Source organism: Echiichthys vipera (genome assembly GCF_963691815.1).
Source record: "Echiichthys vipera genome assembly, chromosome: 7".
NCBI classification, from domain to species: Eukaryota; Metazoa; Chordata; class Actinopteri; order Perciformes; family Trachinidae; genus Echiichthys; species Echiichthys vipera.
The window spans coordinates 33,893,760-34,470,475 of NC_139832.1; the positions used below are offsets into that span (position 1 = coordinate 33,893,760).

The 576,716-nt window shown below is 42.6% G+C and overlaps 6 protein-coding genes and 1 long non-coding RNA gene across 14 annotated transcripts in view; 5 read left to right on the forward strand and 2 right to left on the reverse strand.

The window, feature by feature from the left end:
* The first annotated feature begins 24,703 nt into the window (after nucleotides 1–24,703).
* Nucleotides 24,704–81,955, forward strand: far1 (fatty acyl CoA reductase 1). Of its 2 annotated transcripts, XM_083916507.1 has the most exons (13): nucleotides 24,704–24,788; nucleotides 37,060–37,175; nucleotides 38,081–38,197; nucleotides 43,202–43,377; nucleotides 43,975–44,154; nucleotides 54,360–54,537; nucleotides 57,409–57,453; nucleotides 63,357–63,484; nucleotides 63,596–63,663; nucleotides 63,805–63,976; nucleotides 68,288–68,417; nucleotides 77,036–77,163; nucleotides 77,737–81,955. In XM_083916507.1, the coding sequence occupies exons 2-13, from the start codon at nucleotides 37,104–37,106 to the stop codon at nucleotides 77,894–77,896; spliced, it is 1,554 nt and encodes a 517-aa protein (XP_083772633.1). In that variant the 5' UTR covers nucleotides 24,704–24,788; nucleotides 37,060–37,103; the 3' UTR covers nucleotides 77,897–81,955. The 2 variants fall into 2 exon arrangements, with proteins under 2 accessions (XP_083772633.1, XP_083772634.1); XM_083916508.1 differs by lacking the exons at nucleotides 24,704–24,788; nucleotides 37,060–37,175 and adding an exon at nucleotides 42,975–43,054 and having other exon boundaries at nucleotides 38,114–38,197.
* A 51,156-nt stretch (nucleotides 81,956–133,111) lies between these two features.
* LOC310948992 lies at nucleotides 133,112–141,677 on the forward strand. The gene is made up of 4 exons (XR_014593269.1): nucleotides 133,112–133,693; nucleotides 134,157–134,594; nucleotides 136,676–136,936; nucleotides 140,545–141,677. It is a non-coding gene; the product is annotated as an uncharacterized lncRNA (long non-coding RNA).
* Nucleotides 141,678–149,811: 8,134 nt separating this feature from the next.
* On the forward strand, nucleotides 149,812–179,880 carry cyb5r2 (cytochrome b5 reductase 2; the record flags this gene model as incomplete). The annotated part of the gene is made up of 9 exons (XM_083916973.1): nucleotides 149,812–149,823; nucleotides 151,144–151,293; nucleotides 161,711–161,783; nucleotides 162,343–162,449; nucleotides 167,621–167,750; nucleotides 167,893–167,976; nucleotides 168,578–168,663; nucleotides 168,785–168,884; nucleotides 179,708–179,880. 9 exons carry the CDS (start codon nucleotides 149,812–149,814, stop codon nucleotides 179,878–179,880), a joined length of 915 nt encoding a protein of 304 aa, XP_083773099.1.
* A 7,988-nt stretch (nucleotides 179,881–187,868) lies between these two features.
* poglut3 (protein O-glucosyltransferase 3) lies at nucleotides 187,869–210,119 on the forward strand. Its single transcript, XM_083916583.1, has 6 exons — nucleotides 187,869–188,156; nucleotides 188,639–188,836; nucleotides 196,675–196,958; nucleotides 204,901–205,105; nucleotides 208,240–208,436; nucleotides 208,553–210,119. The coding sequence occupies exons 1-6, from the start codon at nucleotides 187,919–187,921 to the stop codon at nucleotides 208,991–208,993; spliced, it is 1,563 nt and encodes a 520-aa protein (XP_083772709.1). The 5' UTR covers nucleotides 187,869–187,918; the 3' UTR covers nucleotides 208,994–210,119.
* Nucleotides 210,120–215,589: 5,470 nt separating this feature from the next.
* Nucleotides 215,590–217,971, reverse strand: rep15 (RAB15 effector protein). Its single transcript, XM_083917093.1, has 3 exons — nucleotides 217,850–217,971; nucleotides 217,303–217,635; nucleotides 215,590–217,218 (listed from the first exon to the last, which is right to left on the reverse strand). Exons 2-3 carry the CDS (start codon nucleotides 217,582–217,584, stop codon nucleotides 216,673–216,675), a joined length of 828 nt encoding a protein of 275 aa, XP_083773219.1. The 5' UTR covers nucleotides 217,585–217,635; nucleotides 217,850–217,971; the 3' UTR covers nucleotides 215,590–216,672.
* A 19,663-nt stretch (nucleotides 217,972–237,634) lies between these two features.
* On the reverse strand, nucleotides 237,635–462,329 carry ppfibp2b (PPFIA binding protein 2b). 7 transcript variants are annotated; one of them, XM_083916101.1, is made up of 25 exons: nucleotides 462,178–462,329; nucleotides 390,017–390,121; nucleotides 382,478–382,686; nucleotides 331,922–332,008; nucleotides 319,749–319,862; nucleotides 278,422–278,571; nucleotides 264,308–264,535; nucleotides 262,816–262,908; nucleotides 259,777–259,888; nucleotides 259,599–259,631; nucleotides 257,603–257,664; nucleotides 257,433–257,508; nucleotides 257,228–257,310; nucleotides 257,028–257,095; nucleotides 254,483–254,543; nucleotides 250,157–250,307; nucleotides 244,472–244,607; nucleotides 243,970–244,089; nucleotides 243,382–243,532; nucleotides 241,261–241,372; nucleotides 241,086–241,174; nucleotides 240,258–240,380; nucleotides 239,820–239,945; nucleotides 239,547–239,735; nucleotides 237,635–239,119 (listed from the first exon to the last, which is right to left on the reverse strand). In XM_083916101.1, the coding sequence occupies exons 2-25, from the start codon at nucleotides 390,078–390,080 to the stop codon at nucleotides 238,850–238,852; spliced, it is 2,907 nt and encodes a 968-aa protein (XP_083772227.1). In that variant the 5' UTR covers nucleotides 390,081–390,121; nucleotides 462,178–462,329; the 3' UTR covers nucleotides 237,635–238,849. The 7 variants fall into 7 exon arrangements, with proteins under 7 accessions (XP_083772227.1, XP_083772229.1, XP_083772228.1 ...); XM_083916103.1 differs by lacking the exon at nucleotides 462,178–462,329 and adding an exon at nucleotides 407,191–408,219; XM_083916102.1 differs by lacking the exon at nucleotides 462,178–462,329 and adding an exon at nucleotides 403,439–403,513.
* Nucleotides 462,330–541,054: 78,725 nt separating this feature from the next.
* The window catches only part of bmal1a (basic helix-loop-helix ARNT like 1a), an 84,775-nt gene continuing 49,113 nt past the window's right edge, over nucleotides 541,055–576,716 (forward strand). Inside the window, exons 1-2 of the mRNA XM_083916517.1 lie at nucleotides 541,055–541,163; nucleotides 565,374–565,566. The gene's annotated coding sequence lies outside the window, so the exon portion shown is untranslated. The remainder of the gene's footprint in view (nucleotides 541,164–565,373; nucleotides 565,567–576,716) is intronic.

A 576,716-nucleotide genomic window follows, 5' to 3' on the forward strand; every position in this document is an offset into this window, starting at 1 on the left:
GGAGCTAACGCGGCTCCATTGACTTGTGTGTTAAGCAGCTAGCGGCTATCATTAGCGGCTATCATTAGCGTCACGGCAGATTTACAGTATAAGCAGGCTGCATTGTGTACAGACCTGCTCAGTGCTTAGAAAACACAACGCAACACAGTTTGAGTATTAACTACAAGGTTTGTTCAGAAGGTTCAGAATGCTACAGTAGCCTAATGCTGGTGATGATATCATGTTTTTGTGTAGGCTACATAAATACAATTTGGGATTGTGTATTAAGATACTCATACACCTTCTACCTTCAGAGTCCACTCACAGCCATGGACCACTCAGCTACAACAGGGTGAGTGCTGGAAATCCTTGAAAATGCTTTAATTGTATTGATACATTTAAGACTTTCAAGTAATTGGAGTTTGAATAAAGTGCTTGAAACTGCTTAAATTTGTAATGGCATTACTTTCATGGTATTGGTCAGTGACACAATTAGAAACATTTCTTCATCCTAATTCCTCTCCAACATTGGTGAGAGCTTGTTTTTTTTTGCATTTCACTACACTGTTTTTAAACCTTGGTTTTAGCTTTGCATGTGACCAATAAACTTATCTATCTACCACATCAGGCACGGGGGCCAGCGCCAGCGCCAGAGCCAGCACCAGAGCGATGGCGACGGAAGAGGCATGCCGGGGATGAGGAAGCCCATGAGAGGCTCCTCAAAATGGTGACCGAAAGGGCAGTCAAACAGACTGAACTGGCCAAACGGCAAATTAAGCTGACGCTGCTTCAGCAAAAAGAGACAGAATTAACAATCAAGCTGTTAGAGAAACAGCTTGACATTTGAAATAGCATGGTCCTCAGTGGTCACATTATTTTTTGTTGGAATAAAACTTTGTTTGGACCCTGCATTCCTTTGTCTTTCTCTGTTTTGGTACATGCAAGTTACAATGTTTGGTGAACTAGAATTTGAGAAATAATTGTAATTTTATTTACAGCAGTTTTACAGTGTGGTCAAAAATTTTACTATGCTTTACATTTTTTGATATTACTTAAATTACTTGTTAGAAGTACAACACTAACACTTAAGTGTAACAAACATCTTGAGTAACAATATCTAGGAGAAGTATGCGCTGAGAGTTTGTCAATCCAAGTCAAATCCACCTCTGAGGTGGGATTCAAATGATCCTGAAATTTTGGTATCAAGTTGATCCAGATATCTGACTTAACTTTTGAAATACCCAAATCAGCCTTTTATCTGGATTCAGGGGAGGATTGGATTACCAGAGCTGAAACCCTGATCTTCAGGATCAGGATTCTCCTGATCTGTGTTGAAATACCCAGTTTTCAGATCAGATCTAGATTTAATCCAATCCGACCAGGATAATCCTGTCAGATCACGTTTGAAATACTGGGCCCAGAAGATGCCTCCCTTCTCTATGGAAGATTACCACAAACTACTACAGAAGATTTTGCTGCTGGAAACAAAAATTAATCGGTTAGAAGTATTTATAGAAGTGAATGGATATTGTGACAACAATACCACCCTAGCACTGACTGAAAACAGTGGACAGGGGCATGCCAGAACCCAGCAAACTAGCAACGATGAAGCTACGAGGAAACAGGAGGTCCCTGTACAGGGTAATAAATCTACCAGCAATAATCCTCCCTGGAACACACTTGGGGCAAAGCCAAAGAGAAGACCACCTCCCTGCGACAAGGGAGAACGGATAACCGGGAGGACCCAGCGCCCCGATATCTCTGATCTAACCGGTTGGCCTGCGCTACCATCTCTATCCAGGCATAGCGCTTCATCAACTCCCCTGCCACGGAGGACACAGCAGCGGACAGCTGAGAAGAGGAAAAGTAGCAAGAAACTTCCCCAGCAAGCAAGTGTTCAACTAAAGAACAGGTTTGCTCCACTGTTGTCGGACAATGGATCCCCCTCTGATTGCCTGAATAACCCACCATCACCACGCAGAAGGGTAAGACCTGCTAACTTAAAACCACCGAGAAAGCTAACAAGTGGGCCTGAAAATCTGATTGTGGGTGACTTTTCTGTAAAAGATATGAAAAGCAATAATAACACCAAAGTACTCTGCTTTCCGAAGGATACGGTGTCTGACTTGGAAAAAAGAATCCTGGATATTGTGGCTGCACACCCAAATGTGAAAAATATCATTCTGCACATTGGTTTTAATGACATTGAAAAACAACAATCAAGTGAGCTGAGAGAGCACTTCAATAAACTTTTTTGAAACAGTCAGCGCTGTGAATGCTGAGGTGTTTATCAGTGGTCCTCTACCCCCGATCAGGAGAGGAGCTGAGAGATTCAGTCGACTTTACTCGCCGAATGAGTGGCTCTCCAGCGTTTTTCTTGCTCGTTCGATGCATTTTATTGACAATTTTAGCTTTTTCTGGGACCGCAGGCATCTTTTTAAGGCAGACGGACTTTGTCTAAATAAGCTGGGAGTAAAGCTTTTCATGACCAACATGTCTTACTTCCTGCGTCATCCATCTATCATCACTGCCAAGGACAAGAGACAAGAGGAACCAACGGAAAAGACAGACACAACACAGCTTATCATGAACGTCGAAGGAGGACCTCCATTGCAAAAGGAGAGCGCTGACCATGAGAGACACCGGAGCAAAGAGGAGACGTGTCCATCCCCCTCTACCTCCCCTTTCATTTCAAATGGGCTTGAAGATCCCTCCCCCACACCCCCCAAGCCTAAATGCAGGTCTCCATCCCTCTCCCTTCATCAAGTAAGCCTTTCTCCCCCCTTATCCCCTTTGGAGTTCCGGGAGCTACCCCCACCCACTCCCCGCCCTACTCCTATTTTTACTCCCCTTGACCGACCTCAGCGATCCCCCCCTCAGCGTCATCTCAGTGGCACCTCCCTCCCACCTCCTCCCCCCCCTCCACGAAGGTGTGCTTCACAAACCCTCAGCCCTACTCCGCCCCTCTTACGTAAACCCCCTCTACGCCCTCAACGTCCACCTCCAGTAGTTCATTCCAGCTCTGACGCTGCCCACTCCTCCTCCCCCTCATGGCCACCCCCGCCCCGCCCTGACAGCAGTCCTGAATATTATTGATACAAAAAAGGGTTCAGCAGTAGACCACATTATCAGCTGGGCCCAAGGCTGCCTACGTCAAAGCTTGGCACCTTCTACATTCCTGTTGTGACTACCAAGAGAGAGAACATTGGGAAACGTAGACACCCTGCTAACCTAAACAATCTCATTCCTATCCTCTCCAAATCAAAGTCAACATCGAAGCCTGTCAATAACACCATCAGGATGGGTCTGCTCAATGTTAGGTCTCTGAATAACAAATCATTTTTAGTCAACGATTTTATTACTACTTCCAAACTTGATTTTATGTTTTTAACTGAAACATGGCTGGAGCAATATAACAGTGCAAGCATTCTGATCGAGACATCACCCCCCAACTATAACTTTATTGATGTATGTAGATCTGGGAAAAGGGGGGGAGGGGTTGCTGCTTTATTTAAAAACATATTTCAGGGGAAACAGATGTCACTTGGTGATTTTACATCATTCGAATACCTGTGTGCTGTGTTGAAATGCTCTCCCAAAATTCTTCTGTTAATTATTTACAGGCCACCTAAATACTCAGCAAATTTTTTCGATGATTTTACCGAATTATTGTCTAGTATCTCCACTGACTTTGACTGCCTAGTTATAACTGGTGACTTTAATTTTCATATTGACGATTCGAATGGCAAGGGTGCAAAGGAACTTTTTACTATTTTAGATACATTTGACCTGTCTCAACATGTGAAAGAGGCTACTCATTGTAAAGGACACACCCTGGACCTGATTATCACAAAAGGTCTCAATGTTTCTGATGTTCTTGTGACTGATCTTTCATTGTCTGATCACTTCTGTGTTTTCTTTAATATTTCTTTAATTCCGGAGACACAAACAGAATCAAAGAATGTGAAAAAGCGCTACATCAATGAACATGCTAATGTACTCTTTAAAAATGCCATCTCCTCGCTACCACCTCTAAACCCATGCCATGCTGATGATCTTGTAAACAACTTTAATTCCAAAATTGTGAATATCATAGATGTTATTGCACCGGTTACAGTTAAAACGATTTCTGGTAAGCAAAAGGCACCCTGGAGAAAAGCTGCTGTTGTAACAGCCCAGAGAAGAGAGTGCAGGAAGGCTGAACGAATCTGGCGAAATACAAAACTTCATATTCACCATGACATCTATAAAGAGAGGCTCCAGGCCTACAATTTAGTCTTAAAAAGTGCTAGAGAAACATTCTTCTCCAATATCCTAAACAGCAACACTAATAAGGCCAAAACCCTATTTGCAACTGTCGACAGACTGACCAACCCCCCAACACAAATACCAGCCGAACTCCATTCCACACAGAAATGCAATGAGTTTGCATTCTTTTATACTGATAAAATTGAAGGCATCAGACGTGCCATCAATATCTCAAACAAAAAAGTTGGATCACCACCCCGTTTAGGCCAAAATAACACAGCAATGATGGCAAGCTTTAATGCCATAGACTCTAAAACTCTAGTGGAAACAGTGACCGATCTAAAGCCAACCACCTGCTGTCTCGATGCTTTACCTACCAACTTCTTTAAGAATGTTTTTGACTGCCTATCAACAGACGTATTGCAAATAGTTAATAACTCTATTCAATCGGGCAATTTCCCAAAGGCCTTCAAAACTGCAGTCATTAAACCTCTTCTAAAAAAGCGGAGCCTAGATGCCTCTATTATCAACAACTACAGACCAATTTCAAATCTACCATTCATAAGTAAAATAATTGAGAAAGTTGTACTCCAACAACTAACTCACTTCTTGGCTTCTACTGGCTGCCACAACAACCTCCAGTCAGGATTTAGACCTTTTCATAGCACAGAGACGGCCCTTATTAAAGTTATAAATGACATCCGTCTTAACACAGACTCTGGCAAAACTTCAGTACTAATGCTATTGGACCTCAGTGCTGCATTTGACACTGTCGACCACTCAATACTTTTGGACAGGTTGGAAAACTGGGTGGGGCTCTCAGGCACAGTCCTAAACTGGTTCAAGTCATATCTACAAGATAGGAACTATTTTGTTTCCATTGGCGACTTTGTATCAGAACAAACCAACGTAACGTGTGGAGTCCCCCAAGGTTCAATCTTGGGGCCGACTTTATTTAATATCTATATGCTCCCACTAGGACAAATCATGCAAAATAATAACATTGACCACCATTGCTATGCCGATGACACCCAAATCTATGTAGCGCTATCACCAAATGACTATCGCCCCATAGATCTACTGTGCCAGTGCATTGAGCAGGTCAAACACTGGATGTGCCAAAATTTCCTTCAACTAAATGAGGATAAAACTGAGATAATTGTTTTTGGTGCTAAGAAAGAAAGGTCTAAAGTCATCCAACACCTTCAATCACTGTCCCTGAAAACCTCAAATAAAGCCAGAAATCTTGGGGTTATTATGGATTCTGATTTACATTTCGACAGTCACATCAAATCAGTAACAAAATCGGCCTACTATCACCTTAAAAATGTAACAAGACTTAGAGGGCTCATGTCAGCTCAAGACTTAGAAAAACTTGTCCATGCCTTTATAACCAATAGGCTAGACTACTGTAACGGTCTCCTTGCAGGTCTTCCCAAAAAAACTGTCAGGCAGCTACAGCTTGTTCAGAACGCTGCTGCTAGAGTTCTAACAAAGACCAAAAAATGTGAGCACATTACACCAATTCTTAAATCATTACACTGGCTTCCTGTACGTCAGAGAATTGATTTCAAAATCCTCCTGCTCAAATATAAATCACTACATGGTCTAGGGCCGAGGTATATCACTGATATGCTCCCACTACATAAGCCTTCTAGATCACTAAGATCCTCTGAGACCAATCTGTTAGTGGTTCGCAGAGTAAACTCAAATCAAGGGAAAGCATCTTTCAGTCATTATGCAACAAACAGCTGGAATAAACTTCCTGAAGATTTGAGACTTTCACCCACTCTGACCACTTTTAAAACTAGACTGAAAACTTTTATGTTCACCTTAGCTTTCTGCTAAATCTTCGCACTTTTAACGTCCGCACTGTTTTGATTATTGTCTATGTTTTTATTCTCTTTGTCTTCCTGTAATGCATTTGAATTCATGACATGTTGTGCTGTGAAGCACTTTGAGTCTGCCTTGTGTATGAAAAGTGCTATACAAATAAAGCTGCCTTGCCTTGCCTTGCCTTCTGGGTGACTGTGAGAGGAAAGCATAGCTCTAAATCGAAGCCCATGGTTAACTATCCACCCGTTCACGTTTCAAACAAGTTTTCTCCACTCAGTGACACACCTGCTGAGGAAACAACACTAGTTATTGGCAGCTCCATTCTGAGAAACGTGAACTTAGCGACACCAGGGACCATAGTAAAATGCCTCCCAGGGGCCAGAGCGGGCGACATTGAGTCCTATTTGAAACTGCTGGCTAAGGATAAACCTAAATATGGTAAGATTGTTATTCACAACGGCGGTAATGACACCCGATTACATCAATCGGAGGTCACAAAAAATGAATATGGAGTCGGACTCCGTAATTTTCTTTGGTCCCCTGCCCAACTTGACTTGCAATGACATGTATAGCCGCATGTCATCATTCCGTCACTGTCTGTCTGGATGGTGCCCGGTAAATAATGTGGGCTTCGTAGATAATTGGCAGTCTTTCTGGGGAAAACCTGGTCTTATTAGGAGAGATGGTATTCATCCTACTTTGGAGGGTGCCGCTCTCATATCTAAGAACCTGGACGCAGTTGTTAGTGGTCTAAAACCATGCCAATCCAGTGTTGGGATCAGGAAGCAGAGTCGCAGTTTAATACACCTCTCTGCGCTGCCCTTATCACAGATGCCCAGGAAACAGAGTGGCAGTCTTACACACCTCTCTGCGCTTCATTTTCCATCTAAGTATAGTATACGAACACTGTGTGCCCCACGATCATCTAAATTAACCAGATCAAAAATCAACAGAATAGGCGCTATACAGAAAAACTTGATACAAATCAACACCAAATCTGCGATAATGCAATAAAATAGAATGTGGACTTTTAAACATCAGATCTCTGTCATCTCAAGCTGTATTAGTAAACGATCTGATATCAGATAACCATATTGATTTACTCTGTCTGACTGAAACCTGGCTGTGTCATGAAGAATATGTTAGTCTAAATGAATCCACTCCTCCCAGTCATATTAATACTCATATTCCTCGAGGCAGTGGTCGAAGAGGAGGCGTTGCAGCTATTTATGACTCAGGCCTATTAATGAACGCTTAACTTAAACTAAATTATAATTCCTTTGGAAGTCTTGTTCTTTATCTTTCACATTCAACCTGGAAAACTGTGCAGCCAATTATACTTGTTATAGTGCACCGTGCTCCTGGTCCGTACTCTGAATATCTATCTGAATTCTCAGAGTTTCTGTCAAATTTAGTCCTTAAATCTGATAAATTAATCATTGTAGGAGATTTTAATATTCACGTGGATGTTGATAATCAATTCAATTCAATTAAAAAAACTTTATTTGTCCCCGGGGGGGCAATTCAGGGCACACAGAGCAGCAAATAACGACAGTGCAACTATACAAAAACATTTTAACCTAACAACAAGAATAAAGTGTAAGAGAAGAATAAGTGTCAGGATGTTAGTGTGTTAGTACAGGTAGAATAAGTGTCAGGATGTTAGTGTGTTAGTACAGGTTAGATACAGAGAATATCGTCGGCGTGAGATGTAGGAAGACATCCGTGTATCAGATGTAAGCAGACATGTGAACGGGTGTATATGATGTAAACATGCAGTAGACTGTTGAAACAGGTATGAACAGAACTGTAGTGCAGAAAAGATATAAGTGGACAGTGATCGGATTCAGATGAGGTCAGACATGATACATGTGTGTAATGAGCAGATGTAAAAAGAACTATAGTGCAGTAATAGAGTATAAATATAATATATAACTATAAGCTAAATAATAAAGTGATAGTGGTGCATGGCAGGAAAACAGCTGTCTAAGTATATGCCAGCTCTGTGTAACAGATGAATACTGAAAAATAAAGTGACCATAGTGCTATGATGGATACAATATAAGACCTGATAGACAGAATAAAGTGGAGTAGTGCATTAATACCATAAATTAAAAAAGGGAACAGAATCAAGTAGACCAGTAAAAACATAGTAACAGAATAAGTCCGGTGTGAATAATAACATAATAACATAATAAATAAGTAGTGGAGTAGTGCAACAGACCGGAGTAACATTATAAACAGAGTGAACAGAATAAAGTGGAATTGTGCATCAAACCAGTAGTTTACAGCTTTGAGGACAGGAGTGGAGGTAGATAGCCAGTTCATGTGTCCGGGGAGGGGGGGGGGTGTCCAGGGGGTGAAGGTGTCCAGGGAGGGTGTCTGGAGTGGGGGGGGGGGGGGTGATGGTGTCCAGGGAGGGGTGGGGGGGGGGGGGTGAAGTGTCCAGGGGAGGGTGTCAAGAGTGGGGAGGGGGATGGTCAGAGGGGTCAGGATTTGAGGAGCTGGACAGCCCTGGGGATGAAGGTTGCTCTTCTCCTCTGTGTCCTGCAGCAGGGACAGCGAAGACGGCATCCTGAGGGGAGCCACTCAAACGCTGAGAAGAGGGCAGGAGAGGGGTCCTGCATGATCACCAGCTAACCCGAGTGTCTGCTGCTCATGGATGGTCAACAGGGCTCTAACAGGAAGTCCAATGATCTTAGAGCAGACCGTGGCGACGCTCTGCAGGCGGTTTCTGTTCTGGAGGCTGGTGGAGTAGAACCAGCATGTGATGGAGAACGTGATGATGCTCTTGATGAAGGAGTAGTAAAAGGTCAGGAGGATGTTCATGCTGACTCCAAAGGAATTGAGCTTCCTAAGGAGGTATTTCCGCTGCTGACATTTCCTGAGAATCTCCTCTGTGTTGGAGGAGAATTTCAGCAGGCTGTCGAAGATGGTGCCCAGGTACCTGTACTCCTCAACTGCTTCAACAGGCTTCCCGTGGATCACGGTGTTTGCTGATGCAGCCAGTTCCCTCTGCTTATTGGAGAAGGTCACCACCATGTCTTTGGTTTTGTTGACATTCAGCTCCAGGCAGGAGCTGTCACACCACTCCACAAACTCCTGAAGAGCTGGTCCGTGGTGCAGAGATGGGCCTGACAGCAGAGACAGGAGGACGGTGTCGTCAGCGTACTTCACCAGATGACAGTTAGGCTGTGTGGTTCTGCAGTCATCGTTGTAGAGGATGAAGAGCAGAGGTGAGAGCACACAGCCCTGAGGGGAGCCGGTTGAGGTGTGTTGAAGGTCGGAGAAGGTGCTGTTGACCAGGACTCTCTGTGAACGGTTGGTCAGGAAGTCCAGTATCCACAGGATTAGCTGTTGTTCCAGATGAAAGAGGGCTGAGAGTTTGTCAGCCAGCATGTGGGGCTGCATGGTGTTAAATGCAGAGGAGAAGTCTGCAAACAGGAGTCTGGCTGCGGTGTTGGGGCGCTCCAGGTGTTTGTGAACAGTGTCTATTATGAATGTTTTTGCATCATCGACGCCCCTGCCAGCTGGATAAGCGAATTGGAGCGGGTCCATCTGGGAGTGAGTTTCCCTGATGATGTGTTGTTTTATGATCCTCTCCATGGCCTTCATCACAAGAGAGGTGAGGGCCACCGGCCGGAGGTCATTCAGACATTTGACGGCACTCTTCTTGGGGATGGAGATAACTGTTGAGTGTTTCCATTGCTGGGGGACTATGCTGCTGTCCATGGATCTTTGAAACCGGGTCTGAAACACGCCCCCTAGCTGCTCAGCACAGTGCTTCAGGATGCGGCCGCTGATGTTGTCTGGGCCAGGTCAGCTGTTCTCCCTTGTCTTCCTGAGGGCTTTCACCACGTCCTCTGCACTCAAGGTGAAGGCTGCTGAGTCACTGGGCTTGAGCTTGGACATCGCTTCTTCCAGCTGGGTGGTGTTGTCCTGCTCGAACCTTGTGTAGAAAGAGTTAAGGTCGTTGGGGAGAGATGAAGAGCTGCTGCCTGAAACCTGGATGGTTTTTGCGTTGCTGGCAACAGTGTTCACAGCAGTCATGTTCTTGAGTCCCTGCCAGGCTGAGCGGAGGTTACCCTGCGTGAAGCACTCCTCCACTTTGTTCTTGTACTCCAGCCCAGCAGTTTTGATGGCATGCTTGACCTCTCTGTTGACCGCCTTTTTCTCCCTTTCAGAGCCGGTGAAGAAGACCCTTTTCTTCTTGTTGAGGATCTCCTTGAGCTCTTTGGTGATCCAGGGTTTGTTGTTGGGGTAGATAGTAGCCGTTTTGGAGGGGATGATGTTGTCCACACAGAAGGAAATGTACGATGACACAGTGTCCACATGTTCATTAATGTCATCAGAGGGGGCCAGGAGGTTGTCCCAGTCAGTGGATTCAAAGCATCCTTGGAGTGTGATGATGCTTTCGTTGGTCCACTGCTTGATGTTCTTGACAACTTTCTTCCCCCTTCTCATGACAGAGATGAAAGCCGGAGCAAGCTGGATGGCATGGTGATCAGCAGAGCCCAGAGGGGGGAGGGCGACGGATCTGTATGCGTCGGGTACTGAACCATAGCACTTGTCCAGTGTCTTCTCCTGGCGTGTGTGGCATGTGATATACTGTTGATAACCTTTTAATGATTTTTCCAGGGAGCAGTGGTTGAAATCACCCAAGATGAATTTGGGAGAGTCCGGTGAAATGTGGTCCAGTTTGTTTAAAGAGTCTGTGATGTCTTCAGTGGCTGTGACTGTGTTGGCTCTGGGGTGGATGTAAACCAGGATGACAAAGAGCTGAGGAAACTCTCTGGGTAGGTAGAAAGGGCGAAGGGAGACAGCCAGAAGCTCAATGTCCGGGGTGCGCAGTTTCTCCCTCACCACGATCGTTGAGCACCAGCGTGTGTTTACATATAGACACACGCCGCCGCCATGTTGTTTACCGGTGAGCTCACTGTCTCGATCAAGTCTTAGAGGGGGGCCAAAGCCATCAACGTGCAGGGCATTGTCATCGTCGTTCTTATTTAACCACGTCTCAGTGAAAGCAAGAACCGAGGCAGTCCTGTACTCATGCATGTGGTTAACGTTAGCTTGTAGCGGCAGTAGCTCAGTCCATAGGTGACTTGGCTGGGAACCCTAGGGTCGCTGGTTTAAGTCCCTGTGTGGACCATGTATGGAGCGTGAACTGGTGGCTGGAGAGGTGCCAGTTCATCTCCTGGGCACTGTCGAGGTGCTGTTGAGCAAGGCACCGAACCCCCAACTGCTCGGGGCGCTGGTCACTGGCAGCCCCCTCACTCTAACATCTCTCCTTAATTGCATGTATAGGCCCTGTTTGTGCATGTGTGTATTTCGGGTCTGTGTGTGTAACATGTATAATAATAAGAGTGACAAAATTAAATTTCCCTGTGCGGGATAAATAAAGTAATTCTTCTTCTTTTTCTTCTTCTAGCTCGTCCGTTTTATTCCGGAGGGATCTAACATTAGCTAGGACGATAGATGGAAGCGGCCGTTGTTTACAAGTCTCCCGTTTGAGCCTGGCCCTGATTCCGCTCTGTCTCTTCCCTCTTCTGGTTACCTTGTTATAGTTGTGTGTGGATTTGTCATGGCTGGTTGAGTTACTCCGCAGTAATTCCTTCGGTAGCGAGTCTACGACGAAGGCTTGTAGAGGATGGAGTCCGAGCTGCAGTAGGGTCTCTCTGGAGTACATGTTCAGCTGGTCGTTGTTTCTGCTCGCCGTCACAAACTCAAGGAGAAACCACACTTGAAGAATGGCCATGAAAAACACGGGTATATCCATGCCGATTGGAGAATTAAAGTGCCGGGTGAAATAGGAAAAGAAAAACAAGGAGAAGAACTTCCGCGTTGTCCGGCAGTCACAGGGTTAACAGAAAGGTAAACAAAGAGAGCGTCACGAGGGGACGGGCAGGAAAAAAATAAGGCTGCTACGTCTATATAACGTAGTAGAAAAGTTAGAAAACACACTCGGCGTGTGTGGCATGCAAAGGTTAAACTAAAAAGTAACAAATATATACATAAAACAAGTAGAAAAACGTTATAAATGCTAAATAACGCTAAAAGTTGCTCTGTGCTCCGACCGGTCGACCACACGAGCAGCGACCCGGAACCTTAGTATTGCGTTTATCTCTCTATTAGATTCGATTGGTTTTAGTCAGAGTGTACATAAACCTACTCACTCTTTTTATCACACCCTCGACCTTGTTTTGGCTTATCAATGATCAATGACTTAATAGTCTTTCCACAGAATACTATTTTATCAGACCATTATTTAATAACTACTCACCTCTGGGCAAAAGTTTCTACACTAGATGTTTATCTGATAGTGCTGTAACTAAATTTAAGGAAGCGATTCAATCTGCATTTAATTTAACGCCTTATCCTAATGTTCAAGATTCCTGCACTAACGTTTGTTTCTCTGAAATCGATCACATTGTTGACAGTGTTGCAGGCTCACTACGAACAAACTTGACTCTGTTGCTCCGTTAAAAAAGAAGATAATGAAACAGAGGAAGTTAGCTCCGTGGTATAACTCACAAACCCGTGAATTAAAACAAGTATCGTGAAAATTGGAAAGTAAATGTTGCTCTACAATATTGGAGGAATCTCGCTTGGTTTGGCATGAAAGTCTAAAAACATATAGGAAGGTCCTCCGTAATGCCAGAGCAGCCTATTACTCAACTTTAATAGAGGAGAATAAGAACAATCCTAGATTTCTTTTCAGCACTGTAGCCAGGCTGACACAGAGCCACAGCCCTATTGAGCCGTGTATTCCTATAACCCTCAGTAGTAACAACTTCATGACCTTCTTTAATGTCAAAAAAAAAAAGACAAACTATTAGAGACAAAATCAACTCGCTTGGCACCAATTTTTCTTCAAACCCAGGAACCCGGGAACCAACTGTATGACATGATATGTTCTTGGACTGCTTTTCTACAGTTGACCTTAATAAATTAACATCTACTATTTCAGCATCAAAGCCCTCTACTTGTCTCCTAGACTCTATTCCAAATAGGTTACTTAAAGAAGTGTTACCTTTAGTTAGCACTCCTGTATTAAATATGATTAACATGTCTTTATCATTAGGTTATGTACCACAGTACACAGTTACAGTAGCTGTAATTAAACCTCTTCTTAAAAAGCCCAGTCTTGATCCTGAGGTACTAGCCAACTATAGACCTATATCTAACCTTCCTTTTCTCTCTAAGATCCTTGAGAAATTAGTCGCCAATCAGCTGTGTGACTTTTTATATAATAATGAGTTATTTGAGGACTTCTAGTCAGGATTTAGAATGAATCATAGCACTGAGACAGCACTGGTAAAAAATTACTAAAGACATCCTAATAGCTTCAGACAAAGGACTTGTCTCTGTACTTGTTTTACTAGATCTTAGTGCTGCTTCAACACTATTGACCATCACATCCTGCTACAGAGACTGGAGAATCTAATTGGCATTAAAAGAACCGCACTGAGCTGGTTTAAGTCATATTTATCAAATTGATCTCAGTTTGTACATGTTAATGACAAATCCTCCCTGCACACTTAAGTTAGTCACGGAGTTTCACAGTGTTCTGTCCTTGGACTGAATCTTTTCACCTTATATATGCTTCCCTTAGGAAATATTATAAGGAAGCACTCCATACATTTTCATTGTTATGCTGATGATACACAATTAGTTGATCCAACCAGAAGAAACCGATCAGTTAGATAAACTTCAAATGTGCATTAAGAAAATAAAAAGCTGGATGACCTGCAATTTTTTAATGTTAAACTCAGATAAAACTGAAGTTTTTGTACTTGGGCCTGAAGGCCTCCGAAACTCAATAGCTAAAGACATTGTTAACCTGGATGATGTTGTGTTGTCCTCCAGCACCACAGTAAGGAATCTGGGTGTTATTTTTGATCAGGATATGTCCTTCGATTCTCACATAAAACTAACAACAAGGAATGCATATTTGCACATGCCTAATATTAGAAACATTGTGTCTCAGAAAGATGCATAAAAACTAGTCCATGCATTTGTTACTTCTAGGCTGGAGTACTGCAACTTCTTATTATCAGGCTGCTTCGATAAGTCTGTTAAGAGTCTCCAGTTGGTCCAAAATGCTGCATCTTGTGTACTAACTAAAACAAATCGAAGAGAACATATTTCTCCTGTATTAGCTTCTTTGCACTGGCTACCTGTAAAATCTAGAATAGAATTTTAAATCCTTCTCCTTACCTACAAAGCTCTTATTGGTCAGGCTCCGTCGTATCTTAAAGAGCTCATAGTACCGTATTACCCGACTAGATCACTGCGCTCCAAAAGTAGAAAGGGAGGCAGAGCCTTCAGCTACCAAGCTCCTCTCCTGTGAAACCAACTCCCAAGTGTTATCCGGAATACAGACACTGTCCCCATATTTAAGAGTAAACTTAAAACATTCCTTTTTGATAAAGCTTACAGCTAGGATTCACGAGCCCTTAGTGATGTTGTTATTTTTAAGCTGATTTTGTTCTGCTTAATTATGCTGCTATAGCCCCAGTTTGCCAGGGGATAATACTTTACCAGATACTCTGAGCTTCTCTTCTCTCTGCCTGTATCATTCATGTCTCATCAATGCATGTTACTAATTCATCTTCTTCCCCGGAGTTGTTTGTGCTTTGTCGTCTCACAGGTCTCTGCTGATCGTGGTGGTGCCTTCTGCCGTGGTCCTGCATGACGCTTCCTGCTACTATTAGAACCTATAACCTTAGCTGTGCTTGTTTCTACTATTCTGCTCCATTAACTGCCATAACATATAAGTCATATTCACATTACTAGATATTATTATAGTTACTGGAAGTGTGTCTGTCTCTGTCTTTGCTTTTGTCTTTGTCTCTCTCTGTCCATCTGTCCGTCTTTTCTCTTTTTCTCTCTCCTTTTCTTCCTCCCCAACCGGTCAAGACAGATGGCCGTCCTCCACAGAGCTGGGTCTGTCTGACGTTCCTGCCTGTATTAGGGAAGGTTTTGTTGCCACCGTGGTCTACGGGGGAATTGTTGGGTCTATGTAAATTAAAAATAAGTCATAGAGTGTGGTCTTTACCTAGTTTGTAAAGTGTCCTGAGATAACTTTTGATATGATTTGGCACTATAAATAAAATTGAATTGAATTGAATTGAATGAAGGAAATATTCACAATGAAGCTGGTGAGCCACATGATTGTAGTGCAGACTGATCCAGATGGCTCTCTTTGACTGGCATATTAACATAATACCAAAGGCTTTGGATTTGAATTTGGAATCACTCATCTCATCTTATCTCATCTCATTACAGTTTGATGCAAAATTACAGTCTGCATTTATATTGTGAACTTTTCTTTCCAGTTTTTCAGTCTTTTTGATTTTATTGTTAGGGGCCGAGTACCAACTAAGTCGGTGAGGGACCATATTGAAACCCCAATGATGATGATTCTTCTTCTTCTTATTATTATTATTATTATTATCATTATTATTATTATTATTATTATTATGGGAAGAGTACTGACTAAGTCAGTGAGGGACCTATTGAAACCCCAAATCATACTCTTAAGGGCACAAAAAGTTGCACATACATCATTAGTGTCTAAACGTAAAACCTGATATGGGTCTTGGGACGCCCCCTAGAATATTTCAGTCACTGCTCCCACCTTTAAATTTGACATAGAGATGTATGAAATTTGGTAGGCAGATGTAAAATATGGAGACTTTAAAAAAAAGCCTCTTGGAGCCATACCCTTAGTCTAACAGGAAGTTGGCCATTTTGGATTTACTGTGGCATTTTTTCGCAAAATGAAGCCAGTCGGACGTGGTGTACTTTAACAAACTCTAACAAGAGAATTAACCCGAGTAACTTTAAATCTGGTAGGTTGCCTCTAAAGACCTTTGTGATGCTAAATTGGGAAGATGTCGTGTAACAGCACAGCTGTGGCAGCACGGTGAATTTCGATGGAACGCCATGACAAAAGACACTGCTGAAACTGCACACCAGGTGTTCAGATCTTTTCCATCATCATTGTCATAGCGCTCCCTACTGGCAACAGGAAGTTACATTTGATATATTTTGATGTTCTTTTCCTAACTGGTTGAACACATCCACCTCAAATCCTTTCAGCACATACTTAAGACCTTTATGAGTCTAGATCATGTAGCTTTTGCCTTTTCATCAAACTCTGTTGTGGTGGTGACCATCTTTCGCCTCGAAATAGGAAGTGGTTGTAACTTCAAAATACATTGTCCAATATGCCCCAAATTTCTCATAATTTATTACAGTCCAGGCCTGAAAACATGTGCATCTCAATATTTAGTCATTAGCACAGTGCTCCCTACTGGCAACAGGAAAAATGACAAATATCTACTGATTTACATGAGACTTATATTGTGGGTTCTACACTTGATGTAGGGAAACATAATGCATGTTTTGTGTATGTTATGTAATGGCATGTCAGCCATTTTGTACCGCCCGCCATAAACAGGAAGTCGCTCTACCTTCACATCTGCACCACATTTCCCAGAGATGATTTAGGGCGCACTCACACAGTCCTTCCGCACCGCGCCCCAGGCTTTAGGGTACTTGTCCCCCCTCCCTCTCCCCCCGCGCCCCAGGCCCGTTTGTACTCACACTGCCTGGGCCTCGCGCAAATGCTTCTTGCTGTCCATACGTCATCACGCCGTACCACGTCACACACATTGATTGATGGCATCGCGATGCGTCTCTTTGTTTACAAATTTTCCATAGACCTCTGAGTTTTTGTGCGTCTTGTCCGACTGTTTTTGAATATTTTCATCAATGTGAACCTTTCGCCGCCATTGTTGTTGTTGTTAAATGTCCGCGCATGTCCGAACAGGCGCACATAAATTATGTCAGAACCGCCGTAGGCCTCGTGTTAGTGCTCGTACACGTGCGCGCTCGTGCTCTTATGTGTGCAAACGGGCTCTAAAAAAGCCAACCTCTCTCAGGCGGGCCGTGGACGGCCCGCTGACCGCAGTTATGCGCGGAGCGGGTGCACTCACACTGCTCAAACGCACTAGGCTTTCACTGAAAAAACGGTTTTGGCCCGGTGCGGAAGGACAGTGTGAGTGCGCCCTAAGCGGGAGGCCCTTGGACAACTACAGGCTCATGTCAACGAACAGACCTGGGAACAGGAAATCAGACTTATATGACGAAATTAATCTGATTTACATGAAATTCTCAATATCTAAAGCACACTGTGCCACCCCTCCAACATGCACCGGATGCGAGGGCCCGTTCATCAATTTTTTTTCCCTTCTCTTTCCTTTTTCACTGAAAATTTGAGGTGCTTGGGCCACACAAAAACAAATGAAATTTGGTGAAGTCGTCAGGTGTGGTGTAAATTGCGATTTGGTATGGGTTTCAGGAATGGGCATGGTAAATTGGCTCAGTAGCGCCCCCTACACCACATTACGAACACCAAGATTGATGAAAATTTATGAAAACCGGTAGGCATATAGAACTCTTCCAGATGAACAAATAAGTTAATGGTACAAATACCCTAAACTTGTCAGGAAGTTGGCCATTTTCAATATTTCACTTGTCATACTTTAACAAACCCCACCTAGTTATTTAACCTGATCTACTTCAAATCTGATCAATAGACCTTTGAGACATGTACAGTATAAAGTTAAATTGTGAAGGATTTAACTTTTTATCAATGGGCATGGCCGTGGCGAGGCCTCAAATTTCGCTCTACCGCCTTTAAAGACGAAGCAGTTTATAACAAGACTGGACATTGTCCAATCTTCTCCAAACCTCTCATGTATGATCACAGACCTGGCCTGAAGACATCTGTGTGACAATTTGGAATTATAGTAACAGCCTTAAGGAGTGTATGATGCGTCACAGTGAGAATTATAACTTTCGACTGGGGGGCCGTGGCCTTGCTAATTTTCAAACTTCACATGTATGATAAAAGACCAACCCTGGACAGATATGTAGGGCAATTTTATATCATAGTCATAGGGCCCCCTTCTGGCAACAGGAAGTTTCATGTTTTTAACTGTGATTTATTGGTGAAACAGATCCACCTTAAATCAGGTCAGATCTTTTGAAAGCAGAAAGCAGCTTTTGACTTTCATCAAACTCTGTTGCCGTGGCAACCATCATACTCTGTGAAGCAGGAAGTTGTTGTAAATTCACCATACTGTGTCCAATCTGCCCCAAATTTCTCATGATTTATAAGAGTAGAGGCCTGGACACATCTTTATCGCAATTTGCAGTAAATGTCATAGCATCCCCTACTGGCAACAAGAAATATGTAAAAACATAATCTTTTTCACAAAAAATAATAGTTTAGGCAATTATTTTGGAAACCTAAAGATTCTAGACTAACAACACAAACTTCATCCGATTTACAACAAAAAGAGTGATGGGACACCCAGCGTCCAACCAGTTCCTCAACGTGCATCGATTGGCAAGGGCCCGTCATCACGCCTACGGGCGATTTTAGAGTCATCAATTAACCTAACACATGCATGTCTTTGGATTGTGGGAGGAAACCGGAGTACCCGGAGAAATCCCACGCAGACACGGGGAGAACATGCAAACTCCACACAGAAAGGCCCAGGCCGGGATGCGAACCTGGATACTTCTCGCTGTGAGGCGACAGTGCTAACCACTACACCTGACATTGATAATTGATTATTTGTATTTTAAACCTTTACTTACCATGCAAAATATCTTGGAAACAAAATGTGACCTGGGTAAACAGAAGATCCTGCACTTGTTAAAACTGCTGGCACCCTTCTCTTACATATGGACACCTGTGAAATGAAGCAGATTCAGTGTTTCCTTTGAGATTTGGTTTCAGCAGTGGGGCACCGCTCCTAAATGTACATAGAGGAAACCCTGAGTTTGGTTTTATATTCAGAAGTATGTTTCCTACAGCACCCTCGTTCCCAAAAATTCATATTTTATAAGCTTAGTTACAGAGCCTCATTTGCCTTTTCTAAGGTGAAAATTCCAGCCAGAGCTTTTAAAGAAGATTTTTTTTTGTCAGTTTTTAAAAACAATCACCACCAAGAAATGTATTTTCAGCATATATCCAAAAGGAACCCAAATCTAAATGAGCCTCTTGCTTTTTTTGTTTGTTGGTTGTGTAGACAGCATAGTCACTCAAATGGCCCTGATTTTCAATAAGGGTTTAGGTGGCTTCCACCTGCATGTGCTTGTTTCCCCTGCTGTACAACTGCCTGCTGTACACCTTAGCTGATGCATAATCAGCTAAGGTGGATCCTTAATTATTGGCCAATTGTGACTTTTAGAGAAGCCCTGTGTTTATTATTATTATTTTTTAATTTTTTATTATTATTATTATTATTATTATTATTTTAACCTGGTTTGTCTTATTTCACAGAGTGCACAGATGATGGTTGGGATAAAGTCTGCCATTTGGTGCCTATTTCAGCCCCTCCCACTATCTATTTTGCAAGGGCACATCACTGCATCCAGGCTTAGTACTGCCCAAGAAGATTGTGATTGGTTTAAAAAAAAAAAACAACCCAGTGTGTTTGTTTTTTACCCCTATCCTAGTCAAAAATAACTCTTGCAGCCAGAGTTTTCACCAGCACGCTGTGGAGATAGGTCTATGCAAGCCTGCTGCGCAAATGTTTACCCTGGGCCACCTGACAGGTTGATCTGGCTATGCTTGCCCATGACACAGAGGAAATGGGCGGCCCCTTGCTAAATAGTTAGGATGGATCAAGTGCAGGATTCATTCTGCCATGAAATATTAATTAATCAATCTAATTTTATAGTGAGGCAATGAGGGCTGAACACACTGGCCTAAAATGGTAATTACATGGTAAATGCTGAGATGTAGTTGAACTGTGGCAGAAGTAGAGTCAGCTACCTGGCTGAATAGAATAATGCAAGTTAGCAAATATCTAGCCTATTTACAGTTTGCTAACAGCTAAAAGTATATCTTGACCACAAGCAACTGGTCATCAAACTGTGACTGTAACTGGATCCCCTTAAGTTGGTCGGCTACGGAAGCGTATTGCCTTCACAATAGAAAAAAAAAATAGACACCTTATCTCGTGATTACGAGATCTTTTCTCGTAATTATGAGATACTTATACAATTTAACAACTGCAGCGCGAGCACTGTCCTTTAGATTGTATAGATCTGGATCAGTCTAACACATATTTCTAACATCAGCATTCACTGATAATATACTTCAAGATGAATCCAAATGTTGGATTGTTTTCACACTGTGTGTATACTTTTCAGGTGTGTTGGCTCTTGTTTCTTTGTTTGACCATCTCAGTCCTATATCTCTGTTTTTGAAAATGTGGGTGCTTTTGAGTTTCTGCATGGAGAATAATAATTATTATCATTATTTCAGGTTCCTCTCCGGGAACCATCACCTTATTGTGGTGGAGAAGTTTGTGTGTCCCTGTGAACCTGAGGGCTGTGTTGTCTGGAGCCTAGTGCTCCTGGTAGGGTCTCCCATGGCAGAGTGGTCTCAGACGAGGGGCCGGACTAAGAATGGTTAACAAAGACTCAATGGACAAACGAGGAAGAGGAAGAGAGACCCTGCCCGGCCGGGCACAGCCCGAAAAAGTGACGTGGCGCCTCCCTCCTCTCCATCCTGGGGGCCCACCACTTGCAGGAGGAACCACTTGGGTCGGGTGCGCTGCTGCACGGGTGGCAGTGAAGGAGAGGGGCCTGTACGGACCAGACACAGGCAGCAGAAGCTGGCTCTGAGGACGTGGAATGTCACCTCTCTGTCGGGGAAGGAGCCGGAGCTTGTGCGGGAGGTGGAGCACTACCAGTTAGATCTGGTGGGGCTTACCTCCACACTCAGTCTCGGTTCTGGAACCGTACTCCTGGATAAGGGTTGGACCCTATTCTTTTCTGGAGTTGCCCAGGGTGTGAGGAGCCGGGCGGGTGTGGGGATACTCACAAACCCCCGGCTGAGCGCAGCGGTGTTGGAGTTCACCCCGGTGGACGAGAGGGTCGCCTCCTTACGCCTGCGGGTGGTAGGGGGGGGGAAACTCTGACTGTTGTTTGTGCATATGCACCGAACAGCAGTTCAGAGTATTCGGCCTTCTTGGAGACCCTGAATGGAGTCCTGCATGGGGCTCCAGTAGGGGACTCCATAGTTCTTCTGGGAGACTTCAACGCCCACGTGGGCAATGATGGAGGCCTCCCTGATCTATATCTGAGTGGTCATCAGTTATTAGACTTCTGTGCTAGTCACAGATTGTCTATAACTAACACCATGTTCGAACATAAGGATGCTCATAAGTGTACGTGGTACCAGAGCACCCTAGGCCAAAGGTCGATGATCGATTTTGTGATCGTATCATCTGATCTGAGGCCGTATGTTTTGGACACTCGAGTGAAGAGAGGGGCAGAGCTGTCGACTGATCACCATCTGGTGATGAGTTGGGTCAGAGGATGGATTGAAGATTCTGGACAGACCAGGTAAGGCCAAACGAGTAGTGCGGGTGAACTGGGAACATCTGGAGGAGGCCCCTGTCCGAGAGATCTTCAACTCACACCTCCGTCGGAGCTTTCCTGGCATCCCTGTGGAGGTTGGGGGCATTGAACCGGAGTGGGCAATGTTTAAAGCTTCCATTGCTGAAGCTGCAGCAGTGAGCTGTGGCCTCAAGGGGCGGTAACCCTCGAACATCGTGATGGACACCAGTGGTCAGGGAAGCTGTCCGACTGAAGAAGGAGGCCTTCTGGGATATGTTATCCCAGAAGACTCCAGAGGCAGTTGCAAGGTACCGACAGGCCAGAAGGGCTGCAGCCTCTGCTGTGTCAGAGGCAAAGCAGCGGGTGTGGGAGGAGTTTGGAGAAGTCATGAAGAAGGACTTTCGGGCGGCACCAAGGTGCTTCTGGAAAACCATTCAACATCTCAGGAGGGGGAAACGGGGAACCGTCCAAGCTCTTAACAGTAAGGACGGGACGCTGGCGACCTCAGCCGATGAGGTAGTCGGGCGGTGGAAGGAGCACTTTGAGGAACTCCTTAATCCGACTAACACGCCCTCTATGGTAGAGGCAGAGCTAGAGGCTGATGGGGAATCATTGTCAATATCCCTTGCGTAAGTCAATGAGGTAGTCAAACAACTCCACAGTGGCAAAGCCCCTGGGATTGATGAGATTCGTCTAGAAATGCTCGTCAGCATTGCATGGAAGTCTGGGACAGTGCCAAGGGAGTGGCAGACTGGGGTGGTGGTTCCTCTGTTTAAAAAGGGGGACCAGAGGGTGTGTGCCAATTACAGGGGTATCGCACTACTCAGCCTCCCTGGTAAAGTCTACTCAAAGGTGCTGGAAAGGAGGGTTCATCCTATAGTCGAACCTCAGATTGAAGAGGAACAATGCGGATTCCGTCCTGGACGTGAAACAACGGACCGGCTCTTTACTCTCGCAAGGATCCTGGAGGGTTCCTGGGAGTATGCCCATCCAGTTTACATGTGTTTTGTGGATCTGGAGAAGGCATATGACCGGGTCCCTCGGGAGATACTGTGGGAGGTGCTGCGGGAGTATGGGGGAAAGGTGGTCACTTCTGTGGGCCATCCAATCTCTGTACACCCAAAGCGAGAACTGTGTCCGGAGTCTCTGCAGTAAGTCGGATTTGTTCCCGGTGGGGGTTGGCCTCCGCCAGGGGTGCGCTTTGTCACCAATCCTGTTCATGATTTTCATGGACAGGATATCGAGGCATAGTCGTGGTGGGGAGGGGTTGCAGTTCGGTGGGCTGAGGATCTCGTCTCTGCTTTTTGCAGATGATGTGGTCCTGATGGCATCGTCAGTCAGTGACCTTCAGCACTCACTGGATCGGTTTGCAGCCGAGTGTGAAAAGGCTGGGATGAGGATCAGCACCTCTAAATCTGAGGCCATGGCTCTCAGCAGGAAACCGATGGATTGCTTACTCCAGGTAGGGAATGAGTCCTTACCCCAAGTCACTCACCTACATGCAGCGGATAAAGTCGATGATCTTTTCTAAAGTGATGTGTGGCATAAGTTTACTTTGTTACATGGAAGGAATTGATTATTGTCCAGAGTTCGTCTCCTTCAGAGTTCAGTGAGCACCTGTTTACACATAGTGTCAGTGTTTATAACAACCAGTAGCAAATAGCAAAATTTAGTAAATTTCCGCTGTCACTCGGCTTGGGAGCTGCGGTCTTCTGGTCAGGTGCGACAGTGTGACTATAACTTGACCTGATGTTTACAGAATTAGCCACATTAGCTTGACTGCCCGGGAGCTAGGCTAACAGCACACGCTGCTAGATAAACGGGAGTAGGAGTAAGTGTTTCGGGACTGGGAGTTATTATTTGAGATTTTGTACGGGAAACTCCCGTGTCAATCTAGTGGAAAACACACCGGCTCTGTGAGAAAAGTGCAGGCAGCATTTATGATCTCTGATTTTAACTGATATTCAACACAGTCCCGTGCCCATAGACTGTAAAACACCGACCCTCCTAGACTGAATCTTCCCAGTGCTCCAGATTAGCATCTAGTGTATGTGTCATAGATAGTAGGCTGTATTGCAAGTCATGGTGTAATTACGGCTATTTAATTAGCATAACAGAGCTAACACGTTGTGTTTCTTAACCATCTGTTTGTACAGCTGATCGAAGAGCAAACCATCTTGTCACTTATGGTAGCACCACCACACGAATGACCACAGTCCAGATCAAATGACGGAGTTAGCATGCTAATCCTGACAACTAGCCTCTGAGATAGGGCTGAAACAATTACTTGGGTAACTCCAGTTACTCAATTACAAAAATGCATTGAGGCAGAGTTGTTTAATTCCTGTCTCGTGCGTTATGTGGCCTTTTCAGCGCAGGGATCATTGTTCCACACGGACCGTTTTTGCGGATGAACACCACTACATCTGGAAAAGGCAAATTATAATACATTTTAAGCAAAATTATATTTTTTTATTATCTGATTACTGGATTGATCAATGGAATAATTGGTAGAATACTCACTTACAAAAAGATTTGATAGCTGCAGCCCTACTCTGAGGTGAAGTGAGGGCCAGAGGCTAGCTGTCACTCAAGAGGCCGCGCTCCTAATTATTCATAAACTTTAACCTCCAATATATGTCCATGAAGGTCGTAGACAACATTTGTCTGTAAACATACAGACTAGAATGTTTTTTGTCCCAGGCCTTAAATAGGTTTAATTACGCTTTTGAAAACGGCCTGTTTAGGGGTCAATGAGAAACTGTTCTATTGTGCAAAATACTCCTAGTGGATACTCGGAGAACTGGACTGGATTGGACCAGGAAGTTGCTGTGGTGGGGGCTTGTTGCATATCTGGTCTTCCACAGTTTCATACAGATGATGCAGATGATCAGCTGCATCACTTCTTTATGTTTCATAGTCTAATGAGGTGGAAGCTGGCTTGACCGCAGTCTTCCGTAGTTGGGTCTACCTAACACATTATTTGTCACCAGATTCGAGTTTTATGCGCACCCAGACTTCTGAAATGCCTGAGATTATAGAACAATACCTGTAGGCATCAAGAAGGTGCGTTTCAGTTCACCTGAACCTTTTTAGACGAAGTGAAACACGGAGGAGTGGGAGCTCATTTTCAGCCTATCTGTGCCGCTGACGTCAACGCGGTACATTTATCCGCCCAGACTGCTGCTTCCTGCTTGGTCTCCAATCTGTCGCTTAGAGCTGCACACGTTGCTTCTCCACCACACAACACACTCTCAAGTTCAGGAAACCGGGAAACATCGACATTTTGGGTATGTATACCCTTTCAACTACGCCTACGAGCCGTGTGTACCATGTAGCATTGAACTGTGGCGCTCATTACCGGTTTTCAAAGCGCTAGGCGTTCCAGTCTGCTCAATGTGTGACATCGTGTAGAAAGAGAGAGAGGGGGGCGAAACAAAACTGTAGTGTTGGTCGAAGAGATACACAGAGACGTTTACCGTGTACTTCCATTCCCCCTCAGTCAGTCACCACTGCGACCCCCCAGGCACCATGGGGCTCTTGTGTTAAACAAAACTCTTAATCCTCAACGGTTCTTCTTTTCCCAACCCTACCAGTTTGTTCGAGCACTTAAATGAGGAAGCTTGACTGCTCTGGCATCATAGGAGGCACTTTAAATATTTAAGGCGATGTCTCTCACCTGAGCGGCCTCACTATTAATTTACTCCCAGGCTTTACAGTAATCACATCAACGTCTATCAAAGCAAATAGTCAGTGGGGTTTTACTGTAAGCGTCGCCCACTGTGCAAATGGACGTTGAGTGGTAATGAAGTGAGGCAGCTGTGTGCAATGAGAATCACGGGATCGGTTGCCTTCGTTTTGCTTGTTGGACTCTAGTCTCAGTGTGTTCTGCCTGCTCTGATATGTAATGTAACTGTAATGTACTGGCAGTTTTGGGGTTTAAGTGGAAATGGTGCCCTCAACGGGTTTAAGATACTGAGCAACTAGTAAAGTGCAGATGGTAATTTAGTTAACATTTTCCGAAGATTGGATGATGTATTGTGAACTAAAAATAGACTTTTGGGGGCATTTTTTCCTCCTGATTTTACAGAATTGTTAAACCCGTCAGTGCATGCAGATTCACACATTATACCGCATTTGAGTCTGTGTGCTCTTATGTCAGGCTAGTTAGTCACATAGGCACACTTTCCTGTTGTTGGTCTCATGACATTCCTCATGTCTTGTGTGGGTGAATTGACCTGAAATACAAGTCCATACAAGCCACTTGCAAATATGGTACATTGGGACTTCACCATGAGCAGGAAGTTGGCATTTCTTACACGGATAAGCAGTTTGTTGCAGAGGGATAAACTATTATATTGGTGTTGCAGGAGCAAGGTTGTGTCGAGTGGTTACCCAAGACTTATGAACATCTTGTGAGATGGTTGGGGTTAAATAATGACCTTGAATGGTTATGGTTAGGTCTAACTCGGCTGGATAAATCTCTTTCCTGTAGGTCTTGGGTGGCCGCTGAGATAAACCAAGTAGAAGAGATGAAAACTTGCTCTTGTATGTTTTGTTTGAGAGATTTAAGGGAATGTCTTTGTGACAAACCTTTAAACTCAGTTTTCCCTTTGCCTGGCTGTAGATTTTCAAATAAGTTGGACATGGATTGCTCCTCTGAGACTGTTGTTTGCAAAAGCCTTAAAGTTACTGTTCTTGACTATTTTTTTTAACAAAAAGTGATCAAATCTACCAAATATATCTCTCTTCTTTTTCTTTTAAAATTTAAGAATGATTATTTCAGAGGTATAAACTGCAAAACGGTGCACAATTCATTTTCTTTGTAAAAGTTAAACTGAACATATATATTATTTTAAATAGCAAAAACAATAATTTATTTAGAAACTAAGGCTTGGCCCGTGTTACTACAGTAGTTAGGAAGTTTTTTAAAGAATATCAGCATATCTATATTTTCAGAAGCTGAGATCTCTGCACATTCACAAATGAGTGCCTTTACATAGACATGAATATCCAGTTTATGAGGCTTCTGATTATATTCAGCATATGGTGTTTACATGAGCACAGAGGTTATTCATATTCCTCGTAACCATGATGTGATGTATGGAAAACACTGAAGAGATACGTGTTCTTTAGTATGCTTAATCAGTTTAGTTAAAAATGTTTCTACAGTTATGCACAATAATTATACATGCTTCCTTTCAGAAAATCAAAGATCTATTAACAACTTGAAAAGCAAATATGTACACGTCTGGTGTAATATTGAACATTGAACACAGCTCCAGCTGCATTCATTTGATTCTGACGTTGCCTGTAAAGACATAAATCAGTGGATTATTTATTTTAACTGCAATGTGATCAATTGCAGGTAGTCTGTGCTAGGTAAGGTTAGCTAACGTTAGTGCTAGCTAACATTTTACATTCAGCGTTAAGAATCAAAACATGTTAGATTATTAATGTTCTTCTAGAACTAAATCTCCATCCATTGTAAAGGGATAAATCAGAGATCAAGTTGCTGTCTCTGTCAGCTACAGTAGCTCTTTCACAGGCCACAGCAGGTCCTGGCTGGACTCAAGCCTAAGATTACAGAGCTTTCTGTTTGTTAGCATGTAGAGAAGAAAATATTTTAGTTTTTCTGTCTTGGCTGTTCAGCTTTCAAGGACATCCATATGAGATTGCCAGGTTCTGTGTTCAGAACAAAAAACTGCAGAGAAATCTGTGTTTACCTGCTGTCTTCTGTCCTAGTTCTGCATTGTTCACTCCGATATACACACAAACGAGTGACATAAACGGGACACCAGCTATGTCAAGATTTCTTTTGCAGAGATTCTTCTGGACAAAATCCATTAGCTTCATTTTTCCCTGGCTTAATGAAGACATCTTGTTTGTTTTCTCAAATATGAACGTACTTGATTTGTGGACAAGTCAGCAGCTGGAGCATTACGTTAACATGGCTTGTAGGTAAGGGCGTAGGAACTGGGGGAGGGGTCGCCCTCCAGTATTGGAGACAGTCGCATTTGTCCCACCCAAAAATTATACCGCAAATGAGAAAAATATTCGATTTTGAAATCGTGCTTTTATTTTGAAAGCGCAACACAGCATCCTGTTACCAGCCCGGCCCCTCAACGTCTCAGACTGACGCTTCCAAACAGTCTGAGACGTTGAGGGGCCGGGCTGGTGAAATTCAGCTGGAAACTAGTGGTGACAGTGGTGAGGGTGATGCAGGGAGAGCCAGCACAGTTACTGCAGGTAGGTGTTTTATGAAGGGTGAGGTGATTTTAGTTTGTTGATCATTAGAGGAAGGTTTGAACATAAGAAGTGAACACAGTTTATTTTAAACAATAATATAACAGAAATTATTTTAATATTGCACTAGCTTTCCCATTAGTATTTTTCTATACTACTACTAATTCATCTTCACTACTTTCATATTAGAGATCAGATGAAGTTCAGCTGGAAACTAGTGGTGACAGGTGTGACAGTGAGGGTGATACAGGGAGAGCCAGCACTGTACATTTGTAGGCAGGTGCTTTATGAAGGGTTAGGTGATTTTAGTTTGTTGAACATGATAGGAAGTGAACATGGTTTAATTTAAACAATAATATAACAAACATGATTTTAGTACAGCACTAGCTTTCCCATCAGTATTTTTCTATACCTTATTCACCTAACATTAAAGGGTTAGAATGCTTGTAGTAACTGCAGTCTTGTCGCATTTTGTGACATTGGGACTGTTTTTTTAGGGTGGTAAGATCAGGGACAGACAACATCCTTCCAAGAGCGGTGGTACAAGTACTTCCCCTGGCTACATTATGATGTATGAGAATTAACCAGCACAAACTCACACCATTTGCTGTAAAATCAGTGCCGCCTTTATCACTTCTGGATTCAAAAATTGGAAAAAAGCTATTGAAAAATTTAAAGCACATGAAAGTAGTCATACACATCGTCATGCTGTCTCTGTGACTGCACAAGAAAAGCACCCTATAAATGCACAGTTGTCCAGTGCTTTGGCAAATCAACAAGCAGACAACAGGCACTATCTGGTGAAAATTGTGAGTTCAATCAAATATTTGGCACGACAGGGACAGGCCTTGAGAGGCATGAGGATGAAAACAGTCATTTTTATTAACTCTTGATAGACAGTGAGGAGGATGATGTCATTTTAGCCAAGTGGTTGTAGAGGTCACAGAAAGGCTACATCAGTCCACAGATCCAGAATAAAATTCTTTCTACAATGAGCAACAAAATTGTTAGTGGAATAGCTGATACAGTCAGAGGCCTACCAGTTCTTCAGTATGCAGTAATTTTGGATGGATGCAAGACATTTCCGGGCAAGAAGAAGAAAGTATTTGCCTGCGTTATGTTGACAATGACCTGAAGCCCCATGAGGAGTTCATTGGTTTTTATTCTGTTTCTGATACAACAGGAAAAAGCCTTGCTGAAGTAGTTAAAGATGTGCTGCTGAGATTAAATTTACCAAGGCATGGTTTACGAGGTCAAACTTATGACGGGGCAGCTAATATGGCTGGGAAGCATGCTGGTGCACAAGCACTGATAAAACAAGAGCAGCCACTAGCACTTTACGTTCATTGTGGGGCACTGTGCTAATTTAATCACACAGAAAGCTTGCTTAGCCTCTGTTCTAATCAGAGAATCATTGGATTGGGTCAGCCATCTTGGAGTCCTTTTGTCTCATTCAGGCAAGTTTAAGGCAATCCATGCTGCAATAGGACATGCAGAGAATCCACTGCAATAAAACCCCTGTGTCCCACCAGATGGACTGTACGGGGCAAAGCCATTACTGTTTTGTCAGTAAGCTTGCAAGAGATGGCTATTGGTGCCTCAAATACTGCATCTACTGCTAATGGCCTGCTAGGGCAGTTTAGGAAAGGCAAATCAGTTTTGGGTCTCATCCTTGCCTCACCAGTGATTCATGAGCTTGAATACCTGAACATCTCTTTTCAGAAGAGAACTGAGACCATTGCTGGCATGAAGGCTGCTGTCAAAGTTGTTAGGACCTCAGTTAAGGCAAAAAAGATGAGGCAAGTTTCTAAACTCTGTTTGAACAGGCGACGGCTGTTCAGTTTTTAGGTGTTAAACCCATTACCATTCCAAAGACCAGACCAACCCCAATACGCTTCACTGAAGGAGCTGAGACATATCAGCCTAAGGGCGCACTCGCACTGTCCGCCTGTACCGTGCCCCGGGCTTTAGGGTACTTGTCCCCCACTCCCTCTCCCCCCGCTGGCCAGCCCGTTTGTACTCACACTGCCTGGGCCTCGTGCAAATGCTTCTTGCCTGTCCATACGTCATCACGCCATAACACGTCACACTCATTGATTGAGGTCTTTGCGATGCGTCACTTTGTTTACAAATCTTTCCATAGACCTCTGAGTTTTTGAGCGTCTTGTCCGACTGTTTTTGAATATTTTCATCCGACCAAATCTGCAGTAAACACTCCACCTCCGCATCACACCAACGTGAACCTTCGCCGCCATTGTTTTAAATGTCCGCGCATGGTCCCTCCTGATGCAGCATTTTGGACCAACTGAAGACTTATTGCAGCAGCCTGATAATAAGGAGTTGCAATAGTCCAGCCTAGAAGTAACAAATGCATGGACAAGTTTCTCTGCATCTTTCTGAGACACAATGTTCCTAATTTTTGCAATATTACGCAGGTGAAAATATGCAGTCCTTGTTGTTAGTTTTATGTGAGAATCGAAGGACATATCCTGATCAAAAATAACACCCAGATTCCTTACTGTGGTGCTGGAGGACAACACAACATCATCCAGAGTAACAATATCTTTAGCTATTGAGTTTCGGAGGCCTTTGGGGCCAAGTACAATAACTTCAGTTTTGTCTGAGTTTAACATCAGAAAATTGCAGGTCATCCATCTTTTTATTTCCCAATGCACATTTGAAGTTTATCTAACTGTTCGGTTTCTTCTGGTTTGATCGACAAATATAATTGTGTATCATCAGCATAACAATGAAAATTTATGGAGTGCTTCCTTATAATATTTCCTAAGGGAAGCATATATAAGGTGAAAAGAATCGGTCCAAGGACAGAACTTTAGTGTGCAAGGAGGATTTGTCATTAACATGTACAAACTGAGATCTATCTGATAAATATGACTTAAACCAGTTCAGTGCGGTTCCTTTAATGCCAATCAGATGCTCCAGTCTCTGTAGCGGGATGTGATGGTCAATAGTGTCGAAGGCCGCACTAAGATCTAGTAAAACAAGCACAGAGACAAGTCCATTGTCTGAAGCTATTAGAAGGTCGTTAGTCATTTTCACCAGTGCTGTCTCAGTGCTATGATTTGCTCTAAATCCTGACTGGAAATCCTCAAATATCTCATTATTATGTAAAAAGTCACACAGCTGATTGGCGACTAATTTCTCGAGGATCTTAGAGAGAAAAGGAAGGTTAGATATAGGTCTATAGTTGGCTAGTACCTCAGGATCAAGACTGGCCTTTTTAAGAAGAGGTTTAATTACAGCTACTTTAAAAGACTGTGGTACATAACCTTCTTTAAGTAACCTAGTTGGAATAGAGTCTATGAGACAAGTAGATGGTTTTGATGCTGAAATAGTAGAGGTTCATTTGTTAAGGTCGACTGAAGAGAAGCAGTCCAAGAATATATCAGGTCGTACAGTTTCTAAGGTTCCTGGGTTTGATGAAAAATTGGTGCCAAGCGAGTTGATTTTGTCTCTAATAGTTATAATTTTGTCATTAAAGAAGGTCATGAAGTCGTTACTACTGAGGGTTATAGGAATGTATGGCTCAATAGAGCCGTGGCTCTCGGTCAGCCTGGCTACAGTGCTGAAAAGAAATCTAGGATTGTTCTTATTCTCCTCTATTAAAGATGAGTAATAGGCTGCTCTGGCATTACGGAGGTCCTACCTATAGGTTTTAAGACTTTCTTGCCAAACTAAGTGAGATTCCTCCAGTTTAGTGGAGCGCCATTTACTTTCCAACTTTCGCGATATTTGTTTTAATTCATGGGTTTGTGAGTTATACCACAGAGCTAACTTCCTCTGTTTTATTATCTTCTTTTTTAAAGGAGCAACAGAGTCGAGTGTTGTTCTTAGAGAGCCTGCAACACTATCAACAATGTGATCAATTTCAGAGAAACTAACGTTAGTGCAGGAGTCTTGAATATTAGGATAAGGCATTGAAGTAAATGCAGATGGAATCGCTTCCTTAAATTTAGTTATAGCACTATCAGATAAACATCTAGTGTAGACACTTTTACCCAGAGGTGAGTAGTCCTGTAATATGAATTCAAAAGTTATTAAATAATGGTCTGATAAAATAGGATTCTGTGGAAAGACTATTAAGTCATTAATTTCCACACCATAAGCCAAAACAAGGTCGAGGGTGTGATTAAAACAGTGAGTAGGTTTATGTACACTCTGACTAAAACCAATCGAATCTAATAGAGAAATAAACGAGATACTGAGACTATTATTATCGCTGTCCACATGAATATTAAAATCACCTACAATGATTATTTTGTGAGATTTAAGGACTAAATTTGACAGAAACTCTGAGAATTCAGACAGAAATTCAGAGTACGGACCAGGAGCACGGTACACTATAACAAATATAATTGGCTGCACAGTTTTCCAGGTTGAATGTGAAAGACTAAGAACAAGACTTTCAAACGAATTATAATTTAGTTTAGGTTTAGGGTTTATTAATAGGCCTGAGTCATAAATAGCTGCAACGCCTCCTCCTCGACCACTGCCTCGAGGAATATGAGTATTAATATGACTGTGAGGAGTGGATTCATTTAGGCTAACATATTCTTCGGGACGCAGCCATGTTCAGTCAGACAGAGTAAATCAATATGGTTATCTGATATCAGATTGTTTACTAATACAGCTTTAGATGACAAAGATCTGATGTTTAAAAGTCCACATTTTATTTTCTGATATTGTTGCATAGTCGCAGATTTTGCGTTGATTTGTATCAAGTTTTTCTTTATAGCTCCCATTCTGTTAATTTTTGATCTGTTTAATTTAAATGATCGTGGGGCAGACAGTGTTTGTATACTAAACTGAGCTGGAAAATGCTCAACAGGGAGCGCAGAGAGGTGTGTAAGACTGCCACTCTGCTTCCTGGGCACCTGCGATAAGGGCAGCGCAGAGAGGTGTATCAAACTGTGACTCGATTTCGATATTGAAATGCCTCGATGTCGATTCAGTATTCCGTAGAAATGCGCACGTAAGAGTACCAGGTCATTTTTTCAAATAATTTATTTTGTTTCATGCCTTATTAACAGCTATGGTACAACTCATAGCATGATAAAACAGGAGACTGCTTAAACACTCAACTACAGTGCATGTAAATTTAAATTGTGCGTTTCTTTCCTCTTGGAAATTGTTAACCATCTCATAACATTTTGAGTAATAAAACATCAGCTCAATAATACTAGTACATGTATGTATTTGATACACATACATACAAAAGTATTTAAAAAATGACAGTGCTGTATTAACACTGAACTAAAGTGCATGTAACTTAAATTATGTATTTCTTTCCGCTTGGAAACTAAATAAATAACTAACCATTTTTGTAAAAAAAAAAAACTGAAAATATAACATCAGCACAACAATACCAGTTTAAGGTGTACAAAAGGAAAGAAATAAAACATTACAGTGCTGTATTACATGTAATGTAATGCCCGGACAGAACCTGGCGCCAGTTTGCACATAAGGGATCTGTCGAGTTGCGTTTGTTTTGAATCCGCGGATTTAGCCACGGGTTGCTGCAGAACTGCATAGTGTCGGCTCAGGTTGTTTTGCAGGTTTGTCGTGTTGCTACAGTATTTAAGAACCGCCTGGCAAAGTTTGCACAACACCTTACTTTTATATCTTTCCTATGTTCCACGTTAACATGGGAATACAAAATGAATCCACACGTCTGCTTTCAGGTTTGAAGGCGCTGGCTTCACGCTGCTGCTACTACTCGCATCGGTCGCCATATTGTTATGGTTTGGTCTAGTGCGGCCCCCGTCCGTTCAGCGCGAATCACACGAAGGTGTTGGTCACAGCGCCCCCACTGGCCAGGGGCTTGAATCGATTCAGAAGATTGCTGAATCGTTATTTTTACCCATCCCTAATCCATATACCATCCATCCACCCAGAGGCAGTCCATACAAGGATCGACCGATAGAGATTTTAGGGCAAATGCCCATATGTTTTTTTTCTTTTCCTCAGCCTTAGCCAATGACCGATACGGACTGACGATTTTCTTGAGCCGATATTTGGAGCTGATACTACTTTTGCTCCCTCAATTTACATCATAAAAATAACACAATTATGACAACAAATGTTCCGAGTCTCAATTTTTTTTAAAAAGAGAACATTTATTGAACTTAAAAAAGGCGTCTCCAGCAACACAGAGCTGCCTGTGGATGTCTGTCTGTAAATAATGCCGGGAAAAAACTATCGACAGCCCGCAACCCTTGAATACGGTGGTGGACACCGGTGGTCAGGGAAGCTGTCCGACTGAAGGAGGAGTACATATCATTTCCTGGAAGACTCCAGAGGCAGTTGCAAGGTATCGACGGACCAGAAGGGCTGCAGCCTTTGCTGTGTCAGAGGCAAAGCAGTGGGTTATCGGTGAAGTTCGGAGAAGTCATGGAGATGGACTTTCATGCTTCTGGAAAACCATTTGGCACCTCAGGAGGGGGAAACGGGGAACCGTCCAAGCTGTTTACAGTAAGGACGGGACACTGGTGACCTCAGCTGATGAGGTAATCGAGCGGTGAAAGGGACACTTTGAGGAACTCCCTAATCCGACTAACTTGCCCTCTTTTGTAGAGGCAAAGCTGAGAGGCTGATAGTGATCTTTGACAATATCTCTGGCGAAAGTCACTGAGGTAGTCAAACAATTCCACAGAGGCAAAGCCCCAGGGATTGATGAGATTTGTCCTGAAATGCTGAAAGCTTTGGGTTGGGAGGGGCTGTCTTGGTTGACAAGTCTCTTCAACATTGCGTCAACGTCTGGGACAGTGCCAGGGGAGTGGCACACCGAGGTAGTCGTTCCCTTGTTTAAAAAGAGGGACCTGAGAGTGTGTGCCAATTACAGGGGTATCGCACTACTCAGCCTCCCGGGTAAAGTCAACCCCAAGGTGCTGGAAAGGAGGGTTTGTCATACAGTGAAACCTCCGATTGAAGAGGAACAATGCAGATTCCGTCCTGGACGTGGAACAACTGACCAGCTCATCACTCTTGCAAGGATTCCAGAGGGGGCCTGGAAGTATGCCCATCTGGTCTCCATGTGCTTTGTGGATCTGGAGAAGGCGTATGACCGGGTCCCCCGGGAGATACAGTGGGAAGTCGGAGCCGTTCCCGGTGGGTGTTGGCCTCCGCCAGTGGTGCGCTTTGTCACCAATCCTGTTTGTGATTTTCATGGACAGGATATCGAGGCGTAGTCGTGTTGGGGAGGGGTTCCAGTTCGGTCGGCTGAGGGTCCCGTCTCTGCTTTTTGCTGCATCGTTGGTCAGTGGATCGGTTCGCAGCTGAGTGTGAAACGGCTGGGATGAGGATCAGCACCTCTACATCTGAGGCCATGGTTCTAAGCAGGAAAAGTGTGGATTGCTTACTCCAGGTAGGGAATGAGTCCTTACCCCAAGTGAAGGAGTTAAAGTACCTCGGGATTAGGGGTGCAATGAATAAAAAATACTCATGGTTCGGATCGTTTCTCGTATCAGCAAAAAAAAAAAGAAATTTCAAGACAAATTAACATAAGTTTGTTTATTTTGTCACTACATGTGCGTAGCACCCTATCTGTGGGCCCAGTCCTGCATTATTCACTGAATATATTTTATTTTTGACATTATCAGCTGTGATTGGGATATTAGTACATGGCCTCTTTATCTTCAAGGAGTTCAAGTACCTCAGGATCTTGTTCACGAGCGAGGGGAAGATGGAGCGTGAGTGGCCGTGGCCGAAGAATCGGAGCAGCGGGGGCGGTATTGCAGTTGCTCTACCACACCGATGTCACAAAAGGAGAGCTGAGCCGGAAGGCAAAGCTTTCAATCCACCGGTCAATCTTCGCTCCTACCCTCCCCTATGGTCATAAAAGCTTGGTCATGACCGAAAGAAAGAGATCTTGTGTACAAGAAGCCAAAATTAGTTTTCTAAGGAGGGTGGCTTGAGTCTCCTTTAGAGATAATACTATCACTAGTCTAAATAAAATTTGTAGCCATAAAAACACCGTCAGTGGTATGTCTTGCTGTATCTTAGCTATTGCCACTACTCATCATTGATCATGTTTGCCACCATAATTATTATCATTGTCATATTCTATCACCTTAGCTGTGCTTGTTTCTACTATTCTGCTGTATTAACTGCCATAACATATAAGTCACATTCACATAACTATAGATATTATTATAGTTATTGTTGTTTTTGGTTGCTTGCATCTCTGGAAGTCTGTCTGTCTCCCTGTCTTCGTGCCTGTCCTTTTCTCTCTCTGTCCATCTGTTCATTTTTTCTCTCTTTCTCTCTCCCTTTCTTCACAAAGAAGAAAAAAATTGGGACATATTTTTGCCATATCGCCCACCCCTAGTCCTGCGCACGGTTTTATAAAGGCCCAAGGACTCCTCCTGGAGCTGGCATTGGTAAGAAAAGTGATCCACCAATCTGGGCTTTATTGCATAGCGGCCAGACAGAAGCCTCTCCTCAGTGTAAGACGCATGAAAGCCCACTGGGAGTTTGCAAAAAAACACCTGAAACCAGGCAGCTCTCATCACCCGCCTAATAAAATCCCAGTGAAGAGTGAAGAATGTTGGTGGCAGCATCATGCCGTGGGGCTGTTTGTCAGCTGCAGGGACTGGTCAGGGTTCAGGGAAAGCTGAATGGCGCAAAGTAGAGATACCCTTATAAAAACCTGCTCCAGAGTGCTCAGGACCTCCAGACTCGGCTGAAGGTACACTTTCCAACAAGAAAATAAGTAATAATAATAATAATAATAATAATAATAATAACAGAACAAAAAACATATTAAATATAATAGCACATATAAATACATACACATGTACAAGGAATGCTAGAATTACAATGTTGCTAGATAAATAAATAAGGATAAAACGGTATGGGGGACAGACAGTGACCCTAAGCTCACAGCCAAGGTGACACAGGAGTGGGTTAGGGACAACTCTGTGACTGTCTAAATACATTCTGAATGTACTGTATACAAGCAACAGTTGCTTGTACATACCTGTCTTGTCAGCAGGTTCAAAGAGTGAGATGATTAAGGGCATAATATTAATTTGTGGGGACCATATCACTCTTTATATTTCACCCCCTAGCACCGCGATGTCCCACCTGGACCCATACTAGTCTAAATCATAGATATAAACGATCTACAGACATCAGGCTATTTTTTATGGAACTGGACAAATTACATGGAGGTTGGGCTACAGCACACATTTTTCAGGGTTTCTCCTTCTAGACTAATGGAACAATTTCAAGATGAAGTTGGTCTCACAATTCTAATCCTCTTGTGTTTTTTTATTTTCTGTCCTGTCTGTGCAGGTGGAGTGGTGTTGAGAAGCTCACCAAACAGGACAATAGACATCATGGTGAACATCCCAGACTACTATGCAGGGAAAACTGTGCTGATCACTGGGGCAACAGGCTTCATGGGCAAGGTACAGTAGTAGTTGAATAGGCCAGTAGCTAATCCGGCTGTAAAGACATTATTTAATGCCCTTTCAAAATATGATTTCCTGGTCCAAGCTGCTCCAAGCCTTGTATTTCTCCAACGCCGCAGCGCCTTGTTCCCGGTTGTTTGAACAGATCTGAGTTTTCCAAAAAACAATATAATTGTTATTTTACCTCTTTTTTATGGATGAAAAAGATGTCTAACTGATCGAAGAGGTGATCGTAATTGTTCACATGTTCGGCCGTCGGAGCGTTTGGACCTGGAAATGGTATTTTAAGAGGGTGTTACGTCAGACCTAACAGCAGAGTAGGGAATGACTGAACCCAACAATGTGAGCTACCGAGAGAGGAGAGGGAACATGAAAATTCTTTTACACTCCAAAATGACAGAGTGAGATGCAAGCAAATGAGTGACAAACTGCTATAATTTGATGCTCACTTAAGGGTTTCATCAGTTTGCTTTCAGTCCATGTTTCACAGTAAGTACATGTAGAAGAAGATTATCCTGTGAATGCATGATAGAGAACATTTTAGTTCAACAGCAGATGCATGAATACCTTTAATTGCATTCAGCCGAGGCCCAGGTAGTGTGAGTATAAACGGGCCTGGCCCGCATGGGGAGAGGGGGGGGGGGGGCAAGTACCCTAAAGCACGGGGCACGGTACGGATGGACAGTGTGAGTTCGCCCTTATTCTAGCAAACACAGTAGCCATTGTTTGATTTGCATGTATTTGAGTCTATGTTCAGATGTTGTTGAGGAAGAAGCATCTTAGTTTACTTTTTGACACTTCTGCAATGGATGAAAAGGGGCAGGTGGTGTGCAGTGCCTAGCATGGATTTAACGGTCCAAAGAAAAGATAGTTTTGGACCTGTCATTTGCTCATTGATTAAGGTGCTGCTGGAGAAGCTGCTGAGGTCCTGTCCAGGAGTCAAAGGTGTCTACGTGATGGTCAGGTCAAAAGCTGGTCAGAGCCCTCAGGCCCGCATTGCTGATATGATCAACTGCAAGGTGAGAAGTGGGCTAAGAGGTGGGGTGGCACAATCTGTATTTGGAAGAGGTAAAGGACGAGGTGGGCGGAGGCCTGTATCCCCAGCTATGCGTAAGTTTAAACTAGGGGTCGACTGATAGTTACTGATTATTAGCAGTTAATAACCGATAAAAGACCGATAACTGATATTTGAAACCCATATACAGTGGGTACGGAAAGTATTCAGACCCCCTTAAATTTTTTACTCTTTGTTAAATTGCAGCCATGTGCTAAAATCATTTAAGTTCATTTTTTTCCTCATTAATGTACACACAGCACCCCATATTGACAGAAAAACACAGAATTGTAGACATTTTTACAGATTTATTAAAAAAGAAAAACTGAAATATCACATGGACATAAGTATTCAGACCCTTTGCTCAGTATTGAGTGGAAGCACCCTTTTGAGCTAATACAGCCGTGAGTCTTCTTGGGAATGATGCAACTAGTTTTTCACACCTGGATTTGGGGATCCTCTGCCATTCCTCCTTGCAGATCCTCTCCAGTTCTGTCAGGTTGGATGGTGAACGTTGGTGGACAGCCATTTTGAGGTCTCTCCAGAGATGCTCAATTGGGTTCAAGTCAGGGCTCTGGCTGGGCCATTCAAGAACAGTCACAGAGTTGTTCCGAAGCCACTCCTTTGTCATTTTAGCTGTGTGCTTAGGGTCATTGTCTTGTTGGAAGGTGAACCGTCGGCCCAGTCTGAGGTCCATAGCACTCTGGAAAAGGTTTTCGTCCAGGATATCTCTGTACTTGGCCGCATTCATCTTTCCTTCAATTGCAACCAGTCGTCCTGTCCCTGCAGCTGCAAAACACCCCCACAGCATGATGCTCCCACCACCACACTTGACTGTAGGGATGGTGTTGGGCAGGTGATGAGCGGTGCCTGGTTTTCTCCACACATACCGCTTAGAATTAAGGCCAAAAAGTTCTATCTTTGTCTCATCAGACCAGAGAATCTTATTTATCATAGTCTGGGAGTCCTTCATGTGTTTTTTGGCAAATTCTATGCGGGCTTTCATGTGTCTTACTCTGAGGAGAGGCTTCCGTCGGGCCACTCTGCCATAAAGCCCTGACTGGTGGAGGGCTGCAGTGATGGTTGACTTTCTTGAACTTTCTCCCATCTCCTCACTGCATCTCTGGAGTTCAGCCACTGTGATCTTTGGGTTCTTCTTTACCTCTCTCACCAAGGCTCTTCTCCCCCGATTGCTCAGTTTGGTTGGACGGCCAGCTCTTGGAAGAGTTCTTGTCATCCCATACGTCTTCCATTTAAGGATTATGGAGGCCACTGTGCTCTTGGGAACTTTAAGTGCAGCAGAAATTTTTTTGTATCCATGGCCAGATCTGTGCCTTGCCACAATTCTGTCTCTGAGCTCTTCAGGCAGTTCCTTCGACCTCATGATTCTCATCTGCTCTGACATGCACTGTGAGCTGTAAGGTCTTATATAGACAGGTGTGTGGCTTCCTTAATCAAGTCCAATCATTAGAATTAAACACAGCTGGACTCCAATGAAGGTGTAGAACCATCTCATGGATGATCAGAAGAAATGGACAGTACCTGAGGTAAATATACAAGTGTCACAGCAAAGGGTCTGAATACTTATGTCCATGTGATATTTCAGTTTTTCTTTTTTAATAAATCTGTAAAAATGTCTACAATTCTGTGTTTTTCTGTCAATATGGGGTGCTGTGTGTACATTAAAAGGAAAAAAAATGAACTTAAATGATTTTAGCACATGGCTGCAATTTAACAAAGAGTAAAAAATTTAAGGGGGTCTGAATACTTTCCGTAGCCACTGTATATGCAGCTCTGCCGCTTTGACACAATGCTCAGTTCTTTGCCCCTGTGCCTGTTGGACTTCCACCACTCCAGTGGGTTTTTCTGAGGACCAATGCATGGCTCACTGAAACAAGCTTCTAGCCTGTTCACATCCCAGTGTCAAGTTAGTTTCTTTAATTTAATTGGGCAGAAGTAATTTAACCCTCTGAGGTCTAAGGCTATTTTATCGATTTTGCATACTCTGGTAAATTCCCTATTAAAGGATACTTGCACATAACATAAACCCAAGTGTTTTAAATGGAAATTTTCAGAACAAACTCAGCGTTATGTATAGTGAGGCCCAAATTTGTCCTAGATGTGTAAAGAGCTTATTTGGCCCAAATGCTGAAAATTAAATTCCGCGTTTTTCAAAATTCTTCATATCTCTTATGAAAACACACCTTTACTCATGTGGGATAATTGTTTTGGTGCTTGAAATTAGTTAACCAAAGTCTTAGGCTCACCAAGTAGTGTAGTATATGAATGAAATAGATAAATGTAAAATGAATGTCTGAAATAGAATTTCCTCAATATTGCGTTTTGAGAATAAGTGTTGTCTCTCAGTCTGTTTTCACGATGAGATGAAATGGGACTTCATACTACATAGCTAGCTTCATGGGATGTGTGCAAATGAAGAAAAATAGCATTACAACGGTTTCTCTTCCAAACCAAATATTTATTAGATATAAAAATGTATAATATTTACATAATGTGCATGTTTTTATGCTTCAAATATTCAGCTGTGCCATGTGCTGGTGAGGTGGTGATGGCTGTGGTGCAGGCACAGGACCAGGAACATAGGACAAGGATGATGGCAGACAGAAGGATTTTACTGTTGCGTTCAGTATAAAAATCACATACAAATACAGAAATGCAATTCTATGACTGACGGCTTCATCTGCACAGAACATTGTGCTGAACTAGTGGCCAAAAAATATCCATTCATCTAGACTATTATTAAGTGAAGCTCACTTATCAATAATACAAAACTAAATAACTATTAGAGTGTAATACTTTGACAAAATTGACCGTCCATTCATGACTATTGATACACAGACCACTTTACGCATTGCGCACAGAAGCACACTTTAGCCAATGTGGTCACAACTACGCATCGTTTTTGTGTACTAAAAACACTTACTCATCTTCAAATGGTTCTCTATTCCTCTTGTTCCACTCTGTTGGAGGAATCGACCCTATGGCTCAGAAGAACCATAACCGTCTTAAAAAAAGTCTTAAAAGATGAAACTCTGTGTGCAGAGACATATTGTTGCCCTGTTCAGCACTGAACTGCCGAGCAGCTGCAGCGTTGAGCCGATTTCCCATTGAGAGTCTTATCATGATCCTGTCCTCCCGTGCACTTGTTTTACGTTGACGACCGGCCTTTTTTAGGAACTTAAATGAGTCTGTGTCCTTGTAAAGTTTCAATGTTCTTGAAATCACAGACTGTGAACGCCCAACCTCTCTCTGATAGCTGAGAGGGTCATCCCTTTGGCTTTCATCTGGACAACCTGCTGTCTCAGGGTTTCAGTCACCTTAGAGCCGCTTGCCATCTAGTAAAGTAACCAGGAGAGCTGCAGATAAATAGCATGTGTCCTACAATGAAGTCAATTGTCACCAGGTGCCAGAATAACACCAATAATATCTGTAAGTGTTCTCCAATTTCGCTCATTTTGTTATTTAAAAAAAAAAATGTAAATGTGTCAATTTGGTGTGAATAGTTAGAATACATGGTATGTAGATGTCCACTGCCATCTGTGTGAATGGGGGAATGTGACAAGAAGTGTGAAAGCGCCTTGAGTAATCAGAAGACTAGAAAGGCGCTATATAAATACAAGTCTGTTTACATTTGAGCAATGTTATTAACAGGTAACTCTGTAAGTCATGGAATCAGACTGAGATTATGACCAGCTCTCATACCTGCAAGAAATAACGTCATAGCCTTTCATTTTTTTTCCAGTCATCTGGCTTAATTTTGAGCCAGCAAGCTAATTTAATCTGTAAGAGACTCGACATTACTGTCGACTGGCATTACATAACATATCTCATATGAATGATTAATGTTACATTTGCGGTGTGGTAGCTTAAATAAGTCCCGCCAGCAACAATGGTATTTAAACATGCAACATTAGCTGTCACTCCATACATCATTTTAAACTCCATTAACGCTTAATCATTTTAGTTAACACTGCAGGCTGTGGCAACATTTTTTTACAACTGCCTTGTGGAGGACTGTAATGTTATAACTTTAGAAATATCTGCTGCTTTACATTCAAAATTCAGCGCTGCTAAATCAACCAGAGATGCTCCTGCTCCGCTCCTGCTGCAGCTGCCGTGTCAGATGTCAATCACACCGAGGCTTCAGTGTTGATTGGCTGTTACTGGTGTGACGTATGGCCAATTATATTAGAGGTCGACCGATAGTAGATTTGTAAAGGCCGATATAATAGCCATAGTTTGGAGCAGGAAAAAGCTGATAGCTGATTAATCGGTTGATATCACTCAAGATGTGAATAAATGTAAACTATTCAATATAGCTAATGGATAAAAATAGATAAATAGATTTTTAATAGTTATATATTATCATATGTGATTAATATATCATTGATATTATATAATATTAATATATTTAATTTAAATTGCATGTATTTAATATCTATTCAAATCTACATCGACGATTTATTTGCGCGCGCGTGTGTAAACGTTGACATTTTCCAGACCCCTTTGCTGATGTTTTTATTATGTATGACCATATTTATGCATGACACAGCCATCCTTGCCTTAGTAAACAAATCAAACCACAACAGCAGTGATTTTGAATGAATGTTGAATTATTTATGAGGTTATGTTAGACAGACAAAACAAGTTTTACAACAATTAGTGTTGACTTTACTTTATCAGTTGGTGCAACATGCTGCTGTACACGTTTACATCTGTAGTTTTTAGATAAGAGGAAGAATTAAGAGCCCTGATGGATGAAAAGTGGGACATCAGCCATGCACCACTGACACTACCAACAGTAAGCAGGGGAATATAAGCTTTTCTTCGATTGAAATATATTCCTCTGTATAATTGTCCAATGAATAATACTTGATTTATAATATATAACTGTTTGCTATGTACTGTATCTTCGGTGTCATTTTGACCATATCATTTTCCCACTCAGTTGTTTGAAAGATTGCAAGATGAGCAACCAGGCTTTGCAGAGAAGATTGTAGCAGTGAACAGTGACCTCACACAGCCAGAGCTGGATCTGAGTAAAGAGGATCAGAGCACCCTGGCTGACAATGTTAACATTGTTTTCCACTGCGCTGCTACCATCCGCTTTAATGAGCCACTCAAGTGAGTTTTTCTGTTTGTTTTGCTAAATTTCTTGCTCATCTTTATGAATTTCCTGAATATGTACAGTACATAATTTTCTTGCCTGTTCATCTCTAATGGCACTTTGTAAGTTAACTATGTTTATCACTATGTTTCTTCCTTATCTTGTACGATTGGTAGTAGTTCTTGGTCTGTTGTGTTTCCTCAGTCAAATGAATGGTAATCTGGCAGGAGAATGTGTAATATGGGTATTCTTAACAGCAACTGGGTGTTGGTTCCACAGGGTATTTAATTATTTGGGACTCAAAGGAGATATGCTGATCAAAGATAACACAGTGACTCCTTTTGGAGGTGCTGGAGGACAATGCAAATAGAGTCAGCTCTGAGTCAGCTGCTGGAGTAATCTGTGTGCTCCCAGATGTTTGCACCAGTCATCTGGGAGTGAGCAAAGAGGCTTGTTTTACTATTTGACAATGGAACTACCAAAGGCAAAAATACCAATTAAGACAAAACTCTTGCAAATCCATGGGAGCTTCTGTGTGTACACACCCTACAGTATGAGAGGTTATTTTATTTAATATACGTTAATCATAACTGTCTGCACCCCCCCCCCTCCAGAGATGCAATGCAGCTGAATGTCCTGGCCACCCAGAAGATGCTGGCACTGGCCCACAGGATGGAGCACCTGGAGGTCTTCATTCATGTCTCCACAGCCTATGCCAACTGTGACAGAGAGCTCATTGAGGAAATCGTATACCCTCCCCCCATAGACTACCGCAGACTCGTCGATTCTCTAGAGTAAGTTGATCTGCTTTATCAAACAGTAAAGTTTTAAGTTTACTCTTAAATATTGGGAAAGTGTCTGCCTCCCGAACAACACTTGGTAGTCGGTTCCACAGGAGAGGAGCTTGGTAGTTGAAGGCTCTTCCTCCCATTCTACTTTGGAGACTCTAGAAACAACAAGTAGCCCTGCATTCTCAGAGCGCAGCGATCTAGTGGGTAATATGGTACTATGAGCTCTTTAAGATACGACGGAGGCTGACCAATAAGAGCTTTTTAGATAAGGAGAAGGATTTTAAATTCTATTCTAGATTTTACAGGTAGCTAGCGCAAAGAAGCTAACGCAGGAGAATTATGTTGTCTTCGATTAGTTTTAGTCAGTACACGAGCTGCAACATTTTGGACCAACTGGAGACTCTTAACAGACTCATTAGAGCAGCCTGATGGAGTTGCAAATGCAAAATTGGTGCCAAGAGAGTTGATTTCTTCTCTAATAGTTATAATTTTGTCATTAAAGAAGGTCGTTTCTACTGAGGGTTATAGGAATACATGGCTCAATAGAGCTGTGGCTCTCTGTCAGCCTGGCTACAGTGCTGAAAAGAAATCTAGGTTGTTCTTACTCTCTTCTATTAAAGATGAGTAATAGGCTGCTCTGGCATTGCGGAGGGTCTTCCTATATATTTTTAGACTGTCTTGCCAAACTAAGCGAGGTTCCTCCAATTTAGTGGAGCGCCATTTACTTTCCAATTTTCGCAATATTTGTTTTAATTCACGGGTTTGTGAGTTATAGCATGGAGCTAACTTCCTCTGATTCATTATCCTCTTTTTAAAGGAGCAACAGAGTAGAGTGTTGTTCGTAGTGAGCCTGCAACACTGACAACAATGTGATCAATTTCAGAGAAACTGACGTTAGTACAGGAATCTTGAATATTAGGATAAGGCATTAAATGAAATGCAGATGGAATTGCTTCCTTAAATCTAGTTACAGCACTATCAGATAAACATCTAGTTTAGAAACTTTTGCCCAGAGGTGAGTAGTCCAGTTATATGAATTCAAAAGTTATTAGATAATGGTCTGATAAAATAGTATTCTGTAGAAAAACTATTAAGTCATTGATTTTCACACCATAAGCCAAAACAAGGTCATGGGAGTGATTAAAATAGTGAGTAGGTTTATGTTAGGGGTGGAAAGGTTCACAAAATCCGCTGTTCGGTTCATATCATGGTTTTCGGGTCACGGTTGTTCGGTTCTGTTGTTTTTTTCTATTTCTTTTAGATTCTAAAAATACCATGTATCAGATCTGTAGCATAATAATTAAAAAAAATTTTTTATCAGATATAATCATGCAATCATGCAAAAACTGAAATAATATGGCAGCTTGTTTATGGATTACTGTAACAATCTTAAATTAAATTAAAGTGAGATTTTGAAACAGTAGGAGACACATTGCTACATTTACGCGTTTATATATTTAGTTGGCAAAAAGGTAAACAATTGTTTGCCTTCTAGATAAGAATATAAACACTTTTACATTATTAAATCTTACAAAAAATTAAGAAAATAGGTTTTCTTTCACTAAAATACGCACAAACAGCAATCACTGAACTGGCTGAAATAGGCTACGTCAGGGCTATTCAATTAATTTGGAATTAATCTATATTTTATTTAATTGCTAATTTATACTTCTACTCCTCTACAAATCAGTGGAAATATTCTTCTTTTTACTCCACTACATTTATCTGATTACTTCAGTTACTAGTTACTTTACCAGGCTGACAAGCACATATGAAACATTAGTTTATTAATAAAAAACTATAAAGACAAAAATGAACATAACATAAATGCAGAGTAGCAGGATTTTTCTGAAAATGCCTTATTAACTTCTCTTAACACACAGATATGGATGCAGAGTAAACACAGGCTTCACAGTGACGGAAACAAAAACTTCTGTCCATTCTCTGCTGAACTGGTGGTTTTCTGTGACAACTTTTCTTTTTTCAGAGTAGAAAGAAACATTGATGTGGTGATTTAACCACGGATTTAACCAGACAGAAACGATTGAGAACAACAACAGAGCGAAGCATAGCGAGCTGTTGCCAAGAGGATTCAAAAACCCCCACAAAGAACAGCGTGCGTAGCGGGAGTGTGTGTAGCCTGCCATATGGGCCGACAGAGAGCACATAGAGCAAGTCTCCCAGCGTGCCGGGACTTGATGCGCTAAGGGTAGTGCTGCGACGTAGCGCTAAAACGGATACGAGAAAGGACAGCGGTCATGAAGAAAGGAACAGATTTTTTTTTAATAAACCGTCCCCCCCCCCCTACTTTATATACACCCTGACTAAAACCAATCGTATCTAATAGAGAGATAAACGCAACACTAAGGCTATTGTTATCAACGTCTACGTGAATATTAAAATCTCCTACTATGATTACTTTATCAGATTTAAGGACTAAATTTGACAGAAACTCTGAGAATTCAGATAGAAATTCATAGTATGGGCCAGGAGCAAGTAAAGTTGGCTGCACTGTTTACCAGGTTGAATGTGAAAGACAAAGAACAAGACTTTCAAATGAATTTTAATTTAGTTTAGGTTTAAGGTTGATAAATAGGCCTGAGTCATAAATAGCTGCAACGCCTCCTCCTTGACCACTGCCTCGAGGAATATGAGCATTAATATGACTGGGAGGAGTAGATTTATTTAGGCTAACATATTCTTCATGACACAGCCAGGTTTCAGTCAGACAGAGTAAATCAATATAATTATCTGATATCAGATTATTTACTAATACAGCATTAGATAGCAGAGATCTGATGTTTAAAAGTCCACATTTTCAGATTTGGTGTTGATTTGTAGCAAGTTTTTCTGTAAAGCACTTCTTCTGTTAATTTTTGATTTAATTAGTTTAGATGACCGTGAGGCACACAGCGTTTGTATAGGATACTGAGCTGGAAAGTGCTCCACAGGGAGCGCAGATAGGTGTGTAAGACTACAACTCTGCCTCCTGTGGGTCTGTAGTAAGGGCAGCACAGAGAGTTGTATTAAACTGTGACTCTGCATCCTGATCCCAACACTGGGTTGTTATTGTCATCATTAATCGATCTGACCGATGTGTGTATGATCAACAGTCTTTTTTGGATATACGCTACAATGCCGTGTTTTTAGGATGGAGTTTTAGCAGAGGAGGGGAAGCACACATGCAAGAAAAAAATAGTGAGCCTGCAAAGCGTGCCCTGCCGGGAAGGGCACTTGGGAGTATACACTGTGCTTTTGTGCACAGTTACTCATCTCGAAATGAAAATGTAATTTGACAAAGAAGCAGTTATGAGTGACCTGAACCAGCCAGTGTTCATTTTGACAGCCATTTTAACTTAAGTCTTTTTCTTTTTAGATGAAAGGCAAATGAAAAGTAATTTAACACACTGTAGTATATACACTGGAGATCAAAATTAGAGAACAAATTATAATTACTGGATTTATTCTGAAATACTGTCATTTTTTATTTTCCAGAATTTGATAAAAAATATCCTCTGTGGCTATAACACTGCTTTACTAGCATGTTTTTTTTTGTTTTTTTTTAATAGCCAAGGCACTTCAACAAAAACCTTTATTTTGTGATTAACAGTAACCATTGTATCAGAAGATTTCACCTAATTTCTTAGGGCTATAGGATTAAAAAATGAATAGGAAGTCTAGAGGCCCTTGCTTTCAAGGACTTCAGTATATCTGCGCCCATAGGACATCATTAGTTTCTCACACTCCTCTGGTTTAATCTTGGTCCATTCTTCTTCACTCTCTTCCACAGTTCAGTAACTGTAGTGGGTTTCTTAGACATGACTTTGTTGCCAAGGATTTTCCAGAGATTCTCTATGGGGTTTAGATCTGGTCTCTGGGCTGGCCATTTCATTGTTTAAATATTCTTAGCTTCAAAAAACTGGACATGCTGAAACTGTTTTGCAGTGTGACGGGGGGCATTGTCTTGCATGAAATTTGCAGCTGATTGGGAGACAATTGCAGTGAAGGTATTGCCTGTTGCCGAAGGAGGTTCATATTAGGGTTGTCCTCAAAGCAATTTCAGTCAAAAACAACTGGACTGGTTGTTTGTCTAGGAAGACGTTTCACCTCTCATCCAAGAGGCTTCATCAGTTCATGTACGCATCTGACCAGGCTGGGACTGGTCCGGACCCACCTTCTGCTGCAGAAAACACCTCCGAATGTAACTGACCACACTTTGGGTTCAGTCTTTCCCCAGTCCTACGCCCTACATAATGTTTCCATCAGACCCAAATAAATTGAACGTACTCTCATCACTGAAGGCACTCCCTCTCCCCCCGCGCCCCAGCCCCGTTTGTACTCACACTGCCTGGGCCTCGCGCAAATGCTTCTTGCTGTCCATACGTCATAGCGCCGTAACACGTCACACGCATTGATCGACGGCATCGCGATGCGCCGCTTTGTTTACAAATCTTTCCATAGACCTCAGAGTTTTTGTGCGTCTTGTCCTACTGTTTTTGAATATTTTCATCCGACCAAATCTGCAGTAAACAGTCCGCCTCGGCATCACACCAACGTGAACCTTTCGCCGCCATTGTTGTTTGTTGAATGTCCGCGCATGGTCAGTCTTTTTTTTTTTTTTTCTCTATGTCCGAACAGGCGCACATAAAATTACGTCAGAGCCGCTGTAGGCCTTGTGCTCGTACACGTGCGCGTGCTTGTGCTCATACATGTGCAAACACGCTTTACAAAAGCCCACCTCTCTCAAACGGGCCGTGGAAGGCAAGTTGGCCGCGGCTAGGCGCGGTGCGGTTGCACTCACACTGGTCAAAAGAACTAGGCTTTACTCGTAAAACCTGTTTTGGCACGGTACGGAAGGACACTGAGTGCGACCTTATCTCCAATTTAGAATGCGGCCCTTTCATCCCTTCCTAGGAAATTCAACAATCTAACGTCAATGAACAACTGTTCACAAATGGCCTCATGTGACTCCGACTGTCGTTAAGACTTAATAGAGCACTAAGGTTCCCAGTGACATCATCGGCCTTGTGAAAGGTTAGATACCTGGATCTCCACACCAGGTAGTTGGAGCAGTCCCAGCCTGGTCAGATGCGTTTATGAACTGATGAAGTCCTTGGATGAGAGGTGAAATGTCTTTTTGAGGGAATTAATATAATCTCTGTCCTTGTAGAGTTTCAATCTTGAAATCACAGACTGTGAACGCCCAACCTCTCTCTGATGGCTGAGAGGGTCATCCCTTTGGCATTCATCTGGACAACCTGCTGTCTCAGGGTGTGAGTCAGCTCACCATCTTGCGAAGAAAAGGGCCTGTAGAAAGTCATAATACCCTTTTAAAATAATATATTTTTTGTTCTACAGCCTGAAATGATAATACATAAAAAATATATATTTTTCCAGCTTGATTTGACATCTCGCCATACAACATTCACATTTCAAAATTTCTGTAACTCATTAAAAAAAAATGAAAAACTAGAATAGCAGGGTTGTGGAAGTGATGAGTCCCCAGATGTAATACTTCTACTCCTGAGCAAATCGCACTTGTCACTTTATATCACTTTATATCATCACTACATCACTTTATTTAATTGTACTGTTACTTTCTTCAGTAAGAAATGCTGCTACACTTTACTGTAATTTACTGTAACTTAGTTCTGTAAGAAATGCTGCTACATTTTTAACACTGTTATCACTTATCACTCCTTATCACTTATTTAGTTTGTACTTATCTTATTTCAATATGCTGCTAAACTGCACGGTGCATATTATTGTATATTGTATAAACCGTATTTTTTGGACTATAAGTCGCAGCTTTTTTCATAGTTTGGCTGGGGGTGCGACTTATACTCTGGAGCGACTTATGTGTCAAATTATTAACACATTACCGTAAAATATCAAATAATAGCACCGGCCATTATTTATGTCAGTCACGTAAGAGACTAGGTGTATATCAGCAATTGTCACACAAACACGTCAACCAATCAAAATTCGGCGGGGGCGGGTTATGGCAGAAGTGCATTGTCAAAAAAAAAGAAAAACTGAGAAGGGCTGAACAAAAATGCCACCGAAAAGAAAATCATATACTGCATGTTACAAGCTGGAAGTAGTGAAATATGCAGCAGAAAACGGCAATCGAGCAGCAGAAAGAAAGTTTGGAGTTAGTGAGAAACGTGAGAAAGTAAGGGACTGGCGAAAAGTGGAGGTTACTCTTACTGAAATGAAGAAAACTAAAAAAGCTAATTGCGGGCTAAAAGCCAGGTGGCCACAGCTCGAGGAACAAGTTCATAAATGGGTGCTTGAACAACGTGCTGCCGCGAGAGGCTTGTCAACCGTACAGTTGCATCTCCACGCCCAGGTAGCTGCCAAGGCGATGAATATAAATTACTTTGCGGGAGGACCTTCTTGGTGTTACCGCTTCATGCAACGCAATTGCCTCTCTATCAGAGCAAGGACAACAATGTCCCAAAAACTGCCAGCAGACTTCCAATCCAAGGTAGACAGTTTCCGCGAGTTCATTAAAAAGCATGTAAGTGAGCACAACGTGACACCGGATCATATTATTAACATGGACGAGGTCCCCCTCACGTTTGACATTCCCATGGGCCGAAGTGTTGCAGAGAAAGGGCAAAAGAGTGTCAATATCGTAACAACTGGTCATGAGAAATCACACTTCACAGTGGTGCTGGCATGTTGTGGAAATGGATCAAAATTGCCACCAATGGTCATTTTCAAACAAAAAACCATGCCAAAAATTCAATCTTCCTCACTTGCAGTTGCGTGAATGAGGGTGGATGGTGGTGGAAAAAGGGTGAATGGATCAAAAAATTATGAACTTATGGCTTACAAGGTGCTACATTAAGCGTCCGGATGGCTTCTTTAGAGCATGCAAAGCTCTGCTCAGTTAAAAAATAAAGTGAAAGTTTTCAACTCCATACCTGCCATCATCCCCCGAGGCTTAACCAAAATACTCCAGCCACTTGACATCTCCGTGATTAGGAGCTTTAAGGCAGTCTTGCGCAACCTGTGGGAGCAGTGGATGATGGGTGGAGAGTACAGCTTCACGGCAACCGGGAGAATGCGCCATGCAACTTTTCTGGATGTCACTGGATGGATCGACAAAGCATGGGCTTCAGTGACAACCGAAACCATCCTGTCGGGATTCAGAAAGGCTGGAATAATTGGAACTGCAACTAACGATGACTCTGACGTAAGTGACGTACAGATAGAAGAGGAAGCGGCGCATTGTCTACCTTTTGGAGTTGGCAGAGTTGTTTAGAAGTGACACCGAGGAAGAAGAGTTCAGTGGATTTAGTGATGAGGAGTGACAGATTGTTTGTTAAACGTATAGTGTGTTCTATTTGTTAGTTATTTGAATTACTCTTACCGTAATATGTTACGTTAACATACCAGGCACGTTCTCAGTTCCTTGTTTATGCGTCATATAACGGACACTTATTCAGCCTGTTGTTCTCTATTCTATTTATTATTTATTTAAGTTATTCTAACTTATTGTTACTCTGACCCTTTCCCATCTTTGTATTGAAACTGTTGCACAATAATTTCCCTCGGGATAAATAAAGCTTCTTGAGTCTTGTGGAGGCTCCTTTGGACTGCACTCTTCAAGTCCATCCACAGATGTTCTATAGGCTTTAGGTCAGGGCTCTGACTAGGCCACTCTAGGACATTCACCTTCCTGTCCTTTAGCCACTGTTGTTTTTATGGTGGTGTGTTTTCGTTTGTTGTCATGCTGGAAGCCTGCCCATTTTCAAGTGTCTAACAGAGGGACAAGGGTTTTCCTGAGGAATTTGGGTGTACTTGGCAGCATCCATTTTCCCTTCAATCCTGAATCCAAAACTGCCCAGTCCCTGCTGAAGAGAAACAAGCCCACAACATATTGCTGCCACCACCATGCTTCACTGTAGGGATGGTGTGTTTCGGGTGGTGTGATATGTTTGGTTTCTGCCAAACATAGCGCTTGGAGTTTAGCCCAAAAAGTTCAATTTTGGTCTCATCTGACCATATAGCCTTTTGCTACATGCCATCAGAATCTTCAATATGTTTTTTTTTTTTACGAGATTCATTGTGACATATTTTCAGAAGAAGCTTCTTTCTTGCCACCCTGTCATACATGTTGAACTTGTGTAATTGTTGTCACATGCACAGATCAACCAACCTCTGCCATTAAGACTTGTAACTCCTTCAAGGTCACCATGGGCCTCTTGGTAGCTTCCCAGATAAATCTTTTCCTGGCTTGGTCATCCAGCTTGGAGGGGCGGCCAGATCTATGCAAGGCAGGAGTGAGCCATATGCCTTCCACTTCTGGACAATACTCTGAACGGTACTCAAGAGGGATAGTTAAAGCCTTTGAAATCTTTTTAGGTCCTTCTCCTAACTTTTGCCTATCCACAACTTTATTCCAGGACTCTTTTGAAAGCATCTTTCTAACCATAGTGAATTATTTGTGTTACCATGCACTACTAGGAGTGAAATCCTCAAGGAACAGCTGATTTTATTCTGAAGTAATAAAAAACACCACAGTTGATGTCAGGTGGGGGCCAATTAACTTGGTGTGTGATCTGGAGGGTGATTGGTTATACCTAAGAATTTTTATAATGTTTATTCTAAAGGGACTCATTTCTTTTCCGACACTGCTATTCTAGTTTTTCATTTTTCAAATTAATTTTCAGAAATTTTGGGGAGAAAAAATTCACTTGAATGTTGTAAGGCAAAATGTTCAAATAATGCTGGAAAAATATATATTTTTATGTATTATGATTTCAGGCTGTAAAACAAAAAAAGTGACTATTTAAAAAGGGTATACTGACTTTCTATAGGCACTGTACGTATATTTTTGTTGTGGACTGAGAGAAAAGGCATTTTCTTTATTTATTTGAATCTAGCAAAGGAGCGCTGCATGCTACGGACCTTTCCAATGCGACCTGCCTTTGTAGCACTTTCAGAAGCTCTGGAATCCATTCCTGAACAGTGGTGTCTTTTCTGAACACTTCTGACATAATGAATCCGAAGTGATAATAATGTCTTTTATCCATATATTTATTGTGAAACCAATCACCTTTTCATTTGACTCCCTAGACACACATTCATACAAAGATGAGTTGTGATGGCTAAAAAAATACACTGTTTATAAGTCAAAATATGATTATAATTGTGTAATAAATGATAAACACTCCTTTGCACATTTGGATAGTATTGTATGGATACTATTATGTATCTGCATGGCTATTTCTATATTTAATTTATAATTATTATTATTTTTTTTAATTAATATGTCATATGCTTTGATATAAACCCAGAAACAGGAAGACCTAAGACAGGCAGCGCACTTAGCCAATAGATAGCCCAAACACTACAAGGAGGGGGATGTTCGGCTGTAGCATGCGTGTGTAATGCAGACAGCTGCAGGTTAGTCTGCAATTAAGATTCATTATTAAATGCAAAATGTACATAAGTAACAAAACATCGCAACCTTCTTTGCTAAATGATGAGATCATGAAAATCGCACTAAAATTAAATCATCTCATAACTTCATTAACTTAAAAACGATTCCAATTAGAAATGGCTCTCTCTCTCTCACAGAGAATTTAAAATAGGATTGTCAGGCAGATATCTGATCACAATACACTCTGGTTAGCACAGATGATTATTGTCACGCCACTTGTGTCAACCAACCACTTAACTCCTTTTGGACAGCAGTAACTTAGGAAGTCTCCACTATCCTGGGCTGCAGATGTCCACTGTCCACATCAATCTGCTTGCTGGGAGATGCTCATTACTCATTATCCTGACTATCACCTAGAAAATAATTTTTCAAAAGTTTAAATTGACAAAATCTTCTCGCATCACTCACCGGGTCACACTATTTTATTCTCAGTGGCCTCAGCTGTAATTGTTTTTTATTGCAAACAAGCAAATGTTAACATGCCAAACTATGATTGAACATGTGAAACGTTATATCTGCTTAACATCAGCAAATTTTTATGCGCATGTTAGAATGCTGATGTTGGCATCTAGCTCAAAGCAATGCTCTGCCTAGATACAGCCTCACAGTTCAGCTAGCATGTCTGTAAAAGCCTAGTCTTGTTTTCATCTTTCACAGGATTGATGACCGGTTGAAGTGCTGTTGGTTGTCAAATAAATATAGCAAAATATGAAACCATTCATGTTTCTTTTTCTCTTCTTTTATGGTCCAGTTGGATGGATGATGAGCTGGTGTCTGCTCTGACTCCCAAGCTGATCGGGAAGCGTCCCAACACCTACACCTTCACCAAAGCCTTGGCCGAGTATATGGTGCAGCAGGAGGCCGGAGACCTCAACGTAGCCATCGTCAGACCTTCCATAGTTGGAGCCAGCTGGAAAGAGCCCTTCCCAGTGAGTTATTCAGGCTAGTGTTGCCTTGTTTTTTGTTGATTAATTCTTCATGATGATAATAATGAAGTCAGGGAGAGAATTACAAATTGTTTATTGTAGCCAGATTAATTTTGGAGGCGGTTTAAAATGTACCAAGAAAAAAACTAAATATACTACAGAAATAAAAATCACAATCGTGGTCTCTCTCTTCCCTCCCTTGATATGATCCCTCACATTGATAATAACCACAGGCTAAAGCGTAGAGGAATTTCTTTAAAAAAAAAAAAAAAAAAAAAGCTATTATCATATGACATCCTGTGGGCCCACCACTCGTAGGAGGAACCACTTGGGTCGGGTGTGCTGCTGCACGGGTGGCAGTGAAGGTGAGGGGCCTCGACGGACCAGATACGGGCAGCAGAAGCTGGCTCTGGGGACGTGGAATGTCACCTCTCTGTCAGGGAAGGAGCTTGTGCGGGAGGTGGAGCGCTATCAGTTAGATCTGGTGGGGCTTACCTCCACGCTCAGTCTCGGTTCTGGAACCGTACTCCTGGATAGGGGTTGGACCCTATTCTTCTCTGGAGTTGCCCAGGGTGTTAGGCGCCGGGCGGGTGTGGGGATACTCACAACCCCCGGCTGAGCACCGCGGTGTTGGAGTTCACCCCAGTGGACGAGACGGTCGCCTCCCCCTCTGGGGGCATTGAACCAGATTGGGCAATGTTCAAAGCTTCCATTGCTGAAGCTGCAGCGGTGGGCTGTGGCCTCAAGGTCTTAGGTGCCTCAAAGGGCGGTAACCCTCGAACACCGTGGGGGACACCTGTGGTCAGGGAAGCTGTCCGACTGAAGAAGGAGGCCTTCCGGGATATGTTATCCCAGAAGACTCCGGAGGCAGTTGCAAGGTACCGACAGGCTAGAAGGGCTGCAGCCTCTGCTGTGTCAGAGGCGAAGCAGCGGGTGTGGGAGGAGTTCGGAGAAGTCATGGAGAAGGACTTTTGGGCGGCACCAAGGTGCTTCTGGAAAACCATTCGACATCTCAGGAGGGGGTGACGGGGAACCGTCCAAGCTGTTTACAGTAAGGACGGGATGCTGGTGACCTCAGCCGATGAGGTAATCGAGTTGTGGAAGGAGCACTTTGAGGAACTCCTTAATCCGACTAACACTCCCTCTTTTATATAGGCAGAGCTGGAGGCTGATGGGGAATCATTGTCAATATCCCTGGCGGAAGTCACTGAGGTAGTCAAACAACTACACAGTGGCAAAGCCCCAGGGATTGATGAGATTCGTCCAGAAATGCTTAAAGCTTTGGGTTTGGAGGGGCTGTCTTGGTTGACACGTCTCTTCAACATTGCGTGGAGGTCTGGGACGGTGCCAAGGGAGTGGCAAACTTGGGTGGTGGTTCCTCTTTTAAAAAAAGGGGACCAGAGGCTGTGTGGCAATTCCATGTGTATCACACTACTCAGCCTCCCCGGTAAAATCTACTCCAAGGTGCTGGAAAGGAGGGTCCGTCCTATAGTCGAACCTCAGATTGAAGAGGAACAATGTGGATTCTGTCCTGGACGTGGAACAACGACCAGCTCTGGGAGCATGTCCATCCAGTCTACATGTGTTTTGTGGATCTGGAGAAGGCATATGACAGGGTCTCTCGGGAGGTACTGTGGGAGGTGCTGCGGGAGTATGTGGTGAGGGGGTCACTTCTGTGGGCCAATGCAATCTCTGTACACCCAAAGCGAGAGCTGTGTCCGGATCCTCAAGTAAGTCGGATTCGTTCCCGTTGGGGGTAGGCCTCCGCCAGGGGTGCGCCTTTTCACCAATCCTGTTCGTGATTTTCATGGAAAGGATATCGAGGCGTAGTCGTGGTGGGGAGGGGTTGCAGTTCGGTGGGCCGAGGATCCCGTCTCTGCTTTTTGCAGATGATGTGTTCCTGATGGCATCGTCAGTCAGTGGCCTTCAGCACTCACTGGATCGGTTCGCAGCCGAGTGTGAAACGGCTGGGATGAGGATCAGCACCTCTAAATCTGAGGCCATGGCTCTCAGCAGGAAACTGGTGGATTGCTTACTCCAGGTAGGGATTGAGTCCTTACCCCAAGTGAAGGAGTCAAGTACCTCGGGATCATGTTCACGAGTGAGGGCACGATGGAGCGTGAGTTTGGCCGGAGAATCGGAGCAGCGGGGTGGTGTTGCAGCCACTCTACCGCACCGTTGTGACGAAAAGAGAGCTGAGCCGGAAGGCAAAGCTCTCGACCTACCGGTCAATCTCGTTCCTACCCTCACCTATGGTCATGAAAGCTGGGTCATGACCGAAAGAACGAGGTTGCAGGTACAAGCAGCCGAAATGGGTTTTCTCAGTAGGGTGGCTTGAGTCTCCCTTAGAGATAGGGTGAGAAGTACAGCCATCCCTGAGGAACTCGGAGTAGAGCCGCTGCTCCTTTGCATTGAAAGGAGCCAGTTAAGGTGGTTCGGGCATCTAGTAAGATGCCCCCTGGGAGCCTCGCTAGGGAGGTGTTCTAGGCACATCCAGCTGGGAGGAGGCCTCGGGGAAGACCCAGGACTAGGTGGAGAGATATCTCCACACTGGCCTGGGAACGCCTCAGGATCCCCCAGTTAGAGCTGTTTAATGTGGCCCGGGAAAGGGAAGTTTGGGGTCCCCTGCTAAAGCTGCTGCCCCCGCGACCCGACCCCGGATAAATTGATGGAGATGAGATTATCATATGAACTTGAGAGAAGCAAGCAGTTCCTTGCATTTAAGTAACTATAGCCAGCTAATATTTGATGAAACTATGTACGATTAGTCAATTATCAAAAAGACAAGAAAGGAAAAAAATGTATTTTCTGTTGATAAATTAGCTAATGGTTCAGCACTAATTGTATGCTCCTTTTCTTTGACTGCTTTTTCAGGGTTGGATTGATAACTTCAATGGACCTAGTGGAATATTTATTGCGGTATGTACCGAGAGAAGCTGTTTAGGTTGTTGATATGCAGCAATGAAAGTCTGTCAGCCAGTCTTTTTTTCCACCAATCCTTTTTTCTCTTTTTCTGACACAAGACTGCATCAGAAAGGGTTATGTATTTCTTTATGTAGCCGTTTGATTAGCCCAAGTAATGGGATGTGTCTTGAACTACCTAATGACACATTGACTACTTATTCCAGATGCTCCATTGACACAATAAACAGACCATTTAAAATGTGTGGAACTTTATGACGGTTAAAACAAACCTGTTTTCGGTTTGAAATGACGAAAGGATTGTGGATGGGAATGAGAATTTTTGTTGTTTCATAATCTAATGATCTAATTTTATAATCTAGGCCTATAACAGCATAATTAAGCAGGACAAAATCAGCTTAAAAATAACAACATTGCTAAGGGCTCTTAACTCCTAGCTGTAAGCTTTATTAAAAAGGAAAGTTTTAAGTATACTCTTAAATATGGATACAGTGTCTGTATTCCGAATAACACTTGGGAGTTGGTTACACAGGAGAGGAGCTTGGTAGCTGAAGGCTCTGCCTCCCATTCTACTTTTGGAGACTCTAGGATTGACAAGTAGCCCTGCATTCTCAGAGCGCAGCGATCTAGCCGGGTGAGCTCTTTAAGATACGACGGAGCCTGACCAATAAGAATTTTGTAGGTAAGGAGCAGGATTTTAAATTCTATTCTAGATTTTACAGGTAGCCAGTGCAAAGAAGCTAATACAGGAGAAATATGTTCTCTTCGATTTGTTTTAGTTAGTACACGAGCTGCAGCTTTTTGGACCAACTGGAGACTCTTAACAGACTTATTGGAGCAGCCTGATAATAAGGAGTTGCAGTAGTTCAGCCTAGAAGTGACAAATGCATGGACTAGTTTTTCTGCATCTTTCTGAGACACAATGTTGCTAATTTTTGCAATATTACGCAGGTGAAAATATGCATTCCTTGTCATTAGTTTTGTGAGAATCAAAGGACATATCCTGATCAAAAATAACACCCAGATTCCTTACTGTGGTGCTGGAGGACAACACAACATCATCCAGAGTAACAATATCTTTAGCTATTGAGTTTCGGAGGCCTTCGGGCCAAGTACAATGACTTCAGTTTTAGTTTAACATCAGAAAATTGCAGGTCATCCAGGTTTTTTATTTCCTTAATACACATTTGAAGTTTATCCAACTGATCGGTTTCTTCTGGTTTGATCGACAAATGTAATTGTGTATTATCAGCCTAACAATGAAAGTTTATGGAGTGCTTCTTTATAATATTTTCTAAGGGAAGCATATATAAGGTGAAAATAATCGGTCCAAGGACAGAACCCTGTGGAACTCCGTGACTAACTTAAGTGTGCATGGTGGATTTGTCATTAACATGTACAAACTGAGATCTATCTGATAAATATGACTAAAACCAGCTCAGTGCGGTTCCTTTAATACCAATTAGATGCTCCAGTTTTTGTAGCAGGATGCGATGGTCAATAGTGTCGAAGGCAGCACTAAGATCTAGTAAAACAAGTACAGAGACAAGTAGTTTGTCTGAAGCTATTAGAAGGTCGTTAGTCATTTTTACCAGTGCTGTCTCAGTGCTATGATTCATTCTAAATCCTGACTGGAAGTCCTCAAATAACTCATTATTATGTAAAAAGTCACACAGCTGATTGGCGACTAATTTCTCGAGGATCTTAGAGAGAAAAGGAAGGTTAGATATAGGTCTATTGTTGCCAATACCTCAGGATCAAGACTGGGCTTTTTAAGAAGAGGTTTAATTACAGCTACTGTAATGTACCACTGTGTACTGTGGTACATAACCTGCTGATAAAGACATGTTAATCGTATCTAATACAGGAGTGCTAACTTAAGGTAACACTTCCTTAAGTAACCTAGTTGGAATAGAGTCTAGGAGACAAGTAGAGGGCTTTGATGCTGAAATAGTAGATGTTAATTTGTTAAGGTCAGCTGTAGAAAAGTAGTCCAGGAACATATCAGGTCGTACAGTTGGTTCCTGGGTTCGAAGAAAAATTGGTGCCAAGCAAGTTGATTTTGTCTCCAATAGTTATAAATTTGTCATTAAAGAAGGTGTATTGGTCTTTTACCCAAATTTCCAGGTAACTGATTGGGAGTGATTTCATAACTGACTGTCCTTGCCTTCATGTCTGCAAAAAGGGATTGTCCACGAGAAAGATGGTGATTTAACCTCAGTGGATTGAGGATTTATTTAAACTTTAAACATATAGGTAAACAAGAAATGAAAAAGATTCAAAATAAGTGATCCAGCTTGTGAGGGCAGGAGACAGATGTAAGAAAGCTGTTCCAATCAGCCACACCTGGTCTCCCTCTGAGCAGGTAATCAAGGCTTTTGGGGTGGAGACATTAGACTCCAGGCCTGCAGAGGGTGCACATGGGACACTCACACAGAAAGGGTTACTTTCGCTCCAACAGAAGGTCATGAAGTCGTTACTACTGAGGGTTATAGGAATACATGGCTCAATAGAGCTGTGGCTCTTTGTCAGCCTGGCTACAGTGCTGAAAAGAAATCTAGGATTGTGCTTATTCTCCTCTATTAAAGATGAGTAATAGGCTGCTCTGGCATTATGGAGGGCCTTCCTTTATGTTTTCAGACTTTAATGCCAAACTAAGCGAGATTCCTCCAATTTAGTAGAGCGCCATTTACTTTCCAATTTTTGCGATACTTTCACGGGTTTGTGAGTTATACCACGGAGCTAACTTCCTCTGTTTCATTATCTTCTTTTTTAACGGAGCAACAGAGTTTAGTGTCGTTCGTAGTGAGCCTGCAACACTGTCAACAAGGGGATCGATTTCAGAGAAACTAACGTTGGTGCAGGAATCTTGAATATTAGGATAAGGCATTAAATTAAATGCAGATGGAATTGCTTCCTTAAATCTAGTTACAGCACTATCAGATAAACATCTAGTGTAGAAACTTTTGCCCAGAGGTGAGTAGTCCTGTAATATGAATTCAAAAGTTATTAAATAAAGGTCTGATAAAATAGTATTCTGTGGAAAGACTATTGAGTCATTGATTTCCACACAATAAGCCAAAGGAAGGTCTAGGATGTGATTAAAACAGTGAGTAGGTTTATGTACACTCTGACTAAAACCAATCGAATCTAATAGAGAGATAAACGCAATACTAAGGCTATTATTCATCAACGTCCTTGTGAATATTAAAATCTCCTACAATGATTACTTTATCAGATTTAACCAAATTTGACAGAAACTCTGAAAATTCAGATAGAAATTCAGAGTACAGACCAGGAGCACGGTACTCTATAACAAGTAAAATTGGCCGCACAGTTTTTCAGGTTGAATGCGAGAGACAAAAAAAAAGACTTTCAAATGAATTATAACTGAGTTTAGGGGGTTGATTAATAGGCCTGACTCATAAATGGCTGCAACGCCTCCTCCTCGACCACTGCCTCGAGGAATATGAGTATTAATATGACTGTGAGGAGTGGATTCATTTAGGCTAACATTCTTCATGACACAGCCAGGTTTCAGTCAGACAGAGTAAATCAATATGGTTATCTGATATCAGATCGTTTACTAATACAGCTATAGATGACAGAGATCTGATCCACATTCAGTCCACATTTTATTTTCTGATTTTGTTGCATTATCCCAGATTTGGTTTTGATTTGTATCAAGTTTGTCTGTAAAGCGCCTCTTCTTTTCATTTTTGATATGGTTAATTCAGATGAACGTGGGGCACACAGCGTTTGTATACTATACTGAGCTGGAAAATGCTCCACAGGGAGCGCAGAGAGGTGTGTTAGACTGCCACTCTGCTTCCTGGGCATCTGTGATAAGGGCAGCGCAGAGAGGTGTATTAAACTGCGACTCTGCTTCCTGATCCCAACACTGGGTTGGCATGGTTTTAGACTGTTAACTGCGTCCAGGTTATTAGATATGAGAGCGGCACCCTCCAAAGTAGGATGAATACCATCTCTCCTTATAAAACCAGGTTTTCCCCAGAAAGACTGCCAATTAACTACGAAGCCTGCATTATTTACCGGGGACCATCCAGACAGCCAGTGACTGAATGATGACATGACAAGTTGGGCAGGGGACCAGAGAAAATTACGGAGTCCAACATAGTTTTCGCATATGCACACACCGACTCCACATTCATTTTAGTGACCTCCGATTGACGTAATCCAGTGTCATTACCGCCGACGTGAATAACAATCTTACCATATTTGTTTATCCTTAGCCAGCAGTTTCAAATAGGACTCAATGTCGACCTCTCTGGCTCCTGGGAGGCATTTTACTATGGTCCCTGGTGTCGCAAAGTTCACGTTTCTCAAAATGGAGCTGCCAATAACCAGTGTTGTTTCCTCAGCAGGTGTGTCACTGAGTGGAGAAAACTTGTTTGAAACGTTAGCGGGTGGATGGTTAACCATGGGCTTTGATTTAGAGCTATGCTTTCCTCTCACAGTCACCCAGGAGGACCCTGGCTGCTCAGGGATTGCCGGGGGAGGGTTAGCAGATGCTAACACTACACTATGTGGCTTTGCACAGGCTAAAGTTATAGGTGGCCGGCTAGCTACCATAGCACAAGACTGAGCTTCCATGGTGCGGAGCTGTGCCTCTAACTTACTGAGCCTCACCTCCAGTGCTACAAATACACTACACTTATTACATTTACCATTATCAGTAAAGGAGGCAGAGGAGTAGCTAAACATAAGACACTCTGAGCTAGAGAGAGCAGGAGAGAGAGCGGGGGAAGCCATCACCAGCTGTGAAGCTAAATGATAAGCTAAAGTGGCTAACAGCGTGTAACGTAACACTATGGAATTAGCGAGAAAGCGGCTGAAAGAAGGAGAGCTGTGAGTGCTATAGTAGAACTAGTGGATGTTTAAATGTTAAGCGGTTACTCTCTCTCTTCCTATTACCGTAACAACAAGCAACAAACAAAAGCGACTGACTCTTTTACTCAAAAAAACTATAAAGACTGATCAGATAGGTAACGTTATGTTTAACACCGGTTATCCAGGAGGACAGTGTATGTCACCCAGTCCCTTCCTGTCTATCCGTTACTACGGCAACCTCGTTATTGATTTTGTTTTATGAATGTACTAAAAGTAGATTTAGTAAATTGACTAAATTGATTTAAAAATAAATTAATTAATTAGGCTCTTTAGGTCTCATTCTATGGTGTTGGGCCTATTTATCACATACCAAAGATCAAGGATCAGTTTGGATACATCAGAATACTTGAAGAGGTCATGTTGCCTTATGCTGAAGAGCAAATTCCCTTGCAATGGGTATTTCAACAAGACAGCAACAACATGGGATGAGCCGCATCTTGGTTCCAGACCAACAAGATTAACGTTATAGAGTTGCCAGCCCAATCCCAGGACCATCATCCATTAGAAAACTTGTGGGGTGACATCAAGATGCTGTCTCTGAGGCAATACCAAGAAATCCAGAGGAATTGTGGATTGTAGTCCAATCGCCCTTAGCTGGAATACCTGCCAGAAGTCGTCGACTCCATTCAACACAGATGTGCAGCAGTTACCAGAAACAGTGGGTTTACGACTAAATATTAGTTTTGTGCTTTACAGGAAGATGACATTTTCAAGCATTTTTCACTTTCTAAATTAAATGTGCTATTTTTTTGAAGCGTGCGTGCATGTCTGTCTAATATAATAAGGGAACCACTGGGAGGCAAATTTAGTTTTGACTATTCCACTAGTTCAGCAACTGAAGTTGGAAACTGTGTGACCAGCTCTTTCTTTACTGACTATACTATTGTTAACCTTGTTATGTCGAAGTCTGCACCAGCCTGTTTTGGCTCTTTATCCAAAGGCTCAGAAACTATCAGTTGCATTAAGGATCTTTCTTTCACTTTCTCAAGGCTGGTAAGGGGATCCTGCGTACAATGAGAGCGTCTAATGATGCTGTGGCTGATCTGGTGCCTGTGGATGTGGTCATCAACGCCACACTGGCTGCAGCTTGGTACTCTGGGTCACAAGCACTCAACAGGTTCAAGAGACACAAACACTTGATCATAAGTCTTGTTGTATTGAAATGTTGTACTTTGAAAGTAAGACACAGCGGATTGTTGCTGAATGAACTTTTCCCTCTGTATTACAGGTCTAGAAACATCCTGGTTTACAACTGCACAACCGGTGGGATCAACCCGTTTCGATGGGGGGAAGTTGGTATGATGCCAATTTTATCTTACCTAAGCTGTGACAAGTTGAGATGTATTTTGCCAGCAGCACCAAAAGCTTTCAGTCAGGCATTAAAATGTATTGAACTGCTTATTGATTACTTGTGTTGAACAACCTTCTGTTTCTTAGAGTACCATGTAATATCCACATTCAAGAGGAACCCCCTTGAGCAGGCCTTCCGTCGGCCCAATGTTAATCTCACATCCAATCACCTAATCAATCAGTACTGGATCGCCGTGAGCCACAAGGCTCCGGCCTTCCTCTATGATCTGTACCTCAGGCTGATTGGACGAGAGCCCAGGTAACATCCTCATCACCGACTCGGACATGCCGCACCTCTGCTGTTTTAATTCCAAAACCCCCCTCTTACACCCGCACACACATCTTTGCTGCTTTAGTCCTGTCACTTTTCTGTCAGTGTAGTAGCCTAACGTCGTAGCTGCGATGCTAATGTGTTACATGATGCTTGTGTGCAGTTTTGTTGGGAGTTGAAGAATGTATAACCCAGCTGCTCTTCTGCACTCGCAGAGGATTTGCTGGTGGGTTCTGCACTCTTTACATCTTGCTACTTGCAATGTTCGTATTCTCAGTTGGGTTTCCAAAATGTCTGCACTAAGGTCGTCTCAGTCCAGCTGATAAATGGACTAAGGTGGACAGTCTGAATATGCTTTTGGGAACCCAACCCAGGTGTTGGCCCTTTGTAAATCCTTTGGCTAGCTGCTGAACTGTCAGTTAAGTGAAGTGGATCTGCTGCCCTTCACATTATTCACACAGTTTTAATGACTAGCAGTGGTCAAGTCATTTCACAGGGTCTGCATCTTGCCTCGTTTCAATAGAAGGAAACACACATTCTTCTTCATCTCGTCCTCTCTGTGTCCTCCTTGTCCTGTCATATGTGTATCTCTCTTCTACAGAGTACTGTATAAACATGACCTTCAAGACCAATCCCTTAGAGCAGGCCTTCAGAAGGCCTAATGTCAATCTACGCTCCAACCCCTTTACTAATCAGTACTGGACCACTGTTAGCCACACGCTGCCAGCCCTGCTCTATGACGGCTATCTCAGGCTGACAGGCTGCAAGCCCCGGTAAGGTTGCAACTAGCCCCCACCTCTCCCAAAAACCCACCCTCCCCTGCTTTGTGTTTTTTTTACTGACTAGTTGTGTGGTCTGGTTGGAACAGGGAAGGGTCCATGACAGAAGATTTGCCGTGTCTTTATTTGACCTCATGGTGGACTTTGTTAGTGAAGACCGTGCCATGACAACAAGATTTGTCTATCAGAGCATGTTTTCACTGTTGCTCTGTTTTTGGGGAATGTTCTTCTTTTTTTTTTCAAACAAATCTTGCCTTTTTGTAAATAAGCCTTGTGCCAACATGACCTCAATTATTGCCACCCCCTACTTCTGACCCAATTATGGAAAATCCTGAGGCACTATGGGACAGAAAAGTTTGTCGAGACAGGGACAGACCATGTCCCACTGAATACAACCCCTCTGCATGTTAACTGATTGATATCCACATTTCTGTGTTCTCTCTTTCTCTTCTACAAGCCATATGTGTTTCAGACATTAGATGTAATGCAGTGCAAGAATTCACCCAGATTACAACATCTTTATCGTCTGAATTTCACTTGGTTTGGCTGTCTGAAATGAATTTGGCTTAGAAGCTAACTCACATTCTACAGGTGTGATTTAAATTGATTGTCACCAGCTCTAATGTAAGTAATGATTATCTCTGCCTCTATGTGCTGATTAACCATGCATGTTTGTCACATCCTATGAATCACTCACAGGAGGAATCTGAGTCATCTCAATCTGCCTGGATTAAAAATAACAGCATTTCATCCAAAATCGGACAGGCCCATCACTGTATTAAAGCCCTGTTTATTCACAACAAATTGAAATGAAAATAGTTGCAATCATACAATTCAAATACTGGTAAATGTTTATTTGGAGAACTAATTTAAGTTTAAATTTCACTGAATTAAAAAAGATGTGCACTTTGAACACTCAGAGACCCTCCTATAACCCTCTAAATAATCGGCGCTGCTGTTTTCTCACCCTGAATTCTCACCCTAATTACCACAACACTGGTTACTGGTTGAGGATGATCATCACTTAAATTATGGTCCCCTAAATCTGAACTAACACAGAAATTATGAGTAAGTATATTAACTGGATTCACTTGTGTGAGCAGAAGGATAATATTGTATATACTGGGATGGCTATGGCAGCAAAACAGATTTTAGTCCTTTCCAATTGCTTTTTAATTATTCTGGGTGAAATATATTGAATCTGTCTTGCCTAAATTTGGTCTGTGTCCATTTGACAGTTTGTCAGTACTATGACAATGTTTGTACAGCCCTCTTGACTATTTGGAATATAAACTTAAGTGAATCATTATAGAATTTGAACATTTCTGAAACAGATCTGTAGAACATTCTTGGTGTGTACTACAGTTCATTGTTATGCTGTCAATGAAATTCTAAAATATTGCGAGTGTACAAAAGTATTGACACCCCCAAATGCCAAAGCTTAGCTAAACATTTTTAATGCTACTGAGATTTCAGAATTCTGTTGTCTAATGCAAACCTTGTACAGTGGCTTAAAAAATTATTCACTCCCCTTGAACTTTTCCACATTTTGTCACGTTACAACCACAAATGTAATTGTATTTTATTGGGATTTTATGCGATAGACCAATACAAAATGGTGCATAATTGTGAAGTGGAAGTAAAATGATACATGGTTTTAAAAAGAAAGTTTACAATTAAAAACTGAAATGTGTGGTGTGCAAAAGTACTCAGACCCCCTGAGTCAATACTTTGTAGAACTACCTTTCACTGCAATTACAGCTGCAAGTCTTTTTTGAATAGTCTCTACTAGCTTTCTACATCTAGAAACTTACATTTTACCCATTGTTTCAAAATAGCTCCAGCCCAGTCAGATTGGATAGAGAGTGTCTGAACAGCAACTTCCAAGTCTTGCCAGAGATTCTCTATTGGATTTAGGTCTGACCTATGACTGGGCCATTGTAACACATGAATATTCTTTGATCTAAACTATTCAATTGCAGTTCTTGCTGTATGTTTAGGTTGTTGTCCTGCTGGAAGGTCCGCCTCAGTCTCAAGGCTCAAGACTCTTAACAGGTTTTTTTCCAGGATTGCCCTGTATTTAGCTCCATTCATCCTCCCATCAACTCTGAGCAGCTTCCCTGTCCCTGCTGAAGAAAGGATCCCCACAGCATGATGCTGCCACCACCACCATGTTTCACAGTTGTGATGGTGTGTTCAGGGTGATGTTCAGTGTTGGTTTTGTATTCAGGCCAAAAACTTCAGTTTTGGTCTCATCTGACCAGAGCAACTTCTTCCACATGTTGCTGTGTCTCACACATGGCATGTGGCAAACTGCAAACAAGACTTCATGTGGCTTTTTTTTTTTTCAACAATAGCTTTCTTCTTGCCACTCTTCAATAAAGGCCTGATCTGTGGAATGCATGACTAATATAGTATTCCCTGTAGACAGATTCTCCCACCTGAGCTGTGGATCTCTGAGTTACCATAGGCCTCCAGGCTGCTTCTCGGATCAATGCTCTCCTTGCTCGGCCAGTTTAGGTGGACGCCCATGTCTTGGTAGGATTGCAGTTGTGCCATACTCTTTTCATTTTTGGATGATGGATCAGCTGAATTTATCCTGAGATTAGATTACAAACTATTTACTAATTTAGTGACTTCTGAAGGCAATTGGTTGCTCTGGATTTTATTTAGGTGTATCAGAGTAAAGGAATACTTTTCCTTACTTTTACTTTTATTTGTAAAAATGTTTTAAAACCATGTATCATTTCACAATTACGTACCAGTTTGTATTGATCTATCACATAAAATCCCGATAAAATAATTTTGCAAGCCACTGTATTTTCCAATCTTGTTAATTTAAAATTTTTCAGATAAATCCTTCTCTCAATGGCATATGCATATTATTTTTTTGTGGATAGTTGGATGAATTAACAAAGGGGGCAAGTTTAGATTATTCGAGGTCAAGAGGTACACTGTACCACTCAAGTGATCACCTGCATATATTACAATAATTAGAATCCAAATCTTAATCAAATATTTGTACTGTGGTGAAGTCATGCCCATGGTATATGATGTGAAACATAGAGAATATTTTTGACTTCTTTATGCACTTTTATTAAAGTGTTAAATTATCTATTTTGAGGGTAAATAAGAGCTCATGATGTATAAACCCTTTGCTACAGAGGCGCTTTTGTGTTACTCTAACTGGTGTCAATCTTTGCCTCTGCTCTCCTGTTCTCCAACACCATGGAACCCTGTCCTGCTCTCCATTCATTGTTCCTCCTCTCATTCCTCACACTTTTCCATGCTCAATTCCCTCTGTCCATCCGACCTTGCTTTATTCCACCACCTCTCTACTCTTTTCATTTACTTGGCCACTGTCCACCTGCATCGCCCTTCTGTTTGTCAATCCTCCTCTTTCTGACTCCACACTATCATTACCTTTCATCCATTCCAATGTTCTTTTCTCTTTCTCCTCAATCTTATTGCTTCTTTCCGTACTTTTGCATCTTGCTTTCACCGCTCATTTGTATCATAGAATGATGAAGACAATTACACGCCTTCACAAAGCCATGATGGTCCTGGAGTATTTCACCAGTCACTCCTGGGTGTGGAACAATGACAACATAGCCATGCTGATTGCCCAGATGAGTCCAGAGGATAAGAAGGTAGGGAGCACACCGAGAACTGTGATCTTGTCATATGGAAAAACATTCGGTCTCCCTCACATCAAGTTTGAATTTATTAATAAAATGCATTAATAAAACAATTTCTATAAATATATCATACAAATAATACATTTATCTATATACAACACACACACAAAAATATGGACATAGGCTCTGTGACATCACATTGGTGATGATGGTTACAGCTGGCTGGAGGCTTGCAGGATCGCTGGGTCTAACCTGATTCTGTGTGTGTTGATTCTGATGTTTTGGAGGAAGAGGTTGTGATTCCATGCCTCCTTGGTAGAACCCTTGTTAAACAATATCTTCAGACTCGCTCAAACTTTTAGGGGGCTTGTGAATGTTCTCATTCGTCCAGGTCATCGTTATCCTCAAAGCAATTTCAGTCAAAAAACAACTGGACTGGTTGTTTGTCTAGGAAGACGTTTCACCTCTCCTGTGTTGGATCTGAATCTCCTGTGTTGCATTCCTCGTTGCAATGCAACGAGGAATGCAAAGATCTTTACATTGGAGAAACAAAACAACCACTGCATAAACGCATGGCCCAACACAGGAGAGCTAACTCCTCAGGCCTGGACTCGGCTGTCCACTTACACCTCAAGGAGAAAGCCCACTCCTTTGATGACAGCAATGTCCAAATCTTGGACAGAGAGGACAGATGGTTTGAAAGAGGAGTAAAAGAAGCCATCTATGTAAAAGTGGAGAAACCATCGCTAAACAGACGAGGGGGTCTGAGACACCACTTATCTCCAATTTACAATGCCGCCCTTTCATCCCTTTCCAGGAGATTCAACAATCTAACCTCAAAGGACAACTGTTCACACATGGCCCGGGTGACCCCAACGACTGTCGTTCAGACTCAATAGAGCACTAACGACGTCGAAACCAACTGCCCACCACCGACTGTCACTCTAACGACGGGCGTGGGCACTTGGAGCACAAAGGGTTTCAGTGACATCATCGGCCTTGTGAGAGGTTAAATACCTGGATCTCCACACCAGTTAGTTGGACCAGTCCCAGCCTGGTCAGATGCGTACATGAACTGATGAAGCCTCTTGGATGAGAGGTGAAACGTCTTCCTAGACAAACAACCAGTCCAGTTGTTTTTTGACTGAAATTGCTTTGAGGATCAAACTTTTAGGGTTTGTCAGTGGACCACTTCATATACAAATCACAGCAACATGAGTGGAAACTTTATTATTAAACATTTGGCAAGTTTCAGTACTTGACAATTTGAAATCGCCAAGTTACAGAGCCAGAAGTTTGCAGCACAGCCCGCAAATTCTCACGTCCCATTAATTATTATGCATTGTGTGTATTATGTGCACATTGTGTTTAAAAACCAGCATATCTATGTAATGATGGGTGGGCCCTCTTTGATGATTATATGAGTCATTTTGGTCTTAAGTCAACCAACATTTCTTTGTTTGATTCATCATTTTTTATGCTTTTTAATGCTGAATGACTTTTTTCCAAGCATGAGATCACATTTCTGGTAAACAAGACTTAAAGCTGTGCTTTTGTATGACTACTGGGGAAATTGTGAGCATTTTTCCTTTATAAATCCCAAATCAATATGGAATTGTGCACATATGGATCAGTCTCATATCCCAAATGGTCAATGTTATGCACCTTATGGTCCCAGTAGTAGCCATTGGGCCCTCATGCAACCGCTGTGGAGTCTGTTTCTGACAGTTTGCTCAGACCCGAATGTAAATAATTTCTCCCCGGGGATTATTTAAGTATTTCTGATTCTGAAACTGCAACTGCAACGTGACTGGTTGGCGGAGGGCAGTAAGACTAGTTTTAAGGAAACCTTAACTCTGAAAATCTTAACTTAAAGGGAAATTTGGGACGTAACATATTTTTAGCAAATACACTCGTCATATAAGCCATGAGAGGATTTTTTCTTGTAACAACTATTAATGGAGATACCCTGGAGAGTCGCTAACAGCCGAATGGGCCTAAAACACTGATTAGCTTTTTGACTTGTTTTCAATAATTCACTATTTGAGAATCGTGTAATTTCTCTGGAATTTGCACCGACTACTGAACTTTTGGTATTGTGACATCAGAATCAGAAATTCTTTAATAATCCCAGACGGAAATTGTTTTTGTTTTAAACTCCAGCTATACAAACAACATATTTAACAACAATATTATACAGATAACATATTTGTAAAAACAGAAATATAAAACAGTATATATACTGTGTATATATAATATATATATATATATATATATATATATATATATATATATATATATATATATATACAAATATACAAATTACAATGGTAATATATACAGAACAAAAGTTCTGTAATAAGCCAACCTGATCAAAACAATCATCCATGTGTGGAAATGGGAACGATTCAGATTTGGTAATGGCATTGACCTTACGATAATCAGTACAAAAATGGGCAGCCTGATCAGTTTTTGGGGACAAGTAGGGAGGGAGAACTCCATGGACTGCTACTTTTTCAATGAGGAATTTCACCTCCTGCTGCATTAACACATGTTGCTCAACATACTTTTTTAGCGTGTTTATATGGAACACAAGTTTTGTTTTTTTTCTTATTACGGTCCGGAGTTTGGATTACATAATCAGTTTCACTTATCTAACGGTCAACTACATAGGGACCAGAAAACTTTGCCTGCAGACTAGGACCACCAATGGGTAACAGAACTAGTACGTGTTCAATGGCATGAAAGGTGTGCGGAACAGACTTTTGTAATAATTACTTTTCAGTTTGGACTGAACAACTGAGAGATACTCACAAGCTAAGGCACAGGAATGACGAAGTGCCTTTCTGAACAAGCTTATTTTGCTTAGTCCAAAATATTTTCTGCGGGACCAGACTTATTCGAGAGCCACTTCTTCTGCAGCAAGCGCAACGGGCCACGCACTGTATGCCCAAAAAATTAAGTCAGCAACAATGGTAACCCTTCATCCAAAGGCTTCAAGACTTGGAAACAATTTGGCAAACGTACTCCTGCAGAAAAACAGAGCTGGGAGACCAGTGGCCTATGAGAACACCAGTGCTTCTATACATAGACCAATGTGTGGCACTGCACCACAGAATCAACACCAAGCGGCACAAATTATTTCCGTTTTTTTTGTTTTTTTAAAGCGATTTTGACGTGTGTATATATATATATCTATATATATATAGATATATATATATATACAGAGAGAGAGCAAGAGAGAGAGAGAATCTACTTTTGACTTTGTTGACATTGGTGCAAAGATGGCGCAGCCACAGCACGACGCGCTGGCCTGTTTTATCAAAGGTTCTAATTCAGTTTTGTCTTTTGTAAATGAAAGAAGTTGTCAATTTTCACTAATTTCCTGTCCTACGCACTGTTAGTGACACAGGCTGGCAGCGGTGCAAGGCAAGTTATTACATAGTTCATTTAGGGATTGCTCTGTAGGCCAATTTGTGTACTGTATGTGTAGGTGAAGAGAAAGATGGCGGATGAACTCAAAGCAGACAGCTGTAGCTGGTGAAACGTTTCAAGAATGGAGGGGGGGGTAGATTTCGATCGTGTGGACGTAACCTTGGATGCATGGCATCCACCTACAGCTGCCGGTTCCTCCCTTTAGCCTCTCTTATGGTCAAAGTTAACTTTAACTCTGCTTCTGTCAGGCCAGGCTGCACTGGGAGGTCCGGGAGTGGGGTAGGAATACCAGCCTGTCCACCCACCTGAACTCCCCCTGTGCCACTCCCAAGAAAAGCCTGCTTCGCATTTTATTTCACAAGGTTGCAGTTTACTATCTAAGGAGAACAACAATGCCAAAAACAACAAACATACTGTAAATTGTACTACAATCCCTGTGCCATGGGTTCACCAGTATCCCCTATTGTGGCAAATCTATACATGGAGGAGGTAGAGGACAAGGCTTTGAAGTCCTTCAAAGGAGTAACCCCGAGCCATTGGTTCAGATATGTGGACGACACATGGGTTAAAATCAAATCCAAAGAGGTGCAAACTTTTACCGAACATATAAACTCAGTGGACAAAAACATCAAGTTCACCAGAGAAGAAGTCAAGGACAATAGTTTGCCTTTCTTAGACTGTGACGTCCATATGGAGAATGACAGGAGCCTCCACATTGGGGTATACAGAAAACCCACTCACACAGATCAATGTCGGCTGTTTGACTCCCACCACCCTCTGGAACACAAGCTTGGAGTTATCAGAACCCTGAACACAGGGCTGATAATGTACCCACCAGCTCACAGGCGAAGGACGCAAGCACCTGAGAGGTGCCCTCACAAAAAAACAGCAGCTGCTTCCAGAAAAAAAAACAAAGTGGTTGAAAAAGAAACAGAGCAACCCCCCCAAACTGAGAAACGACTGTCCCTCTAATGACGGTCGTTGGCACTTGGATCAAAAAAGGTTCCAGTGATATCGGCCTTGTGAAAGGTTAAATACCTGGATCTCCACACCAGTTACCGTTTTTTTTCTGAATATAAGTCGCAGTTTTTTTCATAGTTTGGCCGGGGGTGCGACTTATACTCTGGAACGACTTATGTGTGAAATTATTAACACATGCCCGGGCTATTATTTATCTCAGTCACGTAAGAGACTAGGCGTATATCAGCAATTGTCACACGCGTCAACCAATCAAAATTTGGCGGGGGCGGGACATGGCAGAAGTGCATTGTGAAAAAAAAGATGCTACCTGCTACTTGTTGGCAGAGTTGTTCAGAAGTGACACCGAGTTCATTGGTTTTAGTGATTAGGAGTAACAGATTGTTTGGTAAACGTATAGCATGTTCTATATGTTATAGTTATTTGAACGAATCTTACCGTAATATGTTACGTTAACATACCAGGCACGTTCTCAGTTCATTGTTTATGCGTCATATAACGTACACTTATTCAGCCTGTTGTTCTCTATTCTATTTTTTTTTAAGTTGCCGTTCAAGATGAAATTTCCCCTAAAAATGCGACTTATACTCTAGTGCGACTTATATGTTTTTTTTCCTTCTTTATTATGCATTTTCGACTGGTGAGACTTTTAATCCAAAAAATACGGTAGTTGGACCAGTCCAAGCCTGGTCAGATGCGTACATGAACTGATGAAGCTTCTTGGATGAGAGGTGAAACGTCTTCCTAGACAAATAACCAATACCTATTCTTACCTAAATAAGAAAATAAGCATTAAACAATGTCAGGTTGCTTACCTCAGTGTTTTTCAACCACTGTGCCGCGGCACACTAGTGTGCCGTGAGAGATCGTCAGGTGTGCCGTGGGAAATTATCTAATTTCACCTAATTGGTCTAAAAAAAATTTTTGAAAACAAAACTTTACCAGCAGAACTAGCCCCTGTGTTGGATGATGTTGTGGGCATGGTAAACTTTGTAAAGACACGACCTGTGAAAAGCCGCATATTTGCGTCTTTGTGTGAGGAAGCATAAAGCCTTGTTGTTGCACACGGAGGTCCGATGGTTGTCGCGCGGCAAGGTGCTGGCCCGTGTGTATGAGCTGCTGGAGGAACTCAAGGGGCCTCATTTATCAAACGAACGTACGGCAGAAAAATGTGCGTACGACCATTTCCTGGCGAACGTCGGCATTTATCAATTTGGACGTGAGCGGGAGCTACGATCAAATCTCACGTCTGGTCTGAGATCGTGTACACACATTTCAGCCTGTGCATTTGCGGTGCAGCACAGCAAAACCTGTCTGAAAATAATGAACAAACCTCAGCTGTTATTAAGCATAAGCAATCGCATATTAAGAACAGATCAAAACGGATTCTTAAAACGTGGAGGGCCATCTGGCCCCAGTTGAGCGCGGAGCGGGTGCGCTCACACTACTTAAAGGTACTAGACTTTAGCTGAAAAAACGGTTTTGGCCGCGGCCAAAAGGATAGTGTGATCACGCTCTAATATTTCAAAACAGCTCGGCTCCAGCCCCCCGCGACCCCGACATTGAATGAATGAATGCATGTGTTGGCACGCGGCTGCAGCAAGACGCACTGCAGAGCCAAAGTCATCTCGGTTCGTGGCTACCCTCGATAAATTGCATTAAATCAAACAAGGTATCAGATGATTAACATCTTGGAATGGTTCTTTTAGATGACAAAGGTATCCTCTTACGGAATACCTAATAACCCGCCGGTAGCGCCGGTGTTGTGCGGTAGAGTAGTAAATAAACTACTCCTATAGGTGGAAACAACAGCCTTCTGATCCAGAATATCAGCTATAATGCGAGGGGGTGCATTTCACGGCAGGGGTGCTGAATACGGCACGCCTGTCCAACAGTGCGCACAGGCGCACACGGGTCTCAGTGAAGCGCTGCCTCGGTTTGACTTCCTCCGTTATTCTTATACAGCGTTTTATGGGCCCCTTTTATTCTACTCTTAAGACTGGCAAAAAGCTCAGCTTTGTTTTGCTCCATCTCGGATGTCAGGATGCCGATCTCTGTGTCGGAAAAGTTTCTTTTCCAACCTGCGTTCTTCCTCTCCGTGGGCGAGGCCTCCGAACCAGGATTATTTAGGAGCGTAGCATGTTAAAGACGATCGAATTCAGCCACCGCATTTATCATGCCTGCTCATTCGTACGCTGAGATTGGTCAGATACGAATGTTTCATAAATCACACGTGGGTCCTTTCCTACGACCAATTCTGCGCTCAGATCTGCACCCGTTTCCACGCAAGTTTGATAAATGAGGCCCAATGTGTTTCTTACAAATGAGGGTTCCGATTACGCAAAACTGCTTGCAAGTGATGAATGGTGTGCAAGGCTGGCATATCTGGCGGATATTTTTCATCATCTAAATGAACTGAACACACGAATGCAAGGCCGGAATTAAAACCTGCTCACAAGTACGGATAAAATAAATGGCTTCCGTTCAAAGGTGCACCTCTGGCAACAACATGTGGAAAGTGGCAACCTTGAAATGTTTCCACTCACCAAGAAATGGCAAGATGTTCACACTGCTGCACTGTGTGAGATCATTAGTAAACATCTGAAAACTCTCAAGGAGAAGATGTCATTTTATTTCTCTTCAGCCTACACTGATAGCCTTGACTGGGTTAGGGAGCCATACAGCTCAGCAGTTTTTGGAAAGGACATGACTTTGCAGGAGCAGGAGGAACTAACTGAACTGAGACAAAATCGTGGTCTGAAGCTAAGCTTTGCTGATCTACCTTTGGACAGTTTTTGGTTGACTGCTGCCAAGGAGTTCCCCATTCTGGCAAACAAAGCTATTGTGACATTGCTCCCATTTTCCACAACATATTAGTGAGGTGAGCTTCTCAAGCCTGACTGCCATCAAAACTAAAAACAGAGAGCGACTGAGAGCTGTTGAGGAAGAGCTTTGTGTGTGTCTTTCTTCAATTCCTGCCAGGATATCAGCTCTTTGTTCATCCAAACAGGCACAGGTTTCACACTGAGTGAGTAAAATACACTGAGATTGACATTTTGTACATATAACTCTTCATATTTCTCAGTGTAGAACAGTGAAATCTTTCCCAAATATTATTGCTTCTGTCATAATAAGCACTATATTTCTGTATTCCTGGTAATTTATGATTTTGGACAGAATTAGAGTTTGCAAAACACTTTGACGTTTTCTACTACCTTTAAAACCACATTGTTGTTGTTTAAAGTGGACATGTTAAGTGCACTTTTTATTTGAAAGAAGAAATATAAGTGATGATAAAGTCCTTTGTTCTTTGTGTTTATTTGATTCCTATTCAAGACACTTTGATGAGAATGACTATATTGTTAATATAGGCTACAGAGTATCATTTTTAACATGTTTGGCTGGTGGTGTGCCTCGTGATTTTTTCAATGAAAAAAATGTAACTTGGCTCAAAAAAGGTTGAAAAACACTGGCTTACCTAACCTCCTAAATCGATAACAGGAGAAAAGATGTGATTAGCAAACCAAAAGGGCTTCTCCCTCCTACTTAACTGCTTTAAACTGCTCTATTTACAGTGTTCTTTATAATTATACAAATCTAAAAATTTAAAAATAAATTACTAACTAACAAATATCACAGGTTATATAACACTCTCAGCTGATCAAAACACTCAATGACTTAGCAGCTGCAGACAAGGTTGGATGTGGCAGATGGAGAGGTGAGATATAAGCCAGGGGGTCAAAGTTGAAGGCACAGTATTATTAAGTAGTAGTATGTCCCAATAGCATGGATACTGCATGCAACAGTAGGCCTACATACTTTTTCTGGGCAGCTGCAGTATGTACTAAAAAGAAAAACTATGTGAAATGTAATTCAGCATTATGCTCCAGGCAGTGCTATAGATTTGTTTATATTTTTATTAATATGAATATTTAATTAGTTTTAGTAGTCTTATGGTCACAGTTACTTTCATATTTTTTTTCAACTAAATGGATACTAAAATAGTTTTTCCTGAACATATCTTTTTCACAATCCTCAAAAAACTATATCTATTGGTACCAGCCACAAAAACAAATCGACAAGTCACTCAATTAAAATCAAGAAATTGTTCTAACCAGTTACATCCCAGTTAGTTGTCATTTTGAAGACTGCACTTCTTGTCCATCATTGAAAAGTTGGCATTTTAAAGTTCACTGAGAATGTTTTTATTTCTGTAGGTGTTTAACTTTGATGTGCGTCAGCTGCACTGGGCGGAGTACATGGAAAGTTATTGTATGGGCACTAAAAAATATGTCCTCAATGAAGAGCTGTCGGGCCTGCCAGCTGCACGCAAACACCTGAACAAGTAAGACTGGAATCAAATCTGCAATTCTGCCACACCTGCAGACAGGGAAACTGTTTGTGTGATGAGCTCTTACATAACTGCCATTCTCTGTCTAGAGTAGTTATCTGGTCACCATACAGTGAACACATCTTTGCACTTGAGATTTTCCTCCTTCCATGACCACTGATGTCTTTTACATTTATCCTTTTACATTTGTCAGAAATATGTGCATGTGAGTGGATGGTACAGTCTGATTGTTGGTATTCCTCCTAGCTTTAACAAAGCTCATGGGAATAACTCAGCATACATGGTGCATCAAATACATCCCGGCCAGATGGATTTTATACACACTACAAATCCACTCTACAGATAACATACGACATTTTACACTTGTATTGTGGTACGTACATTTTCTGGGAAGCTGCGGTATTTACTAAAAGTAAAAAAAAAAAAAAAGTATGCGAATTGGAACTCTTGGAGCATTTACCTCAAGGCAGCTGTTCAGAATAAACTTTCCTCATACCTTCATCCAAGCAAACCTAAAACTGGAGTCATCCTAGTGGATGATTTGTCTCAATTGTGTCTGTTTTCCAGGCTGAGGAATATCCGCTATACCTTCAACACTATCCTGGTGGTGCTCATCTGGCGCGTCTTCATCGCCCGATCCCAGATGGCCAGAAACATCTGGTACTTTGTGGTGAGCCTCTGCTTCAAATTCCTCTCCTACTTCAGAGCTTCCTCCACGATGAGATAATCAGCCTGGGACAGGATGGCAATTGGGGCAGAGAGTCGAAGAAATGAAGAAGCAGCGTCTGTGGATAAGAGGTCCCTGAGCTCAAGGCCCTTAAATGGTACCATGTCTATGGCCCCAAGTTTCCCCTAACACTCCAGGATTAAATGCAACCGTTAAACTCATGAACACAGGCAGAGCTACTGGACCAGCCTGGAGTCTACAGGAGTCTAAATTTTGCATATGTCAGAGCTATCTAACCTTATGTTTAGCATTTGATAAAACACAGAGGACATGGATGTATCTCACAATGTACAATGCTCAGATTAACAGCACTTGGACTAGTTAAAGAAGAAGGACCACACGCCTTCATTATGTTTCGAGTCAATCCGGTTCCCTCTGGTGCAAACTTTACTGCTGCATTCTTTAAGCTTCAGGGCAGCCGAACCATCTGCTTGCCTAGCTGTCTGCCTCCAAAACAAAGCTATGCATTGGATGATGCTCTGCTGCAAACAAACTTCAGCTGGTATTGAGTCAGTTCAGGCTTCCTCTATTGAATATGTAATATCGGTGTAAGTTATATTTCTCTGCCATCACCTGAAATGTAACTCCAATGTTTTTGTTTTCCCTTTTTTTTTTCCTCACTTGAGGTTTGTGTGTGGTTCTTGTCAATTAGCTTGTAAGGCCTATTGAAATGTTTTAAAAACCTGTTCCAAAAATATGTGATCCTTTCATCTGACAGCAGCTTAGGCGAAGCATAAGCTACTCTCATTTTCTGGGGCTTCTGAGTCAGTTTTAGACATTTGGTTGGAGGCAGATGAAGGATGATACTGTATGGAGTCAGCAAAGGCTTGTTCAGGGATAGGCTAGCCCAGAAATCATTCTTTAACTCTGTCTTGCCCTGAACACCATATCAATAAGACCAAAACCATTTCAACCAATGGTAGACAGATACACTAACAGCTTGGTTCAGAAAGAATGTTGACATTGTAGAAGGGCTCGCTGTCCTTTTCTTCTACTTGGCAAAGACATACTGGATGACTATTTCTGTATGCCCCCACTGAACTGCAGTGGCTCTTGCCCTTAATAAGACCAAGCACAATGTAGACTGTAATACGGTGGATTTATCCAGTGCCTACAAAACATTTGTTCTTGCATCAGCAGATCTTGCAAACCAAGCTTTGAGCTTCTTCTACAGGTTCCTTTTTGTCTTTTCTGAAAGTTGTGTGTGTCTTTTGGTTATAAAGCTGTTTTTGCCAAAATATCTCTTAGTTAATGAACTCGAAGCTCAGTAGAGAATGAGACAGGTGGAGTTGGGAGGAGAAATATTGTCAGTTTTGGCTTCTTCTTTTTTTTTCTCCATCTGCCTGAGATTTTCAACTCTTTAAGTACTGGTTGACATATTAAGTCTCCGATATACACTGTGGGTGATGACACCTATTCATTGGTCTTTGTTAGTACACTACTTTTCAGGTAGCTCCAACTGTAGCTCACCATCTTGATAGGTTTTGTTATGTAACTAGTCATTTTCCTCTGTAATTTTATGGGTCATAGTTTGTCGTGTTACTTGTTTATTTACGATCGTAGTTTTCTGTAAATACAAGTATGCAGGATTTGCTGTTTATAACCTGCAGTCAGTTAAACTCTTGAACTGTTCTGTTGCCTTCATCATTCTGTCTTGTTACATAAGAAATGTGTCTTTTCAGACAAATGTTTTTGTAGGGATTAACCCTCATTGCCATATAAGGTCTTCAGTTAACATATCTGAGGTTTACCTGTGCACATTTGTCTGTTACCTGTTTCTGGAGCTCGCTACACTGTTTAAAAAGCAGGGTGTGACCATGTGCTCATGTTTGGTTGTGTTGCGTGTGTCTTCTCGAAGTGTCATAGGCCATAGCAGCTGCAGCTCATGTACATGAAGGAATAGGACTTGGGTCTTTCTCACTCTCACAGCATGATAAAGGATCATGTTCACCCTTTTGGAAAGATGTTTGCGAGTGTGAATTGTGCCTGAACTTTTTCAATATTTTAACAATGTGAAAAGAGAGCAATCAGATCTATGTTTTCTAGGTATTTTGTGTACAGCTCTATTTAGGTAGACTTAAAAAAAAAAAAACAGATGTATTTTTATGCTAATGACAATGTGTGGCTATTTTATTGAAAAAACGCTTCCTGAACCATCTTTGGCAGCTGTAAATAACACATTAAAAAGTAAACACAAGTGCAGTATATCCTGAATTGAATTTAAATGTTTATAAGTTGCTTGTGACTTTACTGTATATGTACATGTAATTTTCTCTTTCTGAATGTAACAGAAAACAAAAACAGCCTGACTTGTTTGCACAGGCAGAATCTTCCCTTACCCCTGAAACAAGAAATTAACAATACTGTAATTGGCCGTGAATGTATTATTTAGCAAGTGCCGTGTGATAAATGTATGCTGTTATAACTAAATTTCCCTTGTGTCGGTGTGACTGAGTAGGTCTGTTCTGAGATGGTAATGGCTGTCATGCTTGTTGCTGTAAGCTTGCACTTGTGGCTTTACACTTATGTCAGGAACAACTGAATCATCAGTGGTTTGTTCATCACACAAGGCGTTGTGCACAAGTTGCATCGACTCCACTTGGACCATAGAGACATTGGGTCCATTATTCAAATATTTGTAAACCTTTTTAAATATATATCAAGTAAATATTTTAAATGACATGAAATGTTAATGACTAAATATTATCAAAGTTAAAAGAACAGTTTAATGTTTTGGGAAATAAACTTATTTGTTTTCTTGCTGAGAGTTGGATGACAAAGATTGATACCACTCTCATATCAGCAGCTGCTTAGCTCAGCCCCTCTGGGCTCCCTAAACAGGTTGTTGGCTCCGGCCACACATTTATTGTTCAGACATGAGTGGTATCAGTCTTCTCATCTTATTTTTGTCAAGAAGAATGAGTGGATATTCCCAAAATGTCATACTAAAAGACATCCTACTGTATAACAATTAGAAACTCATCTAATCAACATCAACAGGTGGGTTGGATCAGATTTGATCGACACTAGCATGATGTCATTAAACTTTTATTCAAATGTTGCTAAATACAGATTGGTGCATAGAAATATTTCCAATTTAGCCCCGCCCACTTCAAATCACCCAATGTGTTTCTATACACAGCAGTAACACGAAAAATGGTCTTTTCCTCCCCATTAAGGGAATAATCAAATTATTCAAGTTTTCCACGTTTACATGAGCTGGTTGAATGGGGAAATGACGGGACGTTCACGTTGTTTTGGCGCTATGTCTTCCTGTTTTGTTCTATTTCCAGATCAAAATCTACTGCTGCAGAGTGGGGAGGGGGAGTTATAACCCACGGAGCATGCGCAGATGAGTAACCCCATATTACTTAAGTTTATCACATGCATGAGAACTCAGATTACTGAGGGGAGTTATCTGGGTCTGTAAACCGGAGTATGAAAACTCCGATTTTACCTGGGCTACGGTGTTTACATGGAGTTTGAGCAACAGAGTACCGAGTATTGCCTTAATCTGAATATAATCTGGGTTTTTTTGACTGCATGTAGACACACTGTGAGAAAACTAAAATTAAAGGAAACGTGTCATTTTGAATGATGGATCACAGGTTTTGGATCTGTCATTTTGATCTACCACTAAAATTGGTTCATATATAATAGCAATTCTTTAGTTTTAAATCATCTTTCCTGTTTAAACTTGTGTTGATACTGTCTTTTTTATGTAGAAAGGTTACCAGTTGGCTTTTCTCCTGTGTTAAAGCTTCAATGGCGTGTGTGCGTGTGTGTGTGTGTTTCACTTGCATCAAAGTGGGAGTGGTGGTTTTATTTTTTACTTTTCCTTCTTGTTTTTTTGGTTCAATATGGTCAACACAACATGTAATCCATATGCTTTGGCTGTACTAGTTCATTCTTAAATGTGTTCCTGTGGTGACTGTTGCATCAATTCTGCTTTGAGCAGCATGATGAGCACAGGTCACTGTCACTTTCGGGAGGAGGAAGAGGAGTTATTGGCACTGCAAAACTCCAAAAACAATGAATCAATGGGTGCCTTTTTATTGTAAAGCAAAAATAAGGAATAAACTGTGTTTAATCCTCTTTCTGATAACGTTTGATTTATCTTACTTACTAATTTTACTATTTGGTGTCAAGTCCAAAACTCTTGTGTGAGTAGTGTCACGTTTACTGGTTCACATAAATGCTGTTGTGTCATCTGTTGCTCTCATTTGACCCTGGTTGCTAAGCAAACTGGCACTGGAGATTGTCTGGATATTGTTTCACACTGGAGAGATTTTGCTTCTCACTGCAAGTGAAGAGGTTGACCACCATCAAAGCTCATTTAAGAAAAAAAATCCCCTTCAATGAAGAAGGTGCCAAAAAGCAGTTTGCTCAACAGACAATGCTTTGTGCGTCAAAGCATTGTCTGTTGAGCAAACTGCTTTTTGGCATCTAACTAGCTCAAATAAATTGAATTTAACAACGAAACACACTGATGAAATGCTTTTGCTGCTTCCAGCTCTACATAAAGTATTTATGGACATTAAATGCCTTTCAAATTTTCTGATGCTCTGGATTGAATCCACAGATGAATGCTCTGACACTGATCTGAGTTTATGTGAGGGAGGAACTGTCTGAATACAAATTATAGTTCATCTTGTTCAGCTTTTCACTGACAGAAAAACAATAGGCAGTGACTCTTGACTGAATGATTTGTTAACATTCAGTATGTGGGTCGTCAAATGCTGAAAACACTCCTCCAGTGATGGGAGTTCTCAGTATTTTATGCTCTCCTGTGCAACACCTGGCAACAGTGGCTCAGCAACCATGCCAAGCACTGAATCACACGCAGCCATGCACACCCTGTGCCACTCTGTTCCGCATAAACAGGAACCCCAGGGGCTTACAGGGCTTAGAGTGACTGAGAGACAGAAACCACACTTCAACATGCTCTCACTGAACCTCTCATACTGTGTGAGGGCTTTCTAATACTGTGGATAATTTCTGGATACGGTACATAGCTGTCCATTTTACTACTTTATTGCCAACACAATGCTAACTCAATCTACGTATAACCAGTTTATGAAAGCTTTTCGATTTTCTGTCTGGTGAGTCACACACAGGAAGTCATGCCTGTCCTCATTCACTGTTCGTACTTATACCAGCGAAAAGTAATGTACTGTTATTCTCCATATATTTTCATATCCTGTTGTTGGGCATTAATGCCCGATCAGATAATGAGACGGAAAATTCTCAATAAACTTATCATTATTCAATTAATAACAGCTATCACCAATGAGATAATAATAAAAATGACTCGTTAAACAAGAGTTCCTCAGGGACACCACTGTCAGAGACGGAAGTAATAACTAATATAAAAGTCTCTTTAAATATACTAAACTATTAATAGATCACAGGAAGCGGAGTTGCAGTCCCTGTGGAGCACTTTTCAGCTCAGTATCCTATACAAACGCTGTGTGCACCACGGTCATTTAAGTGAATTAAATAAAAAATGAACAGAAGAGGCGCTATACAGACAAACTTGATACAAATCAACACCAAATCTGAGATAATGCAACAAAATCAGAAGATAAAATGTGGACTTTTAAACATCAGCTCTCTGTCATCTAAAGCTGGATTAGTAAATGATCTGATATCAGATGACCATATTGATTTACACTGTCTGACTGAAACCTGGCTGTGTCATGAAGAATATGTTAGCATAAATGAATCCACTCCTCCCTGTCATATTAATACTCATATTCCTCAAGGCAGGTTGAGGAGGAGGCATTGCAGCTATTTATGACTCAGGCCTATTAATCAACCCTAAACCTAAACTAAATTATATTTCATTTGAAAGTCTTGTTCTTTTGTCTTTCCCATTTTACCAGGTAAACAGTCCAGCCAATTATACTTGTTATAGTGTACCGTGCTCCTGGTCCGTACTATGAAATTTCTATCTGAATTCTCAGAGTTTCTGTCAAGTTTAGTCCTTAAATCTGATAAAGTAATCATTGTAGGTGATTTTAATATTCATGTGGACAGCGATAATAATAGTCTCAGTATTGCGTTTATCTCTCTATTAGATTCGATTGGTTTTAGTCAGAGTGTACATAAACCTACTCACTGTTTTAATCACACCCTCGACCTTGTTTTGGCTTATGGTGTGGAAATCAATGAATTAATAGTTTTTCTACAGAATACTTTTTTATTAGACCATTATTTATTAACTTTTGAATTCATATTACAGTACTACTCACCTATAGGCAAAAGTTTACACACTAGGGGCCTCATTTATCAGTCTTGCGTGAAAACGGGCGCAGATCTGAGCACAGAATTGGTCATAGGAAAGGACCCACGTGTGATTTATGAAACATTCGTATCTGAACAATCTCAGTGTACGAATGAGCGGGCCTTGATAAATGCTGCGGCTGAATTCGATCGTCTTTAACATGTTACGCCCCTAAATATTCCTGTTTCGGAGGCCTCGCCCACTGAGGTCAAACACGGAGAGAAGGAACGCAGGTTAGAAAAGAAACTTTTCCGACACACAGATCGGCATCCTGACATCCGAGATGGAGCAAATTAAAGATGTGCTTTTTGTCAGTCTTAAGAGTGGAATAAAAGGGGCCCATAAAAACGCTGTATGGAAAATAACGGAGGCAGTCAAACCGAAGCAGCGCTCCACTGTGACCCAAGTGCGCCTGTGCGCACTGTTGGACAGGTGTAACCCAATTAAAAGCACACACCTTTGAACATATGAATTTCAAGAAAAGCTGCGATTATATTTAGGAAACGCTGAGTCAAATACATTCAACTTGCTCAAAAGATCCATTTCATTCATTTTGTAATTATGGCTGCAGTATATTTCCACAGAACATACAAAAAGGTGTTGTTTTATGTTCGCTATTATCCAAGTTTGTGATTTTAAACTCTTTAAAATAGTTTAAAGACTGTAAGTAACCAATGTTCTGACCGTTGTGGGTTAGCTGTATATAAACTACTCCTTTAGGTGGAAACAACAGGCTTCTGATCCAGAATATCACCTATCATGCAAGGGGGTGCATTTCACGGCAGGGGTGCTGAATACGGCACAACACCGGCGCTCATGCTCTGTGGCGGGGTTTGCCATCGAGGTTATTAGGTATTCCGTAAGAGAATACCTTTGTCACCTAGGACCATACCAAGATGTGAATCATCTGATACCTTGTTTGATTTAATGCAATTTATCGAGGGTAGCCACCAACCAAGGAGATGAGTTTGCACCCACGCGCCAACACATTCATTCATTCATTCAATGTCGGGGTCGCGGGGGCTGGAGCCGAGCTGTTTAGATATTTAAAAGAATTGTGTGTGTGTCCCTGGTCACCTGGCCACCACGTTTAAAAGCGACAGCTTGGCATCACATATCACCTGTACATTTATCGAGTGGTAGTTTTTGCGATTGATGAATGCGTAATCATTCATGGATTTATGGTTTATCTAATAGTGCTGTAACTAAATTTAAGGAAGCGATTCCATCTGCATTTAATTAAATGCCTTATCCTAATATTAAAGATTCCTGTACGAATGATAGTTTCTCTGAAATTGATCCCCTTGACAGTGTTGCAGGCTTACTACGAACAACACTCGACTATGTTGCTCCTTTAAAAAGAGGATAGTGAAACAGAGGAAGTTAGCTCCGTGGTATAACTCACAAACCGGTGAATTAAAACAAGTATCGTGAAAATTGGAAAGTAAATGGCGTTCCACTAAATTGGAGGAATCTCGCTTAGTTTGGCAAGAAAGTCTAAAAATATTTAGGAAAGCCCTCCGTAATGCCAGAGCAGCCTATTACTCATCTTTAATAGAGGAGAATAAGAACAATCCTAGATTTCTTTTCATCACTGTAGCCAGGCTGACAGAGAGCCACAGCTCTATTGAGCCATGTATTCCTATAACCCTTAGTAGTAGCGACTTTATGACTCTCTTTAATGATAAAATTTTAACTATTAAAGACAAAATCAACTCGCTTGGCACCAATTTTTCTTCAAACCCAGGAACTTAAAAACAACTGTATGACCTGATATATTCTTGGACTGCTTTTCTACAGTTCACCGTTACAAATTAACCTCTACTATTTCGGCATCAAAGCCTTATACTTGTCCCCTTGACTCTGTTCCAACTAGGTTACTTAAATAAGTGTTACTTTTAGTTAGCCCCCCTGTACTAGATATGATTAATATGTCATTATCAGCAGGTTACGTACCACAGTCTTTTAAAGTAGCTGTAATTAAACCTCTTCTTAAAAAGCCCAGTCTTGATCCAGAGGTTCTTGCCAACTATAGACCTATATCTAACCAATCAGCTGTGTGACTTTTTACATAATGACTTATTTGAGGACTTCCGGTCAGGATTTAGAGCGAATCATAGCACTCGAAAAAATTAATAATGACTTTCTTATAGCTTCAGACAAAGGACTCTTCTCTGTAATTGTTTTACGAGCTGGTTTAAGTCTTATTTATCAGATAGATCTCAGTTTGTTCATGTTAATGACAAATCATCCATGCACACTAAAGTCAGTCACAGAGTCCCACAGGGTTCTGTCCTTGGACCGATTCTATTCACCAAAAAAAGATACGTTTTTAGTTTACTTTTAAAAGAAGACACTGTTGTGGCAGACCGTAGATCATGTGGAAGAGAATTCCAGAGAGTAGGACTATGGTGGCTGAACACGCCATGAGCTGATTTGGAGTTGATTCTGGGTATAGTGAGGAGCTCTTTAGCTGATGATCTAAGGGATCTCACTGGTGTGTATTTAGTGAGCATGTCAACAACATAAGAAGGAGCCAAGCCATTACAACATTTAAAAACAATAAGTATTTTAAAATCAATTCTTTGTTTAACTGGGAGCCAATGAAGAGATGATAAAATAGTGATGTGCTCAAACCTCTTTGTAATCGTTAGGACTCTGGCTGCAGCATTTTGAATACACTGGAGTTTATGTAAAGTCTGCTTATTCAGTCCAGCAAAAAGAGCATTGCAGTCGTCCAGTCTACTGGAAATAAAAGCATGAACCAGCTTTGTCAGAGTCTGACTGAGACAAGAAAACATCTAACTTTTGATATGTTTCTAAGATGATAAAAAGCAGTCTTAGCAACATTAGAGATATGCCTTTGGAAGGTAAGATCAGCATCTAAAATAACACCCAAGTTACTGCTCACATGGTTTTACAGACAGGGGAGTTGACAACATTGAATATTTTGCCTCAGAGCCTCAGGACCTACCAAAAGAATCTCTGTTTGTCCTCATTAAGTTGTAAAAAATGTTTTACCATCCAGCATCTGATTTCTGTGATGCACTGGGTGAGATAATTTATTGGGCATAGCTAATCAATAGAAACAGAAATGTATAACTGTGTGTTGTCGGCATATGACTGATATGAAATATTATGCTGCTGTATGATGGACCCAAGTGGTAGCATGTACACGTTGAACAACAGAGGACTGAGAATTGACCCCTGAGGGACTCCATATGGAATGCCAACCTCATCAGATTCATAATTACCAATGGACACAGAGAAAGATCTTCCAGTAAGATATGAAGAAAACCAGTGAAGAACTGTGCCTTTAAGGCCTAGACAGTGTTCAAGGAGCTGAAGAAGAATTTCATGCTCAACAGTATCAAAAGCTGCACTGAGGTCAAGAAGAACTAGAATAGAAACTTTATGATTGTCTGTACTAATTTTAAGATAAATAACTCTTAGCAGGGCATTTTCGGTACTATGGTTAACTCTAAAACAGGACTGGTAAACATCAAACAAATTGTGGTTCGAAAGATACCTATATAATTGTCAGTGAACAACCTTTTCAAGAATTTCCCCCAAAAATGGAAGGTTTGATATTGGTCTGTAATTTTTGAATACAAGTGGATCAAGATTGCCCTTTATTTAACAGGTGTTACAATAGCATGTTTGAGACATGAGGGGAAGATTTCTGAATGTAGGGAGGCATTAACAATATCAAGGACATCCTCTATCAAACAGCTAAAAACATTTTTGAACAATTTTGTAGGCATCCGATCAAAAGAGCATGTTGCAGAACTGAGCTGCTGCACCACATCTTGAAGCTCACTGGACTGAATCAGTGTGAAGCTGGAAAAAAGTGCTGGTAATGCTGTTTTGGGTGCAGAGAAATTGGTCACACCCATCAGTAGGGGAAGCCACAGTTGTATTTCTAATATTGTAAATTTTATCGTTAAAGTATGTGGCAAATTCATTAATTTCAATGAAGAGTGGAATTAAGAGCGGATTAACCAGTTTGTCGATAGTACTAAACAGCACTTTGGGGTTATTTAAGTTTTCAGTAATAATTTGAGAGAAATAATGTTGTGTAGCTATTTTAATTTCTTTGTTATATTTACTAAGCAGCACCTTATAGATGCCATAATCAACCTGTAATTTGGTCTCACGCCATTTGCGATTAGATTTGTGGCAGGTTCTTTTTAGTGCCCTCACCCTTTCCATATTTCTCCAAGGAGTTTTTATTTTACCAGAAATTAGTTTAGTTTTCATAGGCGCAACATCATCCATAATTCTTGTCACTGAATTTTTTTAATTATTGACCAAATTGTCACATAGGGACAGAGAGGACAAATTCAAACCTGACTGTGAACTACTACCCCTTAAAGAGTTTGTATATCTGGCAATACACCTGTCTGATGTCTCTGCACAAATGGCCCGTCTTTTGACTAGCTTTAAACTAGGTACATCATGGTCAACAGAGCAACATTAAAAAAATAATACAAAAAAGGATCTGAAAAGCCAATATCTAGTATGCACTTTGGGGTTAAGTCAATGCCTTTAGTGATAACCAGGTCAAGAGTATGACCTTGATTATGTGTCGGCTCTGTGATGTGTTGGGTAAGTCCAAAAGCTGATAATGTGTCGGTGGACTGGTTGGCAAAACAATCAGTAGCATTATCAATATGAATATTAATATCCCCAGAAAAAAGCCTTGTTTGAGTCTTGGAGGGCGGTAAACTGTGAGAACTAAACGTGGATATACAGATTTGATTATTAGAGCTAAATATTAAAAATTTAGAATAGAAACCAAATGAGATGTTTTTACATAACATATCTGAAAAAATAGCAACACCACCACCTTTCCTGTTAGATCTGGAACAGTGTGAAAATTTAAAATTAGATGGTGACGCTTCAATCAGCACTTTACTACCAGTCTCATCAAGCCAGGTCTCAGTGAGTAGAATACAATCAAGTTGACGTGATGTGATAGTGTCATTAACATTGAGGAGAACCATCTTTAAGGAGTTTGCAGAGTAAGTGGAGTGTCAGTTAAGGCAGATTCTGGCCTAGGATGACTGATTTTCAAACACTGTCAGTGAATAATTTCTAAGCACACAGTGGCAGGACTCATGCTGTTAAGACTTGCTGTGTTATTTGGAGAAACAGAGGCCTGGATCGAGTCCTGCCATGGTGTATATCATAGTGAAAATGCTATAAACTGAATAAAATTAGTGGTCAACTGATTTGTGCCCTTTCTGTTAGGATGCACACCATCTGCTCTGTATAGGCTTGGATTAGTCCAAAAATAATCAAAGTTTGAGATGAAATCATATCCTGCTGCACAGCAAAAGTTTTGTAACCAGTGATGGAGACCGAACAGTCGACTAAAGCGTTCTGAGTTTTTGGAGAGACATTCCAACGCGCCCAGCAGATTCACCGGTGCAGCCCTCTGGTTGGAGGGACCATGGCAGGACTGAGATTGTAGACCTGCCGTGGTGGTAGCCGCGGCTCTGGATGTCGGAGCCAGAAGCACATCACTGCCCTCCGGTGATAATGCACACAGTCGGGGTCGCCTGTCAGATTGAGGGACGGCGCGAGTGCACAGTGTGTCCAGCTGGGGGAACGAAGACTGCGGCAGGGAGAGAAGGCCAAGACTCTGCATCAGATAATGAAGGAGTCAAGTCAAGAGATCTTTATTGTCCCCGGAGGGCAATTTGCATCACAGTCGGCAGCAAAAACAACAGTGAAATGCACAATAATAATTACACATACAATGACAAAGACCTAATAGTTAAAAGAGATGGAATACACAACGAAATGAGTGACATGGGACAACAATTAACAAAGTGCAACAGTGCCTCACTGGTTAAAAACTGGATAAAATAAGGCGTTAAAGTGTCCACAGTGCTGTTGTTAAGAAGGCCAACAGCCACTGGAACCCAGGATTTTCTAAATCTGTCAGTCCTGCATATGGGCACATTAAATCTGCGTCTTGATGGAAGCAGTTTAAATTCAGGTGTTAAGGGATGGCTCAGGTCAGACAGGAAAAGTCTTGCTTTGTTCCGGGCCCTGGTTTTGTACAAGATGGTAATGTCTGTGAGTGGAGTACCGATAATTTTAACCCTGAAGTCTGTTGCGGTTCTAAAGGTTAATTGACCAAAACCAGCAGATAAAAGCAAATGTGAGGACAGATTAAATAAAACAAGAAGACATTTCCATGAACTTGGAGTCAATGTTTATGTTCCTGAGCTTCCGAAGAAAGTACATGCGCTGATTGGCTTTTTTGCACACTGCATCGACCTGATTCTCAAAGGACAGCCTGTCATCAATTACTGTCCCCAGATATTTATACAGCTGGACAGACTCTACAGCTGGGTCATTGATGGACAGGGGAACGGTGGCTGGGCGGGTCTCCCTGAAATCAATCGTCATTTTCCTTAGTCTTTGAGACTTACACCACCAGATAAAATCCTCCACTACGGGACCAGGCACCGGGTCATCATGGCTGAGGAGGAACACGATCACTGAATCATCATCAAACTTTACAATGTAGCGTTTCTCATGTAAGCTCCGGCATGCATTGGTATATAAAACAAATAAAAGAGGCAAGAGAACGCATCCCTGAGGAGAGCCGGTGGAGGAGAAGAGAACATCTGACAGGATGCCATTGGCTCTGACCTGCTGTGATCTGACAGTTAAAAAGTCTAACAGCCAGTAAATCAGACCCCTGTCAATATTATAATTTGAGAGACGGTCGGCTAAAATATGGGGCTGGATGCAGTTAAAAGCAGATGTTAAATCAATAAAAAGCAGACAAACACAACTTTTGGTCCCTTCTAAGTGCGACACAATCATATTAAGAAGAGTGATTATTGCATCACCAACCCCCCTCCCTAATAATTGAGTCCTTCCACAGGCGGGGGACACTGTGAGCCCAGAGTGACCAGGAGAAGATAAAGCTGAAGATGTCTGCCAGCTGTTTGGCGCAGTTCCTCAAGACCCGATCTCCAGTCCCATCAGGACCCGGGCTTTTCCTCTCCTTTACCCTCTGGAACACTCTCTGGACCCTCTCTTTGTCGACATTCACCGCCACTGTGCTGTTCGGCTCTAACACGATGCTCTTAGGGCGCATTCACACTGTCCTTCCGCACCGCGACCCGGGCTTTAGGGTACTTGTCCCCCCTCCCTCTCCCCCCGCGCCCCAGCCCTGTTTGTACTCACACTGCCTGGGCCTCGGCCAATGCTTCTTGCTGTCCATACAACATCATGCCGTAACACGTCACACGCGTTGATCGCGTGTGTGGCTTTGTTTAAAAATCTTTCCACAGACGTCAGAGTTTTTGTGCGTCTTGTCGACTGTTTTTGAAAATTTTCATCCGACCAAATCTGCAGTAAACACTCCACCTCCGCATCACACCAACGTGAACCTTTCACCGCCATTGTTGTTGTTGTTAAATGTCCGCGCATGGTCCGTCCTTCTATTTACTATGTCCGAACAGGCGCACATACTGCTACCGCCGTAGGGCTCGTGCTCGTGCTCGTACACGTGCAAACGGCTCTGCTAAAGCCCACCTCTTTCTGTCCGAAGTTATGCGCAGAACAGGTGCACTCACACTGCTTAAAGGTACTAGGCTTTAGCTGAAAAAACGGTTTTGGCCCGGTACAGAACGACAGTGTGAGTGCGCCCTTAAACACAGACAGTTCATGGCTAAAAGCATGGTCATTAAATCGGTTTGAATAAATATTTAGTTTATTTGCCAGGTCGTAATCAGACTTCATATCTAATGAGACATTTTTCTTATGGGGCTGCGTCCCCAGCAAAGATTTCAACCCCTCCCATGCAGGGCGTGCGCTGCCAGTGCTGAACAGGTTATCCATCCTGTCCTTATATTGCTGCTTGGCAAGTTTTATTGATTTCCTGACCTGCTTCTGTAGCTCCTTATATGTATCCATATCACCTGTATTAAAACTGATGTTTCTTTTATTAATAGCGTTTTTGACCGATTTTGAGATCCATGGCTTATTGTTAGGGAAAATGGAGATTGATTTTTTATGGATACATAGCTCCTCACAAAATTTAACATAAACAGAGACCGCTATGGTCTGACGCACCCAGTGAAGCTCTCCGGAGGGACTTATAAGCCCCTTTTATGGAACCATAACACAGATCCAGGCACTAGGTCTAGTCAAGTCTAGTCGCACATGTCACATACTGGTGAAAGTCGCTCCCGCATTTGAAGAACATAGGACAGGATACCTTCCAGTGCTGCTTTCCTGGTGGCCTCCCACTCTTTTCTCAGTAGATCCAGGGGCCCCTGCACAGGCCATCCATAAAGGAGCTTGAACGGGGAGAAACCAGTTGATGCTTGAGGTACTTCCCTGTAGGCAAATAAGACAAAAGGTAACCACTTATCCCAGTCACGGCCGGTATCTGAGACAAAATTACGCAGCATCTGCTTCAGCGTTTGGTTGAATCGTTCAACCAAACCATCAGTCTGAGGATGGTATGGGGTCATCCGTATGCCTTTAATGCCAAGCTCTTTCTGCAGCTGTTTCATCATGCCTGAAGTGAAGTTGTTAGCTTGGTCCGTGATGATCTCATCTGGTACCCCTAAACGAGAGAAAAGCTGGACAAGTGCTCTGATGGTCTTGGGTGTCTTTATGCTTCGAAGAGGGAAAGCTTCTGGGTATCGTGTGGCATAGTCACAGATCACAAGTATGTACTGGTAACCAGAGCAACTCTTCTCCATTGGGCCAACCACATCCATGGCCATGTGCCAGAAAGGGTTACTGATGATAGGTAATGGGCATAATGGAACCTGCTTGGCCTTGGTGTGTGTGGTGACCTGACAGAATGGGCATGTGGTGCAAAAATGTTTGACATCAGTAAACATTGTTGGTCAGAAAAATCGGGCCCCCAATTTCATATGTTTTCTGTTGCCCTAGATGGCCTGCCCATGGTACGTGTGTGCCAGATGTAATACCAAAGGCCTACAATTGGTTGGTACCACTAAGCGCTTACCTGCATCCCCCATTACATACAGAATGTCATTTTCAACCATAACCCTTGGATCAGAGTCTTGTTTCCCCTCCCCATCCTTAACTTGCTTGTACAAGCACGACAGAGTAGGATCAGACATTTGCAACTGGGTTATGTCATCGGGAATATCCCAATTGACACTCACAGGCTCTCTCCCTTTGTGAGGGTAACATGCATTCTCTCAATGCGATGCTGTCGTTGTGATTTTCTTGGGCCTTTGGAACCACCCTCACACAGATCATCATCAAGATCTGGGAGGGGCTCCAGGCCAGCTTTTACCTGGGACCTTGTTACCATAGCACACATTTCCGCTTTTTTTTGTTTTCCGGCAATAAGGTCTTGTAGGATTGGCAAATCCCTCCCCAGGATGCAGTTAACAGCTAGCTGGTCAATAACCCCCACTTGTAGCAAAAATGCCTGCCTATCTACTACTATGGTAACCTCAGATGTGGGGTAGGTTTTTTGATCCCCATGAACACATTCAATGTCAGCTTTGTTCCCATAGTCAATCCCACTGTCTGTCAGATAGCATTTCTTAATCAGTGACATGGAACTCCCCATTAACAGTAACTGGATGCAAAGAGGCATCCTCTGAACACATGGTATCTCGCTCTATACACACACTTCTCTGTAGGTTACATAGCAATAACCAGTTTAGTTTTTTTAGAGGGCAGTCTGAGGCCTTGTGGCCAGGCTGCTGGCAGTAGTAACAAATTATTTCCCCACAACTGGTATTAGCCTGTTGCCCATATCTATTCTATCTAGCAAAACGCTGCAGATTCATCTGCTGACACTACTGTGCTTTCTGATGTGGATGTTGCCAGGAAGCAGAATGTTGGGGGGACCAGCGAGGAAGCAGCTGTGCCTTAAGGGCTAGATTCAAACAATGACCCAGCCACGGCAGAATGCTGATCAGAGGCAGGAATCAGATGAGTATGATGCAACTACACAGGCGTTAAACACAATTGTAAATAAAAGTCCAACCCATGACCCAGGAAAAGAAGTAATAGACTCAACCCAACTCAGGGTTTAGCTCAGAAGTTACCTATTAAAGAATCGTATATTTCATGAATAGAACAGAGTTTAGATGATAAGGTCTCATCACACAAAGGCACAGTTAAACGTTCAGACTCCTTTTCCAGTGTACCTATTTTAAAGACAGGTTATACACCCAATCTGCCAATAAGGAGCTTAGACCACCCCTTTAGACAAGACACCTACTTTAACAATCTTACTCCCTAGGGTTGAGGTAACTACTAGACCAGCAGACCAACCAATTGAGCCTGACCACCTTGGTCAGTCGGAATTGACCCAGATTTAATCCAAGGAACTTTAACCCTCACAATAACGATCAGCATGACCAATATAAACCACAGTCAAGGACTTTGAGGCCAGTGTAGGATTTAGCTTAGCACTTATACCACAATAGATGGTATAAGTGGGCTTGGTATACAGCTCGAGAAATGACATCAAGGGAGTGTGTGGTTTGTGCCGAAGCCCCTAATACCCTTCCAACAGTAATTGAGACAAGCAGTAACGAGTCTGGAGTGCATGTAGACAATGCAACTGTTAATTGTAAAACAACTCGGGTGTTATCTTGGTTTCCACATGCTGGGCCTACAGATACAGGGCATAGGGTAAAGAGGCAATGTGTTCCAGAGTCACAAGTAAACTTATATGAGATAATGATCCCTAGAGGTATCGCCCATGAGTTTAAAGCCAAGATGAGGTCAGAGCTGGGATAGAATCCATATTCCTCTTGGTAACGCCAAACAAGAATGTAGCATAGACAAAATAGACAATAGACAAACGGTTTATGAACTACAAGAACAAGGCCCTTAGTGGCTTAGGAGACAACTTCAGGAAACTAGTAGGATGGCTTGGCAGAGTAGACAAGCGTTGGATTGGATGTTAGCTGAAAAAGTTGGTATGTGCAAAATGTTGGAAAGAAAATCAAATCAAAGCAATCTTTATTTACATTTATTTATTTATACGTTGACAGTAGCACAAAGTGCCTTCTAGAAAATAAAATCAAAACAAAAAACGAAACAGAACAACAAACAACAAAGTAACACCATGAAAACCTTTACCTCTGACCCCCACAAATATACACAAAGACATACACACTCACGCACACACATAGCCATACACCCACACACATACACTAGCGGTTGCTGAGGAGACATGGCTGGGCACCGAGATCTGAGGTGAGGAAGAATCTACCTTTGGGGGATGTGTACACCGAAAGGAATCATGGTCCATGACTGCGGGGGTCGCTGCCATAGGGACACCCCAAGCCCAGGCAGACAGGAGGCTCTACACCAAGGTGTAAGCTCTGTAGCCACCTGGGCCAGGGCCATCCACGGGACAGCACCCACATCGGTGGATCAGAAACAACTCCCGATGTGGTCGGCCCCAGGAGGAAACACTGGAAAACCAAGGGGCTAAAACTAAGTTAAATAAGATATAGAAGATATAGAAGCTAAAAACTGAGGGAATAAAAACTGTCAAAGCCTTAAAGTAAGATAAAACGAATAGAAACTATGAGGGACTAAAAACAGTCAAAATAGTAAAATAAGATAAAAGGAATAGAAGCTAAAAAAAGAATTAAAAAAATATAAGAAGCATAAAAGAAATTAGAAAAAACCAACAGGTCAGTTAAAAGCCTGATTAAAAAGGTGGGTCTTGAGCCTCTTTTTAAAAATACAAATTAACCCATTAAGTCAGACCCCAATGAGTTTTAAAGGGTTCTGAGTGGGAACTGAACTTCGTAACCTTTGCAGGATTGTGAACTTTGTGAGTTTCCTTCCATTGTAAGTTTCTCGCTGAGCTTTGAATTTGGATTTAAACACTCAGTTCGATCAGTCAAACTTTTGGGCTTTGAGTGATTATTTGTGGATTTCAAACTTTCGAACCGTGAACGGTCATCTTTGAATTTTGAACTTTTGAACAGTCATTTTTGAATTTACTCTATTAGAGCGTACTCACACTGTCCTCCCGGACCGAGACCCGGACTTTAGGGTACTTGTCCCCCCTCCCTCTCCCCCCCGCGCCCCAGCCCCGTTTGTACTCACACTGCCAAGGCCGGCCAATGCTTCTTGCTGTCCATACGCCATCACGGCGTAACACGTCACACGCATTGATCGTGTGTGTGTGGCTTTGTTTACATATCTTTCCATAGACCTCAGAGTTTTTGTGCGTCTTGTCGACTGTTTTTGAATATTTTCATCCGACCAAATCTGCAGTAAACACTCCACCTCCGCACCACACCAACGTGAACCTTTCACCGCCATTGTTGTTGTTGTTAAATGTCCGCGCATGGTCCGTCCTTCTATTTACATGTCCGAACAGGCGGACATAACGATACTGCCGTAGGGCTCGTGCTCGTGCTCGTACACGTGCGCACGCTCGTGCTCGTACATGTGCAAACGGCTCCGCTAAAGCCCACCTCTTTCAAGCGGGCCGTGGACGGTCCGCTGGCCGCAGTTGAGCGCGGAGCGGATGCACTCACACTGCTTAAAGGTACTAGGCTTTAGCTGAAAAACCGGTTTTGGCCGTGGCCAAAAGGACAGTGTGAGTAGGCTATTAGATTCGATTGGTTTCAGTCAAAGTGTACATAAACCTACTCACTGTTTTATTCACACCCTCGGCCTTGTTTTGGCTTATGGTGTGGAAATCAATGACTTAATAGTCTTTCCACAGAATCCTATTTTATAAGACTACTCAACTCTAGGCAAAAGTTTCTACACTAGATGTTTATCCGTGAATTAAAACAAATATCGTGAAAATTGGAAAGTAAATGTCGTTTAGTTTGGCAATTAGTCTAAAAATATATAGCAAGGCCCTCCGTAATGCCAGAGCAGCTTATTAATCATCTTTAATAGAGGAGAATAAGAACAATCCTAGATTTCTTTTCAGCATTGTAGCCAGTCTACCAATTTGGCACCAATTTTCTTCAAACCCAGGAACCTTAGAAAAAAACTGTATGACCTGATATATTATTGGACTGCTTATCTACAGTTGACCTTAATAAATTAACCTCTACTTTTTCAGCATCAAAGCCTTCTACTTGTCTCCTAGACTCTATTCCAACTAGGTTACTTAAAGAAGTGTTACCTTTAGTTAGCACTCCTGTATTAGATATGATTAACATGTCTTTATCAGGAGGTTATGTACCACAGTCTTTTAAAGTAGCTGTAATTAAACCCCTTCTCAAAAAGCTCAGTCTTGATCCTGAGGTACTAGCCAACTAAAGACCTATATCTAACCTTCCATTTCTCTCTAAGATCCTCGAGAAAATAGGATTTAGAGCGAATCATAGCATGGAGACAGCACTGGTAAAAATCACTAACGACCTTCTTATAGCTTCCGACAAAGGTCTTGTCTCTGTTTTACCCGATCTTAGTGCAGCCTTTGACGCTATTGACAATCGCATTCTGCTACAGAGACTGGAGCATCTATTTGGCATTAAAGGAACCTCATTAAGCTGGTTTAAGTCTTATTTATCAGATAGATCTCAGTTTGTAACGACAAATCTTCCATGCACTCTAAAGTCAGTCACGGAGTCCCACAGGGTTCTGTCCTTGGACCGATTCTATTCACCTTATATATGCTTCCCATCCATCCATCCATCTTCAACCGCTTATCCCTGTCGGGGTGGCAGGCTGATCCCAGCAGACATCGGGGGGGCTGATCCCAGCAGACATCGGGCGTGAGGCGGGGTACACCCTAGACAGGATGCCAGTCTATCGCAGGGCACATAGAGACAAACCACCATTCACACTCACTCCTAAGGGCACTTTTCAGAGTCATCAATTAACTTAACATGTGAATGTCTTGGACTGTGTGAGGAAGCAGGAGAACCCGGAGAAAACCCACGCAGACAGGGGGAGAACATGCAAACATCCACACAGAAGGAAGCACTCCATAAATTTTCATTGTTATGCAGATGATACAAAATTATATTTGTCGATCAAACCATAAGAAACCGATCACTTAGGGCGCACTCACACTGTCCTTCTGCACCGCGCCAAAACCGGTTTTTCGGGTCAAGCCTAGTGCGTTTGACCAGTGTGAGTGCACCCGCTCCGCGCATAACTGCGGCCAGCTGGCCGTCCACGGCCCGTCTGAGAGAGGTGGGCTTTTGTAGAGCGCGTTTGCACATGTTCGAGCACGAGCGTGCGCATGTGTACGAGCACAAGCACGACGCCGACGGCGGTTTTGACGTCATTTATGTGCGCCTGTTCGGACATAGAAAATAGAAGGACGGACCATGCGCGGACATTTAACAACAACAATAATGGCGGTGAAAGGTTCACGTTTGTGTGATGCGGATGTGGAGTGTTTACTGCAGATTTGGTCGGATGAAAATATTCAAAAACAGTCGGACAAGACACACAAAAACCCTGAGGCCTATGGAAAGATTTGTAAACAAAGCGACGCATCGCGATGACGTCAATCAATGCGTGTGACGTGTTGCGGCCTGATGACGTATGGACAGCAAGAAGAATTTGCGCGAGGCCCAGGCAGTGTGAGTACAAACAGGCCTGGGGCGCGGGGGGAGAGGGAGTGGGGACAAGTACCCTAAAGCCCGGGGCGCGGTGTGGAAGGACAGTGTGAGTGCGCCCTTAGATAAACTTCAAATGTGCATTAAGGAAATAAAAAGCTGGATTACCTGCAATTTACCTGCCTCCGAAAATCTAGAGCTAAAGACATTGTTAGTCTGGATGATGTTGTGTTGTCCTCCAGCACCACAGTAAGGAATCTGTTTGTTTTGTTTTTTTTTATTCAGAATATGTCCTTTGATTCTCACATAGAACTAACAACAAGGACTGCATATTTTCACCTGCTTAATATTGCAAAAATTAGGAACATTTTGTCTCAGAAAGATGCGAAAAACTAGTCCATGCATTTGTTACCTCTAGGCTGGACTATTGCAACTCCTTATTATCAGGCTGCTCCAATAAGTCTGTTAAGAGTCTCCAGTTGGTCCAAAATGCTGCAGCTCGTGTACTAACTAAAACGAATCGAAGAGAACATATTTCTCCTTTATTAGCTTCTTTGCACTGGCTACCTGTAAAATCAAGAATAGAATTTAAAATTCTTCTTCTTACCTACAAAGCTCTTATTGGTCAGGCACCGTAGTATCTTAAAGAGGCTCATGAGCCCTTAGCTATGTTGTTATTTTTAAACTGATTTTGTCAGGAAAGATGGGTGTCGTTCATAGAGCTGGGTCTGTCCAACGTTCCTGCCTGTTATAGGGAAGGTTTTTGTTGCCAATGTACTCTATGGAGGAATTGTTAGGTCTATGTAAATCATAAAGTGTGGTCTATACCTACTCTGTAAAGTGTCCTGAGATAACTTTTGTTATGATTTGGCACTATAAATAAAATAAATTTGAATTGAATTTAATTGAATTTTGAAATGGTAGCTTTCTTTTTTGGGGGGATTCCAACCTTCAAATGTTGAATATTGAACCTTCTCACTCGAGATTAGATGGTTATAAGCACCAGATCACAGCGGATGATCTGCACAGTTGAGAGTGATGGTTGCAATCAGAAAAGAGGGGTGTGTTCCTTATTCACGTTTAATTTCAAGATTCATTTTCAGACAGCTCTCATAATAACCTATGTATCACCTATAACTATAATGTCAGGTAATTGATTAGTATTCATGAGATGCCTTTAGATATACTCACCTATACAAGTAATCTTTTTACTTGGAGGTAATCATATAGTGTGAACTGATTATCTTGTGTGTGGGGATATGTGGAATGTGTTTGAGTAAACCATTATGATGAGAATTTGGGATTCAATAAAAGACCAGCATATGTTGATTTATACTTATCATCAACTAGTCCATCTGACTTATTATGTTTTTGCATCTATCATTTTCACTTTGTTATTCTAAATTTTGCAGCATTACAAGTCAAAGCTATATGGATTCGGTCACTTAACATTTAATAAGAGTCAGCTTGGGTTTGTTCACCATACTACAAATGTTTTATCACTAGTTTTAGAACATTTTTATTACGTACTAAATGGTTAACGTGAAGAAATCAATGCAGCCGCTGCCCGCGCCTCACGCAGTCGCCCATCATCCATGTTATGTCAAAACAGAGGCCAATAGGGACTATGCAGGACTGTTCTCCTCCATAAATTGATGAAATGATCAAGAATGATTACATGATGAATAAATGAAGGCTGGAGGTTTTTCACCTGCATGAGCTTTTTCCGACGATTCTGATGACAATACTTTGATGAGAGTTTAGAAAACCTCAGAGGGGGTTATTTTCTTCCACAGTATAGACCTGGGGTCTGTTTCACAAAGCAGGTTTAGTGAAAACTCTGAGACTGTTAACCCTGAAATGAGGGAAACTCTGAGTTTTCCGTTTCACAAAGGGAGGTAACTCAATCCAGATAAAGAGGGTTAACTCTAGCCTGTTTCACAGAGAGAGGTAACTTAAGCTCTCCATGTGTTACCATGGTAACATACTCTATGAACCTAACCTAGTCGGGACCAGGTTTTTCTCAGCAAACCTCAAGGTTCTCTCTGTCTCCGCCCTCTTTCAGCCACACACGGTATTTGATTTCCTCATACTTGCAGTCAGCAGGTGAGTTTTGGCGTAGTATAGTTTTGGCGTAGTATATTTCTGCTATAGTACCGTCTGTTTTCTGAGAAAATCATTGCAAAAATCAGTCAGGCCTACATTAGCAGTCATATTAGGTGGGACCATTTTCATTACTATGGTATGCCCTTTCGCTAATGATCCCTTGGAGGAAGCTGATGCATTACTGCACAGAGAATTAAATATTCGTTGGGAGATGATTATCAGACCACGCATAGATGTTCTTGCATTTCCAGTCAATTATCTTTTTGAGCGGTACCATGTCACGTCACAGTCAATCATTTACATACACAACCTCATCCGTCCTTACATTTCCAACATTACCAACCAAAGTCATGCTATCACATCCCAGCAGATATTGTGTGTTGCGCTGCATTTTTTTGCAAATGGGAGTTTTTTTATATGTCAGAGATGCAGAGCACTTGAGTAAGGCAGCTGTATGCAGAGCGGTCAGAAAAGTGTTCCTCGCCCTGAAACAACTACTACCCATCTTTATCATTTTCCCTGGACATAAACCTGTCAGAGCCATCAAGGAGGAGTTCCACAGGATTGCAGGTGAATGATTCATTAAATGAATATTAAATAATATTCTGTTGACAATGTCCAATGACATTGTGCTGCAACCTCAGACTGGGATTATACATTTTAATTTCTTTCAGGATTTGCCAGTGTGATTGGCTGCATAGATGACATCCCCACCACGGCTCCATCCCATAATGAAGCAGATTATGTGAAAAGGAAGTCCATTCGCAGCATAAATGTGCAGGTACATGTGTATTGACCACTGTTTCAAAATGTTAAAGACTGCATCATAGTTCAACATCTGTCATTCTCTTCACTGTCAAGATTGTAAGTGATGCTGCATACATCATTTCCAGTGTGGAGGCCAAGTGGTCTGAGTCTGTTCATGGCTCAAGGATTTATCGGGAGTCAAACCTGAGCAACAGACTGCAGCATGGTAAGCAGCCTAAAGATTTGCACTAAACTGTATAACTGATGTTTTTAAGCGCGGCGTTTACAAAAGGGGTCCCATTGTCGCTTGATATTCGTAAGGGGACTCCCCATCTGGGAAGTATCTGTGTTAGTAAGGCTTTTGCCAGTGTTGACGCATCTTGCTTTGAAGTGGGAAAAGCCTCTACATACTTTGAGAACCTGTCGACCATGATGAGGCAAAATTTCTTTCCCTCACTTGGTGTTAGTTCTATGAAGTCCATTTGTAAGGGATCAATAGGTCTCGCTGCTGGGGGATGGGCGCTCTGTTTAACCCTAATGCCTCTGCCTGCATTGTTTGTTGCAGAGATCATGTATTCATTTTGTAAAGTGAGAAACCCTTTTGTGAACCAATTTCTTTAAATATCACGTGTCATCCAATGTCTTTGGATATCACGTGTCATCCCCCCTTTTGATGCGTGGTCTCGACCATGCGTCAATTTAGCCTAATGGTGAAACAAATAGTCCGGCAACCAGGGCTTGTCATTAGGCCCATACCAAACGTTTTGTTTCATCACACTGCCAGCTTGCTTCCACGCCCATTTCTCTTTTGGTGTGGCTCTGTTCTGCAGCTCTTGTAAATCTGCGTAGAGTGTTACAGTGGGCAGGAAGTGATAGCAAGCTGTGTTATCAGCGGTTGTTTAGCTGCGACCTTGGTTGCAGCATCAGCACGGGTATTTCCTAGTGAGACATAGTCTGTTTTATGTGTATGTCCTTCTATTACATATGGCGATGTGATGTGTCAACAGCAAAGCATCAAGGAGGGAAGCGACCAAGTTGTGATGGGCGATGGGTTTGCCAGATGCAAATTTGTCCAAACGAGTGGCAAACCCCCCATGCATATCTGCTATCTGTGAAAATAGTGACAGTCTTACCTGTAGTCAATTTGCATGCTTCAGTCATGGCCACAAGCTCAGCGGCTTGTGCTGAATAGTTAGACGGGAGATGCCTGTTCCCGGGTCCCTTGATGCTGAGCCGTCCACAAAAAGCTCCATGCGGGGGTTGGTGAGTGGTGTTTCGCGAAGATCAGGTCTGGGGGAATAGATTTCATTAATAATAGCTACACAGTTATGGGGCTCCCCATCCTCAGCAGTAGGGAGCAACGTGGCAGTATTGAGTACAGTGCAGCGCCGTAGAGTGATATTGGGCAGTTCGAGCAGAATGGGGTTGTATTTTAACCATCTTGCGGATGACAGATGTGAGGTCTTTTCTGTAACAGAATCATAGAGACTGCATGTGGTACTAACAAGGATTAGTGGAGAGCAACCGACAATGTCGCGAGAAGCTATGATTGCCTTCTCCGCAGCTGCCTGCTCTAAGGCAGGCTGGGAGGCTGGCTGCCACAGGGTCTAGTTTGGATAAAAAGTATGCAACTGTTTTTGTTGGGTTTTTTTTTTTTGCCCCCCCCCCCCCTAGTGTCCCTTTTTATCAACGGTTTGTGTAAATGGCCGGTTGCAATCTGGGAGGCCCAGAGTGGGTGGTGTCTGTAGAGCTAGCTTTAGATAGGTGAAATGTTTTTTCTGCATCGGGTGTCCAAGCGACTTTGTCCTGTGCTGCTAGACCCTGACCATGAGCAATGGCCACCAAAGGTGCCTCGATGCTTGCATAGTCAGGGATCCACTGTCTACATTATGATGTCATGCCAAGAAAACTCATAACCTGTTTCTTTGTGATTAGTTTTGGTATTTCTTGGATGGCAGAGATGCACTTTTGGGAAAGTATTTTCCTCTCTTGCGATATAATGTGTGTTAGCAAGGCTAGCGTGTCCGCGACGCAAGCCTCCCGAGTAGGAGAGCAAATCATTTAATCATCGGCATATGCCAGCAAGGCGCTGTTTTGTGGCAGACTATAAATTCTCACGCTGAGTAGCGTTGAGGATGGTTGGAGACTCAGAGAGCCCCTGACACAGTCAGGTAAACTTGATGCTTTACCTTAAAATGTGAATGCAAACCAATATTGGCTGTTGGGTTGTATGGGGACGCTAAAGAAAGCGTTAGCCAAATCTATAACAGAAAGCCACTTACTTTCAGGTGGAACTTGTGAGAGAATTGTATGAGGATTTGGTACTGTAGGGGCACGTGCGTGGATTGCCGCATTACCGCCTGCAAGTCCTGGACAAACCTTCACTTGTCTGGCGTACGTGGGGGCCGTTTTTTTCCCCACCGGACATATTCGCGTGCGGACTGGTGAGTTCTCACAGGGAAGATGATGCCTGCCCTGGGGAGAGCCTCAAACACCGGTTTGATGCCCTCCACAGCCTTTTCCGTAATGGATACTGTCGCTGGCAGGGCCTGTAAGAGGATTTTGGGGTGATTACAACAGGTTTTCCGTTTTTTTTAGCAAACCTACATTGTGCCGGTGTTGTGCCCACACTTGCGGTGGCACTCGTTTCAGTTCTGGTACGTCAGTGACATCATAAATCATTATCTTTCCGTGTGGTGCAGTGAAGTGTGATGTAGAGTATACCTCTGGGTTTTGAAGTTTAAATCTCTACCGTTCTCAAGAGCAGCAACTGCCTTTTGAATTGTTACTCGATGCACCTTTAAACCTTCATGATGCTCAGTTGCGGGGTCGGACGTTTGATTCCATCCGGTCGCCTTCTGTCAAACAAGGTTCCAGATTTTGCGGCTCCTCTGTTTTGATTAAGGAAACATACGGGAACTGCGGCACTTGTGAAAACATTAGGCAGGCACACAGAGATTGCACAGCGTGTGTTATCCCAATACAGGCATTGCAGTTCTAAACTGTCACAGAGTACTTTGTTTAAACCATGTTTGTTCAAATAGAATATCTTTCCTTAAGCAGATGTATGCAGCACAATATGCTGCAGTGAGGCTCGAGTGGGGGAGGAGCCATAGATAGTGGTAAGTAGCCGCATTATCAGGAGGAGTCAGGAAGGCTTTAGTGTATGAATCATTTTTTATTATGGTTAGGCCTTTCGGGCCAGAGTTAATGTTAATGCGTAACACACACATAAGATCTGTAACACATCTGCTGCTCTTTATGGGTGTTGTTTTGAAATCGGTGTGTCGTATTACAGATTCTGTCGCTCCAGAATCTACTAGGAATGTGAGGGGTATGGCTGCAACAGTGAGTGGTAGTGTGGGTAGATTCTTATAGGCAGCAGAGTTTAGTGAAGCATACATTCCTGCAAGTTTTGTGATGTGTGTGTGTTTTCTAAGCATTCAATAGCCTGCAGTACGGAATTTAAACTGTGTCGTGGAGAGAGTGTGGATGTGTTGGTGTATCCACGTGTTACGTTCAGATGGCCTGTGTCCGGTCCAGATGCGCCCCCCACTCTCCTCAGCCCTCCGGCCAGTCAATCGCCCCTGTGCTGGAATCCCTGGCGGTTGGTCTGCCATTGTTCACGCTCTGGGCAGTCTTTTCGCCAGTGTCCATGCTTTCCGCAGATGAAACAGCCGTCGTCTTGCACCCTTGGCCCTCGGCCACGCCTTCTGCCTCCTTCACAACCTCTGTGGTGATTGTCTCTTCGTGGTAGGTCGGAAATGCTGACAAAAAGTCAGGAGCTCCGCTGCATATTTCTGTCCTCAATCCTTGACCTTGGGGAACAGGGCGGCATATTCGTCACGGCGTTCAGGTTTTTTGCTCCTGGTGTAGTGGGAGTCAGCTCGTGCACGTAGGTGTGTGTGTGGGGGGGGGGGTGTAGATGATCGCGATCGCCGGGGGCTGAGTCCTCTGCCTCTTCCCCTGGATCTGCCTGTCGTGATCTCCCCCTCCCCAATGCAGCCTGGTCGGAGGAGCCGAGTCGAGGTCGAGGGTCGCATCTAGTTTAAGACACAGAGAAGAAGGAGGAGGAGGAGAGGTTACTCTTTCCCTGCCTGTCTGCTGCCTTCTGTCTCTCAGCCTGGCTTCCTGTAGCCAGCTATCTCGTCGGCCCAAGCAGCTTGGAAAGGCTCCTTTCTTCTGCCCCTCCTGCTCTTATGCTTTTCCCTGTCATCTTTCTCCTTCTGCCTGAGGTTCCTTTTCAGAATCCAATTGTCTGAGACTAAAACTGCCTGTATTGGGAAAACCACACTCAGTGGCCCAAAATTTGAATTGGTCAACGCAAGATTCACCGTAGTTTTGTTCATGTACTGAAGATTTGAGCTTAGGGCTATGCCTTCGTCGCGTTCTGGCGTGTCAATTATGTGCTTTATTGTTCCTCTGAGGATGCTATTTCTGTTTTACTGGTAGTAAGTTTGGGCCTAGCTTACCTTGGTTATGCTAAGCTCGTCTTTAGTGATATTGAAATCAGTTGAACCGTTAACTCTTTTGCTTTAATGCTAGCTAGTTTAGCTCTAGCTATATTGGTAATGCTAAGCTAGGTTATGGCAATACCCACAGTCTAATTTTTATATGCTATATTTTCTCAATGCTAATTAGCTTAGCATTAGCTATGTTAGTTATGCTAAGCTAGTCTATGATATTATTCATAGTCTAATTTCATAGGGTCTTTATAGCCACACCCAACTTTTGAATTTCAATTGTAAAAATGATTACGTCCGCAAAACTTAATTTGTTTGATTCACAGCATGTATGTAACAATTCTATTTTGCCTTTTTTTTTTTCAATTTGGATCACAGCTGAGTCATATTAACCTTTTTTAATCGGAACGATGAAAGCCAGCTGCTCAACATGCTGATAGCAGTTTGCCAAGGCACATACATTATCTCAATTGGTCATCTGGTCAGTCAAAACATGTCTCACACGCACGCACGCACGCACGCACGCACGCACTCACGTACGCACACACACACGCACACACACACACACATGCCTGCAACATTCATTCCAATGCAAACATCCTTGATAAAAGTGGGTCAGTCAGTGATTTACCCGTTTTTACCCGTTCAAAGATTTTCTAGAATCCAGTTTATGGATCTACATATATATTTATGGGTTATAGATAGGTTTTTACAGATCTATATATTTATTTATTTTCGACAGTAACGTTACCTTATTAATTGTTGCTTTACATATCGTACATGCAGTGTTTCTATGAGTATATATATATATATATATATGCTCTATTGAGTCTTCAAAGGACAACTGTTCACACATGGCCCGGGTGACCTCAACGACTGTCGTTCAGACTCAATAGAGCACTAACGAAGTCGAGACCAACTGCCCACCAACGACTGTCACTCTAACGACGGGCGTGGGCATTTGGAGCACAAAGGGTGTCAGTGACATCATCGGCCTTGTGAGAGGTTAAATACCTGGATCTCCACACCAGTTAGTTGGACCAGTCCCAACCTGGTCAGTTGCGTACATGAACTGATGAAGCCTCTTGGATGAGAGGTGAAACGTTTTCCTAGACAAACAACCAGTCCAGTTTTTTTTGACTGAAAATGTTGTGGAAATAGATTATTCAATAAAGATCAACAAACAGGATCAGCTTTATCTCCGTGGCGAATAGCCTTGGTTGGGTGACGTCTTTATACCAAACAAAAACATGCCTTAGACATTACAATTCTGAACATTCTGAACCTCTCTCCTCACAAGGTCTCTAACACAGGGTACAGATGCACAAATATGCCAATATATCATCATGAGTTAGTTATTTGCATTATCCATTAAGAAGGTAAGACAGAGGAGACACTCAACTGTGTCTGACCTGACAAAACTATGATTATGAATTACAAATATCCAAAATTCCCACAACGATGTATATGCATGCGTATGTATGATTTGAACATTAACATCCTGTTCATTCTAAGTTCACCACAGGGTGTCATCTAGTGTGGATGTTTTTATCTTTCAATTCCTAATTTGTGATTTTCAAATGCTCTGACTTTCCTCTGCTGTCTGTATGGTCTGTTCACTGGAAACATGGAAACTCCAGGCAGAAACACACAACCAGGGGCCTGTTTCACAAAGCAGGTTTAGTGAAAGTCTGTTAACCCTGAAATGAGGGAAACTCTGAGTTTTCCGTTTCACAAAGGGAGGTAACTCAAACCAGAGAAAGAGGGGTAACTCTAGCCTGTTTCACAAAGAGAGGTAACTTAACCTCTCGGTCAGTTACCATGGTAACATGCTCTCTGAAACTAACCTGGTCGGGTTTTTCTCAGAAAACCTTGAGTTTCTCTCTGTCTCCGCCCTCTTTCAGCCACACACGGTGTTTGATTTCCTCATTCATTCAGTCAGCGGGCGAGTTTTGGCTTAGTATAGTTCCGTCTGTTTTTTCAGAAAATAATTGCAAAAATCAGTCAGTAGGCCTACATTAGAAGTTATATTAGGTGGTGACTATTTCACTACCATGGCATGTCCTTTTGATAACGATCCCGTGGATGAAGGAGCAGCATTACTGCGCAGAGAATTAAATATTCATTGGGAGATGATTATCAAACTATTGATTATAGATGTTCTTGCATTTCCAGGCAATTCTCTTTTTGAGCGGTACCGTTTCATATCCCAGCAGATATTGTGTGTTGCGCTGCGTTTTTTTGCAAAAGGGAGTTTTTTTTATACAACGTATAAAAAGCATTCAGTAGGCCTACATTAGAAGTTATATTAGGTGGTGAATATTTCACTACCATGGCATGTTCTTTTGATAACGATCCCATGGATGAATGAAGGTGCAGCATTACTGCACAGAGAATTAAATATTCGTCGGAAGATGATTATCAGACCGCGCATAGACGTCCTTAATATACTGCAGCCATAATTACAAAATGAATGAAATGGATCTTTTGAGCAAGTTGAATGTATTTGACTTAGCGTTTCCTAAATATAATCCCAGCTTTTCTTGCAATTCATAGGTTCAAAAGTGTGTGCTTTGAGTTGGGTTACCGGTATATAAACTACTCCTATAGGTGGAAACAACAGCCTTCTGATCCAGAATATCACCTATAATGCAAGGGGGTCCATTTCACGGCAGGGGAGCTGAATACGCACAACACCGTTTCATGTCACAGTCCATCTCATCCCTCCTTACATTTCCAACATTAACAACCAGTAATGCTCTTATATCACAGCAGATATTGTGTGTTGCGCTGCTTTTTTTTGCAAATGGGAGTTTTTTATACAACATATAAAACAGCCACTTACGGTAATATTTACTTTACCATGTAAAACATGCTCAAAATGAGGCGTCACCATGAGATTGTGCCGCTGTTTTACCTGTTTGAACAATGTTTTTATTTTTCATCTTAAGCTGCTGCCAAGTGCGCTTCTCCCCCGCTAATAAACTAATAGGCTCAAGCAGTTCCCCCTGTGATATTACTGTGATTGCAACAGGACTACATTTAAACTTATGCACTGACCCGAGCCGCAATGTTCTCCCGCACCGTCTCCCTCTCTTTTGCTGCTGCAGCGGTGTAAACCTGCTCAAACTCACCGTATGAGCGCATTAATATTTCCAATTCCAGTGGTAGCGTAGCCCTTCGCTTCCCCGTTGCCATGGTGACTCGTCGAATCAGGGCTCCATTGATGCTGTCTTTTTTTACTTGTGGTGCACGCGCTTAACTCCAGGTCAAACTACTCTGAGTTGATCAACCTAACGCAAATCTGCTGTTCTGGAACTGAAAACTCAGAGTTTCCTATCTCAGAGTAGATCAACTCAGAGTTCAGGGTTAGACTGCTTTGTGAAACGGACCCCTGGACTCCTCTGGATCTGTCACCATTTGCAACCCCTATGTGACTTCTCTCTGATATCCCCCCAGCACTCATTTACAGCTTGACTGTTATGTTAATCAACATACATCATAGACTAAGAAACACTTACAAAGAAAGAAAGAAAACCTTGGTTATTTCCTGCACCGGACGCTCTTTCTCGTCAATTTGGGCCTGCTGAGGAGGAGGTGGAGACCGGTTTGGACCACATCATTCCCGCATCCTGTGTTATGTCGGCACTAACATGGGAGATCGAGTCAACCGTTAGACAGGCTCAACGCACTGACCCTGACCCCGGTGGTGGTCCACGGTGGTGGCGTCTTTTTGTTCCCGCCAGTGTTTTCTCCCAGGTGCTCCAGTGGGGACACTCCTCTCGTCTTGCCTGTCATCCGGGAAACACCAGGACCCTGTCACTCCTGAGCCGTCATTTCTGGTGGGGGACAATATCTACGGATACCTGGGAGTTTGTCCTGGTCTGCACCGTCTGTGCCCGGGGAAAGCCCTCCAGCTGGTCTTCTCCGTCCTCTTCCCGTGCCCGGTAGGCCCTGGTCTCACATCGCTTTGGACTTTGTCACTGGACTTCCTGCCTCCCAAGGTAACGACACCATTGTCACTTGTTGGAATAAATGTGCATAAAGTAATCTCATATTAACTCAAATTGCCTTTACATATAGTCTAACCTTACTTGGTGTGTATGTATAGCCAATTCGTGCTGAGTGGATGCAGGTCAAGGAAATCAGATAAGCGTGACTGTTGAGGAGTCACCAAAAGGGGGGGTCTGTGAAAACACAGACCCTGCTCAACTGATTAATGACAAGACATGTTTTAAGGCTTCTTTTGAGTTGTAAAGTCATGTCTTGAGTTGCAGCTATGTGACCCTCACCTTAAGAATGGTAATTCATTGTAAACATTGTAAAACATTGGAACCACCGAAAGTAAATAAAACAGGCAGCTCGGCAGTGTGTGCTTCAGAGCGGTAGGAGACTGTAGCTGAACACATCTCTGTCCGTTCTCTTTGCAAGTAAAATAACTCTTGTCTTTCTCTCTTTTGTTAAGTTTTGGGTGTTTTAGGTTGCTTAAACCTGACATCACCATTGTCAATAGATTCTCTAAGATGGTTCACTTCGTTCCCCTGCCTAAGCTGCCTTCTGCCATGGAGACGGCATCGATTCTGGTTGACCATGTCTTTCGCCATGTCTTTCGCCTCCACGGGATACCGGATGACATTGTCTCGGACCAGGGTCCCTAGTTCACCTCCCGTGTCTGGAAAGCCTTCTGCCAGGCCTTGGGAGCTAAGGTCAGCTTATCGTCGGGCTTCCATCCCCAGTCTAATGGGCAGACAGAGAGAGCGAATCAGGACCTGGAGACCGCTCTTCGCCGTATCTGTGCCCACGACCCCTCGTCGTGGCCTTCTCAGCTGTCCTGGGTGGAATACTCCCAGAACTCCCTTACCTGCACCGCTACAGGTATGTCCCCCTTCGAGGCTTCGTTGGGCTACTTACCTCCTCTCTGTCCGGCCAATTACAATGTAAAATATGCTCAAAATGACGTACCCCCATTAGATTGTGCCAAGGTTTTACCTGTTTGAACAATGTTTTTATGTTTCATCTTAAGCTGCTGCCAAGTGTACTTCACCCCCGCGGGAATGCACCTGAATGAAATAAATTAATATAGTGATTTCAAAGGGCTACATTTAAACTTACGCATTGACCTGAGCAGCAATGTTCTCCCACGCCATCTCCCTCTCTTTTGCTACTGCAGCTGTGTTACACTTTTGTCGAAAAATGTGCTCAAACTCACCGTATGAGTGCATTAATATTTCCATTTCCAGTGGTGTGAAAAACGCAGCCCTCCTCTTCCCCGTTGCCATGGGGGCTCGTCAAATCAAGGCTCCATTGATGCTGTCTTTTTATACTTGTGGTGCACTACAACTATACTTGTAACTCCAGGTGAAACTACTCTGAGTTGATCAAACTAACTCAAATTAGCTGTTCTGGAACCCAAAACTCAGAGTTTCCTATCTCAGAGTAGATCAACTCAGAGTTCAGGGTTAGAGTCAGAGTTTGTTGAACCTGATTTGTGAAACGGACCCCTGGTAACTAGTTGAAACAATTAAACAGTAGTAGCCCCTGCAAAATTTCTTTGAACAACCCATACAAGCACATCCCAGAGTGCCCACTGCAGAGGCTATTTCATTCCAGACAGCATTGCCAGTCCACAGAAGGAGGTAAGTAATTGTTATTGTAAATTTATGCCAAACTATGTTTCCATATTATCTATTTCTACATTATATATATATATATATATATATATATATATATCCTATACATTAAAATGAACAACATATTACCCGTTAGCTCTGTGTAAGCTAATGTTATATATTCGCTAACTATCATACATGAAACTTTGCCACAAAAAAACACAGGTCATTCCTGGATTTGTAAATCAGATGTGCATTACCACTCTGGAAAGCATTTGTTTGATGATATATCTGAATATGTAGAGGTTATGGAGTTACAAAAATGTCACCTTCACCTTTTAAATGTTTGACAATGACTGAGCTAACTTGAGTGTAACGTCAACAGTTAGCCTAACCTGTAGAGCCCTGCACAGGAGCCGTAAGCCCAAGGTGCCAGACGGTCTGACGTTGACACAGGCCGGGCTCCAGAGATTGCTGTTCCGTCCGTCCAACACCATCTCCGGAGAGTTCGTCGGATATGGATAGAGACCCGGGGGGCCTTGTTACGGACAGCAGAGCAGAATTGCAGGATGGCGGATCGCCATCGCATCCCTGTGCCCAAGTACAGGTCAGCAGGTCTGGTTGAACTCACACGACATCCCCCTGAATGTCGTGTCCAGGAAACTCGCTCCTCACTTTATTGTTCCCTTCAAGGTGGAGGCCATTATCAACCCCAGTGCTGTCAGCCTGAAGCTCCCAGCGTCCCTCAGGATCCATCAAACATTCCACGTCTCCCAGCTGAAGCCAGTGTCAACCAGCACGTTGTGCCCGCCTGCCGTCAGCCCCCCATACCGTTGATGGCCATCCGGCGTTCACGGTCAGTTCCATTTTGGACGTGCGACCCAGAGGGCATGTATTCCAGTACCTGGTGGACTGGGAGGGATATGGTTCTGTAACTAACAGTTAGCCTAACCTGTAGAGCCCTGCACGGGAGCCCAAAGCCCGAGGGGCCAGACGGTCTGACGGGCCAATAATCATGTCTTTACGTTGACATAGGCCGGGCTCCAACTCGTTTAAAAAAAAATTTCAATTAAATTCAATTCAACTTTTGTGCCAAATCATAACAGCGGTTAACAGTTATCTCAGGACACTTTACAGACTAAGTATAGACCACACTCTATGACTTATTTATGATTTACATAGACCCAACAATTCCCCCTTTGAGCACAGTGGCGTTGAAAACCTTCCCTATAACAGGCAGGAACGTCGGACAGACCCAGCTCTGTGGAGGACGGCCATCTGTCTTGACCGGTTGGGGAGGAAGAAAGCGAGGGGAAAGAGAGAAATGATGGACAGATGGACTGAGAGGGACAAGGACAGACACGAAGACAGAGAGATAGACACACTTCCGGAGATGAATGCAACCAAAAAGTAACAGTAACTATAATAATATCTATAGCAATGTAAATATGACTTGTATGTTATGGCAGTTAATATAGCAGAACAGTAGAAAAAAGCACAGTTAAGGGGATGGAATATCTCATCTCACCGTAAACGCTTATCCGAGGTCGGGTCGCGGGGGCAGCAGCTCTAGCAGGGGACCCCAAAGTTCCCTAGTGTGGAGATATAATCTCTCCACCTAGTCCTGGGTCTTCCCCGATGCCTCCTCCCAGCTGGACGTGCCTGGAACACCTCCCTAGGGAGGCGCCCAGGGGGCATCCTTACTAGATGCCCGAACCACCTCAACTGGCTCCTTTCAACGGAAAGGAGTAGCGGCTCTACTCAAAGTTCCTCTAAGGGAGGCTCCAGCCAACCTCCTGAGAAAACCCATTTCGCTTGTTCCCGTGACCTTGTTCTTTCGGTCATGACCCAGCTTTCATGACCATAGGTGAGGGTAGAAACAAAGATTGACCGGTAGATCGAGAGCTTTGCCTTCCGGCTCAGCTCTCTTTTCGTCACAACGGTGTGGTAGAGCGACTGCAACACCGCCCCCGCTGCTCCGATTCTCCGGCAAAACTCACGCTCCGCCTCCCCCTCACTCATGAACATGATCCCAAGGTACTTGAACTCCTTCACTTGGGATAACGACTCATTCCCTACCTGGAGTAAGCAATCCACCCGTTTCCTGCTGAGAGCCATGGCCACAGATTAAGGGGTGCTGATCCTCATCCCGGCCATTTCACACTCGGCTGTGAACCGATCCAGTGGTTGCTGAAGGTCACTGACCGACAATGCCATCAGGAACACATCATCTGCAAAAAGCAGAGACGAGATCCTCAGCCCACCGAACTGCAACCCCTCCCCACCATGACTACGCCTCGATATCCTGTCAATGAAAATCAAGATTGGTGACAAAGCGCACCCCTGGCGGAGGCCAACCCCCACCAGGAACGAATCCGACTTGCTGCCGAGGATCCGGACACAGCTCTCGCTTTGGGTGTACAGAGATTGGATGGCCCACAGAAGTGACCCCCTCAACCCATACTCCCGCAGCACCTCCCACAGTATCTCCAGAGGGACCCGCATTGTTCCTCTTCAATCTGAGGTTTGACTATAGGACGAACCCTCCTTTCCAGCACCTTGGAGTAGACTTTACCAGGGAGGCTGAGTAGTGTGATACCCCTGTAATTGGCACACACCCTCTGGTCTCCCTTTTTAAATAGGGGAACAACCACCCTGGTCTGCCACACCCTTGGCACTTTCCCAGACTTCCACGCAATGTTGAAGAGACGTTTCAACCAAGACAGCCCCTCCAAACCCAAAGCTTTCAGCATTTCTGGACGAATCTCATCAATCCCTGGGGCTTTGCCACTGTGGAGTTGTTTGATTACCTCAGTGACTTCCGCCAGAGATATTGACAATGATTCCCCATCAGCCTCCAGCTCTGCCTCTACAAAAGAGGGCGTGTTAGTCGCCCAACTACATCAGTTTAGGTCACCAGTGTCCCGTCCTCACTGTAAACAGGTTGGACGGTTCCCCGTTTCCCCCTCCTGAGGTGTCGAATGGTTTTCCAGAAGCACTTTGGTGCCGCCCGAAAGTCCTTCTCCATGACTTCTCCGAACTCCTCCCACACCCGCTGCTTTGCCTCTGACACAGCAGAGGCTGCAGCCCTTCTGGTACCTTGCAACTGCCTCCGGAGTCTTCTGGGATAACATATCCCGGAAGGCCTCCTTCTTCAGTCAGACAGATTCCCTGACCACCGGTGTCCACCACAGTGTTCGGGGGTTACCGCCCCTTGAGGCACCTAAGACCTTGAGGCCACAGCTCACCGCTGCAGCTTCAGCAACGGAAGCTTTGAACATTGCCCACTCTGGTTCAATGCCCCCAACCTCCACAGGGATGCCAGAAAAGCTCTGCCGGAGGTGTGAGTTGAAGATCTCCCAGACAGGGGCCTCCTCCAGACATTCCCATGTCACCCGCACTACTCGTCTGGGTTTACCTGGTCTGTCCAGAATCTTCCCCCATCCTCTGACCCAACTCATCACCAGATGGTGATCAGTTGACAGCTCTGGCCCAAATATACGACCTCAGATCAGATGATACGATCACAAAATCGATTATCGACCTTTGGCCTAGGGTGCTCTGGTACCACGTACACTTATGAGCATCCTTATGTTCGAACATGGTGTTAGTTATAGACAATCCTTGAAGTCTAATAACAGACGACCGCTCTGATTTAGATCAGGGAGGCGGTTCCTCCCAATCACACCTCTCTAGGTGTCTCCATCATTGCCCACGTGGGCGTTGAAGTCTCCCAGCAGAACTATGGAGTCCCCTACTGGAACCCCAGGCAGGACTCCATTCAGGGTCCACAAGAAGGCAGAATACTCTGAACTGCTGTTCAGTGCATATGCACAAACAACAGTCAGAGTTTTCCCCCCTGTCACCAGCAGGCGTAAGGAGGCGACCCTCTTGTCACCCGGGGTGAACTCCAATACCGTGGCACTCAACTCTAGAGAACAACAACCGAGACTGTGTGTGGAGGTGAGCCCCACCAGATCTAACTGGTAGCGCTCCACCCCCCTCACAAGTTCCGGCTCCTTCCTCGACAGAGAGGTGACATTCCACATCGCCAGAGCCAGCCTCTGCTGCCCGTGTCTGGTCCGTCGAGGACCTTCACTGCCACCCGTGCAGCGCACCCGACCCCAGTGGTTCCTCCTGCGAGTGGTGGGCCCACAGGATGGAGAGGAGGGAGGTGGCACGTCACTTTTTCGGGCTGTGCCCGGTCGGGCTCCGTGGCAAACCCGGCCACCAGCCGCTTGCCGGCTCTCTCTTCCTCTTCTTTGTTTGTCCATAGAGTCTTTGTGAACCATTCTTAGTCCGGCCCCTCGCCTGAGACCACTCTGCCTGGGAGACCAAACCAGGAGCACTAGACTCCAGAAAACACAGCCGTCAGGTTCACGGGGACCAACAAACCTCTCCACCCCAATAAGGTGATGGTTTCCGGAGAGGGTGATGGAATATGACAATGATAATAATTATGGTGGCAAACATGATCAATGATGAGTAGTGGCTATAGCAGCTACCATGCAGCAAGACATACCACTGATGGTGTTCTTATGGCTACAAATGTTATAGTTTATAAGACTAGAGATAGTATATATGACAATAGTTATAATAGTAGCAGGAAGCGTCATGCAGGACCACGGCAGCAGGCACCACCACAATCAGAAGAGACCTGTGAGACGACAAAGCACAAACAACTCTTGGGAAGAAGTTGAATTAGTAACATGCATTGATGAGACATTAATGATACATGATATAGACAGAAAGGAGAGAAGCTCAGAGTATCAGAAAAAGTATTATTCCCTGGCAGACTAGGCCTATAGCAGCATTATTAAGCAGAACAAAATCATTTTAAAAATAACAACATTGTCATTTTAAGATGATATCAGTGCACATATGTCTATGTGTGTAAGGCTTCCTGAAGCAAGCTATGAGTGAGTATGCGCTTTCACCTGCTCGAGCCACCGCCGACTCCACTACACCTCCACCCGGACATCGCTTCATCGCTTCGGAGTTACATCCACCGGGGGTCCCACCAGAGCTCCCGATAGGACTCTTCGAAAGCAATCAAGTCCATCTGGTCCAACACACGTCACTCTCCACCTAACACTGGCCATGTTGCCAACCACAGCGCTCTAACCAGCCTAGCCCGGTCGGCTAACACAGCTGTCAAGTACAGCATCACCACTGTCAACTTCGGTCTGCTATGCTAAACATTCGCTCACTCACAAGCAAGGGAAATCTCATCCAGGATCTCCTCAGTGATCGGAAGTTTGATTTTATCTGTTTAACTGACAGCCCAACGACTTTCCCAACTCAGCGACTCAACTCCTCCGGGGTTTGTTCTGTCAACCCCGCTGTTCCGGCCGGGGAGGAGGTCTTGCGATAATTTACCGCGATATGTGGAAAGTCTCGCCGCTGTCTGTCCCTGCCTTCAGCTCCTTCGAAACCACTGTCTGCCAACTGCCTGGACCTACTCCTACAACTATTGCAACTGTTTACCGCCCCCCGAAACCAAATAGCGAGTTTTTAAATGACTTTGCTGCTTTCTCACACACCTTCCCACTCTCTCACCGAACACAATGTTGCTAAGAGATTTTAACATACACATTGACAATATAAACCATCCTCCTACCAGATAATTTACATCCTGCCTTGAGAGCTCCGGATTTCAGCAGCACACCCATATTCCCGCACACTCCAAAGGACACATCCTGGATTTAATATGCTGCTCTGGTGTCACCCCTATTGTCTGTGCAGCAGCTGAACTCCCCATCACTGATCACTTCCTCCTCTCATTCAACCTCGAGCTCAGTCTCTCCATCACTCTCTCCATCACTAAGTCCCCTCATCTCATCTCCTTTCGCAATATGAAGGACATAAACACGGACTCTCTCTCCTCTAGTATTGACAATTTCATGGACATTGAAGACTTATCCACCCCTTAACAGCTGGTTTCGTACTATAACACAAGACTTCATGATATCCTCAACTCCCTCGCTCCACTAAAAACCAGATCTGTCTCTTTCTCCCTCTCTGCTCCCTGGTTTACGCCTGAACTCCGGCTTATGAAAGCCAAAGGCAGGCAGCTTGAGCGGCTTCACCGTAAAACTGGGCTGTTCACAAAGACATGTACAAAAATCATTTTCTTTCTACGGTGGTGCAGTGGTTAGCACTGTCGCCTCACAGCGCAGCGAGAAGGTCCCTGGTTCAAATGCCGGCTGGGGCCTTTCTGTGTGGAGTTTGCATGTTCTCCCCGTGTCTGCTTGGGTTTTCTCCGGGTACTCCGGTTTCCTCCCACACTCCAAAAGACATGCATGTGTTAGGTTAATTGATGACTCTGAAATTGCCCGTAGGTGTGAATGGTTGTCTGTCTCTATGTGTGCCCTGCGATAGACTGGCGTCCTGTCCAGGGTGTACCCCGCCTCACGCCCGATGTCAGCTGGGATCAACTGCGACCCCGACAGGGACAGGCGGTTGAAGATGAATGAATATTACTCCAACATAATCTGTTCAAATTTAGGTAACACTAAGTCACTCTTTTCACTATTCAACAATATCACCCGATCCCCAGTTTCTATACCACCCCACTTAACTGCTTTCTCGTGTTCTCTTGTGTCTTTCTTCACCACCAAAATCCAGACAATCCACCCGGATTCAAACTCCTCCACTATCAATTCCGACCTCCACCCACCCGCACACCCCTTTCCCTCTTTCGAGGTCCCCAACCTCTGAGCAATCTCCGACCTCATCATCCACTCCTCTCTCACCACTGGAACTGTTCCTACATCATTCAAAACCACTGCAACAACCCCAATCCTGAAAAAACCTGGTGCAGATCCTACCAACTACAGTATTTTCCGTCCTATTTCAAATCTGCCCTTCATTTCCAAAATCCTCAAGAAAATAGTCACTACTCAACTCCACTCTTACTTATCACTTAACAACCTGTATGAACAATTCCAGTCTGGTTTCCGTCCCCTCCACAGTACCGAAACCGCACTTATAAAAATCACCAATGACCTCCCTACGGCACCTGATTCTGGTCTACTCACTATCCTCATCCTCCACGACCTGAGTGCAGCCTTTGATACAATCAGCCACCCCACCCTCCTCAATAGATTACGTTCCATCTGCATCACCCACACTCCACTAAACTGGTTCAGATCCTATCTCTCAGGCCACACTCAGTTCATCCAACTCCAATCCTTCACATCCCAGCATTCCCCTGTCACTTCAGGGCTCTGTCCTGGGGCACACACCTTTTCCACATTTACCTTCTTCCCCTCTGCAATATCTTCCGTAAGTACAACATCAGTTTCCACTGTTATGCGGATGACACCTAGCTCTACTTCTTCAGTAAACCCACCGAGTTCAAAATATTGAACTCGAGCGATATATTCAAGCAAGCAAACTCGAGCAAGTCGAATATTTTACTCGCGTCTGGTGTGAACGCACGGTCACACATCAAAGGTTCAGTGCTGGCTAAAACCCACGCTAAAACCACAGCTAAAACCCCCCAGTTTAACTAATATCTGCAACACTAACGGCCTGCAGATTGTTATGGGAGGTTATAATAATAATAATAATAATAATAATAATGATAACAAAAAAAAGTTGGGGCCGATACGTGTCCGGGCCGGAAAATTCTGAAAACCTGTCGGGCCGGGTCGGGCTCAGGCTCCACCCACTCGGGCCCAGAAAATAGACCTGTTACTGAGGGTTGTAATAAAGGACTGTTTAATGGTTGTTCGCTGATCCTGATCTCTAGCTTCGCCCAAGGTGTGTCTGCCAAAACACAGGTGCTGACAACTCTTCTTAGTTTGACTGTTTAATAAGCTCAAGCAACAGTACAGAACATGGGCATAGCTTTATGTGAGTGGTTCTGCCGTAAAAAAGGAAAACATATTATCAGGCTCACATTACATACACAGACATATATTGACATTGCACTTTAATATTTGTAATAAACACACAGCTTTCTATAGATTATATGCTGTGTAACTAATTAGTATAAACATCACATTCACTGGCTTAAATACAGAACAAATACGGAGCTACACATCCACTTCTAGCTGACCAATTAACAATCATATGCTTTTAAGTTAGCAAGTAGCCCCAAGCTAGGTGGCTATAATAATCAACTTATGAAAACAAAGGATAATGAATTAGCAACATAAATAATACGACTTACAGGTCTCATGCACACAAATAAGATGTAACAGATTAGTCCTGACTGGCAGCCTCCGCTCTCTCTCTCTCCTCTCTGCACTTTCTGCCGTCTTCAGGCTTGCTTGGCTCGCACCCGATGCACCGTGCACATCCGCCTCTAAACACTGTCATGTGCCCTGAGTAAATAATAAAAGCCTACGTCCCTTTCATACAGTCTTATAACATGTAGTAATGCCGAGTTGGTAATTAGTTACCAGTCCATGAGATGGGAAAGATAAGTTGCGTTGCAGCGATGGTTGTTTGCTCTTAGACAAAAGAGGAATCAGATCGCTCTTTGTTCTGCTCAGCATGTTCAGGGCCTAGGGACAGCGTGCAGCTGGTCCCTGGATCCCGCAGGAGAGAGTCGAGTCGGGAAGATTCGAAGAAAGAGAGTCCAAAAAAGAGGAGTCCAAGAAAGAGAGTCCAAGAAAGAGAGAGAGCAGGAGGTGTCTTACAGTTTTATCGACTCGATGGTGATGTCATCACCAGAGGTCAGGTCAGCCAGTGGACAGTTTGGGGTTCCTTGGAGAGTTCACACCTGGGTGTGACCTGTTGGGGTAGATTTGCATGGCCTTTGTCTGTGACCATGCGCTCAGGGACAAAGACTACCTGGCTTTTGGGCCTAGTCTTTTCCTTTGTTTGCTCAGGCTGAGGCCTTCTCATAATCAAAATGGAAGTTCACATTAATCCAGAAATTAACAATCATCTTTGGGATGCCGGTTGCACCTACACTATGCTGCCCCTTGTTGAATGTTTTAAAAAAAAGAAGAAGAAAAGTAACAGTACTACAGCAAAGTGATAAAAGAAGTTATGTATCTGAATGTTTTGACTCTTGTTTTTCAATGATCACAAATTCAATGTTAAAGAATTCAACGTTAAACAAGTTAAAGGTTTAAAAAAACAATGTTAAAAAATCTAACATTGAAAAATATCAACAGGCCAAATTGGGCTGCAAAATTCAATGTAAAAAAATTCAGCGTTAACATCCGGTAAAAGGAAGGAATAGCAATCGATTTTGATTCTAGATACAGTGGAGACCGTCCAAGAAAAACAAGTGCACGGGAGGACAGGATTATGAGAAGACTCTCAATGGGGAATCAGTTCAACATTGCAGCTGGAGTTGCTCTCCAGTTCAGTGCTGAACAGGACAAGGATCTGTCTCTGCACAGTGTCTCATTGTTTAAGACAATTTTGACAGAAAGCCCACTCTGCAGTGACCAAACCTCTCATCAGCAGAAAGAATAAAAAGGCTAGACTTGCCTTTGCTGAGGGGCATGCAAGACAATGTCCCCTGTCACACTGTAAAACAGGTTTAGCCATTCCTTGAAGCTAACAGTTGAATTGAATTTTGAATCTATTTCAGACATGTCAAAAAAAGAATACAAAAGTATACCAAATTAAATTAGTTTAAAAAATAAGAGAAATATATATATATATATATATATATATATATATATATATATATATATATAAATATATATATACAATTTATTCTGTCTGAAAAGGAGTATGAAGAAGTTTTCACTTATTTACTCCTACCCCTTTTAAACATGATAGCTGTAATCTGTATCTTCTATCCACTATATGTACAATTTGTAAATCTAACTATACAATAATCAATATTATAAAATTTTATAAATAACATGTAATATATATAAAGTACGTTTTGACCGTTTGTGTTTTCATTTAAACCAATGACTGAGAAAGCGGAAATACCATGTTTTTTTCCGTTATTTCGTTTTGAACTATATACTATTTTGTTACTGTTGTCAAAATCAAAAAACGAGAAATGAAAAAAACAAATTCAAATAAACGGCCTAATATTGTTTTTTTGATATTTATTTACCTTTTTTTGGTTTGAAGAATGAACTGAAGGAAAGGAAGTCATGTGAACCCAAAAGTAAAAGCAAATACTTCAAAATAAAAGCCAGAAGATAGAAGAGAAAAATAATAATAGATTGAATAATAGATCGATCGATAGATTGATACAGATGTATTGAATGATGTTCATTTCATCTATTATTTGATGGTTTATTTGCACCCTTTTAGGCTTGTATGTATTTTATGTGTATGTTCCTTATCATTTCAGAACCACCCATACCTCCATGAAGCAAAGAGGATTTGTTGATGTGTAGTAATAAATAAGGACTATTGAAAAATTAAAGAGGAATTTATGTCTTCTTAACAAACACCCTTCAGTCGACCTGGCTTCACATCACCTGTCACCGCACCACCAGTGCTCGATTTTGCAATTCATCACTGTAACATATCATCATCATCATCATCATTCACCCTCAGCTCAGATTTAAACCTGCATGTCCTTCTGGCCTAACTCTGCTGTCATCTTCTAAGCATCTTTGACAGCTCACATCAGATAGGTATATCTAATGTAAGGTAGGCTATTTAGTCAAACAAATGACTCTGTGATATATACTGAGGGAACACTGTTCAGGAGTTAACTGTATGACATTGTATCAGCCTGAAACATGGAGAGCACAGCTACTCACAAGAGATTTCTCACGTCCATCTTCTCCCTTTACACTCCAGTGTATCATATGACCAAACAAAACATGATGTTATACAATATGTACATGTTCAGTGTCATGAATAAACTGTATAATGTTATCATAATCATAGCGCAGCACAAATGAAATCAACATAAACATAAATTAAGCTATGGCTGCAGAACACTGACTTTGAAGGCAATTTTCCATGGCTAAAATTATATAAAACAGGCTTAAAATGCTGAAAATATCTAGTGATGCCAATCCTGCCTTTGAGCTCACATTTAATATGTTCTGTTGGATAGGATGCAATAGCATTCTTACATCTGAGACCTGCAAACTAAAAAACAATGGAAGGTACATGCAAACATGTCTCTAAATATATATTGTGAGCTGAGAAAATAAAGTGAACAGCAAAACTGTATATTGACTACATTGTGCCATATCTACATTTCAGGTTGTCATGGGGTGTTTAACATATTTTATTGACTCAGACCTTAAAAAACCACGGCCAAACATTTAAGCTTGCAATATTCATCACTCTACTCAGAAACTTTGCAGGCTTTAGCCACTTGTGTGTATTCAGTATATGTATCATTACCTCTATCAATTGGACTTGATAGGAAATCTTAGTTTGATCACTGATTGAATGAATACTTTTTCATCTTCAAAACTAAAGATGGGTCTATTTACAACCGGGTGTAAGCACTTACAAGGAGTTATGGTGGGTGAGTGGGTTTAGTACAAGTTCGTAACTTAGTGGTTGGGGTTTCAGACTTCTAGTTTTTTGTCAGAATGTGCTTATAAACTATGGACAGCATTCATAGACATCAATTGAAAAATGACAAAATCTGACCAGCAGGTGTTGCACTGTATCTGAACCTAAATATCTACAGGTCAGAAATGGTCAGTAAATCAAAAATAAATAACACAAATTATGTGTGGTTACACGTCCTGCATTTATTATAACAGATTAAAAAAGAGACCATGCATGTTGTGGAAGCCATCATTTACTCAAATTTAACAAAGCAACAATAACACTTCAATAAAAACATATATACATACATTTCATGAAAGAAAAATGCAATACTATAGTAAAATAACACTGTGAATAAAAACAAGAACAAGATCAACAGCCCAAACCGTGTAATTGCTTTTGAATATGGAGCCGGACCTGACGACATTGTGGCTGACTCACAAAATAAAAAAATAGGGCTGTCAACGCTGACAATGTCTCCTGGTCACAGTCCATGTTTAAAATGGTCCGAATGATGATTGACAGCATTGTCGAACAGTATGCTTACATCGGGACACTGCAGAGCAAATTCCATTTCAGCATCTTCCTGGTCCTGCGGACTCTGAAAGGGATTGATGCCAAAGTGTGACACTCTGGCCAGGGAGCCCACCTCTCGCTCATACCAGTTTGCAGCCACTGAAGCTTTGGGTAAAAGGTCTGTGGCCACTTGTTTTGGGCATCCCTCTCTTGCCAAGTAACTGGGGATCCCCTTAGCTAAAATAAGATAGGAGGGATTATGTTACAGTAAATAGCTCAATAATGACTAATGGTCTAGGAACTCACCTAGAGCTTATTCCTGTTTACATCCATGCCATTATTTTGTGTTCTATTAAACATATTTCAGAAACATTCTCACAATAAAACTAACATTAAATAAATTACTTTATAAAATAGACTAAAATTCTCATTAATAAAAAAAAAGGCTTTAGAGCAGAGACGTGAACACTCATGACTTTACTCATTTGCAATAGATTGGTGAATGTTATTTGGAAATTGTGAGCAGCCTGTCAAGACTCAGTTCTGTCAGTACCCTCCTCTCTTCCTTTTGTGTGAGTTTGTCTCCCTCTGTCTGTGTTTCCCTGCATGTGTGTGTCTTCTGTCGTCTAGGTCCGGTAGGCGTTCCCCCAAGCTGAAGCCTGTTACGCTGATCACCTGGATCACTACTTATACCCTGAGCGGAAAGGCATGCAGCACCGGACCGTTGTATTCCTTCGTTGGTAACTATTCCCCCCGGACCGGCATTCCCTTTCTCGTTGTGGTTATCACGGTTCCCGTCGCTGAGTTTATCTAATCGTGTTTGTTTTCTTTTTCTCCGTAGTTTCCCATGTTCCTGTTTCCTCGTCCATCTCCCTGATTCTTCCGTCATGTCCTCGTTCCTGTTTTCCCTCGACCGTCTCATTGTTTGTATTGCTTGTTTTTCCCGTAGTTTTTTGCGTTTTGTTATTAATTATCATTAAACGTTTGTTTGTACTTTGACTTCGAGTCCGTGTCTGCATTGGGTCCACCCATTTTTGTGTGTTATCTCTGTACCGTTCATGACGCAGCCTCTAGAATGGACTTTTCCTCACAAGTGTATGCAATCAGACATGCATATATCACATCTTTGCTTGAGAGACAAACCCTAACACAAACCTGGAATCCTGTGTGCATTCCATGCTTGCATCACACAGTGAACTCCTAGCTGGGCCAACTGGCATGTCAAGTTTGACATTGAAAAGCCATCAATTGCCAGCACGTGAGTGACACCAAACATGACCAGCTTCTCATGTTGGTCAATATGGATTTTGTGATCCATATAGGAGTATTGTTATGTGTTTGTGAGCTACAGTAACTGAGAGCAGCTCTACGGCAATCATAGATGCACAACCAATAATCTGATTTCATCAAGGAGGCAGCAGTTTATTTATTCATCGTTTTATTATTTCGTCTCGTAATCTGACATCCGATACTTCATTAAAGTAGTATTTCCTTTTAAAATAGAAACATTCGCTAGATTCGACAACACCTTTCCAGCAGGCCTCAGCAGCAGCCTATCCAGCAGGCCTCAGCAGCAGGAGCTACCTGGCCCAGCAGCATATCAACCACCAGGCCTTAGCAGCAGCCCATCCATCTATCCATTCATCGATCCATCCATCCACCAGACTAGACCCAAGCCTCCTTCAGTGACAACATGCCACCTAAGCAGAAGCCAGAAGTGAAGTCTAAGGAGGAGTGTATTACGCTCGCACAGGTGAATGATCTAATGCATCAACAGAGAGAGATGTTTTTAGCACTCCTGCAACAACAGCAAGAGCATTTTATGGCACACTCACACTGTCCTTCCATACCGGGCCCAAACAGGTTTTAAGGGTAAAGCCTAGTTCGTTTGACCAGTGTGAGTGCAACCGCTTTGCGCCTAGCTGCGGCCAGCTGGTCGTCCACGGCCCGCTTGAGAGAGGTGGGCTTTTGTAAAGCATGTTTGCACATGTACGAGCACGAGTGTGCGCACGTGAACGAGCATGAGCACGAGGCCTACTGCGGCTCTGACGTCATTTTATGTGCGCCTGTTCGGACATAGAAAAAAAAAAAAGACGGACCATGCGCGAACATTTAACAACAACAACACTAGTGGCGAAAGGTTCACGTTGGTATGATGCGCAGGTGGAGTGTTTACTGCAGATTTGGTCGGATGAAAATATTTAAAGTTGGACAAGACGCACAAAAACTCTGGAAAGATTTGTAAACAAAGCGACGCATCGCGATGACGTCATTTTATGTGCGCCTGTTCGGGGATATAAAAAAAAAAGACGAGCCATGCGCGGACATTTAAAACAATGGCGGCGAAGGTTCACGTTGGTGTGATGCGGAGGTGGAGTGTTTACTGCAGATTTGGTCGGATGAAAATATTCAAAAACAGTCGGACAAGAGGCACAAAAACTCTGAGGTCTATGGAAAGATTTGTAAACAAAGCGACGGATCGCAATGACGTCAATCAATGAGGGTGACGTGTTACGGCGTGATGACGTATGGACAGGCAACAAGCATTTGCGCGAGGCCCAGGCAGTGTGAGTACAAACGGGCTGGCCAGCGGGGGGAGAGGCAGGGGGGACAAGTACCCTAAAGCCTCGGGCACGGTACGGGCGGACAGTGTGAGTGCACCCTAAAGGCTTTATCAAATAATCTTGGACTCAACAAACAAATGACTGGATGATATTTCAAAGGAAGTTCAAGAAATTAAAGCCAGTATTCATTTTACACAGAAAGAGGTCGATGACATCAAAATGGGTAACAGTGATCATTGTAAAGACATGCAATCAGAAATTTCAAGATATGTGTTTGTTGGCCGTCACTGACAAGATGGATATCTAGAAGGTCAGTCCAGAAGACACAACTTGCTCATAGATGGAATTGAGGAGACACAAGGAGAAACATGGGCTGATTCGGAGGAAAAGGTCAACAGAGTCTTCATGGAGAAACTACAACTGCAGGGGATGATTGAGGTGGAGCGGGTTCACCGTGCAAGGAAACCTGTGTCAGGGAGTGACAGACCCAGGCCGATTGTAGTTAAGTTTGTTAAGTACAAGGACAGATTAATGATTCTCCAGAGGGCCAAATACCTTAAAGGCTCCAAAATGTACATAAATGAGGACTATACAGATGCCGTTCGTCAGAAAAGACCTAATGCCTCAGTTGAAAGCTGCTCGAGACAGAGGGGACATCGCTTTTCTCCGTCACGACAAGCTGTTTATACATCCACACAGCATTACCCCAAGACAGCAGGGAGATGTCTAACCCCAGCAGGCATGCGCTGGAGCTGAACACCATCTTAACTGATCGAATAATAATAATTATATGGACTGTATTGATTCACATGACCCTGATGTCAATTTCTTTAGCAGATTTAATAGAGAGTCTTATATATGTAACTACTATAATGAGGATGAATTTCATGTGTTAACTTAACCAGAAATTTGAATGTCTTCTCTACTATTCACTTAAATATACGCAGCCTTCCTACGAATAAAGATCAATTTATGCATTTCTTGTCAACGCTAAAACATTAATTTTCAATGATTGCCTTGACAGAAACATGGCTTTCTGATGAAAGTGTGGAGCTTGTGAAAGAAATTCTTTGGAGTCCTCAGTGTTTCTCAAATCATGTCTTATTAAACTGCAGGCATTACAGGAGAGACTCAACCAACAACCGGGTCTCAAACAATCTCTGCCTTTTTCCAAGTCACTTCAGCATATATTCAGTCACATCAAAGCACCTTACAAACACAAGGACATCAAAGTAACAAAAACACGCTACCCATGTTAATGACCCCAGTGGATGTTATCAGTGTTTTACGACCACCAAATGTCACCATTTGCAAAACATGTGACTTCTTTCCACCATCCCCCCAGCACTTATTGACAGCTTGAATGTTATGTTAATCAACATACAGAAACCAAGGATTTAGACTAAGAAGATCATAGACTAATAAACACTTACAAAGAAAGAAGGAAATGGTTATTTGCCACATTTCCCCCTTTTGACACAAAGTGTCAAATAATTTTTTGGAAATAACCTGGTAGCAAATAACTCTTTCTTTGACTACACACTGCAAACATTATATAGGTTAACTTTTAACTCTTCGAATATAACAAGAGGGAAAAAAAACAATGAAAACCATTAAAACAAAACAATTCTATTCACACCATTTCTTCATCTGAACCACTATATAGGTTTCCTTGCTTTAATTTGCCTCATTTGATGCCATAGACGCCATTTTCTTCTTCTTCCATGTTCTTCTGGTGTCAGAGGTTACCAGCACTTAACACACCGTCGGAAACAAGTCTTTACCACTGTCTCATTTATTTTCTTCTTTAGCACCATCATCTGCAATGGCATTGCTCTGTGAACTGAGTTGTTACAGTCAGTGTGAACTCTTTCAACTGTAAACAGGTAAAAGGGTTGGAGACAAAAGGTTAAGAACGAGTGGTCTGGAAACAATAGGTTTTACTGTAGAAGCGTGAATGCCACAATTTTTCCCAGAGTGTGACAGTTATGGAAAATATTAAAGCATATGGTGTCTCAATGACACTGTATCATCTGTTGCGTCTAGAAAGATAACCACAGATTAATACAAATAACTCTGTCGCCTTAGCAGACAAGTTATTTGGCAGTTTAGTTCATAGGCAAACACAGAAAGAGCAGTTAGATGGATTCCTCGCAGAGCCATCTATAAAGAAAAACAGAATCATCGTTAGACACTACACTACAAACAATGCTTCCCATGGTTTTGATCCCCTGTCAAACATTTCCATTCAAGAATGGTTCTCCATCTTCAGCTGTAGGATCAAAAGCTCAAAAATTAAGACAGTAAAGCACTTCAGGCTGACATAAAACATAAGTGTGACAATGAGTACCATGCAGAACGTGCACACTTCGAAAATACAATAGTGTCAGCTGTTAATTTGTTAGTGTTTGTTAATAGACATAAAACTACTGACATACAACTATTATGCAAAAAATTAAAAAGAAACAATCAGAGCTCGATCGGGTAGGTCAGTTTAAGTTGGTAGAGGCTGTTTGCCTCAGCAGTCACAGTCAAAAAAGTCACTGGCCAACTTTCTGTATACAGGGTTTGGGAGATCTCTACAAAAACATAAAATAATCCATAAGTGGCGATAGAATTTTTTTATCTTTTCTTTTTAAAAACCCATCCAGTGTCTCAGGATGCAGTCAGGTCCCACTTATTATCAATATTATTATTATTATTATTATCCTTATTATTATTATTGTTATATCTAATGCTTCAATTTGCAAAAACAAGACGTATGTTTTTGAAAACTTCACCATCACTATGGCAGTTTTTAAACCAGGTTTTCCAGAAAACTATACCATCAAATTCAAAAAATTTAAATACCATTGAGAGTGAGAGCAAAAAAAAACAGAATAATGAGTCAGGATTTACAGTGATGCATCAATATTGCATTTTCTAAAAATCAATCACCAGAAACTCCAACCTGTGACATCTATGATGCCTCTTCAGGTAAAATGGGAGTTATATTTGAGATATTCCACAATGGCATGTTTGTTTCATAAGAAAGAATCAGTGTTCCTTTCAATAACTTGAATTTTGTCTTATGTGAGCTAAAAAGATTTTGTCTGATCATAGTAATCAAAACCGTAACTTTTTGTGTGTCTAACGATCCTAACATCCTGTTCATTCAAAGCACTTATTCACAGCTTGAATGTTATGTTAATCAACATACAGAAACCACGGATTTAGACTAAGAAGATCATAGACTAATAAACACTTACAAAGAAAGAAGGAAATCTCTGGTTATTTCCCACAAGCTTTACAGTATACCTCAGTACACTTTAGTATTTTCAAATAGGAAGGAAAGAGCTGGAGGAGGAGTTGCTGTTTTTGTTCATATTAAATATCAGATTAAAGTAAGAAAGGAATTGAATTTAATCTCAAATGAAACTGAGGTTGAATCTGTCTTTCTGGAGTTAATGTCTTGCCCTGTATTTATCATCCACCTCATGCTGAAATTATTTTTTTCAATGACATAGCTTCACTTGATATTATTAATAAGGAAGGTAAACTTTGTTATTTGCTTGGAGATTTTAACATCAATCTTATCAATACTGAGAACCATTCTTCTACTGTTAATTTTCTAAATGCATTATATTCATCCTTTTTTCCCCCTCTTATTGACAAGCCAACCAGAGTGACCTGTAAAACAGCCACTCTTATTGATAACATTATACCTAATAATCAGAAATGCCAATATCACACTGGAATACGCCTCAAGATGGTTTCAAATGAACAAGCTTTCTTTGAATGTAAACAAATCAAATTATATAATTTTTAGAAACAAAAACAAAACTTTTCTAAAGCAGGATTCAAAGCTGCAAATTAATAACATTGAAATCAGTCAAGTCTCATGTGTAAATTTTCTTGGTATATTGGTTGATGAAAGATTGTCCTGGGGAAACCATATTGAACATGTATGCAAAAAAATGATGAAGTCCTATGGCGTTATCAGAAGAGTCTCTTCCTTAGTTAATCAGTCCTGCCTTTTGACATTATATCACAGTTTAATTTATCCATATTTGACCTACAGTAACATTGTTTGGGGTGCTTCATATTCCTCTTACCTTAATCAGCTATTTTTAATTAAAAAAAGATTCTTGAGAATGATTTCAAATTCCACTTATCAAGCGCCATCTGCAACCTTATTTAGCAAATTTAAACTTTGATCAATTTTCTCTATTAACATGTTTCAAACCTGTCTGTTTATGTCTAAATTCATTCAGTACAAACAAGACATTCCAGGGACTTTTCATAAGTTTTTTTTGTTATCATCAGATATTCATTCTTACTCATTGAGAGATCTGAAGAATTTTCATTCACCTCTTCGTCCTACCTCCAGTCATAAATCTTTTATCAAATTCCATGGCCCCCTGGAACTCTTTAGATGGATATATCATCCTACAAAATGTTTAGGACTAGTCTGGTGAGGTATCTTCTATCCAGGCAAAATAATACTCATGTCTAGTATAACTGAAATTAATTGGCACTTTTATGGATATGTTTCACTCTATGTTTATTTGTTTATTGTGTCTTTTCTTTGTTTCTTTCCCTTTTTTCTTTTCTTTTTCTATTAGTTAATCTGTTTTAGTGATTTTTGTATTGAGGGGGAGGATTTTATAAAAGCCCTGGGCTTCTTTTCCTCTCCTGCACAAATATTTACCTTGTATTATAAAATATGATTCTTGTTTTTTATCATTGTGCATATAAATATATCAATTTAAAAAAAAAAAAAAAAAAAAAAAAAAAATATATATATATATATATATATATATATATATATATGCGGCATTATAAGGAATCAGGTTAAGGTTCCTTGCTTCCTTAAAGACAGACCAAAAAGTAATCAGGACCTCTTTACATGATAAACCATACATGTTAACACTTTGGAGTAGTTACTGTACAGGGAAAAATGTTTAAGTAAAAAACTCATTGAATTTCTAACACTGAATATGAATGCATTGAAATTATGTATCTGAATGTTTTGAATTTAACTCTTTATTTTTCAGTGTTCATAAATGACTAAAATCCTTTCATAATTTAACTATTATTGAATGATTAGTAAATGAGAATGGGAACGATTTAAGTTCCATCCAACTACCTCATAAGTGTAGAACAAAGAATTAAGCTACAATTAACAAAACCTACCTGACATCTTGCCCAATGATAGGATGGATAAATGTGGTGCAACACTTGTCCCACACAACCCTCTGATGCATGGACTCCGGTGGCTGCAAGATAGCCTGTCATAATTTTTTCTACCATAGGTAAGACCAGTCTTTAAGAGAAAAAAATAATTATTAGTGATTGCAATTCTGTTAAAGAGAGACACACATACACGCAAACACACAGAGGCGTTGTGTTATTAGCGGAGCGCAAAGTTGCAGCGCTTCAAAGATTACCACTGCGTGAGTTTACATAGACTACATGATAAAATGTTACATGGACTTCATGAATAGTTTAATCATGTTGAGAATATTTTTGCGGTGGTCGTCCAAACATCCATGCACCAATCTGTCAATATGGCTTTAGGATGATTGGATCTTCCACCACTTAAATAAAATGTATAACAATTTTAACTGCAAAAATATTTATTGACTTTGATTTTTAAAAAGTGGCCTATACAACAATTTTTTGCTTGAATTACTATGCCTGATCAATATTGACATAAAACTGTGACTTACCTCTTGTATTGAATAGAGACAGCTGTTTCCAGTTGCAGGTCTGTAACTCACTGTCTTTTCACTCCCTGGTGTCTACAAAAATGACGAATATTAGTCAGAGATGCTCCTCTCTGCAGGCCACATTCAAAGATCAAGTGGTTCTGAATTTGTTCATCGCTATAATGACTTTGTATCATCTTCTCAATATCTGATGAGTATGGTAACAGATTGGAAGCCATATCAGCGAGATTAACAGCCGTTGGCGGGCTTTGAGCAAAAGGCTTGGATGGTTGTGGTCACTACCGGCCGCTAAAAGATTGGCGCGTGGAAGTGCTGATACATAATTGATGCCTACCTGAAACAAACAAAAAAAAAAGGTCAGACCTCCAGAGCGCCACTGCAGAAATACTCAACACATCTGTTCTTCTTGACTGCTAAATGTTTAAGCAAGACAAGGCTACCCTGTGGCGCAGAGCACCAACAGTCCACATCAAGGAGGTGGAAATAACACCAGAGAACACCGGAAGGATATTCAAGGTTAGTATATACAGACCTGCAAACTCACAAGAGGTAAAAAAGGAGACACCTGGGGGGTCGTCGTCATGAGTAGGCTACATTCAAATAACTGAAATATTTATACTTTCTATTCTGCTACATTTACTGTATTTGGAAACTAGTTACTTTACAGATTCAGATTATTGATTAATGTTATCAACAAATAAAATAGGATATGTTGTCATAGAATAATCTACACTGCAGTCTGTAGAGTAATAAAATAAATAGCCATAGCCTTTATCAGCTGCAACATTATATATTTACTATAGCCTACATTAATCTATTATAATCTAATTATATAATATTCTGAAACAAGAAATTCTGCACAATGAATACTTAGGACCCAGTAGGACCCAAACAGAACTCAGTGAAATAAACACATAGGCCTACATGGTTAAAACAGTGTAGCCCATATATTAGCCATAGGCATGATAGCATATTGCGTTTAGAATGTGTCACGCCGGGGTGAGATCTGTCCTGTCTTTGGGTTTTGTCCTGTGAATTTCCTGTTTTATTTTGAAAAGTAACTCTCCTCTCGTTCCAGGTCACTTGCCCTTCCTCTTATGTCACCGGTCTTACGTCATCCCCTGATCCTTGATTGTTTCCACCTGTGGTCCCCTCCCTTCATGTGTATATCGTCTGTGTCTTCCCCTGTCTCTTTGCCAGAATATTTTGTCTGTAATGCTGAATGTTTCCAGCTCGTTTCCACAGCCTTGTTCACGTCTTGAGATCCAAGTATCCTCGTTCAGGTTTTTGTATTCCCCGTGCTTTCCTGTCATATTTGACTTTGATTTTTTGAATGCCCTTTTGTTCACTTGTTTTTCGTCCTGTTCGGAGCAACATTTTGTTCAGTTTTTTTATTGGCTCAGCGCCTCACGGGTCAGTATGCCTCCATGCCATCCGTTTCCACACTCTGGCGGTGGAAAGCGGGCTGGAACGCCACAGCTCTATACGATGTGTTTTTGAAAGGACTCCTCATACCTCTGGCCACCGATGTGGACAGAGGTACTCAGACGACAGCGGGGCGCAGAACCAGCGGCGACAGAGCGACACTCACGCCCTCTTCCTCCGAGCGGACAAACATACGGTCATTCTCTGCCGGAGCCAGAACCTCACCTCCACCGATCACGAGGAGGAGCCCATGCAGCTGGGGAGAGCTCGGCTGACATCGAAGGAGCGACAAAAGAGGCAGCTGGAGGGGAGGTGTTTCTATTGTGGGGAAATCGGCCACCTTGTCGTCTCGTGTCTCGCCAAGGGATCCCAGGCGGTGAGTTATGTTAAACCGTCTCCCCATGTCCCTCGCATTCTGAATGTCAAGTTATTGCATCACATCGTGTTCGATCAGAAGGCGCTTATCTACTCGGGAACTGACAGGAGTCTGATGAGTTGGGGTTTAGCGAAGCAGCTGGGCATCAGCTCAGAACCATTAGCTAAACCTATCTGGGCCAGGGCACTTAATGGTAAAGAACTATTCGCTATTACCCACATCAGTGAACCTGTTAGAATGCGGATGGACAACCACGAGGAACACATCCGTTTTTATTTATTCATGTCCCCTCTGCACTCACTGATTCTAGGACAACCATGGCTTGTGCGCCATAACCCACACGTAGACTGGAAGACCGGAAAGATCATTAGGTGGGAAAAAGGTTGCACCAAAGACTGGGCTGTGTCAAGCAATCAGACGGCTGTTACCTCCATTAACTTTTTTTCTGCTAACCCTGCTACAGACTGAGTACCCGGACCTGAGCTCGGTCCCGTCTCCTACCACGACAACCGAGGCCACTACTACGACAACGACAACCGCAGCAACAGCAGCAAGCCGCCTATCAGTCAAAGCCCGCCTACCCGTCCAAGCCCCAGCAGCCCGCCTACCCGTCCAAGCCCCAGCAGCCCGACTACCCGTCCAAGCCCCAACAGCCACCTCAAACTATCCCGAATAAGAATATCCTCCATAAAACTGGCTTCGCGGTTCGTGCAGCGGTCCGGCTTCGCCTGTCCCGGACCCTTCGTCTTCATCCCACTTTTCACGTCAGCCAGAGGAAAGACAGTGGATCTCGTCTCACCACATCATGGACCTCAGTCTTATCTAAGACGTTTCCAGGCTCATCCTGAACGCCCTGGGCCGTCAGGAGTCTGCCCTAGAGGGAGGGGTACTGTCACATAAGGTCTGTCCTGTCTTTGGGTTTTGTCCTGTGAATTTCCGGTTTTATTTTGAAAAGTAACTCTCCTCTTGTTCCTGGTCACTTGCTTTTCCTCTTCTGTCACCGGTCTGACGTCATCCCCTGATCGTTTCCACCTGTGGTCCCCTCCCTTCATGTGTATATAGCAGTGACGTGCAGTGAGGGTTGGGGTTGGGGAGGCACTAGGAGGATGCCAATAGGATAGGAGGAGAGAATAGGATGCTGAAAACCATTTTAAAACACCAGTGCAACTGTATATTGCAGTATATCTGACCTTTACTGTAAATGACTATATATTGCAGTATATCTTACCTTTACTGTAAATGACTGTATATTGCAGTATATCTTTTACTGTAAATGACTATATATTGCAGCATATCTTACCTTTACTGTAAATGACTGTATATTGCAGTATATCTTTCCTTTACTGACTGAAAGTCCAGCTTTGAAAAATGTCTTAGTTTAGAAATCAAATCCTCCATTTTCAGGGCGAGAAATGACAGCTTGTCTCTAAGTTCTACAGCGTCCCACAGCACACTTCTTGTGTTTACTTTTTGCACACAGGTCAGAGTTCACCGTTATCTGGCTGCAGGCTATCAAGCTGCTCACTATCGCCGCCTGCCTTGAGGCAGAGGTACTGCCTGCCTCAAGCCAGGCATTTCCCCTGTGGATTTGTCACATCAATAAGATGTAAATATTACACACATACGTAAAATACATCACTGAACACCATGGAAAAGAAGACGTATGCTTTTATTACATAAAAGTGTCCTCAACCATCATATTGGAAACATAAACAGAAATGGGAACAAGCACGCGCAGAGGGCACGCGCTCAATACAGTTTGTGAGTGATTGCGCAATCTGGAGGGAGGCACGGCTGTCCGTGCCTCACCTCTCGTCTCCGAAGAGACTCTGTTTATTTAAATAGGAAATACAGAATTTTCTGCCATTTTTACTATAAAAACGGTCAAAATACATTAAGAACCACACCAAAATCATAGTCCAGAGGACAAATATTAATACTTGTGTTATTTTATTATTTCGTTTCTTTTTCCTCTCATGATGACAGGGGAGGCACAGCCTCACCTGCCTCCCCTGACCGCACGTCACTGGTATATAGTCCGTGTCTTCCTGTCTCTTTGCCAGAATATTTTGTCCATTACGCCGAATGCTTCCAGCTCGTTTCCACAGCCTTGTTCACGTCTTGAGATCCAAGTATCCTCGTTTTTTTGTATTCCCCGTGCTTTCCTGTCAAGTTTGACTTTGATTTTTTGAATGCCCTTTTGTTCACCTTGTTTTTCCTCCTGGTCAGAGCGACTTTGTTTTTGGTGTTTAATCTGCTACTTTGTGAATTGTTTTCCTGCTGGTCGGAGCAACTTTGTTTTTGTGATTTGTTTGTTAACTTGGATAATTGTTTTTCCGCCTGTTCGGAGCGACTTTTTGTTCAGTGTTTTATTGGCTCAGCGCCTCACGTCTTGGATTTTAAGAATTATTACCAGTTTGATCTGCGTACCTCCGCATGAGTCCTCATTCCTGCCCAGGTTTGACAGAATTACACTTTTTAATAACACAATTGTGAACAGAAGTGTGTACTATACTTCAGTTTCCACTACACTGTTATATCTTTGTTATTTTTTTAACAGTGGTTTTTCAGTTATACTGTTGTCGAAGAAGTTTTCCTTATCAAAATAAAAGTGAAAATATTACACGTGAACCTTAGTCTTGGTCATTTACAATCACATTAATTTGAAATAAAGTTTGTAAGACTTCAAATAAAACAAAAGAATGATAATTTCTTTGTCATTCTCATTTTTATAGAACAATATACTAGAATGATCATGAAGTGCTTTTGCTATGCTCTGTACTACAGAAACCAATTTTATTTTCTTAAGTTTGTAGAATAGGACTTGTATCTCGGCAGCACCACAATACTTCATTCAGAATGATATTTTTGCCTTTGTTGCACCTCCTGCTTTTTGGATATTGTACTAGCCTATATTTCTATTTAGATAGAGAGAGAGAGAAAACAACTAATGGAAAGCTCTTGTCATCTTTTTATTTGCAGTTGATACCATCCAGTATATACCTGATTTCGGAAGCTAAAGATGTTCTGCTGCCCAGTTCGGAAGGCTACATAGGGAATATTGCGCAGGACACCAGGTATGAGGTGTGTGGGGATGAGGCGCCCAGTGTCCTCATCCTCTACAATCCAGCCTTCAACAACACAGCCAAACCTTTTTAGATTTGGCTCCAGGCCTGTTGCCACAGCTGTCCGTCCAGGACCACCTACATCACAAAATACGTCCGGACCAAGAATGTTTTCAAGGTTTGTTCTAAAGAGATTTTGTAATCTGAATGTGATTTACCTTGTGATATAATGGTGTAATAATGAGTAAAGACCATCATCAAGCAGATAATTAATGCACCATCATATCTTAGAAATGTGTTAATAAAGTAAAGCTTGCATTCCCTTATTTCAAATGTTTCAATGCAACACTTTCCTGAAAGGTAATGTGCAGGGAAGCAAAGTTGATCCTAGCTAAATCTATCTGGATCTGACAGTCTAATAAACACAAAAATTATTCAATAATACAATAGAGGAATGACTCCAGATATACCAAATATTACCATAGCAGGGCTGTCCTGAATACCATTTTTTAATTGATTTATTTATTTGAATACCGTATTTTCACGACCATAAGGCGCACCGTACTAAAAGGCGCAGTCTCGGTTATGTGTGCCATTACTGTATTTAACACACACATAAGGCGCACCGGATTATAGGGCGCGGGTTTTATATACCGGTACATATCCTCTACTACGTTTAAATACCTCTACTGCGTATTTAAAAATAGAGCGGGAGCAAAACTGAGTATGTTTGTGCTTTATTCATGTATTTATTACATGTATTTATTACAAAGTATTAATCAAACCCATCGAAGTCATCATCCTCTGTTTCTGAATTAAACAGCTGTGCTAAATCAGACATGCCAGTTTCCCCTTCTTCGCTGTCAGAGTCACTTTCCGTGCCGTGCGGCTCCTCGGAAATGATGCCGGCTTTTGCGAAAGCTCGAACAACAGTGCCAGCAGACACGTTAGCCCAACGGCATCTACAATCCATCCGCAAAACTGTGGCGTAACTTGCCCGGCGCTGCCTTCCACTTTCCGTGAAACTGTGGTCTCCGTCGGTCATCCATCGCTCCCACGCCGCTCGCAGCCTTACTTTGAATGGCCGGTTCACACCGATGTCGAGCGGTTGAAGTTCCTTTGTCAGACCTCCCGGAATAACAGCAAGCACAGCGTTCATTTGTTTCACCTTGTTTTTCACATCGGCTGTGAGATGGGCACGCATGGAGTCACAGATTAACAGCGATGGTGATGCGTGGAAAAAACCACCAGGGGCCTCATGTACTAAGAATTGCGTGGCTTTCTTACTAAAACATGGCGTACGCTAGAATCCAGAAATTGGCGTAAGCACAAAAAAATTCAGATGTATCAAAGTGTGCGTACGCATGGATCCAAGCACTTTTCCTTTGTACATCCCAATCAACGTGGAATTGAGCGCAAATGTAGAAGTGCTAAACTCCTCCCTGTCCACGCCCCATTTAAATATGCAAATCAATTTAAATAGGGCCTGCACCTGGGGATTCCCTCTCTGCACCATCAGATTTAAACGATGAGTAAAGGCAAGAAGCGCAACTTTAACGAGTTTGAGCTCAAAGTTTTATTAAATGAAGTGGAGACCCGAAGAGCTGTGTTATTTGGTAGCCTCTCTTCGGGGATTAACTCGAAGAAAAAGAAATTTGAGTGGGAGTGTGTGTGTGAGGCAGTGAACGCCGCGGGGTCGGAGCAGCGCACTCCCACTGAAATAAAAAAAAAAATGGTCCGACGTGAAGGTGGAGGTGAATCGGAGGATTTCGGCCCAACGCCGAAGTATCACCGCAACGGGCGGGGGGGGCAGGAGGGGAGGAACTGACCCCCTTTGACCAGAGAGTGGCGGCTGTTGTGGGGGACACGGCTCTACGCGGAGTTGTGGGGGCCCATGAAGGCGACACAGATCATCCTCAAGGTAAATGTGTTAAACTCAGAAATGTCATACTGGTCGTACAATAGGCTGCTCACTCGTGCGTTAAGTTGTCAGGATATAAACACATTGACTCATATACCAGGGGAGGGCTCCTCCCTCAGCGCAGTCCCTGGCGTCTCCACCGGCTCCTCCAGCACCACGCGCCCCGGCGACTCTACCGGAACCTCCAGCACCACGCGCCCCGGCGACTACCGGCACCTCAAGCACCACGCGCCCCGGCGACTCCACGCCAGCTGACTTCCGCCCGACTGGCCGTGTCCTCTCGCAAGCTGTGCTGGAATCCCAGGAAGAAATGGTGCGCGCCATCCGCGGCGTTAGTGATCGTCTTGACCAAATTGTAAATGCACTTGGGGATATTTGTCAAGCAATAAATGCACTTAAAAAGTAAATTGTGTCCTTGCCTCTTTACATCGTTGATATCAGACGCTGCCGGGCCCGTATCGCTTCGCGGGGTGGGTCGAGGTTAACGGGTCCGGCATCCGGTTCTTCTGGTGGGGGGATGTGGTATGGCATGGCGTTGTGCCAAGTTGTGCAGGACACCACATGCCAGCACGATGCGGCACACCTTTTCAGGTGTGTACAGCAGCACCCCGCCCGACCTGTCTAAACAGCGCCAGCGCCCCTTCAGTAGGCCAATTGCCCTCTCCACCACTGCCCGAGTTCAGGAATGGCGGTCGTTGTACCTCCCCTCTTGGTCGGTGCCGGGGTTAGTGAGAGGGGTCAACAGCCACGTTCTCAGGGGGTAACCACTGTCCCCTGGAGTCAAATGAAGGAAGAATACAACATGTGAAAGATTTCATTTCCTTTGTTCATGCACCACTTGATTAAGTCACTTTTCTAAAGAGATATTTAGATAATATTAATCACACTACGACAAAACAACTTCATTACAAGGATTGACAAGACTGATCACACTTATATTGACTGCAGAGGTGCGCCGTGGCTACTGCAGTGACATATTCAACTTTACGCACGCGTTTGACAAATACTGGGGGGAAAGAACAAATACACATATGAATGGACGTGCCCAAACGGGCATTGTGCTGGTTTAAATTCGGGGCGCAATTAAAAGGATAAAAGATTTTCAGATCCAACCTGTTACCAACCATGCTATTGGTAAGAATGAATGAGTAATGCGTGGAACCAGGCCACCTTGCCACGATGTTGGTGAGCTGCATTTGCGCATCGCATATAATTTGAACGTTTATTGAATGAAAATGTTTCCTGTTAACAAAAACAAATTCATCCTGTGACGGCGCTTTTATAGCAACATGTGTGCAGTCAATAGCGCCGATTACATTAGGAAAACCGGCTCTTGCTGCAAATTGCGCTTTAATGTTGGCCTGACGGAGGCTCAAGCCACCTCCATCAAGGCAACGTTCCGGTGCCTTGTCTGCAGAGGTTTGTGGCCTACATGCTAAGGGAATACTCTGTTTTATTTAAATGCACTTTTTAGAGTTTTTTTTACCCCACACAACAGTGTTTAGATCCATAACAGACTGTCACCTTCATGTTACACTTTTGATTTCAGAGCATGTTTGGCTCATCATAATAGGCAGGTTAGGAACAGCCTAAGTAACTATTTGGTTACTAAAATATATATATTTGATTTATAAATGTTCTGTTTGTGCTGCCTTTGCCCGGGATCAGGAGTTAGTTCCAGATTCTCTTTTTATGTCCAAATAAGGAAAGAGGCAGAGAGGGACCTTTATGGACGATTACATTTTAATCTGGTGTGAATAATATGCGTTAGAATTCAATATGTTTGAGTGGGTTTGGGCCAATTAGCAAGTAAAAGACAATGACCAAAACTATTCTAAATATTTACTTTTTTTTTTTTCCTGCAGGAGCAATGGATGGCATCATTGTTGCACCCTGCTGCAGGAGCCTGGTGGGGTGCACTGCTTGTATTCAGCAGTGGGTGCTGAATTCCCTTCAATGCCCCAGAAAAAGGGACAGTGACTTCCGTCAAAACTTTTTGAGTTGAGTGGCATGGAGGAGGTGGTGACTGCCCTCCATGATGTAGTGTCAAAATAGTTTTTGGGAATTGTGTTCTTGTTTTTAATCAAAGTGTTATTTTACTATAGTATGGCATTTTTCTTTCATGACATGTTATAATGTTAATTTTGATGATGTATATATTTGTTTTTATTGAAGTGTAATTTGAGTAAATGATGGCTTCCACAACATGCACAGCCTCTTGTTTAAATCTGTTATAGTAAGTGAAGGACGTGTAACCACACATCATTTTTGTGTTATTTATTTTGGTTTACTGAACCTTTCTGACCTGAAGATATTTAGGTTCAAACCCCAACCCATAAGTTACAAACTTGTACTAAACCCACTCACCCACCATGACTCCTTGTAAGTGCTCACACCTGGGTGTTAATGTACCCGTCTTTAGTTTTGAAGATGAAAAGGTATTGATTCGATCAGTGATCAAACTGAGATTTCCTATCAAGTCCAATTGACAGAAGTAATGATACATATACTGAATACACACAAGTGGCTAAATCCTGCCACGGTTCTGAGTAGAGGGATGAATATTGCAATCTAAAATGTATGGCCGTGGTTTTCTAAGGCTTGAGTCATGTGGAAGTAAGAGAAATGAGCTGCTCTCTTCATGTGGCTTTTGAAATGGCTAAACTGAAGTTGGTACACAGTGGGGTCATGAACCCCTGGAATGAGACTAGTCCTTGCTGATTGAGCAGATAATAAACTTGCATCACAGAGCCTCACAGAAAAGAGAGTTCAGATATATAGAATGTGCAAGGTAAGAGATCTCGTGCCCATTCACCCATCACCTCGTAAAGATTCTAACAAACAGAGGAAATGCTCATTTCCTCATTTTAGGCACACACACACACATACTCCTTAACTAACAAGTTTGTGTGTTGCAAACACAGACACATCTGTCTCTCTAGATAGCCATATAGGGACATGCACTAAATTCCTTCTCTCAGCATTTAGTGTTATAAGATGTTGCTAGGCAGATTAACGTCTGTTGCCACCTTTTTTACCTTGGGGGCGTTACCATCAGCCCACCAGTGTATTTAAAGCCGCTACTCTTAGACCACAACAGACTCGTCTGATGTATGACCTGGTTTGTGAACTTGTCTCCGCTTTGCAAAGTGCGCCAATAAAGATATTGGTGTGATCTCAAGCCATCGTCTCAAGATCTCTTCTTCTATCCTCCGATCAACGGACCCGGGGAGATAACTGCAGGTTGATCTCAACAGTCAATAAAATGTTAAACACCCCATGACAACCTGAAATGTAGATATGGCACAATGTAGTCAATATACAGTGATGCTGTTCACTTTATTTTCTCAGCTCACAATATATATTTAGAGACGTGTTTGCATGTAACTTCCATTGTTTTTAGTTTGCAGTGCTCAGATGTAAGAATGCTATTGCATCCTATCCAACAGAACATATTAAATGTGAGCTCAAAGGAAGGATTGGCATCACTAGATATTTTCAGCATTTTAAACCTGTTTTATATTATTTTAGCCTTGGAAAATGCCTTTTCCTTTGCCTTCAAAGTCAGTGTTCTGCAGCCATAGCTTCATTTATGTTTATGTTGATATCATTTGTGCTACGCTATGATTATGATAACATTATACAGTTTATCCATGCCACTGAAAATATACATATTGTATAACATGTTTTGTTTGGTCATATGATACACTGGAGTGTAAAGGGAGAAGATGGATGTGAGAAATCTCTTGTGAGTAGCTGTGCTCTCCATGTTTCTGATACAATGTCATACAGTTTACTCCTAAACAGTATTCACTCAGTATATATCACAGTGTCATTTTTTTGACTTAATAGACTACCTTACATTAGATAAACCTATCTGAACACACCATTGTACTCTGTATGAGAAAGTTGTACTACCTTCATTACACACCCCTAGAATGGCACATTGGTATCTCATCTCATCTCATCTTCAACCGCTTATCCGGGGTCGGGTCGCGGAGGCAGCAGCTCTAGCAGGGGACCCCAGACTTCCCTTTCCTGGGCCATATTAACCAGCTCTAACTGGGGGATCCCGAGACGTTACCAGGCCAGTGTGGAGATACTCTCCACCTAGTCCTGGGTTTTCCCCGAGGCCGCCTCCTAGGTGGACGTCCTCCCAGCTCTCTTTTCGTCACAACGGTGCAGTAGAGCGACTGCAACACCGCCCCCGCTGCTCCGACTCTCCGGCCAAACTCACGCTCCATCGTCCCCTCACTCGTGAACATGATTCCGAGGTACTTGAACTCCTTCACTTGGGATAAGGACTCATTCCCTACCTGGAGCAGGCAATCCACCAGTTTCCTGCTGAAAGCCATGGCCTCAGATTTAGAGGTGCTGATCCACATCCTAGCCGTTTCACACTCGGCTGCGAACCGATCCAGTAAGTGCTAAAGGTCACTGACCGACGATGCCATCAGGAAGCAAGCAAAGAAGAGATCCTCAGCCCACCGAACTGCAACCCCTCCCCACCACGACTACGCCTTGATTTCCTGTCCATGAAAATCACAAACAGGATTGGTGACAAAGCGCACCCCTGGCGGAGGCCAACCCCCACCGGGGACGAATCCGACTTACTGCCGAGGATCCGGACACAGCTCTCGCTTTGGGGGTACAGAGATTGGATGGCCCACAGAAGTGACCCACTCACCCCATACTTCCGCAGCACCTCCCACGGTATCTCCCGAGGGACCCAGTCATAAGCCTTCTCCAAATCCAAAAAGCACATGTAGACTGGATGGGCATACTCCCAGGCCCCCCCCCAGGATCCTTGCGAGAGTGAAGAGCTGGTCTGTTGTTCCACGTCCAGGACGGAATACGCATTGTTCCTCTTCAATCTGAGGTTCGACTATAGGAAGAACCCTCCTTTCCACCACCTTGGAGTAGACTTTACCAGGGAGGCTGAGTAGTGTGATACCCCTGTAATTGGCACACACCCTTGATCCCCCTTTTTAAATAGGGGAACCACCATCCCGGTCTGCCATTCCCTTGGCACTGTCCCAGACTTCCACATAATGTTGAAGAGACGTGTCAACCAAGACAGCCCCTCCAAACCCAACTTCCATCCTATCTTTGTTGTATACTGGCTCCTAGAAACACTAGAACCTGCACCACCTGCTCCAGCAGCCTTATCATGTTTAATGTTACTCAAACCAACACTGTGGTTGGTGAGACTGCTTTTAAATGTTAGCACCTTTATCTTTGAATAAACTCCAGGATCATTTCAACCTGGAATCCCTCATCAGCATTGACCATTTCAAAAGCAGGATTAGGGACTTTTTAAATACAATTTGCACATGTACTGTCTCTGAGCACTGATCTGCTTTTTACTTTGTATTTTTAATGCTGTTTTATTTTGTTGATTTATCATGTTTCATTGTGTGTCATGTTTAGTTGTGTGTTGTTTTTGTTTTAAATGTGAAACTTGTATGTTTATGCTGCTAAAGGTGACTGTGCAAGACATGGAGGGCTCGCTGTCAATATATAGGACGATGTGGTTTCACTCAAAAGTACTGTGGACAAACTTTCGGCCCAACTTGTCACTCTTGACAGTAGATGTGAAGATCTGGAGGCAAGGTTTCGTTGTAACAATATCAGGATAATAGGACTTCCCGAGGAGCACGGCCTGGTTGACGCGACCCCAGTTTTCGCCTTACTGAAAGACGCCCTTGGCTTAGAAAAGGAGCCAAAACCCCAAGCCAAGCCAAAACCCGGCGAATGTCCCCATCCTGTAATAGCCGTTTACACTATTATATGGACTGTGCTGATATCTTACGACGTGCCAGAGCCCAGAGGCTGATTAAGGTGAATGATTCAACGGCACATTCAATGGCACCATGACTCCCACTGTTCTAATAACTCAATATGCTTATGTATGCACAGGTTTCTTAGATGGTTCCGAGTTTTGTGGTGTTAATATATCAGCCCTGTCTTTGGCTATGCATTTTTGTTTTTTTTAATGATTCGCAGGAGCTCCAGTCGAGCGAGGTAAGATGACGGTTTGGTCCAAAGCTTTGAGTTTATTCTTTTGGTCTGTGACTCCTTGTGGAGTTAGCGATGGTATAATATCGTTAGGGGGTGGGATAGTGGAAAGGGGTATCATATCGTTAGGGTGTGGGACGTGGGGTGAGTTAGTTAAGTTTGCATTTTTTTTCTCTGCTCTTTTCTTTTTTCCTTTTTATTTATTTATTTCACTTTTTTTTTCTCCCTTGTCCCTGGAGTGTGGTGTGGGGTTGGGAACCTGTTCGCCTCCTAGTTTGATTCTCATCTCACATGGCTAATCTTTCAAGTTCAATTGTGAGATTTATCAGTTGGAATATTAAAGGTTTAAGCAGTGCTGTTAAGAGGTGTAGGGTACTCTCCTATTTAAAGCGCATGAAACCTCACATTGTGTTTTTGCAGGAGACCCACATGAGAAACAAAGATCAAGTCAGACTGAAATGTCCATGGGTGGCTGAGGTATTCCACTCTAGTTTCAACTCGAAGGCCACAGGGGTTGCCATCTTGATCGGTAAATCTGTCTCATTTACCCTGACTAATTTACAAGTTGTTTGACAATTTACCCTCCCTAAATGACTGTTTTTTGATTTGCGGAGGCGACATGAACTGTGCTATTGATCCTCAACCTGGCTCAGCCCAATCTCTAATGGCTAAAGCCCTTTTCAATTTCATGTCTAGTAATGGCTATGTTGACCCCTGGAGATTTCGTTGTCCGAGCAGTAGGCAATACTCTTTCTATCCGCATGTGCACCAGACTTTTGCTGGTATTATTTCTTTGTAGATGCTTAACTTATGCTGAAAGTGACAGGTGCCTCGTACCACCAAATTATGGTTTCAGACCACTCACCTGTGTCCATAGATGTTCAGATTTCCCCAGGACCTCGCTGGCGTTTCAACACCTCACTTTTATCAGATGATAAATTTCATACATTTATTACAGGTGCAAAAGAGGATTTTATTGCTCTTAACCAGTCTGATTCGGAACCTCTCTAAGGCGCTACTGTGGGAGTCCTTAAAAGCATATTTACGAGGGCAGATAATTTCTTACACTGCACATATACGGAAGTTAAGGATGTCAACTGTTCAAAAGCTTTCATCTGATCTAGAATCGGTAGACCAACAGCTTGCAACCACCCCTTCTGGCGATCTGTCAGAGCGCCGTGTGGCCTTACAAACTGACCTGGATCTTGTCACCACTAATAAGAGCACCTGTTGCTTCATTCCCGTGCTAGATACTACGAATATGGTGACAGGTCTGGGAGGTTACTAGCTCACTAGTTGAGGACCCAGACGTTATCAACTCTCTTTTTTCATCTTTTTATGAGTCCCTGTACAAGTCCGAACTCTCGACGGATCCAACTTATATGCATAACTGATGAACTTCAGTTTCCCTCCATAGATCAAGAATTGGCTAATCAATTAGACTCTTCTCTGACCATTAAAGAATTAAATTCAGCTTTACAAAACATGCAAACTAATAAAGCCCCAGGACCCGATGGGTTTCCGGTCGAATTTTTTAAAGCTTTTCAGGCCACACTTACTCCATTACTGTATCCTGTTTATGTCCAATCTTTGTCACTCAGTTCTCTCCCCCCTACATTGAGACAAGCCTCTATTAGTGTTCTTTTAAAGAAGGACAAAGATGCAGTTCTTTGTACCTCCTATAAACCAATCTCTTTAATGAATTTTGACACAAAAATTCTTGCAAAGGCACTGGCTCACTGTCTTGAAAAGGTTCTCCCAACAATCATTTCTAAGGAGCAGACAGGCTTTATAAAGGGGCGTCAGCTCTACTATAATGTTCGTACTTTGTTAAATGTAATCTACTCGAAAGAAACAGTGGCTATACCTAAAGTAGGGATATCGGTTTGACCGAGTTGAATGGGATTATCGGTCTCTCTTAGCTAAATTCGGATTTGGTGAAAATTTTAAGTTGTGGTTGCACCTTCTTTATAGGCTCCCTTGTGCCAGTAGAACTAATAACACCCATTCTAGCTACTTCTTTTTAAATAGAGACTGTAGACGGGACTGCCCACTGTCTCCCCTCTTGTTCGCACTTGCAACAGATCCCTTGTTAATGTACTTGAGGACCTCTCCCACTTTCAATGGCATCACCAGGACTCATATGGAGTTGAAACTGTCATTATATGTCGATGACCTGTTGCTGTATGCCGCAAATCCAGTAGATACCTGTCCCGCCATTGTTTCACTCTTTCATAGATTCGGCCGGTTCTTGGGATTTAAAGTTAACGTCGCCAAGAATGAATGTTAGCCTGTCAACAAACTAGCTATGCAGCTCTTCCAGTCAGACATTCCTTTCAAAATGGGCCCTTCGGGATTAAGGTATTTTAGGATTAACATTGCCAGATCTTTCAAATCTCTCTATTCTGAAAATTTCTCCCCCCTTCTGGCCGAGATTAAGGCAGACTTTCAAAAGTGGAGTCCCCTCCCTCTCTCTTTGATTGGAAGAATAAACACTGTCAAGATGAATATCCTGCCAAAGTTTCTATTTCTGTTCTAATGTATCCCTATATTTTTACCCCAAAGTTTTTTTTAAACGGTGGACTCAGCTATTCGTCATTTTTTGTGGAATGGCAAAATACCAAGAGTTAGACAAAAAGTACTCAAGAATTGTAAATCTTATGGCGGCCTCTCCCTGCCAAATTTTCAGCTAAAATTATATTTTGGTCCAAGCCAACTAATATGCCTTGGTTCCAACTGGAAGCACAGTCATGCCCCCCACTCTCTGTTTCCACTTTAGTAACCAGCCCCTTCACTGCAAACCCCTCTGGTCTTACCCGCAACCCTGTGGTTGACTCTACGCTTAAGATATGATTCCAATTTAGGAAACAGTTTAGGTTCACTACCTCAACAGTTCTAACTCCGCTTCTAAGAAATCCTGTGTTTAAACCCACATTCACTGATTCCACTTTCTCCCTATAGCAGGATAAGGGACTGACGTGTTTCAAGGATTTCTATAAAGAAGGGGTCTTTAGTTCTTTCGCAGACCTGGCTACTGAATTTAATCTCCCTCATCTTTTTAGATATTTCCAGGTGAGAAACTGTGCAAAGTCATTATTCTCAAACTTCCCTCACCTTCCACCTAAACCGCCATGGGGTGAACGCAATTTAATCCTTCACAAAGGTTTTTAATTTTAAAACTATACAGTTCTATTAAGTCATATGATGATCATTTGACCCTCGACACTAGAGAGACTTGGGAACGTGAACTTGGATTGTTTTTTGATGAATATTTGTGGGACTCCGCACTGCAGGTTATTCACAAAACCTCTATCTGTGCCCGTCTGACCTTGGTACAGTTTAAAGTTGTATTTAGATATCATTATTCGAAGACAAGGTTGGCGCAGATTTTCCCGAATACGGTAGATGTCTGTGACAGATGTGGAGGCTCACCCTGCAATCTTACACATATGTTTTTCTCTTGTCCAGCTTTAACAAACTTTTGGCAAACCTACTTCAGTACCATGTCCAAGGTATTCTCAAGGACTATTCACACTTCGCCACACATGGGCATTTTTGGTCTTCTGGAAGAACATACCCATTATTCTACTAAAAAATCGGAAGTAATAGCCTTTACCTCTCTGATTTCCAGGCGCCACCTCCTTCTAAACTGAAAATCCACAAGAGCTCCTTCAGGCACACAATGGATTAAAGAGGCTATGTCCTTTTTAAAAGTCGTGAAAATTAGATATTCAAGTCGGGGGAGCTTGGTCAAATTCTACGATAAATGGCAACCGTTTATGGACTTCTTTGCTACACTGTAATCCACACACTCCCACCTCTTTCCACTTTTATTTTTCAAATTATTATTATATAAGGCCGTTTATTTCAATTTGGTTTTCTCGTTCTCATGGTATTTCCGCTTTCTCGCTCATTGGTTTAAACAAAAAAAAAAAAAAAAACGTACATGGACCCTACACAAAGCAATTTTTTTTGTTTGTTTTGCTTTTTAAGCCCTTTCTCATCCGTATACCTTTTGAAAATCATTCCTTTGTACCTTTTTTTAAACTGGACCATGTTTGGACATTATTTGATTTAAGGTGGCTCGTATGATTCACAACATCAACTTATGTAGAAGTTCGATGAAAGTAATCACTCCACATTAAATATTCCAGGCGCTGTAAAAGTGTGTCACCCCACTTGCAGTATGGTGTGTTTTGTGTGTGTGTATGTGTATGTGTATGTGTGTGTGTGTGTGTGTGTGTGTGAGTGTTAATGGGAGAGAGAGAGAGAGAGAGAGAGAGAGAGAGAGAGAGAGAGAGAGAGAGAGAGAGAGAACTTGCAGAAAAGGGCCGCAGGTCAGAATCAGGTCAGGTCAGCACTCATTTTAACAAGCCCGTGCCAAGATGTGTGTGGACAGATCATTTTCTGTGCGGTGTTCTTCTACACCACTGGAAAAAAGTGTCTGCTCTACTTCACCGTGTTGTTGTGGAATCTGTACTACCACACGTCACATCCTGCTGAGAGATACATCCAATCAGCAACCAGGCTTCTTTCAGGGGAGAAAAACGGCCCTGCTCTCCCACAGGGTAAACAAAAGTTCGCTCAAGCGACTCACATGCAAATTAGGGCCGTTTCTGCGTTTCATTCCGGGTATTCAACCCTAATGAAAACGCACCTAGTCATATTGAAATGGACCCTTGTCTATGTCCTACCCACCTGGGTTGTGCCAAGTTGGCCCACTCTGGTTCAACCCTGGTTGAGCCCTTGGTGTGAAGGAGAATGTTATGTAATCCCTGTGTCTCTCCTCCCCTCTCTCAGTTGATTTGAAAGCTCTGCTCCCCACTGCCTAAGCTCCACCACTCTTCTATGTCATGTCATGGTGAGATCTGTCTTCCCATTGGTGCTTTGAACCTTGTGCCACCTTTCCCCCAGCGGGAAGCCACACCCCCTTTGTAGGCCTTTGTCTGTCTGTGTGTGTGTGTGTGTGTGCGCGAGTTTGTGTGTGCGTGTGTGTGTGTGAGCGAGAGAGAGAGAGAAAAAATTGTATCATTCTCCTCACTGTGTGGACTCTGGTCTCTTATGTTGTATGAGGTAAAGGGAACACAGGTACACTGTTACAAACTGTTGAAACTATGGATCAGATGGTGAGAATGTACTTGCTCTTTTGTCACTTTTTAATTGTTACACTTATTTCTCTTATTTCAGTTCCGGAACATTGCTATAATCCTTGACACCTGCTCACAATCCCACTCAGATTGGGAGATGTTATTCGTCTGCTCAACATTTCTCTTTCATTTTTTAATGTTGACTATTAACTACTAACTGCAGTGTTGTGTAATGCCTTAATATGATAACATGACAAAACTACTCCTGCAAGCAATGATATCAATGGGGTCCTGCGAAGGTGCGCAGGTCCACATAATGCATGCATTACTCAATTTTGCATAATAGCCCTAGCTTGTGGCTGATTGACATCAGATTTTGCACAGTGCCTTAGTGGAACATGCGCAATAACTTTTCCAAGTTGTGTGATAATCAGAGAAACTACTGTATAGTAACGTACCACTTCGTGTTTGACCACAATGTACAGGAAGTCTTATCTCTATAACTTAGACGTTATTTGAGTTATGAAAATTCTTTTGATAACTTTTGAACGTAACGTTACAAAGATTGTGTGCAAAAGTTCATGCAGCTGAGACTCGTGGCCTTTTTCAATATTGTGTAACAGGGCCAACTAATGTAATGTCCGATCGCCCTCAAATTTTGCATAGAGCCTAAAGTTTCCATAGAGAACTATCAGTCTGATGTTTAATGTTATTCGGAATAATTTATGTGGAGATATACAACACTTCCTGTGTTGACTACAACATACATCAAGTTCTTCCTTTCTAACTCACACGTTTTGGACGTGTACACTTCTTTTGATAACTTTTCATTAAGATGATTGAAGGAAGTTTTATGGTGATCGGACACTCAACCTAGGAGGACTTTGAAAAAATAGGTTTCGTATTTTTTTGCGATTTTGCGGAAAAATACAAGGCGGAAATGGGCACAAAGCTTGTAGCTGGGGATTCAGCGCTTAGAGAACACATGGATAAAAGAAATCTAAATTTGCAATATACGATGTGGGAGAGTCCTTGCTTATAGCGCCACCTTCTGGTGGAAATGGTTCATTTTTGGTGTGTTCTGTGGGGGAACCAGTCTATATTATATTTGATCAGGACCATGCAAATATTACCTGTACCAAGTTTCATCTTGATTGGACACTAATAGGAGGAATTCTAAAAAGTAGCTTTTGCATATACTGCGAGCCACGCTGCTGCTTGCATCACTTGGCCCCCAGCCCCCTCGGGCTTGGACCCCTAATTAAAATGGAACACCGATGTGAAACTATTGCTTTTGTATAAAACTGTTAGTTTTGTGTACTGTATGTCTTCATAGTCTATTTGACCTTTGTCTTGCAGATAATCCCGGTGGTGGCAGCTGTTTCTGTGGTGCTAGTGACCGTGTTGTACTTCCTCCTGGGAGGCTCTGCAGGAGAGAAGAAGAAGAAGCTACATGTCACTCTGCAGGATCCTATAGTCAAATATCCCCTTCCCCTTGTGGACAAACAGGTAGACTACAGAAACAAACATTCAGTATTTCTAATTCTAGCAGAGGCATTAAAGTCTAAGCCTGATTATACAGCAACTTAATGTACAACTGCCAGTGTTTATCGTTTCTTAAAGATACACTGTAATCCATAACATTTTCATCAAGTTAATTGCCTGCTAAGTTCAATCTATCACAGAGTGAGTTAAAACAATGGTGATTAATCGTATGGCCCACTAATGAAAGAGCTTTTGCCTCTTCGTTGAGTATTCCATCTATTTAGATAGATAGATAGATAACTTTATTTATCCCTGAGGGGAAATTAGGTCATCGTAGCAGCGGTACAAAGCAATCAGAAGTACTAAAAATTAGATACAATATAAAATACAAAATATGAACAACAATAAAAGTACAGTATCGCAGATAAACACTATATTACAATATACTATGTGGATTTTAATGTGCAAGAGAGAGAAAGGTGCATTTCAGTGATCGGTCAGTAGGACTGTGAGTTTATTCCCTGAGCTTTGCTCAGCGTTGCTGTGCATCGTTGTACAGTCTGATGGCAGCAGGTAGGAATGATTTCCTGTGCCGTTCTTTAAGGCAGCGAGGTTGGATGAGTCTGCTGCTGAAGCTGCTCTGAAGCTTGTCCAGGGTTTCATGGAAGGGATGGGAGACATTGTCCATGATCACCAGCAGTTTTGCCAGCATCCTGTGCTCCACAACCTCCTCCAGGGGGACAAGCTTAGAGCCAACAACAGATCCTGCCTTCTTTATGAGTTTGTTCAGTGTGTTTGCGTCTTTTGCTTTGATGTCCGCACCCCAGGACACCACAGCGAAGAAGATGGTGCTCGCGACAACAGACTGATAAAACATCTGAAGCATCCGGTTGCAGACATTGAAGGACCTGAGCCTCCTCAGGAAGTAAAGCCGGCTCAGGCCCTTCTTGTAGACTGCCTGTGTGTTTTCGGTCCACTCCAGTTTATTGTCCAGCACCACACCAAGGTACTTGTAGGAGTCCACAATGTTTATGTCCGTCCCGCTGATGCAGACTGGATAGGGCGGGGGCTTGTCCACCACCATCTCTTTCGTCTTTGCCACGTTCCGCTGCAGGTGGTTCTCCTCACACCACTTGACAAAATAGCCGACCAGGTCCCTGTAATCATCCTCCCTTCCACCCTCTACACGCCCCACAATGACCGTGTCATCAGAGAATTTCTGCAGATGACACGACTCAGTGCGGTACTTAAAATCTGCAGTGTAGGTGGTGAAGAGGAAGGGCGAAAGCACAGTTCCCTGGGGGGCACCGATGTTACTAATCAGGCGGTCAGACACACAGTTTTATAATCTCACATACTGCGGCCTGCCCGTCAGATAGTCATTTACCCATGTGACGAGAGGAGAATCCACCTGCATGTTCTCCAGTTTGGCCTTCAGCAGCTTGGGCTGGATGGTGTTAAAGGCGCTGGAGAAGTCGAAGAACATGACGCGGACAGCAGTGTTGGGTCTGTCCAGGGAGGAGTAGGCTTCCTGTAGCAGGTAAATGAGTGCATCATCGACCCCAACATGGGGCTGATATGCAAATTGTAGGGGGTCCTGTGATGGGCACACTAGGGGTCTGAGGTGTGCAAGAACTAGCCTCTCCATGACCTTCATAATGTGAAAGGTCAGTGCAATCGGGCTGTAGTCATCCAGTGCCACAGGATGTCCTTTTTTGGGCACTGGAACAAGGCAGGATGTTTTCCAGAGCACTGGCACTCTCTGAAGGGGGAGGCTCAGGTTAAAGAGGTGATGGAGAACTCCGCAGAGCTGGCTGGCACAGGCCTTCAGGACGCGAGGGCTGATGCAGTCCGACTGAGCTTCTCCAGTTCTCTCCTCACCTGGCTGACTGTGACGTTGAGACCGGACTGGGGGGTGAGTGGTAGTGCAGATTGGTGACTGCTTCAGAAGTTTGTAGGCAGCAGTGGGGGAAGTGCAAGGGTCCTGGGGGAGGGGTGTGTGAGATGGTCTGTGGTGGGGGCCAGCAGGGAGGTGGGGGGTGGGGGAGGGGGGTCAGGAAGTGGTGAACCCTTGTGTCTGCCGCGGGGGTTGGGGTGGGGTTGTGGGGCTATTGTGGAGCTGTGGGGGGGTTGTGACAAGAGGTAGTTGCTCAGAGGGGGGCTTGTGAATGTTCTCATTCGTCCAGGTCATCGTTATCCTCAAAGCAATTTCAGTCAAAAACAACTGGACTCGTTGTTTGTCTAGGAAGACGTTTCACCTCTCATCCAAGAGGCTTCATCAGTTCATGTACGCATCTGACCAGGCTGGGACTGGTCCAACTAACTGGTGTGGAGATCCAGGTATTTAACCTCTCACAAGGCCGATGATGTCACTGACACCCTTTGTGCTCCAAGTGCCCACGCCCGTCGTTAGAGTGACAGTCGTTGGTGGGCAGTTGGTTTCGACTTTGTTAGTGCTCTATTGAGTTTGAACGACAGTCGTTGGGGTCACCCGGGCCATGTGTGAACAGTTGTCCTTTGAGGTTAGATTGTTGAATCTCCTGGGAAGGGATGAAAGGGCAGCATTGTAAATTGGAGATAAGTGGTGTCTCAGACCCCCTCCTCTGTTTAGCGATGGCTTCTCCACTTTTACATAGATGGCTTCTTTTACTCCTCTTTCAAACCATCTGTCCTCTCTGTCCAAGATTTGGACATTGCTGTCATCAAAGGAGTGGGCTTTCTCCTTGAGGTGTAAGTGGACAGCGGAGTCCAGGCCTGAGAAGTTAGCTCTCCTGTGTTGGGCCATGCGTTTATGCAGTGGTTGTTTTGTTTCTCCAATGTAAAGATCTTTGCATTCCTCGTTGCATTGGACAGCATAAACCAGGTTGCTTTTGTGGTGGTGTGGTGTTCTGTCCTTCGGATGTACTAGTCTCTGTCTGAGTGTGTTACCGGGTTTGAAATACACAGGGATGCAGTGTTTGTTGAAAATCCTCCTGAGTTTCTCCGATACCCCAGCCACATATGGGATGACTATGTTGTTTCTCCTGGTATCTTTTTCTTTCTCAACCACTTTGGTTTTCTTCCTGGAGGCAGCTGCCGTTTTAACAAAGGTCCAGCTGGGGTAGCCACAAGTTGTGAGGGCGCCTCTCAGGTGCTTGCGTTCTTCCCCTTGAGCCTGTGAGCTAGTGGGTACGTTATCAGCTCTATGCTGCAGTGTTCTGATAACGCCAAGCTTGTGTTCCAAAGGGTGGTGAGAGTCAAAAAGTAGATATTGATCCGTGTGAGTGGGTTTTCTGTATACCCCTATGTGGAGGCTCCTGTCATTCTCCATATGGACGTCACAGTCCAAGAAGGGCAAGCTGTTGTCCTTAACTTCCCCTCTGGTGAACTTGATGTTTCTGTCCACTGAGTTGATATGTTCAGTAAAAGTTTGCACCTCTTTGGATTTGATCTTAACCCATGTGTCGTCCACATATCTGAACCAATGGCTTGGGGTTACTCCTTTAAAGGAGTTCAAAGCCTTGCCCTCTACCTCCTCCATGTACAGATTTGCCACAATAGGGGATACTGGTGAACCCATGGCACAGCCGTGTTTCTGTCTGTAAAAAATGCCATTAAACTGGAAATATGTGGTATTCAGGCACAAATCCAGAAGTTGGCAAATGTGGTCTGGTTTGAGATGTTCGGTTTTGTAAGGAATTGTCCACACAGAAAACTTTATTCTGAACATATCAACTCAGTGGACAGAAACATCAAGTTCACCAGAGAGGAAGTTAAGGACAACAGCTTGCCCTTCTTGGACTGTGACGTCCATATGGAGAATGACAGGAGCCTCCACATAGGGGTATACAGAAAACCCACTCACACGGATCAATATCTACTTTTTGACTCTCACCACCCTTTGGAACACAAGCTTGGCGTTATCAGAACACTGCAGCATAGAGCTGATAACGTGCCCACTAGCTCACAGGCTCAAGGGGAAGAACGCAAGCACCTGAGAGGCGCCCTCACAACTTGTGGCTACCCCAGCTGGACCTTTGTTAAAACGGCAGCTGCCTCCAGGAAGAAAACCAAAGTGGTTGAGAAAGAAAAAGATAACAGGAGAAACAACATAGTCATCCCATATGTGGCTGGGGTATCGGAGAAACTCAAGAGGATTTTCAACAAACACTGCATGCCTGTGTATTTCAAACCCAGTAACACACTCAGACAGAGACTAGTACATCCGAAGGACAGAACACCACACCACCACAAAAGCAACCTGGTTTATGCTGTCCAATGCAACGAGGAATGCAAAGATCTTTACATTGGAGAAACAAAACAACCACTGCATAAACGCATGGCCCAACACAGGAGAGCTAACTCCTCAGGCCTGGACTCCGCTGTCCACTTACACCTCAAGGAGAAAGCCCACTCCTTTGATGACAGCAATGTCCAAATCTTGGACAGAGAGGACAGATGGTTTGAAAGAGGAGTAAAAGAAGCCATCTATGTGAAAGTGGAGAAACCATCGCTAAACAGAGGAGGGGGTCTGAGACACCACTTATCTCCAATTTACAATGCTGCCCTTTCATCCCTTCCCAGGAGATTCAACAATCTAACCTCAAAGGACAACTGTTCACACATGGCCCGGGTGACCCCAACGACTGTCGTTCAGACTCAATAGAGCACTAACAAAGTCGAAACCAACTGCCCACCAACAACTGTCACTCTAATGACGGGCGTGGGCACTTGGAGCACAAAGGGTGTGAGTGACATCATCGGCCTTGTGAGAGGTTAAATACCTGGATCTCCACACCAGTTAGTTGGACCAGTCCCAGCCTGGTCAGATGCGTACATGAACTGATGAAGCCTCTTGGATGAGAGGTGAAACGTCTTCCTAGACAAACAACCAGTCCAGTTGTTTTTGACTGAAATTGCTTTGAGGATAGTTGCTCAGAGGAGCAGCAGGGGGGCTGCTGGGAAGCTGGGGTCAAACCTGTTGAAAAACAGGTTAAACTTGTTCAAACGTTGTTCATTTCCCTCAGCTGTTCCTACTCCTTTCCTCTGGAAGCCGGTGATCTCACTCATCCCCCTCCATACATCTCTGGTGTTACAGTTTTCTCCTGTAGTTTTCCTTACTCTCCCTGATGCTGTGTTTAAGTTCTCTCTGAACACGCTTGAGCTCTGCATGGTCCCCTGACCTGAAGGCCCTCTTTTTCTCGTTAAGTAGGACCTTCATGTTGCTGGTAACCCATGGTTTGTTGTTTGGGTAACAGCGGACCTCTTTGCTGGGGATAGTGTTGTCTATGCAGAACCCAATCTAATCAGAGACACAATCAGTGATACCATCAATGTCCTCGCCGTGTGGTTTGTAAAATGCATCCCAGTCAGTTGCTTCTAAGGCACCCTGCAGTAACTCCATGGCCTCAGGAGACCATTTCCTCACAGTTTTTACGGTCACTGGTTGCTGCTGAACCACAGGCGCGTATGATGGGGAGAGCAGGACGAGGTTGTGGTCTGACCTTCCCAGGGGAGGGAGGGCAGTGGAGCTGTATGCCTCTTTGACGTTTGCATACAGCAGATCTATGGTTTTATTGTCCCTTGTCGTGCATTTGACAAACTGGTGAAACGTTGGGAGAGTGGATGAGAGAGAGACTTGGTTGAAGTCACCTATGATGATGACGAATGCTCCGGGGTGTTTCGTCTGCGTCGGCATTTCCAGACGGCGGAATGTAAACAGTAATGGCAATGGCGCTGGTAAACTCCCGTGGCAGATATCCGGGCTGCAAAACCGGTCTTTCACGGAGATGTGCCTGGGGTGACACCGGTGAGTCCTCCTCCTTTCTTCTTGCCGCTCGTGTCTCTGTCGGCTCAGACCGTATGGAAGCCGGGGATGGTGGCGTTTGAGTCCGGTATCTGGTCGTGTAGCCATGTTTCCGTGAAACACATGATACCGGACTCTCTGTATTCCCGCTGCGTCCTGACGAGCGCTTCCAGTTCTTCCATCTTATTTGCCAGGGACCTTACGTTTCCAGTGATAACTGCCAGTATGCAGGGTTTAAACTTCCTCCTCCATTTAGCTCCTGCTCTGCAGCCTCGCCGTCTCCTCCTTAGCTCCTTCGGTACTGTAGGTCTCTCCCTGACGAAGGGGGTTTGGGGCCCCAGGGCGATCAGTTAGTCGCGACTGTAAACAATGCCGGGCAGGCACGGCTTCCAGTCACCAGGAGAGAGCAAAGCACGAGCAAACAAACTAAGAGATATCCAAACCATTGGATAAACATCTTGATGTGTGGACAGTGTGTATCCACAGCGCAGGGTACAGATAATAAATAACGAAATACGCTAAAAACACACTAAAAACTTAATAAGAACTACAAAGTACCGGGAGCTGCTATGATAGGCTGTCACTAGCACGGCGTCATCTTTATTTGTCTGCGAAAACATTCTTCGCTTCACTGCTGACAGCGATTGGTCTGCCAGTGGAGCTTGTCCCTGCCAGTTATGCTGCGTTATATTGTAATCAGAAATCAGGAACTTCCAACTTCTGAGTCAGGCTTGTAGTAAGGACAGAAGTGTATTTGGAACTAGGGCTCTCAAAAAAATCGATACTGAAAATAATCAATCCTAATATTCGTTTCAGATTAGATACTAACTTACAAAAGTATTGATACTTTTGGTGTCAACAGTCCAAGTCTCTGCTTTCTTCTTTGCGTTGATTATGTAACGTCACCCAGCAGCACTGCTACAGCTCGTCTCTCTGAGCACATGACTGCTGGTCCATCATGTAAACAACACTGAGCTGACTGAACACAGCTAGAGCTGCGACAGGAGGTACTTCACTACCAGATTTAGTAGCAAAAAATGCCATTTGGAAGTATTTAACATACAAGACTAACTAAAAGGGAAAGGCTAAGGATGTAAGCTGATATGCTAACAAAGCTAAAGTGGAGCTAAGCAGCCAACATCAACAGTCCTGCCCATCTAATGTTAGGAGACGTTCATTTCAGGATGACACAATAACGTGTGTCTGAAAAGTCAACCAGCAATGAGACAGAAACAGTGGCAGCTGATTTAGCAACTCTATAGAAATCAGCAGAGATAATATGGAGCCAAGATAGCAAAAACACAGAAGATAAACAGGACTGTAGCTGCAAAACATTAACATGGACCAGATCTCTGTTTACACTGTGGAGAAACCTGGCGAACAACAACTGATTCACCAACTGAATCCAAGGTTTAACCTCCTTCATGGGATCATTTAATGCCCACACAAATCCCTGAGCAACAACCCAATAAAACAAACATTTCACATATTTATATACTACCCACCCTTAATGTTCAAAAAACGTTTTATTTTTCTCAGTCCTCACTGATCATAGCTGTCGCACCCTCTGCCTGAGATGCAGCGCCTGTCACTTTAAGACTGTGTCCCGCAAAGCCCAGTCTTCTGATTTACCAGCACTTCCTGGTCTCTGCTCCGCTGCTGTATTTTCCATCTCTGTACTACTGCAGAAGACTGACTTCAACCAGTGCATTATCTATAAAAAATAAGTACCAGTACTTCCCTTATTCACCTGTTGGCATGTGTATCGGGCGGCCAATATCGGCAAATCATTAAGTGCTGAATTTCTACAGTGAATAACATACTCACATAAGATAATGCTGATTTTCATAACATTAATTTTTTCAAATAGTCACAGGGGTGGAAGAAGTACGAAGGGGGTTTAACTTCAGTAAAAGTAGTAATACCACACTGTAGTAAAAGTCTGCATTCACAATGTTACTTAATGGTTGAATATGGAGAATGAGCAGAACACCGCCATCTACTGTCTCAAGATCATAGTCGCAACAGCAAAAAATAATTCCAGCAGTCGGGTTGCCAGGTTGGTCAGACCCAGCCCAGTAATCACAGGAGACCGGCATCTGTTTGAGCCTGTTAGAACCCATCCCCTCCGGCAAATCACACCATAAAAAACAAGTATTAGAGGAGTTTGACTGACAGTTAGCGTTAGCCGGTACAGCTAAGTAAACATCAGAATCAGAATCAGAAATACTTTAATAATCCGAGGGGAGAAACGTAGCCATTTGGGCCTGCGTTTTAATGCAGTTGAAGTTCTTTTAACTCAGTCCATGGAGTGGATTTATATTATTATTAGCATCTTTTTTTAAAGAAATTTTTTGGGCCGCTTTGGGGTGAGAGAAAGAGGGGGAGACAAGGCGACCTCTAACCACTATTAATTTTTAATAATTATTATTATCTTTAAATAATAATTGAAATATTTTGTCAGAAGTAACTGGTAACTAAGGTTACCAAATAAATGTAGTAGAGTAAAAAACACAATATTTCATCTGAAATGTAGTAGAGTAGAAGTATAAAGTAACATAAAACGGAATTACTCTAGTAAAGTACAAGTACCTACAGTACTTGATAAAATGTACTTAGTTACTTTCCACCACTGAATATTTATATACTAGCAGAAATGGCAATGGTATAGCCTGGATTTCAACAGTCAGGTCTTTAAAAAATACTGTAATTGATCCTTTGACCAGCAGTCTGGTCACTCATCTTCAGCTGTAGACCTTTTCAACAGAATTTCATTGCTAGGCAACAACCTTGTTCCTTGTTAACGTCCTGTCAGCTGATGCCATTTACATACACTGCAACCGGAAATAAACTAGGACTGTTTTAAAATGTTTATGTTAACATCTTTAATAAGGTCCATAGCAAGAGGTTGTTTGCTGCCAGCAGAAGCGCAACTGTTAGCTTACTGCTATTGACCTGCCTTTTCTGGCTCAGTAGTATTTGACTGTCGCAGAGTTCTGTCATCATCCGACTCTGTTCTGGTTCACATTCTTTTTGTGCCTTTTAGGAGCCAGGCCAACTTCACTGTTGTGTTTGTAATCTTCTGCTTTTGTCATGAACGGTACAGGTATAACACAAAAGGTGGACCCAATGCAGACACGGACAAAAAGTAAAAGTACAAATCAAACGTTTAATAATATAAACAGACAAACGGAAAACACAACAAAGAATACAAATACTATAACTAACAAAACGAACACGGGAACAACAGGAATGAGAAGACGACGGAAGATCAAGGAGACCGACGGGAAATGGGAACACGGGAAACTATGGAGAAAACAGAAAACAAACACGATTAATCAACTTACTAAGGGGAGCATGGAAATCACAACGAGAAAGGGGATGCCAGTCCGGGGGGAATAGTTTTACCAATACAGGGTCGACGACGGCTGCATACCTGTCAGCTTGAGGTATATATGGTGGAAAGGTAATCAGCATAACAGGCTGCAGCTTTGGGGGAAACGCCTACCAGACCTAGACAGAGACCAGGGAAAGACACATGCAGGGAAACACAGACAGAGAGAGACAAACTCACACAAAAAGATAGAGAGGAGGGTACTGACAGAACCAGATCTTGACAGCTTTTGCCTTTTTATCCAAAATTGCTGTGGCTCATGAGTTAGTGTGACATTCCACTCCTGTGACAACAAACTAGTGGGCGTCACATAATAGTCTGCCAGTGAGAGCGTCACATAGTGCACCCAGGGTAATGTAGTTTAACTGCCATGAATTGGTGAGAGAAAGATTTGGAGAGGAAAGGAAAGGATTCTGGGAGCTTGTGAGAAGTACCTGTACACCGTGAGAAGACCCAGTATGACAAGAAAAGTCAAAGTACGCCAGGGGGCAAAATCTAGAAGTGGGAGTACTGTGTACTGGCCCACTTAATGCACTAGCTGCAATTTCTACCATCAAAAGTCACAAATAAAGGTCTAGTAACCAAACACAACCCAACAGGACTGTTCAGCAGGAGTAATACAAAATTAGGGATCACTGAACAACACAAGCAACAATATTACAGCTTGGTCTGCCGTTAGCATGTAGCAACATGTAGTAAACACAGCAGCATGATCTACCAGAGCTGTGCGTATGTCTACGTTTAGTCCAAACTTTTGACTGATACTGATATGACAGAAAATAAGGAATCTAAGGAAAAAGGAAAATCATAGGTCCACTTTAACCCCCTGGTCTGAGCCTAACTCCATCTACGGCATCATTTTAAAAAATTGCAACAAAGTGTGCAAAGTGTTCAGAGAGGAGGGGGCGGCCCCCTCAGTGAGAAATGTCCATATTAACACCAGCATTGATGTGTTTGATCACAATACAGTCATACCATTTCGTTTACAGAGTGTGCAGTACCTATTAACATGCCATAATGTTACAAGGTGAATAAATAAAACAATAAATAGATAATATAGATAGACAGCATTCTGTTCCAATTTGATTCTCAGCATGTTTTCCATAAGCCTTTATTTAGTATAGTGTAATAATTGTATATTTCCACAGGGGTCATTAAGATATTATAAGCTTTATATAGTCTCAGGACATTTATTTTGCAAACTATTGTGCTATTTCTTTATTTCTGTATTTTATATATAACCTGTATGTGTCCCGTTACAGGAAATCAGCAATGACACAAAGAAATTTCGCTTTGGCCTTCCATCTGCAAATCATATCCTTGGACTGCCAGTAGGTACTGAAACAGCCCACTTCTCTCCTTTTTACTTTTCATCTCTTTTCAAATCAAATTCTTTGCAACCCAAAAGTTTTTCTGTATCTTGGTGAGACACACTGATAAATGAGTTGCAGTTGCACAGTATTACTTTGTACCTCTTCTTATGGAGCACCTCAGGCTTTATACATGTCGAGTGTTTGACATTCTTGAGTCTAAGTATTTTGAAATATGGCAATAAATGATTATACAATATGTGCTATGATGGCAATACTTCTGAGTGATTACCCTAATTGAACTGCAACACACAAAGGATACTAGGTTATCTATAGGTAAAAGGTTAACTATGAAGCAATAAAACTTCCAAATATCAGTTCGATCCAAAATCGCAAGGAAATAGTAGTATATAGCACATGAAAATAACACGGCAGAGGTGAGAGAAGTGGTTTAAAGAGCTTAACTATAGCTTGTTTCTATCACAGGACAGTCCTCATGTGTCTCATACTTAAACATGTTCCCCATCCTTGTATTCCCTCTAATCCACCTCACCCATCAACCCAACCCCTGTCCTCTGCACCAGGTCAGCATGTGTACCTGTCAGCCAAGGTAAACGGCAGTCTGACGGTCAGAGCCTACACTCCAGTATCCAGTGACGAGCACCAGGGATATGTAGACCTGGTGGTCAAGGTATTTAACATTACAGAATGCTTTTGTGTTTTTCTAGGTATCAGCTGTCTAGCATTTTATGGTGTCATCCCTATGTTGCCCCGGTCCTATGTTCCCGGCTCGCCTTTGCCGATTAATTTAGCATTTTGTTAGGGTTAGGGGTTACAGTTAGGGTCAGGGTTAGGTAAATGGACTGGTAAATGGACTTGTACTTATATAGCGCCTTTCTAGTCATCTGACTACTCAAGGCGCTTCACAGTGTCTGTCACAATCACCCATTCACACAGACATTCACACTGATGGCAGTGGACATCTACATACCATCTAATCTGACCATTCACACCACATTTACACACCCATGCGCAGCACGGGGAGCAATTCAGGGTTCAGTGTCTTGCCCAAGGACACTTCGACATGTGGACCGGGGGGAGATGGGGATCGAACCACCAATCTCTCGAACAGAGGACGACCCACTCTGCCACCAAGCCACAGCCGCCCTAGGGTCTACATAGGCTAATTTGCCATGGATTTTAGCACTGATTGTGGAAAAAATAATAGATGGGGGAACATACAGTAGGACCCTTTCTGTGAAAAATGGGAACAAAAAGGTCTGATGTTCTCCGGTCACATAGGACCTTTTTTGGAAAAAACAGAGAACAGGGATATGACCTTTTAAAAAATAAATATATTATTTATTAGCAGTACCACTTTCTATTAACCCTTTAGAAAGGGTTTGTTACATAATGGCTTAACTAATGCTGATAAGTAATTCACTGATCCTTAAATAAAGAAATGGCCTGTGGACCAGATGCTCTGCAGATCTTATCCACTCAAAATTCTACCTACCTAACTAGCATGCTAGCATAGTGAATATTTTGCAAAAGAGACCATAATAGAGCTAAAACGAAAGTGGATGTGGGACTTACACTGGCTAGGAAACATGACTCAAATTAATGCTTATGTTAATATGTAAGCTGTTGTTTGCTAACACATCAACCCTATCAGTTTTATCAGGTCATATGCCAACACAATGTTGTATATCTAACATAGGCACACACAAAAGTGGATGGTTTAAACTAGGGATGGGCATGATTACTCGACGATCGATTAATTTATTATTAAGGATTTCGTCGATGACATTAATTTTTCATCGATAAAACTAATGCAGGTTCTGTTGCGTAGTGTGGGTCATGAGGTATGAAATGAATTTCATTATGTGGAAGCAATTAAACATTTTACCACACGGGGGCAATGTTTGAAAAAAAGCCACTGGGAGGATCTCGGCCCTCCTGAGTTTCCGTCTACTTCAAAAGTAATCATGAAGAGGACAAGGTCACGGTGAAGTGTGGCGTGGGATCATTTTGATTTAAAAAATGACTTAGTTCACTGCAAACACTGCGAAGCTGTGTATAAGTACAACACGGCCACGACTCAAATGATGTACCACTTGAACAACACGCATCCGACCCTGGTTAGTAGCGGTGGATCCCACGCTCAGTCTCAACCTAGCATCAACTCAATGTTAGCACGGACACGGAGGAGCTGCGATGCACAACGAGCAGAGAAAATTACCCAGGGGATCTGCAAGTTCATTGAGATGGATATGCTGCCCTTAAGTATTGTCGAGGGCGAAGGTTTTACAAAACTGATAAACTTAATGGAACCAGCGTATCCCATTCCGTCTCGATGTACCATCACCCGACTGATAGAGACTCACTACGAAGAACGGAAGCAAGAGCTGTTAAAAGAATTGAGCACCACTGAAAAAGTCGCTCTAACAACAGACTGTTGGACCGCGTTAACAGCGGAGAGCTACATCACCATCACCTGCCGCTACATGAGTGATGACTGGCAAATTAACTCAGCGGTCCTGCTCACTGACAGCTTGCCAGGACGGCATACAGCTGACAGCCTCGCGGAGAAAATTAATGAAGCTGTAGAGCAATGGGGACTTGAAGATCGAGTTATTGCATGCGTTCATGACAACGCGGTGATTGGCTGGTGGAACAGCGGTGGGCCGTTGCTGCTGTGCTCTCGGACCGAACCGTGACTAAGCTTCCAGATGCCAGGATCCTGGAGTTGAAGGATGAGTACTGGCAGATGATGGAAGACACACAGCCTGTGCTGTCAGCACTCAAATGTGCCACCATGGTTATGTCTGCAGAGAAAGACATTTTCATCTCGAACACTTATCCCGTTACTTTTGGCCTCATCAATATCCACCTCATGCACAGTGAAGAAGACGGGCCCAGACTCATCGAATTCAAGGCAAAAAGGGAGGTCCTCCCTCATCAAGCGAATGAATGCAAGTTAAACTTTTTTTATCTTAGTTTAAACTATTTCCGTAATAAATAGCAAATTGGGTTAGGCCTAATTACACGCATACGTGCCTCCTACCTGCTTTGTGTTGCCTTTTTAGGTATAGCTTTCTTTTTTATTGATTCCCCTATTATATATTTACAGGTTCAGTCTGATGAGTTTGTGTCATCTGCCCCCATGATCTCATCAATGCTGGACCCTCGTCACAAGCACCTGAGCTTTCTTAGCTCAACACAGAAAATGGCTGCTAATGTAAAACTAATTGAGCTGGGAAAGGCAGTGGAGATCGGTAGGGCGGCTATCCCAGAGGCTGGGGGAGACGGGAAGCTTGCGTTGTCCGACACGGACGAGGGGAGCGCAAACACTGGAGTAGCGGCCTCTCAGTCCCAGGTCTCTGCTATGACACAACTCCTTGTGGAGCACTATACCACTCAATGCGAGTCTGGCATCGAAGCAGAACTTCAGAACTTTATGAGAGAGGCCCCCCCACCCCTGGATTGCACCCCTACAAGCTGGTGGAAAGTGAATGGAATAAGGTTCCCCTGGCCTGCCAAATTAGCACGGAGGTATCTGTGCATCACAGCAACGTCGGTCCCCTCAGAGCGGGTGTTTTCAGCGGCTGGACTGACGGTCACCAGGCTGCGGTCATGTCTGACTCCGTAGCCTTGTTAACATGCTCATCTTTCTCAACAAAAAATCAGTAGACTGGTGCTGAAGATGTATGCGAGTTACTGGTTCTTTTTTTCTGGAGCTTTGTTAATAAGCCTAATTTATTGTAACAATCACCCTCTTTCTCGACTGTGTGCCTTTGGTCATTTTTGAGTTACGTTTGTCAAAATCTGTCCAAACTAAGTAGGCTGTGATATATTTTTGGTTAAGTTATAACATGATTGTTTGTTTGTATTAATATTAGTATTATTATTTATATTATTATCCTTATTATTTGGGGAAAAACAAGGGTCCGTTTTGTTTATGAGCACCGGCAGGCTTCGCTGCTTTAGAGCACAGTAGCGCATATCAAGTGTAACCGTTACATGCTTCAGGAACTTCCACATGAATTGCTCATCTAATAATAAAGATCTAAATGTGGAAAACACGCTGCGTTTTGTATTTTCATTGCATTTTGAATGTAGTTAATTTTAATTAAAAAATATGAATGATTAATCGAAAATCAATTGTTAATTCTCCCGATGATCGACTAAGATAATTTAATCAAATGCCCATCCCTAGTTTAAACTAAAGCTGTCCACACAGAGGCCCCTTACTGTTGCCTTGTTAGCAGGACAAACTGGGTATCCGAAAAATGCTGCAGGCTGGGCAATAACTTGACATGATTTTTATTGTCTTTCAATTGATTTGTATCATGATGAAATCATACATTGTGATACACAATTATGTCATCTAAATTGATAAAAACAAGCACATACTTACTCACATTTCTCAGAAAATCTGATGAAAAATATTTTGAGTTCCTATTTTGCAATAAGTTGTTCATAAAACATATTGTCCGGCCCTAGCTGAGAGTAGTGTTGTTTTTGGCAGCCTGTTTTACTTTTAGTCTAGTCTAGTTTTAGTCGACTAAAAGTCTGAGAGTTTTAGTCTAGTTTTAGTCGACTAAAAGTCAGAGTTTTAGTCTAGTTTTAGTAGACTAAAAGTCTGAGAGTTTTAGTCTAGTTTTAGTCGACTAAAAGTCTGAGAGTTTTAGTCTAGTTTTAGTCAAAGAAAATTGTATATTAGTCTCTTTTTAGTGATGCAATTATATTTAATCAATATAATAAAAGTACCTAGTAGTATTGAGGAAACCAACATTATCTTTTAGCCAAACCCATGCAGATATCTTTAGTTTACAGCATGTACACGTCTAGAATAAGTAATCCAATTTATGTTGATGCCAAAGTCAGTTCAGTGTGAAAAACAAAACTAGAGAAAGTATTTGGCCAACAAGGGGCAGTTCAGAGCACTTATAGAGTGAAACAGTCAGGTAGGAACTAAAACACACTTTACACTCTCTCACAAATAAATACACATACACACGCTAGCCGCGCGCGCGCTCACACACACACACGCGCTAGTCTCTCTCTCACAAACACACGCACGCGCACACACACACTTCCAGTGGCTAACGCCAAAGCTAGCGTTAAAACCCGACACATTAACCGTAGCCTCATGTAACATGAGCTTAATAAAACAGAAAGTATCGTTACGTTACGTCTTGACTTACCTAAAGTTCATTATGGGATGCCCTGAACTGAAGTGTCTCTTAAGATCCGTGATGTTTTTTCCCATGATTTTTTGGCTGGATTTCTTTCTTTTTCCACAACACATTCCGTTTTGCTTTCCACGTCTATGTAATGAAAGTGTTTCTTCTTTTCCTCTCAAACACGACCCCCGGCTGGTGTCACACTTTGTTCTCATGTTTCTTTAGTTTAGTTAACTCTAACGGTAACGATGACCCACAGCAGCGGCAGCTTCAGAATCCAAATAATGCGCGTGTGGGGATTGAGGAAGTGACGTCGCCCAGACGCGAGACTGGGAGAAAACTACAAAATAATAATAATAATAACGTGACTTAACGAGACGAAACAACGTTATTTCGTCTCATTTTCGTCAACGAAAATTAAGAGGCATTTCGTCTCATATTTATTCGTCAATGAAATTGCATTATATATTTCGTCTTAGTCATCGTCACATGCCCAGCATTTTCGTTTCGTCTAGTCTAGTTTTCGTCACGTGATAGAGGTTCGTTGACGAAGATATTTCGTCATCATTTTCGTTGAAGAAAGCAACACTAGCTGAGAGGTGATTTATAATGCCCTGTAGAGGCAATGATGAGTCAAAAATAGATTCAAATTGTGTCCTTTATTTAACTCTAGGTTTACTATAAGAACTGCCACCCCTCCTTCCCAGAGGGAGGGAAGATGTCTCAGTACATGAACAACATGGCTATTGGAGATGTCATTGACTTCAGAGGACCCAATGGACTGCTCGTGTATAAGGGAAATGGTATCGTGTGTGTGTGTGTGCATGTGTGAAAAAGAAAAGAAAAAAAGATAAAGAAAGACAATGAAGACACTCAATGTATGGTAAGCTTCTGCCACCAGCAGAACAGCAGACAGTAATGCTGAAAACACTCTCTCCTGGTCAGGTCACTTTTCCATCCGGCCAGACAAGAAGTCAGAGCCAAAAGTTTGGAAGTATAAGCAAGTTGGAATGATCGCAGGTGGAACAGGTTCGTTTACATTTCCGTTAACTCTCCATCATTTTAATGTATGCCTTTATAAATGCACATATTTTCTCCAAAAGAGTATATCAGTGGCTCAGCAGGCTGGAATCTCAGCAGAATGAAATATTGAATGAGAAATTAAGTGATTCAGTGTGCTAACTTAAACTACTACTTTGTATCATTCAGTACCAGCTGTAGGCTGTCACTAGACTGTATGTGTGTGGTCCTCCATAGAGCTGGGTCTGTCCAACGTTCCTGCCTGTTAAAGGGAAGGTTTTTGTTGCCACCGTACTCTACGGGGGAATTGTTGGGTCTATGTAAATCATAAAAAATTCATAGAGTGTGGTCTATACCTACTCTGTAAAGTGTCCTGAGATAACTTTTGTTATGATTTGGCACTATGAATAAAATTGAATTGAACATAAAGGCGTAATGATATATGTAGATGAAGAGTGGGAAAAGAACAGTTCTTTCAGGACCATTGCATAATATACTGTAGTCTTTGCAGCCTCGCTGCTGACATCATTTATATTGAACAATTAGTAAAAGTAACATTGGACCTCAAAGGATCCTCTGAGACTCATGTCAATGTCTTTAACCATCACAGGCATTACTCCTATGCTGCAGTTAATCCGCAGCATCACAGCAGACCCCAGTGACCACACCAAGTGCTCCCTCATATTTGCCAACCAGGTCAGCTGTGTACTATATTGTTTTGGGAAACCTTTCATTATGTCCTATTGTTAAAACGTAGAATTTTTATAATGGAAAGTACTCTGGAACTACATAATCTCTTTTACTTACCCCCTGTCAGACTGAGAAAGATATTCTACTGAGGGAGGAGCTGGAGGAGGTGAGGAAGAACCATCCTGATAAAGTTAAGCTCTGGTTCACACTGGACAAACCTCCACATGGTAAGGCAGCATTTCTTCAACTATGGACCGAACAACAGGGTGCCAGAATAAGCTGCCTTGTGTTTTAAAAGTGCACCCTGTAGCATTTTTAACATCCAGAACAGGCATTCTTTTAAAAAAATATAAATACTTAGATAACCTCTGACCAAAGAAACAATGGGTTGTATGTGTAATGTGGTCTTTATTTTTTACACACACACACACACACACACACACACACACACACACACACAATTCAATACTTAAACATGAGACGGATGCTGTCATGTTTTTAGTACAGTGACTCTAAGACAACCCACTAAATGCATGATTTGCTTACAGAACCTAAAGAATGAAAGGCTTATAGAAACACAATTGAATTGACATAAGGACCAACTTCTTTTTGTCCTTTAAAAAAATCAACAAAAAAAACAGAATAATGGAATTGTTGTAAATATAACTTGTTTAAAAATAATAAATAAATAAATCACTCTACTTTAACGCAACACCTGCTTTATAACGTTAAACAGAAACAGAAACGCTGCTGATAATGGAGCAGATAATTGCTAAAATCTTTCAATTTGTGATACAAAAAGTAAATTAGCAATCGATCACTTGACAAGAGACATTTGAAATTTCAAGATTTTTCAGGATTACTGCCACTCGCCATGGGGATCTTTAAATGATACATTTTCTCATAGAGATGTATTGGGTTCCGCAAAAGGCTCTATCAAGAGAGGTTGTTTGACTGTTTTTTGTCTGACTCCTCGGCAACGACCTGTCAAGTTTGGTAAAACCTGTCAGGAGTTGCCTCCCACGGGCATAGCTCTTTCAGGGTTCACTGAGGTACACAAGCTGCCTGACCACGACATGGTGACAGTCACAAGGGAGGTTTTTTTAATCAAACTAACAGTTAAATAAATACTAAGGGATGGGGAAATTAGCACAGTTGTGGTGCTGAACAAACAGTGCCCCAAAATAATAATTGAGCAATGGCATTTTTTAAAACTATTTTTTGGCAGTTTTCAAGCCTTTATTGTACAAGAAATGGGGAGAGAGAGACGGGGGGGAGACATGCAGCAAAGGACCAGGTCGAAGTCAAACCCGCGGCCACTACCTCAAGAACCTTCAGCCTCTTTACATTGGGCGACTGCTCTAACCACTCAGCCACCGCAAGAGCCTTCGAGCTCAAGGACTGGACAGCTCTTAGTGTAGCAAACCGAGCAGTAAAAAATGGGGTCTTCAAAGCTAAACTAAAATAAAAGAATAAACTGGAACAAAAATCAGCTCCATGAACACTACAGCAAGCATTTCAGATGGCCAAAACACTGACCAGATATGCAACCAGACCCAGCACTCCAATTCCACCCGAGCAAGGACATCAGCTCAACATCTCCTTCAACTGGTTTGACACAGATGACCACTCAGAAGAGTGTCACAGACAGCTGGATACACTCCCCCTACTCGACCCAAACAACCCAGCACCCATCTCAGAGGAGGATGTCATGCGGCAACTGAGGAGATGCAACCCAGGCAAGGCTCCAGGGCCCGATGGGATCTCAGCAAGAGTGCTAAAGACCTGTGCCACTGAACTTTCTGCAATAATCTATTCTGTGAAGTCTACATCAATGTAAAATCCCCACCGCCTGGAAAACCACTATAATAATTCCAGTACATCCATCATGATGATGAAGTGCCTGGAGTACCTGCTGCTTCACACCATCCTGCCACACGTCCGTAAACACCTGGATCCCGTCCAGTTTGCCTCCAAGGCCAGAAGAGGTAATGAGGACACCGTGGACTGCCTGCTGCACCTCCTCCTAAAACACCTTGATTCTTCAGACATGACTGCCAGGAGCCTTTTTGCAGATTTCAGCTCTGCTCTCAATACTATCCAGACACCTGATGATCCAAAAACTGCACCACCTCAACGTCCTCACCCACCTGATCCATCTCCTCCACAACTTTCTCACCAACAGACAACAGACCGTCTGGGTAAACACAACAGGCACAACAACCACACCTGCACTCACCTCCAACACAGGAGCCCCGAAGGGTTGTGTCCTAAGCCCCTTCCTATGCACCTTTTGCACAAAAGACTGTACCAGCCCCTCACCCCACACCATATTCCTCAAATACACAGATGAAACAGCTATTCTTGGCCTCCTCACAGAAACTCACTCAACATCAGGAAAAAAAAAGAACTCCATCATCACTAACAATGAAACAGTAGAGACAGTAGACCATTTTAAATATTTTGGAAAACAACCTCACCTTTGAACACCACACAACAGACATCCACAAAACAGTAGATCAAAGACTGTCAGCAGTACGCAGACTAAAAGGACTTCATGTTGCCCCCCATCTGCTCCTACTACAGTACATCTGCATTATTCAACCCATTCTACTGTAGTGTTCCACATGCTTCTTCAATATGCTCACTGTAAAAAAATGCAATAGACTCACTCAGATAACCAATACTGCCACAAACATTATTGGACAGCACACCCCACATCTACAGAAACTAAACAAGGCCATCACACAAATCTCTCATGCAATAACCCTGGACATTACTCACCCACTCAACCTTCTCACTCCTACCCTCTGACAGAAGGCATAGTACCATCAGGTGCAACAAAGCCTGTTTAAGCAGAAGACTAATCCCCTCAGTCATCAAAACAACCAAAAAAACAAAACCTCACAGATAAATGTATGCAACAGTGTATGTCTCCCAAACTGTATAACTGTATGTCCGTGTGCTTTTCTGAAATACGTGCTGTGTGCTGTGTTTTTCACGTGCCTCAAATGCCTATCTGCAGAAGAGCCTGTACTGTGAAAAAGAATGTCCCTAAGGAGACAAATAATAAACTAACTAAGACAGAAAGTATCTCAAACAATACTAAGGAACTAAATAGAAAATGTGCTTCACTGTTAGATATAGGCAGTGGAAGCAATGTTACAAAGTAACAACTGAAAATTTCACAATAATAGTCTGTTCTTTAGCATAATCTAAAACATATAGAATAAAATCACACCAAATCTGCCTTAATAATAATAATAATAATAATGATAATAATAATACATTTTATTTATAGGCACCTTTCTAAGCACTCAAGGACACTTTGTTACAAACAGTGCAACACAAACCATAATTAAAATATGGAGTAAACAAAATGAAAAAATAACATACATTTCTCCATGGCCATCTTGAAAAGTGTATCACACCACTTACTGCGACACTGGACCAGTTTTAGGTTCTAAGGAGTAGGGAGCAAGAATAATTACACCAGAGAACGTTGCTTTAAATACAAATGGCCGGCAGTTTACTGAATGCAAAATAGACACATAAAAACACAGTACATAAAACAAAATACCCTGCAGGTTCCTCATATTGAGGTTAGTATAATTGGGGGAAAAAAGTACTTCACCCTTTCTTTTGGTCATTTAATTCACCTAGTTATTTTAGTCAGGCTAATTTATGTTAATTAGACCAGTCTTTTTTCCTAGGTTGCACCTATTTAGAATTCCTATTTTTCTTCCTGAGTTAACTCTTTTTACTTTCTCTTACAGGTGAAAGAAATCTAAGTGGACCAAAATAATTTCAGATCAAATTAAAAAATATGAACTCAATGTGCAAATAAAACTATGACACTTCCAAATCAAGTTCAAAGTCCAAATGTGAGTTCAAGTGCTCCGTTCAATGTTTCAGTTTGATTCCGTCCAATAATAATAATTCAATCAGTTCTCAGTTCAGTTCAAACCCAGTTCTGATAGTCTTACCGCTCTAGCAGCGAGTCACCGTTCGCATAGGACTTCCTCGTCTGACACTGCATCTTAAATCCCGTCTCTGCATGTGCACGCCCGCACAGACCAATCCTCGCTCTGACTGAGCTTCAAACAAAGCAACCTGTGAATGTTCTCATTTGTCCAGGTCATCGTTATCCTCAAAGCAACTGGACTTGTCTAGGAAGACCTTTCACCTCTCATCCAAGAGGCTTCATCAGTTATCTCAAAATGGCAGCGGAGCGGTCTCTTTGAACTCACGGCTCCGTCTCAGTGAGACGGAGCCGTGAGTTCAAAGAGTGGGGAACCTTCAGGGCCTTCTACGCCTTCAGAGAAGGCCTAAATAAATAAGAAATAATAATAAATTCAATAATAATAATAATGAAGTATTCAATAAAAAAAATATATATATTTTTTTATTTATTTCTATCGCATTTAATTTAATACAATATATTAATACATTTTCTCTCATCTTTGTTCTAAAATTAAGCTTTCTGTCAAGTTCATGTCCTGAAAACCTGTTATCCAATCATAATCGTCTGTCTCTATTAAGGCCAGGTTAGCTGGCTCATTCATTGGTTAGGACTTCACGAATACCGGGGAAGGCCAAGCTATATGTTTTGGTGTGGTGAGTGACGGGCAAATCGACCAATCACGGTTTGATTTCAAGAGGGCTGGAATTAAACAAAAGATCGAAGGCCTTCATGAAGTCCAAGCAGCGAATCTATGCAGAGTGGTGAGAGCGGTTGATTTAAATGGCGGAAGACGAGAGTGACGTTGTGGCTAGCTTGATAGCATCGCCTTTTTCAAGGCGGGCCTTCACAGAAAAACTTGAAATAATAAAAAACGAAAGACCAACTCCAGAGCTGGAATTAAAAGAAAAGGTTAAGAAAGTGGAAAGGCATTTCAAGACCGAAAATTATCAGCGGTATCCATGGATGACTGGCTGTAAGGAAACAAACAGGCTGTACTGCTGGAGTTGTTTACTTTTTACAACTGACAAGTCATCCACCTGGGTCAGCGGCGGATTTGTCAGCCTTACAAATCTGACAAAGTCAGCCCATCGACATCAAGATTCTGCGGCACACCTGCAAGCGATGGTCAATTTGAAAACTTTTGGGGACACAAGAATTGATCTTCAGCTAGATGAGCAGCGCCGGAATCATACAACGGCCCACAACAACAAGGTCAGGCAGAACAGAGAAATCCTGAAACGTCTCATCAATGTCGTCACATTTCTTGGAAAGCAAGAGCTGGCATTTCGAGGACATGATGAGAGTAAAGATTCTGAAAACAAGGGGAACTACTTGGAGCTTCTGGAGTTTTTGGCGGGGTATGACAGCCCTCTGCGCTGTCATCTGGATTCGGCCACTGTTTTCATCGGCACCTCCAGCAAAATTCAGAATGACCTGATTCAATCGGTGGCAGATGTAATGACCGAAGCAATGAGGGAGGAGGTGAGGAACACGCCTTTTGTCTCCGTTATGGTAGACGAGACAACTGACGTAAGTAACTCTGCTCAGATGTCATATGTCTTGCGTTACACCACTGACGGTGGTGTCAAGGAGCGCTTTTTCCAGTTTGGTGATGTTAGTGGTGATAAGCGCGCAGAGGCCATAGCTTGTCAAGTTTTGGAGTTTCTGGAGGACTCTTTGTTAACTGTTATGCGCACTCTCTGAACCTCGTCATGTCTCAAAGTGCTGCCAAAATCAAAGAGTGCAAACATTTTTTCTCCCACCTAAGTGGCCTCGCAGCCTTCTTTACAAGGTCAGCCAAACGCACGAAACTCCTGGATGAAATATGCCAGCGAAGACTGCCCAGAGTGACTCCAACACGGTGGAACTTCTCATCACTTTTGGTTTGCACTGTGTATGAGCGGAGAGAAGAACTCTTGGAGCTCTTTGAATTCATTGTTGACAACCACAATGATTTTGATGCTGATGCTGTACACAGCGCTGATGGATACACTGCACTGCTGACGGACTTCGAGTTCTGCTTTCTCCTCGCCACATTCAACTCTGTGTTTGCCTACTCCGACGTGCTCTTTGGGATCTTGCAGAATAAGGAGTGTGACATGCAGTTCTGTTTGTCCAGCATCGAGGACTTTTGCAGCACCACAGAGAGAGAAAAGGCAAAATTTGACTCCATCTATGAGGACACTGTGCGCGAAGTCGGGGTTCCCAGCGGGCGCAGGGCACGGAGAGTCGGAGATGTGCGCGCAGCGTACCAGCGGCTGCACAGTGAAATCCTGGACAACATCCTCACTCAGCTGAGGAACAGGTTCAAGGATCATGAAAAACTCATGTTCCTTGCCCTTCTGGACCCCAAGAAGTTTACCTCACACAGAGAAAACTTCCCCAGCTCTGAGTTCCAGAGCCTCACGGAAAGCTACGGGCTGCATTTTGACCTACCCAGGCTCAAGACTGAACTGACGGTCATGTACAACATGGCAAACTTTGAGGCAAGGAGCCCAGCAGACCTGCTGCACTTTCTGACTCTTAAAGAGCTGACTGAGAGCATGCCGCAGCTGTATCACCTCACCTGCCTGGTGCTGACCATCCCCGTGTCCACCTCCTCCGTGGAGCGGTCTTTCTCGGCTCTGAAGCGCATCAAGACGCACGCTAGGAACAGTACTGGACAGGACCGCCTGGGAGCTTTGGCACTGATGTCCATAGAGAAAGGACTTCTTTTGGAGCTCAAATCAAAGGACAAACTTTATGACGCCGCCATCGCCCACTTCACAAAGAGAGACCGACGAATGGACTTCGTGTTTATTCAAGGTAGGCCTCTGTTATAATACACCTTGATTATTATTTCAAGGGATTAGGATTACTGGCCAAGTGGACATTTGGGAATTTGTATTTATTGCGGAGGTTGTCCCAGCGCAAATTGCCTTGAATTCAGTATGTGATCAATCAATCAATCAATCAATCAATCAATCAATCAATCAATCAATCAATCAATCAATGTATCAAACGTATCATAAGTGTGTGGTTGGATTTTTCAGAGGGTTTTTATTCTCTTCATGTTCACTTGTCTGTCCCTTTCCCTGTGGAGAATTAAGGAGGTATAGTAGTAAAAATTGTGACTTCAATTTATTTGACATCGGTATTCATTGCGCTATGCGTAATTGCGCATGGAGAGGCATTTGCACTTCATTGCAACTTTAAAAAATAGTCTTTGTATTACAAGCTTTGTGTAACTTTTGAAATTGTATTGTAAATTGATAATGCTAATAAATTTATGTGTGAATGATTTGTCATGCGCCGTGATTTCATAGCGCTGTCCAAGGTGATGAAATGAGCCTCTGTGTCCGCAGCGTCACGGGGTGACATTCTGAGTGACCTTTTATATTTCCAGATTTTCCGAAGTTAATGTTGAGAATGTTTCTTGTTGCGGAGAATGTTATTGACGTTATGGTCTATTTGTTTACATCCTTGTCATCGTTAATTAAATTTGCACTATTTAAACCCTTTTAATTCGTTGTACTGTTGCTTTTTTTCCGCGATGATTTTTTTTCTTCTCGGCAGTGAGGTGAAGGCCCAGCTGTAGTGCTCACGGTTCGCCACTGCGTCTCACACACTAACTACTGCACACACCTTTCATTTACACAGCATACACTCACTTTTATAAGATTCACAGTCTTCATAAACCCAAAATATTACTGGTAAACGGAGCATTTCCTTGTAAACAGCTACGTTTTTAGCATTAGCTCTCACCAGAGATAAAAAATACAACATGGTAAAAGTGAAAAATAAAATCAACACAAAACCCACCAAAACAGCTGTGGCTTAGTTCTCATGAAATCCCTGTTAGTTCCCGACCAGGCAAGTTATGTTTTTCAACTGCAAAATCCACTTTTTCACTCCTTTTCCTGCTTATTAATCACCACTCCCACTCTCCGATGTCCTCCTCTGCTCTCTCCCTCCGGTCTCTGCCGCAGTGTCACTGAGGTGCTGCGTCGCTACTCCCTTAAAGGGCAGTGATATGAATTTCCTGTCAGTGTACTTTTAATCGTCAACGTTAAATTATTGTTCTATTTACTCTGATGAGTAATTCACATTAAATTAATCAGTTAACTTTTAAACTTATTTATGCAGCTTTTAAACTATTTATTCTTATTTGTGTCATATTTTAACATGGTTACACAAGTGACCCAGGGAGTCTGTTCATGCCAATTTTCACGCTTGTATCATCAACTGAAAGATTCTGAAGAAAATAAGGACTTAGTCGCTCCACTATGAATAGGAAAATCTTACTTAAAATGACATGATTTCACAATCAAAAATAGACAATGTACCAACTTTGGGGTAACATCCGCCCAATTTTAAGTCCAAAATTATGTTTTTCAAGGCACACTCTCCTTCCTCTGCTATTCTTCCCTCCTCCTGTCTCCCCTCGTCATCTTCTCCTCCTCGTCATCTTGTCTCCCCTCGATGTCTTCTCTCCCCTCGGCATCTTCTCTCCCCTCCTCATCTTCTCTCCCATCGATGTCTTTTCTCCCCTTGTCGTCTTCTCTCCCCCAGATGTCTTCTCTCCCCTATATGTCTTCTCTCCCCTTGATGTCTTCTCTCCCCTCGTCATCTTCTCTCCCCTCAATGTCTTCTCTCCCCTTGTCTTCTCTCCCCTCCTCTCCCTTTTAAATAACACGACTGCTGTCGTAGCCAATACTTAACTCGTAGCTAATCTACAACCACCTAGTGATGACGTCGACTCTCTAGCTAGCCAACTTTCTCTACCGACCAGCTGCCCAGTCTGAGTAGCGCATGCTTGTAGTAGAGATATGGACCACCACTTAGACAATCATGATACATGCAGAACTGCATTACAGTTTTTCTCGATTGCTAAGACACATTTCTTGAAAGCTTCTCTCCTTTTCTCTAAACTGTGAGCACAAACCCCAATTTTCAAGCTACATTCACAAAACCTCAGACTCTTCTTGCAAAACCAAACTTTCACCTCAAAACAGTTCAATTTGTGCCCAAAACTGAACTTTGTTGTCAAATCGTGCTCCAAGTTAAACAAAATTAAAAACACTACTGAGCAGTTGTAAACACTACATAGAAAAATAGAAAACACAATGCTCAGGACATGAAGCTGAATGCATGTTGCAAAACAAAAAACCTGTGCATTTAGCACTTGTACACAAAGACAAAAAACAAAAATCTTGGGCATTTAAACGCAGCACTTGTACAAAACAAACAGAAATCGTATGCATTTGCCACTTGTGTACATGTGCCACCTGTCCTCCCACCCCCATGTGGCAGTCTTTCAATTCTACAAAAAGAGAACATGCAGTTACAAAAAATATACATGGAATACTAGGCCTACAGACAGTTAGACTAACCCTCCATTACAATACTACAGTACATTGGCACAGTGATGTACTGAAACATATATTTACTTACAGTATACTGTGGTACAGTATATAATGTAATATGTCATACTGTACTATAATTTAAAAAAAAGATAATTACCTGTTCTCTTCTCTAAATCTTCGGATTATGGTGGACACAATGAATCTACCAATGTTTGGTTGTACCCTTTGTCCGGCCTCCCTCATGCTCATACCATGGACAAGAACATGGTCAATCACAGTAGCTCTGATTTCATCAGATATTACTGTTCTTTGTCTTCTCTGACCACCTCGACCACCTCGACCTCCTCGACCTCCTCTCACAAAAACTCTTCCTCTCAGATTTCTATCCATTGTAGTGCCTCACAAATCAGTGCTCTCTGAACTGGCTTTATATATTCCCTCACATCATTAGCCACAAGTGTGATCAATTTTGAGTTGTTGTGTTCAAGTAGTGACAACCGTGCTTTAATTGTGTTTGACTTTTGCCACTTGTGCTTACCATTATGCAGCACAGGTGCATCACAATGAAAATGTGTTGGGAAGTTGTGTCTAAACAGGTGAAAAGTGCTCATGGTTTTGCCAAAAGAGTGATTAATTCAATCAGTGGGTTCAGGCAACAGAGAAATTGGTTCAGACAACAGGGTTTAGTGTTTTAGCAATTGAGAAAAACTGTAACACAGTTTATGGAGTTTTCATTTTTGTGAAGAACAAAAAGTCTTCCACTGACTTCAACGCAAATGTAACAAATAACAAGGGCCTTCATAGAAATTTAGATGAGTCAAAATTAAAAAGCTTCCAAAAAACAATACTCAAGTAAATTACAAATACTCAAAAACTGTACTTAAGTACAATAATTGTACTTTGTTGTATGTGATGTGAAAGGGGTCGCTTGTACGGTGAGACAGAATTATCACCCAACTCTGTTCTCCTCAGCTGTGAAGCACTTTTTTAGCATGTTACAGTTAATCGTTTTGGTTTTACAGAGCACAACTTGTCCCACTGCCCTCTGTGATCTAATTTCCAGCAGTATACATATGACAAACTGAGTATATAGCATGCTATCTGCCCATCACCAAATGACAGTCAAAGTTAGTAACTAACTGGTGAACATAGTGGAACATCCAGACAGTCCGACATTTTTTCTCAGGAATTTGTGGAGACAAATAGAAATAGAAATATCATATTTAAAGGGAGCAAAATAGTACACGCCGACTTCTCATCATTAGGGATCTGGTGAAAACATTTTCCAGGACTTATTGTATCATGTTACCATAAAGATTATACAGTACATGAATACTAGTGCAGTAGCAGTACCAGCACTGAATATTCAGCTGAGGAGTGATTTTTTCTCCTCAGCTGAAGAAAAATCACTGCTTGCTGAGAAGGAAATAGTTCAAACAAGGTGTTACAGTAGCTTAGCAAAATGCTCCTACTTCCTTTGAATAATCCTCAAAGCAAGCAGAAATTAGTGAGCATAATACTGTTAGTATAGAAACACATTGGCCCTTGATCATTATTCATTAAAATAGGTGTACTTGATGTTTGTTAGTAGTGTCATTATTTGGTTGCCTTGGAGGGAGATATGACTCTCTGTGGATCAAAGCACAAGTTGAACAAATCCCTGTCATGTTTCTTGTTAATAATGTCTTCATTGACCATCAGCTGAAATATGTCTTCACCTTCCCCTTGTCTTGTCCTTTAGATTGGAGCTACAGCTCAGGGTTTGTGACCGCTGACATGATCAAGGACCACCTACCAGCTCCATCTTCTGATGTCCTTGTTGTCCTGTGTGGTCCTCCACCGATGATCCAGAATGCCTGTCTGCCAAATCTAGACAAGCTGGGACACAGAACAGAAAATATTTTTGCATATTAGTATTCTGTAAAAAATGTGAAATCAAAATGTAAAAATAACAGTGTTGATTTAAATACTGTATGCTACATAAATTGAATTCAATTGAATTTTATTTACAGTGCCAAATCATAACAAAAGTTATCTCAAGACACTTTACATTTAGAGCAGGTAACGACCACACTCTATGACATATTCATGATTTACAGAGATCCAACAATTCCTCCATGAGCAGCAACAAGTCACACTATCTTTAATAATAATGATAATAATAATTAGGACCAGAGCAGCGATGACAGCATCAGTGAGGGACCTATTGTATTCCTAATTATTATTATTATTATTATTATAATTATATGCAGTATTAATCCAGCAATCTTGTGCACACAGTGGCAATGAAAACCTTCCCTTTAATGGGCAGGAATGTCAAACAGACCCAGCTCTTTGGAGCTCCTACGGTTCTATGAATCCTGGATGACCGCCAGAGGCTGTGCTTAACACTGAATATCTTCTGTCTCGCGCATGCGTAGGTTGAGTATTAATATCAACAAAGTCACTTGTGACCTCGGCTGACCCCCCGGCTCAGGTATAAGTTCCGGTGTCATCCCCAAGATCACTTCCTTCAGAATCTTCTCGTTGTTCATTAGATTCTGAGTGACCTGGATCTCTGGCGGTCATCCAGGATTCATAGAACCGTAGTTACATTCGTAAATTTCATTCTATTTCATCCTAACTGACCGCCAGAGGCAGTGCTTAACACTGGATGACTCATACCAACAGGGTCACAAGGAATCCTGGATACCCATCTATACAGATGAGTTGGAGTGAGTCCCTCAGAGAACCACTCCCAATGGATGGGGGGTAGCCACATTCACATTGCAATATCTGGAGAACATGCTTGGTGATGCCCATGAGGCTGCGGCACATATGACCTCCAAGGGCACACCTCTCAGGGCAGCCCATGATGTTGAAACAGGTCAACCGTTACAGATAAAGAGCTGATCGGACAGCCTCATCCCTACAGTAGCGTCTACATAGGCTCTAAGGGCCAGCACCGGGCACAGTAGCTTAGAGTTATCAACCCCCTCACCTAATGGGGGTTCATATCGTGCCAGTCGGATAGGCTGGTTGAGGTGCGAGCATGCCAGCACCTTAGGAAGAAAAGCCGTGTTTGACCACAAAGTAACGCCAGAGCCATCTGAGTTCCATCTCAAGCATGAAGTGCTCATGGACAAGGCGTGCAGCTCACCTACACGCTTCTCTGAAGTGATGGCCATTAGGAAGGCAGCCCTAGCAGCTCTGCCTGTGCCAACGGTTCAAAAGGTGGCAAGCATAGGGCGTCCAACACCAGGAGCAGGTCCCATGCGGGAGCTCTAGGGGAGCTAGGAGGGCGTAATCTCAGTGCCCCTTTCAAGAAGAGGGACACCAGCCTGTGGCTTCCCACTGTGTCATTGTCGATCCTGGTGTGCTGCAATGAAATAGCAGACACGTACACCCTCAGTGTAGAAGGAGACCAATCATCATCTAGGAGCGATTGCAAAAACTTAAGAATGGTAGGCACAGAGCAGTGCACTGGATCATCATTCTCAAATGAACACCCGTTAGAAAATAGTTTCCACCTGTTCTGATACTGCAGACGGGTAGAGGGTGCTCTGGCACTCAAAATAGTCCTCCTGACAGGCTCTATGCAATCGCGGATTGGGCCTTGCAGGGGCCAAACCCACAGCTGAAGGCGGCAAGGGTTGGGATGCCAAATCCAACCCCCCAGCTGCGACAAAGAGGTCTGTCCTCTCTGGAAGGCGTCAAGAAGCCCTGCAACAAAGTTTGTGGAGCAGAGGAAACCAGGTCCTGTCTGGCCACGCATGGGCCAGAGCATCCTGACCCAGAGGGCTGTTCGTCTCCATCTAGGAGAACCAGAGTGGGCAGTGGGCTGACTCCTCTGAGGCAAAGAGATCCACCTCTGCTCTGCCAAAGAGACCCCAAATGTTGTGGGGCTGCCCACATTAGAAGAGCCTGGGACACCTGCAGTAACAGTGCGGACCTGGTGCCCCCTTGATGGTTTATATGATAAACCACCGCAGTGTTGTCCGACCAGACATGCACATTCTTGCCCCTCAGATATGGTGTGTGCTTGAGGGCTAGGTGCACAGCCCGTAGCGCTAGCACATTGACATGCTCTGTGCAGTCCTGGGTGTACCATTGCCCCTGCACTGTCCTGCTCTGCCACACCATCCCCCATCCGGAGAGGCAGGCATCCGTCGTGACGAGTTTGCGGCGAAACATCTCCCCGGGTTCCACCTGGCAAAGGGTCCTCCTACACATTTCCGACAAGGGTGACTGTGCCAGCCAGACCTGGCGGCAAGTCTGAACGAGAGTGGACATCAAACGCCCCAGTTCCCTCGACATTAAGGCAAAAGCCTGCAGTGAGGCATCACGGAGGCTGATCGTGTATGCGTCCACTTCGGCCCGCTGCAGGGAAGCCGATAGGTCGCGCATAAGATACGAGAATGAATTGCCAATACGACCCATCCGTGCCATAGGCCTTATAAAGAAGGTCCTCTGTGACCAGACAGACAGACAGACAGACAGTCCCAAAGATGCAAGCAACCACAAAATAAAAGAAACTATAAAAATATCTATAGTAATGTGAATATGACTTATATGTTATGGCAGTTATTATCTGATACCAGTGATATTAATAGTTGAGACAATTGCAGTTAAATTGATACAATATAACATAATTATGTGGTGGATAATAATTATGGTGGTAAATATGATCAATGATTAGTAGTGGTGATAACACTTCTATTTATAGTGCCAAATCATAACAAAAGTTATCTCAGGACACTTTACAGAGTAGGTAAAGACCACACTCTATGACTTATTTATGATTTAAATAGACCCAACAACAACCTATAGCAGCAGAATTAAGCAGAACAAAATCAGCTTAAAAATAACCACATAGCTAAGGGCTCATAAGCCCTAGCTGTAAGCTTTATCAAAGAGGAAAGTTTACTTACTTACTTACTAAGTTTACTCTTAAATATGGAGACAGTGTCTGCCTCCCGAGTAACATGTCTTCAAATGTTAAAATTTATAAAACTAATAATAGTATATGAGTAATAGTGTTAAGCAGCAGGAAGCATCATGCAGGACCACTGTAGCAGGAACCACCACGATCTGCAGAGACCTGGGAGACGACAAAGCAAAAACAACTCCGGGGAAGAAGTTGAATTAGTAACATGCATTATTGAGACATGAATGATACAGACAGAGAGGATAGAAGCCCAGAGTATCAGGAACAAGATTATCCCCCGGCAGACTAGGCCTATAGCAGCATCGTCCAAAACAAAATCCGCTTAGGCCCGTACATGCAGGCTCTAAGAGAAATTGAATGCCAATAACAACATAGCTAAGGGCTCATAAGTCCTAACTATAAGCTTTATCAAAGAGGAAAGTTTTAAGTTAAATTTTTATGTATGGGGACAGTGTCTGCCTTCTGAACAACACTTGGGAGTCGGTTCCACAGGAGAGGAGCTTGGTAGCTGAAGGCTCTGCCTCCCATTTTACTTTTGGAGACATTAGGTACCACAAATAGCCCTGCATATAGTCGGGAAATACGGTACTATGAGCTCTTTAAGATACGACAGAGCCTGACCAATAAGAGCTTTGTAGGTAAGGAGAAAGACTTTAAATTCTGTTCTAGATTTAACAGGTAGCCAATGCAAAGAAGCTAATGCAGGAGAAATGTGTTCTCTTCTATTTGTTTTAGTTAGTACACGAGCTGCGGCATTTTGGACCAACTGGAGACTCTTAACAGACCTATTGGAGCAGTCTGATAATAAGGAGTGGAATTAGTCCAGCCTAGAAGTAACAAATGCATGGACTAGTTTTTCTGCATTTTGTTCATTGTGTTCCTAATTTTCACAATATTACGCAGGTGAAAATATGCAGTCCTTGTCTTTAGTTTTATGTAAGAATCTAAAATATCCTGATCCAAAATAACACCCAGATTCCTTACTTTGGTGCTGAAGGACAACACAACATCATCCAGAGTAACAATATCTTTAGATATTCAGATTCGGAGGCCTTTGGGGCCAAGTACAATAACTTCAGTTTTATCTGAGTTTAACATCAGAAAATGTAGGTCATCCAGCTTTTTATTTCCTTAATGATGTATTGTAGTTCTACAGTTTTGAATATGTGAAACATAAAAGCAAACATGTGAAATTCCCAATTGCTCTGACTTCATAAGCTACTGTAGCCTATACCCGCATATATTTACTGTATCTAACATGAGCTCAATGTATGGTATACATATACTGTAGTCCTCCACTTTTAATGTGGAACATCCAAATCCAAATCAGCTAGATATAGACAGAGAAAATAAAATAAAATGCAAGGACTGCAAAAGTCCAGAAACTTATATATAGAATGAAAAATTTGACAAATATATTATATATATTTTATAGAAATATGTATTTGTTTTAAAATGAAAAGGTTGTACAATTTGTGTAATTCAATTAAATTCAATTTATAGTGCCAAATCATAACAAAAGTTATCTCAGGACACTTTACAGACTAGGTATAAACCACACTCTATGACTTATTTAAGATTTACATAGACCCAACAATTCCCCCGTAGAGTACGGTGGCAACGAAAACCTTGCCTATAACAGGCAGGAACGTCGGACAGACCCAGCTCTATGGAGGACGGCCATCTGTCTTGACCGGTGGGGGAGGAAGAAAAGGAGAGAGAAAGAGATAAAAGACGAACAGGTCGACAGACACAAAGACAGAGACGGACACACTTCCAGTAACTATAGTAATATCTAGTAATGTGAATATGACTTATATGTTATGGCAGTTAATACAGCAGAATAGTAGAAACAAGCACAGTTAAGGTGATGGATCATAATAGTCACAGGAAGGGTCATGCAGGACCACGGCAGCAGGCACCACCACGATCAGCAGAGACCTGCGAGATGACAAAGCACAAACAACTCTGGGGAAGAAGTGAATTAGTAACATGAATTGATGATGAGACATTAATGATACAGACAAAGAGGAGAGAAGCTCAGAGTATCTGGAAAAATATTATCCCCCGGCAGACCAGGCCTATAGCAGCATAATTAAGCAGAACAAAATCAGCTTAAAAATAACAACATTGCTAAGGACTCGTAAGCCCTAGCTGTAAGCTTTATCAAAAAGGAAAGTTTTAAGTTTACCCTTAAATAATGGGACAGTGTCTGCCTTCCGAATAACACTTGGGAGTTGGTTCCACATGAAAGGAACTTGGTAGCTGAAGGCTCTGCCTCCAATGCTACTTTTGGAGACTCTAGGAACGACAAGTAGCCCTGCATTCTCAGAGTGCAGCGATCTAGTTAGGTAATACGGTACTATGAGCTCTTTAAGAAACGATGGAGCCTGACCAATAAGAGCTTTGTAGGTAAGGAAAAGGATTTTCAATTCTATTCTAGATTTTACAGGTAGCCAGTGCAAAGAAACTAAAACAGGAAAAATATATGTTCTCTTCGATTTGTTTTAGTTAGTACTCGAGCTGCAGCCTTTTGGACCAACTGGAGACTTTTAACAGATTAATTGGAGCTACCTGATAATAAGGAGTTGCAGTAGTCCAGCCTAGAAGTAACAAATGCATGGACTAGTTTTTCTTCATTTTTCTGAGACAAAATGTTCCTAATTTTTGCAATATTATGCATTCCTTGTAGTTAGTTTTATGTGAGAATCGAAGGACATATCCTGATCAAAAATAACACCCAGATTCCTTACTGTGGTGCTGGAGGACAACACAACATCATCCAGAGTAACTATTTTATCCAGAGTAACAATATCTTTAGCTATTGAGTTTCGGAGGCCTTCACATTGTAGGAATGTGCAAAAGTTTGCAGTATGATGATGAATACAGAATATGTACAATGTACAGAGGTAATAGTCCAAACGAGTTGTGTTAATGTAATGTATAGAGACATATGCAGGAACTTTACGTGATTTGAAACATATTAATTTAATCTTAAAGTTTTTCATGCAACCATAACATTACATTTAGTTGACACTTGCATCCACACCGATTTTCAATAAGTGCATTCAACCATGGGAATACAACTCCAAAATAGCAAGAATCATGCAATTACATTCAAACAAATTCCTAATAATAATTAGACACTCATTAAATACTATACACTAACTAAAATAATAGTCACCCTTGCTCAATTGTCATATGTGTCCAATAAAATCAAAGGAGCTGTAGTAGCTGTATTTATCTATTTATTTTTACATATGCAGCTGGTATGGAACTTAGTATTCTTGCTCCAGAACAAATGAGTGAGTTAGCCTGAAGTGGTTTTGTCATTACTGTACTGTATTTACACTGAAGAACAAATTAGAAATAATTGATTAATTCTGAAATACTGTTATCTTTTTAATTGTTCATAATTTGATAGAATATCTGCTGTATATACCACTGCTGTACTAGCATGTTTTTTTTTTAAATAACCAAGGCACTCCAACAAAAAGCTTTATTTCGTGGAAAAAGAACAGTGATCAAAATTAGAGAACACTTTCAAATCCCTCCCAGTTATTGGTGTTAATCTGGCACCTGGTGACAATTGACTTCATTGTTGGACACGCCCTATTTATCTGTAGCTCTCCTTGTTACTTTGCAAGATCGCAAGCTGCTCTAAGGTGACTGAAACCCTGAGACAGCAGGTTGTCCAGATGAAGGCCAAGTGTAGGACGACACCCGTGACACCAACAGACTTGATAAAATCATCAAGAAGGCTGGCTCTGTACTTGTTCTCAGGCTGGAGTCTTTTGAGTCTGTCACACAGACTGCTCCTGCTCCACTGTCGAAGGGACAGATACAGGAAATCTTTCCTGCCACATGCCATCACACTGTACAATAACAGTTCAACTTTTCAGAACAATACAATCGTTCTTATGTTTTTTCTTATAATCTCTCCAATGCACTTTAGATTATTATATGTTTACATTTGCACTCCAATTAACTTATTTTTACATTTTATTTTTAGGTATCTTTTATATTGTATTTTTATATTACTGCTTTGATGTGTCTGTGTGTAATGCTGCTGTTACACTGCAATTTCCCAGCTTTGGATCAATAAAGTATTTCTATTCTATTTTATTCAGTAACATGTTATACCTCTACTGCAATCTGTCTGTTAAGACGTAATTTTACGCCCTTTCAAAATATGATTTCTGGATCCAAGCTGTTCCTAGCCTCGTATTTCTCCAACTCTGCAGTGCCGTGTTCCCCGTTGTTTGAACAGATCAGAGTTTTTAAAAAACAACATAGTTGTTATTTTACCTCTTTCTTATTGATGAAAACGATGTCTAACTGACAAAAGAGGTGATCGGAAGTTCACATGTTCTGCTGTTGTTGTCTATTTTGTTTCAACGGAGCACTTGGACCCGGAAATCGTATTTTGAAAGGGTGTTACGTCATTGCCGTCGGCCTGCAATTTTGACAGACAAGACAAGACAATGTCCCCTGTCACACTGCACAACAGTTCCTTGAAGCTAAGAATATTGAAACAATGAAATGACCAGCCCAGAGTCCAGATCTAATCCCCATAGAGAATCTCTGGGAAATCCTTGACTACAAAGTAATGTCTAAGAAAACCCACTACAGTTAGTGAACTGTGGAAGAGACTGAAGAAGAACGGACCAAGATCAAACCAGAGCAGTGTGAGAAACTAGTGATGTCTTGTGGGTGCAGATGTGCTGAAGTCATTCAAAGCTGTGGCCTCTACACTTCCTGTTCATTTTTTAATCCTATAGAAGAAAACATTGTTTAAATCTTCTCTTCTGACACAATGGTTTTTCACAAAATAAAAGTTTTTGTTGAAGTGTCTTGACTATTTAAAAAAAAACATGCTAGTACAGCGGCAACCAACATTTTCGACATCCCCTAAAGGCATCACCGGAAATGGGCGTGTACCTCCCAACATGTCGGCATAGGAGTTTTTATCAAATTTTACAGGCACTTACGTCCACAATTCAAGCAGTCAGCGGTAGTAGGAATATGGTTTGTGAGCGTAGCGTAGATCTAATTAAGCATTTCTATTGTCGTTGCTTTTGTAAGTTTATAGTTTTGGTGGTTTTAATCAGCATAAACTTACCGGTGTCTGACTGTGAAAGAATCTCTTTAGAGAGATGTCTCGTTTGGGGTCCAGGGCTGAACCCCGACACAGTTTTACCAGTCCGCTACTTCTTTGTTCAGGCGGTCCATTCAAACGGAGTAAACCTGACTTCATCTCCAGGTAAACCGGCCACAATCACCGTATGTGCTTAGAGTGTATTTGTGTTTAATACAGGGCAGCTGAAACACTAGCGATTGCTGCCCAACAGCTAACGTGAAGCTAGCTGATTTCCTGGCGCAGCATTTTTTTTTTTTTTTACATGAAAACCAAACTTATTTGGGAACATATACAGTATTTTGTTCTTAATCAAAAGATGTAGACTATATTCAACAATGGTTTGTTTGTGTTACTATCGGTAAAACCTGAATAAAACAACACCGTAGTTTAAAAATAAATTGTCTCACTTGGCCATGAAAACAACTCTAGTGCTCAATTTAATAACCCTGAAGCAAGTTTGTGGTTGTCTTTATTCAGCTAACAACAAATACCAACGTTATGCAGGTGCCTTTGTTCAAAATCAAATGGAAGGATTCGCCAGTGCTGCAGAAAGATGACATCAATTCATGTAAGTCACTTAAATGTTCTTTACGTGTGTTGTTCAGGTAAAGACACATTTAAAGTGAAGATAAGTCCGCTGGACAAGAAGGAGCACATCCGTATCCATGTCCCTCCATCTCTGGACAGAGGAGACGGGTCCTTCCTGGTCAGGTACCGGCTCTATGGCACTGTGCTGAAGGGCCTGAAGGTTGAGGTCCTCCACCAAGATGCTGCTGTTGCCAAGTCACCCTATACCATACAAGGTATGTGATGTGTCATTACCATGCATCAATAAACATTGACACAGTGCATTCTCAGAAGGGCTTTTTAATCTGTACAATACACAACACCATCTTAACTTTGACCCTCACTATATATTTTTAATTTTTTATTGGTTGAATTAAGTGACAGACAATGTGACACTGAGGAAAAATACATCACACCATGTGGACTACAAATACAGACAGTGGACATAAAGTAGAGATAACAACAGAATACAACGTAAAATAACAATAAGTTTGTGTGTGTGTGTGTGTGTTTGTGTTTGTGCGAGCGAGTGAGTGAGTGCATGTGAATGAGAGGTAGATGGTATGGTATTATATACACTCATAATATGGCTTAGATAGATGATACAATACAAATAAATAAGAAAATAAGGTTATGAATCAAAAATGAATCAGAAGAGAATATTAGAGAAGAATGCGATGAGAAAAAAAAAAAGAATAACAGTGCTGTAGACTAACTGTTTGGCACCACCTGCCAAGGGGACTAGAATCTACCGGCCAAGTAATTTTTTTACCGGCCAAACAATAAATTGCCTCTTTTTGTTGCATATACATCTGTTTCAGTACTTTTCATTGATATCACAGTATTATACCGTATAGCAACACATGCTATATAGAACAGAGGCAAAAGTATTGTTTAGAAATTAATTTTAATATTATTAATTGAATTTCAAAACTTTGAAAACTTTAACAGTGCAAAACTTTGACAAAGGAAACACTCATTAATTAATAGGGATGTAACAATGCATCGCGACACGACTAATAATGGGTAAAAATGCGTGATGATTCACACCGGTTGACAGAAAAAAATGAATTGCGAATGCGAGAGAAGTAGGATACGTTCTTTTCTCTTTTTTTTTTAAAAAAAAGGGTTACGTCATCTTAAAAAAAGTCACTGGTTGGTGATTCATTTTTTCAACATCAGACGTCAAGTCAGTTGACTTAGGTCACTACTTAAGTACGCTACAGGGCACAGAACGAGGGAAGACATGATGGTGATGGTAGGCAACTACTTTGAAATAGAGGATGCATTGAGCGGTTTTAAATCACCCGTGTGGCAGCATTTTGGATTCCCCATATACACAAATACAACCAGTGAGAAATGGACAGACAAACCAAAAGAGCGGGTCAATATTGCAAGAGACTGCTAACATACTCTATACTGGCAACATGAACAACATGCAGCAGCATTTGAGCCGCCACCACAGTGAGAGGCAAAGTAACATTACGCCACCTCCTGAGCCACAACCACCCTCACAAGAGGCTTTGCATCTTCTCTCCCGCATAACAATGCAAGAGCACAAGAAGTTACCAGGGCAAGTGTTTATTTTATTGGAAAAGATTTCAAGGCCATTTTCCGTCAGTGAAATGACGGCTTCTGCTGTTGATGAACACACTGGCGCCAAGATACTGCCTCCTAGTATTGCTTTCGTCAACGAAAATAATGACGAAATATCTTCGTCAACGAACCTCTATCACGTGACGAAAACTAGACGAGACGAAACGAAAATGCTGGGCATGTGACGATGACTAAGACTAAATATATAATGCAATTTCGCTGACGAATAAAAACGAGACGAAATGTCTCTTCATTTTCGTTGAGGAAAACGAGACGAAATAACTTTGTTTCGTCTCGTTTAGTCACGTTATTATTATTATTATTTTGAAGTTTTCTCCCAGTCTCGCGTCTGGGCGACGTCACTTCCTCAATCCCCACACGCGCATTATTTGGATTCTGAAGCTGCCGCTGCTGTAGGTTAGCATTACGATTTAGGGTTAGCGACAACTAAAGAAACATGAGAACAAAGTGTGGCACCAGCCGGGGGTCGTCTTTGGGAGGAAAAGAAGAAACACTTTCATTACACAGACGTGGAAAGGAAAACGGAATGTGTTGTGGAAAAAGAAAGAAATGCAGCCACAAAATCACAGGAAAAAACACCACAGATCTTAAGAGACACCTCAGGGCATCCAATAATGACATTTAGGTGAGTCAAGACATAACGTAACGTTACTTTCTGTTTTATTAAGCTCATGCAACATGAGGCTACGGTTAATGTGTCGGGTTTTAACGCTAGCTTTGGCGTTAGCCACTGGAGGTGTGTGTGTGTGCGCGTGCGTGCGTGTGTGTGAGAGACTAGCGTGTGTGTGAGAGAGAGACTAGCGTGTGTGTGTGCGTGCGCGCGTGGCTAGCGTGTGTATGTGTATTTATTTGTAAGAGTGTGTTTTTAGTTCCTACCTGACTGACTCACTCTATAGGTGCACTAAACTGCCCCTTGTTGGCCAAATACTTTCACTAGTTTTGTATTTCACAGAGCAAATAACACTGAACTGAATTTGGCATCAACATAAATTGGCTAACTTATTCTAGGCCTGTACATGCTGTAAACTTAAGATATCTGCATGGGTTTGGCTAAAAGAAAATGTTGGTTTGTCAATACTACTAGGTACTTTTATTATATTGATTAAATATAATTGCATCACTAAAAAGAGACTAATATACAATTTTCTTTAACTAAAACTAGACTGAAATGTCATAAGTTTTAGTCGACTAAAACTAGACTAAAATGCTCAGACTTTTAGTCGACTAAAACTAGACTAGACTAAAAGTAAAACAGGCCGCCAAAAACAACACTACTGCCTCCTGTCACAACAGCACTTCAGCCAGGTAGTGGTGCCAAATCTCTACCAGGAGGTAAGAGCTCATGTGGTTTAGGTTCTCCGGAGGGCTGATACTTTGTCTATCACAACCGACAGTTGGACATCTAGAGCCACACAAAGTTATATCACTAGAGATTTGATGTTTTGATTTTATTATTTTGATTTTATTTGTTTTTTTTAAATCCAGTTGTTCTTTGTTATGTAGTAAATAACAATTGCACTTTTTTAAAGACAAAAACAGTGTTTAACAGTATTTCTGTAAAGAAAGGACCTCTTTTGGTTGAGATTTTATATTCTTTTGTTAATTAAAACATTGAATTACAGTAGTTAACACCAGTTAACTTGTGAGATTGTTACTAAAGAAAGGAGATGTTTTTTCATGTATTATGTTGTTTAAGATGACCATTTAAGTTTCACAAACTGAAACAGGGTTTCTGTAAGGAAAGCACCCTTTTTCCTGCGAATAAAAGATAATTTTATTTGGTCACGATTTGTCTGTGGCTCATTTTGATTACAAAACAAAATCGTGAGAAAATCGTATCGTGAACAAGCCACAGGATAATAGCCACCTATCTCCTCTGTGTTTTCCTCTTTGGTTCAGTCACACCAGGAATGTACCACCAAATAGTTGTGCTCGGATCAAAGTCGCTACGCCAAACTTTTATAGAGCGTTGATGCGTACGCTACGTTACTTATGAGGGGAATATTTTCTACAGCGGTGTTATTGGAAGAGCTACTTCAGTGCGACACACAACACATCACCAATCACTAATGTTTTGCTACATCATGCATAATTTATTGCAGAAGCACAACCATCGGGACAAACATTTACCTGCCCCATGGCATGAAGCCCTCCAAAATTAAGTCACCAGGGGAATATTTTAGTCGCATTTGGCAAGTGGTGACCGCTAGTTTACAGCCCTGATAAATAATAAATAAAATTGAAGCTGCAAGCAGCGATGAACGGGCCCTCGCACCCGGTGCACCTCGACTGACCGGCCAAGTGTCTCAGCGACTGTCAAGCACTGCACAAAGTGCGTGTGTCTGTAGACAATCTATGGAAACATTTGCCCCACTTTCCTGCATCTACCGTGTGGCGCTAAAAAGCACCTACCAAACATGCTTTACCTTGTTGTACATCAAACAGAGATCACACATCGAAAATGTGATGCGAATTGGATGAAGTTTGTTATATTAGGCTGACTTCTTGTTGCCAACAGGTGGCGCTGTGGCAGTGAGTTAATATTGAGACCTTGGTGTGTAAAGGCCAAGGTTCTTGTCATGCTTTAGAAATTCAGTGAAGAATGGACAATGTATGCTAAAGTTACAGAACGTTCTGTTTCTTAACCTGCCCCACTACCTGCTTCCACTGTGTGGCGCTAGACAGCGCCTACCAAACTTGCTTGGCCTTGCTGTACATCAAACCAAGATCACACATTTGATGTGAATCGGATTAAGTTTGTCCTATTAGGCTGCTTTCCTGTTGCCAACAGGTGGCGCTATGGCTTTGAGTAAATATTGAGATGTTGGTGTGTTCACTTCCTGTTGAGTTTACAATTTCGCTCTAGTTAGCTTTTTTTTACGTCTGGAGATGATATATATGCCTACCAATTTTTTTTTATCAAAGTCAACCATCCTTGAGCAGGGTCTGTAATTTCAGGTGTGCCAGTAGGGGGTGCTCTCACTGTGAGTCAATGTTGTCATCTAGGTTTGTTCAGGGCGGGGCTCATGCATGAGATATTTGGGGCAAATTGAACAACTATTGCTCAAGTTATAGCTACTTTGTGTTCTGATGAGACACCAATGTTCACCGCCACACCACAGCCACACACTCCATAATTAGGTCGCAATATGAGGTAACTGATCACAATTTTCTTGAGGTGGAATGGGCAGATTTTGAAGCAACTCGGGTTGAATCTCTTGGAGAGATCGTTAAAGTATGACACCACCAAAAAGCTGCATATTTCCTGTCGCCAATAGGGTGCGCTCTGACTATAAATGAATATTTAGATGTGGATCTGTTCAGGGCTGGACTCTCATCAACCATTAGAAGTTTGGAGAAAATTGGACAATTTGTTATTAGCCACTTTTTTGAAGATGATCGGGTTAAATCTCTAGGATTGCATATTCAATTTAAAATGGCCGACTTCCTGTTAGGTATAGGATATGGTATAGGATATAAGCCTATTGATTTTCGTAACTCTCATTAAACCCCATTGAGGGGCTCAATTTTAGCAACTTTCTAGGGGGCGCTAATGAGGGACGCCACGCCCATGCATGAGACCCATAAAATACCTAAATATACCAGTAACAAGTTTGTAAATTTTGGGGACTTTTTAAATGTCAAGGCCCTCAAAAAGGCAATTCATTTAGTAAACTAATAATAATAGGGAAAAATAATCCTTACAAAAACAATAGGTCCCTTTCTGACGCTGTCGGCTCTCAGGCCTTAATTAAAGCTGCAAGTAGCAATGAACGGGCCCTGGTGCATGTCGGGGAAATTGGCCGGTCTACAGCCGATGCGGTCGGTATGCTTAAGTAACAGCAACTTTTCTGTTTTATAACGTGAGGCCAATATTCGCCGCCAAGCCACAGCCAGACGCTCCAGAAAAACGGAATGATATGAGGTAACTTTGATCACTAAGGTCTTTTGACAGTATAGGCCGATTTTGAATGTGATCAGGTTAAATCTCTTGAAAGGAAGTATGACACGTGCAAATGTCGGAAAATGGACATAAAATCCCAAATGGCCGACTTCCTGATGAGTTTAGGATTTTGCTCCAAGAGGCTTTTTTGTACGTCTGGAGATGTTATATATGCCTATCGATTTTCATAAAAGTACTTCCATCCTGGAGGAGGGGCTGTAAATTAAGGTGTGTGTGACGGAGCGCCTTTGAACGCCCGTCACTCCCTGACCGGCGCGCTCTTTCTCTCATTGTTCCGGTGGAGCCAGGCTCCATCCAAACTGTCTGCTCACAGACCGCATCTTGCGGTCCAACAGTGACACAAACTTTTGCCCATTTCCATGAACTCTGTTTGCCCACCGTAGGTCGTCGAGGGTGCACACTCGGCGCCTACGCAACACACATACACACGCATACACACACGCTCACCTGCTGTTGCTGTAGAGGTCTGTCTCGGGTTCCCGGCCGAACCGAGGCAGTTCCGGATCCTGAGTTAAATTGCGCTGGTCGGCGCGCTTCCATGGGTCAGCTGACCACAGACGTTACTAATATTATGATTTAAGATGAATGTATGGGGAATTGAGATGTGTTGTGTGAACATGGCACAACCGTATGGAGGGTTGTTAATGCCACACACTGACATGAAAGTTAATGGGTTTTTTCTTGTAGTTGGGTATTCTATTTCCCTGTTTGTGTGGAAACCCCTGTGCTGGGATAATTGGTTTGCCCGGGGGAGGGGCCAAAGGGTGTATACTGTATATAAAGAAGGCTTTGCTCACTTGAGGGGAGCGCATTTTGGCTGAGAGGCATGTGGGTCCTAATTACTTTAGTAAGTCCCGTTGTAAATATTTTTCGCTCCTTCCTGTTGTAAATATTTTTCCTCTCCTTCCTGTTGTAAATAATCCTGCTACTTTTTGCTTTGCCACCTCTGGATATTTTTTGGGTTTTGGTGTCAATAAAAAAAGTCCCCACACTGAAGTTTGTCGACTGGGCCATCATCTATCAATCTCAAAGTCCGAACCCCTACAGTGTGCCATTAGGGGGCGCTCTCACTGTGAGTCAATGCTGTCATCTAGGTTTGTCATGCATGAGACATTCGGGGAGTTATAGCTACTTTATGTGTTCTGATGAAACACCAATATTCGCCGCCACGCCACGGCCACACGATACAAAATTAGTATATGATATGAGGTAACTTTGATCCCAAAGGTCTTGAGGTGGTACAGGCCAATTTAGAAGATGATGGGGTTAAATCTCTAGGACGAGTTTGTTAAATTATGGCACCATCAAAGGGTCAAAAATGGACTAAATTTGCATATTCGACTCAAAACGGCTGACTTCCTGTTAGGTTTAGGATATGGCTTCTTGAAGCTTTTTCGTGCGTCTCCTCACTCTCTATAAGCCTATTGATTTTCGTAACTCTAGGTGAAACCTCACAGAGGGGCTCAATTTTAGCAACTTTCTAGGGGGCGCTACTGAGGCATTTTGCCACACCCGTTCATGAGACCCATAAAATACCTAAATTTACACCAGACTTGACCAGTTTGTGATTTTTGGGGGCTTTTTACATATGTTGAGGGTAAAATAATAATAATTAATAATAATAATAATAATAATAATAATATGGAATAATAATCCTTACAAAAATAAAAGGTCCCTCGCTGACGCCGTCCACGCTTGGGCCTTAATAATAATAATTAATAATAATCACTAGGGATATATGAGGTCCCTCGACAACGACTTTGTCGATGCTCAGGCTCTTATAGAATTAAATGAATAATAGTATTCTACAATGCCACATGCTAATAATATATAACAATGAGAGGTGAGGCCAGACCAGGGCATCCGGGGGTTAAGCAAGCCCCACCTTACTTCTCTGAGCTGCACCATCCCTACACTCCTGCTCGGTCCCTCAAGTCAGCTGATCCGCTGCTTCTGGAGGTACTGAGGTCTAAGCAGAAGCTCCGAAGGGGATAGAGCCTTCTCTGTCGCTGCTATAACAATATGGAACACTTTACCTTTGAACATTAGACAGGCCCCTTTACTGTCCATTTTGAAAAGAAGTTTTAAAACCCTCTTTATATTTCTTTCCTTTTAACCCTGCATGAGACTTTGCTCCTGTTATAGTGTTTTTATTGACTTTATTTATTTTATTGTTTTGTTTTATTATGCAGCACTGGTTGTTTTAAAGTGCTCTATACATAAAGTTGAGTTGAGTCTCCTCAAAGCATACCAGATGCTTTGAAATGTGGAGAAATTGTGCAACATCTAAAAAATATTAGACATCACTGCTTCATGGGCAGTATTATTATTATTATTATTATTATTATTATTTTTAAGTTTCATAACAGCTGTTTAACTACTAGGCATAAATATTTACAACAGTAAATTGTGGCGCAGGATAAGTTGAACAAATGCCACCTTATGTTGCCCTGCTCTGGTTCTCTCTCTAACCCTGAGTGTTGTTTTGAACAGGTCCAGTCTATCATGAATACTGCGACTGTCCAGAACCCAATGCTTCTGTTTGGCAGAGCTTCATGCAGTGTCCCACAGAGGAGCCTCAGATTATGGCCGACTTTAAAGCTTTTCCAACAGTCGACCTGCAGCATCTCAGACAGGAAGTGCCTCACAGATTTGTCAACAGAGGAGGTCTCATTCACTATGCCATCATTAACAACCAGTTGTACCGCCGCACTCTGGGAAAATACACCGACTTCAAGATGTTTTCTGATGAAATGCTGCTCTCTCTAACAAGAAAGGTAAGGTTGTGTATTGGTTCTCGGGATGTTAAAGTTGTACTCCCTACGATTTCAATCTATTTAAAGAGCAACTTGCAGGTTATAGACCCCTGTTAATCAATGTGTAGGAAAATTATGTTGATACTAAATTAAAATATATATATATAAATAAGTTTGGAGTCGTTTTTGTAAAGATATTTTATTTCTGCATCAAAAAATCGCCTATCCGAATGTGATGTAGGAGAAGGGAGTCCGCTCAGTTTTTTATATGGACCACAATGTTTATTTTGACACTAAAGGGACTGAAAATTTTTAGGCACATCGCGGACCACAGGCCTATAAGTATGATCTGAATGGTGTCTACGAGACAGGGACAGGAGAAATAACTGAAAAATATCTGAGATCAGCCAAAAATTGAGGAGTTGTGTGAGAAGTGAACAGCTTCTGTCTTATTTGGGTGACAATCTACAAATATAATTAAACACAAAGTGTCTTACCGTACGAAAACAGTTTATGCAGTGAACAGTTCAGATCAGATACTGCATTAATGGTTAGGCCTGCATACAGAAGTTACAAGACTATTTACCAACAACCCTAAACATACAAACTATAAATATATTCTTATATTCAGGAACTACAGTTAAAACCATAACAAACATTCTGCAATACCAATGTAAACTAAGAGTTAAGTGCACCAGCAAAACTAAAAACACAAGATTGAATCTTTTTAAAATATGAATATGGATGTGCCAAATGGTCGAAAGTAAAAAAAAAAAAAAAAGATGTATCCATTTAAACCTGCTGCACTCACTAAGCTATCCTACATTAGCTATTTTATTTGGAACATGTTTTAATTGACTTCCAGTTTAAGATCAAAATGCAAACATGGACAATCATGAGATATGTGAAACATTTCTTTTCTCAACTTAATAAAACATGCAAAGGTGAATAGTGATAAAGGTAAAAACGTACATCTTGCAATGAAAACATTTTTTAATTCCTTTGATTCATATGAATTGTAAACTTTGATCAGATTTTTTTCTTGACTAATAATAATCTTAACCAGTAAACTTTGTGTTTAACTGTGAATGTTTTGCGAGAGACAGGCTGTCCAGCTTTCCTCTGTGATTTTTTGGCAGGTGTGGATAGGAAGGCAGGAGCCGCTGAGGACATTCAGCACGGCTCTCTGGTACAGCAGTCTTTGACGAGATGATTTTGTGATGTAGTCCTCTGAGGAAGCAAACGCATGCTTTTAGATCACATTCAGTGATTCAGCTTCTCCTTGATTGGGGTGATCAGACACTGCCCTGACGGACAAACTGTAGCCTGCCCGTCAAGTAGTCAGTAATCCTGGAGACCATCGAGTTGTCAACACCCACCACCCTTAGCTTCTCACCCATGAAAGCCCTGGAGAAAGACAGTGATACTCACAGGGCCTATATATATATATATATATATATATATATATATATATATATATATATATATATTGTAGAATACTATTTATATTTATGCATATCGTTGCAGCCGGTAGGTGACAGCGTCATCGACTCCTAAATGGGGCTGACAGGCAAACTGCAGAGGCTCCAGAAACGTCCTCCCCTGTGGCCTCACCTAGGCCAAGACAAGTCCCTCCAGGACCTTCATCACATGAGATGTCAGGGCGACTGGTCTGTAGTCTGCTTGGTCAGATGGCCTTGACTTCTTGGGGACTGGGACCAGGCAAGAGGTCTTCCATAGCAACGGGATTTTCTCCTGACTCAGGCTCAGGTTGTACAGATGTCCCAGTACAGGCGATAGCTGGCTGGCGCAGATCTTCAGGATCCTGGGTGAGATTCCATCAGGTCCTGCAGCCTTTTCGCTGATGTAGTCTTTCCGGCTGCCTGGAAGTGTAAAGGGGGGCCGAGGGAGAGGTGTTGTACAGAGCGCTGGGGGGAGGGTCGAGCCATTTGGGACAGTGTGTGTGTGGGGGGGGTTGGGGGTGTCGAAGGGGTAGCAGGAGGTGAGCGAAACCTGTTGAAAAAGTGGTTATACTGGTTAGCTTTATCCAGGTTCCCAGATGTCTGCCTGTCTTTCCCCTTCATCCCTGTGATGTGCTTCATTCCTGCCCACACATCCCTCACACTGTTCTGTTGGAGTTTGGCCTCCAGCTGTCTCCTGTACTTGTCTTTGCACATCCTCAGCATCTCTTTGAGTTTGTGCTGCACTCTCCTCAGCTCCTCTCTGTCTCCTGACCTGAAAGCCCTCTTATTCATGGTAAGGGACGCACTCACACTGTCCATCCGTACGGGGGTGGGGGGTGTATCATATGCGTCCGTGGCATTAGCCAATAACAATACAATACAAATACAATGTTTAATTGTCTCTGGTGGAGAAGTCAACATACTGATGGAAATTATTTTTGATTTATTTTTATTTAGGGTGTTGTTCAGTAAGGCATGATTAAAATCACCTGTAATAGCCATGAAAGCATCCAGATGTTTTGCGGTGGCGGAGCTGATAACTTCACTGGCCACCGCTTTATCAGCTTACGGGGGGATGTAGACCTCGATTACAATGGCGGACGTGAACTCCCTCTGCAAATAATACCCACGCATTCCCACGGCCAGCAGTTCAATATCCGGGGTACAGATAGTGTTGCTTTCGTCAATGAAAATGATGACGAAATATCTTCGTCAACGAACCTTTATCACGTGACAGGACTAGGCGAGACGAAACGAAAATGCTGGGCATGTGACGATGACTAAGACGAAATATATAATGCAATTTCGTTGACGAATAAAAACGAGTTATTATTTTGAAGTTTTCTCACTTCCTCAATCCCCACGCGCGCATTATTTAGAATCATAAGATGCTGCTGCTGTGGGTCAGCGTTAACGTTAGAGTTAGGGTGGTCATGTTTGAGAGAAAAAGAAGAAACGCTATTATTACATAGACGTGGAAAGCAAAACGGAATGTGTTGTGGAAAAATAAAGGGATAAATGCAGCCACAAAGAGACACCTCAGGGCATCCTATAATGACATTTAGGTAAGTCAAGACATAACGTAACGATACTTTCTGTTTTAGAAAGCTCATGCGACATGAGGCCACAGTTAATGTGGTTTAGCGTTGTTTTTAGTTCCTACCTGACTGGCTCACTCTATAAGTGCACTAAACTTCCCCTTGTTGGCCAGATACTTTCACTGGGTTTGTATTTCACAGAGCTAATAACACTGAACTGAATTTGGCATCAACATAAATTGGATTACTTATTCTAGACCTGTACATGCATGTAAACTAAAGATATCTGCATGGGTTTGGCTAAAAGATAATGTTGGTTTCTCAAAAATGCTCAGACTTTTAGTCGACTAAAACTAGACTAAAATGCTCAGACTTTTAGTCGAATAAAACTAGACTAAAATGCTCAGACTTTTAGTTGACTAAAACTAGACTAAAATGCTCAGACTTTTAGTCGACTAAAACTAGACTAGACTAAAAGTAAAACAGGCCACCAAAAACAACACCGGGTACAGACATGTTCCTTCACACAGACATGTCCAGGATTGCACCACTTCTCACTCACACTCTTTGCAAGCCCACCGGGCACCTCGACGCTGCGGGTGTAGCAAAGTTTCAATGAAGCAAAATAAGCTACACTCGTGGTATTCCCTCTGAGTCTTCACCAGCGCTGAAAGTTTGTCCATCTTATTTCCCAAAGACCTCACGTTTTCCATTATAATCGCTGGCACCACTCGCTTATGTCTTCTGCTCTCCCTCCGTTTGTATCCAGCCCTGCAGCCCCGAGGTCTCCTCCGTAACTCCTGTGGGACCACAGGTCTGTCTCCGGGCAGGAGCACAGGCTTACACAGCGCAACCAGCTGTTCACACATGTAAACAATGCCCCCATCACTACCGGCAAGGTTCTCTGTTACAAAAAGTAAAAAAATAACAGAAGAACGCGGAGAACAATAACAAAACTTAGGCCAGCCATTATCTCAACTTTTATGCACAGAATGAGATTAATTCGGCAAAACAAACAAGGCTGAATCTAATCCCGACGGGAGTAGTTTCAGTCTTTTTGGAGCTGCTACAAGCTGCCGCCTGAGGCAGCGCCAGAGAGTGAAAGCAGGAATAAGCAGGACTGCCAAAAGAAGCCTGAAGAAAAAGCAGATTATGCAGTTCACAATTTGATCATTTGTGAAGAAACACAAATATAAAGCCAATATAGTATAAAAATAAAATCTAGTATGCAGAAAACCTGTTAAAAAAAACTTTTCTTGTATTGTATAGATTAAGAAAAATAATGTAGTCCGACACAAGGGCCCTGCAACGAATTCTATATGCATGAAGTTCATAATGTGTTTGTTCAAAATGTTTTAGAGAGGATTCAACTTTATTATTTTTATGAGTCTGCAGTTGAATTGTATTTGAGGTGTTAACAAGTCCAGTTTTAGCTGAGATGAGTTCATCACATTATATTTCATTGAGATTATTATCACTGAGGTCAGAGGGACTAGTAGAGTTGTACCTGACTGCATTATACTTAGTGGTTTTATTTTACACTAACATTACATCATGTAATTGGAGTGAATATATCTGTTTCCTATAAGACATGTATGGTTAACAGTTCATGCTAGATATCAGAGTAAATAGACATGTTTGTTCTAAATCTACAACACTCACAGCTCTCTTACATTAGGTGCATCTGTCCCTACATTAACGTTACCGTTTCTCTCCATAAACCTTAGAAACTGAGATCAACACACCAACATTGCTGTTAACGTTATTTGCCTGATATCTCCGTTTTAACTGACTCTGTGAGCTGCCTGGACCTGCAGGCAACAAAAGTCCGTTACAACCATAAATTATAAATACATTAGCTGTGTAAACCTAATCAAGACCCTGCCCGGAGGAAGCCCGGGGCCCCCGTCTGGAGCCAGGCCCAGACGGAGGGCTTGCCAGCAAGTTGCTGGTGGCCAGGTTTGCCACGGAGCCCGGCCGGGCACAGCCCAAAGAAGTGACGTAGCACCTCCCTCCTCTCCATCCTGTGGGCCCACCACTCGCAGGAGGAACCACTTGGGTCGGGTGCGCTGCTGCATGGGTGGCAGTGAAGGTGAGGGGCCTCGACGGACCAGACACGGGCAGCAGAAGCTGGCTCTGGGGACGTGGAATGTCACCTCTCTGTCGGGGAAGGAGCCGGAGCTTGTGCGGGAGATGGAGCGCTACCAGTTAGATCTGGTGGGGCTTACCTCCACACACCGTCTCGGTTCGGGGACAGTACTCCTGGATAGGGGTTGGACCCTATTCTTCTCTGGAGTTGCCCAGGGTGTAAGGCGCGGGGCGGGTGTGGGGATATTCACAAACCCCCGGCTGAGCGCCTCGGTGTTGGAGTTCACCCCGGTGGACGAGAGGGTCGCCTCCTTACGCCTGCGGGTGGTAGGGGGTAAAACTCTGACTGTTGTTTGTGCATATGCACCGAATAGCAGTTCAGAGTATTCGGCATTCTTGGAGACCCTGAATGGAGTCCTGCATGGGGCTCCAGTAGGGGACTCCATAGTTCTGCTGGGAGACTTCAATGCCCACGTGGGCAATGATGGAGACACCTGGAGAGGCGTGATTGGGAGGAACCGCCTCCCTGATCTAAATCCGAGTGGTCATCAGTTATTAGACTTCTGTGGTAGTCACGGATTGTCTATAACTAACACCATGTTCGAACATAAGGATGCTCATAAGTGTACGTGGTACCAGAGCACCCTAGGCCAAAGGTCGATGATCGATTTTGTGATCTTATCATCTGATCTGAGGCCGTATGTTTTGGACACTCGAGTGAAGAGAGGGGCAGAGCTGTCAACTGATCACCATCTGGTGATGATATCTCGCCCCTGTCCAAGATATCTTCAACTCACACCTCTGGCGGAGCTTTTCTGGCATCCCGTGGAGGTTGGGGGCATTGAACCAGAGTGGGCAATGTTCAAAGCTTCCATTGCTGAAGCTGCAGCGGTGAGCTGTGTCCTCAAGGTCTTAGGTGCCGACAGGCCAGAAGGGCTGCAGCCTCTGCTGTGTCAGAGGCAAAGCAACGGGTGTGGGAGGAGTTCGGAGAAGTCATGGAGAAGGACTTTTGGGCGGCACCAAGGTGCTTCTGAAAAACCATTCGACAACCAAGGAGGGGGAAACGGGGAACAGTCCAAGCTGTTTACAGTAAGGACGGGACACTGGTGACCTCAGCTGATGAGGTAGTCGGGCGGTGGAAGGAGCACTTTGAGGAACTCCTTAATCCGACTAACACGCCCTCTTTTGTAGAGGCAGAGCTGGAGGCTGATGGGGAATCATTGTCAATATCCCTGGCGGAAGTCACTGAGGTAGTCCAACACTCCACAGGGGCAAAGCCCCAGGGATTGATGAGATTTGTCCAGAAATGCTGAAAGCTTTGGGTTTGTAGGGGCTGTCTTGGTTGACACGTCTCTTCAACATTGCGTGGAGGTCTGGGACGGTGCCAAGGGAGTGGCAGACTTGGGTGGTGGTTCCTCTGTTTAAAAAAGGGGACCAGAGGGTGTGTGGCAATTACAGGGGTATCACACTACTCAGCCTCCTTTGTAAAGTCTACTCCAAGGTGCTGGAAAGTAGAGTTCGTCCTATAGTCGAACCTCAGATTGAGGGGGGGGGGGGTTGCAGTTCGGTGGGCTGAGGATCTTGTCTCTGCTTTTTGCAGACGATGTGGTCCTGATGGCATCGTCGGTCAGTGACCTTCAACACTCACTGGATCGATTCGCAGCCGAGTGTGAAACGGCTGGGATGAGGATCAGCACCTCTAAATCTGATGGCATTGGCTCTCAGCAGGAAACCGCTGGATTGCTTACTCCGGGTAAGGAGGAACTCGGAGTAGACCCGCTGCTCCTTTGCGTTGAAAGGAGCCAGTTGAGGTGGTTCGGGCATCTAGTAAGGATGCCCCCTGGGCGTCCCCCTAGGGAGGTGTTCCAGGCACGTCCAGCTGGGAAGAGGCATCGGGGAAGACCCAGGACTAGGTGGAGAGATTATATCTCCACACTGGCCTGGGAACGCCTCAGGATCCCCCCGTTAGAGTTGGTTAATGTGGCCCCTGGAAAGGGATGAAGATGAGATGAGAAAACAGTTCAAACCTACTATCCCTATGATCATACATTGGACAGCGAGAACAACTCCCTTCTCCCACGTAATATGGACGCGTTTGGAAAAAAAGAGGTTTTTGGAAGCGGCCACTTTCACCTCTGATTTTGCCCATATGTGTTTTAAAACGTAAGGAAATCCTACATAACATTTAAAATGGTCATCTAAGAGACAGGTTAAATGTAAATGTATTTTTTTTAAATTAACCTGCAAGTTGCACTTTAACTGCCTTTTAGTCGATGACCCACAAATGAAAGCACTTGTTGCCTTTTTGCTGAGTATTATTTCTGTGCCTGTGGAGACATTTGCGGGCTCGATGCAAATAAGCGCCATGTTAGTGACGCTGCTGACAACGGTTGTTGGTCCGTCGGCCCAAATCGTCACCAACAGTTATGCTTTGTTCACTTGTAATCCGAACTTCCAACTTCTGAGTCAGGTTTGTACTAAGGGTAGAAGTGTAATAGGAACCTGTGTGTGTATGGATTTAAGAGTGGAACATAAAGGGGATGGACTGGAAGTAGAGAGGTGAATGTGTTTCAATAAATTTTACAAAAGAGCGGAAAAAAATATACAATTGTCAACACACATATTAAACATAAACATAACAAGATGGAGGCTCTGAAAGAACAGGCTCACCTGCAGTTACATGTTATCGCCATAGGGGACGCTAAAACAACATATCTCAAATCTGATGGAGTACAACTTTAAAGGATCGTACTTGTGTTTTTGCATGCTTTGGCACATTTACCACTGTATCTTATTATTACTGCGAAGAGTCTTCATTTGGCATCATGAGGTTTCTGATTTTAATCTCCTGGGATCTTTACTTTGCTGTTGAAGGTGAGGGTGCCTGATGTAGAATTTTACATCAATGTAGGCGACTGGCCATTAGAGACAAGGAGGGCAGATGCTGTTCCGGTCTTGTCATGGTGTGGCTCTGTAGACACACGAGACATTGTCCTCCCAACTTACGAGGTCACACACTCCACCCTGGAGACCATGAGAGGTGTCACCAATGACCTGCTGTCTGTCCAGGGAAACACAGGTAACACACACCAATACTCCTTAGCCACTGTGAGAACTTCAGTAGAAGTGACAACCCAGTCTCACCCCAAGTCACATACTGCAGCTTTGTCAGGACCCTTTGGCGTCACTTCTAAATGCCCTGGGTTGCATGATGCTCCTGTTCGCTGTTTTAAACACGGGGAACACGTTTACTCACAAAGTAGGTGGGTATGTTTAGGCAACAAAATCACATGTTTGTTTGGACCACAAGGCCCTCTGGTGAGTCAGTGCCAAATGCCAAGGAGAATGACAAAACTGCAGTATTTGACAACCTGGGAATGAGACGGCCTGGAAGTGAATCTTGGAAATTGGATTTTATATCTTGTCTGTGTAATTTACTATTCAATTCATTTCAATTTTATTTACAGTGCCAAATCATAACAAAGGTTATTCCAGGACACTTTGGAGTAGGTCAAGAACACACTCCCAACAATTCCCCCAAGAGCAGCAACAAGTCGCACTAGCTTTAATAATAATAATGATTATTATTATATACAGTATTAATCCAGCAATCTTGTGCACACAGCAGGGTTGTCACGATTCTAGAATTTCAATGTTGCTACAGATAACCATGAAAATACTCGATGCTCGATACCATTTTCAATACCACAGGGAGAAAATTACAAAAACAATTAAAGCAGACTTTGCAAATAAAAAATATGACAATACAAACGGCATCAATAACAACACTTTTAAAAAGTTGTCTGACATAGGGAAAATAAGAAAGAAAACGTATAATTGGAGGGTGTGTATAAAGATTTGAAATGTTTGTTTTCTTGTGTTGTAGAGCTCATGGATTTGTGTGGACATTAAATGATCCCATGAAGGAGGTTGAACCTTGGATTCAGTTGGTACTAATGTAATGTACTAATGTATTCAGCTACAGTCTTGTATCTTCTGTGTTTCTGTTGACATGGCTCCAAATTACAGTTTGTGTTTAAATTTAATTTAATTTACAGTGCCAAATCATAACAAAAGTTATATCAGGACACTTTAGAGAGTAAGTATAGAATACACTCTATGGGCCTGTGAATGTTGTCATTTGTCCAGGTCATCGTTATCCCCAAAGCAATTTCAATCAAAAGCAACTGGACTAATGGTTATTTGTCCTGGAAGATGTTTCACCTCTCATCCAAGAGGCTTCATCAGTTCATGTACGAATCTGACCAGGCTTGGACTGGTCCAAATATTTGGTGTTGAGATCCAGATATTTAACCTTTCGCAAGGCCGATGATGTCACTGGAACCCTTTGTGCTCTACGTGCCAACGACCGATGGGAAGTTGGTTCCGACTTTGTTAGTGCTCTATTGGTTCATAACGACAGCCGTTGGAGTCACAGGAGGCCATTTGTGAACAGTTGTTCTTTGAGGTTAGATTGTTGAATCTCCTGGGAAGTGATGAAAGGGCAGCATTGTAAATTGGAGATACGTTTCTCTTTCTCCTTGAGATGTAAGTAGACAGCAGAGTCCAGGCCTGAGGAGATGGCTCTCCTGTGTTGGGCTATACGTTTATGCAGTGGTTATTTTGTTTCTCCAATGTAGAGATCTTTGCATTCCTCATTGCATTGGACAGCATAAACCAGATTGCTTTTGTGGGTGTGTGGTGTTCTGTCCTTGAGATGTACTAGTCTCTGTCTGAGTGTGTCACTGGGTTTGAAGTACACAGGGATGCAGTTTTTGTTGAAGATCATCCGGAGTTTCTCTGATACCCAAGCCACATACTGGATGACTATTTTGTTTCTCTTATTTTCTTTTTCTACCACTTTGGTTTTCTTTCTGAAAGCAGCTGCCATTTTCACAAAGGTCTAGCTGGGGTAACCACAAGTTGTGGTTGTGAGGAATGCAAAGATCTCTACATTGGAGAAACAAAACAACCACTGCATAAACGCATGGCCCAACATAGGAGAGCTAACTCCTCAGGCCTCCTCAGGAGAAAGCCCACTCCTTTGATGACAGCAAATTCCACATCCTGGACAGAGAGGACAGATGGTTTGAAAGAGGAGTAAAAGAAGCCATCTATGTAAAAGTAGAGAATCCATCGCCAAACAGAGGAGGAGGTCTGAGACACCACCTATTTACAATTTACAATGCTGCCCTTTCATCCCTTCCCAGGAGATTCAACAATCTAACCTCAAAGAACTGTCAATGTAAGACTCAAAAGAGCACTAACGAAGCCGAAACCAACTTCCCACCAACAACTTTCACTCCAACGACGGTCGTTGGCACATGGAGCACAAAGGGTTCCAGTGACATCATCGGCCTTGTGAAAGGTTAAATACCTGGATCTCCACACCAGATATTTGGACCAGTCCCCGCCTGGTCAGATGCGTACATGAACCGATGAAGCCTCTTGGATGAGAGGTAAAATGTCTTCCTAGACAAATAACCAAGTCCAGTTGCTTTTGAATGAAATTGCTTTGGGAATACACTATGACATGACTATGATTTACATAGACCCAACAATTCCCCCTTTGAGCCAGTGGCAACAAAAACCTTCCCTTTAACGAGCAGGAACGTCGGACAGACACAGCTTTGTGGAGGACGACCATCTGTCTTGACCAGCTGGGGAGGAAGAAAAGGAACAGGATTATCCCCAGGCAGACTGGGCCTATAGCAGCAGAATTACGCAGATCAAAATCACTGTAGATGCAAGCTCTAAGAGAAATTGAATGCCAATAACAACACAGATAGGGTAAGCTAAACATAAGCTTTATCAAAGGGGTAAATTTTAAGTTCTAAGTACTTTTAAATATGGGGCCACAGCTGGACAAAAATCAGACTAGTGTGAGGAAAAACTGTCAGTTGATAAATTTAAATACAGAAATAAGTCAGGAGATGTATCCACCCTTACCCCAGGCTTAATGTGTTCTGATACTACTAGTTAAATACAGAAAAAAATAAGTAACTTTTATGGAAGAACATACATGTTATTTTATTTATCTAGAATGAAAGCCTGTCAATTACTAACAGACAGTTTTGGGCCTTAAATGCAAACTCCCCTGGGTGCATTTCCAAGCACCCAGGGGAGTTTGCATTTAACTATCATTTTGAGCTCTTTGGATGTAGGAATACATTTTCTGCCTTTTTGGGGTAACATTTGGACCTCTTTCTCCAGGGCCTCCATGGAGTAACAAAACAGATCGAGCATTTTTCCGTGGCCGGGACAGTCGAGAGGAGCGCCTTTACCTGGTCTCTCTGTCCAAGAAAAACCCAGAGCTGCTGGATGCAGGCATCACAGGATGGTTCTTCTTCAGAGACAGGGAGAAACATGTAGGCAAAGCACCACTTGTTGGTCTCTTTGACTTCTTCAAGGTGAGGAAAAATGTAAAAATGAATGAATATTTTATGATAATTCACTTTTATCCTAAATACACTATATTTGAGAAACACTTGAGGTTTAAAATGCTTTACGCTTTCCCCTATTTTAGTACAAGTACCAGGTGAACGTGGATGGAACAGTGGCAGCGTATCGGTTTCCTTACTTGATGCTCGGGAACAGTCTGGTTTTGAAGCAGGACTCCCAGTATTATGAATATTTCTACAGCCATCTTAAAGCAGGCACTCACTACATTCCTGTGAAGAGAAACTTGTCGGACCTTTTGGAAAAAATCAAGTGGGCCAAAGAGAACGACGCTGAAGCACAAGAGATTGCCAGAGCAGGTCAGACAGTGGTCCGAGAACTGCTGCAGCCCAGCAGACTGTACTGTTACTATTACAGAGTGATGCACGTGTACTCAGAGCGGCAGACAGGAAAGCCAACACGCCATGCAGACATGGAGCTTGTGCCTCAGCCAGACGACAACACTGCTGTGTGTACTTGTGAGCGTAAAATCTACAAAGAAGAAACCAATATGAAGGATGAACTATGATGGAATCATCTTGAGTCTTTTATTATTGTCTTTTTTTCTCTGATACATTCTTGACAAATCAAAAGTTGAGGTAATTGAATATTCCTGATCCTCACAAGAAATGTGAATTTCACAGTTTATAATTAAAATTGTACTCCGTAAGATTTTCATCTATTTAATTGTCTTTTAAGTTCCTATCCATCAACGAGTGAATTAAAACAATGGTGATTGATCATATGATCCACTAATGAGGCACTTGTTGCCCTTTTGCCAAATATTCCAATCTCTGTGTCTGTGGAGACATTCCCGGGCTAAATGTAACTAGGCCGGCATGTTAGTGACACTGCTGACAGCGGTTGGTCTGTTGGCCCAGATTGTTACCAACGGTTGTTCTGCTTTAACTAAATAATAGCAGTGTGTTTAAAAAGGTGAGTAAACCTCAAAATTCTTCAAATAAATTGTATTTTAATGAACACAAATGCATAAGGGACACTGCACATTCTATTTCAAAGCCAGAAAAGTGGAAAAAGTAATTGAATTTGATAATATTTGACAGAAAGTATATATAAATCAAAAAAGTAGAAATCAAAAAAATAGCAGTGTTGACATCTTTCTTCACAAAACTCAAAAATGTACTGCATAAACTAAGAAAGGCTTGAAGATTAAACTTTCCTGAGATTCATAAACTAATATTTAGTTGCATAACCATGGTTTGTGATAACTGCTTCACATCTGTGGCACATGGAGTCGACCAACTTCTGGCACCGGTCAACAGGTATTGCAGCCCAGGACAATTGTACTACGTTCCACAATTCCTCTGTATTTCTTGGTTTTGCCTCATGAACAGCATTTTTTATGTCAGGCCACAAGTTTTCAATGGGATTAAGGTCCGGGGATTGTGCTGGCCACTCCATTACTTGAATTCTGTTTGTCTGGAACCATGATTTTGCTCGCTTGCTGCTGTGTTTTGGGTCATTGTCTTGTTGAAACACCCATTTCAAGGGCATTTCTTCTTCAGCATACGGCAACATGACTTCTTCTAGTATTCTGATGTACCCAAACTGATCCATGATCCCTGGTATGCGATAAATAGGACCAACACCATAGTACGAGAAACATCCCCATATCATGATGCTTGCACCACCATGCTTCACCGTCTTCACTGTGTACTGTGGCTTGAATTCAGTGTTTGCAGGACGTCTGACAAACTGTCTGTGGCCCTTAGACCCAAAAAGAACAATCTTACTCTCATCAGTCCACAAAATATTATGCCATTTCTTTTTAGGCCAGTCAATGTGTTCTTTGGCAAATTGTAACCGCTTCTGTACATGTCTTTTTTTTTAACAATGGGACTTTGCGGGGGCTTCTTGCTGGTAGGTTGGCTTCACATAGACGTCGTCTGATTGTTACAGTACTCAGTCAATCTTAGCTCTTCTTTGATCCTCCTGGAGCTGATCATTGGCTGAGCCTTTACCATTTTTTGTTATTCTCCGATCCATTCGCATAGTCGTTTTTCTTTTTCTTCCTCGCCTCTCTGGTTTTGGCTGCCATTTTAAAGCATTTGCTATCATTTTAGCTGAACAGCCTATACTTTTCTGCACTTCTTTGTATGTTTTCCCCCCTTTTTAAATTTTTTAATCAAAGAACGCTCTTCTCCTGAACAGTGTCTTGAACGACCCATTCTGCTTCGTTTTTCAAGGACAAATGCACAGCCAGCATATATGCAGTCAGTTGCCTTGATCCTTAAATAAGGGCCACCTGTTTAACACCTTTTTTTTTAACATAATCAATGACCTCACTAATTGAACTCAGCACTGCTATTTTTTTGAACCCCCCCCCCCCCCCTTCAGTAAATGATTCAGTTTCACAGAATCAGTAGCATGTACGTCATGCCTGTTGGGTCTGTTGGTTTTCTATACCTTTACTGAAGCTTCTAGAAACTTACTTGCAGTGTAGAAGTTGAAATTCTAACAAAAACAGTCATTTATCTTGCTAGTGATGTGGGACTGCTATTATTTTGAACACAACTGTATATATATAAAGGGGATGGACTTGAAGTACAGAGGTGAATGTGTTTCAATAAAGTTTACAAAAAAGCAAATAGATTAATGGTCAACACACATAGTGACTTGAACTAGGGGTGGTGCGATTCGCTCCAAGGAGTCTGATTCCACTGCCAATCTCAGTCGAATAATGTGGTTATGAAACAATGGATTATTCCATTCTGGCCCTGGGGGTGCTTAATTTCTTATTTTGCATATAGATGCTTGGTTTTTCCCAATAAACCATTATAAAAATGTGAAAATAACGCATGTGCTTTTTTAATCTATCTCAGTGTGCAGTAATATGCCCCTCCCCCTCATAGACTAAGCTGTACTATCCAGGATCCGGTAACGTCAGAGCACAAGCCTGCTACTGTTTAATCATCAGCATCATTTCATTTGAATATTTGAAGAGCTATTTTCCAAAACGAGATGAAAGCCAAATAAAAAAAAAACGAGTTTGTCATGACACTTTGCTGTATACAGAACCTATTCACTGCTTCATCAATGTTTCATACCAAATCGCTATATTTCCTTGTTTAAAATGGTCCTCAAGATGCAGTTCCTTTCCAAACCGCGACAAGCACCAAACCTATTTTTAGCCTAAATGCGATACGTCCTCTCGACTAATCAGAATCCAGTGAGCGTTCTATGCGATCCAACATGGCGGATAAAATGGATTTATAGCGTTTTGGAAAAGAGCGCCTTAAATTGCATTTTTGAGGGCCTAAACATGTACAACTTTTTTTAAAACTTTGCACACTGATCAGAAGTGGTCAAAATGTAATATTTTATGGGTCTCAGTTTTGGGCGTGGCAAATTAGCTTGATAGCACCCCCTTGAATATTGCCAAAGTTGAGCCCCTCAGTGCGCTTTCACCTACATGTGTGAAAATTGGTAAGCATGTGAAGAATGCAGAGACACATAAAATATCCACTTGGAGGTATGCCTTCAACACAACAGGAAGACCACCATTTTGATTTGAACATGTCATTTTTGGGCGTTTTTTTTTTTCAAAAACTTTGCTCTGTACTTTAACAAACTCCTTCTCAAGATTTCAGCAGATGATGCTAGATCATGTAGCTTTTGGCTTTTCATCAAACTCTGCTGTCATGGCGACCATCCTTCGTGAACAGGAAGTGGTTGTAACTTCAACATACATTGTCTAATATGCCCCAAATTTCTCATGATTCATTATTTTGTGTATGTTGGGTAATGGCATGGCAGCCATTTTGTGCCACTTACCATAAACAGGAAGTCGCTCTAACTTTAGCGCAAGTTGACAAAATTGCACCACATTTCCCAGAGATGATTAGAGTCGAGGCCTGGGGACAACTACAGTGCCACCTACTTGAAACAGCAAATCAGACTTATATGACAAAATTAACCAGATTTTCACGAAATTCTCACCATATAAACTACACTGCCGGCAACTAGCCACCTCCCAACATGCACCAGTTGTGAAGGCCCGTTCATCGCTGCTCTCAGCTTTAATCTGAAAATATAATTGATAATGTGTTAATTGATAGTTTGTCACAGGAAGATCAGTGTCGTTTCAAACAACAGATTCTTTTTTTAGATTAACAAAACGCATGTTTTCTTAAAAGTTTACACTTAATTTATCAGTTATTTTAGAAGATACAAAATATATCTCTCTTGGTCTTCTCTTTTATCATGTAAAATCTGTGTTGCTCTCTCTGAGGTTTTTGGAAGCTGCTGGAAATTCAATTTCCTTGTGGGTGTCATCCCATAGGGATCAATAAAGAGAAGTCTAATTCTAAGTCTAAGTCTGAGAAAGAGGATGGTTAATTTCACTTTTTTTTCCAATGTCTGTTTATTCAACAGAATAAATCTTACATTTTTTCATAAAGGGAGTCTCACAATCTGCATTGTTTGTGACTCTGCAATCCGCTCCAGTAGATCAGGTTAAATTTCCCATTTAACAGCCTGCTTCAGAGGTCAGAATTAAGAGTTAAGAAGCAGAGGAGGCCATAGCTGGGCCAAGACAGAGAAAGCCAAAGCACACACCCCATATCCTGGTTGGCATGAGGGTTGCCATCACGAGTAGTATCTTCTTCTTAGGCATAGGGCATCACATGAGTCTGACATTAAAGTGAAATTCCAGCGTAAAATCATCCCCAGGTCTTTTCCGGAAAATACACTAATCAAATAAGCCATTGAGCCAATTTTTTACGTGTAACAACTAATATCAGAGATATCCCGGAGAGTTGCTAACAGCCAAATGCGGCTAACACTGATTAGCTTGGGGCAGCAAGGTGAACGCATTTAAATGACTTTTTTAACCACTAATACTGCTCAAAATAACACCAAACCACGTCAACAACATAGTTAGTGAACCCGGAGTTTATTAAAAGAGTGTTTTAAAGACTTACCTACTGGCCCCTGTACCAGCTCCTCTCATAGAAAAGTCCATTCAAGATGATTACCAAAGTCAATCCAAAAGGAAAGAGCCCAATGATGGTTTATTTAGACATCGGTCGCCTCTTCCAATTTATTCTGGAGACATGGAAAAAAGCATCCAGTACGGTGTGGTTGATGAGGGATGGGGAATCCTCCATAGCAGTCACACAGCGTGTTGCAGTATTCAATGATTCCAGAAATGTCACTCTGTTGGCAGCATAAACATTCTTCTTTGGTGCCCATGGGCACACCAAGACTGATGCTATGTCTGATGCTTCCTCTACCTGTAGCCCCAACATACACCCCCGCATGACATTTTGGTGCTGCAGGGAAATTCTCTGTCTGGGACTTTTCCAAATCTTTTACATTTATTATAAATTTATATTTCACCAAATTGCCACAAACCACAAAGAACATGTCCTCTCGACCAAGCACCTTAATAGTTGTTAGACGAATGCAGACTGTACATTTGAATTTGAACAGGTCATCACACTTTGAATCCTCAAAGTTCGAATTGTGAACAAAAACAAGTTACAGCTGTTGTGGGAATTTTGGATATTTGTAATTCATAATCATAGTTTTGTCCGGTCAGACGCAGTTCAGTGTCTCCTCTGTTTAACCGTATCATATGACTAGTGCATAGCTTGTTTGTGCTAAATGGATAACATATTTAACTGCCTCATGACATGGTATAATGGAATATCTGTGCTTCTGTACATCCTGTGTCTTGCAGATAACTCATGACTGTTTTTATGGCCTATGTAGTCCGTGTTTTAGAGACCTTGTGATGAGAGAAGTTGAAAGAGGGATTGTAATGTCTAAGGCATGTTTTGTTTGTTCTCAAGACGTCAACCAACCAAGGCTTAGCTTGTTCTATCTATTACCTTGTGACCCTGTCTGTCCTCCTCTAAAAGGCTTAGCACCAGTGGACTCTGGGTCACTTCTGCTAAACTCAAAATAAACCACGGAGAAAAAGCTGATCCTGTTTGTTGATCTATATTGAAGAAATCCATTTCCACAACACAGGCCTATACTGTACATTGTGCACTATAAGGGGCCAAAAGGTTTGATGTCACTTCACATATAATTCCATCATTTATCAAAGCAAAGACATATTTGTATCAACTTCTTAGCATGCTAACATGCTCACAATGATAACATACATGCTGATGCTTAGCAGGTAATGTTTACCATGTTGGTAAATGTCCACAAATATTGACATTCCCAGTGCTGATAGGAATGTCAATATTTGTGCAGGTGAAAACTTTGAGAAGGCGCAAGACAGTTATTGAGATATTTCTGTTTGGACCAAAAATGGAAGACTGACCATCACTGACATTGCCACGCCACAAGCAGGGGTCTATGTCCCCAAATAAATGTTTTTAACTAACAATATAATTTGCATTAGTATTTTTACAAACTGCTCTTGGTTTATTTTGCTCAAACTTGTATGCAGCTAGTTTTTCATTGCGTATTTAGCTTGATACACGTTTTTTCAGGTAAACCTGCTTTTTTATTTTAATGTGTGTTTTACAGCCCCTCTTAAACGTTTGGTCTTGCAAAAGTGAGATCATCAGGACATCAGCACAGAGAACATTTTTTCCTTAAACTCTCTTGAAAAGCTCTTTAACATGTTGCGGACAAGTAGAAAACATGTCATTGCAAATTCTTTATAAAAAGAAAAACAACAGCAATGCAAAGAGCTACAACAATAATGATGATCAAGAACAATTGAGCCAGATAGTTGTTGAGCAGGTGTGTATTAATATTTAAATGATATATATTGTGACAATTACATAAGATAAATTTAAAATATTTTCATATTCATACAATAATTTCCTTAACATCAAAACATTTGAATTATTTCAATTGTGAATAATGTTTGATGAAAACAAATATTTTTAATTGTGTACCTTTTTGAGTGCACTGTATACTAACATAATATGGCTGTATCATTCAAACATAGTTATAGTAGACAAAAAAATGAGATGATAAATGTTTTCTAACCCTCTCAGTGTTATCAATACTTTCATCATTTGAGATGAGATTTTCCAAGCCACTGTGTCTGTCAAAGAAATTACCCATCAGCTACTGCACCCAGAATACGTCAGACAGAGTACAGAAACAGTACACAAATCCTCCATTTTAACCCATTGCATTTGCAATTCCCCTCAAAAAGAGTAGTTTCAGGTAATACTACTTGTATACCAATGTCTGCCTACATTCAAACAATAAAATATATCATGTAAAATCATGTATTTCAGGTGGCAATATGTAACACATCACAGTGAAGAAAGCCTAGATTGAACTCAAATTTGTCCAAAACACAGCAGAAAGTACAGATCATGGTTCCCTATTTTTGGTATTAATGGTCATTGTTGTCTGTCTTGGAACTTTTAAGAACATGTTCCTATTTACTTAGGTTTGTTTTGTAGGGAAGGTAAATATACTGAGTGAACTTGGGTGTGTTTAGAGTCAGGATGGATGATATCAAACTGATATAAAACATGAAATTCCTGTTCTGTTGTACAATTATTTTCCTCTGTAGAAGGCTGGTATGAAAGTTAATGAGAAAGAACAGAGCCATTTGAAGCTTTTCCTTATGACAAGTCGAAATGCACCTGGGTTTGAAGTCAAAATATAATATGGTTTTGTTTAGACATTGTCACAATCCTAACACAAAAACACATATTGCGATGGTGGTACTTAAAGGATAATTTCAATTACTTTCAAATGTGGGTATAATTTTTCCTTGTTTTGCCATCATGTATTGTAATTCTCGGTTAAAAAAAAGTGCAGTATCAAATACACATTTAAAATATCACAGGCAACTAAAGAGACCGAAACAGTTTCTGTAACACACACTGGATTCAACATGCCTAATTTTCTAGTTACCCACTAAAACTAAAAAACCATCATAAGATATTTTAGAGCAGGACTGAAGTGGAATGATGAAAACCTTGCAACTCTTAAAATACACAAATAAGTATGCTTGGTTTTGTTTTTAAATGAGGTGTTTAATGTTACTAGATTACTTGTAAGAAGCACCATCAACAATTGGGTTAACCAGAGTTTTCTCATAAAGGCCTTATACTTAATCGAAACTCGAAAATATTATTATGTTTGGATGTTGTTTCTCAAGAGATACATCAATAGCCCCCACATTTCTTCCACATAAAGTATTCCTCACTCACTGTATCATGTTATTGGCCATTACATATTACAACTCCTTTTGCTTCAGCTGAATTTAATCATGAGAGTGAGAGAGTCACCCTCTTTCTTGGTGACAATGGCCTGCATCATTCCTGAAGGTGTATGGAGATACCTCGAGCCTTTGAAGAAGTTCTCGATAAAAGCTCTGTCAATCTTGTCACACTTCCCAATGGCTGCCTCAAAGTTGTTGCTGAGGACGCCGTAGATATTTCCTTTGTCGCTTTTCTTCCCTAAGAATAAGAAGAGGGCATAGCAGTCCTTGCCGATGGATGTGCAGAAGTCTACCATCCTCTCATACATGGTCTTGTTGCTGGACTCCTTCTGGGCAATCTGGACAGACTCACTGCAGGCCTCTGGTGGAATGCTGTTTTCTTCGGCATCCTCTCTGTCAGGTAGATGTAGGACTTGGACTGCGATCTGAATCCGAGGGTTCTTGGTGGGCTTTTCCAGCACCGCCCAGACCCAGTCAGCTCCCAGGAGGATGCGCTGCTCAGGCGTCATGGCCGTGCAGTTGAAGGTGTCTGTCATGTTTAGGCTGACACTCTGAGAGATGTAGGTCATCAAGAAGACCTGTTGGAGGACAAGATGTTTTAATGACTACTTAAAAAAAATTGTGAAATTCTAAAAGAAGTGAAAGTGAAATTCTTCATCTACCTGAGTAAGCACCTCGGGGCTCGGGTGAAACTTGTCCTCTGGGTCTTTGAATAGGAGGTATTCTTGAGTTCTGGATGAGGCGGCAGAGATGCAGTCATTGAATAAAGGTATGAAATCGTTTGGTTTGGCAACAGGGGGCTTCCTCAGTGTGGAGAAGATGCCTGGTCGAGAGGACATGTTCTGATCATTGGAGGGACGGCTGGGGGAACCACGCTTAAAAGAGGATAAGAAGTTGGAGTTCTGGAAGGGGTTAGAGGTCGGTTTGTTGACGATCTGACCCATGGTGGACTGATGTTGGAGGGTGGGAGATCAGAGGGTGGTCTCCCTGATACACTGGAAAGATGGAAATGTGTTCCATTAGACTAAAGAGTGTAATCTGAAATTGACAAAAGTTGAGTCTAGTATTTTGACAGTTGTGTTGCTGAGGTACAAAAGAAACAGTGAATAAATGGTTATTTTACCATGTTGCACCTGAAAAATATATAAAATCTGTAGGACAGTAGGATTAACATGGTCTGATCTTAAGAGCTTAGAAATGATTACTCACCAGGATGGGTCTGAAGTTACTGTAGTATTAAGTCCACTGCTCCCCGCTCCTGTCCTCTGCCCTGCTGAAATACCCAGTGTGTGTATGGTGCTGTATGTGAAGCACAGTCTTCAGTCTTCAGTGTCCTGACATGTACAGAACTTTCAGTAGATAAAAGGGGATTTCTATCCCAGGTTTCAAAGAGGAGTTCCTGCCAACAGTGTTAGCATGGGTGTGGTTTTTGTAACTTGTCAAATTTTAGGTATGTCAACAAAATACTCATCTTACCAGTAGCTGGGGTACGCCTAAAGGGTTCTGATAGGTAAACAAAAAACTTAACTGTGTCTTCAGAGGGAAGCACAAATGAGAACCTGTAGGTTGGTTCAGGACATTTAGTTTGGCTCTCTATTGTAATGTTACATTCGAGAATGAGGGGGAGTTTCACTTAAAATCGATAGGGTGGCTGGATGGTAAAGAGGGACTTCATAGTCAGATCCGACATTTACTGTTCTTGAAGTTTTAGTTTCGACCAATAGGACTTTCTCTATTTTTCTAAAGTAGTCCAGTCGTAGGATGGCTTTACAATAGAAGTGGGTCAATGCAGCTATATTTAAGCAATAGCTCATGAAAGGCTGATGTATATATACTGTATATATATATATATATATATATATATATATATATATATATCTTCAGTAATATATATATATATATATTACTGAAGATCAAAATTAGAGAACAAATTAGCAATGCATGATTTATTCTGAAATACTGTTGATAGAATATCAGCTGTGTCTATTTCACACTGCTAAGCGTGTTTTAAATAACCAAGGCACTTCACCAAAAAAAGATTATTTTGTGAAAAAAAAATAGTGATCAAATTAGAGAACAGTAATTGTTGCATTTTTGCAGCAGAGAAGATTTCAACAATGTTTTGTTCTTTAGGATTCAAAAATGAATAGGAAGTGTAGAGGCCACAGGCCATATATAATATGCATTTAGTAGTACTACAACGCTTTGGAAAATACTCCAAAAAATAAGACTGACATGCTGAAGAGGACTTCTGTCCTATCTCTGATGTGTCATGGCTCTGCATTCTGTGAAGATGATTTAATTATGCTTTAAAACTTTTCTCTGTAGCTACTGTATCTCAAGTTTATGATAAATACTACAATTTTTGTATTTTTGGATTTCCACAGAATCTTTCCCTATAGATATAACTTATTTAAAAAAATTAACATGGGTTAGATAAGCTGTCATATGTAACCTTTTAACATGTACCAATGTCTCCTCTGAGAAGTTCTAACAGTTGTAGCAAAATAACCAGTTTGTATCAACAGATCATACTGGTAATGGGTATCATTATCATTAAGATTTTAACGATACTACTACATTTACCAATACTGCTTATCGATCCAGTACTTTAAAGGGTACTACTAGTCGGTTCTTTTTTAGAGTAAAATGATTAAAAAAAATAGAAAAAAATGTAACAAATTGAGAACTGAATAAAATACTGTTTTATTTTCTTGTAGAAAGGATAACGTCAGAGCCTGTCGATACTATGGTATTTAAAAATCATAAAAAAAGTTTAGAACCGGGTTTCGGTACCCATCCTTAGTAACGTGGCTATTTTTAAAAATGTAAGAGGTAGAAAGTACAGATAATTGCGTGAAAATGTAACGAATAGAAATAAAAAGTTGCCTTAAAATAATTACGTATAGATATATCTATATAAGTATAGATACCAAAAATGTATACTTAAGTAAACTAACAAAGTATTTGTACTTAGTTACTTGACACCTCTGAAACAACTGAAACAACTACAGCTAAGGTGATAGTGGGTCTTGGTCAATCTCTGGAGTTGGTTTTATAGGAGAGAAGCTTGGTAGCTGAAGGCTCTGCCTCCCATTCTACTTTTGGAGACTCTAGGAACGACGAGTAGCCCTGCATTCTCAGAGCGCAGCGATCTAGTCGGGTAATACGGTACTATGAGCTCTTTAAGATAAGACTGAGCCGGACCAATTAGAGCTTTGTAGGTAAGGAGAAGGATTTGAAATTATATTCTAGATTTTACAGGTAGCCAGTGCAAAGAGGCTAATACAGGAGAAATATGTTCTCTTTGATTTGTTTTAGTTAGTACTAGAGCTGCAGCATTTTTGAACCAACTGGAGACTCTTAACAGACGTATTGGAGCAGCCTGATAATAAGGAGTTGCAATAGTCCAGCCTATAAAGAAAAAATGCACGGACTAGTTTTTCTGCATCTTTCTGAGACACAGTGTTCCTAATTTTCGCAATATTACGCAGGTGAAAATATGCATTCCTTGTTGTTAATTTTATGTGAGAATCGAAGGACATATGCTGATCAAAAATAACACCCAGATTCCTCACTGTGTTGCTGGAGTACAACACAACATCATCCAGAGTAACAGTATGCTAGTGTCCTGAGATAACTTTTGTCATGATTTGGCACTATAAATAAAATAAAATTTAATTGAAATTGAATATCTTTAGCTCTAGAGTTTCGGAGGCCTTCGGGGGCCAAGTATGATACTTTTTACGATAATATCGACAAATATAATTGTGTATCATCAGCATAACAATGAAAATTTATGGAGTGCTTCCTCATAATATTCCTAAGGGAAGCATATATAAGGTGAATAGAATCGGTCCAAAGGACAACACCCGTTGGGACTCCTAGCTGACTTTTGTGTGCTTGGAGGATTTGTCATTAACATGTACAATCGATCTGATAAAGAAGACTTAAACCAGCTTAATGCGGTTCCTTTAATGCAAATTAGATGCACCAGTCTCTTTAGCAGGATGCGATGGTCAATAGTGTCGAAAGCAGCACTAAGATCTAGTAAAACAAGTACAGAGACAAGTCATTTGTCTGAAGCTATTGGAAAGTTGTTAGTAATTTTTACCAGTGCTGTCTCAGTGCTATGATTCGCTCTAAATCCTGACTGGAAGTCCTCAAATAACTCATTATTATTCTGCTAGACAATTGGCAATTGCTTCAGCAAAAATTGTGGGAGTTTCACAATAGCCTTGTGCTAACCTTATAAACGTATATCGTTTGTTTTTAAACGTAAATGCGAACCAATGTTGGCTATCTTTATGTATTGGAATTGACCAGAACGCATTGCTTAGGTCTATGACCGAAAAATACTTTGCATTTGGATCCATAGAATTAAGCAATGTGTGTGGATTGGGGACGTTTGGTGCCCTTTGTTGTACTTTCTGGATCTCCATACAAATAAGTTACAGTGATTTTAGCAGGAGTGCCTTTCTCTAGGTTAGCTTCGTATTCTCTATCTGGTCCAGGTGTAGGTATTCGTGCTAGTCCTAACAACAACAAGCGTCTCTGCCCAAAAGGTTGACTGGACATTCTGGAAACATTAAGATGGACAGCTGACAAGACAGTCCAGGTGGATCTGGGTCTCTTATCCACATGGGTTCTGTCTCTGGCACCTGAGTCAGCTTTCCACTGGCAGATTTCACAGTGACACTTGTTTGATTTGTTTAAACCCTGGTATCCATATAGCGTATTGTAATATAGTATGTATCTGCGATACAGTACTCTTATTATAGTTCATATTTTGTATTTTATATTGTATTTTATTTTTTATTTTGTACCGCTGCTACGATGACCTTATTTCCCCTCTGGGATAAATAAAGTTATCTATCTATCTATTTATTTATCTATCTATTTATCTATCTATTAGTTATCTGCAGGTAGTCCACCTATGTCACATAAAAAGGTAATAGGTTTACCGTTCACATACAAAACCTCTGGTTTTATACTATGCATAGAGAGCAGGTCCTGATAATTTAACAGCACTTCCCCTGTGTCCCTGTCTGTTATGCTCTCTCTGAAACCTCCTCTACCCCTACCTCCTTGGTTGTAAATCTCCTCTTCCTGTCCTGAAAGAAAGTACTGACATAATCCCTGCACTACGACATTGGCCCTGCAGCAACCATTGGCTTTGCAGCAGCTCCTTTTTCTTCACTTTCCTCATCCCTATATCTCTCCTGTCTTCCTGTCACTGGCCCTGTCTCTTCACCCGCCTTCATATAAACAAGCACCTCTTTTGCTTTAGCTTTCTCTACACCAGGGGTGTCAAACTCAAATACAGAGTGGGCCAAAATTTAAAACTGAACAAAGCCGCGGGCCAAGGTTGAACAAATTAACCTTTTAATAGGGACCCAAACAAGTTTTGCATAGACTATTGAACAAGCAAGGCTTATAGAACTTTATAGTGACATGCAAAATCGCATATCAAATAAAATTTAAATACAAATGTAATGCCTCTTTTCTATTTGCAGCCTTCTGAGGTAAATATCAACATTCACTTTTTCCACAGGCTAATAATAAATTTGAAAAGAAAATAACAATAGTGAATGAATCAAACATTCAAGCCTTGAAGTAGCAAGAGAAAGTGCATGAATAAAACGTTAATTATTGCTCAGTTTGCTACACTGATTTGCTTTTACACTGAATATGGAACAAGCAACGCTTATATAACTTAATAGTGCAAAATAAACTTTCAAAAAACAAACGAAAAAACATCAATGGCATACCAAATAAAATTTAAATAAAAATGTAATGCCTCTTTTCTATTTGCAGCCTTCTGAGGTAAGTACCAACATTAACTTTTTCCACAGGCTAATAATAAATTTGAAAATAAAATAACAATAGTGAATGAATCAAACATTCAAGCCTTGAAGTAGCAAGAGAAAGTGCATGAATAACACGTTAATTATTGCTCAGTTTGCTACACTGATTTGCTTTAACACTGAATATGGAACAAGCAACGCTTATATAACTTAATAGTGCAAAATAAACTTTCAAAAAACAAACGAAAACTTAACTTTTTCCACAGGCTAATAATAAATTTGAAAATAAAAATAATGAATAAATCAACCATTCAGGCCTTTTTACTGCTCAGTTTGCGACACACTGATCTAATCTGATGTCAAGCCAGATACCTGGCATCTTTTCTTGGATGCTAGTTCATTAATGTCGGGGTTCAGGCTTTGAGCTGAGGCAACCTTCATTATCGAACGAAGGTGTTCATCAGTCAGACGTATCCTGTGAGACGTTTTCGTCATCTTCATTGAGGAGAAAAGTTGCTCATGTAGCAGGACACAGTCATTTGGCCTGTGACATCACGCAGGAGGCGGCCCCAGCCAATTGCGGTGGGTGAAGGCCGCATAAAAGGGGGTGGAGAGTACCTGTCTTCCTCTTGCTTGCCTGGGGCCAGGCCACGTCATTTCCTGGTGTCCGTCACTTCCGCCCCTCTGTTAGCAGAGGCTCGCTTGGGTGTTGCTGCTGGCTGCATGCTGCTCACCGCTTCGTACCGCTCCGTACGCTGCTCGCTGCTGGTAGGTGAGCTTTCTGCCTCCCGTGTCTTCCCCTGTAGCATTGCATGTGTGGCAACCTGTGTGTTTGTTTACAGGTTGTTTTCATGTAGCGCCGAACTCTCCCCACGCTGCATTGTCCGCGACTGCCTGACCGGTATGTAGTAGAGTGACAGTAGCTTCCTCCTTCAGCCACTTGTAAGTTTCTCATGTTTGTTTATTATTGTAGGCTAAAGATGTCTATGTAGCGGCTTAGCGCCGGCTAATCTGACCAGTAAACCTTTGCCTGGCTGGAGCTGCTTTGCCTGGTTTGAGCTGTGTGCCTGGCTGGAGCTGCTTGCCTCGCTGGAGCTGCTTTGCCTTGCTGGAGTTACCGTGTCTCGCCGAACCTCCTTGGCGTTTAGACACCGCTTATTGCTGCAGATCGATCGCTTGCTGTACCACCTTTTGCTGCTGTGCTTGAGCTCCCATTGCGCCCATTGCGTTCGGCGCTACATGAAAACAACCTGTAAACAAACACACAGGTTGCCACACGTGCAATGCTACAGGGGAAGACACGGGAGGCAGAAAGCTCACCTACCAGCAGCGAGCAGCGTACGGAGCGGTACGAAGCGGTGAGCAGCATGCAGCCAGCAGCAACACCCAAGCGAGCCTCTGCTAACAGAGGGGCGGAAGTGACGGACACCAGGAAATGACGTGGCCTGGCCCCAGGCAAGCAAGAGGAAGACAGGTACTCTCCACCCCCTTTTATGCGGCCTTCACCCACCGCAATTGGCTGGGGCCGCCTCCTGCGTGATGTCACAGGCCTGTGACTGTGTCCTGCTACATGAGCAACTTTTCTCCTCAATGAAGATGACGAAAACGTCTCACAGGATACGTCTGACTGATGAACACCTTCGTTCGATAATGAAGGTTGCCTCAGCTCAAAGCCTGAACCCCGACATTAATGAACTAGCATCCAAGAAAAGATGCCAGGTATCTGGCTTGACATCAGATTAGATCAGTGTGTCGCCGAGGCGGCCGTCTCGGCCCCTGCCTGCTCTGTTAGGCTTTGACTGTTGGGCTGGCTGGGTGTCTTCGGTGCTGCCCGTCGCTGCCTGGGCGTACCTGTGGTTCAGCAACGCTGTCGCTTCATTTATTCTGCCACGTCTTAATGTATGTGTGTGTGTGTGTGTGTGTGTGCATGAGAGAACAGTGTGGGAATGTTTATGGTGGTTTCTGTTATCTTGTGTTTGTTTAGTAGTTGTTTGCTGTATGTTCATTATTATAATTTTCTTTTCTTTTGCAACCCATAGATTTGGTTAGTCATTATTTCTTTTTGAGGGTTGTGATATTGTATATTTTGGGTAAGCAATTTGATTTGCTATTGTGCCTAATTATTGTGTGTATATATTGTAAATTCAAGTTTATTCATTTCTTTTCTTAATAGCTAAAATATTGTTTTCTTTGTCCCTAAACTGTTTCTCTGGTGTCCCCCCTCCCCCCTTTCAGGTGCTGAGCCTACGGTGGTGGATTGGTGTCTGGTGGTGGTGTCCTTCCCTTTTTTTTTGTGTTGTCTTCACTGGCTGAGTATTCACTTTATCCTTATTTTGCTGCACGTGTGGTGTTCCTGGTATCCCCGTTTTGTTGACCCGATCTTACACTAGTAGGTCTCAGCCCTGATTGGTTTAATTTAATTTCCCCATAGTGAATGATTTCGTTTAACCCTTTTTTTAAATAACAGAATAATAATAAAATAATATTTTTATATCAGTGAACTACTGTCTCTGCCTCATTTTGTTACGGACCTGAATGCCTTCCCATTTCAAGTTAGTTCACTTAAAGTCCCTGGGTGAAACTCCCAGGGTGGCGTTGTCTGGCAACAATTATTTGATGTTCTAAACACCTTACTGTAAACTAAAATCATCTCCTCGCGCCGCCACAATCTGGCGTCGTCGGCAGGATTACAATTTGAGAGCAGAGACGTGTGTTCTGTTTTGGTTTGTTTTCTCTTTTCTGAAAAATATACATGTCGTGGCTGTGTTATTTCTGTTGTGTCTGACCTGTTTCTTCTTTCTTCCGAGGCAAAGCAGCAGCTGGTTTTGTGGACCTGTAACAAACCCACTTCCCCTTTTCCTGGTCTCATCCTCACGGTAGGCACAGTCATAGCTGTTGAGGCTTAGCGATGGAGGCAGAAATGCAAGAACTCAGGGATTTAGTTGCTCAGCTAAGAGCAGATAACGATATGCTGAGACAGGAACAGGTTGCGGCCGTGTCTGGCCCTAGTACAGCCCCCTCAGTATCACTTCCTCCCGCTGCGTCCTCCACTGTCAGTACTCCTTCAACGGAGAGGCTGATTTTTGTGCCCCGAGACAGAAAATGTCCCACATTTAGGGGGAAGTCAGGTATAGGGTTAGCTGAGTGGCTGGAGGAGGTGCAAGCTTGTATAAGAGCACGCCACTTGTCTACATCCGATCAGGCATTCTTTTTATTTGACCACCTAGAGGGGGAGGCACGTGAGGAAATAAAGTACCGCCCCGGTGAGGAACGTTTAGTCCCAGAAAAGATCATTGAGGTACTACAGGAGCTATATGGGTGTGCAGAGTCATATGTAGCTTTACAAGAGGCCTTTTTCTCCCGGCGGCAGCATGAAAGAGAGACTCTGCTAGAGTTTTCACTGGCGTTGATGGGCCTCATGACATCTGTGAAGCAGCGTGCACCCAGTGGCATACCCAATGCAGAGGTTTTGCTACGCGACCAGTTTGTGGAGCACATGCTGGATGGGTCACTTCGTCGTGAGCTGAAGCAGTTTGTGCGCAGGCAGCCCACTGCTACCTTACTGGAGGCTAGGAGTGAAGCGATCAGGTGGGAACGAGAGGGCTTACCTGGAGGTAGTAGGGGTCGTAGTCATTCTGTCCCTTCTGTCTTCGGTGCTCAGTGTGTGGTCCAGGGCAGTCGTCAGGTAAATGTTGGTCCCCCGCAATCCTCTGAGCTGTGGGAGATGAGGGAAATGTTGAGGTTGCAGCAGGAACAGTTGAACCAACTGACCCAGAGCATTTCTCGTCTGCAGGGCCCTCAGCAACCTAGCCGAACAGCTTTTCGTAGTCCCATTATCTGTATGAGATGTCAGCAACCAGGTCACATCACCAGGGAGTGTGATGGAGTCCACGTCCCTGCCCGCACTCAGCCTTCTTTGCCAGCCTCGCAGTCAAGTAGGCCGGACCACTCCACTCAGTTGCCGGGAAACTAGCACCTGCCGGACTGCAGAGCCACAGTTCGGAGGGGGCAGTTCCTGGCTCGGGTTCAGGTCCAGGTGACGTGGAAGTGTCCAAGCTCATGTTATCTTGTCCTCATTTAAGTGTGACCATGGGAGAGGTCGTGGTCTCTTGCCTGGTAGATACCGGGTCTATGGTGTCGACCATCACCGAGTCTCTTTTCCGCCAGCAGTTTGAGCTCTGGGGCCAAGAGCGGCTCATATCTTGTCACTGGTTGCAGCTCAGAGCAGCTAATGGTCTTGCCATTCCTTATATTGGCTACCTGGAGTTGGATGTGGAGCTCTGTGGAAAGTTGTTGCCAGCCTGTGGGGTTTTGGTGGTCAAGGACCCCCCTGGTGGTGTATCGTCACAGGTCCCTGGTGTTCTGGGGATGAATATTATCCGCAGGTGCTATGGGGAACTCTTCGGGCAGCATGGCTTGGCCTTGTTTGACCTGCCAGTGGTATCTGAGGCCCCCAAGCTTGTCACGCAGGCCCTCCAGAAGTGCCATGAAGCCAGTGTTTCAGTTAATCAGGGAGCTGGGAAAGTCAAATTACGTGGTAAAAAGGCTTGTCATATCCCAGGTGGTGTGATGAAGATCATTGCAGCCACATGCTCAGAGCAGTACGCTGGCACAACTGCACTGTTTGAGCCGCCAGAGTCTGGGCTGCCTGCCGGTCTGCTTGCCTCGCCTGCCTTGGTGTCAGTGGTACGGGGCACCGCCTATATTCCCATCGTAAATGTAGGTTCTTCAAATGTGTTGCTTTATCCCCATGCCATTGTTGGGACTTTGGACGAGGTACGTGTTGTTAGTTTGCCTGCTGGTGTCACAGAGGTGCCACCTGGGGTGGCTACCGTGTCTTCTCAGTCTGTTTCAGTGCCAGTGCAGGATTCGATAGCAGCTTTGGAGTTGGGTCATTTGCCTGCAGAAGCCCAGGGTAAGGTGAGAGCTCTTTTGAGTCAGTTCAGGTCCATCTTCTCAGCCCATGAGGGGGATTTAGGTTGTACTGACCTTAGATGACGTCCCTGTGAGGCAGCGCTACCGCCGAATTCCTCCATCTGAGTATGAGGTCGTTAAAGACCACATTCATCAGTTGCTTGGTGCTCAGGTCATTAGAGAGAGCAGCAGTCCATATGCCTCTCCAATTGTCCTGGTCAAAAAGAAGGACGGCAGTATTCGTATGTGTGTTGACTATCGGCTCCTGAATAGTAAAACCAGGAAGGATGCTTTTCCATTGCCTCGCATTGACGAGTCGTTAGATGCCCTAACCGGCGCTCGTTGGTTTTCGACCATGGACCTGGCTAGCGGGTACAACCAGGTCCCTGTGACTGATCGTTCCAAGACAGCCTTTTGTACCCCCTTTGGGCTGTTTGAGTGGAACCGCATGCCCTTCGGGCTTTGCAACGCTCCCAGCACCTTCCAGCGGTTGATGCAGCGGATTTTTGGTGACCAGCAGTGCCAATCCCTGCTGCTCTACCTGGACGACATCGTGGTTTTCTCTTCTACCATCGAGCAACATCTGGAGAGGTTGGGGGTGGTGTTGGGGCGTTTGCAGCACGAAGGGCTAAAGGTGAAACTAAGTAAGTGTGCCTTTTTCCAACAGGAAGTGCGCTACTTGGGGCATGTCATTTCTGATCAAGGTGTCTCCACCGACCCCAGCAAGGTCGAGGCAGTTTCCAGCTGGCCTTCTCCTGCCACTCTCGCAGAGCTGCGCTCCTTCCTCGGTTTCGCCAGCTACTACCGCCGCTTTGTGGAGGGGTTTGCGAAGCTGGCTGCACCCCTGCACAGGCTGGTGGCAGAGCTGGCAGGTCTGAAGTCTAAGCGGGTAGATCAGTCAGTCAGTGGTCACTGGACCGATGAGTGTCGCTGTAGCTTCGAATTCTTGAAAGCTAGTCTTGTCTCTGCACCTGTGCTGGCATACGCTTACTTCACTCTTCCATTCATTCTGGAGGTGGACGCTAGCTATGGAGGTCTTGGAGCGGTGCTGTCGCAGGAACAGGAGGGAAAGGTTCGTCCCATAGCTTACGCGAGCCGTGGTTTAAGGCCCCCTGAGCGCAACATGCGTAATTACAGCTCCATGAAGTTGGAGTTTTTGGCGCTCAAGTGGGCGATGACCGAAAAGTTTAGGGAGTACCTGTTGGGTCACAAATGTGTTGTTTACACCGACAACAACCCATTGAGTCACCTGTCATCGGCCAAGCTTGGGGCCACCGAACAGCGTTGGGCTGCCCAGCTTGTGTCCTTTGATTTTGACTTAAAGTATCGTTCAGGTCGAAGCAATGGAAACGCCGATGCCCTGTCTCGTCAACACCCTCCTGAGGCACCAGACATGCAGGCCATGGTTCGCGGTACATTGCTTCCTAAACCCTTGCAGCAGGTCCTGCAGGTCGACCAGGTAAGGGCGACAGAAGCCACTGTTGCAGCCTTGCCCCATCACCCTCCATCTGACATCGCCATGCTCCAGCACACCGACCCAGTCATCCAGGAAATCGTGGTCTTCTGGACACGTAACCAGCGTCCCAACCAAGAGGAGCGGAAAAGGATGTCCAAGTCGGCCTTGGTGTTGCTCCAGCAGTGGGACCGGTTGGTTGAAAGGAATGGTGTGTTGTATCGCCAGGTTTTCCGGCCAGATGGAGCTGAGCTTGTGTTTCAGTTGTTGTTGCCTGCTGCATTGAAAACGGATGTGTTGACTGAGGTTTACCAGGGGCATGGTCATCAGGGGGTCGAGAGGACCTTGGAGCTCCTACGCCAGCGGTGTTATTGGCCAGGTATGTCTGCTGAGGTGGCACAGTGGTGCCAGGCGTGTGAAAGGTGCCAGGTGGCGAAGGTGAGTCAACCAGCTGCCCGCAGCTTCATGGTACATCTGTTGGCTTCTCGGCCTAAAGAGATCCTCGCTATTGATTTTACTGTTCTGGAGCCCAGCCGTAATGGGGTTGAAGACGTCCTCGTAATGACTGATGTCTTCAGTAAATATACGTGGGCAGTCCCTACCCGTGATCAGCTAGCTACCACTGTAGCTCAGGTGTTGGTGGCTGAGTGGTTTTCGAGATTTGGTGTCCCAGCCCGGATTCACTCAGACCAGGGGCGGAGCTTTGAGAGCTCTCTCATTCAGCAGTTGTGCATTTTGTATGGGATAGAGAAGTCTCGCACTACACCATACCATCCATCAGGGAACGGGCAATGTGACCGTTTCAACAGAACACTTCACGATCTATTACATACATTGCCTGTGTCCCGAAAGCGTGACTGGAGTTCTTGTCTCCCCCAGGTCCTGTATGCCTATAACACCACCCCCCATCAGGCAACCGGCGAGTCTCCTTTTCTTTTGATGTTTGGCCAGGAGCCAAGACTTCCAGTTGATTTCCTCCTGGGCCAAGTTCAGGATCCTGTTGGTGGCAGTGTCCATGAATGGGTCCTGGAACACCAAACCCGCTTACAGATGGCTTTCGAGGGAGCTTGTGACCGGTTGAAGGCTGCTGCAGAGCGGCGTAAGCGAAATCATGACCAACATGTCCGTGATGTTCCTCTAAAGGAGGGCCAGTTGGTATGGTTGCGAGACCTTGGTCTTCGGGTACGCCACAAGATCCAGGATCAGTGGGCCTCTGTAATGTATTATGTCTTGAGGGCACCAAGCGAAGGGGGATCGGTCTACACCATTGCCCGTAGGGATGATCCGACCAGAGCCAGACAGGTGCATCGCTCGTTGCTGAAGGCTGTGGTAGGGGTCCATCCTCCAGGTCCCGCTGCTGCTTCTTCCCCACCAACTCCTCCTGAGCAGTCTCAGCCAGAGGATGAGCTGTCAGAGGATGGTGATTGGCTGATCTTGAGGTCTGGAGACCCGTTGCCTACTTCTGTCCGGGCCGAAGCTGTGATCCAGACCCCTCCTCAATTTCTGGTTCCATCTCTTGATTCAGTCCCGACTGTGCCATCTTCATTGGTGGTTCCTGCTCCGGTTGTCACAGGTGCTTCTCTCCCTGTTGTTGAACGAGATGCTGTCCGGCGGACAGCTAGACCAACTGCAGGTCACCACTCCAATGTCCACCGCCTCCCACAGTCGGCAGGGGGCGCTGAACAAGGAGGTGGAAATCCTTCTGTCCCTGTGTCTAATGCTGTTGCAGCACTATTTAGGCCATGGAGTTAAGTTTTTTTACTTTTGGTTATTCAATCGTCGGGACGACGATTCAATTGCAGGGGGTGGATTGTAGCAGGACACAGTCATTTGGCCTGTGACATCACGCAGGAGGCGGCCCCAGCCAATTGCGGTGGGTGAAGGCCGCATAAAAGGGGGTGGAGAGTACCTGTCTTCCTCTTGCTTGCCTGGGGCCAGGCCACGTCATTTCCTGGTGTCCGTCACTTCCGCCCCTCTGTTAGCAGAGGCTCGCTTGGGTGTTGCTGCTGGCTGCATGCTGCTTACCGCTTCGTACAGCTCCGTACGCTGCTCGCTGCTGGTAGGTGAGCTTTCTGCCTCCCGTGTCTTCCCCTGTAGCATTGCACGTGTGGCAACCTGCGTGTTTGTTTACAGGTTGTTTTCATGTAGCGCCGAACTCTCCCCACGCTGCATTGTCCGCGACTGCCTGACCGGTATGTAGTAGAGTGACAGTAGCTTCCTCCTTCAGCCACTTGTAAGTTTCTCATGTTTGTTTATTATTGTAGGCTAAAGATGTCTATGTAGCGGCTTAGCGCCGGCTAATGTGACCAGTAAACCACTGCTGCTTTGCCTGGCTGGAGCTGCTTTGCCTGGTTTGAGCTGTGTGCCTGGCTAGAGCTGCTTGCCTCGCTGGAGCTGCTTTGCCTTGCTGGAGTTACCGTGTCTTGCCGAACCTCCTTGGCGTTTAGACACCGCTTATTGCTGCAGATCGATCGCTTGCTATACCACCTTTTGCTGCTGTGCTTGAGCTCCCATTGCCGCCTCGGCCGTCTCGGCCCCCGCCTGCTCTGTTAGGCTTTGACTGTTGGGCTGGCTGGGTGTCTTCGGTGCTGCCCGTCGCTGCCTGGGCGTACCTGTGGTTCAGCAACGCTGTCGCTTCATTTATTCTGCCACGTCTTAATGTATGTGTGTGTGTGTGTGTGTGTGTGTGTGTGTGTGTGTGTGTGTGTGTGTGTGTGTGCATGAGAGAACAGTGTGGGAATGTTTATGGTGGTTTCTGTTATCTTGTGTTTGTTTAGTAGTTTGCTGTATGTTCATTATTATAATTTTCTTTTCTTTTGCAACCCATAGATTTGGTTAGTCATTATTTCTTTTTGAGGGTTGTGATATTGTATATTTTGGGTAAGCAATTTGATTTGCTATTGTGCCTAATTATTGTGTGTATATATTGTAAATTCAAGTTTATTCATTTCTTTTCTTAATAGCTATTATATTGTTTTCTTTGTCCCTAAACTGTTTCTCTGGTGTGCCCCCCCCCCTTTCAGGTGCTGAGTCTACGGTGGTGGATTGGTGTCTGGTGGTGGTGCCCTTCCCTTTTTTTTGTGTTGTCTTCACTGGCTGAGTATTCACTTTATCCTTATCTTGCTGCACGTGTGGTGTTCCTGGTATCCCCGTTTTGTTGACCCAATCTTACACTAGTAGGTCTCAGCCCTGATTGGTTTAATTTAATTTCCCCATAGTGAATGATTTCGTTTAACCTTTTTTTTAAATAACAGAATAATAATAAAATAATATTTTTATATCAGTGAACTACTGTCTCTGCCTCATTTTGTTACGGACCTGAATGCCTTCCCATTTCAAGTTAGTTCACTTAAAGTCCCTGGGTGAAACTCCCAGGGTGGCGTTGTCTGGCAACAATTATTTGATGTTCTAAACACCTTACGGTAAACTAAAATCATCTCCTCGCGCCGCCACACTCACATAGATAAGTGCTGCCGAACATGGAGAGCAATTGAGCAGCTTGGGTGCGGAGCTGAGGCATTGTGTCAGGGATGAATTGAGGAAACTGTGCGGCGCCAACAGCATCATACTTTGACTTCAGCGTGTCATCACACTGGAGTTCAATCAGCTCCATTTGGATTTTAGTTGGTGCTTTTTCCACATCAACCGCGAAGGGATTACTAAGCAGTTCAAATCTACATTTCTGACCATCAAAGTCGCCAAATCGCCAGCTAAACTCAACGCCGAGTACACTGAGTTTTTCAGCAAACTGTGCGCACACGGCGGTAGAGATCTTCGTTTTTATGGTTTGGCAGCAGGGGAAATGGCCAAGGTTTCCTTGCAGCAGCTGATTCTCCCACAGGCAGAGTTTAGTTTTAAAAGCTCTCACTCACGAGTACATATCTGTGATGATGCGGCCCCGCCCCTGTAGCTGCAGGTTCAGCGCATCAAGATGGCTTGAGACGTCACACAGAAAGGCCAGCTCGCACAGAAACTTTTGCTCCCGGAGCTCTGCTGTGTCCTTCCTTCTGCTTTGAAGAAACTGACATATTTCTTCATGCAGCTCGAAAAATCTGTTCAGTACTTTCCCGCGGCTTACCCATCTCACCTCTGTGTGATACGGCACGTCTGTGTGTTCCAAACCAAACTCGTCCAGAAAAGACTTAAGCTGGCGGTGATTCAGACCTTTGGCTCTTATAAAATTAACAACTTGTATTACTGTGGTCATAACATGTTCCATCTGTAGGGCTTAAGCACACAATGACTCTTGATGTATGATGCAGTGATAAACAGATAGCTCACCTGCACAGTTCTCTTCTCGCATCTTTTCACGAACCCTGCCCACCAGTCCACTTTTTTTGACACTCATCGCTGGCGCACCATCAGTGGTTAATCCCACAAGTTTATCCCACGGCAGGTTTATTTCAGTTACACATTTGTTAACCTCCTCAAAGATTTCCTTCCCTTTGGTTGTGCCATGCATGGATTTAAATCCCAACAGCCCCTCCGTAACACACAGATTTGAGTCGACACCGCGGCTGAAGACTGACAGCTGCGCAGTATCAGACGCGTCAGTGCTCTCGTCCACAGCAAGGGAAAAAGAAACAAAATCTTTTCCCTTTTCCATCAGCTGGTCATAAAGATTGGTGGCAAGATCACATGTGCGCTCAGCTATTGTGTTCCTGCTCAGGCTTGCGTTTGAAAAGGCCTGCTTTTTCTCTGGGCACACCTGGTCACAAACTTTCAGCATGCCCCTTTTAACAAACTCTCCCTCATTAAAGGGTCGGGTTGATTTGGCGATTTCTTCTGCCACGATATAACTTGCCTTAACAGCAGCCTCATTTTGTGCTGTGGCTTTTTTGAACATCTTCTGTTGTGAAACCAAACCTCTTTTCATCTCCTCTACTTGCTGGCTCCTTTGAGTCGTGTCCAGGTGCTTGTAGTTGTCCTGGTGTTTCGTTTCATGGTGTCGCCTAATGTTTTACTCCTTAGTTACCGACACGTTGGCTCCACAGACGAGACAAACAGGTCTGTCTTTTACAAATATAAGCAGATATTCTGTCTCCCAACTGTCCATAAAAGTTCTGTTTTCTCCCTTCCTTTTCGCCATTTTTGGTAGGGGTAACAGAGTGACACTGACAGTTGTAGTATGAGGCCGCTACTGACACAGAGGAGAGAGCTTGACTGGCGCGCCAAAACAACAGCAGAGCATTATGGGATTTGTAGTATTAGCGGTGACTGCAGTGTTACAGCGGCACCGCCGCTGTATAATACTGGCGGGCCAGCTCTAATGTTAAATTGATATTGCCTCAAGGGCCAAATGAAATTACACGGCGGGCCAAATTTGCCCCGCTGGCCAGAGTTTGACACCCATGCTCTACACTTTCAAGTATCTGTCTTTTACTTTTTCTTTTCTCCACAGCCTTCATCCAATACTCCGTGTCCTCATACCCTTCTTGTTTCATCTTTTTGGGATTCTTTTTGGTCTTTGTTTTTTTTAATTGCATCTTATAGTGCAGTTATTTTTTGTGTGTTCAGCCGGCCTTCAAATGTTTACTGTTTTATCCCATTGCATCACGTTACTGCGTAATCCAGGACTCAGGGAAATTTCTCAAGGACCGCAGATAATTCCCACTGTGTCAAGCTTCTACAAAGAACTTATTGTTCCTTGCGGACCCAGTCTGGGGGTTCTATCCCAGGAATAAATCTGCGTTTTAGATCCCTAGTCCCTTCATCTAATGTCCTGAATGCAATTTAATCTATTACAGCTAGAAAATAGGCTTTCTGTTTACACCGTTAGGTTTCAGGCCCAAATACTGCTGAACAGACCAAATTCCTTTTCATACAACAATCATTCACACACACACTTTGTAGATCTACAACCATGCATACTTTTTTAGATATCTACTGTGGAGACCCCTGCTCCCTGTTCTCTTTAGTCTCTGACCTTTTTGTGATGAATGTCTCCCCTTTCCTGGCTCGGATCTCGTTTGCTGCGTTGAAAGGATGGATGAGGGGTCCGTCTGGCCACTTTGAAAGGTGGTCTTTGTCCAGCGGCAGGTTTTTCCGCCAGACTTCGCTGTGCACAGTCTTTACAGACATCCCGTCAGTCACCCTTTTTTCTGCAGTGTTGAGATCCGGCTCGAAAGGACCAAAATGTCAATAATATTTTCTGTTGTCTTGACAAAACAACACTCAGAGACTTCCTGGTTACTTCCTATACAAAAGTAACCCCTTTCATCAAAGCCAGAGACCAGAGACTTTTTAAGTGTTGACACGGAGAAGGGAGGAGGTCAACAAGCTCTGCCTGGCTTGTCCCTCTGCAAATTCCCTTCTGACGTCCGCTCCCCTCCGTGTCTTTTTATTAAAGGATACATGAATAATCATTTAACCAGATACAAAAGAGTACATGAATAATCATTAACCAGTTATATTCCTGTTATATCTTCTACTCAAGGTTTCCACAAGGCCACAGGTGGTCTTTGCTCAACAAGCTTCAAACAGTTAATCACTAACCAGTTGAGCAGGGTCTGTGTTTTCACAGATACCTTTTTGGTGACTCATCAACAGTCACGCTTATCTGATTTCCTTGACCTGCAAAACACCTCTGCACAAATTGGCTATACACACACACCAAGTAAGGTTAGATTATATGTAAAGGCAATTTGAGTAAATATGAGATTACTTTATGCACATTTATTCCAACAATTATGTAAAGAGTCACACAGCTGATGGCAACTAAATCTGATGATCTTAGAGAAAAAAGGAAGGTTAGATATAGGTCTATATATATATATTAGTAATGTATAATATTCAAGAATTGCAGTTAAGACAATTAAAAAACATTCTGCAATACAAATGTAAACTAAGAGTTAACTGGACCACCAAAACTAAAAACACAAGATTGTTGGTTTAACATGTTTGTTATCCAAAGCCTAAGGTTTCACTTACTGTATGACTTCAGCAAACACAACAGGAGCAAAAGAACCAAGGATCTGCCTGATAACGGCAAGTAAGCATGTACCAACCAGCAGGTTTCCACTCTTAAAGTAATCTTGTAACTTGTTTTAATGGGTTTCTCCCTCAGACACAGTTTTCCATCTGAGTGACTCAAACTTCTGTTACAACTGATGAGAAGCAGTTACTTGGTGTGTGACTGAGCTGCACAAGTCATTACCATCAACCTTTGTGTGTTGATGCTTACTGTGAGGTTGTTGATGCTTTCAGACAGAGCTTCTATTTTTCGCCATCTGCAACACGCACGCAGACACACACACACACACACACACACACACACACACACACACACACACACACACACACACACACACACACACACGTCTTATGAACCCATTAGTAGGATTACAGACATACTTTGTTCAGTGAAAGTTTTCTAGGCTTTAGTATACAATCCATCCTATCCATCAACGAGTGAGTTAAAACAATGGGGGATTGATCATATATATATATAATAATCCGCAATGTTGGTGACGCTGCTGACAGCAGTTGGTCTGTTGGCCCAGATCGCCACCGAAATTCTGGCACAAAATCATCCCATGGTCTTTTTCGGAAAATACACTCATCAAATAAGCCATCAAATTTGTTTTCGTGTATGAACTATTAACGGAGATGTCCCTGAGAATCCCTAACAGTCGCTAACAGCCGGCGGTGGCTAACACTGATTAGCTCAGGGCAGCAAGGTGAAGGCATTGAAACGTCTTTTTTAACCACTAATACTGCTCAAAATAACACAAAACCTCTGCAGTAGCACCAACAACATAGTGAGTGAACCCGGAGTTTATTAAAAGAATGTTTGAAAGACTTACCTACTGGCTCCGGTACCAGCTCCTCTCATAGTAAAGTCCATTCAAGTCGATTACCAAAGTCAATCCAAAAGGAAGGAGCCCATTGATGATCTATTCCAGCATAACACGTAAACTTTGTGGTTTGTGGCAGTTTGGTGAAATATAAGTTAATAATAAATGTAAAAGGTTTGGAAAAGCAAATTTCCCCGCAGCACTGAAATGTCACACGAGGGGGTGGGGGTGTGTTTTGCTTGAAGGTGCTACAATTGGAGGTAGCATCAGACATAGCATCAGTCTTGGTGTGCAGCATTTTTTGGTGTGCTTGTGGGTACTGTGAGCCCATGAGCACCGAAGAAGAATGTTTATGCTGCCAGCAGAGTGACATTTTTCACCGTGGCCTGGAATCATTGAATACTACCGCTGTGACTGCTGTGGAGGATTCCCCATCACTCATCAACCGCACTGGTCACGAACGGTGAAAACACGGAGGATTGGACCCAAATGCAGACACGAACTCGGGAGTTAGTTTTAACAGATTTAATGAAACTTACATGGGTCAGTGGGTAAGTCTGTAAAACACTAACAACAGTTTTAATAAAATCTGGATTCACTAACTACGTTGTTGGTGCTTTAATTTCTGTGTAGGGACTCTTCTCATGCTGCTGCAGAGGTTTGGTGTTATTTTGAGCAGTACTAGTGGTTAAAAAAGACATTTTAATGCCTTCACCGCACTGCCCCAAGCCAATTAGTGTTAGCCACGTCCGGCTGTTAGTGACTCTCACGGATTTCTCCGTTAAAAGTTCATAGACAAAAAAAAATTTCTTGATGGCTTATTTGATTACTGTATTTGCCAAAAAAGACCATAGGATGATTTTATTCTGAAATTTACCTTTAGTATGTTGTACAACCGAAATAAGTGAATAAAAAATGAAATCCACTGCTTTATACGTACAGTATACTTCCACACAGATCTTTTTGCCTTTGGTCTAGAAAGAACAAATCAACTTGATCAAACTGATTTTGTTTATTAAATGATTTGATCATCTTTTTATATTTACATGATCACATATAAGCTTCCTTTAGCAGAGCAGGTTATCTTATTACAGAAAATATGAAAATAACAGTACAAAACACCACGTCAGGTTCAACCTAAACATTGTATTATATCATTTGTTCTGCAAAGGTATAAATATTAAATAAAAACCCTCCACCATATGCAAATATTGCACAAGTTCATCTCAACCACTTGGGGAAAGCTGTAAATGGTGTCATGATGGACTCACACGCATGCAGTATAAAATCATCTAATGGTGGTGCACAAATGTTGGGGCAATAGATGAGAATAGCACATGGCCACGCCCCCATTCTGGTGAAAACAAACTGACTTTGATGGCAGTAAATACAAATCCTGACGAAATCTGTCCTGATTTCGCCTATTCGCAGGGAATGTTTGTCCAGTTAAACGTAGGAGAAGTGGGTAAAGGAGCCCACTCAGTGTCCAGAGGTGACATCCCCACACATTTATTCTACCTCACTGAATCACCAGGTAATGCAGAACTATGATAACAATCCCTTTCTCTGTCCTTAATATACTTTGGTTTTAGTTTAGCTCTGTGAAACAAAACAAACAGCCAAGGGTTTGTCCACTTGAGGTTAATGAGGGTGAAAATGTACTGTCTTTCCCTCCCTGAAACACACACTAACTGCATCTTTTTGACATAATTCTATCAATACATATGGAAATATTACTTGCATGTCCTCAAATGTAATCAAAATGTATTTTTATAAACTCAGTACTCACTCCTGTTTTTTCATATTAGCGCCTATAGAACACTGATATCTTCTCCTTTGTTTTAACTGGGAGGGGGCGCAGCCTTTTACGTGACGTAGGTTACTCTCTGCTATGGCTTAATACTGTACAACAAGATATATCCATATATACTGTATGGATTAGAGGAAGTGGAGACCAGAGAGAGGTAAGTAAGATCATAGCACAGGTTGGAGGCGGAGTCGGGTTGGTTAAGCATCTGACTGGAAATGAATTCCGGTCCACCTTTCCGGCAGCTGGGACTGTGAACAGAGGCAGAGTTATCTGGTTGTCTCTGATAATCTTCACTCTAAGGCACAGTGTGGGGCTGATGGGCGGGGTTAGAGCAGCAGGGAGGAGATGGGCTGGAATTTGGGCCACAAGCAAAGGAAGCGCAGTAGTAGCAGTGACAGTGGATTGGATGATGGAAAGCGTGTTGACACACTATTGCCATGTTGTTGTCACAGCTGTTGTCATGGTGATGGGCCAGCCCTGCTGTTGTGCAGCCCCAACATGGTCCCTGGAGGCGTCTGGCTCTCTATCCAGAATTGGGCTCAGGCCTCTGAAGCCGGCGTAGGGCTGCACCTGCACCCCATTGACTGCAGACTGTCCCGACTGAGGCGAGGACGACTCAGTTGGACAGACGTATTCTGTGGATTCATCTGGCCGCCTCCTCCCAAGGTGAGTCAAGTTAGAGAGGCCTAACTTCTTCGGCTGCAATAACAAGACATGAAAAAGGGATATGACTCATTTGAATCAAAGCTGACTGGACTGAAAACAATAACAAATAAATAATATCTGGGGACTGTTGCACGAAACCTAGACAAGAGATTAAGCTGAGATATTCCAGTTATCCTGGTTAAATTGTTTCACAATTATTCCATGATCATTTCGCCTAAATCAATTTTTATTAGCCATGAAAGTACACACACACGCACGCACGCACGCACACACACACACACACATATATATATATATATATATATATATATATATATATATATATATATATATGTGAGAGAGAGAGAGAGAAAGAGAGAGAGAGAGAGAGAGAGAGAGAGAGAGAGAGAGAGAGAGAGAGAGAGAGAGAGAGAGAGAGAGAGAGAGAGAGAGAGAGAGAGATGTAGTTGTATAATCTTACTTTGACTTTAGCTGTAATGCTGAGTGGGGTGTACCCCGCTGCCTCCATGTACTCCTTCTTCTCCTGGTGAGCTTGTGCTCCCACCAGGCTGTTGAAGTTGGTGGTCAGGTGACGTCTCAGCAGTGTTTTCTGAGTAGGGATGTTCAGCAACATGGCAAGTGTGTCTGAGTTAAACCGAGGTTCCAGCATCTATGAGAGGAGAGACTAATTTAAGATACTTTCTGTGGCATATATTTTTTTTGTCCCATCAATTGTGTTATAATGTGTACTCACTACCAGCCCTCCATGCACGCCGCTGCCCCTCAAGTTTGGTGCGTACTCTGCCAGGTCCACAGATCTTAGCCACTCCATGACTCGGTGGTTGGACCACTGGACCACCTCACTTGGAGTGAACTGGTTCTGAAACACACATGGACATGTGCATGGGCACATTTTAATACACTTTAAATCCATAATTTTAACCATTTCTCAAAACACACTAAAGAAAGAAAGCATTCCTTTATTAGTCGCAAAGGGAAACTCCGTTTTTGGTAAACACACAGGCACGAAATACACACACACTAACACACACACACACACACACACACACACACACACACACACACACACACACACACACACACACACACACACACACACACACACACACACACACACACACACACACACACACACACACACACACACACACACACACACACACACACATACCTCATTGCCGGGCCTGCGTTTGAGGCAGTTGCCGCTGTACTTGCTGACATTGAGAACATGGATGGCACATTTTATGCTGAGGTGATGCAGCTGGCTGCTCACTTTAAGGAATAACAAGTCATTCTGATATGGAGAGAAGACCAAGACAAAAGAGAAAGTGAGAATTTACTTTCATTTGAATTTGAAAAAGTGAAAACAAGTGCTTCAAATGCAAGTGTGTTAAGGAGCATTATCGCAGGTCTGTCAGACTGTACAATCAGCACTGCTCCTAGTCGACCACACCAAAACAATAAATAATAACTGCACTATAATGTTCACCAACTGGGATCACTTCACACTGTGCAATTCTAATATTTTCCTCTGTCTCTTGGTGTAAATTTAAAATATTTAAATATACATATATATACATTGTATATAATGTTCCTGTTATTCTTATATTTTATATTTCCCTGTTTATATGGTTCATAATTTTCTATGTTTATCAAGAATTTATTGTTTCTTTTCAATGCTTCTTCTATGTTTGCTACCGATTTTGCTGTTGTAATAAGGAAATTTCCCCTTTCAGGGACTAATAAAGGAATATCTTATCTTATCTATTATCCCCCTCAATGACTGCACCCCTCTCCTTTAATCATACACATATGTTTATTACTACACTCTGCACACAAACTGAAGGAACTGATGGGAATACATTTCACTTGTAATTAAAATAACCCACACTCCCTGCTTTGTCTCATCTGGAACTCAATGGACCCTGGTTTCACGTTTGAGCAGTGTGCCATTCAGCGCTTATTTAACCAAATATTTAATCATGAGTTACAAACTCACCACAGTGAGAAACTGCAGCATCTGCCCATCAACTCTTCCTTCATTAAACTGGTCTTTGTATTGAGGAAGTCCAATGTCATCAAGCCAACCTTTGGAACATGAAATATCACTGTTTTAATGTGAAGGAACATCAGAATAAAGTGTTTGATTTCAGCTTGTGATTTTCAGTGCGTACGAGTGACCCAGATGTAATCAAGCAATGCAGACTTCTCCGGCTGCTTGCTGCTGAACGTCTTGATGGCCAACTGCAGCTTCTTCCTGTGTAGCGGATTCTTCATCGCCAGCTCCTGAAGACACAGCAAGTTAAAAATTTCAATTATTTCCTCTGGCCACAGTTACTTTAATCTTACAGTCAACTTTACGGGTTCACCTGAGAAAGAAAGAATATGGCACGTTAGAAAATGAAATTGAAAGCGAAACTAACAAGCAGGTTGAAAAGCGGAGACAAGCAATGCTAAATGCCAAATAGACAGACAGAGAGCAACAGCGATCAGACATTAAGAACTGAAGAAATGTGACAAATGAAATGAAATGAAAATTATCTAGCCAGGTGAACGGGATGAACCATTTTATGAAAAAAAACACAAAAAAACATGCTCATATAGAGTAGGTAGTCTGTGGGTGTGTGTGTGTGTGTCTTGCGTTTTATCATCTCACAGGTTTCTGCTGATCATGGTGGTGCTTGACACCTCCTGCTACTTTTATTATTATCATTATGATTATTGTTCATATATATTTACACTGGAGATCAAAATTAGAGAACAAAGTATGAATTCTTGATTTATTCTGAAATATTGTTATTTTTTTATTGTGCATAATTTAATAGAATATCGGTCATCCACGTAAAACAAGTGCACGAGAGGACAGAATTATGAGAAGACCCTCAATGGGGAATCGGTTTAACACTGCAGCTGGAGTTGGTCTCCAGTTCAGTGCTGAACAGGGCAAGGATCTGTCTCTGCACACCGTGTCTCATTTTATCAGTTTTTGGAGTGAAAGTCCACTCTGCAGTGACCAAACCTCTCATCTGCAGAAAGAATAAAAAGGCTAGACTTGCCTTTGCTGAGGAGCATGTTGTGTGGACAGAGGAGAACTGGTCCGGGGTTCTTCAGTGATGAGAGGACGTTCAGTTTATTTGGGTCTAATGGAAATACTATGTTGGGTGTAGGACTGGGGAAAGACTGAACCCAAAGTGTGTTAAGAGGTCAGTTCCATTTGTAAGAGGAAGTGTCATGTTTCTTCAGCAGGAGTTGGGCCTCTTGCTCAGCTACATGGCAGAGTAAAGGCAAATGTTTATGTGAACCTCCTTCAGCAATATGCAAAACCCTCACTGCAATTGTCTCCCAATCAGCTGCAATTTTCATTCTAGACAATGTCCCCTGTCACACTGCAAAACAGTTTCAGCAGTTCCTTGAAGCTAAGAATATTGAAACAGAAATGTCCAGGGTCCAGATCTAAACCCCATAAATAATCTCTGGTAAATCCATGGCAACAAAGTAATGTCTAAGAAACCCACTACAGTTAGTGAACTGTGGAAGAGACTGAGTCAGAATGGACCAAGATCAAACCAGAGCAGTGTGAGAAACTAGTGATGTCCTGTGGGCGCAGATGTGCTGAAGTCATTCAAAGCTGTGGCCTCTACACTTCCAATTCCTTTTTTAATCCTATAGAAGAAAACATTTTGAAATCTTCTCTTCTGACACATTGGTAACTGTTCTCTAATTTTGATCCCTGTGTTTTTCACAAAATAAAAGGTGTGTGTGTGTGTGTGTCAGAGGTGTCAAAAGTCAAAATTCATTACTAGATAGTAATGACTAGGGTTTAAAAAGACTTCTGTAGAAGTAGAAGTATCAACTCAAGCGTTTTACTCAAGTAAAAGTATAAGAATATTAGTTTCAAAACTACTTAAAGTATAAAAGTAAATGTAATTTAAGGGGGAAAATTCCATTAAGGACATATGCTTAGGCCACGTCACAGGGGCCTATAGTGCACTACCCCACCTCCCTAACAACATTTTTCTAGGCCACAATGACTTTATGTTATATTACAGTATTAATGTTGAAGTTGTTGAGTTTCTGGAAGTCATTAGCTTGTGGTAAGCATTCGAAAGGAGTTGTCAACGATTTATCTGGATAGGTTTTTCTTGTGTGATTTTTGAACGATGAAGTGATGAAATTAAATTGGCGCAATGAGTAGGGATGGGTATCATTAAGATTTTAACGATACTACTACTTTCACCGATTACTACTAATCGGTTCTCTTTAAGAGCAAAAATTAGAAAAAAAATTGTGTGTACCTTCTCTAGGTCTTGCAGGGTGGCAAACAGTAGAGTTTCACCGCTGGTGACCCAATGGCCAGCGAGAATGCCGTACTGACCGAGTCCAATTTCTTCAAGCCAGTCACACACCTGCTCTGTACTCCACTTAGAAAACGGCATCTTCAGGTCTCTGACATGGAGAAAAAAAAGAGAGAGATTAACACTGAAGACAGAAGCTAATGGACCTAGGAACACAGACAGTTTTACCGCATTTTAAATATCATATCATCGTCATGACAGAAACTGAGTGAAAGTAGACAACATGAAAAGAATCATGTAAACTTTGCTTTTGGACTCGAATGTCCAAGTAAGAAGGTAGAACCTGAGCCAAACACCCCACACCCATGCTCCACTACAATCTCCCTGTGTTTTATATAATTCACTGAACAGACAACTGTCTTATTTTTTTTTATTTGATTTATTTCTGGATCAACACAATACAAAACAGAGATCCATAGGATGACATGCAAAACTTATTTCCAGCAGTGTCTCTCCCTCTGGCACAGAGTATATTTTAAACATATATATGAAAATACAGCATGTGTGTGTATAATTGTGGTTTTATACCGTGTATTCCCTGAACGGGCCAATTGTGGTCCAGCTGTAGCTCTGACCCCTCCCCTCCTGAACTCTCCGAACTCAGGGTTGTGAATCTGGACAGGACTACCTGACTGGCTGCGACAGATCCTGTGATTAAAAAAAAAACTACAGATGAGTGTGTGAAGAAATACTTAGATAATGTGGCAGTGTGAAAGCAAAACAGAAAAGGATATTGTTAACGAGTAACTATACTGCACTGTATGTGCAGAATTAAGAAGAATTACTTTATTTTTATCCCACACAGGGAAATTCAATTTTCACTCTTATTATCATACATGTTACACACACAGGCCCGAAATACACACATGCACAACCAGGACCTATACATGCAATTGAGGAGAGATGTTAGAGCGAGGGGGCTGCCAGTGACCAGCGCCCCGAGCAGTTGGGGGTTCGGTGCCTTGCTCAACAGCACCTCGGCAGTGCCCAGGAGATGAACTGGGCACGTGTATATGTGGTCAAAACTTACTTCCCCCAGAGTTTCTTGATGCCTCTGTGACTCTTTCTGTTCTCTGGTGAGACAGGGGACTGCTGTCCAGAGTCCACTCCAGAGGACAGGGGGGAGTGGTCTGACAGAACACACTCTGCTAGCTTTTCTGGATGGCCTGCCAGACAAAAACACAAGAAAACAAGAATTGACACAAAGTAAAGCAAAATCATGGCCCTCTCTGCTGAGTTCAAAGCCCTCTCCGTCAATCTCAAAGCCTCCATTTCAACGCTCGAAGCAAAGCTTGAACATGTTCACGCCACAGTGTCCCACCATGCTCAAAAGATAGGCTCCCTCGAGGTAAATACAAATCTACAAGATTAACATCTGCTAACACTGGAGGCCTCCTGTGCCACGCTAGCAGAAAGCAAGGCTGAAGCCCGCAACAGGAGAGGGAAGCTGCAGTACAGAGACACCCCCATTACCATACACGACGATAATGCACCGGAGCTAGTAGCGGAGTGCCAGAAATACGAAAGGCTGGTCAACATCATATTCTCACCTGGATTTCTTGAGTTTAACTTCTGTATGTAACCCCTTCTACATCTGTAAACACTAATGGTGTCCGTTCAGCACATTTCCCTCTCAAACGTGGGACCCGGCAGGACTGTCCGCTCTCACCCTTGCTGTTCAACATGAAGCCATTAGCGATCTGGCTTAGAAACCAGAATGAGTATGAAGGCATCACTCGTTTTGGTCTAGCCCACAAGCTTTCCTTATATGCCAATGACCTCCTCTTATTTGTTTCAAATCCCATCCTCCCCCCCCCAGTTTTATCAATTCTGGATCAGTGTGGGCACCTATTGGGGTATAAGTTGAATATTCAGACGAGTGAGTTATTTTTTGTCAAAAACTTGGCAAAATTACTCTCACAATCATTTTCCAGTTAAAACAGCTGGTAAGGGGTTCAAGTATTTAGGGGTGTTTATCACCAGCTCCTTCAACTTCCAGCCTCTATTAGATAAATGCAAGTCAGACTTGTCTAGATGGACGGGCCTCCCCCTGTCCCTTGGAGGCTGGGTTGATCTTATTTAGATGGTCATCTTACCAAGGATTCTGTATCTTTTTCAACACCTCTTAATAAATCATTCTTTACTAATCTGGATCAACAGCTTAACGCTCTTATTTTGCAGAATAAACCAGCCTGTATCCAAAAACATATTCTTCAACTCCCTAAACCAGAAGGGGGACTAGCACTCCCTAATTTCCGCCACTATTTCTGGACGTGCAACATTTATAAACTTTTATACTGGCTCCGTGGTGGAGTTACAGAAGTCTGCCCGCCCTGGGCTCATACCGAGATAACATCTTCCTCTCGCTTTTTGCACTCTACAATTTGCTCACAGCTCCCCATAACTGCCCACAAGGTTTCACCTATTCCGATTGTCACCAATACCATTAAAATTTGATTCCAGTTCAGGAAACAGTACAGCTTGGAAAGAACTTTGATCCCTGCCCCAGTTTTGAATAACTATGTGTTTCTCCCTTCCTGCACTGACCGAGTAGAGGACTACAAAGTTGTCTACCAGTGTCCTGTACTAACCCTCATCTCCTCCCCTTACACACCCGACAACAGCTGAGTCGTCAGAAAACTTCTGCAGGTGACATGACTCAGTGTTGTACTGAAAGTCAGTGTGTGATGGGGGGGGGGGGGGGGGGGGGGGGGGCATCATATGCGTCCATGGCATTAGCATATAACAATACAATACAAATCCAATGTTTAATTGTCTCTGGTGGGGTAGTCAACATACTGATGGAATTGTTTTTGGATTTCTTTTTATTTAGGGTGTTGTTCAGTAAGGCATGATTAAAATCACCTGTAATAGCCATGAAAGCATCCAGATGTTTAGCGGTGGCCCGAGCTGATAACTTCACAGGCCACCGCTGCATCAGCTGATGGGGGGGATGTAGACATCGATAACAATGGCGGACGTGAATACGGACGCATTCCCACAGCCAGCAGTTCAATGTCGGGGGTACAGAGACATTCCTTCACACAGACATGTCCAGGATTGCACCACCTCTCACTCACATAAAGTGAAAGCCCTCCACCTTTTTTCTTCAGACTTTTTGAACAATCTTTGTCTCCACGTACCAAACAGTATCCAGGAACCTCGACGCTGCAGTCCGAGATGTGCGAGTGCAGCAAAGTTTCACTGAAGCAAAATAAGCTACACCTGCGGTACTCCCTCTGGGTCTTCACCAGGGCTGAAAGTTCGTCCATTTTTTTCCACGTTTCCCATTATAATCGCTGGCTCAAGCCCTGCAGCCCTGGCGTCTCCTCCGTAGCTCCTGCGGGACCACAGGTCTGTCTCCGGGCAGCAGCACAGGCTTACACAGCGCAATCAGATGTTCACGCGTGTAAACAATGTAAACAATGCCACCATTACTACCGGCAAGGTTCTCTGTTACAAAAAGTAAAAAAAGTAACAGAAGAATGCGTAGAACAGTAACAAAACTTAGGCCAGCCATTATCTCAGCGTTTATGCACGGAATGTTATTAATTCGACCAAACAACTGAAAAGACTGAACCAACAAATAACAAAGTTAAAAAAAAAAAAAAAAAAAAGGGAGCTGCTACAAGCTGCCGCCTGAGGCAGTGCCATAGGCTGCAAGGCCTCTGGAAGCAATCTAGGCTCTGTGTCAGAGGATAATGGAGTCATGCTTCAACATGTGCGGCAGCAGGTTACTGTTTTCTGTTCATTCAATGTCCACCACTGTTAGACAAACTATAATGCATCCAACACTTCACTTAGTGTGTTCCATGAAGCCATATGATTTTTTTTCTATGCTGTATACACATACACGACAAAATAGTGTATTTCATCCTGGGTGATCAGTGAGCTTGACATGTCACTCACCTCATGTCAGTCAAGGTCACTGATCTCAATACTATGCTAACAGAGTTACACTCTGGGGTTGTGATGCAATACCCACCAACATCATAAAGGTCATGTTTTCCAGGAGATCCTGAGGCAGAGGAGGATAGTGAAATGAGAAGAGAGCAAGCAGAAACAGCAGAAGCCAGGATTAGTCGCACCCTCTTTACCTCCAAAATAAATGTTCAGTGTTTTAAATAGCAACATGCAAATCTACAAGCCTCAGGCAGGTGCCAATCTGAGGCAGAAACTTGTCTGCTTGTTTACATGAAACTCCTATTTCTTCTGAAAAATACTAAGAGTGTGGTTGCCTCCTTGTTAGCCTTGAATCTTGTCAGTGTCCAAGCCATATCTGAGAGCCGACCGAGTGACCGAAAGTGTAATGCCAGTTCCAACACCCATTTTCTTTCTTGATCCTTATCCTGAAACATCCCCATCAAAACCCTGACCTGAGTCTGAAAAGACACCTCCTTATTGTACTTAAAACAAACTCACGCAGTTCTGTTGCAGCTCCTCATTTGTATATACTGGAAGTGTTTGATGGGGATGTTGGTGATTATTTTTATTTGACACCTGTTTACTTTGAGCACTTGCTCGACTTGCTTTTTCTCAGCAGCAGGTTGAAGTAAGGGGGGATGTCAGGATGTCAGGGGGGATGTCAGGTTGCATCTTTGTTTGTTTCTTTTGGATGTCTAAGCTTTTTGAACTGGACACATCCTTCAGCCTGCACTCATCCCCCTCTCACAGCCTCTGATTACCCTCCTGCTTCAACTCTGGCTTTGTGTTGGATCATACATGGGTAGCTGTGTGCTTATATGCTTATTAGCTTTAAGTGTGAGTGTCAAGGCAGTATTTTCAACAGATCTCTGCGTCATGAAGCAGTTCTAATAATCCTGGCTTTAGAGGAGCTTAATCCTGTGGGAAACAGGTGCTCCCCCTGACTTTGCACACTAGGAGATAACTGACAGGAATTGCTTTGCAAATCTTGTTTGTGTGACTTCAGAGTCAGAGCAACATTAGCCAATAGAGACAGTTCTCCTGAAAGTGTATTTCAAGTTCTAACATTACAGTTTCTGTTTGATCATACAATACCTAAAGCTGGAGCACTGGCACTCCTGCAGCGAGCTGCAGCCACAACAAACAGAGAGGAGAGAAGACGGGAGGAGACAGGGAAAAAGGGTACACAGAAGACAGAAGTTGGAGCAAAGTTAGTTGATGTTAGTTGAGTTCAAGAGTTATTCAACAGTCACAGTTTATTGAATTAGCTCATCACGTCTTCACCTCATTGTGAGCTGTCCCATCACTACCACAGTTGATTTATGTATATATAGAGAGAGAAAGAGAGAGGTGCAGGGGAAGAAACAGGAGGACCAGCAGCCCTTTGTGCAGCAGGTGGAGGTGAGATGAGGTACATGCAGTAAAATTAACATAAGAGCCCGTAGTGATATTACGTTTAAATTTAATACGCATTCATCATCCTTCCCTGTAGCTCATGTATATGCAGGAATGCGTCCCATTTGTAGGTGAAACAGTGCTGTGCTCTGCTCCACAGTCTGGGTCAAAACCCTTTTGGATTTTGAAAATCTGCTGTGGTTAGAGCAGTCGCCCCATGTAAAGAGGCTGAAGGTCCTCAAGGCAGTGGCCGTTGGTTCAACTCCGACCTGCAGCCCTTTGCTGCTGTCTGTCCTGTATAATAAAGGCTTGGAAAAAATCTGCATGTGGCTTTAGGGAATTTTCCTAGCAACTTCTGAAATGCATTAATTATATCTTCATTGATGTCAGTGTCATATGTAAAGCCTAAACTGATTCAGCTTAAAGGTTGATATATAGAATCTTTATCAAAAGCTATATATTTTTTTAAAATAATACACCCGCTGGGCGTTTTGAGGGGCACAGAATGAAAGTATTACTTTTCCATAAAAAAATATATTTAGTCTGAATTAACATTTAAAATTTTTGACGGGTTTGACAATGACTTTCTGTCACGTTTTGTTTCCATTCTAGCAGCCAATCTGTTGTTGGGTGCAGCTACTATAGGCTGGCACTGGGTGAAATTGAGTTTGCCAATCCTGCAGCTGCTTCGGAGCCTCAGTGAAGGGGGCGTTATTTGTCCCAGCAGCTGAGTGACTGGAGACGGGCAAAAACCAAAGTTAATAGGCCAAGCATTCACTCCATGGACAGATAATGGAGTTCAACGGCATTAAAACGCACGACCAAATGGCTACATTTCTCCTTGATCGCTAACATCACTTTCATCCTTAGCTTAGCTTAGCTTAGCTGTAACAGCTAATGCTAACGCTAACTGTCAGTCAAACTCCTGTGCAATACTTGTTTTTATGGTGTGATTTGCCGGACGGGATGGGTTCTTACAGGCTCAAACAGACTCTGGTCTCCTGTAGACTACTGGGCTGGGTCTGACCAACCTGGCAACCTGACTGCTGGAATTATTTTTTGTTGTTTTTTGTATTTTTAGATGGCGGTGTTCTGCTCATTCTACATATTCGACCTTTAAGGAATGCCTTATAATATGTCAAACAACAGTGTGTCCAGTGTGACTTGTACGACTCGTGAAAATTATTGCACAGTCAATGTACAAAAATATGCATATGGGAAAGCCATTGAATGCAACACATTTTCTTAAATGTGACTTAACAACACTCACTGTGGTTAATCCACAGACTTCTCTATCAACATCTATTGTTGAAATAGTTTCCTTCCAAGTCAGGAAATTATCTTTCCGATGTGGGACAGGCACAGCACATGAAGCAGATGCTTTAGTGAAACTCACTGAGATTGTAGTCCTGGTTATGGCTGTTGACAGGAGAATGAGACTCTCCAACTCTCTCCCTGTTGCCGTTCAGCTCAGCCCTCAGTTTGCTCTTTTGACTTTTTAGTTTCCCTGGCAGAGTCTGGTACTTGCTCAGCTCCTTGTTAGGACTCTGGAGAATATAAAAAACAAAACATTGCATTATTTTTTAGTCCGGTCCAACATTTCAAATAAATTACCATTATAAGTACTCAAAATTGACTCTTACTTTGAATTCAAATGAACACTGCTCTTCTACACAGATACCTTTGATGAGGTGGACACATTTTATTTGCTTTTGGAAGTTTACTGCTTCTGATACTCTATGGTCATTTATATCTTAAATACATTGAATGATTTTAGGTATGAGCTGTATGTACAGTATAGACGATCTGGTGAGCCTGTGTGTTTCGCCATCGAATGGTGCCTCCATTACTGTGGTGGCGTCTCCCTTCAGTATGCAAGCTCTTGGATAGGAGCTGTCATTATAAGTGTACCTTTTCTACTTTTACATGTACTTTTTATGCAGCATTACTTTTGAAAATTATGTCTAGGAAGAACCTATGCAATTCCCTGCTGCTCCAAAAGCAGTGGGAACTCCAACTTTGGAAAAAAAACTGAATGAACGAAACAAAACTTTAGCTCATGAAGAGGCTGTATGGCCTACATGGATTCAAACCTTTACCTCATGAAGAGTGCCCCTGTCTGAGGCCAGACGGTCTACATGGATTCATTCCTTGACCTCATGAAGAGTGCCCCTGTCTGAGGCAGTACGGTCTACATGGATTCAAACCTTTACCTAGAGAAGAGTGCCCCTGTGTGAGGCCGTACGGTCTCCATCGATTCAAACATTTACCTCATGAAGAGGGCCCCTGTCTGAGGCCGTACGATCTACATGGATTCAAACCTTCACCTTGTGAAGAGCGCCCCTGTCTGAGGCTGTAAGGCTACATGGATTCCCTGGGCGTGCATATGTTCTCCAGAAGTGGATCAAGAACATTAACAGAGGGGACTAGCTCACCTTAGATGCCTCTATCAAGGCTGTCATGGTCCCACACAGTAAATGAACTCAATGTGGCATTATTTTGAAATATAACGTTTGGTTGCTCTAACTAGGGCGGGGCTCTTGCTGTCTTAAGTTTGCGGAGGAAGTAGAGGCGCTGCTGGTACCTCTTGGCCAGTGATGCAGTGTTGATTGTCCAGGAGAGGTCCTCTATATCTCTATGCAATCTGGTTAGTCCCATCTAAATATCTTTCATAAGATAACAGCAGAGTCATGATTGATATACTGCTTTTGCTCTGTTGCATTATAGAGTTGTAGGTGCAACCGGCGCCCAAAGATGATTGTTCATTTTCTGGATAAACCTGAACTTTCAGTTTGATTAAAGTAGGCCACAGCCTGCTGGAACAAAGACCTCAAAAGTTTGGCTGCCATGCCCTCTCCCCCACAACAGGTCACACCCAGGTGTGAATTCTCCAAGGCACCCAAACTGTTCATTGGCTGAATTGACCCCCGGACTATGACATCACCTGGGCCTATATAAAGTGGAGCCCCCCATCTCTCGCTCTCTTTCTACTGGCTCTTTTCTACCGGATCATCCTCCTACTCTTCTCCATCTCTACGCGATCACTCAACTCCAGGAGACCAGCTTCCAGCTGTCCCCTCGGCCCTGGACCTGGCCTATGGTGTGGGATCACCACAAAGGTTAACCAACCGGTTATCCTCAACTGAGCCCAGCACAGAGTGATCCGAATCCTCTTTTGCCTAAGAGCCACAATCAGACAAGAACTACCACGGAGCTTTCTTTCTTCAACCCAGCTGCTGGCATCAAGCAATGCGCAACATCTCCCATCTCATGGACTGGTAACTAATCACCAACTGGGCATTACTACATGTTATAGGACTGTATGAACGACTAGATACCATTGTAACTTTGTCATAAGAACTGAGAGATCAGGCTTCCGGCCTTTGTGTAACAAAGAGTATGTTCACACCTTCTCCGAGCCCCCACCTCTTCTCTTTGTCTCTCTCTCTCACACACACACACACGCACACACACACATACACACAAACCTACGTTTGCTGTTAGCTTTAGTTAGTTTATTGTGTTTTGTTTGTTGCATTAATTATTCTGTTAATAAATGTTTGTGTTTACCATATGTCTGATTATTTAATATTACACAAAGATGAATGAGCCAGCTTCTACTAAGAAAAGAACTTCTTAAATCCTTCAACTAATTAAACTATTATATTTATCGGTGTTTAACCCTTAATTAGTAGTTTAATATATTTTATGAGACTTTAATATTAGTTATCACTCCGTCTATGACGGTGGTGCCCCGAGGAACTCTGGTTTCACTAGAGTTTTTTTTAATATTATCTTTGATAATTATTGGTGATAACTAATATTTCCTTGATTAACGGTAAGTTTATTGAGAATACTCAATCTCATAATCTGAACGTGAGTCAAGGCACTATATTTGATTGGTTCTCCGTGTGACGTTTTAAATAAAGTGAAGTAATTAATTTTTAGTAATTTTTCTTTATTAATTTTCCTTATCAAATATTTCATTTGATAGTCACACTATTGATCCAATTAAACCCAAAGTACCTACAGAGTGTTCTGTGGATGGTGGATGTCTGATGAGGAATAAGAGGACAAACGCCAGCAGAGAGGAACATCTGGAGGCAGCCGGGATGCTGACCACTACTGACAACCACCACAGCTAGGTCTTGGCCTCTATCTCTCTCTCTCTCTGTTTGTGTGTTTGTGTGTGTGTGTGTGTGTGTGTGTGTGTGTGTGTGTGTGCACAGTACGATCATGTGTTTGCCTGTGTGTGTGTGTGTGTGTGTGTGTGTGTGTATGAACACAGTACGATCATGTTTTTGCCTGTGTGTGTGTAGCACTAATGTCTGTAGAGCAGAGAATATGTTTTATGAATAAGTGCTAGGCTGTGAACACATCTGAGAAATTTGCTTTCTTTTACTCAGAATGAAAACTCTTCACGGGCAACAATCAGTTTTCTAAAAGGTGATTGCAGAAAGATATGTGCTGTATATCTGGAGGTACTTAAAAGGCAGCACATAAAGCCTCTGTGTAACATTGATATGTATTAAATCCAGTATCATTTTCATGACCATAGAACATAAATTGCAATCAACCGATTAAGCTCATTCATTCATTCTTTACAAATTTTACAGCCTAAACAATGTCAGATTTGACCTCTCTCACCACACCTCAGAGAACAGAGAGCATAAAATGCATCTAAAACACCAGGTAAACAATTTGTAGTAAGGACCAAAAGCAAGCACCCTATGTGACCATGATTGAAACATGCAGGAATATGTCTGAATTTCATACTTTGATCCCATGTGCTTGAATACATTTACTTTCATTTTTTTGGTAACACTTTATAGTACAGCCTGTAAATTATAGTGTAATTATTACCCAGCATTTACAGTGAAATACTGTCATATGAATCAGTACATACAAATACTTACTGGCTCCTACTGGTACATTAAAGCAGATGCAGCGAAACTAGGGAGTGACAGTTGTGACTTTTAGCAGAAATGAGAAATGAATTACGCCGTAGGTATTTTAGTCTTTACTAGATATCTACAGGGAAGATAAGTGATTTCACTGTTGTGAAATATGCTTTTTTCAGTATATGAACTGCATCGTATGACAACATTGCACTAAGTTGCAGACTGTATTTCAAAGTATTACCTATGATTTTAAATAAGAAAAGAAAAAGGGAATTTAAAATGAATGAAATCAAGTGGACCCCATCCCTGCTAAATCATTGCACGTGGCATGTATGTGTTTCTTGGGGTTAGGTTGTGTGAAGTCATGCAGCAGATCAGTACCTCTGCTCTTGTGTCTGATTCAATTTCATCTGGCTTGATTTCTACAGCCTATAGCCAACACAGACACAGGAGGAACACGCACGCACGCACGCATGCACGCACGCACGCACGCACGCACGCACGCACGCACACACACACACACACACACACACACACACACACACACACACACACACACACACACACACACACACACACACACACACACACACACACACACACACACACACACACACAAACCCAGACGTAGCAGGTAAGTAATCACACAGTCAGATTCAAAGAACATCAATGTCAATTGTTATTTAAAAAAAAAACTAAATCTGTGTGCATGTTGATCAGGCGTCTAAGAAGCAGCAGCAGATGAAGCAGGTTCATTAGCAGTATCACTAAAGTTAATCAATAGCAGTATAGTGATTCTTTATGCACTTTATGCAACAAACCTTTTGTAAGGACCCACTCTGCAACTCTTCAAGACTGCTGGACAGCAATCTGTGCTGAGGCCTGAAAAAAGTTAGAGTTAGAAACATTGAAATAATAAATGCCACCACATTAATCTGATTTTCTATTCAGTTCATGCTTCCTTTAGGGAATATTATGAGGAAGTACTCCATAAATTTTCATTTTTATACTGATGATACCCAATTATATTTGTCGATCAAACCAGAAGAAACCGATCAGTTAGCTAAACTTCAAATGTGTATTAAGGAAATTAAAAGCTGTGTGACCTGCAATTTTCTGATGTTAAACTCAGACAAAACGTACTTGGCCCCGGAGGCCTCCAAAACTCTAGAGATATTGTTACTCTGGATGATGTTGTGTTTTCCTCCAGCACCACAGTAAGGAACCTGGGTGTTATTTTTGATCAGGATAAGTCCTTCGATTCTCACATAAAACTAACAACAAGGACTGCATATTTTCACCTGCGTAATATTGTGAAAATTAGGAACATTGTGTCTCAGAAAGATGCAGAAAAACTAGTCCATGCATTTGTTACTTCTAGGCTGGAATATTGCAACTCCTTATTATCAGGCTGCTCCAATAAGTCTGTTAAGAGTCTCCAGCTGGTCCAAAATACTGCAGCTCATGTTCTGACTAAAACAAATCAAAGAGAGCATATTTATCCTGTATTAGCTTCTTTGCACTGTCTACCTGTAAAATCTAGAATAGAATTTAAAATCCTTCTCCTCACCTACAAAGCTCTTATTGGTCTTACCCAACTAGATCGATGCGCTCTGAGAATGCAGGGAAACTTGTCGTTCCTAGAGTCTCCAAAAGTAGAATGGGAGGCAGAGCATTCAGCTACCAAGCTCCTCTCCTGTGGAACCAACTCCCAAGTGTTGTTCAGGAGGCAGACACTGTCCCCATATTTAAAAGTAAACTTAAAACTTTCCTCTTTGATAAAGCTTATAGTTAGGGCTTACTAGTCCTTAGCAATGTTGTTATTGGCATTCAGTTTCTCTAAGGGCGCACTCACACTATCCTTCGGCACCGGGCCAAAACAGGTTTTTTCGGGTAAAGCCTAGTGCGTTTGACCAGTGCGAATGCAACCGCTCCGCACCGAGCTGCGGCCAGCTGGCCGTCCACAGCCCGTTTGAGAGAGGTGGGCTTTTGTAGAGCGCGTTCGCACATACGAGCACAAGCGTGCGCACGTGTACAACAATGAGCACGACGCCTAAGGCGGCTCTCACGTCATTTATGTGCGCCTTTTCGGAAAAAAAAAGAAAGACAGACCATGCGTGGACATTTAACAACAACAACAATGGCGGCGAAAGGTTCACATTGGTGTGATGCGGCGGTGGAGTGTTTACTGCAGATTTGGTTAGGCGTCGTGCTCGTGCTCGTACACGTGCGCACGCTCGTGCTCGTACATGTGCAAACGGGTTCTGAAAAGCCCACCTCTCTCAAAGGGGCTGTGGACGGCCAACTCGCCGCAGCTAGCGGTTGCACTCACACTGGTCAAACGCACCAAGCTTTACCCGAAAAACCTGTTTTGGCCCGGTGCGGAAGGACAGTGTGAGTGCGCCCTTAGAGCCTGCATGTACAGCGGATTTTGTTCTGCTTAATGATGCTGCTATAGGCCTAGTCTGCCGGGGGATAATACTTTTTCTGATACTCTGAGCTTCTCTCCTCTCTGTTTGTATCATTCATGTCTCATCAATGCATGTTACTAATTCAAATTCTTCCCCGGAGTTGTTTGTGCTTTGTCGTCTCTCAGGTCTCTGCTGATCGTGGTGAGGCCTTCTGCCGTGGTCCTGCATTACACTTCCTGCTGCTATTAACACTTTTGCTAGCATATACTATAATTTTTTAGAAATTTTAATATTCACAGCCATAAAAACATTATCAGTCATATTTCTTCTAGTGTCGCAGCTGTTATTACTACTACGTGTATCATACGATCATATTTACCAGTACTATTAATAGTTCTATCATCTTAACTACAATACTTTCTACTATTTATATCACTCTGGTATATTAACTGCCATAACTTGTAAGTCATATTCACATTACTAGAGATATTATTATAGTTACAGTTACTTTTGTGTTTGCTTGCATCTCTGGGACTGTCTCTCTGTCTGTCTTTGTCTCTGTCTGTCCATCTGTCTATCTGTCTGTCTCTTCTCTCTTTCTCTCTCCTTTTGTCCGTCCTCCATAGAGCTGGGTCTGTTCAACGTTCCTGCCTTTTAAAGGGGAGGTTTTCATTGCCACTGTGTGCACAGGATTGCTGTTGCTACTCATGGGGGAATTGTTGGATCTCTGTAAATTATAAATAAGTCAGAGTGTGGTCTTTACCAACTACATAAGTAAAGTGTCTTGAGATAACTTTTGATTTTGGCACTGTAAATACAACTAAATTAAATTGAGAACACAAATGATGACTGCCTACACTTTAAGCCGAGTGATCTCTACGTCTCTCAAGGGGTAAGATTAATAGTTATTTATGAGATGTTAATGTGTGTGAATTTGTATTTTATGTGTTTATACCTAGAGTCCAATTCTCTCTGGCAAGGAGATGAAAACAGCATGAGTGGAGAAGATTCTGTTGATGACATCTATGCAGAGACAAAACACTATTTAGTTTAAGTTTGTGTTTACTTCTTCAGACTCAATGTCCATTTTTGTGGAAGTCATTTTTCAGGGGATTGTGAAGTGTTTTGACTTTGAGTTATACTTCATTATCTTACCTCTGACCTAACAATGTCAGATTGTGCTTTATGTTTGATGGCTCTGAGTCTTAAACTGTCACTCAGCTCCTCTTCACTACTCCCTGGTTGGTCAACACACAAATATTAGCACAACAGAATTACAAAAAGAGAGCAACAGAAAGACAAGTGTTCTGATGTTGTACTTTCATCCTAAACTCAGGATAAAGAAGGATGTCACTATTACCCTGTGTGAGTGCCAAGACTTCCCTCCTCTTTCTGTACTGGCCAAGCAGAATGGTCAGCTCCTCTATACGCCGATCCTGTAATCAACAAGACACAAATATATTGGCTTATGTAAATCAAGTCAAACGATGGGACCCTTTATCTTCATCATAAAGAAATGGTTTAATTTACCTTTTCATCATTTGAAGCTATCAAAGACTCCATCCCCACCTTCAGCCTCTGGTATTCCTGGTCTAATAAAGAAAGCCAGGTATTGTAAGTTATTTTGGATGCACAGCGACTGCATTTCTTGTTAATTAAGGGCATCTGATGGTCTGATGTGATGTAGGCGACAGCTATGACAGTCATGCTGATGTGAATAAACAAGCAAAACAAATACACACTGACAGTGCCACTTCACACGACCTGTGACAAACACTAAAGTTTGTCATGATATAAATGGTTTTGTGTAGAGCCACAATGCCAACACCATCAAAAAACAGAGTTCTCTTCTGGATTTCTAAAATGACTCTTATAGAAATGAGCCTTTACAAGCAAAACAATACGAACACACAAACACATAGTCAATATCTTTTCAAATAGAGCATAATGTTAAAGGGGAACTCCATCAATCTTACATATAAAGCTCAGTTTCCTAAACTCTGGGAATCCAGCTGTATAATGTTTTCCATGGCTTTGGAAGACCTTTGTAAAGAAGGTCCACTGAAAAAGCATGCTATTGGTTGCATGGGTGGTAAATGAAGGAACCAGTGTTTTTGGATCAGGATATCTTGGCCTTTGCTGCATTGATTTTGACTATTCTTTTCTTCTGTTCCTGGTGAGTTTCCTAAGTTCTTATTGAAGTGCTAAATTGCTAAATACTAAATTGCTGTATTACCCCTTTAAATATCTGGTTTAGGCAAACCGAAATAGACTCAAGCTAAAATCTGACTGCTCTAATGGCACAGTACATTAAAGGTTGAATATGGAGAATGAGCAGAACACCACCATCTAGTGTCTCACGATCATAGTCGCAAAACAAAACATAATTCCAGCAGTCGGGTTGCCAGGTCGGTCAGACCCGGTCCAGTATCCTACAGGAGACCATAATCTGTCTGAGCCTGTTAAAACCCATCCTCTCCGGCAAATCATACCATAAAATAAGGATTAGAGGAGTTTGACTGACAGTTAGCGTTAGCCGTTACAGCTAAGTAAACATCAGAATCCGAATCAGAAATACTTTAATAATCCCAGGGGGAAATAGTTTAAAATGTATGAAAATGAAAAGTGATCTTAGAGATCAAGGAGAAACGTAGCCATTTGGGCGTGCGTTTTAATGCCGTTGAACTCATTTCTCTCAGTCCATGGAGTGAAAACTTGACCTATATTGACTCTGGTTTTTGCCCGTCTCCGGTCACTCAGCTGCTGGGACAAATAACGACCCCTTCACTGAGGCTCCGAAGCAGCTGCAGGATTGGCAAACTTCATTTCACCCAGTGCCAGACTACAGTAGCTGCTCCCAACAACAGTTTTTAAAATTTTTTAAATAAATAATTCAGACTAAATATATTTTTTATGGAAAAGCAATACTTTCAAACCTTACCCCTCAAAACGCCCGTGGGTGTAATTTTTTTAAATATCAAAATATTTTAATAAAGATTCTACATATTCAACCTTTAAGGTTTATACACGCTGATACAATGGCATAAAACTGACATTTCTAATATGATTTAAATTATGTCATTTTGTTGGCAAGAAGCCATGGTATAAGCAGGATTTATCCTCCATGAAGGGTACGTCCCATGTTGCATGGCTCAATACATTCAGAGAGGGTCTTTAAAAACCATGGCAGCCAGAAGGTTTGAAAGAGTCATACTACACTGGAATGTTTATGACCAACAGAAACTAAAGTTGAGTGAGGTCCAATTTCTAATCAAACACTCCACCACCAGACACCTGATTAAGCTTATACAATAAATAGTGGCCACTTGCTGTATTATACATTGGATTTGTTGAGATTTCAGTCAAAATCACTGCAACCAATGACAACACTATACTGAATAAATATCTGCTACAAAGTTACATATCATGACACAAACTGAGAAATCAAGTTGTCAAGTGGCTATATACGTAGGCAGAGCAGTTTGATTGAACATTTGACCCATAACAACAGCACACCATGCCTTACATTTGTTAATCAGTTGCTTGATATACAGCTCCTCTACAGCAGATGTCAGCAGAGAGCGAAAGACAAGTGGAATATACAGCAGAGAAGAGAGAGACATGTTGATTAGATGTTACAGTAAGTGGCTCTCACGCACACATCTGTACTGAAAGATGTGAATTTTAATTGAGTGAGAGTGTACCTCTCTCTGTGTTGTCATTGGCTGAGCCGCCTTTGGCCAGCAGCTGGGTCTGCAGACATTCGATCTCAGCATCTTTGGAGGCCAGGAGCTGCTGCAGTTCTGATATTTCTGCCTGTGGAGGAACACAGAGTACATGTCTGTCAATTGTGTTAGTCTGCCCGGTCACTGGATAAGACTAAAGAGTTTAAAGAAGCTGGACTTGTCCTCTAAAACAAGCGTATTTTATCAGGTCTACTGGCTGATGCTCAGATTTTAAATGATACATGTGATTTGGAGGTGGATGTGTCATGGCACTCATGTGAGAGATACTAGAATCACATGGAATGAGATGTGAATTGTCAAATCTCTCAATATCAGACTGCAGAATGCAAATGCATTTCTCTAAAACACAGACCTATACACCGGGCAAACAAACCAGGTACTGAATAAGTAAATCACCATCTTGCTAAACCAGATATCACTTTCATGTTGTGACGAGAATACAAGATGACTATTAGAATGTGTAGAAAGTTGCAATTGACAGAGCTACACCGGGCTTCTGTTTTTAATGTATTTTTACATGTGTTTTTTTTACTTATCTTTATTTTTATCACCTCTGCTTCAAAGTTATACTTTGACCATTTTAAGCTTTGTATCATTGCAGTGTGAGCAGAAGGAGGTCCTCTGAACGACACCTTCTATGCAGTAGATCTTGGCAGACTCTCGGCAGACCTGTGCTGCAGCCACAGAGGGAAGGGAACTCCATTCATCTGCTCACACTGCCCCCATTGACATGACACAGACCTTGATTTAAATCAGCAAATTATCTCTTTAAGTGCTGCCTTCATGAGGTGTAGATTATTTTAGAATTAGATTACCATTTTATTGGTCACAGCCAAAAGCCATCCCAGTTCTCTCTATACCTAAATACAGCTGACCCTACAAGACTACATCAGCACACAAAGAGTTACTGAACAAGGGGCCCTCCTCTCTCCTTTTCTCTGGAGAGCAACTTACATACAGGCAAATTATTAGAAAGAGGAGTCCATGTGTGTCACCAGTATGGTTCTTTCTTTGGTTTTTCAGTTTCAAAACCTGATGGAAAAACAAACTGCATGGTTTTTCTGATTTAAAACAAGAACGTAAAAACAGAAAAAAAAAAAACAGACAAATGTCTGTTTGGTTTCCAGCCGCATCGCATGTCTACTGTGGTGGATATGATTATATAAGAACAAACTACATTACTGACACCTTTGAAAAATACATTTCAGCAAATATAATGTTTGGAAGATCGCATCCAGCTGGATTTGAACTCACGTTGCTCTACACAATTAATTACTTCAGCATCCAGGTAACATTTAGTTTTGGGTAGGGATGCACCGATCCAACTTTTTCAGTCTCAATACTGATACCTGGGCGTTGAATTAATAAGCTGTGAACCTAACAATGTGGAAGAGACTAAAGGCATCAGGCTTGACTTAAACATTACTTTCCTAACTTTGTAAAAGAAAATGTAACAAATGAACACATAGATACAAAAGTACTAAATTGTTATTTGTTTATTCATTTGTTATTAAAATAAACAATTGTACACCAGCTTAAACTTTTTAAAATTAAAATTAAATGTACCAGCTGAACCGGAGAATAAAGTAACTGAAATAACAATGTGCTGCCCCTTTAAGAGAGTTTTGATGTTGCACGACTTGCCGTATTTGTTCTGATGTTAAGGCAAAGCTGTGGTTTTCATTTTTGCTATTATTTTTTTAGATGTACCTTAAGAACATATGTCTATATGTCTATAAATATTAGGGGTCGAGGGGTCGCATCAATTCTTTGAGGGCCAATCAAGTACTCTTTTTAAAAATCTATTTTTAAAACCCAACACATCTTCCTGCAGGAATAATGATGCACAGCAATACAGCCTTCCCAGCACGTAATGCTTATTCTCAATCAAAAAAGTCACAGTTCCCCTTTAAGGATTGATTTTTTTTACAACCACAACTTCGAAACATTCCTTTTCTTAAAAAAAGCTGCTGATTTGACACATCGCTCAGTTTTTGTACCTATGCCTGTTGGACTTCCACCACTCCAGTGGGTTTTTCTAAGGGCCAATGCATGGCTCACTGAAACAAGCCTCTAGCTCATTGACATCCATATTTTCAAACTAGTCCTCCATGAAGAGGATGTCCAGTGCCTCGACGCTGTGGCCCCGAACATCACTGCTTTCCCCCTCCATGTCGTCTGGGGGCCTTGCACAGCAACCACATCATGTAGGTCACAACTTCTCTGATGGTGAGGCAAGAGCCAGTTCCAGAAATCAAAGGTGTTTGTGTCTCGGGTCAAGCGCAGACAGAAACAAGCGCATACACACACACACACAAACTTGAGTGCCGTTGTTTATCGAGTTAATTTGAAACGAGTACTACTCGAGGAATTCCTCACTCATGCCCATCCAAGTAACCAGCTATATTTGATCTTAATATGTAACATTTCGACTGGTGAAACTAGCCTGTCTATTTAATTTTCAATGTTACGTTAGCATTCATGCTAATTGTCATTTTTCAACACTATTAATAAAAGAAAACCATAGCACAGGCTATTGTTCCAGTGCTCTGAACACATTATAATTTGTATCTTTATTTCTTTATTTCAGTTGACTGAACCAGGTGAAATACCTCCATACAGCTGTATCTTTGCTCACTTCATGTTGTTGCTGGTGTTGGCTGTTAGTCAACCGGCATGCTGCACAAGCCTTGCTCCCAACTATTTAATGGATCGCATTTATCAAGACGATTTTGTTTATTGAATATGAAAACACAGAGGCACGCACTCTGAACGCACTAGACAGCTCAAGAGACTACTATGGTCTCCCACTCTTTAGGAAATTAGCCTATGTCTGATTACTGTGAAAAAAGTTGATTGTATTGTGCTGGCCATTTGACCCCAAGGAGGAGGAGAAATCTGGAAAATTAAAACTACTGTATATGTGTGTAAGCGGTTCAGGTTGGCTCATCATAGAAATGGGAGGCTAATGTGTTACATGTTGGTTTTTACAAGTACCTTGGTGGCTCTCAGTTTCCTTTCATACTGGCCCTTCTCCACCTCCAGCTCCTCCACTTGGCTCTCCAGCTGCTTCACTTCTTTAAGCAAATCCTGCAGAAAAACCAAAACCAAAAATTTTATACATGTTTTTTAGAGCCAGATTATGCAGTCTAGTCATGCAGGTGAGTTCATATTATTGTGCATTATTGTTCTGAAATTTTAAATCTTGAAAATTGTCCATCTTAATATCAGAATCAACAACATTCCTGATCTGTGCACATGCCAACATATAAATGGGAGGGTATTCAAACATCACATTCGGTCCACATTCAGTGCAGTTAGAGTATAAAGGTCTCCTGGCATTAGCACTAAGATCGTTAACCTGCCTGTGGCATGTGGGACCACTGGCAAACCACGGTATTTACCGCTCAGTAAAGGTCCCAACAATGGAACCCTGCGCCCCTAGCATTCTTCCGCTCCCTACGTCACACCAGCACAACCTGCCTCCCCCCTATAATTGCTGTAAATGTATAGCTATATATATTTGGTCTTTATTGACACTATATCACAACATAATGCCGTAAATAAAGGGATGTATACGTTTCTCTGGTCTGTTCTGTCGTTACGTTACACTTAAATTTCTTGCGGGAGCCATCCTAAAGGATCAATAAAAAAGTCTACAGAGCGGCACATGCCGTGGTATGCCAGTTGTTGATGTGGTACATGCCACAGGCCAATAAACAATCTTGGCGCCTCTCTCTCCAGGACTGAACAGTACAGTAGTTAATACAGGACACATGATTCTCCTGAAACAGATACCACAGCGTGCAGTTAACAACCAGGAAAAAGATGAACCTGAGGACCCAGAACAAGACTGAAGCTATCCAGGCTGCGCATCTGCCAGCTGCACATTGCCATTATCCAAAGTAAAACTTGTAAAGCATTACATATTATGCTGTAACATGACCAATCCACCTGGTCAGTGTAGGAGAAAACTGACAGATGTAAACTTTGTTAGTAGAAGGACGAACGATCATGCAAGCAAACCACATCATATCAAATGTGTGGTCCAAAACCCAATCTTAAAGGATTTAAAAAGACACACTCTAGGTTGTGGCTGAAATGTGTTTTTCCAAATGCTTCCAATATTTGAGGAGTAAGGCATAGAAAGTTGCAACGTTCTGCTACTTGTAACTATTGTAGGTTTCCTTATTTGAACATGTTTTTGACTCAGCTTCAACAACTTTAATAACCCCTCAGATGTATGGAAGTATTTGAAAAACAATACAAGTCCCCATATCTATAAAAACCAAAGTAGAGTGTGACAAAAACATCCTGAAGTGCACACACAGACACTCTGCAGACACACTGCCAAAGAGGTTGTTAGTTTGATTCTGTAGAAATTTCCAAATACCGGATGGTGTGTGGACTGGTTAAAAGGAAGAAGAGAGGATGAGAAGAAATAATGGGGAATGAGGGGAAGATGAGTTCATCCATCAAGTCTCCCTACGTGTACAGTCTGTCCTCCATTGTGCATCCTGGCGTCAGAGTCAGACAGGCTCAGGTCTGAGCTGGCTAACCCAACCTGAGGGCCGTGGCCCAGGGTTTGGCTGCCTCTGGGCTCCTTCTGCTGGGACTCCCTCTCCTCCAGGGCCTGTTTTTTCTGGATACGACTGCTGATCTCTTCCTGAAACCTGCACATCTGTTCTTGAAGCTCACTGATGAGATTCACCACACACTGGGGGGAATGGAGTGAAGGGGGACAAATGAACAGAGAGGAGAGGAGAAAAGAGGAGAGGAGAGGAGAGGAGAGGAGAGGTTTTCAAAATCCCTTTATTGCAATATTTCAGGGATACACCTGGTGATTTTCACGCCAAACTAAATTAAATACAACCATTAAACCAGTAAACCATCAATAAACAGATATTAAAAAATGATGATCAGCTCCCCTACACTCCTCACAGAGCACAGCACCTCCCCAACAGCCCACATGTGGCTAAAGGCCTGCACATTGTCCATCATTGTCCTGACAGAGGACAACCCTGTTTTATTCCTCTCTGCACTGGAATTGGCCGACTCAGCCCTGCTCCCATTTTCACCATACACTGGGCCTCATTTATCAAACGAACGTACGGTAGAAAAACATGCGTACGACCATTTCCTGGCGAACGTCGGCCTTTATCAATTTGGACGTGAGCGTGAGCTACGATCAAATCTCACGTCTGGTCTGAGATCGTGTACGCACATTTCAGCCTGTGGATTCGCAGTGCAGCACAGCAAAATCTGGCTGAAAATAATGAACAAACCTCAGCTGTCATTAAGCATAGGCAGTCACATATTAAGAACAGATCAAAACAGATTCTTAAAACGAATAAAAAAAATAAAAATTGTGGTTGGAGCGATTGATTGTACTCATGTGCATCTGAAGGCACCATCCATGAATGATTACGCATTCATCAATCGCAAAAAATACCACTCGATAAATGTACAGGTGATTTGTGATGCCAAGCTATCGCTTTTAAACGTGGTGGCCAGGTGACCAGGGGGAACACACGATTCTTTTATATTTCAAAACAGCTCGGCTCCAGCCCCCCGCGACCCCGACATTGAATGAATGAATGAATGTGCTGGCGCGCGTTTGCAGCAAGACGCACTGCAGAGCCAAAGTCATTTCCTCGGTTCGTGGCTACCCTCGATAAATTGCATTAAATCAATCAAGGTATCAGATGATTAACATCTTGGTATGGTTCTTCTAGGTGACAATGGTATCCTCTTACGGAATACCTAATAACCCGCCGGAAGCGCCGGTGTTGTGCGGTAGAGTAGTAAATAAACTACTCCTATAGGTGGAAACAACAGCCTTCTGATCCAGAATATCACCTATAATGCGAGGGGATGCAATTCACGGCAGGGGTGCTGAATACGGCACACCTGTCCAACAGTGCGCACAGGCGCACACGGGTCTCAGTGGAGCGCTGCCTCGGTTTGACTTCCTCCGTTATTCTCATACAGCGTTTTTATGGGCCCCTTTTATTCCACTCTCAAGACTGCCAAAAAGCACGTCCTTATTTTGCTCCATCTCGGATGTCAGGATGCCGATCTGTGTGTCGGAAACGTTTCTTTTCTAATCAGCGTTTTTCTTCTCCATGTTTGACCTCAGTGGGCGAGGCCTCCGAACCAGGAATATTTAAGGGCGTAACATGTTAAAGACGATCGAATTCAGCCGCTGCATTTATCAAGGCCCGCTCATTCATACGCTGAGATTGGTCAGATACGAATGTTTCATAAATCACACGTGGGTCCTTTCCTACGACCAATTCTGCGCTCAGATCTGCACCCGTTTCCACGCAAGTTTGATAAATGAGGTCCACTGTGCACCACTACACAACAAACTAACCCATGACAAAAACCCTTCACCAATACCAAACGCCCTGAGTGCAGAAAACAAATAGTGACAACACTTTCTCCTGATCCAAGGAGACTACCCCCGCCTCAACATTGTTAATCTACATATGTCGATGACATCACTCATAAAAAAGACATTATCCACAATAGATCTTTCAGGAACGCTGTATGTCTGTTCCGGCTGCATGATAAGCACCAGTATGTTATTAAGCCTGTTGGGCAAGGCTCTTGAAAACACCTAATAATATATACAAAGGAGAGCAACTGGCCTCCAGTTCTTTAGGAGGGCCAGGTCTCCTTTTTTTGGCAACAGCGAGAGAACGGCTCGCTGATAGGACACTGGAAGAGATCCTGTTCTAAAACATTCTAAAAACACTGCATGCAGGTCAGACCCAATGAAGAAATCTGCAGAAAGACCGTCGATTCCAGGCGCCTTCCCCGATTGTCATCTGATTCATGGCAGTTGTAAAAAAAAATCCAGCAAGCAGTCAAAATACCCACCAATGATTATTTGGTCCTGGCTGTTATTCCTAAATTCATTGTCCAACTGGTTAAAAAGAGTGACTCTCTGTGCTCCCTGATTAGGGCCATAGATGTTAATAAAGCAGAACACAGATCCTTAATTTGCAGCCCTGAGGATCAGAAGCCGACCCATCACCACTTCAGTGGAGGCTAAAATAGTTCCGTTTGCTGCAGTTTTAAAAACAACAGCTACTCCAGCACTATTATTGGAGCCGGTTGAGAGCAGAACGGCCCTTCCACCATAAGCCCCAGTCAACTTCATCGGCAGGAGTGGTGTGTGTTTCCTGCAAAAATAACACATCCAAGTTCTTCTGAAGTGCAACTTCAGATACCAGCGCTCTTTTCTGTCTGTCTCTTCCCCCATTGATGTTTAAGGGGCCAATATTGGGCTCTTGGTATATCATGGTAAAGTCGAACAATAATGAAAGACAGGATAAGATGATAGAACAGTAAGAAAAAGAAAACACCGTGGTATACCTGATCATAATTACTTACTGTTCCTCAATGTTCTACCTTTTTTCCCTTTTCGCAGAACTGTGATGTGCTTTTTAAGCCGGAAGCGTTTTTTCTCATCCAGCCGCTTATTTTTTATGCCGACAGAGCGAATACATTTCTCAGTGTCAGGAAAGAAATCAGAAACCCTCACAGATTTTTTAAAAGTTTCATCGAGGAATTGTTTTATCTCCTCCAGAGAGTAAAGATCTGTGAACCTCTGACTTCCCCAAACTGATGATGTATCCGACTCAGAGTCAAAATCCATGTCCTCTCCCTCACATGAAGGCCTGCTGGACTCTCCCTGCTCTGCATTGGTGTTCACATGCTCAACATTAACAGGTGTGTGTGCCCCAGTGACTGTGTCTGCTGGCTGAGAGCTGCTCAGCTCCTCTGCAGTCACAGAGGCCTATTGCCTCTCGGGCTGGCTCTGTTCCTGCCTGTCTGAAACATTTTTTCCGCCGCAAACCTCTGCTGATGATCTACCCGGAAACGGCTGCCGTGGCAACGCGAGCGGAGTCTGCCGCGTCAGCCTCGCTCGCTGTGTCTGCGGAGCCCGCAGCCCCCGCCGCTGCCCGTGCGGACAGTTAAACCGTTTGTGTCCAACATCTCCACACTCAAGACACTTCATCCGTCCCGAACTCATGTACACCATATACGAGCTGTCCCTGTGCTTCACTCTGATTTGCCAGCTCCAGGGTCAGGGCGAGTCCAGGAACATGAACACCTGTCTCCGCAGAGACTGAACGTGCTTCAGTTTGGGATCTTTACATCCCGTGTTGTGTTTTTTAGCAGTTCATTCGGTAATGTGTCGAAGGCATTGACAGTGGGGAAACCTGCACAAACAAGTCCCTGATAAAACCGCCACTTTCCACTAGTTGGTGAACACGTGGCTCCTCCTTGAGGAACACAACCACAGCTTTGTTCAAATCTGGACGCATTAAGCAGTTTATCGTGTCCAACCTGCTCCCCCGCAGCCAGAAGAACCTCCTCAACACTTACGGTGCTATCCTGGGGGGCAATGCGCACTCCCTGCGGGATCGACGGAGGAGACGTCTCAGAGGACGCCATTCCTCCAGAGAACACCCCCTACAGCCGCTGATAAAGTCCAAACACGCTTGAAAAAACGTATTAAAGACTTACCAGATCATGCACAAAGGGACAGGAGGAAAATAATCAGCCACAATCCAACAGAAAGAGACAGAAAACCATTCAAATCTCAGTGCTACTCGCGCCTCCACCACCACCACTTGCACTCACGATCACCGGAAACGGAAACAGAGAAGAGAGAGGAGAGGAGATGAAAGGAGGGGAGACAAGAAGGGACGAGAGGAGATGAGAGGAGAGAAGAGGTTTGTTTTTAAAGTCCCTTTATTCACCCATCTCCCAGGAAGAAAACAACGACTTAACCATCATCACAGGGTAACCAAAACAATTCTGACAAAACAAAAACAAACAAAGCAAACACCAAGAAAAAACAGAAAACGTTTTTTTCAAAAATTATTAAATTTTTAGATAGATAATTAAAAAATGTATTATCTACCTATTATTTCATCTATCTATAATTCAGTGGGGGCTGCTGGTCTTTCAAGGAGGGGAAGCTAATTTTTCCGGCCTACATCATAAATGTGTTTGTTTATTTGGATAAAAATTCTACCCTTCGTTCCTTTTCAAGAAAACTATCTGTGACCTTATCGTACCAACTAGGCGTCTTTTCCAGGGACTTGACCAGTGTCATCTCAATGGCAGCAGAGCTAGGCTGTTTAAAACGGCCTTGGCCCAGCTGGAGCTGCTGCGCCAGGCTACTGTGAAGTGTGACCACCTATGAGTATGAGTGATCGTTGGAGAAAGAAACCGCAGAGTGACAGAACAGAGTCGCCAAACACAACGCTAGTCGTTTCTAACAAAGACAAAGTCGCTGGGGATCTGTAAAGTCTCAGGACTCTAACTAACTCTAGCATAAATTGCCCAAACTGCACCACATTTCCCAGAGATAATTAGAGTCGAGGCATGAGGACAACTACATGCCAATATCGACTAACAGTCACAGCGGCATCTACTGGCAACAAAAAAAATCAGACTTATATGACATATAAATCAGATTCACATGTAATTCTCAATATTTAAAGCTCACTGCCGCGAGTGCCGGCAACCAGCCACCTCCCTGACATGCACTGGGAGTGAGGGCCTGCTCATTGCTGCTTGCAGCTTTAATTATTAGGGCCAGAGCACCGACTTAGTCGGTCGAGGACCCTATCGTAATTGGAATGATTATTATTATTATTATTATTATTATTATTTTTCCTCCTCTTAAATCACATTTTTGAGGGCCTAAATATGTTTAACTTTTTGTTAAACTTTGAACACTGATCAGAAGTGGTGAAAACTTTGATATTTTATGGGTCTCAGTCTTGAGCGTGGCAAGTTAGCTCGATAGCGCCCCTTTGAATATTGCCAAAGTCGAGCCCCTAAATGTGCTTACACCTTCATACACCTTCAAGACATGGCCGACTCTAAATTGTGGAGCATACATGTTTTCATCAATCGGCATGGCTGTGGCGGGGCCTCAAATTTCGCTCCCACGGCATGAAACAGGTAGTGGTCTGTAACATGACCATACATTCTCCAATCTGTCCCAAACTTCTCAGGCATGATTGGACTCTTGGCTTGAACACATCTATGTGACAATATTTATGTTTATGCACAGCGCCCCCTGCTGGTAACAGGAAATGACATGTTTTATACCTTGATATCCTTGGCCTGACTGGTTCATCACATCCTCCTCAAAAGTGGTGATGAGAGCCGTAAGAAGTTAATGATGCTTCATTGTGAACAGGGGACAATGTTGTGAAGAGGAGATAATGTTGTGTAAGGGCACAGCTGTGGTGGTACGGCGAATTTCGTTGCGACGCCATGACAAAAGACACTGCTGCAACTGCACACCGGGTGTTCAGATCTTTTCCAAACTTCACATGTTTGACGTCCTAAACACAGATGTAGGACAATTTTGAATCATAGTCATAGCGCCCCCTACTGGAGACAGGAAGTTCCATTTTAAATATTTTAATGTCCTTTACTAGCCAGTTGAACACATCCACCTCAAATCCTGTCAGCACATACTTAAGAAGACTTTCATGATGCTAGATCATGTAGCTTTTGGCTTTTCATTAAATTCTGTTGTTGTGGCGACCATCCCTCGCCGTGAATAGGAAGTGGTTGTAACTTCAACATACATTGTCCAATTTGCCTGAATTTCTCATGATTTATTACAGTCCAGGCCTGAACACATCTGCATCTCAATATTTAGACATAAGCACAGCGCCCCCTACTGGCAACAGGAAAAATGACAAATATCAAGCGATTTACATGAAACTAACATTGTGGGTTCTACACTTGATGTAGGGCAAAATGATGCATGTTTTGTGTATGTTGGGTAATGGAATGGCAGCCATTTTGTGCCGCCCGCCATACACAGGAAGTCGCTCTTACTTTAGCATAAATTACTCAAACTGCACCACATTTTCCAGAGATGATAAGTACTGTTGCTCTCGTCAACGAAAATTATGACGAAATATTGTCGTCAACTAACCTTTATCACGTCAGGAAAACTAGACGAGACTTAACGTAAATGCGGGTTATGTGACGATAACTATAATTAAATATATAATGCAATGTTGTTGAAAAAAAACGAGACAAAATGTGGTTTACACAATAAAAACTATGCTAAAATGTCTCTTCATTTTCGTTGACCAAAACGAGGCGAAAAAACGTTGTTTTGTCTCGTTTTGTCACGTTATTATTATTATTATTTTGCAATTTTTATGTTTCCTCTGTCTCGCATCTGGGCGACGTCACTTCCTCAATCCCCACACGCGGCACTATTTAGATTCAGAAGATGCAGCTGCTGTGGTATAGCGTTAACGACAACTAAGAAAGAAAAATGAGAACAAAGTCTGACACAGAGAAAGGGACTGATGGCCGGCCAGCCGGGGATTGTCTTTGGGAGAAAAAGAAGAAATGACATTTGGACACACTTTCATTACATAGACGTGGAAAAGAAAACGGAATGTCTTGTGGAAAAAGATGGAGAGAAATGCAGCCACAAAATCAAAGGAAAAAAACAGACGAATCATTAGAGACATCTCAGGGCATTCCATAATGAAATTTAGGTAACTCAAGTAATTAACGTAACGATACTTACTGTTTGAGAAAGCTCATGCGACATGCTAACTTATGAAGCTACGGTTAATGTGTCGGATTTTAACGCTACCTTTAGACCTTAGCCACTGGGGCTAAGAACAAATGTGTGTGACTAGCATGTGTATGTATATTTGTTTGTGAGAGAGTGTAACGTGGGTTAACATGTTTGAGAGTGTAAAGTGGGTTTTTAGTTCCTACCTCACTTACTCACTCTATAAGTGCACAAGCATCCCTTGTTGGCCAAACATTTTCACTAGTTTTGTTATTCATATAGCAATCACACTGAACTGAATTTGGCATCAACATTACTTTGAATAACTTATTCTAGACCCGTACATGCATTTAAACAATAGATATTTGCATGGGTTTGGCTAAAAGAAAATGTCGGTTTCATCAATACTACTAGGTACTTTTATTATATTGATTGCAATTGCATTACTTATTATGTAATTGCATTACTAATAAGAGACTAATATACAATTTTCTTTGACTAAAACTAGACTAAAATGTCATAAGTTTTCATCGACTAAAACTAGACAAAAAAAGTAATGTACAATTCTAACTAAAGTAAGACTAAAATGCTCAGACTTTTAGTCGACTGAAACTTGACTAGACTAAAAAGAATATAACTGTGACTAAAACTAATAAAAACTAAAAGGACAGCTTGACACAAAAACTAGACTAAAACTAAAAGTAAAACAGGCCGCCAAAAACACTAATGATAAGAATCAAGGCTTGAGGACAACTACATTCCAATATCAACGAACAGACACAGCGCCACCTACTGGCAACAGGAAATCAGACTTATATGACAAAATGAATCCGAGTTACATGAAATTCGCAATATCGAAAGCCACCTCCCCGACATACACTGGGTGCGAGGGCCCATTCATCGCTGCTTGCAGCTTTAATTATTATTACTATTTTACCAAATTAATTGCCTTTTTGATATGAGGTAAGAATATAGAGATGTGGTGATGCCAATATTCTCCTCCAGGCCAAGGCCAGATGCTCCAGAAAAGCAAAACGATATGAGGCAGGAATATGAAGATGTGGTTCTGGTCAGTTCCGGACTCTCATCAACCATCAGAAGTTTGGAGCAGATTGGTCGTTTGTGCTGAATTTATTAGCCACTTCCTGTTTAATGGAAAAACCTTAGTGTTTTAAGTTACCATATAAGGTTTTGGTTTTCTGGAGGCCGTGGCCGTGGCGTGGCGGTGAACATTTGGCTGCACATCAGAAGACGCTACAGAAAAGTAGCTATAACTTGAGCATAAATTGTCCAGTGCGCCCGAAATATGTCATGCATGACAAGCGCGTCGCCCTACATGACAATATTGACTAACAATGAGAGTGCCACCTGTTTGCAACAGGAAGTCAGCGTAATATGACAAACTTCACCGGATTTAGAGCAAATTTTCAATGTGTGTTCTTTGTTTGATATACCACAAGCCAAAGCATTTTAGTACCTGCGCTCTAGCGCCACACGGTCGATGCAGTAAGTGGGGCAAAAGTTTACATTGATTGCATGCAGAACCACGTCCTTCGAGTTTGACATTAGCTGAGACAAATGGCCGCACCGGCCAGAGTCCAGCCAATTCCCCCAACATACACCAGGTGTGAGGGCCCGTTCATCGCTGTTCAGCAGCTGATCAAAAAGCTGACAAGAGCCTTAAAAAATCAAAATCTGCGCTAAAGTCTCACATCATTTTCTGTCAGACATTCACACCGTCGTGACCTCCTGATGACAAAGGCAAAAAGGTTTTCTGTCATTTAAATTTCTTGAAAGATTCTGAAGGTTATTGGACAAAAAAGTTAAGTTGTAGATCAGAAAAAATTTCACCTGCGTTGAGCCGGAGGATCTGACCTGCTGCCCGTGTAGACAGGCCGATCCTCGACCCAAATTGACTCCCTTAGTTATTCTGACATGGACGTGCAATGCCACAGGCAAAGAAATGCAGCAGTGTCGACCCGTCAACAAGCACAGCAAAGGCTCGATAGCTAGACTAGCTGTCCAGATATTGGACAGCCTTGTCTGATACCTTGCTGCATATGGTGGCTCAGCCATGCCCCCATCTTCACCAAAAGAAAACAGAAATCAAGTGTGAATGATCCCGGCTGCCCACGGCATCAGCGTATGCCGAACTGCTCAGCACCTCAGGATCGACACTAGCAGGTCTGCCACCACATCAGTGCATGTGAAACCGCTCACCACCTCGGCATTGACACTAGCAGGGCCACTCGCGCTGAAGCCATTTTTGACCCACATCTCCACACTTAATTTGTCCTGCACTAGCGTACACCATAATTTACCCATCACCGTGTTCAACCCAGAATGAAATATCCAATGTTTGTGTGTTTGTGTCCTTAAAAACATAAACACAGAGACTGTACATGTTTTAGCTTAGGATCTTTACATCCCAAACTGACTGTTTTAAAACGACAATTTTACCAACCCAACAGAACTAATTTTCAAGCTAATCTTTGGGGATAAACGGCGGAACGCTGCACACGGTGATCCACATGGAGGGCACAGACTACAGAGACACCTGAATTCAATTTAATTAAATTCAATTTTATTTACAAAGAACAAAGAACAAACATCTCCGAGGAAGAAGTTGAATTAGTAACATGCGTTGATGAGACATGAATGATACGGACAGAGAGGAGAGCAGCTCAGAGTATCATTTTTAAGAAGAGGTTTGATACTTTAAAAACTGTGGTACATAACCTGCTGATAAAGACATATTGATCATATCTAATACAGGAGTGCTAACTAAAGGTAACACTTCTTTGAGTGGCGTAGTTGGAATAGTGTCTAAGGAACAAGTAGAAGGCTTAGATGGGGAAATAGTAGAGGTTAATATGTTAACAAACAAATCTCGCAGGATGGTGGCACCTTCTATCAGTCGATGGACGAGTGACTCATCTTTTACAAAAACTACCGTGGCATTATTCATGCGCGAAGCATAGGAAATATTGATTTGGAGAAAGAGGAGAAAAGAGGGGAGGAGAGTCAGCATTTGAAAATGTCTGCTTTGATATCCCGATGACTGCCGGCATATATTGTGGAAACTCAAAACTTCACAAAACATCTGAACAACATAAAGCAAATATTAATTGCAAAAATGAGTAGAAGAAGAAATTACAATCGCGTAAAATTACAGATCCATAAGTAACTCCCCTTAATACCAACACTCTGGTAACACAACAATCCAATATATTTGTGGTGTGGCATTGTGTCACATTGTAGAAACAGTGTGAAATGCATTTTCAAGAATACTGGACACGCACGCACACACGCACGCACGCACACAGTTTTCCTGCCCGACTTCTCTTTTGGTGCCATGTGAGGACTGACAAGAAAATACTTTGGAGCCTCTCTCTGCTTTGCATTGCATTTGCAACAAGAAACTCAGGTTCGGGGAAACCTGTCTGCCCTGATGGAACGTTTGCAACTGGTTATACATTCGACTCGTGGGAGCAGTAGAGGGTCGTGTGCCTGGCCATTTTTGCGCTGCAAACCTTGCTGACCTTTTTCCGTCACACGTGATGCAAACTGTTTCGAGTTTTCTGCTTCCAAATCCTAAACTGTGCTTCCCCCCCTACACACACACCCGATCAGCAGTGATTAAAGGTCAGCAGTGATTCTACGGTCAACCACTGAAAGCAAACTTTCTCAAGTCCAGTTGTGATTCAACCTGTGCCACGCCTCGTTGTTGACTGACATTTTACAAACATTTTAGTTGCCACCATTCATACCCGTGGCATTTCTACTAGAGTGAGGGCGACCAATCAACCAGGCTAAGTTATTGGGTAATGTTAGTTTATTGCAGATATATCGTAGCAGCCCATCCATCAGCAGATAAATAAACAAATTGAAGGCATTAGTATCAACAATAACTTGTTTTTTTTTTGTAATTTGGGCATTAACGAGCGCTCAAGTAGTTACTTTGGTAATCGCCTATGCGCCAATGGTTTACACAAAAAATGCCATTGGAGAATTCTTATTTGAAATCATGGATAAACATCAAAGAACATTGTTAAACAAAGGCCGACCTGATCAGCACTAGCCATGTATGATGAAACTGATGAAATTTGTCTGGAATGCCAATAACCCACAAAACCTTCATGCCCTATGCAAAATATGTTTTATTAAGACATTTGTTTATAAACTCAGAAGTGTAAACAACAGCATATGTACATAAATAAAAATAAGTATGCATACTCTAAATTAAATTCAGATTTTAAATGAAAGAAGTAGCAATATTAGGAATTCCCTATAGTGCAGCCAAACAAATTTACTATCATTGGGAAGTCCCTGCAGGCCAGTAGGATAATGTTTTAAATCTTATGATTTCACAACAGTTGCTTATTAAAATAAATAAAGCTATTCACCTACGGCATAAAAATACTTTTATTTTACATTTAGCCTTCTTCAGGTAAGGCAAATGCCATTTATTAATGTCAGACTAGGTACTCAACATTACAAAACCATTAGCTGCCACATCTGGGAAAGTCAACAGGCGTAGGATAGACTACCTACATTTTTCAAAAAACGCTCTGATTGTTTTTTGTTTCTTCATTTTGCTTCTTCATTAATTTGAAATCACCCGCTCTGTCATAGTAGACAATGGTCTGATCACCGCAACAGGCACAGGCGCAGCTACCAGTTCCTCTTTAGGACCCTGGGGAGTGAGAAACTTGCCTTATGGTGTGTTCAATTTACATTTTGAAAGTCAGAACTTGGAGCTTGGAACAAAGTAACCCTAAAGCTGAGTGCTCCCAGCACTTCAGGGCCTCCCAAATGTATAAAAAAAACAAACATGTTACTACTGTTAACGTGAGAAGCAGATAGCATGAATTCAATGTCTGGCTGCTGAGATTAATCCGACTTTCCGAGTTGGAGATCCAACTGTTCGAGCACTTGGGGCTGACTTGGAACTCGGAAATTTTAACATTTGTGCACACATTGAACACACCATTAGTTGAAGCACACAAACGCCGGACTCTCAATGCGTGCTGCAATGTAAATTAGTCTAACTGACGGAACATTAATCCTCCGCTTTACTGGCAATGTTCGTAGGGAAAGTGGGGGGTTCACTGTGAATCTGGAAGGTCATGCCCCCCCTGTCCCCAGTGCCATTTGTGCGCATTACTGGAATACGCACTGAGCAAAACATGGAAGTATTTTGTTTAAGGGCAAGCCCACGGACACCACAAAGCCAGTCTGACCAACGACAAACTTGGAGAAACATCGAGCTGACAGACATGTGGACTTGTTCAAAGAGTTTAGAGAGCTGCAGGTTAGAGATAAATAACATAAATATCTCCTGGATGTAACGTTAAGTCAAGCCAGTGTTTATTTTGGGACTTTGAACTTTTTTCACCAAAAGAGTTGATCAAGGCAGTCCCGGCTAATGCTAACCGTTTAACTGTCCAATGTGGTTCACACATCTCTGTATGCAAACAGTTCACACTGGAGACATTAACTTTACCAGAACATGCGCTGGTTTTTAGAAGTCTGCTGATCAACGACACAGCAACGCCAAGAACCTTACAATAGCCAAAGAATTGTCCAGATAATAACGAACATGTTGTTGTTTACATATGTCCATGTTTTGTGACAAATCTTTTTTTTTTTTAAACAGCTGCATAATCATTTCACTGGTAACATAACAAGTAAAGTAGCTATAAAGCTTAGTAGCTTTAAACAAATATATATATTTATTTTGACGTTTTAATAAATAAAAAGAAAGAAATCATTTTTTTGATGATATAGTTTAGTTTTACGACACGGTATCGTTTCAGTATCGGTATACTGCTGCTACAGCTACAGCTGCATTTATAGAAAATACCGTTTTATTTCCTTGATTCACTGCTATGTGCTGGATGTTACTGGCTATGTTACGGCGCTCTCTCTTTATTTGTTGTATTTCTCTCTCTCTCTCTCTCTCTCTCTCTCTCTCTCTCTCTCTCTCTCTCTCTCTCTCTCTCTCTCTCTCTCTCTCTCTCTCTCTCTCTCTCTCTCTCTCTCTCTCTCTCTCTCTCTCTCTCTCTCTCTCTCTCTCTCTCTCTCTCTCTCTCTCTCTCTCTCTCTCTCTCACACACAGATGCTCATTGAGCCGGTTCGAGTCCAGACGAGAACTGCAGCGTTTACCTGCAACGTTCTAAAACTATTCTATCTCGTCACAAATCTTTGGTCTGAACTGGACTTAATGCACATACAATGAGGGGAAAGTGTTTGATCCTCAAGAATGATCAGACTGGATGCCTGCCATTCCTCCTGCCAGCCGACCGGAGCCTTGCAGCTGTTACAAACCGCACGCACGCACGCACGCACGCAAACACACACAAACACACACAAACACACACACACACACACACACACACACACACACACACACACACACACACACACACACACACAGCAATGTTAAAACATCTTTGTTAGACACCACAGAGGCTCGAGAATTGAAGGAATACTGGTTTACACCAAAGCAGAAATATTATAAAGTATAACCAAACAACATGATCTCAATTTTGTTGAGAACCATTTTATAGAAAAAATTCCCAGACGTGAATGTCTGTTTTGGCCTAATCTACTGAATTACTGTAAATACCTGATAAATCAAGGTACATTGTCACATTGATGTAAAAAATCTTATAAATCCAATATGTCAATATATGATTGGTTGGCTTGTGAGTCACATATTATTCAACACTTCAACAATGTTTTATATAGATATATTAATGGAAACATCTATCACGCAAATGCAGCAAAGATCTCTGCCTATCACAGCTGTTAATCCCTAGCCCGGAAATCCAGACCCACATCTATCCAGACGTCTGGCAACGAGCAATAGACCTTCCCAGCTCAAGGGGCAGCATCAACGCATGCATATCAAAATACCACTGCATGCAGTTGTATAGCACTACAACCCTACCAATCAGAGCAATGAACAAGGTGACATATCTAGACAAGTTCGACGGCACTTTCCATACCTCGGCTTTGTTCTTCTCTGTGTCCGCAGAATCTTGTGGGTGTGTGTTGGTGTGTGTCTCCTCCATGCTAACCAGCTTCATTTCGAGGTAGGACACCTCATCCATCAGATCCAGTTTCTGAGTCTCTAGAGAGGTCCTGCTCATCAGCTCCTGGGAAAAACACACACAGACACCAATGTATTGAAAGCAACACTTAAACAATCATTACATACCACACCTAGAAAAGTCACACACAAGTCACACACACAAATATCAGAGATCAACGCATTGAGAAGCCAGCATGTTACTCCACTTATAATGTCCACGTACAATGTTCTTCCCACACTAACAGAGCAGACTGGGCTGTCGGTCCAGACCCCACCAAGCTAAATATATACACACTTATACACACACACACAGGCGATCTAGGAGCTCTATTAATACATATATGTGCTTCTTTGGTATGGGACAGAAAAAAACAAAGTGCGTCTAAAAGAGAGGCAGAAACAGGCTGCTGAACATGAAGAATTGTGTCTTTTTTCTCTGACTCACACAAAAGACACTTGCTTTCATTTCCTCATCTCAACTACTTCTAATCCCAGTTCCTCTTCCAACTTGCCTTGGATTGTTGTTTAAGCCTCTCACATCCATCTGCTTACTCTTTTTGAGATGACACATTGCCCACTAGTTTGATGAACCAGATTCATTTTATACCAAAAATGACTGCTTCCATTCAACTAAAACAGATATGTAAACACACATTGTTTATCTTTATTTAAGACAGATCAAAAGAAAAATCTACTTGTTAATTAAGAAATGAACTTGCTTCCAATGGTTTTACACTCAACTGTCATGAAGCAGTTGACCACATCCTAAAATAAAGTTACTTGTTTCTCCCACATCTGGTGATTTGATTGAGTGAACTGATGTCTCTGTTTTAAGAAAATTGGGAATTTATGAGTTGATAAAAAAAACTGACTGACTTCAGAGGGATGCAACTTTACACAGCTTACAACAGTGCAGTTAGCAACAGTGCAATTTTGTGATAATTTTGGGAAAAGAGTTTGAGCAAAAATCATTGTTTTTCTTTCCTCACTTTATCTCTCCTGCCTACAGTTTATTATGCAAACCCGAGCTGGAACAAATGGGAAAAATGACGATCATTGGAGTTTTTGTTTGTTATAGCCACAGACTTTTTGTGTGTGTGTCTTCCACCAAAATAATGTCTAATTTTTATTTCAATGACATTAAAGTGATCAAATAAAATTGATTACTGTCCCAAAAGTTCTCCATATTTCAAAGAATACACTCTCTGTTCAATTCTTAGAGTATTTGCATGTTACACAAATTTCAGACTTTTTAAGACATTTTCATGCAAACTGAATTTGATTTGGAGACGTAACATTTAAATTTTTAACACAGTTTATGGGGGGTTTACAACTATGATTTAAAGAAAGCAACACCAATGAAGTATTTGGGAACATGACAGATTGATTAATACAGAAATTTTTATTTTTCTGTATCCTAAGAGTGAACGTGTCAGATAACACTCACTTTGACCTCAATGTCAATCAAGAATAAAAGCCTACAGTCATGCTAGCAGCTCTGTAAGTCTGTATTGGGGCACAGCAAGCTACATGCTAACAGGTCCTTAAACATGTATTCTTTTCTTTTTCCTCTTAAGGAGTTGGATGCCACAATAAACACATTAGAGACAACTAAACAACTCAGAGGTAGAGCAGGTCATCCTTGATTCTGAAGATGCTAGAATAATTGTACATAAAGTAATCCCATATTTACTCCAATTATCTTTACATTTAAACTAACATTACTTGGTGTGTGTGTGTATAGCCAATTTGTGCAGAGTTGTTTTGCAGGTCGCAGAAATCAGATAAGCGTGACTGTTGATGAGTCACCAAAAAGGTATCTGTGAAAAAACAGACCCTGCTCAACTGATTAATGACATGACATGTTTTAAGGAAGAACAACATTTGCCCCCTCTTCCTTAGAGTTGTAAACTCATAAAGACAATGAATTGTCCATATGTGACGAGTTGCAGCTTTGTGCCCCCTCACCTTAAGAGTTGTAACTCATTGTAACTTGGAACCACCAAAAGGAAATAAAAAGAAAGGGCTCGGCAGAGTGTGCTTCAGAGCGGTAGGAGATTGTAACTGAACGCATCTCTGTCCGTTCTCCTTGAAAGTAAAACATGTAACTCTTGTCTTTCTCTTTTTGTTAAGTTTTGGATGTTTTAGGTTGCTTGAACCTGACAGAAGATCTGTGGTTCGATACCCATCCCCTCCGGTCAGCATGTTGAAGTGTCCTTTGGCAAGACACTGAACCGTGCTGCGAATGGGTGTGTATGTGGTCTGAATGATTAGATCAGATGAGAAGATGGGCAGGGAGCCCATCAGTCTGCCATCAGTATGAGTGGAGCAGTTAAGTGATATAATGGTTTATTTGGTGATGCAAGCATGAAAATCTGCACAGTCTTGAAAGTGAACAGTGACAATAAGCCACCCACAGCTCCTTGAAATTTCAAAATGGTGGCCATTTTTCAAGATGGCCACCATTTTGATCAACACTAGCCATGAATGATGAAACTGTTATTTGTCTGGAATGCCAATAACCCACAAAAACTTCATGCCCTATGCAAAATATGTTTTATTAAGTCATTTTTGTATAAACTCAGAAGTGTAAGCAACAGCATATGTACATAAATAAAAATAAGTATGTATACTGTAAATTAAATTCACATTTTAAATGAAAGAAGTAGCACTATTAGGAATTCCCTATAGTGCAACCAAACAAATGTACTGTCATCCGGAACTGCCTGCAGGCCAGACGGATAATGTCAATGTTTTAAATCGTATAATTTCACTTATCAGTTGCTTATTAAAATAACATTATTCATAAAATATATTAAAAAAACATTAAATCTGTTCCCCTACGGCCTAAAAAGACTTTTATCTTACATAGAGCAAATGCCATTTATAAATTTCAGACTAGCTACTCAACATTACAAAACGATTAGCTGCTACTTACATTGCTTTTTTTCAAAAAACGCTCTGATTGTTTTTTTTTTCTTAATTTTGTTTCTTCATTGAGTTGAAATCACACGCTTTGTCATAGTAGACAATGGTCTGGCCACTGCAACAGGCACAGGCGCATCTACCAGTTCCTCTTTAGGACCCTGGGGAGTGAGAAACGTGCCTTATGGCGTGTTCAAAAGTCGAAACTTGGAGCTTGGAACAACGTAACTCCAAAGCTGAGTGCTCCCAGCGCTTCCCGGCCTCCCAAATGTACAACAAAACATGTAACTACTGTTTACGTGGGAAGCAGATTAGCATGAATTCAATGACTGGCTGGTGAGATTAATCCGACTTTCTGAATTAGATTTCTGACTGCACGAGCACGGGGGGTTCGGATTAACAGAATCCAACAGAAGGATCTAAGAGAAAAAAAGCGCTAGCGAGCAGCTTACAGAATTAGGGCTACCGTTGTCTGAAAATGTATCTAGATCAGGTTGGATTTGCATGTGTTGCGTCACCCTTAAACTCGCCTCTCAACCAATGCTTATTGGACGTTTGCTCTAAATTTTCTCCATCGCACATCACATGACTGATCAGCGAATAAAATACAATGGAGCTTGTGAGAGCAGGATGGTTTCACAAGGTTACATCAAATAAGCCATTGAGACAATTTTTGTCATTGATCAACTGTTAACAGAGAAATCCCAGAGAGACGCTACAGCCAGACATGGCTCACACCGAGTAGCTCGATTAACAAATGCACTGGAGTTTAGTTCAACACTTGCATCCTTGAACTGCCGGCTGATAAGGCTTGTGGCATTGTTAAACAGTCTTTTTTAATTAACTCCGGGTTTGGTAACTACATTGTTGGTGCTTTGTTTTATGTATATCATGCTACTACAGTAGTTTGGTACTATTTCAAGCAATATTAGTGGTTAAAAATAGCAGGTTTGGATGGTTCTGTGCTCTGCCCAGAGTTACTTGTTGTTCTTGATCTTCTTGTTGTTAGGTTAATTGATGACTCTAAATTGCCCGTAGGTGTGAATGTGAGTGTGAATGGTTGTCTGTCTCTGTTTGTCTCTATGCACCCTGTGATAGACTGGCATCCTGTCCAGGGTGTACTCCGCCTCACGCCCGATGTCAGCTGGGATCGGCTCCAGCCCCCCCGCGACCCCGATAGGAACAAGCGGTTGAAGATGAATGAATGAATGAATGTCTGGCTGTAGATTTCTCTGTTAACAGTTGATCAACGAAAAAAATGTCCTGATGGCTTATGTGATGTATATTCATGCCCCAAAAGACCATGGCGTGACTCACACTTTATATTAAGGAAAATATACACTTTGTTCACAAAGTGGGTTGCAATGACAGAGTGGCACGGTCTGTATTTCTGCATGTTGACTCCACAGGAAATAAGAAACTGAAGAAGTAACATTTCAAAGTAACTTAGTGACAGATCCAATAAACTGAAAACAAAAAACAGTATATGAGATATTCGTGCCTCGCCTTTCTGGTGAAGGAAACTCAAAGGACTTGATGTTGACTAGTGGATTGATATTCATATATATTCAGCTGGTTCTCTGCTGTGGAACCAAATTAACGGTAAGATGGGACATGACTGTCCTGTTGTCTGTAAATTTCATCATTGTTTACATGTGTTTTTATATCAATTTGGGGACTTTAGAAATCGTTAACACTATTAGTCTGAAGCACAATTTGTTGGCTACTAAATAATAATGTGAATGAAATAGCATCATGCCTGAATGATTCAGCACATGAATCAGCAGAGATTAGCTGTGTGTCATAAATAAAATCCTGGTTGGATATTGTTTTTAAAGTTGATGTTTTTCATGCACTGTCAGTAGTTGTTTGGACTAGCACATTAAATAGAATTAAGTCGGCAGTCGTTAAGTCATCAGCTCAGAATATAACACCCGCATGTCCTTTCCTAAGCTTTTAACGATAGTGAAAACTGTGAATAAACAAATGTTTTATTTTCTACTACTACTAGTACTACTGCTACTACTGCATACTGTAGGTCCCGTGATTGAACTTGTCTACCTGCCCTGAAGACGTGAAGCCAAGCCACAGAAACGTAGGGACTCAGCCCTTGATTTTTTCTAATATTGAGTTCTGGTAAATTGTTACAGTAAGTCTGTATGTTTGTTACTGAAGCTAATGACTGAACAATGTGTTATTGATACAAATGTCACGATGGAAAATGGCCCATCAAAAATAAATGGCCCATCAGTCCAAACAAAAGGATCAAGAAGCTTTGGAGAGCAGTGTCGGGCAAACTACTTTGTATGAGTGAGTCTACTTTTTCTACATTAAACAAAGTTCTCATGTAGGCACATCATAGCTTAAAACTAGCATTTTTTTATTTTCTTGTAAAGCATGCTGTTGCTTAGCTTTGAAAAGGACAATATAAACAAATTATTATTATTTTTAAGACCTAGAATATTTGTGAGAGTGAGATAAGCAGTTATGCATGTGGCACAGCAACGCTGTACGAGCACAGCTGGAGCCTACTGAAAGTAAAGCATTTCACAAATCATTCACAGCGTTCCCAGGTATAACAATCTGAGGAATTAGTCCCAGAGCAGACAGACGGTGCAAACTGATGGTGTCTCAGTGGTTAAAGCAGGCACCACGTAAAGACGCTAAAAGTCCTCCAGCTCGGGTTTTATTCAAACCTGAGACTCTGTGCTGCATTTTGCTCTCTCTCTATTTCGAATGTCCAACTCTGAAGTCAGAATTTCAGAGTTCCATGTTCACCTGAAACGCATGTCAGCGTCTATTTAATGGTGGTTAATTCACTAAAGAGGGAAAATCAACCAGCTGACACGAGTCAGTCTGCATACTTTAGTCAGGGGGTGAGAGGTGTGCTCCGGTTGCTGATTCCGTTCACCTTAAGTAACACACTGCCGGTTGAAAATCTTAAAGAGGTGACCCTGTAATGCTAGTGCAGACTACTTTAGCTAAGTTAGCAAAGTGCAACTGAACGCTGTAGTTTCAGCAGCCAAAATGTTCCAGTGAAGTTTGATGAAGTGAAAACACAGTGAGAAGGTCAAAGTCCTGAGACTTTAACAGACAACTCCCAAAAACAAGTTCCCGGCTATTTTAATGTACACAGTGCCGTGGATACACAAAGGGGTGGGTGATATGACGATATCAGATCGTGAAGGATCAGAAAATGTTGATGATCTGCCAAAGCAGAGATCGTAGTATCGTGACACATTCTATCCACTGCTGTTCTATGCTCTGCACAGACGCATCAGTTTTTTTTCCCTCAGCCAAATCACACTATTGGCTAGTTAGCATAATGCACCGCCCTAAAGACACTCTGATCAACCAATCATAGCGAACTATAGGCAGTGATGAGTATGTCTCTTCCCCCATCAAGTTTGATTCAGAGAGTAGCAGGAAGTGTTGGCTGAAAATGAAAAAGAAACTATTGTGTCCTAACAGCACGCAAGCACCAGACTATCCTGTCGCATCAACACTGTCTGCCCACACTTATTAACAGTATGTGTGGAACAAGCTTTAAAATATGCCCGTATTAAAACAGATACATTTCCCGTGCAACCATTGACTGCTCAAGTTTTTAAGAAACAAGTTCCATCACTTCACAAAAGCCGCCTCTCTGCCCAAAGCAGCAACACACACAGTCACACATGGTGCATACATCAGAGGGTAACACAACAGACCATTTCAACCTCCTAAAGAGAAAGCATCTTAAACAGTCAGCTGAGAGTGAAACAGCGAGGACACCAGACACACCACAGCCAAGAAAGGAAACAGGTAGTTTTAGGCAGCTCTTGTTAAATGTCCATTGTATTTGACACACAAGTTGGCAAAATTGCAACTGATTCAAATCTGTTCAGAAAGGTTACTTGGCCTAATATTTTATATATATTTTCTCTTGTGGGGCTATATATTTACATAGGGATATACTTTGGTTGCACTGTGTAAAATATGAATTATTTTACTGTAAAAAAATCGTGATATGATATTTTTGCCCTATCGCCCACCCCTATTTACACATATGCTGTATGACAAACAGCAGACTGGTGCTGTAGGAGAGGAAATGCTGGCTCTACGCACAAAGGCTCGAGCTGGGATACGACACCCCGTCCCGGCGAAGCTGAGGAGGAGACCCAGGGGCTGCAAGGCCAGGGCGAAGCTAAAGGCTGAGCGAGCGGAGAATCGGATCCCCTCCGTAATCATGGAGAATGTGAACTCGCTGCCGAATAAGATTTGCCGAGCTGTCCGCGCTGAACAACCAGCAGAACTACACCGGGGAAGTAAAACACGGAGGTCGTGATGCCGAATCGCACTAGCGAGGCGCCACTTTTTAAAGAACTTCTTTTAACTCAGTGGGATCTAAAAGCAACTGGTTAAGTGGGCTGCCTGCCCAAGAGTGAAGAAGGTCTACCTGCACATTTGGCTCCAGGGCCGGAATTAAACTCACATCCCTGTGGTGGTTCTGTGTCCCGGGCTGACGGATCCCCAGCACAGGCTGCAATATGATGGCCGTGTGCGTGTCCTGTCCCCCTCTCAAAACTGAGGGAGAATGTCTCTGGCCTGATACAACAAATAAGGCATCTAGACTAGTCAGTTTAACAGCTAACGTTCATCGTAACATCGGTAAACTAACATACGATCGACAGTTCATGCTAATAGTACATGCATCCTGCAAAACTACGACTTTGGACACATCGATCCTGCAGACTCTGGACAGCCTCGGACTGCTTCGTCAACAAGACCCGGCGGCCTGTGAAGCAGCGGGAGCTCCCACCAGCGCTGGCCGCTCCCGGAGGAGACGGAGACGGTGCGATAGGAAGCGGAAGCGCGGTAGCCGGGGAGGGCTAACGGCTAAGCTAAAGGCGAACCCCTGCAGAACGCTGCTTCCATCCATCCTGCTTGCCAACGTCCGCTCCCTGGAGAACAAAGTGGATTACCTGAAGCTGGATTTAACATCTAAACGGGAGATAAGAGACTGCTGTGCCATAATTCTCACGGAGACGTGGCTAAACTCCTCCATCCCCGACAGCGCTGTTAGCATGGAGGGACTAACAACTTTCCGGTTGGACAGAAGCTGCGCTCTCAGCGGTAAAACCCGGGGCGGTGGCGTTTGCATCTACAGTAACAACAGTTGGTGTAATAACCCTAACGTGGTCTCAAGTTATTGCTCTCCGGACATTGAACTTCTGGCTATAAAATGTAGACCGTTTTATATGCCCAGGGAGTTCACCACCATCATCATCACTGCTGTTTACATCCCCCCAAGTGCTAACACCAAGGAGGCTCTGAGTGTGCTCTACCGCTCCATCAGTGACTTGCAAACCACACATCCAGAGGGTGTCTTCATTGTTGCCGGGGACTTTTATCAGGCCAACATGAAGACAGTTCTCCCCCATTTCCATCAGCATGTGGACTTTGCAACCAGAGGCTCAAACACACTAGACAAAGCCTACACCAACATCAAGGCAGCATACAAGGCAGCCCCCCGCCCCCACCTTGGCTCATCAGACCATCTCTCTGTTATGCTAATTCCTGCATACAGGCCCCTGCTCACCAGAGGACAACCCACTGTGAAGCAGGTGAGGGTCTGGCCTGAGGGATCTGTGTCAGAACTACAGGACTGTTTTGAGTGCACAGACTGGGACATCTTTAAGACAGCTGCAACTGTAGACAACACCATCGATGTGGAGGAGTATGCTGAATCTGTGTCGGCTTACATCCAGAAATGCATGGAGGATGTCTCTGCCACTAAGACTGTCACCACACGGGCTAATCAGAAACCCTGGATGACCAATGAGGTACATGCTAAGCTGAGGGCACGGAATGTAGCGTTCAAGTCCGGGGACGGTGAGGCGCTCAGATCAGCCAGAGCCAACCTGAACCGTGCCATCAGAATAGCTAAACGTGCCTATGGTCAGAGAATCCAGGGATTCTTCCACGACCCGACAAACACCAGGCGCATGTGGAAAGGCATCCAGACCATCACCGACTGCTCCTCTACCCTGCGACGACAACACAGACTTCCTCAACGAGCTCAACTTCTACTTTGGTCGGTTTGAAGCTCGTAACCACACTCCTGCGAGGAAATCCCCACCTCACCCCGATGAACAGGCACTCAGACTTGAGACAGCTGAGGTCCGGAGGACACTGAGTAGAGTCAACGCGCGGAAGGCAGCGGGCCCTGATAACATACCGGGTCGGGTGTTCAAAGACTGTGCTGACCAGCTGGCTCACGTCCTTACGGATCTATTCAACACCTCGCTGTCACTTGCTGTCGTCCCTTCCTGTTTTAAGACTGCCACCATCATACCTGTGCCCAAAAAACCCACAATCTCATCCCTCAATGATTACCGCCCTGTTGCACTGACTCCAATCATGATGAAGTGCTTCGAGAGGCTGGTGAAGGACCACATCATCTCCAAACTCCCCTCCTCTTTTGACCCGCTCCAGTTTGCTTACCGCTCCAATCGCTCCACAGAGGACGCCATCTCCTCTACACTCCACCTGAGCCTGGATCATCTGGAGAGGAATAACACCCACGTGCGTATGCTGTTTCTGGACTTCAGCTCAGCATTTAACACGATCATCCCCCAGCATCTGGTGAGCAAACTGGCCCCCCTTGGACTCAACACCCCCCTTTGTAACTGGCTGCTAGATTTCCTCACAGACAGGCCCCAGTCTGTGCGGGTCGGCAGAAACATCTCCAGCATCATCTCCCTCAGCACAGGCTCCCCCCAGGGCTGTGTCCTGAGCCCACTGCTCTTCACCCTGATGACCCATGACTGCCGTGCCAGGTTCAGCACGAACCACATCATTAAGTATGCGGACGACACGACAGTGGTGGGCCTCATCAGGGACAACGACGAACTCGCCTACAGAGAGGAGGTGAAACATCTGGTGGACTGGTGTGACATGAACAATTTGATCCTGAATGTCAACAAAACAAAAGAGATCGTCGTTGACTTCAGGAAAAAACAGCCCAGTCACACCCCCCTCCTCATCAACAACGCCGCAGTGGAGCGGGTCAGTAGCACCAGATTCCTGGGGGTGCAGATCACCGACACTTTGACCTGGTCCCTTCACACCTCTGCTCTCGTGAAGAGAGCACAGCAGTGTCTGCACTTTCTGCGTCGGATGAGAAGAGCATTCCTTCCCCCTCCCATTCTCACCACCTTCTACAAAGGGACAATAGAGAGCATTTTAACCAGCTGCATCTCTGTCTGGTCTGGGGCCTGCAACGCCTCAGACTGGAAACGTGTAGAAAGAGTGGTGAGAACAGCGGAGGGTATCATCTGTACAGCTCTTCCTGCTATCCACGAGACTGCACGCAGACGCTGCCTGACCAGGGCAGAGTCCATCATCAAGGACCCCTCTCATCCCCATCATGTTCTGTTCTCCCTGCTGCCCTCTGGTAAGAGGTTCAGCAGCTTCAAGAGCAGAACATCCAGACTCCACAACAGCTTCATCCCCCAGGCAATAAGACTTTTAAACTCCAAATAACCCCCCCCCCCCACACACACACACACACACTCACTTGTCACTTTACTGGACACTGCGTCACTTTACTTGGACACTATGCACTACCTCATTCCATTCTGTTACTCTCTGTTTATATTCACTGTTCACTACACCGTTCACTGTTTATTTATTATTTATACTTAATATTCTGCTGCTAATACTCACTTCAAACAGCTGTCAACTCTGTCAACTTAGATGCTATATTATATTTTATTTTATATTTTATTTTATTTTATATTTTATTTTATATTTTATTTGTTGTAGATATGTCTATATCTTGCCTCCTTTTATATTTTATATTTACCTTTTATATTGTATATCTTTTGGTGGTTTCTGGAGCCTTGCAACGGAATTTCGTTTGTATACATGAAAATGTGTGTGAATGACAATAAAGTTTGTCTAAGTCTAAGTCTAAAAGTGAAGGCTGACCTCAGGGAGACGGACAAAATCCTCCTGGATCTCTCCACCATCGCCACAACCCAGGCGAAGCTCTTTGCCCATCTTAGGGCTTCGGGTGCTGGTGACCGGACCATGACGGCTGCTGACAACACCACCCTGCTGGAAGGGTCAAGACTTTTGTCTGTCAACACTGACCTGACTGTCCGGTCCTGCACCACCACCACCTCCTGACAACAACCCAGTGTTGGGATCAGGATGCAGAGTCACAGTTTAAAACATCACTCTGCGCTGCCCTTACCACAGACGCACAGGAAGCAGAGTTGCAGTCTTACACACCTTTCCGCGTTCCCTGTGGAGCATTTTCACTAAATGCTAAACCTAAACTAAATTATGATTAATTTAAAAGTCTTGTTTTTTGTCTTTCACATTCAACCTGGAAAACCAAGCAGCCAATTATACTTGTTATAGTGTACCATGCTCCTGGTCCGTACTCTGAATTTCTATCTGAATTCTCAGATGTTCTGTCAAATTTAGTCCTTAAATCTGATAAAGAATTCATTGTAGGAGATTTTAATATTCACATGGACGTTGATAATAATAGCCATAGTATTGCGTTTATCTCTTTAGAGATTCGATTCGATTGGTTTTAGTCAGAGTGTACATAAACCTACTCACTGTTTTAATCACACCCTCTACCTTGTTTTGGCTTACGCTGTGGAAATTAAAGACTTAATAGTTTTTCCACAGAATCCTATTTTATCAGACCATTATTTAATAACTCTTAAATTCATATTACAGGACTACTCACTTCAGGGCAAAAGTTTCTACACTAGATGATTATCTGATAGTGCTGTAAGTAATTTAAGGAAGCAATTCCATCTGCATTTAATGTAATGCCTTATCCTAATATTCAGGATGCCTGTACTAACATTAGTTTAACTGAAATTCACCTTGATCAAGATCACCTTGTTGACAGTGTTGCAGGCTCACTACAAACAACACTCGACTCTGTTGCTCCTTTAAAAAAGAAGATCATGAAACAGAGGAAGATAGCTCCATGGTATAACTCACAAACCCGTGAATTAAAACAAGTATCGCGAAAATTGGAACGTAAATGGTGTTCCACTTAATTGGAGGAATCTCGCTTAGCTTGGCAAGAAAGCCTAAAAATATATAGGAAGGCCTTCCGTCATGCCAGAGCAGCCTATTACTCATCTTTAACAGAGGAGAATAAGAACAATCCTAGATTTCTTTTCAGCAAAGTACTTGTTGTACCAGATCTGACCATCGCATCCTGCTACAGAGACTGGAGCATCTAATTGGCATTAAGGAAACTGTATCAAGTTGGTTTAATTCTCATTTATCAGATATAATTCAGTTTGTACATGTTAATGACAGATCCTCGATGCACATTAAAGTTAGTCACGGAATTCTACAGGGTTTTGTCCTTGGACCAAATCTTTTCACCTTGTATATGCTTCCCTTAGGAAATATTATGAGGAAGCACTCCATAAATTTTTATTGTTATGCTGATTATACACAATTATATTTGTTGATCAAACCAGAAGAAACCGATCAGTTAGATAAACTTCAAATGTGCATTAATGATTATTGATTAACATGTCTTTATCAGCAGGTTATGTACCACAGTCTTTTAAAGTAGCTGTAATTAAACCTCTTCTTTAAAAGCCCAGCCTTGATCCTGAGGTACTAGCCAAATATAGACCTATATCTAACCTTCCTTTTCTCTCTAAGATCCTCGAGAAATTAGTCGCCAATCAGCTATGTGACTTTTTACATAATAATGAAATATTTGAGGATTTCCAGTTAGGATTCAGAATGAATCATAACACGGAGACAGCACTGGTAAAAATGACTAAAGACCTTCTAATAGCTTCAGACAAAGGACTTGTCTCTGTACTTGTTTTACTAGATCTTAGTGCTGCCTTCAACACTATTGACCATCACATCCTGCTACAGAGACTGGAGCATCTAATTGGCATTAAAGGAACCGCACTGAGCTGGTTTAAGTCATATTTATCAGATAGATCTCAGTTTGTACATGTTAATGACAAATCCTCCATTCACACTAAAGTTAGTCACGGAGTCCCACAGGGTTCTGTCCTTGAACCGATTCTATTCACCTTATATATGCTTCCCTTAGGAAATATTATAAGGAAGCACTCCATAAACTTTCATTGTTATGCTGATGATACACAATTATATTCGTCGATCAAACCAGACAAAACCGATCAGTTAGATAAACTTCAAATGTGCATTAAGGAAATAAAAAGCTGGATGACCTGCAATTTTCTGATTTTTAACTCAGATAAAACTGAAGTCATTGTACGTGGCCCCAAAGGCCTCAGAAACTAAATAGCTAAAGACATTGTTACTCTGGATGATGTTGTGTTGTCCTCCAGCACCACAGTAAGGAATCCGGGTGTTATTTTTGATCAGGATATGTCCTTTGATTCTCACATAAAATTTTACGACAAGGAATGCATATTTTCACCTGCGTAATATTGCGAAAATTAGGAACATTGTGTCTCAGAAAGATGCAGAAAAACTAGTCCATGCATTTGTTACTTCTAGGCTGGACTATTGCAATTCCTTATTATAAGGCTGCTCCAATAAGTCTGTTAAGAGTCTCCAGTTGGTCCAAAATGCTGCAGCTCGTGTACTAACTAAAACAAATAGAAGAGAACATATTTCTCCTGTATTAGCTTCTCTGCACTGGCTACCTGTAAAATCTAGAATAGAATTTAAAATCCTTCTCCTTACGTACAGGGCAGTTGCTAGGAATTCTGGGCCCCCTGAAAGAATATCGGTGTGGGCCCCTCTACCCTATTCCTTGCCACCTTCAATTGTATTGTTTTTCAGTGTTCTTGACGGTGCCTGGTGTAATACACCCAATTTGTTTCCTTTTTTAAGATTAACAACTTAACAAGTCAGAGTATTATTATGTAAATTATGTATTATTAGTTGTCTTATTCTCATTTTATTGATTTGAAACACGTTATTACACTTCTGATTGCAAATATATTTTCAATTAACCACTCAACAAATAGCTAGTGGGTATTTTATTGTATTCAACAATCAAGCACTGGTATGCTTCAGGCGTCAGTAGCTCAGTCCGTTGGGACTTGGCTTGGGAACCAGAAGGTGACTGGTTCAAGTCCTGATATGGATAAAATATTTTTAAACCATTCAAAAGTCAGTGTAAACTGTCCAAAATTCTAAATAGTCTTTTTTTTACTTTGTTGTTGTCAAAAAAACAGACCAACAACGACAAATCTTTGAACAATTAACTTTTTTTGTATTTAGACTATTCAAATGTCCCACTAATGACACATTTTACAAGACCACATTGAACACATCATGAAAACGCAACTGACCTTCGTCAGATGCTCATAATTACTGAGTAGAAATTGAATGGGTCATAATACAATTGAATGCAGCCTCTGAATGGGCGCTTACTGGAGCACTCTCCGACAGTGTTATGTGCGAAACACACAGTCACGGTGGTAGCCCCTAAATTAGTAACGTTCAGTTATAGCTACTCTAGGAACCGTCGCTCTACAATGACCTGGCGATTTTTTTTTAATGAACTGGCGACCTGTCCAGAGCGGGGCCCGATGACAGCTAGCGTAGGCTCCAGCCTGCGCCCCGTCAAAGGTAATATTACAGACATTAAATGAATGAACAAGCAGGCTAATTGTTTAAGCCGCCCTCGGTAGTTTACTCTCACCATTCTTAAAAAAAAAGGTTTTGATGTCTTGGGCCCCTGCTCTGCTGTTCCTACACCTGACCTCTTTCTCAACTCTTTTCTGGTGTCCAGACTTGTGTTTTTTGGGGGGCATACTGACTCTGCTGCAGTTAGCTTCTCTACCGGCTAGCACTTAATTCCGATGAGGAAGAACCCCGGGAAGAAAGAGCCGCGGTGTGGACCAAACCATTTTCTAAGAAGGGGCCAGGGGGGTTATAGAATAGAATAAACATATATATAGAGTATTGTACAACTTGTGGCTTTGTTTTAATTCGGATTCATTCGTATGAATATATATTAGTTCAGTGCATAATCATTTTGTCATAGAGGCTACTGGAGCAGTGTGTGGGCCCTGGCTGGCTGTGGGCCCTTAGAATTGTCATCACCTTTCCCCCCTATACGACGGCGCTGCTTACGTACAAAGCTCTTATTGGTCAGGCTCCGTCGTATCTTAAAGAGCTCATAGTACCGTATCACCCAACTAGATCTCTGCGCTCTGAGAATGCAGGGCTACTCGTCGTTCCTAGAGTCTCCAAAAGTAGAATGGGAGGCAGAGCCTTCAGCTACCAAGCTCCTCTCCTGTGGAACAAACTCCCAAATGTTATTCGGGAGGCAGACACTGTCCCCATATTTAAGAGTAAACTTAAAACTTTCCTTTTTGATAAAGCTTACAGCTAGGGCTTACGATGAGACTTTATTCTGCTTAATTATGCTGCTATAGGCCTAGTCTGCCGGGGGATAATACTTTTCCTGATACTCTGAGCTTCTCTCCTCTCTGTCTGAATCATTCATGTCCCATCAATGCATGTTACTGATTCAGCTTCTTCCCCGGAGCTGTTTGTGCTTTGTCGTCTCGCAGGTCTCTGCTGATCGTGGTGGTGCTTGCTGCCATGGTCCTACATGACGCTTCCTGCTGCTATTGTCACTGTTACTCATATATACTATCACTAGTTTAATAAACTATAAAATTTGTAGCTGTATCGTAGCTGCTATTGCCACTACTCATCATTGATCATGTTTGCCACCATAATTATTATCATTTTCATATTCTGTCACCTTAGCTGTGCTTGTTTCTACTATTCTGTTGTATTAACTGCCTTAACATATACGTTTTTTTCACATTACTATAAATATTATAGTTACTGTTAGGCTTTGCTTGCATCTCTGGAAGTGTGTCTGTCTGTCTCTCTCTGTCCATCTGTGTGTCTTTTCTCTCTTTCTCTCTCCTTTTCTTCCTCCCTAACCGGTCAAGACAGATGGCCGTCCTCCACAGAGCTGGGTCTGTCTGACGTTCCTGCCTGTTATAGGGAAGGTTTTCGTTGCCACTGTACTCTACAGAGGAATTGTTGGGTCTATGTAAATCATAAATAAGTCATTGAGTGTGGTCTTTACCTACTCTGTAAAGTGTCCTGAAATAACTTTTGTTATGATTTGACACTATAAATAAAATTGAATTGAATTGAATTGAATTCATAGTACCGTATTACCCGACTAGATCGCTGCGCTATGAGAATGCAGGGCTACTCGTCGTTCCTAAAGTCTTCAAAAGTAGAATGGCAGGCAGAGCCTTCAGCTACCATGCTCCTCTCCTGTGGAACCAACTCCCAAGTGTTATCCGGGAGGCAGACACTGTCCCCATATTTAAGAGTAAACTTAAAACTTTCCTTTTTGATAAAGCTTACAGCTAGGGCTTACGAGCCCTTAGCAATGTCGTTATTTTTAAACTGATTTTTTTTCTGCTTAATTATGCTGCTATAGGCCTAGTCTGCCGGGGGATAATACTTTTCATGATACTCTGAGCTTCTCTCCTCTCTGTCTGTATCATTCATGTCTCATCAATGCATATTACTAATTCTGGTCCTGCATGACGCTTCCTGCTACTATTATAATTTATAACCTTAGCTGTGCTTGTTTCTACTATTCTGCTGTATTAACTGCCATAACATTTAAGTCATATTCACATTACTATAGATATTATTGTAGTTACTTGAAGAGTGTCTGTCTCTGTCTTTGTGTCTGTCTTTGTCTCTCTTTGTCCATCTGTCCATCTTTTCTTTCTTTCTCTGTCCTTTTCTTCTTCCCCAACCGGTCAAGACAGATGGCCATCCTCCACAGAGCTGGGTCTGTCTGACGTTCCTGGCTGTAATAGGGAAGGTTTTCGTTGCCACCATACTCTACGGGAGAATTGTTGGGTCTATGTTTCTCATAAATAAGTCATAAAGTGTGGTCTTTACCTAGTTTGTAAAGTGTCCAGAAATAACTTTTGTTATGATTTTGCACTATAAATAAAATTGAATTGAATTGAATTGAATGGAATTGATTTATGTTGTTATTGGCCTTCAATTTCTCTTACAGCCTGCATGTACGGGGCCTAAGCTGATTCAGTAATGCTTAATGATGCTGCTATAGGCCTAGTCTGCCGGGGGATAATCCTGTTGCTGATACTCTGAGCTTTAATCCTGTCTGCCTGTATCATAAATGTCTCATCAATGCATGTTACTAACTTCATGTTTGCCACCATAATCTAATATCATTGTCATGTTCTGTCACCCTGGCCGTGCCTGTTTCTTGCTGTTCGGCTATATTAACTGCCATAACTTTTAAGTCATATTTACATTACTATAGCTATTATTATATGTACTGTTACTTTTGTGGTTGCTTGGATCTCTGGGACTGTTTCTCTGTCTGTCTTTGTCTCTCTCTGTCTGTCTGTCTGTCTTTTCTCTCTTTCTCACTCTCAGCTTCGTCCTCCCCAACCGGTCAAGACAGATAGTTGTCCTCCATAGAGCTGGGTCTGTCTGACGTTTCTGCTTGTTAGAGGGAAGGTTTTTGTTGCCACGGTACTCAATGGGGGGATTGTTGGGTCTATGTAAATTATAAATAAGTGTGAGTGGGGTCTTTACCTACTCTGCAAAGGGTGCTGAGAAAACCATTTTTTATGATTTGGCACTGTAAATAAAATTGAACTGAATTGAATTTTCATCTCGTTTTTTCCATCGTCCATCTGTACTCATCTGGGCTGCTCTCATGTGCCATCTGGTAGACACTACAGCTTCTGCAGCCACTGAAACTAACACCTGAATAAATTATTTCTGGCTCCCATTAATGCTTCTACAGCATTTACGCATTGATCATGTCACATGAATTCAGAAACATCCGTAGCTGCTAAGCTCCACTAGCAGTTAATGTTTATTATTAGCCACTAGCTTAATGATAACTTAACAGACATAATCCATTAATACTTCACCAACTTTGTTGTGCTACTCATCTTCATCGCCTCTACTTTAGCTTTGTTAGCTTATTAGCTTGATTACATCCTTAGCCTTTCCCTGTTCATTAGCTTTGTATGCTAAATACTTCCAAACGTCACTTGTGTTTTGTTAATTTTCTACTAAAACTGGTAGCAAAGGTCCCCAAGCAGCTGCACAAGCTGTATTCAGTCAGCTCAGTGTTTTTGAGGTGATGAACCAGTGTTCATGTCTTCAGCTGCTAGCGAGAGACAGGCTGTAGCTGTAGTCTGCAGCTTTGCTGGGTGACGTTACATGTCAACTGGAGGAGTAGATGGCACTGTCAATGGCAAAAGTATCGATACTTTTGCAATTTAGTATCTAACCCGATACTATTTTTTTCCACAGATGATTGTACATTTCTAAATTAAGATGAACTTTCAGTTTCATCAAGAGTACTTTGAGTTTAATTGGATCAATAGTGTGACTATCAAATGAAATATTTCATAAGGAAAATTAATAATGAAAAATTACTAAAAATTAATAACTTCACTTTATTAAAAACGTCACACGGAGAACCAATCAAATGTAGGGCCTTGTCTCACGTTCAGATTATGAGATTTGGTATTCTCAATAAACTTATCATTAATCAAGGAAATATTAGTTATCACCAATAATTATCAAAGATAGTAATAAAAATGACTAGTTAAACCAGAGTTCCTCGGGGGCACCACCGTCATAGACGGAGTGATAACTAATATTTAAGTCTCATGTAATATATTAAACTACTAATTAAGGGTTGAACACCAATAAATGTAATAGTTTAATTAGTTGAAGGATTTAAAAGTTCTTTTCTTAGTAGAAGCTGGCTCATTCATCTTTGTGTAACCTTAAATAATCAGACATATGGTAAACACAAACATTTATTAACAGATTAATAAATGCAACAAACAAGACATAATAAACTAACTAAAGCTAACAGCAAATGTGTGTGTTTGTGTGTGTGTGTGTGTGTGTGTGTGTGTGTGTGTGTGTGTGTGTTAGAGAGAGAGAGAGACAAAGAGAAGAGGTGGGGGGGCTCGGACCCCTGCAGAGAAAGTGTGAACACTTAAGTTACATGAAGCACCAAAAGCCTGATCTCTCGGTTCTTATGACAAAGTTACAATGGTATCTAGCCGTTCATAAAGTCCTATAACATGTAGTAATGCCCAGTTGGTGATTAGTTACCAGTCCATGAGATGGGAGATGTTGCGTTGCTTGATGCCAGTGGCTGGGTGAAGAAAGGAAGCTCCGTGGTAGTTCTTGTCTGATTGTGGCTCTTAGGCAAAAGAGGAAACAGATCGCTCTGTGCTGTGGTCAGTTGAGGATAACCGGTGGTTAACCTTCGTGGTGATCCCACGCCACAGGCCAGGTCCAGGGCCGAGGGGACAGCGGGCAGCTGGCCTCCTGGATCAGGATCGCGTAGAGTTGGAGAAGAGCAGGAGGAAGATCCGGAAGAAAGAGAGTGGGAGGAAGATCCGGTAGAAAGAGAGCGAGAGATTGTGTGCTTCACTTTATATAGGCCCGGATGATGTCATTGCCTGGGGGTCAATTCAGCCAATGAACAGTTTGGGTGCCTTGGAGAATTCACACCTGGGTGTGACCTGTTGTGGGGGAGAAGGCATGGCAGCCAAACTTTTGGGCCTGGTCTTTCTTCCAGCAGGCTGTGGGCCTACTTTTAATCAAACTGACAGTTCGAGTTAATCCAGAAAATGAACAATCATCTTTGGATGCCGGTTGCACCTACAATTGGTTGACCTGACCTCTAGCTGATGACATCACCATGTCTATAAAACTAGACGAAAGCCACTCCCTCTCTTTCTTGACTCTTAGGGCAGCCGGCGTTATCGACAGTGCTGCTGCGTGAGAGGAGAGAGACAGAGCCATAGCCCGTTTACTGAACTGGACTCTGAGCCACATGCATTGGAATGAATTAGGCCAACCACATATGTCTCCCTTTTCCCTGATGCTCTGAATAAAGAGCTAAATTGGTCTCTAGTCTCTTTTTCTAAATAACGTTGCTAAGAAGGTGTGTAAAGTCTTTAAATATAGTGAGAAAGTGCCTGCCTGTGAGTGCTTTGGGATGGGGAAGGGGCTCACAGCAGCATCCTCTGCTCGTTGAGGACACTAACTGCGGCGTGATTCGTGCTTATGCAGTCGGATCTCCAACTCGGAAAGTCGTATTAATCTCAACAGCCAGAATTCATGATATCTGCTTCTCAAGTAATCAGTAGTTACATGTTTTGTTGTACGTTTGGGAAAATTGGATTAATCACACCAGCCAGACATTGAATTCATGCTATCTGCTTCTCATATCCCAAGATTTTCAAAGAAATGGGCAAAGCGCATGGAAAAAATGCCTGCACCATGGCCAAAGGAGGGCACATTTGATATGGGAGCCTGCGAGGACATGGAAGGACAAATAAAAACCTACAAAGCAAAAGATGGGAGTACAAAAAGGTTGGGGAAAAGAGAGCTTGAATTAAAGGTTTTGAGCTTGTTCAAAACAGAAGGTGAAAGATACAGAGAAAAATTCACAGAGAACGTGATAAATCACAGTCAAATGAAAAAAGAGGCGTACAAACAGCAGGTTGCAGGAATCTACCCTAGCCTAGCTGGCAATATCATATTTTCTGGGGATTTTGACCTGCAGCAGGAACAAACACCAACAACAGTGGCAACACAATCCCCGACACCTTCCTCATCACTGGCCACTGTGAGGGATGCCTCACTACAGGCCCCTCCGCCTTATGCACAACCCGAGCCAGGGGAGATGGAGGAGATATGTGGAGCTCAGGACTCGCAGGCCAGGGCCCCCGACAGTATGACAACACAGAAACAAGGTGTGAGCGATGACACGGACAAAACTCCGACAAGAGCTAATTGCACATCAGGCCTGGTGCCAAAGTTTTGCAGCACAGGGAAAAGGACATCCATATTGGACTGCTACAAGGACCTAGATGCAAGCAAAGAAGGACAGTCCTACTGGCTGAACATGGATACTGCAGGCACTGACCTACACAGAGAATTGAATCAATCCCAAGTACAGGACTTGGAGGAAGACATAGATATATACCATGAAGGAGCACAGGACAGACAGACAAATGGAGAACTCCGACAGGTTCCCCAGCCACCAAAAATCGACAGACCACAGATGAGAGAATTTGACCTTAGATACAGGCCAAACATACGTAAACCAGACAGATATGAGGCAGGCCAGTATCCAATTTTAATAAAGGGCACTCAGGGGCATTATGTGCCGTGGCAAACAGTCGACCTTGCAGGTCTTGTCTCAAGACTCCCTGACATTCACGAAGGAGCCAGCAAATGGATAAGAGCATTTGAAGAGGACACTGTGGGAAAAATGCTGGCCCTCAGTGACATAAAAGCGATATGGGCAAGATGTTTTGGGGCAGCAGCAATGGAGAACCTTTTCAAACACAGCAGAAATGGGTGTATGTTAGTACCAAGAGCAGATGGAACCTAGTTCAACGCATATCGCACCACACTGTGGACGGAGCTGCGAAGTGAATACCCCACAAGAGTTGATCCAAAGGCTCTTAAGGGGAAGTTGCTCTCAGAGACTGAGAACCCAGCCACGTACATCACAAGGCAGATGAAAAGGTGGAAGCAGGAAACTGAGGAGGAGATTGAGAACAGCCCAGTGCTGATGACATTGTTCAGGAACGCCATTGTGGAGGCCATGCCAGCCCCAGTCCAGAGGAAGCTGGTAGAGGTGGTAGGGCTGACATCAATGTCACACCAACAGTTCCGGGACAATGTGGTACACGCGATAGAAAAACATTGTAAAGACATAAAAAGAGAAGGGGAAGCTGAAAGAAACTTGCAGCGGAAACTGACACAGTTACAACTCAACGAGCTGCAAGGAAAGAACAAAAAGTCACAAGTGATGGTGGTACAGGAGATACAAGAAAATCAGATCCCACAACCACCTGCACCAGCGCAACAGCCACCAGAAGCTTCCAATGGATACCAACAATCCCGTGGTGCATGGGGTGGATATGGATACACATATCGTTCAAGGGGATGTCCCTACAGAGGACAAGGACCACGGCGAACCAGTGTTGAAGGCTGGGAGTGTGGCATGCCAGGACATTTTGCAGACCGATGTCCAAAGAACAATGCATTCAGAGGGGGCAGAGGCAGGACAATGCAACGTGGAGCTAGAGGCTCGGCTGCCCCTGGGGAAGACCTGATTTTGGATACTAGGGTTGCCCAGAGAATCCTGAAGGGGAGGGTCAGTTTCCAGTGATAACAGTGGAGGCTGATGAAGAACCTATGCTGCAGGTTCAAATTGAAGGTAGACAAGTACCAATGCTAGTGGACACTGCAGCCACTTATACATGTGTGGGTCCGAAGTTTGCGAAGCACCTCCCCATGTCAGATAGATTTGTTTGAGACAGTAGGATTCTCGTGACAAAAGCAGCTAATTCAAATGACGGCTCCAGTGAAAATAAACACAGAAAACGAAGAAATTAAAATCCTAATCCTGGTTTCAAAACAAACACCTGTCAATTTGATTGGAAGAGATGCATTGTGTAAATTAAACATGACAATTTTGTGCTCGTCAAAAAATGTGCAAAATTCAGTAGAAAACACCATTGACGGTCAAATGGCCTTTCAATCAGAAAGGGCTAAAGTATATTGGCTGGGGAACATCACAAAGCCAGTGTCAGAAGCACTCCAGAAGTGGGGGAAATATTTAAAAGTACAACTCCCAAAAGCAAAAACACCAACACTAGACTATCACTGTACAATGTTCTATGATGTGGCTAGAATCGAAGAGTTCGAAAGAAAGTGGGGAACAGAAATAGAATTAGTCTGACAGTACATCATTGTAGGTGAACACGGTGCAGCTCTCAGCGTGGAACCCAATGATTTCATCAATAAATGGCACAATGTTCCAGAATCTGCGCCTCACATCAATCTGCTGGTAAGTAGCAAGGCCAAGGCCAGAGATTTGGGTCCCATGATGGAAACTGCGCAAAAAGCAGAATGGAATGCAACCGACAATCCGTTGATGCTTCAGACGCAAGACTCAAGGATGATCAAGATTCTGTGCGGAACATCAATGTTGGCCAAACCACAGGAAGTAAATATAATGGCAAAAGTTCTGAGTCAAAGGGGCACAGATGTAGAAGCGTCAGAAAACAACCTGTTGGAAGAGATGTTGAAACAAGTGCCGGATCACCTGTGGCCAAGGAACGATTTTGATGTTGGACTGGTAAAGTCTGCCAGGCCAGTAAAGGTGGATCTTAAACCAGAGGAAACCCTCCCCAATCGCAGACAATATCCGCTGAAGCCGGAAGCGGATGAAAGAATAAGTAAGACCATTTCTGGTCTGCTAAAAGCAGGGGTTCGAATAGAAACACATAGTCCATGTAGCACTCCAATATTTCCAGTATTGAAAGCTGACAAGTCCAAATACAGGTTAGTGCATGATCTAAGGATTGTACCAAACCCCCACACGCTGCTCACAAATGTTCATTTTTCAGCATTCCCCTACATGAAGATTCACAGTACCTATTTGCGTTCACTTACAGGGGAAAACAGTACACTTACAGCAGAATCCCGCAAGGATTTTGGGAATCGCCGAACATTTTCAACCAGATACTAAGACAAGACTTGGAAGGACTGGAGCTCATCGGCACACTGTTGCAGTACGTGGATGATTTGTTGCTCTGCGCACCGACATTGGAGGACTGCCACAAAGACTCCATCAAAATCCTCCAGCAATTGGTAGAAGGAGGACACAGATTTTCAAAATCAAAGCTTCAGTACTGTAAAACACAGGTTGAGTACTTGGGACGGAAAATCTCACAAGGAACCATAGCAATCTCCCCATCTCAATTGGAGGGTATAGCTAGAGCTCCAAAACCACGTACTGTAGGACAGATGATGACATTCTTAGGAATGACAGGATTTAGTTCTGAGTGGATAGAAGACTACGCGGAAAAAATAGCTCTGCTACGAGAACTAATGAAACAGGCAAATACCCAGGTTTTAAAGGCTCCACTGAAAAGGCTCGTATTGTTGTATATTGTATATACCTACGCTTAACCACAATGTCTATTGCACTCTGACACACTTAGTTCATTGCTTGATTTATTTTACGTTAGCTTTATTTTGATTTGATTTATGTTTGTGCTTATTGTTACTCTGACCCTTTCCCACCTTTGTATTGAACTGTTGCAAAATAATTTCCCTCGGGATAAATAAAGCTTCTTGAATCTTGAATCTTGAATCTGAAGTGGACCACAGAGGCAAATAAAGCTTTTGAAACTCTAAAAATGGACATGCAAAATGCACCAATACTAGCAACACCTGACTATAAAAAGCAGTTATTTTTGTAATTTTGTGACCATAAAGAGATGCAACACATCAAACCCAGGTAATTTCATGCCATCAGAGGAAGAGGGGGAGCCCCATGAATGTGTCGCTGAAACTATGAAATATAACAGACTAAGACCTGACATGGAGTCTACACCATTGTTACAAACCGACGTTACATATTTTGTTGACGGTTCATGTTACAGAGACCATGTAGGGACCCATGCGGGCTATGTGGTAGTTAAACAGGAGGGTAGCGGGCACATAATAGAGAAAGCGGAAATGTGTGAGCAGCCATGCTCAGCTGAAAAAGGAAAAGGAAAAACTGCCAACATATATACGGACTCAGCATATGCACATGGAGTGTGTTATTTGTTTGCGTCTGTGTGGAAACAAAGAGGGTTCCGAAGATCCGATGGGACCCCAATTCAACATTGCAGCCAAATTAAAGAGTTAATTGCAGCAATGATGCTTCCATTAAAGGTAGCATAATAAAGTGCCAGGCACACCAGAAAGGGAGCGATGACGTTATCCGCGGAAACAATGCAGCTGATGAAGCAGCAAAGGCAGCTGCTAAGTGTCAAATAGCTATTTTGGCCCCAATGGTGACATTGGAGCCTGTGGCCACCCCGGAAGACATCATTTTGATACAAAAAGAGGCGGCTGAGGATGAACGAGACATTTGGAGAAGGCGAGGGGCAACAATGAGTGAACAAGGGTTATAGAGGTCACAAGACTGTTTGTTCGTCGCCCCAGTGACGTTGTTGATTTCTGAAGTGCACAGTCTAGATCACTGTGCAAGGGGGAAGTGATGAAGAAAATTCAACAACAAGGCTACTGGTCGCCTTATATGCAAGCAATGGTGAACGAGGTGTTAAACCAATGGGAAGTATGTGCTCAAAATAATGTAAAGAAAGGTGTGAAAACACCTGTTGGACATATTCCAGTACCAGAAGGTCCATTTAAACATCTAGTTATGGACTATGTCGATATGATAAAATCAGTTCAAGGCAAAAGATACATGCTTGTGGTAATCGACAGATTCAGCAGATGGGTTGAAGCTACACCATCTAAAGACTTGAGAGCTGAGACGGTTGTCAAGTTTCTGATAAGAGAAGTAATCCCGCGATTTGGGATTCCATCAGAAATCAGCTCTGACAATGGGTCTGCGTTTGTGCAGAAAGTTGCAAAAGGTATCCTACAACAGTTGAGAATCAAACATCGTTTAGGAGCAGTGTATCATCCGCAAAGCCAAGGAATGGTTGAGCGAGTAAATGGAACCCTGAAGGCTAAGCTAAACAAAATTTGTGCCGCCACTAAGCTGAACTGGGTAGATGCTTTGGCACTAGCACTAATAAGCTATCGCATGCAAACGCATAGAATAACGCATTTAACACCGCATGAAATGCTTACAGGTCGACCTATGCCAGCACCGCAGCTAAGAGGTCCTTTTAAAGGACCACCGCTTGAACAATTGCAAACTGAGCTGAAAGCATATATAAAATATCTAACTATGATCCATAGAACTATCTACACACAGGAAAGAGCACGAGAGGAGAGCCTGGAGCAGAAGGGGGAGTCGCCAGTGAAACCAGGAGACTTGGTGTGGATCAAGGTGTTCCGGAGGAAGTGGCATCAACCGCGTTGGGAAGGGCCGTACCAGGTGGTCAGGGCCACGCCAACAGCTGTCCAGGTCGAAGGGACCACCACGTGGTATCATCTGAACCACTGCACAAAAACGCGAGTCAAGGATGAAGAGAACCAACGGCAGAAGTGGGAGATGAGAAATGTGGTAAAACTGACTCTGATATTCCTGTGTGTTCAGAGTATGATGACTGTGGAGAGCAGAACCGTGCCAAGCCAGGTACAGACAAGCAAGAGTCCACAGAAAGGAGGAGTTGGAGACGAGGAAAAGGCAATCCAGCCCCAGACGGGGATCCACCAGTCTAAAACAGATGAGTATGATGCAAAACTAAACACTCTGTGCCACCTGCCAGCATTGTCAGATAGAAACAAATTTACAAACCCATTTGGGCGTCTAACACAGGAAAGCATAAAAATGCGAAAGAAAAGACAGAGCCAAACAACATGGATTTGGGAAGATAGAGAAATACTTCCAGAACAAGTTACAAGACCAGAGGTAGCAGAGAAGTTAGAAGGGAACGAAGGACTTACGACAGAGGTGGTAAAAGGAGGGAGTTTAAGATTACACCTCCCAGCACAAGAACGAGCAGGTTTGGTAGAAAGAAGAGAGGTGACGATTTCAGAAATCCTCAAAGATGGAAGTAGGCAAATTATATGTGGGTGGATGTCAGATAAGTTAGAAATGTCAGTGTGGGACAACATATGAACTGAATAGTGTTAGCGCTGCAGAAATAGATGGTCAGATGGACGTGAACGTACGATGGAGTGCAAGGTACGCAAAGCAAACGATGGACGTGCTGTGTGAAGGGCTGGCGAGGAATGTGATCGCTGCGCCTGAAGAAGTGACTACACCTGTGAGTACGATAACTACTACAACTAAAAGTATTACAATACCAACTAAGACTACTACTACAACTAAAAGTATTACAACTTCAACTAAGACTACTACTACAACTAAAAGTACTACAACACCAGCCAGAACCACGGCCACACATAAAAGCATTACAATAGAACCAAAACAAGTGACCACAGGGCTTAGAGAGATTAAGGATGAGCTGGAGGCCCGAGCCGCACAGAACTATTGGTACAAGAGTGTGTGGGCTACAGCCAAAGACGACAAACGAGTATTTAGTGTGTTCTAAAGACCCGAAGCGAGACGTACGGTAATCCCAGAAAAATATAACTCTAGAGAGTGTGCAGAGTATCAGAGACAAGAGGACAGTTTAATAACAATAAACATGCACCGATGTTCTTTCGCCAACTTGTGTGTGGTCTTGGATGTAGATTATTATATGGTTCTCAGAGAATACATTCATATTTGAGGTTTGGAGACAATAAATACGATGTAAAGTCGCCGATTTTAAGACACAGACGGTTGAAGACGACACCACCCCGACAAATTACAACATAGACCGAGAGGCTGAGTACGAGTGCTTCGCGAGCGGAGTCTTCAGGGATCAAGGTGGTGTTGAAGTAGGAAACACAACCGTAAAGTGTAGTGTTACATACTATCCTGGTTTCCACATGTAAGCAAGACATCAATTACATCACCAGTGTGGTTCGAAAACCCTTCAGAGACTTTAGAACAGGATTGTGCTAATGTAACCATGACTTTGCCCACATTATTTTTTTTCGGTGACCAGACCTTTCCAATTGCAGACAGTTATTGGATGTGTGGAGGAGATAGAGTTATGAATGTTTTACCAGCAAGGTGGGTTGGGTTGTGTACATTAGTAAGATTAAAGGTGCCAGTAACTGTGATATATTCAGGAGTGGACGAGTTAGTTGCAGGAGGTACCCGAATGAGAAGAAGTCTTATGGAGGACAGGGAAGTGTATTTGGATGTGATAGGACAACCACGAGGAATTCCGTATGAGTTTAAGGCCCGAGATGAGATTAAAGCAGGTCTTGAGTCTATCATACCATGGATCACCGTTAACAAGAATGTAGAGTGGATAAATTACGTGTACTATAACCAACAGAGGCTGCTCAATTACATCTTAGAGGGCTTTGAAGTATTTGGTGCACAGTTACATACATAATTATTGTAGCATCTCTACACTGTTGCATCATACCCATACTGAAAAGGTGGATCCAGGGAAGTATAAGCGGGCAGTGGAAGACACAAGACTACAAATGGCTCAACTGGAGTTGGTTAACTGAACCACTACCAAGGGCAGATGAACTATGGAATGGCTACATGGTTTCTGATTCTTTATTTTTCTCTTTCGGAGCAGTAAGGAGGATGGTGAAATGGACACAAACCAACTGAGAGAGAGCTCATCAGGACTGTGCCATGAGACATCCTCTCACGCTGAAATATTGCCCAACTGAATCTTGGTATTGGCGGAGTCGGCGACTTCCAGGACTGATGATGGGCGATGCCGACACATATTAACCCACATATTATTCCATTATTGTTTAAGACCGTACAAGAATGTTCATGCATTTCAAATGTGTATGCTGTCCAATATTAGTGTAAGGAACCCCAGTACATAATATAGTTTTATGTGAAGTTTGTTGTACATGTATTGTGCTTTTATTTTGTTAACTGTTTATATTTTACCGGAAGTTGTGGCAAGGTGTAGTGACAGTAAATTTATCGCCAAAAGCTAAACTACGGAGATACGGGAGAGTGAAAGTTGGTGCAACGGGAGAGAGTGTAAACATAAGAACTATAAAAGAATATTAAAGCTTCGGTCGAAAGTGGCAACAAGGTCTGTATATTATGTGTATTATGTCAAGTAATTTAGAGTTTATTTTATAGCCTACATTGCGTTAACGTCCTGCTACTACTCATCTAATATTTTGTATCTTCTGTTTTGTGTGTTTATACTCAGCTCTTACGTTGGTCTGTGAATGGTTTAAAAGACAAATTAAAAGAACATAAGACCATCAGTCCTGGCTATAATCATTTCGACTGGAAAGCTACAATTAGAGCGTAAGTCGCAGTAGATGTTACATCATAATCATACACTAGATAATAGTTACAGGTTTTATGGTAATAAGACAATCAAGGTAAATCACATATAGTGACTTCAGGAGGGAGATGGTATGGTGGGTGTAAACACACACACAGATAAGATGGTTATAATCACCAGATCACAGCGGATGATCTGCATAGTTGAGAGTCAGGAAAGTCAGTCATTATATTCAGTTAGATTAAGATTCATTTTCATTCATTCATTTTTTATTCTAATCAAAACATGATTTAACAACAACTATATTCAGTTAGGTTAAGATTAATTTTTATTCTAACCAAAACATGATTTAACACAACTGCACAACGCAGGTAAGCGCTAGTCTAAAGTTGCTCAGGCTTACACAACATTTATAACTCAGTTGATAGTTTTACAGGTAATTAAAGATTATGATTCATTTTCAGATATAGACACATATATAATCTAATTTCATGTTCTGATTTAAAACAACTGCACAACGCAGGCAAGCGCTAATCCACAGTTGCTCAGGCATACACTACATTTGATGATTTCAGTTGAAAGTTTTACAGGTAATAACACTATATCATGATTGCAGTTATAATTTACAGTGTTACAGTTTAATAACTTAGTTTTGTATAATTTCATTTCCAAATGTTTTATCATTGGTTAATTTTTACAGTTTATTAACTTAGGTTTGTATAATTTCATTTACAAATGTTTTATCATTGGTTAATTTGAATCACATGCTAAAAGATTAACGTGAAGAAATCAATGCAGCCGTTGCTCGCGCCCAGCGCAGTCACCCGTTATCTATGTATGTCAAAACAGAGGTCATGGGGACTATGCAGGACTTTTCTCCTCCACAGAATGATGAGATGATCAAGAATGATTACATGATGACGAAATGAAGGCCGGAGGTTTTTCTCCTGCATGAGCCGCGGATGGCGAATTGATTTCTAACGATAATACTTTAATGAGGGTTAAAACCCTCACAGGAGGGATATGTGGAAGAAAACATGATTGAGAAAGTGAAAAACAGGCCGAGGTCACTGTACTGGGGACATAGGCCTGATAAGCACATTCTGTTTAGAAAACAATTGAACTGTATTTTGGCATGATGACGTCTGGACACCAAGTAGGCGCCACTGATGGTAAATGTACTGAGTGTGTATTGGAAAGACCCGACGGGGCGTGTAAGTGTTGTCAGCCTTGTTATAAGACGGGAAGTTCTGTTAAAGGTATTGTAATTTTGGTATGGTGAATCTCGGAACCCTGTGATGAGTGTATCAAACCTTTATTCAATAAATTCTTCTTGATTGCTGTGAGACCTCTCTGCTGACTCCTTCTTGTAGACCTCTCTATTTTTATAATACATTGTTCTACCATAACGTAAACAGTGGTTACATGTTTTGATGTATGTTTGGGAGGCCCTGAAGCGCTGGGAGCACACAACTTTGGTGTCACGTTGTTCCGAGCTCCAAGTTCCGACTTTCAGTGTAAATTGAACACACCATAAGGCAAGTTTCTCACTCCCCAGAGTCCTAAAGAGGAACCGGTAGCTGTGCCTGTTGCAGTGATCAGACCATTGCCTACTTTTATGACAGAGGGGTGATTTCAATTCAATGAAGAAACAAAAAACAATCAGAGCGTTTTTTGAAAAAACAAACTATGTAAGTAGTCTATCCTACGCCTGTTGACTTTTCCAGATGTGGCAGCTAATCGCTTTTTTTGTTTTATGAATAATGTTTTTTTAATAAGCAACTGTTCAGTGAAATTATAAGATTTAAAAAGTTAACATTATCCTCCTGGCCTGCAGGGAATTCCTGATGACAGTAAATTTGTTTGGCTGCACTATATAATTCCCAAATACACAAATGTCAAAATAAAACATATTTTGCAGAGGGCATGAAGTATTTGCGGGTGATTGGCATTCCAGACAAATAACAGTTTCATCATACATGGCTAGTGTTGATCAAGTCGGCCTTTGTTTAACAATGTTCATTGTTGTTTATCCATGATTTCAAATAAGAATTCTCCAATGGCATTTTTTTAAGAAGAAAAAGAAGAATAACTTTATTTATGCCGCAACGGGGAAATTTCATTTTTTCACTCTTATTATTAATCATGTTACACACACAGGCCCGAAATACACACATGCAATTAAGGAGAGATGTTAGAGCGAGGGGGCTGCCAGTGACCGGCGCCCCGAGCAGTTGTTTTTTTAAGCAGTTTTTGTGCAAACTACTGGCCCAAAGGCTATTACCAAAGTAACTACTTGAGCGCTAGTAAAGGCCTAAATTACACAAAAATAACTCATTGAGTTGAAATCATTTGCTGACAGCGTGGTCCCATCCAGTTCAAAAATCTCATTTGCGCCCCTTTTCTACACAGCGTCTACCCATCTCTTCTTCTCGTTGTTGGTGTATTTCTGTGGCAGTTCCATCGTCACATCCAGTTGATAGATGCATGTGTACTACAACATTTGGAGTCAGTTTCATATGCACACAGATATGGTCGTTTGCACGGAAAACATTTTAGTCTCTCTCTCTCTCACACACAAACACACACACACACACACACACACACACACACACACACACACACACACACACACACACACACACACACACACACACACACTATTATTATTATTATTATTATTATTAGTATTTTTTATACAGTTCAGGAAATCCGGCTTCTGAACCCACCACAGTACTGAAACAGCTCAAAGTCAAAGTCACCAACTACCTCTTACTCTCCTGTGACTCCGGCTCCCTCACCATTCTCCTCCTCCTCGACCTCAGTGCTGCCTTTGACACCATCAATCACTCCATCCTCCTCAGCCGTCTGCAATCCATTGGCATCATTGACTCCACCATCTCCTGGATTACCTCCTACCTGTCTTAAAGATTCCACTACATCACCATCAACAACCACAAATCGCACATCCTCCCTGTCTCACATGTAGTCCCTCAAGTGCTTGGTCCAGTCGTCTTCATTCTGTACATGCTCCCACTAGGTCACATCATCCGCCGCCATGGTCTTCACTTTCACTGTTATGCCGACGATACCCAGCAGTACATCACCACCAAAGCCATTACTTCCGCCATTCTCTCTAACCTCACCAACATCAAAACCTGGATGAACCAAAACATCACCAAATATCGCACCGTGGGGGCCCGAGCCTTTGCCAATCGCCGCCCCTACCCTCTGGAACTCCCTGCCCCTCGCAATATGGAACTCAGAAACACTCCCATCATTCAAGAGCCAGCTTAAATCCCATCTCTTCAGGATCACCTACAACAGCTAAAATCCACCATCTTCCACCCTCTGTTTTTTTGCCTCCTGTTTGATTGTCTATTTAATTTTTTTTATGTGTAAATTGTCTTTGAGTACTGAGGAAAGCGCTATATAAAATTGATATATTATTATTATCAATATTTTTTTCTGATTTTTCAATCAAATCAATTTTTTTTGCTAATTTTTGACATATCCAGTTCTCTAATCACACAATTAAAATGAATTAATATTTGATATTTTTTTTAGCAGGTTTGAAGTTGTTTGTGATTTATGGGAAAAAAATCTGAAAAACTATTGATGATTTTATAGCAGAGTTTTGTGCTTGGAAGTATGGTGGAAATTACAATTTACATGTATTGGGTTTTAAAACACAGGACAAAACACATCCCTTGTGATGCAGAAGTTCTTTATCTGAGCATACAATTTTCTGCTTTGTGTATGTTGTGAGATACTACCTATCCTGTGATACAAGTATGATGAAGGTTATCGCCTGTAATGTGACTAAAGATACTGCTTTGCCTTGTACGTCCCCCATCTAAACGCTGATTATGTATTCAGGATGGTATAAAATGAAAACTGCCCAGAGCTCTGGGTCCGTCTCACCAGCAGCCTGTGTTTGTTTGCGCAGAGCACAGTCCTTTTCTGCAGAAAATGCTTTGAGGAATAAAACAACGGACAAAATCCAAGACCTGCTTGTATCTAATCTTTGTTGACAGATTTTTCGACGGTGAAATCTGTGCACAGTGGAGTGAAGCTCCTACCTCAACCTCGCCACAAATTCAGCTTAGACATGGGGGCCTAATGTCCAACAACGGTGTGCCCTCTCACTGCCAAGGTCCACGCACCCTAGGAAAGGTCTCAACAAATTCTTTGGTCAGTTTTTTTTCCTGTTTGTGTTACCAGAAGACGAGGGTTTGAGTCCCTCCTCTGCAAGTGGTTTGAGTCCACTTGTTGTTGATGTACAGTGGGAGTCTATGCAAGGGCCGGCTAGCAGTTTGATCAGCTGCTCTCTTTTCAGTTCAAGTCTGATAAGTAGTAAGGTTTTGGAAAAAAAGTCTCACAGAGATGTCCAAGCAGTTTGAGTCTGTAGGACAGTTGAGCTTGCAGGCAGAATTGGCCAACAGCCAGGTTTGAATTCACCCAGATGGCTTAAATCCTTTCATTAAGTGGGTTATAAGTGATTTTTATTAAAGGGGACCCGTAGCATACATTCTGTGACCAATATTGTGGAAGCAGGTGCCTTGTGGCGACGAGGACCATATTGTATTCCTTAAGTGTTTTTCTTTCTCACTCTATCACTCTTCGCCTGTGTGTGTGTGTGTGAAAATGTGGGGTTTAGTTAGGTAATGTTGGTGAAGGAGCTTGTGCCCTTCCCTTTATCAGCGACTTTTCTTCCTAAGTCCCAAGCGATAGGGGGAGAAAAAAATGATTGTGGGTTGTGAATAAGTTGTGTTGACCCCACAACCTGTGACCTGAATAATTGCATTGCAATGGTATATATGTTTTACTGGGAAACGTTTGTATGTGGCAGGGTGTATGGATGGATGTGTGCGTGCGTGTGTGTGTGTGTGTGTGTGTGTGTGTGTGTGTGTGTGTGTGTGTGTGTGTGTGTGTGTGTGTGTGTGTGTGTGTGTGTGTGTGTGTGTGTGTGTGTGTGTGTGAAGTAAAATAATAAAAAATATAATTGTATTACCCCTAAAAGTAATTTTCCTGACAGATGCCAAAAAAAAAAGGCTGAAGCATTTCAAATAATGGAGATTTTCCTGCTTGTTCTATCATATTAAACCGAAAATTGGGACATGGGCATCACCTTGAACCATGAGATTTTATCAACCAAACGATAAATCTAGAAACCATTGGAATCTAAGAATAGATTATTCAATTACTTATTACTTTCTAAACATGATAATTAAACTATTTGTCTTCACAAGTGCAAAAATATTTTTTATCTGTTTAATGAGCTATTTGCCAGACAAAGGATTAAACAGATGACAACTAATGGCTCTCCCTGTAAAGAAACTGAAAATATACAGAGTTACATCACTTTTACCTGCTCTGAAACTTATTTTAACTAGGATAATTGATACTGATTGATAACTCAGAATGAATTGATAACTCTCAGATTCACCTTTTTAAGCTAACCCTAATGAATAATCTAACCTAACCAGAAATAAAACATGTATGTTATGGAGTAGCAAAAAAAATAATTAAAAGGTATTCAAAGAAAATGTATTTTATAGCTAGAATCAACAAGGGTTAAATATGCATTATTACTCACTAATAAGTGAGTAATAGAACATGAACATAGGAAAATGTTACGTTAGTGGTAGATTCAAATGAAAATAAAGTCCACTGGTGAGATAGTACAATACTAATCAGGGTTTAATAAACAGTGTTGCTTAACCCGTTCATTTATTAAGCATTAGAATAAAAAAGTTCATGTAAACAAAATAAATTGCAGCTTTAATAAAATAATGTGCAAGTACACAAGGAGAGATTTAAATATGGAAGTAAATAAAGGAGAGTTAATACAAAGTTACATGCATTTCAAATATTTAATGATTTAATTAATGCCTGTATATATTTTGTGGACAGGAGGGGCAAAAGGAAAGAAAATTGGCTTAAGAATATTGTTCTCTAAAAATTTGACCTAGATTCAGTGACTAAAAGAAAACATGGCACCCTGTCCCAGCATCAACGTCGTGTTTCCAAAACTCTCTCAAACACACATTTAGAAGAGAAGATATAAGAGATTTGAGCCTAACAGCGATTGAATTTAGCAACTGTTGGGTTATAAATTAATAATGTTTGTTGATTAAAGGGAAATCAATTGTGCAACCATTATGTTTTAATGAATAGTGGTGATAACATCTGATGATTCCGAAGTATCAGAGTAAACCCAGAACAGAACGTGCTGCATGGGGGGAGTCCGCATTCCAAACTACTGCTGCAATTTGAATATGGTGATGACTGAGACCAAACTGGTTTTAACATAGACATAAAAAGGGCTACTCCTAAAGCAAAATGTAAAATAAATAAAAATGAGAAAGAGAACTTCAATAATAAGGTGAACTGGACTAGAAACGCAGAGGCTGTCTACAAAAAGGGCCAAAGTGGACTCTTTTTCCTGAGGAGGCTGAGGTCCTTTAACATCTGCCAGACGATGCTGAGGATGTTTTATGAGTCTGTTATGGCCAGTGTGATCTTCTTCGCTGTCACATGCTGGGGCAGTGGGCTGAAGGTCGCAGACACCAACAGACTGAACAAACTGATCAGGTGGGCCAGTGATGTCGTGGGGGAGGAGCTGGCCACCCTGACGACCGTGGCAGAGAGGAGGATGCTGTCCAGGCTGCGATCTATCCTGGACAATGTCTCCCACCCTCTCTACGACACACTGGCTCAGCAGAGGAGCACCTTCAACAGAAGACTCCTCGCACCCAGATGCACCCCAGAGCGCCACAGGAAATCTTTCCTGCCTGTGGTCATTAAACTATACAATACATCCCTAGGAGAGTCTGTCACCTCCTCTCTGTAATTCAGACTCAACCACAGACAATCTTTGATCTTGTATATATTTCACTACTGTAAGTATTCATTTCTGTAAATTTACATTTAAATTTGAGTCTTTTCTAATATATGTTTAGTCTGTATAATATTTGTTTGTATATCTGGAGTTCTGTAACAAAAATAATTCAAATTCTTTCAAATTGTAGTCGGAAATTGAGTAAATTACAATTTACATGTGTTGGATTTTAAAACACAGAACAAAACACATTCTTTATCCCCTCAAGATGCAGAAGTTCTTTATCTGAGCATACAATGTTCAGCTCTGTCTAGCTTGTGAGATACAAGTATGAGGAAGGTTATCACCTATAATGTGACTATAGATACTGCTTTGCCTTGTACGTCACCCATCTAAACGCTGGTTATGTATTCATGTTTTGTATGAAATGAAAACTGCCCAGAGCTCTCTTTGCTTTGAGAAATAAAAAAACGGAGAAAAGCCAAGACTTGCTTGTGTCTAATCTTTGTTTTCCCATAACAGACAGTATTTAGCCACGAGGGGTACCAGAGAGCACATTTGAGGAGGGCATGAGGGTAAGTAGCAGCTGGGTTAACTTTTCAAGATTCAGGATTCAAGATTCAAGAAGCTTTATTTATCCCGAGGGAAATTATTGTGCAACAGTTTCAATACAAAGGTGAGAAAGGATCAGAGTGACAATAAGCTAACACAATCAAATCAAAATAAAGCTAACATAAAATAAATCAAACAATAGCTAAGTGTGACAGAGTGCAACAGACATTGTGGTTAAGCGTAGGTATAAACAATATACAACAATACGCACTGTGCAGTTTAGCAGCATATTGAAATAAAATAAGTACAAACTAAATAACTGATAAGGAGCGATAATTGAAACAGTGTTAAAAATGTAGCAGCATTTCCTACAGAACTAAGTAACAGTAAAGTACAGGGAAGTGTAGCAGCATTTCTTACTGAAGTAAGTTACAGTAAAGTACAGTGAAGTGTAGCCACCTTTCTTACTGAAGTAAGTTAGTTACAGTAAACCACAGTAAAGTGTAGCAGCATTTCTGACTGAAGTTAGTTTACAATATAACTAAATGAAGTGATGCAGTGGTGTTATAAAGTGACAAAGTGACATTTTCTCAGGATACAGTGTCTCCACTGTTCCTTGCCTGACCGGGGGGAGATGAATCATACAGTTTGATGGCCACTGGAAGAAAAGACTCCCTCCGGTGTTCAGTGTTACACCGGGGGAGAATGAGTCTATGACTGAAGGTGCTTCTGCTGGAGGTCAGCAGCTGGTGGAGAGGGTGAGAGTTGTTGTCCAGGATGCTGTGCAGTTAAGACAGCATCCTCCTCTCAGACATCGCCACCAAAGAGTCCAGTTTGACCCCCAGGACGGAGCCAGCCTTCCTGATGATCTAACTGATTCTCTTGGCTTCTGCTGCCCTCAGTCTGCTGCTCCAGCACACAACAGTAAAGAAGATGGCACTGGCTACCACCGACTGGTAGAAAATCCTCAGCATGGTGTTACATACATTGAATGACCGGAGCCTCCTCAGGAAATAGAGACGACTCTGGCCCTTCTTGTAAACAGCCTCAGTGTTCTTGGACCAGTCCAGTTTGTTATCCAGGTATACTCCAAGGTATTTGTAATCCTGGACAACATCCACAGTCCCGCCGTTGATGGAGATGGATGTGGGGGCAGATTTACTCCTGCGGAAATCCACCACTAGCTCCTTAGTCTTGGTGGTGTTTAGAATCAGGTGATTAGCTGCACACCAGTCAACGAAGGAGTCCACAACGCCCCTGTACTCCTCCTCCTTCCCCTCACTGACACAGCCAACAATTCCAGAATCGTCAGCAAACTTCTGCAGGTGGCAGGACTCAGAGAGGAGCTGAAAGTCTGAGGTGTACAGGGTGAACAGAAAGGGGGAAAGAACAGTTCCCTGTGGAGCTCCAGTGCTGCTGACCACAGTGTCAGACACTCCGTCCTTCAGTCTGACATACTGTGGTCGACCCGTTAAGTAATCCGTAATCCAGGAAACCAGGGGAGGGTCCACCTGCATCGCCGTCAGCTTACGTCCAAGCATAGCAGGCCGGATGGTATTGAACGCACTGGAGAAGTCCATGAACAAGATTCTCACTGTGGTTCCCGGTCTGTCCAGGTGGGCGCAGGCACGGTGGAGCAGGAAGATGATAGCGTCCTCCACACCTAGTCTCGGCTGGTAGGCAAACTGTAGCGGGTCCAGTGATGAGCTGACCAGGGACCGAAGAAGTGACAGGACCAGCCTCTCCAGGGACTTCATCAGGTGCGACGTCAGCGCCACCGGTCTGTAATTTTCGGAGGTGCTGGGACGCACCTTCTTCTGTACTGGTACCAGGCAGGATGTCTTCCACAGCACAGGGACCTTCTCAAGACTCAGGCTGAGGTTGAAGATGTACTGCAGGACTCCACTCAGCTGGGTCGTACATGCTTTGAGGACCCTCGGGCTGACACCGTCGGGACCTGCTGCCTTGCCTGGGCAGAGTCTGCACAGCTCCTTCCTCACCTGCTCTGCAGTGAAGGTCCGTCTGCTGTGTGCGTTGTTGGGGGTGGAGAGATGTGATGGCGGGGGGGGGGGGGGGGGGGGGGGACAGGTAGGGCAAAGTCGGTAAGGAATTGAGGGGGAGGGGGGGTGTCACCAGGGCTGGAGGTTTGGAGGTGGATGGTTGTGGAGGAGCCGTCCAGGGGTGGTCCAGAGCCCTTTCATCAAATCTGTTAAAGAACAGATTCAGCTCATTGGCACGTTCAGTACCACCACCCACTGTCTGGCTGCCAGATGGTTTATAGCCAGTGATGATCCTTTAAATTGTTCTGCTGGAGTTTGTGCTCCAGCTTCCTCCTGTAGGTGTCTTTGCCCTTTTGAATCCTCTCCTTCCCTCTGGACCTGCCTCATCTGCTCTCTGTCCCCTTCTCTGAAGGCCCTCTTCTTCTCATTCAGCAGGACCTTGATGTCTCTGGTGACCCACGGCTTTTTATTTGGGAAACAGCGTACAGTCACTGTAGGAACAACGCTGTCCACACAGAAATTGATGTACCCTGTTGTGCAGTCCGTGAGATCATCAAGGTCCTCTCCATGTGAATCACAGAGCAAATCCCAGTCTGTAAGTTCGAAGCAGCCCTTTAAAGCTTCATCGGTGTCCTGTGACCATCTCCTCACAGTCCTGGTGGTCACAGGAAGCCGCTGGACTTGGGGCTTATACAGGGGCTGCAAGTGGATGAGGTTGTGGTCGGATCTTCCAAGAGGAGGAAGGGCAGTGGAGCTGTAAGCCTCCTTAACATTAGCATACAGCAGGTCCAGTGTCTTGTTTTCCCTTGTGGGACAGTCCACAAACTGCTTGAAAGTGGGCAGTGTTGCAGCCAGAGTGATATGGTTGAAGTCCCCAGATATTGCCATGAATGCGTCCGGGTGGCGTGTCTGAAGGCCCGCGACGACGGTGTGGATGACGTCACTCGCGCGCAACGCGTTAGCATTTGGAGGAATGTAAACAACCAGGACGATCACGTGTAAAAACTCCCTAGGCAGATAGTATGGCCGCAGACTCACGGCCAGCAGCTCAATGTCCGGGCTACACACACGCTCTTTTACACTCAAAGCAATTTCAGTCAAAAACAACTGGACTGGTTGTTTGTCTGGGAAGACGTTTCACCTCTCATCCAAGAGGCTTCGTCAGTTCATGTACGCATCTGACCAGGCTGGGACTGGTCCAACTAACTGGTGTGAGATCCAGGTATTTAACCTCTCACAAGGCCGATGATGTCACTGAAACCCTTTGTGCTCCAAAAGCCCACGCCCGTCGTTAGAGTGACAGTCGTTGGTGGGCAGTTGGTTTCGACTTCCTTTAATGCTCTATTGAGTCTGAACGACAGTCGTTGGGGTCACCCGGGGCCATGTGTGAACAGTTGTCCTTTGAGATTAGATTGTTGAATCTCCTGGGAAGGGATGAAAGGGCAGCATTGTAAATTGGAGATAAGTGGTGTCTCAGACCTCCTCCTCTGTTTAGCGATGGTTTCTCCACTTTTACATAGATGGCTTCTTTTACTCCTCTTTCAAACCATCTGTCCTCTGTCCAAGATTTGGACATTGCTGTCATCAAAGGAGTGGGCTTTCTCCTTGAGGTGTAAGTGGACAGCGGAGTCCAGGCCTGAGGAGTTAGCTCTCCTGTGTTGGGCCATGCGTTTATGCAGTGGTTGTTTTGTTTCTCCAATGTAAAGATCTTTGCATTCCTCCTTGCATTGGATAGCATAAACCAGGTTGCTTTTGTGGGTGTGTGGTGTTCTGTCCTTGGGATGTACTAGTCTCTGTCTGAGTGTGTTACCGGGTTTGAAATACACAGGGATGCAGTGTTTGTTGAAAATCCTCCTGAGTTTCTCCGATACCCCAGCCACATATGGGATGACTATGTTGTTTCTCCTGTTATCTTTTTCTTTCTCAACCACTTTGGTTTTCTTTCTGGAGGCAGCTGCCGTTTTAACAAAGGTCCAGCTGGGGTAATCTTATGGTAACGTAATCCTTTTTAACTTTGAAACTGTATTCTGAATACACCAATTTAAACTGTAACTATAACGGAATACAGTTACTCTTATTTTGTATTTTAAATACGTAACGCTGTTTCATGGATATCAGTACATAGCAACGACAAAAGGACATGTACAGTATGTAAACACTGTAAGAAGGCGGTGCTGTCAGCATTGTAATGCAGGATACGGTTCATATGTTCAAAACACATGCAGGAGAAAACGCGGGTGTGGGTCCTATATTTAATAAAATGGAAATGTAACTGTTCTATTTATTTAATCACAGAGCATGAAGCCAGTGTGCCACACACAGTCTTCCAACCTATAATATAGGATATAGTACGTAGAATAACAGGAACACTTATTAGCAACTTGGATGTGTGGAAATTTTTAAACATAATATGATTAAAGTTTTCTATTGCTCACTGCCCACATATTTTTACACATGAAGATTTTATTTTTGTCACTAAATGATTAAAGTTTACTATTGTTTATTGTGCACATATAGAATTTATAGTAAACTAATTTACCCAGGTGACACAATGAGAGAATGTTGCAGTCAACCTCAGGCTAGGCAATAGTATTGGTAGAAGAAATCTGATACTGAAAGAATGTGAGAGTAGGAAACGGAGAGTCAGAGCAGCATAACCTGAGGAGGGAGGTTTATCTCTTTACAGAAATGCCTGGCTGATTGGAAAAGTTGGGTGCCGAAGAGATGAATGAACGAACTGTGGCTGTAAATGGGAGGCTCTGGGTTCTTTTTGTCTGAGGTGTTTGCAGAGACCTAGCAAATTTCGCTAACTGCAAATTCTGATTCAAAAGACCCCTTGGACAAGCAAAAAATTCTTTGCTGTTGTTTTTATAATGAACTTTTTTAAACTTTAAAAAGTAGTCTGGTTTTCCTTGAGTGAGAATGTGTCAGATGTCCTTGAATTATTATCATTTACAGCCTTGTTCCACACTTCAGTGTCACAGATATGGTATGTGTGTTTGCATGTGTGTGTAAATTACTGTACCTGTTGCAGCATCTCCTCTGTAGAGGCCAGTTTCTGCCGGTGTTCCTCCAGAGAACTCTCAAGATCTCTGATCTTCTCTCCCTGTGCCTCCACCTGGTCGGTCAGAATGCTCACCTAATAGGTGACACATTCGTTCTCTATAAGGACACATGCTGAGCCACAGAGCTGAATTGAGCAGATACAGAAAAAGTATACGCCCTGATCCTGCTGCAGATGGCAACACACACACCAACACTGGTGTATATACGAACACATATTCATACAGAAACCTACAAAACACACAGTTATGTAGCAGTAGTAGCCATGTCTCTTTCCCTTCCTTCACTCCACACACAAACGTACTTTCATCCTGAAATATCTGAACACAGCAGAATGTCACTCAGGAATGTGTTGCACATTTACTATAATCGCCCTGACAACACACTCACCTCATGCCAAACACGCACGCATGCACACACACAAAATTTTCCCCTTTTCCTAAACTATGCCGAATCTGTCTGACAGGAGCTGATTCCGTCACTTCAACTTGTCAGATTTTTACCTGTGCAGCCACGTCCTGTCTCACAGCACTCTGGCAATATAAAGAATCTTGTGCAAATGTTCCTGGCTCAACGTGTGTCAAAATCCAGATTACAACCAATGATCTGGTAGCCTTCCTAACAATGATGAGGTAGCCCACAAACAAGTGAAATGAATGGCATGTATGTGAATGAGTTCCATCTAAGATCCTGTTGTATTTAACAAGTGTAATGTAAAGTACATTCTGTCAGCTATACACCATTATTTACATTTATTTGTGTTGAAGTAGCACAATAAGGCATTACTTACTGATATGACTGTATAATCTCCTAATGTTGAAGAGAAATAATCTCTTACCTCTCCTGGACTCGGCTGCTTAACTACACATACATAAGGAGGTGAAAGGTCCCTACTGAGCTACAGGAAAGTTAGTTAATAAACAGAGTGTGTATGTGCTAACACAGAAACACTGAAGCGAGACAACACCTAACATAAACAGAGTCCTGGAGGAGGGGCAGATGAAGAGAAAGTAAAGCAAAGAACCTGAAAGCATCAACCTGTCACCAGCCAGTTAATTATTGTGTCAGGAAAGGCATTTACAAAAGTGCACACACACAAAGGTGAAGGGATGTTGAGCAGTTTGACAACTACTATTTAAAAAGGATCTAGCTCTATGAACCAGCTATTTAAGTGACTCACGAGCAGTGAGAGCCTGTTGACATCATATGGCGCACAGGCATATAATCTTCTGCTTTACCACGGTGGTGCTAACTGCACAAGATGTCAGCAAACAGTCAGACAGTTTAAAGGTGTCCGGACATGTTTGTTATGAAACACCTAAAGTACTAAGATTACAGACCAGATACCAAGATGTTTTTCCAGTGTGGCAGCAATCCCTCCAGACAAATCTCGGACTCATTTATTATAGTAGGAATTCAAATAATTATGTCTCAACTGAACTAGAATTAGTTATGATTCTTTTTGATCGTTTCCTTTTTTAAGTTTTTTTTTTGCAAAAGTAGAATAACAAAACTCCAACTGAATTTAAAGTGGACCTATTATGCTTTTTCTTATTCTCTGTCGTAGGTGTGGCCTGTCAAACCAATGACAACAAATCAGGATCCAAACACTTTGTCTCTATACGTTTTTCCTCCATTTTTCTAGCCAACTTGATGTCCCTGTCTGGTTGCCTAGGAAACGTAAACTTCAAACTCGAAGCTTCTATCTCATTTTGGAAGGTCAGTGGCAACCAGGGGCAGATCTACAGGGGGGCAAGGGAAACGTGGAATCGCTCACTCGTGATTTGTGAGAGCCTGTTGCAATTTGATCAGTTTTGGTTTTAGTAAAGACAAGAATGAGGTTGTGGGTACAAGCGGACGAAATGGGTTTTCTTAGGAGGGTGGCTGGAGTCTCCCTTAGAGATACGGTGAGAAGTTCAGCCATCCGTGAGGAACTCGGAGTAGAGCCGCTGCTCCTTTGCGTTGAAAGGAGCCAGTTGAGATGGTTCGGGCATCTAGTAAGGATGCCCCCTGGGCGCCTCCCTAGGGAGGCCTCAGGGAAGACCCAGGACTAGGTGGAGAGAATATATCTCCTCACTGGCCTGGGAACGCCTTGGGATCCCCCAGTTAGAGCTGGTTAATGTGGCCCGGGAAAGAGAAGTTTGGGGTCCCTTGCTAAAGCTGCTGCCCCCACGACCCGACCCCGGATAAACGGATGAAGATGAGATGAGATGAGATGAAGAACCGCTTCATACAAAATATTAAAACCTGTCCCTGTTTCTCGGGCGTTACGTTACAACACACTACACAATTCCAGCTAGGAGATCAATCATTTTGATTTCATGAGTTAATCAGTGCTAAAAAAACACTTACTTTCACATATCACAGCAATGACGCTGCACAAATGAAACCAGGTGACATCCTTTACTGTCAAACTGGGAAATAACAAATACAATAGCATTAATTAGTCAAAACATAACTGTTGTGTGCGTGTGATAAATCTTTTTCTGATTTTTTAGTTGTTATACTTATTAACTACATGGCCCTACAGTGTGACGTCATTTAAGGGTTTTGCTACAACCCACGTTTTACGAGTGAAGAACGAGAGTTCTTACTCATGCTACCAAGCTGTCATTGGCAACGCTGCTCAATAAATTTTATTTATAAAACTTAACACAAGTCACGTCTTGCGGACAAAACCATGTGCGCAAAGGACTTGTTTGACACATCCAGACTATAGTATCTCATAAAGTTGTGTGTGCTAGACCATGAGGCCGCCGCGCCCGCATGTCCTCCACAGATACACTGCGTAAAAGCGGCCATGAGGAAGAAACACCCCGGGTAGAATGGGCCCTCAGAGCCTCTGGGGGATCCTTCCCCAAAGAGGAATAGGCTAATGCTATGGCCTCCCTTATCCAGCGAGACAGACACTCTGTGGATAGAGCTGAAGGACTGAGACCCGTAACACACAAACAGCAGGTCAGAACGGCGCATATGCCCTGAGCGCAGGGACTGGAAACAGTTTATGTTAGCGCTCCTCCTCCGCAGAAGCAAAAGGAGGGGGACAAAATGCTACCAGATCCACAAGCATAGATCTGAAACTAGCCCCAATATGTTTTGGATGATACCCTGGGGTGGGCAACAGCGTGATGCGCAACTTATCAGCTGATAAGGTCATACACGATTGCTGCACAGACAAAGAAGTCAGGTCTCCAACTCTCTTAGCTGTGGACAGGGCTAATAATAATGCCGTCTTCAGGGAGAGATATTTCAACTCAGTTGTATCGACAAGCTCGGACTCCCCCCGCCAGAGAGCCCTTCCAACACCATTACCAAATCCCACCTGGGGAACATCTGTCTAACAGGCGGACGTAACCGGCGCCCTTTATGAAGCAGGAATCCAAGGAGTGGCGCCCCAATGACAAGCCTTTGTCCAGTAATCCCTGGAGGAAACACAATAGGGAGCAACCACGGGGGTCCCTTGCGCCATTGCGCATAGATTCCCAAACCAAATTTGTGACGGCCAAAACGACGCAAGCTTCCCTCACTCTGTCCAGGACCTGTTGGATCAGCGGGATGGGGGGAAATGCAAACAGCCCATCTTGCAGCCAGCGCATTGTGGCCTAGCTGAGGCTCCTCGTTGTGAACGGAGAACCGCAGTGGGTAGTGCAGAGTGCAGATGCTGCGGTCGCCATCAGGATTGAAAACTGCTGTACAAAGTTAGAAGCGGAACACAGCCACTAACTAACTCAATAAAAAGTCAACAACTTAATGCGGGGAGGAAGAAGCATGAATGCTGTCTTCACCAACAAAGATAACAGATTAAGACAACAGTTAGCTTTAATAGATATATGTTGCAAAAAAAGTTTCCATATTATACCGGTGCCATAGCAGCCCTTGGACCATGGACTAAATGCCGCTGCTCCGACTGGCATTGCTGTGGCGTGTGCACGAACTGTGAACTGAGCTAAGTGAACAGGATTATACGAGCACGGTGGATTTTGCAAAACACACAACTGGCTCTAGATGCACATTTTGTCGTTTTCTTTTTTTTTAACCGGATGATTTATGTTGTTCTATGGAGCATAAGTGTCAGCTTCAGTGAATATGATCAAACAAATGTTGCCAAATGCGACTTTAACAGCGGGCTTTGGCAGGCTTGTTGTTGCTGTTGGAGCATGCTGATGATGTAATACGAGTGAGAGTGAATTTAATATTATTAACTATTAAAAATGCTAAAATACATTGATATAAAGTCTGTCGTGCTTGAATAATACAATGTGCAAATTGTAACTATCGCCACAATAGAATATTTATTTTGCAAATCAATTTTATATTGCTGTATGTCCCCATGTACGGAAATGTATGTTTAATTTGGTTGGTTGTACATCACATTTCTTTGTCCTGATTGGTTTCAGGTCACATATATTCCATCTGATTGGTTACGTTTCGTAATCTGATTGGTTGTAGGTTACATTTTTGTTACTCGGATTGGTTAGAGGATGCATTTATTTGCTATGATTGGTTGTAAGTCCAGTTTTGGTTAGTTTTCCTTTTCACAATATTTAATTATCCCTAGTAGCAATTAGTCATGTGTCATTATTTTTATTCAGTCACATGTGAGGCTTGATTTGTAGTACAGTGCCTATAGAAAGTCATGATACCTTTTTGAAAGTCACTTTTTTTGTTTTACAGCCTGAAATGATAATAAATAAAAATATATATATTTTCCAGCATGATTTACACATTTTGCCTTACAACATTCAAGGGAAATAGTTTTTTTTCCAAATTTCTGAAAATAATAAAAAATTAATGAGTCCACTCACTCATCTTCAACTGCTTATCCGTGATCCGGTCGCGAGGCCAGCCGCTCTAGCAGGGGACCCCAAACTTCCCTTTCCCTTGCCGCATTAACAAGCTCTAATTGGGGGATCCAGAGGCATTCCCAGGCCAGTGTGGAGATACAATCTCTCCACCATGTCCTGGGTCTTTCTGAGGCCTCCACCCAACTGGACATGCCTGGATGCCCAAACCACCACAACTGGCTCCTTTCAACGCAAAGGTTCAGCCGCTCTACTCCGTGTTCCTCACGAATGGCCGAACTTCTCACCCTATCTCTAAGAGAGACTCCCGCCACTCTCCCGAATAAATCCGCTTTGGCCGCTTGTACCCCCGACCAGGTTCTTGATTCCCAAGATTTAATACTTTGTGGAGGCACCTTTTGCCTTAATTACAGCCATCAGTCTGTTTGGATATGTCTCTACCAGCTTTGTGCACCTAGGTTAGGAAATATTTCCCCATTCTTCCTTCAGAACTGTTCGAGTTCAGCCAACTTCTGCGGTGAAGTCCATCCACAGATGTTCTATAGGCTTTAGGTCAGGGCTCTGACTAGGCCACTCTAGGACATTGACCTTCCTGCCCTCTAGCACTGTTTTCTTTTTATGGCGGTGTGTTTTGGGTAGTTGTCATGCTGGAAGGTGAACCACCTCCTCACTTTCAAGTTTCCAACCGGGGTCTGCAGGTTTTCCTCAAGAATTTGGGTGTACTTGGCAGCATCCGTTTTCCCTTCCATCCTGACCAATTGCACAGTCCCAGCTGAAGAGAAACACGCCCATAACATAATGCTGCCACGACCATGCTTCACTGTTGGTCTTGGGTGGTTTGATGTGTTTGGTTTCTGCCAAACATAGCGCTTGGCGTTCAGCCCAAAAAGTTAAATTTTGGTCTCATCTGATCATATAATCTTTTGCCACATGGCATCAGAATTTTCAATATGTTTTTTAACAACACATTGTGGCATTTTTTCAGAAGAGGCTTTTTTCTTGCCACCCTGCCATACATATAAAATTTATAAAATTGTTGTCATATGCACAGATCAACCAACCTCTGCCATTAAGACTTGTAACTTCTTCAAGGTCACAATGGGCCTCTTGGTAGCTTCCCTGATCAATCTTTTTCTGGCTCGGTCATCCAGTTTGGAGGGGTGTCCCAATCTAGGCAAGGTCTGGGTGGAGCCATATCCCTTCTACATTGGACAATACGCTGAACAGTACTCAGAGGGATAGTTAAAGCCTTTGAATTTTTTTATATCCTTCTCCTAACTTGTGCCTTTCAACAACTTTATCCCAGGGCTCTTTTGAAAGCATCTTTCAGACCATGGTATTAGGTATTAGTTAATTTAAAAGGGGACAGTGCAATTTCAACAAACACATGATTACACGTGGTTAAAAACGCCAGAATTAGCCAGAAGCCTAGTTTTCATTTGTAGTCCCCTGGCCATGATGGGAAAAGTCAATAAAAAATTACAATTTAAAAAATACAACATCACGACACAACATTTTATCATAACATCAAAACATTACAAGAGGCTTATATTTTAGTGTTGGCAGCTGTTAGTGTTGATAAGCCACATTTTCAAGTTGTTTTGCGAAGGCCTTGTATGTTTTGAGCAGTTTAACCTCCTCGGGTACTGAGTTCCTCACAATTGCACTCCTTACTGAACAGTCCGACTTACTGAAAGTGCTGTTTCTTTGGCTGATGAACTCTGCCAGAGAATCTGGAGTCAATTTATGCAGTACTTTATAAGTCAGTTTTAAGTGTGCAAATGTCCCAATTTAAAATACTATGGGTTTTTTTAAATTGCACAGTGATGATAGTGCCTATTAGAACAATCCATATCTACATTTTTGCCAGTGAGCAATTCATCCCAGTTTACTTCTTTGATTGAATCTTGGAAGTTTTGTTGTTCCTGTTTTGGTATCCTATAGAGTTCAGTGACAGCTCAGGGTTTGAAGCGCTTTTTATTTAATTTTCTTGTGACCATTAAAAGATTGTGATCCGACATTCCTGTGAGCATATTATATGTCTTCAAGATCCTTCTGGCCTATTAGTAAAAGTTAAATCAATCTGGGTGCTGGTGGAGTTTGTAATTCTTGTAGGGCCATTAATTACCTGAGTCATATCCATATCATCCATAACCTTTTTCAATTTTTTCCTAACTTTCTTAACTTCCCAATTAACATTTAAGTCACCCGTTATTATCACTTCTTTTGCAAGATTGAGTTGTTTCAATAAAATGTCCAGCTTTTCAAAAAAATCCACATTTGAAGAAGGAGGCCTATAAATAACTACAAGAATAAAAGACATTTGCTGTGACAAGGAAAAATTCTAATCCTTTCTCATCTGTGACATGTATCTCATTACAATTAAAAGTGTCCTTGGCATAAATCATAACACCTCCTCGGCTCCTCCCTTAGAACCCTGTCTATCTTTTCTGAAAACCAGGTACAGATGGTATTGCTGAAGGCGAAGATTCACAAAGCCATGTCTCAGATAGGCAAAGGAAGTCAATATAGTCAGTGAGAAGGTGATGGACCTGATCACTTTTTGTTGAAATACTTAATATATATATATATATATATATATATATATATATATATATATATATATATATATATATTTAAGCGTGCACAAAGAATGCCTTTTGGTTTATGTGTTGAATCCCATACTAGTTTAGAGTTATTAACGGTTTGAAACACCCTGAATCTCGGGTGTTTTAATATTGCGGGATTTGGTAGCCTCCTATTTCTTTTATTGGCAATGTTTGCATGTGGCTTCACACTGCTAGCTTCCACATCAGACCTCCACCTATTGATGGCCCAGTTAACAGGGGCGGAGGCCCAGCTAATGGAAGTGTGGGCTCAGGTAGCAAAGGTGGAGGCCTAGCTGGCAGAGGTGGAGGCCCAACTGGCAGAGGTGGAGGCCCAGCTAGCAGTGGTGAAGGCCCAGCTACCAGAGGTGCAGGCCCAGCTAGCAGAGGTGGAGGCCCAACAAGCAGTGGTGTTGGCCCAGGTAGCAGTGGTGAAAGTCCAGCAGGCAGAGGTGGAGACCCAGCTAGCAGAGGTGGAAGCCCAGCTAGCAGAGGTGGAAGCCCAGCTAGCAATGGTGAGGGCCCAGCTAGCAGTGGTGGAGGTCCAGCTAGCAGTGGTGAAAATCCAGCTAGCAGTGGTGAAGGTCCCACTAGCAGTGGTGAAGGCCCCGCTAGCAGAGGTGGAGGCCCAGCTAGCAGAGGTGGAGGCCCAGCTAGCTGAGGTGGAAGCCTAGCTAGCAATGGTGAGGGCCCAACTAGCAGTGGTGGAGGTCCAGGTAGCAGTGATGAAGGCCCAGCTAGCAGAAGTGGAGGCCCAGTTAGCGAAGGTGGAGGCCCAGCTGGCAGAGGTGGAGGCCAAGCTGGCAGTAGTGGAGGCCCAACAAGCAGTGGTGTTGGCCCAGGTAGCAGTGGTGAAAGTCCAGCAGGCAGAGGTGGAGACCCAGCTAGCAGAGGTGGAAGCCCAGCTAGCAGAGGTGGAAGCCCAGCTAGCAATGGTGAGGGCCCAGCTAGCAGTGGTGGAGGTCCAGCTAGCAGTGGTGAAAATCCAGCTAGCAGTGGTGAAGGTCCCACTAGCAGTGGTGAAGGCCCCGCTAGCAGAGGTGGAGGCCCAGCTAGCAGAGGTGGAGGCCCAGCTAGCTGAGGTGGAAGCCTAGCTAGCAATGGTGAGGGCCCAACTAGCAGTGGTGGAGGTCCAGGTAGCAGTGATGAAGGCCCAGCTAGCAGAAGTGGAGGCCCAGTTAGCGAAGGTGGAGGCCCAGCTGGCAGAGGTGGAGGCCAAGCTGGCAGTAGTGGAGGTCCAGGTAGCAGTGGTAAAGGCCGAGGTAGCAATAGTGAAGGCCTAGCTAGCATAGGTGGAGGCCCAGCTGGCAGTAGTAAAGGCCCAGCCAGCAGCGATATTGGCCCAGGTAGCAGTGGTGTTGGCCCAGGTAGCAGTGGTGTTGGCCCAGCTAGCAGAGATAAGGGCCCAGCTAGCAGTGATATTGGTTGAGCTAGCAGAGTTGTTAGCCTGGCTGCCCGAGGTGAAGGCCCTGTTAGCAGTGATGTTGGCCCAGCTAGCAAAGGTGAAGGCCCAGCTGGCACTGGCCCAGGGTTTAGTTCATGGGTGTCAAACTGATCCAGTAAAGGGCCGTGTGGCTGCAGGTTTTCATTCCAGCCAAGCAAAAACACACCTGACTCGACTTACTCAATCACCTGAACTGTCTTCACACAGTTGATTTGTTGGACCAGGTGTGTTTTTGATTGGTTGGAATGAAAACCTGCAGCCACACGGCCCTTTACTGGATCAGTTTGATACCCATGGTTTAGTTCAACATCACCGGTCAGAAGAAGTATCAGCAAGAGATTAAAAACACCCGAGAGTGGTTTGCCTGTAACAGCCTTTTCATGGCCATAATCCAGTACCCGTGTGAACAACATGTGCTGACTACATCTGGCTGGATACAAGGTTAGAGTGTTCCTTTTTCTTGGACAAGTTGAACTTAACAAAAGATAAAGAGTTATCCAAACAACAAAGGAATACGCTAATAGCACAATCCAAGGTCCAATTTGATTTTTGGATCACTTTTTAAGCAAACACTCCTAATTGTCTCCAACTGAGTGTCTGCACTCTAGCAGCTATCTTGAAAAGTGAATTCTTTGTATTACCTTGCACTACTAGGAGTGGAATCGCCAAGGAACAGCTGATTTTATTCTGAAGTAAAATCAAAAACACCACAGTTGATGTCAGATGGAGGCCAATTAACTTGGTGTGTAATCTGGAAGGTGATTGGTTATACCTGTGAATGTTTATAATGGTTATTCTAAAGGGACTCATGATTTTTCCAACATTGCTTTTTTAGTGTTTCCTTTTTTATTATTAAAAAAAATAAAACAATGAAAAATGAATTCACTTGAACGTTGTAAGGCAAAATGTGCAAATCACACTGTAAAAATATAGTTTTTTATGTATTATCATTTAAGGCTGCAAGACAAAAGGAAGTGACGATTTAAAAAGGGTATTATTACTTTATATAGGTACTGTTGGTCAAGTTTATTCAATCTGATTGGTTGTAGACCAAATTTTGTTGATCTGACGGGTTGCAGGTCATATTTCATTGCTCTGACTGGTTGTAGGTCCTGTTTTGTTTTTGTTATTTTCTTTTCATAATCTGTTATTTTCCCCAGTAACAAGTACAATTTCATTTATCCCTGAAGCATTCAGCCTAATAATTTATTTTCCAGTGTTCAAAAAGCACCATAAACATATTCTGGGTTATCAAATCATGAACTACAATGAGGATATCTATAAATAAAGAGGCAAATAATCAATAAACAAGTAACCCATCCTTGTAATGCAAATGATTCCTGTGCCTCCTAGACACAGTACACAGTAAACAGTATGACAGCAGTTAGAGCTGAAATCTGCAGGTGCCATCATCAGAAATGGACGACGTTTCGTGTGACCCTTCAGAGAAAACAAGTATTTTTTTTCTCTAAAAGCATGTTTCCCTGTTTCTTCTTTCTTCACATGACACAAGCTTAAGACGCAAGTGAGGGAAACGTGGATGCAGAGAGACTTGAGATGTACCCAGAGAGGCAATGACATGGGTCTGTGTATTTTCTGGTCATTCAATTTTCAATTCATCATCTCATCTCATCTCATCTTCATCCGCTTATCCGGGGTCGGGTGGCGGGGGCAGCAGCTTTAGCAGGGGACCTCAAACTTCCTTTTCCCGGGCTAACTGGGGGATCCCAAGGCGTTCCCAGGCCAGCGTGGAGATATAATCTCTCTACCTAGTCCTGGGTCTTCCCTGAGGCCTCCTCCCAACTGGACATGCCTGGAACACCTCCCTAGGGAGGCACCCAGGGGGCATCCTTACTAGATGCCCGAACCACCTCAACTGGCTCCTTTCAACGCAAAGGAACAGCGGCTCTCTACTTAAATTTAAATCAAATTACAAGGCGTTTTTCTTTGTCCAGGTCAGAAAGGGATGGATTTGATTCAAAAAATTATTTGTTTTTCATTCTTTAGTTATGATATCAAAAATTAAAATCACTAGAACACAGAAAAAAAGCCCATTTTTTGTGCGACCGGAAGTAGCGGTTTAGACAGTAAGAGCGCCTATCAGGACAAGGGGTGCTGTGTCAAAGAGGGATTAATGCTATTTGATTTTTAGTTTTTTTGTTATTGAACTTTTTATTATAAGAAAAACAAGTTATGCATGGTGTTCTTATGTATGTATACATGTCATTAATCACCAGAGAAGAATTCACATCATTGCAAAAGTGCCCACACCCTCCCCCATCACAGTACTTCCATACCGGTTTCGGACTGGACTGGTAGGGAACTGAAGAATCCAAAAAATAAGAGTGGTAGTGATAATTGCAAAAATGAAAACAGACTAAATAATGTAGGTAAATGTACAGTAATAAATAAGATTTGCAATAACGGCTATAAAATTTATACAATTGTCTGTTCCATATGTACCTTTCCTCATAACTCTTCATGCAAGTAATATTTTATAGTGGGGTGATAGTAAGTACGATTACAAAATCAACAACATAAGTGACAATAATAGATTGAGTAAGACAGTTTGCTCTCCTGATATTATTTTACCAGTGTAAAATGGATGTGGTGGCTAATTTACATTTCTTTAACTTTTGACAAAATAATTTATCACAACACATGGGTAACGGGTAACGTTATAACGGGTCTGACTGTTGCTATATGTAGTAGGTTTTGTTCAGTAATGCTGGATTTCATGGCTTATTGTTGTTTGGAAGATTATAGCTGAGCTAATAAAGGCTAAGGGTACCATACAGCTTCTGCGGCCTTATATCTAACGTTAATTACAGCTCTTAGTATATCAATAAAGTATTATGGGTTGTCATTCTGTATTTTATCGATATGATAATGACACTCTGTCACTAACGTTACCTGAATGTTTACCGTAGCTATGGCAACAACAACAAGCTAGCGTTTCAACAACAATAAGCCAGAATTCAGAACTTTTGATCAAAACCAATTACAACTACCAACAGTAGGACCTTACGGATGTGCAGTCAAAAGTTAAAATATGAAATAAGAATATCAAATAAGAAGCATAAATCCTTCTCTCACACAGCCCTGTCCTCATAGGCGCTCTTACTGTGGAAATTGCAACTTCCGGTAAGAGAATGAATAATCATCTAGGTATTTTAATTTTTGTTATCATAACTAGAAAACTAATCAAATAAAATGCCTTGTAATTCAATTTTGATTTAAATTTTTTGAAAAAGAAAAGTACAAACACACAGGCAGTTCTGACCTGTAGCACTAGAGACTCCTTGTCTCCTTCTAGGCGGAGCAGTCGTTCTTGGTAGGTTTCATTGTTGACCGGAGAACAGAAGTTCACCTGGATAAAGACAAATAAAAAACAATTAGCATCAGTACTTTCTGCTGATCCTTGTTCTTCATACATGGATGATTGAGTATATTTCAAACAACATACCTAGTTAAACTACACTTTTTTCAGAGCAAACAAGATGTTAAGCCAAAACCTGTAAAAGGGCATGCTTATTTACAGTTGGCTGGATCATGACTTTTCAACTTGAAACAGAGAAATTCAACTTTTTTCCAGATTAAACCACAGTTTCTTTTTATGGGCAATTATTATTGTATTATGAATACTTTTTATTATTGTTAATGAATAAAATAGAATCAGTTGAACATAAAAGAGACTATCCAAATCTAGTTTGAGTTATTGAGAGCAAAAGACCTATCACAATTTACATTTTCACTGTTATTAGACCAATGCAACTAGGTAAAAATGGTTATGAGGTTTTGATGTTGATTTCACTCTTAATAAATTGTATTAAATATTGCATCAGAGGTATTATTTACTACAATTAACTAATTGAAGTTACATGGGACTTAGTTTCCATAATAAGCAAATTACTTTGAATGAGATTGATGTGTACATTGGGGTAAGACATCCCTCTTAAGAACAATGTAAATTTTATTTTCAAATACATTTCTTATTCAGAAAATATTATTGTCTGTCCTGACAGAAAATGGTCTTAGACGTGGCTCAACATACAACAGTGCAAAACAAACTCTGACGATAAACATACATGTGATCAAATTCAATTTGATTATCAATATAATATGTACGTACGCATGTAAGAATTCTGAAAAAACTCAACCCAACTCAAGTCAACTACAACCTAATTTATAAAGCCAAAGTCCTGTACAAGTCAATAAGCAATACAATACAAGAAGAAAAATAAACATAAAAAACAATAAACGGGTGTCTTTCTCAGCCTGAATTTAAAGCCAGTGGAAAAGGTGAGTCTTTAATAAGGATTTCAAAAGTATCTGGGCAGATCTAATATGTGAGGCAGGTTATCCAGAGCCTAGGGGCAGCTGCCACAAATGATTAGCTACCTCTGGTCTTAAGTCTAGTCCTGGGAACATCTAGCAGTAGTTGATCTGCTGATCTCAGTGCTTTAGATGAAGTGTGAAAAAGTAGTTCTGATAGATGCCAGCCCATTCAAAGCTTTAAAAACAAATGGCACAAGTTAAAATCAATACTGTAGGGGCAGGGGGTCATTGGAGTTAGGCTAAAACTGGTGTAATGTGGTTGTGCTTTCTTTTACCAGGCAGGACTCCATAAGATAATATAAAACACATCTGGAAGGTAAATAAATCATAATTTTATAAGAAAACCAAATGTAAAATCTTGTATTTTCCCCCATGACCAAGGGAAGATGCATAAAATGACCTGTTTTTTCTTGTATTTTCTCTTACACTTTCACATATAACAAAAAAAGTATTGGTATTTCTTTTTTTTTTAATGAATTTAAATATAATTTTCATATCAACAGTAAAACAAGTGTGTATATATTTTGATACATAACCTCGTAGAGAATCTCTGGAAAATCCTTGGAAACAAAGTAATGTCTAAGAAACCCACTACAGTTACTGAACTGTGGAAGAGAGTGAATAAAAGTGGACCAAGATCAAACCAGAGCAGTCTGAGAAACTAGTGATGTCCTGCGGGCGCAGATGTGCGTTGAGCCAACAAAGGCCAGGCCAGTGGGACGTACTACGAAGCGAGCTGAACATACCGAGCGTTTCATTGGATAACCTGGATCAAAAAATACGAAACTCGCAATCAGAGTTAAACGTTATCGTGGAGCTCACTTGAGAGTTCATTTGTCAAGCCAGGATTTCGACTTTAGTTTCAATGCGCATTCTCACAGGTTACCTGACTCCACCCGACTCCATATAAGGCTAGGGATGTGTGCTGGCAAAAAAATATGGCCGATTGTTTAAATTCAGATTCTGCATAGTTTCTCAAAATAACTATGCCAATAGGAGAATTGATCACCATTAATCTCAATAGAGTGATGTTAATTTTAAGATGATCCAACCTGCTTTATTTCATATTTTAATGCAAAGGTGTAATACACCACACTGGCCATAATTCAATAACAGTTATTGAATAAGTTTTCCATGTGACTTATTAAGCTACACATAAATGCCAATCACATGGGAGACGAACCCATAGAGCAGAAGTTTAAGACTGTGTAACACTGTCTCAGGAAGGCAGCGGTTTTTACCTGAAACATCATGAAATCCACATTAACCAGCTCTAACTGGGGGATCCCGAGGCGTTCCCAGGCCAGTGTGGAGATATAATCTCTCCACCTAGTCCTGGGTCTTCCTCAAGGCCTCCTCCCAGCTGGATGAGCCTGGAACACCTCCCTAGGGAGGTTCTTCTTTCGGTCATGAACCAGCTTTCATGACCATAGGTGAGGGTAGCAATGAAGATTGACTGGTAGATCGAGAGCTTTCCCTTCCGGCTCAGCTCTCTTTTCGTGCAGTGCGGTAGAGCGACTGCAAACCCCCCCCCCCCTGATGCTCCGATTCTCCGGCCAAACTCACACTCCATCGTCCCCTCACTCGTGAACATGATCCCGAGGTACTTGAACGCCTTCAATTGGGGTAAGGACTCATTCCCGACCTGGAGTAAGCAGTCCACCAGTTTCCTGCTGAGAGCCATGGCCTCATATTTAGAGGTGCTGATCCTCATCCCAGCCGCTTTATACTCGGCTGCGAACCGATCCAGTGAGTGCTTAAGGTCACTGACCGACGATGCCATCAGGACCACATAATCTGCAAAAAGCAGAGACGAGATCCTCAGCCCACCGAACTACAACCCCTCCCCACCACGCCAACGCCTCGTGACCTCTTCATGACAATCACAAACAGGATTGCTGACAAAGCGCACCCCTGGCGGAGGCCAACTCCCACCAAGAACGAATCTGACTTACTGCCAATGATCCGGACACAGCTCTCGCTTTGGGTGTACAGAGATTGGATGGCCCACAGAAGTGACCCCTTCACGCCATACTCCCGCAGCACCTCCCACAGTATCTCCCGAGGGACCCAGTCATATGCCTTCTCCAAATCCACAAAGCACATGTAGACTGGATGAGCATACTCTCAGGCCCCCTCCAGGATCCTTGCGAAAGTGAAGAGCTGGTCCGTTGTTCCACGTCCAGGACGGAATCTGCATTGTTCCTCTTCAATCTGAGGTTCGACTACAGGATGAATCCTCGTTTCCAGCACCTTGGAGTAGACTTTACCAGGGAGGCTGAGTAGTGTGATACCCCTGTAATTGGCACACTCCCTCTGGTTCCCCCTTTTTATATAAGGAAACCACCATCCCAGTCTGCCACTCCCTTTGCACCGTCCCAGACTTCCACGCAATGTTGAAGAGACGTGTCAACCAAGACAGCCCCTCCAAACCCAAAGCTTTTAGCATTTCTGGATGAATCTCATCAATGCCTGGGGCTTTGCCACTGTGGAGTTGTTTGACTACCTCAGTGACTTCCGCCAGAGATATTGACAATAATACAATGATTCCCCATCAGCCTCCAGCCCTGCCTCTACAAAAGAGGGCATGTTAGTCGGATTAAGGAATTCCTCAAAGTGCTCCATCCACCGCCCGATTACCTCATCTGCTGAGGTCACAAGCGTCCCGTCCTTACTGTAAACGGCTTGGACAGTTCCCCATTTCCCCCTCCTGAAATGTCGAATGGTTTTACAGAAGCACCTTGGTGCCGCCCAAAAGTTCTTCTCCAAGACTTCCCCGAACTCCTCCCACACCCGCTGCTTTGCCTCTGACACAGCAGAGGCTGCAGCCCTTCTGGCCTGTCGGTACCTTGCAACTGCCTCCAGAGTCTTCTGGGATAACATATCCCGGAAGGCCTCCTTCTTCAGTCAGACAGCTTCCCTGACCACCGGTGTCCACCACAATGTTCGAGGGTTACCGCCCCTTGAGGCACCTAAGACCTTGAGGCCACAGCTCACCGCTGCAGCTTCAGCAATGGAAGCTTTGAACATTGCCCACTCCGGTTCAATGTCCCCAACCTCCACAGGGATGCCAGAAAATATCCCAACTCATCACCAGATGGTGATCAGTTGACAGCTCTGCCCCTCTCTTCACTCGAGTGTCTTAAACATACGGCCTCAGATCAGATGATACGATCACAAAATCGATCATCGACCTTTGGCCTAGGGTGCTCTGGTACCAATTGCACTTATGAGCATCCTTATGTTCGAACATGGTGTTAGTTATAGACAATCCGTGACTAGCACAGAAGTCTAATAAGTGACGACCACTCGGATTTAGATCAGGGAGGCCGTTCCTCCCAATCACGCCTCTGTGTCTCCATCATTTCCCATGTGGGTGTTGAAGTCTCCCAGCAGAACTATGGAGTCCCCTACTGGAGCCCCAAGCAGGACTCCATTCTGGGTCTCCAAGAAGGCCGAATACTCTGAACTGCTGTTCTGTGCATATGCACAAACAACAGTCAGAGTTTTCCCCTCTACCACCCGCAGGCGTAAGGAGGCGACCCTCTCGTCCACCGGGGTGAACTCTAACACCTCTGCCCTCAGCCGGGGGTTTGTGAGTATCCCCACACCCGCCCAGCACCTCACACCCTGGGCAACTCCAGAGAAGAATAGGGTCCAACACCCTTGCATGTGTGTATTTCGGGCCTGTGTGTAACCTGTATAATAATAATAACAGAGTGAAAAAAGTTAATTTCCCTTGTGGGATAAATAAAAGGAATAATTCTTCTTATTCTTCTTCTTCTTCGGCTCCTTCCCCCACATAGAGGTGACATTCCAAGTTACCAGAGCCAGCGGTTTCTCCTGCGAGTGGTGGGCCCACAGGATGGAGAGGAGGGAGGTGCCACGTCACTTTTTTGGGCTGTGCCCGGCCGCGCGCAGGTGGAGAGATTATATCTCCACACTGGCCTGGGAACGCCTCGGGATCCCCCAGCTAGAGCTGGTTAATGTGGCCCGGGAAAGGGAAGTTTGGGGTCCCCTGCTCGAGCTGCTGCCCCCGCGACCCGACCCCGGATAAGCGTTTGAAGATGAGAAGATCGGATGAGACTATGAAATCCTTCCTTGACAGTTTGAGTGGGCAGAAAGCTCTGAAACTTTCATAATGTGACTGTGCATAGGTGCCGACTTTGTTTATCTTCTGAAGACATCAGCAGTCTGCTACAGTTCAAACACACAGACCTCCTGTGTAACAGCCATGTCCAGACACATCAGCTGTGATGTACAAATGATGTCCAGGTGTGTACATAACCTGCTATGTGTTGTTACATTTATTTGACATATTGCATTTCTTGCATCCAGTCTCTTCACAATATGATTCCATCAGACATTATATCTACACTGTTTAACCCAAGTCGGCACCTATGCACAGTCCCATTATGTTTTACAGACATTTGTAGTTCACTAATAAGGTGAAACATGTTTATGCTGCATTTTGCTGAACTTTAATTTCCCCTTGTATTGTGCGTCAGGTATGGCTTTCAAAAGAGACTAATTAAGCATTAAAGTTTATCTCAAATGTAATAGTATCTCGTAAATAGGAGATACTATATATGTAGGAGATGACGGCAGATGCGTGAATGTCTGTTTAATTTCCATTACAATGTTAAACATAATGTCACCTACCTGATCAGTCTTTATAGTTTGTTTGAGTAAATGTGTCAGTGGCGTTTTGTACGTTGTTGTTATAGTAAACAGGAGAGCGAGTTCTTCCTAATAATTTCGATAGCCCAAATGCCCAGGTCTATTTTTTAATTAGAATTTATCAGCTTGTATTTGTCCGAAAGTACATTCATTCATTCATTCATTAATCTTCAACCGCTTATCCCGGGGTCGGGGTCGCGGGGGTGCTGGAGCCGATCCCAGCTGACATCGGGCGTGAGGCGGGGTACACCCTGGATAGGACGCCAGTCTATCACAGGGCACATAGAGACGTACAGAGACAGACAACCATTCACACCTACGGGCAATTTTTAGACTCATCAATTAACCTAACACGTGCATGTCTTTGGACTGTGGCAGGAAACCGGAGTACCCGGAGAAAACCCACGCAGACACGGGGAGAACATGCAAACTCCGCACAGAAAGGGATGCGAACCTGTAACCTTCTTGCTGTGAGGCGACAGTGCTAACCACTACACCACCGTTAGCCCTCCGAAAGTACATGATGAAGAATTTTGAAAGATCATCTGACTTATCTGACTCCCATTTATGCAGAATAAGCAAATCTATCTCCTCCGGAGTTTAAGATTGCACAGGACCATATCTTTCCAATCTCTCACCACTTACAGACCAACAAAACATGGCTGATATAAACTGATATGGCTATTTGTCTTAGTAGCCACACAGCCAAGTGAGAGATAGAGGTGTATTAGGTTCTGTCAAAAATAGAAAATAGGAATGCTTTGTTATAGATATTTACTCAACTGTTAAAGAGATATTTCCTTTCGGTCAGAAGCTCGTTTGACAGTTTTCTAGTCCCCAGGTTATGGCAGAATTATGTGATCCATATCTCAGGGAATAAAAATAAAGCAGGACTTATTTTCAATGATGAAAGGCTTAAATGAGGTAGTTGGCACAGTGTTCATTTCAAGAGTGAGATTATTCAGTCTTTGAGTGTCTGTCAGGTTTGCTGATTCCTTGACTCATCAGTCTGCTGCTGCTGGGAAAACATGATTATCCAGCTATGAAGCCTGGACCTGATAAGATAATGTTTCTGCTTCTGTCAGCTTCAGGGCCGAAGAAATGCTTAACAGTGCCTTCACATGCCATATCCTCATAAATCCTTTTATTAGAACCACATTTATCAAGATTGATTACAAATATCTTTTGATGTTAAGACACTTCAAGCAAGATAGGAAACATGATATAATCTACACATAAGGGTTCACATATTGCTGCTGGTAATTGTCTTTTTGGTTTAAGAAAAGGCTATCACATCAAAATTTATCATATTTATCATGGTTTCCCTATATACTTATAAGCTGACTCATAAGTAGCTGACTCCCTTACAGTCAAGATAGTGGTGAAGATAACAAAAAGAGGGATTTATACATCTCTTATGGTGCCTAACTGGATCACAACATATCAGGTATGAAATTAATTAGATGCTCTGGTTCAAAATGAGACCAAACTTTTATTTGAATGTAAGTTTTTACGCTAAAACAAAGGCCAAAATGCGGTCTGCAACAGGCAAAGTAAGGCTTTATTTTAGCCTAAATTGTTGATCATTTCAGCCCATAGCGGCCAGTTAAGTGAAGCAAGAAGAACATCACTAGTTTCTCACACTGCTCTGGTTTGATCTTGGCCCATTCTTCTTCAGTCTCTTCCACAGTTCACTAACTGTAGTGGGTTTCTTAGACATTACTTTGTTGCCAAGGATTTTGCAGAGTCTCTCTATGATGATGTATTTATAATTTGCTTTCTAATTTTGATCTTCAGTGTGTGTGTGTGTGTGTGTGTGTATATATATATATATATATATATATATATATATATATATATATATATTTGTACACACTTGTCTCTGTGAAGATCGTGTAAAAAGCCTGAAAAGCGGTTTCAAAATATAGTATTGTATAGTATTGCCAAAAGTCACTTTAAAGTTCAGTGTATAATGCTAAAGACAAAAAAAGAAATGAAAAGCCCAATGTAAGGGTATGTGACAAAATGATGCAGACTTTACAAGACAGTGATTTATATCTACATTAAGCTGCTCATATGACTCCAAAACAACACAAACCCAGCCCAAACTGGAGACCCTTATAACTGAAACCTTGTGAAAATCTCTCTCTGGTTGAATCTAGCCGTATCAGACACCGCTTTGTTAACAACAGTCAGCTGATAGATGACCTTTCTAATCTGATAACACAGTCCTTGTGAGGCATGCCCTACCATCACCACAACAAGTTGAGATGCAGCCCAGGGAAATGACATCAAAAACCAGTGTGTCACTGGGAAGTCACGACAGAAGAACAGGACCATGCATCAGAGCTGTAGGGAACTTGCCCTTTTTCTTATCAACATTGCTCTTCTCTCTTTAGAAAATATTATAAACTCTTTCAGTGTGACAGAAGGAATGCAATAGTGAACACATAAATTAAGAAAAATTACAGCTTAAAAAGTCAAATAAAACCTCAGTGCTCACCTTTTTGAGCCAAGAGAAGTGCCTGTAGAAGTCAATGGGAGTCTCCATGCTCCCAGCCCATTGCTGCCCTGCTGGTTTCCTCTGTGTTTTTTTCTGACTCTATCATACTGCGTGCGTATGTGTGCGTGCGTGCGTATGTGCGTGTGTGTAAGCTCAGCCCACAGACAGGACAAAGTAAGAGCAGATTTCTCGAGTTAGCAGACAGTCACTGCCATGTAAGTGTGTGTGAATGTAAGTGTGTATGTGTGTGCCTGCGATTTTCACAGCTGTGGAGGAGGGCGTTTTACGATCACTGCCTTCTGAGTGAGACAACTCCCCTGTTTTGTCCCCCTCCTCCTACAGTACTTTTTCCGCTCTTTTCTTTTTTCCTGTCTCTTTTCCTACTTTCTTAACACTTTATGTTGCCTCACTTATCCAATTCTCTCTCCTTTCATCTCATGCTGCCTCCTCTACACCCTCCTAGCTTTTGTTCTGGTGAAAGTTTTTGTATGATTTTCTCTTCTCCTTTCTCCTTATCTCTATTTTCTTTTTTTTCTTCTTCTCTGTCCCTGTGGAGGTCTGTCAAACAGCCAAATGGCGAACCCATAAAGGACGGGGCTGGTGCGAGGGTTACAATTTTTCTTCTTTCTGTCATCTGTTTTGTCTGTGTCTTGGCCAATTTCTCTCTCTCTCTCTCTCTCTCTCTCTCTCTCTCTCTCTCTCTCTCCTCTCTCTCTCTCTCTCCTCTCTCTCTCTCTCTCTCTCTCTCTCTCTCTCTCTCTCTCTCTCTCTCTCTCTCTCTCTCTCTCTCTCTCTCTCTCTCTCTCTCTCTCTCTCTCTCTCTCTCTCTCCTCTCTCTCTCTCTCTCTCTCTCTCTCTCTCTCTCTCTCTCTCTCTCTCCTCTCTCTCTCTCTCTCTCTCTCTCTCTCTCTCTCCTCAGTCGGGTCTTTTGGAAAACAAGAGTTAACTTTGCCAAAGTAATTACATAAGACAATACACATACACACAATACAGTATAATTAAAAACTAGGAACTAAACAGCATGGTTTTTCTTTGTACACTAGTATGTGTTTGGATTTGTGTCTTGGCAAACTTGTAGGTATGTGAAGATGTTTGAGGTGGAATAGTATGATTCAGGACTCTAACATAGCAACATATACCTGAGCTTGTATTAGCAGCAGCCATATGCCTTTGGCTACTTTTAATGAATCCGTCTTCCACTTCTTAGATTGTTTTTGTTGCACTTTCTATTCTAAAAAAACAAAACAAAAAAAACCTGCAATTTCCCGCCTTAGGATCAATATAGTATTTCTATTCTATTATTTTGCACTGAACGCTGTTGTTTCTAACTGTGGAATCAATCTTTCCTGTCCAGTCATTCGCCATTGCTGCAGGCTGGGTTTCCACCGAAGAGACGTGAATGTGCATCTACTTCATTTGCTTTAGTAGAACAGCCAATCACAGGTCTCGCTCTCTCAGCTGCGTCTTCCGTCACGAGTTAGATTCTTTGCAGGCTGAAAACAGCCTAGGAGAGACGCAGAGGTGTGATCTTCTCTCACATCACTTAATTTACATTATCCTAAAGGTTATTATGGAAGTTTTTGCCTAAACTGCTAAAAAATAAGCTGCCTGAGCCTTTAACTGTTTATCAGAGGGAACTCAAGCATTTGAATAAAAGGAAGCTCAATTAAATATCTTACAGTAGTTCAGTGTTAACTTTTCCTGGCCAGAAACCACAGGATGAGACGCTTTTTGTCTCCTGTCCGGTGTCTCTGTAGCTAACCTCAGACTTAGACTTCTCTTTCTTGATCCCTTTGGGATGACTCACCAAGGAAATTCAGTTTCCAGCAGCTTACAAAAACACAAAGAGCGGTATAAAAAATTACAGTATAAGATAACCAATAACCAATATTAGCTAAATAAATACAGAAAGTATGAAAAAAACAATAAGCAGTCACTGAACTCAGCAGCAGACAACACTCCTCCGCGGGTCTGAACTGAAAACTTTCACCTCTGATTTTTGCCCATATGTTTTGGAAAACATAAAAAATCCAGCATTAACTTTTGGTGGTGTGTAAATTTAATAATAAAAAAAAAAAGTAAATTAAAAAAATTAACCGGCAAGTTGCACTTTAATAGAACTGAAACTCCTAATTCAGGGGACCCTTTTCTAGACATTGGAAATTGTTTTGTTTTTTATTTGACCACACTGAGTAACCCATAAAAAAAACCCACATACTGCTGCTGACTTTGACATGCAACCTGGAAAAGGATTTTATAAGCACTGTGTTATGGCCACACACAACAAGAAGCTGAGAACCTACAGAAAACAAAATGCATAAAATATGTTACAGTCACAGTGCTGGGAGACTTCAAAACACTGTCTGCACAAGGGAGAGTCTCTCTCCCCTTTAGCTCAGCTTTCCCTATGCTGTGGTGAAGCCACTGAACCAGTTCCAAACAGCAGGCAGACAAAGTATGTGACTGGCAAGTGATAAAAATGGAGCACTTTGCTGCAAAGTGCCATGTTTTGGTGAATACTGCCTTCAAACACAACTGCAGAAGCCCAACAAAAAAAAGAATGATTGAATAAACGTCTACTAAAAGTCTAAACAAATAGTAAAAGCCACTGTGTGTAAGATTAAAAATGGGTCCACTTTGCTGACGCTCGGAGTCCATCCTGATCTCTGAGCTTCATTGTATATTACTCTCAGATCAGTCTGGTAACGTACAGCAGAGAATTTGGAGAGGTTTTCCAAGCGACCGAACCAATCAGCGTTGGTTTTGTGGCGGATTTAAGTATGATGCAAAGAGAAGCAACTTTTTAGAGTAAACAACATGGATGCTTCCAGGGATGAGATGAGCGCAGCTATGGAGCAGGCCACTCGCCAATGCTTTTTTCTCTTGGATCTTTCTGTTGGAATATGGTCCGGGCACCTGAAATTAGGCCTTTTATCCGTACATTTATGTCACACAAACGGAAAGTATTCCTTACCAACAAGTTGTTTACTTTCTGAGCTTTGCCTCGACGCTCTGTTAGTACTTCATAAGCTTTGTTGATCAGATTGGTTGATTTGTCCTGTCTATCACAAACATAGGTGGTGATCACCAACATAGGTGGTGATGGACAGATGATTTATCTAATCAGCAACAGTATTTCCGCCCCTTCCCAAAGGATCTCCAACCGAGACTTCCCAGATGGATATGCTGAGCAAATGTGAATTATGCAAATCAATCCATCTGGCGGAGTCAGGTGAGATGCTCAGTGCTACCATCAAAAAAAAACATATCAGCTTGATGGTCTCTGTATAAACATGTTGAACAATCCTTCGGGCAGCACACATACATTCACTCAGACTAGGTCTAGGAAAACTACAAATTGTCGACTCAGTTAGGCAAAAACAGATACATCATCTGGAGACATGCTACTTACTGGCTCTGGGTCAGCAGTAATGAGCAGCAGTCACAGAGTATCACAGCTTCCTGCCAATGACACACCTACGATGCTTCCTGTGTTTACATGTGTGTATCTGACTTTGTGTGCATTTCATCATAAAACATCCCCTGGACAGATGCCCACAGGGTGCAAACTAATTGCAGAGCACAAGTGTGTTTGATCATCTAGGTCATCAGGGAGAAGCAGGAAGAAGGAGAAGGTGGTGGACAGGATAAGGAAAAGGAGGGAGCAGCCGACCTTACATATTTGCTGCCATTATAATCTGCCAGGCCTTTGCGAATCTGCTATTGAATCTCACGGGCCAAATCAACAGCTTCAGCAGGAACTGCTTTTCAACTAAATAGTCCGTTTGGAAACTGAGGATTGTGGATTATCATAGTAACAGTTCAATTTTTTCTTGAAAGAGAAGCCGCTGTTGAGTTTTTCATGAGTAAGGTTTCAAAGTTGCTAACCCTAACCCTATAGTTCTATTAACTGTAATAATAACCTAACCATATTTTATTTGCCATAAACGTCCAACCTTTTCCTAACCTTACCATATTGTAACAGCCATGTGCAAATATTGCAGAAAGCGAGAATTTTAAAAACATTGGAATTTAGTGTTTAAAAAAAGTAGACTTTAAAATAAATTCTTGGATTTTTTCAAACTTCTCAAAAACTATATTTGTCTATTGATAAGACTGAATCAGATTTTTAAAAATTGTGTAACTCTAAATTTAAAACTGATGGTGATGCGCTGACGGCCTAGGTGTGGGACTGTCTGCGAACTGCAAAATTCCCAGTTTGAGTCAGGCTTTGGAATGTTCCCCATCTCTCTCTCAGATAACATGAGGTTGAATACTAGAGGTGTGAAAAGTTCTCATCCCACAAGATTTTGCAATATTAAAATGTGATGATATTTCTCATCAAGGTAAAAACTTGTCTCACAATATCAGTACATAAGAGCAGCCAGCATGACGGAGACTGGCTTTGACCTCGAAAATTGTTTGTGTGGAAGCATTTTGGATTCCCGGTCGAAACGATAAATGGCAACAGAGTGACAGACAAGACACAAGCACTGTAAGAAGATAGTGCCGACCGTACACTGCATGTTTCAGGCTTCTCTCTACTCCAACACTTCTGATTGAAATTATCTGCTCCTTGTCAGGCAGCTGAAGCTTTATGACCTCAAGTACAGTGGCCCTGAAGTGCAAATCACAACAGAAAATAGAAAAACACAACAGCAAATCATAAAACAAAATCCCAAATAAGAAAACAAAACGCAAAGTAAGAAAACTAAATGCTAAATAAGAAAGAAAACGCCAAATCATAAAACAAAACACCAAATAAGAAAACAAAATGCAAAGTAAGAAAACTAAATGCAAAATAAGAAAAAAAACAGCAAAAAGGAAAGCACTTCAACAAATCATAAAATACAACATTAGCTTTCTACCGGAAAAGGTAGGCCTATCTAATCAGACGATGGACCCTCCTGATTGCACAGATGGACTGTCTGTCTTTTAACAGGAAGGAGAGATGGAAAACACGGAAAAGATACTTTCGCTATTATTAAGGATTATTTTTTATGCAGGGCACCTGTACGACGTGATAGTTGATATGTTGTCAACTAATCCAGTTGTGAAGTTTTTCCTCCTGTACAACCCTGCTTCTCTTAAACGTGACTTACATTATTTAACTCCACATTACGTTTATTGGGCTGTAACGAACCGCAGGAGAGCGAGCACAGATTGAGAAAGAGGCTGACTGAGAGAAAAATGATTTATTATTTCATCACATTTTCTAGACCAAGTGAATCTAACATAAACACTGATGCTGAGTGTTCAGCAGCTTTTAAAACCCAGAACTAATTGGTTTTGTACCATACCTCATGTTTCATATGTAAGGTTGACTTTACTTCTTTGAACTTGAAAATACTACAACTAAATAGATAAATAGCAAAATTTGAAAAAAGATATCCTATAAATAAAACAGTAAATTTAAGACCCTTTTAAAACTGAATCTGGGTTATTTTCTGTACTATTTTACAAGTATTACATAATCACTTCCTATATCTACCTTTAAATGTTTGAATGAATGAATGAATTTATTTTTGGTTATACATCAGATGTTAAATAAAATGACATAATATTTTGACAATTTCAACCAAAAAAAAAGATTGGGCTGAAGCAACTTGCTTTTATTAGCCCTTCCTAACATCACAGTTCTAACTGTTTAAACACAACATATTTACTTAGTCTACATATTTGATTAAAAGTACATTTACTTATAATTAAATAAATGAAATAATTTACTTACTTTATATACATTTAAACATATTATACATCTATATATATATATATATATATATATATATATATATATATATATATATATATACATACATACATATACACATACATACATATACATACATACATACCTACATACACATACTCACAAAGCAAAAATCAAAATCTGCAAAATCAAAATACATATTTGTTGAAATAAGGTTTACTTTTTTTCATTTCCATGTATACAATAATCAAAATTAATAACATTTCCCTTTATTTATTTATTAATGTTTTTCTCTTATACATATGCATTAATAATTTCAAATTTCAAGGTCTTTTTAAATATTGGTCGTGTTGTAATTACTTTCAGTTTATCATTAAGGTCATTCCGCATTTTTACACCAATAACGGACATGCATCTTTGTCTAATGTTAGTTCTTGCTTTTCTTGTTTCAAATCGAAGTCCTCTTAAATTATAGCAATTGTTTCTTAATTTAAATAAAGATTGAATATCTGTAGGGAGATCTTTTTTTACAGCTCTGAATAAGGTATCAAGTATTTTTAGCTTGACTATATCCGTAAATTTTAAAATATAAAATTTTATGAAAAGCTCCTTAGTAGAGTCACGGTATCCCACTTTATTGATTAGTCTTATTGCCTTTTTTTGTAACTTAATAATTGGATCTATGTGCGTTTTATATGCATTTCCCCACATTTCTGAACAGTAAGATAGGTATGTTGGAATAATTGTACATAAAGTAATCCCATATTTACTCCAATTATCTTTACATTTAAACTAACATTACTTGGTGTGTGTGTATAGCCAATTCGTGCTGAGTGGATGCAGGTCAAGGAAATCAGATAAGCATGACTGTTGAGGAGTCACCAAAAGGGGGGGTCTGTGAAAACACAGACCCTGCTCAACTGATTAATGACAAGACATGTTTTAAGGCTTCTTTAGAGTTGTAAAGTCATAAAGACTATGAATTTTCCATATGTCTTGAGTTGCAGCTATGTGACCCTCACCTTAAGAATGGTAATTCATTGTAAACATTGTAACCACACCATAAGCCAATAAAATCAAGGGTCCGGCAGAGATTACCTCAGAGCGGTAGGAGACTGTAGCTGAACACATCTCTGTCCGTTCTCCTTGCAAGTAAAATAACTCTTGTCTTTCTCTCTTTTGTTAAGTTTTGGGTGTTTTAGGTTGCTTAAACCTGACATTTATTTGGTCCTTCGAGCCGGATACCAACACGCCTAAAGGATTCCAGCGGGTGTGGGGGACTCCAGGAAAGACCGTGGCCACGGCAGACTCCATAGAGTGAGTCTTTTAAGATCCTTTTCCAGGACTGGAAATCAGCTCACCCGCTGGGATCCGACGGCTGACGGTAATCCGTGAAGGGGAAAGACAACAGTGGTGCCACAGTGGTGAGTGAAGTTTCACTTAAAAAGATGACGAATGACTGAGGATCATTGCGTGTATAAAGCCCTGACAATTCTAGACACTATCAGGTAAAAGCGATCACTTAAATCCCGTAGAGGCAACGGAGGTCCGCAAAAAAATATTTAAAACTAAAAATAAAAATAAAAAATGATAATAAATGAAAATTAAAAACTCCGTGTAAAGGACGGCGGGTTCCTGTGATGCTAAACCCACTGGGAGACAGAGACCCGAAAGCTCTGTGTAAAAGGACAAGTGGGGTCCGGACGTCTTAAAAGTTCAGAAGAAAAGAACGGTAAAATTGTGTGAATGAAAGTTTGATTGTGAGTGTGATTGGAGATCAAAATACCACTAGGTATTTTACCTCATGCAAAACAGTAGGAATACAAGTAGCGAGCCTATTGTGGATGCAAAGGCAAGAATTCTCCACTCGGAAGAGTTGAAGTGAGAGTTACCACAAAAGGTAGTTTAATCGCTACCCTACTGATTAAAACCAGTTTTTAGAACACCCTATGTGTTAACAGGACTGGACCAAAATCTCGAAAAGGGGGAAACAAAATCGAACTAAAAGATGAACTGTTAATTAAAGATTGGAATGTTATAGAAAAAACAGGATCCTGATAAAATTAAATAAATAAATGGATAAAACAGTAAAAATTTGAAGGCCGGCCGAACACACAAAAAATAACTGCACTACAAGATGCAATTAAAAAAAAAAAAAAAAGACCAAAAAGAATCCCATAAAGATGAAACAAGAAGGGTATGAAGATACGGAGTATTGGATGAAGGCTGTGGAAAAAAGAAAAAGTAAAAGACAGATACTTGAAAGTGTAGAGAAAGCTAAAGCAAAAGAGGTGCTGTTTTATAAGAAGAAAGGATGATGAGACAGGACCAGTGACAGGAAGAAAGGAGAGACATAGAGATGAGGAAAGTGAAGAAAAAGGAGCTGCTGCAAAGCCAGTGGTTGCTGCAGGGCCAAAGGTCGTAGTGCAGGGATTATGTTAGTATTTTCTTTCAGGACAGGAAGAGGAGATCTACTACCAAGTAGGTAGGGGTAGAGGAGGTTTCAGAGAGAGCGAAACAGACAGGGACACAGGAGAAGTGCTGTTAAATGATCAGGACCTGCTCTCTATGCATAGTATAAGACCAGAGGTCATTTTGTATGTGAACGGTAAACCTTTTACCTTTTTATGTGACATAGGTGCCTGCAGGACTACCTGCAGATAACTAATAGATAGATGAATAGATAGATAAATAAATAGATAGATAGATAACTTTATTTATCCCAGAGGGGAAATAAGGTCATTGTAGCAGCGGTACAAAACAATCAGAAGTAACATAAATAAAAAAATAATAATAAAGAATGAATAAAATACAATATAAAATACAAAATATAAACTATAATAAGAGTACTGTATCGCAGATACATACTATATTACAATATACTATGTGGATACCAGGGTTTAAAACAAATCAAACAAGTGTCACTGTGAGATCTGCCAGTGGAAAGCTGACTGCCAGAGACATAACCCTTGTGGATAAGAGACCCAGATCCACCTGGACTGTCTTGTCAGCTATCCATCTTAATGTTTCCAGAATGTCCAGTCAACCTTTTGGGCAGAGACACTTGTTGTTGTAAGGACTAGCACGAATACCTACACCTGGATCAGATAGAGAATACGAAGCTAAACTAGGGAAAGACACTCCTGCTAAAATCCCTGTAACGTATTTGTATGGAGATTCAGAAAGTACAGCAGTCTGGTGAAAATTCCAAGCTGTATCGGATGTGGACCCCACCTCACATCTCCCTATATGAAATTAAAAATCAACAATGGAAAGATTTGGGTAAAATAGTGCAAATGGGGGAGAGTGCAACAGACGGGGTTGCCACATCAGTGAACACGTGGTACAGATAAAATACAGGTATGACCAGAAAAGCATTGTTTTGGCCAGTCCAAGTACAGGGAGGTACTCATCTGGACAGAAGAGCTCATTGAAACATTATGTTAGTGGAAAATGAGGAAGAACTGCTAAAAAAGTGTTCCAGATAAATTATGGTCTAAAGGACCAACTGATGTAAAAGGAGCATAATCAGTGCAAATAAGACCTAAAACTGAGTACAGACCATGTGTGAGACAATATCCATTAAAACAGGATGCACAAGAGGGAATAAAACCTGTAATTGAGGATTTAATTGCTGCAGGAGTAATAATTATATGCGAAGACTCCCCCTGCAACACTCCTATTTTTCCAGCGCATGGTGCAAGATTTACAAGCAGTAAATAATGCTGTAATTCAAAGAGCTCCGTGTGTTCCTGACCCTCATACGCTGCTAAATACTTTAAGACCAGATGCAAAAGTGTTCACTGTAGTAGATATCAGTAAAATATTCTTTTTGGTGCCAGTAGAAAAAAATTAAATAAAAAAAAAAAGGTCAATTCTGGTTCGCCTTCACCTTTGGGGGGAAAAGATACACATATACCAGACTTTCCCAAGACTGAGGGACCAACTATTTACTCTCAAGTGATGAGTGCAAGTATGGCTAAATTCCAACCTCCAGGGGGAAGCCAAGTGCTCCTGTATGTAAATTATATTTTACTAGCCTCCCCTGATATGGAGATATGTAAAAAGACACTATAGCACTCCTAAAATATTTAGCTGAAGAAGGTCACAAAGCAAGTAAAGAACAAGCTGCAGATGTGCAAAGAACAGATAAAATACTTGGGACACAATCTTAGTGCAGGAGGACGAACAATAGTGGAAGACAGAAGAAACTGCAATCCTCCAAGCTCCCAAACTAGTGACTGAAAAAATAGATGATGTCATTTTTAGGATTGACAAATTATTGTAGAACTTGGGTGCCTAACTATGCAGAAATAACTGCACCTTTGAGTAAATTAATGTATGAAGAAGATCTAAAAATGACATCCCCATTATGCTGGAATGCAGAGGCTGAAGAAGCATTCTGTAAAATAAAACAAGTTTTGGTATCTAGCACAGCACTAGCATTACCAGATTATGGGAAACCTTTTGTTCAAATGGTAGATTGCAAAGGATATTTTGTGACCTCTGTATTATCTCAACAACATGGAGACAAATCACCGGCTAGACATCTGTCTTGCATGTCTACTTTGCTGTCACAACACCATCTGACCATTGAAAGATGTACAACTCTGAATCCTGCTACGTTGTTACCCCTCCTAGAGGATTGTGTACAACATGATTGCCAGGAACTAGCAAAACAGACAGCTAAAGCAGAGCCAATCTGAGAGACCAACCATTACAAAAAGGAGGAGTGATATTTGTAGATGGTTCCCCTCAAAAGAATGAACTACATAAAACCCTGACAGGAGATGCAGTTGTAACTCATACGACGGTGCTAAAAGCAGAACAACTGCCATCATATTATTCAGCACAGGCTGCTGAATAAATAGCCCTAATTGAAGCATGTAAATTAATGAAAAACAAAGAAGTAACTATCTATACTGATAGTCAATATACATATGCTACAGTTAATACTTTTGTACAATATTGGAAGAACAGAGGCATGATAACCTCAACAGGGATCTAGTAACACATGTTGAACTTTTGACAAATCTATTGCAAGCGGTGCAACTTCCAAAAGCATTAGCAATATGTAAATGTGCAGCACATACGTCTTGCACAGATAGTGTTTCCCTAAGAAATGCATTTGCAGACGAAACAGCAAAAGCGTCAGCAACAGGTGACACAACTGTGTTGACAGTGCAATAATGCACAACTCTAGATCAAACTACTTTAAAATAAATGTGAGAACAAACTAAAGGAGAAGTTTGGATAAGAAATGGAGCAAAACTACAAGGCAACATGTATATGACTAGAATACAAACCTATCCTACCAAGAAACTTGTATAAATGGGCGGCAATATTGAGCCATGGGTTAACACATGTCTCAACAGGAGGGATGGTAGGACAGATACACCAACCTATGGATTCAAGTCTTATTTAAAATAAAATTAAAAAAAAGAAATTCTGTAGAGCATGTCTGACGAGTGCCAGGCACAATCCACAAGGTAATCTAAGACCGCGTAGAAGAACGTTTCCTACACCTAAATATCCATTCCAAATAATCCACATGGATTTTATAGAATTAAACCAAAGTGAAGGAAAAAGTGGGAAAAAGTAGTCCATTCATAATAGATGCTTTGACAAGACATTATTCCCAGGTAAAGGATACCTGAGAAAATCTATAGTGATAATGGAACTCATGTTGTAAACCAGATAGTAAAAAATATAATATAATATAATGTTTCATATTGATCTGAAGAGTCATTGTGCTTACCAACCACAAAGTGCTGGCCTAGTAGAAATAATGAACGGAACTATTAAATAGATTAAAGAAGTGCATTGAAGAAAAGACATGGACGCAATGTTTGGATTTAGTAAACTTATACATAAATATCACCTGTACTTTTTAAATTGATACCTTATGAAATGTTCTTTGAAAAACCATATAGACTACCCCAATTAAAAAAAAATTAATTAATGGGAAACGGATGATGAGGCTAAATTAGCTGATTAGATGAGGTCCATGTTGGAAAAACAAAAACAGAAACAAACTAATGAAAAACCTTTCCGTCCCCCAGCAGGAACTCCACCTAGGAACTGGGAGACTGGGTTTAATAAGAATCATAAAAAGAAACATTGGTATTCACCTAAGTGTGAAGGGTAGTATCAGGTATTGCTAACAACTCCCACAGCAGTAAAGATAGCAGAATGATTAACATGGATCCATCTAACACATTGCAAAAAGGTCATTTCGGTTAAAGACTCCGTTAGGGGAGGTGAGCAAAATCTGATAATAGGGTGGATTCAGACGTGTAGAGGCTGGATAGACCCGAAAGTCAGTGAAGCGTTTATAAGACACCAAACCAAGTAGAGGAGATTTGGCCAAAATGATCCAAAGATTGTTAGGAGATGCCATTTATTGCTGAGTGACATCTAACTGTTTAATAATAATGATCCTTTGTTCATAATAAGTCTATGCATGTATAAATGTAGTGAACAAGGACTTTTTGCATTTGGAGAACCTACAGTAGCGTATACTCCAGATGAATGGTTCCAGGCGGCAACAGAGGGTATCTGGACATAATACCAATTGGTTATTAATGGTTGAACAAGCTGCTAACATGTCTAAACAGAATTGTGTAGCATGTATGAGTCCTAGACCCCTCTTACAAATATTCCCAGCTATAATTATCTAAATATGTGTAGCTGACATAATGAATAACACAAATCCTAGGGAAAATTGTAGATACTGGGATTCTATTTTCCCAATCACTGCGATCGACCTTAAGAAAGTAATGTTTTCTAGAAAAGTAGCACCAGGCAACTTTACATGTATAAACATGACAGAAGGAGAAAAACGACTAGGCAATCTCTCAAATGAATGGTGTGAAGTAATTGTGCCCGTAGATGGACAATATAAACCTGTGTCACGGAGCGACATCTGGTGGTGCAGTGGTGACGAGAGATTGTTTGATAAATTACCGAGATGTGACGGGATACTGTGCTCTCATAACATTGCTCTTGCCAATATCTATTCATCCTATGTCTGCTGCAGATTTAGCAGCTACTCGATCCAACGAAATGCCTGAACAGTGGCAACGTGTGAAAAGATCTGCAAAATGGATAGATGTAAGAGATCCAACATACGTTGATGATATAGGTGTTCCACGAGGGGTGCAAGAGGAATATAAAGAAGCCGATCAGATATCTAATGGTTTTGAATCTATTTTTTGCTTGTGTTGTACAGTTAACAAGAACGTTGACAGAATCAATTACATCCACTACAATGTACAAAAGCTAGGTTATTGGACACAAAGTGGGTTCGAAGCAGTTCATGATCAATTAGCTGCAACTTCCCTCATGTCATAGCCCTGGACATGCTATTGGCCGAGAAAGGAGGGGTATGTGCAATGTTCGGTGAACAGTGCTGCACTTAAATCCCTAACGACACTGCTGCTGATGGCAGCCTCACCAAGGCCGTAGCAGGGCTCCGTACTCTCAACAGTAAGATGAAGAAGCATTCTGGAGTCTATACCACTATGTGGGACTCCTGGATGGATGCGTTTGGGAAGGAAAGAACTTTGGTGTCCTCTGTCCTAGTCTCAATAGCAGTTTTTGCTGCAGTTTTAACCTTGTGTGGATGTGGTTGTGTTTCCTGTATGTGTGCTTTGCTTAACCATCTCATTACTACAGCTATTTCACCCATGGAGAACAAAATGGAGCAGCTGTATCCTTTGCTTGACAGCGATCCCCGAAGTGATGATGAAAGCAAAGATGACGACAACCAGGAAATTCCTTTTGATTTGACGGAACTGTGTCTTGATCCAACCGACTATGACTCTGACATGTATTAAGAAACTTCTGAGTGTAAATGTATTTGTGCTCATGAAAATGATCTTACAGCTGAAAATCAAACACGTGGCTGACTGAAAGTGATGTGAGAATTTGAGCAAATATGTGATAAACAGGAGGGAAATGTTGGAATAATTGTACATAAAGTAATCCCATATTTACTCCAATTATCTTTACATTTAAACTAACATTACTTGGTGTGTGTGTATAGCCAATTCGTGCTGAGTGGATGCAGGTCAAGGAAATCAGATAAGCATGACTGTTGAGGAGTCACCAAAAGGGGGGGTCTGTGAAAACACAGACCCTGCTCAACTGATTAATGACAAGACATGTTTTAAGGCTTCTTTAGAGTTGTAAAGTCATAAAGACTATGAATTTTCCATATGTCTTGAGTTGCAGCTATGTGACCCTCACCTTAAGAATGGTAATGAATTGTAAACATTGTAAGCACACCATAAGCCAATAAAATCAAGGGTCCGGCAGAGATTACCTCAGAGCGGTAGGAGACTGTAGCTGAACACATCTCTGTCCGTTCTCCTTGCAAGTAAAATAACTCTTGTCTTTCTCTCTTTTGTTAAGTTTTGGGTGTTTTAGGTTGCTTAAACCTGACAGGTATGGGAGCAAAAGTGAGGAATACAATATATGCAAACATTTCATATTTGTGTGTCATAAGTGTTTAGTTTTATAAAGTATACCAATTGTTTTAGATATTGTACTCTTGATGTATTGAATATGGGGTTTCCAGCTAATCTGGTGATCAATAATCACCCCCAAAAATCATTTCTCGTAGACCCTCTCTATGTTGATCCCGTTCCAGTACAATTTCAAATTAGAATTTGTCCTACTGGGCCCAAAAATCATAAATTTAGTTTTTTTCTCATTCAATGATAGATTGTTTAAATCAAACCATTTTTTAATTACAGTCAATTCAGTTTCAAACTGTTGTATTAACTGATTTATATTATACCCTGAACAAAACAAATTGGTATCATCTGCAAAAATCACCGGCTTCAAAATTTTAGATATTTTGCAAATATCGTTTGAATAAAGAATAAATAATTTCGGCCCCAAAACGGAGCCCCACAAATTAGAGTTTCATATTGTGATTTTGTTTGATTGATTTCAACATATTGAAGTCTATTGTTCAGATAGCTTTTTAGGCATGCATTTGCCACGCCTCTGACACCATAACAATTGCATTTCTGTAAAAGTAATTTGTGATCAACGGTATCAAATGCTTTTGGTAAATCTATAAATATGCCAATTGTGTTTTGTTTGTTGTCAAGAGCTGAGGTTACATTTAGATATCACTTTCACACACTGCCCTAAGGAACATTGACTTCTTGTTGTTTTCAAGAGACGCATCTGAAGCATCTGAGTATGTGGTATTTGCGTTGCCAAGTTTGGCCCTACATTGACAAAAAATGTATTAAATTTGTTTGCAATTTTTAGCACATGATCTGTTACATTACCATCATTTTTAATTATGTGTGTTAATGGATCTTTGGAATATGCTGATCAATTACTTCCTTGATTATATCCCAAGTAGCTTTTATGTTGGATTTATGCTTTTGCAGCAAGATACTATAATAGTGTTGTTTTTGATGTCTTATAAGAGTTGTCAATTTGTTTCTAAGTTTATACTTGTCTTCATTTTCCTTAGTTGGCCGTTTTATGAATATTTTATACGATTGATTTTTCTTTTTACAAGATTTTGGGGGTCATTTTGTCATCCATTGATTCAGTTTCTGTTTGTGTTTATTTTAACTCTCCTCAGTTGGCAAAAATAATTATAAAAAGCCATTAATGTTTTGAAAAAAGCATTATATGAATCATTTGCATCTTCAACATAAACTTCACTTCAATCATAATTAGCAAGTGCTACTTTAAGGGTTTCAATTGTCTGTGTGTTTCTCATTCTTTTTACTTTATTTGTATCTCCGTTAAGAATCTTCAATTTGTTTTCTAAAACTACAAAAACTGGCAAATGGTCACTTATGTCTATTAGGAGTCCACTCTGAATTTTCCTGTCCATTAGGTTAACAAATATAATATCGATCACTGTCAGTTGTGATTCTACTTGGCTTTGATATTAAAGGGTACATTCCAAGACCAAACATATTATTTACAAAATCTTTTGTTTTGGTGTGTTCACATGATTTCAATAAATCAATATTAAAATCATCACACACCAAAAGACTTTTGTTAATTTGTTTGGAGTATAACTAATATTTTGCTATTAAAATCATTAATACATGATCCAAGAGTTCTATAGATACAGCCTATTATTATACTTTTCTTTACCAATTCATTTTGTATCTCAACAGAAACACACTCTAACAACTCAACAACAGCCATTGTCATATTCTTAATAATCTTACGTTATACCATTTTTCAGACAAGGTGTTGTCTGGAGCCTAGTGCTCCTGGTAGGGTCTCCCATGGCAAAGTGGTCTCAGGCGAGGGGCCGAACTAAGAATGGTTCACAAAGACTCAATGGACAAAAAACGAAGAGAGACCCTGCCCGGAGGAAGCCTGGGGCTCCCGTCTGGAGCCAGGCCCAGACGGAGGGCTCGCCGGCAAGCGCCTGGTGGCCGGGTTTGCCACGGAGCCCGGCCGGGTACAGCCCGAAAAAGTGACGTGGCACCTCCTTCCTCTCCATCCTGTGGGCCCACCACTCGCAGGAGGAACCACTTGGGTCGGGTGCGCTGCTGGCTCTTGGGACGTGGAATGTCACCTCTTTGTCGGGGAAGGAGCCGGAGCTTGTGCGGGAGGTGTAGCGCTACCAGTTAGATCTGGTAGGGCTTACCTCCACACACAGTCTTGGTTCTGGAACCGTACTCCTGGATAGGGGTTGGACCCTATTCTTCTCTGGAGTTGCCCAGGGTGTGAGTCGCCGGGCGGGTGTGGGGATACTCACAAACCCCCGGCTGAGCGCCGCGGTGTTGGAGTTCACCCCGGTGGACGAGAGTGTCGCCTCCTTACGCCTGCGGGTGGTAGGGGGGAAAACTCTGACTGTTGTTTGTGCATATGCACCGAACAGCAGTTCAGAGTATTCGCCCTTCTTGGAGACCCTAAATGGAGTCCTGCATGGGGCTCCGGTAGGGGACTCCATAGTTATGCTTGGAGACTTCAATGCCCACGTGGGCAATGATGGAGACACCTGGAGAGGCCTCCCTGATCTAAATCCGAGTGGTCGTCAGTTATAAGACTTCTGTGCTAGTCACGGATTATCTATAACTAACACCATGTTCGAACATAAGGATGCTCATAAGTGTACGTGGTACCAGAGCACCCTAGGCCAAAGGTCGATGATCGATTTTGTAATGGTATCATCTGATCTGAGCCCGTATGTTTTGGACACTCGAGTGAAGAGAGGGGCAGAGCTGTCAACTGATCACCATCTGGTGATGAGTTGGATCAGAGGATGGGGGAAGATTCTGGACAGACCAGGTAAACCCAAACGAGTAGTGCGGGTGAACTGGGAACGTCTGGAGGAGGCCCCTATCCGAGAGATCTTCAACTCACATCTCCGGCGGAGCTTTTCTGGCATCCCTGTGGAGGTTGGGAGCATTGAACCGTAGTGGGCAATGTTCAAAGCTTCCATTGCTGAAGCTGCAGCGGTGAGCTGTGGCCTCAAGGTCTTAGGTGCCTCAAGGGGCGGTAACCCTTGAACACCGTGATGGACACCGGTGGTCAGGGAAGCGGTCTGACTGAAGAAGGAGGACTTCCGGGATATGTTATCCCGGAAGACTCCGGAGGCGAGTGCAAGGTACCAACAGGCCAGAAGGGCTGCAGCCTCTGCTGTGTCAGAGGCAAAGCAGCGGGTGTGGGAGGAGTTCGGAGAAGGCATGGAGAAGGACTTTCGGGAGGCACCAAGGCAAACCATTCGAGATCTCAGGAGGGGGAAACGGGGAACCGTCCAAGCTGTTTACAGTAAGGACGGGACGCTGGTGACCTCAGCCAATGAGGTAATCGGGCGGTGGAAGGAGCACTTTGAGGAACTCCTTAATCCGACTAACACGCCCTCTTTTGTAGAGGCAGAGCTGGAGGCTGATGGGGAATCATTGTCAATGTCCCTGGCGGAAGTCACTGAGGTGGTCAAACAACTCCACAGTGGCAAAGCCCCAGGGGTTGATGAGATTCGTCCAGAAATGCTGAAAGCTTTGGGTTTGGAGGGGCTGTCTTGGTTGACACTTGTCTTCAACATTGCGTGGAAGTCTGGGACAGTGCCAAGGGAGTGGCAGACCGGGTTGGTGGTTCCTCTGTTTAAAAAGGGGGACCAGAGGGTGTGTGCCAATTACAGGGGTATGACACTACTCAGTCTCCCTGGTAAAGTCTACTCCAAGGTGCTGGAAAGGAGGGTTCGTCCTATAGTCGAACCTCAGATTGAAGAGGAACAATGTGGATTCCGTCCTGGACGTGGAACAACGGACCAGCTCTTCATTCTCGCAAGGATCCTGGAGGGGGCCTGGGAGTATGCTCATCCAGTCTACATTTTGTGGATCTGGAGAAGGCATATGACCGGGTCCCTCGGGAGATACTGTGGGAGGTGCTGCAGGAGTATGGCGTGAAGGGGTCACTTCTGTGGGCCATCCAATCTCTGTACACCCAAAGCGAGAGCTGTGTCCGGATCCTCGGCAGTAAGTCGGATTCGTTCCCGGCGGAGGTTGGCCCCCGCCAGGGGTGCGCTCAGTCACCAATCCTGTTCTTGATTTTCATGGACAGGATATCGAGGCGTAGTCGTGGTGGGGATGGGTTGCAGTTCGGTGGGCTGAGGATCTCGTCTCTGCTTTTTGCAGATGATGTGGTCCTGATGGCATCGTCGGTCAGTGACCTTCAGCACTCACTGGATCGGTTCGTAGCCGAGTGTGAAACGGCTGGGATGAGGATCAGCACCTCTAAATCTGAGGCCATGGCTCTTAGCAGGAAACCGGTGGATTGCTTACTCCAGGTAGGGAATGAGTCCTTACCCCAAGTGAAGGAGTTCAAGTACTTGGGATCATGTTCACGAGTGAGGGGACGATGGAGTGTGAGTTTGGCCGGAGAATCGAAGCAGCAGGGGCGGTGTTGCAGTCGCTCTACCGCACCGTTGTGACGAAAAGAGAGCCGAGCCGGAAGGCAAAGCTCTCGATCTACTGGTCAATCTTCGTTCCTACACTCACCTATGGTCATGAAAGCTGGGTCATGACCGAAAGAACGAGGTCGCGGGTACAAGCCGCCGAAATGGGTTTTCTCAGGAGAGTGGCTGGAGTCTCCCTTAGCTGAGAAGTTCAGCCATCCGTGAGGAACTCAGAGTAGAGCTGCTGCTCCTTTGCGTTGAAAGGAGCCAGTTGAGATGGTTCGGGCATCTAGTAAGGATGCCCCATGGGCGCCTCCCTAGGGAGGTGTTCCAGGCACGTCCAGCTGGGAGGAGGCCTCGGGGACGACCCAGGACTAGGTGGAGAGATTATATCTCCACGCTGGCCTGGGAACGCCTTGGGATCCCCCAGTTAGAGCTGGTTAATGTGGCCCGGGAAAGGGAAGTTTGGGGTCCCCTGCTAAAGCTGCTGCCCCCGCGACCCGACCCCGGATAAGCGGATGAAGATGAGATGAGATGAGATATACCCTTTTTGATAAAAAGGGCAACTCCTCCCCCCTTTTTGTTTTTCCTATTTTGTTTAAACTAATCATAATCTTCCAGTTCAAAATCAAACTCCTTATCATCACGAAACCACGTTTCGGACACTGTTACAACAGTAAACTTAAACTTAAATCCATTTAAATAGTCTTTTATTTTAGTGCTGTTTTTATAGACTCCTGCTGTTGAAGTGAATTATTGAAAATTGTTCTGATGATGCTTTGATTTCATTTTCTGAGTAATATCCACAGTCCAGTTTTAGTTTCTCCAACAAATAGCCATCAGGATCAATGTCTGTTTCTAGATCGCATGGTTTATAATCCTGGTACTCAAAAGTCTTGAAGTCTGTTTGTTCCTCAATGTTGTTGATTTAATATTATCATCCTACGGTCCTAAGGTTGATACCATGCAGGTTATTTCCCAATCCATTAGCAAACCACTTATCTAAATCTGTCCAAATCTTCACTTTCTCGTATTGTTATTATCTTGGCTTGTTCTGCAGATCCATTAAGTTTGATCATTACTTTGCAATTCCTTGTCAATGTACCCTGGATCTTGTTTTGTTTTTCAGCATTCTTGCCTGTCGTGCAAGCTCTGCATTTTTTTCTTGTGAGGTGTTAATTTACATAAACACCTGTGCCCTGGAGTTGTCTTGGTGACTTTAGGACTTCAACTTTGTGTTTGCAGTTAGCAAATCTCAAAATAATCTTTGGGATGGTCCCTTGTTTCTGAGGGATTGTGTGGCATGCAGAGATGTTCCTACCTTCTAGAGGAATGTCTTTGCTGTTAAAGAAGTGAATGACTTGCTGTTCAAGAGTGTGCAATTCATCTGTTGGTGCGTCTCCACCATCTTTGTCATCTGCGGTGGCTCTGGCATAGGTGCTTTGCTTTGTCACCAATCCGGTTATCACCAGGTCATCCATCCTTGTATATTGCTCAAAATCATCCACTCTCTTTTGTAGTTCTTCGATCTTCTTATCCTTTTCTTTGTTTGTCATTTAGTTGCCGCACTTCATCAACTAACTTCAGCAAGTCTTTTTGCTTGACCACAGAATTTAGTTCTTCAGTCATGAAGTTTAGTGATTTTTTCACCTCCTCCAAATAATCTGCCATCTTCTTTGTCATTGTTCTGTATTTTTTCAGCGAGTCCAGGCCTAGATGGCTGTCCAAAATTGCCCTACAGAAGGCTCCCAGATAACCTTTATGCCAAAATACTAGAATAGAAATGTTTAATAACTCACAAAACTTAATTTTAAACTTGGATGGCAAGTTTTCTGGTTGTTAGTGGATTGTCAGAGCTGAACAATCCAGCTTGTCTCAGGGGCAGCCATCTTTATTAACTTTAGATATGGTGTCCTTATAACCAGGCACTATTATTACACAGTGTGTCTGTGGCCGGCACAATACAAAGCCTGCATTAATGTTAGGCCTGTATACAGAAGTTATAAAACTATTAACCAACATTCCGAAATATACAAACTATTAATATATTCTTGTATTCAGGAACTGAAGTTAAAAGATTGGAAGATTGGATCTTTTAAAAATATGAATGTGGATGTGCCAAATGGTCAAAAAAAAAAAAAGATGTATCTATTTAAAAGTAGAAAGCACTCATTAGATTTGTACAATCCTAAATTAACTTGTTTATTATTAGAAAAATGTTTTAATTGATCAAAAACCACATAGACAATCATAAGATATATGCTAAATTTTTTCTCAACTTAGTAAAATATGCAACGGTGAATAGTGATAAAGGTATGAATTGTAGACTTTGATCAGATTTTTTCTTGACTAATAATATTCTTAACCAGTAAACTTTGTGTTAAACTGTGAATGTTTTGTGAGAGACAGGCTGTCCAGCTGTCCCCGGTGATTTTTTGGCAGGTGTGGAAAGGGAGGCAGGTGCCGTGGAGGACAGTCAGCACGGCTCTCTGGTACAGCAGTCTTTGACGAGATGATTTTGTGATGTAGTCCTCTCTCTGTGACTCTGTTAGGGCCGATGTGAATGCTGAGGAAGCCTGTGAATGTTCTCATTCGTCCAGGTCATCGTTATCCTCAAAGCAATTTCAGTCAAAAACAACTGGACTGGTTGTTTGTCTAGGAAGACGTTTCACCTCTCATCCAAGAGGCTTCATCAGTTCATGTACGCATCTGACCAGGCTGGGACTGGTCCAACTAACTGGTGTGGAGATCCAGGTATTTAACCTCTCACAAGGCCGATGATGTCACTGACACCCTTTGTGCTCCAAGTGCCCACGCCCGTCGTTAGAGTGACAGTCGTTGGTGGGCAGTTGGTTTCGACTTCGTTAGTGCTCTATTGAGTCTGAACGACAGTCGTTGGGGTCACCCGGGCCATGTGTGAACAGTTGTCCTTTGAGGTTAGATTGTTGAATCTCCTGGGAAGGGATGAAAGGGCGGCATTGTAAATTGGAGATAAGTGGTGTCTCAGACCCCCTCCTCTGTTTAGCGATGGTTTCTCCACTTTTACATAGATGGCTTCTTTTACTCCTCTTTCAAACCATCTGTCCTCTCTGTCCAAGATTTGGACATTGCTGTCATCAAAGGAGTGGGCTTTCTCCTTGAGGTGTAAGTGGACAGCGGAGTCCAGGCCTGAGGAGTTAGCTCTCCTGTGTTGGGCCATGCAATCGGGTCGACTGTCGTTCAGACTCAATAGAGCACTAACAAAGTCGAAACCAACTGCCCACCAACGACTGTCACTCTAACGACGGGCGTGGGCATTTGGAGCACAAAGGGTGTCAGTGACATCATCTGCCTTGTGAGAGGTTAAATACCTGGATCTCCACACCAGTTAGTTGGACCAGTCCCAGCCTGGTCAGATGCGTACATGAACTGATGAAGCCTCTTGGATGAGAGGTGAAACGTCTTCCTAGACAAACAACCAGTCCAGTTGTTTTTGACTGAAATTACTTTGAGGAGAATGCTGAGGAAGCAAACTCATGCTTTTAGATCACATTCAGTGATTCAGATACTCCTTGATAGGGTGATCAGCAACAGCATTACTGGTCCATCAACCTCTCAGCTGCCATCATGGTTAAAAAAACAGGACTGCAAAGAGAAGCCTGAAGTAAAAGCAGATTATGCTGTTCACAATTTGAACATTTGTGAAGAAACACATAAGTAAAGAAAATATTGTATAAAAATAAAATCTAGTATGTATAAAAATAACTTTTCTTGTATTTTGTAGATTAGGGGATCACTGCCACGCTGAATAAAACTGTTGCATTAACCACTGACAATAAAGAGTTAATGTAAAAAAATAATGTAGTCCAACACAAGGGCCCTGCAATGAATGCTATCTGCATGAAGTTTATAATGTGTTTGTTCAAACTGTTTTAGAGATGATTCAACTTTATTGTTTTTATGAGTCTGCAGTTGAATTGGATTTGAGGTGTTAACAAGTTCAGTTTTAGCTGAGATGAGTTCATCACATTCTATGTCATTGAGATTATTATCACTGAGGTCAGAGGGACTAGTAGAGTTGTACCTGACTGCATTATACTTAGTGGTGTTATTTTACACTAACGTTACATCATGTAATTGGAGTGGATATATTTGTTGACACTGAGGTAGTCAAGCAACTCCACAGTGGCAAAAGCCCTGGAGATCGATGAGATTCATCCAGAAATGCTGAAAGCTTTGGGTTGGGAGGCTGTCTTGGTTGACACATTTCTTCCACATTGCGTGGAAGTCTGGAACAGTTTGTAAACAACACATTAATTAATAACTCAGGTCCTTTTAAAACTGTATCACTATTTTGAAGTTTGACTTTGAATAATGCCCTTTAAAACCTTCTAGGTTTATGACAATTGCTTCTCTTTATTAGAAATTTTGAATTTCTTTAAGTGAAGAAATCTAAAAACCCAAGACACTTTAGGAAAGTGTTTTGTAAACTTAAAGAAGTCAATACACACAATTGTAAATACGCATTTTATATTGATTCTTATCATATTACTGATAAAGTGATTGATTTGGGATTATTTGACATTCACTGTCACACCTTTGCTTAAGTTTTCACTGAAGCTTTGTTGTCTTGTGAAGCTGCTGTCAGGTGTTAGAAACCCAGGTCCACTCTCCCTCCAGCACAAACTAAGGGTGCACTTTTAATTGAGTTCCAATTTGGTTGGTTGCAGTGAAGCGTGACCTGTTCAACTGTGGCACCACCGACGCAGGGAGCACCGCTGTTCACAAGCGGGGATCTGTTGGCCGGCTTTTTTGATCTTTTGAGAGTCGTGGCTGCCAGGGCTGTGGAGAGGGGATTAAGGGCGCACTCACACTGTCCGTCCGTACCGTTCCCCGGGCTTTAGGGTACTTGTCCCCCCCTCTCTTTCCCCCACGGGCCAGGACCTTTTGTACTCACACTGCCTGGGCCTCGCGCAAATGCTTCTTGCATGTATACGTCATTACGCCGTAACACGTCACATGTCACACGCATTGATTGACATCATCGCAATGTTTACAAATCTTTCCATAGACCTTGGAGTTTTTGTGCGTATTCTCCAACTGTTTTTGAACATTTTCATCCGACCAAATCTGCAGTAAACACTCCACCTCCGCATCACACCAACATGAACCTTTTGTTTTAAATGTCCGCGAATGGTCCGTCTTTTTTTTTCTATGTCCGAACAGGCGCACATAAAGTGTCATCAGAGCCGCCATAGGCCTCGTGCTTGTGCTTGTACACGTGTGCACGCTCGTACATGTGCAGACGTGCTTTACAAAAACCCACCTCTCCCAAACGGTCCGTGGCCGGAAAGCGGGCCACAGCTAGGCGCGGCGCGGTTGCACTCACACTGGCCAAACAAACTAGGCTTTACCCGTAAAACCTGTGTGGGCACGGTACGGAAGGACAGTGTGAGTGCGCCCTAAGTAGCAGACATTGTGACGTACTACACCCGGACAGTGACACCCGGACTGACATTTACAGAGAGTGTCACAAGTGAGGTGGCAATTTCCCATTGCTTTCCAGTGTGCACGGTCCTCACTTCGATACTATAGGAAGTCCCTGGGAGGAAGTGTCCTAATTTTTGTGTTTGTTTACCCGGCACTGTCAATTACTTTTGAAAGTCAACGTGGGTCTCAGCTGTTCACTTTAGTGTCATTCTTCTTAGGACCAGCTTCTTGGAGTTACTTGTGATCTGTAGTCTGGTTATGAAAGGTGCCACCAATTTAAATTTGAAGTTTAGGCATCACAGCTAAAACTTTCCCTCCTTCAAAACAAATTAGATATTTAACACCTGTACACAGGGTGTTCAAAACTAGTTTGCATTGCAGAATAGCGTACAATTGTCTCACTTTCAAATGCTCTGTTACCGCAACCTTACCCAGCCCTACCAGGATTCTCAAATCTAAAATATCTACACACCTTGATAAGTGATTTGCAAAGGTAAATTTAACTCAGTCAAGGTAAAGTAAATAAATAGATTAAAGAAACTACTTAAACAAATTTTGCTTTATTCCTTTTGCATTTAAAGACAACTTTAACAAAATGAGTGCAGCCGAAGGAAAAGACAAAGGCACTGGCACTTCAACGTCAACCAGTGTGACAGACCCCAAGGACCACTTGGAGACAGCCTTGATATCCCTCACACAGGAGTTGGTACATGGTTATGTAGCCACAATACGTGACACCTCCTGACCTGGAGGGAACCCTATCTGAGCTTGTGTGTAAAACCGTAACAACACAACTTAAAGGTAGGTCCTGCGAAGAGACGCTGGCATCTCTGGCTGTGGTGTTGTTTGGCAAGCTTAGACATACCACCCAACTGTTAGAACAGGATATGCATAGAGGTACAGCTACCGGAGAACGAAATCCTCAAAACACAATTGGAGAAAACTAAGCAGTCTTTAGTAGAAACTGAAATACGAGTTTCTGAGTTAGAAGACCAACTTGAGCAACAGGAGGATGAATCCTTAGCAGAAAGAGGCGAACTTCAGCTCAAGCTGACAAATGAGACTTAAGATCTCACTAGACACCTTGAGTTGTGCAAACGACAGTGCAAGGAGGCAGTGGACGAACTGAAAAGGACACAGATGCATATTGTAAATAATTATTATAATAATAATTACAAATCATTTCCCAGTCTGGGATCATTAAAGTAATTCTATTCTGTTGGAAACCTTGACACTCATCACGAAAAGATTAGAAAGCACCTAGACTCAGCAAAGAGCAAGCTTGAAGTTTCGGAATTAGCTAGAGAAGCTTAACTCAAATGTCAGGAAGCTGTCATAGAGGAGCTTCTATACACTGTCGAGATAGCGCGACAACAACAGAAAAGATCGAAGAGAGAGAGTCTGAACTTGAGGATTTCAAGCAAGAGATGAAATCCAACTGGGATGACCAGCACAAGCTGGCTTTCACCTTCGCAAACAGGCAGTACACTTTCACCGAGTGCCCCTTTGGGTATGCCAACTCACCTGCCGAATTCAACATTTTCTTGAACCTCATCTACATGGATGACATTCTTTTGCAGAGTTCAACTCTGGACTCCCACTTAGAGGAAATGGATCATGTGCTCGGACAGCTGACTGCAGCTGGAGCAAAAGTCTCCCTCCCGAAGTGCCAGTGGTGTAAAAACCAAGTTGAACTACATAGGCCTCCTTGTAAGTTCAGACGGAGTCGAACTACAATCAGACCGCATTCAAGGGATCTCGAACATCAAAGCTCCTACAAACTTATCCGAGCTTCGCAGCTTCTTGGGAGTTTGTAACTATTCCTGCCAGTTCACAGAGAACTATGCAGACTTACCAAAACCGCTAACTGAGTTGCTTAAGAACGACTCTCCGTTTGTACATGCTGGCTTTGAAAGAAAGGCTGTGCTCTGCTCCCTGTCTGGATAATCTTATCCAGAATGCACCAAAGAATTCCATCTGGAAGTGGGCTTCCCTGACGGGTGTATGAGCGCAGGCCTGTACCAGCTGCATGACCGCGACAAACGGGTCGTGGCCTTTGCCAGCAAAACCTTACTGGCCCCTGAACTCAATTACAGCGATTGTGAAAAGGCACTGCTAGTGACAGTGTGCCCATCGTTGAAACCCACCACCAGCCAGTGACCTTCTTTAACAGCCAACGAATCAGAGAGGGCAGCCTCAGGGGGGTGATGCTTATGCATGCCCATGACTTCCCGCAGGCCATAAAGGAACCAAAGCAACTTGCCAAGCGCTCCAACAGGTTGCCTACTGGCCACACATGCAGGAAGATGTAGCTGACTACATCAAAGGCTGTCTTGTCTGCTGCCAGTTCCAACATCGAACCCACTTCACAGAAACCCCTTACAAAGGAGAGGCATTTCTTTCTCCTGGTCAAACCTTCAAATTGACTAGGTAGGACCACTGTTGATGGTCACTGTTACGGTAAGAACTAACATACAGCTTACAAATGTGATCTATATGTTGCCAAAGACAGCAGACTCTCCTCTTCCGCATTCATTTTACTGCAAGCTCACAGGTCACTCACCAATTAGAAGACAGAAAAGAGCACTTGTGACTGGCATAATTTGCTTCACACTGGGCCTCATTTATCAAACGAACGTACGGCAGAAAAACGCGTGTACGACCATTTCCTGGCAAATGTCGGCATTTATCAATTTGGACGTGAGCGTGAGCTATGATCAAATCTCACGTCTGGTCTGGGGTCGTGTACGCACATTTGAGCCTGTGTATTTGCGGTGCAGCACAGCAAAATCTGGCTGAAAATAATGAACAAACCTCAGCTGTCATTAAGCATAAGCAGTCACACATTAAGAAAAGATCAAAACGGATTCTATAAAAATTGTGGTTGGAGCGATTTATTGTACTCATGTGTGTCTGAAGGCACCATCCATGAATGATTACGCATGCATCAATCGCCAAAACTACCACTCGATAAATGTACGGGTGATTTGTGATGCCAAGCTGTCGCTTTCAAACGTGGTGGCCGGGGGGCACACACACGCAATTCTTTTATATATCAAAACAGCTCGGCTCCAGCCCCCCGCGACCTCGACAATGAATTAATGAATGAATGTGTTGGCGCGCGGCTGCAGCAAGACGCACTGCAGAGCCAAAGTCATCTCCTCGGTAAGTGGCTACCCTCGAAAAATTGCATTAAATCAAACAAGGTATCAGATGATTAACATCTTGGTATGGTTCTTCTAGATGACAAAGGTAACCTCTTACGGAATATCTAATGACCCACCGGTAGCGCCGGCACCCCCTGCCGTGATATGCACCCCTCGCAATATAGGTGATGTGCTGGATCAGAAGGCTGTTGTTTCCACCTATAGGAGTAATTTATGTATATATATATATATATATATATACTGGTAACCCACAACGGTCAGAACATTGGTTACTTACAGTCTTTAAACAATTTTAAAGAGTTTAAAATCACAAACTTGGATAATAGCAGCCATAATTATAAAATGAATTAAATGGATCTTTTGAATATCACCTATAATGCGAGGGGGTGCATTTCACGGCAGGGGTGCTGAATACGGCACACCTGTCCAATAGTGCGCACGGGCGCACTCGGGTCACAGTGGAGCGCTGCCGATATTTTTTTCCATACAGCATTTTTATGGCCCCTTTTATTCCACTCTTAAGACTGCCAAAAAGCACATCCTTATTTTGCTCCATCTTGGATGTCAGGATGCCGATCTGTGTGTCGGAAAAGTTTCTTTTCTAACCTGCGTTCCTTCTCTCCATGTTTGACCTCAGTGGGCGAGGCCTCCGAAACAGGAATATTTAAGGGCGTGACATGTTAATGACGATCGAATACAGCCGCCGCATTTATCAAGGTCCGCTCATTCATACGCTGATATTGGTCAGATATGAATGTTTCATAAATCACACGTGGGTCCTTTCCTACGACCAATTATGCGCTCAGATCTGCACCCGTTTCCACGCAAGTTTGATAAATGAGGCCCATGGTGTCTGTTGAATGGTGCTCTCATTTATTGATTGTTCATTTTGTTTCCATTAATGATGATTTAATTTGTGACACCTGTTAAGTGGGTGTGGTTAATAAAAGGCCTGCACGCAGCTGAGTCTGGTTGCAGTGATTGCCACGAGAAGCAGCAGAATGTGGTTAGAACAGGTTATGGGCCCAGAGAAACCCAGAGACACTTTCAGAGCGTGTTCCCACCAGTGTACCGGTGATGTTTAGCATGCTGTCGGCACCATGAGCAGACGGGCTGCAGATACAAGCCGCTGGTCGCGGCTTCTGTTTGATGGAGATGAAAAGAGTTATGAATTGTGGGAGACGAAATTCTTGGGCCACCTTCGTTTGCAAGGGTTAAAGGACACTATTTTAACAGAGCCTGACACTGAAGACGCAGATGAGCTGCTAGAAGATGCGAGGAAAAATGACGAAGCCTATGCTGAACCCATTCAGTTTCTGGACGATAAAAGTTTGTCGCTGGTGATGCGCGAGGCTGCCGATGACGGACGGGTAGCCCTACAGATTTTAAGAGACTATTATCAAGGTAAAGGAAAGCCACGCATCGTAAGCCTGTATACAGAACTGACTTCACTTCAGAAATCAGACAGTGAAAGTATGACGGAGTGCGTGATCCAGGCAGAGACCGCCATCACAGCGCTAAGAAATGCCGGTGAGACACTAAGTGACGACTATTGGTAGCAATGGTTTTAAAAGGTTTGCCAGAGTCCTTCAATCCATTCACGATCCATGTCACACAACGCGATGAGACGATCTCTTTTGCTGAATTTAAAACAAAGTTAAGCAGCTACGAGGACACTGAGAAGATGCGCGCCGCAGCAACAGATGACAACGTAATGAAGGTGCGGCAGCAGAGAGCGAGACCAGTCGCTACAGGTGACCAGGAAGCTGAGAGGGCCGCAGTGGACGTGGTGTGCTTCAAATGCGGTCTGAAGGGACACCTGGTCAGAGCCTGCCAGCGTAAACTACCGTGCCTGCCAGCGTAAACTATGGTGCAGTCACTGCAAGAGCACCACACACCGGGACACGACCTGCAGACGGAAACAGCGCCGGAATCGAGACGACGCAAGAAATGTTCCCGGGGAGACAGATGACCAGGACATGGAGTATGCCTCCAGAGTGAGTGAGAGAGCAGCAGGAGTCGACTTGAGGGGCCTGATGGTCGACTGTGGGGCAACCTCGCACATCGTGACAGACCTCGCCAAGTTTAAGAGGTTTGATGACAGGTTCCAGGCCAAAACACACTACGTGGAGCTGGCAGACGGCACGCGGTGCAAGGGCGTGGCAGAGCGCCAAGGTGATACAGAAGTCCGTCTGATTGACAGCAGAGGAAGACACCTGAACGTAACGCTGAGGCAGGCGCTGTATATCCCATCCTACTCACAAGACATTTTATCTGTGAAAGCGAAAGAGCGACTGTGATCTTCAAGAAAGGGAAGGACGTTCTGATCCACAAAGACGGTACCAAATTCCATATTCATGTACATGATAGACTATATTATTTGCACACAGTAAATAATGATGATGACAATGAATGTGATGATCAATGCAAGGGATGTCATGATTTGCAACCATGGCATGAGATACTGGTGCACTGTAACTATAATGACATCCAGAGGTTACACAATGTTGTGGACGGTATGAATATTAAAGGTTCAACAAACAAACCTCTACATTGTGAAGTATGCACTCAGGGAAAGTTTTATCAGACAAGAAAAAGAGACCCTGATGTGAGGGCTAAAACCCCTCTAGAGCTAGTACACACAGACTTGGCAGGACCAATCCACCCAGAGTCTAGAGATGGGTACAGATATGCACTCTCATTTACTGATGATTTTTTCCAGTACAGTGTTTGTGTATTTTTTAAAGAACAAAAGTGACACAGTCCTAGCTACAGAGAAGTTTCTAGCTGATACAGCACCATACGGCAAGGTGAAATGCTTCAGATCTGATAATGGTACCGAATTCACAGGAAAAGCGTACAAGACTTTACTACTAAAAAATGGTATCAGACATCAAACATCAGCACCTTACTCTCCTCACCAAAATGGGACTGCTGAGTGCAATTGGCGTACACTTTTTGACATGGCAAGGTGCATGGTTTACCAAAACAACTGTGGACTTATGCAGTCCAGACTGATGCTGTGGTGAGAAATAGGTGTTTTAATAAACGCAGAAAGCAGACACCAATACAGATGTTGACAGGAAGACGCCCTAACTTGTCTAGAATGCAAAAGTTTGGATCAGAGTGTTTTGCTTATAAACAAGACAAGAGAAAACTTGATCCAAGGTGTGAAAAGTGTGTTTTTATCGGGTATGACAAAAACAGTCCTGCATACATTGTCTACTTTCCTGACAGTAAGAAAGTGCAGAAGCACAGACTGGTAAAGTTTGTTGCTAAATCAGGTGTAGAACAACAGACACAAACTGATTTTACACCTGGGGATGATGACTTCACACAGCACAGGTCCAGATCACCGTGTTAAAGTAGAACAAAAACCTGAAGTGGGCCACCACCAACCACAGACAGTTGAGGTAAAGTGAGTCTAGTAGATACCCTTCTAGAGAGAGGAGGAAGCCAGACAGATACAAAGATTGCCAAGTGTCTAAATATGTGTCTGAGGAGGAGACTGATCAAGTCCAGAGTAACATAGATTAAAACGGCAGCTGCCTCCAGAAAGAAAACCAAAGTGGTTGAGAAAGAAAAAGATAACAGGAGAAACAACATAGTCATCCCATATGTGGCTGGGGTATCGGAGAAACTCAGGAGGATTTTCAACAAACACTGCATCCCTGTGTATTTCAAACCCGGTAACACACTCAGACAGAGACTAGTACATCCGAAGGACAGAACACCACACCACCACAAAAGCAACCTGGTTTATGCTGTCCAATGCAACGAGGAATGCAAAGATCTTTACATTGGAGAAACAAAACAACCACTGCATAAACGCATGGCCCAACACAGGAGAGCTAACTCCTCAGGCCTGGACTCGGCTGTCCACTTACACCTCAAGGAGAAAGCCCACTCCTTTGATGACAGCAATGTCCAAATCTTGGACAGAGAGGACAGATGGTTTGAAAGAGGAGTAAAAGAAGCCATCTATGTAAAAGTGGAGAAGCCATCGCTAAACAGAGGAGGGGGTCTAAGACACCACTTATCTCCAATTTACAATGCCGCCCTTTCATCCCTTCCCAGGAGATTCAACAATCTAACCTCAACTGTTCACACATGGCCCGGGTGACCCCAACGACTGTCGTTCGGACTCAATAGAGCACTAACGAAGTCGAAACCAACCGCCCACCAACGACTGTCACTCTAACGACGGGCGTGGGCACTTGGAGCACAAAGGGTGTCAGTGACATCATCGGCCTTGTGAGAGGTTAAATACCTGGATCTCCACACCAGTTAGTTGGACCAGTCCCAGCCTGGTCAGATGCGTACATGAACTGATGAAGCCTCTTGGATGAGAGGTGAAACGTCTTCCTAGACAAACAACCAGTCCAGTTGTTTTTGACTGAAATTGCTTTGAGGATAACGATGACCTGGACGAATGAGAACATTCACAGGCGAACATAGATTACTGTTATCGAGTGATGTGTAACATACCTGTTTCATTTACAGAAGCTGTCAACTCAGATAAATCAAGAGAGTGGGTCAAAGCAATGGATGAGGAAATGCATTCACTTAGGGAGAATAACACATTTACCCTGACCAACTTGCCTGAGGGTAAGAAAGCAGTGGGGGGTAGATGGGTGTATGCAATTAAAACCAATGTTGATGGGTTTGAGAAGTACAAAGCCCGATATGTTGCAAAGGGGTACAGTCAAAAGATGGGTGTGGATTATGAGGAGACATTTTCTCCTACAGCTAACATGACTAGTGTCAGAGTTTTGATGCAGAAAGCCACACAGGAAAATTTGATTTTAAACCAAATGGATGTGAAGACTGCCTATTTAAATGCACCCATAGACTGTGAGATTTACATGGAACAGCCAGAAGGGTACAGGTTGTAATCTCACACAGACAGAGAGTTGGTGTGCAAGCTTGAGAGGTCATTATATGGGCTAAAACAATCGGGCAGAAATTGGAACAAATTGTTACATGAGTATCTGACACAAAACAAGTTTCTACCAAACCAGGCCGACCATTGTGTTTACACGAAGCAAAGAGAACATGAGAAGGTGATCATAGTAATTTGGGTTGATGATTTAATAATTGCAGCAAGTGAGGAAAATGCTCTGAGAGTTACGAAGGACATGATTACAGCAAGGTTTAAAATGAAGGACTTGGGGAAACTAAAACATTTTCTTGGCATTGATTTTAACCAGAGTGATGACTGTGTGACAATGTCACAAGCAACATATGTTGGGAAAATCCTGGAAAGGTTCAACATGCAAGATTGTAAACCTAGGTCAACACCTTGTGAAACAAAACTGAACTACACGGATGATGCTGTATTGATGAGTGATGTTTCAAGATACAGAGAGGCAGTGGGTAGTCTGATTTATTTGACTGTCTGTACAAGACCAGATTTGAGTTTTGTTGTAAGCAAACTGTCACAGTATTTTTCTGAACCTACTGAACAGCATTTTGGTACAGTTAAACATGTGTTGAGATATCTAAAAGGCACAAGGGATAAAAAGCTGTGTTACAGGAAATGTGATGAGAACCTGGGTATACAAGCTTACAGTGATGCGAATTGGGCTGGTGATGTTAGTGATAGAAGAAGTACAAGTGGGTACTGTCTACGTCTAACGAAGAGCGGACCTTTAGTGTCATGGAAGACCAAAAAGCAACCCACTGTAGCATTGTCCACTTGTGAAGCAGAGTATCTGGCTGCAACTGTCCAAGACTGTCTATACCTCACACAACTTCTAGATGGCATTGATAAAGATATATATGCACTACCTAGGCTGTATGAGGACATACAAGGCACAATTGTTTTAGCCAAGAATCCTGTCAGCAGACAGAGGTGTAAACATGTGGATATAAAATACCACTTCATTCGGTCCATTGTGGATGATGGGAAGGTTTTATTGGAGTATTGTCCAACTGACCAGATGGTTAGATTTGATGACCAAACCTGAAACAAAATATAAGTTAGCAAAATTTGATAAGTTTATGTTTGGAGATAATTTAACAAAAAAAACCTGGGATGGTGATATTTGACTGAATGTAAATGTAATGTATTTTTGGTTTGTAATAATGTGAGAGCAAGTGGGGGTGTTTAATGGTGCTCTCAATTATTGATTGTTTATTTTGTTTCCATTGATGATGATTTAATTTGTGACACCTGTTAAGTGGGTGTGGTTAATAAAAGGCCTGCCTGCATCTGAGTCTGGTTGCAGTGATTGCCATGAGAAGCAGCAGAATGTGTCTTGTTTCTTGTTTTCTCTCCAAGTTCGGTCGGTGCTGTGAAAACTGGGTTCGCAACGAGTAGCCGCTGTAAGGTGCTGCTCTGCCAACAGTGTCCATCATCATTTTCTGTGAATCTAACCAAGAGACACTCAGAAAATCACTAAAGACCCACCCACTACCTTTAGTTTTGTATCGTTGATTAGTGAGCTTCGGTATCAAACTGATCCAGTAAAGGGCTGCGGTGGCTGCAGCTTTTCATTCCAACCAATTCAATCACCTGAATTGTCTTCACATGGTTGCTTTGTTTGATCAGGTGTGTTCTTGCTTGGTTGGAATGAAAACCTGCAGCCACAGCGGCCCTTTACTGGGTCAGTTTGACACCCCTGGTCAAGATGAATGGATATGTTTTGGCCACTAGTTCAGCACACTGTTCTGTGCAGATAAAATTGTCTTTCATAGAATTGCGTTTCTTTATTTGTACGTGATTTTTATACTGAATGTAACAGTGAAATCCATTTCTGTCTGCCACCAGGAACACATCATCCTTGTCCTATGTTCCTGGTCCTGTAACTGCAACACAGCCATTATCACCTCACCAGCACATGAGAAAGCTGAATGTATGAAGAATAAAAACATACACATTATGGAAATCTTGTAAATTGTGTATTTTTTGTATATAATAATTATTTGTTTTAGGAGAGAAACATTTGTAATGCTATTTTTCATTTGCACACATCCCATGAAGCTAGATATGTAGTATGAAGTCCCATTTCATCTCATGGTGAAAATAAAGTAAGAGACAACACTTTCTCTCAAAAACCGATATTGACAAAATTCCATTTAGGACATTAATTTTACATGTATCTATTATTTTATTCATATATTACACTACTTTTGTGAACCTAAGACTTTGGTAAACTCATTTCAAGCACCAAAACAGTGCGTCCACATGTATAAAGGTATGTTTTCATAAAAGATAGGAAGAATTTGAAAAAGCGCAATTCAGTTTTTACTATTTGACACATTTGGGCCTCACTCCACATAAAGCTGACTTTGTTCTGAACCTTTCCATATAAAACACTTGGGTATTATGTTATAAATACCCTTAAAAGGGGAATTAACAAAAGTATGCAAAATCAAGAAAATAGCCTTAGAACTTAGAGAGTTAATACATTACATTAAAGGTATTATTCTACATTAACAGGTATTAAACCTTCACTGAAGTTTATTAAATATCCTGTATCAAATGGTGTGGTGCTCACAATTATCGAGGTAAGTTAAATTCTTAACGTTGATTTATTCAAGTCATAATATGTGTAGATTTCCTACAACCTTAAAAAGAGCTGACAAGGGGTTCAACTATTTGGGGGTGTTCATCACCAGCTCCTTCAGGTACCTTTTCCAAAAGAACTTCCTACAAGTCAGACTAGATGGGCGGTCTTCCCCCTGTCCCTTGCAGGCCAGGTTAATCTTATTAAGATGGTCATCTACCAAGTTTCTGTATCTTTTTTAACACTTCCCAATTTGTCTTAATAAATCGTTCTTTACTAATCTAGATCAACAGCTTAACGCTTTTATTTGGCAGAATAAACCAGCCCGTAACAAAAAACCTATTCTTCAACTCCCTAAACCTGAATGGGAACTAGCACTCCCTAATTTCCGCCACTACATCTGGGCCTGCAACATTGATAAACTTTTATACTGGCTCCGAGGTGAACTTGCAGACGTCTGCCCGCCCTGGGCTCATACTGAGATAACATTTCCCTGCCGCTCTTTTCACTCTACGATTTGCTCACAGCTCCCCATAACTGCCTCAAGGTCTCACCTAATCCGGTTGTCCCCAATACCATCTCAAAACGCTTAATGACCTGTATGATGAAGGTGTTTTTGCATCCTTTGCATTTATGTCGGACAAATACAACCAGCGTAACAGCCACTACTTTCAATTCCTCCAAATGAGACATTTTATCCAAAAGCAATTCCCACTTTTTCCGAACAGCCCCCCTGAAGCTGAGATGGACGAAATTCAGTAGAAAACACCCTGGACGGTCAAATGGCCTTTCAATCAGAAAGAGCTAAGGTATTTTGGCTGGGGAACATCACAAAGCCAGTGTCACAAGCACTCCAGAAGTGGGAGAAATATTTAAAAGTACAATTCCCAAAAGAAAAAACACCAACACTAGACTATCACTGTACAATGTTTTATGATATGACTAGAAGTGAGGAGTTCGAAAGAAAGTGGAGAAAAGAAATCGAAGGAACAGAAGTAGAATTAGTCACGCAGTACATCATTGTAAGTGAACAAGGTGCAGCTCTCCGCGTGGAACCCAATAATTTCATCAATAAATGGCACAATGTTTCAGAATCAGTGCCTCAAATCACTCTGCTGGTAAATAGCAAAGCCAAGGCCAAAGATTTGGGTCCCATGATGAAAACTGCACAAAAAGCAGAATGGAAAGCAACCGACGATCCATTGATACTTCAGAGGCAAGACTCAAAAAAATTTTGTGCAGAACATCGATGTCGGCCAAACCACAGGAAGTTTGTTGGTGGCCCCAGTGACGTTGTTGTCCATGTTGATTTCTGAAGTGCACAGCCTAGATCACTGTGCAAGGGGTGAAGTGATGAAGAAAATTTGATGACAAGGTTACTGGTCACCTTATATGCAAGCAATGGTGAATGAGGTGTTAAACCAATGTGAAGTATGTCCCCAAATAATGTAAAGAAAGGTGTGAAAACACCTGTCGGACATATTCCAGTACCAGAAGGTCCATTTAAACATCTAGTTATGGACTATGTCGATATGATGAAATCAGTTCAAGGCAAACGATACATGCTTGTGATAATCGACAGATTCAGCAGATGGGTTGAAGCTACGCCATCAAAAGACTTAAGCGCTGAGACTGTTGTCAAGTTTCTGATAAGAGAAGTAATCCTGCAATTTGGGAATCCATCAGAAATCAGCTCTGACAATGGGTCTGTGTTTGTGCAGAGAGTTGCAAAACGTATCCTACAACAGTTGAGAATCAAACAACGTTTAGGAACAGTGTATCCTCCACATAGCCAAGGAATGGTTGAGCGAGTAAATGGAACCCTGAAGGCTAAGCTAAAAGAAATCTGTGCCGCCACTAAGCTGAATTGGGTAGATGCTTTGCCACTAGCACTAAATCGCATGGAAATGCATAGAATAACTCATTTAACACCGCATGAAATGCTAACAGGCCGACCTATGCCAGCACCGCAGCTAAGAGGTCCTTTTAAAGGACCACCGCTTGAACAATTGCAAAATGAGCTGAAAGCATAGTATGTATATAACTATCTAACTATGATCCATAGAACTATCTACACACAGGAAAAAGCACAAGAGGAGAGCCTGGAGCAGAAGGTGGAGTGGCCAGTGAAACCAGGAGACTTGGTGTGGATCAAGGTGTTCCAAAAGAAGTGACACTAACCGCGTTGGGAAGGACCGTACCAGGTGGTCAGGGCCACGCCGACAGCTGCCCAGGTCGAAGGGAGTACCACGTGGTATCATCTAAACCATTGCACAAAAACACAAATCAAGGATGAAGGGAACCCAACGGCAGAAGTGGGAGATGGAAAATGTGGTAAAACTGACTCTGACATTCCTGTGTGTTCAGAGATGGATGACTGTGGAGAGCAGAACCGAGCCAAGCCGTGTACCGATAAGCAAGATTCCACAGAAAGAAGGAGGGGAGAAGAGGAAAAGGCGATCCAGCCCCAGACAAGGATCCACTAGTCTAAAACAGATGAGTATGATGCAAAATTAAACACTCTGTGCCATCTGCCAGCATTGTCAGAGAGAAATAAATGTACAAACCCATTTGAGCGTCTAACACAGGAAAGCATAAAAATGCGAAAGAAAAAGGCAGAGCCAAACAACATGGTTACACGTGACCTCCGAAATGACGAGACAAAACAGGCTGGTGTAAGATTGGCTGCTAGCCGAACAAGGAGGAGTATGCTACATGTTTGGGGAGCATTGCTACACATACATACCAAATTAAATGAAATAAATGCTGGCAGAGATGCACGTGAGTGGAGAGGACTAGAAGCAATAGCCGGAGAGTGGGGAGCGTCATGTATAAAAGCTATTGCGGTCATATTCATAGTGTTAATTATTGTAGCCTCCCTACACTGTTGTATCATACCCATACTGAAAAGGTGGATCCAGGGAATGTGGTATAAGCGGGCAGTCGAGGATACAAAACTACAAATGGCTCAACTGGAGTTGCTTAACTGAACCCCTACCCAGGGCAAATGAACTATGAAATGTCTACATGCTTCTGATTTTCTCTTTTTCTCTTTTGGAGCAGTAAGGAGGATGGTGAAATGGAAATAAACTAACTGAGAGAGGGATCATCAGGACTGTGCCATGAGACATCGTCTCACTCTGAAATATTGCACCACTGAATATTGGTATTGGCGGAATCGGCGACTTCAAGGACTGATGATGGACGATGCCGACACATGCATCCACATATTATTCCATTATTGTTTAAGACTGTACAAGAATGTTCATGAATTTCATGTGTATGCTATCCAAAATTAGAGTGTAAGTCTCATTATAAAGGTTACATCATAATCATACACCAGAGTTACAGGTTTTATGGTAATAAGACAATCAACGTAAATCACAAATAGTGACTTCAGGAGGGATATGGTATGGTGGATGTAAACACTCAGAGATTAGATGGTGATAATCGCCAGATCACAGCGGCCAGATCACAGCGGCCAGATCACAGCGGCTCTGCACAGTTGAGTCAGGAAAGAGGAAAGTATTTTTTTCATTCATTATATTCAGTTAGGTTAAGATTAATTTTCATTCATTGTTCAGTGTTTTCATTCATTATACTCAGTTAGGTTAAGATTCATTTTCAGATATTAACACATATACTGTATAATCAGTTAGGTTAAGATTCATTTTCAGATATTAACACATATATACTCTGATTTCATGTTTTGATTTAACACAACTGCACAACACAGGCGAGCGCTAACCTACAGTTGCTCAGGCTAACACTACATTTGTAACTCAGTTGATTGTTTTACAGGTAATAACACTATATCATGATTGCATTTATAATTTACAGTTTTTATCACTGGTTCATTTTTATCACATGCTAAAATATCAATTCACTCGTTGCTTGCGCCCAGCGCAGTTGCCCATTATCTATGTATGTCAAAAAAGAGGCCATGGGGACTATGCAGGACTTTTCTCCTCCATAGAATGATGAGATGATCAAGAATGATTTCATGATGACAAAATGAAGGCCGGAGGTTTTTCACCTGCATGAGCCGTAGAACTGATTTCTAACAATAATACTTTAATGAGGGTTATGAACCCTCACAGAAGGGATATGTGGAAGAAAACATGACTGAGAAAGTGAATAATAGGATAAGTTCGCAGTGTACTTGGGACATAGGCCTGATAAGCACACATTCTGTTTAGAGAATAATAGAACTATTTTTGGGCATGATGACGTCTGGACACAAAGTAGACCCTACTGATGGTAAATGTATGAGTGTGTATTGGAAAGACCAGATGGGGCTAGTTGTCAGCACACAAACCTCAGTATAAGAGGGGAAGTTCTGTTAAGAGAATTTGGAATTCTGTGATGAGAGTGTGTTGACCTTGATTCAATCACGATTCCCCTTGATGGCTGCGAGACTTCTCTGCTGACTCCTTCTTGTAGACCTTTCTATTTTTATAGTACATTTTTCTACCATATTAGTGACACAGGCTGGCAGCAGTGCTGAGCAAGTTATTACGTAAATCATTTCAAGAATAGCTCAGTACGCTACAGAGGCTAGTCTGTGCGTGTACAGATGAAGTGAGGCGGCGCATGAACTCAGAGCAGACAGCTGTAGCTGCTGATGGTCAGAGCAGAGAAGGAATTAGCCGTTAAATTGTTCCGTTTTAGTAAATGTTTCATATTTCCTGACGCTGGTTTGTTTCTGTAAAATGCACCTCTGCTAACAGAATGGTGTTCATCATGTGTACGGGAGAACACAGGCCAAGCCTTAGTTTCTTTGTTTTTTAATTAAATTATTGCTTTTCTTATTTAAAAAAATATACAGTATATGTTGAGTTTAACTTTTACAAAGAAAATTAATTGTGCACTATTTTGAAGTTCATACCTCAGAAATAATCATTATTTCATTTGATAAAAGAAAAAGAAGAGAATAGCCTATATATTTGGTAGATTTGATCACTTTTTGTTAAAAACATCGTATTGTGAACTCAGTATCTTGAATGGAATCCAATGGTGAGTTGAGTCAGTGTATCCTTCCATCCCTACTGATCAGTCTCCTTAAACTGTGTTTAGTAACAGGCTTCTGGTCCAGCTGCAGTATTGTTATTGTTGTTACTGTAATTGTTGTCAGGCACCTGGCCTGATTGAAGACTGTCCAAACAAACACGATAATAAAGCAAAAGAAAAGGTCTGTCATTTCCGTCATGGTGCCAAAAAGATATTTCTGTCAAATAAAAAGGTATTTCTGCAGATCAAAGGGACTGGGTGGCTCTTATGTGTCCCACATAACTATATACAAGTATAGCCTAATAGACGTCTTAATCACATAAATTCCAGCCCCATCACGCTATAAACTTCAAATGGGATCCTGATTATTCAGTTCCAAGCCTGCATCGTTATCCCCCAAAGCTATTTCAGTCAAAAGCAACTGGACTTGGTTATTTGTCTAGGAAGACGTTTCAGCTCTCATTCAAGAAGCTTCATCAGTTCAAGTACACATCTGACCAGGCTGGGACTGGTCCGAGTTCCAAGAGACATTGAAGTTTAAAAAAAGACATATCTTTGCTATACCCACAGATTAATAGTTAAGGTTACACATTTGCTTTTGTAACCATAGAGGCCGCATTGTCCGTCCCTGCTACATTTGACTGGGCATACAGCCTTGTAAACAAATACTAGTAAGGGAGTAAAAAGTAGAGGAGCTTGCTTCTCTCTCTGAATAAAAAGCACTATAAAGTTTATATACGGTATCTCAACTAAGGTCACTTTAAGTTGCCGTTATACAGCTTTTTCTGACAGGAAAGCTAAATTCAATTCAATCAAGGTTGAAATGGTCGTCCTCAGACCAGAGTCTGGCATACTGCTTTGCAGCTTCTGCCATTTCTTCCTCTCCCATTCTGGCTGCACTGGGCAACTCCACCTTGGAAGAGACATACACACTCAAATCCACATTTCTGTACGTAATGGCATTTTTTTCATGTCAACATCAAGGTGCTGCTGAAGCTTTGCTCTTTGGCTCGGCTTGTATTTAGGGCAAAGGGGGCAGTGGAACAGCTTACAACAGGCTGTGCAGCGTTCCACTTTAGTACCTGTATCCTAATAATAATAATAATAATAATAATACATTTTATTTGTAAAGCACTTTTCATCATTTAAACAATCACAAAGTGCTAAAAACAATCATTGAGTGATGCATCTACATAACACAGAAAAAGTGCCGTTGTTTTAACAGCACTTTTTCTTTTTTTATGTATTCCAATAAGTACTGATGGGAATGAAGGATAGCCTTTAAATCCTCATGTAATTTTCATTTAGACAACAAATAACTTGAGCGTCATTCAACCATTAGCGTAAAAAACAACACATCCACTTAATGTAACGTTACTTCGGTAATTTTCGTGCGTAAGGCGGCTAGTAAAACAACAAACATGCAACCTGGCTGACGGTGTGTGTTTTTATTTCTATATCTAGATGAACATATTTTGTTACTTACTGTTGTCCCAACGGTAACATAAGTCAATCATCTTCATCATCTTAACCATATCTTCTTCTTCTTCTCACCTCCTTTAGTGCGCCAGCTTCCTACACGTAACTTCTGGGTCACTGAGCCTACTGAGCTTTGTCAGTCAAACCCTAATCAGCCAATGGGGACGCTCGGATCAGGAAACCCGCCTACCCAAGAGGTTTGTGCCAAAACTGCAAACAAAAAATCAGGGAGCGCAAGCGAGAGAGAGCAGCAGGAAGAGCACAAAGCTGAGTCAGCGCAAAGGTCTGAGCTTAGAGAGAGAAGCAGAGGGAACCATAAACAAAATAATGTCAATATTTTACAAGTTATACATTATATTTTTGAAATTAGTTTTATGTTCTCTCAAATTCCTATTTTTGTTTGTTTTCTTTCAACACAAATCTAATTCCATATTCTTCGATCTTTAGGGGATGTTACTGAAATATTCGGACCTGAGGAAACATCGTCCGAGACTTCAGGGGCATCTTCTCACTCCACTGATGTAACTGCAGATCCAGAGATGATAACTGAGGTACCACAGCCTTCCACATCCTCCAACAACAGGACTGTATCCCAGCCTTTCACATCATCTACTGATACTCCATCTGTCACCCTCCAAATATCCAATTGCAACACAACTGTTCGATCCATTTGAGTTCCCCTTAACTTCTTAAATTTTAGTATATTTTAACATTGTTTTCAAATAATTGAGAGATTTATTGATTCAGTTTCAGTCGTGTGTGTGTGTGTGTGCGTGTGTGTGCGTGCGTGCGTGCGTGCGTGCGTGCGAGTGTGTGTGTGTGTGAGAGTTCATTCAGTTATGGGCAGTGAGCTTGATTTGATGGTTGTGTGTTTTGGGGTAAAAAAAAAATCTTGTTGAGGCCACAAAAATCCACTATGCTCAGAAAACATTGCACAAAGTGGAACCAAAATTATTTTTGACTGCTTAAAAAAGGACTAAAACACCTTATAAACACATTATAATCATGTGTTACAGATAAATTAAGTGTGATGTTTCCGTCTGCCGATTTTTGCACAGCACTCAATGTACTCACAGCTCCACTCTGTAGCCAGTCTATGAGAATCTGTCCTGTTTCTGAAGGTAATTGTGCTCTGAGGGTCTCTCTCTCTTCCTGGTTGGGTTGGAGCTCCAAGGCAAGTTTAAGGTCCTCAGCTATCTGAATGACCTGCAGAGGACCAGCACTGACGGGAGAACCCAGGTCATACATGCTTTCAGCAAACTCCACTGCTGCTGCTTTTGAACCTGGAAAGTGTGTGGAAGTAGAAAAGAGAGGAGAGGAGATTAATTATCACAGAATCATTATTATATCATTGTTAGGGATCAGACTCGGTTATTGTGAGACCTCACCTGCCAGGTGCTTAGAAAACACACACACACAACCACGCATACACTCTCAAGAAAATACTCTTAAAGGTTATTTGTTTATTGGTCTGTTTAAATGTATCCGATCATCTAGAGATGGATCCTGTCTGGGGTGCTGTTGCACAAAAGGCAGAACTAAGAAATCCGGGATGAATGAAAAAGCAGGCTTTGAACTAGTCTGGTCTGATCATCCTGGCGTAATCAGTTGCACGTACCCATGATGAGAAGCGGCGGCTATGTCAATGTATTCCTGGTACTTTCAGGCTAATAAAAATTGAATTAGGCTGAAAGATCATGGAATAATTTTGAAATCCATTTGATTTATGATCAGAGTGACATCTGACTGAACAGATAATTCAGCAGGATTAATCAAGCCTGACTGTTAGCCTGGTCTGGCACAGCCTAACAGCACAGAATACATTTTCATGGTAACATATGTGCGTGCGCTTTCGTGCAACAGGATCATGGATAAAGTACGCCAGGATAACCGGAATATCCCGGCTTAATCCCTTATCTAGGTTTTGTGCAACAGCCCCCTGTTGTTTTGATTCACAACTGTAGCAGCCAAATTACTGCAGCAACGCCTAGTCCCTTAGACCAGGGGTGTCAAACTCATTTTTGGCCGCATACAACTTAATCGGATCTCAAGGGGGCCAGACCAGTAAATTCATTCCAAAATTACATAGAACTAACAATCCACTTTTTTTCTTTGTATTAGTGCAAAGAAGAAGAAGTAAATTATAAAAATCTTTATATGAAATGAATTGTCCCTTTTACTAAATATATTATGAACAACCTAAGAGTTTTTAAGAAAAGTATGTACAATTTCAACAACACTTTTACTCACTTTAACATTTATTCAAGTGCATTATGCATAAAAACTGATCAGAGATTGTACAATGTTGCAAAACATTTATTCACAGTTTGTGTAACTTAAACACACTGTCCTGCATGTTAAAATACATCACACATATACAAATTTAGAAATGATTTAAAATCCATTTTCCACATATGGGAAGCAATTCTGAACACATGAACTGACTCCACACACTTGAAATCTTAAGTGGCAGCTGTTTTAAACAGACATTTGAAAAAGTAAATTTGTCCCCTTCCTTGTTAATGCATAAAATGTATACATGTAAAAACAAAAACTCACATAAATAACATATATGGCATGCATAAGAAATAATATTTTATTCAACAAAACTCTTCTGTTGTAAATCTGTTACTGACTAGCACTGACTTTCACAGCAATTACAACAGCAAATATTCAACGCTGTTTATCTTTATAGTGCAATGTTGAAAGCAGCATTCCAAAGGATTTAGTCTTGTTCAGTATTTGCCCCTGAAACTTGGCATATTTTAGCCTATACAAGTGCATCAATATCAGGTATCACGTCCTGAGAAGCAGCCAGTTTCAGAATCTCATTTAAGTGCTTATGTGTGAGCTTTGAGCGAAGCTTTGTTTTATTAATGTTCATTACTGAGAAGACCTGCTCACAAAGGTAGGTAGTCCCGAACATGAACAGCATTTTTGCAGCCAGTGCTGTCAATTTAGGATAGCCTGGTAGAAGATACTTGTAAAATGTGTCCTAGCCCACAGAAGCAAATTTGTCCTTCAATTCTACATCACATTGCAAATCAATGATTTCAAGTTGCATGTCAACGGGCACATCAGAAGCTCTGACTGTGAATGGTGAGCGAAAAACTGCAAATTCTGTCTCAAGTTCGCTAAAGACCTGAAATGGGCGGCTGTGGCTTGGTGGCAGAGTGGGTCGTCCTCTGTTCGAGAGATTGGTGGTTCGATCCCCATCTCACCCCGGTCCACATGTCGAAGTGTCGTTGGGCAAGACACTGAACCCTGAATTACTCCCCGTGCTGCGCATGGGTGTGTAAATGTGGTGTGAATGGTTAGATCAGATCAGATCAGATTAGATGGTATGTAGATGTCCACTGCCATCAGTGTGAATGTCTGTGTGAATGGGTGATTGTGACAGACACTGTGAAGCGCCTTGAGTAGTCAGATGACTAGAAAGGCGCTATATAAGTACAAGTCCATTTACCATTTACCAAATCGCTTCTCAAACTCCCTCAGCAACCCTGAAATCTTGTCTTTGTACTGTGTCACGTCAGGAACCATCTTACTTCAGTGTGGCATGGCAGACCATGGGTAATGTTACAGTCACTGAGAAAGCTGTCAAACTGACGATGATTGAGACCTCTGGCTCGGATTAAATTAAAAGTTCGGACAACCACCTCCATGACGTGATCCATTTTTAGCGACTTGCAACATAATGCCTCCTGATGCAAAATGCAATGAAATGTCCAAAAATCACCTCCTCCATTTGCGGCTTGTACTTTCTCTCTGAACTTTGTCACAACACCTGCCTTTTTCCCGATCATTGACGGCGCACCATCAGTAGCCAGGCTTACGGCACGGGACCAGTCCGCCCCGAGTCTGTCCAGCTCTTCTGTGACAGTCAAAGTCTTGTCAACTCCACGAATGAATATGGCCAGTTGAGCGACGTCCGTAATATCAGTTCTCTCATCAATTGCAATAGAAAATGCCAGAAATGACTCCCCTTTGCGTTTCAGTTGGCTGTCCAAATCTGCCGATAGTTCCGAAATCCTGACTGCCATGGTATTTTTCGCCAAGCTGATATTGGCAAAAGCTTGTCGCTTCTCAGGACACACAATTTCGGCAGCCTTCAGCATACAGTTTTTGACGAACTCCCCGTTACAGTACGGCTTTGACGCTAATGCTATTTGGCTAGCAATTACGTAGCTTGCTTTCACCGCAGCATCACTGACCTCTCGGCTCCGGGTGAAAACAGATTACTGTTTCCTCAGACCCACCAGCATTTCATTTACCTTCTGTTTTCTCAGTTCTCCGTGCAAGCTGTTGTATTTTTCACCATGCTGAGTTTCATAGTGGCACCGAATATTGTATTCCTTAAGCACCGAAACTTGAGACATTTCACTGACGAGGGTGCCAGGATCAACAGAAAAAGCGGGTAAAGCGATAAAACTGACTAAAACACAGCGCCCCTAGCGGAAAATATAGGAACTGCAAATTTTAAAGCAAATTAAGTTTATTCTTCTTTAATAATGCAGATTTATCCCGCAGGCCGGACTGAACCCACTGGCGGGCCGGTTCCGGCCCGTGGGCTGTTACGTTTGACACCCCTGCCTTAGACTGTTTAACATACCCTCAGATCTCCAGGGACCTCGGTAGACCCATCTCTCTGTTGGAGGTGAATGAAGCGATCAAATTTATGCAACTCAGGATATCTCCTTGTCCCAATGGTTTTACAGTTGAGTTCTTTAAGGCGTACTCGATGCTATTAGCCCCCATCCTTGTGAGAATGTAATGAAGTCTTAACTGAAGGCAGACTGCGAACGACCTTGTATGACCTCCTGTCCTCACTTCTTCATGTGGCAGCTACACACCCTTCTCACTTTTAAACGTAGACTGTAAGATCCTTGCAAAAGGTCCTCAAATTCTGCCTCCAAAGTGTGATGTCATCGATAATTTCACTAGACTAGACAGGCTTCACATTAGGGAGACACCCATTAATCAATACCAGAAGGCTGCTCAACATCAATTCAATTCAAAAACTTTATTTGTCCCCGGGGGGCAATTCAGGGCACACAGAGCAGTAAATAACGACAGTGCAACTATACAAAGAAATTTTATATTCTCACCAGAGTCGGACTTTTGGAATCCCTCAAGGCTCAGTGCTTGGTCCAGTCATCTTCATTCTGTACATACTCCCACTAGGTCACATCATCCGCCACCATGGTCTTCACTTTCACTGTTATGCCGACGATACCCAGCTGTACATCACCACCAAAGCCACTGCTCCCGCCATTCTCTATACCCTCACCGACTGCCTCACCGACATCAAAACCTGGATGAACCACTACTTCCTGAAACTCAACAGCAATAAAATGGAAATCATCATCTTCAGCCCGAAATCCATCCTCCCCACCTTCCAGAACTTCTTCCTCTGCATCGATCGTCATTCTGTCACTCCCTCCCCCCTGGTCAGAAACCTAGGCATCATCATGAACCCCACACTCTCCTTTAAGTCACACATCAACCATGTCACCAAAACTTCTTTCTTCCAAATCCCCAACATTGCACGCCTTCCCCCCACTCTCTCCTCCTCAGCCGCCAAAACACTTATCCACGCCTTCATCACCTCCAGACTCGACTACTGCAACAGCATCCTGTATGGCCTCCCCTCTACTGCACTTCATAAACTGCAATATGTACAAATCTGGACCGCCCAACTGCTCACTCACTCCCCCCTTCAGAGCACACATCACTCCCATCCTCCGTGAACTTCACTGGCTTTCCATACAACAACTTATCAACTTCCAGATCCTCCTCATCACCTACAAAGCCCTCAACAGCCTTTCACCCTCATACCTGACTGATCTTCTACATCGCCACTCTCCCACTCGCAGCCTCCGCTCTGTTGACCCATTATACCTAAACAGGATGGGAATAAGGCTTTCAAACCTATTTTACCTCCTAAGTCACTCATCTGTTCCCTCTGGAAGGACACGAAACAGGAGGAATCAAAACATGAGGAAGCCAAAACAAAGCCTCAACATGAAGAGAGCTTTGACCATGATGAGCGAGGACAACACCCCCCCCCCCCCCCCCCCCGTTCCCAACTCTTACGCCCCCACCCCAAACACTATCCAGCTCCCCTTCTGTACACCCACCCTGTCCCCCTCCTCCCCTCTCTTGGAGTTCACTGACGACATGAAACAGCTGGTCACTGCTGAGACCAAATTCACACCCCGCCTGATTCCTAGATCTCTCAAATGACTTACTGCATCCTTCCCCACTGACCCCTCTCCCATCACTCGCTCTAAGTCCAGTTCAGGTCAAATCACCAAAGACACATCATGCACCACCCCCACCTCAACAACAGAATCATCCTCTGTCTCAACAGCCTGATAACAGTACAGCATTATCAGTGACTTGTGTGCAAAAACTTGTTTTACATTTTTTTTTTTTTAAATGAGTCCGCTTATTTATACATTTTATTTTTTAGGTATCTTTTATATTGTATTTTTATATTACTGCTTTGATGTGACTGTGTGTTATGCTGCTGTTACACTGCAATTTCCCAGCTTGGGATCGACAAAGTATTTCTATTCTATTCTATTCTATATACAGCAAGCACAAACTGATATGTGCTGGGCTCAGACTCCAGGACGGACTTTACTCATGGCTTTTCCAGGAGAATTCAGGCCCAAGTCGATAGCTTCCTCAGTTCAAGTCTTGATAAGTAATCGAAAAAGGATAAGCAAAAAAAAAAACCCAACTCATTCTGCAAATTTATCAAATCTAGCATCCATCCCTTGTCAGTCACACCCAATCCTAAAACATGGGGCAGATAATGACTACAACCCACTAAATCTAGTCTTATTAAATATCAGGTCTTTGGCAGGAAAAACATTTTAAATCAATGATTTCATTATCAAGCACAATCGTGATTGTTTATCTTTAACTGAAGACTGGTTAAATCAGGAAAACAGTGGTGCTGTTTCTATTGAATCAGCTCCTTCCAACTTCAGTTTTAAAAGTGAAGCCAGAGTTTATAAGGAAGGAGGAGTGGCTGTCCTGTTTAATTGTGTCATTGATAACCATGGATTTATTCAGCATGTAACTGAGCCCAAACACAACAAAGGTCACATTGGACTTAGTCATGTCAAAGGGTGTGAGCATTTTTAAGGTTGCTGTGATTGATGTTCTCTTTCTGATCATTCCTGTGTTTTGTTAGAGTGCTATCTCTGTGCAGAGTGATGTTCAAAGAAAAGTCCTCACAAAACGTTAGATCACATTTATTCAGGCTTTCTCCTCCACACCAACCCTCTCCTGGGTCCCAGTAAATGAGCTTGCTGATAATTTCAACAAATATTATTGATACCATTGCACCCACTAAGGTGAAAGTGGTCTCTGGCAAAAAAAGTCTCCATAGAGAAATTCCATGTTGGTAAGAATAGAAAAAAAGAGTGTCGGAAAGCTGAACGCAGGTAGAGGAAAACAAATTTTCAGGTTCACTATGACATCCATAAAGAAAGACTTCAAATCTACAACTTGAAGCTCAAAAATGTAAGACAATCCTTCTTCTCAGACATCATTGCCACAAACAATGTCAATGCCTTGTTTTCTACTGTCAACAGGCTAAGAAACCCTCCTGTGTCAGTAGCTCTTGAAATGCTTTCCACCAGGGCCAGCAAAGTTTTGCCTCCTTTTTCAATGACAAAATTTAAAAAATTAGGCAAATAGCCAGTGCCTCCACATCAGGTGTAGGACATGTGCTGTCAGTGTGCCCACCTAACACTAACTCAAATACCATGGCACAATTTCATGTGATTAACCATAGGACCTTGGAGGACATTATACAACATTTGAAATCCTCCTCCAGCTGCCTCGATATTTATGTGTTATTTCTCCCAATGCTTTTAATGTTTTATGTGCACTTTGAATTGCCTTTTTGTCGAATTGTGTTATAAAAAATAAACTTGCTTTGCCTTGCCTATCTACTGTAAGTAGGCTACATTTGCTCATCAGAGTACAGCTTAAAGTAAGAGAAAACTTGGCACTCTTAAATTCATCACTGCTTTTTTTTTTTAAGATTTTTTTTTTTGGCAGTTTTTCAAGCCTTTATTAGATAGGACGGACAGGAAATGCGGTGAGAGGGGGGGGGGGAGACATGCAGCAAAGGGCCGCAGGTCGGAGTCGAACCAGAGGGTGGTATAAAAAAATTACAGTATAGGATGACCAATAAACTCTTAACTAAATAAAAACTGAAAGTATATATAAAAAAGCAATAGTAAACATCCCATTGCAATTTCAGACCATGCAATCGTCGTCATGGATGTCCCTTTCCCGGGCAGATCCCTTTCCCGCTCTCCCTGGCGCTTTAATTTGTTTTTTCTTTCGGACACTAACTTTATTAGCACAATTAACAGTTGTATTGATCTTTTCATATCTAGTAATGTATATCCAGATGTATCTGCAGCAGCCATATGGGAGTCATGTAAAGCTTACTTAAGAGGAGAAATAATATCTTACTCTGCTTATCAGAGAAAGATTGCTATGGAAAGAAAGGTCTCTCTCTTTCCAAGGAGATAGCAGAGCTGCAGTCAAAGTCTGTAGACCCACCTATTTTGTAGCTCTTACCTGCGATGATGTCATCCATCTGCTCCAGTGCCGCCTCCAGCATGTGACTGGCCTCCGTTTCCATGGTAATGGCTGAAAGCTTCTGATCTCAGGTGTTCTGACACTCTGTAAAAAAAAAAAAAAATTGGCAAGGTATCGGTATCAGTTTCAATAGCGCCATTAAAAACATGCAATGCAATTATATATGAGTCAAGGATTAAATATTAAATCTAATTTATTTAATGCCTAAAAATGCATTTTTGGTTGTCATCACGTGACAGTGTGGAGGAGAAAGAGAGAGAGAGGGGGAAAGATGGCGAGTCGCGCACCAAGTGACCTGGTCTCAAAGAAGAACATGACTTCTGCAGTTTGACAGTATTTTGGGTTCCGACCTAATGGAAAGGGAGAGGGGGTAAATACTCACGAGGAAATTTGTAAATTGTGCAATAAAAAGGTGACCGCGAGAGATGGAAATTGGATGCATCTCCAAAACAACCACCCACTCACTGCTGCAAGGATGCATTTGGCCCCGAGTTCACTCAGTGCAACAGTTTCAACACCTCTCACTGATACCGATGCAGGACCAACAACAACTAGTGCCAGTCGACAATAATGGGGGCCTTCGGCAAAACAACAAAGTACAAAAAGGACAGTGTCCGTTGGAAAACCTGTACTGGTGCATTGACAAAATACTTGGCGAAGGAAATGGTCTCTTTCCACATGGTGGAAAAAAAGACCTTTCAAGACATTGTAAAGGTCCTAGATGTCCAGTACGAGCTGCCTGGACGGAAACATTTCTCACAATCAGCCGTCCCACATTTATATAATCAAGTTAGAGACAAGGTTCAGTTATTTCTCAACAACCTACATGTCTTCAGTTAACATGACACCATATATGTCCCTGACTGTCCACACCAATAAACCTGAGTGGAAACTTGAATCCAAATGCCTCCAAACAACGTATTTTCCTGAGAGTCATATGGCGGACAATCTTGCTGCTGCGCTCAGAGCTGCACTTCAGGACTGGCAACTTGACGAGAAAAAACTTTCAGCCATAACCAGTGACAACGCTGTCAACGTTTCTACCGCACTCAGGTCCCTGCATTGGCCGTGGCTTAACTGCTTCAGTCACAATCTAAACTTGGCTAAAAACGAGTGCGCCCTCGGACTGTGCTGTAATTTTGTCAGGGCCTTTTCACACAGCTAGCAACGTAAGCGTGCACTCCACATGAAGCAAGTGGAGTTGGGACTCCCAGAACATAGTCTCATAATGGTAAGCATAAATTTGTGTCTGAATAAGCCTATCTGAATCTGTTAAGGTTAGATAACGTAGGACCAACAAATAATAGAATGGAATAATATATATAATTGGGCTTATTTGTTTATTTATTTATTAATTCATTTATTTGTTTATTTAGGCCTATTCATTCATTCATTCATCCATCGGCAGGACTGCGCAACTTGCTGGGGCGCCAAACTGGCAATGGTGGAGCGCATCCTCAAGCAGGCCCAATCGATCAGACACGTCCTGTCTGATGACAGAAGGAGCAGAAAACGACCTCCAGCTAACAAAGTCAATAAAAACTGGAATTTGTTTAGCGAGGCAAGCACCAGCAGGTCCAGTGGCCATCAGAGTGGAAGAGGGAGAGACCCAACCCGAACCCCCACGGAAAAAGATAACTCTGGGAAGTCTCCTACAAAAACAAGCCGATGCAGAGGCAGGTCCTGTCGGCACCGCAGAGGACCGAGTCGGAGCTGAAATAACAGCCTACTGTTTGGAGCCCGTTATTCAAGGAGACGAGGACCCACTTCTCTGGTGGAAATGTGCTGCCGGGCGTTTTCCCCAAAGTTCGGGAGTGGCCCGAATGTACCTGTGCGTCTGTGCCACAAGCTCACCATCAGAGCGGGTTTTCAGCACTGCAGGTAAAGTTGTCAGTCCACAACGTGCCCTGTTAAAGCCGGACAAAGTAAACATGCCGGCAAAAATCTTGACTAGATTTGTTGCCACTTGCTACACAGTTCCGCACTGTGTGTATGTGTGTGTGTATTTTTTATTAAATTGATTCTGTTATTTTTATCTGTTTTCGTTAAAAACAATATTGGAAAGATGACTGGACGTGGGTGTTTTAATTTAGGCATATTGATTTGCAACAGTTGTTATAATATGGCTGTTTATGTTAATTTAACTCTGGTTCACTGTTGTGGGACTATTTGCACCCCTTTATAAGCTGCTCTTTGTTGTTATTAAAAGTTGTTCGGGCTGTGATTCATTTTTATTTTATTGATTTGTGTGCACAAAAACTGTTCCGGATGTTTACATTAATTTAATTCTGTTTGACTTTTGTATTTGCACTTTGCACTTAGAAGCTGCTATTTGTTGCTAATAAAAGTTGTTAATATTGCGCATGTCATGTTGTGTGTATTCAGTTTCTGAACGTGTACGCACAAGCCAACAGTTTGGTGACGTCGTCCGAGCCTTACGTCATCACTTTAACTACTCAAGGTAATGCAGTGTAAAGTATGGAGGAGGTTTGACGGTGTCAAAATTCGGATACTGCCCAACCCTAATTGGGGTGTTTATGTACAGCATGGCTGCAAAGAAAAACATCATGGATTACACTAGAGAGTGTCTGAGAAACATCTGTGAAGCATGAGAATGGTTCATATTCAAAATGAAAAGACTAAGCTGGTGATCCACTCAGCATTTTTCCAAGTAATAAAATGACTATATTTGACACAATGGAGATATGGTTATTTATCAATACCAATGACTCAAGGATTACTTAAAATGACAAGGAAGAGTTAAATTCTACTGAGGCTGTTGCCATTTTTACTGGTCACCAGCAGAGGTCCAAAGAGTACAAAGATTTCCAAATGCATCTTTCATTATACTGTTAACGTTTAGGCTATTTGCTAGGTTTTGCAGATTTTGCCACAGACACTGTATATCAGTGTCAGGTTGCCATGTCAGGTTCTCCTGGGAATCAGCATCACAGAGAACTTGACATGGTCATCAAACATCTTCATCCTAGTTAAGAAAGATCAGAAACAGCTGATCCTCTTAAGGAAACCTAAAGTCCCACTCCAAACATGTTTAACTATTTAAAAATTACTCTAAAATGATTGATATTTTGTTTAATATGGATTTCCCACCTCTTTGGGAACCATCACCTAGAGTGAAAGTGAAAGTTTCTTCTCGTCAGTCATGTTAGTTATATGGTAAGGATGTCATCTTATCTTTTCTTAGCTGACAGTTTCGGCTGTGTTCCAGCCTTCCTCAAAGCTGCTGTTTTCTTCCGGGTATGACGTGTTTTATGAAAACAGCTGACCGGGCCAGGACACTTCAAAATAAAGTTCCCCGACCCGGTTGTGTTCGTTCCTCACCCTGGTGCTGCTATGAGAATGGTGTCCCAGGTGTGTGGGAGCAAGTATGCCTCCTCGTCCCTGTTCATGGTGTTGCCCTCACGCCTCCTTATTTCTATGGCCCCCTTTATCCATCATCTGTATCTGTTGGTTTCTGATGTGATCGCACGCCAAGAGAACCACGTGGGATTCAATCTCAGATGCAAAGAGGAAGCTATAACACCGACAAGCCTCAACATCAAGAGCCTCATCCCAACCAGAAACGCAGAGAATATCATAAACAAAGCAAAAAAGGCCCTCATCAGAGAGCGATAAAGGACAAAAGCTAACAAGATCAACAAGGAAATAAATAAGCAACTGGACACCTTCAAATCACAACACACTGGATCAGAACATGGAGGAGGTAATTAACAAACATTTAAAACAGATATACAAACAGGAGTTTAACATCACGAAACAACGGCAAATAGAAAAACTCAATAAATAATAGAAAAGAAAAAAGAAAAAAAAACACAAGGCAAATGAGAAATGGGTACGCAACCTATCAAAACACACCCTTTTAGACACAGAAAAGGCAGTTCTATCAAGAGGCCTAAACTTTGTAATTACACCCAAAACAATACCGTACAAAGGATATATGCCAGCAATAGAACTGGCATGCCATAAACTCCAAGACCAAGGACAGAAAGCCAGCCTTCTGAATGCCATTGCAGGTATTCTCAAAGCATCCAAACCTCCACAAAAAAGGAAAGAAAAGCAATACATTCTCTCAAAACGAACAACACTTTTGTAGGACCTCTAGGGGAAATGATGTTTAAGGAATTCTTTGAGTCTGGCTGTCTGCTCAGCATTGAAGGAAGATAATGTGGATAAGACATTAAGGTTTGGTTTACAACCTCGGACCCTCCTGGGGTAATAAAACCTAGAACTCCAGGTCTCAGGATCCCCTTTTAACCTAAATCAACGTCAAATCTGACCGCACTTCGAACTGTAGGAGCTGTCTCTGCGAGACAGATGGACTTTCATTAATAAAACCTAAGCAGCAGAACTTTGTGTAGATGTTTGGAAAAACATTAAAGTTAAAGTTCGATGTTTCATCGCAACTGGCTGTTCAAAGACATTCTTGCAAGTGTGTAACAGTATATGCATTATATGTATCTTGTTGTGATTATGTTTATGTGGTTTCAGAAGTGCAAAGTCTCTATCTAATACCTGAAATATTGTTTGTGTTTTAATAATAGGCCCGTCACTCAGTATCTGTATCTGTTAAAACTGTCTGCCTAAAGATCTTGGTTAAATTGGATATCAAGAAGATTAATAACGGAAAATCAACCAGAGATAGTTTAATCTTCCCTGTTAGAATTCCGGCATAAAAAGCAGTTAAGTCACTCAGAACCAGAAGGCTGGGTCAGAGAGAGCTGCCTTCTCAATACCCACGTAGATAAGAGAGGGACAGCTCTTGCCCTCTCACTCTCTGCAACTTCCTCCTGCACCTCTGCACCTCTGACCCCCCTCTGTTACCCCCCTCTTCGTTCCCTTTGTTCTTTTGTCTAACTTTGTTAACCCAAAGTTAGCAAGAGACGTTGTTTTCTTACTTAAGTATTTTCGTTTATTAATCTAATTTTTAACACGCAACTTTATAAGTTTCTACGACACGTTTTTAATTTTCTAAGCATAGTAAAACCCCTCGTGCCATCTTTTCCTTTCTGTCTGGCCGACAAATTGCATCAAACTCTAGTTCAGAACCGGTCAGAACATTTTTGTCAACCAACAAACAACTTCCAGAGGCAAGCCACCTGAAGAGCTGAATTCAAGTCAGGACGGGAGCAGACGAGCCCGCAGATCCGACCACGCAGCTGACCCAGTCTACAGAACCAGAACTAAGGTCCGCCGAACACCGGGACGCGGACCTATGAACCTGCGGTACTGTAAGACGCCAGGGCGACTGTAATATCAACGGCAAAGTAAGGTTGGCCTTTTAATGCAACTTGGTTAAACGTTGGTGACAGTTAAATTCTGATCCGAGATCTGTTGACAGTTTAATTAGAACCAGTTTAGGTCCGTCAGAATCACTCTGGTCTTAAACTTTTTCATATCCACATTTAACCCTTTTTCACTTATCTATTCAGTGTTGCACTGACTTCTATTCTCTTTGTTAGGTAGTCAAATAAATGTTTATAACTTTACGTCGTTGTGAGAGTCTTCCGTTCTGTGCAGAAAGTGTTGGTCACTGATAAGGCTGTGGTACGAATTAACGCATTCAAGACGAGACTGATAAAATGTAACAATCAATTTCTTTAAATAACTAACAGGTATTAAACCTTCACCAAAGTTTAATAAAAATCCTGTCTTAATTTGGTGTGGTGCCCTTACTTCGAGGTAAAATAAACCCTAAATTTTAATGAGTTGAGTTAATTCATAATTAATTCAGCGACTGATATATTTTAGCCATAAAAAAAGTAGGCTTAATCTCCTACACTATCACCATACTACCAACCGACAAAGGACGCACAACAGTAGTGATGGATGCAGATACATGTCACAAAAAGATGGAAACCATGCTACAAGACAACAACACATATGAAATACTAAAGAAGGACCCCACGGAAGAAAAGAAAAAGACATTAAAGACATTACTCAAACCGCTACTAGAATCCAACAAGATAACACAGGACAACTATAACAACAACTTATACCTACAGCCAACAGCACACCCAGATATATGGAGCTCCAAAAATACATAAAAAGGACACACCACTGCGTCCCATAGTTGACAGCATCAGATCACCCACATACAATCTATCAAAAGCACTAGTAGAAATCATCGAACCTTTGCTCGGAAAAACAAAACACCACTGCAAGAACTCACAACAACTGGCACAGGAAATCAAGAACATAACTGTGGAGAAGTGTCATGAGCTCTCTCTCTCTGCCTGGCAACTCACTAATTGTACTCATCAGCTTCACCTGTCTCTGCTCTGCACCCGTTTACCTGCCAGCTGCAGTGCATTTCCCACTCACCACCTCCAGCATAAAGAGTCCTGCTTTTCAGCTCGGCCTTGTCAGACCGTCTGCGAGGTTGCTTCTGTATCGTGCTTCACTAGCTTTACTCCCTGACTCCTGTACAACCCGGACCTGACTGTAAACCTGCCTGATCTTCTGCCCCGGAAAACCCGACCTGCCTTCGCCCCTGAACCTGCCTGATCGTCTGCCCCGGAAAACCCGACCTGCCTTCGCCCCTGAACCTGCCTGATCTTCTGCCCTGGTAAACCCGACCTGTCTTCGCCCCTGAACCTGCCTGATCGTCTGCCCTGGAAAACCCGACCTGCCTTCTCCTCTGGACCTGTATGATCTTCTGCCCCGGTAAACCGACCTGTCTTTCTGCCTGACTACGATCACTGCCTCACCCTTTCCCTCTCTGGAACCCTCAATAAAACTCTTAAAATGTGACGCACTTGTGGTCCTCATCTGTCTGGTCCGTGACAGAACGGTCTGACCAGCATGGACCCAGCGCACGACACACCCAGCATGGAACCCACCGACTCTGAACCACCGACTGCCATGCAGCGCCTCGAACATGCAGAGGGAGCGATGCAACGGATGGCTGGAGACATCTCATCGTTGATTCAGCTCGGTCACCAACAACAACAGCGTATCCAACAGCAGCAACAACAGCTAGCCCAGGTCCTGCAAATACTCACAAACCTGACCTCTCCGTCTGCTCATGACCCCTCCCCAGCTACACCTGCAACTGCACCTGCTCTGTCTGCGCCTTCTCTCCTCTCTGCCCCAGCACCTCTTCAGCATTCAATTGTTCCAGACCCCAACGCTCCAGCTCCCTGTGCGCCTGAGCCAAGGATCGGCAACCCAGAACGTTTCGATGGCACCCCGGCTCATGTACGGGCATTCTTAACCAGCTGCCGGGTCCAGTTTTCGCTAGAGCCCAGGACCTTCGCCACAGAGGGGGCCAAAGTGGGGTACGTCATTACACACCTGACGGGCCGGGCTCGACTGTGGGGAACCGCTGAGTTTGACCGGCCGACCCCAGCTTGTGCTTCCTTCGATGCCTTCGTCGAGGAGATGTTAATGGTGTTCGACCTGGGCTCATCAACAGCGGAGGCGTCCAGGGAACTGATGACCATCCGCCAAGGGAACCGGACTTTGGCGGACTACTCCATTGATTTCCGAACCCTGGCAAGGCGCAGCTCATGTAACGGGGCCGCACAAGTAGATGCCTTCCTTCACAGCCTGGCGGATTATGTGAAGGATGAACTCGTCTCGCATGACCAACCCTCAACACTCGATGAGGCCATCGCCCTTGCCGTTCGTATCGACCGTCGGATCCAGACACGTCGACGGGAGAAGGGACGCTCCACCCAGGCGTCTGTCCGCACTCTGAGTAATTCGGCTGCTCGGCCACCCTCTTCAGTCACTCCCCAGAGCCAGCTCGACCCGCCAGAACCCATGGAGATTGGCCGTGCCTCTCTCACTCCTGCAGAGCGCCAGCGTCGCCTCTCGTCCAACCTCTGCCTGTACTGTGGGGCCAATGGTCATCGTGTCGCCACCTGTCCAAGTAAAAGCCGGAGCTCATCGGATGTAGGAGGGATCCGGTTGAGCTCGATGATCACCCAACCCTCCACCAGCCGTAAGCCCCTGTTTCAAGTTCGACTTGTCCTCTCCGAAACCACCCATACTTTAGCAGCCCTGGTGGACTCCGGTGCCGAGGCTAACATCATGGACATCGAGCTGGCCCATCAGTTGGGGCTGGAGAGTCAACATCTGCCCTGTCCTGTCCCAGCCCGAGCTCTGGATGGCCATCTCCTTGGCACAGTCACCAGCGTCACTGCCCCCATCTCAATGTTGCTCTCAGGGAACCACCATGAAACTATCCGTTTTCACCTGCTCCGCTCCCCAGGCCAACCCCTCATCCTGGGTTACCCATGGCTTCGCCAGCATAACCCCCACCTTGACTGGACGACTGGGACAATCACTGAGTGGGGAAAGGACTGCCACCGGACCTGTTTGCGCTCTGCCATGCTACCCCCCTGTTTGGTACCCACCGATTCTGTCCCTGACCTCTCTAACGTCCCCACATGCTATCACGGACTCCGGGAGGTATTCAACAAGGCCAAGGCCACTTCTCTGCCCCCACATCGGCCCTACGACTGTGCCATAGACCTCCGTCCAGGAACCGCTCCACCCAAAGGTGGCCTCTACTCTCTTTCTGCCCCCGAAAGAAGAGCCATGGAGGACTACATCAACAACTCCCTGGCAGCCGGAATCATCCGTCCGTCTTCTTCCCCTGCTGGTGCTGGCCTCTTCTTTGTGGGGAAGAAAGATGGGTCCCTCCGTCCCTGCATCGACTACCGGGGCTTAAACGACATCACCATCAAGAACCGGTATCCTCTTCCCCTGCTCACCAATGCCTTCCAGCTGCTCCAGGGAGCCACGGTCTTCACCAAGCTTGACCTGAGGAATGCTTACCACCTTGTGCGGATAAGGGAGGGAGATGAGTGGAAGACGGCATTTAACACCCCCACTGGCCATTACGAGTACCTGGTGATGCCATTCGGTCTCTCCAACGCCCCAGCAGTGTTCCAGACTCTGGTCAATGATGTCTTCCGGGACATGCTGAACAAGTTCGTCTTTGTGTACCTGGAAGACATCTTGATCTTCTCCCGTACCCTGTCCGAACACACCCGCCATGTCCAGCTAGTCCTCAATCGCCTCCTGGAGAACTCCCTATATGTCAAGGCAGAGAAGTGTGAGTTCCATGCTCGGTCTGTCGCCTTCCTGGGATACATTGTGGCAGAGGGGAGCATCCAAATGGATCCAGCCAAGGTCTCTGCTGTGACTTCATGGCCTTTACCAGAAAACAGGAAGAAGCTTCAGCAGTTCCTCGGGTTTGCCAATTTCTACCGCAAGTTCATCCGAAACTACAGCACCGTTGCCTCCCCTCTCACCGCCCTGACTAGTCCCAAAGTGCCATTCTTCTGGACCTCGGCAGCCGACGACGCCTTCAGCATCCTAAAGTCACGCTTCACTTCTGCCCCCATCCTTCAGATGCCTGACCCAGATCGGCAGTTTATTGTAGAGGTGGATACCTCTGATGTCGGCGTTGGCGCTGTGCTCTCTCAACGAGCGGCAGAGGATGGCAAACTCCACCCCTGTGCATTCTTCTCTCGTCGACTTTCGCCATCAGAACAAAATTACGACATCGGCAACCGGGAGCTGCTGGCGGTCAAGCTCGCTCTGGAGGAGTGGCGCCACTGGCTGGAGGGCTCAATAGTTCCATTCCTGGTCTGGACCGACCATAAGAATCTTGAGTACATCCGCTCAGCCAAACGGCTGAACCCCAGACAGTCCCGCTGGGCTCTGTTCTTCACCCGCTTCGACTTTACACTGTCTTACCGTCCTGGGTCACGCAATACCAAGCCTGACGCCCTGTCCCGTCAGTTTCAGAGAGACTATATGCACACCAAGGAACCCGTGCTTATCCTGCCTGGTCCCTGTGTTGTTGCTGCCCTAACCTGGGATGTTGAGCAGCAAGTACAGGAGGCTCTCCGCAACCACCCTGGACCCAGTTCATGTCCTGCAGACCGTCTCTTTGTCCCCGAAGAGTTGAGATCCCAGGTCCTACAGTGGGGACACAACTCCCGTCTTGCTTGCCACTCTGGATCCACTCGGACTTGCCATCTACTCACCCAGCGGTTCTGGTGGCCGTCTCTAAAGAAGGACGTTCGAGAGTTTGTTCATGCCTGTCCCACCTGTAACCAGAACAAGTCTTCCAACCAGCCCCCAGCTGGCCTACTCCAGCCACTACCTGTGCCCTCACGACCTTGGTCGCATGTCTCTCTGGACTTTGTTACTGGCCTACCCCCATCTGACGGCATGACTGTCATCCTCACCATAGTGGATCGTTTTAGCAAGATGGCACACTTCGTTCCCCTTCGGAAGCTGCCATCTGCCAAGGAGACCGCCCAGGTGGTCCTAGACCACGCCTTCCGGATACACTGGTTGCCAGGGGATGTCGTCTCGGACCGGGCCCACAGTTCGCTTCCACCTTCTGGAAGGAGTTCTGCCATCTGCTGGGGGCCACAGTCAGTTTATCCTCTGGATTTCACCCCCAGTCCAATGGCCAGTCGGAGCGAGTAAACCAGGAGCTAGAGAAGGCACTCCGTTGCGTGGCATCTTCCAACCCCCGGGCCTGGGCAAAACAACTGACATGGGTGGAGTATGCACACAACTCTCTCACCTGCTCTGCAACTGGCATGTCACCCTTCCAGTGTGTGTATGGCTACCAACCTCCTCTCTTCGCCAGCCAGGAGGGGGAGGTCACCTGTCCATCAGCCCTGGCCTATGCTCGACAATGTCGCCGTACCTGGTCTCAGGCCCGCGCCACACTCCTCAGATCTGCCACCAGCTACGCCATTGGGGCCAACCGCATCTCCGAGTTCCATCGTCAGCATCCTGACCAACCCTCTGTCCGGCGTGGCCGCCCAAGGGGCCCCCAACATGTTACCTGCCCGACACCTGACGCTGGGCCGGACCCGGCACCTGACCTGGATTCTGACCAATCAGAGGAATTCTGACCCTCCTCCGGCTCCCCCTTCCGCCCGCCCGGCTTGGTGATGCTTCTTGGGGACTTCTGGGGACGTCCCTTAGGGGGGGGGGGTTCTGTCATGAGCTCTCTCTCTCTGCCTGGCAACTCACTAATTGTACTCATCAGCTTCACCTGTTTACCTGCCAGCTGCAGTGCATTTCCCACTCACCACCTCCAGCATAAAGAGTCCTGCTTTTCAGCTCGGCCTTGTCAGACCGTCTGCGAAGTTGCTTCTGTATTGTGCTTCACTAGCTTTACTCCCTGACTCCTGTACAACCCGGACCTGCCTGTAAACCTGCCTGATCTTCTGCCCCGGAAAACCCGACCTGCCTTCGCCCCTGAACCTGCCTGATCGTCTGCCCCGGAAAACCCGACCTGCCTTCGCCCCTGAACCTGCCTGATCTTCTGCCCTGGTAAACCCGACCTGTCTTCGCCCCTGAACCTGCCTGATCGTCTGCCCTGGAAAACCTGACCTGCCTTCTCCTCTGGACCTGTATGATCTTCTGCCCCGGTAAACCGACCTGCCTTTCTGCCTGACTACGATCACTGCCTCACCCTTTCCCTCTCTGGAACCCTCAATAAAACTCTTAAAACGTGACGCACTTGTGGTCCTCATCTGTCTGGTCCGTTACAGAGAAGGATGAAATGTTTATATCACATGACATAATATTATTCACAAAAACACCCATAGATGTCCCTTTACACATAGTAACAGAAAGACTAAAACAGTCAAGACACGTACAAACCTGACATCACCACCCTTCTACAGTTTGTCGTCAAATCTACTTATTTCCAATACAATACATTAAATTACAGATAGAAGGAATGTTTTACCATGGGAGACCCGTTATCCGCTATCATGAGCAGGTTTTTCATGGAGGACCTAGAAATGAAAGCCATCCAGACTGTACCCCTAAAAATCAAACCCACACTCTGGAAACGACATGTAGACGACATACTTGAAATAATTAAGACTGGCCACTCACAAGAACTCACTGCCCACTTAAATTGCTGTGGTGCTATAACTTCACTTTGTACCAAAGGGTCATTTGGCCACTGAAGATGTTCGAGATTCCATCCTAGACAGCCAACGGGTTGGATAGGCTAGCAAACTCCTATATCAGGAAGTGGCTAGGCCAACCACGTTGCTTCTCCGACACAGGGTTGTTTGGGGCAACTTCGCTACAACTGCCGATCCAGTCCATCACCCTGGGCTATAAGCAGGAGAAGGCCAGATTGGTCCTGGAGCTGAAGGAATCCTCGGATCCTACTGTGAGGAATGCACACGTAACCACCCGAACAGGCCGGAAGTGGCAAGCCGGGCCAGAGGTTGCAAAGGCCATCGGCAGGCTCCAACACCAGGAGATAGTTGGCAGGGTGCAAGTAGGGAGAACGGGGCTTGGCTGGGGAGATTATCCATGTCTCTGGTCCAAGGCCAAAAAGAGGGAACGCAAAGCCATGGTCGTGGAAGAGGTGTCAAGAGCAAACCAGGAGCAGTACACCATCAAGGCTGTCTCACAAGGTCGTCAAGGAAGGTGGACCACTTGGGAAGGCACCATCAAGAGGCCGATCAGCTGGGCCGACCTGTGGAAGATGCCACAAGCAGGACTCGGCTTTCTCCTCCGGGCAACCTATGACACCCTGCCATGCCCCAGAAACCTCCACCAGTGGTTTGGCAAGGAGGAGAGCTGTCCCCTGTGCAGTGCACCCAAGGCCAGCCTACAGCACTTGCTGTCTGGCTGCAAGACCGCATTGACGCAGGGCCGATACAGATGGCGACACGATCAAGTCCTGACGAGACTGGCCGAATTCCTGGAGAACAGCAGACGAAAGGCCAACAACCAGCCCACATCCAAACATTTGCCTGTCAGGTTTGTGAGGCCAGGGGAAGGCAGAGGAGACACCAGCCGACGAGGCCCCCGGAGTGTCCTCTCTAAGGCAAGGGACTGGAAGTATTGATGTTAGGATTTGGATTATACTCATTAAATGGTAAACAAGTCAACCATAATCAGTCTGACAAATATTAATTTCTTGGGACAATAAACAAACCTTAAATACATTTTTTACCATAAATGTTTTTTGTAAATACTGCCTTGCAGCATTACTAATTTGTAGGGCAGTATAAGCTAATTGATATACTATAGTGCCATTCATAAACACTAAGCAAAACTGTAGTCTACTAGTACATTTAAGCCATAGACCTACAGAACATTTTACATCTTATTCAAAAATAAAAACAATTAAGGAGATTACTCAAACCCTTTTATTAAATATAAAATAAACATTTTATGTTTTAAAACCTATTTCACACATCGTCTCCCTTCACACAGGGGCTTTCTCCAAGATTGCAGTTAGATACTGACGGGCTGGTTGGATTTTCTCCTTTTCAAGTAGCCTACTTTGGTAGCCTACTTTGACCCAGGATAAACGGCCAAATATATAGAACATATACATGTAAGTGATGATTGATATAGTACATTTTCTCTTAGCTTGTCCCTTTTGGCAACCCTTGGTTTCCTGAGAGCTGTCAATTAGAGTCCAGTGGCTCCACCCCCAAAGTGTCTTTCCCCACCCTCGTAGAAAGCACATCACGAGCGAGTGGAAGCTGCCTCTCCCGTGAGTGAGAGCAGATCCTGTTGAGCTCAAGGGATTCAAATCTGTGTGGGAAATCACATACATCAATCATGAGTCATTGTTTTTGCCGATTGATTAATGACCCAATTCTGGCTCCATAGGGTCCTACGTGACGCATACTGCTGCTATTATTACTATTATTCATATGTATAATATTTAGTTTTATAAGTTCTAAAATTCATAGCCATAAAAACATTATCAGTCATATTTCTCATTGTACCAAAGCTGTTATTACTACTTCTCATGTGATTGATCATATTTACCACCATAATTATTATCATTAACATTTTCTATCACCATAGCTGTGCTTGTTTCTACTATTTATATCACTCTGGTATATTAACCACCATAACATATCTGTCATTTTCTGATGCAGGGTCAGAGTGGATGACCTTCCTCAGTCTCCAATGAGAAAAGGTACATTTTAATAGCTCAACTTAAAAGTGAAATTTAAATTGAACAATAGAATTTGAAAAATAATTCACTGAAATAAAAAATAAATAAATAGTGAAGTAAATTAAAACTATATTCTAGCCTTTGATCTTACTCAACAGACTTATAGATTTTAGAAAGACTCAAAACAAGAGACAGATACAAGTGAGAGATTCTATTGAGAAATAGCTGACACATTAATATTCTTAAATATTTGAAAAAACTGTCTGCATGCTATTATTAAATAATAATAATAATCCTGAATACTTGAAATCTATGAGGGAGCTAGCCAACATTTTGAGGAAGAAACAGTGGACAAATTGCTTGCTGGGGGACATTAAATCATTGTTGGCAAGAGTGTTGGGCATAACCCCTATTGAAAATCTTCAGCGCAACAATGGGTGTGCATGGATGACAGATCTAAGGACCAATGGAAGGAGTTCAATGCTTACAGAAACCGCCTGTGGGCCGTCTTAAGTAAAGAATATCCTAGAGCATTGAAGGGTGACATCCTTACTGACACAGACAATCCAGTCATATACATCAGCCGTCAGCTGAACAGATGGAAACAAGAAACTGAGGAGGAGGCTGGAATGAGCCCACTGTTGATAAGTTTGTTCAAAACCTCAATTGTGGATGCGTTGCCAGGTTAAGTACAAAACAGACTGGATGATGTGCTAGGATTGACATCAATGCCTCATCGATTGTTCTGAGCTAATATTATACATGCTATAGAGAAAAACCGGAAAGACCAGCAGAGGATGAAAGAGCAAGGCATCTCATCTCATCTCTTCTTTAATCGCTTTTCCGGGGTTGGGTCGCGGGGGCAGCAGCTTTAGCAGGGGACCCCAAACTTCCCTTTCCCGGGCCACATTAACCAGCTCTAACTGGGGTATCCCAAATTATGTATTTCTTTTCGCTAGGAAACTAAATAAATAACTCATAGCATTTTGGTCTAAAAAACAAACTCAAAATCAGCACAACAATACCAGTTTAAGGTGTACAAAAGTAAACAAATAAAACATGGCAGTGCTGTATTACATGTAATTTAATGCCCGGACAGAACCTGCCGCCAGTTTGCACATAAGGGATCTGTCGAGTTGCGTTTGTTTTGAATCCGCGGATTTAGCACTGTGTCGGCTCAGGTGGTTTCGCAGGTTTGTCGTGTTGCTACAGTATTTAAGAACCGCCTGGCAAAGTTTGCACAACACCTTACTTTTATCTCTTTCCTGTGTTCGAGGTTTACATCTCATCTCATCTTCATCCGCTTATCCGGGGTCGGGTCGCGGGGGCAGCAGCTTTAGCCGGGGACCCCAAACTTCCCTTTCCCAGGCCACATTAACCAGCTCTAACTGGGGGATCCCGAGGCGTTCCCAGGCCAGTGTGGAGATATAATCTCTCCACCTAGTCCTGGGTCTTCCCCGAGGCCTCCTCCCAGCTGGACATGCCTGGAACGCCTCCCTAGGAAGGCGCCCAGGGGGCATCCTTACTAGATGCCCGAACAACCTCAACTGGCTCCTTTCAGCGCAAAGTAGCAGAGGCTCTACTCCGAGTTCATCACGGATGGTTGAACTTCTCACCCTATCTCTAAGGGAGACTCCCGCCACCCTCCTGAGAAAACCCATTTCGGCCGATTCTACCCGCGACCTCGTTCTTTCGGTCATGACCCAGCTTTCATGACCATATGTGAGGGTAGGAACGAAGTTGACCGGTAGATCGAGAGCTTTACCTTCTGGCGTCTTCTGGGCTAACATATCCCGGAGACCTCCTTCTTCAGTTGGACAATTTCCCTGACCACCGGTGTCCACCACGGTGTTCAAGGGTTACCGCCCCTTGAGGCAACTAAGACCTTGAGGTCACAGCTCACCGCTGCAGCTTCAGCAATGGAAGCTTTGAACACTGCCCACTCCGGTTCAATGACCCCAACCTCCACAGGGATGCCAGAAAAGCTCCAACGGAGGAGTGAGTTGAAGATCTCTCGGACAGACGTTCCCAGTTCACCCGCACTACTCGTTTGGGCTTACCTGGTCTGTCCAGAATCTTCCCCCATCCTCTGACCCAACTCATCACCAGATGGTGATCAGTTGACAGCTCTGCCCCTCTCTTCACTCGAGTGTCCAATACATACAGCCTCAGATCAGATGATACGATCACAAAATCAATCATCCACCTTTGGCCTAGGGTGCTCTGGTACCACGTACACTTATGAGCATCCTTATGTTCGAACATGGTGTTAGTTATAGACAATCCACAGAAGTCTAATAACAGACGGCCGCTCGGATTTGAATCAGGGAGGCTGCTCTTCCCAACGCTGCTCCAGGTGTCTATCATTGCCCACGTCGGCGTTGAAGTCTCCCAGCAGAAGTATGGAGTCCCCTACTGGAGACCCATGCAGGACTCCATTCAGGGTCTCCAAGAAGGCAGAATACTCTGAACTGCTGTTCGATGCATATGCACAAACAACAGTCAGAGTTTTCCCCCCTACCACCTGCAGGCGTAAGGAGGCGACCCTCTCGTCCACCGGATTGATCTAAAGCATCCCTGAAGGAATACTGGAAACTAGAAAACAGACTCACAACTACTACTTGAACTACAAAAAATGCTGTAATGCAATGTTTAAGTCAATTTAAAATTACCTCCGCTATGTTGAAACCAGTGGCCATTGCTCTAAATATGCAAGGGAAGCTAAAAAAAAATTAAAAAATGGTGAAATGTGTACTGCTGTGTGTACATTTCGTTGACCAGATACGTGCGGAAAGCCTTCTTTTGTTCGGAATCAGCTACTTATCACAGGTAACCACCGCAACTTCATTCTAATTCATCCCCACAGCACCACAGCGCTTTACACAGTCGGACGCTCAGCTTCTACTGACTTCAATGGGGAAGCGTAGAACAGGTTGTTCCACTGCAGTAAAACTAGACGGTTGGATAAATGCTGGGCTTTGTCCTGGCCATTGGATGCTCAGCATCTCTGGGGGTCTATGGGGCAGTGGGCTGGCCCAGACACTCTGCTGCTGCATGATGATTGGATGAGCTTTCTAAGGTGGAATCCTTTATTGATTGACAGTTAAATGAGCGAATCAGCGATCTTGAAGAATAAACATCCACCGGAACATTTTTCAACTTTTTGGTTCCGTTGTTCTGAACTGATCCGGAGACTTACCGATCCCCAGCGACTTTGTCTTTGTTAAAAACAACTAGAGTTGTGTTTGGCGACTCTGTTCTGTCACTCTGCGGTTTCTTTCCCCAACGAGCAGTGGCAGCTGCGGAGCTTCTCCCCTCATCTCGATCACTCACACTCTCAGGTGGGATTGAGAGGACACTGGTCAAGTCCCTGGAAAAGATGCCTAGATGATACGACAAGGTCACAGATCATTTTCTTATAAAGAAACAAAGAGTTCTTTGCCCCAGGTCAAATGAAACACAAATGCCTTTGACCACGGTACATTGCAGACATGCAGGACCCGAAGACCAGTCACCCAGAAACCTGGCATGAACTTCAAGATGGGAATATATCCGTCACAAAGTCTGAGATAACGTTTGTCTCAATTGGTGCACACCATGCATGCAAGCAATTAAATCGGATGATGAAAATACACTCTGGTTTAAATGGTATATCCAATAATGCCAATGCACGACAGAGGGTTCTTTCATGCCACACCAGAAATTTCAAGCCTCTCAACATAGCACAAAGAGAAATTTGATATCAGTGCTGATAAACCACAAAAACACCATGAGGTTCAAGCAAGTGCCATCCAAAAAGCGCATGATGCTGTCAACAAGAACAAGTCTACAATACTGAGTCACAGAAATCCCTTTGATGCAGAAGGTGATCAGCTTTACAACTTCATGACCCATGTATATGTTCCCCAAAAAATGCCTTATAGATTTTGAATATTTGCGACTATGGACATAAATTGTATGAAGAATATGTTGCTCATTTTCATCAATGAAAATGTCAGTTTGTGGGCACAAACCAAGAGGCAGAACAATGTCATGTTCCTATCAGGGAACAAGTGGATCCAAGAGAAACAAAATATCTATATGGTCGGTTTAATGTTCTGGCCAGATCAAACCGGGATATTGATACGGATAATGCTGATGGTAATATGAATTACGTGTGTTACTAAAATTGCCCATAGATGTGAATGGTTGTCTGTCTCTGTGCGTCTCTATGAGTCTCTATGTGCCCTGCGATAGACTGGCGTCCTGTCCAGGGTGTACCCCGCCTCACGCCCGATGTCAGTCATTTTATATAAATATCCCTTTGAAAATTATGCCACAGTAGCCAAAAAAATAAATAAAGCCATGGAACAACATCTGGACATCACCTGTGTAGGTGCAACCAACACACCAAAGATGATTGTTCATTTCTGGATTAACGTGAACTTTCAGTTTAAGTATGAGAAGGCCTCTGCCTGCTCAGGCAAAAGGGACGACTAGGCCCAAGCCTGGCTGCCTTTGTTTCTGAGGGCATGGTCACAAACAAAGGCCTGCCATGCCTTCTCCCCCACAAATCACACCCAGGTGTGATTCTCCATGGGACCCCCAAACTGTTCATTGGCTGACTTGACCTCTGGCGATGACATCACCAGGGCCTATAAAAGTGTAGGACACCCATTCCCTCTCTATTGGACTCTTCTCTCACACTCAACTCGACGCGCTCCTGCGGATCCAGGAGACCAGCTGCCCGCTGTGCCCTCGGCCCTGGCCTATGGCGTAGGATCACCAGCAAACGTTAACCAACAGGTTATCCACTCAACTGAGCAGAACAAAGAGCGATCTGAGTCCTCGTTTGCCTAAGAGCAACAACCAAGACAAGAACCTTTCTTCAACCAGCTTCCTTTCTTCAACCAGCCACTGGCATCAAGCAACGCAACTTATCTCCCATCTCATGGACTGGTAAATAATCACCAACTGGGCATTACTACATGTTATAGGACTTTATGAACGGCTAGATAGAACTGTAACTTTGTTTTAACTTGAATAAGAACTCCTGAGATCCTCAGGCTGCTGGTGCTGTGTGTAACTTAAATGTTAACTACATCAAATAATTAAACTATTACATTTATCTGTGTTCAACCCTTAATTAGTAGTTGTAATATATTTAATGAGACTTTAATATTAGTTGTCACTCCGTCTATGACGGTGGTGGCCCGAGGAACTCTGGTTTGACTAGAGTAATTTTTATTATTATCTTTGATAATTATTGGTGATAACTAATATTTACTTGATTAACGATAAGTTTATTGAGAATAATAAATCTCATAATCTGAACGTGAGTCAAGGCCCTACATTTGATTGGTTCTCCGTGTGAAGTTTTTAATGAATTAAAGTTATGCATTTTTACTAACTTTTCTTTATTAATTTTCTTTATTAAATATTTCATTTGATGGTTCAATTCAATTCAATTCAATTTTATTTATAGTGTCGAATCATAACCAAAGTTATCTCAGGACACTTTACAGAGTAGGTAAAGACCACACTCAATGACTTATTTATGATTTACATAGACCCAACAATTCCTCTGTAGAGTACGGTGGCAACGAAAACCTTCCCTATAACAGGCAGGAACGTCAGACAGACCCAGCTCTGTGGAGGACGGCCATCTGTCTTGACCGGTTGGGGAGGAAGAAAAGGAGAGAGAAAGAGAGAAAAGACACACAGATGGACAGAGTGAGACAGACAGACACACTTCCAGAGATGCAAGCAAAGCCTAACAGTAACTATAATATTTATAGTAATGTTAATATAACGTATATGTTAAGACAGTTAATACAACAGAATAGTATAAACAAGCACAGCGAAGGTGACAGAATATGAAAATGATAATAGTTATGGTGGCAAACATGATCAATGATGAGTAGTGGCAATAGCAGCTACAATACAGCTACAAATTTTATAGTTTATTAAACTACTGATAGTATATATGAGTAACAGTGATAATAGCAGCAGGAAGCGTCATGCAGGACCACGGCAGCAGGCACCACCACGATCAGCAGAGACCTGCGAGACGACAAAGCACAAACGGCTCCGGGGAAGAAGCTGAATTGCACTGATGAGACATGAATGATACAGACAGAGAGGAGAGAAGATCAGAGTATCAGGAAAAGTATTATCCCCCGGCAGACTAGGCCTATAGCAGCATAATTAAGCAGAATAAAGTCTCATCGTAAGCCCTAGCTGTAAGCTTTATCAAAAAGGAAAGTTTTAAGTTTACTTTTAAATAAGGGGACAGTGTCTGCCTCCTGAATAACATTTGGGAGTTTGTTCCACAGGAGAGGAGCTTGGTAGCTGGAGGCTCTGCCTCCCATTCTACTTTTGGAGACTCTAGGAACGACGAGTAGCCCAGCATTCTCAGAGCGCAGAGATCTAGTTGGGTGATGTGGTACTATTAGTTCTTTAAGATATGACGATATGATGGTCACACTATTGATCCAATTAAACCTAAAGTACCTACATTGGTGCCCTGTGTGAGGCTTAGTTATGCTGGCTGTTGGCAATAATTCATAATTGTGTGATATTAATATTAGTCATATTTTTGGACATTTTACAATTTTTGGATTTTCATCCAAAATTTTCCAAAGTCGTTCCATTGAACTCCACTTGTCTTCCACAGGAGTAGACATCCAGCTGTACTTACAAACATGTATAAATTGGTGTTATTTGATTAATTCTTCAAATTTAGCTAAAGCAATTTGAGACTATTGATAACCTCTGTAAGCCTGATAGTTACCCTTAAGATTTTGCTATTGCTGCTAGCTGTTCAAGTTTGGTTTAGCATTGGAATATCACATATTCAATGCAATCTAATGAGTCTTGTCATAAGTTGTTGCTAAATTAAGTGCTCCTTCCCCTTAACTCATAGCGTGCCCCCGGCCCTATGAACCAGAGAGCATGAACTGTTGGAACTGCCTTGCATTTCAACCTGAGTGGAGATAGATACAGCAACAGTGTGCTACCAGCCCCTGTGAAATAAAGTTACATACCCAGCTGTTTCTTCCATGTGTCTCAGCTTGAGTAGTACTTTACAGATATAATTCCCTGACTGACGGCCCTGCATCTCAGTTAGTGTAAATTCTGGTCCCAGAATCACATGGTGCTGTAGTTGCCCCTCCCCGTGCAGGAAGCAAGCTACCCACATAGTGTAGATCAGATTTACTGTTGTTTTAGGCTAGTGTACTGCCCAAGTCACATCAAAAGGTGTCTGCCAAGCAACACCAGAGCCAAAACAATTGCATTGTTGTACTAGACAACAAGTTTAATCTCACCTTCCATTTTTAAACAATGGAGAACCCACGTGTAGAGAATTTCATTTATTCCCTACCACAGAGCCTTAAACCTGGCTACCCTGAGTTCATTAACACATTGAACTTAAGTGAGTGCAGTAAATAAATAGAATCACTTCTCAGCGACACATCTAAAGGGTCAGTGTTGAGATGTTTGCTCCTGAACTTTCACCGGCAAACTAACATTGTCTGTCAGAGCAAAACGGCATTAGAAAAGGAGATAGAATCCCTTAAAGCTCAAAATGCTAGTCTCATTAGTGATGTTCACAAAGTCCTGCGTTATTTAGAAGATTTGCACTTAGCAGAGTCACAGCTCTTCTCCCACAAAAAGGAATTGTTAGGGCTTAGATCTGAAGCTCTTGCCCCACCAAAGTCATTCAGCCACGCTGATTCTGGCTTTTCAAACTTCTCCCTCAATGAGAGATTAACGCCCCTCCAGAGCAGACCAGGGAAGTTTAGTCCTGCTCTACCTCCTCACTGCATCACTTAGAGAGTGATGACAGAGCTAGCATAGTCTTGCCTTCACAAACGTTGACCTCACAATGTCCCCGCCTTGAAGAGCTTGAACTTCTAGCTAAAGATATGGACGTGTTTGATCCAGAAAACTGCGATCATAACATTGAGGATCATTTTAGGGAATTTAATCAAAATCTAATTGACCTGCCCAATGCAACACAGAGAGAGAAAGTTAAACTTGTGTGGAAAACCAGCTCAAAAGCTGTCCACAAAGTTATACAGTCTCAACCTGTCAGAGTCAGAAATGACTACAATGAGCTCCGTCATGCACTGACAGAAGAATTCTCTTCTACTGCAGACGAAATCACTTCTTTGTTTGCAGCTGGTCAAATTAAACATTCCCGTCAAGAGAGTCCCAGAGACTACTATAGACGTTTGAGACATGTATACTTTCAGGGAAAGAATACATACGCTTAGAAGAGAACCCAACCTTTAAGTCCCTGTACTTGCAGAATCTTCGTCCTTGTATACGTACGCACATTATTCTTGAGACAAGAAAAGATATCCTCTCTCTTAACGAGGTTAGAAAAATAGCACAGGTGGCTTGGGAAACTGTTGTCAATTGCAAAGCAAGGGAAACAACATCTGCTTCCAGCAGCTCAAATACCGTCAGGTCACACAGACCTTCGGTCTCAGAACCCCACCCTCAGAATAGATCGAAAGGGGGGGGGGGGGGGGGGGGGAGACAGCATAGGGACGCAGAGCGTAAACGCCATGTCTGCCAGCTGCCACGGGATAGTCATGCCCAGAGCAGGAGCTGTAGAAGGCCATATTATGAGATTCTGGCCCAGCATAATGACCTGCCAAACCACTGCTCAGATGATGACCACAGCATCTCTGACCGCAGCTCAGAATCCGACAGTGACAGCGCCTCTGAGTGTCTTTCTGTACACGGCTACAGGCAGTGTTACAGCCCTGAGCCACAAGTGAAGAAGAACTTCAAACAACAGAGCTCCAGAATCCACTCCTCTCGGTTCTGTAGGTAACAGTCCATCTGTACTGATAGTAAGATTAATGCAAGCTCAGCAGCCTTACTTTTCTTACAGTTAAATTGGTAAACTTTGATTTGTTAGCAGCTGCAGCAAACTCAATAAGACCCAAATTGTAATTGGACTTAACACCTTGTACGAACTTTGCAAATACTTTTGGATCAGCTCCTTGTATTTTGTCATAATCCCACTAGTAACACTAGTTTAGGACACATTTTATGATTGACACACCAGTCATACACCTGTCCTCATGCAACTGACAGCTGCACCTCATCTGTGTCTCACCCTAACACATTTACACAACTAACACTTCTGTTCTCACTAACCTGAAGAGTAGCTGAGACACAATGTTTATTATGTATTTTGTATAGTGCCATTGTCATGTTTAGATTTTGTTTTGTAACATTTGTTCTTGCCTAGCCGAGATATTAGTAGTGTTTAGCCAATTCCCAGTTGGTGAAATAACTGCCCAAAATGTTGCAGACACTAAATGAACTGACAAATGAACTCTGTACATCTATGGACTGTGAAAGATGCCCTTAAAACTGCACATCGGTTGCAGTCTCTAGGACAGTGGGGGGATATGTAGGTGCTGTGAGAAGTTTGATGCTGCTGAAATAAAGCAGAGAAAAAATTATAGAGGCTTTAGTAAAGAAATATAGGCGTCCTCAAGTTTGGCACAATTTGGCACCATTAGTGCCATTTGAGATTTCTTAGGTACCAAATGGTAAAATTCATTTCATTTCATTTAAATGTCATTTTGGGTCTAAGAGAAAACAGTTTTTGAAGAAAAAAATTAAAAAATAAATAGGATTGCATTGTTTGATTGCTCTGTGTTGTAACTGTGTTTGTTGGTCATACGAATGGTTTATATGAGCGTGTAGAAGAGATTCTCGGCTTTCTGTGGGTATGCAGCTTGTGTGTCTGTATGCAAGCTACATGTTGCTGCAGAGGGAGATGTTGTTATACTTCCCTGAAGCCCCCGCCGGCCGACAGACTCTTAATGCTGCCAGCAGAGTTTGATGAGGTTTTTGTGGTGTTCGACCCCTTTAAAGCTGTATTACTGAAACAGAAAACAAGGGAGAAACGACAACAAGGCAAAGATCCCAATCAATACCAGATTGATGATAAAACCATCAAACATATACCGATGACACTGTTCCTATCTCATGAAAAGACCAAAGCTGATCTAACTGAGTACCTTGCACAAGCACTCCTAAACCACAACGCAAACTCTCTCAGGCTGTTCGTCACATCGGCATCAGGCTGCACAAGAAGCAATCGCCACAAAATGTGTTTTGAAGAAAACAACCACAAGGAGGCTGACACACTAATGATATGCTTAGCAGCATCTGCAGCACAGCGCTGGCCCAAAGCACGGATGGTCATTTTCAGCTCAGATACAGATGTCTTAGTTCTGGCTGTTGCACAATACAAAAATCTCTGTCGAAATAGTGCAATCCATATGGCGTTGGGTACTGTGGAGAGTGAGCTGAACTGGAAAGCACTAGGACAAGAGAAAGCAGGAGCATTACATGCTATTCCATGCATGAGTTTTTTTTCTAGTGAAATGAGCCATTCCCTGTCTCTATTGACCAGTCATTCATTAATATCCAGTTTCTTTTATCCAAGAACATTGTCAGCAACTGTCTCCATACTCAATCACTGAGAGACAACAGACCCATCCTAGGACTCACTCTCCAGATCTGGTCTTGTAAAGGTCAAGCCCCTCAGTCCCCTTGTATATACTTTCATATTGTTTTGGACTGTTTGATAAATCCATTAGTTGGTAAAGATTGCTTCAGTGAAATTCAAGTTTTGGGGTTTTGAGCTTTCCTGACTGTTACCGGCCTATGGTGGGCACAACATCACGATTCTGAGCACAATTTTGAGGACACCATTGTATTCCTTGACCAACAAAACATATGATTGCCATTTAATTGAGTTTTTAGGTTGTATAGAGGCCAAGGTAGCTGAAATTCTGTATTTTATGAAAATGCCTGTACAAGTGGCAACATTGGTTTTTGGATTCCCAAAAGTCTGCAGATTCCAAAAATGTATATGTCAATAAATCCCCAAACATTCCCACAAAAGTACTTTTTTGTACACATGAACCTGACTAATACACATCTTCCCTTGTCATTCTTTCTTTGACATCTTTACTTCAAGGCACTCATCCTTGTGTTATGCTCTGTTATATACACAACACAGGCAATGGACTGACAGTACCATACCGTCATCACAACTCTGGCACGGTCACCATTTTCCAAAACAGCAGTCAAATCACGTGTTTGCTGATGCATGAGTGTTTTATAATTATGAATGGCTCTGGACTAGTCTTGTAGGGACAGAGGGTTACAGTACAATTCAGATGACTCTGACTCTGTTTAACAGCACTGTGACAACAGAGCCTCTGTCTGCGTGTGACCGTGTGTGTGTGTGTGTGTGTGTGTGTGTGCGTGTGTGTGTTCGTGTACTTGCGACATTGTGAGGATCGCTGCAAGTTTTTAACCAACAAAGTGAGGTCATTTTTGGGAAGTGAGGACATTTTGGCAGGTCCTCACTGTGGTTCTATCTAAATTCCCTACTAAGGCTATGTAGACGCTACGCTCTGTTTTTCCTAAAAAGTCCTCACTTTTTTATCAAAAATGAGCATTGTTCACCTGTGTGTTTACACTCTTTTGCTCTTTGGCTCCCCCGCAGGCCTATACTGCTACTGCGCCCAAATGATCCCAGAACTGCTAAGCATATAATCCTGTGCTGTTATGTTATGTTCAGAGGTATAAAAAGGGATGTTATGAACATTTTTGTACTAGACATTTATAATTTCTAATGGCTTTTCAACATATTGTTTTTTGAGTTACATTTAACTCACTATATACCAATTGAATATGTTTTGGCTCAATAACATGAGGTTATGTCTAGTGTCCATATGGTTCAGTTAAATTTAAAAAGGATTCACATTTGAAATTTTTTTTACAAATTACTTGCATACATCTTTCTTTTGAGGACCTTGTCTCAAATGTGTAGTTTTGATCAATTTTGAACTTGATTTAAAAAAAAGAAAGATTCTCAATAAAACACCATATCAACTACTTTGGCATAATCTTACATTAGAACTATTTAATACTAAAAGTAATGGGACACTATTGTTCTGAATACTTTACTTTATTTGGGGAATCATGTCAGTAAAGCCAACTTCCTGAAGTGTCAGGGGGGTGTCACCCCCATTCGAAGGGGCCATTTTGTTAATATTAGAGACCACGTAACAAACATTACATCACAGAGAAGGACCCCTGATGACCTTAACTGCTGCATACCAAGGTTAGTAACTCTATCTAAAATATAATTTGACTTGGCCAGATGCTAAGGTTTACATGTGAAATGATAACCCCAGGAAAACATTGAAAATTCATCATAATTATAAAAATAGGTGGAAATGTTTACACCAAGGCCATGTGCTTACATAGGAGTCCATGATGATTCCTGTCAAATTAGATTTTTGAAATTGTCAAATAGTGTAACTGGTACCATGTCACCTGTAAAAGCGGGTAAATAAAACTGTATTTTTGCCATTTTGTCACAACTAAAAATGCAGCTGTGGCAAGTATCTTACACTCTCTGTCCTCATTTTTATTTTAAATTGCCACAAATCATCTCCTACTAAAAAAAAGCCTGAAAAGTCAGAGGTTTTATGGAGGTAAAGAAAGGCATTACTCGTTTCACCACTTCACAGCACAAATGCCCACTAGCTGTGGGGCTTACAGTAATGTAGTACAGTAGTGTCTATAGACTGTATGGTTTTATATCAACAGTAGTGTCTATAGACTGTATGGTTTATATCAATAGTAGTGTCTATAGACTGTATGATTTTATATCAACAGTAGTGTCTATAGACTGTATGGTTTATATCAACAGCAGTGTCTATAGACTGTATGGTTTTATATCTACAGTAGTGTCTATAGACTGTATGGTTTTTCTATCAACAGCAGTGTCTATAGACTGTATGGTTTTCTATCTACAGTAGTGTCTATAGACTGTATGGTTTACATCAACAGTAGTGTCTATAGACTGTATGGTTTTATATCTACAGTATTGTCTATAGACTGTATGGTTTTATATCTACAGTAGTGTCTATAGACTGTATGGTTTTTCTATCAACAGCAGTGTCTATAGACTGTATGGTTTTCTCTCTACAGTAGTGTTTATATACTGTATGGTTTTATATCTACAGTAGTGTCTATAGACTGTATGGGTTTTCTATCAACAGCAATGTCTATAGACTCTATGGTTTTCTATCTACAGTAGTGTTTATAGACTGTATGGATTTATATCTACAGTAGTGTCTATAGCCTGTATGGTTTATATAAACAATAGTGTCTATAGACTGTATGGTTTTATATCTACAGTATTGTCTATAGACTGTATGGTTTTATATCTACAGTAGTGTCTATAGACTGTATGGTTTTACATCAACAGTAGTGTTTATAGACTGTATGGTTTTACATCAACAGTAGTGTTTATAGACTGTATGATTTTATATCTACAGTAGTGTCTATAGACTGTATGATTTTATATCAACAGTAGTGTCTATAGACTGTATGATTTTGTATCAACAGTAGTGTCTATAGACTGTATGGTTTTACATCAACAGTAGTGTTTATAGACTGTATGGTTTTATATTAACAGCAGTGTCTATAGACTGTATGGTTTCCTATCTACAGTAGTGTTTATGGACTGCATGGTATTATATGTTATGAGGGGAAGATTTTCTTTAGTGTCATTGCCCAAAGACTCTGCATTCCTCCAAAGAAACAACTTTGTTGATACATCAGTGCAGAAAGCCGGGATTCGGGGTTTCTCAGGATGCTTGGAGCACGCCAATATGATATGGCACCAGATACAAGCTGCAAAAAAGGAAGGGAGAGATCTACATGTGGTTCTTCCTAGACCTCGCCAACGCCTTTGGGTCAGTCCCTCACAAGACCTTGTGGACGGCCTTCAACTACTTTGGTGTACCAGGCCACATCACAAAATTGGTCAAAAGCTACTTCCAAGATCTCCAGTTTTGTGTAACATCTGAGGGCAACACCACCGCCTGGCAGCATCTGGAAATCGGCATCATGGCGGGCTGCACAATTTCTCCTCTGGCCTTCGTCATGGCAATGGAGTTGGTCATACGGGCATCCTGCATGGTAGCGGGAGGAGAGAGGACCAAGAGTGGCCTGCGTCTTCCGCCTTTTAGAGCCTATATGGACGACATGACCGTCGTAACAACAACAAAACCATGCACGAGACGCTTGCTGCAGAAACTCCAGGAAAACATTGGTGGGCTCGAATGGACTTCAAACCAAGCAAGTCACGCAGGATCTCCATTGTTAAAGGCCAACTGACGGGTGAGCGGTTTCACATCAGCGGTGAACCAATTCCTACACTCCTAGAGAAGCCCATCAAGAGCCTTGGGCGATGGTATAATGCAGACCTCAGAGACACCCAGCAAATTGAACAACTGAAGCAGGACACAGCCAACGGCCTTAGGCAGATCAACAACACTGCACTACCAGGGAAACTGAAGCTCTGGTGCTTTCAGTTTGGGTTGTTACCCAGACTCCAATGGCCGTTGACCATGTATGAGGTCTCTATATGCCACGCTACTCGCTTGGAAAGGCTGGTGAACTCCCATGTAAGGAAGTGGCTCGGCCTCCCAAGGTGCTTCAGCAGTGTTGGACTCTACAGTGACGGAGCCTTGTCACTGCCCATCTCCAGCGTGGTTGAAGAATCCTGTAGTGAGAGGTGCCCCTCCCACCTTGGCAACGGCGAGGAAGTGGACCCCAGCCACAGCTGTCCTACAGGCCAAGACTGCTCTTCTCCACAGTGATGTAGTGGGCCATGTCCAGCAAGGCAGAGCAGGTTTTGGCCTTGGAGCTGTAACTCCTCTGTGGCGAAAGGCATCTACCACCGAGCGACGAACCATGGTCGCAGAGGACGTGCGTCGAGAGGAGGAAGCATCCAGACGATCCAAAGCTGTAGCACAAGCCAAACAGGGCCGCTGGATGAGGTGGGAGGGTGTTGAGAAGAAGAAGCTGACATGGAGCGAACTCTGGGGCATGGAATCCAACCGATTGAGCTTCATCGTTCGAGCAACATACAATGTGCTACCATCTCCCATAAACCTGCAACAGTGGTTTGGAAAGGACCCTGTGTGCCCCCTGTGTACGACCCCAGCAACACTTAAGCACATCATGTTGGGCTGTAAAACCAGCCTCACTCAAGGCAGATATACGTGGAGACACAACCAGGTCCTCAGGTGTCTAGCTGATAAGCTTGAGTGCAAGAGGGTCTCCATCAATGCCCTGCCCACCAACAACCACGATGTGCGGCAACACCTTCCAGTGTTCGTTCGGGAAGGGGAAAAGCAGAGGGCAAGGGCTTCACACTCTGACCTGGGCCCGCTAAATGCAGCCAAAGACTGGAAAATGCAGGCGGACCTGGATCGGAGGCTCATTTTCCCCCCGGAGATCGCAATGACCACCCTACGTCCAGACCTTGTCCTATGGTCCAACACCTGCAAGCTCGTTTACATCATTGAGCTGACAGTTCCTTGGGAGGATGCTGTTGAAGAAGCGCATGAACGCGAGAAACTTCGCTACTCCAACCTAGCGGCTGAGGCAGAGGACAGGGGCTGGAAGGCGAGGGTGCGCCCGGTGGAGGTCGGTTGTAGGGGTTTTGTGGCCAGCTCGACAGCGAAGCTCCTTAGGGAGGTCGGAATCAGGGGTCACACTCAGACAGGCCATCAAAGAGCTGGCCAACACTGCAGAGAGAACGAGCCATTGGCTGTGGATGAAGAGGTGCGACACCATCTGGGCGGCTAAGCCAAATGCTTAACCCTGGGACACACACCCAGGTCTGATCAACCTGCGGTGGGCCTGCCTCAGCTGAGGGTGTCTTGTGATAATTGGCCGAAACACCCCATGATCTGAGGACACAACTGAAGATGTGTCCCAGGGCTAAGCATGGCTGTAAAGCAGCAACTCCTTTTCCACTCAGGTATGCGGTCAGGCGCAAGGTTGGCTCGGGGAGGAGGACGCCCCTGCCATGCATAGTCCCTGGGATTGTACCATCTAGTCCTTTCATCGAATCTACAGAAGTTTCTAGAGACTATGGTTTTATATCTACAGTAGTGTCTATAGACTGTATGGTTTTATATCTACAGTAGTGTCTATAGACTGTATGGTTTTATATCTACAGTAGTGTCTTTAGACTGTATGGTTTTATATCTACAGTAGTGTCTATAGACTGTATGGTTTACATCAACAGTAGTGTCTATAGACTGTATGGTTTTATATCTACAGTATTGTCTATAGACTGTATGGTTTTATATCTACAGTAGTGTCTATAGACTGTATGGTTTTACATCAACAGTAGTGTTTATAGGCTGTATGGTTTTACATCAACAGTAGTGTCTATAGACTGTGTGATTTTACATCAACAGTAGTGTCTATGGCAGGCCTGGCCAACCTGCGGCTCTTTGCCTGGTTTCATGCGGCTCTTACGTTCAAAGCGAAGTTTGTGTTTGTGTTATTTTTTTTAATGTGCGTGTTCGCTTCGCTTGAGTTGAATACATTACTTTCACGTGAACGTTAGATGAAAATACCTCAAAGTTTCCCAGAAGGGACAAGATCTTTTGAGTAAACAATTTGTGTCGAGTTCGCCTTGAACACAGGACCTTTTTAACAGAATGGGAGAGTTTATATTTTTTTGTCTTATATGCCAGGCATCATTAGCGCATTTCAAAGCGTCAAATCTTCGGCGCCATTTCAGCTCACTCCATGCTCCATATGGTTTTATATCTACAGTAGTGTTTATAGACTGTATGGTTTATGTCTACAGTAGTGTCTATAGACTGTATGGTTTATATCTACAGTAGTGCTTATAGACTGTATGGTTTATATCAACAGCAGTGTTTATAGACTGTATGGTTTATATCTACAGTAGTGTTGATAGACTTTATGGTTTGACTTCAACAGTAGTGTTTATAGACTGTATGGTTTGACTTCAACAGTAGTGTTTATAGACTGTATAGTTTTACTTCAACAGTAGAGTCTATAGACTGTATGGTTTTCCATCTACAGTAGTGTTTATAGACTGTATGGTAGCAACAGAATAGCTACAGCGAAGCCAAACTCTCTCCAGCCCTGCAAACTGCACTTGTACCTTTTACTGTATAACTGTATCCCCCTGACTGGCCTCCTCCTCTTCATCCTTTTCCTCCTCATGATCACCACCACCAGTCATCAATTGAAACAAGTGAAACATAGCTAAGGCCATGGGAACATCTGTTATGGAGGGCTATTGACTTTAGCTATCATCTGAGTATAGTCAAAACTAGGGGGAACATATAGAATCAGAAACAGTCATAGACATCACTAAAGAGATCTAAAGATTAAAGTTTATATTATATAATTTGGGGTTATAGAGATGGTTGTGGAGAGCATTTGCTTACACTCTGGTCTAAAATCTTCCCCATGTGTGAACCTGGGTTGAGATCTGGCGACTGTAAAGGCCTAACATTTTATGCACATCATTTTCATTCTCACCAAAACATTCAGTGAGTCCTGGTGCATGGAAGCATCTTCATATGATACTTTTTCTACACTCTTCTATTCAGCTTTTTCCTATATTTGTCCCCCATCTGCATGTATGTCATTTGGTAATTACAGTGGGCCTAAATGTAACAACAACACAAACCTGTAGCATAATTATGAGGTGATTTATAGTGTTATTAATATATAATTTTATAAAACACATTTAGCTTAAGTTTATGTGCCGTTTGTGACATTTCTACAATTTAAATTCAAAAGGATGCAAACTCAAACACAAAGATGAAATAAAGAAGACGATAATAATTTTACAAAATTACACTTTGGCAGGGGAGACAAATGAAGAGTCAAAGATAAACAGACAGGTATTGAATACAGAGGCAGAAATAGAACAAAAGGTAGAAGGTGTCTGAAGTGTGAATTTACCTTTCCTTGAACGTTTTTATTATTATTATTATTATTATTATCAACATTCATTTTCAGATGTTTCGTGATCATTTCAGCCTCTTCTGTATTTCAAGATTGGATATGTGGATTTGTGACATGGTTTTAAAAGCTTTTGTCACCCAATTTTTGTTCTCCAAACTTAGAGCAGGGAAAGGGTAAACAAACTTGTACCTGCATGTCTGCTGGAGCTGGCTCTGCCACCCCTCCCCACTCCCCTTAATGGCCCATCAGCAAATAAGCCAATCAGAGCCATGCATGCAACTTTGCAGAGAGTGCATGTAGAGGTCATTTGGGTCAAGTCTGGTGGAATTATGAAACCGTCTGCGTCTCTTTCAATCCCACATGGAGAGATTTAACAGAAGATTGGAAATTTTACGGATTCACCACCAGCAGTGTGAAACAAGATATGCAAAAGTCCAGGTAAGTAAAGTTAATTTGATTTAATTTGCATGTTTGGTTGCTCCCTGTAATGAAAAATGCTATTAACCCACTTTGTTGTAAAAAGCTACTATTTTATTATTGTGTGACTGGAGGAAAAGGCTAAATACTGATGTTTCAACATTAGGATATTAACTACATGACATGATATTCGAATGCAGTCAGTTGTTTTAGCTGTGTCAGTCAGGCATTGGTTATTAATACATTTATTATTATTATTAAAGTTATTTTAAATCATAGGCCTTCTTTAGCAATAAAAACGCATTATCACAAGTTCATTCATTCATCTTCAACCGCTTATCCCGGGGTCGGGGTCGGGGTCGCGGAGGGGCTGGAGCCGATCCCAGCTCGGGCGTGAGGCGGGGTACACCCTGGACAGGACGCCAGTCTATAGCAGGGCACATAGAGATAAACAGCGACAGACAACCATTCACACCTAAGGGCAATTTTGTAGTCATCAATTAACCTAACACGTGCATGTCTTTGGATTGTGGGAGGAAACCGGAGAACCCGGAGGAAACCCACGCAGACACGGGGAGAACATGCAAACTCCACACAGAAAGGCCCAGGCCGGGATGCGAACCTGGAACCTTCTCGCTGTGAGGCGACAGTGCTAACTAAATAACTGCTTAAATGTTAATATTGCTAAATTCAGGTACTATAACTGATTTCCCTAGACAACTGAGTTACTGTAGGAATATTACAGTAAATATTCCTGCCGGCACCTGCCAAAAAGTGTGAAAAGAGTGAAATCAAGTTTTGAGGCAGAAATAATATTTTAGTCATAAAGTAGGATCTGCAATCACTTTTTGGCAGGTGCAAAATTGCTTTTTATTAGTTGTATTAGCGTTTTAAAGGTATTTCAACAGGTAAAAAGAACGGGGTGGGATATAATATGTCAAATACAGTGGTGGACAAAGTACTTAAGTACAGTAAAATAATCTAAGTTTTATCTGGAAAATGTACCGTATTTCTCGGATTAAAAGTCTCTCCGGAGTATAAGTCTCACTAGCCGAAAATGCATAATAAAGAAGGAAAAATTATATATAAGTCGTACTAGAGTATAAATCGCATTTTTGGGGGAAATTTATTTGATAAAATCCAACATCAAGAGTAGACATTTCATCTTGAAAGGCAATTTAAAATAAAAATAGAATAGAGAACAACAGGCTGAATAAGTGTACGTTATATGACGCATAAACAACGAACTGAGAACGTGCCTGGTATGTTAACGGAACATATTACGGTAAGAGTCATTCAAATAACTATAACATATAGAACATGCTATACGTTTACCAAACAATCTGTCACTCCTAATCACTAAATCCAATGAACTCTTCTTACTCTGTGTCACTTCTGAACAACTCCGCCAACTCATAGGTACGGAAGTAGCAGGTAGCATCTTTTTTTTCACAATGCACTTCTGCCCTGACCCGCCCCCGCCGAATTTTGATTGATTGACGTGTGTGTGTGACGATTGCTGATATATGCCTAGTCTCTTACGTAACTTAGATCAATAATAGCCCGGGCTACTATTTAATATGTTATGGTAATGTGTTAATAATTTCACACAAGTCGCTCAAGAGTATAAGTCGCAGCCCCGGCCAAACTATGAAAAAAACTGCGACTTATAATCCGAAAAAAAAGGTAGTTTAAGTATTTAAAATAACAGTACTAAAGCAGAAAAATGTCCCCTGTGACTGTTATACTATTGTATATTATAACATTTGATAGGTATTCCTCATGATTAATGTAAAAGGAGGATTTCACTGTTGTAGTTTTTAGCTGGAGCTAATTTTGAACTATTTTGTATCAGACTGCAACTAATGAATGCTTTCATTATGGATCAGTCTGCTGATTATTTTCTCCACTAATCAATTGATTGTTTGGTTTGTAAATATTCTGTAAATAGTGCGGAATACTGTCACAATTACTCTGAGCCCAAAATGACACATTCATAATGCTTGTAGTGTCCTACCAACATTCCAAACGTAAAGTAACTAGTAAGCTGTCAGATAAATGTAGTGAAGTAAAAAGTACAATATTTCCCTCTGACATGTAGTGGAGTAGAATTAGAAAGTGGCATGAAAAGAAAATACATATAATAGTAAATACCACTATTAAATACTAGTAAATTACAAAAAACACTGGCACACTGCTGTATTTTCCCTCAAGTATTTTATCTGATTTGGATATGACTGGAATTATTTCAGCCGCAGAAGGTCCTTCTCAGGTAAAGTTAAAGTAAGTGAACATACATCTGTAAGATAACCTGCCACATATATATATCCATTTCACAAAGCCGGTTTAGTGAAAACTCTGAGTCTGTTAACCCTGACATGAGGGAAACTCTTAGTTTTACTAATCCATCCTTACATTTCCAACATTAACAACTGCAGTCATGCTCTCACATCCCAGCAGATATTGTGTTTTGCGCTGCATTTTTGGGCAAATGGGAGTTTTTTACACAATGTATAAAACAGCCACTTACGGACCCTAACCCTAACCCCCGTGGGAATGCACCTAAATTAAATAAATGAATAGGCTCCCACTCAAGCAGTTTCCCCTGTGATATTGCAAAGGACTATATTTAAACGTACGCACTGACCCGACCAGCAATGTTCTCCTACGCCTTCTCCCTCTCTTTTGCTGCTGCAGCGGTGTTACACTTTCGGCGTAAAACGGAAAGAAAGGAATAGCAGTAGTTTTTAAGCATGATATACTGTGTGTATATATTATTCAATTTATTAGCACAGCGAACACACTGCTCTCTGTCAGCTCAGTGTCAGCATGGTTTTCTGATCTACTGACTTCAGACAGGTGTTCACAACCGGAGGGGTCCAGCAAAATGTAACATGCCACTTGTAGTTGTTTAGATCAGACATACAAGTGACAGGGATACTGAGGTTGTCCTCTCAGGCAGATGATTTATGCGTTTAATTGTATGGTGAGAGTTTTCACACTAATTCACCCTGTAACTTATCTGCATCATTTAGAAAAAAAGGGATTTGATGAGTGAATAACAACCATTTTGGTTTGCCCTCCAAGCCGGACTTATGCAGACGCAGTGGATCCAACAAAGAACATTGGCCCTCATCAGGTGAACATGATGTGCTCCTTGAAGAGACAGAGTTATCCAGCCATAGTGGATCCAACCAAAAATATCGGCCCTCATCAGGTAAACATGATGTGCTCCTTGAAGAGACAGAGTTGTCAAGCCACAGCGGATCGAACCAAGAACATCGCCCCTCATCAGGTGAACATGATGTGCTTTTTGAAGAGACAGAGTTATCCAGCCAATGGATCCAACCAAGAACATCGCCCCTCATCAGGTGAACATGATGTGCTCCTTGAAGAGACAGAGTTGTCAAGCCGCAGTGGATCCAACCAAGAACATCGACCCTCATCAGGTGAACATGATGTGCTCCTTGAAGAGACAGAGTTATCCAGCCATAGTGGATCCGACCAAAAACATCACCCCTCATCAGGTGAACATGATGTGCTCCTTGAAGAGACAGAGTTATCCAGCCACAGTGGATCCAACCAAAAACATCGCCCCTCATCAGGTGAACATGATGTGCTCCTTGAAGAGACAGAGTTATCCAGCCACAGTGGATCCAACCAAGAACATCACCCGTCATCAGGTGAACATGATGTGCTCCTTGTAGAGACAGGGTTATCTATAAGCCCTGGTGGACCCGACAAAGACTACCACCCCTCATCAACACCATCATTCAGTTAACATGAGGTCCTGGAAGCGGAGAACCAAGAAACCAAAGCCAAGTCAAATCAGCTAGCTGAGCAATTGAACCCATTATTGTTTATATTGTAAGAAGTCCAATTTGAAGATGGCAAGAAAGGGAGAAAGGCAAAAGAAAAGGAGTACAAAAAGTTTCCTCACAACTCCTTCAAATCAAGGAATCATCTGAAGGAATTCAAACGCTCATTCATAATATGTTGCAAGATAATGTAACCTCTCACATCAGAAGCGATGAGATGATATGTACATACGGAGATGCATTATTTGCTAGAAAGGGCCGTGAACAATCTCAACATAGATACATTGCACAAAAGATGAGAGAACAGGGACGCTTGGTGTGGCTGCCAAGGAGATTGACAAGCGTGTCAAAAGTCTTAAAGATATATGTGATCCAGCACATTTTCAGCTGGCAATTAAAGCAGCCAGGAGGGTGTCAAACTACAGCTCAGACACCAGTGAATATGGAAAGCCATCTACTGCAGTAAAACTTGGATTTTTCTCTCAAAGGGGCAACGGAAACCTGGATTGGACATTGTTTGATGATGTCAGATACTTTGACTGAGAAGAAGGCCAAGAAGTTTAAGGAGTTGCTTGATAACTCTTGGTCCAGTTATGTGTCTGCTAATGCTCATAGTACAATGGAGCAACGGAGGAAATTGAGGATGAGGCAAAGGCTGAGTTGATAGTGTGTGAGTACCGCAGCATATAAAAAGTTAAGTGAGAGCCTTTTCGCACAAATAATAGTATTCAATAAGAAGCGTGATGGAGAAGCATCGCGTTTAACGTTGGAGACGTATCTAAAAGCAGACACTGGCCCTGTAAACAAGGACATATATGAAACCACAGGCTGACACGGATAGTGACATGTGGAAAGAGAGGTAGAAAAGTGCCTGTTCTACTTCTTGAGCGCACAAAAACCTCTCTTGATTTCATGATTGAAAAACGGAAGAAAGTTGGCATACTTGATGACAACCCATTTCTGTTTGCGAGGCTTGGTACAACAACCAATATTCGTGAGTGTGACTGCCTGAGGAAATATGCTGAAGAGAGCAAGGCAAGCAACCCAGAACTGCTTAGGTCAACTAAGTTAAGAAAGCATGTTGCTACCTTACGCCAGCTTCTGGACCTTGATAATCAAGAATTGGAACAAGTTGCTGATTTTATGGGACATGACATTAGAGTCCACTGTGAATATTATCGCCAAACAGACAAAACCTTTCAGGTGGCCAAGGTTGGAAAACTTCTGTTCGCGATGGAGCATGGAGCAGAGTCCCTTAAAGGAAGGACTCTGAAAACACTGGACTTTGTGGTCTTTGGTATGTAAATTAATATTAATACATTTTTATTATTCTACTTTTTTATTCTAATTCGTATTATATTTTTTGGTATATGCATATATTTTGTAATTAACACACAACGCACTGTGTACATTTTTGTAATTTATGTTTGTCTTTTACATGAGTTATGTTTATCGCTGCTGCCACAATGAAATTTCCTATCGGAGATAAATAAAGCCATCAATCAATTAATCAATGAAACAATATCTATCAATCTATTTAAATAATTATTTCTGACATTTTCATAGATAAAGGACATGAAGCCACCAAGCGTTCGAGAGGAGCCAAAGAGGGAGGGCCATCACATGCAGACAGACAACTGGAAACTAATGATGGTAAGTAATATACTGTATGTTTGTGTGATAAAAGTAGCCTAAGTCTTCACTGATATTTAAGTATGTTTGATGGGCAAGAAAAGAAAGTCTTTACAAAAATTGCAGATTAAGCGCATTAATTAGCCAAGTTTTACTGTCAGAATATTAACCCTGGTTGGATATAAGTTTGTTACTCAGGACTATCTAAAGTCGCCGCTTTTATGCACTGTCAGTCAGTTCATTGAACAGCGGTTTTTGGCCTTAAATTCAAATATTAAACAGCATAAAGTCAGCTCAGATTAAAACCTCTGCAGGTCATCCCTGCTGTTTTTTAACACTGTCACTCTGTGCACACAGCTGTGAGTTTGTTAGAGCAGTTTCATTAAAATGTTTAATGCACATGGCCAAATGTGTAATCTCAGTTTAAATGGTAAAAATCGTCATGAAGCGTTAGACACGTAGGATCAATGAATAATCATCTCTATCACTCATGATGTGAATGGTCACGCTGATGGAACATCATTTCTATAATTTTGGAGATTATAGGTTAATATTTCTGAGTGAGCAGGATCTTGGTGCAGAATATAGTTTGAAAGTGAGTTTTTTAAATAAGCTGTGTATAGTCTGAACGAGTTTTAAAAGCCTTTCAGTGACTGTGCCAAATAGATGTCTAAAATTTAGAATATACTCTATTTTAACCTTGACGCACTTTCAAGTGCAAACCACCTAACAAACGATTTTTGGATCAGATTGTGGTCCTAAAATGATGTCTCTCTGTCTTTCATTGATACATTTTCATCTTCAGTTGCTGGCCACTGTGTTTTGTCAAGTTAAAACTGAACAAATATATTTGAAATGTAATGTAGGCTACAGCCTACTACATATCAAGACTTTGAGTTTAGTTGTTAAACGTGCTTTCTGACCAGGACCCTGGGCTGTTTCATTATACTATTAAAATCTTTCTCTGATGCAGATTTTAGAAGTTGTACTAACATATCATCTTTCATAGATGGGGAGGTGCACCAGAAGACCCACTGTTGAGAGAAGAAAGAAGACTGCAACTAAAAGACACAATGATGATGGTGACGATGAGAGTGATGATGATGGGGGTAAGTCCAGGCAGTGTAAACAAGAGCCATGTTCTCACTCTGACTTCAGTACTCTTTCACTGTCTAGGGTCATCTTTCTCTGATGCAGATAAGATACACATGACCTTACTAGTGTAGTTTTGACTTCATTCCATTACCGGTATTTTTCTCGTTTTTAACAAACTTTGTGTGTATCTAGGTGTAAACAGCATATGTTTCAGCTGATCTTGGCTTAGCAGGCCAGCTCCTCTGTTATCAGATGTTTACAGCTATTCATGTTGAAAAGGTTTGAAAAAACCCTCAGTGACACTTGACACTAGACAGGGGTAATTGACCCCTCTGAAAAACAGTTGGACATTTACTTTTTCCTAAACTATTGTATTACAAGCCTTTCAAATAGTCAATTAATTAAGAAATATTACACAAGGGTCTAGCATCAATATTGATGGCAAAGCCTACCCACCTTGTAATATTGTAAACATACAAATTTATTTGAAAGTGGAAGACAACTGAAGTGAATAAGTGAATTGTAATGGCTTGTAGTACAGTAATTTAGGCTAATATAAATCCAAATGTTTTTCAGAAGGGTCAATAACCTCTGCCTAGTGTTGAGAGAGGAGCTGGCACCTTCATGGTTCAACTTTGACCTACCATACTGCCATAATTCTGAACTGCAGACAGCTAGGACCTTCTTTGAAATTCAATGGAAGGATTATAAAAGACATTTTTGGCTAAACTATTTCTAGTTTACTCTACCTTTAGCTTTTATATAAATAGTTGTAGAATAGACCCATTGAAACCTGTCTGTGGCTAATGTTCTGATGCCCCATAGACCGTGCTGTAAAGCTACGTCTACCATGCCCATAATCTGCACAGTGAATCTGTTGAGTTAGTGTTATTAGGATAGAAATGATGGACACATCTACAAAATCAACATAGATGTAAAAAAAAAAAAAACACAAGCCACACAAGCCCACCACAAGCTCCCATTTTCAGAGGCAAGACATGATGATGATGATGATGTGCTCTGAAACTGAGACTTTATTACTATTTCACTGTACTGATATGTCTTTTTGTCAGATGGAAAGGAGCAACCCATGAACACAATCAGAGCCCCTGTTAAGAGGCAAAAGACTGGAACTAAAATATGAAAATATGATTATTGGGATGAGTCCAGGCAATACAAACACAAGTGGAGTGCTCTGAATCTGAGTCTTAGGTACTTTCACTGTACTAATATGTCATCTTTCTTAGATGAAGAGGAGGGCCATATCACTTCCATAATACTCCCTGTTAAGGGACAAAAGAAGACTGCTACTAAAAGAACATGCAATCATATTGGTAAGATGAATTTCTGTAAAATAGGTTAATTTCTGAAGACAATATAAGTGGTGCTTGCTAACAAAGCACAAGTCACTGGGACTAGGCTGCAATGTGGTTGCTAGGGCATTGCTAATGTGTACCTGGTGGGTCCTCGGGCATTTGTTGGAGTGCTAGGGCTTTTTTGTTCTAAAAATGGTTGCTGTGTTGTACCAGCTGGTTGCTAGATTGTTTCTAGGTGGTTACTGGTGTGTACCTAGCATTATAAAAGGATGGGTCAGTGTAAGAAGTAGCATTGTCTCCCTGTGTTGAATAACAAGGAAACTAGAAAAGAAGGAAGGGTCATTACATCACCATACCAACGATCTATGCTCTGCTTGTTATATGACAAAAAAATATGACATGATGTAAAGCAGCTGATGAAGGGGGTTGAGCAGAGATGATGGGATGATCTGAAGATAGCTTGAAACACTGATGAATAATGTAAGTAGGGAAAAGAACTAGAACCAGAACACATACATGGACAAGCACACAGACAACAGAGAGAGAGAGAGAGAGAGAGAGAGAGAGAGAGAGAGAGAGAGAGAGAGAGAGAGAGAGAGAGAGAGAGAGAGAGAGAGAGAGAGAGAGAGAGACTAGGGAAAAGATTTGTGAGAAGAAGATGAGTCAGCAGAGGATGGATCAGATAGAGCCACGGGAGAGGCAGGTAATGGCTGAACAGATCCTGTGACAATAGACAAGTTACATTATCATGGATTTCCATCATTTTTATATTTTTTGCTTTGTTAAATATAGGCCTGTCACAATAGCTCCTTTTGCTGGACGATAATATTGTTCCAGAAAAAATTGCGATAAACAATATCATTGTTATTTTGAGACCATTTTATGCCACTGATAAAATGATAATAAAATAGCAAGAACTTTAAAGCTGCCTGAGTCCCACCCATGGTAAAATTCAGAAACAGAGAGTGGACGACAAGAGGACAGGAACAGAATGACCAGAAATTACAGCAAAAAATGTCTCAGACCCTGCATAGTTTTTTTCTATTTTATTCGGCTTTGACAGTAAAAAAAACACTTGGGTGTTGTGACCAAGTCTTATAATGAAGGGGAAAACCCTGGTGTTAATTCTGGCATCATGTTAGTTTAAATGTTGGGGACATTGTTATCCAAATAAACATGCATGTAAACACAACGATAGCAGCAATATCTTACAATATATGGACATAACCTCGATAATGTTAGCTGACCTTGATAAATTGTCGTGACAGGCCTAGTTAAAAAAAGGTTATGGGTGTGTAACTACAGTGGTAGTCAAAATGAATTTATTTGGTTAAAACAACCTTATTTTTATTGTTTTCTTTTCATTTCAATTATAACATCAATAATAACATTTAAATCAGGCCAACTAAAGGCTTTTGCTTTTGTACAAGTTTTTAAGCTATATGTGCAGAATCAAAATAATATATAAGCTGTGCATGATGGCTTACAATATGTAGACCCGGTGGTGCAAAATGGTTATTATGACTCATATGTAATAGATCCATTTTATCCATCCAAAGAATAAAGTACTAATACAAGGGTTGAAGAAGATGAAGTGGATTAAGTAGCGGAAGTTTTTGAAAGTGAGTTTTTGAAGCTGTAGTTGTCATACAACTTGCAAAGATTGAAAAAACAGACTTGGCAGAAGTATTATCAGTGATAATAGTAGTAGCAGTATTTTCTGCAGCAACAGTAGAAGTTACAGTAACATTTTTCAAAAATTAGTTACTCAGTGTAGTCACTTGTGTCTGTTATGTTGTTTTGCCTTTTTTTTTTTTACATTTAATAATACAGTAGCTTTGCTTCATGCATCAGGTGGAGATGAAGCCAAAACAACAGATTTGCTCGCTTGAAAAATACTCAGAACCTATAGAAAACATTGTGAATTTAGTTTTCAGTAGGACATGTTAATACATGACTGTAAAGTGAGAGTTTCCTGTTTTTAAGAAGGAGATTGATTACATTATCAGAGGGCTGAACAATTTCACTGTCAAGACTGCTTAAGCCTCGTGAAAATATTTAGGAGTGACTGACGTTTTTCAACAGCAAAGCAGCAACATTTTGATAAAGTCTGAAAAATGGTTTAAAATTAAAATGGTAAACCTTTTCCTCTGATCAACTCCTTTTGTTTTCTGATTTATAGATGCTCCAAAAATACAGGTTAAAAGACCCTGAACTGACCAGGAGAGGACAGCAGTCAAGCGAAGCATGGGCAAGTTCATTGCGCTAAGGAGGGTGCCGGCAAAGGCAGAATGCCTGCTGTGTATTGAAAAAGAGTCCCCAGTCCTCCACAGTCGAACGTGGAAAGATGTGAAATATTTTGTTTACAATTAAATAATTAAAATGAAGAGAAAGCTTGCAGTTTAAAGGGGGCCTTTTATTAGAAGACAGAGGAGGGAGGGACTTGGGAGGAGAGGAAGACATATGCTAAGAAAGAATGATGGTGGATAAGCTAGAGGGAGGGAGAGAGATGGTGCAAAGGAGAGAAGAGGGAGAGACAGCGAATGAGAGAGTTCAGAGGACTGTTGAGAGAGTAAGAAAGATGCAGAGATATGTAAAGGGAGATGAGGGGAGAGGAAAAGTGTGTTGGTCTTTTAATACAGAGCTACTCTCCTGTTTAAAAGCTGCCGTGTGGATTTGTTTGTTTATCTATTAAGTTTAATTTGTTTTCAGATCCTCATTCACCATATATGTGGTTGAATGCTAACATTAGCTGTTGTCTAACACGGTAGCTAAAAGGTTATCAAATATGATGTTTTGCCTTGAAATATGGCCTGATGTCCCTTCAGAGTTTCACTATCCATTGTCTTTTCATTTGCTGATCAATCGGGAAGCGGTGAAGTGATTTTCTACATTTATACAACTTGCAACCTAGAACACAGCGGTTTGACATTATTCTTTTGATAACAGCATTTTAGCCCCCAACCCTGATTGGGATGTCAGTGGAAAATTGCTGTATTCTGTTAACCAACTGTTGGCTCGTGTTTTATGTTGAGTTGGGACTGAAAAACGGTTTCTTCCTTTCCAGGAAGATGTTTGTTTGAGCATACATGTAAGTGTTCTTCATTATTGTTCCCATAGCTACTCTATTCCAGGTTTGTTCACAACTGCAGCTTCATTAATCAAAATATTGTTTTTTTGCCAAGACTAAATAATAAATGATGCAGTGTTTGAATGATTGATTTAATCCATATGTCTATTGTACTAATCATTTAGTATTATTGAGAATAGTTTTAACTGTTATGTTTAATATTTAGTGTCGTTTACCAGAATCGCCATTAGCTACAGCATTTTGGCAGCCATCTTTCCTGCGGTCCACAAAGTATGTATGGATTGGGTGTAGTTTTTTGGGGATTACAATTTCTGAAAGCGATGCATCAACTTCTGAATTTGAAACTTTTTCAGATTACAAAGGTCTAACAGTTAACCATGGTACATGTCACAAATGGCTTTTTATGGAGCCCTCCGACACAGACACACGGTAAAGATGGTAAAACAGACCTTTTATTGGTGGGAGTTGGCCAGAAAGCTTATGTAATTCTGACATGTCTAGTGTGTGAATATAGTGTTGTAGGCATTCTGAACAAAAACAATGGTTTTGTAATGTATGGTTCATGAGAAGAATTAATTAGGTTTGTAGCAGATCTGTTATGCTGATAGTTCTCATTTGGGCTTCAATGTCAATGCTGCGTTATATGGAAAACAGTCAAAAATGAATCAAAACTTCGCTAAAATACAATTATTGTGTTTTTGCAGATGGAATTAGTAATGTGGGGCGTTATTGTTTTTTCTAATGTGTTGAGAAAATTATATGTTTCACGGTATACATTACTAGATATTCAGCAATAAAATACAGAGAGAACACCCTGTTAAAATTATCGATATGCTATCTTTCAAAGTAAATTTTGTAATAAATAAAACTGCCCTTCTAATGATTATTACATGTTCAATTATGAAAATAGTGTTATAGTTGGGTAAGGGCAGAGTATTTAGGTGATATTCCAGGTAAAAAATATGAAATGATGCCAAACCTATCCTCAATAAACCCTATATTAAGTCTACTTAAATTAATATCACCAGTGAAATACTGCGAGTCAGTAAAAACACATACTGAGTTGAGTGCCTGGTCCTCAATCTGTTGGTTAAAATCTTTTTCTAATACTTGGTCTTTCACATAATATAAGGCAGTGTATTGGGTAAGGACGTCACCCAGTGTCCAGAATTACTATTTTTGTGTTCATAGGGGGCATAGAAATGCTGGTCCTCACAATGCAGCAAGTACAAAAATGTGTGGGGGTGGGGGGGTGTTATGGCCCTACTCCGAGGTGGTAGGTCTGACTCTACATGATAGTTGCCTCAGTAGGGGGTTACCATACATTGTAATGGTAAACTGGATCAGCCATCACTGTCGCCGTAAATAGTTTAACGGCAGTGCTGTATGTTGATGTATGACAGTAGGAAATATTAAAACACCAAAAATTCTGTTAACCGAAAAGGTTAGCGTGGTGGTTGGGTTAGACACACAGGACACGTGGGAGACACGAGTTTGTGTCCAATGGGAGATGACAGCTTTTTAAGTTGACTTTCTTCCTATGGTTCTTTTTCAATTTATTGCCTAACCCTTGTAAGAGGCAGGAATTTGATCAGCACTAAATTATTTTAATTATAAATAATTTTATTCAAATCAATTAAGATGTATTTTTTATTTATCAATTATTATAACGAGAGATTGGTTTGCTCTTTTTCCACATTTATTCATATTTAACAGGTATATAGTATGTCTCCTGCACTGCTGACTCCTATGCAGCGGCGTCACTTCAAAGGCCACCGTCTGCCGAAAATTCTCACACACACACACACACACTTATTCTGGTTTTGTTGTAAAATGAGGAGGTCTTGTTTAGAGCATTAATCATTTCAACTTCATGAATCAGCTGCTCTTCGTCCATCGTGGCGCTTTCAACATGTCAATAAAGTTCAGCTGCGTCGCTCACGACCAGTTGGTTAAATCAAAAACAATATACCCATACTCATTTTATCACTGACACTCGCTCGTGTCGCGTGCTGTTAGGACACGGTGCGCCGTCTGCTGATCCCAGATATTATCATTCACTCAATGGGAAACAGTCATTTCATTTCAGTATCGCACAGGAACGTAACAGCAAATACAATCACTTGATTGGAACACGTGACTGACACATGAAAGGTTTCATCTCAGACAATATACAGATTCCCTCAGACAGTTATCTGTCTCTATCTTCCAGGAATGCACGGTAAGCCTCTTGGATGGTAGTGTAACAGTGGTCCAGCGTGTTGATCCCTCTGCCTCATTTCCTCTTACCAAAAAATCTGAATAAAAAATAATCCCAGGGGGAAATTGGGCATGTATGTGACGTTGGGGGGAGGGACATACGTCCATCTGGCTGACATATACCTCTGAGGAGAAGTGAGGGCCAGCGGCTAGCTGTCACTCAAGAGGCCACACCCCTAATTATTAATAAACTTTAACCTCCAATAAAATAAAAACTAGCCGTGTACAAAAAGATGACAGATGGGTCAGGTAAGAGTCCCCAAGGATGAGGACTTCTGTGTCCAGCTGGGAATTTTCCACTAAAGAGACGTAGGCTAACTTGGCTATGGTGGTGTTAGCATCAACCTCCGATGGAATTGTAAACACAGATTAGAATTACTGATGCGGACTCCCGTGGGAGGAATGATGGTCTGCATTTGACAGTGAGGTATTCTAAGTGTGAGTATACATGGGTGAGTTCTGTAAAATGTGTACACCAGCATTCATTGTTTATGATTGAACGTTATGATCTTTTGACTTGCACGATAGATAGTAGGGGTGGAACGGTTTGCAAAATCCACTGTTCGGTTCATATCACGGTTTTGGGGTTACGATTTTTCAGTTTGGTTCGGTTGTTTTTTTTCTATTTCTTTTAGATTCTAAAAATACCATGTATCAGATCTGTAGCCTAATAATAAAAAAAAATGTAATCAGATATTCTTAAGGACATGTCATGCAATCATGCAAAAACGGAAATAATAAAGTAGCTTGCTTAGGGATTACTGTAACAATCCTAAATTAAAGTGAAGTGAGATTTTGAAACAGTAGGAGAGACATTGCTGCATTTACGCGTTTATATATTTAGTTGGCAAAAAGGTAAACAATTGTTTTCCTTCTAGGTAAGAATATAAACACTTTTACATTATCATATCTTAGAAAAAATGAAGAAAATAGGTTTTCTTTCACTAAAATACGCACAAACAGCAATCACTGAACTGACTGAATAAAGGCTACATCAGTGTTATTCAATTCCTTTGGAATTGAGGCCGGTTGACGAAAATGATCCAAAATGAGGGTCCGGAAAAATATGAGCATCACATTTATGGATATTGTAAAACAATGCAGTGACATAGGAGTACATATATTGTCTTTATTTTATCAATGTAAATATTAGTCATAGGCCTCAAAGTGCAAAAAGCTTGGCAAGAAACAATCCTTGTTGAATGAACAAACCTGTTAACCAGACGTTTTCACTCAATTATTGGACAAAAGTACAAGTTTGAGGTTCTTCTCCTTTACTTGAGTATTTTATTAACATGCTACTTTATACTTCTGCTCCACTACAAATCAGTGGAAATGTTCTACTTTTTACTGGACTACATTTATCTGATTACTTCAGTAACTAGTTACTTTACCAGGCTTACAAGCACATATGAAACATTAGTTTATTCATCAAAAACTGGACTGACACAAATGAACGTAACATAAATGCAGAGTAACATGATTTTTATCAACTTCTCCTCTTTACACTCAGATATGGCTGCAGAGTAAACACAGGCTTCACAGAGACAGAAACAAAAACTTCTCTGTCCATTCTCTGGTGAACTGACGGTTTTCTGTGTCAACTTTTCTTTTTTTTCAAAGTAGAAAGAGACATTGATTAGGTGATTTAACCACAGATTTAACCAGACAGAAACGATTGAGAACAACAAAAGAGCGGAGCATAGTGAGCTGTTGCCAAGAGGATTCACGAAGAAGAGCGTAGCGAGAGCGTAGCGAGAGCGTGCTTAGCGAGCGTGCTTAGCGTTGTGGCCTTGTGCCTACAGGAAGAGCATGGAGCCAGTCTCCCAGCGCGCCGGGACTTGATCGGCTGAGATGTAGCGCTGAGATGGATACGAGAGACGACAGCGGTCATGAAGGAATACGCTACGTTGCACCTCATAAACCGAACAGTACACACGTGTACCGAACTGTGACTTATGTGAAATATATTTCAGATAATTTTTTATTACTTTCTTCAAGGTCAAAAGTTTACATACATTTCCTTAGTATTTAGTAGCATTGCCCCTGAACTGCATAACTTGGGTCAAACATTTTGGGTAACCTTCCACAAGCTTCTGACAGTACTCTTCTGGAATTCTGGCCCATTCCTCATGACAGAACTGGTGTAACTGAACCAGGTTTGTCGGTTTCCTTGCTCGCACACGCCTCTTCAAATCTGCCCACAAATTTTCGATGTGATTCAGATCAGGGCTTTGTGATGGCCACTCCAAGACATTGATTTTGTTGTCCTCAAGCCACTTCTTAACTATTTTGGCAGTGTGCTTAGGGTCATTGTCCATTTGGAAGACCCATTTGCGCCCAAGTTTTAACTTCCTGGCTGATGTCTTGAGATGTTGCCTTAATATTTCCACATAATGTTCTTTATTCATGTGGCCATCTATTTCATGAAGAGCTCTAGTTCCTGCTGCAGCAAAGAGCCCCACAACATGATGCTACCACCGCCTTGCTTCACAGTTGGTATGGTGTTCTCAGGTCTACAAGCTTCCTCCATTTTCCTCCAAATGTAACGGTGGTCATTATGGCCAACGGCTCCACTTTAGTTTCATCAGACTCCAGAAGTTGACATCTTTGCCTTGGTGTCTTTTTGCAAACTGTAATCTGGCTTTTTTATGTTTCTTCAGGAGTAACGGCTTCTTTCTTGCTGAGTAGCCTTTCAGCCCATGTCGGTGCAGGACTCGTTTCACTGTGGATAATGACACTTTCTTACCAGCTTCAGCCAGGTTCTTCACAAGCTCTTTAGCTTTTGTTCTGGGGTTGATTTCGGCTTTCAGCCCAAAACACGTTAATCTCTAGGACACAGAGCCAGTCTCCTTCCTGAGTGGTGTGATGGCTGGACATTCCCATGATGTTTATACTTGTGTATAATTGTTTGAACAGATGAGCGTTGCACCTTCAAGCATCTGGAAATTGCACCTAAGAATGAACCAGACTTGTGGTGTTCCACAATTCTCTCCCTGATTTCTTGGCTGATTTCTTTTGATTTGCCCATGATTTCAAACAAGAAAGCAGAGTGTTTGAGGTGTGGCCTTAAAGTACATCCCAGTGGCTTGAGATGTTAAAGTCTCATAATTTCTCATCCAGCAAGGATGTAGATTGGCCCGGATCACTGTGAGAGATGGATCTGATGTTTAAAAGGATGTATCATCTTCCTTTTGAGAGATTAGGCTGTCAAATGAACACTGGGTGATACGGGTCAACTCCATCTAAGGGGAAACACAAGGTTTCTTACACCAACACATTGCAGATTGTTCTATTTTAAAGATGACTTCATTCTGTTTCTGTTTTCTGTTTGATTAGTTTATCGTATCTGTCTTTAAACTCATCTCACACACTTTGTGCATTAAAATGATGGTGACAGCAACATCAACAACCATGTATTGGGAAGTGGCTTAGCTGATCGATCAGCCATAGCAGAGGCAAAGCCGTTACCATCTGACAGTCACGCTAATTCTTTTTGAAAGAGTAAAGACCAATGGGAAAATCCCAGAAGGGGCTGTAAAAGAAACCTTTTTGGCTCACCTGCCAAGGGGAACAGTAGATGAAAGAATCTACCGGCCAAGTAAACTTTTACCAGACAAATAATAAATTGCCTCTTTTTGTTGCATATACAGTACTTTTCATTGAGATAACAGTATTATATAGCAATACATGCTTAGAAAAGAAGCCAAAGTATTATTTAGAAATATATTTTAATATCATTAATTGAATTTCAAAACATTGCAGATGGAATACTTTAACAGTTCAAATATTTGAGAAAGGAAACACTTATTAATTACTCATCAGAACTACAGATGGGACCAATCCAGTATGCATCTGTTTGGATTTTAAAATTTTTAGCCCTCCGAAAAGGCTTGAGCGGAAGCACACTGAAGGTATAACTCGTGTTTTGTCCTTGGTCTTCTTTATTTCTTACAAAATGATGACAGGTGACCACAGGTCATAAACCTGAAATGATTAACCACAAAAATAAAAGGTTACTAAGACAATATCCATGGACTTATAACTCTCACATTTTTACAATACCTTTTACCTTAAACAAAACAGATTTTTTTTTAAATATATATAAATCAAATGTCTTCTTATGAATTAAAGTAATGAACTGCAATAAACACAGCAGACCCAAAGGATTAAACAGTGTATCATACCAATATAAGCAGCTAACATTACAAGCTAAATGCTAACAACAACCAGCTAAGCGCTAGCTTAGAAAGCTAACGGAGTTAGCCTAGCATGCTAATCGGGAGCTAGCGAAAATGGGCCGTATGCTTCTGCCAAACAGTGAAATAACTGCCGTGATCAATAACACCAGGAGTCAAGCAGGCTTTTCAAAATAAAATGCAGACACACCAAACTCTGAAATAAACTGCTCAGAGCTAGAAATAATGGTTAACAGCATCTCTAATCAGAACCCCTCATCACTGTCTTCAGCAGTCACCCTCTCAGACACCCTCTTTGCACCACCATACAGATGTTTCCCCTTTCATTTGGCTCTGCGTGAACGCCATAGCGTCATTATTCCAGTGCCCACCAGGTGGCACATGTGAGCAGCTCAGATGAGTACAGACGGGCAATGGGTGAAAGAAGATGAAAACATTTTGGGAATGAATCACAGCACTCTTTCAAATTATCTGCAGGACTTTTACAGTATACTTACACATTACAGAGTCTTAATTACACAGTGAACGTAGGTTATGTGTTATGACCATAGACAGTATAAAAAATAAGTAGACAGACGTGCTTCCGGGTCTGAGTGTGCGCTGTGGTCTCAATCTCTAGTTTCAAGTCTTCTTCAGTAGAGAATGTTCATTTAGAAAATTATGATCCCATTTAAAAGTAAAAGTAGATCATAAGGCAGCAGATTCGTATTACAATTATACCCTTACTAAAAGCCTGACTCAGAAGTTTCCGATTTTTTTTTTGCCAGTTTTCCAAGCTTTTATTAGATGGGACAGACGGGAAATGGGGTGAGAGAGAGAGGGGGAGACATGCATATCAGAATCAGAAATACTTTAATAATCCCAGGGGGAAATTATTTATATATTTATTTTACAAGTGAACGCAGCATAACAGGCAGTGACAAGCAGTACTGTTGTAACTCACTCTCTGATAGATAGTAACTTAAAAGACAATTAACTAGACGAAAATCTTATGGATTATAACTTTAAATTGAAATGTGTTCTCTGAGCTCTTTGTCACCTATGTTCCCAATTCAAATGTGTTTTGGAGTTTCCATATCTGTGTGAAAGAATAAGGTTATAAGTTAAATAAAGCTAATGGTCTATTTTAGATGTTATAATAAAAATGGCTAATACATTAGTGTGTTGTCACCCTAGGGTGAAAAGAAATATTATGATATGACAGCTACAGTAGTTTACCAGTGCCATCTGCTGTGGATTACTCTCTATATAATAATTATTACACATCAAATAACCATTACATTCTATCAATATATGCAGATAAGAATCCTTGTGAAAAGGAATGGAAGAATGCTGTGTGTTCCATGATTTGTCATGTTTTATGAGATGAAGAGTCATACCTTGCTTTTCCCAGCAAGAGAAACATATTCTAGAAAAACGAGTTTGAAAATATGTGACCCGTTTCTTACGGCTACACCTACTTTAGTATTGACAATTGTGTCTCCTGAATGAAAAGGTAAGTTGGCTCTGCACAATCGGTCTGTTGTGTTAACAAGTGACAGCTTCACTGAGAGGGGAAAAAAACATATCAGGTGCTGATAGGACGTATCAAATATCTATATATATAATACCTACAACTGCAAACTTTGGATAGCTACAAGAACAGTTTGGATGGTTTTTTTTTTATAGACAGCATGTACGTGTCTCAAAAGTATCAGCATGCAACTACAAAATGTCAGTTGGCTTAGCAGTCAACACTGAAAAATATAACTACTTTTATGCAATATTCAAGGTTGATGAAGTCAAATGGCCCAAGAGCTCTTCTTGCATTTATTAAGAACTCTGTAAGCCTCGAAATGAAATTGCTAATAAAATATACATTGAGAATACTTCAACTTTCAGACCCCAAAATACAAAACCGTTTCCAAAGCTGGACTTAACTCACTCACAAAGACATCACAATGTATCAACCCACAATACACTTTTCGAGCCTTATTACCATGAATGTGCCTTTTGATCAAATCAAACATCTGCTAGGTCTCTGGATGCAAACAATTGTATCACAAGATCTTTTCATGTACTGCACTTGTGTGCGAGAACAGAAAAAAAATAAAGCAGTCTGTCTGAGCATATCAACAAAGAGGAAGAGAGACCCTGCCCGGAGGAAGCCCGGGGCCCCCGTCTGGAGCCAGGCCCAGACGGAGGGCTCGCCGGCGAGCGCCTGGTGGCCGGGTTTGCCACGGAGCCCGGCCGGGCACAGCCCGAAAAAGTGACGTGGCACCTCCCTCCTCTCCATCCTGTGGGCCCACCACTCGCAGGAGGAACCACTTGGGTCGGGTGCGCTGCTGCACGGGTGGCAGTGAAGGTGAGGGGCTTCGACGGACCAGACACGGGCAGCAGAAGCTGGCTCTTGGGACGTGGAATGTCACCTCTCTGTCGGGGAAGGAGCCGGAGCTTGTGCGGGAGGTGGAGCGCTACCAGTTAGATCTGGTGGGGCTTACCTCCACACACAGTCTCGGTTCTGGAACCGTTCTCCTGGATAGGGGTTGGACACTATTCTTCTCTGGAGTTGCCCAGGGTGTGAGGCGCCGGGCGGGTGTGGGGATACTCACAAACCCCCGGCTGAGCGCCGCGGTGTTGGAGTTCACCCCGGTGGACGAGAGGGTCGCCTCCTTACGCCTGCGGGTGGTAGGGGGGAAAACTCTGACTGTTGTTTGTGCATATGCACCAAACAGCAGTTCAGAGTATTCGGCCTTCTTGGAGACCCTGAATGGAGTCCTGCATGGGGCTCCAGTAGGGGACTCAATAGTTCTGCTGGGAGACTTCAACGCCCACGTGGGCAATGATGGAGACACCTGGAGAGGCGTGATTGGGAGGAACGGCCTCCCTGATCTAAATCTGAGTGGTCGTCAGTTATTAGACTTCTGTGCTAGTCACGGATTATCTATAACTAACACCATGTTCGAACATAAGGATGCTCATAAGTGTACGTGGTACCAGAGCACCCTAGGCCAGAGGTCGATGATCGATTTTGTGATCGTATCATTTGATCTGAGGCCGCATGTTTTGGACACTCGGGTGAAGAGAGGGGCAGAGCTGTCAACTGATCACCATCTGGTGATGAGTTGGATCAGAGGATGGGGGAAGATTCTGGACAGACCAGGTAAACCCAAACGAGTAGTGCGGGTGAACTGGGAACGTCTGGAGGAGGCCCCTGTCCGAGAGATCTTCAACTCACACCTCCGGCGGAGCTTTTCTGGCATCCCTGTGGAGGTTGGGGGCATTGAACCGGAGTGGGCAATGTTCAAAGCTTCCATTGCTGAAGCTGCAGCGGTGAGCTGTGGCCTCAAGGTCTTAGGTGCCTCAAGGGGCGGTAACCCTCGAACACCGTGGTGGACACCGGTGGTCAGGGAAGCTGTCCGACTGAAGAAGGAGGCCTTCCGGGATATGCTATCCCAGAAGACTCCGGAGGCAGTTGCAAGGTACCGACAGGCCAGAAGGGCTGCAGCCTCTGCTGTATCAGAGGCAAAGCAGCGGGTGTGGGAGGAGTTCGGAGAAGCCATGGAGAAGGACTTTCGGGCGGCACCAAGGTGCTTCTGGAAAACCATTCGACATCTCAGGAGGGGGAAACGGGGAACCGTCCAAGCTGTTTACAGTAAAGACGGGACGCTGGTGACCTCAGCCGATGAGGTGATCGGGCGGTGGAAGGAGCACTTTGAGGAACTCCTTAATCCGACTAACACGCCCTCTTTTGTAGAGGCAGAGCTGGAGGCTGATGGGGAACCATTGCCAATATCCCTGGCGGAAGTCACTGAGGTAGTCAAACAACTCCACAGTGGCAAAGCCCCAGGGGTTGATGAGATTCGTCCAGAAATGCTGAAAACTTTGGGTTGGGAGGGGCTGTCTTGGTTGACACGCCTCTTCAACATTGCGTGGAAGTCTGGGACAGTGCCAAGGGAGTGGCAGACCGGGGTGGTGGTTCCTCTTTTTAAAAAGGGGGACCAGAGGGTGTGTGCCAATTACAGGGGTATCACACTACTCAGCCTCCCTGGTAAAGTCTACTCCAAGGTGCTGGAAAGGAGGGTTCGTCCTATAGTCGAACCTCAGATTGAAGAGGAACAATGTGGATTCCGTCCTGGACGTGGAACAACGGACCAGCTCTTCATTCTCACAAGGATCCTGGAGGGGGCCTGGGAGTATGCTCATCCAGTCTACATGTGTTTTGTGGATCTGGAGAAGGCATATGACCGGGTTCCTAGGGAGATACTGTGGGAGGTGCTGCGGGAGTATGGGGTGAGGGGGTCACTTCTGTGGGCCATCCAATCTCTGTACACCCAAAGTGAGAGCTGTGTCCGGATCCTCGGGAGTAAGTCGGATTCGTTCCCGGTGGGGGTCGGCCTCCGCCAGGGGTGCGCTTTGTCACCAATCCTGTTCGTGATTTTCATGGACAGGATTTCAAGGCGTAGTCGTGGTGGGGAGGGGTTGCAGTTCGGTGGGCTGAGGATCTCGTCTCTGCTTTTTGCAGATGATGTGGTCCTGATGGCATCGACGGTCAGTGACCTTCAGCACTCACTGGATCGGTTCGCAGCCGAGTGTGAAACGGCTGGGATGAGGATCAGCATCTCTAAACCTGAGGCCATGGCTCTTAGCAGGAAACCGGTGGATTGCTTACTCCAGGTAGGGAATGAGTCCTTACCCCAAGTGAAGGAGTTCAAGTACCTCGGGATCATGTTCACGAGTGAGGGGACGATGGAGCGTGAGTTTGGCCGGAGAATCGGAGCAGCGGGGGCGGTGTTGCAGTCGCTCTACCGCACCGTTGTGACGAAAAGAGAGCTGAGCCGGAAGGCAAAGCTCTCGATCTACCGGTCAATCTTCGTTCCTACCCTCACCTATGGTCATGAAAGTTGGGTCATGACCGAAAGAACGAGGTCGCGAGTACAAGCGGCCGAAATGGGTTTTCTCAGGAGGGTGGCTGTAGTCTCCCTTAGAGATAGGGTGAGAAGTTCAGCCATCCGTGAGGAACTCGGAGTAGAGCCGCTGCTCCTTAGCGTTGAAAGGAGCCAGTTGAGGTGGTTCGGGCATCTGGTAAGGATGCCCCCTGGGCGCCTCCCTAGGGAGGTGTTCCAGGCACAGCCAGCTGGGAGGAGGCCTCGGGGAAGACCCAGGACTAGGTGGAGAGATTATATCTCCACACTGGCCTGGGAACGCCTCGGGATCCCCCAGTTAGAGCTGGTTAATGTGGCCCAGGAAAGGGAAGTTTGGGGTCCCCTGCTAAAGCTGCTGCCCCCGCGACCCGACCCCGGATAAGCGGATGAAGATGAGATGAGATGAGAGATGTCTGAGCACATCTTTACTTCAACCTCCTATCACCTCCACACTCAGTCCAACTTAACGATACAGAGATCCCTATATGAGAGACAGATACAGACAATACAAAGACTCAATGGACAAACAAGGAAGAGGAAGAGAGACCCTGCTCGGAGGAAGCCCGGGGCCCCCATCTGGAGCCAGGCCCAGACAGAGGGCTCGCCGGCGAGCGCCTGGTGGCCGGGTATGCCACGGAGCCCGGCTGGGCACAGCCCGAAAAAGTGACGTGGCACCTCCCTCCTCTCCATCCTGTGGGCCCATCACTCGCAGGAGGAACCACTTGGGTAGGGTGCGCTGCTGAAGCTGGCTCTTGGGACGTGGAATGTCATCTCTCTGTCGGGGAAGGAGCCGGAGCATGTGCGGGAGGTGGAGCGCTACCAGTTAGATCTGGTAGGGCTTACCTCCACACACAGTCTTGGTTCTGGAACAGTACTCCTGGATAGGGGTTGGACCCTATTCTTCTCTGGAGTTGCCCAGGGTGTGAGGCGCCGGGCGGGTGTGGGGATACTCACAAACCCCAGGCTGAGGGCTGCGATGTTGGAGTTCATCCCGGTGGACGAGAGGGTCGCCTCCTTACGCCTGTGGGTGGTAGGGGGGAAAAAACTCTGACTGTTGTTTGTGCATATGCACTGAACAGCAGTTCAGAGTATTCGGCCTTCTTGGAGACCCTGAATGGAGTCCTGCATGGGGCTCCGGTAGGGGACTCCATAGTTCTGCTGGGAGACTTCAACGCCCACGTGGGCAATGCTGGAGACACCTGGAGAGGCGTGATTGGGAGGAACGGCCTCCCTGATCTAAATCCGAGTGGTCGTCAGTCATTAGACTTCTGTGCTAGTCACGGATTATCTATAACTAACACCATGTCCGAACATAAGGATGCTCATAAGTGTACGTGGTACCAGAGCACCCTAGGCCAAAGGTCGATGATCGATTTTGTGATCGGATCTGAGGCCGTATGTTTTGGACACTCGAGTGAAGAGAGGGGCAGAGCTGTCAACTGATCACCATCTGGTGATGAGTTGGATCAGAGGATGGGGGAAGATTCTGGACAGACCAGGTAAACCCAAACGAGTAGTGCGGGTGAACTGGTAACGTCTGGAGGAGGCCCCTGTCCGAGAGATAATCAACTCACACCTCCGGCGGAGCTTTTCTGGCATCCCTGTGGAGGTTGGGGGCATTGAACCGTAGTGGGCAATGTTAAAGCTTCCATTGCTGAAGCTGCAGCGGTGAGCTGTGGCCTCAAGGTCATTCATCGACTAATATATTTTAGCCATAACAAATGTAGGCTTAATCTACTACACCAAACTGTTACATCCCGATATGGAACTGGGAGTAATTATGGATGTTATTAAAAGAGAAAAAACAAAAGGAAAAGTGCGGGTCACAGAACAAAAAACAAACTTGCAAGTCAATCACAAGTTATATGAACTTCACAGCTGCCTGCTGACACACTGCACAGAATGAGATGAGGCAGGATAAATTACATCTAAATACAACAAAACCACCTCTTCACCCTACCCTGAGAGGATGAGAGCGCTTCTCTGGCAAAGGAGCAGGCACGGTGCCACTCGTTGCAATTCACTTTAAACAGACTACTTGCCATATCAAAGGCAATTGAATAAGTGGTCGCAAAACGGCTAGTAGCTTATCTTGATGCCGAGTCCCTACTACATCCAATGCAGTTTGGGTACAGGTCAAAACAGAAACAGCATGCTGTAATCTTTGACCAACTGGCCTGGTGTGTTTGTGTGTGTGTAGTGCTCTTTAATTTTTTTTGTGTTACCTCAAATGTGGCAAGGACATTGGGCAAGGTTTTAGTGGGGTTTACAGATACCAACCTGACACCTGTAGTATTTTGATGTTAGAGACACTAGGTTTGAGAGGGTGCTGCTTATTTTGTATTTTCTGATTATTGTTGACATTGGGTAATTCTTTTTTGAAGTGGCTAATAGTTATCTCTCAGTTTGGAGAGACCTCTTTAAGTTATATTTATTTCTTTGAGTTGAGCAGCATCCAACATGCCCCTTTCCCTGTTCTTTTCTTGAATTCTGCAAATAAATAACCTGCTATTTTACCAAAAACATTTTGGTTGATGTTGCTTCCCTTTTCCCCATGAGCCGGGTCGTAACAAGGCAGATATAATAACGATAGTTTGGAGCTGGAAAAAGCCGATAGCAGATTAATCGGCCGATATCACCCGATCTTTCTTATCCATACTCTTATGGATACTTATTAAAGAGGGGTTTGTTAAAGAATAAATTCAGAACAGGAATTAATTTGTGTGTATATATATATATATGTATTTCTTCCCACTGGGAGCACTCAGATGGTAGGAGACAGGAATGGCACACGGGGGGCCAGGGTTCGATTCCCACTCAGAGCGTAACTAACACAACATCCAGTGTGGGTCCTTGGGCAAGACCCTTAATGCTATACTGCCCACCCCATACCATGATGAGAGACAACAAACGCAATGAGATGCCGGCTCAGGCGTATATATACATATATATATATATATATACACACACACGTATATATATACTTCTGTGGACTCTGTCTCGTCCTGCCTCCAACTTTGACCGGACCCAGGACTTGAGGTAGAAGCCTCCTACTCTCAGTATTTTTTTCCACTCTCTCCAGGATCTTGATCATCCATGTGAGACTTGAGAAGGTCATTAACCTAGGAATCTTCTTCGATTACTCGTCTTTCCTCCTTCATATCCGAGAACTGGAGTAACTTTGCGGTCATTCGCATGGCGCTCTATGTTCTGAAGTCAGTTCACGAATATAGTCGATGTGTAATTTTGTGGGCTTATACGGAAATTAATTAAACGTCTTTTGTACGAGGCTCCTAACCTGTAAGTAACAAAAAAATGGTTCCTTGGCAGGTCGTGGGTTTGGGATAATTGAGAGAAAGACCTAAATATGCCTTGTATATATATATATATATATATATATATATATATATATATATATATATATATATATATATAAGATACCCATCTTCTTAATCCCTTTGTTAAACTATAGATTGAAAGCAGGGTCAGTACAAGAGGGAATGAACGTGTGATTTGCCTTAACAGGTGTGAGGAAAGAAGGCCTTTGTAGTCCAAAATATTTTCTAAGTTGGGCCCAAATTCCTATCGATTAATTAACTATCGTGTTTGAGCTTAAATTATTCCCAACAAGTGGCAAAGCTGCCCAAATCAATGATCTTAGGTTATGTTGGCATGACAAAAGCTTAGTTTATCTTCAAACCAATTAATTAATTTCTGGATGTTGTATGCCCGGTAGTAAAAGCTAAAATTTGGTTACGCGAGACCTCCGGAGTGCTTCGATCCTTGGAGGTGAGTCTTGCTGATACGGCTAGGTTTGTTCGCCCATATGAAAGAAACAATAGTTTTAGCCAGTGTTTTAAAGAAAGACTTTTAGTAAAATTGGGATGTTTTGGAAAAGGTGTAAAAAATGTAGGCAATACTATCATTTTAATAAGGTTAACACGTCCTACTACTTACATTTATAAAGGACTGCCATAAAAAATTTTCTTAAAAGTAGCAGGGAAAGAGCGAGTGACCTCAATTCCCAGATATTTAAGGCCGATTTGGACCCTCTTAAAGGGGACAAGACTAGAGGGAGTTTTATCTGCCTTAGAGTTTAGAGGAAAATTTCAACTTATATCCGGAGATCTTTCCAAACTGATTCAGAATATCCAGAATGCAAGGGAGTGACGAAGTTTGGTCGGAAACATATAAAAGCAGATTGTCTGCTAGAGAGACGTGTTAAACGATAGACCCTCCCGCTGGATACCTTTAAAGTCCTTACAGAGTCACAGTGTAATTGCTAAGGGCTAAATGGCCAGAGCAAAAAGGAGGGGGGATAGACCACTTCTGAGAGGTAAGTAACCAGACTGAATATTATTAGAGACCACAGATGTCAGGGGAAAAGAGTAAAGCAATCGGATCCAGGTTATGAACCCCTCTTTAAAGCCAAACTTTTGATAAGTGAAATATAAATGTTCCCACTCGACCTGGTCAAAGGCCTTTTCAGCGTCGAGTGAGATTATTACCCGGGCGAGTGGACAACATTGAATAGTTTCCTCAAGTTTGAGTAAGAGTGTCTGCCCTGAATGAATCCCGTTTGATTAGGCGAAATAATATTTGGGATAACACTCTCGAGACACTTAGCCAACACTTTTGATAACATTTTAAAGTCTACATATAACAGAGTAATGGGACGATATGATGAGCAAAAGAGTGAGTCTATCTTTCTTTGCAAATAGTGAGATTGATATCTTTCTCAGTGTCATAGGAAGGGTACCTAGAGATAGTTCCTTATTGAACATGGTTTGAAAAATTGGCACTCATTGATGGGAAAACTTTTTAATAAAATTCACATGTAAACCCATCAGGGTGGGGGGGGGGGGGTATGTTACTTTGCATAGATTTGGACGCTGCAACAGTTTCAGAAAACAACATTTCTGTATTTCTGTATCTGTAACTCCTGTATATGAGGATCTTTGTAATCAAACAAGCAGCCGCTGCCTGGCGAGCTTGCAGAGCAAATAGTCTACTCGATTTGTCTCCAAATTCGTAGAAATTGTGCCTGGCTTTCATAATAAGGCGTGTTGCCTCATCAGTTAAAAGGTAGAATTCGATCCGTAGTCTCAAGCGGTTTCAAGCGCAACAAACTAAAAAATAATTTCAGTTTGTTTAATTTTTGTTTTGGTTGTATTTTTTTAGGAGTGAATCATCTTCTCAAACTAAACAATATAGGATCTCTGATAAGTTTCAGTTTTGTTTTTCCCCCCGTTAGGAGTGGAGCCTCTTCCCAAACAATTTAACAAACGATCTTTGAATAAGTGAATCTCCAACACTGTCAGAGTTTTCTGAGAATTCTAAACATGCAACCATGTAGAGACAGAATTTACATGCCGTAGTGTAAATAAGATTTAAAAAAACATAAGGCTATTTAGTTTGTTTACTGAAAGGACAAGGTAAAGAACTGTTCTATAGGAAATGGATCCTTAAATGACTTCTGTTGGGATCTGACGCCATTCAGAAAATACGATTCAATAAAATCAACTTGACTTTCAAGGGGGGCGGGGTATACGGTTAGAGGGTCACAGCGCCCCCCTAATATAATGGTAGGGGAAACACTGAAGTATGATGTACGTTGGAGGAAAAGGAATAAGTTCTGATGTGAGGGAACTGAAACTTCCAAACATCCGAAAGGCCACATTGGCACATACAATCACTTACAACTCCCGCTGACTTAGAAGACTTTGAGGGTTAGTCAAGGTCAAAAGTGACATCTAATACAAGATTGAAATCCCCTCATATTATGAGATAACAATTATCAATATTGGGTATTGCCAGAAGTAGCTTTACAAAAGAAATACTGTCATCACAGTTTGGTGCATACAAGTTCACTAAAATTACAGGATTGACAAAGAGTTGTCCAACAACAATAACGTATCGCCAGGATAGCTAATAACTTCTTGAGCTTTAAAGAAGATATTTTTGTTTATTAATATAACCGTCCCTCTCGCCTTTGTGTCATCGATGTCATTAAGACATAGGAGTGTAACCATGACCACTCTTTAAATACTTTGTAACCATGTAGGTCAGTGATTCCCGACCTTTTTTGGGAAGTGACCCCATTTTGATATCATAAATTTCTGGCGACCCCAGGAACATTTCTTTTCCTAGAATTAGTTTTTGATCATGTTTGTTATACTGTGTTGAAAATACAGAGTAGCCAGGATTAGTGCACCAAGTGACAATTGTATTTTCTCTGATCAGGGTGACTGTATTCACAAGGCTGAACATGACAAGGCCTACTGAGCAAACACTCTCATACAAGGAATTAGGCAAAAAAAAAAAAAAAAAAAAACTACTGCTGCATCTTAGCCTGGCCACGGTGAACATTTGAAAGAAGAAAGTTACCTCACCATATTTAATGGGATGGCTGAGCCTGTGCACCTCGCCGCAGCCTTTCAAAGTCAGGTGCTGTAGTAGACAGAGCGCATCTCATCTCTGATGTAACATCCAGTCTTGAACGGTACTTTGATTTCATACAAACAAGAGCACTAAATCCAGCTTCACACAAGTATGTGCTTCCAAAAGGAACCAATCGTTTTAGAGCCCATAGTGAGATCTCTGGGTACTCATCTTTCGCTCCAAACCAGAATTCCTCCACTGTAACTCGCGAATGTAATCCCTGAGGATTTCTGTCATAGGAAAGTTCAATCAGCTGTTCAACAGCGGTGGCAAGCGGGTCAACTGCGCCTGCATCACAGTGAAATGTCTCACCCAGTCAAACTTCAACATATCCACGTTGAGGAAATAGGTGGCAAAGTGCTCTTCTAGGCCTTTCAGGTGGCTGCACATCTCCTTTGTGGAGCACTTATCGATGCTGTTGTCTTTTAAAAACTGAGTCGGCTGGGGGAAAGGGGTGAAGTTTTCCTTTGAAATCTTTTCCCTCCAGTATGCCAGTTTCCCCCTTAATCCATCAATACGATCACTCATCTGCATGACATTCTTGTTTTTCCCTTGCAGGCTTATGTTAAGTTCGTTAAGTTTCCCGAAGATGTCTGTTACATATGAAAGGAGGCACATTTTCTGCTGGCCACACAGAAAGTTGAAAAAATCACATCCATGAGCCCATGTCAGAGCCCATGTCGGCGCACAGTGTTGCAAACAGACGTGCGTGCAGAGGATGTGGCTTGATGTAATTCACCATGGTTACAACCTGCTGCAGTATGTCTGCGATGGGCGCACTCAGTTCTTTAGATGTCAGTTGTTCACGATGAATCATTCAATGATTTAATGTTGCAGATGGGGCCATCTGAGTTATAAGTGTCCGCAAACCATTTTGCCGTCCTACTATAGATGGAGCTCAGTCTGTGCAAAATCCCACCATATGCTCACAGGGAATTCTGTTTTTCTCCATATAATCATGAAGGACATCTTACATTGCTTGTGCAGTCTCATGTCCAGGGAGAGGGAGGCAATACAAAATATCCTTGTGAATTGCATTCTCTTGCATGTAACGAACAAATGTCAAAGCATTGGCATTTTTTCCCACTGTGCTAACATCCATTTGAAGAGCGTAAGCTGGGGAATTGCGAAGTTTTTCTGTCAGCGAGCTCTCTTGGTCATCAGCAATTGCATCAATCCTTCATTTTAACAGTGCTGTCAGACATTGGTATCACCTTTAGTTTTTGAGCTTCTACCTCCCCGCACATCGTTTTTACCATTTCGATGGCAGCTGGCAATATTAATGTCTCAGCAGTGGTATGCGGCTTCATAGCCTTAGCAATGAGATAGCTCACCTCCAAAGACGCTTTCAGGGCCCGTTCACCAACAGTCAAAGAAAAAAGATCTGCTCTTGTTTCGTTGTCACAAAGTGTCTTTTGAGTTTGTTTGAGTTTGCTCTTGGCAGACAGGACGTTACCACACAGCAGACGTTTCGGCTTCTCCTCGTTGCTTTCCATCACACTTGTAAATTCAAACTGAATGAAACTTTGGTCATATTTCCTCTGTCTCTTTGTTGTCTGTCCCTCTGTTCCTCTTCGAGCTGTTTTTGCAGGGCCAGGCAGGCGGATTAATCTTTCCATTGTGTTTTTTTTTTTTTCCTGCCTACTCTCACTGCAAGTTTGGTTGAAGCCTGCGTAACTCAAGTAACGTAACGGTGCAGTGACTTGATCGCGGTGGTCAAAGCTCAGATATTTGTATATGTTTGTATAATAAGTAATAAAAATGTTAAAAAGTCAGTAATATTTTATCAATTACTAGACATTCCCAACAACCCCATTTAAATTCCAGGCGACCCCACGTGGGGTCGGGACCCCAAGGTTGAAAAATTCTGGTGTAGATTGTCTTATGGTCTTTAGACAGAACAATGAAATGTTATACAAGTGGCCCAAAAAATAATAATAATAACATTTAAAAAATGAACTGGGGCAAAAATAGAGATAAACCCTTAAACTTACAAACTAAGGTAGTCTCTATGCATCAGTGTCAATCCCCTAAAACGTTCGATGCGAGCCCATAGGTCTCTATAGTGGTGACTTCTGCTGACGAGGGCTGTGGACATACTTCATTGATTTACCTTAAGGAAGTATTAGCAGCATAAAAAAGGGTGAAAATACCAAGCCCAGTCGCTGAAGTAGCGATCGTTTACTGTAATTTATCTGCTCAGGGCTATTGAGGTAACAGATGTATTGTTGGGTCCAATTGTCAGGTGACAAACTTAAAACACATCACTGGCATTAATTTATATTAATTAAGGCCAGATGGCATGAGAAAAAAAATATTAAAAAGCTGTTCACTTCACTGAGCTGGCATACATAGCATTACATCCTTGTGATATTTAAGCTGACAAGGGGCTGAGTATTCCAGCTATCCCGATTGAGTTAGCACTTCCAATGACTCGTTATGTTAGTAATAACAGCCGGGGTAAAGCCAGCCGGCAATGTCCCCGGGTTGTTTTTAGTCAATGATAGCGCTACATTTGCTGGGGGGTCTCATCCGGGCGCTGTCTGTCCTCCAAAAAAGTAACGACTTCAGCCGGCGTGTTGATCTTGTGACTGGATCCGTCGGCAACCACACAAAGCCTGGCAGGGAAGCGTAGGCTGAACTGGTATCCCGCCAACCTCAGCTGGATCTTGACCGGGGAAAAGGCAGCTCTTTTCCTGGCCATGTTGGCACTGTAGTCTGCGAAAATGTGAATCTCCGGGGCTCTATAGGACAGGGGGCCTTTCTCTCTTGTTAACTGCATGATTCGTAGCTTCGCCCTGGACGCGGTGGATGTAGGCTATGAAGGGTCGAGGTACGCCGCCCTGTCTTCTCTGGATAGCCAGCCTGTCTGCTCTGTCGACGGTCAAAGGATAAGGGAAGGCATCGGGAGACAGGACCTCTGTGATTTTTTTGTGAAAACGGCTTGGCAAATCTTTGAGAAAAATAATAGCAACCCATTCCTGATCATTCCACACGTTTTGGTGGATGTTTTACTCATGTGTTGGCAAGGCTGTCAGACTTTAATCAAATCAAAGTTTTAGGCGAAAGAATGAGAATAAGCAGAACTAAAAAATGCATTTCCTGCGGAAAATGCATGGAAATGCTTTGATGCTGAAGCTACAGGGAAAAATAGCTTAATTTTTGTAAAAATATTTAAAAAAAAGGTGAATATTTGAAAAGAATATTAAAAAAGCTGAACGTGTGAAGAGAACATAAATATGTGCAAAATTATGAAAAAGGTGAATATTCTCTAAAAAATATTCAAAAGCTTAATATGTGCAAAAGTATGAAAAAGCTGAATATTTGAAAATAAGTTTAAAAAACTGAATACTATGAAAGTATGAAAACGCTGAATATTTGAATAGAATATTCACAAGCTTAATTTGTGCAAATGTATGAAAAGCTGAATATGTTAAAAAAAATCAGATTCTGAAAAAACTCTGAATAAGAATTGAATACTTCAAAGTCTTTTAGGTTGTTTAAAGTTTAAATGCAGTAGCTGAATATTTTTGGAAGTAGATGCATTTCCCAGTGGACTATGTTTAAGAGACTTTGAACATTCTCTCAATTTGATTACATTATTTATCAAAAATTTTAAAAAAAAGGTTGAAAATCAGCTAGGCAAAGCTGGAAAAGCTGAATCCACACTGCAATGCTGGCTTAAATGTGTAAGAAGAAGCTGAAATAGCAGGAAGAGTTAAAAGAGTGACAACAGGAAGTATGAATGTATGAAAGTGTAAAAGTTATAATAGTTATTTTTGTATAATAAAAACACTACTTTTGTAAAGTATTAAAATAAGCTAAATAGTTGGACAAATGTGAAAAAAAACTTAATATTTAACAATAATATTAAAGGCAGAAAAAAGCTCTAGATAAGCTGAAATATCCTTAAAGATCTTATTATTTTAATATTTGAATGGTTTTGTGTTTGTTTTAATATTTTATGTAATTGTTTTGGCAAAGTTAACTCTTCTATTCAATGCCAGTAAAACCCTATGTATGCCAGACAAAGACAGACAGGCAGGCAGACAGACAGGCAAACAGACAGGCAGGCAGGGAGGGAGAAACACAGACCCCATCAGTTAATAAACCATATTTGACTGTGTTTTGTTTGTATCTTTCTTTTGTACTATCCTGGATAGTACAGCTTAGTCTATGAGGGGGAGGGCCATATTACCACGCACTAAGGGGCACTTGGGGCGGCTGTGGCTTGGTGGCAGAGTGGGTCGTCCTCTGTTCGAGAGATTGGTGGTTCGATCCCCATCTCCCCCCGGTCCACATGTCGAAGTGTCCTTGGGCAAGACACTGAACCCTGAATTGCTCCCCGTGCTGCGCATGGATGTGTAAATGTGGTGTGAACGGTAGATCAGATCAGATTAGATGGTATGTAGATGTCCACTGCCATCAGTGTGAATGTCTGTGTGAATGGGTGATTTTGACAGACACTGTGAAGCGCCTTGAGTAGTCAGATGACTAGAAAGGCGCTATATAAGTACAAGTCCATTTACCATTTACCATTTAAGGTCATCATGGTTTACTGGGAAAAACCAAGCATCTATATGTAAAATCAGAAATTCAGCACTCCCAGAGCCAGAATGGAATAATCCATTGTTTCATAACCACATGTTGTGCATTTTGACTTTGGCAGTCAAATCAGGCTCCTTGGAGTGAGTCGCCAAATAGTCGAATATTCGGGGGTCTCCCCTAGTGTTTACGGACCTTCTCCAGTGTTGAATGCAGCAGATGCTTCAGAAGAGGGGGGCCATGCATCAGCCTTGATATTCTGCCATTAGCATATCAGAATCTCCTCTTTTTCCCTCCTCCTTTACTCATGCTGTCAAAAATTGATGATCTGCAATTACACAGCATGTGTCAGTGCAACTAAATGTCATTTGCTGGCTCCAAGCTGACAGGAGGCTACATGACTGAGCAAGCAGAGAAGCACCAGTTTCACATTACAAGTACCGCGTTTCTAGCATGTCACTTGTATTCACAAGCCAAATATGCTGCCATGTGGTAAAAGTCCAGCTGATCAAATAAAACTGCACATTATCTAAATTAGGACTGAAACAATTAATTATGATTCGTTAATCCCTATCTCATGCGTTACACAGCCTTTTCAGCGCAGGGATCATTGATCAACACGGACTGTTTTTCACTACAGTACATTCGGAAAAGGCAAATGACCGTTTCTCTTCGAAAGCACCTTTTATTCAAAAAATGTGTTTAAATCAGGACTGGTTTTCAAGCAAAATATTAGAAAGCAGGCACCAAATATTCCAAAAAAAGATTATACCCTTTTTTACAGATTCAACCTTCACATATAAAATGTTTTAATAATCTAATTAAAAATGTATCCATGTTTTTAAAGGAAGCAATTCAGTGTTGGCTGTGTTTTCAGTTTCATCCTCCAGAAAGCCGGGATGAAATCTTATCTTAAATTCTAATATCGTTATCGAAGGAAAACCAATATTTAGGAAGAATATATTTGATCATGGTGTTTGGTTTCTAAATGATATTATTTGTGAAGGGACACTTGTGAATTATAACTATTTTACTGAAATGTATGGGGCAATTTGTCCCCCTCTCTCATATAATCAACTGATCTCAGCTATAGGAGGAAACTGGAAAAACAGTATTAACTGTGGAAGGTCTAAGTTGTTAGTGTGCCAGCCCATTACAAGAAACACAAGGTGGTTAAAAGGTATGAAGATAAACAAAATTATCACAAACTTTTATTTAAGCTTAAAATCTGTTCAAATTATTCCTTCACTCTCACATCCCGGACCACAGCGTGGCGATTCCCGGTTTCAGCACTGTTCGGGGGGACAGGGACGTGACAAGCAGTGGAAAGAAAAAAGGAGGAGAGATTGCACTGTACGTGAGTGAGAGGTGGTGTGGTCCCCGACACGTTCGCGTGGGGAGACGTCTCCGTACCCCGGACATTGAACTGCTGACTGTGGGGATGAGGCCTTGTCATTTGTCCGTCATCCACTCCGCTGTTGCCCAGATACAGACGCTGCATCCTAACATTCCCTCTCTCTACTGTTTTTTTTTTTGTTGTTTTTGTTTTGTATATATTATTATTGTTATGGTACATTTTGCATATTTTGTTGTATATATTATTATTGTTTATTGTTTATAGCACACTGTGCACTGTATATATACACTATGTATATATTGGATTATATTTATGTTATGTACAAAGTTTTTATTTGCTGACCCACTACTGCTGTTACAAAATAATTTCCCAGTCTGGGATCATTAAAGTCATTCTATTCTATTCTATTCTATATGGTGCCTTTACAAAATGGGAGGATACTTTTGACTGCCCTTTACCATGGACACACATTTTTAAGTTAATATACAAAACAACAATTGACACTTTTTTAAGATCCTTCTAATTAAAAATAATTTATAATTTTTTGTTTACTAGAAAAATGTTAAAGATTTTGGGAATTACTGATTGATATGACTGTCTGACAACTGTACATCATTTCTGGTATTGTCATATTGTTTTTGCTTTTTGGAGGGAGGTGCATAAGATGTGTAATTCACTTTACGTTTTAAACTGGATTTCATTTCTATTATACTTGGTTATGTAACAGAGACAAATAGTCATATTACTAATTTGATTATTCTGTTGGAAAGATATTTGTTTTTAAGGCTGATGGTGTGGATTCATTTAATATCAACCAATTTAACAGATTTATTAAACATTATTTTAGAAGGTTTGATTGTAAACATAACTGAATATATTAAAAAAAAACATTCAGGGGGGTGGAAAGGATTTGTTGAGGTATGGGGTTGGTGAGGGTCCTGTAGCTGTGAAGATGGATTAGTGGGATGTTTTCCCATTTCTGGCTGGGTCTTGGTCCTGGTGTTTTTGGAGACCATTGAGTTTGTCATCAGTATCTTTATTGCTGGTTTTTGTTTTATTGTTTTAATTATGCATTGTTTTCTCCTATTTTGTCCAATAAGCAGGTGTGTTTCTTTGGTTTGCCTTGAGTTTTTGATGTGTATATTTTTTTGTGTGTTTTTATTTCTAAAATAAATTTTAAAAAATTAAAAAAAGGATAATTTCACACTTAAAAAAGAAGCCAATAAAATGTACAATGTGTCCACTGCAAACTAGAACTGTTATACCATAACAGCACAACATCGATCATTCAGCGTCTGAGCTGAAAGCAGCCCATTGTTAACGCCACTTCACCGAGCGCCACTGTTCCAGATTAAGGAGGGCGGTTGCCGTAGTTACGGAGAAACATGAGGAGAATGCGTAATTTTAGCCTCGTGAATGCCTCTATTATTAATTTTTCATGAAATAACATTACCTACCTGATCACTCTGTATAGTTTTGTTTGAGGAAATGTTTCAGTGGAGTTTTGTATGTTGCTTGTTACGGTAAACAGGAAGAGAGCAAGTCGCTTTTCCTGATAATATTTATCTCTAATTAATTTTCTAAATTAATCTATTTGTCTTTGAAACCTGTTTGAGTAAACACATGCGTCAGGTAAAATTTTATGCGCCACTTTGAATTGTTAAAGTATTACATTTATTCATCGAAAACTGAGTTAATTTGCACAAACACACATGTTAGATTACCACACCAAATAGGCCTAACCCAGACATAATATATTTTTTTGCAAAATAATGCATATTATATATTTTTACGCAAAATTATTTTTTAAAAATGTATCCGGTTAATCAATGGAATAAATCGGTAGAATACTCAATTACAAAAAGATACTATTGAGTCCCTGCAGCATTGGAATATGCTAGTACAAGCATTAGTAGTCTACAGTGCCTTGAAAAAGTATTCATGCCCCTTGAACTTTTTCACATTTTGTCACTTTACAACCACTTAAAACTTAAACGTATTTTATTGAGATTTTATATGGCAGAGCAACACAAAGTAACACATAGTTGTGAAGTGGAACGAAAATGATACATGGTTTACAAAAATTTAAGCAAATAAAAATCTGAAAAGTATGGTGTGTATTTGTTTTTAGCCCCCCTGTGTCAATACTTTGTAGAGCCACCTTTCACTGCAATTACAGCTGCAAGTCTTTGAGATTTTGTCTCTACCAGCTTTGCACATCTACAGACTGAAACTTTTGCCCATTCTTCTTTGCAAAATAGCCCAAGCAGATTGGATGGAGAGTGTCTGGGAACAGAAGTCTTGCCACAGATGCTCAATGGAATTTAGGTCTGGGCTTTGATTGGGCCATTCTAACACATGAATATTCTTAGATCTAAACCATTCCATTGTAGCTCTGGCTGTATGTTTAGAGTCATTGTCTTGCTGGAAGGTGAATCTCCTTCCCAGTCTCAAGTCTTTTGCAGCCTCCAACAGGTTTTCTTACAGGATTGCCCTGTATTTAACTCCATCCATCCTCCCATCAACTCTGAGCAGCTTCCCTGTCCCTGCTGAAGAAAAGCATCCAAACTTTGGTCTCATCTGACCAGAGCCCCTTCTTCCATATGTTTGCTGTGTCCCACACATGGCTTGTGGCAAATTGCAAATGGGACTTCTTATGTCTGTTTTTCAACAATGGCTTTCTTCTTGCTACTCTTCCATAAAGGCCAGATTTGTGAGTACAAAACTTAAAGTTGTCCTGTGGACAGATTCTCCCACCTGAGCTGTGGATTTCTGCAACTCCTCCAGAGTGACCATGGGCCTCTTGGCAGCTTCTCTCACCAGTGCTCTCCTCGCTCGGTCTGTCAGTTTATGTGGACGGCCATGTCTTGGTAGGTTAGCAGTTGTGTCATACTTCTTCCATTTTTGGATGATGGATTGAACAGTGCTCCTTGAGATGTTCAAAGCTTTGGATATTTTTTTTATAACCTAACCCTGCTTTAAACTTTTCCACAACTGTTTCTGTCTGGTGAGTTCCTTGGTCTTCATGATGCTCTTTTTTGACTAGTGTTCTCTAACAAAGCACTGAGGCCTTCACAGAACATTTGTATTTATACTGATGCTAAATTACACACAGGTGGACTCTTAACTAAGGGCGCACTCACACTGTCCTTCCGCCCCGGGCTTTAGGGTACTTGTCCCCCCTCCCTCTCCCCCCGCGCCCCAGCCCCGTTTGTACTCACACTGCCTGGGCCTCGCGCAAATGCTTCTCGCTGTCCATACGTCATCACGCCGTAACACGTCACACGCATTGATTGACGATGCGTCTCTTCGTTTACAAATCTTTCCATAGACCTCAGAGTTTTTGTGCGTCTTGTCCGACTGTTTTTGAATATTTTCATCCGACAAAATCTGCAGTAAACACTCCACCTCCGCATCACACCAACGTGAACCTTTCGCCGCCATTGTTGTTGTTGTTGTTAAATGTCCGCGCATGGTCCGTCCTTCTAATTTCTATGTCCAAACAGGCGCACATAAATGAAGTCAGAACCGCCGTAGGCATCGTGCTCGTGCTCGTACACGTGCGCGCTCGTGCTCGTACATGTGCAAACACGCTCTACAAAAGCCCACCTCTCTCAGGCGGGCTGTGGAGCTGATCCCAGCTGACATTGGGTGTGAGGCGGGGTACACCCTGGATAGGACGCCTGTCTATCACAGGGCTGACACAGAGACACATACCCAGGCGCATCGTTAGACTTGGGCATTCGGGGCTATAGCCCTGGATCTCTTGGGAATAGCCCTGGATCTCTTGGGAATAGCCCTGGATCTCTTGGGAATAGCCCCGGATCTCTGTGCCGTCTACTAAAAAAACATAATGATGAAAACAGCCCAGTACAGTAGACTTTTATGTGGCTGCATTACCAGCAGCCACAGATGCATCATTGTAGCAGAGAAAATTCTGACATGTCCACACTGACAAGTGATGACTTAAAAATCAAACTTAAAGCAGACTGACTTCATAACTTCAGAATCAAACTTAAAGCAGACTGACCTGATAACTTTTGAATCAAACTTAAAGCAGACTGACTTGCCGGTGTTTCGGTTTAATGAGTGACCGTGTTAACTGGAGACTTTCAGCTGAGTGCCTCTGTGGTTGCAGATTTTGAAAACAGGGATATGTTTTAAGAGAGATACTCAAACTGTATAAAAAAAGGGGAGATAGTTTTACTACACCAGGGTGACAGGTACTGGCTGGTGGTGCACCTCTTGACTTTCATTTATTTTCCCACAACGGCATGACTTTGAAGAAGTAAGAAAAGTTTCAAAGAATAATAGATTCATTTAGAAAATTGATTAAAGAGATAGAAATTATAAGAAAGAACTCGCTCTCCTGTTTACTGTTACAACTAGCAACGTACAAAACGCCACTGACACATTTACTCAAACAAAACCATAATGACTGGTCAGGGAGGTGACGTTATGTTTACCATTATAATGAAAAACTAAACACAAAGGCATTCACGAGGACAGCTACGCATCTGCAGTCACTATTTCAACCACAGACCCTTTCAACTCGTTAAAGCCAAACACCGGTCAGGAGAGAAGACGTCCGCCAGAGCAGCGATGTCTTCTAGTTTGCACAGTTTTAGGAGACCTGCAGTGGATTCAGCCCAGTCCACTTGACATCGGGTCGGTGCATGACCGTGTTTCTGAAGCTGTAGGCTGTTCTAATGTCTCATTCTGGCTGCTGGTACTGTGATGACCCTTCCTATCCTTAACAGAAACATTAACCTACTCAGTAGGGCTGCCCCGACGGGAGTCACACATGATCATTGGTCTTTCCTTCTCAAACTACGTCACTATTGCATCTTCATCCACGCAATTTCAAAAATCTCTCGGAGGAGATACCCCCGAACCCCCGTCTGAAAAGGACTGACTTCTACAGCCCCGGATGTTTTCACTAGCTAGCAACTCGCCTACACACACCTACGGGCAATTTCAGAGTCACCACGACACTACCGTGCCGCCCGAAAAGAAAACCGAGTGTTAAAAAGAAACACTCGAACACCAATAAGCTACCAATGGCAGTCCCTTAAATGCAACTTCTATACTTGTAAATTGGTTTGTTACACTCACACGCTAGCTAGGTTTATATTAAACTTCTATCTTACAGTATCACTAGCCTTTAATATGCATATTAAATTACACTTTTGTATGACAGAAGCCAAATATGTAGCAACAGTAGCTCAGTGCAGTTGACGTTAAATTACTTACGAATTGCAAGTCCTCTGAGGCTTTATCCAACAAAACCCTTTAATTTTGTTTGCGGTGGACTTGAAGATACAATGAGCGCACAAACATACACACATGCCCCTCACACGCAAATAAAACAGTCACACATGCACGGTGCTTTGAAGTGCAGCTGCCCCTCGTCGGTCTGGAGTTATCCAACTGGATGAAACAGAAGCGATGAAGTAAAGCGTGAGCTTCCTCAACTGTCACCTGCCATGGGATAGGCACGATGCATTCACGAGCCCCTCGGAACATCTCGCGCGCTGCAGTTTATATTATATATATTCAATCTTTAGAAGGAAACAATTCCCATGCAAGGGGGTTGGCATCTGCAAACACTGGACTTGCAATAGCAAGTAATAAATAAGTGTCTATTTATAGGCTACTGTCTAATGATAATACTAATGTTGATCATTTACACGTGATAGTTAATATTAAAATACTACACTAAAATGTGAAGTACACACGTGCTTTTAAGCCTATATCCAAGTATATACAAGTGTGGGGGCTGCTTTTTTTTATCCACTCCTCCTCTACCCTCTTTCGTATGGCCTCAGGAATAAATAAAGTTGTCTTATTTGTAATATGCTATCGCTATTGTGACTAAGTCTTAAACATCACATGTTGAAAACACAAACCTTACAAACTGCTTGTGTAAAACAACAGATTATGGTGAATTATGTTCTTAAAGTCCATTACATTCCCATAGCCTATGTATTTATAACAATATTGCAAAATTAACTGTACCAAAATATATAAAAAATAAAATATTCTTCAGTACCTGAAAGCAGCAACATAGCAGTAGGATTTTGGTAATACGAATAACCTGTGGTATCATTTGAATTTAGGGACATTAAACTCCATACTCTTTCAAAACGTTTTTCAGGTTGCCTACCTAACAACCTTCAATATTTGCAGGGACATCAAATGACACAGACAACAACTATTGGCCTAAATCACCTCAAGAATGTTGTCAAAATAAAAAAAATATACAGTTGATCAGTTAAACTGTAATGCATGCAGCAGACACTAGAAAAGGAAGATTGCCCTTTTTCCAGTGTATTCAATACGTTTAGACATATTTTAAACATGAATACATTCAAAAAGCAAACAAGAAAAGCCTCAATTTGCTTTCACATTCAATGTTGTGTTAATGTGACAACACTACCATCTAGTGGCACAAGGGAAGGGAAGAGAAGACATACATACATACATACATACATATACACACACAGGTCACTAATGACATCACGTTCCATCAATGACATCACTAATTGACATCACGTTCCATCAATGACGTCACTGATGACTACGTTCCATCAATGATGTCACTAATGGCATGGTGTCACTAATGACATGTCACTAATGACATCACGTTCCATCAATGACGCCACTAATGACATTTAATTCCATCAATGACATCAATAATGACTTCATGTCCCATCAGTGATGTCATTAATGACATTAAGTTCCATCAAAGTGTTGTGACATCACAAGGCGTTATATCGCTAATTCCGAAATCAGATAAAGACAACTTATTGATAGAAAACTGGAGACCTATTACTCTCCTTACAATTGATTACAACATTTTAGCATCAGTTTACACAATCAGGTTTCATTAAAGATAGACACATAAGTAATAACATCAGACTTTTTTTGGACTTATTAGACTATGCAGATTCAGTACACTCAGAAGCATTCATTCACTTTCTAGACTCTTACAAAGCTTTCGACACCATTCAACATAAGTTTCTTACAAAATGTCTTAAATTGTTTGGTTTTGGAAACAAATTTATAGATACTATCGAAATGTTTTATAATGGAATTAATAGCTCAATGATCATCAACCACAGCACCTCTCATAGATTTGATATAAATCGCGGTGTTAGGCAAGGATGTCCAATTTCACCTTTTCTATTTATTTTAGTTGTTGAATTACTGTCATTAAATATAGTGCATGATACAGATTTCAAAGGCATCTCTATATTTAATAGAGAAATAAGAATTTCTCAACTGGCAGACGACACAACTCTTTTCCTGAAAGATAAAGAACAGTTGGTCAAAGCTATTGATCTAGTGAAACAGTTCTCACTAGCATCAGGCTTGAAACTCAATGTATCCGAATGTGAATTATTGCCCATACACAATTGTGTTGATACCTTCATAGATAATATCACAGTGAAAACCACATACAAGTAATTGGGCATTAATATAACAAAAAAATTTAATAGCAAGCCAACAAACTTTTCTGGAAGATTTAAAAAACTAGAGATATTTTTAATCTTTGGCTTCAGAGAGACTTAACATTATACGGCAGGGTCCTTTTGTCGAAAGCTGAAGGCGTCTCTTACTTTGTTTACCCGTCTCTTTCCCTCTTTATGAACGATGCCAATGCTAAAGAAATTAACAAACTATTTCTGGATTTCATCTGGAGAAATAAAACGTACAAACTAAAAATGCAGTTCTATCTAACAGCAGAGCGGAAGGTGGTCTTGAAGGGCTTAATTTCATTGATATTATAAATACTTTTAAAATCAATTGGTTTGGCACATAAAAAATCATTATGGTTCTTCATCCCCAATCATATTTTTGACAAAATTGGTGGGCTTGCTTTCATTTTATCCTGCAACTACTCACCCAACAAGCTTCCTGTCACACTGTCCAAATTTCATCAGCAATCACTTCTCACCTGGAAATTATGCTTTGTGCACAATTTTTCTCCTCACAAAACTCTTGGAATAACGAGTGTCCTATTACAGTTATCCTTCTGTAATAGAATTGGACCAGAGAGCACATCTGTTTTGCTTTTGAATGGTAATAATATACAAGACAAAAAATGTAACAATAAACATATAAGGAGGATTTTTCAAGATAAAAAGAGGTTTTCTCCAAGAGGAAAATTTTATTGGCGCTCTCATTTAGAGGACAAAAACTGGGAAAAAGCATGGCTTTTACCTTACAAATACTGTATTCATAACAAAGTAAAAGAAACCCATTTCAAAATTCTTCATAAAATATATCCTGTTAACTCCTTCATTTCCAAATTCATGGATGTAGACAGCTTGTGTGTTTTTTGTGGGCATGCTGATGAAACTTTAACCCATTTGTTCTTTGAATGTAATGTCACAATGCAATTTTGGTCAGAATTGAGTTCTCATTTTTTCACCCATGTTAATATGTTGTATTGTTTTTCCTTAAAAGATGTTATATGTTATTATGAAAATAAGAAGAACAAGTGTCTACAATATTTGGTAACCTTTTCATTTTGTTAGGGAAATATTTTATTCACAAGCAAAAGTTTTCAGCCTCCAAGCCAAGTTTTCAGCCTCCTCATTTTTTGATTGAATTTAACTTACTCTATAAATCCCTAGCCCTGGTTAAAAATAAAAAGAATATACAATTTTTAGATAACTATGAAAAGATATTTGATATACCTTCTGGCAATTAGTGAAATTTATGACTGCGAAAATTATTACATATATTTATGGGATGACAGAATGATATTGTATTAGTTACTAGTATCTGCTTATGTTGTTTCTTATTATTATACTACCTTATGATATCTCAGGAATGTACTTTGTACATGTATTATTCTATTTGTTGACTTTTTGTATTGTATCTGTGAAGCAGCTCTTATAAACTGTGTTCTGTATTAAGGTTTGACATAATTTGTAAATTGCATATTTAAATAAAGTTCATGTTAAAAAAAAAGAAAAAAAAGTGTTGTGACATCACTAATGACATTTCCTGACATCATGTAATCCTGGACCCTCCAGATTCATGCCACACTCTGCTTACACCTCAATTTATAAAGCAGTCGGTTTTGAAATCCCACACTGCAAATCCCTTTTGATAGAGAACCTCTTTCAAGAGATGGTCTTCTGTGACTGTAAGCTCCTTAAGTTTTGCTGGAGCCTTTGATATGTCCTTTTTTGAAATTCTGTGTTCATCACTACATCAGACTGTTTTTCCAACAATCCACGTTACCCAACAATGACAGGATGGGGGAACCTTGTATTGACTCATTCGGTTACCTGAACAAGAAATGAACAAGAAATGTATGTATGCAAAAGAGTGAACCCTTCATAAAATACAGTAAATGCAATCATATACTGTATATCATTTTACTTTGAACAACATTGGAATTGAGCACAAAAACATTACACTTAACTTGGTCTGATCATATCTGCATCAGGAAATGTCAGTATGGCATTAAATGTACTCCAAAAAAAAGCATGCAGGGTGATGTATGTGTTAAAAAATAGCTTAGCAATAGCTTTGTATGGAAGTGAGATCTGGGGCCCACTCACTGGATTGGAGTATGGCCCATGGGATAAACACCCTATAGAAGGCCTCCCAACTGAATTCTGGCAAAGAACTCTGAACTTCCAAAGGAAAACACCAAACAATGCCTGCCGAGCAGAAATGGGATGTTTCCCATTAGGCTATAACATATTGGACCCATCTAAATTTGATTGCAAAAGATACACTTCCATTCAAAGCACAAAAAAGCCAAGAGCTGAACCCTGAAACATATTGTGAACTGATTCTTGTGAAATGTTTCTTGATTTTAATTTATTATTATTTTAATGTACCATTTTATCAATATATTGTAATGCAGTGGCGGGCCGTGCATTTCAGACCTGCGCCTGCAGCGATGCCCTACCAGACTTAATCCACCTCTTAAAACCATAATTTTGATGCCATGGCTCTACACATTATGCATTTAGACCAAAACGCAGTACAACTGGGTGTTGCATCACCTTAACATATAGTCAAGTACAACAGAGTTATATTACTCTACTGAGTTTTATTCACTCCACCAACAGTATGAGCTTTAACAAGTTTCTCCACAAAACAGCGCAGAGTGCACTGTCAAATTAATTCAATCAACCAATCAATCAAGTCGCAGCCAAAGCAGCGTCACAGAAACATTCGTTAATATATTTGTTTAACAATATTAACTTAACAAAATAAAGAAAGCTGCAAAAGTCACCAACGAAAATACAAAAATAACTCAACTATAAGCTATACTGTCGCGTTCATTTGCTCCAATTATTCCACCACTGGCTCATATATATATCACATAAAGGCATTATTTCAGAAAAAAAATAAAAGGCTTTTAAGGTATAATACAAAGTTGTAACAGCGCATCATCACACACAAACCAGCAGTGTCATAGAAACATGTTTGACGCACACACAGACACTGTTCATTGAAAAATAAACAATTCACAGAATATTTGCCAATTTAGGTTGTTAGTATATATTTAACATTACTAAATAAAACAGGGAAAAAGCATACAAATCTAGTAAAATATAAAATGCTTTGTACTCACTCAGATCAAGATTATTTGAACACAAAACCCATCCTTCTTTCTTTCCTCAAGAACACTTCAATGACTCTGTCATACAGTCTATCTTTGCGTTTCAGTTCCAGCAATAAGTCCTTTTTTATTGACATGGAGGCCAATGCTGAAAGCCGAGTCTGTCCAGTAGCATTTCTGAAATATGATTTGATTCGCTTTAAGGCCGAGAATGACCGCTCGACAGAAGCAGTGGACACAGGGATGGTCACTGCCACACACGCCCATGTGTAAAGCTCTGGAATGTCCTCGTTCAGGCGTTTCTCCTTAAGGAAATTAAGCAGAATCAGTCATTTCATACATAACAGTCAGTTCTGTTTTTAGCTTGGTCAGATCGAACAGTGTTCCATGACTGTCTGTCAAACTGGAGAATGCTGCGTGTGGGCCTCTGCGTGCGCTGGGATTGGAGATGTGTTCTGTGGCCTCGTAGATTTCATTGAACCGGCGCTTCTCTCGCTCAATTGTGTTAAAAAACTCCTTTACTCTTGTCAGGCAGAATTGCACATCCAGCGTTTGTTTCTGTAGAATTCCAAAAAGCACGTCGGAATAATTAACAATTCCATTGAATGTTTCAAGCAAAAAGCAAAACTCAAAATCATCCAGGCGTGCATTAAATCAACACAGTCTCACACCCAACACGTCAAAAACTGACGCTTGGTCAGGAGCCTTTGGCGTTAGTTACTGACTAAAAAGGTCTCCTTAAACGTACAAACCCGACGCAGGGGGCTTCCAACTCATTCCAATGTACGCCCGTCCGCGGCGATATTTGAAGCTCAGGGCGCTCCTTAAACGTACAAACCCGACGCAGGGGGCTTTTAACTCATTCCAATGTAAACCCGTCCGCGGCGATATTTGAAGCTCAGGGCGCTCCTTAAACGTACAAACCCGACGCAGGGGGCTTTCAACTCATTCCAATGTAAGCAGCCTGTCCTCCACCCAAAAACGACCACATAGGTCGTTTGATCAAGGAGATTATTACGACCCATAGGCACGTTTCGAGTTTAGCGGTCGTGTACATAACTACAATAAACGGTGTATTGGGTATGTCGTCATCGTCTTCCCTTTAACCTTTGGCACCAATCAAAATGTGATGCGCCCGAAGGAGGCGTGGCATTCACGTTTCACTGAACGTCATAGCATTGGTAAGTCCGTCACGTTTTTGTACTCAATTTATGTGGTTATGTTGTGTTTTGTGCGTGAGCTATCACGGTGGTTGTCTGCAAATCATGTGTAACTAAGTTAGTTAAGTTTGATGTTTAAGTTACAAATCAGTTGGGAATGCCACGGAGGTCGTATGTTAACTATCAATAAGGCGCTAAGGTTAGCGCACATGCTAACTCATTTTTTTATTTATGCTATCTTGACAAAAAAATGCTACCTTATGAGATTTTGTGTATTTCCGTCAGTATTAGGACTTCTGTTAACTATTTATTTTGGTTACAAACAGGTGAAAATACACTGCAAGAACTTAGAGAGCGCATTTTGATACTTAATAATTTCTCAAATACAGAGCCCTGATAGTTTTAATTAGTGTTAGTGTACTCATAACTTTTGTAGGCACATATTTTATTTCTCTTTTTATTCCTTTGATAATTCACTCTGCATTTTGCTAAATGTTTATTTTGAGTGGCAATAAGTAACATTTATGGAAGTGCAACTAATCCTGCTTCAATCTTTTTAATTTTCCAGGTCTTTGTACATCAAAAAAACTCTCTTCATATATCACAAACCCAACGGTTCTTTTAAGAGCCATGTTCTTCTGTTTGTTAGTCTCTCTCTCTCTCTCTCTCTCTCTCTCTCTCTCTCTCTCTCTCTCTCTCTCTCTCTCTCTCTCTCTCTCTCTCTCTCTCTCTCTCTCTCTCTCTCTCTCTCTCTCTCTCTCTCTCTCTCTCTCTCTCTCTCTCTCTCTCTCTCTCTCTCTCTACGGCCTGGGGGTAGAAACTGTTTTTATGTCTGGCTGTTTTTGTGTACAGAGTTCTGTAACGCCTGCCAGAGGGGAGAAGTTCAAAGAGGTGATGTGCAGGGTGTGAAGGGTCTGCAGAGATGTGAACTGCCCTTTTCCTGACTCTGGATGAGTGCAGGTTCTGGATAGTGGGCAGTTTGACACCAATGATTCTCTCTGCAATCCTGATTGTCCGTGTCAGTCTGTTCTTGTCCTGTTTGGTGGCCGATCCAAACCAAACAATGATGGAGGTGCAGAGAACAGACTGAACTATTGCCGTGTAGAGCTGGATCAGCAGTTCTTGGGGCAGGTTGAACTTCCTCAGGTGACGCAGGAAGTACATCCTCTGCTGGGCCTTTTTGATTATGGAGTCCACGTTGTGGCTCCACTTCAGGTCCTGGGAGAGGATGGATCCCAGGAACCTGAAGGTTTTCCACAGCAGACACGGTGTTGTTGAGGATGGTGATGGGGGGCAGTGTGGGGGGGGCGGCTCCTGAAGTCCACTGTCATCTCCACAGTTTTGAGCGTGTTTAGCTCCAGATGGTTCTGACCGCACCAGAGGGCCAGCTGACCCACCTCCCGTCTGTAAGCAGACTCGTCACCGTCCCGGATGAAACCGATGACGGTTGTGTCGTCTGCAAACTTCAGGAGTTTGACAGATGGGTCACTCGAGGTGCAGTCATTTGTATAAAGGGAGAAGAGCAGTGGAGAGAGCACACACCCCTGGGGAGCGCCTGTGCTGATGGTCCGGGTGCTGGATGTGATCCGCCCCAGCCTCACCTGCTGTCTCCTGTCAGTCAAAAAGTTAGTAATCCACTGACAGGTGGAGGCTGGGACGGTGAGCTGGGAGAGTTTGTAGTGGAGGATGTCCGGGATAAATAGCTTAAAGACGACCTTTGTTTTCATTTAAAAATGTGAAATTTTGGCCTTGATTTATTTATGCACATGCAGTAACAAAGCCATTTCGGAAATTACTTTTCTGTCTTTAAATACACTGTCCTTTACATCAATTTTTGTGTTTTATTATTTTATATCAACATCTTCAGAGACTAAAGTGGATGAGACACCCAGAGTGTCAGCATGGACAAGAAAACAGTTAATGTCTGAAAAAAAATTCAGAGCTGCAATGCCAGAGCTCTTGAATTCGAAATTGGGCGCAGAGACTGTAACTCCACATTGCTGTCAGCAATGTAAAACAGCTGATGCTGGTTGGTGTGTAGTCAGAAAAAGGGTAGGCATGGCAGAGCCATATGCTGGTTGGCTGCTGGCTTGCTGGTTCACTGTGTTTTCGTGCTGCATTGGCTACAAAAAATGAGCAGAACAATGGGCTTAAGGTCCACTGACTCACTGCTACTGAGTTTAACAGTCCCTTCTCCTCACACCTTCCCGCTCTGACAAATGTCTCCCAAACATCCTCCCAATGAGCTGTGGCACACTTTAAGGCCCCACTGGCGTGTGTTGTCATCATGACAACTGACAAAAATCACCATTTAGTGTTTTGGACGTCAAATGACTGCAGCAAACAACTCAATGTCCTTTCTATCCAATTAGTATTCTTATATACGTATTGCATTCTTTCACCATAAAATAGCCTTGGTTATAACAAGGAAATAATTGTTTCATGAGGCACATAGTCTCTTTTGAGAACTTACTTTTTAGAATATCCTCATCAATTTGTGCTTGAAGGTTTTGCGTGTTGTCATTTAGGTTTTTCAATCATGATTAGAGATACACTCACTGATATTGTCCCCTTTTTTTTAAATAATATTTTTTTTCTGATACTATGAAATACTTTTGGTGTATTAAATTCCACTAGATAGTTGTCCTACATCTTAAGCCCCTGTCACACATGCACTGCAAACCTGAAACTATCTGAATATTTCTTGGTACAGCTGTGTGTGTACACAAATATCAGTATCGAGTCAGTCGGACCGGGCATCAAATGGAGTTTACCCTCCCAGCTTAATAGTGCAAAGACTAGGTAATTCCAGAGTGTGCACATGTGTGAATACAGATGATTTTTGCCTGCTGTATCCACAGAGTTGATGACACTTCTAGGCAATGAAAATGTCTTAACAGGGGAGACGACAAGATTCATGAACTTCTGTCAGTAAGGACTGACTCTGAAATCATCAGACAGATTCAAATAAAGATTATAGACTTTTTTGTTTGTGATGATATTAAGAACCAGCTCCATTAGCGTATTGTCTCCACATAATTTACTCCCCCCTGCACGCTCCCCTTGCTTAAACCAAACTAAGTAGTTACATTAAGTGTGAACAAGTCTAAGTGTGTGCTGCATGTGTGAAAGAGAAACTCGGGACTATCTCAGGACCTGATTCTCTGACATTATTCTGGGTTCATATGTGAAAACATCTTTATTCTCTTATCTCTAATGGCCTATGTTAACGTACCTTTTTACGGATCACATCATGACTTATCTATATATTTTTTTTTAAACATTCTAAATAGACTAAACAGAGAGCAGAAATCGAAGGAGCTAATCTTGAGAGTCTCAAGCAGGAGCTCAACATCTGTCTGGAGGACACGGAGCAATGGGTGTGTGACGTCCAGCAGTGGGCAGCCACTGGTATGTATTATGGTCACGGGTGTATAGATTTGGTAGTCTTGCCATACATTTCGCTAAATGTTTTACAATACTTTTTTTTTATCGTCAATTTTGCTTGTTTCTGTTTTTCAAAAGAGACATGTAGCTCATAGTAGTAGTACTTGGGAGCTGGCCAGGTAAATTCCACTTGATGTCCAGTCTGACTGGATCAAATATTTGTGTTTTCAAATACTGATTGTCTAGATAATTTTATGTTTGCAGTGTATATGTGAAAGGGGCTTAAGTGTTATACTTTTGTCCCATCTGTTCTCTTTTCCCAAAAAGTGGTGAGTCTTTTTGACCAGGTTATGCTGGTCAGGCCTATGGAAGAGGAAAAAGTTATAATTGTGAAGGAGATGACCCAGCATTGCCAGTAACTGAGAAAGGCCTTGGACAAAGTACACAGCCTCCTTCGTCACACTCAAGAGAACATCACAAAACATAGTATGTAGTAGTACAGTCTCAGAGCTGGGCAGACAATCTGCATTTTAATGTTCATAAAGAGTTGCCTTATTTTCTATTTGATTATTATTATTATTTTTTTTTACATTTTATTTTAGCACCTCCCACAGAGATGAGAGAAGAGGGATACAGGGGGCTGCTCTGTTGTCTCCTGCGCAAGCGGCACATTCTGCAGCAGAAACTGAACGCAGGCCGTGTGCCTTTTACATATTCTCAGCTGTGATGATGTTCAGCACATCACTCCCTCTCGTGTGATATTGCTTTTATACAGCCTTTCTACAAAGCACCAGACTGGAACTGGACTGTGGCTAAGCCACACATAAACATTTGACTGTGCAATAGCTTGCTGCTTTGTGTAAGCTAGAAACTAACTGTTGTATAAAGTTTACATAACAGGTGACGCAAGTTGTGCTCAGTTTTGAGTGCTGTACTTGTTACTCATGAAAGTTCAGTAAATGGCTGCATTTATATAGTGCCTAGTGCTGGACAGTATGACCAATTATTTGTTTAAATATTTTAAAAATTCTGTAAGTTTTACAGTATATCACAGTGGGATGTGTTTTATTTTGCATGAGAGTGGCATATTCTAATGTGAGTACATAGATTATAAAAACATTGCGTTCTGCAGTGTAAGTTTTGAAATGTAACATTATTCGTGTCACAAATTGTTGTGCCATGGTGTTCTGGTTCATCCAGTATACCGGTGGCTCATTCAAACATTACTGTTATTACAAATGAGGTATTTTCATACATCTAACATGTCTGGAGATAAGATTTAAAAAATATTGTATTTTGTATGTAATAACAACGTAGACATCAAGAATTAAGCCTCACAAATAAATGTCTAATCTACAGCTACTGTTTCTGCTTGCTGCTCGCCATTGTCAGCGCCATCCGGACGATGGACATCAGGCCAGTGCTCACATGGGTGGCATCGCAGCGCCGACCCACATGGGACGAAGTCAGCATCTGCTCTTGAGCTACAAAAGGACTCTGGTCCATGTTTGACACCCTGCGTCTGTGTGAAGGGGTGTTAGAGAGGGGCTGGAAGGAGCCAGCTGTCAGGGAGACACGGTGGCAGGTGGTGGTGCCAAGGAGTCTGCGGGAGAGGGTGCTCCAGGCAGTGCACAGGGCCCCTGGGTCTGGCCACTTTGGGGTCGGAAAAACACTTCGGCGGCTCCGTCTGAGATTTTACTGGGGCCAGCACAAGCGGGGAGTGGAAGACTACTGCCGCCGCTGTGACAGCTGCACTGCGCATAAAGGCCCTACAGACAGGTCTCATGCCCAACTCCAACAGTTCCAAACAGGGTGTCCTATGGCTAGAGTGGGCATTGATGTGCTCGGACCGTTCCCCCGTACTGAGAGAGGCAACCGCTACATCCTCACTGCCATGGACTACTTCACTAAATGGCCCGAGGCATACTGTTTGCCCGATCAAGAAGCAGTGACAGTGGTGGATGCGCTGGTGGAAGGAATGTTCAGCAGACTTGGGGTGCCCGAAGTCATTCACACTGACCAGGGCAGGAACTTTGAGTCCCGTGTGTTTGCTGTCATGTGCGAAAAGCTGGGCTCCCACAAGACCCGCACCACACCCCTCCACCCTCAGAGTGATGGTCTGGTCGAGAGATTTAACCACACAATGGCACAACAGCTGGCCATAATGACAGCTAAACATCAGAGAGACTGGGACAGCCATGTGCCCCTGGTGCTGATGGCGTGCCGGTCTGCTGTGCAGGACTCTACCTCTTGCTCCCCTGCTCTTCTCATGCTAGGAAGGGAGATCCGGACTCTAGGCGAGATGATGGTGGGCAGACCTCCTGATGACCCGGGTGTTCCGCCAGGCCCTGACTATGCCAGGAAGCTCCAGGACCGCTTGGAGTCAGCACACGACTTTGCCAGGAACCATCTGCGGAGTGCTGGGGCAAGGCAAAAGCGGAACTATGACGTACACACCAGAGGTCGTCATTTCAAAGCTGGGGAGTTGGTCTGGGTTTACAGTCCACAGAGAAAAAAAGGCAGGTGCCCAGAGCTGGACAGTGTATGGGTGGGACCTTGTAGGGTCCTGGAGAGCCACCGAGAGGGAGAAAAGTTGTGCTACATCGAGACAGACTGGCCTATTACCGGGGTACGGCCAGCCTTGCAGACAGACTTGGGATTCCAGACACTGCTCAGACTCCCCCCCCAGCCCCCCTCCGGCGACTTGAATTCCTCTTTCGACCCCCCTCAAGATGGACCTTTTGCCGTTTCCCCTGTGTCTGCCTCTGCCCCCCTTCATCTCCCCCTTTCCCCTTCCCCAGTTCACGCACGGCCTCGGAGGAACTGCAGGCCTCCTGCCCACCTGAGAGACTTTGTCTGTCCCCTCGGGGACGAGGGACTTTAGAAAAGGGGGGGTAGTGTAACGGACTGTAATGACTGTTAATGTTAGAAGGTGTCACTGTTCGAGTGAATAACTGAGATGTCCCACGGGTCAGTGAAGTGACATTGTTAGAGAGGTTAGAAGGTTGTTCTTTGTTGGTGTCGGCTGCGGCCCACAGTAGCCGTGTTCAGTTAGAAAATAAAGTGCAACAAACTGGATAAAGCCTCACAGCCTGATCATTGAGGGACGTCACACTACTTTGTTTTAAAGTTTGTTCAATAAAAGAAAGAAAAATTCCAATAATGCTTCTGTATGCTGTGTGGATTATAGTTGTAAGGGGGGTGGGAGGAAATCAGACTAGGCAGGTTAGACTAAATAATTGGAGAGAGGGATAGAAAAGGAAGACAGAAGAGAAAACATTTCCACATCTACAACATTGGGATGAGTGAAACAAAGACTTGTTGGCCTAATATCATAAAAAAATCTAGCTAAATAACAGTTGGAACAGTTGAAAACAGTGTGGTACAATGGAGACAAAACACAACAGCAGAGAGATAGAATACCCTACTAACTGTTTCAGTGCTAAAACCAAGAAAAAAACAAAGACAACTGTTTGCTGACTACATCATATTCAACAGCAAGAAGATAAAACAATATCCTCTTTCATACGGACCTAATCAGCACATGGAAGCAGGTCATTTGTAATAACTACACACACATTGCCAAAGAAGGCATCGGTTGTAGTGGCCGCTTAACTGTATGTCAGGATGAAACCATGGACACAGACAACCCTCTGCTCACATTTACTTACAACACTAAGAAAGGAACAGTGCTACTACAGGGAAATTAGGCAAGCCTCAACTCCTTTGAGGGACTCTTCCCAAAAATGAATGCAGAAGCTGAGAGAGACTGACCCAGTACAGCACTGTAAGAGGAAACAGCACCAGAACAGGAAGGAGGAGGATGACACATTGGTCCTAGAGTTCACAGAGCCGTCCCTTAAGCCAACAACCAGGCCGCCAACAACTAAGAGAGCCTGTCCCTCCTGGAGCTGGACTTCACTGAGTTCAAGGAGCTCACTCAGACCAGGCTAACTAAGTCTGATACCACCCAACAACTTAGACATGAGCTCCAACAGCTGAAGCAGGACAGCCAGGAGGCCATAGCAGAGCTGATCAGGGTGAACGAGGAAACCACCACAGAGCTGAAGGAGACCAAGATGAGACTCAGACAGCTGACACAGGTCGTACAAGAGATCAACATGGAAATCTTAGGAGCCGTGCAGCCCTCCCAAAAATCCATAGCCCACCACACCAACATTGGAAAATGGGATCTCTAAGAGGGGCTACACCTGAACAAGGCTGGGATAAAAACATTTGCTAACAAATATTGACTTACTCAACCCAAAACAAAATATGATGGATGAGTTCAGTGATAGTGTAATGTTCTCTGGGGAATTTAACTCTGATCTCCTTTGTAGAAGTTAGGAGCCTTACCCCTAGGCCACAGAAAACTTCAAATACTCTGGTACAGAGACAGAGACAAGGAGAAGCCACTAGGGTATAGTTTAAGTTTCTTTACTTGGAAAGCCAGGCAAAAAATTTCCAGAAAACAGCCAGGCAAAAAAAAGGCACAAAGTCCCAAAACAATAAAACAGAATCTACAACCAGGTGGTTTAACAGAACTATATAAAAACAAAACTATATTTCTATATACGTCAAGGCTCAGTAGCCAGAGAACAACGAGGGAACAACGAGAGTACAACTCACTTTACTCACTTAAGTGGTGGCCTAGTGTCAACTCAAGATTGCGCAAAAACATGATCAGACGGCTTATATAGCTAGGTTAAAAAGGCACAGGTGGACCTAATGATTCAATCAGTGACAACAGAAATGTGACCAGCAAACATGCACTGAGGTACCCACATGGACAAAACAGGTATTAGAGAGCAGAAAAGACCAATATGCACAATTCGAAGCTCACAAGGTCAAAACAGGCATTAGAGTCCAAAAGAGATGTTTAGTACTACCTTCTGTCAAAATGTGATGACGTCACATAAATTTAATCATGAGAAATATTACCTAAAAAATACATAACTCCCGCCCCTTTTGGGGGGGCCCCTTTCAAAATGTGCTGACATATAATTTTGTGGTGGTTACTGGGAGCGGAGCATTGCCAAAGCAATACTATGTGTGGTTTGGTAATGCATTAGGACATCTGCGGTCTGAAAAAAAAAAACTGGAAAAACTATGTCAAAACCCAACTGTTAAAAATAAATGTTACCTAACGCACAAAGGAGCATTCGGGTTAATACATAGAATTGGGAGCTATAAATATCGGTCCGAAGCAAGCAGAGAGACTTTTTGGCGACCGAGGCCCGAAGCTATGAATTTCATCTGCTGCTGTGAGTAAGTGATATATTATACTATATTTATTGATTGGATATATTGGTTGGTGTTAAAGAGAAGTAAAATTTTTATTTTCTTTCCAGTCTGGAGATATCTGATAAAGAGGTGGTGGAGGTGAAGTCAGATTTTTCAAGACCTATGAGTAAAGGTGAGTCTCCATCCAGCAGGATCTGTTTTAACCAGTTTTACAAAGCCCCCTGAATAACCTGAACCCTCACTCCCATATAGGGGTTGCAGTCACTGCCCCTTTCCCCTGAGTGAGTGATTTCCCGGTGGAGGGAGAAGAACCCCCGGCATATGCTATTGAACTGGAGCAGGAGCCAGCGCAGCAACCCATACGAGAACAAGATTCATCGAGTGAGGGTGAAAGAGGGGAGGAGGAAGACTACGTTTCCATGGCCAGTGGAGGTAGGCCTATAGAAGAAGAACGAGAAAACTCTGCTGGAAGAACCTTCCTGACTGAAGTTGAAAAAGTTGCTTTTGATACTGTTATGCTAATTGTTGACCATGCCTTTAAAAACTATGAAGCACAGATTCACAATGTAAAACAAGAGGTGCTCAATAGCATCTTTCACCAGCTCCGTCAGGGCTCAAGGCGTGTTCGCCTGAGTTACACCCAACAATAGGGTGGACCATCCAGATCAATCCAGCAAAACTTTTTTTTCAAATGGCGGAATCAGAACGTGTGATTGAAATGCCTACACATCTTCTCGAGCTTATCTCGGACCTGAATAGTGATGCAGTAGACTTGACTGGTATCACCCCGCCAGCCACCCCAAATTCCCCCCTGCATGTACTACAGAGAGATACTGAAGTTTTTTTACCTTCTCAAGATGAACTACTCTCCATTGATTTTTGATTTATGTTTATGCTTATTGTTACTCTGATCCTTTTCCGCCTTTGTATCGAAACTGTTGCACAATAATTTCCCTCGGGATAAATAAAGCTTCTTGAATCTTGAATTGAATCTTGAATCTTGTAACCTCATATAGACACCCTTCCCGAAATCCCTTTCAGGAGGGAATACATCTTAATGAAATTAATGAAGCTGAAGCCTGGAGTCCCCCAGACTCTGTGTGTATTCAGAGCCTCGCAGATGTAGAGGAGGGAGATGGGTGGGGGGAGACTTTGTTGCTGGAGCCTTGGAGCCCTACTGATTCAGAATGTTGTGACAGCCTGGATATCATAGAAGGTATCCAGCAACAGGGGGGTGGTCCCAGCGATGGAGGAGTGGAGGGCATGGGGTCTGATACATCTCCAGCTCCATCTCCACCAAATGATGACCGCAATATTGAGGATGACATGGAGATTATCGATCGAGGGATATTTAACAAACAAGAGATACGTTATTTTCTTCGCTTTCCACCACCTGCCACTGTTCCCATTTTTCATGAATTTTATCTGAATGTTACAAACTGTTTTGAGGACAGAATTTCAGCAGTGATCCAGAGAGCCAACCTCCAACCAAATGATGTTATCCAGGTATCACTGCGAGCTGAGCGATTAAAAAACGATGTTTCAATGATTTGGCGGTATGGAAGTGGTTCAGTGTCAGAATTTCAACAGCTTTTAGACCGGCTAGTTCAGAGTAACTTCTCTATTTTCTCCGATGGGTCTCTTGAGCTTATTGTCAATCTGGTGAGACCACCACGTGGGGGTGGTAAGAGACATATTGAAACATGCTTTGCGAGTGAAATTATAAAAAAAAAAAGCTAAGCATCTATTTGTATTTCCCACCTATAATCAGACATGTTTTGCTGTTAATCTCGCCATGCTGACAAACCCCAAGTTGTCAATGATGGCAGCCTACAATTTAGGCTGCAACATCCACACCCTGGTAGGGTTGAGCCTGGATACAATGGTCACATTTGATGACATTGCTAAATTTGAAGATTTATTGGGTTGTAAAATCATCGTCTTTTACCAGTCCTCAGATGTTGATAAAAGAAAGAAAATGGCTACATTTCTAACACAGAGACCGTCTAGTGAAACAACCCACTACCTCTTTTTACATGATAATCATTTTTATGGGATTAAAAATGTAAAAGGATTTCTGGGTGTGTGCTATTTCTGCATTCATTGTCACAAAGGGTATCAAAATCAGTACAGGCACTACTGTGAAAAAAAGCTGCAATGTTTGCAACACAGACTGTAAACAGCCAGCGTCTCAAAATACCTACTGTATTGATTGCAATCGATATTGCTCAAACACCTTCTGCTACGAACGTCACCGAGAGTTGAAATGGCATCCAGTTTCGAGAAAGTGGGCTAGCAATTGTCAGAATCATAAAGTATACCCTGATTGTAGGTCGCTCTACACCTTATCAATTTCCAATCCTAAACCACACAAGTGTTACACCAAGGTATGTCCTATTTGTAAACAACCTAAAAGTACTCCATCAATAGCTGGCAGCGAAGCAGACACAAACGCACAGACCAGTCACTCTACGCAGCGCGCAAGTTCTGAAACTCATGCATGCTATATGAGTAAAAAAGAAATCTCAGCTAAAGAGAAAATGAGCAGCAAAAAAATGGTGTTTTTTGATTTTGAGACCAGTCAAACCGGAGGAACTCATCTTCCAGTGTTTGTAGCAGCTCGATCACACAAAGGGGAGGAATGCGTCTGGGAGGGTCCTTCATGCGCTGTAAATTTCCTCCTCCATCACCGGAAGAATCGGCAATGAAACACCACCTTCATATCACACTATGGGAAAGGTTTTGATCATCACATTATTTTGAATGCTTTTGTGTCTCAAGGCTTGACACCGCATATCATAGCACAGGGCAGTAAAATAATTCTGATCGTTGATGAAGACTTTCAACTTAAATTTATTGACTCATTCTCTTTCATCCCGATCCCACTGAGAGATTTCAGCAAATCTCTGAATTGTAAAACAGAATTAAAAAAGGGCTACTTCCCACACAAATTCACAGATTATTCAAAAATCAGATATAAGGGTACATATCCTCCCCCCGAGATGTATGGAGTTGATCAGATGGGTTCTAAACAGAGAGAGGATTTCTTCACCTGGTATCACACAGTGAAAGATCAGGAATTTGACTGCAGGGCTGAACTTGAAGCTTATTGTAAAAATGATGTTCAGATCCTTGCAAAATTCAGTTTCCGCGATGAATTCATTGAGACAACCAGGTGTGATCCGTTTGATAGTGTTACCATTGCTTCAGCAGCCCTATCGGTTTTTAAAACCAATTTCTTAGAACCTAACACAATTGCAATTCCCTGTCCTGATAATTACAAATCAACAGCAAGGCCTTTTCTCACGATTCTATACAATGGCTCGAATGGGAGGCGTCCAAACGCAACTTTTCAATTAGACATGCTTTGAATGGAGGGGAGGTTAAATTTGGTCGCTTTTCGGTGGGTGGAATTGCAGAGGTGAGCGGTGTCAAATACGCATTTGAATATATGGGGTGTGTTTGGCACGGCTGTGACTCATGTTTCAACCCTCACGACATTTCTCCTCCCGCAGGGGTCTGTTTTAACCAGCTTTACTCAGACACAATGAGGAGAATAGACCACTTAAAACAAGCCTTTAACGTGGAGTCTGTTGTGGTGATGTGGGAGCATGAATGGAATCGGCTGAAGAAAACTGATCAAGGTGTTCAATCTTTCTTAGAGAATTTTCAATACCCCATCCCACTAGAGCCTAGACAGGCCTTAAATGGGGGACGCACTTCGGCTTTCCGACTACGCCATGTTGTGGGGTCTGATGAGCGTATTCATTATGTAGATTTTTGCTCTTTATACCCTTATGTACTGTCTGGAGGCTTCTTCTTCCCATTGTCACACCCGTGGATGATTAGAAATGATTTTGATAATGTTGAAAACTACTTTGGATTGATACACGCTAAAGTTTACCCTCCACGTAAACTGTTTTTCCCGGTGCTCCCTATGAGAAATAACAAAGGGAAACTGATTTTCACACTGTGTCGTACATCTGCAAACATAAACAATCAAACTTCTACATGCACTCACGGTGATGAAGACAGGGCACTTCGAGGGGTCTGGGTATCAGTGGAGCTAAATGAGGCGATTAAACGAGGATACCAATTAGGGGAAGTTTATGAAATTTGGGACTTTCAAGAGAAATCAGACAAACTGTTTAAAGATAACATCTACACATTCCTTAAACAGAAGCAGGAGGCCTCAGGCTACCCACCTGGCATTGAAGACGCTGATAAATCTGCATACATCCAAGATTATAAAGAGAAACAGGGTGTTGAACTTGATCCTCAGAAAATAGTCTCCAACCCTGCAAAGAGGCAGATTGCCAAGCTCCTTCTCAATTCACTCTGGGGGAAGCTGGCACAGAGATCAAACCAGCTCACCACCACACTGGTGAAAAAGCCTGAGCGCTTTTTTGAATTTCTTTATTCAAGCAAGTATGACATTTCTGAGTTTCATTTCATAAACAATGATGTTGCACTCGTTCAATGGCGTCACCATTCCAACTGTGTCCTTCCACCAGGCGATACAAATATATTCCTGGCCGCATTTACAACGTCGCATGCCCGAGGGGTTCTTTACAAACAGCTGGATTTACTCCAAGAGCGGGTTTTGTATTGTGATACCGATTCGATTGTTTAAACATCCACACCCAGTGATCAATATTCACCACCACTCAGTAATTATCTGGGAGATCTAACCTCTGAATTATATGGGTGATTATATTTGTAACTGGACAGCTGCAGGTCCAAAATCATATGCATATCTTACACACCAGGGAAAGGTGACTTTGCGTGCTAAAGGGATTACACAAAATTATGAGAATGCTAAAAAACTAAACTTTGACAGTCTCACACACATGGTTGAGGCTCACATCAAAGATCAGGACAGCTGCTACAAAATTCCCACTTATTATAACAAAATTACACGCAATATGAAAACGATTGAACTCACTAATAAAAAACATGTGATCAATTTTGCAGTTGTGTATGATAAGAGACGCCTTCTTCCAGACGGGCGCACACAGCCATTTGGCTATTAAACGGGGACAGAGAGAACATGCAGTGTTTATGTCATTGTGTTGTACTTTATAAATACATTTGTTTGTTTCAACACATACTGTGTTTTTTGCATTAACCATTTATGAAGCACATTTTTTTGTTTGTTTCAACATAATGTGTATCAAACTTTTTAAATGCTGTATCTTTTTTGTTTCAACATATTGTTTTCTGCATTGACCATTTATGAAGCACTTTTTTTTTTGTTTCAACATAATGTGTATCAAACTTTTTTAATGTTTAAAATCATAACCTGTTGTCATGTCAAGAATAAATACTTCTTCATTTATTGACTCCTGTCATTTCTGTAAAGGGTAAAACGGTGTGCAGCAGACAGTGATGATGGAAGAAGTGAATTTTGACCCACGCTTTCAACTTCACTGCACTTCTTATGGGAACTAGTGGTAGTGGTAAATCATTCTTTGTGAAACAGTTAATAGAAAATATGGAGCATACTCTTTCTACAATACCTGATATACAAATAATCTGGTGTTACTCTTCTTATCAACCTATGTATGAAGAACTCTCAAGAAATGCAAAGATTAAATTTATTGAGGGATTCCAGAGTCTTTGACGGATGAAAATATTTTTCCATCAAAACAACACACCCTTTTAATCGTAGACGACCTGCTTCAACCAGCCATGCATATTCAAGAATTTTCACGAGCCTTTACTGAATACAGACACCATCTAAAGCTATCTGTAATTTTTTTAGTTCAAAACTTGTTTCATCAAGGAAAGTATAGTAGAACCATAAGTTTAAACACAAATTATTTTGTGCTCTTCAAATCCCCGCGTGATAAAATGCAGATAAGAATTTTGGCCCAGCAAATGTTTCCGGGACAAAGAGAATTTTTTCTAGAGAGTTTTAATTTAATTGTGGACGCCAGACCTCAATGTCCAGAAGACCGTCTGAGGACTGGAATACTGCCTCACGAGTGGCCCGCCGTTTATCAATATAAAAGAAAGTAATTCAAAATTTTAAAATGTCAAAACGGATAAAGAGAAACCTCCCCATTTTAAAAGCCTTACATGCTCTAAAACCATCTGAGAGAAGAAGCTTTTTATGTCACGGATCAGCGGAACTTCTTCTAACCATTTGTGAGATAGCTTTGAATGTTTTGAAAGGTCATATACCGCTTACGGCTCAACAGTACACGGTGCTCAAAAACAAAAGAAGCTGATCAAACTCTTTGCCGATCGGAAAACGACACTAAAACACAAGCGTGAGCTGCTCACACAGACTGGTGGTGGGTTCCTTCTCCCATTATTAGGAGCTGCCATCCCATTCTTAACTAGTTTGTTTACTGGTCGGAAATAGATACAGAGCGATTCTCTCCTGCCATGGGGTCGTTTAATAAAATGTACACGATCTCTCCACAACAACTTGAGAGTTTAAGGCAGAAGAAAACCTTGAGTGAAAACATGAGTGAGAGGGCTCAGCATGTTTTGGAGGAGAAAATGGATCATGTGTTAAAACAACCCGGCTCCACATACAAGAGTGTCTGGTATAATGATCTGCTTGAGAAATATCTGAATTTACTCAGAAAAGAGGAGAGTCGCCCCCGTGAGGTAGTTTTAAAACTACCCACCACGGACACAGAGAAATCCCCCGAGGGTGCTATTGTGCGGGTAGAAGACGATGAGGACGCCGATTCTTCAGACACTGTTGAACGTGAGATCTTAGAGAATTTACCCTCTCGGAGTCGAAAAAATGCTGCCTATATTTTACAGAAGATACGTCAATCAGATCTTCTCAAATGGAATCGATCCGGGGAGATAATCGTCGGGGATAGACCGGTCAAAGGCTCTCATATTTTCGATTTAATGAAAACTCTGTCAAACCGGCACTTCCATGGACAGACTGTTCCTTACGTATGGGATATATTTTTGAAAACAATTTCTCAAATCAATATCCCCATTACAACAATTGCAAACCAACATGCACGTGAACAACTAAGGGTTAAACCTCCTGAAATAAGGAGTGATATGAATCCCCCCATACGCCGTAGTAAGAGAAGACAGGGTAAAAAATCCCAACTGTCAACCTCGCTTCTAGACATGGATTTCAAGACTCCCACAGTCGGCTAAATCAACCCGTAATATCCTAGACGACCATACATCACCCTCGTTTGAATGGCAAATGTCAACACCCATCCGCTCCAAATGGCTAGATTTCAGATCAAGCAAATTAGTTCATGTACACCATATGTTTTTTAATCAATAAATGTTTTTTATTAAAAAATGATACATGTGTGAGTATTCATTTAGAACAACACTTGTTAAATACTTTTAGAGAGCATGCATTCTGTTTATCCATTTTATCAGGCTTGCCTGTTGTACTAGATTTTGCATAATTCCTGACAAACCTGGTGACAAGAACATCATTCTTTTTTTTCTGTACTGTCCCATCACTTCTTCAAAAGAGAGTCCTTTAAACCGTTGGTAGAGGAAGAATAAAACATGCGGCCCGCAAGTTAATGAATCCTTGTCTTGAACTTGAAGTTTGTTGTAGCGTATTTCATCAGAGTTCCTTGTTAGTAAGGTTAAAAAACTTTTAGGGTAGAATTCGTAATCGGGTGGGTGGCCATAACTGTCAAAGAAACTCAATTTTCCATCTTCAGCTTCAAGGACCAGCGCTATCCAGTGCTCCCCGGGAAGTCTGTGATGATGCGTGTTGGCAATCAAATAGCGTTTATCAATCTTTTTCGGTAGTAAATCGCTAGGCCAGACCCCTCCAAATGAGTCACCTAAGATCGGTCGCAGCATGCATTCCAATTGATGGTTGTTCATGGTGTTATCCGGTTATTTTTTAAGTGTCGATCATAACCTGTCTCTGTGAACTTATTTCAATATTTGCATCATAAACACAGTAAAGTATGAGCGAAACTGTTTCGGGTAAGACGACTCTGAATCTTAAATCCAGACGACAACTGCCATGTACTGAGGTTGAGACAGCACCGTTGTCCAATTCGTCATCCCTTTACAGATTGAATAGAACGAGGGTGTAACCGTTTTCAAAGTTTTCACGGTCAATGCAGAGTGGGGAGTCTCTGATATGTCTATTTGTACCCAGATACAGCTTGTAAAATTCTTGCATGGATTGATGCATGTCGAAGCGGGGTTGGTAAGATTTTGAGGGGATTAAACGCAAATTCACACTGAGCGCTAGGTATTCAAGATTAGCGTGTTGGAATTTGGAAAGAATCAGTTGCTTTGTTCCACATTGTTCAGCAAAAAATGTCAGCATGCACAAGGGCTATAAACTCAAATGCACGTGATGCAAGAGTAAAGTCAGCCCGTTTAGTAAGGCCCGTGTTAGGACCATCATCTCCTAAGCCAATCGCACCCAAATCCTCCCCGACATCTTTGTACCATAGCCCAGCTGAAAGCTGACTCTCAAATGTTTCTTGCGAAAAGTTTAGCAGGGTTTCAATCATACATCTATAAGGGTGTGTGGCGGCCGACGAGCTAACTAGCACCTGGTTCAAAAAAACATCCACTTGAGAAAACATAGTCATCCCGGGAAAATGAATGAGGCCGCATTTCTCATCTCGTCCCAGATCCGTCCCGTCGGCTTTTGTAATCTTAAGACGTAAATACAGAAAAGTAGAGTTGAGATCGAGATATAAACTCCCCGCTCCTGGTATCAGAAATTCCAGCACTTCTTGATCCACAATTGAGTTGATGGGTTGGATTTCAACATAGCTGGTCTGATCAATAGATAGTTGTGTCATCGGGGGTGCAAAGAGGTCTAGCTCTGATTTGACACATTCGGAGGAGAGTCTATGACTGAGAGACATGATTAAAATATATCACCGCCACCCAATTGAGTTTTTTTCTGGTGACGTCTTTATCTTTTTCCCCGTGCTATTCTCGTCAGTCCTGATCCTTGCTGGCCTTCCAGCTGCTGTGTCGCACGCTTGGCAATATGACTGGTTACAGCTCCTATGACGTCCGATGCGATCCCCTTCGCAGCTGTTTTCAAATGCGGCTTAGCAATACTAGCTCCATGTTTAAGAAAAGGCAAGACGAATCTGAACGCCCTACTCAGGATGGATCCAATTCCACGTCCATACATTACAGGCACCTCTGCAAACCCACTCAATGATCCACCCCTGCCGGCTTGGGTCACATAATAATTCACAAATCTTTGTGAATCCATCTTGAATGTGTAGCCTGAGTCAGATGAAAGACTTTGACACAGGCCTAAAGTGGAGCTTGCAGATCGTTTTCTGCATCGGTTTGAATTTTAGCCAGTATCCCACTCTCATCTAAAACGGAAGCAAAAGCCTTTGCCACCTCTGCTGCTGACTTATTTTTCAGTGCTCGTGCATAAGCTTTCTTGGAGAATCCATCTATTACTGTGAGAAGGAATTTAAACTGTTTATTGTCTTTAGACAGAGCTGTCATATCAAAAAGGTCGGCTTGAAATTGGTAGAGAGGACGGGGGGCAAAAACACGATTTCTAGCATACGTTTTTCTAGCTGGTTTGTGTAAGGTGTACGCAATCTGGGCTGACAACCACTCTCTCACTCGATCGCTGTCAACTTTTACCCCGCTTTTCTCTTCTATAGCTTTTTGGAGTCTTTGTACACCACCATAGGAACCGTTTCCACCTGGGTTGTAATATACAGTCTTCAGTAAACGTTCTGTCTTGGCTGAAGTCATGTTTGCTAGACAGCAGAGAAGACCATTCCACAATGTTTTATGCATAGTGTTTTGATTGAACACAATCACTACAAGCCCATACGTAAAAAAGAGAATAATTAACCTTGTACATAGAAATTTCTTTAGAAAAAATGTCTTTTTTGGGCATACACAAAGACATACACATTATATTTGATACATTACATTTTCTATTAAGTACTTAGTACTGTTCCAGAAGCGCAGGAATTCCATCAGCAAATCTTCCTTTGCTTTATCCCCCGCGCTGTAGGCCTCTGTAATCTCTTCGACCTTCTCCAGAATGTTTTCTTCGGGCTTCAGATCATGTAGAAAAGCATCCACTGCTCCTTCAATTCTGGCTATTTCCAGGCCATATTTGAGGGCTGGAAGAAATTCCCAGGGGGTGAGGTTGAGGTGAGTCAGGCGGGGTGAGGAGCATGGATGCCGTGTAGACTCTATTTGGCTCTAGGTCATTGAAGGTTGGATAATGACCCCAGTAAGAGCAGTATGGAGGAGGTCCACATGGCAGATCCTGCTGCTCCGCCCCCCCATCCCGACCAATAGGGCACGCCACACAGTCAGGTGTAGGGAGGCCGTCCCTTGCCGTGTTTTCCGTTTCCAGTAATGAAGCAAGGGGGGCGTATGTCTTTGCTCCTCCCACGACGTCATCGTTTTCCCATGCTGGAAAAGAGCTTGAGTCAGCATCCTGGGTCAGTGGGTTGTCCAGGGGGTTGTCCACGGGGGTGTCCAGTGGGTTGTCCATGGCGTTGTCCATGGCGCTGTCCATGGCGTTGTACATGGGGTTGTCCATTGCAACATTCTATTCTAAATACTGCAATTCTGAATATATACCACAGATACTATAAGCTACCGCCCCGAAGGAGGGTCTAAAACAGGGTCACGCCCACTAGGCGGGGGCTAGTGGATGGAATCTGTCTCCAATCCGTCCACCATGTCATTGTCTGTATACATCCCAGCAAAATGACAGGCCATACTGACACGCCTCGCTGCTGCACCCACGCTTCCCCCTGCAAAATTTTCACCACGTATGGTAAGCCGTTTTTCTAACAACTCCTGTCTCCTTTTCTCTTGAGTGAAAAACAACTTGATTGTTTTCAACAGGTTTTCTAACTGGGGAAAGTCTGCCACTTTGAATGCCAGTTGGATTGGAAAAAAACGTTCTTTCTCCATCCCAGTCCGGGGTCTCTCGCCGTTATGCACTCCATGCTGGTATCTCACCAGCAGCCAGATGTGGGATCTTGAACAGTCCACCATAAAAGAACCGTTCAGCAGGCGGGCAAGCGGGTCTCCCACATGCAATACGCTCTGCATTATTTCAACTACATAGCCCTGCTCCTTCACCAATACTCTCCTTCAGCTTTTGAAATTCAGTCGAATAGATTCTCAGCTGTGACACAGAATTCACTCCTGTTTCATGACTGTAAAGGTCAACATATGGAACCCCAACTCCACTTCTAAACTCGACAATCACCCCCCGGCCTCCATCCAGTTCTACAGTCCACGGAACATCAGTTTCTACATCTCTCCAACTCTTGCCCCTTACACAGACACACTCACACACTTACACGCACATACATCTCCTATACTTGTACAAACTAAACCACTGGAAACCACGCCCACCTATGTATGACCCGAATGCTCCTTTGTGCATTAGGTAACATTTATTTTTAACAGCTGGGTTTTGACATAAAGTTTTTCCCGCTTTTTTTTCAGACCGCAGATGACCTAATGCATTACCAAACCACACATAGTATTGCTTTGGCAATGCTCCTATACCAGTAACCACCACAAAATTATATGTCAGCACATTTTGAAAGGGGCCACCCCAAAAGAGGCGGGAGTTATGTATTTTTTAGGTATTATTTTTTCATGACTAAATTTATGTGACGTCATCACATTTTGACAGAAGGTAGTACTAAACATCTCTTCCAAAGGTTCTTGTCATGAGCTCTCTCTCTCTGCCTGGCAACTCACTAATTGTACTCATCAGCTTCACCTGTCTCTGCTCTGCTCCCGTTTACCTGCCAGCTGCAGTGCATTTCCCACTCACCACCTCCAGCATAAAGAGTCCTGCTTTTCAGCTCGTCAGACCGTCTGCGAAGTTGCTTCTGTATCGTGCTTCACTGGCTTTACTCCCTGACTCCTGTACAACCCGGACCTGCCTGTAAACCTGCCTGATCTTCTGCCCCGGAAAACCCGACCTGCCTTCGCCCCTGAACCTGCCTGATCTTCTGCCCTGGTAAACCCGACCTGTCTTCGCCCCTGAACCTGCCTGATCGTCTGCCCTGGAAAACCCGACCTGCCTTCTCCTCTGGACCTGTATGATCTTCTGCCCCGGTAAACCGACCTGCCTTTCTGCCTGACTACGATCACTGCCTCACCCTGAACTGCACTACTGCCTTGCCTTATCTGTCCTGTTGTTTGTGTCCCCCCCCCCCCCCCCCAGGAATTCCAGCTCCTCTGCAGGCCAGCTTGGACGCTCCTCCACCACCTGCACGAGACGTCTCTGGGGAACACACACACACAGGCTCACGACATCGCACTCCCTTTCCCTCTCTGGAACCCTCAATAAAACTCTTAAAACGTGACGCACTTGTGGTCCTCATCTGTCTGGTCCGTGACAGTACGGTCTGACCAGCATGGACCCAGCGCACGACACACCCAGCATGGAACCCACCGACTCTGAACCACCGACTGCCATGCAGCGCCTCGAACATGCAGAGGGAGCGATGCAACGGATGGCTGGAGACATCTCATCGTTGATTCAGCTCGGTCACCAACAACAACAGCGTATCCAACAGCAGCAACAGCTAGCCCAGGTCCTGCAAATGCTCACAAACCTGACCTCTCCGTCTGCTCATGACCCCTCCCCAGCTACACCTGCAACTGCACCTGCTCTGTCTGCGCCTTCTCTCCTCTCTGCCCCAGCACCTCTTCAGCATTCAATTGTTCCAGACCCCAACGCTCCAGCTCCCTGTGTGCCTGAGCCAAGGATCGGCAACCCAGAACGTTTCGATGGCACCCCGGCTCATGTACGGGCATTCTTAACCAGCTGCCGGGTCCAGTTTTCGCTACAGCCCAGGACCTTCGCCACAGAGGGGGCCAAAGTGGGGTACGTCATTACACACCTGACGGGCCGGGCTCGACTGTGGGGAACCGCTGAGTTTGACCGGCAGACCCCAGCTTGTGCTTCCTTCGATGCCTTCGTCGAGGAGATGTTAATGGTGTTCGACCTGGGCTCATCAACAGCGGAGGCGTCCAGGGAACTGATGACCATCCGCCAAGGGAACCGGACTGTGGCGGACTACTCCATTGATTTCCGAACCCTGGCAAGGCGCAGCTCATGGAACGGGGCCGCACTAGTGGATGCCTTCCTTCACAGCCTGGCGGATTATGTGAAGGATGAACTCGTCTCGCATGACCAACCCTCAACACTCGATGAGGCCATCGCCCTTGCTGTTCGTATCGACCGTCGGATCCAGACACGTCGACGGGAGAAGGGACGCTCCACCCAGCCGTCTGTCCGCACTCTGAGTAATTCGGCTGCTCGGCCACCCTCTTCAGTCACTCCCCAGAGCCAGCTCGACCCGCCAGAACCCATGGAGATTGGCCGTGCCTCTCTCACTCCTGCAGAGCACCAGCGTCGCCTCTCGTCCAACCTCTGCCTGTACTGTGGGGCCAATGGTCATCGTGTCGCCACCTGTCCAGTAAAAGCCGGAGCTCATCGGATGTAGGAGGGATCCGGTTGAGCTTGATGATCACCCAACCCTCCACCAGCCGTAAGCCCCTGTTTCAAGTTCAACTTGTCCTCTCCGAAACCACCCATACTTTAGCAGCCCTGGTGGACTCCGGTGCAGAGGCTAACATCATGGACATCGAGCTGGCCCATCAGTTGGGGCTGGAGAGTCAACATCTGCCCTGTCCTGTCCCAGCCCGAGCTCTGGATGGCCATCTCCTTGGCACAGTCACCAGCGTCACTGCCCCCATCTCAATGTTGCTCTCAGGTAACCACCATGAAACTATCCGTTTTCACCTGCTCCGCTCCCCAGGCCAACCCCTCATCCTGGGTTACCCATGGCTTCGCCAGCATAACCCCCACCTTGACTGGACGACTGGGACAATCACTGAGTGGGGAAAGGACTGCCACCGGACCTGTTTGCGCTCTGCCATGCTACCCTCCTGTTCGGTACCCACCGATTCTGTCCCTGACCTCTCTAACGTCCCCACATGCTATCACGGACTCCGGGAGGTATTCAACAAGGCCAAGGCCACTTCTCTGCCCCCACATCGGCCCTACGACTGTGCCATAGACCTCCGTCCAGGAACCGCTCCACCCAAAGGTGGCCTCTACTCCCTTTCTGCCCCTGAAAGAAGAGCCATGGAGGACTACATCAACAACTCCCTGGCAGCCGGAATCATCTGTCCGTCTTCTTCCCCTGCTGGTGCTGGCTTCTTTTCTGTGGGGAAGAAAGATGGGTCCCTCCGTCCCTGCATCGACTACCGAGGCTTAAACGACATCACCATCAAGAACCGGTATCCTCTTCCCCTGCTCACCTCTGCCTTCGAGTTGCTCCAGGGAGCCACGGTCTTCACCAAGCTTGACCTGAGGAATGCTTACCACCTCGTGCAGATAAGGGAGGGAGATGAGTGGAAGACGGCATTTAACACCCCCACTGGCCATTACGAGTACCTGGTGATGCCATTCGGTCTCTCCAACGCCCCAGCAGTGTTCCAGACTCTGGTCAATGATGTCTTACGGGACATGCTGAACAAGTTCGTCTTCGTGTACCTGGACGACATCTTGATCTTCTCCCGTACCCTGTCCGAACACACCCACCATGTCCAGCTAGTCCTCAATCGCCTCCTGGAGAACTCCCTATATGTCAAGGCAGAGAAGTGTGAATTCCATGCTCGGTCTGTGGCCTTCCTGGGATACATTGTGGCAGAGGGGAGCATCCAAATGGATCCAGCCAAGGTCTCTGCTGTGACTTCATGGCCTTTACCAGAAAACAGGAAGAAGCTTCAGCAGTTCTTCGGGTTTGCCAATTTCTACCGCAAGTTCTTCCGAAACTACAGCACCGTTGCCTCCCCTCTCACCGCCCTGACTAGTCCCAAAGTGTCATTCTTCTGGACCTCGGCAGCCGACGACGGCTTCAGTATCCTAAAGTCACGCTTCACTTCTGCCCCCATCCTTCAGATGCCTGACCCAGATCGGCAGTTCATTGTAGAGGTGGATGCCTCTGATGTCGGCGTTGGCGCTGTGCTCTCTCAACGAGCGGCAGAGGATGGCAAACTCCACCCCTGTGCATTCTTCTCTCGTCGACTTTCGCCATCTGAACAAAATTACGACATCGGCAACCGGGAGCTGCTGGCGGTCAAGCTCGCTCTGGAGGAGTGGCGCCACTGGCTGGAGGGCTCAATAGTTCCATTCCTGGTCTGGACCGACCATAAGAATCTTGAGTACATCCGCTCCGCCAAACGGCTGAACCCCAGACAGTCCCGCTGGGCTCTGTTCTTCACCCGCTTCGACTTTACAATGTCTTACCGTCCTGGGTCACGCAATACCAAGCCTGACGCCCTGTCCCGTCAGTTTCAGAGAGACGATATGCACACCAAGGAACCCGTGCCCATCCTGCCTGGTCCCTGTGTTGTTGCTGCCCTGGTGGCCGTCTCTAAAGAAGGACAAAAAGAGTTTGTTCGTGCCTGTCCCACCTGTACCCAGAACAAGTCTTCCAACCAGCCCCCAGCTGGCCTACTCCAGCCACTACCTGTGCCCTTACGACCTTGGTCGCATGTCTCTCTGGACTTTGTTACTGGCCTACCCCCATCTGACGGCATGACTGTCATCCTCACCATAGTGGATCGTTTTAGCAAGATGGCACACTTCATCCCCCTTCGGAAGCGGATACACTGGTTGCCAGGGGATGTCGTCTCGGACCGGGGCCCACAGTTCGCTTCCACCTTCTGGAAGGAGTTCTGCCATCTGCTGGGGGCCACAGTCAGTTTATCCTCTGGATTTCACCCCCAGTCCAATGGCCAGTCGGAGCGAGTAAACCAGGAGCTAGAGAAGGCACTCCGTTGCGTGGCATCTTCCAACCCCCGGGCCTGGGCAAAACAACTGACATGGGTGGAGTATGCACACAACTCTCTCACCTGCTCTGCAACTGGCATGTCACCCTTCCAGTGTGTGTATGGCTACCAACCTCCTCTCTTCGCCAGCCAGGAGGGGGAGGTCACCTGTCCATCAGCCCTGGCCTATGCTCGACAATGTCGCCGTACCTGGTCTCAGGCCCGCGCCACACTCCTCAGATCTGCCACCAGCTACGCCATCGGGGCCAACCGTCGGAGGACTCCGGCACCGACCTACCAGGTGGGCCAGAAGGTGTGGTTGTCGGCCAAGGACCTGCCACTCAGAGTTGAGTCACGAAAGCTGGCTCCACGGTTCCTTGGTCCATTCTCCATCCAGAGGATCATCAGTGCAACTGCTGTCCGGCTCCAACTACCCAGGTCCATGAGAGTGCACCCCACATTTCATGTCTCCAAGATAAAGCCAGTTCATGAGAGCCCGCTGGTTCCGGCTGCACCCCCTCCTCCTCCTCCCCGTCTCGTAGACGGAGGTCTGGTCTACTCCGTCCGGCGACTGCTTCGGTCCAGGCGACGGGGCAGAGGAATTCAGTACCTGGTGGACTGGGCAGGTTACGGCCCAGAGGAGAGGACCTGGGTGCCTGCCAGACGGATTGTGGATCGGACTCTCATCTCTGAGTTCCATCGTCAGCATCCTGACCAACCCTCTGTCCGGCGTGGCCGCCCAAGGGGCCCCCAACATGTTACCTGCCCGACACCTGACGCTGGGCCGGACCCGGCACCTGACCTGGATTCTGACCAATCAGAGGAATTCTGACCCTCCTCCGGCTCCCCCTTCCGCCCGCCCGGCTTGGTGATGCTTCTTGGGGACTTCTGGGGCCGTCCCTTAGGGGGGGGGTTCTGTCATGAGCTCTCTCTCTCTGCCTGGCAACTCACTAATTGTACTCATCAGCTTCACCTGTCTCTGCTCTGCTCCCGTTTACCTGCCAGCTGCAGTGCATTTCCCACTCACCACCTCCAGCATAAAGAGTCCTGCTTTTCAGCTCGGCCTTGTCAGACCGTCTGCGAAGTTGCTTCTGTATCGTGCTTCACTGGCTTTACTCCCTGACTCCTGTACAACCCGGACCTGCCTGTAAACCTGCCTGATCTTCTGCCCCGGAAAACCCGACCTGCCTGATCTTCTGCCCTGGAAAACCCGACCTGCCTTCTCCTCTGGACCTGTATGATCTTCTGCCCCGGTAAACCGACCTGCCTTTCTGCCTGACTATGATCACTGCCTCACCCTGAACTGCACTACTGCCTTGCCTTATCTGTCCCGTTGTGTGTGTGTTCCAGCTCCTCTGCAGGCCAGCTTGGACGCTCCTCCACCACCTGCACGAGACGTCTCTGGGGAACACACACACAGGCTCACGACATCGCACTCCCTTCCCCTCTCTGGAACCCTCAATAAAACTCTTAAAACGTGACGCACTTGTGGTCCTCATCTGTCTGGTCCGTGACAGTTCTGACAAATACATTGTATGCAATGGGGTTACAACCTCTCATTAAACGATCTAGCAGGAAGAGGTCTACTGATAAATGATAGAAGTGATCACCTACCAATCTGTGCTATCTATGACTGGAAACACAATGTGAGACAGACATCAAACAAAAACACATATATAAGGGTCAGGACATACTGGGATATACTAAACAATGTGATCAAGAAAAAAAACACAAAACCTAGCTACCCTTCCCACTTCAAGGATAATAATATGAAGGAAGATAACATGAAGATCGCAGCAGAAAGATTCAACAACTTCTTTGTTAATGTGGGGCCAGACTTAGCCAAGGACATTCCTGACTCACCCCTGTACTGGGACCACTTTGATAAGGACGGAGGCAGAAATCCCAGCACAATGTTTCTCACACCAGTGAAGGCATAGCAAAAACATCCACTGATGTCAACGACTTCGACATGGGGCTAATTAAGATGGAATAATTTCACCTCTAACATATATTTGCAATCTGTCATTTCAAACTGGGACATTTCCCACCAAAATGAAAGTTGCCAAAGTTGTGCCACATGGCCAATATGGATTCAGAAGAAACCACTCGACTGCTCTAGCTTTAACTGAGTCTGTGGAAATCATTACTGATGCTATTAACCATAAATTACACTTAAGAATTTTCATAGATCTGAAAAAAGCCTTTGACACCATTAACCATGATATTTTGATAGGTAAACTGAAATCGCTTTGGGGATAACAATGACCTAGACAAATGAGTACATTCACAGGCCGGGAAATTTGAACAGTACACTCTTACATTTCTCCCCCCTGCCGATAAGACTGTTCAACACTCACGGACAATAAATAACCCTCATCTATGGACTGTATCAGCAGCACAGCTTTGGCATGACTCCTACAAGGAAATTGAATTTCCAGCAGCTTACAAAAACACAAGGGAGGTATAAAAAAAATAGACTACAAGATAACCAATGAACTCTTAGCTAAATACAGAAAGTATAGAAAAACAATAAAGACTAAACAATAAACTCTTAGTTAAATATATATGAAGTAGATGTAAGAATACAGGTAAAATTAAATTAAGGGAAAATGAAATCATACAAGTTAAATGTAGAGAAAATGTACAAGATAAAATATGTATTACTGTATACGACAGAAATGAGCAGTAAGATTAAATTATTGCACTTAAACATCTCCGTTCTCTCATGCAGTGTGTTTGTGTTGAGTGGGAGCTGTCACCACAAACTCTGCATGGGGCAAACTGAGCTTATGGGATGAACAGAGGTCTAGCGGCAGGGGCAGACTGGTTGGCACGCTCTAACACCCGTTCCAGAGTGCCTAATTCTAAAACAGCTGCTTCATTGACTTGGTTGGGTTAGTTCGGTAGCACTTGACCGTGTTCACTTGGGCAAAATCAGTGTCAGGTTCAGGGGAGCTAAAGGATGCTGTAGCTGTAGTTACTGTAGAACATGACCTTTGGCACTCTCTTTGATGTTCATCGATGATCTCCTGCACCTCTGTGAGAGGTCATCAGAGGTATTCTGACCTCTGCCTTCCATATCACACAAATGTAATGCACATATACAATTATGAAAAAAAACTCAAAAATAAGTTTTACAGATATCACATAAATCCCAGCTTGGGGCTCTTCTGTGTGGAGTTTACATGTTCTCCCTGTGTCAGCGTGGGTTTTCTTCGGGTTCTCTGGCTTCCTCCCACAGTCCAAGGACATGCACATGTCAAGGTTAATTGATGACTCCAAATTGCCCGTAGGTGCGAATGTGAGTGTGAATGGTTGTCTGTCTCTGTCTGTCTCTATGTGCCCTGTGATAGACTGCCGTCCTACAGTATATAGGGTGTGCAACTTGTATCAATATAATTCCTGTTAGTTATTGATTTTTTTCTGAATGCCTGTGTTAAACAGTCTTAGCAAACACTTCAGCAACTATCGGGATCCACAGGTCCACCAACTTGATATCCCAGATGTCACAAGCACACAGCAGACCATCGACGATGGCTGACCAATGGATCCAGGTCACGGCACCAGTTTTCTAGAGCAGTTGTGAAATGGTTGCTTATAGGCTGAAGGATGACAACATCATGGATCGGAGTTTGTTCATTTATTCTGCAAAGGGTCAGGAAACACACAGTTGGAGTAGGAACAGCAGGGATTTTTCTGTCAAAAATTTGGGCTTGGGCAGGGAAGCGAATATTTTGTGGTACATGCACGTGCAATTATATCAGGGCCAGATCCGTCCTCGAATCAGCAGATTCGCGCAGCAGTCGCACTCACAATGCGGATCTGCACCACCTTTGCGCCAGACTCGCCTGAAACCTCTACTGTGACTGTACGCCCGGTGGGTGCTAACTAAATTTATTCCGTTCAGCTGGTGCGGGCCGATATGCGGCATATGCGCAGACCGGGCACGTCCCAGCCATTAAGTCCGTCCAGCTGGTGCTGGCCTGACCAGGGGGCAGATGCACGGACCAGACGCGCCACAACTACACGGACAACTACACAACTACATGGAGTAGGAACAGCAGGGATTTTTCTGTCAAAAATTTGGGCTGAGGCAGGGAAGCGAATATTTTGCGGTACATGCACGTGCAATTATATCAGGGCCTGATCCGTCCTCGAATCAGCAGATTTGCGCAGCAGTCGCACTCACAATGCGGATCTGCACCACCTTTGCGCCAGACTCGCCTGAAACCTCTACTGTGACTGTACGCCCGGTGAGTGCTAACTAAATTTATTCCGTTCAGCTGGTGCGGGCCGATATGCGGCATATGCGCAGACCGGGCACGTCCCAGCCATTAAGTCCGTCCAGCTGGTGCTGGCCTGATCAGGGGCAGATGCACAGACCGGACGCGCCACAACTACACGGACAGGACACTTTTTTTCTCTCTCAACTTTGCCGTGGAGGACTGCAGGCTTCACAGTATTTGCGATTATTGGTAAGTGCATTATGAAAGTAAAATGCATTTTAAAAATTTGTGAATATTCTCATTTGTCCAGGTTATGGTTATCATCAAAGAAATTTAAGTCAGAAGTAACTGGACTTGGTTGTATATCTATGAAGATGTTTCACCTCTCTTCCAAGAGGCTACATTAGTTCATTTATGCATCCGACCAGGCTGGGACTGGTCCAAATGTCTTGCGTGGAGATCCAGGTATTTAACCTCTAGTGAGGGCATGTACAAGGCAGATGATGTCATTGGAACCCTTTGTGCTCTGCCGCCCCGACTACTGGGTTAACAACAGTCGTTGGAGTCACAGGAGGTTTTTGTGAGCAGTTGTTCTTTGAGGTTAGATTGTTGAATCTCATGGGAAGAGATGAAAGGGCAGCATTGTAAATTGGAGATAAGTGGTGTCTTATGGTACATCCAAACAAACAAAAACTAAGTTTTTTTTCTCCTTCATTATTAAAAAGTTTTCTGTCCCCACGGCCTTGGCTCAAGAAATATCTGTGTCCACGCGAAACCAGTGAAACCGGCTAAAACGCTGTTATACACATGGATGGGCCACTGTAACTGCCACAGAAATACACCATCACGGAGAAGAAGAGAGGGAGAGCCGCTGTTGTGTATAATCATAATACAAACACCAGAGACTTTCTCTCCAGATCTGAAGACTTCCCAAATCCTCATCCATCCTACAGAGAAATCTCTTGACTGTTTCTGGTGTTATTGAAGACTTTTGTGGTGTTTTGCAGGCAGGCACTGTCCCACTACTTTTTGAGACCTTTTTGACAACTTTATTTATAAAAAGCAATCTAGCGACTTATTCAGACCATTAGGGAAAAGGGGGAAATATATGGTCAACCTAATTCATTCTCATGCATGTCGCTCAGAGTACAGTTCAGTATACAGTCTATAGGTCCGTGTCTCTCCTCTCATGCAGCAGCACTGTTGTTGTTGTGTGACGCTGTGGGGGTGAGTGGTCCGAGGTGGGGAGATGATGGCATCGTTAACAAAAGTATGCGATTTCGCCGTCCAGACGACAACGCCACGGGGAGCGTTCTCAAATTTTCCCACTCCGAGACCTGGTTACAGAAAAGACCGATTTCAGGCTCTGATAACGCCGGCTGCGTGTGGATGGTCGGCCTAACCGATACTAAATTGTGCAGTTACAGGAAAACGCGTCCTCGTATGGATGGGTCCTTAAAACTCCTCCTCTGTTTAATGGTTTCTCTACTTTAACATTGATGGCTTCTTTTACTCCTCTTTTTTGTGAGGGCTTCAAGTAGAGCCACAGCTCTATTGAGCCATGTAGCCCTATAACCCTCAATAGTAACAACTTCATGACATTATTTAATAACAAAATGATTAAAACTATTAGAGACAAAAACAACTCGCTTGACACCAATTTTTCTACAAACCCCGAAACCTTAGAAACAACTGTATGACCTGATATTCTTGGACTGCTATTCTACAGTTGACCTTAACAAATTAACCTCTACTATTTTGGCATCAAAGCCCTCAACTTGTCTCCTAGACTCTATACCAACTAGGTTACTTAAAGAAGTGTTACCTTTAGTTAGCACTCCTGTATTAGATATTAATATGTCTTTATCAGCAGGTTATGTACTAGTCTTTTACAGTAGCTGTAATTAAACCGCTTCTCAAAAAGCCCAGTCTTGATCCTGAGGTACTAGCCAACTATAGACCTATATCTAACCTTCCTTTTCTCTCTAAGATCCTTGAGAAATTAGTTGCCAATCAGCTGTGTGACTTGTACATTATGAGTTATTTGAGGACTTCCAGTCAGGATTTAGACTGAATCATAGCACTGAGACAGCACTGGTAAAAATGACTACGTCCTTATAGCTTCAGACAAAGGACTTGTCTCTGTACTTGTTATACTAGATCTTATCCTACTACAGAGACTGGAGCATCTAATTGGCATTAAAGGAACCGCATTAAGCTGGTTTAAGTCTTATTTATCAGATAGATCTCAGTTTGCACATGTTAACGATATCCTCCATGCACACTAAAGTCCCACAGGGTTCTGTCCTTCGACCGATTCTATTCACCTTATTGTCATGAACGGTACAGGTATAACACAAAGGTGGACTCAATGCAGACACGGACAAAAGAAAGTTACAAATAAAACGTTTAATAATACAAACGGAAAAACAATACAGATAATCAAACACAAGACTAACTAAACAAACACGGAAATACATGAACGGGGAGACGACGGGAGATCGGGAGACGGACGGGGAAACAGGAACACGGGAAACTACGGAGAGAAAAACAGAACACAAACACGATTAGTAAGCTTACAACGGGGAGTGTGAAAATCACTACGAGAAAGGGGATGCCTGTCCGGGGGGAATAGTTTTACCAAGGTTGGGTCGACGACGGTCCGGCGCTGCATGCCTGCCAGCCTCAGGCTTTTTAAGGTGGTGGTGTAATCAGCTAAACAGGCAGCAGCTTTGGGGAACGCCTACCGGACCTACAGACAGACAGGGGGAAGCACATGCAGGGAAACACAGACAGAGTGAGACAAACACACACGAGACAAAGGAGAGGAGGGCACTGACAGAGCCAGATCATGACACTTGTATATGCTTCCCTTAGGAATTTTCATTGTTATGCTGATGATACACAATTATATTTCTGGATCAAACAAAAAAAAGCTGGATTACCTGCAATTTTCTGATGTTAAACTCAGAAAAAACTGAAGTTATTGTACTTGGCCCCAAAGGCCTCCTGTGACGAAGAGCACATCGTCACCAGTTTTGCACACATGGCACCACGCACTTTAGACTGAGTGTGATTACAGATGCACTTTAATAATTGCACAGACACTTTAAGAAGAGCAACAGCACTTTATTGGAGATTTGCACTAAACATTTTAACACATTGCTTTTTGTACATTTGTATTAAAATGTTTACCATATGTATTGAATGTTTGTCACCATGTTTGTTATCCTTGGTGTGGCCTGCGGGTTTGCTGTGTGGGCCTACCTGGAGCAGACGGACATGGGGTTAAATGTGCAGATGAAATAAATCAAGAGTGTTGTGTACTCAACAGTTTGTTGTCGTCAGGGTTTGCAGGCAAAAAGCTTCCCCAGGAAACGGACGCCGCTTATATAGTTCCAGGGGCAGCCAAGTGTAAATTGGTGTGGGGATGGTTAATGTGTGAATTGTATTTAAGTGGAGGTACTATGAAGTGTATTTGTGTATTTTCTGTTAGTGGACGTAGAGTAGGATGTATATAGGTCACAGATGATGTGGTGTTTATACAGAAATAAAAACAATGGTGGGTTAAACATGTTTTAGGCAGGGGATCCCAGGGAATGGATTCTTCCAAGGTAATGGGTTGACACCTTATAAATAGGCGCCATTTTGGCAACCTGGGGTAAACATTAAGTGTTGATTTTTGTCACAATATATTTGAAGTTTTGTTATTATTCACTGAACGTCTCCTGGTGGCGGAGGAGTGACAGGGACGTCTCCCTGCCATCCCCTGCAACTGTTAGGTGTTCCCCCCTGCAGTTGTTGTTGGGGTAAGTTATTCGTTCCCAAGGCTTGCCAAAAGCTTCCTTTCTAAGCCCTCTCTGCAAGCTCCTTGGTTGCCTTCCAGCCAGCTATCCGACACTCAGCAGCCAACTCTCAGTACTTGGCCTTTTTTCATTCGTAGGCGGCCTTGAGCTGGTGGCTCATTGCAGGACCCAAGAGGATTCAACTCATGAACGAATGAGAGCCAGTCTGGGTGAAGAATACTACTACTGCTACCGCCGCTACTGAAGAATTGCCAGGGGCATCGATAAACGTCGGAGGGTTTTTGTTTTGTAGTTTTTTGTATTGCAAGTCCTCTGCTTAGAGGCTCAACTGACGAGTATATGTAATGAAAGTAATTCTATGTTGAACAAGTGCTCATGATAATGATGATAAATAGAGTAAACAATTAAAATAGGATACAATAAAAAGGGGAGTTGGGTGCTATGAAAATATGATATGGTAATTTGAGAAAAAATGAATTACTTCTAGATAAGTAATTTAAAGGTGTAGGATATTATAACTACATGTATGATTTGCATAAGTGAAGGATTAAAATAAAATAGGGGTATCTCTGATAATGAAAAAGAAATAAACTTGAGGTAACATTTGAGTGTTACAGGGTGCTTTGCATGAAACCACCTGGCTGAAAAAGTTATCAAAAGTTAGTGTGTTTAAGATTCAACCATACAATCACTTATGTGGGACGATCAGAGTGTGTTGAAAAGATTCTGTAAAACATGAGCCCATTTAAAATTCACACATCGCATTAAGTTAATTAAGTGGAGCTACAAAGTCATGGTCTCACATCCCATCAGATATTGTGTGTTGCGTTGCGTTTTTTTTTTTGCAAATGGGAGGTGTTTTTTACGACAGAGATGCAGAGCACTTGAGTAAGGCAACTGTAGGCAGAGCGGTCAGAAAAGTGTGCCTCGCCCTGAAACGGCTATTACCCATCTTTGTCCTTTTCCCTGGACATAAACCTGTCAGAGCCATCAAGGAGGAGTTCCATGGGATTGCAGGTGAATGATGTAGAGATCCATTAAATTAATATTAAATAATAGATGCTGCATACATAAATTCCAATGTGGAGGCCAAGTGGTCTGGGTCTGTTCATGACTCAAGGATTCATCGTGAAGACACTGTTTTGTCCAGCTCATTTAACAGATCTGTCAATGTGGAATGCCATTTTGCTTACAAGAGTGAGATAACAAATCTGGGAGAGACGTTTTATGGCCTAATGGCATAAAATTGGCTGCTTAAACCCCTAACCAAAATTCCAGCAAATTCCAGGAGAATCAGTAAGCGTAACAGGGCGGGAAGTCTGGGGAATTAAATGTTGTGAGACAAATTTCAATATTTCAAGGTCTCATAACGCTTAATGAAGAAATGGCTGAGAATAATGGTATGGGTACAAACAGTTTGATAGACACTTTTTTTGGTATATGAAAATATTGAATTCGCACCTTAAAAGGTCTGAAAGGAGGGATTTGTGGGGATTTATAAACATTAAGTGTTGATTTTTGTCACAATATAATTGAAGTTTTGTTATTACTCACTGTGTAGGTATCAATGTTAAATAAGAATGTGCTTCTGGCACTGTAGGAGACAGCTGCCTCTCCAGAAGCTCTCCGGTTTTTAGCTCTTTTACCCTATTTTAACCTCTTTCTTTCTACCTTTTTACTCTTTTTTTGAAGAGATTGTGTGTTTTATATGTATCCTATGGATATTTCTAACTTTAGAATGCAACCAAGAGCCAGTTTTCTCAATTACTCAAGAGAGGAACTGCTGGCTCTACGCACAAAGGGAAAAGCTGGGACACCCCGTCACGGCGGAGCTGAGGAAGAGACCCAGGGGATGCAAGGCCAGGGCGAAGCTAAAGGCCACGCAAACGGAGAATTGTAGGCGCTACAAGCCATCGATTCCCCACTTTACGGAGACATGTATACCACCTCGTACCGGATGCTAACGTGGACCTGCCGGGATTCACTGCCATGAGAGCCGACAGAGACACTAAAGCGAGCGGAAAAAGCAAAGGTGGGGTACTCATCATGTATATGAACAACCGCTAGTGTAACCCAGGACATATCTTAGTAAAGACAGTCTCATGTTGCCTGGACCTCAAGCTGCTAGCTGTTAGCCTAGGTCCATATAACTGCCCAGGGAGTTCAGTCACGTGATCACCATCTTTGTTTACATCCCTCCCAGAGCGGACGTAGCCACTGCCTGTGACAAGATCCACTCAGTCACTGCAAGGCTGCAGACACAGCACCCTGTTTTTCACCAGGTTGTAGACTGTCCCACCAAAATCAACAGGACAATTGATCTCCTGTATGCTAATGTAAACAGTGCATACAGAGTGACCCATCTCCCCTCACTGGGGAAGTCTGATCACAACCTGGTCCACCAACAGCCACTGTATACCCTGTAGACCCCCTGTAGATGGAAAGCGCAGAGAGACTGTTACAACACCACAGTCTGGGATGTACTGATCGACCCGCATGGTGAGGACATAGAGGGGATGACACATTGTCTGACAGAGTATCTGAACTTCTGTGCAGATGTGGTCTCCCCTGTCAAGACTGTCCAATGTTACCATAATAACTACTACTACGACTACTGAAGACCTGCGCGGCAGAACTGGGGGAACCACTACAACAGATCTTCAACCTTAGCCTGTAGCACACACCAGCTGCCTGTACAGGAAGACACAAAGCAGGTTGTACTTCCCAAGGAGACTGCAGTCTTTCAACTTCAACATCTGTAGCAAACTGCTGTGGATGTTTGACCAGTGGTCACCGGTGTCCTCTTCTAAAATGTGGTGTGCTGGGGGACAGCATATCCAAGAAGGACACCTCCAGACTGAATAAACTGATCAGGCGGGCCGGCTCTGTGGTCCGCATGAAAATGGACTTGCTGGTGACTGAGAGGAGGACACTGGATAAACTGCTGTACTTTATGGACAATGCCAGCCACCCCCTGCACACCATCATCAGCAACCAGAGGAGCCCGTTCAGTGGAAGGCTGCGCCTGACCAAGTGTAGGACCAACAGGCTCAAGAACGCCTTTGTCCCTCAGGCCATCATCCTCTACAACTCCTCACTCGGGGGGAGGATGAAATAAAGAGGACAGAAGGGAAGGAGTGGGAGCCACTCACTGCGCAACTAATAATCTACTCTACATACCTGGGCACTTATCTTCCTTTTCTTTGTGCAATAACTTTATCCACCACTTAAGTGCAATACTTTAATCTTACTGCTCATTTCTGTCATATGCAGTCATGCATATTTTATCTTATAAATTTCCCCTACACTTAACTTATCTGATTTCCTTTTCCGTGAATTTTATTTTACCTGTATTCTTACATCTACCTCATATATATATATATATATATATACATATATATATTTATCTATATATCTATAGCTATATATCTATATATATATATATATAAGAGTTTATTTTTGACTGTTTGACTGCTTTTATATATATATATATATATATATATATATATATATATATATATATATACCTTCTGTATATATTTAGCTAAGCGTTTATTGGTTATCCCATGCTGTATTTTTTTATTCCTCCCTTGTGTTTTTTGTAAGCTGCTGGAAATTCAATTTCTTTGCGGGAGTAATCCCAAAGGGATCAATAAAGAGAAGTTTAAGTCTAATTTAGCATGCATTCACAATATCAATTTAACACAAAAGCCATTTAAAGGATGTTGCAGATACGTTCCGGGGAGATTGTGGATCAGTGGAGAGTGGGTCGTCCTCCATTCGAAAGATTGGTGGTTCGATCCCCGCCTCCCCCGGTCCACATGTCGAAGTGTTCTTGGGCAAGACACTGAACCCTGAATTGCTCCCTGTGCTGTGCATGGATGTGTAAATGTGGTGTGAATGTTTACATTAGATTAGATGGTATGTAGATGTCCACTGCCATCAGTATGAATGCCTGTGTGAATGGGAGAATGTGACAAACACTGTGAAAGCGCCTTGAGTTGTCAGAAGACTAGAAAGTTATATAAGTACAAGTACATCTATTTAAAACTAGGTGCAATGAAATGAGGGCGGTCAGCCCCCCATAAGGCTGGATTCTTCAGAGTAGGGAGTTTCCTTTCTACAGGAGCTGGTGGATCATTGGAGGAGAGAGAGAGTCTTGCTCTCACAACTTGATGATGATTTCACGTGTCAGTACCCCGAAAGTCAGTACCCCGAAAGTCCCTACAAATAGTAATATTCCTCTCGTTTGACGGGTACATCACCTATTCGACCAGACTGTAAAACACCAGGGGGCAAAGGCTAGCCCTGCACAGAAGGCAAGTGGCTTGATTAACTTGCCGACCATTACTAACCTTTTGGAGTAGCACTGCACAGCCCGCTGAGTTCAAAGTCCTCTTCGTCAATCTCAAAGCCTCCATTTCAATGCTCGAAGCAAAGCTGGACTGTGTTCATGCCACAGTGTCTGACCACGCTCAAAAAATAGTCTCCCTCGAGGTAAATGCAAATCTACAAGACGAGCGTCTGGAGGCCTCCTGTGACAAGCTAACAAAGAGCAACGCTAAACTACTGGCAAACTGGAGTCCCGCAATCATTGCAGCAATTTCCGTGTGGTTGGCGTACCTAAATCAGTGGAGGGTCTGCTGCCTTCTTTGCAGAGCTGCTCATGGAGGTTTTCAGCAAAGGCTTCGTGGAATCACCGCCGGAATGTGACAGGGCTCGCCGCACGCTATCCGAGAAGCCGAAGCCAGGGCACACACCGGAGGTGGTGGCAGAGCGCCAGAAAAACCAAGAGGTGATGTTGGTGCTTTACAACATGGGCTTAAGACCCTCACTGCTGTTCCCCGCCAGGCTTGTCATCACGATGAAGGACGAAGGGAGGAAAAGGCTCTCCACGGTCACCAAAGCGAAAGCCTTCTAAATAAAACATCTGCACGGAGGAGACCTGCGGCCTCATGTATCAATGTTTCGTATGCACAAAAACGTGGCGTATGCCATTTTCAACGCCAACGTTCAGATGTATCAAAAGTGAAATGACCTACAGCTATTGTATTGCGACACTTAGAGGTGATGCTGGGAAACTGTTAATTATGTGAAAACAATTCATCCTCAGTGTAATGTGCACATCAGAGACACATTAATGGACATTTAACACACACGTGTTTGCAGTCATATGGATAGATATAAAAGCATGCGCAAAGTGATGAAAAAATGGCATTAACAATGGCAGGCTTGACCTTGTTAGAAGACATCGCAAATGGTTATATCAGACGTGAGAGGGTGTTTAGAGAACGGTAAGATCTGTTGGCAAATGACGACAAGTGGCTCATGAGTCCTTTCAGTTTGATGAGGCCAGTGTTACTGGAGCTGTGCGCAGAGCTGCGGCCAGCCCTAGAACGACACACAGCCAGGAGCCAGGGGTTGTCCATTCCCACACAGGTGCTGACCACTCATGGGTTTCTGGCAACAGGAGCCTTCCAGCGGGAGCTGGCCGACCGGTCAGGAGTGTGCAGTCCTTTCTAGTCCTTCTGCATCCTTAACTGCTCCTCTCCCTATCCACATGGATCTTTCCTCTGGGGAGCCCTCTTGATGGAGAGCTACTAGCTGATCGACTGTCCATCTTGGAGGTACTGGCTCTGCTAGTTCTGCCTGCATCATTAGCAACGGTACTCTATACCCTGCTGCTTTCTTTGCTGCTGCGTCTGCCGCTGCATTTCCTGCCGCTGCATTTCCTGCCGCAGTGTCTGTCTTATCTGTACTGTGACCTTTACATTTTACTACCGCTGGTTCCGCTGGTTTCATAAGAGCTTCTTTCAGTTTCCTCATTTCCTCCTCATGCTTGATTGGTAATCCTGAAGCTGTCACAAAACCTGCTCTCTCCCACTCTTTCAACTGACAATGAACTGCTGCACTGGCATATGCAGAGTCTGTGTATATATGTTTACTCTCTTTCCCTCACCATGGTTGCAAGCTGCTGTCACTGCCATTACTTCCGCTAGCTGAGCTGACGGTTTTTCTGTCACTTCTCCTGTACTTAGTGTCTCAAACTTTCCCTGATCTTTGGTAACCACTGCCCATGCTGCGCTTAGTCCGCCATTATCTTTTCTGAAACAGCAGCCGTCTACATACCAGTCCATGTCTGGTCGGTCCAGTGGTTTTGCATGCAAGTCGGGTCTCACTTTAATGGCTTGCGCTGTCAGTGGAATGCAGTCATGTGGGTTTTTGTCATCTGGAACTGCTAAACAGCTCTCTGCATTAACTCCTTCGTGTGTGTACATTATGTTTGGCGCATTTAAGCCGTCCTCTACTTTCCTCAGTCGAGAGCCTGAGCCAAACAGATGATGAGATTAACGCTATTACAGTATGCCTGGTCAAAACTTTGAGTGGATGCCCTGCCACTAGGTGTTCTACTTTCTCTAGGACTCTGGCTAGTCCTGCTGCATGTCTCACACACAGAGGTTGTCTTAACTCTATGTGATCTAATGGTGTGCTTACGTATCTCAGTACTGCTCTCCCTTGTGGTGTTTTCTGGTATAGTACTGCATTCATTGTCCCGTCTTTCTCTGACGTGTCTAGATAAAATGGTTCTTTATAGTCTGGAGTCTGTAGAGATGACGCCAACGCCATCTCTTGTTTGAGTCGTATGAACGCCTCTTCTGCCTCTATATTCCAGTTCAGTATACCCTTCTGATTTTTCATCCCGGCTTCTAAGACCGTTTTCCTCAATGGGCCTGCTTTGTTATAGTCTGGGATGAAATGTTTGCCCTATCCTGTCAGTCCTAGGAAGCTCAACATTCCTTTCACGTCTACTGGTTTTGGATGTCTTAAAATCGTCTCTCTGTGTGCCCCTGAGAGACTGGTTCCTTCTCCGGTTATCCATCTCCCTAAGAACTGCACCTGTGTTCTGGAACACTGGAGTTTTTTCCCTGAGGCTTTGTAGCCTGTTGTAGCTAGTACTTTTAACACCGATTCTGTGTCCTGTAGGCAACGATCTGCACTGCCTGCTGCTATCAGCAGATCATCTACATACTGTAGACAGACAGTGTTCTCTGGAAGTGCTACCTCCTTCTTTAAATGCTGATTTAATACTTTGTTGAACACTCCGGGTGAGAGATTCATTCCTTGTGGGTAACATGTGTATTGATATCTCTGTCCCTCCCATGTGAATGCAAAGTATTTTCTCAGCTCTTGTTCCAGGGGAATGGAAAAGAACGCATTAGCCAAATCTATTACTGAGAAATGGGACATTTCCCTAGTGAGTTCTGCTAGAGCCGTGTGTGGGTTTGGGACCGGAATAGGAGGTGTTTTTATTCTTCTGTTGACTAATCGAAGGTCATGTGCCATTCTAAAAGTGCCATCTGGTTTTGGGACTGGTAGAATAGGGGTGTTCCAATTGCTGTCGGAGGGTTCCAACACTCCATTCTGTTGTAGTTCTTCTATGGTTTGTTATGGTTTCCTTTGCTTTTTCATTTGTGGGGTACTGTGGTACCCACACCGGTGGTCCTGGTTTTAGCCTAAATCTGGGTGGCTCTGGCGGTTCACATCGTCCCACGTCATTCTTTCCCTGTGCCCACACTGTGCTAGGTATTCTTCCTAACATGGTTTCTGTCTGTTCATGATCTGTACCTTCCCTGCCATATGTTCGTGTGATTACCTTTTTCTCTAATTCTGATTGTGAGGTGGTGTAATGTGTGATCTTACACACCTGTCCTTCTTTAGAGTACGTGCCTGCAGGGATTGTGGTTTGTTCCCAGTCCTGTAACTGAGCTGCTGCTTTTACCATAGGTCCTTAATCTTTTGTTTGACTTCCTGCTCCTAATGCTAGGCTAATATGGGGTGCTGCAGTGTTACCCATGCTGTACCACTCTGTCTGTTCTTCAGTGAGCAGGACTCGTGCTACTACTCCTTTCTTTGATACATATAAACAGTCCGAAGACAGTTCGGTTTGGGTGCGGTCATAGAGAAGAGTACATTGGGGAACGTCAGGGACCGGTACATATGGGTGCACTGAGTGAATCCACGGTTTCCATTGTTGATACAGTTTGAAAAGATTGCTAATTGGTGGGTCTTGGTTCTCATTCAATCGAGCCCAGTAAACGTTGGCCGACTGTTGCTGCTGATCAGGATCTTCCCCTAGGATCCATTGTCCATTGTTACATCTTGAAGTAATTGTCTCTGAACAGTCTATTTTTTCCCCATTAGGGAAATGTACTTGCACCCCCTGTGGGCCACATACGATAGATGCTTTCAATCTAACTAGGACATCTCTTCCTAGCAGTGAGATTGGGCATTGTGGCGAATATACATAGCTTTGATGAAACTGGTAACCAGCTATTTTAGTGGGGAGGGGTTCTGTGAAAGGGAGTGGCATTGGCTGTCCTCTAAATTCCACAAGGTCTATGGAATATTTGGAGAGCTGTTGACCGAACTGAGGTTGTATCAGAGTCGAATGTGTTGCTCCTGTATCAACTAAAAAGTCCACTTTTCGTTCGTTCACTTCTCCCCGTAGCAAGGGGTCAGCCTCTCCCCTTGCCCTCGACCCCGGGCACCCCTAGTATTGATCTGGATACCAGGTGCCTTGGGGCAACTGGTTACCTGGGGCCAGTTGTGGTTGCGGTGGCACATGCTGTTGTTGCTGCTGTGGAAGTGGTCCCCCTCTTGGTGGCCCTCTCTGGTTTTGTGGACAGTCTCATACCCAATGTCCATGACCTCCACACACGAAACACCCATTGTCCCTAGCCCCCGGTGGTCCGCCCCTGCCCCTTTCATAGCCTCCTCGAGGATTAAAGCCTCGTCCTCTTCCTCCTCTATAATGTGATTGTGATGGGTTCCATGGTCCTGGCGGGTTCCATGGTCCCTGGGGAGGGTCCTGTATAAAATTGGCCTGCAACTGGGGCAACTGGAACTGGAATAGGAATTCCCATTGGCACTGGCTCCGTCTGTTGTTGATTCATTTGTGCTTGTGTCTTCGCTTTGGCTGCTTGTTTGTGACTTGCGCCTTCCTCTCTAGCTTTTGCTAACTGCAATTTAGTCAGTTGTATTTTCAAATTCTCTACCTCTGTTTTGCTCCTAGCCTTTCTCTCTTCTGCTCTACGCATGTGATGTTGGAGTGTCCTCATCCAAATGTGTAATGGCTCTGTGTCTGCTCTGGGGGTCATCCTCCATCTTGGCCTGCACCTCCTTGTCTGTTCCTTTCATTACTGCAGCCTTGAACATCAATCCTTGGAGTGGGTCTGTACCTGGATTTGTTCCTGACCTTCCCTGCCAGTCTTTCCTGCATCTCTCCACATAGTCTGCTGGTCCCTCTCCCTCTTTTCTCACAAATGCTACGTATATGGTCCCTGCATCTTTATCTAATTGGTCTGTTGTCCCTAATCCGTATTTCTGTCCAATTAATCCTCTCACATCACCTATGGTGAGCTCTGTGCCTACGGTTAGACCAGCTAATTTGGTGGTAATTGAGCATTCATGTGTTCTTCTATTTCCTGTTGAGCTAATTTCTTCAGTCCTTCCTCTAATTCATGTTTGTTTCTTACCATTTCCTCTAAGTTATTCATATAAGCTTCCTCTACACTACCTTTGGGCCTTCCTGCCCCGCCTTTTCCTCTCTCTCTCACTGAGGCATCCTGTTTTGATGAGGCGGCGGATCCTTGGCTCGCACAATCTGACCACATTTCTTCATCTTCTCCTTCATCCTCTGAATCTGAACTAGCCACGCTTATTTTCAAACTGATGTGTTTTTCTTTAAATCCCCCTTTATTTTTTCCATGTCTATCACTTTTCTGACTCCTATGGTCATAGTCAGAGTCATGATCTGAGTGGTCTGAGTCAATCTCATGTTTGGGTCTGCCTGCTTGGTGTCTGTGGCTGTGAGTAGTTGCTTTCTCATTGAAGGGCAGCCTTGTTACTCCCCCTGTTGCTCCCACTGTCTCTTCCTTTAATTGCTCTCCTAAAGCCCCTACTTTCTGTTGTGCCTTCTCATGCAACCCTCTCTTCCTCATATAGCGCTTCTCTCTGACACTCTCTCTTTTTCCTTCCGCTTTTCCTCCTCCCACTGTCTCTCCTCTTCTGTCTGAAATCTCACCCTCTCAGATTCACCTGCTATTATCCTATAGTCATCCTCTCTTTCTTCCCTCTTTCTTGTATCCTCATAATCTGCGTTTATTCTCATTCTTACCTTCATACTTCCTTCTGCCTCAATCGTAGGTAACTGTAAAGACAAATCTGGATAAATGCTGCTTGAGGGTGGGGCTGACGGTGGTGGGGTTGGGCCTGGATAGGGTGGAGGCCCTGCGTCTGCCTCTTTCTTCTCTGCCCTATTTCTCAGCTGTCTCTACACTACCTCAGCTGCCATTCCGGCCATATGCAAATCTGCTCTTCCGCCCTCCCTCTTTTCCTGTTCATTCTCCTCCTTCTTTCTCTTATGCCACAACCTACTCGGACCATTATTTCTATTTCCCACTACTTCTTCACGCGCCTTGTCCTCCTCTTACTGAAGTATTTTATCCATATTCTCTGGCTCGCCTTCACCCCATCCTTTACACGTCTTTAAATATTCCTTCAAATCTGTCAATCTAGTCTCATGTTTCTTTTTTAGTCTCTTTTACTCTTATACTGATTCCAAATCAGTTTACCAGGCCTTTCTTTCAAATCATTTTACACACAATACTTTAGTCAAATCAGAAGGACCTCACAGAGTATACATTGTGTAATTCAAATTCTACAGGAGGCTTCCTGGAGTCAGCAGTCGTTGGCAGTTTAGTGCGCCAGCAGGCATTTATTAGCAGATGGACATCGGATGATACAGACGTCTGGAGAAATGTTCTATTCCCTATCTAGAGTAACTGTGTGCAACACAGTACTCATGATCAGAGGCAAGAAGTTCTGATATCTATTATAACTACTCCAGCATTTATGCTTGTTACAAAGGCGTGGTTTATGTGTCTGCTTGTGCATGCATATGTGTATTTCAAAAGTAGCCGCTTTGTGTCCTCCACTGCCCGCTTATACCACATTTCCTGGATCCACCTTTTCAGAATGGAATATGATGCAACAGTGTAGGGAGGCTTCAACAATTAACACTATGAATATGAACGCAATAGCTTTTATACATAACACTCCCCACTCTCCCGGCTATTGCTTCTAGTTCTTTCCACTCACATACATCCCTGCCAGCATTTTTTGACATTTCAGCCTGCGGCTCCTTCAATTTGTTCATAGAAATAAAAAAAGTTCCATTAGAGGCCGTATTGTTTGGTATGTATGTGCAGCACTGCTCCCAGCTCATCTTTAATCTCTCTATATTCTTTTGGCAATACCCAGTTGGGTTTAAATGCTCTTGGAATCACTTGTTTTGGTTTTACTGTGGTAGTGCTCTGGGGTGTTGTACTGGTTGTAATGCTTTTATGTGTAGTCGTGGTCCTGGCTGGTTTTGTAGTCATAGCTGGTGTTGTAATACTTTTTGTTGTTGTGGTAGTCCTAGCTGGTGTTGTAATACTTTTAGTTGTCAGTGCGGCTGCAGTCGTACTCACAGGTGTGACCACCTCCCACTCAGCCATCACATCCCTTGCCAGCCCTTCACACAGCACGTCCATGGTTGGTTTTGCATACCTTGCACTCCCCCGTACTTTTATGTTCTCCTGGCCACCTATTTCTGCAGCGCTGACACTATTGAGTTCCCCTCAAAGCAATTTCAGTCAAAAGCAACTGGACTTGGTTATTTGTCTAGGAAGACGTTTCACCTCTCATCCAAGAGGCTTCATCAGTTCATGTACGCATCTGACCAGGCTGGGACTGGTCCAACTAACTGGTGTGGAGATCCAGGTATTTAACCTCTCACAAGGGCGATGAAGTAACCGCTGGTAGGGTCTCGTTTCAGAGTTTCATAAGTGTTAGAGTCACTTAGTAGTGCAGAGATCTTTGCTTGATAATCAGTTGTATTGAGAACAACTGTGCATCTATTCGTGTCTGCTGGAAGGATTGTGATGCTGTGGTCTTTGCTCATTGCTGTAACTGCTTTTCTCTCCTCAATGGTGAGGTTGGATGGGGGGACCTTAGCTTGGGACAACGCTGCTGACACTTTTATCCTTAGCTGTTAAGCCTCAGTTCTAGTAAGGTTGTTTTTCTTTATAGCTGATTCTGTAGCCGTAATCAACTCCATAATGGGTACCTCTTTTGGTGTCATGGCAAAGTCAAGCCCTTGGCTAAGACCTCCTTCTCTGGATGGGTAAGATCTCTGTCCGACAAATTCATAACCCATCTGTTTTGTGTTTCCTCCTGTGTTGGAGTGTCAGTTTTTTGTGAACAAAGTCCGAGACCTAAAAATGGATCCAGATGAAACCATGGTATCCTACGACGTGACTTCCTTGTTCACCTGTATTCCAACCATGGAGGCTCTGGCCACAGTAAGAGAGCGGCTCACGCAGGACGACTCCTTACACAACCGAACAAAGCTCCAACCAGACCACATTTGCCAACTTCTGGATTTGTGCCTGAACACAAGCTTGGAGTTATCAGAACACTCCAACATAGAGCTGATAACGTACCCACCAGCTCACAGACCCAAGGGGAAGAACGCAAGCACCTGAGAGGCGCCCTCACAACTTGTGGCTACCCCAGCTGGACCTTTGTGAAAATGGCAGCTGCCTCCAGAAAGAAAACCAAAGTGTTTGAGAAAGAAAAAGAAAACAAGAGAAACAACATAGTCATTCTGTATGTGGCTGGGGTATCAGAGAAACTCAGGAGGATCTTCAACAAACACTGCATCCCTGTGTATTTCAAAACCAGTAACACCCTCAGACAGAGACTTATACATCCCAAGGACAAAACACCACACACCCACAAAAGCAATTTGGTTTATGCTGTCCAATGTAACAAGGAATGCAAAGATCTCTACATTGGAGAAACAAAACAACCACTGCATAAACGCATGGCCCAACACAGGAGAGCTAACTCCTCAGGCCTGGAGAAAGCCCACTCCTTTGATGACAACAATGTCCAAATCTTGGACAGAGAGGACAGATGGTTTGAAAGAAGAGTAAAAGAAGCCATCTATGCAAAAGTAGAGAAACCATCGCTAAACAGAGGAGGAGGTCTGAGACACCACTTATCTCCAATTTACAATGCGGCCCTTTCATCCCTTCCGAGGAGATTCAACAATCTAATCTCAAAGAACAACTGTTCACAAAAGCCTCCTGTGACCCCAACGACTGTCGTTCAGACTCAATAGAGCACTAACGAAGTCGAAACCAACTTCCCACCAACGACTGCCACTCTAACGATGGTCGTTGGAGCACAAAGGGTCCCAGTGACATCATCGCCCTTGTGAGAGGTTAAATACCTGGATCTCCACACCAGTTAGTTGGACCAGTCCCAGCCTGGTCAGATGTGTACATGAACAGATGAAGCCTCTTGGATGAGAGGTGAACCTCTTCCTAGACAAGTAATCAAGTCCAGTTGCTTTTGACTGAAATTGCTTTGAGGGCAAAGATGACCTGGGCAAGTGAGAATATTCAAAGGCTCACTATTGAGTTCATATGTTTTACCAATATTACTTGCTGCACTAACTACTTCCATGATCCACCGACACAACGCCTATCTCACTACCGGCATGCATTTTACTGCCCTATTATCCCACACTGACGCTCCTTTTTGATATCCACCTGCATACAGCTTGCCTACTTTCATCTTTGAGGATTTCTGAGATTGTCACCTCTGTTCTTTCTACCGAACCTGTTTGTTCTTGTTCTGGGATGTGTAGTCTTAATCTCCCTCCTGTTACTACCTCTGTCCTAAGCAGTTTGTTCCCTTCCAACTCCTCTGGTATCACTGCGTCGGTCACCCTTTCTAATAATTTGGGTCCTTTCTAATAATTTGGGTCCCATTGTCTACGCGATTTAACTTGGATTGCCAGTTCCTGCCCTTTAATTATGCTGATCTTACACTGATCTAACCCCCATCGGCTGCCGCCGTTTCCTCCGTCTATAACAAACAGGTTTGTCTCCCCCACTTTCACATGCACAACGTACTCATATTTCGGATCTGGCCTTGTAAATTGTTCTGGAAGTATTTTTTTGCCTATGCTGTATGGCTCTGCCTTTTCTTTTGCATTTTTATGCTTCCCTGTGTTAAACGCTCAAATGGGTTTGTACATTTATTTCTATGCGACAATGCTGGCAGATGGAACATAGTAGAGAGGGATGTATCCACCTTTCGTCAAACTTTCGACAGGTCTGACCTTTGACCTAATTTGCATAGGGAGAGGGGTTGGTATGTGCCCCGACCCCTTCCCCAGGCGAAGGGTTGACCCTTGACTCACCCCCTTTTTTCCCATGCACATGTGTCTGAGAGTCTAGACTTTGTCAAAAAAATGTACAAAGAGGAGAGTGCACTCACCATGTTGGTTGATCGCACAGCGTCTTTCATTAGTGAAACAGGCGTAACCATTTTACAAGAGTCAGTTGTAGATGGTCCCAAAAAAAGTATGGTGTTTTTGTGGAGGACCCAATAGCTTCCTCCGCTCACCCTGCGTCTACATGAGGAATGGTCTTTAGAACCCTAAGGGCAGTGTGGTAGCTCGGGATATATGTTCAGGTACCAGGGAAGTTAAGGTGACATGCCGTGGGACCTGTTGGATGTAGCCACATTATCTTCCAACGATTGGGGTGTGTTGAAGTTGATCAATCCCTGGAGTATCAGTGAGGTGGTGGAAGAGGAACAGATTCACGGTCAATCATTTGCGGCTTTGTGGCTGTCAAAAACCTTGAGTTTGGGCCGTTGGTTCTCCCGTGACAGTTACCGGTTAGAGAATAAAGAATCAAAAAAAGATGGAGACTGTGGGCAAGAAGCTAAATTGTATTTTGTCTTGGTTCAATCCGGAATGCGGTGTTTTACGGACTTTGTTGGCGTGAAAAGTTGGATCAGATCAGTGATACGATCACTTGGCTCTTTCACAGCTGCCGTATCTGGGATAATGCGCTGATGAAAAAAAAGACCCTCTACTCCCACCCACCACACACACACAACCACAAACCACCCCTTCACCCCTCCCACACAAGGATAAAAAAAACACGTTTCCACAAAGAAGAAACACCCCTGTGCACCCCTCAGAGAAGCTACAAGACCAGGCGTATCACAACAACCATCCTGCCGGCTCCCACAAGAGATGACAAACCCTGTTTAGAAAACGCAGTTATGAGGACCGAGGAGAATGACGGCCTTCCACCAACTCCATCCGAGGTTCCGAACCATCCTCCTGCTTCACCTTCAGCATACCGTGCTCTACCCCAGTGTACTCTGGAGCCGATCCCTGAAGAGGTTTGCACTGGTCATCCTAAGGGTCTGATGGACTCCCTCATCGAATAATACTGCGATTGTGATGATTTGCCAACTCAGGCTGCTGAACAAGGTGACCAGGACCATCCTGAAGGTTGGTTAACCGATACCTTCTTTAAAGGTGTAAAATAAGCCGTGCTCCACCTGCTGAGCACACCTCTGGTAGTTACCAAGATAAGATGTGCGAGGAGTGTTGCCTTGGATAGGGCAGGATTAAACTGAGATAATTGTTTTTGGTGCAAAGAAAGAAAGGTTTAAAGTCATCCAACACCTTCAATCGCTGTCCCTGAAAACCTCAAATAAACCCAGAAATCTTGGGGTTATTATGGATTCTGATTTACATTTCGACAGTCACATCAAATCAGTAACAAAATCGGCCTACTATCACCTTAAAAATGTAACAAGACTTAGAGGGCTCATGTCAGCTCAAAACTTAGAAAAACTTGTCCATGCCTTTATTACCAGTAAGCTAGACTACTGTAATGGTCTCCTTGCAGGTCTTCCCAAATAAACTGTCAGGCAGCTACAGCTTGTTCAGAACGCTGCTGCTAGAGTTCTAACAAAGACCAAAAATGTGAGCACATTACACCAATTCTTAAATCATTACACTGGCTTCCTGTACGTCAGAGAATTGATTTCAAAATCCTCCTGCTCACATATAAATCACTACATGGTCTAGGGCTGAAGTATATCACTGATATGCTCCCACTACATAAGCCTTCTAGATCACTAAGATCCTCTGAGACCAATCTGTTAGTGGTTCGCAGAGTAAACTCAAATCAAGGGAAAGCATCTTTCAGTCATTATGCAACAAAGAGCTAGAATAAACTTCCTGAAGATGTAAGACCACTTTTAAAACTAGACTGAAAACTTCTGTCATAAACGGTACAGAGATAACAACAAAAATGGTGGACCCAATGCACACACGGACACGAAGTAAGAGTACAAACAAAACGTTTAATGATACTAACAGACAAACGCAAACACTACAGAGAAAACAGGTAATATAAATAACAAGACGTTCACGGGAAAAACAGGAACGAGGAGACGACGGACGGGAACAGGAACACAGGAAACTACGGAGAAACAGAAAACAAACACGATTAGTATACTTAACGACGGGGAGCGTGATAACCACAACGAGAAAGGGGATGCCAATCCGGGGGGAATAGTTTTACCAGTAAAGGATCTACAACGGTCCGGCGCTGCATGCCTGTCAGCTCAAGGTATTTGTAGTGGTACAGGTGATCAGCGTAACAGGCTGCAGCTGTGGGGAACGCCTACCGGACCTAAGTGACAGAGACAAGGGAAAAGAACACATGCAGGGAAACACAGACAGAGGGAGACAAACTCACACAAAAGGGAAGAGAAGGATACTGACAGAACGAGTCTTGACAACTTTTATGTTCACCTTAGCTTTCTGCTAAATCTTTGCACTTTTTTTGTCCGCACTGTTTTTATTATTGTCTATGTTTTCTATACTCTTTGTCTTTCTGTAATGCATTTTAATTCATGACATGTGCTGTGAAGCACTTTGAGTCTGCCTTGTGTATGAAAAGTGCTTTACAAATAAAGTTGCCTTGCCTTGCCTTGATCATTCCAGCCAGAGACAGCACCAATGTGTGCATGTAGTTCAGGAAGGCTTCTACCGGGAAAACTTTTTCTAGTTGATGAAAAGGCTCTACACCCCCAAGCTTATTCCAGCCATTCAACACTTCCTATCCCTGCAAAACATTGTGGCGGATCAAGTCAGGATCAGAAATACGGTGGAGAGTCTTTACACAAGCTGAAATCAACAAGCTTCATCTACAGCGCATTTGATGAGATGCTGGATCAAGAGGATGGAGACAGCATGACCAAAACAGAACAACTTGACAAACTGTGTGGTCTGTGGATGGAGCGTTAAACGGTAGGAAAATGTGGAATTTCTGTAGAAAAATCGTAACTCAGATCATGGACCACATCAATAACCACTTCGTCATCTCTTAGTTGATAGAGCTTTTGAGAATGGCTATTGAGAACAGAGTTTCAAGACATAAAAACAACCCTTTTATCCAAAATGCAGACGTTGAAAGACTGGAGAACTTGATGGAAAAAGTCCGGATCTGTTCTACTCTTCTACCCTGTACACTTTGGGAGGTATCGGTGCATCAGGTTGCATCCAGGGTTGAATCTACATTGTCACAGTTTTGATTTTTTTTTTAAAAGAACTAACTAGTGACACCATTAGACCCTTGCAAATATTCGGCGGTGTAGAACGTAGGGGAGTGCATGATGAAACGGGCAAGAAGGTTGAGCGTGAAAAGGTCAAAGACTTTTTATCCAGAGAGGATGCATACACTCTACACAAACCTGTCATCACATACATTTTACTAGAAACAGAGGTAAAATTATTTATTAATGGGCATAGATGTATTTTCCAAAAATGGCTTATGTACGTGCTCTTAAGAGAAAAAACAGATCCGAGGTGACTGAGGCCTTCAAGTCCATTTTTGAGGAGAGTCAGACGCCCTTAAACCTACAAATCGACGCTCGAAATTTTTTTTTTTAACAAGCGTTTTGAGGCTCTGATGAAATAACACGGCATCATACATTTTTCCGCAGCCAGCAATCTCAAAGCCTCTGTGATTGAACAATTTAACTGCACTTTAAAAACCAGAGTGTGGAGATATTTCACAGCTAACAACACCATGCGATACCTCAACGTCTTAGGACATGATGAAAAGCTATAATCAGAGTTATCACAGTAGCATAAAAATGGCGCCTATGGATGTAATCGAAGAGAACGTCTACCAAGTGTTTGAAAACCTGTACGGTAAATCTCTTGCGAGGGAGACCTCGTCAGGATATCAAAGTTGAGAGGTGTGTTTAATAAAAAGTATGAACAGAGTTTTACAACCAAAGTTTTTACAGTTTCTGAGTGCATTCCTCATGAACCTCCTGTGTACAAGCTGAAAGATTATGATGGAGAACCCATCCAAGGTTTATTTAATGAGGCAGAGTTGCAAAAAGTAAAAAAGGATAAAGACAGAGTCTACCACATCGGGGAGATTCTGAAACGACGTACCGTCGGGGTGAAAAACAAGTCTTTGTACGTTGGAAAAACTGGCATAAGTATAAGAATTGCCGTGCGCTTGCCTATAGTATCATTCCATCATGTACGGGGCAAAAGATAAGGGGTTTTTACATTACACTACCCTTTAACGCCAGCCTCGACGTTTTCAAAGATAACAAGATTTCCAGTTTCTGCGTGGATTTACATATCATTTGGAAGGAAATTGGGAGGTTGCCTTGACAGAGATTTTATACCTGTTCAGTTGTTTCACCATACATGAGGATGATGTCATCACACAGCATTTCAACCCGGCTTATTATTTACCGGTAGCCAAGCAACACATTGAAAACATTAAGATTGAGATAAAAACAAATCAATACAAACCGGTAGATTTTACCTAGGGGAAGTGTATTGTGACGCGAGAAGATCCTCACAGATTTGTACATTATTATGAGAGTCAGGTGCGAGGGAATTTACCAGGATTTTATGGAGCTCCCGTCATGTACGGTCGTGGTATAGGCTCTATATTTTCAAAATTGTTTCGTTTTATATCCCCCATGGTGAAGAAAGGTTTTCCGATAGCTAAACCTCCTCTCAAATCAGCCGCTAGCAACATTGCTTCAGACGTGTTCAGCGGCAACCAGAAACAAGAGGGGTCGGGGGGAATTATGGTCTTGGTGCGTAGACAAAGGAGACAACCTCCGGGAGAACGCCTCTCAACAGCCTCTAAAAAATGCTCTGCTGGTAAAAAGAGGGTCGCGAGAATCAGGCAGGCCAAGAGGAAGTCTCCCCAGAGCTCTGACATATTTAATTCTGATTTAAAAACAAAAAAAATAGAGTGCACCCTCTCTGAGCTGTATTTATTTACAGCACCTATGACGCAGCTTTCCATTGAAAATAAAATACACACCGAAATTTCCCCCCATGTCGGCCATCACAGACAGGGGTCCTATAGAGTTTTTTATCCCCGGAGACGGGAAAAGAATCTGGATCTGAACGATAAAATCACCAACGTGGACGGTACAGACTTGGCTGTTGATGCGGCGACGGGTCTTATCAATTACCCACTGAACACAATATTGGACCATTGCAACGTCATTTTTTGGGGATAGATTGATCTCACAATCAACCCTACTCAACTTTTCAGGAGATGAGCTCGCCAGTCAGTTCTCAGCCGGTCTTTTTTACAAGGATACCCCCGGGGCCATGGACTCTAGAGTGACCGCCAACGGTCCCAATAGAGGGTTAAACACGAAAGCCAGATTTACAGCCAATTCACGAGAACTACACCTGTTTGGTCCTCTCTCCTTACCCGTCTTGAGGGTGCGATACTGGTCACGAGCTTGTGGGTTTTTCAAAGCGGAACCCGTCGGTGGCGCGGTTCGGGATGATTGAGAGTGTGATAGGTGTTTCAATAAATCAGTCATTTGAACCCCCAACACAACATGACCTTTATAGACAAATTCCCCCTTTGCAATCTAACCTTTATCACTCTTGGATATATTTTTTTTAGTATTCAGTGTTGTTGTGATCTTGCGAAGCTTTTCAAAACTTCCGCGATCACATGGTCAGCATCATCCGACGCATTAGATGATACCCGAGTGCTTTGTTGATGTGAGAGTTTGGATTCCCTCTGAAGAGTTAGGGTTATACGCCGCTGCTCTCTCTGACCTGTAATAGGCCGTGTGGACCAGTTTCAGAATGTCCCTCCACTGGTCATCAGTAATGTCTACCCCCAAAAACCTTTTCCCATGCATTTTTAGGTGAGGCAGTGGGGACTCGGCTCAGAGGAGGAATCTTATTATAAATGACAGATATCGTTTGTGTCGTACGTTGAGAGGCAGGAATTGGTCCATCTCAGCGTCAGCAGAAGTATATAATGCGGTGTAAAAATCGGAAAAAGACTTGTTGATCGTCACCGGGTAAGAAGTGTGGCTACCGTCTGGTAGTTGAATTTTAGAGATTAGTCTGGAAGCACTAGCTGCGCGGGCCTGCCAAGCCAGGAGTCTCCCTGCCTTATCTCCCTGCTCAAAAAAGTTTTGTTTTTTAGATTGTCGTAGCTGTCTCTCCACTATGCGTGTCATTAAGAGGCTGTGTTCCGAATGTAATAGTAGCCGTTTCTTATATGGGGGGGGGTTTACTAGTTCCTCCGCAATTTCCCCCCATTCTCATTTGGGAAATATAACAGTAGCTTTAAGTGCTTGCCATAGAGTGTCGCTGCTGACATCAGGGGTGTCATTAAACTCTATGTAAGAGCGGATTTGAGTCGCAACAAAATCTTTAAACTTACTATCCGATAATAAGTGTAAACTGAACCTCCACGGTGAATGTGGAATTGTATCTCGTGGAAAACTAATGTCAACTGTGGGAGGAGCACGGGCAGAAGTGACTATTGGGTTGTTATCGATTAAAAAGAAATAAATTCGGGAGAATGTGTGGTGTGCATGGGAAAATAAGGAGAAGCTTTCCCATGGGGGTTTCTAAACCTCCAGGAATCTGAAATTCCCAAATGTGATGCATATGTTTTTACTGTGTGTGCTGATTTGGATAGCGTAACCTGTGTGTAGGAGAAGATCTGTCAAGAGTCACATCTTGCACGAGGTTGAAGTCTCCGCCTATGATAATGCAATGACTGTCAGTGTTTGGGATTTTGGAGAATAGCCTTGTAAAAAACTGTTCATCGTCCCAGGTGGGCGCATAAACCGAAACTAAGACCACTGGTGTATTCTGGAGTGTGCCCGAAACTATGACATAGCGGCCCTCAGTATCTAGGATTACATTTGTTGGCTCAAACAGGACCCTTTTATGAATGATGATAGCTGCCCCTCTAACTCTATCTGTAAATTTCGAGTGGAATAGGTGGCTCATCCCCGCCCTCTTAATACGTGAGGTTTCAGCTGTTTTGAGATGTGTTTGCTGCAGAAACATCACATCCCCCTTAAGTTGCTGCAACTGTGCTAGGACCTTACCTATTTTGATCGCTTTGATCATTCCCTTAGTATTCCAGGAGATCAGACGCACTCCAGTACCTGTCTTTACAGCATTAGCCATAGGAATAATAATAAGAAGAATGACTGCATGATCTTACCCAAGTAATCTGTAGTAGTGGAGGAAGAGAGTGGGAAGGGAGGGTAAAACATTTTTTTTTTAAAAGGCCCAGACGCACATAAGGCAGAACAAAAACTACATAAAAACAAGACAGTGACAATGTGACCAATATGAGGGCTACTCACATAGAAAAAACACATTCTGAGCTCTCCAGCTTGAACTAACCACTAAACTGAACTTCTGGAGTCTCCTCCCTAAACAAACAGTGAACCCCTGAATGTCACATGAGAATAATAGTAAAGAATAAAACATAGAAATAGTATTAATAATTATGCCAGAACAGACATTAAATTAGTCAGCAGAGGGTGCCAAGATGTCATAAGGCAGACAGGCCATGAGAATGCTATCCAGCTGCAGCCCCGGAGCACAAGCCCCTCACCTGATACAAGCCCCTGGCTTGACGGAAGTGTCGCAATAGTTTTTTTTTTTTTTTTTAACTTTATTGAAAAAGTACAAAACATAGCAGCAGTTAAAGGAAATCATTTTATTAATGCCTTTTTTCAAAAATAAGTATTTGTTTTTTTGAAAAAGAACATAGAATTCCCCTCAGTCAGGTCTCAGTCCTTCACATATACACACAGTTACTGTATATTCATCAGTTAGTGTATCTTACAGTTAATTTACAGTCCTTAATATTGTGACATTACAAAAATAAAATTGAAAATCAAATATTACAATGTGGATGTTTTAGTGAAGATAAACATCTGCAAAGTTTTAATGGAAACAAAAATGAAATGCAACTTTAATAAAAATTTTAATAAAGCCCTTTATAACAGGGTGACGTGAAATTTCAAAATAAAAGTAGTTGGCTGTAGAAAAGGACGATACTTAAAGTCAGTCCAAGAGCACAACAGTCCTGTGACTGCCAATAAAGATGCATCCTCTAGGTCAAATAAAGCTGAGAGCATAAAACATCTGATCTGCAAAATAACACTAGATAAAAAATTAAAAAAAGAATTCCTGGCAGGCGATGAACATCCAACCTGAACACCGCAACTCTGCTTGTTTAGAACAAAGACCGCAACCAGATGTTTACACTGAATACAGAATCATGCAAACCAAACACTCAAACACATGCATTTATAAAATTGTATTTAAATGACCTACATCCAGTACGTACTGAAGCATAAACACTGAACTGAAATGTGGCGACAATATAAATTATGGGGGAATTTAATTGCTAGTCGTAATCTCATTAATTCAAATTAAAGGACCAAATTCAGAAACAAATATATATATATATATATATATATATATATATATATATATATATGAATTGACACCTGCTGTATATTTATCCTAGAATTACTCAAATTAACATTATAAATGCCACTGCTGAATTCAATACTGTCTGTGACTAAACAAACAATTACAGAGTGTGCCACCAGAGTGTATATAACTACAATAAATGTATGGTTTCATACATGGTTTCTACTACGAATTTAAAGATATGTAAGTAGTGTGCCACCTAAAAGTTGAAAGATGTCCAACCCACAGAACAGTAGAAAGCTCTGATTGAGTAGATATACGTAACAGATGGCCAATCTGAATGCCAGCTGCTTCAAATTAAAGCTAAACTTTTCAATATTTTTGTATTAATAATAAATGACTATATGTAATGTGAAAGGTCAGTTAATTTCAAAGAAATCACAAAATGGAAACTGTAAACGTTAAAGCAGACAAATTGTGAGATGGTGCCGAGTTTGATCGGCAGACACATTAGTATGGATTCACAAATTTTTATTTAATAGCCTTTTAATATTCATTTTGTAGTCCAATTTTAGAATTATATAAAACAGTTATTTTGTCACTATTTTTACTTCGATTTTAATGAGGCAAAGTTAATTAACTAGTTTGTAATAGCTTTTTTATTTCATCTACTTAATTGGTAATAATTAAACATAAAAAAAGTCTTTATGGCACACTGAAACCATACTTACTATGGTATGGTACCACTATTTATTAAGACAGCAGGGCTCTCAAGTTTTGAAGTGAGTACAGAGTGAGATTTTACCAGTGGCAGCTGGGATTTGGTTGAGGTGGGGATGGATGTCTGACAAATGACGCATAAATTAATTCAAACAAAAATATTTATTGACATCAGATTAAACTTTGTGAGCAATTTACTGCATATGTGTGTGTGTGTTATTTTAGTGCATGTGTGCGTTGTTTGTTGTATGTGTTTGTGGCTTGCTTTGAGGCCTTTGGTGGATTGGGTTGGTGGCTCCCACTTGAAGCATTATGGCTCCAAACCAGCCATTTTCACTGTCATGATTGATGACAGAGTGCAATCAAGTGCCAAACTGTTCCTTGTTTTGGTCTTGTTTAGTCCAACCATGGAGAACACCCTCTCAGCGTCAGCGTTTGAATGTGGGAGCACAAGCACTAATGCAGCTATCTTTGACAGCCTCCCAAACTGCCTCAAACCGGTCACTTTTAAAAAAAAGAAACCGAGGGTGTGTATTACTCTAATGCTTAGCTTTTATTGTTTCATATTAATTTTATATGTCATGTGGTGAAAACTATTTCTTACCTTTCTCTCGTTGAGGACATACACCCCCAAAACTCCTCAACATTAAAGGTGGTGGGATCTTGGGGCATGGAGATATCCATGAGTTGGTAGTCCAGGAACTCCTCACTCACTTTATCCTGTTCCTGTGGCCCATGGAACTGAAGTAGTTCCTGAAATCTAAAAAAAAACCCACCATGTGTGAAGAATAAATTAAGGATTTGTTTTGTGACCATGATCAAAACTGAACTTAATACTTAAAGTATTAAATATGTGAAATGCTGGAAAATGTGGAAACCCTTGCCTGTCTACAAAATGTAGGGCGTCTTCCACCCCACATACAGCCCCCTGCTGGACATCCACAAATCTTGCATGTCTCAGAAGGGCCTCACTGAAGGGGAGGTTCTTGAGCCCATACTCCACTGCCCTGACCAGAAACGCTTGTGCTGCCTGCTGGAATAGCTCCACCTCCTGAGCTGTGATGTATCCAGCCTCAAGGAACCTGTTGAGGGTACCTCCAGTTGTGAAGCCAACATTTAGCTTTTCTCCTACCAGACAGAAAGCCGAAAGAGATAAAGATAATTAAGTACACAAAACAATATCCCAGAAACAAAATCAGATTTTATTCACTAAATGCATACAGGTAGACACAAAGGTATTTGACTTTGCAATCAGCATTTTAATACAAGACTAGACAGACATACAGTGAGGGCACAGATTCTGCAAGATATGCACAATAAGTGCATGTGATTCCTCTGTAAGCATGCCATTTTACCCATAGACTACATATACATTTTACAGCTTTTCCATCACATCAGATATATCACCCAACTCATATCAACAGTCTTCCCAAAAAGTATTTGTGGTCAATGAGACAATTAATCTCCTAATATGAGACATAATAGTATTACCTGGTAGTTGGTTTTGTGGGTCTTGGTAGGCGGTGTGGTGGACTTCTCGGCCCTTGAGTGCTGATGGCTTCATGAACCTCGCACACAGCTTTTTGATGAACAAATTTGTAGTTGAATAAAAAACTTACATGAATTAAAGAAAAGGGGACTTATCAGCCAATCAAAAATAAGCAGACATATTTGGCAGAAGAGTAGGCCAACCCTTGCATTTTACCTCTCCGTGGAGCAGGAAGATGGAAGACCTTTCTCTCTGGAGAACACTGGAAGCACTGCTTGAAAGAAAAGGAGGTAGACTTCTGTCATCGGGTTGGAAAATGAATCCACCAGCCTTCTAAACCTTGGTTGATTCTGATCTGTAAATAAAAAGAGGTTAGGATTAAAATTATGTATTTAGTCTGGTGTAATGCAGCTGCACTACCGTCATCAAAATAAGCAACATACTTAAAGACTTAAAATAGCTGGTAAGTGGCCCAAACTGCCGCAGAATTTGTGTGATGCACATCTCTAGGCTTAACCATCGCACTGAAATGTGCAGCAGAATCTCCATATACTCGCTCCCATGGAAGTCACAAAATTCTGTAATAGATAAGGGTTATATATATGCATATATATATATACGTATATATATATATAAATCACAAACCTGCAAGGTAACCTTTACGGTTGGTGCCTCCCTTAAACCAGTACCCCACATCCACAATCAGATCCTCTGTACAAGGGGCTGAAATCATCAGCAACAGAAAATGGAATATTGTGCTGCACCATTGCAACAGTAACCTTCACCTCAGCTCTCCTTGTCTGCAATAGAAACAACAGATTAATAACATTAATAACATAGATAAGATAAGATAAACATTAGATACGTTTTTATGGAAAATACAACAATTTGATGGACACTGCAAATAATCAAACATCAGCCATTTGGTTTTCCTGTGCTATGTACCTTGGCCTCTTGTACACTCATGCCTCTAACAGAAGTTGCTGGTGTGTAGAACTGTGTAACACTGCTTGCTGAGTTTAGAGCCTGTTCTTTAGCATGATGTTGCTTGCCTTTTACATGCCTGCTTATGTCCCTCACGCCTTGATGGGCACAGGAGTTTTCTTGTCTGCAGACTGATCACCAGTAGAAGGAGCTTGTAGTTCCCATTCTGATGAATGGCCATCAGGTTGACCATTCCTTCTTAAAAGGTACACCTATAGGTGGCTGCTCCACTTAATCCTCTGTTCATTCTTGTTTCCAGTGGCTTTTCCAGTGTCTCATCTACAGTGTCCTCTATAGTTTCTTCCACTGACTCATTCTCTAAATGCACCATAGCTGTCTTCTTCACTGCCTCTTCTACAACCTCTTCTACAGTGTCCTCCCCAGTTTCTTCCATTGACTCAATCTCTACTGGCTCCATAGCTGTTTTCATCACTGCCTCCTCTACAGCATCTTCTACAGTTTCCTCCACTACTGCACTCTCCATAGTCTCCATTTCTTGGCATACCGGTCGACCGGGTCGCTGCTCGTGTGGTCGACCGGTCGGAGCACAGAGCAACCTTTAGCGTTATTTAGTATTTATTACGTTTTTCTACTTGTTTTATGTATACATTTGTTACTTTTTAGTTTACCTTTTGCATGCCACACACGCCAAGTGTGTTTTCTAACTTTTTAACTACGTTACACAGACGTAGCGGACTTTTTTTCCCCTGCCCGTCCCCTCGTGACGCTCTCTTTGTTTACCTTCCTGTTAACCCCATGATTGCCGAACAATGCGGAAGTTACTCTCCTTGTTTTTCTTTTCCTATTTCACCCGGCACTTTAATTCTCCGTTCGGCATGGATATACCCGTGTTTTTCATGGCCATTCTTCAAGTGTGGTTTCTCCTGGAGTTTGTGACGGCGAGCAGAAACAACGACCAGCGGAACACGTACTCCAGAGAGACCCTACTGCAGCTCGGACTCCATCCTCTACACGCCTTCGCCGTAGACTCGCTACCGAAGGAATTACTGCGGAGTAACTCAACCAGCCATGACAAACGGGAGACTTGTAAACAACGGCTGCTTCCATCTATCGTCCTAGCCAATGTTAGATCCCTCCGGAATAAAACGGACGAGCTACAAGCTAACGTTAACCACATGCATGAGTACAGGACTGCCTCGGTTCTTGCTTTCACTGAGACGTGGTTAAATAAGAACGACGATGACCATGCCCTGCACGTTGATGGCTTCGGCCCCCCTCTAAGACTTGATCGAGACAGTGAGCTCACCGGTAAACAACATGGCGGCAGCGTGTGTCTGTATGTAAACACACGCTGGTGCTCGACGATCGTCATGAGGGAGAAACTGTGCACCCCGGACATTGAGCTTCTGGCTGTCTCCCTTCGCCCTTTCTACCTACCCAGAGAGTTTCCTCAGCTCTTTGTCATCCTGGTTTACATCCACCCCAGAGCCAACGCAGTCACAGCCACTGAACACATCACAGACTCTTTAAACAAACTGGACCACATTTCACCGGACTCTCCCAAATTCATCTTGGGTGATTTCAACCACTGCTCCCTGGACAAATCATTAAAAGGTTATCAACAGTATATCACATGCCACACACGCCAGGAGAAGACACTGGACCAGTGCTATGGTTCAGTACCCCACGCATACAGATCTGTCGCCCTCCCCCCTCTGGGCTCTGCTGATCACCATGCCATCCTGCTTGCTCCGGCTTACATCTCTGTCATGAGAAGGGTGAAGAAAGTTGTCAAGAACATCAAGCAGTGGACCAACGAAAGCATCATCACACTCCAAGGATGCTTTGAATCCACTGACTGGGACAACCTCCTGGCCCCCTCTGATGACATTAATGAACATGTGGACACTGTGTCATCGTACATTTCCTTCTGTGTGGACAACATCATCCCCTCCAAAACGGTCACTATCTACCCCAACAACAAATCCTGGATTTCCAAAGAGCTCAAGGAGATCCTCAACAAGAAGAAAAGGGTCTTCTTCACCGGCTCTGAAACTGAGAAAAAGGAGGTCAACAGAGAGGTCAAGCATGCCATAAAAACTGCCAAGCTCGACTACAAGAACAAAGTGGAGGAGTGCTTCACGCATTGTAACCTCCGCTCAGCCTGGCAGGGACTCAAGAACATGGCTGCTATGAACACTGCTGCCAGCAACACAAAAACCACCCCGGTTGGCCCTCACCTCTCTTGTGATGAAGGCCATGGAGAGGATCATAAAACAACACATCATCAGTGAAACCCACTCCCAGATGGACCCGCTCCAATTCGCTTATCGAGCTGGCAGGGGCGTTGATGACGCAAAAACATTCATAATAGACACTGTTCACAAACACCTGGAGCGCCCCAACACCGCAGCCAGACTCCTGTTTGCAGACTTCTCTTCTGCATTTAACACCATGCAGCCCCACATCCTGGCTGACAAACTCTCAGCCCTCTTTCATCTGGACCAACAGCTAATCCTGTGGATACTGGACTTCCTGACCAACCGTTCACAGAGAGTCCTGGTCAACAGCACCTTCTCCGACCTCCAACACACCTCAACTGGCTCCCCTCAGGGCTGTGTGCTCTCACCTCTGCTCTTCATCCTCTACACCGATGACTGCAGAACCACACAGCCTAACTGTCATCTGGTGAAGTACGCTGACGACACCGTCCTCCTGTCTCTGCTGTCAGGCCCATCTCTGCACCACGGACCAGCTCTTCAGGAGTTTGTGGAGTGGTGTGACAGCTCCTGCCTGGAGCTGAATGTCAACAAAACCAAAGACATGGTGGTGACCTTCTCCAACAAGCAGAGGGAACTGGCTGCATCAGCAAACACCATGATCCACGGGAAGCCTGTTGAAGCAGTTGAAGAGTACAGGAACCTGGGCACCATCTTCGACAGCCTGCTGAAATTCTCCTCCAACACAGAGGAGATTCTCAGGAAATGTCAGCAGCGGAAATACCTCCTTAGGAAGCTCAATTCCATGGGAGTCAGCAAGAACATCCTTCTGACCTTTTACTACTCCTTCATCGAGAGCATCATCACGTTCTCCATCACATGCTGGTTCTACTCCACCAGCCTCCAGAACAGAAACCGCCTGCAGAGCACAGCCACGGTCTGCTCTAAGATCATCGGACTTCCTGTTAGAACTCTGTTGACCATCCATGAGCAGCAGACACTCAGGTTAGCTGGTCGGATCATGCAGGACCCCTCTCATGCTCTCTTCTAAGCGTTTGAGTGGCTCCCCTCAGGACGCCGTCTTCGCTGTCCCTGCTGCAGGACACAGAGGAGAAGAGCAACCTTCATCCCCAGGGCTGTCCAGCTCCTCAACTCCTGACCCCTCTGACCATCCCCCTCCCCACTCTTGACACCCTCCCCTCCGTGGACACCACCACCGCCCCCCCTGGACACCCCCTGGACACTTACCGGACACGTGAACTGTGAACTACTATGTTACTCCGGTCTGTTGCACTACTCCACTTACTTATTTATTCTGTTATTATGTTCACACCGGACTTATTCTGTTATTACTTGATTCTGTTAGTTATGTTAATTTATGGTATTAATGCACCACTTCACTTTATTCTGTCTATCAGGTCTTATATTGTATCCATCATAGCACTATGGTCACTTAATTTTTCAGTATTCATCTGTTACACAGAGCTAGCATATACTTAGACTGCTGTTTTCCTGCCATGCACCACTATCACTTTATTATTTATTATCTGCACATAGCTTATAGTTATATATTATATTTATACTCTATTACTGCACTATAGTTCTGTTTACGTCTGCTCATTACACATATGTATCATGTCTGACCTCATCTGAATCCGATCACTGTCCACTTATATCTTTTCTGCACTACAGTTCTGTTCATACCTGTTTCAACAGTCTACTGCATGTTTACATTGTTTACATCATATACACCCGTTCACATGTCTGCTTACATCTGATACACGCATGTCTGTCTACATCTCACGCCGATGATGTCCTCCGTTTCTAACCTGTATTAACACACTAACATCCTGACACTTATTCTAACCTGTACTAACACACTAACATCCTGACACTTATTCTTCTCTTACACTTTATTCTTGTTGTTAAGTTTAAATGTTTTGTATAGTTGCACTGTCGTTATTTGCTGCTCTGTGTGCCCTGAATTGCCCCCCGGGGACAAATAAAGTTTTTGTAATTGAATTGAATTGAATAATCTGGCCACCTTTTAGGGAGCTGGGAGAAGCATTAAAGGATGCTTCTTTGCCTCTTCCCTGACATCTCTGAAGGCAAATAATAGCAATAATTACTACTATGCATTGTCTGGATGAAATACAATGAAATATTTGTCATACACACACACACACACACACACACACACACACACACACACACACACACACACACACACACACAAATGTAATTTTTGTAAATTTAAAAATACACCTTCCACTACCAGCCACTTTTATACTCAAGCATTGATGTGTGACATAGTATTTCCCCATCAGTATTTGTTACCATAAGGTTAGCTCATTATTATGCCATACCAATAAGGCTAGGGGGATCTTAATCTTGCCTTGACTTTAGTTCATGTAAACTCTAAAACTAGCTCCTGCCTATCTTTCTTGCACCAGAAAAATACTTTCTATCTGCTGCTAGGCTGCTAGCTGCTAACTTCCATCCCTGAGAGAGAGAGAGAGACAGACAGACAGACAGACACACACACACACACACACACTCGCTCCCACTCCTGCTCTGCCTGGACAAATATTCATAGACAGTAATAGTAAATACTAAATGATGACGTGACTTACTGTAATCATTGGGTCTTTCTCTCCTTATGAAACAACCACCTGCTTAGTTTCGGCGAGTGTCTGGATGCGTTTAGTCCGTCTCCTTCTGTTGCCTAACCGCATAGCATCCAGCTGCAGACCCGGAGTACAAGCCCCTCACTTGACAGAGGTCCCTCACTTGACAAAGCCCCTTGCTTGCCGGAAGTGAAAATGTAGTCTTTTTTTACTTTATGCAAAGTCACGCAATAGTTGTTTTTTTTTACTTTATGCAAAGTCACGCAATAGCTTTTTTAATAGGTTATTTAAACTTTTTTGAAAAAGCACAAAACATAGCAAGTTAAAGGAAATCGTTTTTTAACTTTATTGAAAAAATAAGTTTTCGGTTTTTTTTTGAAAAAGAACATACAGTTCCCCTCAGTCAGGTCTCAGTCCTTAAACACAGTTAGTGTATCTTACAGTTGATTTAGTCCTGAATATTGTGACATTACAAAGATAAAATTTAAAATCAAATATTGGATGTTTAAGTGAAGATAAACATCTGCAAAGTTTTAATGGAAACTAAAATTAAATGCAACTTAAATAAACAAAAACTTAAAAGCCCTTTATAAAAGGGTGACATAAAATTTAAAAATAAAAGTAGTGGGCTGTAGGAAAGGCAGTACTTAGTCAGTCCACGAGCACAACAGTCCTGTGACTGCCAATAAATATAAATAAAATTGAAAAATATATGAATTTATATTAATAAATGACTATATGTAATGTGAAAGGTCAGTTAATTTGAAAGAAATCCCAAAATGGAAACTGTAAATGTTAAGGCAGACAAATTGTGACAGACACATGAGTATGGATTAACAAATTTAGTTTAATAGCCTTTTAATATTGATTTCATGATCCAATATTAGAATTCAATAATCAATAATCATCTAGGCAACAATACATAAGTTATTTTGTCACTTTTTACTTCAATCTTAATGAGGCAAAGTTAACCAGTTTGTAATCATTCATCTTCAACCGCTTGTCCCTGTCGGGGTGCAGGGGGGGGGGGGGGGGGGGGCTGGAGCCGATCTAGCTTTTTTATTTAATCTATTTAAATGGTAATAATTAAACATCAAAAAAGTCTTTAGGCACACTGAAACCATTCTGGACAGAATTCTGGGACTTTTTGCGGCAGGATGGATCAAAACATGATGCGGTTTGCGTGTTATTTATCAAGGCAGTGGCTGTGAAGATGGAGATAGAGTTGTTTCTTTATTAGAAACTGCAGTTTCTTCCTCTTGAAGTCTGTGGACTTCTTGTACAGTTCCATGACAATGGGGCCCAAGGCAAAACATTTAGTGCTGGTGAACCTCTTTTTAGGTTTAAAGTGCTTGAACTCAAAGAAGAGAGCTGCTCCTTCTGGTAACTTCTCCACATGTCTCTGGATCTCCACGTCACACTGGAGTGAATGTAGGCGTCTTCCTTTCTGGAGGCCACAGGGGTGTCCTGCACTGGGTTCACATCTACACCGTTCAAATCTTTAACACCAATAGTCATGTATGGTAAGGCAATATACCAGTTTCTACCAATCTGGATCTGAATGATGAACACTGACATTTTACCTCAGGCAAAAGCACGTTAAAGACAAAGGCAACAGAATCTATAGGTCTTCTTGCTCCTGGTGTGTCTTTAACTTCATCAAGCTGCGTGTCATCATCAAAGCCGATGGTGGCCGTTTGCTTTTTTTCCTTCCCACAGCGAATGCAGATAGCCGGTGGTGATGGCCTGCAAATAAACATCACTTTAAAATGACATGGAATTGATCATCTTCTGATAAATGCTTTAAGATAGACACCCAATGAATGCCATAACTGCTAATGAATTTAGTGCCATATAGATACCTCAAGGTGTTGTCTTTGCTTAGTGTTCCCTGTTATGAAGTCAATCAGTACAACACTGCCGTTTCCGCTTCTCCTGTGTTTCTTCTACCATTTCCTGTAATTTTTATAAAGCAAATATTAAATTATACTAAGTGCAGTTAATTCCACATACTTAGATGGCTTTTTACTGACCTCTAGTCTTTTCATGCTTCCTTAGATCCATCGTCCTAAAAGTAAACATTTTAAAATGTAGTTATGTTTAGTAAATGCTTGATATAAATTGGGGAGACAAGATAGCATGCTTGATACTAATAACTAAATCACATACTAACCAACTCAGCCAGGTTGATTGTGCATGGCCTCTTTAAGTCACTGTGCTCCCTGATGACGTGATCATCCTGTGTTGGCTCCTGTTGGCCACATTTATAATATAATGAACTTTTAGTAATGTCAAGAAAATTTACATTACTACCACTACTTAAAATTGTAAAAAAACACATTAGTTTCTTAAACAAATAATGTCCCAAACCTTTCCATTTTTGTCCTCCCCTTGGCTTGTCACCTCCTCCTGGACATTAAAAACAGCTGTGTCCTTTTGAGGAAAGTATTTATTTTTTTAACCATGTCAAACTGTTAGAAATCAATCATTTAAGGTGATTAACATACATAGACGTTTATAATATTGGACACTTAATTCACCTCTCTTTCGTTTTAGTCTGAAGACTGGTGGAAGAAGACCATTCAGCATGCTTTCTGCCTCCTTGGAAAAATGGGCAAACCTTCTGCCATGTCTGTAGAACAAACAAATAGTCAAAATATGACAAGACAAAAACAGACACAGACCCCTCCAGGTGCAGGTTTTCCATTAGCACTGCACACCACCATCTCCACAGAGCTGCCATGTCATCCTAAAGGAATAACATTGCCACAAATACAAAGTGCATCCATATATGGGTTAAAGAGAAACATGCCGAGGCTGGCTTGTCTTTTCATCACTGTGGTGCTCAGGGTTTTCATTAGCACTGGCAGTTTAATAAGCCTTTAGCGGCCGACACAACAATATCAGCGCAGGAAAATCCCTTACACATCTCACAGGTTACATAAAAACTTTATCAGAAATGTATTTGCCACAGAGTGACAGCAGTATCCTCAAATTCCCGCGCATCAAATATTGCTAGTTAGCTCGTAGTAAGCAACATTATCAACATAGCAAAGCTTACGTTGTTTTTAAACGTCTCCATTATCTTCATCATGCTCAGCCGTGACAGCGAGTTCGCTAAAATTCCCGCCCACTTACTGATTCACTTCCGGCAAGCAAGGGGCTTTGTCAAGTGAGGGACCTGTGTCAAGTGAGGGGCTTGTACTCCGGGTCTGCAGCTGGATGCTACTCCAAAATACAGCAATGCTACTTTTTGATTGGCTGTTCCGCAGATATACTTTACTTGATTGGCTTGCGCGTGGCACCAAGCTTCTGAACTCTCGGGGGAACCATAGACTGTGGGGGGGGGGGGAACTCATTGGTTCCTACCTGTTCCACTGTTAAAGCGGTGAAACTTGATGGACATCACCGTGGTAATTTAAATGGGGGAGAAATGCAATGTGTGGCGTGTGAACGGGTGGGAATGCGTGTTTCACACGCCAAATGCGTGAGACTTGAGAGCCCAGTGGCTTTGCAACAAAAGCTGCTAGTTAGCTCGTAGTTAGCAACATTATCAACATAGCAAAGCTTACGTTGTTTTTAAACGTCTTCATCATTTTCCAAACAGTGACAGCAAGTATCCTCAAATTCCCGCGTACTTTCTGGTATTATACTATTATACTATTATCAAGCCAGGGGCTTGTGCTCCGGGGCTGCAGCTGGATGCTACTCGGCCATGAGGGTATTTTTCTACCTCAGCTCAGATGAATAGGATGCATTTATAAAACCCTCCACCCTGCGTTAGAATGTACGCTGTATCGATACAGGTCACCTCTGCACATCAGACTATAAAAAGTGTCAGGCTTCAGTAAAGGCCTTTGACCAAACAGAGAACAAGAATACTTCAGATAACACTGTGGCGGTGGTTGATAAAAAGTTTAAATAAAATAAAAATAAAGCTGTGAAAGAAATATATAATATCGAACTAAAATACACATGCAGACGAGCTTTCAGTGCTTGGCACGAAGGCCAACCAAAGACAAACTGAATTCACATAACAGTGTGAGCAGGCACAGAAACAGGATGAAGAAACGGGAATTAAAAAAGCATCATAGAACACCAGACCTCGAGTCAACATGTCCACAGTGAGTTAAAATGTCCTCTTATGATTTCTGTTCAAAACTTTAACAGACAGAAATCGGCAGCCTGTCAGGACTTTAAGGGTAAACGAGGCGGTGTAAAAATAATGTAAAAAAATATATAAGCTCCGGTCAGTGCGGGGCTGTTATAGCACAGCGACACAGTCAGCACCACACCAACTCACGGTTATCCAGACAACATGACAGAGGCTCTTCTACGGTGAAATCAACAGCTTTCCGCGGTCATCAGGGCACCTCTGTAGGGCTGGATGTTATGAGGGCTTATGCCTCGGTGACCGTGGAGAGCCTTTTCCTACCTCCATCCTTCATCGTGATGACCAGCCTCGCAGGGAACAACAGCGCGGGTCTGAAGCCCAGGTTGTAAAGCTCCGACATCACCTCTCTGTATTTCAGGCACTGCTCCACCACCTCCGGAGCGTGGTCCTCTTAGATGGCGATGGGAAACCCTCTGTATTGTAGCTGGCCTCTCCTGGTGCGGGCTTCACGTATGATTTTCTCCTTCACCTGGTACCTGTGCAGCCTGATGATGACTGCCCTTGGTCTCTGTCCTGGCCTCGGTTTCTCAGCTAGTGTGAGGTGAGCCCTGTCACACTCCGGTGATTCCAGAAAGTTCATAACAAACTGAAATCCACATGTGAACGAGCTTCCAGTTCTTGGCACAGAGGCCGATTAAAGATTATCTGAATTCAAATAATAGTGTGAGCAGACACAGAAAGAAGGATGAAAAAAAAATTCAAAAAATATCAGAAAACACTGGATCTCAAGAAAACATGTCCACAGTGTGTTAAAATGTCCATTTAGCTATTTCTGTTCAAACTTATTAACAGACAGAATCATAGCAGCCTGTCAGGACTTTAACTATTAATGCAGCGGTCTAAAAATAAACCGTTAGAGCACAGCTATACAGTCAGCACGGCACCTAGTCACAGTTATAACTTGACAGTGGATGTGATGAAGGCATTAGCCTCGGTGACCGAGTAGAGCCTTTTCCTCCCTCCATCCTTCAAAGTGGTGACAAGCCTGGCAAACACCTCTTGGTATATGTATATTGTATATGGCGATAGGGGAGTCTGTACTGTAGCTTGCCTCTCCTGGCGCAGGCCTTGGCTATGATTTTCTCCTTCACCTGGTATCTGTGCAGCCTGATAATGACTGGCCGTGGTGTCTCTGCCCTGGCTTCGGTTTCTCGTGCGGTGAGTCCTGTCACATTCCGGTGATGATTCCAGGAAGCCTTTGCTGAAAACCTCCATGAGCAGCTCCGCGAAGAACTGCTTCAGGTAGTCCAATCACACGGATATTACTACGCCTGCTGTGGGACTCCAGTTCGCTGACTTTAGCCAGCAGCTTATCGTTGCTCTTGTTGTGTTCTTACTCAAGGAAAGGCCGAGTACTTCTTAAAGTTTAAAATGTTTATTATAAAAAAACAACAGCAAAGAATCTTCAGCCTGGCCAGGGACACTCTCTCAGGTCAGTCACAGGCATCTTGGCTTTCAACCAAGCTGTTGGTGTGACCACCGAGGCAGAAAGAGCACTAAGCTCCTCCTTCACAAAGAATTTATAGCGCAATAAAGTCATTGAGCTGTTGTGATTGGCTCAGAATGTTGCTAAGGCAGTTCCTGGTTCCTGGTTCCATCACTCCCAGACTGGCTCCCATTCGTTCACGAGTTGAATCCTCTGCCCCCTGATCACACAGATCCTCCAATGATCCACCAGCTCCTGTAGAAAGAACACTCCCTACTCTGAAGAATCCAGCCTTATGGGGGGCTGCCCCCCCTCCCCTCCCCATTTTATTACACCTAGTTTTAAACTGGAACATATCTGCAACATCCTTTAAATGGCATCCATGTTAAACTGATAATATTGTGAAAGCATGCTAAATCATTCTTATTTAACTTTGATATCTACACAGTAAGTAATAACAAAACTTCAATAATATTGTGTAAAAAATCAACACTTCAAGTTTAAAAATCCCCACACTCTCTGTTAGCGTGGCACAGGGGGCCTCCAGCGTTAGCAGACGCTCATTTTGTATGTAGATTTGTATTTACGTCGAGGGAGCCTATCTTCTGAGCGTGGTCGGACACTGTGGTGTGGATGTGGTCCAGCTTTGCTTCAAGCGTTAAAATGGAGGCTTTGAGATTGATGAAGAGGGCTTTGAACTCAGTAGCCTTCGCCCCCTGGTCTTTTACAGTCTGTCTGGTTGAATGCGTTGGCATATTTAGGTGGTGTATTCGTCAAACGAGCCAAATATTACTATTGTAGTGACTTTAGGGGTCTTGAAACGTGAAATTATCAAAAATTCTACAAACTAACGTGTATGCACATGTACGAGCACGAGCATGCACACGTGTACGAGTGCGAGCATTGACAGTGGTCCTGATGTCTGTTTATATGCATCTTTTCCACAAGCTGAACATTGAAAAAGATGGATTGCGGTTGTCTGATGTGGAGGTGGAGTGTTTACTGCAGATTTGGTCTGATGATACTTTCAAAAACAGTCAGACAAAACTAAATATTCAAAGGGTGATGACGTATAAGCAACAAGCAGTCGAGGGGGAAGAGGGAGATCACGCTAAAGCACGGCACGAATCCTCTGGGCCATGTTATTCAATTTCAATTCAATTCAATTTTATTTATAGTGTCAAATCATAACAAAAGTTATCTCAGGACACTTTACAGAGTAGGTAAAGACCACACTCAATGACTTATTTATGATTTACATAGACCCAACAATTCCTCTGTAGAGTACAGTGGCAACGAAAACCTTCCCTATAACAGGCAGGAACGTCAGACAGACCCAGCTCTGTGGAGGACGGCCATCTGTCTTGACCGGTTGGGGAGGAAGAAAAGGAGAGAGAAAGAGAGAAAAGACACACAGATGGACAGGGAGAGACAGACAGACACACTTCCAGAGATGCAAGCAAAGCCTAACAGTAACTATAATATTTATAGTAATGTGAATATGAATATGTACTCACTTTGTGTATATTTACTGCTGCTAGGCGTGCATACACACACAGAACTATAGGGTACAGTGAAGGAAACACTGGTAGGCAGCTACTGAAGCCTAACGTCAAACACAAACACAAAACAATACATTACAAGCCAAGTGTAAGTGCGCCCCAAAACGGCAAGTGGACACTGGGCACTCTGGTACTTTTTATCACACTACTAGTGTTAACGTCTCTGACTTTTCAGCAAACGTCTGTCTGCTAAAACACTTTGATTACCAGCTGCACACGTTGGCACAAGATCGTGTTAAGCAGTTCACTCGCTGCTTGCTCGTTGTCTGTCCAGGGAAACACTGCACACATGAAAACAGAGGATTGAAACATCATATTTTTATATAGGCTATATGCTGTTTTTATTTGGGAGACTTTGCAACAAAGGTCTGTTTACTAAAACACTCTGGATATCAGCTGCACACACTGGCGCAGGATGGTTAAGCAGTACGTGCACTATCTCGCTTGCCAGGCGGAAGGTTCAAGCACTATTCTGGCCTAGTCCACACAAACGTGTATTTTAACCCAACTCTTATGGTCGTCCACACCACCTGTGTGATAAAAAAATATCTCTGTCCACATGAAATTGCAAAATCCTCCTCAAACAATGTGATGCACATTCCAAAGCAGTAGGTGGAGATAGCATTCCTCACAGGAAGGCCATTTTAGCCAATCGCAAGGCTGGAAAAATTCGTACCAGAAAAACAACAATGGTGAAGCGAAGCCGGGCAGATTCCTTTGTGTGGACTGACAGCGAAGTTGAGTTACTTCTCACTGTCACTCGGGAATTTAAAATCAGCAAAATTCAGGAAAATGTGGTAGCTGTTGTATGAGACACACACAAAGTGCTGATAAGTTGGCACCAGTATTTTGGCTCGGTCTTCCATAACAGCAGCTCCGTCAGCTGGTCACGTGTAGAACGCTCCACACATCTCCAACGAAACAACTGACTGTTTACCGTCGCACAGTGTGCCGTTAAACAGTGTTGACAAGAAATTTCGGTTTTCCTGTTTTCTTGTCCAGACAACACTGCTGAAACCAAACTTTTCTAAAAAGTTCCTGTATTTCAGAAAATGGGGGAGATAGGCCCCCCTCCCTTCCGTATCTGCACCCATACTGCTAACTCCGGGTTTCAGTCACCTTAGAGCAGCTTGCCATTTTGCAAAGTAACCAGGAGAGCTGCAGATAAATAGGGTGTGTCAAACAATGAAGTCAACTGTCACCAATAACTGGGAGGGATCTGGAAGTGTTCTCAAATTTTGATCACTGTTTTTTTCTCACAAAAATTAAGGTTTCTGTTGAAGTGCCTTGGTTATTTAAAAAAACAAAACAACATGCTAGTACAGCAGTGGTATAGCCACAAGGGACATTCTATCAAATTATAAACAATAAAAAAAAGCTATTTCATAATAAATCAAGAATGAATACTTTGCTCTCTAACTTTGATCTCCACTGTAAGTATTTGGAATAAACTTTGCTTAGTACCATTTAATAAGTGTATTATGAAATTACAGGAAATGGTAGAAGAGGCACACGAGAAGCGTGTTCAGCAGTGTTCAGTACTGATTTACTTCTTGACAGGGAACACTAAACTAAGACAACACCTTGAGGTAGTATGACACAATAGGAACAGCAGCAACGAACATTGCTGTAGCCTATTAGCAGTGTTCTGGACATCCAAGGCTCACACTCACTCACTCACTCACTCACTCACTCACTCACTCACTCACTCACTCACTCACTCACTCACTCACACACACACACACACACACACACACACACACACACACACACACACACACACACACACACACACACACACACACACACACACACACACACACACACACACACACACACACACACACACACACACACACACACACACACACCTCCGCATTCCGTTCGACACTGGTTGTCATTGGTCAACTAGCACGCCAATCATAGTTTCCCAGCCTGAACCTTTGTCTGATTGGCCAGAGGGGCACCTACGGCGGTAGCACACACGCCATTGGTCGAAAAACTAGGTTAGTGGTCCGACAGGCATGACGGTGAAGAGAAACTGGGTCACCGATCGAAAATCGTTTATGTCACAGTTCTGTGGGTTGCTATTACATATTACCGGCGGCTTTCAATGGACAGAGCAGTCACATCGGACATACAGTAAGTATACAATGAAAACAAGCCTACGGGTTATTGATATTGCATCGAGGTGACGTTGCTGGGTTTCTATCCATGATGGATAGCGTCGATATTTTCCCAGTGCTGCGGTCATGTTAGTGTGGCTTTCTAGAGCAGGAGGAGGGACGTTAGCTCGCTGGCCAGGTCTTGTCAGTTAGCGTTCGTTAGCTAGCAGCTGTATGCTAACATGAGTTAACTAACGGAACTAAATGCTGTTATGGATCAAATGTAGGGAAACTGCCCCAGTGTATCACACTGGCTTTAACTGTTGTCAGCAGTTACCGGGGTTCAAAGGAAGCTCGTACATAGGTAGGTGCACGTAGTCTTGTTAAATGTTAACTAAACGTGAGTGAGTGAACAATGCTAGCCAATGCTATTAGACTATATATGTAAACAGGCCTTGGTGGTGGGTATGTGGTGTACACGGTTTCTTCGACAGCATCCACCCTGCTGCGATAACACCCGTGTCATCATCGCATATCTCTTCAAATAACACAGTAACGTGTGATTTCAACCCAGAGACCTGCGCTGTTTCGAAACCGCAAGCGCGTTTGATTATAAAATATCGTGACACAGTGGCATTGAGAATGTGTCGACCTCTCTGTTTCTGCAATCTCTGCCATGATTGTCAAAAGAGGATCATGATATTTGGCTTTGGTGACATTTAGCACCAGACACAACCATTGCCATTTGCTGTGTGATTTCCAGCAGGGTATTCTTAACTTCGGCTCAAGGAGAACCGCGAGGAGAGTTCCAGGACGCCTCCAGCAGGAGGAATAGTTGCCCTAGTTAATCTAATTAATCATACTCCTCAGCATGAATCCTTACAGGTTGTGTTTTTGTGTGGAACACAGTATTTTCCAATTGTGGTCTGTGGTCTGTTGTGGATTCCTTGCTGGCTCTGTGATGTGGATAACTCTGGCAATTGCAGATTGACAGTTTGCAGTTCTTTTTTATGGATTGTTAAATGTGATTGTTTCTCATTTCTGAGAAAATCCTTTCATAAGTCTACCTCAACTGTAGTGTTATCAGATATTCATATTAACCTCTTCATGAAAAGACATCTGGTGAGAACTTCAGACTTTGATTGAAGTGTTACTTTGCTCATAGACCAGTAGCAACCAGTGCTTATCAGTATTGATTGTTGCCATAAAGGCTGTGCTTACATACCCTGCTGATCATGAAGGTGTTACATTCATTCTGCAAAAAAACCGAACTGCCCATTAAAGTTTTTGTTCTCTAATGTTAATTAGATTTAAACAAAGAGGGGAAAACATGAGGGGAAGTTATGTTGTAGCAGTAGGTTGTATATGACGTATCTAAAAGTTCATAGAAAATATTAGGTTGTGCAAATAATATCCTATCATCATTTTTAAGCCTAACTAATAAACTTCATCCAAACTTCTAAGTTGAAAGCCAGTCTTGTGAATCCTAGTGAAATATCGTCTATGTATGAGGGCTCAATCAACGTCTTTAAATAGTCGGTGGAAAAACGTTCATTTTTGAACCAGTTTTTCAAAGAAATTAATCTAAAAAAATGCTCATTGTAAAACTGTTAAAGTAGTAGTAGACAATATGCCAACCACCAGCACATTTCTGACATACTAAGTCTTATTAACAAGTCCCCTTCCACTCGAAAAGAAAGTTTTTCTTCTGATTCTATGCTCTGTCTGTCAGACATTTTGTGTATAAGCTGAATGTTATTAAAAAAGCAAAACAATATCTGAATACCAAAATTGGAAACCGAATACCCAACGACGAACGAATATCCAAATAGTCGAATAAATATATAATATAATATAATATAAGTCCATACACAGGGTTTTGTCTGGCCAGAATTTGGGCTGAAGCAGGGGAGCAAAAAATTTGTGCCTGCGCGTGCACAAGAGCCGAAATGTGCGTGCTTGTCAAGAAATACGTGCAGCCACTGAATACTGAACTAACGTTATTTGCACAAAACCACGTCCACCTTTCTCATTCATACAACTCTGTCACCCACAGCCCAAGAACCAAAACAGTTCCCTACAAAATATCACTCTCTGTTTACATTATTATTGTAGCGTCCCTCAGTGATCAGAGGTGAGTCTTTATTCAGTTTGTTGCAGCTTTATTTCTGACTGAACACTGGCTACTGTGGGCAAAACGGAACAACCTTAAAACCCTCTTTACACACTAGCTCCTAGCTTATTACTGTCCCACAACCTCCCACTATTTCACAGCCACCCCCTTCTTCTCTCAACCAACTACAGGTTTACAGCATCTCAAAAACAAGTATCATGTAAACATGTAACTTCACTGACCTATGGGACAATTCAGTGATTTACAGTGACACTCACATTTTAACAGAACATCAACAGTCACTACAGTCCGTTACATTATTATTATTTCCACCCTTATTATTTGTGAGCAGTTAGTGTGCCAGGGCTGACGTCAAAACCCAGAAGTTTCGCACTGGTTTGCATAATCCAAAAGGGATTATGTCAGAAAATAATATCTGTGACTTACCTTTATGACTGTTACACGTTTTCTTTGGTCAATCTCCACATACCGGCAGGGCCGCTGGAAGTAATTTTGAACAGGGGATGCTGTGAAAAAACAATGAGCCTATAGATTTATTTAAAATACAATTAAAATAAATAGATTGAGATTCACAACTTTATTGTCATAGACAGTTCAGTGCACACATCCAGGGTCTGTAACACAGATGTCAACAGTTCTCAGATGAATATATGCTATTAATTAAACTTCACAATACCGCTATAACACTCCTCAAAGCAATTTCAATCAAAAGCAACTGGACTTGGTTATTTGTCTAGGAAAGCCTTTCACCTCTCATCCAAGAGGCTTCATCAGTTCATATACGCATCTGACCAGGCTGGGACTGGTCCAACTACCTGGTGTGGAGATCACAAGGCTGATGATGTGCTCCAAGTGCCAGCGACCGCCATTAGAGTGGCAGTCGTTGGTGGGAAGTAGGTTTTCTACTTCGTTAGTGCTCTATTGAGTCTTAACGACAGTAGTTGGAGTCACAGGAGGTCATTTGGGAAACGTTGTTCTTTGAGGTTAGATTGTTGAATTGCCTGGGAATCTCCCTTCACCACTTATCTCCATTTATGCAATGTAAATTAGGGAGAAGTGGTGTCTCAGACCTCCTCCTCCGTTTAGCCATGGTTTCTCTACTTTTGCATAGATGGCTTCTTTTACTCCTCTTTCAAACCATCTGTCCTCTCTGTCATTGGACATTGTTGTCATCAAAGGAGTAGGCTTTCTCCTTGAGATGTAAGTGGACAGCAGAGTCCAGGCCTGAGGAGTTAGCTCTCCTGTGTTGGGCCATGCGTTTATGCAGTGGTTGTTTTCTTTCTCCAATGTAGAGATCTTTGCATTCTTTGTTGTATTAGACAGCATAAACCAGATTGCTTTTGTGGGTGTGTGGTGTTCTTTCCTTGGGATGTACTAGTCTCTGTCTGAGTGTGTTACTGGATTTGAAATACATAGGGATGCATTGTTTGTTGAAGATCCTCCTGAGTTTCTCTGATACCCTAGCCACATACGGAATGACTATGTTGTTTCTCTTGTTTTCTTTTTCTTTCTCAACAACTTTGGTTTTCTTTCTTGAAGCAGCTGCCGTTTTCACAAAGGTCCAGCTGGGGTAGCCACAAGTTGTGAGGGCGCCTCTCTTGTGCTTGCATTCTTCCCCTTGGGCCTGTAAGCTGGTGGGTACGTTATAAGCTGTATGTTGCAGTGTTCTGATAACTCCAAGCTTGTGTTCCAGGGGGTGGTAAGATTCAAACAGTAGATATTGATCGGTTTGAGTGGGTTTTCTGTATACCCCAAAGTGGAGGCTCCTGTCATTCTCCATACGGACGTCACAGTCTAAGAAAGGCAAACTATTGTCCTTGACTTCTTCTCTGATGAACTTGATGTTTCTGTCCACAGAGTTTATATGTTCAGTAAAAGTTTGCACCTCTTTGGATTTGATTTTAACCCATGTGTCGTCCACATATCTGAACCAATGGCTCGGGGTTAGTCCTTTGTAGGAGTTCAAAGCCTTGTCCTCTACCTCCTCCATGAATAGATTTGCCACAATAGGGGATACTGCTGAACCAATGGCACAGCAGTGTTTCTGTCTGTAAAAATTGCCATTAAACTGGAACTATGTGGTGTTCAGGCACAAATCCAGAAGTTGGCAAATGTGGTCTGTTTTTAGATTTGTTCAGTTGTGTAAGGAGTTGTCCTGCGTGAGCCACTCTTTTACTGTGGCCAAAGCCTCCATGAAACATATAAACTCTGTGGACGGAAACATCAAGTTCAACAGAGAAGAAGTCAAGGACAATAGTTTGCCTTTCTTAGACTGTGACGTCCATATTGAGAATGACAGGAGCCTCCACATTGGGGTATACAGAAAAGTCACTCACACAGATCAATATCTACTGTTCTGTTCAATATCTACTCTCACCACCCCCTGGAACACAAGCTAAGAGTTATCGGAACACTGCAACATAGAGCTGATAACGTACCCACCAGCTCACAGGCCCAAGGGGAAGAACGCAAGCACCTGAGAGGCGCCCTCACAACTTGTGGCTACCTCAGCTGGACCTTTGTGAGAATGGCAGCTGCTTCCAGAAAGAAAACCAAAGTGGTTGAGAAAGAAAAAGAAAACTAGAGGAACCACATTGGGGTATCAGAGAAACTCAGGAGGATCTTCAACAAACACTGCATCCCTGTGTATTTCAAACCCAATAACACACTCAGACAAAGACTAGTATATCCCAAGGACAGAACACCACACACCCACAAAAGCAATCTGGTTTATGCTGTTCAATGCAACAAAGAATGCAAAGATCTCTACATTTGAGAAATAAAACAACCACTGCATAAACGCATGGCCCAACACAGGAGAGCTAACTCCTCAGGCCTGGACTCCGCTGTCCACTTACATCTCAAGGAAAGGGCCCACTCCTTTGATGACAACAATGTCCAAATCTTGGACATAGAGGACAGATGGTTTGAAAAAGGAGTAAAAGAAGCCATCTATGCAAAAGTAGAGAACCCATCTCTAAACAGAGGAGGAGGTCTGAGACACCACTTATCTTCAATTTACAATGCGGCCCATTCATCCCTTCCCAGGAGATTCAACAATCTAACCTGAAAGAAAAACTGTTCACAAATGGCCTCCTCTGACTCCAACGACTTTGGTTAAGACTCAATAGAGCACTAATAGAAGAAACCAACTTCCCACCAAAGACTGCCACTCTAACTACGGCCGTTGGCACTTGGAGCACAAAGGGTTCCAGTGACATCATCAGCCTTGTGAGAGGTTAAATACCTGGATCTCAACACCCGTTAGTTGGACCAGTCCCAGCCTGGTCAGATGCGTACATGAACTGATGAAGCCTCTTGGATGAGAGGGGAAATGTCTTCCTGGACAAATAACCAAGTCCACTTGCTTTTGACTGAAATTGCTTTGAGGATAAAGCAGCGCGTCAACGTCATTTTGCGTCGAGGCGTGGACATCGAACGCACCCCTTCTGCTGGTCTGAGTTGAAAACATCGCCACTAAGCTTCCATAGAAGTATATTGATTTTGACAATTTGAGCGAGGCAAACGCCTCCAAATTTAGAATGCAGAGAAAACCCTGACCAGTCCGCCTCCATAACAAGAGCAGCCATTGGTCCGACGTCACCCACTTAGCCTTTTGTGTGTTTCTCACAAAGAATGTGAAGTCTGAAAACACATTTGTTCAACTCTGAATAATTTAGGGTATTGCTATGGGGGGGAATTCATGTATTTCAGAAATTGGGGAAATAGCACACACAATGCTGTGATTCCTTTGGTTGTCCACCGTTTAAATCCCTTATCGTAGCTGGTTTGAATTTGCCATCATATGCTACCCATTTTAATGAATTGATGTCTTTCTGAATCTCATACTTTTTTTTTTAATCCTTGTATGTTTCTTTGTCTCCTATAATACTCCGTACTGGGTATTCGCCAAGTAGTTTTTCCATCGCTTTCCACTTTGCAGTGTAATCTGGTTTTCACCAACCCACAATGTACCTCAACTGGGCCGCATGGTGATATGCTATAAAGATTGAAAGTCCCATCCCTCCTTCTTCTTTTGGCAGTTGGAGAGTCTCCAGTCTTACTCTAGGCTTTTTTACCAAACCAAACAAACCTTGATATTATTCTATTCCAGCTCATAAATTGAGCTTTTGGGACATCTACTGGTAGAGATTGGAACAGGTACAAAAGCCATGGCAAAACATTCATCCTGATTATCTGAATTCGCGAGCTGACATCTAGTGTTAATGTGGACCATCTTTCAATATATTTTTGTATTTCCTGGTTTATCTTGCCGTAGTTGGATTTATATAATTTAGTTAATCTTTTTGTGATTATGATCCTCAAATATTCAATTCTCTTTAGTTTCCAGTTAAAGTTAAGTAATTCTTGGATCTCTTTTGGCGTACTATAGTTGAGCACCAATATCTGTGTCTTTGCGACATTTGTTTTTATATCCTGATAGTAGTCCACATGCTTCCAAAAGTTTCATTAACAGAGGTAATGATTTATTCGGGCTTTCGAGGTAGGTTCTGACGTCATCTGCAAAAAGTCCTATTTCTTGCTCTACGCCATTGAACACCACTCCTTTGATCTCTTTGTCCTGTCTAATAGCCTTCGCAAGCAGCTCTATAAAAAGAGCAAATAGATGCACTGTATTGATTTATTGCTGAATCCAAATCTCTCCAATACTTTATATAAAAATTTCCAATTGACACAACCAAAGCTTTTTCTGCATCGATACATACTAATACAATGCCAGTGTTTTCCCCCAGGTTTACAGCGTTGGAGGGGCGGCAATGACAAAAAAATTAAAGAAAGATTAAAGAAAAATTAACAATCATGGTTTTTATCATGATCATTTAACAAACGATCTTTGAACAAGTGAATCTCAAACGCCGTCGGAGTTTTCTGAGAATTGGAAACACGGGACCATGTAGAGACAGAATTAACATGCCGATGTGTAAATAAGATAAATTACATGAGGCAAATAAGTTTTTTTACTAAAAGGACGTTGTATAGAGCTGTTCCATAGGAAAGGGATCCTTCAATGACTCCTGTTGGGATCTGAAGCTATTCAGAAAATACAATTAAATAAAATTTACTTGCAGTTGGGGGGGCCCATATTTAAATATAATGGTAGGGGAAACACTAAATACTCTTTGTATTTTCATTCTTGCTCAACTACGTGTAGTGTTCTTTTAATGTTATCATGCGTCTGACGTCCTCCTATAAATCCAGTTTGATCTTCCTCTATTATTTCTGTTATAAAGGAGTTTAATCTTTTAGAGATAATTGTTGTATATATGTGTAGGTATTTTAGGATTAATTGGAATCAAAAGTGTGACTATCAAATGAAATATATGATAAAGAAAATTAATAAAGAAAAATTAATAAAAATGTATACCTTTAATTTATTCAAACTTCACACGGAGAACCAATTAAATGTAAGGCCTTGACTCACGTTCAGATTATGAGATTGAGTATTCTCAATAAACCTATCGTTAATAAAATGACTCTGGTTAAACCAGAGTTCCTCGGGGCACCACCGTCATAGACAGAGTGACAACTAATATATTAATCATTAAATATATTAAACTACTAATTAAGGGTTGAACACTGATAAATGTTATTGTTTAATCAGATGCAGGATTTAAAAGTTTTTACTTAGTAGAGGCTGGCTTATTCATCTTTGTGTAATATTACATAAACAGACATATGGTAAACACAAACATTTATTAACAAATTAATAAATGCAACAAACAAAACACAATAAACTAACTAAAGCTAACAGCAAGTGCGTGTGCGTGTGTGTGTGTGTGTGAGAATAAGACAAAGAGAGAGGGAGGAAAGGTGTGGGCTTGGACCCCTGCAGAGAAGGTGTGAACATGTAAGTCACACAAAAGCCAGCTGGTTGGTGATTAGTTACCAGTCCATGAGATGGGAAAGATAAGTTGCATTACTTGATGCCAGTGGCTGGTCCTTGTGAAGAAGTTGGTTGAAGAAAGGTTCTTGTCTTGGTTGTTGCTCTTAGACAAAAGAGGACTCAGATCACCCTTTGTTCTGCTCAGTTGAGTTGATAACCGGTTGGTTAACCTTTGCTGGTGATCCTACACCATACAGGCCATTTTCAGGGCCGAGGGACAGCGGGCAGCTGGTCCCTGGATCCAGCAGGAGAGCGTCGAGTTGAGTGTGGAGATTCGAAGGAAGAGAGGCCAAGAGAGAGAATCCAAGAGAAAGAGCAGGAAGTGTACCCTCAGTGACTTCTATAATAAAAGTGCTGTTAACATGGATAAAATTAAACATGTAGGCTAGTAGCTGCCTTATATCTCAGACACTGATGATGTCATCACCAGAGGTCAGGTCAGCCAATGAACCAACAGTTCTGGGGTCCTTTGGAGAATTCACACCTGGGTGTGACCTGTGGGGGAGAGCTGTGACCATGTACTCAGGGACAAAAGGCTCCCAGGCTTTCGGGCCTAGTCTTTCACCATTGTCTGAGCAGACTGAGGCCTTCTCATAATCAAACTGAAAGTTCACGTTAATCCAGAAATGAACAATCATCTTTGGGATGCTGGTTGCACCTACATATGTTATAGTCAACATTTAATATAGAGATTTGTCTATAGCTCGCACAGTGTTCTTTGTCCTTTCCTAGTTTCGTAATGACTGTAATAATTGCCTCAGCCTACGATGGGGGAAGTTTTTTGTTTTGGATTGTCCAATTGAAAGAGGCAAGGAGCAGTGCGGACAGCTTTTCTGCAAACATCCTATAACACTCTGCTGGGTATCCAGAGCTCCCCGGTGATTGATTGTTTTTTTTAATTTATTTATTGCATCTTTTACCTCCTCCACTGTAATCTCAGCCGTTTATTTATCATTTTGTGTACATACAATTCAGGGTCTAACAACTCCAGGAATGCAATCATTTCATTTTCTTCTACAGATGCTGGTTGTGTATACAAATCTTGGTAATATCTTCAGAAAATATTTTCAATACCATCTGGGGTAGATACTGTCTCACCTGTATGGAGATCGTTCATTTTGTATATATTACTAATTGCTTGTTGTTTTTTGTATACGCTTTGCCAATATTTTAGTTGCCTTTGAGCCTACTTCATGGAAGCCCAACTTAAAATATATATTTTTTTCAATTTCATCCAATAGTATGTAATTTATTTTTGTTTCTTTAATTTGTTGACTTGTCTTGGGATCATTAGTGTTTAGGTATGCCTGTTCCAATTCCCTTACCTTCTCAGTATGTATTCTATAGGCTTCCACTTTAATTATTTTTGATCAGTTTTCCTCTAATGACCGCCGTCATGGCATCACAAAAAAATTGTAGGGTTTACTGCGCCATTGTTCTTTTTCCTCTATTCAATTCAATTCAATTCAATTCAATCCAATTCAATTTTATTTATAGTGTCAAATCATAACAAAAGTTATCTCAGGACACTTTACAGAGTAGGTAAAGACCACACTCAATGACTTATTTATGATTTACATAGACCCAACAATTTCTCTGTAGAGTACAGTGGCAACGAAAACCTTCCCTATAACAGGCAGGAACGTCAGACAGACCCAGCTCTGTGGAGGACGGCCATCTGTCTTGACCGGTTGGGGAGGAAGAAAAGGAGAGAGAAAGAGAGAAAAGACACACAGATGGACAGGGAGAGACAGACAGACACACTTCCAGAGATGCAAGCAAAGCCTAACAGTAACTATAATATTTATAGTAATGTGAATATGACGTATATGTTAAGGCAGTTAATACAACAGAATAGTAGAAACAAGCACAGCTAAGGTGACAGAATATGAAAATGATAATAATTATGGTGGCAAACATGATCAATGATGAGTAGTGGCAATAGCAGCTACAATACAGCTACAAATTTTATAGTTTATTAAACTAGTGATAGTATATATGAGTAACAGTGACAATAGCAGCAGGAAGTGTCATGTAGGACCACGGCAGCAAGCACCACCACGATCAGCAGAGACCTGCGAGACGACAAAGCACAAACAGCTCCGGGGAAGAAGCTGAATCAATAACATGCATTGATGGGACATGAATGATTCAGACAGAGAGGAGAGAAGCTCAGAGTATCAGGAAAAGTATTATCCCCCGGCAGACTAGGCCTATAGCAGCATCATTAAGCAGAATAAAGTCTTATCGTAAGCCCTAGCTGTAAGCTTTATCAAAAAGGAAAGTTTTAAGTTTACTTTTAAATAAGGGGACAGTGTCTGCCTCCCGAATAACATTTGGGAGTTTGTTCCACAGGAGAGGAGCTTGGTAGCTGAAGGCTCTGCCTCCCATTCTACTTTTGGAGACTCTAGGAACGACGAGTAGCCCTGCATTCTCAGAGCGCAGAGATCTAGTTGGGTGATACGGTACTATGAGCTCTTTAAGATACGACGGAGCCTGACCAATAAGAGCTTTGTACGTAAGGAGAAGGATTTTAAATTCTATTCTAGATTTTACAGGTAGCCAGTGCAGAGAAGCTAATACAGGAGAAATATGTTCTCTTCTATTTGTTTTAGTTAGTACACGAGCTGCAGCATTTTGGACCAACTGGAGACTCTTAACAGACTTATTGGAGCAGCCTGATAATAAGGAATTGCAATAGTCCAGCCTAGAAGTAACAAATGCATGAACAAGTTTCTCTGCATCTTTCTGAGACACAATGTTCCTAATTTTTGCAATATTACGCAGGTGAAAATATGCAGTCCTTGTTGTTAGTTTTATGTGAGAATCGAAGGACATATCCTGATCAAAAATAACACCCAGATTCCTTACTGTGGTGCTGGAGGACAACACTACATCATCCAGAGTAACAATATCTTTAGCTATTGAATTTCGGAGGCCTTTGGGGCCAAGTACAATAATTTCAGTTTTGTCTGAGTTTAACATCAGAAAATTGCAGGTCATCCAGCTTTTTATTTCCTTAATGCACATTTGACCTTAATGCACATTTGAAGTTTATCTAACTGATGGGTTTCTTCTGGTTTGATCGACAAATATAATTGTGTATCATCAGCATAACAATGAAAATTTATGGAGTGCTTCCTTATAATAATTCCTAAGGGAAGCATATATAAGGTGAAAAGAATCGGTCCAAGGACAGAACCCTGTGGGACTCCGTGACTAACTTTAGTGTGCATGGAGGATTTGTCATTAACATGTACAAACTGAGATCTATCTGATAAATATGACTTAAACCAGCTCAGTGCGGTTCCTTTAATGCCGATCAGATGCTCTGGTCTGTGTAGCAGGATGTGATGGTCAATAGTGTCGAAGGCAGCACTAAGATCTAGTAAGACAAGTACAGAGACAAGTCCTTTGTCTGAAGCTATTAGAAGGTCGTTAGTAATTTTCACCAGTGCTGTCTCAGTGCTATGATTTGCTCTAAATCCTGACTGGAAATCCTCAAATAACTCATTATTATGTAAAAAGTCACACAACTGATTGGCAACTAATTTCTCGAGGATCTTAGAGAGAAAAGGAAGGTTAGATATAGGTCTATAGTTGGCTAGTACCTCAGGATCAAGACTGGGCTTTTTAAGAAGAGGTTTAATTACAGCTACTTTAAAAGACTGTGGTACATAACCTGCTGACAAAGACATGTTAATCATATCTAATACAGGAGTGCTAATTAAAGGTAACACTTCTTTAAGTAACCTAGTTGGAATAGAGTCTAGAAGACAACTAGAAGGTTTTGATGCTGAAATAGTAGAGGTTAATTTGTTAAGGTCGACTGTAGAAAAGCAGTCCAAGAATATTTCAGGTCGTACAGTTTGTAAGGTTCCTGGGTTTGATGAACAAATAGTGCCAAGCGAGTTGATTTTGTCTCTAATAGTTATAATTTTGTCATTAAAGAAGGTCATGAAGTCGTTACTACTGAGGGTTATAGGAATACATGGCTCAATAGAGCTGTGGCTCTCTGTCAGCCTGGCTACAGTGCTAAAAAGAAATCTAGGATTGTTCTTATTCTCCTCTATTAAAGATGAGTAATAGGCTGCTCTGGCATTACGGAGGTCCTTCCTATAGGTTTTAAGACTTTCTTGCCAAACTAAGTGAGATTCCTCCAGTTTAGTGGAGCGCCATTTACTTTCCAACTTTCGCGATATTTGTTTTAATTCACGGGTTTGTGAGTTATACCACGGAGCTAACTTCCTCTGTTTATTATCTTCTTTTTTAAAGGAGCAACAGAGTCAAGTGTTGTTCTTAGAGAGCCTGCAACACTTTCAACAAGGTGATCAATTTCAGAGAAACTAACGTTAGTGCAGGAGTCTTGAATATTAGGATGAGGCATTAAAGTAAATGCAGATGGAATCGCTTCCTTAAATTTAGTTATAGCACTATCAGATAAACATCTGGTGTAGACACTTTTACCCAGTGGTGAGTAGTCCTGTAATATGAATTCAAAAGTTATTAAATAATGGTCTGATAAAATAGGATTCTGTGGAAAGACTATTAAGTCATCAATTTCCACACCATAAACCAAAACAAGGTCGAGGGTGTGATTCTCTATGTACCTTCTATTTTATTTTTTTTACCTTCTTCCTTGTTAGATCATTATTCATAATGCAGACCCCTCCAAACATCAATCATCCCCATCTTCCCCAAAGATATGTTTATAAATCACTTCAGATTGTTTACTTGATTGTTTATTATTTATTTGTACTGTATTTTATTGGCTATTTATTAGCTACTTTAGATTTATTTTAATTGTATTTTATTTGAATCTTTACTTTATTTTATTTCTACTTTATTCATCTTTATGGCTTGTTTCTACTGTGCACGGAGCATTGGAACGAAAGAATTTCCCCCCGGGGATCGATAAAGTATTCTGATTCTGATTCTGATTCTGAAATCTTGTCAAATACATTTTGTTCTCTTTGGAAATAGTTGTATCTATTTTGTGGTCTCATAACATTCAGGTCTCCCCTGCAAACCAAAATACCATGTGTTTCTGCTATATTATTGAATAGGCATTTAAAAAAGTACTTGTCACTTTCTGGAGGTGCATATACAGTATATTTACTAATGTTACTAGTTCATTCTCTAGTTTTACTTTTACTATGACATATCCTCCTTCCTTATCCCTGCTTTCTTTCTCAAGATCAAACTTAGCTGTATTTGATATCAGTATCACTACTCCTCTTCTGCACCCCTCTTTAAACATACGGTGGTATCAGTTCCTGTAGCCATCATTTTAAAGTTTATTATGTTCTGATTGTGACAGGTGGTCGTGCAAAATATTTTTAATACATTTTTGAAAAACTTCTCTCTCTGTGGCGAGAGGGGAAACTACATTGATTTTGGCGGCAGACAATTTCAGCGAGGCGACTGCCTCCAAATTTATAATGCAGAAAAAACCCTGAACAGTCGGCCTCCATAACAAGGGCAGCCATTGGTTCGACATCACCCACGTACCCCTTTGTGTGTTATTAACAAAGAGTGTGAAGTCTGAAAATACATATGTAATTTAGGGTAAATATTATACTGTGTGTATGTATATAAATAAATAAAGGCTTCAAGTTCTGGGTTGCAGCACAAAGTTTAACACACTTCTCGTATTGCACTTTATGGCGCTGTTGGGATTAGTGGTAGAGATTCGTCGTGCTCAATTTTTTAGTTGCAACCTCATTGTGGTACTCTACAGAATACAGTATTCTGCTGCTCATCTGAAACTTTGAATACATATGATCGAGCCATTATTTCCATACCAACTCCTCCACAGCTGCTCCAGCTTGTGTCTGTCTGCTGCATCTAGGACTTTCGCTCATAGAGGAAGTGAGGCGGGGCAAGGCCAAGTTGTGTAAGAGTAGGAGAGGGGAAATTGGCGAACTGACGGCTCCATGAAAAAAACGTTGTAAAAATGTTTATTTTGACGAAACATAAATCTCGAAAAACATGATATCGTCTTATCGTATTGTGTGTTTTAAAATATATCGATATTTTCTAAAATCTCGACATATCGCCTATCTTAAGTTAGCTTCAGTGTATCACAACGGTGAGGCGCAGCTGTTGCCTTTGTTCCAAATTAGCCCTAAATGTTGCCGCTCTGTCATAATACATTTTCTCCACCCTTGTTGCCATTGTTTTCAGTGACGGTGTCTTGATAAAAGTATTCTGCTTGCGGAAAACTTTGCCTTTTTTAAAAAAAAACTTAACAGCAGTAAAAAACTGTAGGTTAATTTTTGGCCGTAGAGGCAGGCGGTGTCATCTCATCTCATCTCTGTGCACTGACGCGCTGTGAGAGAGATCACTTTAAAAGCACAAAACGGAACCGATGCATAACTGGAAACACCAAGCCCATCCAAGTGTTCAGTTGGTAGATGAGTAATAATCGCTGGCGGAGTAAAAGAGAGGAGAAGAGAGAGAACATGAGGTGCTTCTGTCTGCAGGTGACTCATATCAACAGGAACCGGTCTTAAATTTAGATCTGGACATTAAAGACATCAAATGACTTATAAGAATATAAATATATAATTTCAATGACGAGTGAGTGAGTGAGCCAAAAAAAAAACACACCTCCCTTTTTTGAAATGGAATAAAATATTAGATGACAGAACGTTGAACTTAAAATAATGTATTTCTTTTTATTAAGTAAAACACTTGAGCTTAAAAAGTCAAGATACTATTTTGTAAAGCTGCTGAGCTAATTAAAATGTTCAGTTCATTAAATAAGATAATCCTTTATTCATCCCCAGGGGAAATTTACCACTTGCACTTCATGTTGATAAAGTTAAAAGGTCTGGGTCATTTGTGTTGTACTGTTGGCACTACAGTTAGACCATATTCTGCTAATATAAATTATGATAGATTGATAGATGATAAATTATTGACAAAAAATGTAAATGCTATGATTATTTTACCAGTACTGATTGACTTAAAATAGATAATTTATAACTGGTGTTGTTGATCATACTTGTACAGATGGTATTGTGTTTTTGGCTGCAAGGATCGATACATTAAGTCCCATTTAAAACCCCCTAACACTTTGCTCGCTGCCCATTTCCTGCCCCGTTCGCTTTTGCAGAGAGAGCTATTAGGTCTGCCAGTCGCTAGTGTCGCTCTCTTTACTCTCACTGTGGAACTGGCAGGATCAAGAGGGGCCAAATACCAGCGGCCAGCCAATCAAAAAAGGATGGGGTTACACAACAGCCAATCAGAAAATAGCACTATTGTATCAAGATTGGACGCAACAACAAATAAAAAAATGACATAGCCTGGTATTATTCACGTGATCTAGGAGCCCTGAGCATCAGTTTGAGCAGAGTTAGTCATCTCCTGTTTATTAATGTTACATCACAACAAATTCACAGTTTGACTGCTGTTAGAGAATCCTCAAAGCAATTTCAGTCAACAGCAACTGGACTTGGTTATTTGTCTTGGAAGACGTTTCACTTCTCATCCAAGAGGCTTCATCAGTTCATGTACGCATCTGACCAGGCTGGGACTGGTCCAACTAACTGGTGGGGAGATCCCGGTATTTAACCTCTCACAAGGCCAATGATGTCACTGAAACCCTTTGTGCTCCAAGTGCCAACAGCCGTCGTTAGAGTGGCAGTCGTTGGTAGGAAGTTGGATTCAACTTCGTTAGTGCTTTATTGAGTCTTAACGGCCGCCATTGGAGTCACAGGAGGCCTTTTGTGAACAGTTGTTCTTTGAGGTTAGATTGTTGAATCTCCTGGGAAGGGATGAATGGGCAGCATTGTAAATTGGAGATAAGTGGTGTCTCAGCCCCCTTCCTCTGTTTAGGGATGGTTTCTCTACTTTAACATAGATGGCTTCTTTTACTCCTCTTTCAAACCATCTGTCCTCTCTGTCCAAGATCTTGACATTGTTGTCATCAAAGGAGTGAGCTTTCTCCTTGAGGTGTAAGTGGACAGCAGAGTTCAGGCCTGAGGAGTTAGCTCTCCTGTGTTGGGCCATGCGTTTATGTAGTGGTTGTTTTGTTTTTCCAATGTAGAGATCTTTGCAAAACAACCTACAAAACAACCACTGCATAAACACATGGCCCAACACAGATGATGACCAGTTGGTTGCCACAGCCCATTTGAGAGAGGTGGGATTTTGTAGAGTGCATTTGTACATGTACGAGCACGAGCGTGCGCACATGCACGAGCACGACGCCCAAGGCGGCTCTCACGTCATTTTATGTGCGCCTGTAAAGTACCCTAAAAGCCCGGGGCGTGGTGCGGAAGGACAGTGTGAGTGCGCCCTAAGAGCATGCAAGCATTATCAATAGGCGTGTTACGATTAGCCCTAGAGTGGCCAACTTTCAGGGCAAAGTTTCAGTGCATACCCTTTTGAATGCTCGTTCGTTTCCATTACAAAAAATGGGGTTTTGTCTCTTTTTAAGAGGGATTTCCGAGACTATGGAGGTGACGTAGCACTCTAAATGGGTTTGGATCGCTGGTGATCAGCTGATCAAGTGAGAAATACAGAATAGTTGTAGTTTGATTTAACTTGACAGTATGTACAAGTAACATGAGAAGAAAGATAACACTCCACCTTAAAGATTTGTGGCGCTGTAAAAGTGTTTTTAAAAGACCCCCTGTCACCCCGCTGTGCGTGCGTGTGTGTGTAAGTAAATAGGAGAGAGAGAGAGAGAGAGAAAGAAAACACTCCACCTTAAAGATTCGAGGCACTGTAAAAGTGTTTTTGTTGAAATCCCCGCTGCAGTACGGTGTGTGTGTATGCCCGTGCAAAGATGTCTGTGCATAGATCATCTTCTTCGCTGTATTCTTCTACACCACTGGATAAAACTGTCTACTTCGCTGTATTGTGGTGGGGTCTGTACTACCACACTATACCCGCCTTATTCAGGGTAGTCGACCATAGTGGAAACGCACCTATTGACACTGAAGGTGTGGATTCAGAGCTCATCAGTGACAGTTTTTAATGGTTTTAGGACTGAATGTCCACACTTGTGAGTGATACAGAAGATGCATTAAACAGGTGGTGGACCACAGCAGATTTATTTTCCTCATACAGAGCTGGTATGACTTTCTGGCTGAAGTGTGGATGAGAAGGAACTACATAGGGGCTCAATCACCTTAGCAAATAATAAAACATACATTTTTTTATTGCATTAAGAAAAAACAAAAAATAAATTGGCACTCATTTGGTCTACTGAAGCACTAGTATGCTAAATATAAACAGTCATACAAGGTAATCAAAATTAATAAATATTATATTCAGTTTATTCAGTCAATAATATTCAGGTTTCAAGTGTTGAAAGTGTCTGGAGCTGGGTTTGTACAGCTTGCTTTTTTCACAGCAACGGTGATAGTATCACCTGGATGGTTCCTTTCTAAATGCGTGTCTATGTTTGATGTTGACACACAGCTTTCGACCTGGCCACTTATCTTTCACAGTTTTCATAATTTACCTGGAATCTGAAGTCATCCCTCATTTGGCCTGTAAGCGAGCGAGCTTAGCTGGGGCTAAACGGTCCGGGGGGAAACTCTATAATTCAACTTTTAAGTTCCGCAGCTCAAAACAAGCCTGTACATTCGCCACATCAGCGCTATTGACGCTACATTTACGGACCACGGTTCACCTCACCTTTTTTTTTTTTTTAGTATATCTAAATTCTCAGGGCCCACTCAAACTGTCCGCCCGTACCGTGCCCCGGGCTTTTGGGTACTTGTCCCCCCCTCCCTCTCCCCCCGCTGGCCAGCCCCTTTGTACCCACACTGCCTGGGCCTCGCGCAAATGCTTTTTTGCCTGTCCATATGTCATCACGCCGTAACAACTCACACGCATTGATTGACGTCATTGCAATGTGTCGCCTTTTTTTTACAAATCTTTCCATAGACCTCTGAGTTTTTGTGCGTCTTGTCCAACTATTTTTGAATATTTTCATCCGACCAAATCTGCACTAAACACTCCTGCTCCGCATCACACCAACGTGAACCTTTTGCCACCATTGTTGTTGTTGTTAAATGTCCGCGCATGGTCTGTCTTTTTTTTTTTAGAAGTCCGAACAGGCGCACATAAAATGACATCATCGCGATGCGTTGCTTTGTTTACAAATCTTTCCAGAGTTTTTGTGTCTTGTCCGACTGCTTTGAATATTTTCATCCGACCAAATCTGCAGTAAACACTCCACCTCCGCATCACACCAACGTGAACCTTTCGCCACCATTGTTGTTGTTGTTAAATGTCCGCGCATGGTCCGTCTTTTATCTTTCTTTCTATGTCCGAACAGGCGCACATAAAATGACGTCAGAGCCGCCGTAGGCCTCATGCTCGTGGTTGTGCGCACACTCGTGCTCGTACATGTGCAAACACGCTTTACAAAAGCCCACCTCTCTCAAACGGGCCGTGAATGGCCAGATGGCCGCAGCTAGGCGCGGAGCGGTTGCACTCACACTGGTCAAACGAACTAGGCTTTACCCGAAAAACCTGTTTGGCCACGGTACGGAAGGACAGTGTGAGTGTGCCCTCAGTGACTTCTATAATAAAAGTGCTGTTAACATGGATAAAATTAAACATGTAGGCTAGTAGCTGCCTTATATCTCAGAATCCTGGCTTTTTGAAAAATAAAATTGTAGCCCTAAAAGAAATGGCAGAATGACAGTAAAGTGTTTACCTTAATGTCAGAGTGTTATATTGCAGAGTGAGACAGAATGACAGTAAAGTGTTAACCTTTATGTCAGAGTTTTATACTGCAGAGTGAGACAGATTGACAGTAAAGTGTTTATCTTCATGTCAGCTGCTCTAAAAAGTTTCAATACATTTACCATAAATGTCAGCGTACAAGCTCACTACAAATATAGGGCCGGCAGGTTTGACTACGGAAAAGTGAATGATGGCTCACTTGACCGCATTGGGCATTTTTGGTGTTGCCGAAGTACTTGACTTTCATTTTGCAAACCTTGCATATTGAATGAGTCTTGTCCAGCTGCTCCTTCCCTGGAGGTGGTGAAATCCAAAGTGCGCTCAAATACTTGCCTTCAATGACGGGTGTTCTAGCAGTGGGTGACTAGCCGGTAGCTTCCTGCAACAGTGTTCTACGGAAGCTGTGAAGTGCGCATGGTGAGACGGAAAAAGAGTTTTTAAAAATCGATTTTTGGAAGCTATAAATCGATTTCGAACTTATAGGAGTTGCGATTTGTACTTGAATGGATTTTTCTTGCCAACCTCTATTATGTTACTGTATTGAGTATTTCTTGCATAAAGTGTTCTCAGAAATGTATTTTAGTGATTAGCTGTAAAATGAGAAAGATTGTCCAGTCAGTCGGTTGGTGGGTAGAGGTTTGTTTCGGCTCAACTTTGTCCTACACTTTTTTCAGCTTAATGGTAGACAAAATATGTTTCCGTAAAACATTTTTTGCCAGAAATAGTCAAATGCCTTCAGGAGCAGGGGCAGGGAGGGCAGGGAGACCATGAAGGCAGCACAGCAGAAGGTGAAACACTGTGGCCCTCATTTATCAAACGAACGTACGGCAGAAAAACGTGCGTACCACCATTTCCTGGCAAACGTCGGCATTTATCAATTTGGACGTGAGCGTGAGCTACGATCAAATCTCACATCTGGTCTGAGATCGTGTACGCACATTTGAGCCTGTGTATTTGCGGTGCAGCACAGCAAAATCTGTCTGAAAATAATGAATAAACCTCAGCTGTCATTGAGCATAAGCAGTCACATATTAAGAACAGATAAATTAAAAAAATTAAAATTGTGGTTGGCGCGATTGATTGTACTCATGTGCGTCTGAAGGCACCATCCATGAATGATTACGCAATCATCAATCGCAAAAACTACCACTCGATATATGTACAGGTGATTTGTGATGCCAAGCTGTCGCTTTTAAACGTGGTGGCCAGGTGACCAGGGGGACACACACACGATTCCATTATATTTCAAAACAGTTCGGCTCCAGCCCCCCCGCGACCCCGACATTGAATTAATGAATGAATGTGTTGGCGCGCGTTTGCAGCAAGACGCACTGCAGAGCCAAACTCATCTCCTCGGTTGGTGGCTACCCTCGATAAATTGCATTAAATCAAACAAGGTATCAGATGATTAACATCTTCGTATGGTTTTAGGTGACAAAGGTATTCTCTTACGGAATACCTAATAACCCCAAACTTGGATAATAGCAAACACAAAACAACACCTTTCTGTATGCTCTGTGGAAATATACTGCAGCAATAATTCCAAAATGAATGAAATGGATCTTTTGAGCTAGTTGAATGTATTTGACTCAGCGTTTCCTAAATATAATCCCAGCTTTTCTTGCAATTCATATGTTCAAAGGCGTGTGCTTTTAATTGGGTTACACCTGTCCAACAGTGCGCACAGGCGCACTCGGGTCACAGTGGAGCGCTGCCGTTATTCTTTTCCGTACAGCGTTTTTATGGGCCCCTTTTATTCCACTCTTAAGACTGACAAAAAGCACGTCCTTATTTTGCTCCATCTCGGATGTCAGGATGTGGATCTGTGTGTCGGAAAAGTTTCTTCTCTAACCAGCGTTCTTCCTCTCCATGTTTGACCTCAGTGGGCGAGGCCTCCGAACCAGGAATATTTAGGGGCGTAACATGTTCATGACGATCGAATTCAAATGCCGCATTTATCAAGGCTCGCTCATTCATACGCTGAGATTGGTCCGATACGAATGTTTCATAAATCACACGTGGGTCCTTTCCTACGACCAATTCTGCGCTCAGATCTGCACCCGTTTTCACGCAAGATTGATAACTGAGGCCCTGTGTGAGGGTGCAGTAACTGAGGGAGAACAAGATGAGGGAGGTCTGCGAAGGTGTGAGGACCATCACAGGTCACAACACAAAGACCAGAGCTACAGGGGGGACAGTGGAGAGGGCAAACGAGCTGAATGACTTCTTCAACAGATTTAACCAGCCCTTGTCCCCCCGTCCCCCACCGCCACTGCAGCCATCTCTCCTTCTTCCCTCCACCCTCCCCGCCTCACATCACCACAGACCAGGTCAGAGGACAGCTGAGAAAGCTCTGTTCCAGAAAAGCAGCAGGCCCGGATAAAGTGTGTCCAAGACTACTGAAGACCTGAGCTGCAGAACTGGGGGAACCACTACAACGGATCAAGCCTGCAGCTAGGGAGAGTGCCTACCATCTGGAAGACATCCGGCATCATTCCTGTTCCCAAGAAGAACAGGCCTAGCAAGCTGAATGACTTCCGACTGGTGACATTCATTTCACACCTGATAAAGACGTTGGAGCGGCTCTTCCTCAGCCTCCTCAGCCCCCAGGTACAACACCGCCTGCAGTTTGCATACCAGCCAGATGTTGGTGTGGAGGACGCCATCCTCTACATGCTGCCCAGGGTCCACTCCCATCTGGATAAGGGAAGCGGCACGGCGAGGATTCTCTTCTTGGACTTCTCCAATGCCTTTAATACCATCCAGCCCCCTATACTTCAGGACATACTGAACAGGATTGGAGTGGACCCCTGTCTGATGGACTGGGTCAGAGACTACCTCACTGACAGGCCACAGTACGTCAGGCTGAAGGACACCACGTCTGACACTGTGGTCAGCAGCACTGGAGCCCCTCAAGGCACAGTGCTGGTCCCTCTTCTCTTCATCCTGTACACCTCGGACTTCTGCTACAACTTAGAGCCATCGTGGGATGTATCAGGGGTGACAGAGCAGTATCCGAGTCTGGTGGGGGACTTTGCTCTCTGATGCTACACTAACCACCTACAGCTCAACACTTCCAAGACAAAGGAGCTGGTCATTGATTTTTGGAGGTCCAGACCAAGACCGCGACCAATCCTGCAAGAGGGAGCTGAGGTGGAGGCTGTGGACTCGTATAAATACCTCAGGCTGTGGCTGGACAATGAACTGGACTGGACAACACACACTACCACCTGTACAGGAAGACACAAAGCAGGTTGTACTTCCTGAGGAGACAGCGGTCCTTCAACATCTGCAGCAAACTGCTGCGGATGTTTTACCAGTCTGTGGTCACCAGTGTCCTCTTCTACACTGTGGTGTGCTGGGGAGACACCTCCAGACCGGATAAACTGATCAGTCTGGCCGGCTCTGTAGTCGGCATGAAACTGGACTTGCTGGTTACGGTGGCAAAGAGGAGGACACTGGACAAACTGCTGGACATTATGGACAATGCCAGTCACCCCCTGCACACCATCATCAACAATCAGGGGAGCCTGTTCAGTGGAAGGCTGCTCCTGTCCAAGTGTAGGACCAACAGACTCAAGAACTCCTTTGTCCCTCAGGCCATCACACAAGGAGTGGGAGCCAATCACTGTGAAAATAATAATCTACTCTTACATACCTGGACACTTATTTTCTTTCTTATTTATTTTTTTGTGCACTAGTCTTAAGTCTCTGAGGGGAAGTACGAAATACACACATGCACAGACAGACAGCAATTAAGGAGAAATGTTAGAGCGAGGGGGCTGCCAGTGACCGGCGCCCCAAGCAGTTGGGGGTTCAGTGCCTTGCTCAACAGCACCTCTGCAGTGCCCAGGAGATGAACTGGCACCTCTCCAGCCACCAATCCATGCTCCACACAGGGACTTGAACCAGCGACCTTACGGTTTCCAGCCAAGTCACCTATGGACTGAGCTACTGCCGCCCAGTGTAATCTAGTGTAAATAAAAAAAGTCTGCTGCTCCATTTACCTGAACTAATTACAGACTGAAACTCTAGATTCAATAATCTAACCTCAAAGAACAACTGTTCACAAATGGCCTCCTGTGACTTCGACTGTCGTTAAGACCCAATAGAGCACTAACGAAGTCAAAACCTACTTCTCACCAACGTCACTCTTATGGCGGTTGTTGGCACTTAGAGCACAAAGGGTTCCAGTGACATCATCGGCCTTGTGAAAGGTTAAATACCTGGATCTCCACACCAGATAGTTGGACCAGTCTCAGCCTGGTCAGATGCGTACATGAACTGAGGAAGTCTCTTGGCTAAGAGGTGAATCGTCCTAGAGAAATAACCAGTCTAGTTGCTTTTGACTGAAATTGCTTTTGGGATAAGATGGATGGATGGATGAATGCTGTCAGCTAATATTTTATTCCATTTTGATGATGATTTTTTTTCCCCGCTGTGGTGTCATTTCAGTCGGTATCGAGATATTTTAGGCAGTTATCGTACCGACGTCATAATTTTGGTATTGTGGCAACACTAGAATGGTTGTCCGTGTCCATCTGCAGCCCTGAGCACATGCAAATTTTAAACCAATAAAAAGTTATTAATGTGAAACAAAAAAACTAGTTGTGTAACATTTTGGAATTTTCAATCATTTTCTATTCAAAACAGTTACTTTTTGCCAAAAGTTTTGGGGGAAAAGAATACATCGACACTGTACATGCAGGTGGGGATTCCTGGAAATTTTCTGGAAGAAATTTAACTTTTTATTTGAAAATAAAGTGCAACTTCAGGACCTGCCAATTCAGTTAAAATACAAGGACGTTCAACATTTGACAACTTCTTTACTGGTGGAATACTCTTTTCAGTGCTCTTTTTTTATACTTCACCACCGCAGGGACAGGAACATGAAACATTACAGCCTTTAAGTGCCTTTGTCAGTGACAAGCCATTACTTATCAACACACCTGTTCAACAGGCATACGCTAAACGTAGAAAATCGATATTTCAACTTGCTTTCATCTGCTACTACTATGTGTTGTGTAACTGTTTATCTTAGTAAGCAAATAATACAATGTACAAATTGTAACTTGATACATTGGAATATTTAGTTTGCAAATCGATTTTATTTCGATATACTATATGTCCCCAGTTAAGGACAACTTGCTGAGCACCTATGTAGTTGATGATGTAGTTGGATGGTAGGAATATAAATCAATACATTGATGTTGTAGATGAATGGTAAGACCCCTCATAAATACCTACAACTGAACACACTGAAGTATTTGCCATTTACAATGCGCATTAGCCTGGTGGCTGGCATGAGCCATGAATTACTATGTTTAACAGATTCTGACATCCAAAATGGAGTATTTGAGAACTCATGCCCATGATCCCTATGACATGTGTGGTCTTGTTTATAACTTCTGATGTATTTAATTTAGTTTAACATTTTTAGATTTTTGAAAGTTTAGATTTGCACTTGACTGACCATTCTCTTCATCTCTCTCCAGGGGAAGCCGGGTTGCACCAGCTGCTTAAGGATCATATCATATCAGGGCAGGCTGACCACACCAAAGCGGATGAAACTACGTCAGGCTGCATCAAACCAGACTAAGACCAGACCTGAACCAAGCAGACCAGATCGATCCAGATTAAACCCGGCCTGTCCAGGTTGTAATAGGCCTGTTTCAGTTTCCTATCTAGGTAACTGAAGCTGCTCTGTTCTTCGTTTGCAAGCTCACTCATATTTCAGAGATGTGAATGTGAATCGAGCCTACTGATCTTGTATCAGTCTCTCATGTGAGAACTGCCAGAAAGATGCAGACAGAAAATACAGATTGTTTTGGTACCTATTATTCTAGCTGTCTACTCCCATTTTACTTTTTATAGGGTATAAGTTATAGGTTCATATAATGATAGCTATAATTTCCTTTACAGTAAAATATTAAATTATAATATATATTAAATTAAATAAAACTATCTGTTTCCCATGACTAATATGACTTCAAGTAAAGGGATGCAACGGTATGAAAATTGATACTTACGGTTATTGTTACCAAAATTATCACGGTTTTCAGTATTATCGCAGTATTTTTAGTGTGTTTAATATGTTCAGAAAGCACTGATGATATGGTAATATACACATAGTCACTGTCAACTAAAATTGTTTAAAAAACGAACTTTGTGGCATTTTTTATGCCTTCACCTAGTGAATAAATGAATGAATAAACACATTCATTTCCTATGTATTCTTCATAATAAAAGTCCCCTGTTATTTTGTCATTATAAGCTTTTATTGTTAAGCAACAAAATCAAGAAATGATGGGTTTCCCATCAGCAGTAACTTAACACGAGCCCTATGGTCCTTTCCCCCCCTGGAGCTGCTGTGCATAGACGCTCACGCCTCACAGTTGGTGAGGATTCCCTGTCTGCTAGGGGAGGCTAATAGAATAGAATAGAATTACTTTAATGATCCCAGACTGGGAAATTATTTCGTAACAGCAGTAGTGGGTCAGCAAATAAAAACTTTGTACATAACATGAATAGAATCCAATATATACATAGTGTATATATACAGTGCACAGTGTGCTATAAACAATAAACAATAATATATACAACAAAATATGCAAAATATACTATAACAATAATAATATATACAACAAAAAAAAAACAGTAGAGAGAGCAGAGTTCTCTGTCAGGCAGAGGTGAGAGAGTTATTATAAAAAGTGATGGATTGTGGCAGGAAAGATTTCCTGAATCTGTTGCTACGACAGCGAAGCTGAAGCAGCCTTTTGGAGAAGGTGCTCCGCTGTCTGACCAGTGTGAGTTGGAGAGGGTGGAGAGGATTATCCATGATGGATAACAGTTTTTTCAGTGTCCTATTCTCCACCACAGCCTCCAGAGTGTCCTGTTTGCAGCCAATCACAGAGCAAGCCTTCCTGATCAGTTTGTTAAGTCTGTTGGTGTCGCTGGCGCCAATGCTGCTTCCCCAACAAACCACAGCAAAGAAAAGTACACTGGCCACCGCAGACTGATAAAAGATCTCCAACATCTTGCTGCACACGTTGAAGGATCTCAGCTTCTCAGGAAGTAAAGTCTGCTCATCCCCTTCTTGTAAACAGCTTCAGTGTTAGATCTCCAGTCCAGTCTGTGGTTGATGGTAACACCCAGGTACTTGTAATCCTCCACCGCCTCCACATCCTTTCCCAGAATCCACAGATGTTGGAAAGCCATGTTCCTCTTCTTCCTGAAATCTATAACCATCTCTCTGGTCTTGCTGATGTTCAGCCGCAGGTGATTCTGTCCAGTCCACTTCACAAAGTTGTCTACCAGTGCCCTGTACTCCTCCTCCTGTCCCTCACTTATACACCCAACAACAGCCGAGTCGAGTCAAGAAAACTTTTGCAGGTGACATGACTCAAGTGTTGTACTGAAAGTCAGTGGTGTATAAGGTGAACAGGAATGGAGACAGTACAGTCCGCTGTGGAGCTCCTGTATCACTTACCACCACATAAGACAGAACACTGCCCATACGGACAAACTGCGGCCTGCCTGTCAGGTTGTCGGTAATCCAGGAGATCATTGTGTCATCTACTCCCATCACCCGCAGCTTCTCCCCCAGTAGCAGTGGCTGAAGGTCGTTAAAAGCACTAGAGAAATCAAAGAATTTGATTCTCACAGTACCTCCTCCACCATCCAGGTGCAAATGGGCTCGTTGCAGCAGGTAGATTACAGCGTCATCAACTCCCAAGTGGGGCTGGTTAGCAAATTGCAGAGGGTCTAGCAGGGCTCTCAGCTGCGATCTCAGTTTGACCAAAACTAGTCTCTCCAGCAACTTCATGACGTAAGATGTGAGGGCCACTGATCGATAGTCATTGAGGTCTGATGGTGTCGACTTCTTTGGAACAGGAACCAGGCAGGAAGTCTTCCAGAGCACTGGTATTCTCTCCTGACCAAGGCTCAGGTTGTAGAGGTGTTGTAGGACAGGAGACAGCTGGCTGGCACATGTCTTCAGGATCCTGGGGCTGATACCGTCAGGGCCTGCAGCCTTACGCTGGTGGAATCTCTCCAGCTGTCTCCTAACCTGGCCTGCAGTCACAGTCATGCGGGGGAGGCTGCTGGTGTCTTCAGTGGAGGATGAGGAGATGGAGGAGGAGGTAAAGGTGGAGGAGGAGGTGGAGGTGGAAGAGGTGGAGGAGGAGGAGAGGTGCTGCACAGGAGAGCTCACAGCAGGGGATTGAGGGGGGAGGGGAGGAAGCATTTGGGGCAGTGAGGGTGTGTGGGGTTCTGGAGGTGTCATGGAGACGACAGAAGGCTGTGAGCTGAACCTATTGAAGAATCTGTTCAGCTCGTTTGCCCTCTCCAGGCTGCCTGATGACTGTCTGCCGCTCACCTTACACCCAGTGATCTGCTTCATACCAGTCCACACATCCCTCACATTGTTCTGCTGGAGTTTGGCCTCCAGCTTCTTCCTGTAGGCGTCTTTACAGGTCCTCGGCATATTCCTGAGTTCATGCTGCACTCTCCTCAGTTTTTCCCTGTCTCCAGACCTGAACGCCCTCTTCTTGTTAAGAAGGGCTTTCAGGTCATTGGTGATCCACGGCCTATTATTAGAGAAGCAGCTCACAGTCCGGGTTGGCATGGTGGTGTATTCACAGAACCTAATGTATTCTGTGATGCAGTCGGTCATGCTGTCCAGATCCTCTCGATGTGGCTCAACAAGTGCATCCCAGTCTGTCGACTCAAAGCAGTCATGTAGTGCGTCAGCGGCCTCCTGAGTCCACTTCCTCACGCTCCTAGTGTGGACAGGTTGCCGTTGAACGAGGGGAATATACTTAGGGGTCAGCAGAACCAGGTTGTGGTCAGATCTTCTGAGAGGGGGGAGGGCTGTGGGACTGTATTCATCCTTAGCATTTGCATACAACAGATCCAGTGTGTTACAGTCTCTGGTGGGGCAGTCAACATACTGGTGAGATGTTGGGAGGGTTTTATCCAGTGAGACGTGATTAAAATCCCCAGTGATGACAATAAATGTGTTAGGATGCAGCGTCTGTATCTGGGCAACAGTGGAGTGGATGACGTCACAGGCAAAAACTAGAACACAAACACAACAAAAACTTTTTAAAAAGTTAAAAACCCACGGGAGCTGCTGTTACAGGCTGCCACCTAGTACGGCGCCATAGCAACAATGTGACCTGCTGCCAAGTGTAAAGTTGTTAACTAAAACTAACCCACATAACCCACTAACTATCGGATGGATATTCACTTAGGTCCCAGCGACTTTAAACTAACTTCAGCCCAGTTCTGTTGCCTGTAACATCGTTTCGGAGCCCCAGAGAGCAGCGCAGGAATTTATGTGGCACCGAAATCACACTTAGTCCAGCCGATATCATCGGCCACTGGGGCACTGTGTTTGCTGTTTTTTCCCGTCATTAGTTCATCATCATTCCAATAATAGACATTTATTTAGTTAACACCCAACTGCAATCCATTAGTCACTGTTTCTTTGTCACTGTAGTGTCATTAGATACCCAGGTTCAACACTTCTTTTAATTTTAGATGAACAATAAACATTACACCTCTCTGGGAACCATCACTTTATTGTGGTGGAGAGGTTTTTGTGTCCCCGTGAACCTGATGGCTGTGTTGTCTAGAGCCTGTGCTCCTGGTCGGGTCTCCCAGAGTGGTCTCAGGCGATGGACCAGACACCAGCAGAGGCTGGCTCTGGGGACGTGTAATGTCACCTCTCTGTTGGGGAAGTAGCCGGAGCTTATGTGGGAGGTGGAGTGCTACCAGTTGGATCTGGTGGGGCTTACCTCCACACTAAGTCTCGGTTCTGGAACCGTACTCCTGGATAGGGGTTGGAGCCTATACTTCTCTGGAGTTGCCCAGGGTGTGAGACGCCGGGCGGGTTTGGGGATACTCACAAACCCCCGGCTGAGCGCCGCGGTGTTGGAGTTCACCCCTGTGGACGAAACGGTCGCCTCCTTACGCCTGCATATGGTAGGGAGTGAAACTTTGACTGTTGTTTGTGCATATGCACCGAACAGCAGTTCAGAGTATTTGGCCTTCTTGGAGACCCTGAATAGAGTCCTGTGTGGGGCTCCAGTAGAGGACTCCATAGTTCTGCTGGGAGACTTCAACGCCCACGTGGACAATGATGGTTACACCTGGAGAGGCGTGATTGGGAGGAACGGCCTCCCTGATCTAAATCCGAGTGGTCGTCTGTTATTAGACTTCTGTGCTAGGCACGGATTGTCTATAACTATCACCATGTTCAGACATAAGTGTACGCGGTACCAGAGCACCCTAGGCCAAAGGTCGATGATCGATTTTGTGATCGTATCATCTGATCTGAGGCCTGATGTTTTGGACACTCAAGTGACGAGAGGGCCAGCGCTGTCAACTGATCACCATCTGGTAATGAGTTGGGTCACAGGATGGGGGAAGATTCTGGATAGACCAAGTAAGCCCAAACGAGTAGTGCGGGTGAACTGGGAACGTCTGGAGGAGGCCCCTGTCCGAGAGATCTTCAACTCACACCTCTAGCTGAGCTTTTCCGGGCGTCCCTGTGGAGGTTGGGGGCATTGAACCGGAGTGGGCAATGTTCAAATCTTCCATTAGTGAAGCTGCAGCGGTGAGCTGTGGCCTCAAGGTCGTAGGTGCCTCAAGGGGCGGTAACCCTCGAACACCGTGGTGGACACCAGTGGTCAGGGAAGCTGTCCAACTGAAGAAGGAGGCCTTCCAGGATATGTTATCCCAGAAGACTCCAGAGGCAGTTGCAAGGTACTGACGGGCCAGAAGTATGCCCATCCAGTCTACATGTGCTTTGTGGATCTGGAGAGGGCATATGACCCGGTCCCTCGGGAGATACTGTGGGAGGTGCTGCGGTAGTATGGGGTGAGGGGGTCACTTCTGTGGGCCAGTCAATCTCTTTACACCCAAAGCGAGAGCTGTGTCCAGATCCTCGGCAGTAAGTCAGATTCCCGGTGGGGGTTGGCCTCCGCCAGGGGTGCGCTTTGTCCCCAATCCTGTTCGTGATTTTCATGGACAGGATATCGAGGTGTAGTCGTGATGGGGAAGGGTGCAGTTTGGTTGGCTGAGGATCTCGTCTCTGCTTTTTGCAGATGATGTGGTCCTGATGGCATCGTCAGGCAAAGGCAAGGCAAAGCTCTCGATCTACCGGTCAATCTTCGTTCCTACCCTCACCTATGGTCATGAAAGCTTGGTCATGACCGAAAGAACGAGGTTGCGGGTACAAGCGGCCGAAATGAAAGTTCAGCCATCCCTGAGGGACTCAGAATAGAGCCGCTGCTCCTTTGCGTTGAAAGGAGCCAGTTAAGGTGGTTCGGGCATCTAGTGCCTGGAACGCCTCCCTAGGGAGGAGGCCTTGGGGGAGACCCAGGACTAGGTGGAGAGATTATATCTCCACACTTGCCTGGGAACGCCTCGGGATCCCTCAGTTAGAGCGTGTTCATGTGGCGTGGGAAAGGGAAGTTTTGGGTCCCCTGCTAGAGCTGCTGTCCCCTCGACCCGACCCCGGATAAGCGGTTGAAGATGAGATGAGATGAATAAACTTATAAGTTTATTTTGCTTTTCGAGACATATTTTGACTGAATAACATTTAGATAAACAACAACAATAACATTCATAATGTAATGTGGAAGTCAGACACTGATTGAAAAACCCCTTCACAGAGCATAGAGCATAGACTGAGGGCTCTGAGTCCTCAAAAGAGGAGGAGAAGCAGACACCTCCCTCTGCTTCCGCCTCTTGCCATACATACGGCAATCTCGACAGTGCATCTCCTCTGTCGTGGCGTTGTGGAATTTAATTTGAGTAATTTCCAGGTCTGTAAAAGTATGGAAAAAGGGAAAAGAGTTTGGAAAAATGTTTGTGTTGTTTCCAGACTATTGTCTCACTTTCTAAAATAAAATATATAAATATATACAAATTCAAGATTAAAGAAGCTTTATTTATCCTGAGGGAAATTATTTTGCAACAGTTTCAATACAAAGGTGGGAAAGGGTCAGAGTAACAATAAGGTTGAGCAGGAAGATGATGGCGTCCTTCACACCTAGTCTCGGCTGGTAGGCAAACTGTAGAGGGTCCAGTGATGAGTTGACCAGGGGCAGAAGAAGTGAAAGGACCAGCCTCTCCAGGGACTTCATCAGGTGCGACGTCAGCGCCACCGGTCTGTAATCTTCGGAGGTGCTGGGATGCGCCTTCTTTGGTACTGGTACCAGGCAGGATGTCTTCCACAGCACAGGGACCTTCTCAAGACTCAGGCTGAGGTTATAGATGTACTGCAGGACTCAACACAGCTGGATCGCACATGTTTTGAGGACCCTCGGGCTGACACCGTCGGGACCTGCTGCTTTGCCTGGGCGGAGTCTGCACAGCTCCTTCCTCACCTGCTCTGCAGTGAAGGTCTGTCTGCTGTGTGTGTTGGAGGGGGTGGAGAGAGGTGATGGCGGGGGGGAGGGGACAGGTAGGGCAAAATCAGGAAGGAATTGAGGGGGAGGTGTCAGCAGGGTTGGAGGTTTGGAGGTGGATGGTTGTGGAGGAGCCGTGGGGGGGTGGTCCAGAGCCCTTTCATCAAATCTGTTGAAGAACAGATTCAGCTCATTGGCACGTTCAGTACCACCACCTACTGTCTGGCTTCCAGATGGTTTGTAGCCAGTGATGCTCCTCATGCCGCTCCACACGTCCTGCTGGAGTTTGTGCTCCAGCTTCCTCCTGTAGGTGTCTTTGCCCTGTTGGATCCTCTCCTTAAGCTCCCTCTGGACCTGCATCATCTGCTCTCGGTCCCCTTCTCTGAAGGCCCTCTTCTTCGCATTCAGCAGGACCTTGATGTCTCTGGTGACCCACGGCTTGTTATTTGGGAAACAGTGTACAGATACTGTAGGAACAACGCTGTCCACACAGAAATTGATGTATCCTGTTATGCAGTCCGTGAGATCATCAAGGTCCTACCCATGTGAATTACAGAGCAAATCCCAGTCTGTGAGTTCAAAGCAACCCTTTTGATAGCTTTGTCAGTCTCCTGTGACCATCTCCTCACAGTCCTGGTGGTCACAGGAAGCCGCTGGACTTGGGGCTTATACAGGGGCTGCACGTGGATGAGGTTGTGGTCTGATCTTCCAAGAGGGGGAAGGGCAGTGGAGCTGTAATCCTCCTTAACGTTAGCATACAGCAGGTCCAGTGTCTTGTTTTCCCTGGTGGGACAGTCCACAAACTGCTTGAAAGTGGGCAGTGTTGCAGCCAGAGTGATGTGGTTGAAGTCCCCAGATATTGCAATGAATGCGTCTGGGTGCCGTGTCTGAAGGCCCGCGACGACGGTGTGGATGACGTCACTCGCGCGCGCCGCGTTTGCAGTCAGAGGAATGTAAACAACCAGAACGATCACGTGTGAAAACTCCCTCGGCAGGTAGTAAGGCCGAAGACTCACGGCAAGCAGCTCAATGTCCGGGCTACACACACGCTCCTTTACAGTAACGTGTCCAGGATGACACCACTTGTTGTTAATAAGAATAGCAAGTCCCCCACCTTTTCTCTTGCCACTCTCACGGTGACTCCTGTCCGCCCAAACAGTCTGAAAGCCGTCCACAGTTACGTTAGAGTCCGGGATGTCCTTGTGGAGCCATGTCTCCGTGAAACACAGCACACTGCTCACACGATACGTCCACTGAGTCTTCACCAGGCCCGCCAGCTCGTCCATCTTATTAGCCAGCGACCTCACGTTCCCCATGGTGATGGAAGGGAGAGATGGTTTATATCTCCTCTTCTTTTCCTGGTGTTTACGTCCAGCCTTACATCCCCTGTACTTTCTCCTCAGTTCTGTGGGGATTTCAGGTCTCTCCCGCATTAGCGCCGTTGGTGCTAGCGACAACAGCTGTTCACGGGTGTAAACAATGGAGCCGCCGCATTGTTGCGTCCAGACGGAGACGCGGTCGGCAAAAATAGTCCCAACGAACATAGTTGGCTAAGGTTAGCACGACGACTTACAGGAAAAAGCACTGATAAAAAGACAGTAAAATAAGATAAAATAGCAAAAAAGTGCGGAAAGGAGAGGGAGCAACTGTTGCTGGCTGCCGCTTTACACAGCGCCAGAACCGGGAAATCCCAAATCCCAACAAGTTTACTAACGCAACATAGCCAACCTGTAGATGGTGTGAAACTAATCAAGCTGGCTGTAGAATGGTGTTTGGTTACCATGGTCGTCTACATTTTATTCATAATGCATATTTATTTATTATTATTTTATTTATTTACATTATGTTTACTCCATCTAAAAGCTAGTGAAGCCCAGACTTATGTTTTCTTTTGTAGTTCCTGGTTAATTGTCCATCCCTACTCTTCCTGTCTGTAGGGGTTGCAGGCTCACAGTTATTAATTGCACTCTTTTAGCATTTACCTTGAATAAAATGTTCTGCGTTGAACATGTCTCAGTTTGGACTTTGTTCACTTATATGAGCTACAATACACAGGTAAAAATGTCTTGTAATTACTTGGCAACATAATGGCATACAGAATTTAACATACGTATTAAAAGTAAAACCATTTATTTACATAATAAGCATCTAACAAATGTTTAATATTGGCTTAAAATATTTTTTGTAGATGTCTGGAAATTTGTGTCTGAAAATTTGAGATGAGAACCTGAATTTCTCTCTGAATAGGTTAACTGTATGGACCTTTTTAATGGAATTCCATAACTAGGCAACAGCCTTGTTCCTTGTTAATTTCCTGTCAGATGATGTCGTTCACATTCACTGCAACAGGAATCAAACTGGGACACATTTAGAATGTTTATGTTTACAACTTTGAAAAGGTCTAAACATTACATAAAAGGCTATCTTCCTTAAGAAATAAAGAAAAAATGCAAGTAATATTCCTTAATCACTCACTTGAGGGCAGGGAATAATATTTTGGTAGCATATCAAACATTCTCAATAGAAAATATCAAAATATTACACCGGCTACTTAACATGAAAATAAATTGGGCATTCTCTCATCTTCCACATAGCAGCAGCATAAAAAAAATCATTCCTGAATAGAAGAATACAATACTATGCCAGTGAGGCTGTATGCCTCACTGGCATAGTTGTGTTTTCAACTCGGCCTTCTTCCTTGCGTAGCTTGCTTCCATATGGGTGGTTATGGTTGATCTAGACATTTATCGGCAGCATGTCTGTAGTAACCATGTTACATATCTGCTAGGTAATGCCCTCTGCTTGTGGTGATTGTAGGCTGAGAAACATTCACTGCTTGTAGCACGGCTGAATGTGATGTATTTAGGTGGTAATTCAACAAAGTTATGGAGTTGTTGTCCTGTAAAATACTTCCACATATTCTGCATTTGCCATCTTTGTCGTCATCAACCAACTTAAAGTGGCTCCATACTGCACTCCGTTTTGCACTCTTCATCCTGTCAGTGTACCGCTTCTCGTTTTTCTTGTTGTCGTCAGAGAATTGCTTCGCTTGTGTTCCCGCGTGTGCGTCAAGTAGGTCTGGCAGAAAGCGCACCCTCACGTGGACTGGCGGGGAATTACAGATTCAAAACGCTATTAATTGCAATTAATTTATTTTAATTGAGTAATTTCTTATCGACAACTGTTTGCAACCCTAGTAGGAACCCCGTAGAAGGCTGAAAGATGTCCTAAGCGCTGTAGTCTCCTCTTACCAGAGAATGATCCGTGCACGTACATCTTTGCACGGGCTTGCAACTATTCTGTATTTCTCACTTGGAGAAAAGCAGAGCGCGCCTGTATCACTGATCAGATGATAACCGGCGATCGAAACCCATTCAGAGTGGTACGTCACCTCCAGAGTCTCCTAAATCCCTCTGGGAAAACGCACTTTTTAGCCTCTATTTACTAGCCTCGCAATAGACTCGAATGAAGCGCTTGGGAGGATTAAACACATGGCTTCCAGGCCGCGAGCGTGGTTATCCACCAAGATAATAATTTTATTTGAAATGAAAACGGTCAAAATTTCTATCTGGGTTTACCGTTCACCGTTAACCGCTACATCCCTATTCAGGTGCATTCTAGATGACTTTAGGTATCTTTTCATAAACTTACAGAACTTATTACTGTGGAATATCATAATAAAATTCCCTTGGATGAAAACTATACTAAATTAAAAATGTATACAAAATTAAGCTGTCTATTTCTATTCAATAATTCAGAATGTATGGTATATTGTTTTTAATCAAAGCAATTTCAGTCAAAGGCAACTGGACTTGGTTATTTATCTAGGAAGACGTTTCACCTCTCATCCAAGAGGCTTCATCCGTTCATGTAGAATAGAATGACTTTAATGATCCCAGACTGGGAAATTATTTTGTAACAGCAGTAGTAGTGGGTCAGCAAATTAACACTTTGTACATAACATAAATAGAATCCAATATATACATAGTGTATATATACAGTGCACAGTGTGCTATAAACAATAAACAATAACAATATATACAACAAAATATGGAAAATTCACTATAACAATAATGATACATACTACAAAACAGTAGAGAGACCAGAGTTCTCTGTCAGGCAGAGGTGAGAGAGTTATTTAAAAAAGTAATGGATTATGGTAGTAAAGATTTTGTGTATCTGTTGCTACGACAGCGAAGCAGAAGCAGCCTTCTGGAGAAGGTGCTCCGCTGTCTGACCAGTGTGAGTTGGAGAGGGTGGAGAGGATCATCACGGATAACAGTTTTTTCAGTGTCCTCCTCTCCACCACAGCCTCCAGAGTGTCCTTTTTGCAGCCAATCACAGAGCCATCCTTCCTGATCAGTTTGTTGAGTCTGTTGGTGTCGCTGGCTCCGATGCTGTTTCCCCAACAAACCAGAG

Bases quoted from the DNA above. Each gene is read 5' to 3' on its own strand.
- poglut3 (XM_083916583.1), top strand. From the start codon at position 187,919: ATGGTTTGTGAGCGTAGCGTAGATCTAATTAAGCATTTCTATTGTCGT. The intron at 188,157-188,638 runs GTAAACCGGCCA...TGTGTTGTTCAG, and splicing joins AAACCTGACTTCATCTCCAG to GTAAAGACACATTTAAAGTG. The intron at 188,837-196,674 runs GTATGTGATGTG...TGTTTTGAACAG, and splicing joins GTCACCCTATACCATACAAG to GTCCAGTCTATCATGAATAC.
- far1 (XM_083916507.1), top strand. From the start codon at position 37,104: ATGGTGAACATCCCAGACTACTATGCAGGGAAAACTGTGCTGATCACT. The intron at 38,198-43,201 runs GTGAGAAGTGGG...TTTCCCACTCAG, and splicing joins CTGATATGATCAACTGCAAG to TTGTTTGAAAGATTGCAAGA. The intron at 77,164-77,736 runs GTAAGACTGGAA...TCTGTTTTCCAG, and splicing joins GCACGCAAACACCTGAACAA to GCTGAGGAATATCCGCTATA.
- ppfibp2b (XM_083916101.1), bottom strand. From the start codon at position 390,080: ATGGAAACGGAGGCCAGTCACATGCTGGAGGCGGCACTGGAGCAGATG. The intron at 264,536-278,421 runs GTATGGAAAGTG...CATTCCCCCCAG, and splicing joins CAGAGAAGAACAAAGCCGAG to TGTGTGGTGAATCTCATCAG. The intron at 254,544-257,027 runs GTATAAACACAT...AACTTTTTTCAG, and splicing joins CAGAGAGAATTGGACTCTAG to GCCTCAGCACAGATTGCTGT.
- rep15 (XM_083917093.1), bottom strand. From the start codon at position 217,584: ATGGGTCAGATCGTCAACAAACCGACCTCTAACCCCTTCCAGAACTCC. The intron at 217,219-217,302 runs GTAGATGAAGAA...GTCCTCCAACAG, and splicing joins GCCCCGAGGTGCTTACTCAG to GTCTTCTTGATGACCTACAT.